The sequence below is a fragment of the Periophthalmus magnuspinnatus genome, chromosome 7 (genome assembly GCF_009829125.3).
Source record: "Periophthalmus magnuspinnatus isolate fPerMag1 chromosome 7, fPerMag1.2.pri, whole genome shotgun sequence".
Lineage (NCBI taxonomy): Eukaryota > Metazoa > Chordata > Actinopteri > Gobiiformes > Gobiidae > Periophthalmus > Periophthalmus magnuspinnatus.
The window spans coordinates 24,475,149-25,048,868 of NC_047132.1; the positions used below are offsets into that span (position 1 = coordinate 24,475,149).

General features: G+C 38.8%; 26 protein-coding genes, 1 non-coding gene and 1 pseudogene across 37 annotated transcripts in view; 11 read left to right on the top strand and 17 right to left on the bottom strand.

The window, feature by feature from the left end:
- The first annotated feature begins 29,922 nt into the window (after nt 1-29,922).
- cttnbp2nlb (CTTNBP2 N-terminal like b) lies at nt 29,923-42,349 on the top strand. The gene is made up of 5 exons (XM_033969016.2): nt 29,923-30,046; nt 31,899-32,003; nt 38,168-38,419; nt 39,176-39,283; nt 40,047-42,349. The coding sequence occupies exons 1-5, from the start codon at nt 30,041-30,043 to the stop codon at nt 41,319-41,321; spliced, it is 1,746 nt and encodes a 581-aa protein (XP_033824907.1). The 5' UTR covers nt 29,923-30,040; the 3' UTR covers nt 41,322-42,349.
- A 325-nt stretch (nt 42,350-42,674) lies between these two features.
- Nucleotides 42,675-47,795, top strand: apeh (acylaminoacyl-peptide hydrolase). Of its 2 annotated transcripts, XM_033969015.2 has the most exons (23): nt 42,675-42,749; nt 43,130-43,259; nt 43,338-43,464; nt 43,550-43,637; nt 43,729-43,804; nt 43,881-43,972; nt 44,234-44,308; nt 44,384-44,521; nt 44,594-44,685; nt 44,778-44,818; nt 45,087-45,208; nt 45,451-45,511; nt 45,590-45,687; nt 45,769-45,820; nt 45,920-46,008; nt 46,099-46,237; nt 46,326-46,409; nt 46,489-46,569; nt 46,636-46,724; nt 46,812-47,002; nt 47,099-47,201; nt 47,284-47,390; nt 47,483-47,795. In XM_033969015.2, the coding sequence occupies exons 1-23, from the start codon at nt 42,738-42,740 to the stop codon at nt 47,592-47,594; spliced, it is 2,199 nt and encodes a 732-aa protein (XP_033824906.1). In that variant the 5' UTR covers nt 42,675-42,737; the 3' UTR covers nt 47,595-47,795. The 2 variants fall into 2 exon arrangements, with proteins under 2 accessions (XP_033824906.1, XP_033824905.1); XM_033969014.2 differs by lacking the exon at nt 42,675-42,749 and having other exon boundaries at nt 43,031-43,259; nt 47,483-47,793.
- Nucleotides 47,796-48,768: 973 nt separating this feature from the next.
- On the top strand, nt 48,769-53,509 carry tlr9 (toll-like receptor 9). The gene is made up of 3 exons (XM_033969013.2): nt 48,769-48,833; nt 49,438-52,329; nt 52,936-53,509. The coding sequence occupies exons 1-3, from the start codon at nt 48,831-48,833 to the stop codon at nt 53,140-53,142; spliced, it is 3,102 nt and encodes a 1,033-aa protein (XP_033824904.1). The 5' UTR covers nt 48,769-48,830; the 3' UTR covers nt 53,143-53,509.
- Nucleotides 53,510-55,421: 1,912 nt separating this feature from the next.
- Nucleotides 55,422-173,596, top strand: LOC117373028 (ERC protein 2-like). The gene is given in 16 exon segments (XM_055223075.1): nt 55,422-56,419; nt 58,111-58,388; nt 61,038-61,112; nt 62,531-62,686; nt 66,307-66,474; nt 77,251-77,418; nt 88,846-88,983; nt 93,359-93,553; nt 100,068-100,264; nt 106,829-106,928; nt 110,925-111,077; nt 115,633-115,793; nt 140,501-140,648; nt 145,814-145,975; nt 149,498-149,550; nt 173,461-173,596. Coding segments are annotated over 15 exon segments (3,063 nt in total). The 5' UTR covers nt 55,422-55,482; the 3' UTR covers nt 149,525-149,550; nt 173,461-173,596.
- Nucleotides 173,597-186,409: 12,813 nt separating this feature from the next.
- On the top strand, nt 186,410-196,444 carry wnt5a (wingless-type MMTV integration site family, member 5a). Of its 2 annotated transcripts, none has more exons than XM_055222917.1 (5): nt 186,410-186,520; nt 188,684-188,832; nt 190,827-191,074; nt 193,617-193,909; nt 194,697-196,444. In XM_055222917.1, the coding sequence occupies exons 1-5, from the start codon at nt 186,440-186,442 to the stop codon at nt 195,153-195,155; spliced, it is 1,230 nt and encodes a 409-aa protein (XP_055078892.1). In that variant the 5' UTR covers nt 186,410-186,439; the 3' UTR covers nt 195,156-196,444. The 2 variants fall into 2 exon arrangements, with proteins under 2 accessions (XP_055078892.1, XP_033825414.1); XM_033969523.2 differs by having other exon boundaries at nt 186,450-187,216.
- A 10,037-nt stretch (nt 196,445-206,481) lies between these two features.
- LOC117373694 (leucine-rich repeat and transmembrane domain-containing protein 1) lies at nt 206,482-231,598 on the top strand. Of its 2 annotated transcripts, XM_055222962.1 has the most exons (5): nt 206,482-206,498; nt 224,700-224,973; nt 227,223-227,610; nt 227,985-228,190; nt 229,727-231,598. In XM_055222962.1, exons 2-5 carry the CDS (start codon nt 224,967-224,969, stop codon nt 230,224-230,226), a joined length of 1,101 nt encoding a protein of 366 aa, XP_055078937.1. In that variant the 5' UTR covers nt 206,482-206,498; nt 224,700-224,966; the 3' UTR covers nt 230,227-231,598. The 2 variants fall into 2 exon arrangements, with proteins under 2 accessions (XP_055078937.1, XP_033825672.1); XM_033969781.2 differs by lacking the exon at nt 206,482-206,498 and having other exon boundaries at nt 224,517-224,973.
- Nucleotides 211,189-321,873, bottom strand: cacna2d3a (calcium channel, voltage-dependent, alpha 2/delta subunit 3a). 2 transcript variants are annotated; one of them, XM_055222960.1, is made up of 34 exons: nt 321,800-321,873; nt 291,128-291,244; nt 274,720-274,779; nt 266,904-267,066; nt 259,287-259,418; nt 258,639-258,850; nt 257,218-257,292; nt 254,916-255,005; nt 253,800-253,913; nt 249,715-249,793; nt 246,917-247,050; nt 238,588-238,659; nt 238,422-238,502; nt 237,872-237,946; nt 236,857-236,940; nt 236,709-236,780; nt 236,084-236,145; nt 235,936-236,003; nt 234,513-234,558; nt 233,670-233,767; nt 233,488-233,581; nt 233,304-233,399; nt 233,108-233,226; nt 221,089-221,150; nt 220,947-220,991; nt 220,807-220,869; nt 220,430-220,500; nt 218,288-218,363; nt 218,056-218,108; nt 217,866-217,921; nt 216,286-216,400; nt 213,340-213,455; nt 211,884-211,963; nt 211,189-211,797 (listed from the first exon to the last, which is right to left on the bottom strand). In XM_055222960.1, the coding sequence occupies exons 1-34, from the start codon at nt 321,845-321,847 to the stop codon at nt 211,705-211,707; spliced, it is 3,021 nt and encodes a 1,006-aa protein (XP_055078935.1). In that variant the 5' UTR covers nt 321,848-321,873; the 3' UTR covers nt 211,189-211,704. The 2 variants fall into 2 exon arrangements, with proteins under 2 accessions (XP_055078935.1, XP_055078936.1); XM_055222961.1 differs by lacking the exons at nt 238,422-238,502; nt 238,588-238,659 and adding an exon at nt 232,431-232,508.
- A 7,543-nt stretch (nt 321,874-329,416) lies between these two features.
- Nucleotides 329,417-342,234, bottom strand: atp6ap1lb (ATPase H+ transporting accessory protein 1 like b). Its single transcript, XM_033970102.2, has 7 exons — nt 342,047-342,234; nt 335,284-335,321; nt 334,056-334,132; nt 332,609-332,847; nt 332,279-332,329; nt 331,952-332,195; nt 329,417-331,299 (listed from the first exon to the last, which is right to left on the bottom strand). The coding sequence occupies exons 1-7, from the start codon at nt 342,175-342,177 to the stop codon at nt 331,063-331,065; spliced, it is 1,017 nt and encodes a 338-aa protein (XP_033825993.1). The 5' UTR covers nt 342,178-342,234; the 3' UTR covers nt 329,417-331,062.
- A 2,475-nt stretch (nt 342,235-344,709) lies between these two features.
- b4galt3 (UDP-Gal:betaGlcNAc beta 1,4- galactosyltransferase, polypeptide 3) lies at nt 344,710-353,078 on the bottom strand. 2 transcript variants are annotated; one of them, XM_033970017.2, is made up of 8 exons: nt 352,786-353,078; nt 352,261-352,335; nt 351,454-351,951; nt 350,346-350,581; nt 348,862-349,052; nt 348,215-348,337; nt 347,513-347,617; nt 344,710-347,286 (listed from the first exon to the last, which is right to left on the bottom strand). In XM_033970017.2, the coding sequence occupies exons 3-8, from the start codon at nt 351,734-351,736 to the stop codon at nt 346,974-346,976; spliced, it is 1,251 nt and encodes a 416-aa protein (XP_033825908.1). In that variant the 5' UTR covers nt 351,737-351,951; nt 352,261-352,335; nt 352,786-353,078; the 3' UTR covers nt 344,710-346,973. The 2 variants fall into 2 exon arrangements, with proteins under 2 accessions (XP_033825908.1, XP_055079031.1); XM_055223056.1 differs by having other exon boundaries at nt 345,451-347,286; nt 352,807-353,078.
- A 282-nt stretch (nt 353,079-353,360) lies between these two features.
- bgnb (biglycan b) lies at nt 353,361-368,220 on the bottom strand. The gene is made up of 8 exons (XM_033969825.2): nt 367,961-368,220; nt 361,306-361,568; nt 356,909-357,021; nt 355,461-355,674; nt 355,240-355,350; nt 355,070-355,163; nt 354,400-354,538; nt 353,361-354,318 (listed from the first exon to the last, which is right to left on the bottom strand). Exons 2-8 carry the CDS (start codon nt 361,553-361,555, stop codon nt 354,121-354,123), a joined length of 1,119 nt encoding a protein of 372 aa, XP_033825716.1. The 5' UTR covers nt 361,556-361,568; nt 367,961-368,220; the 3' UTR covers nt 353,361-354,120.
- A 5,928-nt stretch (nt 368,221-374,148) lies between these two features.
- On the bottom strand, nt 374,149-381,012 carry si:dkey-32e6.6 (extracellular matrix protein 2; the record flags this gene model as incomplete). The annotated part of the gene is made up of 7 exons (XM_033968885.2): nt 374,149-374,335; nt 374,471-374,797; nt 378,780-378,919; nt 379,003-379,160; nt 379,769-379,901; nt 380,489-380,604; nt 380,775-381,012. Coding segments are annotated over 7 exons (1,299 nt in total), but the record flags the coding sequence as incomplete, so codon positions are not given.
- On the bottom strand, nt 380,948-381,527 carry LOC129456362 (calsequestrin-1-like). Its single transcript, XM_055222802.1, has 2 exons — nt 381,414-381,527; nt 380,948-381,310 (listed from the first exon to the last, which is right to left on the bottom strand). The coding sequence occupies exons 1-2, from the start codon at nt 381,525-381,527 to the stop codon at nt 381,014-381,016; spliced, it is 411 nt and encodes a 136-aa protein (XP_055078777.1). The 3' UTR covers nt 380,948-381,013.
- Nucleotides 381,528-383,149: 1,622 nt separating this feature from the next.
- tktb (transketolase b) lies at nt 383,150-388,670 on the bottom strand. Its single transcript, XM_033969306.2, has 14 exons — nt 388,395-388,670; nt 386,972-387,089; nt 386,782-386,895; nt 386,587-386,684; nt 386,066-386,257; nt 385,811-385,938; nt 385,156-385,355; nt 384,874-385,038; nt 384,645-384,801; nt 384,429-384,559; nt 384,275-384,358; nt 384,103-384,199; nt 383,866-383,985; nt 383,150-383,748 (listed from the first exon to the last, which is right to left on the bottom strand). Exons 1-14 carry the CDS (start codon nt 388,499-388,501, stop codon nt 383,576-383,578), a joined length of 1,884 nt encoding a protein of 627 aa, XP_033825197.1. The 5' UTR covers nt 388,502-388,670; the 3' UTR covers nt 383,150-383,575.
- Nucleotides 388,671-389,223: 553 nt separating this feature from the next.
- On the bottom strand, nt 389,224-391,243 carry lrrc23 (leucine rich repeat containing 23). The gene is made up of 8 exons (XM_033968886.2): nt 390,982-391,243; nt 390,679-390,788; nt 390,465-390,589; nt 390,258-390,395; nt 390,052-390,179; nt 389,831-389,967; nt 389,511-389,715; nt 389,224-389,434 (listed from the first exon to the last, which is right to left on the bottom strand). Exons 1-8 carry the CDS (start codon nt 391,060-391,062, stop codon nt 389,402-389,404), a joined length of 957 nt encoding a protein of 318 aa, XP_033824777.1. The 5' UTR covers nt 391,063-391,243; the 3' UTR covers nt 389,224-389,401.
- Nucleotides 391,244-391,352: 109 nt separating this feature from the next.
- rbm10 (RNA binding motif protein 10) lies at nt 391,353-398,074 on the bottom strand. Its single transcript, XM_033969301.2, has 23 exons — nt 397,951-398,074; nt 397,604-397,669; nt 397,397-397,523; nt 397,133-397,324; nt 396,910-397,053; nt 396,727-396,796; nt 396,082-396,155; nt 395,387-395,473; nt 395,250-395,310; nt 395,016-395,177; nt 394,778-394,938; nt 394,597-394,694; nt 393,947-394,034; nt 393,720-393,867; nt 393,559-393,641; nt 393,425-393,497; nt 393,134-393,225; nt 392,912-393,061; nt 392,616-392,783; nt 392,479-392,535; nt 392,214-392,408; nt 392,076-392,114; nt 391,353-391,997 (listed from the first exon to the last, which is right to left on the bottom strand). The coding sequence occupies exons 2-23, from the start codon at nt 397,618-397,620 to the stop codon at nt 391,938-391,940; spliced, it is 2,346 nt and encodes a 781-aa protein (XP_033825192.1). The 5' UTR covers nt 397,621-397,669; nt 397,951-398,074; the 3' UTR covers nt 391,353-391,937.
- Nucleotides 398,075-398,335: 261 nt separating this feature from the next.
- On the bottom strand, nt 398,336-401,094 carry LOC117373346 (rho-related GTP-binding protein RhoA-A-like; annotated as a pseudogene).
- A 428-nt stretch (nt 401,095-401,522) lies between these two features.
- On the bottom strand, nt 401,523-405,476 carry usp21 (ubiquitin specific peptidase 21). Of its 2 annotated transcripts, XM_033969340.2 has the most exons (11): nt 404,737-405,082; nt 404,137-404,193; nt 403,948-404,065; nt 403,766-403,880; nt 403,576-403,692; nt 403,441-403,505; nt 403,024-403,211; nt 402,654-402,732; nt 402,460-402,567; nt 402,060-402,174; nt 401,523-401,974 (listed from the first exon to the last, which is right to left on the bottom strand). In XM_033969340.2, exons 1-11 carry the CDS (start codon nt 404,890-404,892, stop codon nt 401,881-401,883), a joined length of 1,212 nt encoding a protein of 403 aa, XP_033825231.1. In that variant the 5' UTR covers nt 404,893-405,082; the 3' UTR covers nt 401,523-401,880. The 2 variants fall into 2 exon arrangements, 1 of the variants encoding a protein (XP_033825231.1); XR_008648741.1 differs by lacking the exon at nt 401,523-401,974 and adding an exon at nt 405,467-405,476 and having other exon boundaries at nt 402,134-402,174; nt 402,460-402,732.
- Nucleotides 405,415-412,519, bottom strand: arhgef3l (Rho guanine nucleotide exchange factor (GEF) 3, like). The gene is made up of 13 exons (XM_033969310.2): nt 412,354-412,519; nt 412,133-412,178; nt 411,957-412,007; nt 411,458-411,514; nt 411,136-411,243; nt 410,740-410,898; nt 409,866-409,928; nt 409,682-409,778; nt 409,191-409,267; nt 408,119-408,376; nt 407,685-407,855; nt 406,852-407,044; nt 405,415-406,722 (listed from the first exon to the last, which is right to left on the bottom strand). The coding sequence occupies exons 1-13, from the start codon at nt 412,389-412,391 to the stop codon at nt 406,475-406,477; spliced, it is 1,566 nt and encodes a 521-aa protein (XP_033825201.1). The 5' UTR covers nt 412,392-412,519; the 3' UTR covers nt 405,415-406,474.
- Nucleotides 412,520-412,862: 343 nt separating this feature from the next.
- On the bottom strand, nt 412,863-422,746 carry uba1 (ubiquitin-like modifier activating enzyme 1). Of its 2 annotated transcripts, none has more exons than XM_033969294.2 (26): nt 422,546-422,746; nt 419,643-419,759; nt 419,509-419,567; nt 419,257-419,425; nt 418,804-418,938; nt 418,619-418,725; nt 418,461-418,551; nt 418,263-418,395; nt 418,083-418,180; nt 417,850-417,996; nt 417,589-417,765; nt 416,853-416,957; nt 416,698-416,778; nt 416,473-416,625; nt 416,230-416,395; nt 415,954-416,150; nt 415,816-415,880; nt 415,556-415,751; nt 415,236-415,310; nt 414,970-415,159; nt 414,808-414,893; nt 414,637-414,729; nt 414,225-414,416; nt 414,019-414,120; nt 413,844-413,944; nt 412,863-413,759 (listed from the first exon to the last, which is right to left on the bottom strand). In XM_033969294.2, the coding sequence occupies exons 2-26, from the start codon at nt 419,757-419,759 to the stop codon at nt 413,624-413,626; spliced, it is 3,171 nt and encodes a 1,056-aa protein (XP_033825185.1). In that variant the 5' UTR covers nt 422,546-422,746; the 3' UTR covers nt 412,863-413,623. The 2 variants fall into 2 exon arrangements, with proteins under 2 accessions (XP_033825185.1, XP_033825186.1); XM_033969295.2 differs by lacking the exon at nt 422,546-422,746 and adding an exon at nt 420,982-421,215.
- LOC117374200 (small nucleolar RNA U6-53/MBII-28) lies at nt 415,400-415,499 on the bottom strand. Its single transcript, XR_004541627.1, has one exon. It is a non-coding gene; the product is annotated as a small nucleolar RNA U6-53/MBII-28 (small nucleolar RNA).
- Nucleotides 422,747-423,089: 343 nt separating the features above from the next.
- camkvl (CaM kinase-like vesicle-associated, like) lies at nt 423,090-460,272 on the bottom strand. Its single transcript, XM_033969303.2, has 11 exons — nt 459,947-460,272; nt 429,851-429,957; nt 429,503-429,634; nt 429,135-429,209; nt 428,000-428,138; nt 427,174-427,294; nt 426,871-426,946; nt 426,663-426,799; nt 426,373-426,451; nt 426,209-426,296; nt 423,090-425,086 (listed from the first exon to the last, which is right to left on the bottom strand). Exons 2-11 carry the CDS (start codon nt 429,943-429,945, stop codon nt 423,797-423,799), a joined length of 2,232 nt encoding a protein of 743 aa, XP_033825194.1. The 5' UTR covers nt 429,946-429,957; nt 459,947-460,272; the 3' UTR covers nt 423,090-423,796.
- Nucleotides 460,273-469,783: 9,511 nt separating this feature from the next.
- On the top strand, nt 469,784-470,717 carry LOC117373031 (thyrotropin subunit beta-like). The gene is made up of 2 exons (XM_033968888.1): nt 469,784-469,942; nt 470,433-470,717. The coding sequence occupies exons 1-2, from the start codon at nt 469,784-469,786 to the stop codon at nt 470,715-470,717; spliced, it is 444 nt and encodes a 147-aa protein (XP_033824779.1).
- Nucleotides 470,718-471,476: 759 nt separating this feature from the next.
- On the top strand, nt 471,477-473,489 carry LOC117373339 (mitochondrial glutamate carrier 1-like). Of its 3 annotated transcripts, none has more exons than XM_033969325.2 (9): nt 471,477-471,604; nt 471,777-471,902; nt 472,024-472,079; nt 472,189-472,279; nt 472,358-472,476; nt 472,559-472,751; nt 472,844-472,998; nt 473,105-473,180; nt 473,260-473,489. In XM_033969325.2, the coding sequence occupies exons 1-9, from the start codon at nt 471,582-471,584 to the stop codon at nt 473,417-473,419; spliced, it is 999 nt and encodes a 332-aa protein (XP_033825216.1). In that variant the 5' UTR covers nt 471,477-471,581; the 3' UTR covers nt 473,420-473,489. The 3 variants fall into 3 exon arrangements, with proteins under 3 accessions (XP_033825216.1, XP_033825217.1, XP_033825215.1); XM_033969326.2 differs by having other exon boundaries at nt 472,361-472,476; XM_033969324.2 differs by lacking the exon at nt 471,477-471,604 and having other exon boundaries at nt 471,748-471,902.
- A 1,189-nt stretch (nt 473,490-474,678) lies between these two features.
- On the bottom strand, nt 474,679-487,341 carry LOC117373344 (tetraspanin-2-like). The gene is made up of 8 exons (XM_033969330.2): nt 487,109-487,341; nt 481,104-481,206; nt 477,738-477,835; nt 477,600-477,674; nt 477,382-477,465; nt 477,247-477,303; nt 476,596-476,679; nt 474,679-476,529 (listed from the first exon to the last, which is right to left on the bottom strand). Exons 1-8 carry the CDS (start codon nt 487,175-487,177, stop codon nt 476,464-476,466), a joined length of 636 nt encoding a protein of 211 aa, XP_033825221.1. The 5' UTR covers nt 487,178-487,341; the 3' UTR covers nt 474,679-476,463.
- Nucleotides 487,342-493,249: 5,908 nt separating this feature from the next.
- Nucleotides 493,250-511,957, bottom strand: ngfa (nerve growth factor a (beta polypeptide)). Its single transcript, XM_033969327.2, has 3 exons — nt 511,750-511,957; nt 495,048-495,154; nt 493,250-494,421 (listed from the first exon to the last, which is right to left on the bottom strand). Exon 3 carries the CDS (start codon nt 494,408-494,410, stop codon nt 493,544-493,546), a length of 867 nt encoding a protein of 288 aa, XP_033825218.1. The 5' UTR covers nt 494,411-494,421; nt 495,048-495,154; nt 511,750-511,957; the 3' UTR covers nt 493,250-493,543.
- Nucleotides 511,958-551,448: 39,491 nt separating this feature from the next.
- LOC117373331 (potassium voltage-gated channel subfamily A member 3) lies at nt 551,449-556,352 on the top strand. Its single transcript, XM_033969308.2, has 3 exons — nt 551,449-554,164; nt 555,554-555,623; nt 555,703-556,352. The coding sequence occupies exon 1, from the start codon at nt 551,596-551,598 to the stop codon at nt 553,183-553,185; it is 1,590 nt and encodes a 529-aa protein (XP_033825199.1). The 5' UTR covers nt 551,449-551,595; the 3' UTR covers nt 553,186-554,164; nt 555,554-555,623; nt 555,703-556,352.
- Nucleotides 556,353-564,492: 8,140 nt separating this feature from the next.
- Nucleotides 564,493-566,391, top strand: kcna2b (potassium voltage-gated channel, shaker-related subfamily, member 2b). The gene has a single exon (XM_033969311.2). The coding sequence runs from the start codon at nt 564,531-564,533 to the stop codon at nt 566,028-566,030; it is 1,500 nt and encodes a 499-aa protein (XP_033825202.1). The 5' UTR covers nt 564,493-564,530; the 3' UTR covers nt 566,031-566,391.
- Nucleotides 566,392-572,117: 5,726 nt separating this feature from the next.
- kcna10a (potassium voltage-gated channel, shaker-related subfamily, member 10a) overlaps nt 572,118-573,720 on the top strand; it is a 9,928-nt gene continuing 8,325 nt past the window's right edge. Inside the window, exon 1 of one of the 2 annotated variants that reach the window (XM_055223131.1) lies at nt 572,118-572,271. The gene's annotated coding sequence lies outside the window, so the exon portion shown is untranslated. Of the gene's footprint in view, nt 572,284-573,720 lie in introns of both variants that reach the window. The other variant, XM_033968889.2, reaches the window with a different exon arrangement.

Consider the following 573,720-nt stretch of genomic DNA (forward strand, 5'->3'; position numbering starts at 1 on the left):
TTCTGGGAAGAAGTTGATGCTTGTCTGCTGTATGAAATAAAAAAGAAAAGAAAACCTAAATCAAATGCGACACTTTCTCTTTTGCATTTTAATTCGATGCATAACTGTTTAAAACTTTTTTGTTGTGTTGTTTTTTACTTTTTTTATAACAATACTTCCACTTATAGATCAGTTTGATTAGGTCAATATGCATTTAATAGGGTTGTCAAAAGTATTGAAAATGAGATACTACTCGATACTAAAACTAGTATCGAAACTAGATAATCATTTGAACAAATACAGATACTAAAAAAGTCACATTCACAGGACAGAAATGAACCTTTCCTAAATAGATCATGATCATGAGCTGTATCAGAACAAGTATAAGACCACATAGACTAGTATGTACTGGATGACTGAGAGAATACACATATATAAGACAAAATTGTAAAATAAAATACTATGATTTAAAGTTGAAAATGTCTAAATACTGTTTTTTATTATCATCATGGTATTGGAATCAGTATTGAGTATTAAGCCTATTTCTTAGTATTGAAATAAAGTTTGAAATTTCCGTATCATGACAACGTTAGCAACTAATATATTCACGCTATACAACAGTTTGCAGAAGATGTATGTACCATCAATCCAACTGCCAAGTGTTTTCATGTAACACAACTATTTCCACCTTCCTGTACTAAAAATAAGTCAATCTGGACATATTTAGCTTTATAAGAGAGTCAAGGGACATGTAGAATTTGCCTAGACACAACAGCTGTAACAAACCCATTATCATCAGTCAGACAGACAAAAGGCAATGTCGGGACAAGCAGATCTCAAATTAGAGTTATCATTCTTGTGAGCTTGTAGAATTCAACAGCTTACCACCAACAAACATCTTTCTATTGAAGAACGAACTTGCAGAAGCCAACCTGTACTTTCACTGTCCATTCATCATCTGTTACTACCATCTGCTATCACCTCTGTATATGTTGCTGTCTAATTATTAACCTCAAACCCCCAAATGTTCACTCATGGTTTTAATTAATATACAGGTATAGTAATGGTAAATGGTGATATTTTCATATAGTGCTTATCCACCTTCAAAGTGCACTCAAAGCACTTTACATCGAAGACCCACTCACCCATTCACAAACACATGTATGCACAAAGCCTCGTCATTTTGTTTTTTAAAATGTTCGCATTAACCCGTTCTACTTGATCCCGGTGTTGTTATTTCACAATTTTGTCAGTGCATCAACATAAGAACATTAATAGCTGACGTATCAAGCGGCTTCTTTCCCCTAGGCCGCTCTCACTAGCATTAGCAACAGCGTTACGAAGTGCATTTTCCCTGCTAAACCAGTGGTGCGGGCATGAAGGGGGGACGCCTTCCACAGCCTCGCTCTGGAATGGCTTTTTGGTTGCTATGATACTCCACTTCTTTATACAGTCTATGATCTGCTCCACCAATCTGACCGCTCAACAAATGATGCTTATGTAAAAAGTTGGATTCGAACCGACCTTCAGATCAGTAGACAAGCACTCTACCAACTGAGCTACTGTCGCCCCTAGTCTCCCATACAAGTTCTCAATTCTATAAACACTGAATCAAGTTGGAGGCCCTCTGAGACTGGTGAGGGTACAGGCATGACAAAAAGAAGATTTGAATAATAATAACCGTGATGCTTAACTAATGCGGCCTAAAGCGAGAGATAAGTTCACAGATTATAAACCATATGATGAAAGAAATTTAAAAAGCAAATGCCAGTTAAACCTGATTGAGTTTGATAAGAAATCAATTAGCTTTACGTATATGAGGTTGGCATATCCAAGTAATAGATCTGCACCATATTTAAATATGCCTGTGGGCTGTCAATCTATCTTAAAGATCCTACCTTCCTAATGCTAAAACTTAAGTATTGCATTTGCTTATGACCAAGTTTCGATGTACTGACTTGTTTTTGTAATGCAACATTGGTATGATGCATTTGTTGATTACTACAGTAATTATCTTAATGATTATGTTAATGATGTTTGGTATGTGACTAATTATGAGGTCAGCTTGAGAACGAGCACAAACTTTTCTTTCCTTTGACTTTTCCGGGTCACCACAGTTTTTCATCATACATTTTGTCATTTATTATTACTAAGTACTTCATATTAATGAATTACATTTGTCGCATACGACATGGTCCGATTAAGTAGTGCAACAAAGAACTGCTATTTCATATATTAGTGTTGGGTATTTCCTTGTGCACTGTGCAATTATTCAAATTTTAAAGGTCTTATATTACGCAAAACTGACTCTTGCAGCTGTAAGCCATGTTTTAATGCTGTTACCTCAGAGTTGTGTTTTGTTTCATTCATTCTGCATTACTGAGCTGTCTTCATCTCCAAAGCTCAAAATGCTCTGTTCAACCGTATGATGTCATGTAGTCATAGTTTTCAAGTTAACAGCTACTTTTTACCTTTAATTCAGTAGAAATTTGGCAATTCCAGAGCAGAATCATCCATATGAATGTCGTGAAGGTGTATGCAGTGGAGCACTTCCTGTATTACCACATGACATCTCAAGGTGAAGTTTTTTCAGTTTGAGAGAATAACTCAGCCTAAATATGTAGGATTTCAGTGTTAAGCATGTGTGAATGAAACAAAGCACAACTCTGGCTAACATTATGGCAAAGATCAGAAAATTGCTTAATACAGGGCCTTTAATAATGACTTCAATTATTACTCCATCACAAAATAAGTAAATAAAAAGAAAATTTGTATATTCATGTACATGCTAACTGTTGTCAATTTCAACTGTGGCCTTCATAATTGCGCACCATTGCATTGCTGTCTGCCCTTAGAGTGACCACCTTAAAACACTGCTATGGATGATATATCAAACCTTGTTACTAAACATGACGTCTTACATATTAAAAAGCTTCATTGTAAAAATCCACATAGAAAACTGCTGAGTCCACAGACCATTGGCATTGTCTGAGAACGTCATGTCGTTGAAAGCCATCCAATCAGCTGATACAGAATGGCCTGACTCCTGATCCAGTGAGAAGGTCTGAACCCCCATCGGCACACAGCTTTGGTCTGATTAATTACACCGTCTGCTGCCTATCCCACATGTGGATAAAGAGCACGCCTATCCTCGTCTGAGCTCGGAAACAGCGGTGGAGCGGTCCAAGTTTGTGGTGTTTGGATGGGCGTTGGGTTTCACATAATGGGGTGCTTGAGCGGCGGACAGGGCCTGAATAGGAGAGGCAGGAGCTTATCAGCGGGCCTATCTAGCTGCTTTTGTGCGCGTGTCAGAGCGGTGAATGAATGTGTACAGGGGAAAGGTATGGAAACATTGGAGACATTATCTGTACTGGACAGCTGATACCACAGTGGGAGACGCCACATTAAACGCACTGGCACAGTTTGTGTTTGGAAGTGATCTGGCCAACAGATATGTGTATGTATTCTTAAGGGACTCTTTTACAAAGCTAATGGCAAAGTAGTTGGCATGTGAAAATGGAAGCAACAGGCAATGGCTTGATGCTTAGTTGATGGGAATAAATTATAGAAAAAAGGTATGCTAATATTTTAAGGAAAAATAAATAAAGTAGTTTAGAATTGAGAGCAGCAGCCATCTTGGAAAAAATTGAAACAGCAGGAACCAAAGGCTATAAATATAACTCAATGGCTAAATAGCTAAAATTGCTAAAATGGTGTGTAGTTGAATAAAGAAATTCTCAGTCAACTAAAGACATGTCCTTTTCATTAACCAAAAAGGGGCGTGGCAAAACATATCTCTATGTATCTGCAAACTGTAATCACAACACTATACCTATATGAGAGTTCATCCAGAAAAAGTACTAGGAAACAATGTATTTACTCTATAGAAGAGATTAAACTGGTGAATCGAGTTTATAGAAATACCTCAAAATACTAATAATGTGATAATCTACAGCTAAGCCACTCACTAACTTCTCCTTTCTGTTGTTGTCCCATATAAATCCTTATCATCTAAATAAAATAAGTAGTCAACTAATACAGATTTTGCTCCTCTAAAAGACTGTATGATAACAGGACTAAGACATAATGAAATATTGTCAAAAACACTGATTTGTGTTTTCATTATTTACATTTTGGTTTTGTACATTTGACATTTCAAGTCACGTTTAGCCCCAGCCAAATCAGATAAGACTAGACAGTGGTGATGTCCGCCTTTAGTTTCTTACCAGTGTTTGGTCATTGTTGAATGTTTCATTAGTGGCTCCTTTGGCCTGCCATTGGTTTGGTTGTCACCCTGAATAACCTCTGATATAATGAGCAAATGCTGTGCAGGAGAAGCAAAAGCAACACTTTCCTAATTAAAAATAGCTTTAATTTCTCAACAATACTTCCTCTTTTCCACTAATTTTAACAAAAGAAACAAAAACAGCAACTCTCAAAAATAATGATTTGGAGAAAGAAAAGAAAAAAAAACAGTATTGAGAACTGAAGTGGAGTATTTATTTTTCATAAATAGCTACTACTGAAACAATTCAACTGTAATGTATATATGCTGCTACTGTTCAACAAAAATTACTTCTACTTTTTATTTCTTCTACCACAACTACAACAACCTTTTAGAATTACTAGTACTTCCAATATTCTATTACTAATCCTCTAATTGGAGGTCACCAAATACTTGATCCATGTATGTATTCTATTTAACCTACACCCATACTGCACTTAAAGGCTTATAAAACATATACACAAGGCTTAAGGGCAGAGAGCAACAATAGCCCCAAAGCATTTAGTAGAATGGGCCAGTGTGCTTAAGTGACCTAATATATCTGTGTGTATATTGGCCTACACAAAGACAGCCTGACCTCACAAATTGGCACTTTTCTATTCTCGTGTTTCAGTTCGTGTGGGGACAAGTAAGACAAGATGACACAGAAAGAAAGACAGAGATGGAGTAGGGTCAATACAACCAAGTGCAGCTTTGACTGTGATAATTTTTCACAAATTCTTGAGTTAATAATGGTTGTAGATAAGCTTTTACTTTTGTCTGCTGTTGGTTGGTGGATACTGATCTAGCAAGTTACTGGAGAGAATACGACAGAACAAGTGTAATACTAATACAACAATTTCAATGCTCCAAGACGGTGAAGAAGTGCTTAAAGCAGACCTATTATGCAAAATTGACTTTTCAGAACTTTTAACCATGTTATAGTAGTTTCTCTTCTTATTTACTTTCTTGAAGTTGTATTTGGAGTGATTCGTGCATGCTTGAGCAGTCTTTGATCACTTATTTTCAAGATGCCATATTGCCCCCATCAATCCCCCTTTTCACCGCCACAGGCATACAGCCACTACTCTTTACTTACTTTGCTCTTCAATTTTATTTTCTCAAATGGTGATACATGTTGAGTTCGGTAGCGTTGCGTGGTCATTTTGGTCAGTTATCCAGAGGAGGGGCCGACAGCTCTTTGTTGTGATGCAGTTTTCTAATGTGGGGAGTCAGTGGACATGTTTCTTTTATTAAGTCATTTTAATTGAATATTGCGATTTTAAATGTGCAAATTATAACATAATGATCCATGAATGTCATAGATTATAACTATGTAGCAGACACAAGCAGAATTAGCCTTCTTTAAGTATATATTACTGAGTGGATTTAGATTCCTGTAGCAAAATTCCATCCACAAGGAGACCAGTAAGAGAACAGATAGGTTAGGATAAGGCGGTGAGATAAGGCAAGCAGTTGGACCCCACACCATAGCCAAAGCTGACTAGTACGTAGCTGGAAAATTAGTCTATTGTGCATGCTTAAAGTTGGAAACCGGAGTACCCAAAGTCCATGCAAGGGAGAACATGCAAAGTACACACAAAAAGGTACAACACAATCCTCAAATGAAATGTGGGACCTTCAAGCAGTGAAATAAGAGTGCTAACCATGTAGCCACCACTAATGTAATAGGTGGTATATATTGTAAGGGAATGAGACAAACTGTATCTTGCCAATGAGATTCTTCATATCGGATGTGGGAAAGATGTCAGTGACTTGGAGGCCAGTGCTCTCATTTGCTTACTGTGTGAGTATATACAAGGTAAGAACTAGGTTGGGTGCTAAAATAGATATCTAAACTTTGAAAAATCACACCTTTTTTAGCCTGTGTAATCAAACTTTGGATCTCCTGAGTCACTTGCAAGAACAGGTTGTGCTTGCCATCAAATGTGCACCTCTGACTTTTTGTCCTGATTCACACTCCTCTTGGGGGTGTCATTCTGTGGATAGACAGCTGGTGAGGCATATCTCAAAGAAATGCCTACATAAAAACACTATGAGCAGTCTCGCACACACCACTCACTGTAACACATACTGTCAAAGTGAATGAGAACCAGAGCCATGTAAAACAGCACAGAATTTGTCACCATATTGCATTAGATTATCTGTATAATCTAAATAAAAGTGGGGAAGGCTATAGAGAAATGTTCCTGACATAGTGGACACGCAGTGATTGTCTGTGACGCACTCAAACATATTGGGCCATCAGAGCGCACTTGTACAGGCTGTAATGACAGAAAAGATAAGATTCATAAATCAAAAGCCAGTGGGGAGAGCAGCTGACACTGATGCATGCTGGGAGACAAAAACGCAGAAAAAGGAAAAGGACAGAGACATGAGGAACTTATACACACAAACAGTCTTTACATTAGGGGTAAAGGGAAAAACTACAATAAAGCATCATTTTGGACTTAAAGACCTATTCTGCTTGTGTCTGCTCTATAGTTATAAACTACGACACCCGTGGATCATTATGTTATAATTTGCACATTTTAAATCGCAATATTCATCTAAAACAACTTAATAAAGTAAATAAGTCCACTAACATCCATGTTAGAAAACTGTGGTGCCTAATGGGAGATGACGTTGCCGTAAACGTCATCACAACAAAGAGCCGTGAAGTTGTTGGCCCCTCCTGCGCATAGCTGCAGATCACACTAGCAAGTAACGGCCAAATCTTATGCTTATTATCGATTAAGAAAATAAAATTGGAGAATGAAATCAGTACAGAACAATGGGCGTATGCTGGTGGTGATGAAAACGGGGATTGACCAACGTCATGAAAATAAGCGATTAAAAATTGCTCAAACTTTCAGGAATCACTCCAAAAACAAGAACAAGAGGTTAAATGAGATGGGGAAACAACTGCAACATAGTTTAAAGCTCTGAAAAGCTGATTTTGCATAATAGATCTGTTTTGAATATTTCTACTATATAATATATTAAAGTTCCATTGTAAAACTTTTCTGGTGGAGGGTCCGCTACCTGCTGTTTTTCATGAAGATCTATTGCTGTTTGAAACGTTTCACAGAATCACATTGAACTCCTCAATTCATGGAAAAACGCGGACAGCAACATAAGACTTTTTTAAGACTTTTTTAAATACACCATTAATTGGAATAAATGCAAGATGGCTCATTTTAATACCATACTGTGTCACATTTCAAGAAAAACAATAACATCTTCACAATTCACCAGAAAAGTTACCTTTAAATTACGAAATATAATTGACTACAAGTAAAGTGTACACTAGAGCACTGCTCAGAGGTATCGCCATACCACGGAATTCAAAATACTCGAAATCCTTTGGCTATACTCATCATTAGAGCATTTTACAGATATTTTGAACACGAGCAGCAAGGTTAGATCCACTCACCAACACCTCATTAAGACTTGGCTGTAAAATGTATGCTTCATCACTTCAGGAGGCCCACTCAACCACTAGAGAATTTAGACTGACACTTATTAATTGCATCAAGAATAACTGTTACCAATATTGATGATGGCGGGTCATTTATTTAGTAAGAAATATACGACAGACTTGCCCCTGGGCCATTATTGAGATAACTGCAAGACATATTGATTCATCCCAAATCCCAAAGTGTGTTATACCAAATAATGCCATGAATGTGTGTATTCCCAGCGACATGCAATGGGCCTTAGGCTGGGTATTACATTCATTCAATACTATACAGAGATACTTGAGTATTTTACCTAAGGCAACAATGGAAGTGTGCAGTCAGTATCTAAACAAATTGTTCGCCACTGTTATTCATAATGTGATTTTAGAGTGACAGTCCAAAATTGAGCCCACAACCTCTGCTTTTATTGAGAAGTATAGAATATATAGTGTGAAGAAGGGGACTAAGCAAGTGTGACGTCACCCATAGCGTTCGGCTCCAGTCAAGCTCATCGAGGCTAGCGGTTATGGGGGTATCATAGCGATCAAAGAGCTGATACGGAGCAAGACTGTTGAAGGTAACATCCCTTCCTGCGCACACTACTGGTTTGCAGGGAGTGGGTGCTTAGCAAAGTTGTCAATCAAACCTGTTGCTAACACTAGTGAGAGCGACCTGACCTTGGGGAAAGACAGTGCCTGATTTGTCTGTTACTAATAGCGAAATAAACCCATGATCACATAGAGCGGGTTAATACAAAAAAATGTTAAGACCAAAATGACTAGCCCGACAGCAGCAGTTACAGAGCTTCAATGGAGCCGGAAGTGCGCTCATGCTCATGCTTCCTGTTTGGAACGTGGCGACTAGCAAGTTACCTATGTCCATTTATATAAAGTCAATGAAGGATACATCATATGAGAACAGTACAAATATAGTAGTATCAAAGTAGAATGGTGCGGGGTTGTGCTTACAGCGGTGATTGAGTGGCAGGTAAACAACATTATATTTTAAAGCTGCCCTTGAGATGCTGAATCCTGCTGGACTAATGAGCAGCTCCGACACACACATTTACATTGTATACTGCGTGGCTCTTGTTGATATTTTCCTGTAGACGTTGACATTTGAGTGACTTTTAGAGAGATGCAACTGCAAATACATGACAACCAACTCCCATTTGAAATCACTGCGTCAGGCCGCTACATAAAAGCGCTTTATAACAAATTCATGTGCGCTGGTAACCTAGATTCACTTTGTCCTGGTGATGCGCTGAGGCCTCTTCTGGCTGCTTTGAAGTCTGGCCCGCCTGCTTACTTATATGTGTTAATGAAATCGTCTTTATATCTTAATTTGGTGTTATGATGCCAGCGAGGCTAAGTATTCATAGATTGCCTTTTCTGAAAGTAGGGCAATGCTCACAGTTGCAACATGGCCTCTCCTCTGCATAAAAACATTGCTCTTTTAAAGTTGGCTAGCAACAGTTCAAGCTATGCCAATCCATGCCAACTATCCAGGATAGCTTTACATGTAAACTGACACCAAGGATCAAAACCTACACATGAAATAAGCGCGATCGGTTACAGACTGAATGAGTTGCCAAGAGCTTGGGCAACACCGGTGATATCTGAATCCCTGACTGTTGGGAAAATACGAACAAAGAGGACAATCAACTGAAATAGATACAATCGTCATTACATCTGTTATCAGGCAACAAGTAATTAGGCAAAAGCAGAGGAGACACCAATGGGATGCAACAACGCAGGAGGGCATCTGGTGAGTATTCCATGAGCAGCAGAAAGCATTCTCATTTAGTATGTTACAGTATGCCAAGATTTATAACCTAAGAAGACTTAAAAAGATTCACATTTTGGGCCATGACAGGAAGAGCTCTTGAGGCAAAACTATATATTAAAAATATATAACATAAGTAAATTAGTGTTTCCTTCCTTCGTTTTTGCATTTTACCTTCAACACAGCTAATAATCTTGATTAGTATGCAGATGCAGCACAGCCCTTACACTGTCTAACCTTGAGAGCAGCACAAACAGGAGGCTGGGAGGCTCCATAAACATGTATAGCTTATGCCAATCTCCCATGCTTTTACGTAAACTATGTAGCTATAAACAGTAGTAGTCATCTGCTCCCGCTAGTCTCTATGCCCAGTATAATAATAATATCAGAACAATGGAGTACAATGACTTCACAACACAATGTTCTCTATTTTTGAAGCAGGTGCCAAATCAGGAAGTGAACTGTATCTGCAATAAGTCAAGAAGGAAAAATACAAAAGCAGCCCTCAGAACAGCCACTGAAACTACTGTTCACTGCAACAGGTAGTGATTTGGCTCATTTAAGCTCATCAACTTATTCAAGTAATGAAAAAATTAGGCAAAGAAATAGCTTGCATTTTACAGTGATTCTATTAGAGACACTGAAAATCCCTTTTTTTTTTTTGTTATTTGTTGGTTAATGGTTGTAATGCTTTAATGATGTAGTGCACTGCTGCAACCAGTAAAAAACAAAAAACTAGCTGTGATAAAAGCTCTTTTTGTGTTACTGAAGTAAAGTGTGTCTGCATAACATAGACTGTATATATAAATGGACATAGCTAACCTGCTAACAGCCAAATTCCAAATAGGAAGTGAGCATGGGTGTGCTTCTGGCTCCATCGACTATTACCCCTCTCTCCGTAACTGCTGCTGTCATTTGGCCTTAAAATGTTCATATTAACCCACTCTACATGACCCTGGTCTTTTTATTTCACTATTGTATTCTTATTTTGCTATTGTGTTACTCAGCACCTGCTCCCTGTTGGACAGAAAGGGATGTTACCTTCAACAGCCTCGCTCTTTGGTTGCTACGATACTTGTGGTCGGAATTCCAAATATGGATCGAAATTCATCCTTATAATTGCTAGCTTCGATGAGCTTCATTTGATTGGAGCCAAACACTGTGGGTGACGTCACACTCACTTCGTTCACTTCTTTATACAGTCTATGGTTCATAAACATAAGTCACAAATGATGAAGAATGTGTGTACAATCGCTCCAAATATTGGTAAAACAACAACAACTATGGTCTTTAGGCAGTGGCCATCAGGTGCTAGTAGTGGTAGTGGAATGGAGACTCCATATATTGCATTTTATTACAGTGGGTCCACCATAACATTGTACACACAGCCTCATTTCTGATAATGATCAAACTTTGCCACTAAAAAAAAAGTTATGAAACCTTATTCACAAAAGCTGATATGGGTAAGTAATCTTAAAAATCAGACTGATGATGTCCAACTGTATAGCTTGTGAATTCCCAAACGTCCATGATATCAAACCTTTTTGTGAGGAGAACCATGAAGACTTTTGACCTTGGATATTTTGTAGCGCTCTTTCTTTTCTGACAGTGATTAATTCCAGGTTGAAATAGCGGGCCACGGAGGCAATAGAGATGTGGGATAACAGGATCTGAACAAAAGCAGCCGGAGACAGGTACAGCCCTGTGCAACCCTGTTACACTGTCTGTGATAATGACTAGACAAAATCCATCAGAGCAGAAAGGATTTGAGCCCTGTCACTATTTCATTAACATCACCTACATATTAATCATTGTCAAAGATGCAGCTTGGAGGGACTATTTGTATCAAGCAATTTCCCAAGTCATTTTACTAAAATCTCAGGAGAGCAGAGGTTGATGATGTGCAACTTTGTTTACTCATTTGCATGTTTGAGATTAAAGCCCGACTTTAAAAATCGATTATGTGCACAAGACTATGCATCATATGCTACGTTGCTAACTATAAGATTGTGTATGCAACCGTTGTATAGACGCACAAGGGATTAAGAGGGGAGAATGGTTAAATTTGATATAAATAGCTTTCTAAAACAAGACAGCCAAATGTCTTACTCTGGCTCAGTTTAAAATTCATTATGTGATATTAATTAAGATGTCAAATTAAAAATTTTGATAACGTTATCAATCACTTTTGCCCCTCAAGTTGCCAAAAAAACTGTCTTTCAGTCTTTTGAATGAAAGATAGATAAATAAGCTGCATTAGGGTGGCTCGGTGCTCATGTCTCCATGTGGTTGTGGGTTCAAATCCAAGGTGGCTTGAAATCTGGATGTTCTATCACCAACAATACCTAAAGGAAACATGTGCTTCAAACTACTTCATTTTATACATACTTTTGTTCTTATTAGACACTGCTTATTAGACTGACACTCAAGGTTGTTTAACAGTTGGCAGTGGTACTATGCTACTTGGCCTGGAGTCAATGAGGCTGCCATTCTGCAAATCTCCAACCAGAACCACCTATAATTCACTTTTGTTTACCTTCCTGGTTAAACAAATGTATTTCAAAGTGTAATGATTATTCTGGATGATTATGCAAAAATAGTGTTTGAAAAATATGATTTTCCATCCCATTGTAATGTGTGAATTTGTCATGTATGTGTTTAGTGTGCATATTACCTTGATTTGAGCTACTAAAAGGACAAAGCCTCAAATTATGCAAAAAGCAATGCCATGTTTACCTGTGGTAGATTACATGTGACAGCACTTTGTAGATAGGAGAAGAGGGTGACCGTGGCGACCCAGAGCAATGTGAGGGACATCTTCGTTCCGTATCAAGGTCATCAGAGGGGCACACGTGACTCCAAATGCAGATCGTGAAGCTGCAGACACATTTTCTTTAGATCAGTTTAGCTCTGAGTAAATGCCAGTGTGTTTGTGCTTGTGTGAGTTAGTCAGACTATTGTAATCCAACAATCCTGCCTCATCTGTCTCCACAGCTGAAGAAGACAAGCCAAGCTATAATTGGCATTCTCAGGAAAGATCCCAAAAGCCACAATAATCTCACTTTCATATAAAGAATATTGCACAACCTGAGTCATATTTACACCTGCAGACATTACTGTGAGCTCTCTATCTTTGTCTCACTGTTCAAACAAATGTGGTAGTGTAGCCTGTATCAGAGAGCTTCACTATATGTTTGTTATGTCTTTGTGTGAGCCCTGCAACTTATTAACAGCTCTTAAATGTGTTATGTCCCAGTACAGATCTATTTTAAAGACCTCTCTAAAAACTCCAATGAGACCACTGTGTGCTGTCTGCATCTAATTATAAAGCATTTTCACGGCCCATAGACCAAGAAGTATATGCTGGCTAGAAATGCGTTAAGAAGATGAAGAAACATTTTTAATTTTTGTTTTCATTTGAGCCAAAATGACTATGCAATGTTGCAGACTCCTGTGTGTATCACCAATTAAAAAGTAAAATTGGGAAAGAAGTAAGTACAGAGCAGAGAGAATGTACTGGTGGCAGAGAAAACAAGGGTTGATCAGAGCAAACGTCTAGAATACAGGATAATGAAGATTGCTCAAACATGCTTAAATCACTCTACAACTGTGAGTGCGTATATTAAAAGAGGACACATTTATAACATGGTTAAATGCTCTGAAAAACTGATTTTGCATAATAGGTCTCCTTTAAAAACAAGAGCTAGAGAAGAAAAAAACAGACACTATAACACCACTTGTTTACACTGTAGCACTGTAGCAGGGTAGGCTTTACCATACGGAGATATGAAAAACATGCAGTGTCTTGCACCAGGCCCAGTGATGTATCTTCCTATCTGTCTAATGAGGATGGATAGGTTTCTGTTAAGCTTTGCAGGCCTTTTCAGAAACACACAAACAGCAGCTTTATGAATTACAAACTGAGTGCTGTGAATGGGAGACTGCCGCAAGGGGAGGCGTGTGAGATGTACTGTCATCATTAGACGCCAATGGGAAAAATGCCTTTGATGTTAAGAAATGAAGAGGTTCAAAGTTAGATTTGTTTTGCACTGAACAATAAAAGATGAGAAATTCCACTAAAAAGGTGTTTACTACATTCTGAAGTAAATATCCATTCATGTTTATACAGATGATATTATTGTACAAATCTCCAACTTGTTGATGCGATATGTATGTATTTTGTTTATCAGCCATACATAAATAAGAGCTGTGTATCCTGTTTGCTAAGATGACAGCTGTCCCCAAATGGTAGGAATAATCTATTTAGAAAAGTGTCAACAGTGCTAGATAAACAATGGTCTCACTGTATGTAATGAAATGCCCTCGGGAAAAAAACAGGCCCAGCTTTTTCATTATCATATTCATTTTCTACTTTCCCATGCCAAATTATTCATACAAGATGAGTGTCTGCATACCACTGTCATATGTGTCTAATGTGAGCTTTGGAAAATACTCAAGGTGTTTGGATGCAAGCACCAACTAATCTTATGAACTAAAGCAGTATGTTCAAATGTTTCCTATTATGCAAAAAATGACTTTTGTATTTGCCCTCCGCTGGTGATTCGTATTCACAAACATGGCCTTGGATTAATAAAACCAGTTTTACATACATTAATTCAAATTACACAACCGAAGGTATAGTACACTGTCAAAAAGTAATCGAAAAAGCCTGAAAAATGCACAATTTTATGGAAACTTATCAACATTATCATAGATTTTATAAATAATTAATTATTAAAACATATTTGAAACTAAGAAAAAGTCTGTTTAAATCCTATAAGATGGTCAGTGTTTCTCCTGCCTCATGAATAAGACCTCTTACCACTTTCTTAATGACACCTGTGAGCTTGGAGTAGACCCGCTGCTCCCACATTTTTCATTTATTTTTTAAACAATTATTAGATGGAGTATTGGAGGTGGGACTTTGCGCTCCTCTCTATATAAGGTTGCACCCACACCTGTGTTTTCAAGCACTCTGAACGGAGGCAGAGCTGAAAAGCGTTGGTGCATTTTTTAATTAACTAAGCCATGTTTAAATAAAGGCTTTTTACCTTTAACGTGTTGGAGTGCCATTGGAGTGTTTTTTTGTCTATTTATATTCCAACCTATGCAGACTATTCTTTATTTTTGCAATAGGAGATTCACTCACAATTCCCAAAGAGCATCTGACCAGTTCTACTTTTAATATACCATTACCTCTACATCGATGAAGCGCTCCCCAACTTCTTTTTAAATACTCCCATATCTGTTTGAAATACTCTGCACCATCGATCATAAAAGCAAACTAAATGGGTGAAACAGTATACTCAAAAGGCATGAACAATAACAAAATAAATCAGTGGTTCCTTGAGACTATATCCATGTATTGCCACACTGGATGCAACTAAAGGACAATGTGACCTTTATCTCATGATATTGTCAGACTTAACCCCCTAAACCACTCCTGTGTGTCTGCTCATGTGCTGGAAACAACCTATCAGAGAGGGATAACAGGCTAATCTCACTGTAATGACTCTGTACAATACACAATAGATCTCTGCGGTTATTGCGGGCCCCAAGTCAAAAGCATATAATAAATCATCCATCTTTGATCGTATCCATTTTATTTAGTGTGTCGCACTTACGACAGCGTTTTATTTTCCTTTCCTCTTTTTCTAAATTGACCATTGGAAATTGCGTTAGACCTCTGAGCCATCATAGATCATCATTCCCATCTGCTGGTGTATGGCGTGAATGAAAAACAATATTGATCAAAGCTGACATTTGAAACTTGAACAAAGAGGCCAAGCCAGGATACATAGTCACATTTGTAGTGAAGTACATAGTGTGATGTTGTGCTTTTGTGAAGTGTGCATCCATCGCAAGGTCTTACGTTCTCTATAAGAGCTACTATCTTCCCTGACCCTCTACGTACCAAGGATCTCATAGCCACTTGGACTAAAGACTGACATTGTGTTTTCATCTAGAGTATGGATCCATTTTACTTAAATGTGTGTTAGGCTACGAGTGAATTTATCCTGTCCTTTGTGTTTATATGATGCTGAAAACAATATGAGGATACTATATGTGTAGAGAAATGTGCCATCAATAGCATTACTTTGGTCAACTGCAAAAGTGGAGACAAGATTGTGGAATGAGTCACAAATCACAAACAAATATCTTCAGTTCATGTTTGAAATTCCCACAACTTTAATCAATATTTCAAATCCACACCACAAGCAAAATCCACTCACCAGACTCAAAGACCTCAAACTTTTCCCCACTTGCTTCTTCAAATTGACTTAAGTTAGGAACATGTTTAGCTGGCCTACACTCATACCGTCTCTGATTAGTATGCAAACCAGCCTCTGACTAACGAAGCTCTCAGTAATTGATGACGTTATCGGCTCAGTGGCAGCTGATGACAAATGTGGTTACAAGAAGCACTCAGACACTCCAGAGCTGTGAGTCAGTCTCCTGGCCTTGCACACAGTGAATACTGACTACAGCTGCTGAAATGTACTATGTAATATAAGTACTGCAATCTATGACATTATTCGTAAGATGGACGATCATCCAAGATTTTACAGTCTCAGACTTCATTCATCTAGAATTGCTTGTGAGAACTTGTCGGTGTATTTGTGTAAACAAGATCGCATTACCCAATTTAACTACATCAGGTTCAGACAGGTTCAAACTCAACAGCAGTGAGCTGTTGCAAAGTCTGGGAATAGCTGCAGCAGTCCTTTCATGTACTTGCACTAACACAAATGTTCCTTAACATCTTTCACTTTTCAAAGAGACTTCAAAGAGATTTGACTTAGATTTAGAGATTTGACTTAATTTCTTGAAGAGTTTAGCTTAGTTTCTGTCTGGTTTCACACAATTTCATGAAAAGCCACAGCTCCATATACTATATACACAAAGCATACACTATTTTATTTGTATTTTATCTTTTTGGAGCAGACCCTTCCTCTCTCGCCTCCATCTTCCCCTAAAGCTCAATCAGTGCTTACCAACAAGGTTTCCATAGCACCAGTTGCTTAGTAACCACAGCCCATTACTTTCTACTACACAACATCTCACTAATTCCCTGTCAGTGCTAAATTTAGAAACGCCTTTGATTTATCCCCCTCATGCCGGATTGACAGAAGTTGGCATGTGCACATGAAGTCACTTTTCAAAATGTCCGATTTTAGCTCAGGATGTGGCTGTTTCTGTTTCAGTGAACAGAAATACATAAGTAGAGGGCTTTTACTAGATCTAGTAGCCCTGAGGGTAATCTGTTTCTGAAATATTTGCAGCAGTCACGTTCAAACTCAAATTCAGTTGTTTTAAATATGAAATGCCTTCAAGTAATGATAATATTACAATTGACTGTTTTGTTATTAAAGCTTTAGGGATATACACAAGCAACTGAACGGATTTCAGCGGTCGATGAGATTTAAAAAAATAAAAATAGAATAAAAATTTGGATTTGCTTATTATGCATGAAATGAGAACTGTATAGAAAAAAAAAAAGTTTGTTATATTTGAATAAAGTCAGGACTAAGGAAGAGCGTGAGAGGGGAGGAGGGGTGGCGTCTGAGCATATGAGGAACAGTGTGATTGGTGTAACAGGCATCCACACTTTAAACTCCACCCCTGCAGACACTGGTTTGTAATCAGAAACACCAGGCTGTAATTAGGGCAAGGGGTATATTTATACATTTTTGACCACAAATTTGCAAATTTGCACCAAAATTGCAAAAAAAGAGTTCAAGAAACGAATGCTAGACTAATGCTATTCAAACACCATGTACACAGTTTAGCTTTAAAAACATTGATTTGGATTTTAATTCTCCTTTAATTTACACAAAGCTTTCCAAAATGACTATTATACGACGATGATGCAGATTTTCCTCACAAGAGAAAGGTTTACCGCCAGTCTGTTTTTACTGCACCCTATTGACTGACTATAATGATTTTACATAATGTCTGTGACAGGTGGCTGTAAATATCAGCTGTTGCTAAGTGAACAGAATCTCTTGTTGCTCTGAAAATTACACAAAAGCAATTTACTGTAAAGTAGTTCGATCGTAGTTATTATGAAAACAACCAAAATTCTAAGTATTTCCCAGATCTGGTATTAACACTACAGTATGTATTAAAAGTAGATCACAAAAGGCTATCAGACATGTGTAATAATATTGTGTGAATTTAAAGTCAGATTATTTGATGTATCTAAAGAGAAAAGTAAATTAAAAGAAGACAGTGTATTGTATGACATACTGATGTTTTGTTTTTAGAGATAGAGTGTGCTTACATGTCCTGGAGCCTATAGACCATTAGTTGCTAACTGTAAGCACATACTGGATACTTTTATAGTGTTTTTACACATGCAACATTGCACAGTTGGATACATACATGGTACTGCATAATAATGGACTAAACACATTTCAAAACAGTTTTATTAGTGACTAGCAAATTCCAGATGGATCACACCGATGAAAGGAAAGGAATTAATGTGCAACAAGAATACACATTTTTGTTTTTTTTCATATTGTACATTACTCAATACTTTGGTGATATTTTGCAGTGTGCGTTAACTTCATAGACTGTATATATAAATGGACATAGCTAACCTGTTAGCCACCACGTTCCAAATAGGAAGTGAGCATGGGTGCGCTTTCGGCTCCATCGACTCTATTGAGAAACTATTACCTCTCTCTTTGTAACTGCTGCTGTCAGGCTCATCATTTTGGTCGTAAAATGTTTGTATCAATCTGCGCTACATGATCCTGTAGTTTTTAGTTGGTTATTTTGTCTGCAAATCAAGGTATGAACATTAATGACAGACCGATGAGGCGCCTTCTTTCCCTGAGGTTGCTCCCGTGAGCGTTAGCAATAGATTTTATTGACATTGTTGCTAAGCGCACACTTCCTGTTAAACCAGCAGGAAGGCCTTCAACAGTCTGGCTCTGGATTGGCTCTTTCGTTGCTATGATACTCACGGTCAAAATTGCAAATATGGAACTCGGCTTCAAATTCGCACTATAACGAGCTATGGGTGACGTCACACTCCCTTAGACCACTTCTTTATACAGTGTATGGTTAAATTACAGGCATATGTTGTAGCATAACTCCTATAGACCCATTGGTTACGTAAGATTTGGTTGGTGAATAGGAAATACATGAAGAGAAATGCCTCGAGCTGGGATTTGAACCATCGCTGTGAGCCATCCAGCAAAGGCGAGATTATTCTTTATGTATGAATTTAAGGCACATTTATTGCAATATAAATATACATGCATACATACATAAATACATACATACATAGTGCTACTTTAAAGTAACACAACTTTCTCTTTCCTGGTCTCTACTTTTTCTCAATATTCTGGCTTGAGCTTCCACATGATATCTGTAAGTAGAATTATAGTTGAACAATGATATTCAATTCCTCTCCCTTCAAGTGCGTTATCACATTAGGTAAAAAGTCCATATGCCTCCTTTTCCTTGAGCTTCAAAGAGACGTTTTAAATATTGTAATACCAAATGCACACTGCATCCCTTTCGACGCCCAGAGCACAGTGCAGTCTTCTCTGTTATTGTTCAGATGAATATAGGGCCCGCTTTTTAGCATATAGCTGCAGAAAACCATGAAAAGCTCTACAGCATTATGGATTTCTTTATTTGACCTTTTTAAAGAATTGCACGGGCAATCTCACACTCCGTAAAACTAAAATGGACAACTACGTTACTCACCATAAGCCCTTGAATGATTTGAGCTCTGTCTTTAAAGACTATAGAGCTTTGAAGAGATTATAAAGAACGCCACATGAGAAGCTTAGTGGCTACACTATAGACAAAGGCCAACAAAGCTGACGTGACAGTTTTATTTAGGCTGAATATATACTAAAGAGCAAAGAATACCATGTGCTATCAATTTATCCAGGCTTGGGACTAGCAGAGTATACTTATAGAACCAATAAGCTCTGTTTACAGTAGCACACTCACTATCTCACTGTGTCTCAAAGCTAACAGTCACAGAAAACACAAAATAAACAACCTATTAACATTCAAATTAATTAAAATAAAGACTATTCAATTATTTTTATATGTACAATATGTCAGTTTGTGGTGTTGCGACACAAACATCCCACTTTCTAAACACAGTGTCCTCCGGGGTAGTATTCTTTTTATTTGTGCCGTGTTTAACATGTTGTCAGTGACATCCACCCACAGCTCCCTGTCCAATGCCTTATCTTTAAAAATGTATTTATTTTAGCTTGACTCACATAGATGAAATTGCACAGGTGACACTAACATCGAGGTTGCCAGGCGCTATTGTGCACAGAGCCAATTAGGGTTGCCAAAAATATCAATACCCAGATAGTAACTAATACTAAAACATAATCTGAACACGTATTGACAAGCATAAATGGGCTACAATGAGTCTCTTCTGCATAAGTTTTAAATGATTTTGATTAACATGAGAACTAATGAAAGACCATGTGGATATAATAAAGACAGTACTAGTATTTTGTGTTGGAAAATGATGTGATTGTGGTATTGAGCCTTTACAGCTATAATAATAATTCAGTAAATCAACTGTATAGTAGATGCTGAACAAGTGAGTCTGGGTGCAGAAGAAGTGGGTCAGAGTGATGAATAATTTGTACTGTTGCCATAAAAATTAACAATTCAAAACAAAATATTGTATCTTTTCAGTGGCCACAAGTACTCAAAATGGCGCCCATAAATAGGAAGCTAAAACCCATAAGAAGGTCTAATGATACTGTTGTTCCTGGTTGTGATATGACTTTTGATAGAACAGCACACGCATTTATTAGCACCATAGGGAGGCCACATTGTTAGCTGTGCACTTGTATGTTGCTATTTTAAAGGCGACCTGATCAGAGTATCAGATAGAGGGCGCTGTAGGTGCTGTTTGACTGTTACATGTTGGCTGGGGTCTTATTGGGGTGGTGTTATCTGCAGTGTCTGCTCTCACACAGAGGAAATGAAGAGGCGACTCTGGACAACACATGCCATGTTCTGATTAAGGAGAGATAGGGGCACGTGGTTGGATGATTTATAACACGTTCATTATGGGCTGTTGTAATTTCAACATCGATTTTCCTTATCCATTATCCGTTATCATCTGCTATTTATGCAAGTGGGTCTCATCCGCAAGTTGGTCCTGTTTACCATAAAACAAACAGTATAGTGACTCACAGTATATTTTAAACTTGATTTAAAAATACTGAATTGTAATTTTTCTGATAAGTGTTGTGTTTAGATTTGTAATTTGTTTTAATAATGGGATTCTGTTCCAAGTTCACGTCTAAACAAATTCATAAAAAGTCAAAAACACTGAAATATGAACTGATAAATCAATACAAGAATGACATTTAGAACATGTTACATCAAAAATTGTAGCCTTTGCCATTTGATAACTGTGTCCACTCACATAGCTATTTAGATTTGATTGTGGTTCATTTTGCAGCCCTATTATTATTACTGGTCATAACTATTCAGAAAGTTTCCAATTCTATGGTAAACAGATACATATTTATATAGTGCTTTTCCACCTTCAAGATGTTCAAAGTGCTTTACATCAAAGAACCACTCACCCATTCACACACACATACACTAGACACTGGGGCAGGGTGGGTTGAGTGTATTGCCCAAGAAAACAACAACAGTATTCACCTATGGGAGCTGGCATCGCCCTGCCACCGGACTGCTCAACCAATGATGTCTATGTCTGGAGCAGGACTTGAACCACCAACCTTCGGATCAGTGGACAAACACTCTCCCAACTGAGCTACTGTCACCCTATCCTGGTTATTTTCTTTGGAATTAATACTTTCTGGTGCGTATCTAATTTCTAGTTTCAGTAAGTTAGTACCTGTGAAGCCATATTTGACAGTAGCACAAATCAAAAACAAAAACAAATGCTTCTCGCTCTCAACAGGAAACAGTCTTTTGAGTTCTTAGTGAAGCTTTGTAATATGGAAATTGGCCCACATGTACAAATGAGTTTGTGTGCCAATGCATTTTCAAGTGTCAGCCCCGCAATTTACTGCTGTCCAAAGTGAATAAACATGAAAGTTTCATGTGTGTATCTATCTGTGCATTTGTAGTTGGGAGAAAGCATTGAATAGTTCTATTGTATGACTTTTGATTGGGGCCTTTAGCCATCTGTGTGCAGTATAAAGCAGCAGAAGGTGAAAAGGCTATAGAGACAGAGCATTGGGTTGAGAGCACAGATCTCACAAAGGCTGCGCTCACTACACCCCTCTCAGAGCATGACCTACCATCGCAGCAGGACCCCTTCTTTTGTACCGGACATTTTTTTCCCTACTAAAAGCTTTTGCAAGGCTCCTTTGAGGAAATAGATTTGGTCATATTGAGAAGAGACGGGCACAAAGCGGTGGCAATCCTTTCTTTGAACTATATCATTTTCTTCTTCATAATTGTGAGTTTTATTTGGTGAAAATGTTTGATTAGGCATGTATTCTTTGGTCATCACATGTGACATTGTTTCTTGACCATGCTTTCTTCTGTTGTGGAAACTAGCCTGTTGCAATACAGAGGTTAAACCAAGCAACACTTGTGGTCTGCGTCCTGCTGAGAACAAAGCTATGATGTCATTCAGTGGGACTGCACTGTGTATGTGGCACCACCTTTGTGTGTTTTTGACATATACTTTGTGTATGTTGTTGCTTCAACCTAAAAAGACCAAGCAATTAGCACTCATATCAGCATATGGGACAGGGCGTGCTGTGTTGGGTCGGCATGCTGTGAGGTCCAGGAGCGATGCAATTCAAACAGTCTTCAAAAGGGCTGTTGATGCAACAACCACATTGTTATAATGCTTTTTTTTTTTTATTTAGTCTTCACAGACTTAGTGCTGTATGACCATTTAATAAAAAAACACTCTAGTGACCATTCCTGCAAATAAACTATAAACAACACCAACACTGTCTCTCCGGAGAACAGTTTATCGGTATAACATTTTGCTACAATCTTGTTAACACCTTTTTCTGTATACACTTAATTCCTATTACCTTACATGTCATAATTTTTGATTAAAACTACTTAACAACTCACCTACTACTAGCTCTACTATAGAATAATAGACTACTGGAAATGCTAATTGCTGTAGGGTAAGTTTGCCAAAAATTATACCTAAAATGAGGCAAAATTGTTATAGAGCTATACCCATTTTTTTCATGCAATAAAGTTAAATTTGCTTTGCCCCAGTTCAAGTATAGGCACATCACAGCTGTGAGTCTAATTTTAAAGCAATTTTTATCATCCGGAAACCAGGAAATAATTCTGGAGCGCTGTTAGCATGGAGTGATTATTATTATTAGCAGTGGTAACGTGGGGAAACTCCACTCTGGCCTCCAAAAGTTGTGAAAATGGGATGCTAGGAATATGTTAAAAAGGTGAGGAATAAGTGGTTAAACATAAAAACCTTGCATAATGTATCCAGTTTGATCACTTCTGGGACATTATCTTTAAGAATGCACAGCCATATTGTAGTTCAGTCATTGAGTGTTTGCGTCTGTATCACTGTGGCTCTTAATTATTGATGTGAGGATGTGATGTGGCCTGTCACAGCTCTGGGCCGTTCTCACTAGAGCCACAGCGGAGTCAGAGGAGAGGCATAAATAACTCACACATATTGAGTTATATATCTGACATATATACACACAGGCACACTGACATCTGCTACTGTCACTGCAGTCAACCACCCAGGATTTGTGAAGGGGATAAACCAGAAAACTACTGGCCCCATCGAGTCAATCCTTGTGAATAAATGCGGTCAGGAGAAATTCACACTTGCCCACCTTGCTCCTAAAGGGGAAGTCAGTTTTGAAAGTGCCTCAAAAACAGGCAAAAAAAATAAAATATAACAAAATATGTATAATGCGGTAGATGGTGGTGTAGTGGTTTAAGGCACATATATGGTTGTTACTGCTATGCCTTCTTGAGTTAGCCTCCCAGCCACATCTATTTGCCAAATACCCTCTCTTTCCCCATTTCACGTTACAGCTGTCACTTAATTAACTTTGAGGCTTATACAGAATTACTTGCAAGTCTATACGTTGCTCTATTCGGAAATATATTGCTGCCCACATTACCATCACTAGTTTATACCAATCACCAGCCCATTTTCATTCAACACATGTCTCCCTATTCTGAAGCTAGCAGTTTTTTAAAGTAAGAATATCACTATAGCAATAGAAATCCACAGTGCAAAATGACTTCTTATAAACTTAATCGAGATTCAGACATTTTTAATAGTCTATGATCATCTTGGGGCTTAATCGTGAGTTGCACATCCAATCCTCTGTCAGTAAAAGCATGTAGTTTGGAGCAGTGTTCAAACTTTGGGGAAATAATGGTAATAATTAAAGTATTTATTGTTTAAGATTGGGGAATTACAATCGGAAGCCATTTTTGTTTGTTTTTAATCAAATTGACTCAAAAATGGTGTTGGATCCATGTGACTGAAACAGTTGAAATCAGCAGTATGCTTCTGTGTACACTTGCAGCACACGTTTGCACAGCGGGCTGTTGTGAATGATGGATGGTGGGTCAGTGTGAGAGACTGTGTGATCCATGAGCACTGTGAGTCTGTCACAGCTCTGACGGCCGCAGCCAGAAAAATGATTCATCCACACTTCCCCTGGGCATTCGTCATGGGGGTTCAATGTATGGTCTGTGTATGTGCAGGCCATGTGTGCTGCATGGGAGTATACTGTGGGATTATATGTGGGATACAGGACCAAGTATGAACCACTGGGGCCTATACACATTTCCTACTATTTCTGTGTTTCTCAATAACTACTGTATGTTTGCTTATTTTCAGTTTCTTTTCTCTGGACTGTAACCACTATTGTAAACACAGCACAAATCCAGCTGGTAACATCCTACAACTTTATTGATTTACTCTACTACACAACAACACTATGGAGCTTCCCTTTAATTAATTCGAAACACTGATGAAGTTATTTGGTATACAGCATACGAGAAATCCAAGTAAAAGCAAGAAACAACATAATCTGTGTAAAAACAAACTAACAACAGCTCACAACAATAAAAAGCTCACAACAATAAAAAATAACTGAGAAACAACACAAATTTCAGCAAAATCAAATGAAACGCTAATCTAAACTCCGAGGTAGTTTTTTTCTTTCCTGAAAAAATAAGAGACTGAGAATACGAGTAGATCTGAGACACGCGCGCAAGGAAAACAAAACCACCTATATAAAGCAACAAACCAGCTTAAAAACAAATCCCAAGCGTGCCGTTCTACCTACAGAGACAATATAATGTAAAGAATTGTCCTACAAGAAAAGCTTGGCCTTCATTTTGTGTGAGTGACCACTTTGCTAACCATCTGCAGAAGTAATAATACAGACATTTTTCAAACATTTGCTGCAACAGTGTTTATTTTATATACAGGTCTAAACAGCAGTGCAACAGAACAGAGTATGTTGCAGCAGGGACCAAATCCAATAATGTACATTGAACATAGGACCCCTTTGCTCTGTCTTACAGGATAAGCAGTCAACACAAGCTCTTCTGCAGCACACATTTCATACACATACAGTACAAAGACACCCTGTGACTTCTGCAGATTCTGATTGCCGAGGCTTCAGCTTATGTGCATTTGTGGCTCGTGTGTTTGGCAGATGAAATCCCAAACCAGGATCAATGTCAGCTGCACAGTTGGAGGCTTTAAACTGATAACAGCTGTGTCACACTATACATCTTAATAAGCCTCGGTCCTATTCAGTGAGTACAGAGAGGAACACTGGCAGTGAAGCAGAAGCAGAAAGACAGGCACCCAAATAGATAGAGCTGTGGGATACAATAAGCTGGGGGAGACATGGGGGAGAGCTGTGAATGCGTTTATGTAGGTACAATGTGAATTCATAATTTGTCATAAGAAAGCAATATGCAAGATCATGACGTCAAATCCAATTGGCTTTAAAAATGTACAGATAACATGCATAAGACTATATGTTGTGGGGATAGAATTAACTCATTATTATGTGTGTATAAAAAATAATAGTTGCTTAAAGAGCCCATATTACTCTATTTTCTGCTCTATGTTATAATGTTGTTCCCTCATCATTAGGCATGGGGCAGTATTGAAATTTGGTGTCACGATTATCATGACCAAAATAAGTGCGATTAACAATTAAATCACAATAACTATAGCTGCTGACACTTTAAAAAATGTTCTGGATATGAATAATTACAATTTTAATATTATGAATTCCATATTTAAACTACTGTTAAAGTATTGTACCTTGTTATAAATGAAAATAACAGTGATTTAGAGGAGATCATCAGGGAGAGTTTTTTTTCTGCACATTCTGGTGACACAATGGCGATTATCATGATTATATAAAAGTGCCACGATTGATTATTGTCAACCCTTTTTATCATGATAAATGATATTATTGTTTATCGTCCCAGCCCTACTTTTAACACACAAACCCTGCATATTTAGGCTGAGTTCTTTCAAACAGAAAACACTCCACTTTGTGATGTCATGTGGTGATACAGGAAGTGCTCCAATGTGTTTTTCTCCACACACCTTCACTAGAATCATTTGGAAAATTTCAGCCCTGGAATGTCTAATTTCTGTTGAATTAAAGGTAAAAGGTGCAACAGAGCATTTTGAGCTTTGAAGATGTAAACGGACTAATAATGAAGAGTTACTCAAACATGTGTCCACTGTAATGAAACACAACACAACTCCAGGTATGTTTTTAAGGAGGTAACAGTATTAAAACATGGCTTAAATCTCACATGAGTTAAATTTGCAAAATATAGGACCTTTAAAAAAGTACCACATTTACATACCACACCAAAGTTCATAAATGAAAGGGGACGGACTGCCTTGTCTTGCCCAAGGACACAATGGCAATAGGACAGGACAACAGGATTTTCAGCTCAACCTGAGTTTCCCAACATGTCGTCTCAACACATCAAATGGAATCGCCACTAGACAAATTAAACCTACAAAACATTCACAAACATATATGCAAACTTATAGAATGACCCAAATATGGATTTAAATATGAGAAAAGTTAACGCTAAGCAGCCCCCGTATCATGGAGTAATTTGGCTGTGAAAAAAAATTCAACATGACCTTAAAAAGGACACAGCGAGGAGTTCTTCTGTAATGAAAAGCCAAAACCATATGTTTAGTGCATAATGTATAATGACCTCATCAGGGTATGTTAAGGCTTATTCAAATGCACTGATGTATTTAATATCCTTGAAGTCGTGCAGCAGGACACTGACTGATTAAAAAATTTGAAATTCACCTAACTATACATTAGCAACCCATTTATACAGGCCATTGTAACTTTTGGGTTTGTCAGTTTCATCTGGGAGGGCATCCAGCTTAAATCTTGCACCAGTTGAAGTCAAATCACCGCATGGAAAGAGGCAAGTGTGACCATTGGTGATCCAGCAAGGACAAAGAACAGATTTTGTGAAATTAAATACGTCTGTTAGGATATCTATTGCAAGTATTATCATTTTAATTGGACTAATAGGAATAATACAAAGCTCCCAATTACCGGCAAAGAAATGTCACTTTGAAAAACTTAACATTTGTGAAAGTAAAGTTAAAAAGTTGTCCAGACTTGCATATTAAGGCTCAGTGCCCTCCGGCTGTTTCAACTATTGGTTTGGCACTTCTCTGAGCTGGGATTTCAACTCGCTAACAACTGGCTGTGTACAGCTGAGAAACTGTGAAAGTGGCAGCCCAGTGTGGGGCGAGCAGACACAGGAAAATCAGCAATTTAAGACAAAACATAAGAGAAGTAATGCTGCTTCTTAGAAACTCTCTTTGTGATGAGATTTTAACTTGAGTTTCAGTACTTGCACATATGTTCAAACGACTGAGCAGCTGTTACAATAGGCACTTTATAAAAGACAATGGTATGCTATCATTTAATTAACACTCAAGGACAGTTGAAAATAAAAAATGAGAGTAACACTATGTAATTTTTTTCATGGGTAGTTCAGTCATCTGCTTGTTCCCATGGAGATGTAATTGCTTGGTCTCAGTATGCCATTAAAATGATCTATCTTGTATTTGTTCATTTATAGGTGTGTTAATTGCAAAAAAGGAGAACAAACATGGTACTATCTTTAATTAAAACTCAAGGGCAATTGAATATAACAAATGAGAGTAACACTATGTAACTTTTCTGGTGAGGGTTCAGTCCTCTGTTTCTTCACATGTGGATGTAATTGCTTGGCCTCAGTATGGCATTAAAGTGATCTATCTTGTATTTATTTGTTTACCGATGTGTTTATTGCAAATAAAAAAAAAAAGAAAAAAAAAAGGAAGGAATGAAGGAACTTGGCCTTGTAGTGTCACTTATGTTTGATTCAGTAGATCTGACACTACCAACAGGGCTATTGTCGCCTGTACAAGGCAAAAACAATAACATCTCCATGGAGACCATTTAGATATGGTAAATTATAAACAGGACTTTGGAGTGGTCAAGAAGGTGAAAATATTGGGGTGACTTTCAGTTCTTCTTTTCCCAGATTCAGAAACTCACAACTCTCAAGTTACAATTAATCTAGGCCAACAATAAGTGTGTGGCAGTCCAGAACTGTTTCCCTCTCACAAAATGTGTTGGAGTGAACATTTGTCAACTTGAAAAACTGCAGCACATTATTTTGTTAAAATATGCATTCCAATTATCTCTTTATTCTAACCCAATTTCTGCAGCCTTTAACTTCCTGTTTGTCCGTGCCTCAAACAGAAATAGCAGAAAGCACGTCCATTCTGTGCAGTGACGTGTGTGACTTTGCAGCAGGGACAGGAACAATGTTAGTGAGCTCCCAGAGGTTTGGTGTTGGTGCCGTACAGACACTGTGCACCTGCCCATTGGACATCAGCTATCCTGGGATGACCCCATGTCCCAGAATTACCCTACTTTTGTGGTCAGTTAGTCATCAGAGACACTGCTATAGAGGTTGTTCTCCAGGTACAACACTCAAATGACCAGCACTAATTGAATAAATGTAATAATCATGACTAGAACTATCCTGTATGACATTTATGGGCGTTATATAACATCTGCCCTAATCTAAGTCTGTCTGAAATGTAATTGCAAGTGGATGTATAGTTACAAAATAATCAATACAGTCTGGGAAGTGATAGAAGTGCATGGACATTAAATCAAGAAACAAAAAGCCTGCACTTCCCTCTAGCGGAAAATAATGATCATGACCAGAAAGCTCTTTTTTTTTTTTTTTTTATCTCAATGAGATTTTTACTGATTTAATAAAGGATGAATGAATGAAAGTTATATAAGCTAATTGCAATACAGAACAGATAGGGCCAATTCAAAGCATGTAAAATTAAAAATACAAGGTTTTTAAGTTACATGTTTAAAAAAAAATGAAAAGAACAAAGCTTTTTCTTGAGCTGAGTTGAGAAAGTGGATTCCTACTTCAATAAAAAATTAAATAATCGTAATTACAACTTTTCTATAATCGAGTAGCCCTGCCTTGTGATGTGAGTCGAGTCTTTTGAACGGTTCCTTAACGTAAAGGTTGGATCCGGATCTCATTTTTTAAAAGAGTCGAATATTTTTCCCCCCAAATTTGTATGCATTTTTATCGTGATTAACGCTGACCCAACATAAGAAGCAGAGCAGGCGACACGAGAGCTTTGTGCGGAAAAAAACAAAAAACAAAACACACAAAAAACGGCCATGGCATTATATTAACAGTTAGTTTTAAAATTATTATTATTGTAGTGCAACGTTTTAGATGTTTTTTTTTTTTTTTGTTTGTTTTTTTTTGCATTCTGCATAATTCCAAAGGTAAACACACTCCCACTCTCAGTTTAAACACATTTAAGCTTTGGTCGTTCCTCTGTGTGATTAGATTGCTTGAGTTCTGACATTGGCAAATAAACAATAAAAAAGCTAGTCTTTTAAACGGCTCTTTAAAATCCCATAAAGTCCCATCACTAGCCCTATCTACCTGTACTTGCTTAACAAATCCATAAAACATCACGTGAATCATTTCCTATTCCTACTATTTGATCGTCATGTGAGTCTTCTACCAACAGATGGCGCTGCGGTTAGTTCCTTGAAAAGTGTAAACAATGAATGATTCTATGATTTTACTACAACATTTCTGTCTTTTCTGTATAAAATTGTATAAGTTTAGTTTTTACTATAGATGATCACCGGGGGTTCAAAATGCTAGCTAACAAAAACGTGCTCGTGGGAAACTCAGCCTGAGCTACTGGACGTCCGAAACAAAGAGGCTTAACCCACCCATGAGGGAACGCCCATGTCCCGCCCCTCCCCTCTACTCTGACTCTGATTGGTCAGATTAAGGTTGTGCGATGCTGTGATTGGCTGCGTGCTTTGGTTGTTGAATGCCTGTTGTTCACACTCGCTTTGGAGCAGGAGCGCCCCTTGACAGTGGATTGCTTTGATTCATGTTTTTTTCTACACGAATTTCTCACTCTGGAAGATTATTTTAATTCAATGCGCAACGAGAGGAGCGCATGAAGGTTGGTCAGTTTTATTTATTTTATTTAATTGTGTTTTTTTTTCCTCAAAGTATTTATAATCTCACTTGTCTCGTGTAATATTTGGGTTTAGCCTTGCCATTTGTCGTCAAGTTACTCATCCATATTCAAGTTTTTTTTTTAAAGTATATTATGTGGTCTTGTAGTCACTGTAAAATGGCAAAGTCTATTCTGACAAAGGTGATACTACCAAGTTCATTTTTGGCGTATTTACCTCCTTCTTTCATGATTGATGCAATATTGATTTTGTAATTGTCAGATGGCAGTCAATATAGTTAATAGCGGACTGAGTGCATTTTTGCTGGTTATGTGCTGTTCTAAATAGGAATATAATGAATATTGCCTTGGTTTTAAACAAAGGGCAGGTGGATCTGTTTCTGAGCAACCACTGGGGCAGTGTATTGCCTTGAACAATATGAACACAGAGTAGTATCTTCAAATCATGTTTTTCTTTTGTCTTTGTAGGGCAGTGAAGGCTAATTTCACTGGCTGGTACCTTTAGTGGTGTACTGTATACAGCAGATACCATTCATTTCTATTTAGACTGTGTATCTTTATGTTTATGTGAGCCATGTGTATGTGCTTCCATACACTTTTAGTAGTGTGTTGTCTGATATCGGTTACCCCTGTTATCACTTTTACTGTGCATAAAACCTGTGTAAAACAATCTTAACAAGGGCTTTTTTAGGAGGAAGTTCTATTCTGTTGGCAGTACACACAGGGAATATTTTATGAGCTTTGTTATCATAGGCCTGTCGACAATAACATATTTTGAAGCATGATATATTGCTACAGAGAAATATTATAATAAATGATAATATAGAAACTACTTTCTGCCACTGACACAATTAAAATAAAACAGGATTATCTCAGTAAACACATTTAAATAGACAGTACAATTAAAAGGCCTGAGCTGTAACAATTAACTAGCAGAATGTACCAATAATCAGCCTTAGAAGTGAACTATTCTACCCTCTACAGCTCAAATCTTACATTATTACTGAAAAACAGCAAAACTCTCCCCATTTTTGTAAAGAAATTGTACGCACAATAAATATTCCAGCCTCAAAGTATATTTTTCCAGCTTTCATATATTGAATGATAAGTTGATATAGTAATTATTGTGACAGGTCTACATTATCACACCTTCTAACTCCTCATAAATGCCAAATGTTAAACATGATCAGAAAAGCTTATAAAACTGCCTAAACAGTTAGCGCAGTGCAACTGTGTTGTATTCACACTTGACATTGTGATATGTGCAAAAACAAATATGGAAAATATTTAATAATGTTACCACCAAAACCCTGACATCAGTCATTTTAAATCCTCTGCTTTGGGCTGTGGTCTGGCTGGTACTTACCCTTATGTTTATGGTATTAACACATTTTTGGAGATTCAGATTCACTTTTCTTCAGTGTTTACTTCAGTTGTATGAGTAGGAAATGTTGATGAATGTTTGAAGTTGACGAGAGTAATCCACCTGGTCCAAGTTTCATAAAATGGGTTAAAGTAATTGAGAAAACACAAATATAGTCTCAAGACCAGATAATTATGGCTTTGGACTTTCTTACCCTGGCCACAACTGCCTATGACTTAGGCATGCATACTCCACTTTAAAATCTGCAGCTTTGTCCTACCTGTGCCTGCACTGCTTAAACATATTGATGGTTTCTCTTAACTATTCATAAAATGGTATTCACCAGAAGCACTTGAGTCAAGATCTGATCCTGATAAAACTTGGTTTCAGATTGCGTCTTTTGTATTTGCTAAAGTCTCCCAGTGTGTCATGTATCCCAGTATGCACCTGTGTAATCACGTTCTCTGTGTCCAGGAGAAGATGAACGTGGAGGCTCTGAGCAGGGCTGAGCTGCTGACTCTGCTCAGTATCCTGGAGGGCGAGCTGGAGGCCCAAGATGTGGTCATCCATGCGCTACGGGTGAGATAACCAACCACTATGTTGTATTTACTGTAATTAGAATTTGTCACAACTTGCCTGCAGCCCAAAATGAATCACACTATGAGTTCATACTGATTCAAAATGCACAACAACTTACTGAAGTAAAATAGTACAAGCACAAGCAGTTGTAGTAGTAAAAGAAACTAGTGTTACACAGTGTTGTTGAGCTCTGTAGTTAAAGGCCCAGTTGTGGTCCTCACCTCCTCCCCGGTAGAGCCTAGATTCCCTGCTTTGTTCCTCTAATTTACTAACATAGCATTAGCTAATTATATTCTTCCTTTGCTCTTGGAGCATGAATTTAGATTTAATTAATTTATAGTTATACTTGGTTGAATCTGTATGGGTATAGTATTTTGTTCATAGTGACATGGTTAGACTCAAACTCCCTTTGAATGAGAAGCCCTCCAAAGTGTCTCAGGTGAAAGGGAGTGGCTGTGTACACAAGACAATCTGTGCTTGTAAGACAATGGTTAAGGGAGGGTTTCCACTGCCTGTTATTACAATAGCGACCCAGATAAGAGCATTTCAGCAAGTCAGAGGGGCCATGATTCCACTGGGTATGTCAGTTTTAAACACATGTTAATGCCATAGAATTTACCACAATCTTCAAAGCCCATGTGCTTTTTCAAGTATAAAGGAGACAAGGAAAGAATCAGGAGCACAATACTCTTGACTTGTCTAAGAATGTGGAAAAGCAAGACCAAGACTAGGCATAGCTAGACCAAAAATATATAAAAACAACAGATCATAACATTCTAGGGTCATTAGAAATGTGTAGCCAAAATTATATATATATATATATATATATATATATATATATATATATATATATATATATATATATATATATATATATCCTGTGACCATTTCCTCTCTCCGTAATACACACATTTACATTACGGGAGGTCTTTGATGTCGGACCACTGACCACAGTCCAGGCCCTATCTCGCCTCCACACACTCATAGTGCCCTCCCGGGGGACACTTAGGCTGCTGTGTTTATTATTGAGAGGATGTACAGAGCTTTAGGCCCCAGTCGCTCACTTCCCCCTCTACCCACTGGGACCTACTAAAGGCCATTCTTACTTCTTACCGTGTGGCCCTCAGAATTAGGCATTGAACTGTGCCAGGTCACCTGATTTGCCATCACTTTGCCTAGAGCTGGGGATTGTTAAAATTTCCCCTGGTATATAATAAATTAAGGTAGTATTGATACCTGGGACAGTGTAGGAGGTTACAGTTACAGCCCACATAAATGATAAAAAAATAGTTTTGGTAAAAGAAATAATTAATTATATTTTATAAAAGATCAACACATCATGTGCACTAGGGGAAGTCCTTTTCTTCTAGATTTTCTATCTGCCTGTATTACATCCTGTCAGAGTTTTATTTGTAACATTAATCAGTCTTTGTAGTGTTTGCTTACAAGTTATAGTCAAATAATTTTTAATTAGTCTTGTCTGAAGTCTAACTGTGAGGAGTAGTCAAGGCACCTGGCAAGATTAATATTTTATGCAACCCTTAGCTTTTGTAACACACTGTAGTGTTTATGCCTCCAGCAGAGGTAAGTGGAATGGCAGCCTTAATAGTGTGTATTGTACATTTGCACATCTCACTGATTGTTACCTAAAGGAATGAAAAATGACAGACTATTATATGTGTACTATCAGTGTTACCGTGCATGTATTTGAACAAAGAGCAATAAAAGATGCACAAAATCAAACCTAAAACCTCCTCGCTAAATGACAAGATTAACCATTCTGTCTTTACACTCACTAATGTTTGAATGGGTTTCGCCACAATTATCCTAGTTATCTTAATAACTCAATAGTCCTGTGAGGAACTTGGTTTGTGATTAAAGTTTCTCTTTGGCAAGGCATGTCAGTGCAGAGGGTTGATTGTGTTTACATTTTTCATTACTTAGTTGCTCTGATAATCAGTGTCTCACAGTGGGAACATTCTCTGGAGCATGACTTCAGAAAACAGGTCGTACAGGAGTGGCAATACCAAAAGTCGATCATTGTCTTTTTACAAGGAAATTAATGTTGCTATTATTCTTACTCTGTCAAGCATATATAGAAGCAATAGAAACTTAAAGTAAAGTCTTAAGCCAAACAAAGTCATTTTAATATTTTGTGCTACACCCATTATAAATTAAAACATGAACTACAGATGGACTAGATGAAAATAGATAAATAGCTGTCACTCCGATTAGTTTTTGTTATGTTTAGTAGATGATATAATTTCCTCTTGTCCTGTAATGTCTATTTTTGCAGCTTAATGTGTTTTCCTGTTTCTGGACAATGGGGCACAAAATGCTAGCGTGGACTGTTCAGATAAGGTTGTACAACATGTTGCTGTTTGGTATGGAAAGGCATTACGAACTGGCAAAAATATGTCATTTGCCTCCCTCGCTAGAATTTGACTGTATAAGTCCTTTGTCCTTTTTTCCGTCATTGTAGTGTGTCAGAGTTTCAAGATTACTCTCAAATGTGCTTTACTGAACTGGTCATTTTGTACCACTTTGGACTACTTTTTAATGCATTGTTTGTGAACATTATTACACAGTGTACATAGTGATCTTTTCATATTTAAGAATTGTTTATCTGAATGTTGTAAACTGTAAGTAAACACCACATTCCTTTTATAAATAGCATACTAATTATTAATATTGCCATTCATAGTATCAAAACTATAGGTATGTTTTCTCAGAGTACCGATGTGCAGTAGTATAACTTTATGCATTCTGAAGAGAGGTTTTGCAAGGTCAATGGTAGACCCCCCCCCCTAGTTGTATGAGAAGGGACAGAATTAAGTTTTTGATATTTGACATGCCTGGTCCTGCTGCCCCTTTGTGTTAGTGTGCAGTAGTTGAGCTGCAGAGGAGCAACCTAATTCAGCAGGAATGCATCGATTTAACCCTAACCCCAGGAAATGCTTTTGGACGTGTTACTGTGGAGACCACCTTGTTCAAGCTGACAATGTCAGATGGGAAAGTCTACTTGGGCCTGTGTATACTTTCTTAAACATACTTTATTTAGAGTACAATAACAGAGTAGAAATGACTCTTCACTAAGGCAGAGATGGCAGCAACAATAGGCATAATATACATCAATTGTACTTTATGATATGATAAGCAATTGTATTTTTAGGAGTCAAAGTAGCAGCGATGAGGTACTTTTAATATTTTAGGGCATACATACGGTTACTATTCCTACCATATTAATTCAGTAGGCACCTACACATATTTTGAATTGTGTTGAGTGGTCGTCCGAAGGAGTCGAGCATCTTATTCCCTAATGTGGTCTAGGTCTGAATGAACTGTAAGGGTTGTATCATGGAAATTAAATGGTCTAAGATATGTCGGTACCCATGCAAGTAATTTACTTTGGCAACCCCTAAAGAAGCAGAGCAGTGATGTGACTTTTCTTTGGGTATTTGGCGTGAGGATTAGCCACTCTGAGTTCATGTGTAACAGGAGAGATGTGATAGGTAGCCCTCTCCAGCTGCTCGGTCTATTGTTAACAGCTCATTACAGAAGCTTATGACAGAAACCTTACTCCCTTCCTCTGTCTCCTCACACAAGGCCCGGACTGTGCCTCAGAGCTACAGGTAACCTACTGACAAACCAATAATACTGCAGTAATAAATGTGCAGCCAGAACATCACCGAGCAAAGCAAGTAGAAGAAAAACACATTGCATGAATTGATTTGGTTGAAAACATTTTATTTTAGGGGTGTTCCAGAAATTGGTACAGAAAATAAACGCGTACTTGGAAGAAAACTTTGCAGTACATGACCTGAAATTAGAGCTTAAAAGCAGGGTAATGTTATTCCCTCTCATGAAGGAAACCACACTCTGTCATTAGGATCGGAACTGTCCCAAGAAAACCATGAGGGACCAAACCCTGGGCTCTTGGGTAAAAACACACTACTGCAGTTTGAGCCCTAGGATCTGCTAAAGTACTCTCATCTAAGGCCTGAAAACACACAAGGTTGTCAGTATGGCTAGCTTCATACACACATTATTCCAGTTTTTAGAGATTGATTATCGAGCCAGCAGGTTATATAGCACTTTTCATGACTTCACACAATTCAAAACAGACAAAACACAAATGAAAGAAACATATAAAAAAGGAGATTCAGTTATTTGAAGGCAATTTTGAACAGGTGAGTTTTCAAGGCTTTTTTGAAGATGGTGAGTGTAGATAAGTCTCTGATGTGTTTAGACAGGGAGTTCCAGAGCAGCGGAGAAGGCTCTGTCCCCCCAGGTCTTGTGCTTAGTCCTGATGGGGAGTAGACAGGAAGTTGGCATCAGCTGATCAGAGAGCACATTAATTCAAAAACATTCCATCTAAGTGTTAATTCTCAATTGAACTGATGCATTAATGATTTCTATTTTTAAATGGCATGCATACTAGGAATATATGACCCTTTTAAATATTTCCTTTTCAATAAAAAGGTTGCGGGGTCAACTGTCTAGACAATTTGTAATGATGTGTCTGAGTAAAGTCTGTATGCAAGGGCTTCTTTTTACTGATTAGCCATACAGGTGAAGTGACTCATAACAACTAACTATTCTATCCAGTTATGGTTATTTGATCATTTACTCCAACCACATATGAATCATTAGCTACAATGAGGAAACCAGACATATCTAACCACTTGCTTATTGCAGCTATCAAAGCCTTCTGGTCTGCCATAGAGACAGGGCATCAGAAGGAACGTAAGGCATTGAGCAAGTGTCTCAGAGTGCCCCATGTAAACTTCTTTTTACTGGATTCTTTGTTAAGCCACAGAAAAGACTCTGCAACACAGCGCTCCCCCAGGGCTGTGGAGAGGGAGCAAGAGAGAGAGGGAGAGAGAGTGAGAGAAAGAGACTGACAGAGGAACCCAAGTAACGAGAGGCACTTTCTGAGAAATGATGAAGAGACATTGGAATGCGGTGTCATGCATGTTTGGGCAGTGGACAGAGGGGGCTATAGGACATGGGGCATCTGTCTGGTTAACATTTCATGGAAAGACGGAAGGTTTTAACAAAGGCATGTTTTCATAAAATAGTGATAAAAGAATTAATTTGCATAATTCTGACTGTCAATGTATGCACCAGCACTGTAAGGAGCTATAGGACCACCATAATAAACTGCATGAGATTTAGTTTTAGTAGCCCTCTTAACTAATGGTTCCTAACTTGACTGATTTTCTAACCTATTGATTCTGAAGCAAAATTAGCACCATTTCTTTTTTGAATTATTTCTTTAAATTTGTGTGAGAGAGTTTGATTTGATCACGTTGCCCACCATTCTTAAACATTGGAGGAAGTTACACTTTATTAAAGCATGTTTTAATTTTAATTAGGGTTTTTTTGTATTTTGATGATCGGTATTATTCATTCAGCATATTGGACTGGGTGACAGAGGCATAAACCTGATGAGTAAGCCAGGGCAAACACAGACAGGTGATGGCAATGACACAGACAGGTAATGGCAATGATAAGGAGGCATTTTGCACAACTCACTTATTTACTTATATTTGCTCATTTGGTCAGATTTCAAAGCCTGTTTCAGTAAATAATTGATGTCCCTTGGGAGAGATTCATATGTGCCCCTTGTGGGGGGTTGACCAGGCTTCACCTCTTTGTGTTTGGGTTAAAGGAGAGGGACCATCTGCTGTAGTGCTCATGACAATAACTTCACACTCATTTCCTGTACAAATACACACGCTTTCCTCTAAGTGCAAATGTTTTTATGGCACTGGCAAATCTGTCTTTTTTGTATACCTTTTTTTACTGTGTTGTATAAAGTGTAGGAAAAGATTCACATTTTTATTTAATTTGAGTTGGACCACTGGCATAATGTATTTCTAAGGTCTGTCGCAGGCTACATGTCTTTCCTTTGTTCTCATCAGCACAATCCAGAGACTGGCTTGCATTAAGTAAATTGGATTGATTCACTAAAGGGCACTAAAAGTTACCATCAGTTGTCCATCTGTCATGTAAATAAATTTAACTTTTCAATGGTGTATTCTTCCTAAAAAAAACGAAAACCTGCAAAATATGCCACCTGCTTCACCTTAATAGGAAAAAGACAAACTATTTTTACATCTGGTATTTGTATTTAAATGTTGGGTTTTTTTTGTCTTTAGGCTCAGCACAGAGATGCGTTCGTCCAGGAGCGTTACGGACAATATGACCTCAGCGATCCATTCCTGGCCTTGCAGAGGGACAGTGAAGCAGAGGAGCGGCAGAATGCACTTGCCCAGAACAACAGTAGCCTAACGGGACGCGCAGTGGGCCCAAACCCTCTGGCTGTACTCAAGCTGGTCATGGCTCACTGTAAAAGGATGCAGGAGAGGATGATGGGTCAACTGGCTGCAACAGAAAGAAGACATAAAAGGGTAAAGTTAAACAGAAAAATGCTTAAAGTAGATCCGGTCGTTTTGTTCTGTTTTACATGGATGTTTTGTTTAGTCCTGGTTTACACTTGTTTATGGGTGTGGTCACCCTTGTCGTGGTTTGGTCCTAGTTTGAGCCCAGTTTAGTCCCGATTTTTTCCTTTTCCACTTGGGGTTCAGTCCTGGTGTGGACTTGCCAGCTAAGACCACGTGCTTTTACACTACTTTATATATATGTAAGTTATAGAACCATATCCCTAATTTCTGATGGGTGTGACTGACGGGCAGACTAACCAGTCAGAGAAAGACATTCAAACAAAAACTAGGGGCTGCCTCGCCAGGCAACCTCTCCAGGTTCAGTTCTTGATTTAGTAACAGTTTAGTCCCAATTTTGTTGTGGTGTATGTGTGCACCTAGACAATGCACCTTTGTCAATATTCATCCATTTGTTTAAAACACATGTCAGTCATACTTTTAGGGTGTTTTAGTTATTTGAAGATGGTATCTGATCAAAAGCCACAATGCTATTTAGCTAGAGGTATGAATTTATACAGACAGACACACCCAAGACTCAGACGTTGGGAAGGGAGGCCACACATTTCCTTGTCTAATCCAGTTAAGTTTAGGGTTACTTTAATAAAAGCCTGTGGGACAAAACAACAGGCTACAACTTCACACTTTAGCAACAGTAACATGCAACAACCTGCAATTTGTGTCATAGTTGATGTAATTTGATTTATTTTACCCTGTGGTTGACAGATGATAGCTGATTTGGAGGAGGAGAAACGGTGCAGGGCTCAAGAATCTGCCAGAAGTGAAGATGTCTCATATATGCTCCAAATGGAAAGGGACAAACTCCTTCAACAGGTATTAGAGAAACTATTTATAAACTTTTGGCACTAGTTTTAGATATACACTTCTACTATAAATAGAATCTCATAGTTAAATTTCAACCATTGGCTGTATGTACATATTATTAATAGCACAATGTGTTGTACAAGAAAATGATCCAAAGCAGTTTCAAGTTGAGGCACAAGCAGATCATTTACCTTATTTGAGCTTGTATTGCTTAGTCTGAGCTAAAGTGCATTGTATGACTCAGCAGGGAGGAGAGGGCTGGGCCTGGGAAAGTACAGGCACTGAAGGGTGTCTGTGGGTCTGTTTGCGCAGAGCGGGTCTGGAGGAAACCGAGGCGGATGGGTCCATTGTTTGGTTGTTCTACAGCTCTGGGCTGTTATAGCCTCAGGAAATGTGAGATAAAGGATGGCCATGACTAATACAGGGTCACTGTGCAGACACACTCACAGAGCTCAACATGAGGCACTGTTAAAGCCTGCACAGGGACATTACGTAAGCAAGGCTTTCTCACTGTTCGCCAGTCATCCCTAATCTTTCCTCTCAATATTTTGGACACACGTAGAGGCAAAAAGATTCATACATCCCCACCTAGGGTTTCTCAGTGCAATGTATCAGAAAGTTATTTTCCTTGTGTTTCATCTCCAATAAATCATCAAAATATATTCAAGCAGGTTATTATTATATTTAGTTAACATTTGCCTTGATTGCCTCCTTGTAGTCATGTTTGGCAGTGATGTTCTGACTACCTTTGTGTTTTGTTTTTTTTGTGTAGTTGGAGGAAGAACGTGCCACAGTGAGGCTCCTGGAGAAGAAGCAGGTTCAGACCGTGAGCCAGGTAGAGGAGTCCTTGTCCCAGCAGCAGCAGCTCTCCTCCACCCTGAGTCTGGAGCTGCAGCGGGCCTGCAGCCAAGCACAGGAGGAGGCTCAGAAGGCCTCCCAGCTCCACAGCCGACTGCAGGAAGAAACCAGTGCTCTAGAGAAGCTTCAGAACACTCTAGAAGAAGAGAGGAAGCACGCAGCTCAATTAGAGGCCAAGTCTGAGAAGCAATTGGCTGAGTTTGATACAGAGCGAGAGCAGTTAAAATCTCTGCTTCATAAAGAAAAGGAGAGGTGTAAGGAGCTTGAGAGACAGGTGGAGGAGCTCATAGAAAGATTAGCTTCTGTACAAAACCTGTGTGATGTAAAGGAAGAAAATGTATTGTCCAACAAAGCATCGGAGTCAGCATCTGTTCAGACAGAACCAGATGGAAAAGTTAGTAGCACGACTAAGCCAGCCTCAGTGTCCAAGGTAAATGGGCATCACGCTAACAAAGGGACAGAGTCCATAAAAGAGAGGAAAGGCCCTGAAAATGAGGTGATAGTGGAAAACGGCAGTGGACCATTGTCTCCGTCACCTCTTCACCCTCTCTCTCACCCCCGTTCTCCCTCCAGCACGGCCTCCTCCTCCCTCTCCTCCTCCCCTGTCTCCTCCCCAGTGCTGGCCAAGCGCCTCGGGAGCCCAGGCTTTCATCAGTCAGCGTACCAGGCTGGAGTCAATCAACGTTTCCAAGCTGCCAGGCACAAGTTCCAGACTCAGGCAGAACTGGAACAGCAGCATCACAGCAGTGGGCCTCTGTCTCCTCGAGACCTGTCCCCTACCACCTCTGCCCCCCCTCCACCAGAGAACAGCACTGCTAAACAACTGGCTCGCAACACTGTCACACAGGTGCTGTCCCGCTTCACAAGCCAACAGGCTGGGGTCAAACTGGCCCCTATCAGCAGCTCTCCTTTTGGTACTGATTACCGCAACTTGTCTTCCCCTACTGGTCCAAAGTCTCCCTCATCAGGGCCGTTATCTCCGGGTATTCGCTCACCACTCACTCCACGCTCTGAGCGCACACATCCACCTCCAGTTCCCCCCAAAAGGCCAGGCATGAGTCCCACTCCTGGATCCCCAAGCCACTCCACCAGGAGCCTCCACTTCCCAGAGCTGTCTGGAAACTGTGGAGACAAAAGTGTGCAGGAGGGAACCAAAGAGCCTGACCTGGTGCTATCGTCCAGCAGTTAACAGTTAAAACTTGGATACATTCATTTAGACCCTTGAATCAACTTGTAGCACATAATTTCAAATGAGAAGCAAACAATATTGAAAAACTGAACTGTTTGGTTAAGGAGTTGGCCTGCTTCTACCTCGTTAATAAATCTGTTTTAAATAAACATACTGTAGGAGTGCTTTGAATAGTGATGAAGGCTGAGCAGATACAATTTATGCTGGGCCCACTGAATTTTGTTATTACACAAAGACCAGCTATTTCTACTCTTCTAAGATGTAAATGTGCTTTGTAGCTATGTATACATGCAGTAAATGGAAAATTAAATACAAAAATAACAGCACAACAGAAATATAATAACTGGAAAGTCTAGTAGCCTATCATGAAGTTGTTGCTGTAAAATGTTATTTGGTTGAGAATATTGTATACATGTTACTGTATACACACAACAACTTAATTTCTATGATTCTAAAATGATAACAAGTTATTTCTTCAATAAAGGACAATAAGCTGTAGAAAATAAGAGTATATGTTTAGTTGTTTTTCTTCTAATTACCTTTTTTCTTCATCCAATTGAATATGAAAGATATTTAACTGACTTAGTGATACTTTGCACTATGGGTCGAATAGGCTATACAAAAGCAGATTAAGAAACAAAAGTCTTTATATTATATTATTTATGTTTTGATTGTTTTTTTAACCACAGTTGCAAGTGTACAGCACAGATCTTAGAAGCATTTTGTAAAGTGTACAATGCCGCCCCCTACTGTCCACTATGAAAAGGTGCTAGAAGAGCTCTTAACTCTTTTTTTTATATTATTCAGTCTTTCATACAGTGCAATCGGTTTAAGTGAAATGTAATGAGAAAATGTCATTGTTCTAATCTTGTTCTCTCTCACAAAATAGTGTTTAGTACTGTAGTTCAGAAATTTGTTAACCATTTGTCTCTGCCTTCAAACACGTCATCTAAACTGGAATGTTTTCATTTTATTTATACTATAGACATTGACTGTAAATCAAATAAATAATTGATTCAAGCAATGCCACCCTCTTTGATAATGTCTTTTCTCATATTACTGTAAATTAATCAGATAGTATACTGTAGATCCATGCATGGGAAAGTCGGGCGTTCCTAATGAGTAAACGCCGTAGACCTCCATTTTCAGTTCACTATTTCAATATCCGGTTGAATTTGGACTCTTACAAAATAAAATAAGAACACGAAAGAATCTGGATCAGCCAACAACATAGAGATTTTGGATTACTTGAAATTATGCGTCATTTTGTTTTAAAAATATTGTGTTTGAGCAAGTTTGCTGACTTTCGATTTCGGTTCAATTTTTTTTTTTTCATTTATTTTGAAGACCGGAAGTTCGGCCCAGAGACTGACCTTTGTGTCTTGTGTGTTGTGTTGAAGACTGGTGCTTCTAACCATGGCGGCTCCGGTATTGAACCTTATGTTATTTACAGAAAGTTAATGTGATTTCATGATCCAATTTAATATTTAATTATTAATTCATCCGGGTTTGTAATATATTTATTCGCACGAATTCTCAGTTAGTACGTGCTAGGCTCAGACAAGTTAAGCTAGTGGGTGGAGTTGCTATAATGTAACTAGTTGTTCTACAGGAAGTTCCTGTGGCCTGTTCGTTTGTTATGTTTCTTGCTATGATGTATTTCTTTCGGTTTCAATCTTACTTTGAATTGTATCTTGAATGTGGCTGCGTGGTGTCCCTCTTATAAGACAATGAACAGATTTTTGTCCGTTGCGAGACAGTTTGTGCCATTGAGTCGCAGTTTGCATTATTCTGCTATCTATTGTCAGGTGACGACCAACCCCGAGGAAATCTCCAGACTGTACAGAGACCTGAGCCTCTTTCCTTCCCTGACTAGAGCTGATGTGGGGCCAGTCATAACCTCTCAATATGGAGGCAAATACAGCAACATTTACACAGGTTTGCAGTCTTGTGGTTTTATAGCTTTCCAAAGGTTCTCTATTGAAACTGAAAGTAATCTGTGTCCTGTTTCCCCAGAATGGAGCCAGCGTGACTTTGATAGAAACGAGAATGTCAAATTTTGCAGACAGTACATAGTTTTCCACGATGATGCATCAGTGGTATTCTCTGGTTCCTGTGGAAACTGTTCTGAAATCAAAGGAGAGTGAGTGATGTGCTCATGTTTATCCAAAGTATTTTACAGGAACAAATAAAACACTGTGTAATGGACTTTTCCATTTTATATTTAGAGTATTAAGTAAAGATTCACCTTCTGGAGAAATGAAAGCTGTTGTCAGGGAGTGCACTATCAAGGGGGAAGATAAACAATATTTGGAGGTGAGCCTGTGTATTGTGACCGTATGAGTGCATTATTGCTGTACTGTATTTGCCTGTCATATAAGTGCATGTTTTCACTTGCCTTTTTTAGATCTGGAGTAAGAATATCAAAATGAAAAGTATCAACCTCACAGCCTTAAAAAAGCATGGCAGAGTTTATGAAGATGGTTAGTCATATGATAAAATCAGTGATTTTTTTTTTTTTTTGTATTTTGTTATTAAAGCTGATATTTACTCTTTTAGAACAGTTCGGGTGTCTGGTTTGGTCCCACTCAGAAACTCACATTCTATATGTGGCTGAAAAAAAAAGACCAAAAACTGTGTCCTTTTTCCAGGTTTGTCTGACTTTGAACTTCTGAACCAACTGCCATTTCACAATACATTTTCACAAGAAAATCAAAATTGCAGAATTATAATTTTTACTACATTTGATCTGATTCTGTCAAACCTATGCTAAGCAAGCTAATAGTACTTCTCGTTTCAACATGAATATAGTTTTCATAGAAGACCACATCAGCGCTGTTTACATCGAACTGCTGGTGAATCACTCCTCCATCCTGTACATGCAATTTGTAATGATTTTCTTTGTCTTGTAGACTGAGTCACCAGAGCTATCTGCAATCGGGGATGACGATGAACCTCTGAGATTTGAGAAAAAAGACACTGTTAAAGTGAGTGCTTTCTGAAGGCACAATATTGTCCATTTCAACTACATGTTAAACTCTCCTCACCTTACCGTTCTGTAGGGAGAGCAATTCGCCTTTTATGAAGACTGGGGTGAATCACTGGTCAGTAAGAACAGTCCAGTGCTTTGTGTTTTGGACATTGAAGGGGACAATGTGTCTGTTTTGGAAGGTGTGCCTGAAGATATCTCTCCTGGGCAGGTTGGTCTATACTTCTTTTATATCTTGCACATTAATGTTTTATTAACATGCCCTAATATCACTCTTTTGCAGGCATTTTGGGCTCCAGACGATACAGGAGTTGTCTTTGTGGGCTGGTGGCATGAACCATTCAGACTTGGCCTTAAATACTGCCCTAATAGGCGGTAAGAATTACACCCATAGATAGTAGAACAAATTAAATACTGGGTTATTCTTTATGTTGCTTAATTGTCCATATATTTCTGGGTTTGATCAGGTCCTCTTTGTTCTATGTGGATCTCACTGGTGGGAAATGTGGTAAGTTATGTCAAGAACGTCATACACTTTTGTAGTGTGCTGCATGATGGTATGTTTTGATTCGGAAAAGGTAGTCACATCAGGTGTCTCATGGGGATTTTCGGTCTTCTCACATGACATGGGCAGTTTCCTACTTTCTACAAAGCAGTTATTGTATACAATCTTGTCATTAACATAGCATCAATGTTTTGCAGCATTGACATTCCTTGATAAATACTTCAAATGTTTCATATAATCATTGTTGAATCTGTGTAATTATCTCCCTCAGAGCAGTTGACCTCAGGTTCCACTGCGGTGTGCTCTCCCAGGCTCAGTCCAGACCACTGCAGGATTGCATACTTGGAGTGCTCTCTGTATGGACCACATATGAAGTGCAGCAAATTGTGCATGGTAAATGCCAGTAAAAAACACTTCCCCTTCCCACAATGGTTATCTTTTTGACTACCAGCTGTCTATATGCAGTTTTCGGAAGAATGTTGAATTCTTCTCATACATTTCTCATCAGTGCTTAAGTGACATGCTGTATGTCATGTTGATGTTTTAAAAGCTTTTATGGATTGTAACTGTCATTACACATTCTGTACATAAACTGTTAATACACTAAATATTTTGTTCTGCTTGCTTGATTCTAGTATGACTGGTATACCAAAAAGACATCTGTGATTGTGGATACAGTGAATAGGCCAAGAAATGGTACGTGTTTTTATTTTTGTTTTCTTTCACATATTATGCTGAAATTCAGTTTATCTATTTTTTGTGTTGGTTTTACAGATGGCTTCACTGGTATCTATAGCTCTATGCTCTCTCCTCAGTGCTGGTCAGCCGATAGCCAGCGTATAATTATTGCAAGTCCCCAGAAAAGTCGTAAGGTATGTCATTTCTGTAGTAGTAGTATGAAGTGTCCGAATCAAATAGTTGAGTCGTTACACTAATCTAACTAACTTTTTAAGGATCTGCTCATGGTCGACATCAACACTGGTATTGTCACTTCTTTAACTTCAAGTGAGTAAAGTTTGAATATACGTATTAGGGATTATAGCTCTGTGATAATTCAGTGTGATTTGAATGCATTGCGTTTGTAAATATATTTCTCATTTCTAGACTCAGATGCAGGAAACTGGTGTCTGTTGAACATAGTTAGAGATTTGATGGTGGTCAGTTGTTCTTCACCAAATCACCCTCCACACCTGGTAGGGTGAATTACATTTCTTGTTTTTTTCCGGTCTTGACTGCACAGACACTTCATTTTCTTTCTGAACATATTTTGTGAACATTTTTAGAGAGTGGGCTTCCTTCCAACCAGGGAATCTCAAGAGAAAGTGGCCTGGGTGACTCTGGAAGACTGCGATGTTTTAGAAGATATTGACTGGAATATCTTGACGTTTACCCCTCCTCCAGAGCAAGACAACAGCCAATATTGTAAGTCTCATCAATTTTATGCAAAGGTTAATTCTTTATACAATATGTGTAATATGTATTTTTGCATTTTTTATTTTATTTTTTTTAGCTGGGCTTGATTTTGAAGCCTTGCTAATCAAACCTAAAGAAGTGAAAGATGGTGTGAAGCTTCCTCTGGTTCTAATTCCTCATGGTAAGTTAATGTACATATTGTATTATTGCACATAAAACTAACTTTTGACTAATGCATATTTTTAAAATCTTTAATACAGGGGGCCCACACTCTGTTTTTGTTGCTGAATGGCTGTTGTCTTGTGCTGCGTTGTGTAGAATGGGCTTTGCTTCTTTACTTGGTGAGTAATAAATCAATATTAAAAGTTGTGTACAATGTTTTTTTTAAATTTTTTGGTATTTAACAGTGAATTATCGTGGATCTCTTGGCTTTGGACAAGACAGTATATTCTCGTTACCTGGCAATATTGGTACTCAGGATGTAAAAGATGTTCAAGTAAATTTGAATGATCATATTCTAGTCAATGAGAATGGCCCTTTGCTTTTTATAGTATATTTACATAAGTTGTTTTTGGTCTTTCAGTTTGCAGTGGAAAGTGTTCTAAAAGGCAGTGACTTTGATTCAGAGAAGGTCGTTGTATCAGGTGGCTCTCATGGGGGTTTTCTGGCCTGTCACCTGATTGGACAATATCCTGGTTTCTACAAAGCATGTGTTGCACGTAATCCTGTCACTAACATAGCATCAATGGTTTCCACCACCGACATGCCAGACTGGTAAATATTACACAGATTTTTCCTGCATGAGTTACAAATACAATCATGATAACTGAAACTTATTTGGAAGTTTTTTGTGCTGTTTCGATTTTGCAGGTGCATTGTTGAGGTTGGCTTGGACTACAGCTTTGACAGCCTTCCTGATTCTCCAGTTTTGGAAAGAATGTTAAGCGTATCACCAATTAAACATGTTTCAAAGGTGCCTTTTTTTAGTTTTATACTTGAGTTTATTTTTTTATACATTATGGACCTGCCAATAACAGTTGATAATATTTTTACAGGTACAAACACCTGTGTTGCTTACATTAGGTGAAGATGACAAACGTGTCCCTAACCAGCAAGGCATTGAGTATTACAAAGCTCTGAAAGCAAAGAAGGTCCCTGTTCGGTAAGCCACATCTCATGACTGGATGTAGCTCTGTGTTAGTAGGGAGGCTGTTCTGCTCAATTATTCACATTTGCCGGTGTTTTTCTTCCCAGCCTATTGTGGTACCCAGGAAATAATCATTCTCTATCAAAGGTGGACGCGGAGTCAGATGGCTTCATGAACATTGCTCTTTGGTTCATTCAGCATCTATTTAAGCAAGGTTAAGTTTTTTTAGTACATTTTTCACTAAGAAGAAGCAAAGTTGTAAGTCATAGTTTGCTCTTTCAAATTCTATGCCAAAGTGTTTTTGTAATGCTATTTGAGCACTCACTTGTAACTTACGCTATACAAATATTTCAGTAGATTTTTCCCCCAAAAAAAATCTCTGTGCAAAGTTCCAATAAAATCAACAATTGATAAAAGCACATGATGAGGTTCCTGGACTTACTAACCATCATAAAAAGGAAAGAGGAAATGATATTTTTTTTTTCTACATGAACAGTGCCTTTCACTTCTGTGCAAGGTGACCACAATTTCAACTATCTAGTTAGTTATAACCAGGAGATGTGTGCTCCTGTATATAAAAGACAATTTTAATCAAACATAATTAATGTAATGTGTATAATCTTGTAATGTACTGTAACAAAAAAAATAACTTATCTTCAAAATTATTATTGAAAATATGACCAAAATGGACATCAAGGAAGATAATCTCTGTATAAATAATGAAAGAAATGGCAATACGACACTCCTGATAACACTGATAACACATCTACATGCACACTTTTTTGTTTATGGAAAACTGAAAAAATAGAGATAGGGCTAGTTTACGATTATAAATTATTTAACTTGAAGTTTATTATGAGGAATTTGGTGAATTTTGAGCCCTAAAAGGTTAGGTTGAAAGGCTGACATGCAGTTTTGTTTTAAAGATAATGTTTATTATTATACTTCTAATGTATTGTTGATAGAAGGATTCAAAATATAATAATTATTAAACTCTGACCTGCATGTTAAATCAGCTAAAAAATAAAATTTTCTAAATAATTATTGAAAAAATGCACTTAATTAGTGTTAATGGTACAGCCACAGTTCGTTAATAATTGGCATGATTAAAAAAATTTAATTGCCTCCTTTTTCTCTCATCCCTAACTTCTGAAAATTAGTCTTCATTTGGAAACAACAGCTTCCAATTCTTCACGTACAGATAAAATACTCTGATGAGAAGAGTACCATAAACATTTATGTATCTTTTTTTTTTTTTTTACTAATGCCAAAACAACAGGCAGATGTTAAAACATTGGAATATGATAAGTCTGGAGAGGAATAGTCCCTCACAGGTCACATGACATAGGCATAGAAATTGCACTGGACTTTCGTTTCCTGTTCAGTCAGAACACTGCACCAAGAGCAAAGAGGATTTCCAGTGTCTTCTAATAACTTTCATCTGCACCTGAGGCTATGGTAGGTGTGCATTTTCTGAATAGAAATGGTCTAAAATCTTTGTTGTCCTTATATCATTACAAAATAATTTAAGAGACTTCCTATCCAGAAGGTGTGGTTTGAGCTTTCTACCTTCCTTCATATGATTTGTCTATGGGACATTGTACAAAATAATAATATTAATATAAATAGTATTTATTCTCTTCTCATGTGCCTTTTGCATCCAAAATATTACAGTCAAATGTGTGTCTTTAACTGTTTTTCAGTGTCTTGTGTGCTTGTCTTAAGTGTGTACAGTGTTGGTGTGAAGTTCTTTTATAAGACAAGTTGACTTAAAACAGTTCTCAGTAAGCAGGTTGGACTTTATGATGGAGGAATCTTGACTGACTGGTATACAGTGAGAGAAACAAGGAGCAGTGCAAGCCAACACTAATGGATATCAAATATGTCTCTGTGTCTCTGTGTCTCTGTGTCGGCACTTCCTGAAGTCCATGTGGTTTTGGTGACATTCAATATCAAGTTGTTGTCCCTGCATCAACTCACTGCCCCCTCCCTGTGGGCCAGGCTATTAGCATCATATGTTACTGTGACATTAGCTGTTATTAAAACTCTTTTCTTTTTTCAGGCTATATTAACATCAGTTTTGTTGCTGGGACATCTCCCAATGATTTGGACTATAAACATGACCTTCTTCCCATGTGACGCTAATGCCAAAGGCAATGAAGTATACTGCTCTGATAGACCACTCAACCGTGTCCCCTTAATTCACTCAAAAATGGTATCACTGCTGGATTTGAGTAATACTAAAATAAGATATCTGCAGAAACGTTATTTTCAAGGCATCCCAAACCTTCAGACTTTAAAACTAAATTGTATACCCAATTGTCAAGTGCTGAAGCCATACAAATTGGAAATTGACAAAGATACTTTTACAACTCTTCAAAAGCTTCAAAACCTCTATCTATTTGGAAATGGCCTCTCATCTCTCCCCTGGTTACCCAAAAACCTAAAGGTTTTAGATATACGGAGTAACAGCATATTTCGTATTGACAGCTTGAAAACCCCCAATCTTGAGGTTCTGTACCTTTCAAAGAATTGCTTTTATGCCAACAAATGTAATCAGTCTCTCTACATAGGCGAGGATGTTTTTAAAAATCTACCCAAGTTAAAAAGCCTGTATTTAGGGTATAATAATCTGACCACTGTTCCCAAAGGATTGCCCTTGTCCCTTGAATATCTGGATCTAAAAGAGAACACAATCACAGAAATACCTGATTATGCATTCTCCAATTTGACCAAACTGACTCATCTGAGTTTGGAGTGGAATTGCCAGCGCTGTGACCATGCAGTAAGACCATGCTTTCCTTGTCCAAATGATACTGCTTTGCATTTATACTCAAACTCATTATTTTGTGAAAACAGTTCCATTGTCACTCTAAGCTTGAGAGGGAACTCGCTAAAAACATTTCCAGAAGGCTTTTTTACATCTTTAAAAAAACTGAAACGGTTGGATTTGTCGGACAATTTTCTTGCCCCGGTGATTCAAAATGGTACTTTCTTTACAGAGCTGAAAGGCTTACAATATATAAGCCTTGTCTATAACTATGAGCCTAAAACAACATACAATGAACTCATCCTTTCACCACATTTTGCTGAAATGTCAAACCTACACACTCTACGTCTTACTGGTTATTTTTTCCAAAAGCTGTCAGATGACAGCTATAAAGTTCTATCAAAACTTCACAATCTAACATTTTTAGATCTTTCTATGAACTTCATTAACAGCTGTAATTTTACAGCTCTCAGCATATTACCATCAATAACAATCATTGACATTTCCCAAAACATGTTTAAAGGTGTTGGACTGTGCAATGAGCCTCATGCATATTCACACTCTGAGCAACCCTTTTCACAAATAGAACAAAAAGTCCCCACTGTTGAATACAGCTCTCAAGACAATTTAGTTATGCCAAATATAAAGTCAGACAATATGTTTTTAACTATAGCAGACTTTAAAAGAGCTATCTGCTACGATAAACTGACATTTAACTTATCTGCAAATGATATTCTCCTTCTGCACCAAGATGTGTTTAAAGGGATGGAGAATGCTGTTTGCATTGACCTTTCCTTTAACTACATGAGTCAACCATTAAAAAATGCTTCATTTTTCACAAACATGACAAATTTGGCTTATCTTGATTTGTCTTACAATAGATTGGATCTTTATTACAATGAGTCTTTCAGTGAAATCAAAAACACCCTAAAGGTTTTGGACCTTAGTAATAATAATTTCCATTTTATCTTGAAGGGTTTGGGTCACAATTTTGATTTTCTTATTAATCTGACAAAATTATCAGTTTTGAGTTTAGCAAACAATGATATTGGGATGCGCATAAGCAAGAGGCTTATCAGTAGCTCTTTAAATTACTTATATTTCAATGGCAATCACTTGGGTGTTATGTGGGAACCAGAAAACTATAACTACCACCATTTTTTTCAAAATTTGACAAATCTAACTCACCTTGACATTTCTGATAATCGCCTAATAGAGATTATACCAGAAGTTTGGTGTAATTTCCCAACAAGCCTAAGATTTCTTAAAATCAGCAAGAATGAACTGACCACTTTTCCTTGGCAAAACCTCTCCGCATTACTACATTTGGAATACTTGGACCTTAGTCACAATCGAATTCACCAATTGCCACAAACAGTAAAGTTTGGAGCCAATTTTTCCACTTTGGACCTCAGCTACAATGGGATTGCTTCTATTCCTGATCTCTTCTTTTCAAACATTAAATCATTACAATTTTTATATCTCAATAATAATCAGATAAAGGAGTTTCATCAGGAATTATTCCCAGTCCCTTTAAAAAATGGTAGCACTCTACGTAATCTCAGTCTTCATTACAACCCCTTTAGGTGTGACTGCGACACGGCTTGGTTTGCAGACGTTTTGAGTAAAACTCCAATAACGATCCCTCATCTCACCACCCTCGTGCAATGTGGATTTCCAGAGTCACAACAGGGGAAAAGCATTCTCCAGTTGGCTGGACAGAGTTCCTGTCAGGACATATATGGCTGTCTGGCTTTCCTTGTGTGCACCTTCTTGTGTGTGATGTTGACAGCTTTTCCCCTGCTGAATCATCTCTACAGCTGGGACTTGTGGTACAGCATCCAGGTGCTTTGGGCTAGACACAGGGGTTATTCTCAGTTAGCAGGAAGTGATTCCAAACACCATTATGATGCGTTTGTGCTGTTTGACACTAAAAACCCAGCTGTGAGAGACTGGGTTTACAATGAGCTAATCTGTCATTTGGAAAACACGGAGCACCGAAGATTTTGCCTCTGTTTGGAAGAGAGGGACTGGATCCCTGGATTGTCCTGTATTGAGAATCTACACAATGCGGTCTACAAAAGTGTGAAGACCGTGTTTGTCTTGTCCTGTGGTGGAGACACATCTAATGGGGTGATGCGCCAGGCCTTCTTCATGGTTCAACAGAGACTTTTGGATGAAAAGGTGAGAATTTTGTGTTATCTATGTTGCATGTAATATATACATGCAATGATATATATATGTAAAATTATATATATATATGTATATGTATATATATATGTATGTATATGTATATATATATGTATGTATATATATATATATATATATATATATATATATATATGTATATATATATGTATATATATATGTATATATATATGTATGTATATATATATGTATGTATATATATATATATATATGTATATATATATGTATGTATATATATATATATATATATATATATATATATGTATGTATATATATATGTATGTATATATATATGTATGTATATATATATATATATATATGTATGTATATATATATATATATATATGTATGTATATATATATGTATGTATATATATATGTATGTATATATATATGTATGTATATGTATATATATGTATATGTATGTATATATATATATGTATGTATATATATATGTATATGTATATATATGTATATGTATATATATGTATGTATATATATATATATATATATATATATATATAAATTATTGCATGTATATATTACAATGCAACACAATAATGTGCTATTGTGTCCTTCACAGGTAGACTCAGCTGTACTTGTGCTGTTGGACGACAAGTTTCCAAAAATCAAGTATCTGGAGCTGAGAAGACGACTGTGCAGAAGATCTGTTCTGTCCTGGCCCAAAAATCCAAAGGCTCAACCTTTGTTCTGGAATCATATGAGGACAGCATTGTCTTTAGACAACCTCAAGTTTTATGACAAAAAAATGAGCCAAAGTTTTGTGTAACAATATCTACTGCACACTAAATCACAGGTTATGGTTGCTCTCAGTTATTTATCGCTAAAATGTGCTCATTTTAACAGTAGAGCACAGGACTCTATTAAATGTGTACCGTAAATGAATCTTAAGTGAAACACGTAACTACTGTTTTTATCAGATGACTCACAGCTGTGGTTAAAAAACCATGTCTGTGTGACTTGGGCAACTTCCCTCCTCTTTACCATGTGACAAACGGTTTTACATCATGTTTTCTGCTTTATTGTACGTTTTTGTAGCGTTATATCACACTAAAACATGCCAGTAAAAGGTCTTTGATAAACAGGGAAAATAACATTGCATCGTGACATTTTCTGTCGTTTCTATGCATTTAGAATCCAGGCTACGAGAAAAGACAGTAATAATAATAAATAAATAATAATAATACAACAGTAAAACCAGAACTGGTTGGTTCATGCATATCTGAGCCTCACCTAAACTCTGTGGTGGAAGTACTCAGTTTGGTAAAAGCAAAGACACTGGAGAAAAAACCCCCAAAACAAATAAAAGTAAAAGTATCACATGAAAAAAAAAAAAAAATAAATCTACTTAACTAGGCCAAAAGTATTACAGTACCCCTTTAAAAATGTACTTGAGTTAAAAGTATTTCACGCAGATTTTGAGGTTTTATAAGACTTCAAATATATTGATTTTGAGAGCTGTTTTTCTTTGTATATTTTTCTTTGCAAACTACGAACGTCTTCAAAATAAACCCCTCAAACTTTTCAGCAGGTTTCAAGCTGTAGTCAAAATAGTTTTACTTTTTAGTTCAGCCCCACACAAATGTAGCGCATTAGAAAAATACAGAAACCTGCTCTTAAATGTAGAGAAGGAAAAGTCAAACTGTCCACATTAAAATGTACTTAAGTAAAGTACAGATTCCTAAAATGTGTACTTAAGTACAGTACTTTACTAGACATACTTTTACTTCGTTACGTTCCACCACTGCTTAAACTCAAAGAGGAGAGTCCTCCACCTGAGACTGTTCAGCACCAGCGCCACAAGTGACACAGCCGCGCACCCTGCGCCTGCGGGAGCGCGCTGCTGCTGCCTGTTGGTCAGTACAGGACAGTACAGGACAGCACAGGACAGCACAGGACAGCACAGGTCACAGCTGAGCCGATGGCATCATGGAGCCTGCTCTGAGCTCCGCTTCTTTTCTCCGCTGATGGAGAGACGCATGAGAAACGCGGGGCTCTGTGGACTGCACAGGTAACATGTACAAAGGCTGCATAATGTACTTTACATGTGCATGGATGTACACTTTATATTTTGCGTAAAAGATTAATTATTATGTAATGTTCTAGCTTGAAGCGAGCTCAAATTCCCATAGCCATGTGTTTGAGCAAGAAACTAATCCTTAATGGCGCGGCTGTAGTAGACCTAGTTTAGATCTGGCATTTTACGGTTTTTTTTTTTTTTTTTTTTTTTTTTTTTTTATCGTGCCAACAACATGACCTAGGCCTACTACTTTTCTTTGAGCATGGACTTTACTGTGACAGCATCTCTCTTGTGAGTGTGTGCTTTGTGTTGTCTAAGTTCAGTTTGGACTGTACTTGTGTCTTTCTCGCTTCAGCTGGTTCCAGTTTTGAAGGAGCTCGTAGCATTGCATTTTATCTTTTCTTATACATTGCAACCAAAATGTAGGCAGCTATTTTTAACTAAAGAAAGATCAACAACGTGGGGCCTATAGACTACAGTTTTCTATAAATATGTGTTAGTACATTCAGACCAACATAGCTGTCATAGAAGAATGACAGTGTTATGACTGACAGACATCTCCAACCAATCTCTCAGTTGTATCACGTGCAGTGATTCCCTGCACCCAATCCTCTTGGATTAGAGGAGGGATTATGATTTGGATTTTCCAATGCTTTCTGTGCCACTGTCCCCAGTGGTCTGTTATGAGCCAGTGTATCTTTTTATGATAAACATTTAATCTTTTATTGTGTTACGAGATCTAGGCTACCTTTTCCTTTGTATTACTTACAGTGTAGAAGAATAATGCTGAGGTGCCCACATTTATTTTCAATATGATAAACATGTTTATGTTTCTTTGACTTAATGCTTTTTTTAAAATCTTTTTTTTTTTTTTTTTTTTTTTTCCTGGCAGATACCAGGATGTCCTGCACAGTCAAAAACGCCTTTGCCTTTGATGCCTGTTATCAACTATTGCACTGTTCTCCAAATGCTGAATAAAATTCAGCATCATGTCTGGAAAACTGATAAAGTTATAATGCAGCCTTAACTTCATTAACTGACAGTATATGTCTGTATGTTTTAGTTGGATATAAAATATTGCCATACAAAATGCCTTTAAATATTAGAGCAAAACCTGCTCAGAGCAAGCTGTCTGCTGTGTCAAAGAGTAGTGGACATGCTGCCGCCAGTGTGCCCCATTCTCGTGTTTCCAGAGCTCCTAAACATTCAAAAGGCAAGACTTTAACTTCAACTCCAGGTTGCCGCTCTGGTCTAGAGCCGGGCTCAGTGTCAGGGGGTGTGCCTGCACCCATCTCCCGACCAGCTGGACCAGGGTCTCTTTCAAGATCCAGTTTGAAGGTGAAACAGAACACAGCATCAGCAAAACCAACCAACTATGGCCTGGCAAGTGGCTCGGGAGGGAAGACCCTGTCCATGGAGAACATACAGTCTGTAAGTGCTGCCTATGCCACTTCAGGCACAATGTATCCCAGTGACTGTGATCCCTCAGAGCAGTCTGGGCATCCCAAAGTCAGTTTGACTCTAGGCCGGAACACTAACCACTCTTACACTGGACGACCGGCAGCCTCTGGCAGCAGCCCAAACATAGCCTCATCTGGATCACCACAACCACGGTCAAACCAACATGGAGACCAGAACATACACAGCACATGTGGTCCACAGCAGCAGTCTGGACGACATCCACAGAGTCTGCAGGTTTCTACATTTGATCTCCATACTCAGCTGAGGGAACTAAGGAGAGAAAATGATCACCTAAAGCGAGAAATGGATGGAGCAAGAGAAGAAAGAGTTGGTCCTAACAGCAGTGCCAGTATGTGGAGCAATTCTGAAATAAAGCAAGGAAAAGGGCTCATGTCAGAGGACAGAATGAGAGGCTCAATTCTCAAAGACCAGTACAGGAACCAGCAAGACCAGCACAGGAACCAGCAAGACCAGCACAGGAACCAGCAAGACCAGCACAGGAACCAGCAAGACCAGCACAGGAACCAGCAAGACCAGCACAGGAACCAGCAAGACCAGCACAGGAACCAGCAAGACCAGCACAGGAACCACGAGGAAGTGCAGGTGATTTCAGTTATGTTGAAGATGTTTGTGATGTTTCTTTTGTTATTTTCTGTTTTAGATTTGCTAATATTATACTGTTCTCTAAATCAGTGTTAGTAATATGAACATTATATTCCTATAGATATGAGCCTTTAGAAATAAGCCTTTAATAAACTTAAGTGAAATACCTATTTTTTCTCAACATTTCAAAATACTACAATTTGTGAAATCCTCAGAGTATACCTTAAAACAGAAAAATTGTCATACAGGGTCATATTGTTTTTTTTTTTTTTTACATTTTGTTTTAGTCATTTATTCATTTATTTTTTACAGCTATAGTATTTGAATGACAATGATAACGAAAACAACAGGGGCATGCAGCTCTTACTTTCTCTACCCATTTCTTTACCCATTCCTCGATGTCCCTGTTTAAACCATGCCAAAGTCATGTCTTTTTTCTGTCTGTGTTTTATCTGTACCCACACTGCCCTGACTTATTCAATTCTCTTATCGCTTTCCTTTTTATTTCAACATTTTTCACAGCATTTGCCCTTTTTAGAGTTTAGACAACTGGCTGACAGGACAACTTAGTCATTAGCATAGAAAGTGTCACCTTTTCTCTCAGCTATGTTTTTTCCCCGTTTTTCTCCTGTTGTCCTCCATCTGCTTATTTTGACTTTGTGTGTGTGACCATGTTTGTAAAATACATACCTTCCTCAAGGCCAGTGCACACATATATTCATCCATTAGTTGAATAGATTGCTTACCCTCTATCTCCTCACTATTTGTAATGCACTAGTACCCAATGTAGATACATTTCTCCAAACATCTGGTCCAATGAATGGCAATTTATTCTTTATTTCTTTGTATTTTGTTTTGTTATTCATAGTAATTTTTCATCATCGCCTCATGTTTGTCCATTTGCCCTCTGCTGCAGCAACCTCAAGTCATTTCCTGAGTTTCCCCTTCATTTTCAAGATAAATGTCACCTCCTCCTCATTCAAGGTGGTAAACATATATACAGTATTTTAGGATGCTGTAGTTTATAATTTAATTTCAGTCCTTTAACACTTGTATGTTTCTTTCAGCTTTTTCAGACAGTGGGAATGCAAAAAAACAAGGTTTGTTTCAAGCAGCCTTCTTACTCATAGGGACATTGTATAAATTAAATATTTATTTGTGTTCCTGATATTTTCTAATTACAGATTCCATTGACAGTCCATGAGCTTCAAGAGGAGATCAGAGCGCACAGAGAAATGAACAGTCGTTTGAAGCATCAGTGGAACCAAGGAAACTCTGGACCTCAACGAGACCTCCTTTTGGACCAAGAGCACAGAGGGGACCACAGCCCTGGCCCCAGTCCCAGACAAAGCCCTAGCCACCTCCATAGTCCCAGTCTAAAGAAAAGCCCCAAACCCAGCCCATCCAACACTATGAGCTTAAGAACACAAGAAGCAGATATTATCATTCACAGTCCTGCTTATGGGTGTAGCCCTGTGGGGTCTGCCCAGAGAGGGACTTCAACTAACCCTCTCCACTCAGGAACTCGAAAAAGTCCCAATGTAACTCTTTACAGCCCGAGCCATGGGTCAGCTAGAGCGCAAAGCCCTACTTACCAACAACCCTGTAGCCCCTGCCAGGTGCCCGGCTGTGATGGCTACTCTTCACCTCCTCCTCTGGATTCGTCTGCGGAGAACTACTTCCGCTTACAGTCAGAGCATGATCGTCAAGCCAAAGAGCTGTTCATGCTGAAGAAAACCATGGAGGAGATGGAGAAGAGGATAGACTGTCAGAAACAGACACTGGGGGCCCGTGACGAGAGCATACAGAGGCTGCTGGAGATGCTGCAAGGCCAGAGTCAGAACCAAAGGAGCTGGGGGCAAAGAACTGGGGTTATCTCCGCGGCAACTCAAGAGGCTGAAGCCCAACTGGAAAACATGCAAACCAGAGAGGTGAGTGTTTAGTGGTGCATGATATTAACATGTTTTCCAGCTTTTAATTCATGAAAACTATGATTGGTTGGTTTTGGATTGTGTGGAAGTGGTTGAACCATTTCTGTATTGATCATAGCTTTGCCTTTGACCCCTTATAGAGTTGTTAAGTGTAATGTCGTATCCAGGTCCAAGACGGGCAGAATTGTGGCAAAATTAACAGAAAAATTGTTAAGTTGCCAGTTGGACCCGTAAGTGACATCATCACTTAACAACGTTAGGGCTTAATGACTTAATTGTGTTAAAAATCCAATTGCTATTTGATCCATGTGATGATCTGCTATTTAGATGGAATTGCCAAATGATGATTGACAGATGCACTGTTTAACTTAGCTCTATGCTCAAACACAGGCGCTTTTCACCACCCACCACCACCATCTTACCTGCCAATTTGCCTATTACAGAGAAGTATTAACAAGCAGATTACTGGTACTTCATTGACCTCTTAAAGGCTTTAAGATACAGTGTACATAAATTAATTACTTGTCAAAATAAATTTGAATATTGAACATCCTGAACATTTACAAGACAGGTTTAACTGTCTTCAAAAATAGTTCCTTCTCCGCTACAAACCTTTACTGACAGAGGATCTTTCAGTGTAAAAGACCCAACCATATCATTGAAGTTTAGAAATGCCTGAATCTCGATCTTGATTAAAATTTGATAAATTGCACAGCCCTACACGGGTGCTGATGTACAGTTGGTGTATTCTTGTCCACACACCTGATGTTTATTTTTAACTCCTAAATCTTCTTAGCCGACACTTTCACTGCCACTCTCAGAGTGTATGTAGCGCTTTCTTCCTTTAGGTTTTGGTTTTATTATTTGCTTATTTTTCTTCCGTGATTTTAAGCAGGTATTCTTTCAGATATGGCAATGTGGGATCAATAGCTTGTTAGCTCAGCACCCCTGGATACTTCCATGCTCCTTTACTTCTCTTGTCTTGCATGTGTTATGCTTCAACATTTTTGTCCAGTGCTTTTGGACTGGGATCTAAGCATGCTTTGTTGGAGGTGAGTCTATTCTGCAACAGAAACTTCAATATAACACTAATTTTATGAAGTTCTGATGCACAGTTTACTTTATTCTAAGTCTTTATGTTTTAGTGATGGAAAATAGGTAGTACCTTCATATAGATAGAACATTTTATCTATAGATGCATATAAATTGCATGAAATTAAAATGTATTTGTTAGATTTTTGCTTTGTGTGTGGTTATAGTTGTGTGTTTCTTTTTTTAATCCATCCTGTAAATTTGCAATAGAACAGTGTTGCAGTACTATAAATGAACACGTGGAGGCAGTGTTTGGTTAGAATTGACATGCAGAGTTGAGTTTTAGACGTGCATACAGGTTGCACACACGCTGAGAGGCATAAATCTGGACCTAATCGACACTCCCCAGTCTCCAGGTCCCTGTAGACCTAATAATAACAGCTACACCTCTGCTTTAGTGTAGTCTGACTGACTACTAAGGGTGCTACGCGTTTTTCAGTTGAAGTTATATATAGTTTATTCAAATACCGTTAGAGTCTTAACTGTTTACCCCTTTGCTTTTATTGCAACTTTGGAAATATTTTTTTCAGGTCGCTGTACTAATTCAAATATATTGAAAATAACATAAATTAAAGTAAACACACATTTAAAAGACATTTTTGTAGCCATGCTCATCAGATTATTATGGGTTGTTGGGAACTCTGGTGCTCATCATAATTTTTACATTGCAATTTTACAAATACGTGAAGTTTACAATTATTTATTTATTTATTTATTTACTTACTTACTTATTTAATCTGGGCATTTAAACTTCACTGGTGCATGATGCCATGTGACTACTGATCACATGATAAAAGGTAAGAACTCACATAGTGATTAAAATATAAAATGATAACTGATCATGCTGAATTAAAACAAAACAAGAAAAAAAGAAAGCCTAATAAATATCAGTATCAGTATTACCATAAATATTCACATTATTCAGCACTTGTTTTGTTTTTTTTTTGTTTGTTTTTTTTTTAATGTTTGCCATATGTGCAGAACGAATACTATGATATGTGTAGATATTCTCTCTTTAGGTTTTGGCCCTATTGTTCCTAAGTTTCTAGTTCTGTTACATAGTAGATTCACTTGGATGTGTGTTTGTGTCTGGGGTAGGCATAGAGATACCATTAATTATTGAAAAAAAGAACGTAGGCGCATGTGCCGGCAGAAAGTGTTGCTAAGCAAAAGCATTTGAATGCCAGAGATATCTGAGACAGACAGAGAAAACATGAGATAAGATGAGAAACTCAAAACAGCGGCAGGTATGTTCTATAGCGCTGAATGTGTCCACGCTGCAATAATGGGATCAGCAAAGCAATGAGAAAGGATACAGACACCTGCTTTTGGAAATGGAATAATCTTCGAAAGAGTGACAGATCGTTCAAGTTGAACTGGGTTATAAAAATAGTCCAGTTAAAAATGTGCTCTCAAGTACAGTTGGTCTGCAGCTTGAAAGTGTAGAGGAAAAGCAGAGTACAGGGCTCAGGGTGTTTTGTGGCTAACTCTGAGTCTGTGGGAGTCAGTGTGAAGATGATCAACCGCCAAGCTTATTTTTACCGGGTCCCTCCGCAGGAGCTCCATCGCCGGAACCAGCTCCAGGCTGAGCCGGTCAAAAGCAGGGCTCTGCAAACTGTCATCGATATGAAGGTAGGACCGGCTGTGGAAGCCTTGATCAGGTCATCACTGAAGAGTTTTGCTTCAATTTGATGTTTATTTATAGTAGTGTAGTAAAGGTCGTCTAATTGGTTGAAATCTTCTCTGTTTAATTTTGTCAATAGCCCCAGTATATATATATATATTTTCAAGTGAGTGTGGGTAGAGGGTAAGGCTGTAAATCTACACAAACACATATGTAAGCCTATCACAAACAATGTTTCATTGCTCCCTTTTGTCTGAATGGCAGCCTTGCCCAAATGAAGACTATTATTGGCCCATGTGGAGCCAGGCACTTATTCAATTTGTTTCAAATGTCACATATGGAAGCTTTCACTCTCTTCTGAAGCCTTTGAAGTCGAGAGAGCTGTGAAACATGCAGTTGACTCCACATGTGTCTCTTACACACATACACTAGAACAGTTTCATTCAGCACTGATGTTCCTAAATAGCCTCCTTTGCTGTAAAACCCCAATTATTTTGACACAAACTTTGTTTCTACATATTAGCTCAATGGATATGTTACTAAAATTGTACAGTGTTCATGTGAGATGACAATTCATATTTGAATTTTGCATTTTGTGCATTTAGGTTAGGAAAGACAAAAAATGACTAGATGTGAAAATGCTTTCATAAAGTATAATGATCACCACATGTTCTAGAAACAACTCTGTTTATGTTTATTCTAATTACAGACCACCAACCCACCTTTCTGTTTTGACCCTGACGTTGTTTGGCAGGTAGAGTAACGAATGTTGACCTTTTAGCTCGACTTAATACTGGATTATTCTGCTCAAATTTGCTAGTGTTTGAAAGTAAAGACATTCCAAGTTTGGTTTAGAGTGATTGAAGTCAATGTCTATGTTTGAGTTTGTGTCCTTGCATGTCCCTGGTTGTTGTTGTCCATGCAATGTGATGTTTGTATAGCCTTTTCACATTTGCATGCTTTATTTGAGAATATACAGCTACACTCCTTACTCACAGTTGATGTCTTGCCCTGTAACACAGTGGCAGCACTGGTCTGAGGTGGGATCACACCGACAGAAAGAGTTTATTTGTGAACCACCACTGGGCCTCAGGAGTAACAAAGCTGATGCCACGTTCTGATGATCTGTGTGATTTTTCACTGATGGCACCGAGCACACCATTAGTTCACTTTTCCTTCAAGATGTATCATTTATTTAATATAGCCTGCACATTTCTGAGCTTGTCTTGTAAAGCAACCTCTGGATTGGGTTGTGGTAAAGTGCTTAACCCATTTTGCAGCATGTACATTCATCTTTTGCATGTCTGCTATTTGTCTTAATCAAGCATGTCTCATATACATGTCACATACAATCTATAGCTTCATCTATTTATACTCAGTCAGTCTATCGCTGACACTTTCTGCATGCTTTTTGTTGCCGGTTCAGGACACCAAAATCTCATCCCTGGAGAGGAACATCAGGGACTTAGAGGATGATGTCCAGATGTTAAAGACCAGTGGCCTGCTGCACCCTGACGACAGGCAGGATGAGCTCAAGCAGGTGGAGGTCTACAAGAGCCACTCGAAATTCATGAAGACTAAGGTAGACCTCCCAGGCTAACTGATACATGCATGGTGTTCTATAATGATGTGCGAAGGCATGCCATAATGTTCAAATAAATACTCACCAATATAAGCAGAGGTAGAAGGAATGCTGAAAGTGTGTACACAAGCAAAAGTACATAGCAAAAATGTACTAAATTACAACTACAAGAACTACTGCCACATTTGTACGCATGAAAAATACTACTCAAAGTACTAGCTCTTTTTTTACACAATTCTAGAAGCATTTTAGATGAGTCTTTCATTGAAAACTTTATTAATTAAACAGTTTGAAACTCAATTGCTTTACACCATCAATTCACATATTCTTGGAGCTCTGGCCAGTCAGACAATGCAGTATACCTGTCATGATAACAAAATATAGATGGTAAACAATAACACTGAAACTAATTTAGGATTAATTTAGGAAGGATTATCCCAAAAAAACAATTGTAAGTGTATAATATGGTTTACAAACTCAAACTGTAATAAATAAATAACCGAATTAAACACTATAATGAGTCATAGTTATTTATTCAGCCCTTTACAGCTGAAACCTAATCATAGAACAGAAAAGTAACAAAAACTTATATAAAGAAAAAGTACCTCGATAAATATTGATCCCCAAAAATTACTGCTCCATCTAACATATATTGAAGTTAATATAGCAGTTATTCTGACAGACCTACGATGCAGTGCTGTTATGTGTAGAATTATAGCCCATTACAAATACATGTTTAAAAGACCTTGCCTGTAGAATAAGTCTTAAAATAACTAATTGTTTACAGTCTTAAGTTGGTTTCTATTTCTGTTTTGCATGTCTTCATTACTCTACTCTTCTCAAATAAAGGCCTAACATTATCTGCTCTTCTCTCTGTGGGCGGTTACAAACTCATCCTATCAGTTGCACTACATGGTGTCTTTTACAGAGCTATTATCAGCTGTCAAAAAGAGCTTACAAAGGCTAACTAAAGTTCCCAACCACCAAGACCTCAAACTTTCATACTTGTGTTGAGTTTCTAGTTGCATAGTCGGGATAGCTGAAACTGCATGTGAAAATGTACCCCTGGATTTATTAAAAGTGCTCTTTGTGAGGCCATCAGGGCATTTGTCAGTGCAGCGAGGAAGTTCCTGATGCAATCATAAAAGAGATGTTTTTGTGAATGGGCCCGGCTGACAGGTTAATGTGGGGTCGCAGAGACAGAGGACAGAGCTCTTTCCTCACCTGTTTTGACCTTGCCCAGAATGCATCACTCAGGCTGCTTGCTCTACTCGGTCTCAGCTTTCTACATACAGTCTTGCCAGAAGCACTATGCCCGAACCACATATTCATTTCATGTGCTCTAAATATTTAAGTTATTAAAGGCTCCGGTCACTCATGGTGTTTGGAAAGAATAAAGTAGAAGGAAGTCAAACTGTACTGTCTTGTAGCACTTAAAACTGGAACAATTTGTTAGCGTCCTAGCCAGTAATTTCTCAAGGTTTTGGGGAAAATGAAAAATAAACTGCCTATATGATGACTTATGCTTTTTCTTGGCTGTAAAAATCGTGGATGGAGCCAGTGACACCTGCAGATGCAACAGGCTTGTTTGAGTAGAAAGATACAAAAAATAAAAATACAAATCAAGCGTACTAAGGTAAGGCTGTATTGTCACCTTTGGGAAAATTGTTTTATTGCTTTAAGGTGTGGGTATAGCATCGTAACAAACTCACAATCATGTACTTATGGCATCTTGACCAATTTTACCTTTGGATGCAGAGCGAGTGAGAACAGAACAACAGAAAGGACAGACAAACTACACTACCACAACCCTCCTGCTCCTCTTCTACCATTTAAATATTGCAGTCTTTTCAATATTTGTCATGATCACTACTGACCACATGCATAGCTCTGTGGCAGGTTTTGGGGAGTGCGGAGTACGTGAAGTGTAGTTTATAACCGCTTTGGCAGCAGGCCTTGTGTCATTATTAGAAGCTCGCTGTCTTCTTTGTTGCCTGTGTGTCTCTATAGGAGCAGACCTTGTCTCCGTGTGTGTCTCGGCGCTCCATCAGCCCAGCTCCCACCTTCCTCCTCCCTTCCACACAACCCTGGATCACAGAGCAACCAGAAGTACCCCATCCTCATTATTTCTTTCTTTCACATTTTCTTCACCCCCTCTCATTTATTTCATTTGTCACGGTCCTATGCTAATGTTGGACCATTTCCATCATCCTGGGGCTTTAGTACCTCTAATAACTGCCCCAGCGTTTATACCCTTGTCTCCTATTACACCGTACGGGCTCTCTTGGGTTCTGTCTCTGAGTGTACTTTCTAGTTTTGGGTCGGTCGCAGTTCCCATGTCTCGAGGTGACCACTGCTTACACAATCAGACAAATCTCTCCTAAAATCAGCCTTGTGCATATTTGGCGCCAGTAGACAGATGGCAATCTTCAGCACATAGCCAGCCCCAGTGCAGAAACCTCCCACTGTTGATTTCCTTTGTGGTTCCTGACCTGTTCTGCAGTGTATAACATTCCTTTAATATATTGACTATGAAAGTGCATGTTTGTTTGCTCTGTGTCTTCTTGGCTGGATATGGCTTTAGAGGTCCAGTATTACTCAAAATGGATTCTTGTGAGCTTTAAGTCATGTTATAATACTGTTACCTCCTCAAAACATACCTGGAGTTGTGTTTTGTTTCATTCACCGTGGTTTATTAGTTTGTCTACAACTCTAATGCTTTGTTCTACTGTGTGATGTCATGAAGTGGTAGTTTTTAGGTTAACAGCTACCTTTTACCTTTAGTTCAGTAGAGATAGGCAATCTCAGGGCTGAAATGATATTATTATTATTATTATTATTATTATTATTATTATTATTATTATTATTATTATTATTATTATTATTATTATTATTATTATTATTAATAATAATTTATTTATTATATAGTTATTATTGTTATTGCTATTATTATTATTATCATCATCACCATTATTATTATTATTATTTTATTATTATTATTATTATTTTAGTGAAGGTGTATGGAGTTTTAAAACACTGGAGCTTTTCCTGTATCACCACATGACATCACAAAGTGTAACTGAGTGTTTTTTGTTTGAGATAAGAACCTAAATATGCACTGTTTGTGTGTTAAACATGAAACACGAAAACAAAACACAACTCCAGGTATGTTTGTGCTGAGCAAACATTATAACACAGATAGCGTAATATGATCCCTTTACAGTAATCAGTGAAACTTTGAGTAGTTTAACTCATACAACTAGAGTGAGTACAGTTTGTAAATGAAAATGAATTATGTATATGGAACTTCATAACACAAAAGACACAGGATGGAAACTGTAATTTAATATTTGGTAAGGTTTTCAGTGCTAAATTATTGATACATATCTGATTCAACTTATGTAATTATGTTGTTGCATTGAAAACCATATGGAAAAGAACACTTCATTGTTTCAGTATTTAGTAACTATTGCATTATTCTTAACAATAACCATAACCAAATCAATATATGTTGTTAGAGCAAAGGTTCAGCTGTTGTATCCTCCGTCTGGTTAACTTGCATTGTATATAGATATCTGATTCTTCCTGTTATAATCCGCTCTTTTTATCATGTTTTTCAGATTGACCACCTGAAGCAAGAAATGAACAAGAAGGAGACTGAGATGCAGACTTTACAGACCAAGTTGGACACACTGGCCAATCAGAACTCAGACTGCAAGCAGCACATCGAGGTGTTGAAGGAGTCACTCACCGCCAAGGAGCAGCGTGCCAATACTCTTCAGACAGAGGTGAGTGCGTTCTTTGACTTAACACACACAGTAACGAGCAATTACAGACAAAATAAGGCTTAACTGTCCATACAAGTGAAAGGTGGGAGATATATAGAAAAATAGTAGCAAATAATCACACTTGTTGCTTTGGTGATAAAAATAGGGAGAACGGTTGTCAAAAGAGCACGTTTTAGCACATCGGCATAATATTGTCTGAATATTATTAACTTTATAATAAAAAAGGCAAAAATAAAAACCAGGACCATGTTTTTTTTTTTTAGTTTTTTTTTTTTTACCCATACTACATTGGACATTTTAACGTTCAGCTTGTTACTCTTACCCCTGGGCTCATTCAGTTTATTCAGTTATTCAGTTAATTGTCCTGGCACACTGTAAAAACCTTCAGTCACTGATGGACTTTTGTCTCCAGTCATTTCCTTTGCTGAAGTAGCATTCTTGTGCCCTGAATGTCTCATGTTTCTTGAATTGAAGAAGAGTCCAGAAATGTATCGCTATAGCCCACATCTCCACTTTTCTTAGTAGTAGTAGTGGTAGTGGTCTTTGATATTTTGATATTATGACTTGGTCTTGGTCATTACAGCCCCCCTTTTCAGGACAACTTCTCAGTAGTGTGCAGTGACTTTATGGGTAGGCAAGCAGACATGGGGTGGACATCATTATTTAGTCGAAAACAATCTAATAACGACACTTTTCATTTAAACTACATTGCAAATTAGTATATTTATTTTTACTGGCGTATTAAATGCATATATACTGAGCCATTTAGAGTCAAATTAGTGAAGCCTAGACCTACATAGTTTATTAATATTTGTATATATTTTACTATATTTGATACCCCGTTTGTACAAACAGGGCTAGTCGCTGAGCTTTTTATTTCTTCACAGATTTGTCCTCCTCCTAAACCCCCAAGTGCCCTGGTCAGACAGGTGCATTTGTCAAACAGGTGCGCTGGCTAGACAGGTCAGCACTCAATATTTAATTAAGTGACTGCCTGTATTTCTAACATCTAATCATTACAAACGCAAAGCAACAAACAATGACTTTTATTTTAGACGTTGTGTGTGTTGAAAGTTGCTGTTGTCATCTCCCGTTGCACAACCCTAACCCTAACACTCACTAAAAATCTCCTTAGACGTCTGATGTCTGGGTTTATCATGAGTTTATTCAGTGACAGGGTAAATTAAAAGGTATGATGGTCTTAAATGTCATGTTATCAGTAGATACACAGTTACACAGCCATATTTTTACATCTAGGCAAATGTATATTCAGTATTTGTAACTTGAATATGTAATAAATACAGAGGCAGTTTTTTAACAAGTTAATAAAGTTGTTAGATTTATTTTACATCTGGCCCTTTGAGGAAAGCTATTTTGCTGATGTGGCCCTCGGTGAAAATGTGTTTGACACCCCTGCTCTAAAAGAACTGGTTGGCTCTTTGGTTGTAAAAGTGCATGTGGAGAGTGCGGCGCGGCCTCCGCAACACAGGACAATAACACAACTTAATGAGATGCTTGGAACGGCGATTGGTGCAGTCTGCACCGTGGCCAGTAGGGTGTACTAAAGGACACAGTGACTTCAGCCATGCTTCAAACAGGCAAAAGTGAAGGTAAAACTGCATTCTTTGGATATGATTTGCAACTATTTAATTATACTTTTGACACACAATGATTTTGTATTTTATTGGACAAGCGATGCTTGCCTTGATTGCCCTGACCGCACGCCACTGCTACATCTATGGCTCACTCATTCCACAATGTTAGGAAAATGGGATAGTTCAGAAACAGTCAAGCGTCTGTTAACTGGAAGGAGAAAATAGATCTGTGTTTGTTTCTCAAATTTCTTTAGAAAAAAGTGGAAAATAACTGCTGTGTCAGGCTGTGTGCTGTTCTGGGCGTGCATGTCTGGCCTCTTGATCGGGACAATGCAGAGCAGTAACTGGAGCCCAGAGGTTCAGATGACATATCAGAGCTTCCTGCATATTTAATGAGCCAGCAGAGAAGGCATAGGATACAGGCTTGTTGGGTAAGCAGCTGACCCTGTGTCAGCTTTGTTAAAACATTTAAGTCCTGTTTTAGGCATTTTGTCAGTTTAGTGCTGTTTAATTATTATCTAAATAAGAGTGATGTCATTTGCTAATGCAGATTACTCAGTTGTGAGTTTTACTCATAATATCAGCGTAGAATTGATTTGTTAAAAAAAAAAAAAAGTATTATATTAATAATTTTATATCTTCTGAACAGATTTGGTCATCAAAAATACTGAGGGTAAATTACAAGTCTCATTTGCTTTATGATTATTATTAAACTTTATGTTCACAGTGTTAGTATCTAGCAAATTTTGACATCCATCACTTTTTACAACATTTTTGTGTATTTCAGTTTTGGCAGAAGGCCAGTGTAAAGCAAAAAGTTACCAATTATTCCTAAATAGCTATTTGCTCATTTAGCATTGTGTCATTGTGTGCTTGGCCTGTGCTTGGCTTTTTCACATATGACCTCAAATATAATCTACTTTGTCTTTCATCACTACGCACTGCAAGGTGTCTGCCAGAAGACCCATTCCTTAGTTTTGATTTTGTGGTTAAGTTGTAATGACTCGGGGAAGATTTAAACGACTGCAAATGAGTCGTCATCCATAGTGGCGTGTGGTATGTGCAGAAGAAACGCTTTGGGAAAGACTTGGTGGCAGCCGGAAGAGGGATGTGGGAGCAGTGAGTTGTTTGATAAATGTTGGAGGTTATGGACTTGTCAGTGAGTGATGAGATGCTGCGGTGTGCTCTGTCCCTGTAGGACTATTTGTGTTGATCTTTCTACATTCTCATTACTGATTAATAGTACATAAAGGCACTGAGACGGAGAGAAGATGTGGTTGACCTGGTTACGCTCCACCCTGGACCGTCCCCTACTGAGTCCCTCCTTCCTGCCTCATTCCACTCTATGCTTTTTCAAATTGTCTGTCAACTTTAATTTTCTGAACTTGTTTCTTGTTTCCAACTGTTGGGCTCCAACTAACAATTATTTTTGTAGTATTATAATGTATTATAGTAGTATTTTAGATTATTCAGCGATGAGTTATTCAATTAGTCGACTGCTCAAATGATAAATTCCATTGTACATTGTGACGTTTGAAATACATCAACCAAATAAAGGTTGAAATATGGTGACTAAAGACTTTTAAATGCAATATTTACAAATTAAGTTTATTATTGATGAAGAAATACAAATAGCCAATTCTTTTTATATGGATTTAATAATGCCACTGTCCTTTTTCTAAAAAAAGCTTTTTCTTATAGTCTAGATAACAATTCTTATTATCAAAATTAGAGAAAGGCCGATATATCAGTTGGCCAGTCGATACATTGCACTGATATTTGCCCTATTTAGCAGATCGGCTATCGGCCTTAAATCTCCAGCACAAGCCAATATTTTGTTTTAGCTGACCTGCTGCCTAAAGAACCCATATAAAGCTTTATTTGAACACTAACAAAAAGACTTACAAAGAGATAACTGCACAAGATGTGTCTACACAACTCTCCATATTTTTTATTTAGAAAAAGGCTATTGGCAGAGCTTTCTCTGGATGCCAGACAATCAGTATTGGCATTGGCCATAAAAAAAAACAAAAACAAACATTGGCATCGGTCGATCTCTGGTCAAAACACATTGCCGCCCTATTTCCAAATGATCCTTAATTAAACATAGACTATTTGCCATACTGTCAATATGCATAAGTGTCCAAGCAAGAAATGCAGGCCATGACCAGATCTAGCCTCAAATGAACTTAACTAACTACGGGCTCTATTCTTTGGCCCCACAGTTTGCTCCTTAGTTCCTGGTGTGGTTTGGGATGCAGTGAGAGTTGCACAGTGGCTGGGCCCCTAAGTACAAACATGGCGCGATCCAAAATAAAGCCCATGCAAGTTCTTTGGAGGCCATGTGGAAAGAACATAAAAAGACGTTAGGGAGGTCAGAAATTGAATGGGTTATTTAATGGTTGAATTAAAGTCAGTCAATATATGCACATGGACAAAACACTCATATGGTACATTCAGATTAGAATAACAGAACATGCAGATTGGATAATCACTCAAACGTTTCTATTCTATGGCAACAAAAATGTTGATTCTATCCTTTTATTTACGTGTTTTGCATCATGACAATTCACCATCTTTTTGTCACCGTGGTTGTTTTTGCTTTGCCTGAAATGGTCCAGAATATGGGATTAAATTTATTTATCTACCGTACATGGAAACAATCACCTTCAGGTCAGACCTGTGGAGAGAATGTAGTAAGTATTTTGAGCAATAAAAACACTTGCAATTTAACAAATGCAAGATAGAGAAGTCTAATCCCATACTGTGGAACATTCCAAGTAGTATTTCTCAAATTCATTACATTTCTCAAGTGAGACAAGAAGGTGGTGGACTGCGCTAGAAAAGTAAAATAAAGTTCTAGTGCGCCTTTACAATCAAAGCCCTGCTGTTTGCAACAATCCATCTCCCTTTTATTATTGATGTAAAATAGCAGGGCTCTCACATTATTTTTTTTTAAACTGAAATATTCCAGATTTTATGCAAATATAAGCGGTGGAACGGGTCGTTTCCATATGTTTGCCAGAGCGTTGTGCGGTTTGTCCGGAAAGAGATCCTTTGGAAAGCGGACGTGGAGCTGGCGTGCAGCACTGGAAATGATCAGGAAAAGTAATCAAAGATGGAGCAAGTGTTAATGAGGGGGAACGCCTGCTGTGGCTCTTCCTTGATGTGTGCATGTGTCTCTTGTCTGTGGATATCTCTTGGTGTATGACTGTGTTGAACAAAGTAATGATGATTAATGAGTGCAGGAGCAGGCTGAGCAGCAGCTGTTCACAGTGAGAGAGTGTGTGCTGGTTCAGTCAGATCATCCTATAGTCCAGTATTAAAACACAAAACTTTAAACAAAGCACCTTTCATTACCTTTCCCATATGTTATCATATTTGTAGCCATTGGATTGGCAGACACAGTATGGTCATGATGTTATCAACAAAGCGTTACATAACATCCCTGTTGATTTATATTACATCTGCTTACTGTCCATGAAGCCTTTGTAGTGATGTGTCCTTTATTTAATTTTCCGACTGACCTGTTTTTACGTTGATTCTAGCACCAATTTGAGTTCTGGGTCAGGTAATATCCCTATGTAGGCCAATTATGTGTATATGGTATGCATGGAAAGACATAATTATAACCAGCTTATTTAGCTTTGTTCTTGTATCAATATCAATCATATGTGCACCTGCACCCATCACTGCAGTACAACTGACATATGGTCATATGAATAATATTTGTTATGTATGTAAGTCTGTCTAACCTTTGGCAATAACCTAAACACATCTACTCAGACTTTCTATTGCCTCATCCGGAAACTATATGGATTAATTTACAAAACTTGTTTGTACGGAAGCCCTGAGTGACAAGCAAAAAAAAAAAAATAATAATAAATTCATTTGGGCGCTTTTTCAAATTATTTTTAAAAATTTGACACTTCAAAAAACAAAAAAAACAAAACAAAAAACAAACAAACAACAAAAACAAGAAAAGACAAAAAGACAAGAAAATATTTTTGAGCAGTTGGTTCAGATGCACCTTTTTTGCTTATATCTCAGGGTTTCCATATATTTGACATTGCACAGTACTGTAAAATACATATGATATCAGTATCTCTTGATTATTAATCATTTATTATTATGGAGGATATATTTGTGTCACCTTGTGGTTTAAGGGGACACAAGTGGTTACTCTTGATCTCTGACATTAACACAATATAACGTTCCGATCTGAATCTGTCTAGAAAAGAACGGTCTATCTTTGATAAGTCGGAGTCCAGACTTGCAACATCACTGTAAAACCATAATGTGTATTGCAGTTTATTTGAAAGATGAATTTGAACAAACAGACCCTCAGACCTTATGAAACACTGGTTAGATCACAGTGAGCCATACAAGTGAAGGCTCACACGGCTCTTGTCAAAAAATACAGTAGTATTTATTTACAACTTCTAACATTACACGCTTAATATGACGTCCAGATTTAGGAACACAAACTCAAGAACCGATATAAAACATATTTAGCGGACCAACACAGTGTGATAATGATTTGTGTGATAATAACTCATTTTTTCTTTGTTATTCCCTTATAACTCATGAAAGTGTTTATCTCCAGAGCTGAATCTGGCTCCCTACATAATACACGAGCCAGAAAAGACAGCATTATGAAATGTGAGAAAAGGAATGTGAGGACACAGAGTACTCCATTTTTTACACCTGTTTGTTTTGAATTTTCTTTTGCAATAAACACTACTGAAGATAAAATGTCTAATATTTCATAACTTTACACACACACACACACACACACACGCTAAATGCTATTAGACTTGTCAACTATGCAGATGACTACGCCCCAACAAAAGCTCTGTTTAAAAAATAAAATTAAACACATTAAAATGACATCATCTTGTTCATCTTAATACTGCAATTGTGATGTTTAAGGCCCAAGAGATGTTCAAACTCAGGGAGAGTAGGGACAATCTGAAAGAATTGGGAATCTTTCAGAAAGCTAATGTGAGGACAAGCCTAAAGAGTCCATGTGTCTCCATTAGAGGTGTTCATTTATGGAACAACCTGGACAAAACATTAAAAGGCTCCAAATGTCCAGTATCATGGCTAGCTTACCTTATAAAGTATACAAATGAATAATAATGATATAAAGCGTCTGCATATGTGTCTAAATGTATACCTATATGTATGCATCATATTGACGTGTTCATGGCTGTGTGTGTATGTGTGTATGTGTGTATGAATATCGACATGTGTAGATATCTGTGTCTACATTCATGATGTCTCTAAATAGATTTTCTGCCATCTTGTGTTCTATATGTTAAGAGGTTTAGGCAAAATAAGTGTTAAACTTCAGCCTAAACCCCTTCGGTTGTAGAATAATTCAAGTGTTATGTGTTATTTTTGTGTCATTTTTCGTGCTATTCATGAATCATATAACAAGATTAATGATTATGCTAACTGACCGAAGAAAATAAACTAACTAACGAAAACTAACTCAATGTAGTTTCTTATAATAATCATGCGAACGTCTTAAAGCTTTTATGCGGTTGTTTAGTTTAAAAGCCAAAAATGGATTGATTTGAAACATCATATTTTCTAAAACACTACTTTAATGATCTAGTGTTGAGTGAGGTTTATTTTTGTATGAATAAATGAATTGAAAGAGCTTACACTGTATCTGCTTATGCTGTTTCTATGTGGATAAATAATTGGATGCAACTTAATCCTGTGATCCTTTTGGTATTTGGTAGTCATGACTAGATTAGATCACATTTTCATTAGTTATGTTCTTTACCTATTGGGCTCAAAGTTATTAAAAAAAAAAATGCCGACTGTTGTTGGCACATAGACCCTCACACAAGGACTCATACTGGAATATTCTAGTTCAGGGGTAAATGCTCTTTTCATTCAGACAGAGTAATTAGCATTTTGTGTCTGACCCCTTGTGGCCAAAGTGAATAGCATGGTTATACAATACTGAGTGCCCTCTTTTGTTTACCTTTGTTCCCAAACTTCATCAACACCTGACCACTCTTGAGTTACTAACCTAATAAATAAATCGAACATGATCCGTGTATTATTGAAAGACTCGCCTTTATAACAAAGGTATTTTTTAATTTGGTGATAGAAATACTAATATCAGTTTAAAGATAGTGTTGCACAGATAAACACAGATCTAGGTCTATCCCAACAACAACATTCTCTCATATTCCCACATCTCACAACTGGCTGTGCATCTTTAAACGCAGTAGAAAAATACATGTGGATGTTTTGGTGCAGAGCTGGAGGTCTGGGGTGCTGAAAGAGCGCTGCTGTGGGGAAAGAGAGTGGTGTTGTTGGATCGAGTTGGGGAGATGAGGAGGAGGAAAACTGGAGAGGAAATTGAAAGAGAGCAGGGAGGTTAATCAGCCTGACTTGTTAGCTGTCTGTCACCTCAGCATGTGTTTTAGCCGATAACATGGGCACAGTGACAACATCTCTCACACATGTGTTGCAGCTGTAGATAGTTTAACCAGTTGTTGTACAAAATAGTAAAAATTTACAATCCATATCTTTTTTATGTAGTGTTGTTTTATGCACGGCACGTCTTGTTCCAAAAAGTTCAGACTAAAATGCTTTCTGAAGATATTATAGTATTTGCAATATAGCTTTACATACATATTCATTTTACAAGTTTTACAATTAAACATATTCAAATTTCATAACAACTTTAACATGCACTAAGTAGTGTAGTCACAATATTAAAAATTCAATTTTGATACTATGGAATAGACTAATACTGATTCTGATTCTTTCATTATATTACCATGTGGTCTTAGATCTGTGTTAATCTTCAGTCGTCCAGGTAGTTTTATTGTGGTCCATGGGGCCATGGGTGTATAAGATCATTCTTAAACTGTTCAGGAAACATTAATTTCTGTCGGCTCCTGTGACTTTCTTAGTTTCAAAACTTGTTCATTTGACTATCTAGTTTCGATACTAGTTTTATCATTGATTATTATCTAATCTTCAATACCTAAGTAGCATTTCTGGTTGGGGGTTGCTACCTGCTTGTTTCCATGGAGATGTTGCTTTGGATAAAATGTTACAGTGTGAACTTATTGATCATCATTTATTTAATTAGAGTTATTTTTATTTTTTAACATATACTTTAAGAATGTATCTGCACAACATACATTCTTACAGAGATCATCTCTTCACAGATCTGCCCTGTATCTTGGCTTGGTGATATCCCCTTCTTGTCTCCATGGAGATAGATGCCATTCTGTTGCAGAGGAATAACAATAATAAAAGCTGCACTGATCCAGCTTTTTCAGTTCTGATACCTATATCAATACTTTAACTGCCGATACCCAATATCAACCATTACCAGTGTAAGGACGGAAAATGGCACTTATTTCCTTAAAACAGAGTTAACTTATTACACAAGTGATTCAATTGTGTTATGTAACTGTAACAATAAATAACTACAGAACAGCTTTGTATGAATAAATGTACAAACATTATGACATATTTTAGGTCAAAATCAGCCTGTAATTAATCTTATTACATTCTATTTCAGGATATCAGCTTAAGCAATATCAGGGAACCGGTAACAAATCCAGCTCATTTTTCAGTATTGGCACTCATATTCAATATTAGTATCGTATCGGTGCATCCCTACTTTAATGTTTATGATATAATTTGTGTAGTTCATTGCATACTTTTTACAGTATAGTGAGGCATCGTCAAAAGTTTTTATTTTTTTTTATTTTTTACACAGTTCCCACTATGGTGGTATTTTGGTATGCATTTCTATCATTTGTAAGCCCCCGTTTTGGTCTTGAAATGGTGCAGCGTTGCTTAAAAGAGGGTATTAGCAGGGTGTCTCGCCGCACTTTAACAGCTTAGTGGGCTCGAGCAGGTGAGACAGCGGGGATTTCCTGTCCGGCCTCCTCGCTACATTCTTTCTAAATTGTTCTTTGCTGTGTGAAGTTGGGGGTCTTTTTCTCTCGTCTGCTGCAGATGTGAAGGAACCCCACAGGGCACTATAAAGATGTGCCTAGACCAATATAGACTGCATTCTAAGTGTCACTCCACTATGCCTGTTTTTGAATAATGGCTTGTGTTTTATGCAGAGGGGAGACTACAAAGACTGAGCTCAGTATTAGACTCTGGTTCACTGCCAGACCAGCAACGTGAGATAAATACTTCACCATCTTACACCTGGGGGTCCTGGCCTGCTTTTAATGGATGCACTTGAGAGGACCTCTGTGTGTCTGCAGCCTGCCCAGTGCGCTCTCACTTTACACATTGAGATGCACATTCATACTGACAGCTATGGTGGAAAAACTTGCAGTCTTACGGTAATGCAACCACAATTTAAGCTGTTTGTGTAATCTTGGTTAGGACAAATATCAACTTCTTCTTTCATGTTTGTTGTTGGCGCGTATTTCCTCTTTCTGATAATTTTCCCCACTTCCTTTTATAGTGATTTGCAAGTTGAATTTGATATTCAGTTTTTCTTGACACAATTCACTCCATTGTCAGGGCTTGGGACAGGCTCAAAGACAAAATGTGTTCAAAGAGACAGTTGCTGAGTTTTAAGTTGTGGATTTATTTCTCCATCCCTGAGTTTCAGAGTGATGAAAGCTGTCACCGTTGCCGTAGCAATTAGCAATTCAAAAGAACGTATTCTATCTTTTGAATGGTCCTCTATATGTGAAGTAGGAACTCATGAATAGGCTGCAGTAGTATCATAAAGCATAAGGCAACTCGTATTGTTATAAAACCCAATATTATAATACTGAAAACAACTGGATGCAACAAAAATACTTACTCACAACATTACATCATCGTGCAGGTAGTGTGAACGTATTTACTAAATGCGGATAAAAGTGTTGCGCATTGATTTCTCCAGTTCACTTCGGTTCACTCACTTCACCATGGCAACAAGAGTCCTAAATCTACAGTAAGTGTTGAAGGTGTTGAGAAAGCACAGAGCCTCACAGAGAGTGGGACGGTGTGGGAGTATGACTGTGCACGATTCAGATGAAGACATATCTTTTTAAGGCGCACTTTTGATAGAAGTTCACCCTAATTGATCTCCATATTCCTAAAACACCCCCTCCCTTGTCACGTTCAATCACTATCCTGTTCTGAATATATCTAAAAAAAAAAATCTCTCGTTTTGTTATAGGTTGATGCTCTGCGGGTGCGTCTGGAGGAGAAAGAGCAGTTTCTGACCAAAAAGACGAAACAGTTGCAAGATCTGTCTGATGAGAAGAGCACGCTGACCGGAGAGATACGGGATCTCAAGGACATGCTGGAGGTCAAGGAGAGGAAAGTCAACGTCCTGCAAAAGAAGGTATAAAGAACGTAGCCTGGGACCATTGAGCAGTTTGAATTTCACATCATTACACTGTCTCCACAACAAAACAAAGCCCAGTAAAGCCACAGGATTATGGCAGTGGTCTGAGAGTAATTTTCCTGTATAAAAAAACATCTGACATTTGTTGTAAATTATTGGCTAACGAGGTCGATGACAAATAATAGTGTTCACAGCAGTGACACCTGTTTTGACACACGTGACATAAGGTGAAAAGTCCTTACATCCCTCTATGGAACAATAACATACACATGAATTTCTCATTTTAACATCCCCTTTTTTCTTTCATATCCTCTAATGTCCTCAAAGTAGATCACCATCTCTTTCCTCGTCTTCCCTTTCGCTCACTGAAATGATTAGACTATAATAAGCAGTGCCAACATTGGAGCAACGCCTTGGCATTGATCTGTTTTATGTGCTTCTAATGTAATACAATTATTATTATTGAAAGAAAAGAAAGAAAAACACTATAGTCGCTCATTCGTGCAAAACAGTTTTTATAGCTAATGTATTTTACAATGGCTAATTTAGGGACAGTATAGTTTATTTTCTATAGGGAACACAATATATTTTCCCCATATCCCTCCTCTATATAGATCTCTAATTTATAGTCTTAAAAGCATCTGGGAAACTGAATATCCTGGATACAAATTACACCGAGACATTGAGTGTACAAAGCGAAATGACAGTATATAAAGATTTGTGACAGCTGTAATTTGTAAATAAAAGTGATAAATGAGCAACTAAGCTTAATCTATAAAACAGGCATAACAGCATTTCAAACGTAGAAAGAGAGACTAGTTTAAAATATCTAGTTTAAGAGTTTTGGACTACCTAAAATTATCTTTCATTACAAATTTTGGAAAGTCTTCTGTTTTTGTATTCATTTCTGACCATTGTAACTTACAACATGACACTATAAGCCACATGACCCAACATTGATGCTAACAGGTAAAGACTAAAGAAATAATGAGCAAATGAAAAAAAAAAAAAAAGTAGCTCAGTAGATGTGGACATTTTTAGCTCTTACGTATAATAACATGGAACAGTTGAGCTCTGTAGCAGTCCTCTTTTGACAAAACCATGACCAATGCATAATGATGTATTTATTTATTTGTTTCTCTTTGCCTGGTTTGATGGGCTGTGGCTGTGGGAGGAACACATGCTGAGCTGGGCGCTGTGTGGTTTTGGCGTACATGTGTTATTCATGTTCAAACACTGTGGTCATCTTGATCCATATTCATGCTTTTTAAAGGTCGGCCTGTGTCCGTGGAAGTATAGTTTACGCTCTCATGTTTCTTCCCTATAGTCTGCACATACAGACACTTCAGTCTCTGTAAAGAGTGATGTCTTGTGCATAACAGTTTATTTCTAATAGTGTCTAACAGCAGTGTCTCGGGGGACCTGCACCAGTCTGCTTGCGTTCCTGCCCTGTCAGCACTCACCCGGCCTGGTTTCATCGCTGGCTTGGGCCTAGTATCATCAGCACAGCTCGGGCTTCTTCTGTGTTGAAAAGCTGAATAGGAGCGAACGAGAAAGCCACAGGAGGAGAAGAGAATACTCTGATTAAATGTTTCCTGACTTATGCTTCCTCTTGTAAACTGTCAATATTTCATCATTATCAGTTTCTACTTGTAACTCGTGCCTTGCTTGGCCAAGGAAACCAAAGTGTATTGGATGTCTCTTGCTGGATATTAGTGTAAAAAATGACTGCACTTAAGAGCAGGATTACGGTGAGAGTCGTCTCCCAAAACACTCCGGGTTCTCATTTCGCTCCCTCCTCCCCCATGTGCACACTTCTCCAACACAATACTGGCCCTGTTGAGTGTGATGCATATGGATAGCAAGGGGAAGTGGTGCCCTCTTGATAGAAAGCAAAATATTGGTGTAGTGTTTGTTGTGAGATTTATGTTGGAGTGCACGCACTGTGTGGGTAAACAAATATGGACTTTTTCTGAGTTTATGTGGAAGAACTCCAGATGTGATGGGTCATATATTTCTTCACTTTTAAACGGCTGCTAAAATGGCTTATGTGAGGACTTTGTCTGTTTTTGGTAGCAATCTAAACCTTATAGGAAATGACTTACATATTATGTAATTATTTGGACAAGCATTCACTGCCAGATTCACTGCTGGAAAATTTGACTTACCAATTTACCATAGTATCAGGGGAAGACAATGTGCAGTGAATAAAGCATATGATAAAAATAATAATTGTGAGAATTTTGACAAACTTATCTCATTTCTATATATAAAAAAAAAGTAAAACTGAACATTAACTAGACAATAGCCTTCTTTCAGAAAGTTTGATTTAATGTCTCTTTTTAGATCAATCGTAATCTATAAAATAGTGTGAATGAAAGCCAAAATTGTCACTTTAAAAGTTTATATTGTGACATCTCGACTGAGATCAAAGTCAGCAAGCACAATTCTGTAAACCAAATAAGTAAATTAATCAATGTGATATAAAGTGTACTGTCTACACCAGTTTTTAAACACATGTGTGGGACTGTGCTCTTTCTTAGATGGTAACACGGCGCACATTCCCAACAGTTTGTGTGATCTTTGATAGATGTGTGATGAGGCCACCAATGGCTTTCATCCTAATAGGTTCCATCTGACCAATCAGAGTGCAGAGACAGGCCTCCAGATAAGGCCGTCAGAACATGGGGGATTCCTGTAAACGGCCCTGCGCCTGTGACTGCGGCCCCCTCAGCTGCTATCAGCAATCAGCGCTAGGCTAATGGTACAAGCCTGAGGGCCGCTGATTGGAGCCAGGCTAAAAATCACTCAAGACAAAACGCTCTGTTCCTCCAGCTTGACCACAGGTTGTACTACATGAATACAGAACTCAGTGGAGATGTTGATGACAAGCTATAAGTCACGGCCAACTTTTTTTCAAAAACCTAATCCCGTACATCACTTCTGCAGTGCCCTCCCTAAATCTCAAACTAACTGTATTTCCAGCTTGCTTTTTTTTTTTTTTTTTTTTTTTTTTTTACATCAAAGCATTACCATTCCTCCTCCCTGAGCAAGAGAAAAATATTCACAGTGTTAGTGAAATAAAGTGTAATTATCGAGCTTTGATTACCGCATTCCATAGCTGAGGGAGGTAGAGATAGAGTTTTTGAGCATAAAAGAGCCAACCGGCCATACAAGTGCATTCAAGTAAAATGAGTCTAAAACAACTGTCTTTCATTCTGCTTAAGTGTTTATACCATTCATTAATGTATGTGTAGACGTGATGGCAGTTTGTTATTGTTTAATTAGTATGTATGAATGCAGAGGAGAGCCCTCGTATGAATGAATATGTTGAAAAATGCGGAGAGAGGGAGGAGGGAGGATGTCTGCTTGTCATGTGCACACAAGCCTAACATAGAATAACATTATGATAACAATCACGACTTAAATACATATATGTGCTCCGTCTTTCAACAAGAATACAGCCAGGAAGGGCTTGTACCATAGACTGTATACCATATATCTACCGTATAATTTCATGTCAACATTTATGGGCAAATATTTCTACTTGGAGCCTATGTGTGTGGTTTTGCAAATATATTAGTTTGTTGGCTCATTGCTCGTTTAGATTTACACTTAATTTACTTTATATAACTTATGCAGCAGAGAGTTTTTCGCCTGCTTTCCCTGGAATGTCGCCCAGTATGGCTTTAAATGTGATTATCTTGCTAACCATATCTTCATTAGCTTAAGAGGGCAAAAACTATTTAGATTTTTTATTTTTTTTGGAGTGGGGATTGCAAAAAAACAACAACAAAAAAAACCCTCAAAAACATGCATTCTCAGACCTGGATTTTGTGTTATATTTAGCAAAATGAAGTAAAACAACATAAAATAAACCCCAGTGCAGACATATTTCCATTGGCTTACAGAAGAAAAGTAAGATTATACCTTTATGTGCGTGTTGATCAATGTGTGCCTCATATAATACATAGGTTTTGTGTATTCATAATTACTAATTATGTACCTACAGTATGCTCATGTTTGTTTGTTTCTTATGATGATGAATACCTGGTGCTTTTGTTTTTGCCAAGTTTGTTAGGAGCAGAATAAATGCTTGGGAGTCACAGGCCTCGGTCCTAATCCAAGTGAGACCCATAGAAAATTCTGTCTCTTCCACTTGATCCTGGTTCTGCTTTGATGAGTGTTTCTTTCCTTGGCCTTTGAATGCTTTCTGGAGTCTGTGTACATAAAATATTGAGGCATGGAAGAAACCGGTATCCTGTGACTGCTCATATTTTTAAACCGTTGTGGACTGGACAGTTGTTGATCAAAAGAGTCCACAACGTTAGGTTCCCGAGCCAGACCAGGCTTTTAAATGACATTCAGAAAGACAACTTAATTCTGTTTTGTATTTCAAGGGGGGCTGTGTACTGAAATACCACTTACTACATCAGCAAAACATCCCATTTACTGTATGTCCATGTTTGTGCATCCATGTGAAATATATAGCCTGTTGATAGAAACAATGCTTCTTTATTGGGAAAACTGCCAGACCAGGCCAACTTTTCACTCAAGAAACAGATTGAGTCATCCTAAATTACAATGCTACATACATTACTACATTACTAAGAATTAACTAGTTCTTAATTAACATACGTTGCTTTTGTTCATTGATAACACTTAGTAAATGGTGTCCCTAATTATAAAAATGTCTGGCAGTTCCCTCTTTTTGTGAAACTTGTGGATGATTTCTGTACATTGTTCTTTGTCCCTCCTTTCCTCTCTGTCTCCCTCTCTCTTTTCTCTCTGTCTGTCACCTCTCACTTTCTCTCTGACATCTCACTCTTTCTCTCTGTCGTCTCTCTCTCTGTCTTTCTCTTTGTCGTCTCTCTCTGTTGTCTCTCTTTCTCTCTGCCTTCTCTCTGCCGTCTTCCTCTCTCTGTCACCTTTCTCTTTCTCTCTACCCTCTCTCTCTGTCATCTTTTTCTCTCCGTCATCTCTTTGTTATCTCTCTTTTTCTCTCTGTCATCTCTTTCTGTCTTCCTCTCTCTCACTTTCTCTCTCTCATCTCTCTCTTTTTAACTCTATGCCATCTCTCTCTCTTCCTCTCTCTGTCATCTCTCTCTTTCTCTCTCTCTCTCTCCTGTCTCTGTCATCTCTTTTTGTCTGTCGTCTCTCTCTCTTTCTCTATGCCGTCTCTTTCTGTCTCTCTGCCGTTTCTCTCTTTCTCCCTGCCCTGTCTCTGTCATCTCTTTCTCTCTGTAGTCCCCCCTCTCTCTGTTGTCTCTCTCTCTCTGTCGTCTCTTTTTGTCTGTCGTCTCTCTCTTTCTGTCCTCTCTCTTTCTCTCTGTCATCTCCCTCCTTCTCTGTCCTCTCTCTCTTTTTCTCTCTGTTCTCTCTTGCTTTTTCTCTGTCAACTCTCTCTCTTTTTCTCTCTGTCCTCTCTCTCTGTCCTATGTTGTCACTCTTTGTCTCTCTCTCTCTCTGTCCTCTCTCTCTGTCCTATGCTGCCTCTACCTGTCTCTCTCTCTGTTCTCTCTCTGTCTCTCTCTCTTTTTCTCTCTGTTCTCTCTCGCTCTCTTTCTCTCTGTCATCTCTCTTTTTCCCTCTGTCCTCTCTGTCTGTCCCATGTCGTCTCTCTTTGTCTCTTTCTCTCTCTCTGTCCTCTCTCTCTGTCCTATGCTGTCTCTCCCTGTCTCTCTCTCTCTGTTTCTCTCTGTTCTCTCTCACTCTCTTTCTCTCTGTCGTCTCTTTTTCCCTCTGTCCTCTCTCTGTCCTATGTCGTCTCTGTCTGTTTCTCTCCCCGTTCTTTCCCTCTCCATCCTCTCTCTGTCTCTCTCTCTTTCTTTCTTTCTTTCTCTCCTGGGCACCACTTGTTTTATGAAGTCAATGTTCTGTTGTTCCGGACAATAACCTATGAGTAATAGCAGTTCAAGCAAAAGCAGCATGACATGAGGAAGGTCATTTGAGGTGGGGCGGGGGAGAGGTGTGAATTAGTTCTGTGTTACTTTGTCTCTTTTTCGTTGCCAGTTATGACTTGGCAAACTCAGGTCTTCTGGGGGCTTTTTTGGGTTAGTGTAACTTCCTCTTCAGTGGCTCATTACATCTCAGTAATTACACGAGACTGAACTTCAACTACTACTCCTTTAATGCACAGCAAAGAGTGACTTTCACGCTTGAGTACAAAATAAAACCATTGCTATATTCTACCACATGGGGGCGCCAGCGTACACTATATGATGCCCTGGCAGCTTTGACCACTGATGGCTGAATATCTGATGGAACTGAAGTTAACAGCAGGATCAGAGGTGACTTTCTGATGGAAAAGTGAAAAGTATCGTACTTGTTTCAGATACTTTTTCTTCTGGCGTTGCTACAGCTACATCTGTCTTCTAGTAGTCTTGGATTTGTTTGTTGATTTGGTATTTTTCTTGGCATCTCTTTTTTATGTATCTGGATTTGGGAAAGAGCGCAAGAGTGTCACAATACTAACGTTTCAAACCCGATTTTATACTAGCGAACAGGCTTGATATTTGATATTTGATACTTGATACTCCAATGATAATAAAAACGTTCTTTTTAACACAATAGACTGGTCTTATGTATTTTGATAAAGCACAAGAACAATCAAAAACTCAGACTTTTTAAACTTTTCTGCTCAGAAAAGTTGATTTTTTTGCATTGATACTTGCTTCAATACTAGATTTATCACAGATTCGAATTGGATTTTTGATATTTAATACCTACTTCTACCCTCTTTGAGTTAAATTTCAAGTTTCTATTTGAAGATGTGTTTATTTATTTTTTATTCGGACCCATCTTGAGCAAATCTCTTCAATAATCCTGTAAATTATTGTGGGAATAAAATAAAACTTTGTACAAATGGGAACAACATGCCCCGAATTCAGTGAAAACAGACTGAAATCCCATAAAAGTCTCAAGTGTTGTATTTGGATGACAAATTGTAGTCTTTTGTGTGTTTCTGACAGTGGCCTAGATCTGTGTAGGAGGAATATTGACAGTTACTACTTATTGTTCAGTTTGTGGTTATTTTCCCTTTGCTCATATATGTTTTGTTTGACATCTTGGTGCCAGGGTCTTTGGGTTTTACAATGGTCCCTGTCATATTTTCAGAAGGCGATGACAAGCGCGCAGCAACAAGAATCATTTGAGAGAAGGCCGTTCCATTATTGTTTTGGTATTTTTATTGGTCCACACGAGTTTTAAAAATACAAATGATTTTATTTTTACAGTGGCCCCAGCTCCGCGCGGGTCTCTTTTGTGTGTAACTTCTTTTTGGAGAATCAGCATTTGAGTTTGGAGTTTGGATGGAGTAAAGGGAGGTTTTGTGGTCGTGCCCCAGACCAAGCTGTTTTTAGATCAAGTTTTTTTTTGTTTTTTTTTGCCAGAGTAACATAGTCTGATACACTTTACTTGTTTCCTATTAGATTAGTGCTCAACTTGTTCTAATGGTCTAAAAAGGTTTGGTTGCAACCACAGGGAATCAACAAGTCTCCCACAGGACAATAAGGCTGATTGAGCAAGAAGTGGAAATTGTGGTGCTGACAGCTATTTGTTTTACATGAATGCCTCAGACACTACCAAGTCACTACCAAAACAAAATAGTGTGATTCATTTAATTATTAGTTAGGAGATGACCCAATTACAGTTTAAAGGATCTATATTACACAAAGCTGACTCTTGTGAAGTTTAAGCCACGTTATCTCACCAAAAACATACCTGGATTTGTGTTTTGAATAAACTTTTATTATTAATCTGTCTACATCTTCAAAACTCAAAATGCTCTGTTCCACCTTGTGATGTCATGAAGCCATCGTTTTCAAGTTAACCGCTGCCTTTAATCTTTTGATTAGTAGACATTGGCATTTCCAGGGCTGAAATACTCCAACTGATTCTAGTGAAGGTGTCTGGAGTTTAAAAACACACTGGAGCACTTCCTGTATTACCACATGACATCACACATTGGAATGGTGTTTTCTGTTTGAGAGAAGAACTCATCCTAAATATGCAGGGTTTGTGTGTTAAACATGTGTGAATGAAACAAAACACAACTCCAGATATGTTTGTGAATGGGAAAATTGTAGCATAGACCAGTATTGAAAAACCTGGAGCTCATGTAATGTATTTTAAAACAGGAATCACAAAACGCAACTGATATTGACATTAAACACATTCTTCCCTGACAGGTTATCTTTTTAAACAAAACATAAATTCAAATAATTAAGATTTAAATGACTCAAAAATGTGATATTAAAACGTTTTATTTTTACATCAACCAGCCTTACTTCAGATTTCAAGGTCATCAGAAACTAACTGTGTCGGCATCATTCCCACGTGAAATACTTCTCACAATCTAAACAGTAAAGCAGTAAACTGTGGGGGTGTAGTCACCGGATGTGACTAAGATAAGTGTCACGGTTTGTGACGAGTGCACACTGAGGCTCAGACTGACTGGGACAGACACTGCAGCTCGCTGTAGTAGGTGGTCTTGTTTGAGAGGAAGTGCTCATGGTGGGACGACATATGTGCACTATACTTTAATGATAAAGGCCTGTGTGTATCTGGCTGCATATGTCCTCTCTGGGATGCAGGAGTGCAGATTAGTTTAGCCCCTCAGAACGAGAGATAAAATGAATGGCTGCTGCTCTCATCATAACATCTTTGCTACTGGAATGGCAGAGGCCCCTGTGGTCTCAAAAAGGCATGTGGCTATCCTGCACCTCCACCGTCCACAAAAGACTTTTCTCTTCAGACTATGTTTAGGCTTCCAGAGTTATGAAAGAATTCCTCTGCCTCTTTCCCATATCCTTGACCCATGTCACATGTTCCCATCAGCTCCTATATGATTTAAGCAATGTTTAATGTTTTTCTGCACAATTTCACTTAGAACCATGTTACAAGGTCATTTTTACATTGAAAAACGGTTACATTTTGCATGGCAAGGCCAAAGCAAACTTAGGCTAGTAAAGAATGTCATCTTTTATTGAAGGCCAGAGCCCACATGCTCAATTTGAACTGGAATAAAGCTCATTGATGTTTATGAAGGACTTAAAACTGTGTATGTTACAGTATTTCAAACATAGACAACACAGCCCAAGGCTGAAGCTATGTTTTGGTCTTGTTTGTACTTCTTTACCACAGCGGAGATAAGCATGTTATCCCACTCCTTGCTATTGTTAATGCTAGATTACGTAATGTGTTGTTTCTTGGACTTAAATAGCCATCATAAAAGTTTGATAAATAACATGACATCAAAAGAAAAATATCCAGACAAATCAATATGACGTGGTCCAACAGCAGATTTCTCAGGGTCTGGAACACACCCATGGAAACCATAAATTGCCTGGAGTTTTATCAGACTTTGATAGTGTGAAGCTTTCCCGTCATTCCCAAAGGCCTGAGTGTTCCTATCGTCTGAGTGACCCACCAGAGCCTATAGCTGGTTCAGTAATGACTGCTATTAACCTATCAAGATCTGCCCAAGAGCATTCGTGGGCCTTTCCCACCCCCCTGCTACTTACCCGCCTTTGCCAAAACCAAGATGGCCCTATTAAATCCTCACTTGTGCACTCCAGAGACCAGCGAACACCAAAGTCTGGAGTCTAATTGGATTCATTTGTAGAGATTTGGACATTATCTATCTGCGTACCCATGACTGGTATGTGGCTCATTCCCCCAATGGGCATTTTTACCCCGTCACACTTTCAATTACACTTTGGTTTTTTGATGACCCAAAGTGCTTGCTAGTTTGCCATTATTGGATTCTCATGTTCACAAAATAATGGATTCTTTCAGTGGATGTGTGTCTTGCTTTGTACAACATATGCCCCGATCTTGAAAAAACTCCACTTTGGGTCAAATGTGGTATTAATGCTTTGCAGAAGTCATGAATGGCGCTTTGTCTGTCCTTAAAAAAAGTCAAAAGAAGTCAAAAATGAAAATGGAAACATGCACAAGTCGAGCATTTACTTTAAAACTGACCTACTTTTCCAACCAGAGAAAAGAATTATCGCTACACTAAAATGATTGTGTTCAAATTGTTGATATGCCACAAGCAAGTGTCAAGCCACCAGATGTTCTCGTGGTTTGAAATGCAGTTGGAGGCCTGGGGGACGTCTTTGGCACACTGTCCCACCTCAGCTGCATCTGCTAGTGTTTTGTCTGGTAAACCTCGCAGCGTGTTGTGTACTGGGCTTAGTGTGTGTCCATCTGATAAAGCCTCGCGAACATAACTCCTACCGCCACAACTGCAACACCACAGAAAGATTTGCACTTGTTTTTTTAGCAAACGATTAACTGCAATTATCCAAAATACAAAAGTGTGGGCAAAATTTGGTACAAAATAGGGCAAGTTCAAGGATTTTCAAATGATGTTTTCAAATTTAAATATGTATTGTAGCATTCTGGTGTAAGGAAGCACACCAAATTTCTTCTGATTGTTTATTATCTGAACACAAGGGCAACTGTAACCCGTAACCCATGCCAAAACAAGAGCAAAAACAACAGCAGTCTCAACTCACTAGAACCAGTCTCCAAAACAGACCAGTAGCTGACGAATAGAAATTTTATTTGAACTCGTCGGCATAGCAACCAAGTGTCACACACCAAAGCAGTAACATTAACAACAACGCATAAATAGTTACAAGAACAACAAACGGTGTCAACTCTGCGCTAAACATAAAATATCACATGATTACACTATATCAAAATTATAAGCCCTTCTTACATTTTATTGCAATACTGTGTTTCAAAAAGTTGTTGAAGCCAATTCAACATTAGGCTGATCCATTTTACATGTGTACGAGCAAATGGGTTTTAAGAGCATTCTATTGCAGTAATAAACTAGCGATTTGATTTAGAGGTTTTAAAGGTACACTATGCAACTTTTCTGCCTGATTTTTTGTCTGTGGAGATTATATTCTTTTGCCTGGAAGGTTCCACAGCATCTCTATCGCCATGGAGACAATCCGCTGGCCAAAGTTACTAGCAGAGTGGCAGACACAAGTTATATTCTCATAATGCACTTTTAACTAAAATGTTCCCAATTACTAATTACTACTATTAATTAAATGATTGTTTCTATCAGACTTAAACGATACGACACTATATATTGCAGAACATATAAACGATAAACGATAATATTGAAACTAATATATGCCACTGAGACAAGAGCTCTTATGTAAAATTATCCCCAATAAAGTATTTATTCAACTGTCTACAGCTCAAATCTTATCGTAGCACAAAAAAACAACACAAAAAACTAAAAGATCCCTTATAGTACAAAGCAAAACGATACCACGATAAATATTGTATAAATTATCGCTATAACGCCATATAGTAATCATCGTGACAGGACTAATTTTCTGCTGTATGTGCAATAACCCACTTCTCCACTTGTTTTGTTTCTGTCCCGCTTCCTAGATCGAAAACCTGTTGGAACAATTGAGAGATAAAGACAAACAGCTGGCCGGTTTAAGGGAAAGAGTCCAAGGCCTTCAAACTGACTCGAGTAACACCGACACAGCTTTGGCCACACTAGAGGAGGCCCTATCTGAAAAGGTACGTCTGACTCTGGGAAAAGGGGGCGTTACAGGAAGTCGGTCAAAGGTATGCCTGATTAAAGTGCTCGGTTTGTTATGACTCAGCGTCCCTATTTACTGACATCATTCTGCGATTTATAGGCACTGGACCACAGGAGATGATGTGCGCCATCCAGACAGACTGAGGAAAGAAAGAGCTGTAGTTTACATAGACACAGCGTTAGTCCAAGTCTGCAACTGTACTGGACTCAGGGAGGAGATGATCTATGGGATGAGTGGAAGATAGAAATATAAGAGAATGTAATGGTCCCAGGAGGCATGTTTAGATGGACGAGTCAAGGGGTCATGGAATGCAAAGAGGGCTATGAATAAAAATGGTAATAAGTAAGAAATGTACAATGAGACTGCGGAGGAAAAAATAATAATGGGTGCTCAGCATTTTTTTGTAGTCTTGTTATGTCTATCTAACTAACTATCTGTCTTACTAAAATGTCATGACTTGAAAAAGAAATGGCTTGGTACACAATAATGGTTTAGACAACACGATGATGGCAGAAAATATGATGAACACAATGACGTTTAGATGAAAAGTGGAATTTTCAACATAAAATAATAGTTTCTTTAAAATTACCATGTGGTCTTTTTCAAGTCAAGAGTATTTCAGTATTAGTTCTGGGTTTTGATACAACTCCTTGTAGTGATGGTACTCAAAAGTTGTAACAGTTGTCTGGATTAAAAGTGGGTGCACACTGTTACAACCCAACGGTGCTAAGGTCAGGGAGGCAACAAAACAAACAAGTAAAATAATGTAGTAATTTAATAAACAGGAATGTAACAGATGTGTGTAACAAAATTAGCTAAAACAGGGGTCTCAAGCTCACAGCCCGGGTGCCAATTGCAGCCCCCGAGACAATATTTTGTAGCCTGCAGGACAATATGAAAGTTTAATGTTAGTGTGACATTACCATGTTGCGTGTAGAAGGTTTCGTCAAATTGGTAAACCCCGAACACATGTGTCACTCGCGTTTTGTACTCCCGTTGCAAAAGATTCAACAAATAACAATGTCTATCCATAAAATCCACAGAAATTGGCATATGTGGAATACCTGATAAGCCCAGCCTCACCCAGACTCTGCCTCCTGCGGCCCCCAGCTAATTTGATATTGAGACCCCTGAGCTAAAATATATACACAGGATATGGTTAAAACTAAATTTACAAGAACATAAAGGCAAACTAACCTTTCATACACACATAAAAGAAGACAGAGTGACAAACAACTAGAGACACATGAACAAAATGGCACACAGACCACGAAGGCCAGCAGCAGGTGTGCTAATAGGCAAAGTGATGATGCCATGCTCCAATCAGGGAGAAGGAGAAGCAGGGGCCATAAGCCAATCAGGAGAAACTATTTAAACAACCCACCAATCCAGGACAAAAGCTCACATAGCCAGGGTTCCACAAAAAGGAAAACAGACATCAGCAACAGAGCAGACTTAACACAAAATATATCACAAAGAGAAAGACTTTGGTAAAGGCCTGGAGCTGTAAAACACAGCATTCCTGTTTTAGTAAGTTTAGTGGAATAGTTTTTGTTATTTGATATATCTGTTTGTTATTTTTACACCCTGATTGGCACTTTGAAAGCTAGTACGTAATGTAAAAAGTTGGCCTCGTCTAATATTCTTTTTGCCATGTGTTTAAAAAGCTAATCTGCATGGTTGTTCCCTCTACTGTACAATATCATTCCCTTTTTTTGTATTGTAGATTTTATTTGAGCTCTTCAACTATTAAATGAAATGAAGTTATACAGTTTTAATTTTCATGCCTAATCTTCAATAACAGAGGGCTTCAGTACTTATTCTCGATAGGGCACATTTAATTTCTAATTGGAGGCAGATTTAACATTATAATATGGATTCAAAATGACCGTGAAATGTCAAACAGCCTTGCCCGTCAAAACACTATCTGAAATGACTGGCTTGATTTCAGAAGGACTCTGTCTTGCTTCGGTCGATTGCATGTTCAGAGTTAGTACAAGCACGCATATTGTTAGGACTATAGTCTAAAATGATTGCTTTGGCACAATAGGCACAGAAAAGGCTTCCAAGTCTCATGTTTGTTTCTATTGTAAACTAAAAGATGGATTCTGGTTTACATTGTGTTGGCACTGATTGCTGGCTAAAATTCCCAGTGAGGCCAGATGCAAATGTCTAGCTCTATTTTTCAAAATTAGTTGTGTATTGTCCTGCATCTGTTTTCCAGCAAATGTATTGAATTTGCATGTATTATTCGCAAAATTCATTTGAAATGAGGCGGATTCATTCCAAGCTTAAAAGGCTTACTCTGTCATTTGCCAGCTTTGAGTAATGGAAGTTGTGGATATGTGCATCCTCTTGGCTAACTTCACTAGGACCCAATGTTTTTGCTTAAAATCATCTTTTATCACCTAAATGTGTTTTTGTGTTGTCAGAAGGCTTTGAAATGGACAGGACCATAGCAATATAAAAAGCAACTTCTTTTTCTGTCAGCCCATGTATTTACCCAGAAACCACTTCAGATGTCGCCTACACAGCCTTCTGCAGTGATGAGGAGTGTGCTGGGTGAGCCTTTTGGATTTTGCGGTGAAGAAAGGGTGTGTGTATTTGTGTTTACAAGAGGCAGAGTGTGTGTTGCTAATTGCGCAGGCTGTCACAAACTGGCTGTTGGAGCCAGGCTCTAGCCACAGTTCTGCGGTCCTAATTAACTGGCTGGGGCTGAAAGCCTGGGCTCTATAATATGAGTTTTGGTCTTTGCCTGGGTTCAAAAGGTGGACCAAATTCTTGAAATCTGTACTGAAAGCAAAGTAGCCTAACCCAAAAGTAGTTTTAATATACTCTATAACATTTCTTGTGTTCAAGGAAACCTTTGTTAAATGTGTACTTAACTTTTTTTCTCTTCCCACTACCTCCATTGTCACAAAAACTTCAATTACTATAAATCTGGTCTTGAAAGATCAAAGTTTTACTTATTTGCCTGTGAGGTCTAGCAAGTTGAAGTCAAGTAAAATGGTCTGATTATAACTTGAAGCCAACCCTTTACGTGGCATTAAATGCTGTGTTGAAAATACAATGTCCCTTTTCTTGAAATATTTGACTTAGTTAGATGAGAATTTATTTATTTTCATCCTTTGCCTGGGATGTTATGTGTGTTTATGCAAATGCCTCACTTTAAAATCTCTTTGAGGCTGTTTTTATTATCACATCCTGGTCTCCTTCCCTAAACCCCAAACATCCTTCAGATATTTTATAATGTGGGGAAAACACCCAGGACCTATTAACCATGTGGTTAATGTCTGTCTGTCTATTGCAAAGCCCTGTATGGAGAGCTAGAGCTGTACAGTGCCAGTTTTGGGGGAGTATTGGTCCAAGGAGCTGCCAATCATGCGGCGATGCCACATCGTAAAGCCTGGTTACCGGGCTGTGCTCTGTGCCTAAATAAACACCTGAATAAACACCTTTATAATCGCTCCAGTCCACACCTTCACCTATGTCAGGCTGCTGTCCAATGAGATTAGAGAGGGAAAGTTATGGCCTAAACATTCACAGTCCGGTTTATCAGTTGGCAATGCAGAGCAGTTCACAAGTGATCTGTGCTACTTTCCAATTCAGTTCTCTATAAATCTGTCTTTGTCCCTCAACACTTTTTCTTCCCTTCCTCGTTCTCTCACTGTTCCACTTGGCGCTGGTTTGCCTTCTTCACTATTATTTATGCAAGTATTATTTATGAATGGCATTTATGAGTTTGTCTTTGGCCGCGCTCCGTGAAGCCTGCTGGCAAGACTTCTCGCTCACGGACCAAGTCAGATTTTTAAAAAAGATTGAACACAAAATGATTGAATGGTTATCCTTGCACAATACAGGCATACTATAAATTCCATACTGTTATTTACTGAACTGGATGAACTTGCAGGGGCCTATCTCCAGACCTGAGATTGAACCAATGCATTTGCCAATCTTCGTCACAGACCTGAGATTGGAACAAACACACTAGTATATGACTAACGGCAAATTAATATTATATTTCACTATACTAATACATGTTGTAATTTAAATACAGTCTAAGTTAGTTATTGTCAACTTCATTAGAACTTCCTGTTTCATTTCTTAAAGGAAAATGGAGACCCTGTTGCATCTGTTGGTCAATCAAAATTTTTTATAGTCCCTCTAAAAAGTTATCGCTCTGACGTATGCAATTTTGTTTTCTCTTTTCACAAAACCTTGACAAATAACTTAGGTAATTATGCTAGAAGGCTAATGTATACTCAAAAATACAGCCTACTTATGAATTAGTATTAATAGTGCAATATTATTCTGTTTTGTTCCTCATTTTTTTTTAATCTTTGCACTTGCAGGAGCGTGTAATTGAGAACCTGCGAGAACAAAAGGACAGAGAGGACAGGATGAGGCTGGAGGACATGGAGCTTCTGAAGAAAGAAAACCAGGAACTAAAAGACAAACTGTCCACCATCCAACCTCAGAGACTACTGCAGACCAACAACCAACCCGCAAGCCCCACCTCCGGACAAACCCAGCGCATGGAAGCAGAGGTCAGATTATCAGAATTTGTATTTTTATATTTATTCATTACAGTTGTTTTTATTTTTGTAAGAATCTGGCCCTGTCTATCAATGATAAAGGAAATGCTTAGGTATAGGCTTGAGTCTGAAACCTTCTTTTTTATTGATTTGTCTATTTAGCTACAAGGCCCACATGTAGTAAACAGTACTCTAGATCTAGTTGTACGCTCCATACTCACGCCATGTGGTTGGAGTCATTATTATTAGATGGCAAATAGCCCTTTTCCACGTCCAAGGCTCTCAAAGCACTTTACATCAAAAAACATTCATACACCAGTGTACGCAGGGGGGATTAAGTGTTTTGCCAAAGTACACAATGACAGCATTCATCTATGGGAGTTAAAATAGTACCCATCAAACTGTAGGTCTGTGAATCTGACTGTTCAACCAGTGATGTTTATGTTGAGAGCGGGATTTGAACCGCCAACCTTTGGATCAGTGGACAAACACTACCAACTGAGCTACTGTTATTAGTATATTTAGTACATTTCACCCTATTTATGTCATTTCCTATATCTTTCATCTTCACTTTAACCTGCAAACCTTACCCTGACAAAGGTGAAGAGTCCATACAGAAAAAAAAATATAATAACTACCTTTCTCTCAAACATTTTGTTCTTCTTCAAAGGAATACCAAAGAACTTTATAATTATCTTTATAGCACAAAAAGAAAAGATGTCTCAGCTACTGTAGAGGTTGTAATATGCTGTTTGCACTCTGTATTTATCCAGATAACATCCACTCTTAATTCTACCTCCCAGTGTGCATTGACTGTTACATGGCCTGGTAAAGAACCTTTTTGCACTACTAGCTTACAGGATTAAGAGCTACTTTAAAACTGGGTGATTTATGACCAAACATATCCCGCTATGCCACTATGGTTGCCAGGTCAGAGGCCCTGTTGTCTTTTTACTCTTTCTTCCTCCTCTCTCAGGTTTACAAGCCAGAACACAGTCTGCAGAATTTATGGGAATGCTTCTTTTATTTGATATGCACATCTTGTTCATGTGAAATGATATCTTGCTGAATGCTGACACGGTACCACATGAAAGCAGTAGCAGCTCAGTCATTCTGTTTGGGAGTAAATTCTCACTCTTGACAGAAGTGTGGCCATAATTGCACTATTTTGTGTACTTGGCAGGAGTCAAAGTTGTTATGTAAACTTCAAAAAGGGGAAATTGAGGTCTAGGTATTTTTCAGCCTGTGTCTGGTGCAGCATGAAGGGGTCAACGCTGGAGTGGTATGGCTAAAATGAATGTTCCATCACCACCTCTAGTAAAAGTGTAATAATTCATACAATTGGTCAAATAAAATCAGGTTATATGTGCTTTGGATTGAGATACCATTGTCAATATATTATAGTAATTCAACTACAGGATATATAAAATATTAATTGTATTTTATCTGAACAAGTTTTGTGTTCCCAATGTAGTTGTTACCTCAGTATGAGTCAGTTCAATTGGATAGGTGCAATATTCAAGCCATCTCAGTGACACCTTTATGGGAAAATTGGGTCTTGTTTTATGGCGTTTTATATAGCTACCACTTACAAAAAAGTTACACAAGTTCATAATACCACTCGTCATTGACACTAATCACAAACATTTAAAGTTGTTGTTTATGTTAGCACACAGTGAGCCATTGTGGCGTGTCTCCTCAAATCTATAATCACTTTGTTTATTTTTCACTTTTACAACATTCTTCTCATCTGCTGTAAGACGATCATCTTTACGACTTCAAATTTGATCTTTCGAAAGATTAAATTTTATGCTCTTTCTCTGTAGAATGCTCAGACAAGTGCATGGTTATGTGCACACAACACAATTAATTATAACGCAGATGTTAATATTTCAATGTTTCGCTAGATTATGGGAAAAATTATAGTCACAATTATTTGGCTCATAATTGAAATCAAGATTATTTCTTTACTGTCAAAGTTAACCTGTGGAGAAATTATGAACCTATATATATCTTGAGCCCAGAGTAACCTCTTTAAAAGGTTACCCCAGGCTCAGACTGCACGCGGTACAGCTCTGGTCCAGTGGCTGCAAGTATTCCGTATAGTACAAAATCCGAGAGGAGCTCACACGGCATGCCGTGCAGTGTGGAGGTGCCGGCGGAGGTGCCGGTGGAGGTGCCGGCGGAGGTGCCGGCAGAGGTGCCATGGAGCTCATGATCAAATCCATTGGAGTTTGTCTTTGCCGGACGCCAGAGCTGACCACACGCCTTTTGCCTTAATAAGTAAATAGTTATGTAATTATGTTAAGTAATAGTTTATGAACACGTGCTCTTGCGCGTGCAGCTTCAAAGGAGGTGACGCCAACAGCACAGCAGAGCCTCCGGTTCTGATGTGTCACACCACAGCTAAACCGGCCCGACACAAGAGTTGCAGATGAACCAGGTGCCGTCTGTGTGAGGCGTTACGTAGATTGTTGAAAAGTGACTGTTCTCCAGGTTTTGAGTGGCAGAATCCACACATATACAGAACAGAAAGTTTGATTGTTTTGCATTGCATTTTTGTAATACTGTATGTTCCAAATTATATGTCGCTCCGGAGTATAAGTCGCACCAGAGAAAAAATGTGTAATAATGAAAAAAAAAAAAACATATCACACTGAAAATTTATTTTACAAAATTTGAGACCAAGAAAAGACATTTTATCTTTAAAGGCAAGTTATAATAATAACAATAAAATAGAGAACTGCTGAATAGCAGTACAGCACGCTAACTTATCACATTTATATTTATTTGGCTACATGAAGCATAGACAGCAAAATGAATATGTGTCTGGTACATTAACATAAGAGATTAACAGTTAATCAGATAACGACGCTAATGTAACATATGTCGACTTGTCCACAAACACGAGGGGCACAATAGTTCACTGATGTTTACTGTGATCTTACATCTTCATCACAACTCTGAATCACAAAATTGATTGAAATCTTCATCCTCGGTGTCGCTTCTGAACAACTCTACCTGCTCCGGAAGCAGATGAAGTGGCGCTTCTGCGTGGCTGTCATCCTGGTACACAAGCCTAGATTGCCCTCGTGCAGTTATCAGTGTAACAATAACAAAGATGTGAAATTCTTGAATAGTTCCACATATAAGTCTGAGTATAAATTGCACCCCCGGACAAACTATGAAAAAAAGTGCGGCTTATAGTGCGGAAAATACGTGAAAATAATGGAACTCACAATTTGATATACAGACATATTTAAAGCCCCATATTGTGTCATGCTCTATAATCTTGTTTCCTCATCACAAACAGACCTGGAGATGTGTTTTGTTTCAATCATACATTTTTAACACACAAACCCTACATATTTAGGCTGAGTTCTTCTCTCATACAGATACAATGCTTTGTTCCACCTTCTGATGTCATGCCATAATACAGGAAGGGCTCCACTGTGTTTTAAACTCCAGACACCTTCACTAGAATTATTTTAATAATTTCAGCCCTGGAATGTACAGTCTCTACTAAACAAAAGGTAGAAGATAGCTGTTAACTTGAAAAGTACCGCTTCATGACATCACAAGGTGGAACAGAGCATTTTTGAGCTTTGGAGATGTAGACAGACTAATAATAAAGGGTTACTCAAACATGTGTGAATGAAATAAAACACAGCCAAGTATGTTTTTGATTAGGTAATATTCTAGCATGACTTAAAGCTCACAAGAGTCAATTTTGTGTAATATAAGATCTTTAAATCATCTTACAGTGTCCCATCAGCTGACCCCCTGTGCTTAATGTTTCACTATGGGAATATAATATAACGTGAACTGTTGTAACCTCATCAAAAACAAAGCTGGAGTTGTGGTTTATTTTATCCACACAATTTTCAGTAATCCCACATATTTTCTGAGCTCAAAACTATTTTAGCTTCATGCAAATTACTTCACTTTCTAATGCGCCAGAAGAGGCAGTCATAATCATAACAACCTCAGCATGGGGTTTTGTACAGACAAATTTTATGCCAGCTAAGGCTTTTAGGTATTTCCAAAACAAATACATTAGTTTAAATTATACTAAAGGAAATACCAAGGATAAGGTGTCCGAAATAGTTTTAAAAGTCAAAATAAAATAAAAAAAGTACTACAATTGGCCCTGTTGCATATTTACTGACTATTACGTTTTGACCTGCAGCTTACCGTGATACAGCATGTTTTTTCATTGGCTGATCATTGTGTATTAGCAGATGTTTGGTTTAGTGATGGTTATTCAAGTTGACCTCAGTGTCCTACTTTGTTGATTCCAAAGTAAATAAAGGATTTCTGGAACTAAACATTTCTTTTCAAAGTATAACCTCAGGGAAGGCACTCAACAAGACACGCCTTAATCTGCATCTTATTTCAGAAACGCACCAAGATTTCATCATTCTTTTCTGTGTTGACTAATAAGTGTGTGTAAGAAGTAGAGCGTTTTTATATTAAGTGCAGAATTATTGGTCTATTGGTACTTTGACTTCACATTCTTTAGTGCGATACAGTGAGCCTTATTGTCAGCTTTAGTGTACACTTTACCTTGGAATAGGAATTAAATTACCAAGAAAAACTCCACCACCACACACGTTTACTTAATTTGTAACATTTACTCAGAAAAAAACCATTGGAATGATAATAATAATTTTCACAGCCACATGCAGACTGTAACTGTATCTGAACAGGCTCTCATTTTCTGTCATAATATAAAAAGGTCCAGTTGGACATTGGGCTGACCTTTGAACCCCGGCTCCAGTAACACCGGTGTTTTCCACTGAAATGTCCATAACAAATTCCACTCCACTTAGGCTTAATGTATTTTGTTCAGCTTTAGATTGGTTTTGATGTGTGTGAAAGAGTAGAGGCCAGGCACGGGGGTACTGCGGTGCGGAGCTGCACGTTTTATCGAGAAAGGTGTTCCTCATTTTACATAGGCTTTGGCGTTTGTACAGTCGGGCACAAATGGATGTATTATTCCTGGAGAAATGTTAGAAAATGTAAAGAGTTGAACAAGATGTTGGAACAAATGAGCACTGCTTCCTCCAACTCTTCTGCAGACAGGTTTAAACCCAAAATGGCATAGATAAAACTGACATTTTTAAGATAGATTAAAGAAAATCCAGATGTTTAATTTCAGCATATGCTTATAGTATTAGATGTAATGTGTATCTTTGAAATGTGTATTCTAAGATTGCACTTTACTAAAAGTACTTTATTAAAATTACTACATAAACCTGTACGTAATTTTGTTAACACCTAGATAAAACTAAAGCTGCTCTAAACTTACAAAAACGCAAATACATTGTTCTAACCTGACTTTTTATGATAGTCCTTAGAGCTCTCATTTAACCATCTCTCATTGCACAATGAGACAAATATGGACAAAGTGGTTAGGTAGAAACAATGGGAAAGGTACTTTAAGGTTGCATACTTCCTTTGGGATATTTTTCTTGGAAAATTCTAAGTGCTTTATTGACTTCAAACATTTTACATCAGAAAAATGTGGAGATTTTTGGTGGCCTTATAAAATCCCACAGACAAGCACGAGCAGACAGTCATTTTGTAATGGTAATAAGTGAACTCCATAGTGGATGTGAAGGATGGCCTGAGGAAGTGGACCACAGAAAAGCAGCAGTGGGGACCGTGGGGTGATGAGAGGATGAGGGCGGATGAGCCAAATTGGACACGCTTTGGCTAAATGGTGACTCTGACCACAGGGAGCATTACCTTACCGCTCCTGGTGGACTCCTGGGTGGGATAGGCTCACACGTGACCCCTGGGCCATTTCAGTGTTCAGCCTGAGTCTAAGATGCACTATTAGTTCTGCTACTACATGACACACACTGGCCCTTTTGTTCAGCTGATTGACTGTAAGATCTAAGCTCTCAGCTTCAGTCTCTGCGAGTTCTGACCACCAACAGCATGACCTCAGTGAGATCAGTGCAGAGATAACTTTTTCCATACATTGTTTTTATTGATCTAAAAATGACTAGAAATATATGAAGAGTGTTATGAATATATATTTCTCTAGAGGTAGGCCTTATATTCATTTATCATGTATCCACCATCAACACAAACAGTTGAACAAAACAAAATTGAAAGTAGTTTTTTTAGTTATATTGTTTGTACTAATCACTAACAAAACATGATATAAAATAAAACAGAAGGCAATGAGACCTTTTCAGACGTTCCAGTCTGTCCCATGATACAACATGGGACACACTTGCTTCATGCCCTACACTTTATATCTCTAATAAAGTGTTCTTTGTTGTCTTGTTTGTTTGATGGTCATTTAACAACATTACATCCCCTACAGAGTGTCTCATCTCTCCAGACATGAGTCACTTCAGTTTCCAAATACCAGTCTTTGTCATCCTCTACTAGTTTTTAATTTCACTTCTTTAATGCTCTTACCATCGTTTTGTTTGCATCTTCACATTTATAATTGCTTTGATCTGACCATGTTTGTCTAACATACCACTTATGTCTTTCATGTTCAAAGACGCCGAGTTTAAACGGGACATCGCGAAGCCCTGACATCACCGAGCGTCTGAGGCTGCTGGAGCAGGAAGTGTCCCGTTACAGAGAGGAGTCGGTCAAGTCCCAGGCCGAAGTGGACAGGCTCATGGCGGCTCTGAGGGACGCAGAGACAGACCGATCCTTCAAGGACAAAAAGATATCTGACCTGGAGAGGTGAGGGTCAAACAATAAAGATAATCATCATCATAATAAAGATAAACACATTTCTATGGAGCCTAATGTTAAACCAATGGAGATTTTAATAAGCCCAATACAAATGTTAGTGTTCATTTATAAGTATAGAGTGATAAATGTATTTACCTGTAGTGACCCAGCTGTTTAAAGGTTGCTCATTTGTTTACTTTTTTCACATTGTTTTAGCTTTTTAATGCCCGTCTTTTGACCTTCCATTCAAATTATATGCTTGAGTGATGAAAAATTTGCACCCTTACCATAGTAAATAACAATTCAACATGTAACATTATATCTTTTAAATGGTTAATCCTAAAATGCCACTTATAAACAAGAAAATGAAATCCATTTATGAAAGTTAATAGGTCTTTACTATAGGCTCTGAGTTATATTTGAACAATACAGTGTAGAATTAGTCCTCACTGAGCTTAGGCCTCATGCATTTTGGATGTAGAAGTTGAAGCTTTACAATGCAACTTTAACAAGTTATTATTTGTTCTTGTGTATTCCTGTTTGCAGACCAGGGTAAGTCTGAAGTTTTATACTAAATGTTTCTCATCTGTAAATAATCTGCCTCCATTTCATCTTATCCTCTGCATCTTCACTGTATCCATAAGTCATAAGCTTCTCGAAAGTCTTTTGCTCTAAAACATAATGTCCCTGAGTCAGTCTGACCTTTCTCTTGGTTCAAAGTTCAAGGTTACTTTATTAGTATAGGCACATTTTGTTAGGCAATGAGTCGGCTCATTCATTGATTCACATATATACACAAGTGCATCTGGAAACGTAACAAAGAGTGCAGAGTGCAGGCTAAGAACTAAAACCCCACTAGAAACAACACATTAAAAAAGAATACAAATACAGCATATGTGCAAAGGGGTATATAAATAAGATAAATATAATAAATCACTTGTTCAGGGCACTTATGACTGTTGGAACAAAGATGCTTTTGTAGTGCTTGGTTTTACAAGACGCTACTTCAGAAGTTACCTAATCATGAAACAAGACAAAAGGATAACACAGATTCAATAAAACAATGATAAAACATAGTTAACAAGGTTTTGTCAGTGTGGACGAATGACAATTTCCTTAAGCAAAACAAACGTAGGTGGCCCTTTTTGCACACTGCTTCACAATGGGGCTCAAAGGTGAGTTTGTTGTTTATGACAGTTCCAAGATATCTGCAAGTGTTCACAGACTCGCAGACTTTAGAATGTTTATCCAGAGGAAAGACTATTCACAGCGGTCCAAGAACTCACTGACAACTAGGCCTGTCACAATAATTACTATATCCACTTATTGTTCAATATATGAAAGCTGGAACAATATATTTAGAGGCCCAATATTTATCGTATGTATCGTGGTTCATTCTGCTATGTCTTTTAATGGTCGTATCTATTTAAAAATGGTTTAATGGGATTATCCAGGCTTATTGTTATTGTGTCAGTGGCATAAAGTAGTCTCAATATTATCATTTATCACAATATTTCTCTATAGCAAAATATTGTGCTTAAAAAATGTCTTATTGTGACAGGTCTACTGTTCACAGGGCCATGAACTGTCTCACTGTCATGTAACATACTTAAGAATCGTTCTCTCCACTCTACTGCTCCAGCATAGGTCAGTGTACAATATAAATAAAAGTGGCGAGAGGGCACTTCCTTGTAGAGAACCAGTGGAAGACTGAGCCTGGTCAGACACGGATCATTCACCCTCACTATTTGTGTCTTGTTAGTTTTGGAAGCTCAGAATCCAGCCCACAAGATTGCTGCTTAGGTTAAAATGTTGTAAGAGTCTCAAGGCTAAAATGTGGGGCTGCGTTGAATTAAAAACAGATGAAAAATCAACAAATAAAAGTCGGGCGTGTGCTCCATTTCTTTCAAGGTGTCTAAAACGCAGATTCATTAGTGACTGTTGCATCCTCGACCTCTCTGTTTGGCCTACAGGCAAACTGCATGGGGTCCAAATCAGGTTCCACTTTATTAATCATTTCAGTTCTTGCCAATTTTTCAAAAGTTTTCATAACAATGTACGTCAATGCTATAAGCCGGAAATCATTGAGGGTTTTTGGATAACTGATTTTCGGGGCTGGAATAACAACAGCATCCTTCCACACCTTTGGCACGATCTGCATTTCCAAATACTCTGCACAAGATTTTAAGAGGTGACCGCAAATATTATCAGGGCCCTGGCTTTTGTTGTGTATGTCAATATAAAGCATGCTAGCTCTGTCGTTTTCCTGGTACCGCTTTTCCAAAAACTTACAACATAACTGTAATACCATTATTTAACCCACTAGTCTTAATGGCTCCTTTACAACATTCCCAGGTATAATAGTGGAAAACTTTACAATGCCTTAAATTGGATTCCCACATTTCTTACTTTTGACAACCACACCGGGACAATAAACATGCAATACTAAATAGGCAACAACCCTATTAAGATTCCTAATACAAAATATTCCTTCACTTACAACACTCACTTCAATCGTTTGTTTTGTGTCTTTTAATTCGTAATGTTTAATGTGATTTTCCATCAGCTTTTATATGCCTAGGTACTGTAAATTCTGTACTTTATTTGTGCTATCCAGGACAGTAGGTGGTGTTATACTGGCCCAAATACTAGCTGCTAATTTGCTGTATTTACTACTGGCAGGATACTTTTCAATTATTATCTGATTTTTGGATTAGGGTGAAGTGATAATGGGCTACATGTGATGCAGTTTTATGGCTGCGTAACTGCTATCAATATGTACTTACTGACAAAATACTTCACACTGATAAAAACGTTCACCTAGCTTTAGCCCCATCAAGGGTGCCAAATATGTTAGCTGTGGTTTATAATGGTTTAGGATGGATCTGAATTGGCTGTGTGCTCTGAATTCAACCGTTTCCTTCCTCATTTATTACCCGTTTTACAGACTCTACTCTTTGGCACGGGAACACTGTGCTGAGTCAGAGCCAATTACGCACTAGTATATTTGACTAAACAATAGGATTTTTAGCTGTTTACAACTTGTCTAATCCAATGCATCATTTTTAAACAGAACGATTTGCTCAAATTGAGCTAAATTCAAACGCACAGCACGTTGATTGCTTCTGTGAGATTGGCCCTAGTTTCAAAAGTTCTATAACACAGTCAGTTTACATTACAACATTTTCTATCTTACTACAAGTATGTGGTCTCTGTCTTCATATTCACATTAATAAAAACACAGTAGTTTTGTTATTGAGATTGGCAGGGTAACAACAGTTCAACACCCCGTCATTATATCTTTGGCAAATCCATATAGGATTTTCCAGTGATTAAATTTGTGTATATGAGAGTTGTATCTAGACACATGAAAGTCTTTTCTAATCAGAGTGTTACCGTTGGAACAAGGTCACAAGGCCAATTATCTTCAATTATTTTGTGAAATAAAAGGAAAGATGCGGGAAGGCACACGTTTTCAACCATCTCGCTGCGAGCACAACTAAATTAAAATAGTATCGGTATTACCCAAGTATTCAGGTCATCGTAAAAGTTATTTGAAAACATTTACACAGAACATTTTTTTTTTCCTGTTTCGTTCCATCCGCCAAAAATGTGCCTGTATAGGTGAATAGAAAAACATGAAATCCCATAGTGAATACATGTTATGGAATAGCTGTCAATGGATGTCTTTTTCTTAGCCCAGTTTAGCCAAGAGTTCCTGACTTATTCCTAAATAGCATGGAAAACGCTGGCAACAGAAATGAAGCAAAATAAATTAATTGAATCAGATGGAAAATGTTTGTTTTTGTGGTAATTCATTTCTCATTTGAAGATACGTTTTCAAGTATTTTCTGCAGGTCCATAATTTGGACAAACAGTAAATGTTATTGCCAAAGAGCAACTATTTAAAGGCAGGCATTCCTAGTCCAATTCATTCCTGTTTTATTTCCGTCGTAACCTTCCACGTTGGATCGCTTTTGTTTTGTGGGTTTATTAAAAATGAGTGAATTAAGATTTATAGGAATAAAAACTCACAATCTGGACTTCTTCAAAGGTTATTATGCCTTTAAACTTTATATACTCTGATCAGTCCAATGAGAATGCACAACCTGTTCCAGCAACAACCTACTTTATATTCACACTTTCCCACATTCAGATTTGGGAGCGGCCTGAGGTGACCGCAGCTTCCTGAAGTTGGGCACTCTTTTTCTACAGTTAAACCTCTCTTTGCTTTAAGATAACACAACTATAATTCAGAGAAAATATTCCAAAAAAAAAAAAAACGATAAAGAAAATAGAAGAGTGGAGAGACAAAAATATGTGAATCCACTCGAACGAGAGGTACACATTGACAGCCAGAATTGAATCGGAGTTGCTTGTGTTGGACTAAAGAGACAGGGAGCGCTCCAAAGAGGAAACGTGAAAAATTACTTATTACACTCTATTTAAAGGCTGAATTCATGTGCGTGCTGCCTCGCTAATAAATGTCACTGCTATAAAATATATATCCCCCTTCGTAAATTCAATCATTTAGTAATCAACAAATCACAAATATCATCCCGATTTTTCGGCCAAACTCAAATACTTGTAGCTCACACACCTCATTTGCCTCTCCATTGATCAAAACACTTACCTCATTGCGGGTGCTGAAGGCTTGATGAGGGCGGATCATCTATCAAAAAGCACCAGCGTGTCTGTTGGTTTTTACACCTGTGCCAGTAGTGCCTCTGACTGATAGGTGATATGCCCTCATGGCAAGTGTGCTCTCTATGGACATGCCTCGGAGCTAATAAAAACATTCACAGAAACATCAAAGATCAGTATAAACAGCCTGGTTCCCACCGCTACCCAGACGCTCTCCCATACATATACTTTTTCCAAATAAATCATAATCGTTATCAGGCATTTTTAAAAGCCACATACTGATAGCAGAAGGGTTTTCAAGTAGCCGCCATTACGCATGTAAATATTGGTACAACAGTCAAGAACTCCTACTTAATCTTTTCTTATAAAAAACAGGAATGTCTATAAACGCCCCTTTATACATATGAGTCTGCTAAATATATATATATGCATTAATTATTCATCATACTGGCTATTTTTACAACAAAATTAGTCTGGAAGTTGCAGAGACACATAGGGTATTCTACGGGCCGTGACAGCAGATATTTGTGTGTATGTGGGGCTGTCTTGTCAGAGGTGCCCAGAGTCAACAGTGCAGTGTGGATGTAGAATAATAATGTGGGTGAGGTGAGCAGCTGCGTGGTCTCAGCTTGTTTACAGTGTCGGAGGGTTCTCTTAAGCACTAATTTGTCACTGTCAGCTCTTTTGCACTTTCCTCAGCTTTTTGTGGGTCTGAATGTGTGGACATGTGTGCTACTGATTTAGTGGTGCGTATCGGTGTATGTTATGGCTGTTTATAGGTTATCTTAATATTTACTGTTTGACCAGGTCTAAGCAAGCCCTAGGCCTCGTACCATATATGTCATCTTGTTAATTGTACTCGTTTTAATGGACACACTTTCCTCCACTGATTTCACTTTCTACTCTCCATGGCCTACTAGTCTGCTCTTAAAAAATACACACAACAAACAATACATTAAATACAGCAGATAAGTAGTGGCACGAGGGCCAGAGAGGAGCTGGCATGTTTCTCCTTGTGTCTTAGTGGGTTTCTTCTGGGCACTCCAGTTTCCCCCATTAACCCAACTCATGAACTCTAACTCCAAGTGCGCACTTATACATTTAGTAATGGTTAGGAAGTCTTGCATTTCTAAAACTGCAAACAATTGCTACTGACTTGAGTATTTGAAGGAGCAGTATAATCAGTGCCTCCACAGAGCACGCACGCTGTCAGAAAACTGAAGTAATGTAGTGTCATTTCAGTGTTTCTCGCCTTTCATTTCTATTGCACTGCAGTGTGTCATTATACTTGCATGTGCTTGTGTCTGCATCTGTTTGTGTTATGTTGAATGATTTACACAGCGGTGTCTCACCAGCTTGGGCCATGTCTGGACTTGTCCTGGTCTTCTCTGTCACTGATACTAGACATGCACTCTCTACCTCACCAGTGAACCACCCAACATACCTAACCTAACTATATTTAATGCAATGGACACTAAATGTGTTTCATTGTGCTGCAAATTTAGGTTAACCCACAATTCTCTTATTTCAAGCCACAGTATGTAACTTTCTAGCCAAAACGTAAACCAAAATAAAAGCATGTGTTTTTTTTTTTTTTTTTCATTTTGTTTTTGTTTGTTGCACTGAAAAATTCTAAAGGTGAGTTCTCCACAAACCTGACTCTTATTTGGCATCGAGGAGTGGCTCTTCTTACGTGTTTCCATGGAAATTGTTTTCCTTTGGCTATAATCTGCCATAGTATGATATAAAACGTACCTATGCCCATCGGGAAGTGTGTTTCGATGTATGGTTTTAACTTTCTATTTCCATGGAGTCATGCAGTTAACATGCCACCCTCAGAAAGTTACATATTGTACCTTTAACTCTTATATATCTCAAATTGCTATGGGCGATGGATTAAGGTTTGATCATTTTACTCTTGTGCTTCCTCTAAAGGCAAATCAGATCTCCCAACATCCAGAAGCAGAGTATCCCAGCTGAGATGAGAAGGGATGCGGTGCCAGACGGACACGCACACCCACATTCTTTATCACAGGTTAGTGTATTAGGTTGTTCTTGTACTTTTTGCATTTCATGTGTCATGCCATACTTATTTACTACAAGTTAAATGAAAAAGACAGGTATTTAGTCTAGCAACATCCTCGCCAGGAGTAAAAGACCTCCAGGGATCCCACATTACTGAATTTAGCCATGTCGGTAATGTCGAAGATCAATTTTTGATATCCAGCATCAAGTGATATAATTTGTAGGGTTGTGTACAGAGTGTCATGAGTGTCAGCAGTAGTGGAGGCTGCTTGCTCCTCTGTACACATGTATCAGGCCTATGAGTGCAGTAGTGTTAATATGCAGAATGTAGCCCTGCCAGGGTTTCCCCACGAGGCCGATGAAGTAGAGTACACTTCTCTGTATCCCTCTGCCAAATGAAGTGCGAGCCTCTCTCTCTCTCTCTATCCCTCCCTCTCCGTACAATTTTGTTATTTCTGTGAACGCTGGCAGGCAACATCCTACATCCGATTCCTGTATTAAACCGTGTCTGGGCAGAACACATTTACAGTATATTACTAAAACAGGGAAGAATTAAAGTCGCTGAGAGACTTGTAAAGTGGAGTGATAGACTGATATAGAGTGATGGATGTTGTCTGTTAAGGAAAGGTATTTTAGAGAGAGGTGGAAAAGTGTTATTTGGGGTATGTATTTCACCTCTTGTAAAATATTGACACAAGGAAATAGTGCTGTTAAAACATATGGTCTTCAATTTTAAGTCAAGTGTTATATGAGCTTTGGAACAAGATTCAAGGTCCTTTGAGGCAAAAGCTGATATACAGGAATAACATTAAGAACACCACTGAGTATGTTTTCACAGTGGCACCTGTCAGTGGGTGTAATAAGCACTATTAAGCAGACGGTGAACAATATGTCCTTAAAGTTCATGCATTAGGGAGATGAAAAAAGTAAGTTGAACTGAGAAGCTTCTCCAAGAGCCAAGTTGATGACTAGATAGGGTCAGAGCATTTCTTAAGGTGCTCTCGGTCTGCAGTGGTCAGTATTGTTAAAAATTATCCATGTGAGGAACACTGGTGATGCAATTTGTGCACATAATGTTACAAGATATGTTTTGTAGACTGTCATGCTTGTTTATTTAGGAATACAATTTGGAATCCACTAAAAAGAAAATTTAAAAAAGTTTATAGAAAACCTGTTCCTGTATGCAGCAGATTAGTTCCAGTCAGCCATCTCTTCCTTTCCATCTCAAGTTGTATCTTTGTGTCGATCGGGAACATGCACACTCTGAGCATAAACACAAACAAACATGTCCGCTCCTCTGCTCTCCTTCCAGAGAGTTTATGTGGGATATAATGATAGCATCTCTTTGTTTGATCGTCTCCATCGCGCCACGCTGCACTTCCCAAACATAGAAACAGCTCGCTTCGGAAATGCTCACTTCAAACATTCACGCCGACCCCGTTTATTGTTTTTAGTTCAGTTTGATTTTATCTACAAAATCCCTCTCCCTCCCTCTGTGTGTTTATGTTAAAAAAGATAAGATAAAGCATATTCTTTCGGTATCAAGGAGCCACTTCTTTAATTGCATTATTGGCATTGTTCTATACCTCTCCACTATTGGTTATAAGTACAAATGCATTTAATCTGTTGAAGAAATGCTAATCAAATGCCGCTCAATGCTATGTAATGTTTTAATAACTGTTTTTAAACCGTACAGTATCACATACTAAAACTTATTTTCCTCATGTGTACCTTTTGTAATATAGGAAGAGTACAGTGTGCAAGGCTTTGGATTGTCAGCACACAGCTGCTGGAAATATGCATATTCTCACTCTCGCTCATTTATTTTAGTAATTATAATCCCTCCATCAAACCAGGAAGGCCAGACTTCATAATGACCCTTCCCAAAGGCATTAGGTGATGATTGCTGCTGCACAGGCGATTATCTTTACATTTTTCACTGCTCTCTATCTGTTTATCAGAGCGTTGCTGTTTGCACTTTCCTCCCATCCGTGCAGAAAGCCATATCACACTAGGGCTGCACTATATTTTGCTTTGTGCAATATCCTCATCATGAGAAACTAGAGATTACTTTGATAGAGAACCTAAAACAACCTAAACTTTCAGCTAGGTAGTCCTGACTGATCCTAATTTCAGAGCTGAAGAAGTGTCCCCAGGCACTGTAGTATGATCTTCCCTTAGGGAAATGCAGACAATAAGATTGTTAAAAATTCTTACATTGTCAGATCTTAAACACAAAATGTACTTTTTTTCCCCAGTTGTTCACGCACTGACTTTGAAGATGCTCTTATTGACTGCACAGACCCCATACGCATTTTCATCTGAACTTTGTAGACAGACAGGGTCTTAGATTTCACTCAGGGTCCAGCTGTGGCAGACCTGTGTCAGCAGGGAGCCTGGGCGTATGCATCAGTGTAGTCGCGTGTGTGTTTGGTGATGTTGTTGATTCTGGTGCATCGAATTACTGCTCATATGCCACGTCCAATTACCCATGTGGAGCGGTGAAGTACACAGGCTGCCTCTGTGAGTGTGTGCGGCACATTGTCGCTCACCTTGAGCTGTGCCTAGACACAAGTATTTTTTAGTCAATATCACTCATCTTTGTACTTTTGTACTTATTTTGTACTTATATTACGCTAGGTATTCATGATTGCTTATGGTATATTCTTATTACTAAATCAACCAACCAACCACAACCACAGATCATTTAACACTAGAATAGAATACAATTAATATCTTCGATTTGACTGTTATGATATCAGATCCTCTTGATATAATGTACATTTTTATGGTCATCAAACGCAAAAGAAAACTCACATAAATATTAGAACACTGGGACTTTATAAGCAATTAGCATAACATGTAATAGATAGTGCACTATATTACTGTATTATGAAATATGGTCAATAATAATTCATAATTGTTAATTTTTAAAACTCGACAAACCAACAAAATGTTTTCTCATTTCCATATATCCGATAGATAGTGTAAATAATATACACATTTTGTGTCATAGTGAAATAACTATTATCAAAGGTACATTCAAAATAGAGTGTAGAAAAACATCAGTTCACCCTACGAATAAAATGTAAATAGTTTTTATTTAAATACTCCATCGTCACATTTCTGCAGTGGGCACTGCTGTCAAAGAAGTGCTAACGTGTGAACTTGCCTCAGTAAGTGATGGGGGGTTATGGCGAACACACAGACAACTGGAGGTTTATTATTTCTACCCAGTGTTTTCTTTCACAGTTCCATCACCCAGTGAGGAGAACTATCCTTTTCCCAGCCCTCACTGTGGGCCACACACACTCTGTCTCTGCCCATACAGGCTCACAGGGATGTAACAAAGGTCACGCTACTTAGACAGCGCCGCTCTCAATGTCTAGCAGGGAGGGAAGTGCTAATTGTTTAGTTTAGTGGGTTGCAAGCTGTGGTGCATGTCCCATTGGTTGTAGGGAGGACTTCTGCTACTCAACTTTGTTATGTCAAGTCAGTTGTGTTTGTTGTTAACTTGCCTTTATAGGTGGGGTCTTACTCCTAAATAATAGGGTTAGATCATTGTTCCAGTTTTGTCCTAGTTTAAACCAAGTTAAATTACACCTGCATAGTTGTCTGTGTGCTTGTTAGTGCACAGTGAGGAGTTAGATTCATTTGTTCTTTAAATATTGTAGCAGCAGTAAGGGACCTAGTTGGAATGCACCCTACCCTGGGACCAGAGGGTTCCTGGTTTGCTACTTGTTCAAAGTTCTTATTGTTGCTTTGTCCCTGGTCACTGTGGTAATACCATGTTTGAAAGTTTAAAGAGGTTACCTGAGCTTCTCTGTGAAGGTTAGCCTATAAGGACTGGTGTTATTAAATTAAATTATGAGAATTAAATACATCTTAACAAGTTGACTAACATTTAACCACTAAGCCATACTCAAAGACAAACACTCTCTTTCTTTGGCCTTCACTGCTTTGCTCCTCTTCCTCTCCTGGCTATGGTCTCACCTATTTTCCTCAGCTTACTTCCTCGACTTCCCAGGATGCAATGCGGGAGACGGCCGAGCGGATTGGGGAGTTGGAGAAGGCACTGAGGGACAGCATGAAAACGTCTGCACATAGAGAGGCGTTGTGGGCACAGGAGGAGACCGCACGAGTTCAGGCTCAAAGACAGGTTGACCCCATGAAACACACAGGACGTTCTAAATAGATGTATTGTAATCTACTACACAACTATATATATTACAATTAAAGATGAGAAATGGTAGCTTATTTTAATATGGCATAAGTCCACACTGTATTGTTGAAAGTATGGACAGTAGGTCAGTTGGTACAGTGTTTGTTGATTTGAAGGTTGGCGATTTGAATTCTGCTCTCAATCTAAACATCATTGCTTCAAATTTAAATTAAATAGTGTGAATTGAATAGTTAGGAATAACGGTAAACTGCAATGCATACGTTCATCGAGCCATTAGATGACAGTGAACAATAAGCCACCTCAAATTAGCTATTAAATACAATAATTAGCTTGAAAAGAGATATTTCATTAGAAGTCAAATATACATTTTCCCAGTGGTCATGCCTTAAATGCAGCATAGGTGTGTAGGTGGTGGGAAAGACTGAAAGTGAAGGGGAGTCCGTTTCCTCTTGGTGTGAGTGTGCATTTGAATGAGAATGACCTTGCATTGCTTATGATTGCCACAAGTAACATGAGAGTAATCAGTGGTTTTTCAGGCAGAACTGTAGCTGTATGGCTTTAACATACATACAGTACATATGCTCCCGGTTATTTGCACATACGCCTGCCTCGCAACTGAAGCCTGTAGTGGAAAATTGAACAGATGAGGAGAGTAGATCATGGCTTGGCTGGACATAACTGGAAAGACAGACAGCCTTACCCTTGCTCCTTTAGTCAACATACATGTTTTTAAAATGTTTTTTTGCACGAAATGTTTAGTCAACAACTGTATTATTATAGTTTGAAGTCGTGATGATCCAAATGTGGCCTTGACCCATTTATGTCATTAAGTATTCCGGACAATGCTTCTTACATCGTCTTACTGTTTAAAATATACATCTTTAAAACAATAATGATTTGTAACAACTAACAGAAATGGGACTATTGACTTCCTGTTAAAAAATGCAGAACTAATCGGCCCTGCCTTTTCATATTTGCATTTCATCATAGCAAGCAGCAGAGTTTTTGTTTTATTTTTTAAACAATACATGACCTTTTTTAACCCTACTGGAACCTACAGTTTTTGGAATAATTGGAAGTTAAGTTAGTCTAACCCTAGGGAAGTGAGGGGATGTTCTGAGACTCAAATCTTGGACAATGCAATATTACTCAAACATGCATGAATCAATGTAAATACAATGATAAGGGATCCCCAATATAGCTTGGAATAATGATTTTAAAGAAGTAACATCATATCCTAAATTGCACTGAACTTGGGAAATCCCTGAAATACCCTTTGCTAGCCTAATAATCAAGTATGCATTAACCTGTCCCCACTTCCTGACCCTAACACCCTTTTCATTCCCTCCACTTTGAAACTCAGCGACTCCACTTGAGGCATATTGAGCTTGAGAGGACTTGCCGTCACCGTGTCGACACTTAGGAGTCACCGGTTTTGCCCCTGCACTTTCAGCTGCTCTGTCCCTGTGATGCTCCCTGACAAGGTGCTGCCTGTCAACGCACTCGACATGGAGAGACCTGTGACATCACCAACTGAAGAGGGAGCTCCAGTCGACATGCCATTACCGCGCACTTACACGGCTGTCAGTCATCTGCGTCCTTGCCTCTGAAGGACTTTGGAAAATGAGTTGAAGAAGCTGAAACATCACCTGATCCTGGCAGGCTTTCAGAGCGCCCTGCCAGATTCGCATTCTCACATATTCCCTCCTCCCTCACTCTCCCCGCCCCCCCTCCCTCTTGATTTCCATTTTTCCCCCTCCGTCTCAGAGTAATCAGTCTCATGATGTGTAATGCGCTGAAAGTCTTCCATCAGCCTGACCTGCTGAAATGGAGCATGGGTAATGCCCGAGGTCACTTTTCTTCACAACCCCATCCTCTTAGTTTTTCCTTCGCTTGTTTGAAAGTCCTTATATAGACTTTCCTGAGAAATCGGCTTCTTCAACGTCTTGTCTGTTTGTGTCTGAAGTGCAAATAGGTAATTCCTTGTGATCCTTTGTAAGCTGATGTTTGTATTTGTTTATTTTATTTTTTTAATCCAAGAAACAAAATTGGTATATTTGGCATGTCTTGCTGTAACTAAACAAGTAGTGACCATTTTCCATATGCAGTAAACCACAACGACCAAGTTATTTATGCCACATTGCTAAAACCAGGACTCAAAAGTAGAAATCTCCCTTGCCTATTCTGTTGTATCGCCCACAGATTTTTTTCTTCACTGACTCCTCATAACTCTGGCCAAACACAATTCTTCAGAAAATGTATGGATTACAGCAGTCGTTCCATATTTCTAAAAACAGCTATTTCTTCCTTGCTCGTTTTTCTAACTTGGTCTGGATATTGCCATTTTGCATTTTATTATTTCAATGTCTCTCTAGTCTCTTTATGGCATTTGTACAAGCCCTTTGAACCAGCAACGCCAACGCTAATGGACAAGAAGGATTTGGCCCTTACCTCTGAGCCCTCAATCAGCTTAGCGTCTAAAGGGGCTTTGGGCTTGTCTTTGCGAGCCTTAGCCTGGCTGGGGGACTTTGCCTTGAAGTTGAGCTAAATTAGCACGCACAGGCTGGATGCTAAGCTGATTAGGTCCCTAATTTCACTAAAGTGCATTGTATTCCCTATTAATGGTGTGATCGTGATGTGATGGTTAGCCTGGTTAGCTGGTGGGCTAAGAGGGCACAAGGGCGACTGGGGTCTGGATTGATGGACGTGAGGTGTAATAAGAGTTATGTGTGAATGCCCTTTGACTTTTTCAAATCCCTTTTAATTCCTTTATGGCTAGAAGAAGCCTGAAAGTATAAGAAGTAGTATGACCATAGACAGCTGTGTTTAGATTAGCCATAGAAGTATTTGGATACTTTTAGGTCAGTTTTGGTAAGGATATAGACTGTATTTCTTTGGAATGAATGTACTCTTATATTACCAGTGAACTTCTGACTGAGGGTCACTTTCCCATAATTTTACATTTATTTGACCTGTTTCCATGTTTCTGGCAGTAGTGGGACTATATTACTCAAGATAGTATTCCTGGGTTTCGGCTTCTGGTTATATGTGACATTTTGAGCACTTTTCACCATTCAAAAGACATAATATTTAGTTGTTTGAGTGTTAATTGCTATGGCATTATGATTGTGAATATAAGCAGGTCATGAAAGGAGATATAGGTCATAGTAAAAATTGAAATGTCCCTCTTTTTTAACCTTTTAATTAGACCGCCTATTATAGTCCCTGTACTTTTTTGACTAAGCATTGGGGAAACCACTACCACCTCTGGCTTGCAGGCCCTCTTTTCTCAGCTCATGTGTGATATTCATGAAGAGTTACTGAAAAACATTATCTGACATCTGTGGAACACACCTAGACATAGAGCATCCTGAAAATGTGTGAACAATTTGGCCGCTTCATAAAAAAAACCCAAGGATTTTTCCATCCTTTACCCCATGGAGCGCTTTCCCACTGCCATTTTGTATGTTTGCACTTTTGCTTTTATCATGCATTTAACAACACCACATAGGGTAACGCATTGACACTTACTTTGCAAACTGGCCTGTAATTTTGTTACTTTCAAGTGTTCTACTGCTTTCGTGGACCTCCCTTGTACCTTCTATTTGTGAAATCTTTGTTTTCAGACAATTATCCACTTCCTGTCTTGTGATAATGACCCCCTGAGGTCACATCCTGTTTGTGGGATCTTACGGTGGGGTAGGTTGGACACAGGGCAGAACGGCTGCAGGGCATCTGAGCTCATGAGGAGGGGAGAGGTGTAATTTAGAGATTGGGCCCAATTCTAACCTGTTTTCAAATAGACCAATAGACAGGGGAGCATTAGGACTGGAAAATAAGGACTGAATATTATGCTCAGAAGATGTGTGTTTCATCACTTTTTTCCACTTTGTAGCTCTAAGCCATTTAGTTAGGTGAAAAATAATACGACTATATACTGCAAACAAAAAAATTGTAAACTTTTCTAGCTTACTCGTCCAGAATTCTTTCAAAAAGACTTTCATCTGATTCCACGTCAAAATCTTAGCTGCCCATCACTATGAGTTTTTTTGACAGTTTTGTAAGAATCAAACTGCTTTTTGGATCTACATTATGCTGCGTGTGTACTCAAACCAATGTCAGGAGGAAAAAAATAATAACATTGGAGTTGTTACAACACAGACGTTAGTTAATAATATGTATCTTCATTGCAGTTACCAAATGATAGAAAAAATATGTTTTGCTTGAAATAAACATCTGGTAAGACTTTGGTTTATGGAGTATCAACATATTGGCTAACATAATAATAGGTACACTAAGTTCTTAATTAGATCTGTGTTACTATTTAGAAAGTACATATTAATTTTTAATCTGTATAACTGTATTTACCATTAACATTTTTCACAAATTACGTACTCCTACTAACTAATCTAATCTTAATATGCAATAATAAGTCCTTAAATACCACCTGAATTACCCCTAGCTAACATACAACTTACCAGTTGGTTAGCGAGAGATATATTTTACGTATTACTCATTCTCTTTTGGCCAGTTGGAGGAGTTGATGAGGGCCTTGGAGAAGACCCGTGAGGAGCTTGATGCCACCAAGATGCGCCTGTCCACCACTCAGCAGTCCTTACACGAGAGGGACGGTCATCTCAACAACCTACGCCAAGAACGAAGGAAACAACTGGAAGAAATCCTGGAAATGAAGTTAGTCACAATTCAAACCTTCTATACGCACTTGCATTCATTCTTTTAAAACTCTAAACACTCCCAACTCACTCGCCTCCATCTCTCACAGAAATCCTTTCCATTTTTGCAAATACTAAACACATTGACACAAGCCACACAAGTTGCACACCAGATGCATTGCCCTACAGAGCGTTATATCCTGTAGCGTTTTAGCTGTACCACAACATTAGGCATTTGTATCCACTCACCTGATAACATGTGCCTCTCTGTCTATAAAGACATCAGGACTGAGGTGTGTTTTGAAGCTGAATTAGCTGTCATATATAGCTGTCTTATGAAAAGTTACATTTATTGAGGACAGGTGGTGTAGCTACAACAGAAGGATTGAAAATATGTCCAAGTCTATTCTTTTCTGCGGACAAGTCCAAAAAGCATGTGGTTTGGTGGGAATGTTTGAATGTGTGAGCGAGTTCAGTGATCTGTCAGTGGAGCGCTACATATGTGTTTGCTTTGAGCGCTTTGATTGAAGGAGCATGGAGGCACATATCTGGTTGTCATGTGCTGCTAAGAAATGCCTTTAATGTCAGCTACTCAGAACAGTACAAAAGAGCAGCCTGGCACATATATTGAAAACACAACTTTATTCTGCGCCAGTGTGCCCCGCAGGCCCCTCTAACACAAAAGTACTGCGCTCGCCTATGTGTTTAGTACTACAGTAAAAAGCCACCTGTGTGTCTGCATGTAGAGCTGTGTGAGTCAGATGTTCGGCAAGTCTGTTTCAATTTAGATGTAGGGTTTACTGAATATATGTATTTAATATGAACAGTGTTAATGCGGAAATGTACTGTACAAAAGCTTACACTTGTTGCTCAAGGATTAGATATTGTAATTGCCAGTACTACTACTTCATTATTTGTTACTGGGAAATTGCACTGCTGTGCCAAAGACTCTGCCAACTCAGCCCTTTTTTGTGGCTTGTGTCATCAGAGGTTATAATACTCCCTACATCAGAAGCATAGCCCGTCTCACAAGGACTACACCGCAATGTCAAGTCTCCGGATCCCGTAGTGATGGGAAATAAACTCTTCCTGCATTAGACATCCACTGTGCTGCCTCTTTTTACACTCTCTGCCTATTTCATTTATTCTCCAACAGCCATCATTAGTAACAATACTTTCACACCCAGAATCCAATCCCCCCAAAACATTTTACTCTCTCAAAGTACATAAATATACACGTTTTAAATCTGCACCTAAAAATACATTCTCTCCAAATTTGTAATTAATAAAATGTCCAGAGTCAAATTACTTTCCATGTCTGCCTGTAAATCATGATTATATTGCCATTAGCTTGGAAAATAGGCTAGTCCTTGTGATGGTTGGTTGACATACATAGCAACAAGTCAATATGACTCTCCTTTGTGCCCTGAATGGAGGTCTCCACTGTCTACAGAACTAATACAGGGGGCAGAGCGGGCACGGCCTGTGTGTGGTCCCCTGGGCTTTGGACTCTGTATGTACAGAGAGGTCAGAGCCTGAGGTTCAGGGTCAGCAGTGATGAGGATTAAAGGACTGTTGAATCGCTCAAGGGCCGAAGCTTCATGACTTACATTTGAACAAGCCACAAAGATCTAGAATGTATCCAGACTCACATGCAATCACTCATATGAGGACAACTGTTTTAGAATAGGGCCAAGTTACCCTGACCCAGATTGTCCCTGGGAAATGAAAAGATATGACCTGATGAAAGAGTAGAAAGATTTAAAACCACCAACTTTTGGAATCAGTGCTTTCTGTTTTCTTTAAGAATTATGTGGAATAATAGATCAAAAACTACACCAAAAACAAATGTATTACTATTGTTAATTCTGAATTAGACATAAATATTTCCTATTTTTGTAAAGAATCAAGAAAATAAATAATTCGTCAATTGCTGACCTCTTGTGGCTAAAGTTGGCACCGTTGACCCTGTCTGACAACAGTAGAGAAGCCTTTAAATACAGTATCCTTCAACACAAATCATCTAGACCAAAAACATTGACCAATTACTGACCTTTTGTGTTCATTTAATCAAGTCCATTATTGTTGTTAGGGCAAGAGCAGCACCTGTGCAGGAACTCTAAAGATCTGAAATCAGATGGAGAAAGAATGAAAAGTGCAGGGGGGACTTGAGGGGCACACAAACTAAACTATTTTAAATCTCAGAAATCATGAGAGAAGTTTGATTGCGAGCCAAGTTTCTCCTTCTCTTCTCTGTAATGTTGCATTAGTCAAGACGGCCAGCTGAGGCCAACCATGAGAAGCACGTTCCCCAGTGAAGCAGAGAGCTCTGTGCTCTACTGTGTATAAGCCTGAATGACAAACAGACAGCTTTTCAACACTGTTAATGAAAGAGACAAAAGGGGAAAATCATTTTTAATATCCACTCCAAGCTATTGTGTGTTGGTCTGTGGGTCAGTACGCTCATGTGCCCTATGAGGACACGGACTCTGATTTTTTTTGTGTTTATTTTTAAATTCACATGTGCAGTTTTATTGCACAAGTACACATTTTTTAGTTAAATATTTACAAATATCTAGTTTATACTTTTTTGTCTAGCTGTCTAATTGTTTCTTTATGATGGGGTTGATCATGGCCAAGTTCCAATCAGTTGTGCTCCAGCCACAAGAGGTCAGCAAAAGAACAAATTACTGCTTTTAGTGAAATCTTTACCATCTTCACTCATCAATGTAACAGGATTATGATTTATACTATTGATGATTTTTTCCCCCTACTACTTTTTTTTAAGTCTGTGCACCATCTCATTGCAGCGGTGCCTTGGAGAGCTTCTTGTGACTTCTACAGTAGTATAAACAAAGTATTCCCCAGTACAATGCCATAAGTGTGCCACAGTGTGTAATCTCAGATGAATTAAAAGTATATTGCAGATACTGTACAGACTACCATGTCAGATCCTCGATGTCTAAGAGGAGCATTACGGCTCCGTTGTATCAGCCCACACCAGATTGAGTTTCCACTGCTCTGCTCTGCATTCACACACACACAGACACACATGGCCTGTAGGAGCAAGCCATTAACAGGGTTTGGGATCCTGCGGTGGAGCTACACAATGGAGAAATGATGTGTTTGGACATTTTGAATAGCCCATCATTGAACTGTTGCTTTTGTGTGAATGGGATAAAACAACATGCCACAACATTGCAGCGGCTTACTGAACCCGATCCTGCAGTAGACACTTGGAATGTCGTGATAGCATCTCTGTTTACATTTTACTGACTGAAGACAATAATACACACAGAAAAGTTGGTGGCAGCAGAGAAGTTTGCAAAGAGTTAAACTTTCTTATTGAAGTATGGCAGTTTGAAAAATGATGGTAGTATAGGACTGGGTAAGGAGCATAGCCATAAGGAAAGTTGGGGAGGAAATGGTAAATGATGGAAAATGGGATGATGGAGAGAGGAGAGATGGATGTGAGGAGGAAGGGATGAAGAAGGGAGTGGTGGAAGAAGATGAAGTGTATGTAGTCACAGAAAACGCATTTAAAACAGATCAACATGTTGGCTTAGTGTATCTATTGTACGTTTTCAGGGATATGTCTGTTCAAATTGAAATGCTTGCTTTGTTGAGCATGATAAATAATGATTGAAATAGGTGCCAAACAGGTGGATTTTCAATATGTTATAAATGCATAGATACTTTAGCTGTCTCATGCATGAACAGGTATAGAATTGAAAGAAAAAAAACAAAAAACATATGCACACATTTTAAATATATGAATAACCCAAAATTTACACTATACCATATTCATTGTTCGTGGCGACTTCCATCTGTGGGTTTTAGTTTCATACCTCATGCAACATTACATCTTTTTTATTATACAAAAGATGTAATATTTTGTTTAAAATTATTAATTGCTCTGGCAACAGTCCTAATTTGTCATCATTCTGAATCTCATAGATAGCCCTGGTGGATACTGACATCACTGTGTTGAGTAATGCATTGAAAGTGTGACTTTATGAGCTCTGTTGCTGAGTCATCCCCATCGTCTTTACATTAGAGCTAACGATACAAGAGAACATTAAATGGCACAGTTCGACCCTTGTTCTGTGGGCGTTTGTCTGTTTTGCTGCCCGCTCAGTTCCTCATGGCATAATGAAGCTTAAAGTGGCAGCGACATTATGACTTTCAAATCCACATTGTAGACGTCCAGTCTGCAGAGCACCTTTGCCATGGCAACACTGACTAAACAGTGAGACCAGCTGCATTGGCAAGGTCATGTCCCTGTCAGGAGTCTCTCAGGGCGCTGGACTCACAAATGTAGGGAGCACGTGGACAAATACACTACACACACACGCACGCGCACACATACACTACGACACTACTGTACAGGTTGGTGGCCGTACAGTCTCATTGTTGTGATAGGTCATGATGAGCCGTGAAGAGCTCACACTTGAGTAGAAAGGATTCAGTGTGCGGCGCTGATGAGGCAGGCCTGACCACACATGGCCTTCCTCTCTCCTCCTGAGTTTGTGTGTGTGCCGCCTCGTGGGAACTTCAGCCCATTCATCATGTCTGTCTGTGAGCTGCTGGCCTCTGACATGCGTGTTTACCTTCCACATATGTGCCGGCCGCGCACCCTCTACGTGTGTTATTATGTCAGGACCAAAGCATGCTCCACCCTGCTCGCTCCACCTCCTCTGCACCACTTTGTCAATAGAGGGCTTCATCACCTGCAAATCCCTGGGACTGGCCAATAGTCTGCTTGATTAAGGGAATAGAGGAGCAGCTCAACCTGGCTTCTGTGTTGCCAGCTCAAGCGGAAATTAAAATTAAAATGTTCAACTTTTCTTCATGAATAATGGCCACTGTAAATATAATAGATGTCATACTGGAAAAAGTGACGCCAACAGACTAAATTTCAACTTTTAGATTTTGACACAAGCCAGAGTAGTTCTGCTTCGGCCCAAAGCCCAAATAAACGGAGTGGGTTGTGTCAAGATGAGCTTAAATCAAATATCAACTGCTCTCTATCAAGCAGAAGATTTGTTGTGGCAACGCAAATAGGAAAAGAGGATTACAAAGATAATATTTCTTTTTACATCCTGTGACTAGGAATAATTATTTTTCTTTTCTTTAGCTAAAGCTGCTCAAAACAAATCCTTGCAAAAGGTGAAATTTTTGCATGTTTGCTCTTTTGCCTTATCTCTTCTTTGAGGTCTGGAATTTATCACACATACCTAATAATTATTATCACAGGAAATGGTCCAGAGGAAGTAGGTGTACAAGCCCTGCTAATTAGTGTCCGTCGCAAACACATATACATGCTCACACAGCTAATAAGTGTCATTGGAGGCAGTTGAAAGTTTCAGACAGGCACAATCTGATTGGCCTTAAGCAGCCTGACACCCCCGACAGGAGCTGGCTGTATAAAACGCAGGTTGGATTGATTGAAAGTCCTGATGTGACTGGCCAATAGAGGAGCCTCAGAGCTAATAAATATCCCAGCACCCGGAGGTGAGCAGGGACAGCCTCCTGAACGACTACCATAGCCCCAGGGTCAGCACAGGAATGAGGAGAAGCAAGGAGGGGTCAAAGAGGGAGCCACATGGATTATAAATAGATGCAAATAAACAAAGGCTTTGGTGTAGTGTCTCATGCAATTAGAACATGTTTCTGTTTTTTGCACTCTGATAAATCTGATTGATTACTGATATCGATATGAATAATTGTTGATTAAACTGATGACTTTTTTTTTAGATAGGCAAGGCAAGTTTATTTGTATAGCACAATTTGTACACAAAATAATTCAAAGTGCGGAATAAGAAAGACATTAAAATCACAATACAAACAAAGCAAAACATAAATATTCATCATAAAATTAACATTAAAAGAAGAGTGCAGAATAAAAACCTTTCAGTCGTATGCACAGCTAAACAGAACTGCGTTTTGAGCCTGGATTTAAACATTGTCAAAGTAGAGGCCTGTCTCACATCTTCAGGAAGAGCTGCATAAAACTGAAATACTGATTCCCCATGTTTAGTCCTCCTGACCCTGGGCACCAGCAGGAGGCCGGTCCCTGAAGTCCTCAGAGTGCGAGATGGTTCATATGGCATTAACATGTGGGAGTTGTACTTTGGTGCTAGGCCATGGAGAGACGTGTACACAAGCAGAGCTGCTTTAAAGTCTATTCTCTGAGCCACATAAGCCAGTGCAGAGACCTGAGCCAGTGCAGAGTCAAAGGAATACTCTGTGTTTGATTGAATGAAGCAAGATTAAACAAATCAAAATGTCTGGTCTAACCTTTTCTTATGATGAGATTATAAAGTGAATTGATTGTCTCTAGATAATCAGTGTATTTTTCCAGATTGATGCCTAGAACATTTTTATTCTAAGTTTCTCACACTATGACAAAGTAATTGGTGTGTCAAAATAAAAGGATACATGATTTACAGTATGACACTTCTTCCAAGCCTGTGTTTATCTGCTTGTGGATTGTAGACTATATGTTGTTGAAAGTGCTCCACTGTAAAAAAACCCATTAAAAACAGCGGCTTAGCATAGTGCCCTTATGGTTTACCATTATGGGCACATGAACTGCTGCCTTAGCCACACCAGTGAGTCAATGCAGCTTACTGGCATATATTTGCACACTGTTAACACCTCCCAGCCGTCTGCAGTTAGCACACACACCTGAGCTTTAACTCTTGTTTTCTACTTTTGTGGCTTTGACTGTCTCTGTTTATCAGCTCTTGTGTCTGAATGTTTGTTATTTTATTACCCTTTAAGCATTTGTTAAATGTGCTTCCCGGAATGAGGTGCCAGGGACTTTTGTCTGTCACAACCGTTTAGCTCTGTTATGTGTGAATCAAATGGTAAATACAGGTTTCTGGTTGGTGAAGTGAAGTTTTATTGCCAAAAAGCAGCCCATTTTGTTCGCATGGTTCCCAGGAGGCTGTAATATAAAACAATATTAGAGTCCCCTCCTTCCCAGCAATGAGAATCTGCAACTTTACCACAGCAGCCCCTGGCACTTCAACATTATGTGTGCGTGTGTGTGTGTGAGATCTGGTTAATACAGGGATGTAGACCCAAACTGTAATTATCATTATGTATTTCTCAGCAGAGGCAGGAAACAGCCCAAGCAAGTTTGGATTAGTGTGCCTTTGTGATTCTTGTTTGTAGTGTTTGTGAGCATACAGCATGTGTGCGCCGGCATATGTACGTGCATGCTGGTACTCAGTGTGTGCAAACAGCAGTGATTTGATGTAAGGGCATGAAAGCTATTAGCAGACAAAGATAAGTCCACTGTGCCACTGGCTCTGGGAGGGTTTTCTATGCTCTAGTTATGCTCCTGCTGTGCATTTGATTTAGTATAAATGGAGACACATTAGACTTTTCTCTGAGGGTAAGTAGGTCTTATAAATTTAACACTGGGAAACCTAAAAAGTGGTTGTTTTGAAAATTAAACAGGGAGCAAACAAAAAGAATCAGAGTTAAGTATGTTTTAAGTACATAAGCCTTTTTTGTGAATAAATAGGCATTATAATTTACAAGCACTATTAACTTTCACAATTAGACTGTAAAACTTGTCCAAATATCCTGTTTTAAAATGATGGTCTGATTCAGAAGTAAGCGCAGGCCCAGTAGAGAAATAATGGTTAACCCCAGATTTATTTGCCACAGACAAAAATCTCAGATGTTTTTACAGCATAAAATACCAAGACTGGGGCAGGGACAGAACTGGTCACCACAAAACAAACACAGGATTCCCATAGTGACAAGTAAAGCTAGAGTGACTGGGAGCTGAGCACAACAAATCATTTCCAACAAACAAATCATTTCCAATCAAGTAACAGTTTTCTTTCAGGTTAAGAAATCTTATATTAGTTTTAGATTTTGCATATCTAATTCATCGTAATGAACAGACCTGTGCATATAAGTGCTGATACACCTAAGGCTGCTTAAAGGTGGACTTTTTATTATTTGAACTTTCTTGTTTCAGTCTATTTAAGTTATAGCTCAAAGTTCTGCAGAGCCTCCAGTATTTAAGTCTCTCTTAGCATTAGCAGTAGCAATTAACTACAATCTGTATTTGTCTCCCCTCACAACTGTGAGAAAAATCAACTGCAGTGCATACATAAATTTCATACCATTCCCAAATATATCACAATATATCAACAGCGAAATGATATGGCCCAGCCATATCACTATACTCAGTGTTTGGAACGCATTCATATTGCTGCTATTCATGGACAAAAGCCTAATTATGAACTTTAAGTTGGAGTTGGCAGGAATGTAGTTGGGAGGCAGAAAGTCCACCTAAACAGGTGGATTCATATATACAGTGCTTAACAATGACATCAAATAGGTAATTAAAGATGTTATCATAGCGCCTGTACAGAACACCGTGTTTCCTTGGCTACGACCTGACAGATCCGACATGGCTCTGTACCCACAGGTCCCTGAGTTCAACATTTACTCAAATCAAAAGTGTGTGTTTGGCCTTGGGTTACACACTCGATTGAATTAGCCAAGTCGGTGCACACACAACTACACAGGCGCTGGTCAGCGCACAGACACACACGCACACATCTCTATTAAGTTAAAAACGAGACTTGAGTGTCTTCTTCCATCTCAGGGGCTTTTACATGATAAGATCGGCTCAGGGTGCTCTTCTATGCAGGATTCTTGAGCACATCAAACAACAGTAAACCACATCACAGCAGCAGGAAGAGCACGGCCTCCATTAGCTAGCCCATAAAGAACATATGTGTGTGTAATAGGAGAGGTACGCTACCCACTACAAAAGGTTTACGCGCATAGGACAAACATACCAGGCCATGCACTCCCCTGAAATACTCACCAATTAGTAATGTGTATTTTGTGCACATAGCTAAAGTGTATTGCTGGGCCCTTATCAGGATCATCTAAGCCCAAACTGTCATTCAGACTTGAAAGTCTCAAGCTTTAAGTTAGACTGCCTTGCATAGACTCGGCTGGATTAATAGCTTAGTAACACAGTAACATGAAAAAAGCATTCAGGAATTCAGCCAGATGGCGTTCATTATCTTTATTAGTACACAACTGATAGCAAACCTCAGTTGCAAACATACACCTAGCTTAGAGGCCCATTCCACTCTGCTCCTCAAGTGCATTCACAGAAACACGGATTCTTTGCAAAAAAATTTACGTTTATTGGGTGATAAGTGACTAAGGCCCTTGATAAAACCTCTAAAAGAATGACAGACAGTCCATGGGAGTTAAAGGAGTTGACCTAGATTGAGGGCCCCTGATTTTCTTTGCATTGATTTAAAACAGATCTGGTGTGCATGCTGTGTCCAATTTCAGGCTCGAAGACATCACCTCCAATACAAAAGGAGATTCAAGGAGATGTACGTCCTCTAAACATAATCTTTTTATGATAAATAAGATGGATAGAATTTTCACCGAATTAGAAGAGCCAGGGACTCTGGACTTTGAGTGTCACAAGGCATTGACCTACCATTCTCTCAGGTTCAGTCACACTGGACAACTGAAGTGAAGTGTTAACCACTATACATTTGCTTCCAGTATTTAGAAATCATCTTCTTGTAACATGAGACCCTGTAAATGTGTGTTTTCCATTCAAATTGATCAATTTCCAAATTGTGGCAACCTTTGACCACATGTTTTTACAGGCCAATGTACTCTTTGGGCAAGTATCAAGCATGAATTATTGCAGAAGGTTGCATAAGGAAATGCATATAAAAAGTGAAAATGTGTGACATGAGGCAGATGATTTGCAGTGACCACCCCAGAGGTGAAAACCAAAAGGGAAAGATTATTCCTATAGCTATTAATCAAGTGCATAAGGCAGCTTTCAAATACTGAATTTCAGTCTTTCCCATGACAGTCAGCAAAGTTCTGACCAAATGAGGTATTGTGGCGTGCCAAACATTAAATAAACAAACAGAGTGTTAGTTTTGGTGATGCCACACAAGTTGTCAGCACTAAAAGAGAATGCAGGGCATGCGTGTAAAGATTTAGTCCTGTCTTTAGTCTGAATTTAGCTAAACTGGTGCATGCTAAGTGAGGAATCGAGTGGGCGTCCGGGAAGAGTTATGCTCTATGGCAGGCCCTAATTGCTTGCGGCTCCTGTTGTGTGTGTTTGGCTTTGTTTGAGCATGTCTAACATAAGCAGTCACAGGGGAGCCTTTGCCAGGGCAAACACGCTCACACTGGGGATCCACCAGGAGGAAGGCCTTGTGCTGTGGAGACCTCTGAAACATGACACCCAAAGAAAACACACAGTAATAAAGCAATCGCACCACTCTGTTTGGAGCCTGCTTTGTTTGTCAGACCTGGTTTCCTGACATCATTGTCCCAACATGTCACTTGGACATTTGACACATCTCACACTACAAAATAAACTATAGCTTTGTTTGAAAAGTAAAAGTAATAAGGCAAGTCTGACTTAGTCTGTGGTTTATCTAGTAACCGCATTATTTTTCTAATGTTGTGCCTGATGATGTGTGGTTTTTATCTCCCTGATGTAGCCAGCATCACAAAGTGCTGGTATTTAAAAGTTGCATAACACCAGAGCAGCTTCATTAACTGAGGTAATAAGTAAATAATAAATATTTAAAAGTTTGCGTTTCTAACATATATTACCACAGGTAGGTACTTGGCTGAGATCTGTGGGTCTGGTCACCACTGAATCTCCACAAGTTCAGATCGGTGTGGCAGGTGGATTAGCCAATCAGGGCCACACATGTATGGCTCCGTATGAAGAAAAAAGAAAAAAATGTCACAGAGGACTGAAACTGCAAATTTCTGTTTCTAAACTCTGAGACTAAATTAAATGTGATTTTGTACAAAATGATTGGTGGCATGTGTGTCACTAAAAAAAAAAAAAAAAATAAAATCAATGTGATCACATGGCTGTGTTTGAGCCTGGCTCGGGCGCAACAGAGGAAGTGACCAGACTGATATCCCTCTGTATAAAAACACAGTTAATACAGCAAGTTAAATATAGAAATCTATCCCAAATCAGAACTTCAAGGGTGTTTGCTGTTTGTAATTTCTCTTCCAAGACAATGCAGAGTCAGATAACATCAGGAACGTATTGTTTTAATGATTCTACTCTCGCCCTTTACTCTTGAACATAAACAGTGCGCATCTGCATCTTAAAACAGCGTAATGAGCTTAACTGCCTAAACCAGCGTGTACACACCCCCACACAGGGCCTTCATTAAGCCTCACATTTAGCTCGCTTGGCAATAAGGTATTTTAATGCAGTCTAGCTTGAGAATGGATCTTATTACTTAATGTGCTATCTATCTAGAAATCACTGGATCTGTCAGCATTCAACAGCATACTACCATTGGTCTCTTTATTAAAATTTTTACTTTTGCAGGTGCACAAAATCTGTTACCTTACTCAGCAAAGATATTTCTGTGCATGTGTGTACAGGAATTTCTACGCTGGAAGCATCAATTTTCAAAAGTCTTGTAAAAATGATAAACAAGCATGCACTTAGCCTCCTGTGATTGCATATACAGTGTTCAATGTATCATCTTCACACGAATGCCATTCAAAACTGTCCTTTACAAGTAAGTGTATGTCTCAATTGGGAATTCACACTGGCTGATGATGAACAGGTAACGGCAATGACACAACTGGAGTGGTGTACCAGCGGCGTGATCTGTCTGCACTAGCTTCAACATACAAATTAGACAGATTATAGACCGCTAGTGGATATGTCTGTGAGCGCAGGTGTGCCATATTGGACCAATACCATACATTTCTTTTCAAATTGTTTTACTACATGAACTTTTATGGTATTGATCTAATGTTTTCAGACTTACCCAAAATTGGCATATTTTTCATTCACATATGCAGAATAGAATAAAGGTAACACTAGTGTCTGAAGGCCCAGGTTATAATCCTGTTCCGCTTTGATCCCATGATGGTCACTGATCAGTTTAAATATACAGCAGACCTGTCCAGACGTGGATACAGATCCCATAATCACAGCCTCTCTCTGCCTTGTTATGTTTGACTGTACTGTATACAACCAGCATTTATTTTGTGAAAGTTCGAGCTCTGAGATCAATTTCATTTGAAGCAGGACCCTTTTAGCCATGCAAACAGCTCAGTATATCCATATGGTCTCTCAGTCTTTCCCAGCGATTTCTCATCAATATGTTCTGGACAGAAAAAGCGTTACTGCCATTGTCAGTGAGGAAACTGAACAAACTAGGAATGTTCTTTGGCAATATTGTGCAACATAAAACAATGAGTAAAAAAAAAAGTTAAACGGCATGCATAAAATAAACTTTAAGTACATGTAAATACAAAGCATACAGCATGGACAGAACAACAGTCTGTTTCTTATGCAGTACACAATCATCCGTAGTGTATTTTTTGTGACTCATTCATGTTATTAGGCTGTAAGTGTCATTGATTTGGGCTGGCTTGTGATACGTGTTGGTGACTCATGTGTAACTTGGATTGCTACCACTAACTTGCTAATTCAAAGTGGACTTGACTCAGACATAGGAGCTGGCCTTTCCCCTCTGTTTGTCTACTGTAGTTTTCCACATTACAACGTTAAAACCAGGTTATATATAGAGCGCTTGACAAAGATGTAGTGGTGGTCAAGTGAACTATGATTATTGGGTTATTGTTGATAGTAGTAAGAACAAACTCTCCCTTTTCAAGCTCTTCTCAAATACACGTTTTTGTAGTTCCAGCTTAAATTTTTAAACTTTTGATGATGTGGTTGTGATTGAAAAAAAGATACTGGCTATTTGGCTCTTGGTTTCATGCTAGTGTGACCCTGTGTGTCCTTTACACATTGACGGGAAAAAGACCAGTCCAAGCTCCAAAGAAAGCTATAATTCACAAAATATTACAGGCCAAAAAGCATTTGGTCATTGTGCACACACATCCTACAATAAGTAGTAACCGCATTAATTGGGTTGTGTAATTGTTTGGCAAAGCATTGTGGGAAATAGCCTTGTCCATTCACCTCAAACCACTTTTTTACATATATGACCACAACAGGGCTGTCCAGAAGTCATGTGTTGTTGTACTTGTGTGTGTGTCTCTATGGGTACTATAAAGGAAGTGAGTGTGGTGTCCGCATGTCGGCTGTGGTCCGCCTGTGGTCCCTACATTTGGAGCAGAAAGTACTCCAGGGATCCTCGCTTTCACTGTTTTTGGACTTGTCTTTCATCAGTTTGTGTGTGTGTGTGCGTGCTTTTTCGAGTGTACATGTGTTTTACCACTACATTGTACTCTTTGCCCCTTGATATTTTAAGCTTTTCTGGCCCCGCGTCATAAGTGTGAGCTGTATTTCCAGACTCGGGTTTCGATGACCAAAGTGAGAGAAGTAGTGTATGGAGGGCTGGAGGAATGAGGGGAGAGGAAAGAAAGGCTCGTAATTGAAGGGTGCAGGGTAATACTTAGGCCAAGGATGACTGTTTCAACGTGTTTGCATAACCTCCTTGAACTTAATATTTAGCCCCTCTGTCCCGTGGTGTGTAGGACATGACAGGGCCAAGATACGCAATGATAGAGCAGATGGAGGTGATGCCATTTTCTTAGACAATAGAGTGAGCACGTCTCTCTTTGATTAGCCCGTGTAAAAAGGGAGGAATGGGGAGACACTTGTAATGACCTTCCTGTTTGGAAACCTGTGATGCTGTCTGACTTTGATAGGAGGTTGTGTTAGTGCAGGAAAGGCCACGCCAATAAAGAAAACTTCCAACTTGAGTGACGCAATGGGCAAAGTGTCCATCTGGTATTTACAGGTGACGGCATTGTGAGCGCAGGCTTTAGTGGAGGAATTCTGTGTAGATATTTGTGAACAAGATAAGGTGCTGCTTGGTGAAATCTCTTGTGTCAGTCTCTTACATATCATTTTACATTTACCACCTATTCCTATGTATGGTTGTTCAAATAGGCAAGGCAAGGTTATTTGTATAGCTCAATTTACAGAATAAAAAAAAGATTAACATATCAAAATATAAATAATATAATAAAATTAACATTAAAAGAGAAGAGTGCAAAATAAAAACCTTTCAGTCATATGTGCAGCTTCTCACATCTTCAAGAAGACTGTTCCAGCTAAAACCTGGAACTGAAATGCTGATTCTTCATGTTTAGTTCTGACACTGGGCACCAGCAGGAGGCCGGTCCCTGAAGTCCTCAGAGTGCGAGATGATTCATATGGCACTAAAATGTTGGAAATGTACTTTGCTTGTGTACAAGTCTCTCCATGGCCTAACACCAGAGCTGCTTTAAAGTCTATTCTCTGAGCCACAGGAGCTAGTGCAGAGACCTGAGCACAGGACTTAAGTGCTCGTACTTCCTGGTTCTAGACAGGACCCAAGCTGCAGCGTTCTGGATGTACTGCAGCTGTCTTATATACTGTCTCATTTGGAGAGGCCAGTGAGCAGGCCGTTATAGTAGACTAACCTACTGGAGACGAACACATGGACAAGTCTCTCCAAGTCTGCTTTAGACAGTATACCTTTGATTTTTGCAATGTTCTTTAAATTATTAGACACATTTTAATCAAGCTCAACACTGTCATTTCTAGTGATGGGATAATAAACAACAATATTGTTTATCATAACAAAAAGAATAGACATTAGTCGTTCATGGGACATTTTATATAACTTGATAATCGGCTGCAGAGATAATCATCATTATATCTCCAGAATGTGCAGAAAAAAGTTACTTATCCATAATCTTCTCCACAAGATAATCCTTTTTTCACTGATAAATGAAGTACAATTATAAAAACATCACAGTTGTTTTAGTCATGATAATCGTGACATCAAATTTCAATATCGTTCCATGCCATCAACGATCAGCTTGGGGTTTTTTTAACTGACAGGTCTATAGCCAATCCTTTGTCTGTTAAAGTGTGTGGTTTGGAGCACAGTGCAGACTTTGGAAGATATGTGTTTGTTTTGTGTAATTCTAGAAATCTATAATGATTTTGCTGCTCTAGGATCCTTTCAAATTCATACATAACCCTTGAGATTCAATTACAGAAATGTTTACTCTGCGTTTGACTCATGCTTCATTACTGTTGGGGCAATGTGTCAGAAGCAGTGGAAAAAGGCAGTGACTGTGGACCTATCTCTAGATCTTGCACACGTCTTGGTCAGGACTGGCTGGAGAATTTTGTATTCTATGGAAAAGTATATTTACCATGACTAAAAATCAAAATCCTTGTGTTTTTCTATCTTCAAAGTATTTTAAAAATTCCTGTAGTATTTTTGTAGTAAATTATGACAAACATAAAATCAAATTGCTCCTTAATTAAGACCTATACTAACCTTATGACAGCAGGTTGAACTTGCTATCTTATCTTGTCCAGTCGCATTCCCTTAACATGACACCTACTGTAAATTTGTCTAGTACCTATAAACCACGGCGTTCACCTTTTGATGTTGGATGGGAGGTTCAGTGACAGTGCTTGGTCTCGGTCAGACACACATGAATGGGACATAACTCATCCGTGTTTACATTGAGCGCTAGAAGCTCTTGCTAACACTATGTATATGTGTGTATATACTCTTCCATCCCTGCTCTCTTTAAGTGTGCTCTTAGTCCTGTGTGACTATAGACCTGGTGTTACTCACTCGCAGTGCGCCTCACCTCTCCTAGATGACAGGGGCTTTAAACAGGCCAGCTGCTGTATTTGTGCGTGTGTGCTTGCCTCTGCCTGATCCCCAAATGTCTACGGTACAGTAACGGTCTTCTGTCTTATGCCTGGGGGAGACACTGTCAGTCAGCTGTGTGGTGATGAAGACAGAGAACAAACCTCCCCTTTAGAAGAATCAAAATGCCGGGTTTTGCTCTTGAAAGGGTCCCGGGAGGCGAAGGATCATGGCGTGTACCTTAGCGCGGTGAGGCGGTGTAGGTGGGCCCCCAGAAAGGTTGTGTTTTTCTAGCGCTGAGGTAAAATGGAGAGGAATGAGCCGGGATAAGTGCACACAGTAAGACATGCAAATGGACAAGACTGCTGTCAATCACTGTCAGCTCGGACATCCCCTGAGGGTTTGTTTATGCAGTGTACTGTGTTTTTACTTGCTCTTATGTTATGTTGCCAAATTACTGTTTGAGTGAAATTAGCAAATGCAATACATTCTAACATATATGTTTGTTTTTATTTTGTGTGATTCAAGTTTAAATTTTGGTTTGTTTTAGGACAGGCAAGACAAATGTATTTCTATAGCACAATTCATACACTAAGTAATTAAATAAGTGCTTTACAGAATAAGAAAGACATTAAAATCACAAAACAAACAAATCAAAACATAAATTATCATCATAAAATTAACATTAAAGGAGAAGAGTGCAGAATAAAAAACACTTTCAGTCATATGTATAGCTAAACAGAACATTGGACATTGTCAAAGTAGAGGCCTGTCTCACATCTTCAGAAAGACTGTTTTTTCCAGGTTTTAGCTGCATAGAACTGAAATGCTGACTCTCCATGTTTAGTCCTGATTCTGGGCAACAGCAGGAAGCCGGTCCCTGAGGTCCTCAGACTGCAAGATGGATCATATGGCACTAACATGTTGGATATTTTTTAGTCTAGCTTTCATTTTGGAAAAGTTAAGCTTACATTTTAGCTTGCTTTGTCATAAAGTCCAGTACAGTTAATCATGGAGAAGAGAGCAGGGAGAGACATTTGGTAAATCATTTTCTATAGTGCATGTGCTATACACAAAAAGATACGCTTTTATTTGTTTGTTTTTCCTGGGGATTTATATGTGATTTCAGGTGCATTTGTTTTGTTTTTTTTGGCATATATTTCAAAAGTCACCTGGCGCCTCTCCCCTCTGTCCCCTCTGTTCCCTCTCTCCTCCCATCACACTGTGGAATGCTGCAATGGCCTTCTGCTCCTGCTCATCCCAAGGAGCAGTCGGCCATCGCTCCTCGTCCCTGCTCCCACTCTAAACATTTGGCTAGTTATGGCAGATTTGTTGATTTTTGTCCCCTCGTATTTTCCCGTCTTGTTGCTGTAAAACTGATACATGCTCTTTCAATTAGAGCCCCTCTCCCATACCTTGAGCGGTCAGAGGACGTACCTTGAGTGTGGGAGTGGGCCGCAGCAGTGTAAGTGGGTTGTATATTTTATTAGTGAAGTGAAAACACACACAACCCGAGCTAGTGCTGGGAGAGCCATCTGCTGCCATAGTATTTTTCCTGGGAAGCACAGCTCAAAGATAGTGTAAAGGTTAGCGCCGTTGTATTGGATTAGCATGTCATTTATGGTTCACAGTGCTTAATGGTTTTAGCAAAGTGCAGGAAAAACGCTGCTATTTTTGGTAACAGTTTTTAATAAAACATGAATAACATACTTATTTCATAATGAATAAATAGTTTACCGTAATTATCCTGTAGTGTGAGGCTTGCTTTAATAGTCAAATTTAGGTCCCGGTTTGCTTCTCCACGACTTTGGATCTTCATATGTGATTTTTAAACCATTGCGCTCCTTGTGTGGTGTGTGATTGTGAGCTGCTCAGTCATATCTTAACCAAGACAAGTGCGTGTCAGGGGCAGACAATGACGGACACACAGAGGCACCAGATGCTAAAAATAATAGTATAATAGTGAAAATTATTAAGCTTTATTACTTACCTCTTATAACGTTGTAAAGTTAAACTGCAGCATTCTCATCCATATATTTCATTCTCATCCAAGTGTACTTCACAAATAATGATCCAGTCCACAAAACAGAGCTATTAATCCAATTTGAAGCATTCTTTAAATCTAAAACGGCGATAGCACATCCTCGCGGCGCAGGTCGGAGTGACGCTGTTGCTACTTCCTGTGTAGTTTATCTCCACTTCTGTGCATTAAAAGCATTTATCTAAACTATTGCACCACATTTCAGACATAACAACAACACACTTTTGACTTCCATCTAAACTAGAAGTACAGTGCTCTGATATTTGGAACATTTTTGATTCTCAAAGCGAGCCGTTTTACTCTAGACAGGAAACAGCTGACGCGAGGTGCGCTATAGTTTTGATAGCTCACAACTTTTAGCATGTGGTGTGCGGTCTCTACGCTGCAGTCTTTGCACTCGGGAGATCGTAACATTTAAAATCTCATTCAATTCTCCTCGTGTCTGTGGTCTGTGCTTTTTGTTGCATCTTTAATAATCGTTTAAGACCGTGCGGTGGGCTTAAGAATGAATAAGGCTGAGTGACTATTTAGTTAATAGCCTAACCTCATCTCCTAAGCCTAACCACATACAAAGCCTGAATCATTCTTAATAAATCATGCTTTATAACAACTACACCTTAATTAGACTTAAAAGTGGTGCCCTATTTTTTGATACATACACATTTTTGTTTATATAATTACAGTATTCATTCATTTTTACTTCACTAATCACACATCCTTGTCTAAGTTAGGAATAGTGCCTCTTGGTTATAGTGTTTTTCATCATAAAAAACAGGGGAAACGAGTTAAAAACAGCACTATAAATCTTTATTATTAGCACGGAGCCTAGTAGTAGCATTGGCTTTGTGTTGTATATCCCATTGATTTTTTTTTTTCATTTCATTGCATATCAGGGTAAGTTATTGTACAAAACACTGCAATACAAAAGGAAGTTGGCTTTTGGTGCATACGACATGTGGTTGCTTAATAGTTTTTAAATTCGTCCCGCTCACCCCTCGTAAGGTAGCCAAACAGGCCTCCCCTAAAAATATGTTTGGAGTTGAAACACAGATTTACCATCAACTGGATTTAAAGTAAGCTTACTAAATGAAGCCAGAGCATGTGTTTTATGTTGGAAATAGACATTTTCCCCACCTCCTCCGTTGTAAATAACCCAGTGTTCCAGAGCCATAAATAATAATGTCACTCAACCATGCCCCATTCTCATGTCCTCTGCTTGCTCTCACCACAAGCCTCTCGCCGGCCCCTGGCTCTTTGCCGCACCTTCGCTCACGTACAATCAACGCATAGCCATAAAACGTCACTGGAATGTTTCGGCCCAACTCCGCTCTTAATGTGGAAAGGCATGACTGCAACTACAGCACCCCAGTAGTAATGGATGTTCTTGGGGTCACTATTAGTTGTTGTAGCTAAAGAAAATGCTTCACAAATGCACACTGAGACATGAAAGGCCGATGTGCTCATATGTACAACGCTCCGGGGAAGGCTGTATGGATGGCTCCCCCAGGCACGACACGGACGCATCTGTTTCTGTCCGACTGACTCTCCACACTCATAATTTCAAGTAAGTCATAACACAAATTATAAACACATATTCCTCAACCATGACGCCTTGGAATAACAACACGGAGTGCGTTGAGCTGATTTAGAGAAGGCTGGGACCCCTAAATCTCTACCTTTGCTCCCCTTTCTCCTCTGCCGTCCCTTCGGTTTCCTCAGGTTGCACAGGTGGCAGGGGCTTGTCAAACCCATATTTTCTTCCTGTCCGTTTCCTTCATCTTTTGCCATGTTGTTTTCTCTGACTTTGCTCCTCGCTTCCTCCTTAAGTGTACAGAAGTTCAGTGTATTTATTCCAGTTTAGATGGCATATGACATTAACAACGCACTAGGCAGTAGCCACATAGAGCTATTCGATCAGGGTGTCCTTGAGTTCACGGAGAGGTTTGGCAGAATTGTTTTCACTATAAATTTATGAATGAGCATGAAAATAAGGGATTCCAGAAGATGTTATTGTTGCCTGAAATGCTCCACAGTATAGCATTAAACTCACGGGGATAGGCCAAATCAGACGTGTGGAGCTGCAAGCCCATAAGAATGCACGTTACATCTCCACGGACGCCAGAAAAGTTACATAGTGCACCTTTAACTGAAGTGGCTATTTCTCAAATCAGTTCTCATGCATTTTTGTCTCTCTCATCTCTTTCCTTGCTCTTTCCTCTCTCTCTTTCCATCTCTTCCTCCTCTCCTCTCCTCCCCCGTGACCCCGACCCCCTCATGTGCGTTTCCCTCTCACCTCTCATCGCATGGTCATGTACTTTAGCCATCCATCTCCCACCTCTGTAGATCTCAATGTCTCAATATGTCCCAGGGACCATGAAGTCTCAATTGAAATCACATGTTGCAGTGGAGCGGAGAATTTCACCCCTTATAAATAAGTTGTCAGTTCTGTCCATGCATCTTTGGGCTAAGGCTGCGGGCTTTGGACACGCATGGACCATCGCTTTATCTTGCTTTTATAATATACTTCACACATATCAGGCAACACAAGTTTAGTGAGTCTTTTGATATGGATATTGTGCTTTGGGATTTACTTGTCAATTTGTTGGACCGTCTGATGCCTGTTTAGTGCACGGTGTCAAGACTCAAACTTTATCTTAAAAATAATGGAACCTCTGCCCCTTTCAATCAGAAAGGAAATAAAGATATCCTTTGTTTTTTTCCAGGAAGCTCCAAGTCTGTGTTAACTTAAGACCAGGGAGGACAACAGTATACTGCAGTCAAAGCAAAACTGTAATGGAGTTGGTACGAATAGCAAAGGCAGTAATTATTTCAATAGAATTTCCACTGCAAAAAGCAAAATGTCCTTCAATTTTATCGACAATTTTTGTTGCCTCTGTTAAGATTGTCAAATATAAATGAAACTAGATACTCTTTTGAACAAGTACCGATACTAAAAAAGTCACATCAACAGGACAGAAATGAACCTTTCCTGAATAGCTCTAGAATTAACATGAGTTGCATCAGAACTAATATTAAACTGCAAATACCTGGACGACTGAGGGATTACACAGATACACACACAGTAATATAAAATAAAGTACTACTATTTAAAATCTATTGTCTATCGTCTAAATAAAGAGGTGGTATTGGAATCGGTATTGAGTATTCCTTAGTATCGAAATCAGTTTAGAATTTTTAGTAGCTGTAGTTTAGACCTCTGCTAACATGTTCAGAAATTCATGTAATGCTTATATTCTCGTTCATATTTCAGTCTTATGCTAATGCTTCTGGAGTTGTTTTTGTGTACTCTGAGCAGAATCCTACTTTTACATAATCGCTCTGAAAAAGTTTTAGAAATCCTGTCCGATAATTTGTTTTGTTAATATCCATGTCCCCCACCTCCATAGCTCCATCACGAAACTTAAGTTACATTTAAGGACAGACATTCAGTCAAACTAGACCAGATGAAATACAGCGATATCTGCTCAGTTCAAAGACAGCGAGTAATAGTAATCAGTGAGCAGTAATGTCCACGGTGCATTCCCTGATTGAGGATGTGGGAGACAAACATTACAGAGACGCTAATCATATTAATGCCTGTTTTATTGTTTTAGGAAGACATCCGTCAGCAGCACAATCTCCCTGTACCATTTAGAAAGCGCCCACAGGGAACGGGCCATCGACAGTACAGCGCTGCAGTGTTAATTTTGAGCCTGGAAGTGATTTGCAATGAGGCATGTGGCTATTCTGGGTCTGCTTTTGTTAGGAAAAAAACAGTTTAGGTCGACAGATAAATCAGAGATACATGTTAATGATTTCCAGAATCATTTTACTTTCACAAATTGATATTGCTGGCAAAAGTACTTGCTTATTCTGGGGCTCAGGTCTGCTTTGTGGTTACAGTATTAGGAGAAATAGTAGTAATAATAGTAGCACATAATACTAGTGGTAGTATTTGTAGCAGTAATGGTTGTAGTACTGCAGAAATAACAGTGGGGGGATTACTTGCTGTTGTGGTTGTGGGTGGGTTGTGTCACAAGGAAAAATGAGACCGAAGCTACTAATACTATAGTGTCAGTGGATTTTCCTATATTGGTAATGGTAATATTTGTAGTTTAGATTTTTTTTTAAGAAGACTAAAAGAACCTAACAATCTTTGCACATCTCCAAATAGCTTGCGCAGCTGTTAATCTTTGAGTTTTGTTTGTGAAATGTCATTAGTTCATACATGACTTTGTGCATTATATTCCAGGAAAGGCTGGACACAAGAACAGAAATAATTTGCTTTTTAACTCTTTTTCAGTGACCTAAACACAAATAAATCACTACATTTTATTTCATTTTTATTCTGTAAAACCATTTTTTCCATGCCCCCATTTCCCATCATGCTAAAAAAGCTGCACTGTAAAGCATTCGCACAGGTCCAGCGCTGTGGGTCTGTGTGTGTCCATTACAGTCAGCGTTAAAAGAAATAACAGCGGAGGTGTGGGGAGACGAAATGTGTCAGCACAGTCCTGCTCTGTGATTAATGGTATGATTAGCTGCTACAATCTCTGTCAAGCACACATGTACGCACGGCCCGACGCAAGCTCCCACAAACACACAGAGGCCTATTAATGCTCTTCAATGGGAGAATCCAGAGGCCAGATGCTGCGTGGAGATAATTGTACTAAAAACACGGAATGTGAAGTCCCAAGCCAGTAAGACTTACTTCGAAGTTCAGCTTGTTTATTTTTACAATTGGGTTATTTCTGCAGGGACTTAAATCATGGAATAAAAACACGGTCTATTGCTGGTCATTTTTTAATAGAGTGTATTTGCAAAGCGACCCTCCCACTGATGTCCTTTCCTCTTTCCCTCACCTCACACAAACTTTTAAATACTGTAGCTGTACTGTTGCCCCAGTTTAATGCACACATAATTTTGAATGCTGTGAGGTAAATATTGTTTATTTAACTGGAAATGCTAATTTGGCAGCTATAAATGGTCACTTGAAGAAATACTTTATTGCAAAGATTGAAGCGTTTTGATTCTGATTTGAGCATTGCAAGGCTTTCATTCATTGATAACAGTCATGTTTCACTGTGTAAGACAAATGCATACTGAATACAAAAACTATTACTACTATTAACTACAGTTTAGATGTTCTTAGGCCTTATTATATAAAGCTACAGCTATGACTGAAAATGTAACTTATTTCCTCACATATTTGCCAATCGTTTTAGCAAAATAATAAATAAATGACATTTAATTCACAGATAATAATAGAATATAAATACTGGATATAGGAACCACATACTCATTTGAAGTCAACACTGAAAAAAATAATAATAATATAAACTTGAACTTTTCCTGAATAGTTTGAATGGTCTCGATCTACATGAGTCAGTACAGTACTACATAGGGGTAGACGGTAACAAAGCACAAGTAGTAAAGTAGTGTATTTAAGTAGAATTTTAGGTATCTTTACGTAAATTTAACTGTGGATTCTTTTTACTTTTACTTCACTAGATTTGTGAGCTGTACTTTCTACTCCACTACATTTTTATTTTCAAATCCTGAAGTTTTTTAATTCAAGTTTCAAGTTTGAGTAAACAAAAATAAATACACCGAATTCATAAGAAAAATGATGAAATAGATTTGCATTGCTACTGTTGGACAAACTATGTGTTATTTTTTAATCAATATTGTTACATTTAACACTTTAACAACACTTGTGTGAAATACTTTTACTTTTTGCTCATAAAGTACATTTTTAAACATTTACTTAAATGCTTAAAAGTATCACATTAAAAAAAAAATCTACTTGAGTAACTTTTTACCTCTGTATCTGTACTTTTATGTAAGTCACAAAATTAAGTACTTCTGCCACCACTGGTACTACATACTAATATTCAAAAATGTGGTTTTATAGTCTAAAAAATAGTGTTTTTTTTTATTATTATTATTATTACTGTGGTGTCAAAATCAGTATTGAGCCTTTTTTATAGTATCAAAATAAAGTTTGAAATGTTAGTACTGTGACAAGACTAAGACAGTGGCAGCGCATTTTATGGTCAAGGCGTGTTTTAATTCCAGACTTGGGTTTTGGCCTAGTCACTCTTACTCCTACATTACCATTCCAATCAGTCGCGTGGTTGTGCCTGTGTGTCATCTGGCCCTATTTGGCTCGCCTCTTGTAGAACTTCCTGAACACCTGTAGACAGTGGTAGCTCTTATCAGTGCCCTCTAACCACACGCTTAACCACAGTGACAGCGACTCAGTAACAGACGATGTCATATCCTCCTCAGCCCAATCCATTACACGATTACCTCCACATGAGTCACGCTGATGTACCACTAACACCGCACTTAGAGGACCACTTCAAAGATGTCTTCCTCTTCTGTGTGGAAAGCCAGTCTGAGAGAGGGACCTTTTCAATGACATCTGCTTATGTCTGCAGCGGCACACAGCTGTTTATCTGCGTCATTGCACTGTCCACCTGCTTGCCTTGTATGCTTATAAATAGTCATTCATATTCATTCTCGTTTTCCATGTATGTCCATTAGGGCTCGTGACCAGCCCATATTCCAACATCCCTAAGATTTGAAATATCACCACAGCTACTTGCAGTTTTGACACAGTGACATAGAATACTGTACAAATGATTGTGGAAAGTTTGAAAAAGTGTAAAAAGTTGAAATAAAAAAAAAAGAAAAACTATTAGGGTTTGGTGATATGGGGACTTTTACTCACTCCTCTTATTGGTCAGCTTCTGTTATTCTCCGAGTGATTGACAGCTGGATTTAACCAATTACAATGAAGCGTGAACTGTCAGAAGCAGTGGATGGCTTTAGTTTACCTTTTAATAGCAAATATAAAGAAATTAACCTGTGAATCATGATAAACCTGAAATTTGGTTGCAGCACATTATCAAGATACCAATTCTTGGCTCTCCTCACTCTTCATCCCCTTTCACACTGATATATGTCGTATTTACTAGCACTAATAACATAAATACAATGTGTTTGTTTTCCTTCTTTTAGGCAACAGGCTCTACTGGCAGCCATCAGTGAAAAGGACGCTAACATCGCTCTTCTGGAGATATCTGCCTCCAATCGGAAAAAGGCCCAGGAAGAAGTGATGGCCCTGAAGAGAGAGAAAGACAGACTCATGCACCAGTTAAAACAGCAGGTAGAGTCTCGTAATGCTTTTATTTTATAATTGTCAACAATGTGATCAATAAGGGGCCAGCCATTCTACCCTTGAGCTAGGCACACTGTATCCTGGCCTTGTGGTTAACATTTAGTGGTATTATACATCTTAGCAAGCACAACAAATTCAAACCTGCTGCAGAACAAAAGGGAAGTCTTGTGTGCATTAGAGCAGCCTCTTGGGCAGACTTTTGAACTTACAAACCAGAAACAGAGAGAGGTTAATAATTCGTGCTAATAAACAAAATAGACCTCTCCGCCTCAAACCGCATTTACTGCAATCAGTCATCACAAAGTAACCCAGTCGATAGGAAGCTGCGATGCTAAATGCTAACTCAGAAAAACAGATGTTAAGCTATTGGCTAAAAGCATTACGCAGCAGACCTGTTAACCGAGGTTGGTATCATCGCTGAGTCAGATGTGTACTTTCCTGTCTACCTTCTTCTGGTCAGTATCCAAATATGCATACAATTACACCCAGATATCCCATGATGCATTGCTTCTACTATGACTACAGGCAGATGAAGATATGTGGGTGATTAGGTTTTAGCAAGGACCACATCAGTGACTGAGCTAACCTGAACACTAACGATAATGAGCCAACAGCGGGACATCCACATACATAGTCTCCTGAGTCACACAGTGGGCTTCTGGGAAACGTATTTTTAAAAGTCAAGCAGATGCATTGACTGGGTGTGTGGTTGGGAGTGCGAAACTATGTTTGTTCCCGTCTCGTAAACTGTAAACAGGTCCCGAGGGGGTGCCATTCCATTCGTGGAATTTCAAGGAAAACCTATTATCTGTTTATCGCCAGCCTGTGCGTCATTTTTCCCGTTTGGGTGAAGCAGCAGTTACAGTCCACCTGATGATGTGATGAGTTCCAATTTGCAAAAGGGCCAACCAGCCTACGGGCCTGGAACATCGAGAAAAGATTAGAAGAAGAAAAGTAGACTTGAGTAGAGAGGTTGGCATGTGGGGAGAGCGAGTTGCACAAATGTTACTAATTTTCTCATACCAGCGCTTCTTAAAAAGTATTAAAGCACACATGCACTAAAATAATATTACACTGTACCATGATGTGTCAGTTACAACAGGACCACCTACCATCACAAGCTTTTTATGTGAGAATTTGTAATCTATGAAACTTATAGACTTAAAAGTACCTCTAAGTCCTCAGTGCAGTCTCTCTGGGGGTTATATTCCCAGTCTACTGACCCACTGACACACATACCAGATTTGGATACTCTTTTAAGGTCCTCAGAAGCCAGTGGGACCAGGAAGTTTGACCAGGAAATGCCAAAAAATTATGGGAGTTAAGTCCCTTAGGAGAAAGCTGATCTGTATACAACCGATAGATTTACAGATAGCAGTGGCCTCTGACCTCTTTGCATCCCACTTCTGGATGCTCAACTTTTTAGACAACTCTTCACCTTCTCCTCCATGGACAAACCCATAAAATACCTTGCCACACACACATTGAATTTTTAGTGTTTAGACATCCCAAGAGTCAGTAAGTATAATACGCTCTTAGCTTAGGGGGAGTTCTGCGAGTGGTTCCATCCCAGTGATGAATGACTCAGCTTGGAAGCTGAGAAAAAATCATACGGAATTTGCCCTTTTTCAGCTACTTTTACCCCTGAATGATACAAACTGCCTCTCAAACAGTTTTCAGAGATAGTTTTAATCTTAATCCCCACTAAATCTGATTCAAGGCCTAACTAAATATTGTTCGCTATATAGAATATAAGCTTGCTCTAAAAGAATCAGTAGCAGCAACTCATCTGTCACGGTAATACTAACAACAACTAGCATGCTAACATTGCATTTCCTGATTCTCGGACTAGAAAAGGCTTTATGATGCACAGCTGACTTATTGTGACCTCAAGAGCTGCTTGTGCAATATATCTGTACTGGGGCAAGAGGTTTTTGGCTCAAATACATGAAAACATTTGGGTACATGCCCTTTAAGTATTTCAGCCATTTTTATTTATATATTTATTTTTTGTAACTTGATTGTACCACAGTACACGGCCTGATTACTGACTTGCATTCACTTGGGTGGTCCCTAATGAATTTTAAGATGACAGTTCAATTCTAAACAATGTCTAGACGTGATCATTATTGACTACTATTTTCTGCGTATTTCAGGAAGGATCCCGAATCACTTATACAAATACATTAATTTATAATGTCACTGTAATCAAGATGTTTTCTGCTATTTGTTTAAGGATTCTCCCTCCAACCGTCTGTGTCCTTATGTGTTAACAGACTGTCACCGTAATCAAGACAGGCCTGTGATTTAGCACAGGTTTGGACGGTAAACTTGTGAGGCAGCTGCAAGCTCTGCCGTGGGAGCATCCTGGTTGTGTTTATATCAGCAGCTGCACTTTGATACACACAGACGCACACAATGCACCGTCGTAAAATACAGGACAAATCTGTTATTGCCATAAACGTCAGTGAAGAACTTGTCTTCTTTGGTCTCCTGCTCTGTCCACTTCCACCTGTGTCTACAAGCGGGTCGCCTGTCCACCATGTTTACTCTGCGCAGCCTGTAATTAGGACTGGTTAAAACGCATTCATACCATGGCTGGCTTTTTATTGCCCTGTTTACTGGCAGCACATGTTCTTACAAAATAATCATTCCTCCAAAAAACTAAGAGAATAGACACCGCCTCTGACCATTCACCAAGCTAAGCCCATCAATAAAAGGCGGTTAAACTAAATCCCAACTCATAAAAACAAATATTAAAATCATATTTTCCTAAAAAGGTGTTAAGAACGGTAAGAGGGTGTTAAGAACGCTATCTGTCCCATATTAAAATAAAACGCATACTATTGCACTGCCAGTTCCTGTGTTATACTGGTTCTCATTAACGCCCAAGGTCGGTGAACAAACTATGCATCGTATTTGAGTTTAGCAGGACTACAACTATAAAAAGGTACATACTACTCTGGCATTAGTCAGATACGTGGAATTGGTTGTATAAGTTAAATCATTTTCCAGTTTTTATATCGAAGAAGGCAGTTACTTTGAGTAATAGATGTATATTGGTTAAACATTCCCAGGTCTATGCTATCCTATTCTACTGTATGAACATATTATTACCACTAAAAAAACAGTAATGACTTTTTGCAGTGATTATCAATGTTAATGTTGTTGTTTACTCAGTACCTTTCCACTGATATATGACAACAACAATACAAAGCTCCCACCTGCTTGTATATAGGGAATATAATAGTAATTGTCCAGGCTTCAATGACAGGTGTCGGACTGTGAGTGTTAAACTGGAACAAGCCCCACCCAGTCACACCTGCTAGTGTCAACACCTGAGGTCATAAAGGGCAATACACCACAACCTCTCTATTATGTCTTCAGTCTGGTCCGTCTAGTCCCACCTCTGCTTCAGTTTCTAATCTTAATCTACGTGTGCGCCTCCTCTCCAGCCATGTCGTCGCGGTTCTCATCTTATCTGCCGTTCTTCTTCAATTAAAGCTAATGGTTCACGTCTTTAGTGTTATAGCTACATCCTTTCCTGTGATCCTGCTTGGCTCGTTTCCTAAGTCATTATAGGCCGGAGTTTCTTATCTTAGCAGCAATGTCCTCAGGCTGCTGACTACTGGAACATCTTCTGCTTTTCATCACATGTCTGTCTGTCGATAGCGCTCTTCAGACGTGGAAAAATATTGTTCAGTTTGCATGCTTTACATAAATACAATTAATTAATTAATACTTGACATCACTGGAGTGAAATTTGTGTAAAGCTGATTCGTGTAAAAGGGGTAATACTTAATGCTACTAACCCAATGAATAGGTTAAATAAAGCAGTTTCAGTGTAGCTCACTCCTCCCATCTGATAGATATAAGGCAGTGTCCACAAGTAATCTGGGATGGGCAACGAAATGTCTTCACTCCTATTATTATTTTACATTTCGTTAATTGTATACCGCAATATTTATTATAACGGTTTAGTCATCACTGTAGAACTGATACACTCTGCCTTCTCCTAACATTTCACTGTAACAAGCAGCAGATTTTAATTTACAGTGGTCTCTTCACATGTTTGAACTCTATATTTATGACCCGGAGTCAATTTGACATAATGTGCTCCCAATAAGCAACTGACAATGTACTGATGTCACTGTCACTTCTACCAATACTGTCACTACTACTACTATTTTCCAAAACTATTACCGTACTCCTACTACAAAACCACTATGACTCCTTCCTGCATATCCAGCTCCCTCACATTCTCTGTCCTTGGGGTCAGTACTTGGGAGAATAAAGCTGAAACTGTCAGTCTCTCAGACAGCTGGCCTCCTTGGATTATGGATGATCAGTAATGTTCGTCAACAGCAGCTTTTATCTCACTAACAAGCATCAGAGCTGGCAGTTTGACAGTTAACTCCCAGAAAAAGAAGGAACACACACAAACAAATGCCATAGTTAGCCTTTTACAGTCTTACAGAAATGCGTCTTTAAAAGTAATCAGCAACATCTAAAATGAATGCTACTGAAGGCCTGGGCCAAAACGCCTGTGGTCTTACACAACATGAAATCTTCACTGTTCATTTGAGTTGTTTTAATCCAATTAGAGGATGATGGGCATTATGGATCCCATTTGAAAGTCTTATGATTTTCTCATCTGTCAAATGTGACTGACTCAGTTTATGAGCTGTCAGAAGTCGTTAGCAGCATAGAATTTTATCATGGCTTGTGTCTTTCCACACTCCCTGCCCTCATCCAAAAGCCTAAATGCATAATCACTCTAAGATGCCATAAACATTCTGACTAAACAAAAAGCCTGTGTGAGAGCTAGACCAGCTTTTTGAGGTGATGTTAACATTTTGAAAATAATTATTGCAAAGAGTCACTTTAATTTACTTACCAAGCCATAATTTAAAGCATGTATTGATTTTTTAAATACTTAATTACAATTGTATGTGAACCTCTTACATGTACGGTAAATCATTCTTTTGTTAAATTAGAAATGCACAATTGTTTTATGAAATACAAATCATTTTGGTAATGATTTGTCGTGTTATAATTGTCCACAATTACAGATGCCATAACATACACTTTGTATTGTGATGCGCAGATATGTGCCTCTTTTTCTAACCCTCACACGTTTTTACCTTTTTCAGACGCAGAATAGAATGAAGCTAATCTCAGACAACTATGAAGAGGAGCCACTGCACCCCCAGCACCACCCCCACCACTCCCACCATCTGCACACAGCGAACATGCACCACCGAAGTCTGCCGAGAGGGCCCCCACACGCCAACCACCGACCTCACATAGACCAGGTCAGGACTACACAGGCTGTAGTACCACTTAAAGCCAGATAGTTAAGACTTTAGTCATTAGAACTTTAACGCAAACCATGCCACAACCACAACTTGTGACTCTAACTATTCCCTGCTTGTCTCCATGGAGATGCTATTGCTTTGCCAGGAATTTTTCACATTATGGCATTAGTCATGTCTACCTTGCGTTCATTCAGTAACAAGTGTTTATATTCCTTTGAAATACCTAGAAAAGCCTGCTTTCATCTCAACAGACCTGCCCAGTAATGTGGCCTGGTGACATCATCTGCTTGTTTCCATGGAGAGAAATAAGTTTAATGTTTAATATTCTAGGCAAAGCAAGAATACCTCAATGGAAGTACCGGTAACCTGGATGAGTGTTGAATACAATTGGAAATCTTTGAAAGAAATATATAATAAATGATTTACAAATGATCAGATCCAAGTCCAAGTTATTGTACCCATGCCCAAGTTCCAGGTTATTAATCTAACATAAGTCTAAACCTATTTCAATAACAGCCTGACTGGAGTGCTCCATCTTAGGCTGCATACCATAGCATGAGGATCTAGCACTTTGAAGCATGATCTTGTTTACATAGTTTGCCACATCGCTGCCTTTGCAATCTCACATCCATCCCCTCCATCAGTCAATTGTGGTCGCACTTAACAGCTCTCAAAATCCCCTTTCTCAGCCCTATGACTTCCTGCCAAGTCCGGGTTATTCACATCATTTAGATAAGGTCCCTGAAGCTACAAACTGCCAAATGAGTGTTTTTGATGGATGGCGTTGTTGTGTGTGATTAGTTTATGTATCGTTCACCATCTTCACTGTCTGAGCATAGCATCCAGACTGCCCCAAGCATTAACTTTGTCTGCGAGTATGAAGACGAAAAAAAAATATTGTTATCAGTTGCATAAAACGTGTCGCAGGTGTGTACAGATGGTTTAGAGATAGACATGTGATCCTATGTTGATACTTGGATGAAACCACTAAAAGGCGGGTTTAGGAAGTATGTTACTCTCTTTCCATTAGCGGATGAAGGCTTTTCCATGTATAAACGTAACATAAACTCATCACAGTGCTATTGTTGTCAGGGAGCTTGACTGAGGGAGATTCCAAGTCTATAAAAATGAGAAATGTTTGTCTATTGCAATCTCTGTGTGTGTTTTAATCATTAAGCTACTCTATATATATGTGCGTGTGGGGGGATTCAGCAAGAAGAAATACCTGGGGATTTCCACCTGAGAGTGCTGCAAGAAGTGTTGCTGATACGTAGAGTATTTCTAACACTTAATTAACAAATCAGCGGCCTTTGTTAGAATTCAAGCCAAACATGCAGTGGGGATCCCCTTGTGTTTTAATATACACTGGCACTCAAACTTGCTTATTACATCACAGAATACCTCCGAGGCTGAACAAATACTTGTGGCAAAGGTAATAATCGAAATTATTATTATTTATTTATTCTCAATTGCACTTTTACTGTAAAAAATATACATCTTGCTCTGACTTGGAGAAGTTGACAAACATCATTTAGCGTTAAGGTTAAAAAATTTTCACACGCACAGATACAGACGTTAATATTACACTCCAAATGTTCTTGGTTAAGCACAAATGAAATCCATCTATTAAGGTTTGAGTTTAAGGATTTAATCAACTTTTACCCCAAGTTCACACAATAAATGCTGAGACATCTATAGCACAATTCTGTCACAACCCATAAAGTGAATATGTAAAGCATGTCACTGGATGTTATAGCATTTTATTGACAAAATCATTTGCATATTACTAAAGACACCCACCGTAAATTATTGCAACCAAAAAAGATTTCACATCAGTTTAGGAGCCTACAATTCTCCATGTGTTTCTGATTCCTAAGTTGCATTTAAACAATTAACCTTACTGGGAATGTCAAATATGGCAAAAAGTCAGAATCAGGACTTGTTGGGTATTGCATTCATACAATAATATTATACTAAGACCATATGCAAAAAACAACAGTGTCTACGCTGTTGACAGAGGTCACCCAGTCAACTTTTCCACATATCTGACCTTTGACCTTTAGAGGAAGTTCATCAGAGATCACAGCGAGGACCTGGAGGTGTGCATAGGTCAAAGTGAATGACAGATCACTTGTGCCTCAAATTAACCAAGTAGGAATATTTACACCAAAACTATTCAAGCACCAAGTAGAGGCAGAATCAGTGGTAGACTTTTTAAACAGACATCACATCACATGTTTAATTCTTGGTATTTTCTGAAGCTCAGCACAGGCCTGCTCCATGCATGTGTGAATTAGCACGTTACTGGCTGGTATGTGTTTGACCTGGCAGAATAAATGGCTATAGGTCCGGCTTTATTTACCAAACCTGTCACAACCATTCAGCGGCATGTTAGCGTTTAGTATCTAGCATGTTTTAGTGAAAGGCCATTATATCGATAGCTTAGCCGCTCTTAGGTGTAGCATACAGAGTTTACTGGTCTTGTCAAAATCACTCAGTCCAGCCAAAGAATGGACTGGAATGGAGCTTTTTCTGTAACATTATCAACTGTGTCTTAGTGTACGCTGAGTTTAGCATTACACAGACTACAGTCAGCTGCCAGCTCACGCTAACAATCGTAATGTACGTGTCTGGGTGAATTAGGCTTCTTAATAGCAGCACTCGTTCTGCACAGTTTCAACCTGAAGGAAATCCCGTGTGTTTTAAGTTATTGGTTTCTAACAATGATACCATTTCGACTAGAAAGCATTCCTTATGATATATATGCAGCTTTTCTGACTGAAAAACATATTTGATTCTTTTGATACAAACCAGGAGGCGTGGGTCACAGGAGAGGAGATGACACAACCATGGCACGGTCAGATTTACAGTAAATGCATGACAGTCGTACACTTCCAACCCAGGATTTTTTTTTTTTTTTCAGTCAATGGTATGTTGCCCCAAAATTGTATTTGCTGAGAATTTATTTTCTTGGGATTATAAAATACAACAGCAAGAAGGAGAAGGCATCGGGTGAGTTAGCTGGAGATTTGGGAATTGCTGGGAATGACTATTTATTGTATAGTATAACCTTTTAACATATGAAGACACTGTGGAAACAGTTGTCTTGTGTGAACTCCGAGGAACTTGTGAGAATTTTGGGTTAGATAGATACATGGTCACATCTTATAGATCTGAGAGCTTTAGCCAACAGCTGCTCAATCCCTATTAGGTCACTGATAGATTCACGGGCCATAGCTGTGACTGTAGATGTAAATTAGCCCAAGGCTAACTCTGGTACAATGCATCAAATGGCAACATTTATGTTCTAATTGTACATTGGCCTTTTTTAAATAAACAAATAAATAATAATAATAGCGTAGTCAACTAAGAATTTCTTTAGTCGACTACAAATGTCAAAGTTGAGCCAAATTCCCTAAAATTTCCTGTGTTTATTTGTAAAATGTGCTTTTTTTCCAACATATTCAAAATGGCTATTATAGAAAATTATACAATATTTCATACTTTTTTCTTTTATAGGACGATGAAGAGGGGATTTGGGCATGACAGCCACCTCCAGTGCACCTTTCATAGTAAGTCTTGGATATTTTCTTATATTATAGATCATACACTACTCATTTGTACAACCCATTTGCTCCATGTATTTTAATGACCTTTTTGCACAATGAGTTTCTATTGTGGGCTTTGGTGCGCATTAGCAGGAAACATGGATGGCACCACAATAACCACAGAAGTACCCCATTCTGACTGAAGCGGCTGTAATAAGACCTACTCTATTTCCTTTTGCATATGAATTTTAGTTGACTTAAGAGCCCTGCAGTTGAGTTTTATGGCTGTGTTTCTATAGAGGGCTTATGGGCAGGCTGCTTGTTCATATAGTCTTAAGGCTATGCTCTGCGCTCCTAGACCTGTACATACTTAGCAGGCTAAAAAGCATGTTTCGGGGCCCAGTGGTGATAAAAACGACAGAGTGAGGAAAACCAGAGATGAACTAGTCTGTCTGTCCGTGCCCTGCTCTTTCTGTAGTAAACTTTTAGCACCCCAGTACCCCACTCTGGTGCCAGTGTGTGGGGCACCTAATTACAATAGAACACAGAACAGTTAAGATTTCTTAGGCTGCAAGCTTAAAATGCATAAAATCAAGAATGTGAAGTCATAAACCATAATTCCTGTTTTGGGAGTTTATATTGAGCCCCCCATTGACTTTCAGGATGCTTTTCAATGCACACATGTACATAGAATGGGCAGTAGCCTTAAGCAATCGGTCTCAAAATGTGGTAGGAGTAGCAGTGTTGGTAGGCAGGCATCTCTATGTGTGTGTACTTTGAAGTCTTAGCACAGTTTTAGACAAAATGTATGTTTTGTTACAATTGTTTTAGTGCAGAAAGTAAACCATTTATTCCATACATTTATGTCATAGAAAAAATGCACGCTATTTAAGCCATCTGTGCACTCATACATGTGTTAATCCTGATAATAGCAAGACATTCCTACAATAGCATAGATAAAAGCCAGTGTAAGGAACATCGGTGCATGTGTTGGTGCATTTAAAATTGCTAAGAGAAAGAGTGAACCAGTCAGAATGATACTAATAGTTTCCAATGCATCTCATTCTTTGCCCTCAGTAATCCACAGGTGGACCATCACAAACAGATTCTCCCTCTAACCTCAATGACTTAGTGAGTTGTGCAGTCTGGGTTCATGCAGCTCTTTGGGTTAGTAGTCTTCATGTAAATTTGATAGCAAATAGTTTGTTTTTTGCAGCAATTACATCAATTTGTTCACGTTTTGTCATCATTTTTGCAAGTAAAAGACCATTTGAGAGCGCTAAAGTGCCCCACATATAGTAGTCTCTAATCCGGTCCATGTGTGCGGAGAATGCGGCAGTGTCAGGATTCACCGTAATGAAACAGACCACACTGCCCCCTTTCTCTGTCTCTCTCTCTTTCCACTTCCACATACTTTTTTTTCTTTCCACCTCTTCATTTATGTATACTCCTTCAAGGTAGTTGGACCAGTGACTAGTCCACTGGCCCACTATCTCCAATCAGATATGGCGACCGCACGTGTTTGTATCCGTCCCCATGTATTAGTGCGTCTTATCCAGATCTAATATAATAAGCCGGGGACATTAGCCTTTAGCACAAAGTGGTGTTGTGGCTAGCCATATCAGCGCTGCTCATCTATCCGCCCATGTTATTCTGGTGGTGTAAAACGTGAGCACAGCTAGCCGTTATTAGCCGGACGCTATGGGGAAACAGATGGGAGCTATTTAGCAGTATGTAGCTTCAGCCCAATAAAGCCTGACCAAATCCTTATATCCTGTCCCTGAATGAGTTCTGCTAATGTGAGCAAACAGAGATGACAGTGCAGATAGACAAACAGGCCACGATCGTTGTCTGTTATGGCCTGCTCTTCCTATATCTGCCTCACAGGGCCCAATAGGTGCCTCACCCTAGCCACATCGGATTGAGGGTAATGTATTCAGCCATTATGGATTTCCGAAATTGTTGTCCAGCAATGCCAGTTATCTTATCCTATTTAAGTAACTTCATGACATCTACACCCATAGACTATATGAAGAAGTGGACTAAGTGAGTGTAACGTCACCCATAGCATTCAGCTCCAGTCGAATGAAGCTCTAGCACTTATAGGGGCGAATTTGGGCTTTTGACCACTAGTGTATAGTATCTTATCTATAGTAGTATAGTATCTATAGTATTTATAGTATCCAAAGAGCCAATCCAGATCGAGGCTCCTGAAGGTAATGTCCCTTCCCTCCCACACCGGTTTAGCGGAGAGCAGCAGGTTTGATTGACAGTGTTGCAAACGCTAACAGAAGCGACCTCGGAGAAAGAAGGCGCCTGATTTGTCTGTTATTAATGTTCATATCTTGATTTATGCACACAATAGCAACATACAAATACCAGGATCACGGAGAGTGGGTTAATACGTACTTTTTAAGACCAAAATGACAAGACTCACTGCAGCAATTTAAGAGAGGAGTGACAATTTTTTTTTTTAAATGTAAACTGATTTGGAGTCAATGGAGCTGAAAGCACACCCATAATCACTTCCAATTTGGAATGCAGTGGCAAAAAACGGTAGCTATGTCCATTTAGATATTTACAGTCTATGTCTACACCACACTGAAGATCACCTTTAACCATGCTACTTGAATTGTATTTTGATCTCCAGCTTTCTTCCCTGTCTTGCCTATGTTAGTGCCCCATTCCTACATGACCAAAACCTGGGTCTTTCTTATGGAGAATCATGACTCTCAATGCAGAGCTGTACTTTGAGCTCCATAAAAAGCAAAGTGCTGAGTTGAAATTGGCAAGTTCAAGTGGTGCACGTCCAGGTGTTGACTTGGACTGGTTAGCTATGGTTGTGTTCGAGCGGATGCTGCGCTCTGATTGGCTCTTTGTGGTTGTGTATATGTCCTGCTGTTGATTACTAAGGTTTTGTTTACCCTCTTGGCCTCCCAGACTCGCCTCTAATGAAATAAGAATGTCCTTTTGGAGAGCACAAGTGGAGGGGGAAGCGCAGAGTGCACTAGGCCAAAAGGAGCATTTCAGGGGGAAGAGGTTTTCTGGAAACATTATGCTTTTATCCCACCGTGAAGTTATTTGTACTGAATGAAGCAAGGAGAGGCTCAGAGGCTTTCCAAGTGGGGGACAGAAATATGTTTGCATTTGAGAGAGCGGAGTGCCCAGGATTCTTCTGCTGTGCCATGTTTGTACTGAATATACAAATAAGAGAGTTGTTTTTTCCTGGAAGCATTAGATTCTCACAGGAGAACATCAGATATCTCAGCTGCTTATGTATTCTGCTAAGTTATAATGTTGTTAATGTTCCCTGTTGGTTTTCTTCAGCTTCACACTCGCTGTCCATAGCCAGCATATTACCCAACATCAACTCAACAAGACCTGACCTGACAATCAAAACGCTCACCAAACAAACATGATTTTATGAACTATTATTTATGAAAGGTGCACTTCATTTATCAATATTTTTTTGGGATGTTTTGTTTAAAAGCTCCAAGTGAAGTGCTTAGGCTGTCTCATTCCAAACCAAATCTGCATATTGGTTTATTTGTTTTTCATTTGAATACACAGTTTGTGTAATTTATTGGATTGAAGTAAACACGTGTACCAGTATTCAAATATGATTACTTGCACATCCCTGCTTTGTTATTCATGTATGCATTTTACCTTACGAAGCGTTTTGTTTTTGTTTTTCAAGATACTTACTCTTACTAGACCCTCGGCACTGGTTTATCAATAAACAGAGCACTTACATATGTCAGCTATTGTCTGCCCTGTATGTTTACCCATGGGCCTCCTCTCACATGTGTTTGAACAAGGACACGCTGAAGCTCTTTGGAGATCAATGAAGCGTTGCTTTGAGGTCACACAAGGTGTCTGACCAAAGCTATCCTTCAGTTCAGCTGTCAGCATCATCAGTCTGTGGGGTCAAAGATTACTCCACAAGGTTAAATATAGGTTAGAGAAGCCAATAATTGTAACACCTGAACACAGCCAGAAATCAAAAGATTTTTCTGCTGTAAATTTGTTGAAAATGTGATTTGGAGACTCATTGCATGTTTTACCCTGATTATAAAAAGAAACATAGTGTTGTAGCAGACCTATTATGCAAAATTGACATTCGGCAGCGTCACATAGTCATTTTAGTACAAATCAACAAAGATCCACTGCTTGTTAGCATGACGTGCAGCTATCTATAGGACAACTTCACGACTCATAGTTGTGATGATGTTTACGGCGACATCAGCTCTCATTCGGCACTGCAGTTTTCCCACACAGAAGTCACATGATGTGTTTATTTTGTTAAGTTGTTTTAGATTAATATTGTGATTTAAAATGTGCAAGTTATAACATAATGATCCATGGGTGTCATAGATTATAACTAAATTGCAGACACAAGCACAATATGTCTTAAAAATGACTTTTACAAAGCCTCAGGTTAAGTGCAATGGAAGATAAACCTGCACTTACATTGTGCTTTTAACATTACAGTTCACTTCCCACTAAGTTATTTCTCTTGCATCACAACTTTTTCCACGTTTAAGATGCCGGGAAATTGACCAATCAAAAATGTAGGGAAATCAATTCACACCAGCCCCTTTTTTTCCACAGAATGTAGTAAGAATGTATCATAAGGTTCTGTGTGTGAAAGGCTTTATGAAAAAAAAACAAAAAACATATTTGTATGTCTCTCAAGCCTCTCATCTGCCTGTACAAGCAGAGGATGTGTCATATTTAGCCTGTTGCACTGTTTGTCAGTTGACCATAAACACTGTTGTTAGAGGTGCACATGATACTTTGAAGAATCCGATGAAGCTGCTTTGTCATTGTCCACGTGTAAACCTGCAGACAGACAGGACCCAGAGTCACAGACGGAGGAGGAAGAGGAGATGGGAGGATGTAATGAAGAGCACTGTGGTGAGAGTCAGACAAGTTAGTTCTTGTATTCTCTGTGGTTTCCTTGAAGTTGTCTGAGGGATATCACAGTGTAGACTCTTGATACACGGATCATAAGGCCGTTGTCTGAGTAAGCCCCCTGTCTCCACCCACCACACACTCATTACACACGCTAACAAGGCCCCACACACATGCTCGCTCGTGCAAAGCTGCAATGTAAAGACACTTAATTATTGAGTGTGAAGATTACAGGTATCAGGCCTTCTTCATCAGTGTTAAACCATGCAAGAAGAATGTGCATGTTTGTTCTCATTTTATGGAATTAAATCCTAATTAGGCACTGCATATAATGTTGTCTAACTACACCTGTAAAACCTTAGTTATGTAACACAAGATTATCCAATGTTTGATTTGGTTATTCTTTTTTCGAACATGCAAGTACTTAGAGTTCTCTGAAGTCACTAGTGAGAGGTAAAGTGCCCTGTGTTTCCCTTCGCTATAAAAAAAAAAAACAAAAGAAAAAAAACAACATTTTGCTTCATTTTAGTCATTGACAAAACACCAAATGACACATAAAACTGTGGTTGCTTGTTTAAAACATCATCTCTTTCACAAGAGTGACTTGGCCAAGAGGTGAGAAGGACACGTCAAAAACATTACCAAGGTGCTAAGACTATTTGTCTGAGTAGCATAATTCACAATGTGAAATGGGAAAGACCACAATCTGATCTTATTTTTATGTGAAAGCAATATTGTCTGGAGCATTTTTCTAGGATTCTTCCTGCCACACAGAAACTGAAATGCCTTTGTGGAGGTCTGGCTTCACCACATTAACTCCTCTGCTATGCCTCATCTGACTTTGGCCTCGGCTGATAATAACATGAATATTATCATCATTTTCACACTATTTCCTTCACACATTCCAGGATGGTGGATGTCCATAGGCTGAAATAGTTTTGTGAACCATCTTGTCCTCCCCTTTCTGTCTCAACATGCCAGGTGTAATTCATTCAAGTCTGTAAACTCCTTTCTTTGCAAAAAAGGTTCATAAATCTGTTCATATTTTTCACTTTTTCCTACTCGATACCGATCTTTACATTACGGCCCACAAACACACAGGGCAGATATTATAAAAACAGCTCTGTGAAAGGACCAAAAGATGAAATGATTTGCTCCCCTCCTCCAGGATGTGTAGGTGAGTGCAAGAGGTAAAAGACATATATATAGTTATCCTGACAGGATTATAGCAGTGTTTTGTGAGATTATGGAGATGGCAGCACACAAAGGTCTTCCCCCGAGGAGACACTTGCACCTGGGAAGACACTGCGGAGTGTTAGGCTTAAGCCCGGAGCTGAGGCTTCAGTGTGAATGGGGCGCTCTGCCGGTTCTATCCCTGTTCAGAATGGATTACAAACCAAAGAGAAAGTCTCACATCCACAGAGGGCCTCCTGATGGTGGGAGGTACAGGGATTTAGAGAGGGGCCAAAGGGAAACACACTCTATTATCTATAAATATTTTATTTTGCAGTCATCTCTAGCTGTAAGAGCGATGGGCGATGAGATCACACTGATCATTTCAACAAGTCACGTGTGCTTTACACTCAAGAAACATCACATACTTAAACTTATTTAGGGCTGCAACTAAAGGTTTATTTTGGTAATCGATTAATCTGGTGTTTATTATTTCAATTAAATGATTACTTGTTAGTGTGTGACAGGTCCATGAAAATGTGAGAGAGATGAAGCTAAAGAGGTGTGGCTTGAGAGCATCTTATAATTTATACATTTATAGCAGAATAGTTTTTTCATTAACATGTTTTTACACATATCTTCAGATCATTTTAGGGCAAACACTGCTTTGTGTGACTTATAAAACTCTTCTCTCAGCACTTGGTATGTTTTGGAGTCTGTGTATAGACCAGAAAAAGGATTATTCGATTACTAAGATGGAATGAAAATACAGACTGAAATATATATCAATATATTGATATATTGGGCCAATATTCATACTTTTTATATCGGTTATTGCCTCAAATCTCCAGCAGAGGCTGATATTTAGTTTGGCCTTACCAGCTGCATAAATACATATAAAGCTTTATTTGAATGCTTTAATTCAAGAGGGTACTGCAAAAATGTGACTGCTCTCTTATCCAGTTTGTAGTAAAACAGGGTCGTGAATGAGTTTGAACCAAATTCAAATTAGAAAATTAGAGAACGGCCAAATTCAGCCCTACATTAACCATCGGTTTCTCTAGATTATAAAGAACCTGTATCGGCATCGGCCATAAAAAAAAAAAAAATAAAATAAATAATTTTAAAAAAAGATCAGTCAATCTCCAATTGAAAACATAACAAAGCAATAGTACTTGGGTTTTTTTTATATACACTTTAGAGAATTACTGAAACATTGCACAATAAAAAAGAAGAAAAATAATATAAAGGATTTATTTATTTTACAATATAATATTTGTTTATTGTATTTTCTTTGATACAGACAAAATATGTGATATAGACAAAATTATTGTAGTTAAATGTATGTATTGATCGAATAAAAAAATCTGTTATGTTATTTTTTTCCTTGGCACAATGCCTTGAAAAAGCTTGAGTTTTGAATTTAAAAAAAAAATAAAATACATGTTTACTCTTGTTCAGTTCGATATTGCAACACTTGCCTTTCAATAACTATCTTTGAACTGCCAGTCAACATTAGGAACCACTAATTAGGCCTTGTATAACAGTAGGTCGCACTTTATGTCTCACGCTAGCAAACATCACTGCCTCCAGAGAGCTTGTAAAAAAACACGTTTATAAAGTCAACAAATAGAACTGAGCTATTTGTCAAAACAACTCATCCAAGAAGATGTTTTCCTTACACTCAATAGAGCCGATGCCATCCAACTGTCGATATAAAATGTCCATGTTTCATGCATTTGTTCAAAGTCTGACACATTGACCTATTGCTACGGGGTTCTTATTAACTGAACTTGTGAAATGGTTTAAAGGATGTTAAAAAAGTAAATATCTACCTCTGATGCTTTGACACGTCAAAAACACACAAAGTTGCAACAAAGTAGGTCAACAAAGGTATTTCAAAATGACTGGATTTTACAGTTAATTCAATCCATGATCCCTCAGTCACATGTGTCTCAAAGTGAGCAATACAGTTGAGTCTGTTTTTTGAGCACCTGCCACCATTTGTTTATTTGATGCTCTTTTCTAAAAGGTTAAGATATACTTTGTTGATCCCTCATGTGCACAATTTATTATCTGCGTTTGACCCATCCTTCAACCAGTGCCGCTGGGGCAACCTGTCAGGAGCAGTGAGCTACTGCCATACAGCGCTCCACATGTTGAGTTAGCCTTGGTCGGGACCACCTTAGCTGGAGGATTTGGAGGATATGGTGCATGCGTCTTTGGTTGATGGGGGAAATCAGAGTGCCCGGAGGAAACCCACCCAGACACGAGGAGAACATGCAAACTACGCACAGAAAGGCCCAGGTGACCTGGGAATCCTACGTAACACAAACCAGAAATTAAATTAATATTCTTGTATTTAAAAACTGTCCCCAAGAAAAGCACTGCTTTGATCAAAATGCTTGTCCCACACACCCGTCTTCCTTACGATTAGGTTTGTCAGTGAAACCTTACAGTTTTATGCCCCGCACAGCCCTCTGTCATTAGATCAGTCCAGACAACCAGATTAACCCTGGAGCCGCCCTGTGTCCCTCACATTCTACCTACTGTATATAATCCTCACCATCAAACCAGTGACCTTCACAGTCAACATGAATTTGCCCATGCCACATCACACTCTCATAAGACCAGTGAGAGCCACTTTCTCCTCACATTATCTGAAGTCTGCACCTGTAAGATGACATTCAGCAAAGGATTATGGTCCATGTAAGACCCTCCTCAGTTTACAGAGCCACAGCCAAAAGGGGATCTACAGGCAGCATGGGCACACAGGCACACACACACACACACACACACACACACAGGGGCTGTTGTAACACAAGTGTAGTTTGTGAGGTGCTCTCTCACACTCCTGTCCATGTGTCCTCTGCTTTCGACTTGTCATGCTTTTTTGCTGCAGACCAATGATGGTCTGTCTTCTTCAGAAAACAGTTTTCTTACACACTCTCCTTTTGCAACTCAGCCCAAGTTAAACTTTACTGAGTAACTGGCATGGTGGAGTTAGCCTTTCTGTATGGAAACTCTTCTGTTTTAACATTTAATTTTTTCTTCTACATGCAGGGCTCCAGACTAACCGTCAAAAAAAAAAAAAAAAGAACATGATTTGGGTGCACCAAAGCCTGTCACTCATTTAAGCCTTCTTTATGTGTTGTCTTTACATTGCCTCAACTTACCTACTTACTTTAACTCAGATGTACAATTTATTCTCTGTACTACACTATGCTCTATATTATTAATAAATAAATAAATAAATAATATTTCAATAATTACTTTTTATTTATTTATTGAAAGTTATTTATTTGATCAAATAACATTAAGAATTTACCTTACATAGTATCTTATTTGAGTGAAATTAATCAAAAACTAGGCAATAAATATTGGCTTCAAAAACTAGTCGGAGTGAGATGTCATCATCTTCATTTAACTAAACAAAGTATGGAGGATCTGCATGTTTGAAGCTTCTCTTTAATGGTAAATATTGTATCTCATTCACAAATAGATGAAAAAATCAAAACTTATGAGTGTGGTGCATATTAATCTCTGCACACCAGAGCGTTATAGGTCTGCTCAGAGGTGAGGCCAGAGTGTTTAAATAAATGCCTTTTTATTGTCAATTAAAAGAATAATTTAAGTGTGTTGTATATTATTTAATCTGTGTTTATAATGAGCAGAGAGGACACAGGAGGAGGCATGTGATGAGACTGTCAGGTTCACCCAAGGAACATTTTTAGCAGCACCCGACAAAATTTTAGGTGCACTCTGAAGCCCCAACATGGCTCTTCTGATGGGCTAATGGCATCCATAAGAAACTGAATCTGGCAAATGCTTTATCACAGTATTTGTTTGTTGTGTATTTCTTTTTGCTCAATAATATAACATCTTAGCCATGGATGAAAATATAATTTGACTATAACCATTTATTTTATTATTATTAATTTTATACATAAGAATCATACTTTTTGTTATCATGTTTTGATATCAATCTGCTTTATTTTCTTTAAAGACTAGAGCATAGTCAAGAATATGATTATATATTCTAACTCCGTACATCATATAAATATTCAATATTAACAGTATCTTTGATGATTCTTTGCTTCTTTTTCTGAACAGTGTAACGGTTTCCTCCACATTGAGACTCATTCCATCTGAGAGTGAAGACAGCTTTTCTGGTTTGTCTTGTGCTAAAGAGAAACGGTCAGGACCTCTTAACAAGCTGCTGTATTTGGGTCACATGGACTGTACGCAAACGTCTTTTTCAAATCCTAACTCTAGGGGTTTTCTGGCTGCGTCTGGAGAGGATTCATATTGGAATGTGTTCTGATTGGGTTAGACAGCGATCCTTCTCTGATTGGTTGTTTATCCCCGGGCCTCCACTTTGGGGGTTACTTTGAATCAGTGGATCTTCAACGGTGACTGTTGATTGGTCTGTTTCTTTTCTTCTTGTGTGCTCTCTCCATCTCAGTGTCTTGTTGAGTGCCACTGGCTGTGTGTTTGATGTGAGTGTGTTTGACGGACTAAAGCAAAACCAGCAGTGAGTGGGCTGCTCTGTTCTCCTGCCGAGTCGGGATACATAAGGTTATTTTTTATTACAACAGACAATTAATGAGGTTTTGGGTAAAAATAATGTTATGAGGAGTAAACTTTGTGTATATGTAGTGTTGGTTGCTGTCCATATGCATTTCTTTCAGCTTCTGGGGAAAACGCATTCACTTTTATCCAGGCTTTGCACTGGCACAAGTGCTGTAAAAGTTTTTTTTCCCAGATACTTACTCTCGAATTATTGCACCACTAGTAGTACAATGTAAACCGCAGTATTGAAAATTATTAATAACAGAAACAGTTCCATTGACTTTCTCTTCAAAACTGCTGAACTGAGAGGCCTTTTAATTTTTATTTTAATAAGTTTAGGGGTATGGACGGGGATGGGGGTTGTAGAAAACAGAAATTTCCTGAGCACTTGTGCCTCAAATGTAGGACAATACAGGATTACGCAAACAAGAATAAATCAAAATGCAACTCTGAGTAAACTAATGCTGTTACAATAGGGTTAAAAGATCATATAAGTCAATTTTGCATAGTATTTATATATATATATATATATATATATATATATATATATATACAAGGGACATAACCAACAATATAACAGTAAGAAAAATGTTAATGTAGGATGCACAGAACCATCAGCCAGCACTTTTGATTGAATACCTGTGTCTACAGAAGTGACTCAATTCCTCACTAGTTACAACTATTAACTCTAAGAATGCTTGAAAGTAGAGTTAAAAATGTGGTTTTATGATCAGTTCCTCTTTTACAGTCTTAAGCTTTATCTGGATCAAAGTTAACACCAGTCATCAATAGGTCCCATTGTACATTGGCTCCGCCGCAGTATCCGAACAGGAGTGGCCTACAGCTCAGGAGGGTGTGTACCAGCCCTGCAGCCATGGGATTATCTGCTGCGCTGGGTGGTCCCCCTCCCTCTGCACCTGAGTCTGGAGGTGTTCACAGACTGAATCAGGAATGCAAAGATGATTGTAGCTTTAGTTTTAAGTTTTATTTCTGAAAATATTATGCTTTCCATGGAGGGCTATCAGAAAAGTATTCTTTGAGATTGGTATAAGGCTGTCTTATTGGTGTACGGACCTGCGTTGAATTTGTAACATCAACCCTGTAAATGTGCTCTGCTGGAGACCTTCCATTTATGCGCTGTGGCTAGTATGTGAAAACTGTGGTTGTATTATGCTGCGGTCAAACCAGATCTGGCATGAAGAAATGTACTCGCTCACTGTGGCAAACAGCGGGTGGGACAGGAAACGGTGCGGGCAGGAGCATGGGGCAGGCAGCTACATCAGCATTCCTCATGAACAAGATCGGAGTTTAATCTGCAGCATCATGTTTGGAGAGTTCATTTATCTAACATGAGGCTTATTCTGACTGCAAATGTATGAAAGATATGTTTATTCAGATTATTTTATTGAACAAATTTGATCTTGTAATCCATGTGTCTTAAAGTAACATATAATTCCTACCACATTTTACCTTTATAGTTTAAATAAATAAAAGTACTCGGAAAGCATGCACCACCGCTAAAACATTAGCTCTATCTTGTAATGCATTTGACCCATCCTTTAATGCCTGTCATGTTTTACTGCAGTACAGAATTCAAACTTGATGTCACGCAAATGATTATAAATTTAAACCATTAGCCATCAAAACACCTTTCAAAATTTTTACCCAAACCTTCAAACAATGAAACGATGATAACTCAATAATGATTTTTAAAATGTCAGAGTTTTTCTGTGTTTTTGCACTTGTTGCTCCCACATGCACATGGAGAAAGTGCGCACATGTTCCCCATAAGCCTTGGACAGGTAGTGTGACAGCAGTGGAGCGCTCTGAGCTGCTGTAGTGATGTGAGGGCAGTCAATGTAAACACACTGTCACACACATAAACATGGACCCTCTCCGGTTTCACTGCACACTGGGACCAAACGCAGCCCGCTCTTATAAAGAATGTATTTGTGTAATTTGTTTATGTGAGATTCCCGAGCCCTAATGGGGAAATGGCTTTCTCTGCATCAGCCTACACCTGAGTTCAATTTCACTAGCTCTCTCACAGACAGATCATAAAGATGGCATACCACAGTCAGTGCAATCTGTCTCTCTCCTCTGCTTTTCATTTTAATTTCTCTCCTCTCTCGCTCCACTGCATTCTTCATAGCCCTCCATAACTTTAATTTGCTCCTTCATCACCGACTCGATGAATTATGCCGTCCACAGAAATATGTGGCAATATTGAGGTAATATTGAGTAACAGGTGAGTTAGGACTGTTTTCTGAGTGCGATTCTCAGGCTTGCTATGACATCTGTGTTTTAAAGGGATGTTTTGTAGCTAGCATTAAGTAAGTAATCTTATTTGTTTGCATTTCCAAGGAAGGAATTCGCAAACAGGCACAAAAAATGTGACACATAGCCCATAGCTGTGAGAAATCGCTCCTAATTAGTACAAGCTCCCAGCCAATAAAGCTAGTCTGCTGGCATGAACAGCAGCATATGTGTTGACGTATGTTTGACTCAGTCCGAAACAGTGTCCAGGAATCAAACAACAAATCACTTATCAGTCAAAGTGTTTTGTGATCTTTCTTCCTTTACTGTTGTGCAGCCAACTGTACACCCAGAAGTGTTGATCTGCACAGCTCCTCAGACATGTGTTTAGCAGAGCCCGAGCCTCAGCCTGTACCACACTGCAAATGAGCTCAAGTGCAGGCCGGAGAACAAGACCCAAACATGTGTTTGCTGTGTTTTGCCTTCTAATTACTTATATACATAGTTATTTCTCTCACACAGTGTGTCAAGTGTGTGCGTCTGGTTGTTGTAACACTGGGCTTTGTGTCTGGCTCTGGTGAGCTGCACAGCAGGCATTCCATTCAAGCTTACGCTGATGACTCGGTAATAACAAGGCTCTGCCATCATTTGTTTGTGTGTATGTTTGTCTGTGTCTGTGAATGTGTGTTTCACTTTCAAAGGAATCACTGCAGCATGTTTACACAAAAGACCACACCTGAAAACTTATGACAAAGCATCCTCATATCAATGCACCATTGTCTTTTCCTAAAGTCACATGACGCACTCAGTCTAAGATCTTACCATATTTGCTTTTCATTGGTTTAATTGCACTCGTAAGACCTAACACTTACGGCACATATTTTTTTTAAACCCTCTGATCTGTTCCTCTCAAAATAGCAGTAAAATTGTTGTTCTGTAGGCTGTAATGGTGATTATTTTTCAAAGGAAAGCAATTTGCCCGTAATACGTCTAAAAAGTACTTTATGATAACCTAAAGCCAGGTAGACTTCAGCAGGCATCCATAATAAGCCCCTCTCGGCTCAGCACTTGGTCTGGTCTGGACAGGCTTTTTCACTTGCTCCTTCATAACTGAACTGTACAACAGAGGGCTTTCTAAAGTTACAAGTCAGCTCTCTTCCATACCGATAGGCCCCATTGATCTAATGGGAGCTTTTAGAGTGTATTAAACATAGAAACCACCTACTGAGAGCATACTTCCCTCCACAGCAGGCCTCACAGGGCTTTGCCAGATCAGCTAAGACTCTGCCAGTGCAGTGTCTGCAGCCAAATGGTGAGTCCAGTCCCACACAGAGCACAGATCAGAGCCAGCTCCGGCCTTATCAGTGATGTCAGCTGTTGTGTTAGCTTTACCAGCTCTGCTTTCCCTTATCCTGCTATTAAACACACACATTATGCTTTAACCGATACAGAGAAAAGTCACAGAACGATTAGGTTTTGTGTATCTTGGATTCATGCAAGAAATTCAAATTTTCTGACTGTTGAGGTTGCACAGATGGAGCACTTTCTGTTTGTATGGCCACATGCATGATGCCCTCTGTGTGAATGTGTAGACCTGTGTGGGAGGGTGATTGAGGTAACATACCATAACTTTATCATAAGCAGAAACAATATTAACAACTGCTGAAAGATGTTTTGAGGGCATTTCTCGGATTCCTTTTTGGCAAAAGAAAAATAGGAAGGGATGAGAGTGTGCGGGGGAATCAGGGGCGGTCAGCAGTGTAATGAATGTCTGTGGATATTTGTGTGGTTTGCTACAATGGTCAGTGTAAGCTCTGTAGTCTTTGTGGCATTGCTAAACTCAGGAAGTGGCGCTTGACTGACTCTTCCTTTGTGTTTGTCATACAGTGTCACACGTGTGTACAGGAGCGCCATACTTGTTTGCTTTTCTTGCCAAGTAAAAATGCTTTCTTCTTCTGGTGACTGGCTTTGGTGTTAGCTGACGAGTGTGCAGGTTGTATGCATGTGAATGGGCCTGTGGGGGACGGAGAGAGTGCTCGCCTGCTAAACCCAGGGTCTTGGCTGAGTGCACTTGTAAAGGCACAGGTTGACAGAGAGGATTGAGCCTGTCATCTCCAGGATTAGGTTAAATGAGTGAGACTGACAGACAAGACAACAGTGGACACTCGCAACACACGCATTCTTCAGACGGTGTAAAATGGTCTGTTCAGGTAATTAGATCAAGGTGGTGTATCAAAGTTATGTGTTCCGTCCAAGTGGAGGTGCGTGTAAGCAGGCAGTTCAATCACTCTTGCACAGTGAGAAAAGAATAACCTGGTATTAGCTGTACAAACGCTGCACTCACACTCGCATTGATATAGTTTGTTCTGCACAATGTACGTGACTATCAAAAAAACATTAAACTTTGTGTTTGTTTAAAAATATTACAATTATTATCCTGGATTAAGTGTACAATAAGTAGCATGTGAAAACTACATGAAATAGAAGAAATGTCAAAGATTGCAGCGTTTGAGATTAGACAAGTGGCTCTTGCACTATCTCACAATGGTGATTATGTAGACTGTCCCTGGACTTAAACTCTAATCTTCTGCAGTGTAGGATTCTGGTGGGGGGTCAGATAATGGGTTGTCTCATTGGTACAGTATGGATTTCAACTTTTTATCTTGCATTTATTCATTTACTATTCCCATTATTATCCATTTTCGTTGTGATTGGCACTTCTGGTTAAGCGGGAATCCCTTAAATTCTTTCAGTAGGGAACTAGAGAAGCATCTTGTTGATAAAATATTATATTAAGTAGGTTGATTTGTGTAAAAGATTAAAGTCCACAGACAAATCAAACCATTTTTTTTTTTTCTGGGTGGCACATTTGTAGCCTGTCTAAAGCACATTTGGTGTCAAGATTGGCAGCTCTATGTAAAATCACACGACCACAATGATGGTATAATAATGGCAGTATCCATGGCAACTTCAGAAGTAAGGTCAATAAACCATTCATAAAATCATTTGATCCATTTGCTCCTAGAGGTCATTGCAGTTCAGCCCATATCAGCCATTCAAAACATATTTCACTTGTGTTTATTTCACAGTGACAACCCATATTTATGTATTTAGCATATTTCATTGTTTTATGATTTAATCTTATTTCTGAATCTATATTTCTTCCAGACATCATGCACGGCCACATATTTTACAAACAAACTGAAAATCTTGTGCTTGTTGATTTCAAGGTTACGACTCCGTGTTTGCCATAACCGCTGCACTAGTCCTTTCTGAATCTGCTCATTCAGATAGCCGCAGATAAGGACGGTATGAGGCAGTTAGATCAGCTGCCCAGTTCTGGTACACTGGGTCAGATTCACTTTGAGTGGGATGTTTAGCTTTCATCTTATCTCCAAAACAATGACACTAGCTTCAAAGAGCGCTGGTCATTTTTACTGGAACTACAATTAGTGTTGATGTTAGTTACGTATTCACAAAAAGCTTCAGGACTGGGTTTAATGAAGGAGCGAGCTTAGCATCAAAGAGGAGAATACAAGCAACTTTCATAGGGACACACACACACACGCAGATGGAATAGCCATGTTGTCACAGAAACATAAGAGGCAGACCAGTCTTGTAATTTTCAAACACATTACATAACCATCTCCATAGGGGTGGATGTAACGTACGGTGTCAACTTTCAATATCTACATACATATCCACATTAGGACCAAATTTTTAAAAAATGGTTGGTTTTATTAGTTCAGAGCATTGTATCATTTTACTTTTGTTTGCTAATAATCACATTGCAATATTGTACGTAGTTACATAATTTTTCATGTCTTTATTAGTGTTTTATAGGGGCAAAAACCAGCCTTTCCTATTGGTAACATTGTATTTTAACATGAAATATTCAAAAGGTGAATCCACAAATGTTAAAGCTGATCATTTCTATAACGACACACCCAAGAACTCAAAAATATTCAGCATTTTAACATGAATTTCGTCTGCCTCCCATCTGTATTAAATATCACAGGCTTATAGAATGTTGTGATGTCACCTGAAACCCAGCAGAAGCTCCAGATGTAGTGTATGTTCTCATCAAATACACTGTACATGTAATTGTCAGTATTGAATTACATAAAGCTGCACCAAACCACATTCCTCACTATATTACTCCCATTTGTCAATTTCAGATATTACAGATATTTCTATTTGCAAAACCAAGTCGCCACACTTCCAGTAACAGCCCTGGTCCAGCTGTGTTTATAGAACTGAAGCATCTCTTAATGTTACAAGAGCACTAAAGGCCGGGCATTACTCTGTTTGGAAACATGAGATAGTCCCAGGCCTAAGAATGACCCTCCAAACCATTTGTTGGAAATCCTCTCAGTGCTCTAAAGGTTTACGAGCGCGCACATGTTTGAGTTCGGGCCCGTTTTAAGGCCTGCGTGCTGGTGTGCATAACTGCATGTCTCTGGTGCCTTTGAGCTGTGTTAAGGTGTGTTTGGCTCTTTGAAGTTCGGCATCAGGTTTGGGGAAAAAAAGAGGCTTGCTTTTAGAGGTGCAGCGTGCTGGTGTGTGTGCCGTGTATACGTGTGCATGTGTGTGTCTTCCTGCAGAGTGGATGTGGTTCACCTTGCACTGGCCACCTGTAAGCTATCGACAGAAATTAGCCTCTTTAGTCTTGATGGTTTGCAGAACACAGGAGGAAGGGGGCGGTGAAAAAGTGGCAGGAGGGCTTGCTGGGTAGAATATTTGAACTTTTTTTTTTTAAAGTGCTCTCTCTCTTTCTTTCTTTCTTTCTCTCTCTCACTCACTTTTGCTGCCCTGTACGAGAAGGCGAAGGTTAGACCAGGCATATTCTATACAGTGGGACCATTTGTTTCTCATTTGTCTCCACTGGACATGCTGGGTCTTTGGCATTTTGAAGTCTACGTGTGTCATGTTAGCTCAAGGCCTAAACCTGCCGTACACCTATACTTTGACGTTTCCAATCACACACAAGCGGCTCTCATTATATGCGGTAAACAAACAAGTCATTAATACCGGCCTGTAGGCACACACACACACACATACATGCAAATTGTGACCACGCCCCTTCCTTTAAGTTCCGGCAGTCTGATTGGCTGTAAGCTCCAGGCTAACGATTCGGTTCTTGTTTTCCTGCTTCCTGTTCATTGCTGGAAGACTTCCTTTATCATCATATGGTTGCGATTATAAGACACTTTTACAAACACAATAGATATAGGATAAGCCACAGTCCGCTTGTCAGATAGTGTATGTGATATTATTGACCAGAAGCAGTGCAAATAATGAGCATCTGTGATTACTTCTCTCTCTCTTTGAACGTTTGAATGTACGTTTGTGCTTTCGAGTGCCTGTCCCTTGTTCTGTGGCCAGGAGCTGGTTTGGTGCGATGGTTAAGAGTCTGACTGGTGCTGTTGTGTGTTATTCTGCAGACCAGCCTGGCACCAGACTTCACAGCTGGGCTATTGATCTGCACACGAGGTGATTTTGTGAAAACAGCAACTTTGTCAAAGGCTAAATCGGGTTATTGTCTATTTTATGTTCCAAGACTTTGGTCGTCAGATTAAACATGAACATGAGTGTTTCAGTTGAGTGAAAATCTGTTTTACTTCTTTGCTTGAGTTACACAAATGTGGGTTTAATCCATAGACTGTAAATGGGCAGAGCTAACCTGCTAGCTGCCACGTTCGAAGTAAGAAGTGAGCATGAGCGGGCTTCCGGCTTCATTGACTCAAAAAAACCTGAAAAACTGTCATCCCTCTATCCGTAACTGTTGCAATCAGGCTCGTCATTTTGGTCTTAAATTGTTCGTATTAACCTGCTCTACATGGTCCTGGGATGGTTTTTATTTTGCTATTGTTTCCGTAAATCAAAATATGAACATTAATAAGAGATAAATAGGGTGCCTTTTTTCCTAGAGGTTGCTCCCGCTGGTTTGATTGACACCAAGCTCTTGCTCCCTGCTAAATCAAGTGCTATGGGTGACGTCACACTCACTTAGTCCACTTCTTTACACAGTTTATGGTTTAATCGTGTAAGCTTGTTTGCTGCAATATGACTAAGGAGTTCGATCACAGTACAAAGGAGCCAGTTACATTGTGAGGTTGATTCCCAGTTCCAGCAATTTGTTGAATGTCCCTCTCTGAATGGGATTTAAACCAGCAGGTGATAAGTATGTCTTAGGATGGAGGCCTATAGGATGACTAAAGAGTTGGTGGAGTTAGTAGTGTGCAAGGTAGATATAGGGATATAGTTAGATGATGGTAGATGAGTAATTGGATGCAGCCATATTGTAAAAGAAACCTAACAAATACCATTACACTGCACCAGTGGAGACTTCAACTATAAGTGGTGTCTCGTTCTGGCAACAAGTTATTGTAGATGTGACTTCATTCCAATTAAGTAAACTCAGACAGGCTCAGAAATGTTGTTTATACATTCTTTGAAATACGCATATGAAACTTCAAAAGATTGCGTTCCAATAAACATGACACGTAAAACATATGACAGCAGCTTAAATAATAATAATAAAAATAAAAAAAACACTTCATAATTTCACCAGTTTGTTTAGCACAGGCTGCTCTTTCATCATGACGTAGCATCTTTATGTTTATCGAGCCCACGCCAAGTTTAAAGCTGTTGTTCTTCGTCTGTTGTCAGGCTGATTTGCGGGGGAAGTTACATGTATGTGTGCAAAGCAGCCCACTCTGCCACGGGAAATTGTTAGTAAATGGCCTCCAACTGCTGGCCTTTTAGCTCCACAAACACAACCTGAAGGGCGGCCCCACATCCCCTCTGTGGACCACTCCCACCCCCTCACCCACCGCTTCACAATTCACCTGCCCAGACAGCGTCCTTCCCTCTCTATTTGCCCCCTCTCTCCGTATTGCTATTCTGAACTTAGACATTTCCATACCTATTCATCACTCCAAGGGCCCCCCTCAACATCCATCCTTAACATACACACAGGGAGCCATTCCTGAGTGGGTAAATAGACTAAATTGTGGCTGACCCCCGGAGGTTAGCAGGGGCCAATCTCTCTTTTCATGTCAAAGCCATCTGAAGGCTGATTGGTTGATTGCCGAGCACTCGGTTTTCCAAAAGGCTCCCTTGTGCTGCTGTAATTGCCCTATCGAGTGCAAGTAACACACATCCACACACCCACTCTGCGCACGGAGACGCACACACAACAGCCTTACAGCCAAATGACTTAATTTGTGTTAATTGCAAAATGACAGAAGTGAATTGGGCGCGGGTCAGAGGTGACACAGGTTGGAGGGGAGGGTGAGAGGATGTGGAGATGTTACTACCTCATGTTTGTCCTAGTGGATTTATTAACAGATGGCAATGACATCCATGGCGCATACACTTGGATCAAATATTTCTCATCTAAACTTAGCCGTCAACAGACCTTAAAGCCACAGTTTGTACCTTTTTAGCCCCAAAATAGACTAAAATACAAGCTTTTTCCAATTTGGTTGTGCTTATTCCACTGAAAAACATGCATCCTTACTTTCAGCATTCTGCACAAACCTGTTTCTTATCTGGATTTGAGGCAATAATTTTCTACAAATCTTATCTATCTCCATGAAGAATGTTCCAAAGTATGGTTTTAACTCTCCATTTCCATGGAATCATGCAGGAGGCATTCCACTTCCAGAAAGTTACACACTGTACCTAAAATTTCGCCTTAAGAAAAGCAAGTCCCTATAGTGAAGAAGCTTTTATTTGTGTGTTCAGATTAATTTCGTTGGCATGATTGTGCAAGTTCAGATAAAGCCATATTAACAACAAACAAACCATAGATTCTAATTTTGGCACCGTTTTGACATCGCACCATGACACAGCCCATAGTTTAAAAATTAGATGTAGACAGCTGCAAATTCTGTTATCTGCCACCAATAAGAGAATGAAAACATGCCTTTACTGCAGCTCTCTACATTGATAACATTACTCAAGCAGCGCTCCCTCACTTCCACGTTTGTCCAGTTTCTGCTCAGTCTGACGTGTGCGTGTGTGTATTTACCCTCTTCAGCCCGGTATATTTGTGTGTGACTACCAGGCTCTCTGAACGGGCCTTATAGCGGGCAAACCATTTAAGCCATCATCATTACAGAGCTGCCGGGACAGAGGTGTGTTTTAGCAAAGGACGTAATTGGCCCATCATCCTCGCATGTGTAATCTTCTCATATTCTATCCAAACACTCCAAGTTATTCGGCATAATAGAAATGTTTTAGGTGGGGCCTCTGCAATGTTAAACAGTGCATCTGAGCGTCACTCGGGCTGTTATTGTTTAGAAGAGACAGGCTGGGATATGGATGGTTGAGTGCGTACTATCAGAAGCCCTGGAGTCATTTATTCTGCCTTCATGGACTTCCCTGCCCATTTATTCCCCCTTTTATTTGATCCCTCTCAGATCACTCAGTGGTTATGTGTGTGTGGATGTTTGAAAGCAGTCAGATCCAGCGTGCATAGGTTTGCGTGATTTCAAAACCAGAGCGATTTCAAGTGGAAACATTTCGCCATCTGGGACCACCCGGGATTAATTTTTCTTTGTCAGGACTGGGTAGAGTATAGTACGAAATATCATTCATGGAAATAAAATAATATAACCTAGTAAAAAGTAGAGAGAAGTAATCCAACACTGAGTAACTATTTGGGATTGACGATATCTATCAGATCTATCAGAACGGTTTTCCAAAATACTGCGCATATATGTGTATTTTTGAAGAAGAAAAGATTAAAACAAGAAAAAAACATTCCTGTCTCCATGGAAATGTTATTGCGTTGCATGGAATTCCGGATTAAATTTATCTGTCTTTCATTTATTTCATTTTGGATGTTTTTATGGCTCACCTATGACTTGGCCTGGCTGGTGTGCCTGCTTGTTGCCATGACTATACAGTTTAGTGCCATATTAGGGAACATTACATAGTCTACCTTATCACACCAAATATGGTACGATCTCGCCGTACATCTCCATCTCAAAGCCACTAACCACTCCTTTGAAGATAGTAAGGTACAGATCTTAGCCAGATAAAAGAAATGGTTTGAGAGAGGAGTTAAAAATATATAGCCCCATCTGACCCAAAGCAAAAACAAGGGAAACAAAGAGAACAATAGAGCTACCCAGGGGGCCATTAGGTGTGAAAAACAACCATTAATGGGTGTTTGAATATGTTAAGTATGTCTCAGGCACAGTGCACACATAATGTAGCACAATAAACCTAGCCCACATGCAGAAATTGTTAAGTATAGTCAGCTCTTGCTTTCATAGTTATAATATAGTGTCCACCAGCAATCTGACCAGAACTGAAGAAACGGCTTAGAAGAGCAGCGAAACGTCTTCACTCCTACAACATTTTGTCCAGTTCACAGATTTTACTTTTGGTTTTTATTGTGATATATATAAGGTTTGAATTTTGGAAGTAATTAGCTATATACTGGACAACAACTGTTAAGAAATAGTAGTTAAAAACTGCAATACTAAAGTAGAAAGAATAGAAGGAACTAAATAAATGTAACAGTAGTACCCATGTCAGCCTGTGTGTTTCCTTATGTACATGTGGGAGTCTTAGCGTTCCCCTGTCCTGCTGTTTATGTTCGGGAGTGAAAAGTGATGTGAAAGTATGGAACACGATGGGCCAGTGATGACATAGCCTCCTGTTCACCCCCAATGGATACGGCCCGCTCTATATTAGATCTATCTATCATAAAGCAAGCTCAAATCCACATGCCTCTCTCGGAATCTCTACATATGCTAGTCCCATCACTGTCCTTTGTATCGCGCATGTCACGCTCAAACTTGTAAAATCTAAATTTACTAGGGATGGGATGGTCTGTTATAGATTCTTGGAGCCGATGGATACCAATATATGATGTTTGTCTTGCTGCTTAGGCCTTGGACTATCTCATTTGCCAATTTTACGATCCATAACAAGGCCAACAGATTTATGATAAGTTAGGGGAAAAGGATATAACGTAATTAGTTAGTTTTTAGTTCTTTTAATTGTGTTTTAATTTAAACTTTTATTAGAATCGTTCAAAAACCCAAATCTGGACACATGGGCACACAGAGACTAGAACTAGGCCTGTCATAATAATTGCTAAATTGACTTATCGTTCAATATATGAAAGTTGGAACAATATTTTTGGGGGTCAGTATTTGTTGTACGTATATTTATTTTGCACTACTGGGAAATTTCTGGTTATTTTTTTGGCTAGATGACAAGATTTAAGCCGTAAAAATTTGAATTAATACCTTCTATGATTCATTACACATGCAAACTAAGCACTAAAGTTCATTCTGCTATCATGACAGGTCTGAACGATATATATTGCAGATCCCTGAACAGTACGTCCCCTTTCCATTCTACACTGACTACCTAAAATTTACACAGTCTCTCCATACTGTTGACTCCCTTAAAGTGGTTCAGGTGCTGTTTGTACAGGGTTTTCCCATAGGCTTATAGAGGACACAAAAGAGCTGTCACTTTCTGATATGCTGTAGCAAATATGTGTGTGTATGTGTGTGTGTGTAAAGTATAGGTAGAGGGTTCATGCTCAAATGCCTGGGTTTGTCTGAGGAGTCACCTGTTCTATGCAGCGTATAACCCGGCCTCTTTGATGTGCGCCACAAGAGATTCCTACAGTGTGAAATAGCTGAGGCCAGATTTGTTCAATGAAAGGCCAGCACTTAAACACTATTATTACCCCCATTTTTTACACATCATTCCGTGCTGCTGTGTCTCCGTCTTGTTCTTTTTTACATGCATGGGAGAGGTATAAATCTGACATAGCAGGAAGGGATGCTTGCAATAAAGTATAGCTTAAGTATTAGACCAGTGGACTTTTAAAAATCCAAGGTTAACTGTCCAGATTGTCAGAGCGCTGATGACAGCAATAAGAAGTGTGCTCATTTTTCATCGAATACAAACTGCAGTATGCGGTATCTGTCTAATATCTACGTGTATTAGGTACTGACGTAACTGGGTGATTTCTTTCAGGTGGTGAGGCGTGTCTGTTTACCATGTGTCAAAGGTGGACAGAGAACAGTGGGATTATCCGTGCAAAACCCAAGCCACATATTACAGAGCCATGGCAATTACAAGTCTGATACTAATTTATAGTGGTCTGCAGCGCATTCAATGTTCTCTCAGTGAAGCAAAAAGACAGCAGCTGAACGAGTGATTCCAATTCAAAATCATAGGGTTTTGTGATGTGAATATGCCTTACATGCCCAAAATGCTGACTTTTGTAAGCTCATTCAATATGTTTGTACCGCTTAACAGTTTTCATTTAAAACGCGAATGGCATTTCTTTTGAATATGTAGTGAAAACATTTGATTGCTGTTCTGAACAAGATTTTAACTTTCACTATATCAACAATAAAGTGTTTTAGTTGAGTCTAAAATGTTTTCTTTAGTTAGAACATCAAAAGCATCAGCCTGTGAAGTCGGGAGCAGTCTACAGTGAGCACCGCTGATGCCAATCCAAACAATGGCTGTAATGTGCTGAGGGCACCTCAGGGAACAACCCCTGTTAGCTTCAACAACACTGGGCACCTCCACACAAGGCCAGCCTGTGTGAGCTCCACCATTCACTGCAGATGCACAGTCCCACTCACATGGACTTAATCTGTTTAAAGTTCATCATTAGTTATCTAGTATACATATGCTTCAGATAAATATAACCTGAATGGAGCTGGTCCGTTGACACATATAATATGGTTGAATGCCCTCTCCTCGGTGGCTGTCAGCAGTCATTACATTGAGCTGCAGTGGAGATGTGAGCCATGCTTAGAGAGGTGGGTAATGTGAGTGATGGTGCAGAGTCGCAGCCTGTGACCTGAGAAAGCTCTTGCTAAACATCAGCACATGACCTTGCTTGGGAGGCCGAAATTCTTTCAGCCTTAAGCTGATACTATTCCCAGCACCGCCCCTGAGACAAATGGACCCAAGATCACACATACTGGAACATTTCAGACAGATTTTATAACTTTATGGAGAAAATGCCATTTTTAGTTATGTGAACCTGGTTTGAAAAGCTGTTTATTTGGCACATAAATATGTTATACATATTTTAGTATACAGAATGCAGAAAAGTTTACATACTTTACTGTCCCATTCACCCCATGCGTCATCTTTTACTATCATAACTAAAACATGCCTGTTTCTACACTGTGCATCAAAACACAAGGCTAAACATAAATATTAGCGTTAGCACTGTCAGCGTGGATATCTCTACCTGCATGTGTTTAATGAGTACAGTGTGTTTTAGCCGTAAATATCACAAAATGATGAGTCACTTTGTCAAAACTAATGAGGATTATTTTCTCTCGATGTGCTCTGGAGGCCAAACTGCTGTCACTTTTTTATGACGCTTATTTACAGCCTAGTGTCTCCCCTTTTTAAGTTTCACAGCCAGCGCCTGCCATGGAGCTGTACTGGGGTTGTTAAAGGGTCAGTTTAGTTGCAGTTGAAGTGTTAGTGTTTGTGAATAATAGACAGGAGTTTACAGTCATGCAGGGGCCATTTCCAGTTGATTCAGAAATCAGATAACTTCCACTGTTTCTCATTTACATTCGTGAGTCCCTCCCTCCTGTGTCCCTACCACACAATATGTCTTACTACCCTGAGGCTGGAAAACTGGGTATTTTCCCCAAAAAATATTCCCACTTAGTTTTCCCTTTAATGCCCGACCACAACCTGGAGTATACCTACCGCACGCACAAACACCAAACACGGTCCTGGAAAGTGGGAAGAACATCATAACCATCTAGAATCAACAATCTTTACATCATGTCTTATCTTAATTTAACACGAACATTGCACTATTATTTTTCTTTTTTATCACTGACACGCAGGTGGAGGGCGCTCACAGTTCACTTGTGTATCATTTTGCCTTGTATCCCGGGGCTACGCTGACCCCAAAAGCACTAAACGGTCCGGGCCAACAACATGATTGGTTCTTCCTGAGACCGGACTTAGCTTGTACTAAACACGGCTAACACAGCTGCATCAGGAATCCTCTTTTATTTGACATCCACCATGACTTGGTTTTATTGTATCAGATCTTATTTTGAGTCCATTTGGGTTAGTAAACGTGGCAGTAAATCGTGTGCACTAATGGGGCGAAATGCTCACAAGGAAAGATAATTTATTGTCTGGTCGTAGAGGAGAGGATGAAGTCACTGTTAGTGCTGGATAGCCTCAGCTTCTAATGTTTGATGAGCAAACACAAATCTTAGCTGACTGTGTAAATCGCCATCTGAACTGTTCCACCTCAGATCTCTGCTGTAGCTACTGAATAGAGCCCATTATCAGCTATTGTTGACACAAGTGTCCGGCACACGTTCACACCAAGGAACAATGCTGGAGCCAGTTTAGTCAAATGCAGGTGAAATGAGGATTATATTCGGTCTGTTACCATTTTAAATACAGACACTTGCGCAATATTAGTGTTAAAATGCTAACTTTCTTTAAAAAAAAAAAAAAAAAATTCTAAGAGGGTCTTGTCTTGAGAAGACATCAGGAAGAGGGGTGGATCTGTAGTTGTACTCTAGAAAGCAATAAACTGTTAGCTCACTGAATTTCTGCAGAAGGACGATGATCAAACGTGAACTATTCGCTTAGGGTTAATAAAAGTGTGTTTGAGGAGAGTGTGGGATCTATCACTTGTCTGGCTTTATACGCACCCTTTCCATTTCTCTCAAACAAGGTCTTGACTCCAGCCCACATTGTATGCCATGTATGGAAAGTCTTTTCAAAGGGAATGAATGCATGAATATGAAGTCAGATGACTGCTATAACAGTAAAATGAAGGGCCCAACTCAGCAGCAGACATGTTGAAGTTGCAATTACTGTTTTTGAATGGGGCCGGCTGCACAACTTGTCGGCAGGGTCTTTTATCGCTCCATCGCACCACCCTCAGATTCTCTTTCCAGATGGAGCAGAGATAGGCGCTTGGAGGCCCGGACCCCTGCAGATTCTGGGAGCATGGAGGCCTCCGCTGATCTCCTACCTGATGAAGGTGCTTTAATGTGGGCTCAGGTTTTAGCCGGCTCCCCTGTCTGGGTATGGGTCTGAGCGGACTAGGGCAGGTGTCAGGACAGAGGTTCACCCAGGGCATATGGGAGAGGTGTTTATATGAGAAACAAGTTCACCGGGGTCTGCATATTAGTCTGACTGTACAACATGGGGTGACTAGTGTTTGGTTATTTGCAGCTAATGGCCTGTAACATGTGCAGTAAGAGATGCCATGTTAGAAAGTCAAATGCTTGAAGTAATAAATAAAAGAATTGTGTTTCAGATCCACATGAATACAGTCATGTTGCTTTTGTGTCAACCATATAAATGTGTAAGGGCATCCAACAGAAGGAGGCGTAAGGACAGGGGTGCTCCGGGACACCAATTCATTTGCTCATTTCCTGTATTTGTTGATTAATTAAACAATGAATGTTTCAAACTTTCTGTTGGTTAAATCAGCAGTTTTGCTGAGTCCTGCGAGGCGGCTGCTCTACTGATTTTGGGTTGTACAAAAATAAGTCGAACTGAATATCTAACCTGTTTCAAATAAATGTGCACATAGCTGCACATTGGAAAGCACATGATCCGCTGTATACCATCATTCCATTCAAGTGCCAGTTGTATGAAAGGAAAACAAAACTTAAACAAACCCTTTAAATCTAAGCCCTGTTGGTTTAAGCAACACTTAATATTATCATATCTCATATTATCTTATATCTTACTGTGCAGCCCTTTGTGGAGAGTGCGTTTATAGAGAAGTGTCAAAACAACCTGAGCATTAGTGCGAGATACTGCGAGTTTCACCCGTATCATCTGTACATTAGCACACCTCTGAGTGCACACACCACCATTCCTCCATCATTCCTCAGAGGATTAGAAACCGAAAGACAGAGTAGTGCAGGGATGAGGCTTTCCTTTGACTCTTTGTGCTTGTCTTAACTGCAGTCCATCTGTAATTCATCTTAAATTGCATATAGTAGATTGTGTACATATAGACCTGGAAGAAACATACTATATTTCATTGACTTCCAGGAGCATACTGCCTATCCACAGGACTTTAATGAGATTGATACATGAGCTATACAGTATTTTTCATCAACAGTCAACTCCACCTAGTGGTGTTTGTACTGAACAAGAGTCTGGCTGCTCAGAGTAATGAACTGTTATGAAGGGAACACTACCCCAGTAACTGTTTATCTGCACTCAGTCTTGGTCCATTCAAATACTTGATGGGATCAATACTGATATTGAGGGATTCTGGATTTGAAGACTGAAATGAAAACCAGTACAGTTGTTTAGACAGAAATATGCACAACAGGACAAAACAGGGACTAACTCATTACAACTTAAAACCCCATAACTGTGCCAGGATGAAATGAAGACCACCACACCAAGACTAAGCAATGGCATCATAGATTACAAATATCCAAATGGTGCCTCATGAAACTAAAATATAAGACCCATATGACCTGCCAGTGTCCATTATTACTTTGAAAGGTCTTCATGTTCTCTTGTCTTGGCAGCTCTGAGGACCTCACGCTCCTGCTCTCACCCTCTGAGTGTTTGCTCAGACGAAGGAAATTATGTAATTAGCCAGTGAGGGATTGTTTTTGTTCCCTCTTTCCCCTCTTCACCCCAAACTTTTTCTCTCTCTAATTCAAAATGTATTTGTGAGAAATAGTCCTTTTAGTCACACCTCAGACCTCACTTTTTTCATTAACTGAAAGTGAAAGAAGTTAAGTGATCAATATCCGTCCTGTCTACAGTTTCACTGTATATGTGTATGGAGTGTGTATATTTATGGGCTGTGGTGGAGGTAGAGAAGCTCTGGTTTGCTCAGCCCTTGGTGGGTCAGCCTGTGAGCGACAGCAGAGATGGTGCAGTACAAAGTAGTAGAGATGGTACTTACTAGAAGAGACGGTACGTACTAGTAGAGATGTTACATAATAGCAGAGCTGGTACGTACTAGCAGAGGTCCAAAGTAGCATACAGCAGAGATGGTGTGGTACATTCTAGCAGAGATGGTGTGGTACAAACTAGCAGAGATGGTGTGGTACATACTAGCAGAGATGGTGTGGTACAAACTAGCAGAGATGGTGTGGTACATACTAGCAGCATCAGGGGGCAGGGTGCGGGAGGAAAAGCTGGCATTTGGCTCTCTAATTCCAGCCGGCCTGGAGGCCTGCAGCTCAGAGAAGGGCCTCACTGTTGCTCTCTGGATCAGCCAGGTATTGCTTACATAAAAAGCAAGTGAAAACAGCTGTAGGGATAATTAGCTTGATTCTCCATTACATGCCATGAGGGCCAATAACTAAAAAATGGAGTTTTGTTTGGGTTAGAGCTGCAGTCCGAACCAGGAGGAAGTTGTAAAAGTCAGCCTGAAACAGGAAAAAAGAACAAATGGGGAGAAGAAAATGTAGAAGAAAGGCTCTAGCGCTTGAATTGTTATAGGAGAGATGTTCTCTTTCAGGGACAGTTGATTGGCTACAAATACATTCACCACATATTGCTTGTTATTTTACTGATATAGCCTATACCAGGCCTGAAACATCTTGTTTTACATCTGCAGAGTATGCTGCTAGTAGGGGGCTCATCTTTGAACTTGTAATTGAATTTAGAGTGTTGCCTTTTCTTTAAGAGCGATAGAATGCTAACCACAGGGTACCTCTGAATGAAAGGGTAAGACAAAAGCACTGGTGGTCTGTTAAGAGCCCATTTAATAGGTTTATATTACTGCACTTAAAGAAAAGGGAGCATACTTATCTACACGCATGGGCTTGGTATGCAATATTTAGACTGAAGGAAATAGATGATAAAAATAGTGTTGGGTATTAACAAGGAGTAACTTTTCCTGTGGCTACATTTGATAAGTCAATCATTGTCCTTCTGCTCAATGAGTATTAATATGAGAAAGCCCTAACCCCATTGAATCCCACCATTTAGCATTAGCAGAGGAAGCGTGGAGGATGAGGGTTTGTGCAGGGAGTTGGAGATTGGAATGGCCGATTGCAGCTGATGCCGAATGGTGGCTAAGGGGAACATTTGATATGCCCATTTAAAGATATGTGTTGCTATAGCTATAACTCATAAAATTCATATTGCGTGTTGTATTCATTGCATAGATCTTGAGGTGAAGACAGAATGATCTCATCCAATATGTCTAAGTGTTAATGTTTTCGGATTGTACAGCTGGAGACTTTAGTATTGCTACTTTGGCTACTTCTTGACGTACAGTTAACATACAGCAGGGCCTCAGTGTATGTGCATGTTCACGTTTGATTAATGAAATCCTCCCCCCGTTGCACTGTTTTTCTGGCAAACTTCCTCCTTGTGTACAAATCTACCTAAAGATTAGAGTGTGTCTGGTTTGAATCAAACATATTTTTTCACAGTCCAGTCCCACTTATATTGAGACAAAATGGCCTAGCATTCAAGCAGGACAGTTGATATTATGGCTATCTCGTGGCATGTTTTACAGTCTACCATCTAACACTCAGTATGTCTTTGTATATTGCCAACTTTTAGTTTCTTTCCTTGATTACTTTATCAAACATAACCTTATATGTAGAAAACCTTAAGTAACCTCATCCAAAATGATGGGTTTACATGTTATGCTATACTGTTTTGTTTTTTGTTTTGTTTTTTGTTTTTTTTTAACTGTCTGCAAAATCGTTTAACCTTTTAAATGTTAAAGAAGACATGTATATGATTAAACTATAACATACATCCTTATTTTGTAAACCATAATACTGATTGTGGCTTAATATTAGAAAAAGGTCCACTAGAAATAGATCCTAGGTGTTTTTTTTTTAGAGAACTCAAGCCTCAAATGCAGGACAATGCAGGATAACTCAAACATGCATTAATCAATTGAAATACAACTTTAAGTTTATGGTGAAGTATATAAAATGGTTAAAGGCTCATATAAGCCAATTTTACATTCTCTTTTTATTTAATATTCTTTATTTTCATCAGAAAATAAATTCATTAACAATTTTGAAGTAGATTTACTAGATTTACTAGAGTACATTTTAAAAATCTGCCTCTACAATCCATCCAGCCAGTGTAACCTGCTTCGAATGAGAACATTTAACATTCTGCCATGTTAAATAAGCCTAAGCTGTTAAGCGTGCACACAAGCGTAACTGCATATTGACAGGCTCTTCCTCATTAGCAGGACAAATGCAGATGTTACGTGTGCGTTGTGCGCTTGTGTAGTGAATACATGTTTTGTGTGGCTGCAGAGGTGATGACTGAGGAGAAAGAGGAGCGGCCTTCAAACACATCTACAGGCAGGTCCCGCTCTCCATTATACCCTCTGCCCCGGGACGTATTTGTTGATTCTCTGCCCCGAGAAATCATTAATTTAGGTGCAGACGACAGCACAGAAACCTGAGAAAGAACACAAGCGAGCATGGACATACACTCACAGGCAAACAGCTTTACGAGTGCGCCACACACACAACGACCTCCTCTGCTCCACAACAAATGATGGCACTTTAACTGCAGGGCCTGTTTATTTACCCCGGCTTGTAATGGATGGTCCTTCCACGCCTCGCAGCCAATCAGAGAGAGACAGGAAGAGAGTACAACTGGGCACATTCCTCATGGTCATTCTTACAATGCTAACTGACTGAGGTAGAAAATACCAGGGTGGAAAAATAATTGTACTCAAGTAATTCTATGGTAAATTGTATCTAAATTGTACAGCTATAGCTAATTGCGTAGGTGAGCAAATCAACAAACCCAAATCCAATAAATGCACCATTACCATATCAACTAAATATAATGCAAGTCTATAAAACATGGACTGTAATGTGCCATTTGTAACAGTTGTCAAAGATAATATATGATACATGATGGTATTAGCAGTACATTCATTTTGACTACTTACCCCACTACTTGTGTTTAATTTCAGACTTTACCTGTGCACATCTGTAGCCCCCCAACACAGTGTTTCCAGGCCCAAGCTCCCCCCGTGACTGATGATAACGTCTTTGATGATTTGTCGTTATTTCGGGGTCTGTTTGCTCAGCCAATGAGGCGCCCCCAGCGTTCTAGACATACATCATTGTATTTTCACTACCTAGCCCCAGGACAGGACTGAGCTGTTACTGACTGCTGCATAGAGCCTGACTTTTAGACACACACATTCACCAACATCCCCCCCTCCCCCCCTTTTTTTTGTTTTTTTTTGTTTTTTATTAATGAGCACTTGATGTTTGGGCTACAGCCAGCTGCATTTAGAGCATTCTTAAGGAGCTCTGGAAAGTTGCCAGACAGGGGGAGGAACAAAATGGTCAAGCTAAAGCTGCAAAATAAGCAAGACATCAACACTAGAGCTAAGTGTGTTGAGCTAACCTTTCCTTTACAACTCTGCAATAAATGACACAAAATGATAAGGCAACCACTGTTACAGTTACACACTTTATTATGTGAACTTAACTCATTTACATTACAAGCCTGTGTTCAAACTTATTGTGTCAGTTTATAGCCTGGGTAAATAAAGCTGCTTGCATCTAAACCTAATGCCCTGATTAATATGTTGAAGGAAATGTAAAGATAAACTCCTCACATTACAAGTTAGTGTCTAAATTACAGATAAATGGTGAGAATTACCTCAGGAAGGATCAGTGAAAATATACCCACATTTTCATAACAATAAATCATTCAGTGTTTGGAGCAAATGATTTATTGTTCAGAGTGGAATCAGAGGAGAGATTATGTTGTATGAATTTCGGGGCTACAAGGGGATACAAGCCAAAGTACACAATCTTGGTTGCCTGGGATCCAGAATACACACTTCTCCAATACCTTACAAAGATGCGAGTCTGGAATCTGGTGGTCACCGGTTGAATCTCCCTGAGTTCAGATGGGTGTGGATTAGCCAATCAGGGACCTGCATGAGCCGTCCATATCAAAACAATGACGGCTGTTTAAGAGAGAAAGGAAAGAATATCACAGGGGACTGAAAAACATCAGATTTCTGTGTAATTAATGAGCGAAATACTTAACTCTGTCCATCTGAGGTGAGACAAGTTTGATTTTCTTCAAAACGATCAATGGGCTCCTTCGTTTCACTGTATCACTATATCACTGAAAGAGACCAATCCGATTGCACAGTATTGTCAGAATCTGACTTGAGGCATGGAGGAAGTAGTGACCAGCCCAGTCATTCTATATAAAAAATGCTATGATACTGTGGACAGGAAAAAATCTTGGTGTATAGTCCTAAGACTTTATAAATTGGAGGATTGAAGAATTGAAGCACAACAAAATGAATATGAACAAATTGCTAAAAATCATTTGAAAGGGCATGCAGCACCACCAGTGTATAATCTCTCCAGACAGAATTTGCTATAGCAACATACAGAAAGTGTTTAGTGAATGTGCCTCTTTGGAAATGCTATGGTTTAGCCCGGAATGTATTGTTTATTCCATTTCAGGTGCTGCTTAAAGAAAGCCTCAAAAACATGCATTTGTACTGTGAACAAACCCATCATGGTGTCACATAATGCCAGGCAGTGGAACATTCAAGCTCGTGGCAGTCCCTCCAATTACGCAATGCACCTTTAAATGTATCACATCTTACATTTTGTTTTTTCTTGTTTTTTTTTTCCAGGTTGAATAAGTGTGAGATGACAAAATGAATATTCAGCTTTCTTCAGATGCACAGCGAGTCACGAACTCAACAAGGCCTTGAAGACCAGTGTTATGGTAGACTGAAGTACATTCCACATCATGTTTGTTCAAATCTGCCCTGGGTTTCAAGGTATCCCGACATACTTCGCTGAAGCTGTTTTGTGGCTAGCGTGACCCAGCAGTGCTAGCCATACATACACTCATGCACAAGGCAGTTATGGAGTGTTTACAAGTGCAACTAAATACTGGACTTCTGTAAATACAAGGAGTTCAAGGAGTCCCTCATCTCTGGAGATTTCTCTCTTGACATACCGTGCCAAAGGAGTTGCGTCGTCCCTTACAAACTGAAACTATTTACTGGGACAAATCTGAATCCTCCATAATCCCAGTATAAACCACAAAATGCTCATTTGTTTGCCAATCAGCTGCATTCTTTGTTAAGGACTGCAATGAAATCTACAACCTAAAGATACCCACACAGGAAGCAGTTTGAAGATAAGCTTCCATCATGCCTACAGACTGTCCATTAATGAACAGAAAACGGACACAATAGACTTTCTGAAAGAACACATTGTTTATAAGACTCTCCTTCGTTTCTTTTCGCCTGCTGTGTGTTTGTTTAATCCACCAATATCATGTTCTGTTTGGGTTTTCTATGTCCAAAATTGTTTGATGTGTCACAAATCTTGGAGTTGGTGCGGCCGTATATGACGTACTTTGTGGATAGGTGAGTCATGACTGTACACCCATCAAGAATAACAAAGTGGCCACTTGCGTTATTCAGGACTTGAGCAAAAAAGGAAGCTATGATTGCTAGACAACTGTGTCGGAGTATTGCCACAACTGCTGATCTTGAGTTGTATCAGCATTCTGCAGTAGTTAGAATCAAGAAGAGCTGAGTTTGCAATGAGCGATTATAGTGTGAGGTGTAAGGTTCAATTTAACCAGCCAATAACTAGGAAAGTATGGCTGGGCAAAATGGCAAAAAATAATATTTTTTCCTCATGTTGATGTTGATTTTCAATATGATTTTTTTTTTTTTTTTTTTATCAAAATTAAAATAGCTATTTGTATTAATTTCCTGGACATTTCACACAAATAAATAGTCCTTTTTCCTCCAAACTCTGAACTCTACTCCTATGAGGCGACTGATTCTGATTGCACACATAGACAGTACATTACACTTTGTTGTGTATGAAGCAGGATAATACGTAAGTGGTCATAAAATTATTCCTGACTGGTCCGAGTTGTATTTTTAACAAAACATCGTCATTACTATTGGATGCAAAACTGCAGTTACCTGATGACTACCTTTGAAACCTTTGATATCAGTGACCACTCCTAGAGTAATTAGGGATTACATCAACTCTTTATCTATAGAATTACGTTTACAGAAAAAAATATTTCCTTTGAGCTTATCTAATAAGCAGTTTTGTACGTGGCAGTTGTGTTCATATTTGTTTTTGATTGTTCTCATGTATTTTTGTTTTTCTTCTTTTTTTTGGATTAAATTTGGTTTTACAGCACATTCAATATGTCTTTACGCATTGTTCATTTAATTGTGATTTTACCAGATTATGCTGCCAAAAAACAATCAAATGTATTTCTTGTTGTGCGCCAAACTAAGATAAATGCATTTTAATTAAGTTTAAATAGTAAATGTTGTTGGAAAATACGAAAATGCGTAATCATGATGCAATTCTCACCACTTAGAAATTTTTTTAGGGGAATCTGGCTGCAAAGAAAGTTAAACATTGCACTATTTCTTATGGTAACTTTAACAATACACTGCACCAAGAACAAATTCCTGCTCCCAGTTTTCATGGTCTACCAATTCTCTCTCCTTCTTAGTCTCTCATAAACTCAGCCAGATGTTGCCCGTTCTTTCTTCCTAAGGGAACAGGGACGTGAGGGCGAGTGGAAGGAGGGGCATCCTGGCATGGCAAATGACTACAGGGATCACACGGTGGTCGCATGTTTTGATGTTTTGAAAAGATATTCTAGTCTAGTACAATCAACTATAAATGTTTTTACACTGTGGTATGGGAACTATTGATGGTGTGATGATATTAGTCTAGTTCTGGTTAAGACTGGGTTTTGTCATCCCTTAGAATGTTTTTTGTTTGTTTGTTGTCTGAGGAAGTAGTTCCTACAGTGAAACAATTGAAAATAATTACTAAGTGGAATTTTTACTCAAACTTTTAGCTCAACCAGACATCTCATTGGTGAAGCAGCTATTCAAACGTTTATTTGTTTTATATGAGGCCTATCCTCCTTAGTCATACATTGCACTGGGATCAACCCATTTTATTTTCCATCTTCACTCAATTACCAGGGCACACTGCCAAATTGCCCAGGTTAATGCCCCTCCTATTCATTTTGCTATTGTTTTTCCTACTGTTATTTGAACCCCAACTTCCGCAGTGTAATTGCAAATAATCACTTAGTGGAACTATTGAGTATTTTGACCTCTGACTTGAACAACAAAACATCGTACTGTATCGCTGGTGTGTAGCTTCTAAAACCTGGATTAAGCAAGGATATAACATGCACTAAACTTGAACCAAGACAGGTCTTAACCTGGACCAAACTGTCTTTTTACGTTTCATATTTAATGCTTGTAGATCAGAGTAGGTCACTAGACTACGATAAACATAGACTTGTATTTTAATAAGACAAAACTATTTACAGAGTCCAGACCCAAACAATGAGCCTACCATAAAACATCTACTAAAGTAGGACTAAATCAAGACTGAACAGGGACTAAACGGGTGCATTCTAAAATGGACTAAGGGTTAACAGGCAGCAGAGGCCTAAAACAGGTATCCAGCTGACTCTGGAATAGACTAAATAAATTATAGAGGTTTAAACCATAGAGTAGACCCGTAGAAGATTGAAAATGAACTAGAATTTGAAAACCTGTGCTATAGAGCTCTCTGTTTTGAGATAATGTACCATAAAATAATAATGACCTTAATGGCTGTAATGCTCCAGGCCTTCAGGTGATGAGAGCGCCCTGTGTACATTCTGCAGTCTTGATTTTTACCTCACAGTAACCTGATCTGGCAACCCGGGAACAGATCCTAAGTCTCTCCTCTAGTATGGATAGGGTAATAGCCTCGAGTGCTTTATAAGTTTATTTTAGGTAATAGAGACGCTTGTTTTGTTACAGGCTGTTCCGTTCACCCCTCCCCTCCAAAACCCTCCCTCCCCAAAGTTTTCACCTACACTCAAATTCCTCCTTGGTTCCTGAAAGTTGCTGCTGGTGGTGGCTGCCTGGGCTGGAAGGCAAGATGAAGAAGATGTGAAAGAGCGCATGCGCCAAAGTGTAAGGGGGTTTTGCGGCTCACATCCACGCTGCAGTCGGCTAGTTTGTGTGGGGAGGCGACAGCAGCAGGTGAGACGAGAACAGAGAGGAGGGATAGAAAAACGGTGCGAAACGGGAATAGTCGCCGATACTTCTCTTCCAACAGACAGACGCACAACACACGGCGAGGACGCAGCAGCGCAGCACGACGCGCGCCGGTGGACGACAAAGTTTGGGGATCCTGGTCTACTGTCTGGAACTGTGCCGTGATTTTATTCACTGGATACTGCAAAAGGAGTTGTCACGAGCGGTTTCTGTTGTTGTCTTCGCACAGAATGGAAAGGAATTTGACAAGTCGTTTGTGGCGAGGATCTCTGTGTGGATTTTTGCGCAGGTAATTGTGCTACGGGCTGACTGCGCAAACGACTGGATTTTACGTTTGAGCTGCACAACCTAAGTGACAGAAAGGTGATATTTTTTTAAAGACATTACAGAGTTTCATGGGACAAATTGGCATTTTGTTTTCCACTAGGTATTTTTAATTTAAAATGAGATATTGCCCACAAACCTAAGATAAACTTTCCTTGTTGGTTTGAATTGACCTTTGACGGAGCGCTTTAATTGCCACCAGAAACATCAAACTTTGAAGTTATATTTCTTCAAGACATTACCTGGGAAGACAGCGATTTTTTTTTCTTTCCTACGGTGACAAAAGGGAATCTTAAATTGACCTGGACTGGTGTGCTCAGGGATTACTGCTTCTTGTAACGGGCTGCTCTCTGCACGGTGAGTTGTCTGCTCTGCTGTTATCTCCATGGCCCTAGTCCTGTGTTGTTTTCCAAAAGGAACTGTTTTAGTTGGACCCCGCTGCACTGATAGGCCCACTGCTGCTAAATTAACTTCTTGACAGATGAGAAACAAGCCACACAGAAAGACTGGTCCACTGATTGGCATCTTTAAATCAGGACGCGTAACCTTCATTAAATAACTCTTCTTATGCCCGGTGCATGATGGGCATTTCAGATCCAGTGGGAAAGTGTTTGAATAGTTTACTTAGTGTAAAGTCTTTGCTGCTGTTCTCATCATAAAGCCGTGCACCTGGCTCCCTCTCCTGGCTTCTGCAGTTCATGTCGCCAGGAGCGCGGCACGACGCACAGGAGGCTGCTTTTAAAGATTTAGTGTAAATGTTCCAGTGTAGCTTTAGACTAGTCCTGGTTACGGCTGCAACAATTGAACAAACGAAATTGTAGAATCTAGACAATATATTTTTACTTGCATTTTACCGGCTATAAATTCCTACAAGATCTCCCATCTGCAGTGGGGCGAGCGCTGCCGAAAACTTGAGTTTTAATCCAGAGTAAATCAGAGTCTCAAACGTAAGTGTCACAGTGAGGCCCGTGTGAAAATACTCACTCTGAATGAGCCTCTCATTCTAAACAACAATACAAATACAATGCAAATTCTCTTCTGTTTTTCTTCGCCTGTTTTAGATCATGAACTTGGGCTGAATAATTATTTAGTGATAAATATAAATATGTCTAGTGCATTTACACGTGCACCCGGACCTACATTTCACCTTCAAACCTGCGCAGAATTCACGAGTTTAAAATAAATTAAAAAAAATATATATATACATTTTAGTTACAATACACAATGAAATAAAAAACAAAGAAACAAAAGTAGCCTAAACACGTGCGCGCGTTTAGTGCATACGTGAGCGCGCGTGCTCGTGTCTGATGATGAACTTGGCCCCAGTTTAATCACAGTCTGACACTTCAGCAAATGAACACAGAGTCTGGCACGTTCACACCGCTGTGGATTTATGATCGCCTCAAACGCAATGTCAATGCTCTGCTATATTATAAAAATATTTTGTATGACACATTTGATAATAATTAGGTTTAATTTACTATTGCCCTTTTCATACATTTTACCACAAGGCAATTGTCTATTTTATATGACTCTATGAAAATTACAGCAATTATGTCAATATTTAGTATCAGGTTTAGAGTTTACGGCCTAACAATTTAAAAAAAATGTTGTACATTGTAAAATGTATTTTTTCTGTCATATCATTTGAAACTATTTCTTTTTAAGGATACACATTTCTGTGTGTGCCTCAGTCCAAACTGCCGCCAACTGTCTACTTTTAGTCAAGATTTGTCTTTTGCCCTAATGGGCTGAAAAATCCAGAAACACTGTAGTTTTTTGTTTTTTTTCTGTGTATTTAACTCATGTTGTTTTGTCCGTCAGATTGTCAGTATGAACCTGGGGCTGAGGTGCGTGTGCCGGCCGCTGTGCTGGCCTTTCGGCTCCGCGACGCTGGACTCCAGACACTGTGTGTTCGCTCTCACTATCCTCACACTCCTCATGCAGGTGGTGGTGGAGGCCAACTCATGGTGGTATGTATGTTTTTACTCCCCTGCATTTTATTGAAGGGGGTTTTATGTTTTTTTTAACACCTTCATGTGAAATTGGATTTGAACCCCTGCGCTGGCCAAGACTGTTTACAAAAGTAAAATGTTCACTATGGCACACTTAGTTTGTTTTTAACTTATATTCTTGCTTGGCCAAGACAAAATTATGAAAATTATAGAAAACGCAGTGGTGTATGAGTCACCTTCCAAATATGTGCAAATACAGTCGCAGCCTGTGTGCGAATGTTTGTGAATATTGTCCAGTTTCTGGTAATGTTCACTGAAATGTCTATATTTGTGCACTCACCGTACGAGCCACTTAAATACACCTTTGCACTTGGTAATTTGGTTGGAGACTACAGTAATTGCAGTGTCAATGAACAGATTTACTTTATATGTTAATGACAGAATTTATATGAGTTTGAATTATTATTTCATAATGATTCTTTAACAAACACAATAAACATCATGTGTTGAATAATATGATACCAGTATCACTGGAGAAACTTCATTACTGAATGGACAAAGTTTAAATATAAACACGTGGAATTTCATACTTGGATTAAGACTAAATAGACAAAACCTGGTTCAAAGTGGTCTAAGCCAGGTATAAATTACAATAAAAACAACATTTCACCAATTAATGTCCTTAATAAGTCACATGTGACTGTAACATTATGGCAGTACATTTACTTTCAAAATCTGCAATCCTCTAACATTTTTATTGTGCAGGCATACTTTAAAATTCATTGTTTTGGAAAGAGCCTCCATTAAATCAGCTGAAGTGCAGGCCCGCTGAAGGAGCTGCGAGCCCAAACTGTTAGTCTGTTTCCGGTTTGGAGGGGACACAGGTGTAAATGATTTAGTGTTGCAGCAGCAGAGCCTGAGTGGCTGAGCGCACAAACTGAGCTGTGTGCGTGTGTATGTTGTGTGTGTGTGTATGTTGTGTGCATGCGTATGTTGTGTGTGCTCATGATGTGTGTGTGCGTATGTTGTGTGTTTGCGTATATTGTGTGCACGTGTATGTTATGTGTGCCCATGTTGTATGTGCTCATGATGTGTGTGTGTGTGTGAGCATGTTATGTACGTGAACATGTTGTGTGTGTGCATATGTTGTGTGCTCATGTTGTGTTGGTGCTCATGTTGTGTTGGTGCTCATGTTGTGTTGGTGCTCATGTTGTGTTGGTGCTCATGTTGTGTTGGTGCTCATGTTGTGTTGGTGCTCATGTTGTGTGTGTGCTCATGTTGTGTTGGTGCTCATGTTGTGTTTGTGCTCATGTTGTGTATGTGAGAATGTTGTGTGCGTGCTCATATTGTGTGTGTGCGCATATGTTGTGTGCTCATGTTGTGTATGTATGTTGTATGTGTTATTTTGCGTTCCCGTGCTGCTGCTGAGTTCCCCCAGTCGATCGGGTTACACTGGGGGCTAATTGTGTCTCTCTTGGGGCTTGGGGATGGGCCGCTCTAATTGTCCTGTGGCCTGGAACCAGATGGTGAAATGAGTGCGAGTCTTCAATGAGTCATTCAAAAATGTAGCTTTTGTATCCCTTTGTAGTTCAGTATTGCACTTAGGGCCACTTTTTATGATCACATGAGGGATATACTTTATATATACCAGTTGATAACGTTTTTTGCTTTCTCTTTTGAGGTTACCACTGAGAAACATCTGCCTCTTGGTTGGCATGTGTTAAATTGCTTACTAACTTTTTTAGTGTAACTTTTTACCTTATCCAGGCTTGGGAATGACCCATTGTAGATAAATAAAGTCATGCTGCTGTCTCATGGGAGCGTTTTGTATATTTACATACAAATAGTGTGTAATCAAATTCTGTATTCATTTGGCACACATTTTTCAGCAGATAACGTTCCTCGATCGACACACAAGTTAAATTATGAATCGTCCACTACAATAAAATAAAAAGAAAACTGAGCCCTTTTACATTTGCATATTTAACCCCATTATGTCCTTGCCCTCTCAGGTCTTTAGCCATGAACCCTCTGCTAATTCCCGAGGCCTACATCATCGGAGCTCAGCCTCTGTGCAGCCAGCTGGTGGGCCTGTCGCAAGGCCAGAAGAAACTGTGCCAGCTCTACCAGGACCACATGCAGTACATCGGGGAGGGCGCCAAGACGGGCATCCGGGAGTGCCAATACCAGTTCAGACACCGGCGCTGGAACTGCAGCACTGTGGACAACTCCTCTGTGTTTGGACGCGTCATGCATATAGGTAACAAGACACACACATTTCACTGTTTCATAAAAACATGGAACGTTTTGAATTTTATTAAATATCTCATAAAAATCTCATAAAGTCTCATTAAGTGGTTCTAGTTAATCAAAAGGATTGCAGTTAAATGGCTGTGTTTAATTGCAAACTACATACAGTAGTTTGCACAGAGGTGGGTAGGTTTAATCTTTAAAAAAGTTCTTCACATTTCATTTCCTCATCAAAAATAATAATGCAGATTTCCTGGTAGAAAAGTGGATTGATTGCAATCAGTGTAATTTATTTTAATATTTGACTTTGAATGAAAATGAATCTGGAGTTTGGGATACATTCACGCATAACATAAAAGTTCAAAATTAGCTGTGTGCGTCATTCTGGTGCCCTCAGCATTTAAAAAAAGCTTTAACTGCATTTTATTTTATTTTTTTTAGCTTGAAATGGTAATTAAGTTATAGCATATGTATGTCTAAACGTAAAGGTCACGTACTCACACAGTTTCTGTATGCTTCATTTACCTGACTTTGGATTGGCCATTGCTTCATTGGAAAAGTGTATAGGACTGTTGCTTCTTGGCAGCCGTGTGAGGGAATGGTTGGTGAGTGAGGTACACGGTAAAGAACTTGTGGCTTTCTGCTTCTCATCGAGTTAGAGGAAAGTATAGAAACGTAAAACAACATAGAGCTGCTTACTGTCAAATTCTCATTGGTTTTGCATTTGTGCTTAGAGCTTCCTAAACCATCAACATCAGCTCAGGCACAATGTCATGATGCCATTAATCAAATTGGCTATTATAAAAAAATTAAGTTTCATATTAACTTTTTTTTTTTTTTTTAATGTGGAGGTTTGAGTAATAGCATGCAGCAATTTCTATTCTTACGTCAGGAAAGATTACAATATGGTTTTCCTCTTAGTGCGGATCGTTTACAGATAAATATTTTTCTTAAGAAATGTCTCTAAATTCAAGTAACTTCCTCAGAAATGGTTTCACAGCGAGGTTTGTGATTTATGCAGGCCCGCCAAAACTTTGGTTTTAAGTTTTTTAAATCCACAAATGCAATCATGGTAATTAATAACGGGGGAGATATGAGAGCTTTTAAAAGGTTTTATAGACTGAAGTTTGGAATTAATGTTCAACAACTTCACTGTATTATTGTATTGCTCGTACAATTATACATATTTCATAACGCCGTCTTGCCTGAGCACACAAGGCCTTCCCTGTAACACTCAAAGCCTGTCAGTCAGTCTGCTGGCTTCATACAGCGCTCCAGGGGGTCCTTAGACTTGCTCCTCGGCCCACTGTGGTTACTTTAGGCTGGGATACAGTTGAACCAAACTCCCAAATGGTTCTTTCAATTGAGTGAGACTGCAAAGTGGAAGATGGCAAAATGTGAAACCTGCCAATATCCTAGGGCTCAATTAAAGTTTGACTAATATATCTGATAATCTATTGCCAAATGTACACAGCTGGGTTTCTTTTTGCTTAATATTTTGAAGTGACTGCACATTTTCATTAAAGGGAAAGCCATATATTCCTATACATTCTTTACTGTTCTGCTTTCCCTTCACTCAAATCTATTGCCCTTGTCATGTGTCTTTCTCTTTCCATCTGTTCTTCCCATTAGATCGTATTTTCCTCAGATTTGGCCCGGCAGGTAGACAGTATAGACTTCATTCAGATATTTTAGTGGCCCTTGTCTTTAATGTCAGCATACTTTGGTCAGCTGTTTTGCCTTTTTGCTTCTTATCTACGCTCTCCTTGTAGACTGTGGCTTGGTAAAGTGGTGCTAATGGGGGGAACATCCACTGACAGCAGGGGAAAAATGCTTACACGTATCTCTTTCTTGTATTGTCTTGAGCCCTCCCAGCAGAGGAAATTTGTGGTTAATGGCTAGTGGCTCCAGCATCCCTCACTTGTGACAGATACAACCAAGAGAGCTCTTCTTCTTGTCGATTCTAATTTGAGCTGAATTAGAGCGTGCATGCTTTGAGGGGTGTTGGTCACTAGAGGGCGTTGCTTTCTCTGGCTGAATCCCAACAACAGCAAACCGAACTCTGCACTTGAACATGTTGGTAATGAGGAGCCTGCAGCAGTTTTGGCTGGAGCGCTCTGAAATCTTAAGTGTATGGTGAGTGCTGTCATATGACATCACATCTCCTCTGTCTGGGGATTCTTAAAGGAAAAGGACACTGATATGGCCTCAGTATAGAAGAAATAAACATAATGAAAAATGGATCAAAATACGAGGAGCTTGGAACAGTCTCTAAAAAAGGAATGTGATGATAAAACGTAACAAAAATACTAAAATAACTTAATTTAAAGGTGCGCTATGTAACTTTTCTATGGTGGACTGTTGCCACCATCTTGTTTTGTTATTGCTTTTTAGTTATTGCTTGATGGTTAAGTTTAATGTCATAGTTTGGAACATATTAGGCAAGGTAATAACATCTCGCAGAGTTTGTATATCCACGTAACTATTGGATTTCAACTTAAAATTCAAACATTTACTTTGTGATTGACCCAGTATATCCAATGTCCTTACAGCCAGCAGAGAGACGGCCTTCACCTACGCCATCAGTGCAGCAGGTGTGGTGAACGCGGTGAGCCGGGCCTGTAGAGAGGGGGAACTGTCGAGCTGTGGGTGCAGTCGAGCGGCGCGCCCCAAAGACCTGCCTCGGGACTGGCTGTGGGGTGGCTGTGGAGACAATCTCAACTATGGATACAGGTTTTCCAAGGAGTTTGTGGACGCTCGCGAGAGGGAGAAGAGCTATCCCAAAGGCTCGTACGACAGCGCACGGCAATTGATGAATCTACACAATAATGAAGCTGGAAGACGGGTAAGATGATATGAGATGGTGAAGGGGTGAATGCACTCTCTGTGAGCCACAACCCCCCTTATCTTGTTTTTGTCCCCTTAGAATTATGAGTCTATCTGATGTTTCCTGAATACCCGATGATCATTTTAATCACTTCACCTGATGATCACTTTAAAACTCAATATCTCAGAAATACCCAGAACTCATATAGAACCTTATAATTCTAAGAGTATGTTATGTTAGTCTTGATGTGCTTTTAATTGAGAGAAAAAAAAAGTTAGCACACCTGGACTTGTGCAACATTACTGAACAAAGTGCAGACTACAGTGAAACGGCATGGGGAGGTTTGAAGTGAAAAAGTGCAGGTCTCTGTGAGGAATCTGGCTGATGATCTGTGTAACAGTTCTGTCTGCTCTCATTACCACACACTTTTATCTCTGTGCTGTCAGATCACACAAGCCACTCCATCTCTCTCTAAACATCTTGAAACCCCCTCAGACGTGTGCCGTGCCAGATATCTGCTGCCAGGCCTAAAAAAGGACAAATAACTGTAGCATGTTTTGGTTAGCTTAAGAAACACGAAGATAAGTGCCAACTGTGATTATTACAAGACACAGTGGTGTCATTTTTGTATGCCTTACAAATAAGATATTTATTCAAAGTGTGGAATGCAGGAGGAGTGGATAAGGGATTAGAATAACATAATTGTGTATATTCCATCATACAGTACTACACTGAGAAAAGTTTTCTTTACAGTATATCCTTGCCGTTTAGCCTAGTTTTTAATTCTTTTCTCATCCCGGTTCAGACGGTGTCCGACCTGGCCCACGTCTCGTGTAAGTGCCATGGGGTCTCAGGCTCCTGCAGTCTGAAGACCTGTTGGCTGCAGCTGGCGGACTTCAGAAAGGTAGGAGACGCTCTGAAGGAGAAGTATGACAGCGCTGCAGCCATGAAGCTCAACACGCGTGGCAAACTGGTCCAGCTCAACAGCAAGTTCAACGCCCCAACCAACCACGACCTAGTGTACCTGGAGTCCAGCCCGGACTATTGCCTGAAGAACCAGAGCACCGGCTCTCTGGGCACTGTGGGACGCCTGTGCAACAAGACCTCTGAGGGGATGGATGGCTGCGAGCTCATGTGCTGTGGGCGGGGCTACGACCAGTACAAGGCGCAGATAGTGGAGCGCTGCCACTGTAAGTTCCACTGGTGCTGCTATGTCAAGTGCAAGCGCTGCACCAAAATCGTGGACCAGTTTGTCTGCAAGTAACAGACGGAGCACATGTTTTGTGGTCAGACCAGTGTGAGGAGCAAAGAAGTGAACGAATGAAAGAAAGAAACTATATAAATTATATTTATAGAGTTAAACAATTATGCCTTTGCAAAAAGACTTGACTTTTTTTTTTTTTTTTTTTTTAAACAACAAATCAGAAACTGAGAAATATTTATTTTGAGATTTTATTTTGGCCCAGACGTCAACAGCCAGATTTATACCCACCAAATGCCTGAAAAACTGTTGGAAAAGCTCTCTGCCCAGTCACCTTCAACCTTTTTTTTTAAATTTGGATATTCAAATGGACTGAATTGGACTCCCTTCTTCAAATGTTGTAGAATAGTTGAGTTTGGGGCTTGTTCTTAAAGAATGACTGAAGAGGATGCCTGTGCGTATGGATGTTTTGTTCACTGGCCCAGTTCTAGACAATTACATACTCGCCTCATTGACCTTACGGCATTTCAAGTAAGTAACACTGGTGGTCCACGTGAGTTCTTTGGAGTACATTGGGTACTACACAGAGGGCTAAGATTGGGGATTGGGCCATTTTTATTAAGCTGTACAAGTGCCTTAAAAGTTCCCCGGGTGCTGCAACAATCCCTCAACCAATATGCACTTTTAGACAGAAGCTAATACCTGTCTGTATGTGTTAACCAAGAGTAATATTATAATTGTTATTGCGTACATTCTTTTCCATATTAACATCAAGTATCCATCTAACATTATTTTACAATACGTAAATGGTTTCAAGTATATATGGGCAATGTTGTAGTGGTGACTTTATCCATTCTCTGTGTATATAGTATGTCTATCCAGCCAATCAGTAAAATGTATTTATTTTTTTAACCAGACTTCAACTTCAAGCCACCATCTCCATGCTATTGTTTGTTGGCGTTCTCTTCAAGCTCTTGTTTTGAAAGTCACTTTGTATGTTAGTTGTTCTTGCGGCTCTTTCACTGTCTTTGTAAAGGGAAATGCACCTTATTGTTATCAAAACACATAATCTTTCTGTTCACTTTTCATGTTGGTTCGGTCAAGAAAAAAAAAAAAAAGAAACGTGTATCTGTGATTTTAATGTGTGCACCAATACCACTTCCTATCTGCTCACTGTCCCTGTGGTGATTCTCCATAGACAACGGCATTATGTTTTACCAATCCAACCAAGTGTATTTATAAGCTTCTCCATGGAGTTGAGGTTTGAAAATGTGTTAATATAGCTGATATTTTGTTACTTTTTACAAATTGGCTCGATGCTCTACTTTATTTCAATAAATATCCATATAAAACCAGCACTTAAACCTTCATGTATTTTATTTATTTGTATGTATTTTCCTTTGAACACTTTGGAATAGTACTCAGTTTAGTTTTCATGTTTCCCGAAAATAATTTAAAGCGATACTAAAATTCTTAAATTGGCATCTCTATCTTTTTGGTGGTCATCGTCTTTCTATTGTTCCAGTGCCTGTGGTTCACTTTGAGCAGCTCCGTGTGGGACTTGTAGATTTTTAAATGCTTGTCGAAAAGATGACTGACCTCATCATAAATTTGTGGAGTTCAAGAATTTAAGAGAAGAGGAGAACTGTGGGTAAATGAGGAAAAGGATTAGAAGCGAGTGGAGAGGAGCTTTAAGGAACTAATGCTCAGTCAATCTTTCATAAAAAGACCCTGGCGCTGCCTCATGCTTACACTTAAAATGATCTTGGCATAAGCCCGCATGTGTAACCCTGGCATTTGGTCCTGTAAGTCACAGTTCTGCAGAAATTGTACTGTATGCGATACTGAGGTCACCGAAAACTATAGGAAAGATAGATTTTACAGGCACAAACCAAAGGTAGCAGGTCTTGGCATATTTGAACTTTCAATAAAAAGCAGTGTGTTTACAGGCGTATAAAATAAGATTGGGACTGCTTTCAACATGCACGAAAAAAGATTCAGAAAAGATTACTGAAAGTGGAGGTACCCAAGAAGTTACCCAAATACACATGGTTTTGATGCTAGTATTTTACTGTTTTAAAACGCTAATACTTCTTTCCTACGCCACATGTACTCACTACCCCGTACGAGCGCCTGCAATTACACCAACTACCATCTTGTGTTACTCTATGAAGCTGAAAAAATTTGTACATAAAGAGAAACCAAAACAGAATTAAATCAGATGCTTCGATGTGATTTATAAGACCCAAATGAAAATCTCCAGGTGCAGTGATAGTGTAACTGAATCCACAGGTGCTCTGCCCTCACTGACTCTGCTGAAGATCTGTTGAATTGTTGGCAGGACGTCCCCACACCTGCCCCCTTCCCAGTGCCCTCATCGCTCCGTTCTTTCTATGGGTTTTTCATGCGGGTGACTGTCTAAATATTTGTTCTCTCTTTTTCGGTTGTGGTTTCGATAAAGTTGTTATTTAAATTCGCACACACAATTAAGCACTGACCACAGGCTCCTCATGCGGCGTAAGAAAAGAATATATTTTGAACACACTGTATGCTTTGGCTGTGCTTCAGTACCTCCTCTTCACAGTTTGTTCTAGAAATATAATCGTTTGTTTGAATGGCTTTCCTCGTGTGCATCTCAAATTGCCCTTTTACTGAAGAGCGACTGATTAATGTCCCCCATAAAGTGATTTTACATAGTTTTACATGAGCACATTGGTTTGGTGTTCTTAGGTACAGTTTTGAATACTAATTAGCATGATGAGAACAGGGCGGAGGACTGAAACAATTGGTTTGACTTCTTCAGAGCATCTGCAGGAACGTTACGTGACACTGCAGATGTATGATATAATGCAGCATTTTATAGTTGCAGCCAAAAGTGCTGACCACAATTTTGTGAGAATTCTTAATATTGAGCTCCTGCCAATGCAAATACCAAGATGTTCCCCTTGTATAACTATAGTTTGACAATTGATGGGACACATGCAAGACCATTATTCTGTGGTGAAATTTTAAGACTGTAAACGGGTACATTCTCCATATAACTATTATGAGGACTATTATGCTGCTCATTACAATTGACTGTAGTAAGGGTCTTAGGGTTTGTATTATATATGCTGGTTTTTACCCCACACACCTCTCTTGTCTCTCTTTAAATATATCTATCCATGCAAAGACCTAATGAAGACTATATAAAGTATATGAACACGTTATGTTGCAAATACTGTCAGCACTTACAGTTCCTTTGATTTGTCAGTATTCATCAGCCAATAATATGTAACACAATTTTTACTTCCAAAAACGAAAAAATTAAGGGAAATACTGTAGTAAAAGAAAGAAATGGCCGATACATAGTAGAGGAGTCAAACATTTTTGGAACATGACATCTGGTCTGAGGGGATTCAACAATGAAACAATGTTCTGTCCCCATGCAGATCAGTGAGCTTCATGGACTAAATCTTTACTATACTTAATACATGAGCTGTCAGGGCCAAAGACCTGGCTAAACTCAAATCTCTATAGTTATACTCTGCGGCTCTTACTGTAAAACTCTTATAATATAAGTGAATGGAGAGGGCCCAGCTGCATTTGGAGCTTATTTGGGCCTGCGGTTGTGTGTGTTTGAGAGAGTGGGCAGAAGTGCGGCCGTGACGTCGCACACAGTCTGGACAGGATCACTCAGATGGGACGGTCCCACAGGCCTGCCCTTGTCCTCCTCTGTACAACTGTCCCACCAGAAACCACTGCACCACAAGTTGTTTTAGACAGACCAGAGTGGAGGAGAATGGAAAGGTTATACTTGAACTCAGAGGTCAGGACTCTCAAAGTGCAAGTCAAGATTACAGTTTTTAAATCTGCAAAAAACAGCATACATTTTTGTAGTTCAATTTATCATACAAATACAATGCAGACATGAAAAGACACATTTTAAGTTGTGCTTCAAAGTATAAAAATAATTAACTGGAAATAAAAAAAAATATCTTGGTCTAAAAACATTTGGGGATACATGTCAAAATTAAACAAAAATGCAGGACGATTTTTCCAAAAGGGGCATCAGTTCCAGTGTGGATGACATATAGGCCTGGTTCATGATACGTGAGTTTGAGTCAGGCCTCATTATATGAATATTTCTCATGTCTTATCTTCATCTGTGTTTCATCTGTGTGACAGTGTATTGTAGAGGATACATATCTTTATACAAGAGACTGACCACAAATGTCACATTTTGATGAAGTATTTTAATAAAGTTATGTTTTTATAAACAACCCCTTAACCCCAACCACAAGGAAACATTACTTACTCCATATCTATACACATGAAATAAGCCTATTCAAACAAACTAATGTCCTGAACTGTGATTCTTGGCCATTGGACACCTGGCTAAGATGAAGAATTATTATGAAAAATTCAGATGACAGAAACCAAACATGGAACTTAAGATGATCTTGTAGAAAAGAAAGTGTATTACATCTTGTCACCTTATATGATTTTCGGGTCAATATATATATATGCTGTGAAATGTACAGTGGAGACACAGGCTAACAACAACAGTATTGATTCAGCAAATATAAACAATGAACAACGTGTACTTGGATTTCTTCTGATTTCTAAATGAATGTTTCTACTTTGAATCATATGATTAGACTCTATGGAGCTATCCATCTTTACATATTTTAGTGTAATAGTGTATTTTGCATTTAGCATTAATATAGCTACATAGTATAAACATGTGACAGTGCTCTGGCTGTGTGAGTTTGGGACAGAACAAACAGACTCTGACACAGGAAAGTGTCACAGATGGTGGGAAAGGCCGATTTTTCCAGTGTCTTTGGCTGGAGCTGTCCACATGACTGACACCAGGGCTAGTTAGTGCCCTCGTTAAAATGTACTCAGTGAAATAAAGTCTTTAAACCTGTGCTTCACACTGAGAGCTTTGTGGTCAATAAGTCAATGTGGGGTGGATGGAAAAATGGCACAAATACCTGAACAAGTCCATCATGTCAAAATGGATATAAAAAGACATACACTTGTTTTTTGTTGTCTGTGTTGAACCTTTGACCTTATAATTCAGTAAGATGTGTTTGTTGCCTTTGTTGTGGAATTTCTGATAGTGAAAAGTGAAATGCTTAAATCTAGCAACTTACTCACTTTTTTGTTTTTTAGAAAGGATAAATAAATGAAGACATAATGGTAGTCGGCCAAAGTGAACAGAAAATGCATTTGTAAATTAAAGTTGATTGTGGTCCTGCCTTTTGGGAAGTGATTTGTTTCACAAGGAGCTTAGATTAGATCAGTAATTCATTTTACATTTACAATACATTTTTATCAACACAGACATATTTCATATGGTGCAAACACGTCTCTGTTTGTGGTCCATCCATTGTTCAGATCATTGTTAATATTGAGTCTCTTTGCAGTAGGACTAAATATGAGGTTAGTGCCGAGGTCCTGCGGGGACAGTGTGAGAAACAAAGTCGTGTCTGAGCCAGTTCAGGTTGGCACCAGAGTCTGGTCTCTACATGATTCAACAGTTCACCGCCTTTGCACACTGCACACGTTTGTCAGGCCTAGGACATAAAATGTCATATTTAATCTTTAACAAAATAAAAATAATACACATTCTTGCTCAGTGTGAGGACCAATAAAACACATATTTATTGCAACACTAATTAGTACTTTCATACTCCAGACTGTGGCATTTTCAGGGTGGTTAAAGCACAATTTGACAAGCAGACAGCAATGAAATCTTGGATCTGCACACATGAAACAAAACTAAAGGTGCATAGATATTTAGAGGCAACCAGTGCCTCTCAGTGGCTGTAGTGCATGTGACCTGGCCTGTCTGCAGAGGGGCCGCCCCTCTGCTCCTCCAGCTCACATCAAAGCTGATGGAGGGCTGGCCCCTGTCCCAGGACCATGACAGACTGGCGGGACGCCCGGAACTCCAACCCCTGGCTTCAGGCCTACGGCCCAAGGCCCGGGACTGAGGGGAGGGGGGTACACTAAGGTACACTGAGGGGCTGATGGATGGGACCTGGCACCAGGTTGCTCATGTGTGTGAGTTTAGGTGTGTTTATGGCCATAAGTGTGTGAGAGAACTCATGGAGGTGCTCTCAGGGCACTCAGGGTTTGAGGGTACTTGTAAAGCAAAACGGGATAGACCGAGAGAATCTACAGAGAGACCGATAGAGTAAGAAGGGACCTACAGAGGAACTTACAGATGGACACTACAGCGGGACTTACAGAGACCTACGGAGGGAACCACAGAGGGAACTACAGACAGGATCTACAGAGGGATCTACAGAGAGAACTAGAGTCAGGACCTACAGAGGGAACTGCAGAGGAACCTGGAGAAAGGAACTACAGAGGTGAGCTACAAAGAGGCCTACAAAGACACTTATAGAAGGACATACAGAGGGACTTACAGAAACCTACAGATATGAACTGCTGAGGGAACTACAGAGAGGGCCTACAGAGGGAACTATAAAGAAACCTACAGAGGGACCTACAGAGGAGAACTACAGAGGGATCTATGGAGAGGACCTACAGAAATGAACTACAGAAAGGAACTACAGAGGGATTTACAGAGGGGAACTCTGTAGAGTAGTACAAAGGGACCTACAGAGAGGAACTACAGAAGGACCTGCAAAGGGACTTATAGAAGGACGTACAGAGGGACTTACAGAAACCTACAGAGATGAACTGCTGAATGAACTACAGAGACCTACAAAGGGAACTGTAGAGACCTACAGAGAGAAACTACAGAGGGGCCTACAGAGGGACCTATAAAGATGAACTACAGAAGGAACAATAGAAAACTACAGAAGGGCCTACAGAAGGAACTACAGAGACCAACAGAGGAGAACCAAAGAGGGAACTACAGAGACCTACAGAGGGACCTACAGAGATCTACAGAGGAACCTCCAAAGATGAACTACAGAGAGAACTACAGAGACCAACAAAGAAAAACCATAGAGGGAACTACAGAGATCTACAGAGAGAAACTAAAGAGACCTACAGAAGGGAAGTACACTGAGACCTACAGAGAAGAACTACAGGGGGAACTAAAGTGGGAAACCACAGACCTAGAGAGGGGATCTACAAAGAACTCACTGAGTGACAACTGCGATTGGTCAGAGAAAATGAACTTAGATTTTACACTCCAAACCCTGAGGCCTGTCAAACTCGAACATAAATAATAATGTAGACTCATTAATCAATACATGTTTGTATAAAGACATCATAAAACAGTTTACAGTTGACATCCTGGTATACACCACAAACATGTTTACACAGAGTTTTGACAAGTTGTATAATATTCTGCTTTCAAATGCCCTTTTACACTTACTAAATATCCAAATTGCCAAATGTTTCTCAATTTTGAAAATATAAACAAGTTTCCTCTATAATAAAGGAACAATCGCTTATACAGAAAACACAGTGATGTGAGGAGGCAACAATTTTACTGTTTAATATTTAAACCATCTGTAATGACGCAGAGTCTATATCACTCCACTTGAATTAACATTTAGTCAATAGTGTTTATTGAATTCAATAATAAGTAAAGCTCTCCAGCACCTGGACATTCAGTGCAGCCAAACAGTGAAGAGTGGAAATATCTGGAGCCAGTTTGATTCTATACATTCCAGCTCTTTGTACTTCACTGTCAGAGTCACCCGTATATCAGGGTTCCCTCTTGAACTCTGGGCCTCGGCTGTTTTTGTTTGAGACGTGAACAAAGAGATATGAGACTTCCTCTTTACATAGTGCTGCCACATGTTACACGGAAGAAGTACTCTATACACAAACACTAAAGGAATAGGAGTAGTGTAGGTATTTTATAAACATTGATTCCAGGTGCTACCTAGGGTGTCACAGAAATACCTATGCCTACACCTCCTACAACAAGTAAATAACCCAGATCACCACCTCCTCGTGGCAACTGACCTGTTATGACACATGAGAACATTCTGTACTCTAAGCTGATGTGTTGAACAGGAAAAAGGAAGGATGTGAGTGAGGGCCTGGTGTGAGGGAGTGCATCTCTAGACCTGCATGCGGGGTGTTCCTGGTCTATCTTTGCTGGTTCCTGGTCTTTAGGTTCACTATTATGGCAATGTTATGAGACTACAGGGAGTATAGAGACTTTGCCTGACTGGTCTATGTGTCCTCAAGCTGAAGAGTAAGGATTGGGGCTGGTTTAAACTTGTGCATTCTTCCTTCAAAAACAAGCAAATACTAGCAATGACCATGAGCTAACCTCATAGTGCCATGTGCCATCAGCCCTGAGGCCCAGCTAACAAGACCTGATTAGATTATAAAGTTATGCCACTCTGTGGCACCTCTTTACACACCGCGTAGTTTCAACCACACAACATGGCAGCTAACCAAAGCATATACATTGGAAGCAACTGAAATGTGGTCTGGGGAAGAAAAGTTGAAATAAACCAGGTGTTGCACTGGAATATAAGATTCTGTACATTTTGTAAGGCTCTGAATTCACTAAGGAGATGCGAGCATAAAGACATCCTTGAGTAGTGCTAGCTGTGTACATTTGGGGAGTGCAAAGTTGTAGACATCATGTGTTAATATTCATATTCTATGTCATTTATTATATGACATGATATGATGTATTAGAAAAGTTGAAAAATCCATAGAAACAGCAAAAGAACTGTGTAGGAGGGCATTTGTTGTGTAAGAGTACACAGTGCTTGACTACTCCTCTGTTTTAAATGAACATTACTAATGAGAACAGTTTCCACTCGGCCTCCTTGGTCCGCTCTGAGGAGAGCTGTGTTCAGACCAGTAAAACCAGTCACCCATCGCTGCCCCAGTGCAGTCAGGCTCTCAGACATTCCCCTGTACCTGTACAAATACCTCCCTGTCTCATACCAGTGTTTTTCTTTCTGATTCTGAAGCAGTAGAGGGAAGTGTCCGGGAGTCTAAAGCACTTTTGGGTCTTGTCCATGTCTGTAACACTGGGCTAATATTTCATTGCACTTTAGCTTTTAGAAGGAAAGGATTCAGAAAATGATGATTAAGATGTCAGTGGGGGGTTCTGCACGATGGAAATGCTGACTTTCTGGCATGGTGGAAGGACCTGTAGTAGTTACAGGTTGGACTTGAAGGGTAACCTATTAATGGACAGCCTCGGTTTAGTCTCACTCCTACAACCACTACCACTACTACTACTACAGCAGGGACTTGTTTAGACTCATGGTTAGTTACAACAAAGTTCTCTCTCCCTCCCTTCCTCTCTCAATTTGTAAGGTGCAGGTGTTTTGAGTCAAAGGGTGTTTCCTAAGTGCAGACCCAAAGGCTTTTAACACACTGACATTCTTGTTAGGTCTGTCCCTCTGCCCTGGAGCTCTTACTGGTGCGAGACATAACTTCATCAGAACGCCACAGTTTAAATATAGAATGATATTCAAAGTAGTGTGTGCAAGATTATAACTCTTGTATAGATCCAATACCACTCTCCACTATATCCATAGGTTAATGTGATGAAGTGCCAAACTGTGAGTGCTTTTTTTGGAACCAAAAATGTGTAAAATGTAGAAGACTAAAGATGCAGTATGTCACTTTTCTGCTAGATGGTCTGTCACCTGCTTGTCTCGGTGGAAATGTTGTTTTACCTGGAATGTTCCACAGTAGGTTATGGCATGGAACTTATTTATTTATTCAATTACAGATGTTTTTATTGCAAAAATACCTTGAAAAAACACACTGTGAGGAAGGCTGCCTCTCCACAGATCTGACCTTGTCTCCATGGATAATCAAGTTAAATACCATGATGTGGAATATTCCAGGCAAAGCAATAACATCTCTATGGAGAAAAGCATTGACAGGCCTGAAAAGTTACAAAACCACACTGAGAGCTTTGTGAGTGTGATTTTTGTAATGAAGCTGTTTATTGATACACTTTTACATGGAGCGCAGGTCCTTAAATTATCTTACACCATGTATTTGTAGTGATAAGTTATTGTTCCATTGCTGTAGATCACATGTCTGAAAGCCTAGTATTTATTTGAGCCTCTGTGCTGAGGATGTGAGGTGAAATATCCCACACGCAGACAGCTTTAATTTTGTTTAATAAAAATCTTTTGATTTATTTGCCCACAATGTCTTTTTTCCCGCATGCAATAAACTATGGAGGTAAATTCTATTAAAATTCCAAATGGAAAAAGGCCTAAAAAGTGACAACAGAAATAAGAGGCACTATTTGCCAGAAGGTGCCCACTCTTTTTAATAAGCTGCCCATGTGTTTACCTTTCCACTGTGGAGCGGTAGGTTTAATTAAGGAAGTGGGTGGCCATTAAACACTCAGAAAAATAAACTTGTGGGTGAGTTTTATCATGTAGCACAGTTTGTGTTATGAAAACATGACACATATTCAGATTACACTTGTATCCACAGGAGCCCAGGGGGCTGTTTAATGGAGTGATTTCAAATTTCCCGAACTTCACTAAATAACCACGGTGTCAAGAACAGATTCACCATAAAGAGATAAGGATGAGTTGTAAAATGCAACAGAACAGATTTGAACAATTTTGAACATTTTAATGATGAAGTCTACTACATGGACAAGGGGAGAACATGCAAACACGCGGAAAAGACCCATCTGGCTAGGAGTGAAAAAATACTATATACTTTTACTGTATCTAATGTTGCACTGAACTGTAATGGCTGTGTGAAATAGGACTGATTTTTTTGGTATATTTTATTAAATGATTTTATGACGTACTTCAATTATGTTGCTTGTTTAGAGAGTGGAAAGCTGTTTATGCAATGCATTTAACATATTCAGTCTTTTTGATTATTCAAATTGATATTTTTCTTAATAAGTTTGTGCAGGTAGTGGTTTGACAAAGATAGTGTTGTTTAAATGTTTGGTTCTTTAAAAATTGTGAAATATAAAAACATCATGTGCAATATATGGATTATCACATGTATCATAAAACTGTCCTGTTATTCTATTGTTTATGGTACTGAATCGTGAGGGAGCGTCGTCTGGTTTGGGAACTGAACTCTGGACCTACTGTGATGGTTTTGGAATGACTCACTGGTCGACTCACTTTAGGTCAGGGATTCAGTGCTATGTCCTGTAATGGAAGGGAATAATATTTTTTGAAAGATTTTGGGTTTATAACGGGGTCAGGGAGAGGTTCCTGAGGTTGTGTGCACTGGGCCTAGTTCCTGCAACACTTCTGTGCCAAAAGGGTCCAAAAACTGAGGGTAAAGCAAGTGACGCCGCCTGACCCCTACACCACAAAAGGGATGATGTCATGTCCGCCGATTGCTCCAGACATTTAAACTAAGAGCAGCAAAACCACACACAAACTAAAGTCAAGTCTCGAGCCGGTCGTACAGCCAGGCGAGTGGTGTGAATGCGGTGAGAGAGAGGAGGACGTCTAACCCTGTGGTTCTTGTCAGAGCGGCCTTTGGACAGTCAGTCGGTCACAGGGTAGTGATGGATGGGACAGGGGGGAGTACAGGGTGCCTGGCGGACATTGGGGTACATATAAATGTCATGCTGCTGTAGTGATTTTGAAGTCAGGGCTGTGGTTGTAACCATAGACTTCCCTTCCTTCACTGCTGCGCTTTGCAAAAGAAGGGCGTCGCAGTTTCAGGCCAGAACATGCGGCGGGTCCAGCGGTCAAACACGTGCACACACACATGCATATCGGTCACTCTGGTCAAGCACTCAGAGGCTCATATACTCATTAATGTGACCCACGCCAGCTATAAATGCAAACCTCAAAGGCAGTACATTGTAGTGTGCAAGTGCAATGCAATCAGTAGGCAGGCGCATAAGACATGGCTTCTATATGCATTTGTAAGTATAAATGTGGCTATGGTAAAGTGCATGCCCATGATTAATGTTGCAAGCATGCATACAAAGGGCTGAGTAATGACTTTAATGTAATGTGTGGGCCTTAGACGGTTTTGGTCTTGGTGCTTACTGGTGGCATAGTGGTTTAAGGCACTGCACATAAGTATTTTTTTACCATCTTGGCGTCTTGGGTTTGCTTCCTGGCTCTGACCATCTGCCTCATTTCACACTACAGCTGTCCTATCCCATAAAAACCTCTAGGCCAGAAAGTCTTTGTTGAAAAAAGAAAAAACAAAGAAAAGAAAACTGTATCAGACCCAACCTTCTTAATAAGAGTCAGGACCAATTACCATTGTGCCTCTGTGAAAGCCTGAGCTCAGCATTACAAACCACAGTTTGGAGAGGTCACGAGGAACAGCCAGTGTCCAAAGATCAAACCAGGCCGTGCCCAAAGATGCCACAGACCAAACATCACTGCACTAATTATCACATGAGCTCTGAGCCTTCATCAGTGCAATGGGATTTACTGCGCTGTGTGCCAGCAGCAGACAGCCAATAGAACTTGAGGGACTGATTGATCCAAAACAAACATGCTGATCCTGATGAATAGTGATCAGAGGAGACTGCATAGGGACCAGCGGAGGAGCGGAGCCAAGGTCATGATAACTGCAGACCACCTACAAACTGCTATCAGACAACTTTCCCTTTGCCTATCTTTTAGCTTAACATTTGGCTGGCTTGAACACAGTGAATATTGTCAGGTTAAAAGTGCACTGTAACTTGCAAATGTAACTTGTAGAGGGTGTGCTACCTGCTTTATCTAAGAAGATGTTATTGCTTTGCTTAGAATTCCACAGTATGATCACACTTGCAGTAAGAATGCATGTTTGTTAAAGTACCTTTTAAGCAATATAAACACCCAATGTGAAATAACTGTTACTTAATTATGTTTAATGCCACGCTGTGACGCATACTAAGCAAAGCAATGAAATGGAGACAAACAGATGTCAGAAAAGTCCCAGCATAGGGCACCTTTAATTCTGTCACTGCCCAAACTGGTGGTGGTTTGTCAATCTTGTAGACAGTACCACCCACATTCGTGCATATTTTGGTATTTGTGGCCAACACTGTGCAATCATCGTTTTCATAGTTCACTTGAGATCACATTTAAGGCAGCGTTCAGTATTTGAGCATTACACATCATCCACGTGGTCATTTCAAATATTTTTAAATGATAAACTAATACAAAATACTGACATTCATAATATTTTCATCTCACATTGCGCTACATGGCTGTCAGGTTCTCCAACTCACCAAGAGGTCTATAAGAACTGAGGGCTTTTCTTTCCGCCGCAGCAGGGGTCCCACGCTCTGAGAGTACCAGAGGATATTTTCAGCTGGCACTGCTCAGCCCTGGCTTCTGCGCTCCTCTGGCATCCACGGAAACAAATTTGTCTTTGGGGTTTTGGTCCGTTCTCCGCCTCTCCGATGTGTGCATGTTATGTGTGGGTGAGCTAGTCAAGGCATCTGCTCATTCTCAGAGCTGTGGCTAGTGAGCGTGCGGCCAGTGACTGAAGCTATAGAGGAAGAGGTACATGAGGACAAGGGTGAAGAAATTGCACATATGGTATTGCACATGCCCAGTCAAAACAAAATGACAATCTGAGTAGAAGCAATGGGCTGTTTCACTAACATTAGGGATTCATTATTGTCGACCTATTCCAAATGTGCACACGGAATCTTCAGAATTGGAGTTTCCCATCTTGTCTTAATGGGGCCTTGTTGTGGTCTTCTGATCTGTGTGTGGTCTGGGTTTGATTTTGCTGTTAGATATAATTTCCATTCAAATGTGTATCTATGGTCTTCAAAGAAAACCACTAATGGGATCTGCTCCATTGGAGGTAACACTTAAGTGCGGACCATAATAGATGGAGTATATCTGTTCAGCAAGTCATGGTGAACGAACATGTGTAAAATGAAATGACATGACAATAAAAGTGTTTTTTCAAATACAGGGTTTTCAAAAAGTTGTAAGCTCCAGTGTTTCTGAATACAACTTTGTCAGATTGGAATCAACTCACTGTCAACTTTAATTATATTTTGAAGTAACTGTTCTGCTTCTTGAGTGACCACCAGTCCCCTCTTTTGGTTGTCTCACACTTTACTTCAGGCCCTTGTCCCCCTTGTCCCCTTGTCATCCCAATTATTTAGATGAACTGTTTAAAACGGTAGCTCTACATAGCAAATGTGATAATATGAACTTTCTTTGCAATACATCCACACCCTTTAGAATGTAAGGACGTCTTTGGGTTTTATGTTTTGACCTTTTATTGGGTATAATTACAGAAAAACCTATGTAACGCCCATGCCACCATGTTCCCCCACATTGCACAATCTCACACTTTTAAGTATTTGAGTACTGCAGTTCTCACCATTGACACGTTTACATGCCTGGTGAACAAAATGGCCACCTCCTGCACTGCATCAACAACATGGCATCCGGAGAAGAGCGGGAAGATGGATCGACAGGACAGGCTCATGTGTACAAAGGTGTGAAAATGCATGTGTGTAAGTGAAAGAGATTTCTCATGTAGACCAGATAATGGTGACCAAACAAGGCTGCCTTAGTGTGAGTGTTGATGGATGGTTATGTTTTGAGCTGCAGGGCCCCTCCAGGCCATTGTGTGTCAGTGATGAGTGACTCCTCTGACAGGCACAGCTTACACCAGAAACACACGAGATCAATGGGAAAGAATGCAGATGGTAGATTTGGCCTTGGGTTATATACTGTGATAGATGGTAATATTCAACTTGTTTAGGAAAAAAGGACATTACTAATGAGTCTGTTTTGAAGTCGAAGCTCCTCTGGTGACTAAACGTGTATCCATTTGCATATCTCGCATGTGCTGAAAACCAAAAGAGGATTTTTCCATGCTCGAATTTCCAAACTGATAAGAATGTTTTGCACACACAAAGGATAGACTTTCCCATAACTTGGATAGCAAACAGGAATGAACCACAAATCCAAAATACAGTGTCTAAGAAAAGCAGCCATATGCTCTTTTGTGACATAAATCTTAGAAAAAGAGAAATAAATCATTTGTGATAAAGATGCTTTGTAAACTGAGGGAATAACAGACACCAAATGAACATAGAACTGAAAAGCTGGTGTTTGACACAGGAAAAAAAGTATAAAAGCCAAATTTCCACGGCAATTATGAACTCATTTTCTGTTGTGGGTGTTCGTGGTCTGCAGTGGTTATTATTAAATGGGGTCAAACTAATGAAAAGTTCAAGGAGTTCTCCACAATAGGTGAGTCACATGGAGAGTCTGGTCCCTTTGCTTTTTGGCCTTACTGCAATGGAGTAATTAAATACCATATATTAGACTCAAATATCAAGATCAAAAAGGGAAATAAAGAAATGGCTCTGTTTTACATTAAGTTAATGACGTTTCTAGTTGTATACGAAACACTCTAGGTATAATATAATAAGTATAAAACCATGGCTTAATTTTTGTAGTCACATTATGCATGGCCAGTGCATTCTTCTTCGGTCCCAGCATGATCCTAGAGACTTGTTGTTCTATAGTATGGGACCCACACGCTCATGTCATAAATGCTGAAAGGCTGTTTGTACATGCTCCTAAACAAATACAGATGTATGTTGTGGTAAGCCTTGGATCAATGTGCCCTCAACTTCAGTCAGACTTTGAGAGAAAGAAGAGGCCTCTAAGGCAAAGGACGCCACACACAAACAGTACTGTGACAAAAAGAGCCGAATCTCAGCTAAACCGCAGCAATAATCAGCTAAATCTGCCAACAACAATAGAGCGATCTATAGGGATCAGAACTGAAGCTTTGAATGGAGTGTTTGCGCCACAACTCAAGTTATAGAATTTTAACATACGTTTTATTTCAAAAGTACACAAACAGGACCATGTCATTCAATAAGGCAAAGCTCACATATCCACAACCACTCACAATAATCTTAGAGTCACAGTTTATGGTTAACACTTGAAATTATAAATATCTTTTTATTTAAAAATGAGTGTACAGTGCTGTGCAAAAATCTTTAAAAAGCCTTGGTTTTAAACGGTTTTGGTAAAAGAAAAATACTTGAGTGTGGGGAGTGTTTAGCACTTTGAGAGGCTTGTCATGCTTGTAAAGCGCAATATAAATTTAAAATATTATTATTAAAATCCTTATGTGATTCAAATAATTAACGCAGATATGAATTTCTTCTTATGTTTAATTAGTATTTTCTGACCCAAGAGTCAAAAATAAATAAAAAGAGATGCCCATCAGAGTGTTTTGCACAGTACTGTACTTTTAATACTTTATTCTTTTCTTGGCATAAAAAAAACATTTGACAGACATTTTTACAGTCTCTGCCCCTTCTGACAAACTATCATCATTTGATGATTTTTTTTTTTTTTTTTTTTAAATCTCTTTATTTTACTTCATATGATGTGTTTTTATGTGGCTCCAACCTGAAAGCCCAGCTACACACCATGAACCCAGAAAGAACTGAACATAGCATTATACTGTGATAGTTTAAGCTACTAGGTGTCTTATTGGCATTTTACTATGTTCAATACTTTGTATATCCCTGTTTGCGGCTTATATATTGCTTTTTTTGTTGCCAGTTTGGGGGAAACCTCAGGGGCAGCAGTTGATGTTTTTCATTGGTCACTTTTTATAGATTAGGGTTGTCGTTTTCTTGTAGCATTATCGCAGTTGGTTTACATGCCCAGCCAAGCCGATCCTCACATGGAGAGGGTCACCTGGGACAGACAGCCAGAAGGATGCAAAAGAGTACAGCAGACAGAGATGGTGCAAGACCCATGGCTCCTCCACACTCCATCGAATTCTCCTAGAGGCAGAAAACCCATGATTAATGCTCGGAAACTGCAGCACTACTATGCAGTATTACTGATATAACATGTGTTGTGTAAATACCTCCGGGTGGAAAGGGTGGCAGGTATCTGGACGCCTCCTATCCTTCTGCATCTTCAGCCGCTCACATTTCAGTGATTCATTATGTGCAGTTGAAGTTAAGGCAATAAAACAATCTGACTACAGTAATGTATGTGGGGTTTTTAGTTTCCCATAGCAACATAACAGTATTCTTTCCACAGAAAATAAACAGTATATTGAGCAAGCCCCATTTAAAAAAGGTTTGGGTGTTATGTGAAATGTAACTAGTCTTTTTTTTCCTCAAAAATAAACACAAATATATATCATCAGTGTCTATAAAATGAATAAATATTTTGCATTACTGAGTCGGCATCAGTCAAAAGTCAAAAGGAAGCTGTCAAAATAATGAGGTGCACAATTAACATAGTACTTATAATATACCTTCAGTGTGCAATTCTATTAATTACATGCATGAATTTGTTTGTGTTCATGTTATAATAGATTTTTTTGATAACTGATTTGATTTGCCACATCTTAGTATATTTTTGTCCGTCCGTATACAGTAAGATAAAAGCCCGCCCTGTTACAGCTTAGTGCCTTCACATAGTGGTAGAGCCTCTGTCTGTTAGTGATCAGTGTGCTGTCAGAGCATTGGTCTGTTGTGTAAGATGATAGACAGGGCACTGTAAGGGCTCCCCACAACCCTCTCATCCATCACCGCGACAGAGGGCAAGAAAACTCCCCCAAACTTCAACATAAATTAAAACAATGTACAGTCTTCCCATCTTTGTCACAGCGAGAGAAGAACACATGCACAGTCCATTATTCCTGCAGTGGGAATCAAAGCAGCATCACTTTTCTAACATAAGCACATCATTATGGTGTCTGGATGAGGTGTTCAGGGTGGGTATAGATCAGAAACTTTGAATTTCAAACACAACTTTTATTTTTACTCTTTGGGAACAGTATTTCGATCAATATTTTAAAGTACAAATGCAATGTACTGCTTTAAAAGTACTGTTTCTATATGAAACAGTAGGAAACTTTATGGAGCATCTGTAAGCAGCAAAGAAAAATAAAATCTGTCAACTGGACAACTGTTGACAGATTTTATTTTTCTTTGCTCTGGATGAGACCTGGAGGACTCTGGGATTACAGAGATAATATCTGTAAGGGTTCTGTAAATGCATAATGTAACGTTTCTGGTGGAGATTCTGCCACCTGCTTGTCTCCATAAAGACGATATTGTTTTACCTTGAATATCCCATGGTATGGCATTGAACTTTTCTATCTACAAACAGGTGGCTACACTATGCCAATTTACAGATCAGATCTATGTTGAAGTGACCCTGCTCACAATAAGAATTCATGTCAATAATGTTTTCAATTTATGCGTAAGCAATAAGAAAACTACTACTACTTTAATGTACTAACTCATTTCATTTAATTAAAAAATATAGATACTTTAAACCTGCACTGGTTATAGTCAAGTAAAGGATATACATGATCTCAATGGGGTCCATGGTAATGGGCTCAAACATGCTGCAATCACACTTGTTGTCAACCACCACCATGAAGAGGTTACTGCTGGGGATCTGCTGGATCACAAAAGACCTGAAAAACACACAAATATTAAAATAAACAAGAAACAAGCACTTGATACTTATTTGTACAGTTTTGGATTAATTAATCGCTTTATTTACGACTAAATGTTGAAATGGTAAAAATGTAGTTGTTCTGAGTAACTGCCCATAAAAAGGAGAAAAGGAAATGCAAAAACCCAAACACCTCTTTAGTAATATTTCCACCCTGCTAATTTAATACCATGACTAATTTCCTGTGGCTATGTTAAGTCTACAAACCCTGAGGAGCTCCAGCACACCACCACACTCTAATATAGTGATCCCACCATAACCAGGCCCAGGCCCAACCAGATCCACAAATAGACCAGGCCAGTTCCGATCTGGGTGAAGTGAGATCTGCCAATATTTAATAATCCACACTAAAGCCAGCCACGCTCCACCAGCTGACACAAAACAGAGCTTCTATGGCCAAACCCATTCTGACAGGACAGCTGCTGGAGTGACTGAGGCTATAGGACACAAACAGGGAAGGATACACATGGCTGTTTACTAATGTAATGATTAAAATTCTACTATAAAGATTCATATTTAGGCCAAGTTCACTTATGACGCACGTAAAGATGTACATGTGTACTGTCACCATTGCTTGTGTCCAGATATACCCCTTTGCCTAAAATAATCTACACTATGATTATAAATTGATATATCCCCAAGGAGACAAGTTGATGCAACTAGTCAAAGTTACAGGTTAGATCTGTGGGCACACAGTCAGAATGTGTGAATGTATGTTCAAGATATTTTTGAGCAATACAAACATCTTTAATAGTGAAAAAGCCTTTTTTTTTGACAGTTTAATGGCATACTGTGGAACTTGAACACACTTGAGTTTTATAAAAATATGCTTTTTAATAATGTGCTTAAATCCATGAGTCATTCTAACAATCTAAATTCTTATGGTTAATAACATCAAGGCCTTAAACCTTAAAAACCTTAAATCACTGGCTTCATTTGTCTTAACACTTTTCAATGTCATTTTATTTCCAGTCATTGTATAATGAGATAATTGGGCCAGCGCTGTGGTATAAAACATCTGTCTTCACAGTTTAGTAAATGTGACCAACAACTACGCAATATAATTTTACAAATACTAATTCAATGGCTTAAATTACCCCAAAGTTCAACAAACACACGGATGGTTTTCCATCTCTCTTATATTGCTTTTGCAGCACAAGATACTATGACTTCATGTGTATTTTTTTAATAATTTAACACATTTTTATACAATTGTTCAGGGTTTCAGGTCTTCTGTAAAAATGTACAAACTCTTTGTTTAGCAGTAGTTCTTTGCTCACCTTCTTTCTTTACTGAATTAATGTATGATTAACTACAACTAGTACTACGGTTAGAGAATGTTGTTTGAAAGTGTTTTCTAAATATATAATCTTCTGATTTTATTCAAAACATTCTCAAAGGCTAAGAATAACAGCGTACACTTACATATGGCTTTGAATTTTTAACTTTGAACGTATAGTTCATATGGGGTACAGGCCATAGTAGGGCAGGATATACGGCTCTCAGTATTGTCCATAATAACCATCACAATGACTGAAATACGGCACTTGTTCTAAATCTTGCAGCTCAAAATATTTAAAATAGGGTAATGTAATGTATAATACATATATATTATTCTCTTTTGGGATGTATTAGACTCACAGTATTCTGATCCGCACCCCGACAGACACACATGCAGAGAGTAAAGAGGGCTTTAGTGGGCCATAGCTTAGGGTGTATTTCCACCAATGTAAAGCACTCACACGTGCCCCAATGTAAGGAGCAAACCTCAGCCAGTGCATAACCTAACACAGATGTCTATCACCAATTTTCTCTATTACTAATACTCTAAGAGTGCAAAGATTTCAGAATAAAAGCTCCATTTTACTTTGTCAAATTCAGTGGATTTTTAAAAAGATTTGCCCCAATGTGACATCATGGAGGGAGTGTGGTAATCTCAGCTTTAATATCATGTGTGAATGTAGTGTAGTTAACTAAAATGATTATGAATCCATTGCCCTGAAAAATAAGGGTTCCTGGGTTTAAAATAAAATTGACTACAGCTGCTGGTATTATTATTTATCTTAAACGATTTGTACCTCTTTGCTTTACTACTTACTGCCAATGTTAGTTAGGGTTGTCAAAAGTATTGAAAATCAGATACTATTTGATACTAAAATGAGAATCGGAACTAGATACTCATTTGAGCATCGTGAGAACCCTAATGCTAGTAACCAAAGTATAAATTATATTAAACAGCTATGAGTGGAAGTATTAGAATGTGGCCATAATACTTTAAAAAGTATTTAAGTAAATTTCATATTTTCCTCTCAAATAAAAGTAAAAGTATGTGGAGAAGTATGTCCAAAGAGCGCACACTGCAGCACACATGGGACACATCCACAGCTGGGAGCAATGAAGCCCAGTGGAGGGATCCGGAGAACACCCCACAATTGCCTGACAGAAAAGCCCCAATTGTTAATGGGGACCACACTCATTTTGCCATTTTTAAAGGAAGCTGTTTTTTCCAGCGCTCTCCCTGGTCTCTAAATGCCTCGTATTTCAAACGCCTGAGGAGAGGCTGAGTGTGTGTCTCTGATGGATGACCCGGATAAAAGCGTTTTCAACACACAACAAATGATTTGAATGTGTTGCTCATTATCGGGCATTATGCAGATGAAAATGTCTCCACTTAAAGATAATTGGTGCTTCATTGTTATCTTCTGCCATAGTTGCCAAAAGTTAAAGGCTCATTAGTCTAAAGCAGTGTAGCGTTTAGTTGTGAATGTATTTGAAATGTGTGATTGTACTTGATGCAGCCGTCGCAGTCGGTGTGCCCCATGTTCTCTTTGATGGTCCTCTCTGACACAAAGGCCGGGTACTCTGTGTCGCAAGGAACCTGCATGGAACGCCCCATCCTCTGAGCTACAAAGGAAAAACTTTATATTATTTCTCAATTCATATAGTAAAATACAATGCATTTATATACTTATAGCAAATTAGGATTTACGGAAAGTACAAAAGAGCTGCTACAGGTACTACAATTTGAAACTAAATTACTACAAGTACACCTCCCATTTGATTTACAGCAGTGCTACTTTCGACTACACTACAACTAGCAGAGACCTGATGGTAAAGTATTTCAGTGTACTTAAGGGTGTCTTTGTCCTTTCCTAGTCCTGGTTTTATCCTGGTTTAGTCTAGGGCATTTTTGGTTTTAGTCCCAGTTATGATGTGGATTGTGCAAGTGTGAACGCAGCCAAAATGTGCAGTTATCCTTTTTGTCTGCCTTCCACCACCCCAAAAGAGATTACTTGAACTATGCTGCCTTCTAGAGGTCTCCAACAGCACTGCATCAAAAGGAAACACTAAATCCCCTTCAGTCAATATTTGCGAAGCTTAAAACACAACTCATCTACCCCACACTTTGATATTGAAGTACCATAGTGTTGTGATATGTAGACTTCTTAGATAACGGATTATTCTCTATGTTTGGGTGGCACGGTTTAATTAATGTGCGTTGCTTTGCTGTGTGTGTACGTACTGTATAAACTATCTGAGAACAAAGGCTACGTGCACTAACTGGTCTTAGTCAGGCTCGAGAGGCTTTGCATATTGGGTTACGGACCGAACCGCCGGCTGTTTTAGCTCTGCGTCTCTGTTGTAAAAAGATATAGAAAACTCGGCTAAGACATGAGACTAGCCAGCTGTGAAATTGTCCCGACTGCAATGGCCAGATTCACTTTATTATTTGGGATGAGAGTGTGCAAGGGAAACGTTTTATAGACCTCCATTTTGCGGTCTCTGTGTCTCTCTCACCCTGCCGGCTATCTGCATATTAGTTTTGGCCTAAAATTAAAATGCAGCTTATGGGTCTAGCGTTTCTGACAGGCAACAAGTATTCAACACTTCATAAAGCACAAGGCTACATGGTGTTCAGCTCTTGGCAATAGTGATAAGTATGTGTAAGTGAGTGTGTGAGTGCAAATAGAGACAGAAGAAGAAAGGGAAGACTAAAACCAGAGAAGCAAAGACATAGGCAACATAATGAAAATGTGGGGTTTAATAGTTCTCCTGTTACAAATAGAAATAGGCCCTTGTGGTTCCTAATAACACATGTAGTGTAAGAAATTGTAAAGTGCTAAATTACTTTCTAAACTCAACGTTAACAAGACGGAATGATTAGTCTTGGACAGGCCTGACATTCAGGGTTAGGAGTAGACACCAAAGACATGTTTTATTATTATGTTTTCACTTTTCTTTATACTACTCTCGCTGATTTGTAAGTACATGATTGTTGCTGCACAATATACAGTATTCTATCTGTGGAAGGACAATCATGTTTTGTTTTTTTTTCTGAACTTTATACAGTTACAGAGGCCAGTCACACCTTTTGTTGTGAGATCCGAGTACCACCAGCTGTACAGGTTGAACTCCACCATAAAGCTAAACAGAAAAATAGAAAGTTATGCAAATTTATGATAACAAATAATCATAATTTTCTTCATGATATATACATTTAAAATCAGCTCAAGAACAACACACCAAGCTAACGTGCCATCATTTAGCTATAATCTTACATGACAAGTTCGGTCAAAATCCACTTGATTGTAGAGAAGAAGGCAAAGTACGGCTACAGAGCGAAACAGAAAAAGGTCTTGATAGAAAGCAGACACTTTTGTATACACTGTGTATTAAAACCAATGTTTGAATTAACGTTACAGGGTCAGGTTTTCACATATTTCAACTGCGCGTATACTCCCATTATATAACTATCTCATACAATGCAGAAAAGGCTGAATAATTGCTTACATCTAGGAGAGTGTGTCCACTGCCGCTGCTCTCTGAAAAGACCCAGCACAGAGCCTGATAGTCGTACAGCGTCACCCTAAAACACAAAGCGAAGAAAACCAAGGATCATCAATACACATAGACCCGGATGGATGCAAAGAGAATATATATTTTCAAACATTGGACTTTCTATACATAGTGTTTTTTAGATAGAACCAGTGGTGTAGGTGTATGGCAGCAAGAAAGAAGTGAACCTAACACTGCTCTAATGGCCAAAGCGGATTTAAAATGGACTCAGACAAAAAAACAACAACGTGAAACCAAAATCTGAATTTTATAAGCCTACTCGGTCCAAAAAAAATCAATGTTTCGCGATCATGTTCACTTATAGATTCTTCGTTGTTGTGTCTTCTGCCCCCTGGAGAGGAGTGCTTTTGTCCACTAGGAATCAGATATATCAATTAAAAGGGAAAATAAAGTATCACAAGTTAAAAGTATCCCAGGAGGCTGCCCATACTGGTGTACAGAGGTGTGTGTGGATGACTGGAGGATATTGAGAGGGATATTGTAGGGTTAGGAGCTTAGTGGACCCAGAGGAGGTGATGTCTGGGGCGGTCTGTCTGTGAGGTTATGAAGCGGTTGTCTAACACACACATGCGCTTTCAAAGGCCAGACAATGTTTCTCAAGCTGTGGTCCAGGGCAGAGGAAAGTATGAGTGAGGCTGGTCTATCCACAGCCTCGGGCCAGTATTCGTCATAGTGGGGACACTGGGGTCATACAGGCTTATTCAACACTAGCCTAGGTCGTATTGTGTAATGAATCTGCATTAGCTACAGTATTATTCATGGATTTCAGAGTGATGAAAAATACGCACCATTGCCATTACAATTAGGGATGGTCTGACATGGATTTTTTGTGCTGAAACTGATATCGAATAATTGGCTCGCTGTGGCTGATAACCGATATTTGCCAATCCTAAAATATAGCTTTTAAAATCCAGAGCGAGGCCGACAAATTTCACTAAAAAATAATAAAATAATAACAAAAATGTATTTACCAGGGGTATAAATTATAATACAAGCCATATATGTCACCTAATTGCGCTTCCATTTTCCCTTTTTAATCATGAATCTGTTCAAAACGACAAAACGCAAACAGAGACTTGGGCAGCGTAAAAAAAAAACAGACAAAAAAATCTAAAAACACCAGAGAACTATTGGCACAGATATATCGACCATCGCTAATCGCAATCAACACTTCAAAGCAGTCTTATGAATAACGATAGCCATGACGGAATTGTATTAAAAATATGACAAATACAAAATTATATGCAGTATTTTTGGTATTTCGGTTTGAAACACTGGTTTGAACTGTGCAAAGGCCAGAGTAAAAGTTCATTTTAGTGTGACTGTGACTGTGCATCATTATTTAGATGGAGAAATGCTTGATCTAGTTTGGGGTTTGTAGCGTCATGTGTCATCTGCATTTTGTGTCACTGTTTGAAAATCCTTTATGACAGATCATATTGAACACATTAGCACTAAGATGTTTAAAATCGCCCTAAAACCCCTGTCACTAGTCATTCATTTACTATCTGACGTTTAAATATTCAAAAATGCTTCGTTGTGGGAGATGACTAAAACCATTTGTTTGTATGGTCATAAACCATCAACTGTCAAGTTCCTGAGATCAAACTCTGTCAGTTTTTATGAGTATTTGTCACATGTGATTCTTACGTCAAGGCTCTGTATGAAAATGGTCTACAGCACAGCATGGAAGCACTCAGTCTCCAGTCAATGCCGTCATAACAGAAATAATACAGCAGGAATGATGTCTTCTTGGGTTGTATTACCAAATCCATAGCTGAAAGTCTCCACCCATGTCTTTAGGCACTAGACTACAGCAGAGAGTATGGATCGGAGTAGATGTGTGTCCAACTTCAAGTTTTGTCCTAATTCTTTCGCTTCAGGAAAAGATTTGCTGTAATCCCCAAACGGAGAGCTCTGCCGCGTGAGGTCAAGGTTCAGTAATGAATAGCTTAACATGATCAGTGAAGTCAAGAGCTGTCAGCGCCACAGGAGACAGGACTGAGTCAGCGGCCAGTAATATGAAGAGAACGTGCCCTGTATATGTGCTCCGCTTGTGATGACAGGGATGCTTACCTTTTAAAAGAGCCCATGTGCAGAAGCTTGTTCATAACTGCTCCTTCAGCCTCACCAAAGAATTTTCCCGTCTGGAACAATCAACAAAATGTAGAATTGTAAGAAAGAATGTTTGTAATTTCTATCAAACTGATTTGTAAACTGTAAATGCTGTGATTTTTTTTGACACCACTCTTGCTATTGCTATAATCTAGGGGTCTAAATTTAACAACAAAAACTATCAGAGACACATGAAAAGAGCATGAGACCACCAAGGTCAAAGACTGCCAGAGGTCTGATATTTGGATGCGTGACTAGATCGCTGGTGACAGATAACACGAATGCGGTAACACACGAGGACAACACAAAACAAATCATTTTACTGTAGTTAGCCTTACCAAAGTGTAGTCCTCGGCTACCAAAATGAACCCATTGTTGTCTATAAGGTAGCAGTTAATATTCTGTTAAAAAAGGGAAAACAAATGAATACACTTGCTCAGATCTAAATGGGAAAAGTAAGCATTGACAGTACACAGACCTCATCATCACAGCTGATAGAGCACTTTCCATCCAAAGCTGCACACTAGAAGAAGAAAGTGAATTTAAATGACATACGGGAAAATAAGAAATCGACTTTTTAGCTGGTATATCAATAAAAACATGAGAAACGGTGTTCTTACCTGTCTGCTGGCCGTCCAAAATTTCTTCTGAAAAAACTCCAGTTTCATCTGAATGCCCACAGCTACAACAAAAGAAGAGAATACTGTTGGAAAAGTATGTTTTTATTTGAAGCCATGTGAGCTTTGGTGCAGGGTTATCAAGAGTATCAAAAATCCTAAATGATACTTAAACTAATATTGAAACAAGATACTCATTTTTGTCATGCCAGAACAGTTTTAAAATGGTCTTGAACTTTATCAGAACTGCTACAAGACCAGTTGTTTTGGTAGGAATTATATTGTCTACATAAAGAGATAAAAAACTATAATTGTGGTATTGAATGCTGTGTCAAGTATCAGGCCTATTCCTTGGTATCAAAATTGAGTTTAACATTTTAGCGTCATGACAACAATACTACTGTATAATTTGTCTACAAAGTCAGTGGCAAGCAGGTACCCCTCAGTCTATTTCCTTCCTTGAGTTGACTTGAATTTCTCTAAAAAGTTGAATTATTGACTGCTTTTGGAGCAAGTTGTCCGGAACTCATTGAGAACAAGGGGTGACTACCAAAGAAAACATGGACACTAGACATGGCTTGTTTTCACTTGGATGAACAAAATAATTGCGGGCTTGTTGTTAGTGATTGTTTAAAGGCAGTGGGGGGCTGCTGTGTTCGGTTTTAGCCAGGGCCCATGGGAACAGGTGCAGATTATCCTGTCAGATCATTTGCCAGCATCTCTCCTCTCTCTTCTTCACCCACATAGAACAACCAGGATAGACTAAATAAGGACGCATGGGCAACTGCATTGGAAACATGCGTGCAATACAAATCTATTTTTATCACACGTGGAGGCAGAGATGGAGTAAAAATTACAACCATAGGATTTAAATGCTATAATTAAAATGTCCAACCATGGTGTGGGATGCAATTTGGGTATTTTAAAGAAGCTATGTGACAGTATAACAATGTAGAAATGTCAGTTTTAGATCATATTCCACAGCCCTGTAAGTTTATAATAACATGTAAAAAAATACACATAAGGGTTGGGTCCGAACCCTAAATCGTGAATTATTTTGCCAGTGCATCATGATCTTCAATAGACAGTCACCAATCACCATACTAATGCAAGGGATTATGTGTTTGATGTTGTTTTTCTAGATTATATAACAGGTAAAAGTTCAGTGCTGCTGGCACAGGGGAGTTCAGCTTAAAACAAAAAGACTAAAGCTCATTTTAATACTGTAGTATTTTGAATCCTATTTAATTTCCCCAGAATTAGGAAATATGTGTGTCATGAGATGAATTCAAAAGATGAAGAGACAGAAAATCCCCTTTCAAATCCATTTCATCCACCTTCACCCCCATCTACTGCTGTAGCTAAGGGCAAATGCGACGCTCTGTAATAAAGCTGATCAAAGTACAAGGAATATTAAAAATGTGTGTGTTAAGGTTAAGATTCACAAGAAACATCCCTGCATTTACTGTAAGTTTGTAACATTTATTTTAAAAGGCTGTTAATACCCAGATACTAATCTATACAAAAACTAATACTGAAAATAAATGCTCATTTGGACAAGTATTGATACTGAAAAAATAAGACAAACTTGGAATGACTCATTTCTGCAGAATATACATTTTAGTATATTTAACACCATATACATTTAATTAAAATGATCTTGTGATGTATGCAATGTTTGTTTTCATAAACGGCAAGCCACAATCATAACATAATACACATATGCACCAATCATCTCAATGGCAAAAGCAGGTGTAGGGGCTGCCATGAACAGCCAGTCTAAACCATGGGACTGTCTGATGCATCTGCCTCAGACTCCAGCAGCACACCTCTGGGGGCAGGCCCACGCTCCACTGCCCTCTCACTGAAACAGAGCGATTTGTGAGGGCTGATGGGCTGATGTGCAGAGCAGAGCGCCTTGGACAGCTCTGCACAAACACAGGGGTGGACTGTCAGAGAATGCACAACATTTGGAAGAAGAGCCCAACAGAAGGCTGAGAACCGCCCGCAGTACAAAACCTGACCTTTACATTCACACTAAAACAATACTGTTGCACTAATGTGACTCAACAAGCAGAGCAAATGCTTTCAAAGTTTAGAATCACATTCAGCTGTAGACACATTACTGTTACGGCTTGCATGCAATATCTATTATGTTTTGTTATTTTGTGTTTGATATAATTATAGAACTATCTGTAATTATAGAAATGTATATTATTGCCTCATCTGAATGGAAGGTTGAGGAGTCTATTTCTTGAAAGCCAATTCAGAGCCACATATCAGTTATAAATTATACATGAAAATAAATACATGTGAAAGTGAAATATTGGAGAAAAAAAAAAAAAAAAAAAACAACAACAAAAAAACAAAACTATAAAAGAATTAGTCACACACAGTTGGTATGTAATAGACACATCAGTCAGTTGAGGATAATCCATCTTAACTGCAACAACCTACACATCTATGTTACTGAGAAATGATGGGTTTTTCATAAATACCGCCATTTTCAAAGCATATTTTGAGTTGCATTCGGTGGAGATGAAATCATAATAATCAGTAAGAATATTTTGTGCTTTATTTCATGTTACTAGGCAAACATTTTATGTAGGCTACATCATAATATAGTAGTAGTATTGATACTGATATTGTTGACTGAAATAAACATCTCTTTTTCAACATTTCCATGCCACAGATGTAATGTGCGATGATTTGCATAGTATTTGCATAGATATTTTTATAGCTACAGCTGCCCTTCACGCTTCAGACGCAACTCTCTAATTGGAGTTGGATCAGGCACAAGAGGTCTGCTATCCCTGTATTAGAATATATTTTGGACATCTTTTAAAACCTAAAGCTAACATGCACTCCAAGGTTTCTAGGGTTGTAACATGATATAAAAATATATATCTTTAATACAATATGTCCGTGCACAATGTACATTAGAATAATAAGCCCCGTCAGAGGGATGAAGGACACAACATAAGGAACAAGTCAAGGTCAGTGTGACAACATGATCATATTCACCACTGATAAAATTTGATCATTAATCTTTCCCTCAATCCTTTTTGTGCCTCTCCTTCAAGTGACCCAGCATCAACTGATAAAAACTGTCAGTCCATTTACCACAAACAGCTAACGCACATGGGCTGCCACAGCTTAGTGCCACTGTACCCTGTTTGTGTGTGTTTTTGTGCATCGGTGCGTGGTGTATGCCGTGTACCCTTATACCACCCCCTCCCCCCTTCTCCTTTGCCCATGGCTTGTGCATAATCACTTCATGCCACCGCGACATGGCACGCTGGCAAAACTGAGCTCGCTGCTGCAATGCCTGTCCAAGCGTTTAAGTATTTGTGTTGACACGCTGCTATTCCGATCTATATTTGTCTTGTTAAAGTCTGCAACAGAAATAGGAGATCTTGTGAGTGTGCGAGATTTAGGGGGTTCAGCTGTCCACCAGGGAACGTCACACTGGTAGCGCTAACACGTGCTTTACACTTGGGACAGTGTATAGCTTTGAGGTAGACATCAAAAGGCTGTGAATTTCAATAGGAAGAAACAAAAAAAAGAAGAAATTATAATGGAGAGAGTGTGAGGAGTGAGAGAGAGAAAGAGAGAGAGAGGCAGCGCTGCCTTAACTCCTAGTCATTCCAGACCTCACTGCTTGGCTTGGCTGGATCATGCTCTATGCCTTCTGACCTGGCCAGTCCAATGGGGTTACAACATGGGTGCCTAAGCAGGGTTAAGGATCCTAAGAGCTTTCCAGAGGCAACATCTTTGAAATGAACGACTAATGGATCGCCAACCAACAAGAATCACCCAAATTCAAAAAAGGAAATTAAGACGACATTGGGCTTAAGCTGCTTGCCCCAAGATTGTCAGTTATGAGAGGTAAGTCAGCAGAGATGTGAGCAATAGTGCATGTGCGCTGGACATGTGTGACTATGCATGTGGGCTGATCTGTTGTGTAACTAGGAAACAATGAACAATTTACCGCTTTAAAACACTAAATATGTAGAGTAAATATCACATCTCACTTGTTACTGATTTAACGTGCAACGTTATGGCACACTTTACAGAACCATTACCTATACAGGCATTCATCTGATTTACATAATTTGTTTGGGCATTTTGACAAGCTTGACTGTTGTGCTGAAGGGACACAACAGTGAAAAAGCTATTTGCTCGTGTTGACCTCATTCTGAAGCGGCTGTTACCACGCTCCAGTGCGCTGATGCCCTGTTAATGTTGTGTTATATGTGTAGGTATGCTTTGTATGTTTATTTTGAATGCACATATGTGCAGGCACCTTTGATTACATGCATTCTCATTTAGCTAACAAGGAGGGTGATTAACAGACGGCTTTACACAGCACCACATCACATCTCAAGTCAACCATGCTATGAGCTGATTTTTCACCCTTTTTTGGTTCATAAAATAACAACATAATAGAAAAAGCAGCTGCGTCAGGAGTCAACGTAAACCAGCACCTGAGATAGAGTTCATTTTCTAACATGCAAATCATGAACGTGCACCTGTAACTTCAGAAATAAAACAATATAATCAATACTTTCACAAAGAATATCCTGGCTCCTTTGATATGCAAGATTATTAGGAACAGTTAACTGGATTATATACACTAGTGCTTCTATGCAAATAATGAAATAATGAATAAATGATGATTATGTAATACCACTAATTGAAAGGAGTTTCAGTTGTATGAAAGACCACAATACAGCCATTCTTGATCACAAGCTAGTCTACTCTTTGTGCCAGTCCCAAATCAAAATAACATGAAATCCACGCGAAATAATTTTGGAAAATCAGTGCACACTATAAAGGCAGTGGGCATCTACAGAAACACATTTACTCTGCCATCACAATCTTACTCATGATAAGTAATTCATAATTCTTCAAAAGTAATAAGCATTTTGACCTTTGTGACAGTGACCTTATACATGGCATTTACCATTCATGATTACATTTAGTGTTAGTTAGTGTTGAAAATGTCTGATATGAAAATACACTTCAACAATTGTATCATATTCCTAGAGGTCATCTGCAGACATAATATTATATTTCTGTCTTGGATGTCATGTGTATGGGGCTAGCTGCATTCTCAGGCTTAGCTGCAGTTCATTGAGCCTGAAGCTAGCCCAGGCAATGCTAAAAATACTACTGCAATGTTCCAGATGGAATAGACATCTCAAAGGCTATCAGACAGCGGTATCTGCTGTGTATGGATCTGTGTGTGGGTGGAGAGTAGGTGAGGGGCCAGTCTTTCTCTGGGGGTCACCACTGCTGAACAGGGGTGGGAGGAAAGAAGTTTGCATAAGGGCCTTTATTAGATAGAAATAGAGGATGAATGAGAACAAGATGTAGAATCACTTGCAAAAGATCAAAATGGAAGTAAATTATGTTTGAGCAGAATATGACGCTTTATTCCATAATAGTCCAATTTGTATTCTGTATACACAGTCTATGGGGGTAACACAACCTCTGTCTTTTGTTAAGGCTGTTCTATGATGGCTTCACAATGCATCACAAAATTCTATCATTAAGGTGGCATCAGTAAACATTTAGCGAGAAAGATGCTATCCCAATATTGTGTGGCCGATATTAGCTTGACCACTGATCCAAAGGGTTGTGGTTCGAATCCTGCTCTAGACATAAACATCATTGGTAGAGCCGTCAGATCCACTCATTCACAGGTTGGTGGCTGTGATTCCAGCTCAGACAGATGAATGCTGTCATTGTGTCCTTGGGCAAGGCACGTAACCCACCTTGCCCCAGTGTCTGTGTGTTAATGTGTGAATGGGTGAGTGGTTCCTTGATGTAAAGCACTTAGAACGCGGTGAAGGTGGAAATACACTATATAAAAATGTGACCATTTATCATATGGTTTATTTCATGTTTATTTTTTTCAGAAACCCACACAACGTGGCAGGTTTTTGTAAAGGTGTGGTAACATCACCTGACGATCATCAAAAAATGTAGAGCAAATCATTCACTTGGAAATCACTTGTTTATGATTTCACTCCTAATGAAAGATAATATTGCAGCTACAGTTTGGTGTGAATATTAAAATGTAATCAACAAGCGTTCAAAATCTGGGAGTAAATGGTCTCCTTTCTCCACAGTGGCAGTGTTATGGGCCCTCCTTCCCCTCCTCCTCGCTCCATCTCATGCCTGTCCCAAAGAATGCACCTGCAACAGCAACACCAAAGTAGTGGACTGCCGTGGACGCGGCCTCTACGACATTCCCAGGCGCCTGCACCCAGATACACAAGAACTCTATCTCCAGGACAACCGTATCCGAGGACTGGGATCCATGGCTTTCCGTGACATTCCACTCGTCAGAATTCTGGATCTGTCAAATAATTCCATATCAACAATTTCCCCGACCGCTCTCCTGGGTCTGAGGACACTACAGCGGCTAAGTCTGTCCCATAACAGCCTCCGAGAGCTGGATAAGAGGCTATTGGGCCCAGTGCGATCTCTGTCACACCTGGATCTATCACACAACAGGTACAAGGACCCAGATCAAGAATCAATAATCATCAATGTTTAAATATGTGATTTGGCCCCCAATGTAGACTACATGGCACTATGCCATTCATGTGAAGATGAAAACCAAAACAAGATATAAAAATGGTTGATGTGTGGTTTTCTTTTAGACAAATTGCAATTTTGTCCATCATATTATAATCTTGGTTCTGGTTTAGCTTTGATATAGTGAATTTTCACAGCATGTGCTGGTTAGTCCAAGTTAAATCCGTGTAAAGAAATCAAAGTATGCTACAAATACTGAATAGCAAATTTAGGAGTTAAAATGGCCATTGAAGGTTTTAATATTCTAATATTGACTCTATGTTAACTGAAGTCCTTCTGCCCTATTACAGTTTGGGCAGTTTGCCCAGTGCCATAGGGGAAGGCCTGAGGAATGTCAGCCACCTGGGCCTGACTCATAACCGCTTCATCAGACTAGAGCGCTCCCTGCTGGAGAACCTGGAACACATCAACAGTATTACGCTCAGAGGAAACCCTTGGAGGTGTGACTGTCAGCTCATAGGCCTCAAGCTCTGGCTTGAAACCTACCTCTTCAAAGGTCAGTCTCATTTTAGCTCCACACAACAGAGTCGATACATGACAACTGTAGCTTTGATGTAGACCTCTGCATGTCATTTTCAAACTCCAGATCAACATTCCAAACCCATGTCTGCAGACCTTTAAAGTGGAGAGCTAAAGCAGGCACTGGCATTTGTCAATATGAAAAAATAAACACCACAAAATCCTACCACAAATTGAATTGTCTATCACTAGCAAATGAATGGGGCTCCAATGGTAAATACAAGGGCTAAACTGTGTAAACCATCAATAAAATCTTTTATAAACTTTTTGGTTATAATGAAGTTGCAAAATGTTTGGGATGGTGTTTCATCCAAGTATCATAGGACAAAGAATTGGTCACAGCTTTATGTTTGAATGCTAAATCAAAAAATGTGATGACAAGTACATGTACAGCCACGGGGCACAGTTTAAGCTCATCCAACTCTACTGGTGGAGAGAGAGAGAGAGTGAGTAAGAAGGATTAGGAGTTAAATTCCCATCCACTTTCATTTCCATGCCGCACCAACCCCAGCCTGCATTAGATAACAAAGTACCCACTGCTCAGTCAAAGCTAGGTTCACAAGCTCACATCTGAGTTGGTTGGTTGCCCTCCCACATGCCCGCTTAGCTTGACATGGCGGCTGAAAATTCTAATTACTGGAAAACAGAACAATGCTGCCAGATACAAGGATGGGTAGCTAATGCGGAGCTACGAGTTAATCACAGAGGCAAGGAGTAGGCTGCATGTGACTGGATACACACTACAGCAGTATTTCTATGCAGTAACAAAGAAAAGATTTACAGTATGTGCGAGGCAGCTAGTGGAGCCTCAGTGTTCCTCAATCATTTGACTCCAGGGACTCAGCTGACACGTGTTTGATCATATCACACAAGAAGCTCATTATAGACTGAGATTATGGGCAGGATTAGTGCATTGTCTATAAAAGTGAATTCTCTTAGTGAGTACACCGTCACAGGGCATTTACCAGCGTACAAGATGTGTCAGTTGACAGGCGAGGAGAAATATTTATGTAAAATAGAATCCTATAGGCCTACCCCAAATTTCTACTCGAGTAAAAGTACTTACTGCTTGTACCACACATTCAGTGATTACCACTACTTCATTACCTATGGAACTATAAATAATACTAATATTCTGCTGGTACTGCTAAAACAACTGGACTGCACTATAGCACCAGGTGTTGAACATTTTCTGCCAACAGTGAAGAGAGTGAAATGAGGCTTTGCTGTGAATGTAATGTGAGCACTAACGTAATCAGAATAAATGTGAACTTTAATAGTTAAGAGTGTCTAATTGCCTAGCCCAAATAGGCAGGAGAAGTCCAGGAGAAAACAACTCTAGATATTTTCTGAAAAGGGAACAACATCTTAGTTAAAACATATTACCATAATTCAGTGCAATACAGAGCCCTTAAACAATAAAACAAAACTCTAGTACTAGGAACAGTACTAGTTATATTGTTACACTACTTTGCATATGCTACAATATTGTAACTACACACCTTAAATCTAGGTGGCGCCATAGATGAGGTCCTTTGCACCCAACCTGAAGAGATGAAGGACAAAGATCTACAAAAGATCCCATATCAGCTCTTCCACACTTGCATGACCACAAGCTACCACTACCTATTCGCTAACATCCAACACCTGGAGTCAGACAGGGTGCTCCGAGGCCACACCCACGGCAACCATCCCTCAGGCCACACCCACCACGCCACCATGGGAGATGGTGGAGGCGGCGGGGGAGGAGGAAACTTGCCTGAGTGCGAAGCCAAGCAAAAACAAAGACCGGTGAACTTGCGCCATGCTATAGCTACAGTGATCATAACTGGAGTGGTATGTGGGATTGTGTGTCTCATGATGCTAGCAGCCGCAGTATATGGCTGTGCCTACGCTGCTATCATGGCCAAATATCAGAGAGAGCTCAAGAAGAACGAGGAGTTGGCAGCAGCGCAGGGGGCGGATCACGCAACAGCAGATGAGAAAGAACCACTGGAAAATGCAATCGCTTAAGGCTGAAAAATTAACACAGAATTTACAAGTTTGAACCCTTTAAACAAAAATATAGAGGCCATAAGTGTTTGGGAGGACAATGAGATGAGTGAGTGAAATGTTTATGTATGTGCATCAAATCATTTAGCAAAAACTTCCAAGTAGCAAAAAATACCAATATCTGACTATGCACTAAGGCTTGCATCCACTGCCTGTCTCACCTCGATCAGGTCACTCCATCAAGTTTACATTTTGTCATAAACGCTGTTTCTATGTCAGGTACACAAGGATATCAGGGCCAGCTATTGCACATGCAGTTGAAAGATATTTGGCAGTATCAAATCACTAATATTTCTCAAAGAGCAAACGCCAACACAACATAAATAGACTGTAAACACAAAACAATCTTTAAAATACACAGTTAATATGAAATAAAATGAAATAGGAAAAATATCTGGTTATAAACTGCAATGCTCAGTGGTAACACAGTGAACCTAAAACATAACTGGAATGGTGTGAGGAATAACCTTTATGGGTGAGACAGTAGTCAAGCAAAGAATTCCATTATTGTCTGAAAAATACATATCAGAAATGACAGATTTATATATTTATAAGATGTCTTTGTAGGTATATTAGTAAAGTCAGAATTGTATGTACTAGATAGTTCTCAGAAAAAAAATACAAAAGCAGTAGGCAGCTGTATTGAAGTTGTGTCCTGTTGACTGGGAGTGTATGTGTCTACATTAACGTTGTACTAACCCATGTTTGGAGTTTATAAAGACTGTGCCTGTTAGTACACTACATATTTGCAAATGAAGGAGAATATTTTTTGATAAAGAGAAGCAATAATGCAACTAAAGTGAACGTAAGTATACATAGACCTGATGTCTTCTGTATTAACTTTTGAATAAAAACACTTTAATGCTACCTGCCAATGCTACAGAACAACCACTCTAAAGATGTGTTCAGGGATTTGTAGTTTCATTGAGAGCTGTATTTTATAAAATAAACAAATATATGGATCCTTTTACATGTTTGAACAATGCGCATATCATGTCATCGTATTATTCAAATGTCCTACTTTTCAAGTTAAACCGACCAGAGAGATCTCATGGCTCTTGTTTTTGGACAATTTGTCTACAAGTGTGGCTTCCACTGTGACTTTTGTGTTTTGGAGGACTATTGTGTTTTCTGTATTTCATAGATATTTCAGAACTGGGCACTGATTTGGAAAACATTGTGAAGCATATTCATTATTCATTATTTGATGTAAATAGAGAGAAGCACTATTCAAAAGGAATATTTGAGCTCCTATAGCTGAACACTACTGAACTGACTGACATAACTGAATTTATTTTCTCTAATGTTCTAAATATATTCATATCTTTCAAAACGAAGCCTCATTCTTCTTGAATAACTCGGTTTAATCATTCAAGTGGGGGTTGATACTGTGCACATTACATACACACATTGATAATTAGCAGTACTACGGTATATACATCCGCATATGGCTAAGCTCTCATGGCCAAACCTGAGCTGCACGTGGACTAGTATGTGACCACATCCATATACATGCAGTGTGCGTGTGCAGGGTTACACTGTGACTCAAACAATGTCCTGCGGCTCGTGGTGATGATGTCATCAACTTGTCCGGTTATGTTAACGTCTTTAGAGTCTGCAGCTCTGTGGATCCAGGGCAGTACTGGCCCTAACCAGCCCACAAACAATTTGCATTTTCAGCCTACATCTCAGCCAGTGTTCTGTGCTTACATCTCTGCTGCATCTATGGGTTTTATATTAAAGCCATATCACTTTCTCATAAGAGAGGCCACAAACTGATAATTATACACAATTTTATTTCCCTTCTAACAAAATATAAACTAAAATCACTATATTGTTGAACTTCAATAAAAGGTATGTCAAATGTGGTCTGCCTTAGTGACGTTCTTGGTCATGTATAAATGATTGGCTTCACTCAGGCTGACCATAACCAAAAGAAATGTTGTAAATGCAGCCAAATACTCCAGACAAAACACAATCCATATACATTAAGATTGACTAACAAACTATAGGACTGCAAAAAACGTGTTGAATGCAGAATTGTTGCATGTGGGCACTAAAGGCTGAGCTCAGAAGAGGAGAAGCATGCAGAGCCCACACTGACAGTAGTAATTGTAGAGAAGTGTGTGAGAGGAGGGGAAACAGCCACTTTACAGAGCACTTACCCGCAGCTATCGGCGATTTCCTCTCATCCAGGAGCTGAATGGCTGTGCTGGCCAAGACTACGCTCTTGTTTTCAGATCCTACGCAGCACAGAGTTCAGATTAGACCACTGTCACTTATTATGTAACAGCCCAAACAGGTTTAATTAGAATATATATATCTCAAACTTTTGTCTGCTTCTGATTCAGAGAACTTATTCATCAGGACTAAACATAGATAAAAGCGTGTTCAAAGCTTTCACTGCATGTTCTCATTAAAACACGATCTTAAAGCAAAGTCTAGATTTTGAGGGTGTTTTACATCCCATGTAGCAGATTTTGATGTTTTGCCAAGAGGAGACGTTGTGTAATCTGGTTTAGATGTTTCTCATGATTTGTTAGTTGCTCTAATGGAACCCCAAGGCCAAGTAAGATGAGTGCTCACTATTTTGGAAAGGATGATTTTTGTAGGTGCTTCAGTCTATTGTATGCTGCCTTTTTGTGAGATATTTTTGAGTTCCGGCCAAGCGGATATGAAAAGAACCGTAGCTGTAAGTGCAATTTCTAAAAGCACAGACTAGAATTCAAACTAGAGGAAGAGCTGGTAGTAATGCCAAGTCAATGTTTAGTCAATGAGAATTATGTGCAGATATTTCCATATTTCTGAACTTTAAACCTACAATTTAAAAAAAAAAACTGACCAGTAAATGGGAGAGAGTAGACAAACGTTCCGGGAACTTGCTCCGCGGCTCTTTTGTACCAAAGAGGAAAGTGATCTGCGTTAAACACTCCTTCTTTGTCCTCAGCTGTCAGGAAGTCTCTTAAAGCACAAGCGAAATTAAAGTCAGTTGTATGATTTTGAATATGGAGTAAATCTCTGATGATATGTCTGCTTACTGGTTAGTGAGCTCATCGGGAACTACAAACAAGTTGATCCTAGAAAGCCCAGTTCTTGTGCCCAAGTATGCTATCTCCACACCTTTGTCGGAATTCCTGTAAGGGAAGTTTTTTGGTTGCAAGATTGTTATTTTTATCTAACATGAAAACAACAAGAAAAGAAAAAAAATGAACTGGGACATACTCAGACTTATTCAAAACTAAGCTGGTCCAGTAGGCTTCCAGAGGGGCAGTGACCACAGCATCAAACAAGACTTCCTGGATTAGCTCTTTGTCACCTAACCAGACAATAACACATGAGTTAGTAAATCCTTAAAACATAACTATGATCTGCCCACGTATTTAAAAACAAGAATGCAGACTTACACTTGAGCTGTGGTTCGTGTCCACTCAGGTAAAGTTTAATTGCTTCTATTTGGGACAGGTAGCGGTGGTCTGGGTGCTCGTCTGTGTTGCAGTATGTCCTGTTTGATAAAAGAAGTGTAAAATGAGAATGAAATAGTCAAAGAGGTTAAGATTAAGATGGTTTATGTGTATAATAATAATAATAATAATAATAATAATAATAATAATAATAATAATAATAATAATAATAATAATAATACATTTTATTTTTAATGCACTCTTCATTTCATAGAATCTCAGAGTGCTACAATAAAACAAGAACTTTAAACCAATACTAAATGCTAAATGCTAAAAAACATCAACAGTAAGCTTTTCTAAAATAAAAAGGTCAGAAATTATAGATAAATTAGAAACGATAATGAACATATGATAAGGATGATCAAGGTAGAGCTTTTAGGGCACAAGTCTTGACCAGAGAAAGAAGAAAAGCTGGGTATTAAAGGGGGCATATTATATGAAATAGACTTTTATGGGTTTTTATCCAGGATATAACTTGTTCATTAACTTACACAAAGTTGTATTTTGATTTTTTTGTGTATATTTGATTATTCCTGTATTGTCCTGCATTTGTGGCTTGAGAACATTCCCGTTTTCACCCACCCACTACCTCCACCCTCTGCTCTAGACTTACCTGCAATTATTCCAAACATTCAGATCCCAGTTGAAAAATGGCACATACATATTTTGCAATTAAAAAAAAAAAAAAAAATGAAATGAAAATCAGCTGCTTGTTTTGGTGAAACGCCACTACTCTGAGCGATGCAAAATACTAAAATTAAAGAGAAAATTCGTTTAAGTTATTACCATTCATCAGCTAGTGCCACATCTGGATGCTCCAAGTCGTGAAGACCTGTCGAAAAAGAACATATCTGAATTTCATATCTCAGACGACATAAGCATATGCACTCCATTTGAACTTATATTATTATATGGTGGTAGGCATCCACACCTCACATGCACAGAGGGTTAAACACAGACAGAAATTTGTAGTGAAAAATGTGTTTTTTGAATGATTGTGACAGCTCTGATTAGATCAGGAAAAGCCAAGTCATGCTTCGAGGGCTTTTTCTGATAGACATACTTAAAGAAACACACAGACAGACCACACCATGAATATTAACATGCATGAGGCTAGACAAGAAAATAGACACAGGCATATACAGACTACACTGTCAGACGACCCTAAAGCCACTAAAGAAATATTTAACTTCCTGTCTAATTGTGGTTTGAAAGCTAATTACTACATTAGTCAAAAGGCAGGGCAGAATAATAAAATAAACCAAACTTGTATGAGTGGATAGGTCTACAGTGTATGTGTGTTTGTTCAAGTCAGTTACAGTGACCCACAAAGCTGAAGAGGGTCAGAGGTCACATCAACCAGCTGTAAATGGGAACTTCATTTGTAGTCAAGTGGGTTTATAGTTACAGTAAACTAGTCCCTTTTAATCTTGCCTGTACAGCTCCATTTCCTCATCTGGTTTAAGTTGAGGCTAGCTCTTTAAGGTTAATGATTTTTGTGTGTTGTCCCTGATCACGTTTATAAATTCAAAAGTCTGACTATTTAATCAGGTATGATAATTAAATCAAACTTATTTTTAGGTATCATTTGTGAGCAGCAACAGTTCTGTTAATTTAAAGATTGGATTACATTTGTATGGACTATTCACTGCTAACACATAACATAATTAGATCGCATGTTATCATTTATTGTTTTGAAAATGCTATGTAGCTTGTGGGCTGAGCCTTGTATAAGCTTTTACTGCTAACTGTAAAAAGGGCTTGACTAGGACCCAGGAGACATCGCAAAATTACTCAAACATGTATGGATGGCATATAAAACCTCTTCAGGCATGCTTTTAATGAGGGAAGAACGTTATAGCATTTTGCATAATATCCCCTTTTTAAACATCATTAAATCATGTCGATGATATTCATGATTAATTTATTTTTTTATTTTATGTATTATTATTTATAAATAAAATCTGTGAGCAGTACAAACATCTGACCCAGTTAAAATGTTACATATAATCAGTGATAATACATATATCTACAGTTGCCTTACATTACGATGGCTATTATGTTGCTGTCATGTGTTATATGAGGTTAACGTAAAAGGTTATTAATTACAGACTGTGGTGAAAGTGACATGTAGCTGACATAGAAACAAGAGACACAGATGAACAAATAATCAACTATTTCACAATATTAAAACAGCAAAGTACTTTACCTTCTTCTATTGTGACATTCCCTCGGAAAAAGAACTTCCCATGACCTCTGGAAAGAGCCACTCCTAGACTAGAGATGAAGACATTTACTTTAAACGTTTTTAGATCAAATATCACATCTGCTGCATTTGTATGCATAAATATCCTTACCTGAAGGGAGTCCCTTCTATATCTGTGTAGTAGTAATCATTATGTAAAACCAATACTCGTTTCTAAAAGAAGACCAAAACAATATTGTTAGATGCAAAAAGGATGTGACAATAGTGTTTTTTTGAATTCTTGCTGTGTGGCTCCATCTAGTGGTGAGAAAGGAAGCTTGTAAGACATTTTATTTTCATATGTAGTATATTTGTGGAAGATACCTGTTGTTTTTATTTTTTTATTTTTTTGTTATTGGAGACTTCATGTACTACTTTCCACAAGTAAAGCAAATGTATATGCAAAAGTATTTAATAATCACCCTGTGTCTAGTTCTGATTATGACACTTTTAAAAGTAATGCGTGAGCTGCTCTCTGCGCTCTGCCTCTGCCCTCTCCCTCTCCCTCTCCCTCTCTCTCATTCAACATGTGTGCAGGGGAGATAAGGGGCTCACATAGACAGATGCACACTCATTCATGCACCAGAAAACTAAATCAGAGACAAAATCCCAGCGTCTATCCCGTACAGTGCTGTGCCAAGTGTACCAGCATGTTGGCACACGGCATCCTCCCTAGTGACTATTTCCTCTATCATGCATTTCGAGGCATCACAAAACCCTTTATAAGGAGAACTCACCCCTTTGTCGATGCTCTTGGTCACCTCCATAGAGAAGGTCCCGGTCTTTCTGTTGACCATTGCATTTCTGAGCTACAAAACAAACAGGCTACATGTGAAGAGGTCACTTTGATGTTTTATTAACTTTTTATTTGGCTTTAATTCTGACCGTGTCATCTTTATCTTCCCACTCCACCTCTGACAGGTCCACACTGCTGTAGTTTGGCTTTCGGCGCTTCTTACCATCACCATACTGAAAACATATAACATTTTATATTATCAAGCATAATTAATAATAATGAATTACTAATTGATAATAATAGTATATGTAGGACAATTTCACTTTTAGCTACTGTTTCAACTTTCAATTCAAAAAGAAAATAGACTTTATAACTATACTGTAGAGGTATTTTTAGTCATAAGTACTACTAGTAAGTACAGTTTATCCATGAAAAAAGTGAGTCTAAAAATTTACTTTGTAGTAGTAAGGATATTTTTGGTTAAAGTAGTTTCAGTAAGTAAATATTCACTCAATCTTTTTTGTAAACAAGTAATGATTTTATTTTTATTTTTTTTTACTTTTTGTCAGGGGTCACTAAGGCTGCTCTTTGCTATCAGTAATCATCCCAGTCTCTTTGCTGTGTGCCATATTTTATCTTTGGAAAATTCTGCCCATGATTTTACATTAGTTTTAACACATCCTGCACAATCACCTGTTTCTGGCATTAAACAGGTCCCTCGCTCTGCTTCCCCAGCTCTCCCTTCATCCCTGCGAGAGCACTGACTGAGTACAATAGACTTAATCACACCATTCACTGCTTGAATCAGAGTCTATTCATGGCACAACACAGTCCTGGAACAGAGTTTGCTCTTTTACATAGAGCCACAAATCCAAACACACTCCAGGAAAATCTCAATATGAAAACATTTGTACCTGACCTAATACAGGCCAGAAGTGAATGAATACATCTGAACTGTGTCCTCAAGTGCACTAGATATGCAGCTAAATGTAATTTCCAATTTGGGGAGAGCTATCTTTGACTTAAGAGGCACAGAGCGTCATAATAGTTTAAGTAGCAACTGTAGTAAGATTAATAGTGATCGTAATAAAAGGAAATATGGCACTGTAGTAGGGTATAAAAGGAGATAAAAACAGTAATGATGTTAACTTGAGCTGTACTCACAAGTGGTCGTAGATCTGGGTGGGTGAGGATGTAGCCATTGTTGGTGATTGCAAAAGCATAGCCATGAATGCCCAGCTGAAAAACAAAGGGAACAAATGTAATGTGAAATGTAAAGACAGGACTGACAAAAGAACATGCCTAAGCATTTTGTATTGTTTTTATTATTATTATTGAAATTGGACTGTATTTTTAAATTGAAGATTTCAGACAATACTGACTTGATGTGTGATTTAAATGCCAGCCTTTTCTTATAAATGAGTTAATGTGAAAAAAGTTGTTGTTTTTTTTAATCCAGCATAACGCCTTTTCAGAAAATGTCATTCTTTTTAAAATATCAGTCATAGCTGTAATGTTAGACCAGCTGAGGACATACGATAAGCAATACAGGCAAATAGATGTTAAATGACTTTTCTATACACTACTTTCTAAGCATTATTATTATTATAAAATACACATTTCAGAAGCCCATAGACAGACAGTGTAATTTGTCTTGTCTTGCAGCTAAACATAATGAGTTATGAGTTTGTGACAGAGTGGAGTCAGGAGGTACCTTGTATTTGGGGATGGTCTTGAGCAGCTCTGACACAGGCACATCTGTTCCCACCACACCAAGCAGAATGCCCCTGTTCCTCTGAAAACACACACACGTACACATTATAAGTGACGACGACTGAAAAGTGACTTAGAATAACCGACTCATTTTAGTTTTCACTTACTGTTTCATTTTTGGTGCTGAACACTGGCATTGCTACAGTGGTCATCAGAACTGGACCTTGACCATCATCCAGCTAAGTCAAAATAACAATAATACGCAGTTGTTAAAAAGCAAACTAAAAGACACAAAAAAAAAGGTCATGGACAGACTCCGCACAATCATAAGCAAACAATTATGACCAGACGCCAGCATATCTAAAACTCAGCTCTTGTGGGTCTGTATCAAAAGTGGATCAAATCAGACAGGAACAATGGTGAACTGACAACAGGTAATGCACATGGAGAGTGGAAGCTGGTCCGTGTGGTACGAGAGACAAGCCACAGTAGTGACAGTGATTGAAGTTAAAGCTTAAACTCCAGATCCACAGGTACTTCAAAAACGCATTTACGCATTTACAGTATGTCAAAGTATGTAAGCATATCCAAGAGCAGAAATAAAATACAGATTGCTAGGCCTGTCACAGTAATTACTACATCGAGTTATGGTTCAGTGTATGAAAGGAACAATACATTTTCGGGTTCAATATGTATCATGGGGACTTTTTTAGCTATCAGCGTTAAATCTCCAGCAGAGGCCGATATTTAGTTTGGCCACTCGCTGCCTCCATATGTGTAAGGAGTACATGTATGAAGCTTTATTTAAACACTTTAGTCCAGAGAGGGAGCTGCAAAAATGTAACTACACTGCTCTCTTATCTAGTTTGTAGTAAAACAAGGTCATGGATGGGTTTGTACTAAATTTAAATGAGATGATTTGGGTAAAATAACCTAAATCAGCTCTACCAATATAAAAAATATTCATAAAAAAGTTAATTGGGACTATCTTGCTGTATTTTAATTGTATCAGTAGCATAAAATAGTGTCAGTATTATCGCTTATTGCAATATATCTCTGTAGCTTCAAAATGTGTCATCTCATTTTGCCTAAATATACACAGATTGACTAAATATAGGTATAATCTGTCTGTACATGATTTAAATGACTTCTAGTGCAGTGTAAACAGATTCCTCTCAGGCTTAACAGTAATGCTGCAGACACAAGTAACTCAGGAAACAGCAGAACTTCCACACAATGTTTTATTCATGTTTATTATTTCCCTAAAATGTGTTCAATCGCGGGCTTCTTTTGATCTGCTAGACTGTGCTTATCGAGGCAGTGAGTTCCCGTCTTCCCAAAGAGTGCAGAATAATTATGATATTTATCTTGGTAGTGGCTGTCGACTTGTGATTCTCATATCCATTAGACATGAAAGCTTGACAGTGTTGTGAAAATACAAGGAAGGTAAATAAAGTCAACACCTTGTCCTTAAATGTGATATCTAATCTGCTGTGTAAATGTCATTGCTGTATCCATTGTTGTGAATAAAGTTATGTAATTAAAGCGGAATGATTTATATGTGGCATTTAGGGGAAACAAACAATACAGCAATGTACTATGGCTGTGTCTCAAAACTATCTCTGTGATTTGACTATGTATTTGACCCAAAGTGCACTCACAACAGATTAACAGTACAAGTAATTTGCAGAAGTGTATGTAAAAAAATCATTCCATAATTCCTAATCTTACTGGGCAATTTCATATCAAATAAAAGTCAGAAGTAGCCTTAAGTTTTTTACAAGTAACAAGACAAAGTGATTAATAAGTTAATTTAAAGAAGTAAGTCAACTGTTTGTAGTTATTAACACATTATAAAGTATATGTAACATGTTGTATTTATGTGGACTTTGTGGACATATTTGAAGTGTTTTTTGGAGGTTTGGTGATTTTGCGCAAACTATATGTAATTTCCTCTATTCCGGTGCATTTTATGTGTAATATTTACTCAACTTACTTACAAAATAATCAATATTCTATCCAATTTTAGGCATGGGATTTGCTCAGACGAATAGTAAAAAATATAAATACAAAATTTCAATAGAATGAATACTCTTTGGTATGCTACAAACACTGTCAAATACAAACCCAAAAAATCTGTTCCTGAACTTTTTTTTTTTTCTCAATCAAAGTGCAAAGAGCTGCGTTGGAGGTTTTCAAGGGCTGCATGTGGTTCTTTAGAGTGTGGTTGCAGACCCTGGCCTACAGCATTCACCCACTCTCCCCCTCTGAGTTTTTCCCCACTCATCTCAATCCAATACCTTTACAATAATAATAATTCTAATGGAAACCACAAAAACCCTTTTCTGCCACCTTCCGATACAAAAACAAAAGGGTATCAGTGACCCGGGCGTAGATAGCGGGTAATAGCAAAGGCAAAAATAAAGACAAAGTATCTGAGATGAGAGAGAGAAAACACAGCAGCCCTAAATACAGTGGCTCTAATGTAACAATGGACGTCCTGCTGTTGGAGACTGGGATCGATCACAGGACACAAGAAACAAGCTAAAAATACGCACACTTCCAACCTCCATTCTGAGAGCTCATATATCAGGGGCCTGTTAATGTATAGACAATGGTTAATAGAGTTTCCAGTCACATCAAATACACAGGTCTCTACAGTAAGTAAGCATTAGATTATGGTTAGGAGAAAGGAAAACATGTTAGAAATTGACCTATTTTTCATTACTTATTCATTATATACTCTATAAAAAATATAAAAAATAAATATATAATTGTAGAATGTTCATTTGCCATACAGTGTGAACATATTATTTTAAATATATTTAATATAAATGGTAAAAGGTCACATTTATATAGCATTTTTCTATCGTCAATGCACTCAAAGTGCTTTACATCAAAGAACCACGCACCGATTTACACACACATTCATACACCAGCAGACACTGGGGGTGAGGCGGGTTAAGTGTCTTGCCCAAGATGGACTTGGACCACCAGCCTGTGGGTTAGTGGATCTGACTGCTCTAACAATGACGTTTAGAGTGGGATTCGAACCACCAACGTTCGGATCAGAGGGCGAGCTGCAGAGTACTATGTAATATTTCTGTGTACGCCATCTGCTTGTCTCCACAGGGATGACATTGCTTAGTCTAGAAGTTTAACAATAACACTGTGAGCTGACTTGTCTCTACGCAGATCTGACTTATAATGCAGCCTGGTGGTGTCAGCTGCGTCTTCTCTGAGATAGATTAAGATTAATTCATGGAGACAAGTAGGTGGCGTACAGCCAAAAAAGTTACATAGTGCACCTTAAAGTTCAAGGATCCCTTCTCCTTTTGCAGCCCTGAGACAATGAAGCAATTATTTGCTTTAATTATTTTTAATTATTAATTAATTTATTATTAATTATTATTTATCCAAATTTATTTGCACCATCTCACCAACTTCCAGTTCTATAAGTAAGGAAACACATTACAAAACATGATCATAGATAGTAATACACTAATAAGGAGGGTCATCATGTGTCATACCCAAGGGACCTGAAAATCTCTTCAAAACATACACTAGGAGACAGAGAGAGCAGGACTTCCTTGAACCCCAAGTGAAAGTCTTCAAACACGGCTCTTCTTACTCCCAAAGGGGCTGTCAGCATCTAGAGTTTGACTTATCACACATATAACCAGGGCAAACCTGCAGTGCAAGGTCAGAGGGATCTCCATAATCACTGCTCTGAGTCTCGTGCTGTGTCAGGAGTAAATCAGGACTTAGTCTCTTCCAGCTGCGGGAGGTCACAACTGGAACTACACTGATCCAGAGCACATCCGTTTATACACGATGATAACGGCTGGAATGAAAGAAATATCTGCTATGTTTTATTTGGTCTCACACTATTTGCACAATATGTGCATTAAACTTAAACGGTAACAGTTTGATCAGCATAAAAGCAGTAGCACAGATTTATTCAGTTATTTATTGTATTTCCAAGAGAGTCCCATTGAAATCTGAAGCCTCTATAGGCCATCTACACAAGCCCCAATAGGACAACTACACATACATTTAACCCAGCCCTATGCTATGGGGTGTAAACATGATTAATTATTCTTAAGTATGAACTAACTACCATTAAAAAAATATAAATAAATAAATAAAGGTAAATACAAGTAAAATCCTGTAAATACTATGCAACCATGGATTAAAGAGTATCCAACGCTGACCTGTGTTTCTCTATGACACAGAAGCCTCATATTCTGGTCTGTGGAAACAAATAATGTTCCAGGGTGTAAGAGGTGACCCTGGTATCCTTGGCGACCAGGTTAATGATGATGCGTGCGCCCTCCAGAGTCAGAACTCCTGTGGGGAACAGTAAGTCACCCCCAGTGAGGCTACAATCACATCATCCTATACAAAAGTCTACATACTTGCCCTGTAGCATTAAGGAACTACTCCATACATAATTAAAAATGCACGTTATGTTTTTACATTAGTTCATCACTACAACACACCTGGAATGCTAAATAAAATGGCTACAAATATTTAATCCTTTGTATTTGTTTTTAGTGTGCAATATTTGGTAGCTTTCCCACATGCAATTATAGTTTACAAAGACATAATTACTACAATCAAGGAGTAGCTAAATTGTAGTGTTTTTCAGGGTACAGTTTAAAATGATAGAAATTCTCTCTCTTTCAACATAAAAAAAAATAATGTTTTCAAGTATTGCCACTATCCTTTCTTTCTTGAGACCAGCTTGACTGAGCATCTTTGCCCCCCTCACCCCCCCGCCCCCCCACCTCCCTCACCCCTCTTTCCCCCTCACCCCTCACCCCTCTCCACACTCGCCTGCCTCTCGTCCTCCCTGAGCTCCAGTGTCAGTTTATCCGACAGAGTGGGAAACAAAGCCAAATGAGCCACAAGATGATGGATGAAGCTAGGGCCGGAGCATGGGCTGTAGGGGTGTGTGTGGTAAGTGTGTAAGTGTGTGTGCGACTGGTATAGGTGGATGACAAGTGCACCCAAATAAAAAAATAAACAAAAACTGGAGGAGGATAGAGCAGCGGTGTCATTGCAGAAAATACTATTAGCTCTGAACGAGGGAAGTAAAATGGATAAGATGAAGGGACCAGTTGGAAAAAAAAAAAAAAGCTACACATCCATAGACTGTATATATAAATGGACATAGCTAACCTGCTAGCCGCCGCTTTTCAAACAGGAAGCTATCATGGGTGCGCTTCCGGCTCCATCGACTCTGGCTGCAATTCACTTTACATTGAAAAACTGTCATCCCTCTCCCGTAACTGCTGCAGGCAGACTCATCATTTTAGTCTTAAAATGTTCATATTAACCCGCTCTACATGATCCTGGAGTTTAGATTGTTTCCGTAATTGAAGATATGAACATTAATAACAAACAAATCAGGTGTTTTCTTTCCCTGAGGTCACTCCCGCTAGTGCTAGCAACAGGTTTAATTTGACTGGAGCCGAACGCCATGGTTGACGTCACACTCACTTAGTCCACTTCTTTATACAGTCTATGTGCACATGACCAGAAAAAAGTGAGATGGTTGTTGCTTTGGATACTTGGTAACGTTGCTGCATATAATTTATACAGTAGGCTCATTACAAGCAATACAATGATTTGTATTTATATATTTTTTAAGTTAGCCTATACTGACTAATCCCTTGTGAATAAAATTATTGCAACTTTAATCATTTGCATATACAAAATATAGTGGTCATTATATATTATACTATACTATAAATGAATAAATGCTTTTTTCCATTACACCCACAGGAGAAGACCGACTCATGATTCTAGTGTGAAGTGTGATCTATCAGTTAATTTCTATCAAAGTTTTATTTCATAGCAATACGTCATCTGGGCTATAGTTGCCAAAAGGGACAGCTCTGTGCACCTCTGTGGGACACTCAGCACTTTTATGTTTATAGAGCCACTAATTCCAGTCCACATTTGGTTCATAAAACACGGCGAAATAAAATGGCAAAAACAATAAAAATGTATTGGAACAGTCCAACCCGTACATCATTATAGGCTATTACACATTATCACCCGGCAGCCGATTTTAAGGCAGAAAATGAATCCTGTCTTGCTTTCACACCAACATCCCGGGCAAAAGAGCCGACAAAACCTTGTATAGTTAGTGCCAGCTTTGACACACATCACCACAAATGAATGCATGTGACTGAATATGTACTGATAGATACAGGCGTGCAGATGAGGTCAATAGACTCATGTCACAATGTCCAGTAGCGCTCTTTACAGTTGATGTCAAAACAAAGCCAAACAGGTGTGCGTTAAAATAATAATTGGGGATACACGTTAAGATCTAAGTAATGTAATGACGGGGTTTTACTAGAGAAACGCATTTCTAGAGCTTCTTAAAAAAAAAAAAATCAATAAATCAATCATTGGCCACAAGGGTTAACTGATACATAGACTAATGTGTTCACAAAAAAGTCAACAGCCATGTGTTCTTGAAAGTAAACTTGCAAAAACTAACATAATATAGTTAGCTAGGACATGGAGCAAAAAAATAACAGGACGCAAAATATAACAGGACGCATAAAAATATAACAGGACGCAAAGCTACCCAATCATGCACATATATTACATGTTATGTATCTATTTTAACAACTGTGAAAAGCGCTAGTACAGGTACAATGGTTCTCAAACTTTTTTACAAGTGCTGTCTTAGATGAACAAAAATAGGGCTGAAAGGGAAGCTGACGATCAACTGAAATAAAGACAGGAAAATGCAATAGTAATGTATTTCTTGAGGGCCAGGCTACATCAGGAATACAACTGGGCATGAATGTGGAAAAAAAGCATTGCTAAACCAAGACTAAACCCAGACCTAAACACTTCTAAAACAAGTGGCCAAACATCATACAAGAAGCAAATCAGTCTGTTGTATGCTTAAACACAAGTACAAGTATGAGAAACATCTGTCTCTACCTGAAGTGAACAATAGAGTACCACCAGCACATCCACGTGATACTCACCCCATAGTTTGAGAACCACTATACCAGAATATGGCTCAGTCACACAAAATACCAAAATGAGTTGGTGTAATTTAGTTCACCAAGTTATGTTGTGAGAGCATGTGTAACACACACATGCACACAAATGAACAATCCAGGTCCCAAACACACCACAGCTATAACCTCAAAACTTCAGTTTACCTTTTGGGCTTGAGGAAGCTATAAAGGGCACATTAAAAGGAGAAAAGGGGTCAATGTGGGAGTGGAGGCTAAAGTGGCACTTCTACTTTGTTTAGTTCACAGGTGTTAACTTTGATGGTAGGCTGTAAAACCAGTTAACGAAAAAAGGTGTTATGTGATAGGTGGATTGAAAGGACTGTGCTCTTAAAGTAGTGGATAGACCTAGTGAAAGTGGTCTTGTGTGGATAGCTCAGAGCTCTACTGTTTTTGTCACCTTGAATTTGTAGAGTGCTTTCTCTCAGTTTACAGACAATCATGATCAAATTGGCTGCACTTCTTCTATTACCAAACACAAATACGTGTAATGGGACCATTGTTATGAGTAAAAATGCTATGAGTAAAGGTCAATACAATTCTGGACAGGACATGAAAACTCAAATATATGTTCCTTATGTGTGTAATTGCACTATTGTTCTCAATATGAAGCTGGACAGGACGTGAAAACTGAAATATATGTTCCTTGAATGTATAATGGGGGTCTGAGATACAGAGCAATGACTGTGTATGTTTGTCCTGATACAAGGCTAAAACACACACTAGCGGCTCATTGGCTTAATGGCTCCATCTGGTGCACACTCACATTCACACTTTAACATCGCAAGACAATTAAATGACACACATTGTCAGCCTTCTGTTTTTGTTTCCAATGCTACCTCTGCCTGGATAACACAAATTAATACAATGGTCAAATACAAAAAAAGAATAATTTTGTATACATTTTAACTTTGATGCACATGGGACCTAGATTGTACAACTTGTATCCCAAAAAATGTAATGATCTAAGGCTGTGCAATTAAATGAATTTTAATCTGTGCAAATAATTGAATTTCAATCTAATCCATTGTTTCAAATTGTCAGTGATAATTTTGAGGCTTCTTGACTGACAGGTCTACAGCCAAACCTCTTGTCAGTTAACACACATTCTTTGGAGCAGAGTTCAGACTTTGGAGCAATATTTTTGGGATTAAATGGCACTGATTAAAAGTCAGTAGAGGGTCAGTTTAAAAAAAAAAATTGAATTAAAAATCGCAATGATCCATACAAGGATTTTTTTTCTCATATTGAGCCCTACCAGCCCTGCAATGCTCTAACCAGATTTAGTTATTTATAGAATGATAAATCTTTCAAACATCCAATATATCAAAAATAAATGCATTCAGCTGCATAAAAAAAAAAAACATCAAATGGACTAATGATGCTAGTATAAATGTGTGCAGTGCAGTGTCTCATGTGAAATAGAGGGGCGGTGTCCACTCACAGTGCTGTCGATGTAGGCCTCGGTCCAAACGGTGTCATGTTCTCTGTCAATCACTTTTGGTCGGCTCAGGACATGTAAATACTCCATCACATTCTCCTGGACATCGGCTAGTGTAGAGATCTGAGTGAAGTAGCCTGAAAGTGTAAGAAAGAAACATACAAATGTAAGTAAATTATACTTAATTATAATTTTTTGAATGCCTCAGGTTGATGGGTCCTGTCTCTATGGATATGTTAATGCTTTGCCTGGAATGTTCCACAGTATAGTATTAAACTCATCAGTCTTGCATATATTCCATTATAGGTGTTTATTTCACTCAGAAATACCTTTAAAACTCTGGCCTGGTAATGTTACCTGCTTGTCTCCATGTGGATATTCTAGTGTAACGCCTAATGTAAAATATTTTTAGCAAACAGTAACATCTCCATGGAGAAAAACAGGTGGCACACCCATAGACAGTATAAAGAAGTGTACTAAGGGAATGTGACGTCACCCATAGCGTTCGGCTTCAGTCAAATGAAGCTCGTCGGGGCTAGCAGTTATAGGGGCAAATTTAAAGCCAAGTACCATATTAGGACTTCCAACTGCGGGTATTATAGAAACCAAAGAGCCAATCTGGAGCAAAGCTGTTGAAGGTAAGACCCCTTCCCGTCCACAATGCAGGTTTGGCAACGGGTGGGCACTTACCAAGGCTGTCAATTAAACATGTTGCCGATGCTAGCGGGAATGAACTCGGGGAAAGACGGCAGCTGATTTGCCTGTTATTCTTGTTCATTTCATTTCAAGTTACAGACAATAGCAAAATAAAAATACCTGGATCATGTAGAGCGGGTTAATATGGACATTTTAAGACCAAAATGATGAGCCTGACAGCAGACAGTTTTCTAATGTAAAGTGAATTGGACACAGAACCGATGGAAATCAGAAGCGTCCCCCTGATTACTTCCTATTTGGAATGTAGTGGCTGGCAGGTTAGCTATGTCCATTCATATATGCAGTCCATGAGCATACTTCTAAAAAAGTTACATCGTGCGACTTTAAGGGAAAATCCTAATAGCGTATGCAAAGGCCTAATTTATTTTGGTCTGCATTCTCAACATGGTAACATCAAATTTAACCAAACTGAACATATATCATTGTATAGAAACTACATCTGGTGGAGGAAATTAGCCTTATGAAGTGAACAGACCGCTGGATACATGTGTGAGTAATAGCTGAAGAATTGCCTGCAGTGATGTACCAGTGAGAGCAAAGCAGCATGGGATTGTGAATGGCCAAGTGGTATGTAAATGTAATGGGACAGACAGAGTTAAACCGAATGTGGCACCATTAGCCATGATGGTAATGCGTTATTATCATGCTAATGTACCAGAGCATGAAGGGGATATACAGTTATCTCAGCAGGAGAATCCAGAATAACATTAAGACTGAAAGAGGACACGAGGAGACATAGAGGAAAGCACTTGTTTTCAGTCATCCACAAAAACAGCAAACTGCCACCATCACCACCAGGCAGCCAAGGAGAAAAGCATCACCACAAGAAAGACATTCAGGGTCATCCTCCGTTTCCTCATCCCTCCCTCCTTACTGCTCTTCGCTTCTTTCCTATGACCTTTACTATACAGGAGGAGGCACACATATGTAGGTTTCGACAAGAGGCAATGATCCATGTAATGCTAATCTGATTTATAGTAGTAGGCTATGTTAACATTAATGCCCGATTTTTCTCTCTGTTGACGTAGAAAATAAAAATCCTACTTTAAAATAAATTAAAAAAAACATTCGAAATTATTGTCATCTGGCCTCAAAGACGCACTTCTGAATGACCTTTACCGTCACAGGCAACAAAATGACATCATAAACCGACTTTGTCTCAGGAAGCCAGCTACATCTGTGTTGAGGCGTATCGTCCATCATCGAGAGGACTGAGGAATAAGTGCTCCCCCTGGAGGCCTGGGGGTGTCCTTGGGGCCAGGTGAGATGAGTGGGACCAGATAAAAAACGTGTGTGCTACCAGCCTTTGGTGACATGCTACACCTGTGGTACATACTGAACAGGGCAAGCACAAACAGGCAGGCTATAGATTCTACAAGAACCTTGAGCTGATGGAAAAAATATATTTTGAGAGACAAGAGCAGTTTTTCAAGGTTGGTTCATTCTAAAACCACAAGTGAAATCGACTAGGGTCAGCGGGGATCACACACCTCCTTAGGTAAAGTGTCAAACCTTGAATGGAAAAAAACTGCAAGTCTGAAAAGTGTATTGACATCTAAAGATTTGGTGGTTCTTTAAACTTTTTTCTGTACATGCATTCAGTCTTAAGATACAACACTGCAGGTCTACACAAAGAGCTTCTTACAGACAGCCTCGACCACACATGCAGAGGGTGTAAAGTACTGTTCACTTTACTCTAAGGCTTAGAGGAAAATACACTGTGACACGGTGGTGTGTGGAACCGGTGCCAGCTGCCTCCTGTCAGACCCATGTGTTCAAACTAAGGAGCACAGACAAACACATGTCTTTGGATGAATATGTACACAGAGGCAGAGCCAACCAAACAACAAAGCAATACAAAGTGGAAAATCCTATACTGAAAGGCACAAGACATGCATATATCAAGAATGTTTACCACAGTGTATAACATGTTAATATCAGAATAAACTTAAACAATTACAAAAGAAATGATCATATCTTAATTCCACATTTAAACCAGTATTTTAAGTTGTGATAATTATGGTGTAGTTGATAGAACTTTCATTCCACATAATCTAAATATGACTTATTATTTCATATCCAACCTTTATTAGCGCATGCCATCCATTTGAGATTATCAGCGAAGGCGGACTCTCGACCAATCAGGTAAGGGAATATCCGGACCTATGGAGAGATAGCTCACGTCAGTCATTTTAATCGCGTTTGGATAGTGCCAACAGCCCCTCCGTATACAGCAGATAACAGTGTCAGAGGAAATACACATTATCTGGGACTGATTAGCCGCTCTTTTCTCTTTATTTAACAGGCAATTATAGACTATGTTCAAGTTTCAGAATTAGAATGAATTGTGAATCACGGAACAGATTTATCAACTAATCCCAAATAAAAAAATAACAGATATGGGTATGAAAGATGATAAAAGTTTCAAAAATCACCAAGTAAAATAAATAAAAAAGTTGAAGAAATAAATATTTGTGAAAAGAAATCTTTAGAACCATTTCAGACTGGTTGGTGCCAAAGCCATCTTGCCCTGCAGTGTTGAGTTGGCTTTAACAGCAGGTGTGTCTGGCAGGTGAGTGCACGTGTGTGTGTTTGGAGCAAGTTGCCAGATTGGACCAGATGTAAGCCTCTGGGGGCACAGCTGCCATTGCTACGATGCCTCCATTTTTCACTGCCTCCCCTCATCCTGACAGCACGGCTGGTACATTTCTGGAATCAGGTTTTGCTTTGTGTGTACAGAGTACAGTACCATACAAGTTTTTGTGAGATGTAAAATGCTACAGTAAACATACATGGTTCTTCTTAGAATTATAACTATTTCAGAAGTTGTTAGAGTGAGTTGTCTCCATTTCCTCCAGTGCTCTCCACCGTCTTATCAGAAGAGTTCATCTTGTCCTCATTCACAATATCCATAAACCTTTTTGGTCTTCTACCAAATTTCCAGCCTGGTAACTCTCAGTTAATCATATTATATTATCCATAGATTTTTTTCTTATGTTTAAACACAGAATTTTTTAAATATTTGAATCAAATAAAAAAGAGCATGTTTACAAATCCAATCACAAAGGGACCCAAAATTAGGATAAATTTCCACTAACTCATAATTTTTGGAGTAATCATTTAGTGTCACAAAACTAATACAGAATACGCCTTTAGCTGACACAGAATAAACCACAGGCAGCTAATCCCAGCCTCTCATTCTCTCAGAGACAGTGTGGTGCCATTGTCAGATGTAATGAGTTAGACAGTGAATAAGAACATGTGTCAAACTGCCATTCACAAGCAGCTACCACCACCGGCAACATTATGGTGTCTCTCCTGATTCATTGCAAGATTTGAACCAATATTGCCAAAAATCTATGCCACGAATATACTCATGGGATTGTAACCAAATTAAGAATTTTAACTGTGTTCTAATTGTCAAATTGTGTCCCAGAACAATCCCTTCAATATATACACATAACATGAAGAGTATCAATCTTGGAAATGGGATTTTTTTGGATAAAAATATAGCATCAATTTGAATAATAATAACATTCTTAATCAATGTATTCTCTACTGCACTAATTATCCATCTGATGTTTAATATCTGGCCAAATTTGTTTTAGTTTTACAATTAGTTTCACCAAACACTGATGTAATCTATTTTATATGTACTTGCACTGGTTCATTCGTTTCTATTCAACAAAGTATCTGCTTTCACTCTGACCCACATATTTATTGCAATACTAGACTGAAGTAAAGCAACATTAAAACCCTTCACGTCAGGAGGCAGAGAATGGCAGGGGCTGAAGACTTCTATTATCAGCACGGTTTCTCTAAATGGATCTATCTCACAGCACTGTTCCCTCTCTACTCACTGTTGTTCAGGCTTCAGCCAAAAGGAAGGATGGGCCAAAGGGTGGGGGCTTTGGCAGGCTAAGAAAGAGGATTTCATAAACAGACATACAAAGGAAAAACACGATACATGTACTAGCCACCCTTGTTGCTAGATTGGAGCTATGATATTTAATTTATTTACATGAACAAATGCTAAAAAAAAGTACTACTCTCCGTGCAGTTTCCTTGAGACATTTCACCCACTGTATCTTCAAGTGCCACAAACTGTCTGGATTCTGCTAAAATAAATGTTGCTGTACTGAATTCATTAGCGCTCATTCAGAAATTCAAATTGTGAATTCAAATTGTTAGAAAAGCAAACGCTGAATGCTTGGATAGTAGATAGTCACGTTTTCATATAGCGCTTTTCCACTTTAAAGGTAATCAAAATGCTTTACATCAAGGAGCCACTCACCCACTCACACACATTTTCATACACCAGTGTACACAGACACTAGAGGTAAAGTGTGTTAAGTGTCTTGCGCAAGGACACAGCGACAGCATTCATCTGTGAATCACACCCAGCAACCTGTGGGTCAGTGGATTAGACCCCTCAACCAATGATGTTTAAGTAGAGAGCTTCAGATCATTGGACAAACACTATCAACTGAGCTACTGTAATTAGTTAGACCATGGGCACAGAAAGGTATCCACAACACAAGTACTATGCCCCAGGACGATTAAGCCAGTATAAGTAAATCAATACTTTACATTTTGAGTGAATATAAAGCACACAATACTTACAATTACAAGACTGAACTCATTGTCTTTGGCCCGCAGAGACAAAGAGAAAGTGTCAGCAGTCCCCTCCAGTTTCTCTCGCAAAAACCTTCAAATCAGGCTAGAAATCTACAGGTAATAATGGACTCAGACTTGAACTTTAACAGCCACGTCAGTTATTATTATTTTTTTTTTTTACCATCTAAAAAACTCTGCCATGCATTTGTCCTGGCCTGCTCACTAGCGTCTCCAAACGAGCCTTAAGACAGCTGCAGTACATCCAGAAGTCCTGTGCTCAGGTCTCTGCACTGGTTTCCTGTGGCTTTAAATAACTTTAAAGCAGCTCTACTTGTGCAAACGACTGAAAGATTTGTATTCTGCTCTCTTCTACACTCTTCTCTTGTAATGTTTTATGATGATTATTTATGTTTTGATTGCTTGAACTGTGATTTCAATGTCTTTCTTATTGTGTAAAGCACTTAAATGACTTTGTGTACGAATTGTGCTATGCAAATAAACGTAGCTTACCTTACCTTGCCTTGAAAAATAAACCATAGAAAGATTTAAACTGCTCACAACATCAAACACTATTCCAGTGCAAATGATTACTTGTCAAAGCTGTTACCCAACCAATCTTAGGCCACATCCCAGCAGGTAAGCCGTACATATATTGAGTTCAGAGTGTAATTCTTTTCCTCACCCTTTCAGAGGTGAAGACCCGAAGGCTTTTTTCTCTCTTACAGAAAATGACCCAAGAATAACCCCTTTTCTTCCCCTCCATGGTTCCTCTCCTCCTGCCTCCTTTCACAGGCTGTCAGAGGAGCACCACAATTACCTCTCAGGACAGGCCGGTCCACAGGAGACACGGACGTTTTTAAGTGTGTTTTAGAGGCCTGTAAACGGACCACATCCTGGGCTCATTCAATATAGCCTCTTGTGTCTCATGTCAGGAAACTTTCGGGAACTACTCAGCCATATCACTATGAAGTCGAAGCTTATCAGAAAATCACTGCAAAAGGACAAACAAAAGTGAGGTTTGGTGACTTGTGGAATAGGGACTGTTGGCTAGATTTTAACACACCATTGCATTCTGCTGATGTTGTGTTACGTGAGAGAATCGGATGGAACTAGGGTTGTCACGATACAAACATTTTGATACTAAGGAATAGGCTCAATACTAAATACCGATTCCAATACCATGATAATAATAAAAAAAAAACATGATTTAGACAATAGAATGTGATTTTCAGCTTTAAATAATAGTACTTTCTTTTATATTTACCATGTGGCCTTATATCTATGTCAACGTCCAGGTAGATTCCATAGTGGTCCATGGCGTATAGTAGTCTGTGTGGTCTTATACTCGTTCTGACACAGCTCAAGATCATTCTCTATTCAGGGAAGGTTCATTTTTGTCCTGTGACTGTGACTAAAAAAAAAAAAATCTAGTTTCGATACCAGTTTTAGTATCAGTTCAATCTATATGTGATCCCAATGAGCACTCCCCGCATCTCATTCTGTTACTAGAGTATAAAAAATATAGTTTGAATATTGGTTGAAAATGCAGTACCTTTCTATCCGGCCAGTTGTATTTGGCAAAGATGGCATCGTACGTGTCCACTGCTCCATCTGTCACCAACATAATGGCTTGACTGCACTCACTTCCTCTCCCTGTTTCATTGAACTACACAGACAAAGAAACATAAGAATACAACACATTTAAGATTTGGACATCTTAAAGGTATATAGTAAAAAACTGTCGATTTTTAGACCTGCAAGATTAAGTACCATCGTTTCTCCTTATCTGCTAATCTTGTAGTTTCTATCTGTGCATGCTCTGAACTAGTATTCTCAAAATATTTCAGTATTTTTGTTGCATTTAAAAGTTGAACTTTGAACAGAATCCTATTATAAAAACCTAACTTAATGCTTAATGCTTGCCATAAAAAAACACAACTAGATATTTTTAGCAAATTGTGATTCAGCCCTATTGATTATGTCGGTTATGTACTAGGCCTGTCACAATAACACATTCTAAAGTGCGATATATCTAAATTTAGATGATAAACGATAATATTTAAACTAATTTATACCACTGAAACAATGGCCCAAGAGCAGATTTATACCACAAAACTATTCTAAATCTATAATATTGTTAAAAAAACATGAACTGCAGTAAATAAACACCAGAATGAAACACTTAAGTACTGAGTTTACATCTGTAATGAGTCATAGAAGTTAATAATTCAAACTTCTACAGCTAAAATCTCAGTCATAGATTCCCTACTAGTGCCCAGAATGAATACTGATCCCCAAAAATGATTGTTCCTCCTATCATATGTTGAATGATAAGCCCATATAGTAATTAACGTGACAGGCCTGTTATCTAACATACAGACAGCATGTTGTGGAGACTGGTAAATGCAAACATCCATGTCAAACACACAAGATGTATTTGGAAATTATGGTAAATGTGTATCTGCCTTTGATTAATTGCTTGTTCAAAATGAGCCTAGTTAAGTACTCTGAGTCACGAGTGCCTTGTTTACTGGCTTTTTACAGGATTTTGTTGATTTAATTATGGCAACACTCATTAATTTTGTGCATGAAGCAATCTTTTAAATAGGGTGATGTGTGTTCACGTTTGAAAATGTGTTTTAGTGTATTGAAAACATGCATAACTTACATCACTTAGCAGATTAAAGGCTTCGGTCAAAGCCACGTCTAACATGCCGATTCCTTGAGCAAACAACTTGTCCAGGTGTTCTCGGAAATGCTGGGAAAAGGAAAAGGAAGGAGCACAAGCAAAGATGGAAAGTTGTCAGTGATAGATTAGCTATCTACAGGGAACAGCTGCGTGTTTTTGGGGTAAAATCGGCAACCTAGCAAGTTTATGCATCTGAAAAAATGAAATAAAGCATTTGTTTGGTTATTACATAAAATATCTCTCTACATGCTCTCTAAATAGTGTACTGATTTGATATTTTGTATTTAGTTCAGAGTTGTTGTTTGTTGTTCTTGTAACTGTTTATGTGTTGTTAATGTAACTGTGTTTGTATGTGATATAGATGGTATAAAGAAATGGACTAAGGGAGTGTAACGTCACCCACAGTGTTTGGCTCCAGTCAAATGAAGCTAATCGAGGCTAGCAGTTATAGCGACAAATTTGGAGCCGAGTTTTATATTTGGAATTCCGACCACGAGTATCATAGCAACCAAAGAGCCAATCTGGAGCGAGGACTTAGCAACACCGTTAATCAAACCTGTTGGTAACGCTAACAGGAGTAACCTCTGTTAGTCAGTTACTGGTCTGTTTTGGAGACTTGCTAGTGAGTTGAGACTGCTGTTGTTTTGTTCTTGTTTTGGCGTGGGTTACGGCCTACAATAGCCCTTGTGTTTAGAAAAGAAATTTGGTGTGTTTCCTTCACCAGAACACTACAATACTGTGCTGCAGAATTGTATGTTATATTTCATATAATTATAATGTTAAAATATTCTAAGTTTAAAATTGTCTGTCCACAAGAGTTGATTTATTAACTTGATTTTGGCCAAGTCTAATTAAAGGTCTTTGAAAATATCTAAACCAAAGTATAGCCATTTAAAGAGAAAGAAGGAATTGCATAAAAGTGAAAGCAAAAGTTCAAAGACAAACAGAAAATACAAACACGAGTCTACCTCCATCTGCAAGGACATGGATTTTCTAATGGACCCGGGCTATTTTTTCTTCAAATTGTCCTATTATCATCAGGAAATGTCACATGGAAGCCCTGAGAGGCTGAAAAGCTTCCTTTCTGAGTGTGTGTGTGTGTGTATGTGACTGGGGTCATTGTACCACTGAGGCTAAATTACCTCCGGCAATTAATAATGAGTTAATGTTGTTGTCAGCAACCTTTCATCTGCTGCCTCCTGTCTCATTATACCAGCAGTCAGCAAGCACAACACGGGATCCAGCAGAAAAGCTCATTATTATTATTATTATTATTATTATTATTATTATTATTATTATTATTATTATTATTATTATTATTATTATTATTATTATTATTATTATTATTATTATTATTATTATTATTATTATTAAGTAGTAGTAGTAGTAGTAGTAGTAGTAGTAGTAGTAGTAGTAGTAGTAGTAGTAGCAGCAGTAGTAGTAGTAGTAGTAGTAGTAGTAGTATGTTCATGTTTTGAGTTTGACAAATATATGTCAAAATAACATTTTGATAGTTAAAGCTATATATTATTTTTTGTGCATTTTAGAACATGAAATGTACGTATTCATGAATTAAAATTATTATGGCTGACCAAAAAATCGGTGTGTGTGTGTGTGTGTGAACAACCAAATCTGTTTATCCAGGCTTGGGACTACCACAAAAATTAAATTTTTTTCACCATCTGTGACTAGATTTAGCATACCTATTAACTCAACAAAAATGTCATATTTTAATTTAATTCTCCCAGGTAATGCATAATCCTGTGAAGCTTTGACACAGGTGCTTATGACCCAGTTTGTGCTGCAGTTTTGCAGTTTCTTTAAGACTTCAGTGTGACAGTCAGTGCTGCCCCCAGCTCCACTAAAAGACTCTAGCCTCCCTTATCAGAGAGAGCAGACTGCGCCTCTGAGTCACACTGCATTTAACTACAGCACTCTAATCCATATGCATTAGTTTACACTTATTTAGGAACAAACAGCAACTCACTAAAAACAAACCCTGAGAGGTGCACACATGGTCTGTACTCCATAGAGCTGTCCAGCATAACAAGTATATGGCACAAGCTGTTGGTCTGCCCTGGTTTTAACTCACCGCTATTACTTTGATTATTTTATTAAGATAATTTAGGTAGTATTGTTGCCCAGTTCACTAAACACACATGTTGAAATGCAAGCATTGTAAATATAATTTTAAGAATGGGTAAAATGTAGTGTTCTATAGTCTTATCTGTCACATTATTTTTATGAAAAAGACAAAAAAAAGTTTTAAACTCAAACTCACATCTTTGTTAGTGACATCAGCCTGGACCAGAGTCCCATTCAAACAGGGCTCCACATAATGCAGCTCCTCATTATACTGCAAACAAAAGCACAAACATAAAATCATCAGCTTAATTAATATTCATTGTTTTGAATGTTTTATAAAGATTGTGAGAACTTAACATGTTCCAAAGAATCGCCTGTTTTTCTGTGATAAAAGCTACTCTTCAAAGGCAAGAGTTTCTTGCTTATTTAACATTTTAATATTGTTTTGGTGTCTGTATTTCTTATTCTTGAAATAGACAGGTTAAAATATTCACAACAAAAAGACAAATTAGAAGAGGAAGAAGTTTAAACTTTGTACCTCTTTCCTGAAATTTCATATCTCATTTTCAAACTGATACATCTCAGAACAATATGATTAGGATATCATAGATAATACACCATTTGTTCTGAAGGAAAGAGCAGAGGTTGGCAGTGTGATGGGATGTTTTGATGTGGGAATGCAAACACACACTTGCAGGGTCCCACACATAAATGGATGGGACTTTCATCAGGCAAAGATGATAACAATGGTTTGGGCGCCGCGGGCAGGATCCAATCACAACTGTCTGTTTTGCAATTCAAATCTTTATTCAGCTCAGCGCTAATTGGTTGTGACTGTGACAGGAAGCCGTTTTGTCGCAGCTTTTCCTCTGATCTCTATTTGCACGTAGCTTAAACATATAAATAGGTTTATACACACCTTTTAGACATACTGTTATTATAAGCAACCTAATATGCATCCTAAAAAATGTACAAATAACATTTTTCTGTCAAAACAACCACAAGCCACCCACCTGGATCACTTATCACCAGTTCATCAGGTTTCTGGTTCACTGTTTATAGACACTGACCGCAAGAGTCACACACTCAGTAATCTATCACTAACTGTTGTCAAACAAAATACCAATGGGGCTTATATGATGCTGTGCATTTTATTATATAATGTCTTGGATTTACATTTTACTTTCTGTGCAATTAATGTAATTTTAATCGAGAACAAGATTCAGACATCTCTAATTGTCAATTATATGCTTGATGTCTTTTTAATCGAGAGAGCTACTTTGTCAGTAAGAACATGTGGGAAGAACAAATGGCGTTAAAAGGCTGTATAGTTTATGTTCATGAAATAAACACTAACTTGAAAATTGTGCTCAGTTAACACGAAGAAAAAACATTACAATATTATTCATTCACCCTTTACACTGGGGTGGCAAGCAACTTCTAACGTGACAGCTGCTTAGGGACTTACTGGCCAACACACTCCACAACTCACTCGGAAAAGTTGTCTCAAGTGTCTAAAGACCCAACAAAGCTGGATTCAAACCACCAACCTTCCCTCTTTGTAAGCAGTGTTCATAACAATATATGTGCCACTGGAGTAGGCTTGTTTACACTTACAGCAATAATGTTGAAGAAGTCATCATCTCCCAGAGTGTCCAGAATTGAGGACACAGTCTGCTTTGCGATGGTGAGCCTCAGCCCCTTCATGCTGCCGCTCACGTCCACCAAGATCACCACATCTTTGGGAGACGTCGCAGCCTGGATGTACCACTTCCTGTTTCGACAGTCGAACGCAATGACACCATGTTCGTCTGGTTTCCATTTAATGCCTTTTCAAATTATAGAGAAACAGAGGAAGCTTAAATAAAATCCAAACTTATAAAAGAAGAGTTATATGGGGTAGAATAGACATTAACCTACAATTTGACTATCTGCTTGTCCATATAAGATACAGTTTTAATGACATACTGTGGAATATTCCAGGCAACGCAATAACATCTCCATGTAGACAAGCAGGTGGCAGACCCTGGATTGTTATGTACAATTTTCTGTTAAAAAGATTCTCGTTTCAATTGTAACTTTTTCTCTAAGTTCCACATACATTGTCTCTACAGTAGCCTACATTTCTAAACAAATGTGTTGCTGTCTGACAGTCATTGATCCCACCCACACACCCCTGTATACTTTAGGGAGACAACAACTTAATTAAAGAAATACAACCAGACAGAATGCAATAGAGTCCCACACAGGGGAATACACGCTTACCTGGGTACTGTCGAAAAAAGCCCTTTGCACTGCCGAAGTACTGCCAGATGAGCGATGGGTCCTTCTCAAAATTATCCACAAAGACTTTATTTAGAGCCTCGGACCAGTACACACCGTTGACAATAGCAGAATCTGAAATTTAGAGGAAAAAGCAGATGGTCAAGTTGAACAGTTATTTTTATCAGTAACAAAGTGAAAGTAGTAAAGTGCTGGACTTAAGTAGAAATGTAAGTTGATGTATCTGTACTTACATCAACTTTTTACTTCACTACATTTGAAAGTATGTATCTATACTTTCTACTCCTCCACTACTCCTCTCTACTCCATTACATTTTTGAACAAGACTGAAAAGTAAAAATATTTTTTATTATAGATTGAGACCTGCTGAAAAGTCTAAGGCAGGGGTGTACAAACTATGGCCCGCGGGCCAAATGCGGCCCTCAGGCCTCCTGAACCGGCCCAACTGATCATAAGCAGTACTTTTAACAGCAAATTAAACTATTTCTACCACTATAACCTCAAACATCACATTGCATTGTGATACAGACCTAAAATGAATGTGTTTCGAGCCTTATTAATACACAGCGGCTCTGTCAAAGCTGTGTATAAGCACCACACTGCATCGATCACTAGTTTGTTGCCCTCCCCTTCGAATATGTTTTGAGATGTGGCCCTTGATAAAAAATAAATAAATAAATAAATAAATTTAAAAAAAAGTTTGAGCAAACAAAAATATGCAAATAAAAAAGCCAGACTCAATTATTTCTGTTGAACAAAATTCAGCACAAATCTTTTGAAACTTTATTAGACCTCAAAATCTTTTTCTCTTTAAAAATGTACTTAAACAGGTACTTTAATACTTTTAGTTAAGCAGATTTTTTTTTTTTCATGTGATACTTTTTACTTTCACTTGAGTATTTATTTATTTATTTTGCTTTGGTATTTGTGCTTAAGTAACAGAATTTAGTGCTTCTTCCACCACTGATTTTTAGTTTCTTCGTTCTTGATCATTTTGTGGTTGGATGTATACAGTACCAAAGTACCATAGTATGGTACTTTGGTAATGTAAATAGACTATATGAAAAAAAAAAAAAAAAAAAAAATGGTTCCCAGTGGTTAGACCTCCTGAAATGAAAAGCAAAAGTTGTGGGTACAATCAACAGAGCTCAGGATCGAATTCCCCCAGCCCCACCTACGTGTTTTGTTGTTTTTATTTCAAAATATAGAACTTTTATCACAACCACAAAATTACCTATTGGCTGTCCAAGTTTTGAAAGTTAATATCCACTGTGTGAAACCCAGGCAGAATATTATAGAGACAGACAGACAAATACCTAACGGGGAGTGGATGAAAAGCAGATAACAGATTTTCCATCAGCTCCCATTCCTGCCTTTTGTTCTGCTGTCAACAGTGGTGCCAATAAGCCATGATTGAATTAGTCTTCTGGAGGCTCATGTACAATAAGCCTCTCTGCACAGTAAACAGGCCAGGCCATATCTGTGGAGTGGAGGTTGGGTCTCAGCCAGTGCCATTTACACAACAATATGTGGGTTATAGTATTGTGCAGTTTGGAGACTTGGATCAGTATATGAAGGGTAGATAGGCTCTGATCCCCATTTCAATGTATATATAGATCTTTATCGGGGATTCTAAAATGGCCCAATGAAGCAGTTTAGTTAATTCATTATATTCCACTTGCGACTTTTAGAGGGAACAGAAAAGCTGTGGTAACTGTGGGCTTTAGGGGTACACTGGGTTTAGACCAGGGCTTTACACAGACACATAATGTAAATTTACTGATGACTATGGGTGGAAAGAGACTGAATTCCCACAACATGAGACATGAGATGAGATTTTGACATATTTTGCAATTCAGTTCACAATTTTGGCCAAAGCTTTTTATACTGTATTTAATATTTTTGCAGCTGTTGTTTTTATATATATATATATATATATATATATATATATATATATATATATATATATATATATATATATATATAATTACATTTTGATTTTTTAATGTATTTTTATTTTATTTATTAATTATTTTAATTTTACATTATTATTATTTTTATTTTTATTTTTTATCTAAGCCAAAACAAAAAAAAAATCTACATGTGAGCACAATCTTGTTACAGTTTTGTCTTGGGAGATTCTCCTCAACATGTACGTCCTGGGACAGTGGGGAGGAGAATAAAAAGGTGGACTACTACATTGACTAGTTATTGTAGTTGGTCAGATCTCGTTTCATCATTTAAACACAAGGGCAATATCACCATAGTGCAGATAAAGTACCAATAAAGATCAAATCATTCATATGACTCTATATGAAGGTCATGTTCAATTTACGATTAAACTGAAAAGCCTCAAGTTGTCACAATCAGTCCCATTATCCCATAGTTATCAGTCCCAAGTCAGGATTAATGGACTGGACTGGATCTGGAAGAACAACCAACTTCATATATTCCACACTTATATGCCAGATGCACACTACACCACACACTATGACCATATGTAAAAGATATGAAGTGAATAATGACCAAGAAGGGAAAATGGTTCTAATAACTGAATATGACAGAGGAGAAGAACAGAGCAAACATCCTTAAAAGTCTGCGAACTCATCAAGCACTGACCACTTTATCTTGGGAAAAACATTGTATTATTGAGCTTCTATAAATGTGCGCATGGTTTTTTCCGAAGCAGAGGTACATATTCCTGTCAAAAGGTCTATAAAAAATGGTGTCGTTGGCTATGTTTTGATAGTACGGAGCATTAGAAAGATGGATTCTTAAGAGTATCACGCTCCTCCTGAGATTAATCCCCAGGAGCTCTGTGATCATGGACTGACCCACAATGCATCACTCCCAACATCATTTATAAAGTGTCCATGACTGTGACTCGATAGACAATAATGGGGAAAATACAGAGACATGATAAAAGGTAATGGAATACTATAAGTACACAGTCTATGGCAGGAAGGAACTGCAGTGTACATACAAATGCAAAGAAAACACTTCCATGGACGAACAGCAAGCCAAACCTAGAGTGCTCACAGTTATGTAAATACTTAATCTTCTCATGTAATAGTTGGGATGAACTGACAAAATGCATCTTAAAGGTGTGGTACTGGATATGTACTTTCTTAAAAAGTGAAAAGCAGAACTAGTTCATATTAAATTTTTTCCTCACTGCTTTTCAAAACTTTCAGAGACCTGTGCAGCGTTTTCATTTATCTTTATTTATACAGGGAGAGCCCAATGAGAGTACTTCAACTCCTCTTTAATAAGTGCCCTGCTAATAAACAATACGAACAAACAACACAAATAAGTACATAGCTCCATTTAAAACATTAAAAACAGTTACAGGTGTGATTATAAATGTTTCGCACCAGATTATCTAAGTCGGTGTATGTAGTTTTGTATGTCCTTTGAAATGTATTCTATTTTTGGGAAGTAAAAAAACCAAAAGCTTTTTTCCCCATTTCAATTCTAGTGCAGCCAGTTTTTAGACTTAAATAATCATGAGATCTTATATTAAAAGTTCCTGTATCAAAGTTCAAAGAGCAAGTGAGATGTTCAGGCAGTCCTAAAGTAATCCTTTATAAATGCATTTGATACAGTGTTGTTCTCTTCAGACAGATAGAGATGGCCGACATACTTTTTCATAGAGTGTACAGTGTCTGTTTTTAAATTCATCACCTGTTATGAAATGAAGGGCTGAGTGAACGAGGGTTTCTAAAGGTTTCAAAGTAGAGGCTGAAGTCTGCATGTACATTTTATCTCCATAATCCAGTATACAAAGAAAGGTTGCTTGAATAATTTATGTTATGTAATTCAATAGGATACAAGATTTGTTTCTATAATAAAATTATCATTTTGATTTAAGCGGTTACATAATTCTGAGATACGTATTTTAAAAGATAAATTTTCATCAAGCCAAAACCCAAGATATTTATAGGAGATGACTCTTTCAATCAGTTGCACCATTTAGTGTATACAAATGTGTAGAGCATCAGCTCCTGTGGGCTTCTTCTGAGTCTGTGGAATGGAGTACATTTAAGACCTCCATGTAAGTTAAAGATCTTCAAGAGAAAATGTGACTGCTATCTGCCAGAGGTTCAGCCTCAACATAAACAAGATCAGAGGACTCATCATCACCAAAACATCACATTTAGAGATAAAATGCCTATTAAAAGCATTATATATTTCCTCTTTAGAATTTACAATAGCTGTACCCCATAAAATATCAGCTGGTAATGTATAAATACTAGGCTCTGAGGAACTTTATATATTACCATATCAGGGTCAGGGAATGCTGAAAATCACTGTAATACAGGTCAGAGAATATTCTCACCTTTGTACAGAGATGTGTCTTTTTAACTTCTGTATATCGAATACACCCAATTGGACAGTGGTTGCTAAAATCCAGTTGGAAAACACCATTTACCTTATAATTATGGGGTTTGTTTGTTAAAATTATATCAACGAGTGTGGATGGACATGGGAATTAGAGGGAGTGCTAACTCCTCATGATTTAACAGATATGGAAACTTCTTTCAGGTCAAGACTGTTAAATCTATTTGACAGCTCCAGTGGCTGCCTCTGATGAGGACTTGAATGATGATGTTAGCGCTTTCCCTTTTCTTTACTATTTGTAATGAGGGACCAGTTGTGCAAGGGAGTAGAGGAAGTTGAATCCTTTTGTTTTAGCTGCACCATGACAACCCCATGTATCAGGCCGAACACGGGTAGAAGTTGGCTGACTGCATCTCGCACCAGCAGGAGCGGAATTTACACCGGGAACAGCGATGGTCGCATCTAATTCATTCATCACGGCGATGGACAAGGACTTAGATTTTCCCACTGTCACCACCGAGTCACAGAACTGCTCATGAGACTGGCTCTGGGTTTGAGTCAGTAGGAGATGTGCTTCTCTAATTCTGTCATCCTCACTTCCAAGAGCAGACAGCTGTCATTTTGCATCAAGTCAGTGAGCAATACCATACTGTAAAGGAAGTTAAACTCCACCAATAAAAAGATCAGATGTAAAGAATTGTTATATGAACATGAATGTATATGAACATTTTAAAACTTCAAAACTTACACACAAAGGCACACTCCACACTCCACCAGGAGATATGTGTTTTATACACATAATGTAGAAATCCTCACTTACTACTCCAGTAGCATCATAGTTTAAGAATATTTATGCCTGCTCTATATTTCTCAAGCTTATAACTTTGATTTACTGCCACTGATTGAGGGATTTTTGAGAAATAATGCCTTATAGTGTTAAGAAGTTTATGTCACCGTCCTCAGAACACAGAGGCACTGAACACAGAAGCATGATTATCTGACAGTAATATGTTTTATATTTAGATGGAGATAGTACACAACTTACTTTGACCTCAAGAGTTGCTTGTACAGTATATCTGTACTGGGGCAAATTTGTTCAAATACCAGGGGAACAGGTACAGGGCCTTTAATTGTGATTTATTATTCTTATATTGTATTTTCCTAGCCAATAATGTTTTGTTTTTTAAGGTCAGAGGTATGAAAAGTGGTTCTATGGCCCATCCAACAACTACCAATGCAAATCACACGGATACATTTGTAAAAGCAAAGAAGGTTGAGTGTCATGCCCAAGGACACAACAGCAGTCAACAACAACATCTGTCAGAGAACCGACTTCACTGCAGTTAGTCTAATATGTAACAGATGTGTGACATCCCCTATTAGCAAAAATGAGCCATTTCTGAAACAGCAAAGAATCAGTTGTGTTTGGTCAAATGATTACTGTCACCTGCACAGAGGAACAACCTTGTGTTGTGTTTAAAGAACAACTGCACTATAATAAAAACACAACACTTGAACCTTGGAGTAGATGTTTGAACTAAATAACTGTGAGAGGCATCAGTAAACAGAGCAAACAGCCACCACCAGCCCTGTGACTAGAGCCTCATTCAAATTCACTGCTCACAATACAGATACGGCTGCAATAATAGGCATGCAGGCTTTCACAAATTTATTTCAAAGCAGAATAATTAAAGCACTGCAAAGTGTTTTTCAGAAGTTTGACTGAATTTCCTCAGACTCGTTCACTCCCTAAAGCTTCTCACTGATTTCTTTTCAATGAGCAGCCAGCATTTTATAAAGTGCATCTTATCAACAAAAGTGGGGGAGAAACAAGCAATGTATTTCATTTACAAAGTTTGAAATGTATAAGAAAGGCTTAAGACATAACATTTCTATCAGAGTAATGTTATGAAGTTACGTCTGTGTTTCAGAAATCCTGCGTTTTTAAAAATCCTTCACATATTTTTGAACATTTATTTGAGTTTATTTTGATGATGACGCTTCACTTGTTCTTAAGCTCTATTATGTAAGTTAATTATGACTTTGAAATAAAAGTACATTTGCACAATTCAGTCCAACCCACCTCCACAGTCCACACCTAACCTCTTCTCAGTCTGTAATATTACCTATATGGCTGTGAATGGAAAACAAATCATTATTCCTTTTGCTGCTCCAGACTACACTCTCCCTTTCATTCTGTTGTCTTGTGCTTCCTCTCCTCCTTGCCTCGTCACTCACGTTGATCCTGGCTGTAATTAATACGTTTCAGACCTTCCATCAGTCTGACTTAACCTACTTCCAGTTTCATTTACTTCACCACTTTCCTCATTCATCATGGTTTAGTTTTGTCCTGTTTCATTGCCAGGGGTGGGAGTCTGGTTAGGATAACAGGACCTTCATTGTATGTGGATTGCTATATGTGCAGAACCTTATGGCCTGGATTGGTGAATAGTAATACTGAACTTGCTCGCTTACAGAAAAATCACAAACTGTAGATTAAGCCTGTCACAATAACAAACTTTGACGCTGTTAAGTAAGTTAGACGATAAACAGTAATATTGCAACTCATTTATGGCACTGACACAATAACCCAAGAGCAGATTTAAGCCATAAAAATATTCTAAATCTACAAAATTGTTAAAAATAATGAGCTGCAACAAATACATTTTAATTAAACACTTAGTTTACGTCGGTAATGGGTCATAAACTTTATTAGTTCAGCCTTTTACTGCTTAAATCTTATCATATAGCCAAAAAATTGTTTATTATATATATAATATTGTTCCAGCTTTTTCTAGCTCCCTTTCATACTGTATATTGAATGATAAATTGATATAGTAATTACAGTGGCAGGCCTACTGTAGATACTCAGTGAGAATTGTAAACCAATCTGTGTCTAATATCGATAATTATAGTTAGATTAAAAACTTGCTATGGGGAATTTTAAGCTGATATTCCCCAAACACTTTTCTTTATATTTTAAGACAACTAGAAAGAATCTATACTAACCATAAAGACAGGTGCACAAACTACTCTCATTGTGCATTTCCTGTTTGTATGGGCCGAACTTTGGAATTATTTCACAACTTAACAACTATTCTAACTTCTCACTCGTCTTAGTGTGAGTAATAGCTCTAAGCTTTTCTCCAACACTGCATCTTTTTGCACACATAAATTTGATATTACCAGTTCATCATTCTGACATTCTATTTCTGCGCCAAAATTAGCATGTTTTAGAAAATAAGAAATATACTGTACCTTTATTATACATGTTGGTGGGCACCTGCACCACACTCAGACTGAGGTTAACCGATAAATTATTGAAATGGTCATTTGGCTGCAAGACAAATTCTCCCCCGAGTTCCACACTGTTGCCTTCTTCATCCACTTCGTTGATCAGGACTGCATTGAAGTATTCATACTGCAAGTACAAGAACACACACAGAGATGTTTTTATTTTTAATGATACAAAAATCCTTTCCTTGCAAGCATTCCCTGCATTGCCAGTGGCTGCTATTGACACACAGTATAGAATGACACTGTGGCCCAAGTGCTGAGTAAGAGCAGCCAGTGGACTTGGGTAACATGATGCTTGGATCATCTAAGACACTGGGGTTGTCAGAGGAGTGGAGAGGTGCTGAGTTGACAGAGCTGTCCTCATGCAGTCTATGCACAGTCTCACTAGTGCTAAGCCTCCCATGTATTTTTAGCACGGTACATGCTGGAGAGACTATTAATAAGTCATAGGCCTTGATAAATATAGAGATTGCAAAGACTTGAAAACCTCACCACACTGCGCCACAGCATGCAAAAGCTATAGGATGGGAAAAGACAGTTGTATTTTATAACTTGTATATAAGAGTGATTCATATTGCATTTCTCCAGGCGGGGGAGCTAATTGCAAGGTAAGCGTTTTTACACCTGCACTGACAGAGGGTGATTCGTTTAAACACTTCAAAAACAATAGTCTTTGTGGCATTAAGATCTGCTTTTTCTCCCAAAAACCTCACCAGAGCACATACTGACATTGTGTTACTGGGCAAGACATTTACATACCTCAGAAATCTAATGTCATTGTACAACAGAAGAAACTTTATTTTTTTCAACTGATTCTTTAAAGTTGCATGAAACGTGTTCAATTGATAACATTTCTTATTTCAATCTAGGTCATGAGTATACATATAATACCTAAGAAAGTAATGTTGGAAGATTTACAGTACAACTTATTACACTTCGATGTATATTTACACTTCAGACACAGGCCTAATGTATGTATGACACTTTAAGCTTTTTTCAGTGGCAGGCAGTGCAAGAGCTTACAGAGCATATGATTGAATGGGTGCCTGTGCTGTGCTGACTAAACATTGTTTCTCTCATCTTGTCCGCTGTATTACAAGTCGTGCACTAAACAGTCATGAATTTGCTGAGCCTGCACAAATACTGACCTTCATTCAAAGAAACAACTCATTCCGCAATACAAGTCTTCTCAGTTCTCAACCTTATCTCCTCTATGTCACTATCATCTGAATAAACACAGGATAAGAGTTTGTTTAACATGTTTAGCCATATATTTAAAACTTCGGAGAGCTTTCAGTGTTCAAGAATAAAGGAGGACACGTGCACAAATACACCGAGTCAGAGGCATCTCCACCTGCAGCAGCTGAGGCCCCATTGTGTCTCTGAGCTGTTCCCTTTTCGCCCTCATTAGGACATCCTGCTTCTCTACATCCTCTACCCAAGCTCTATACTGGCTCTACTTTCTGTCCTACTATGGGCTCTAATGAAACTTTATTTTTAGATATCATCGCACTCAGCTTGTGTTAACCATTTTGTTTTGGCGATCAGTCAGCAAGTCTCTGGTTTAGGGATGACCCAGACCGGTATTCAAATTGCACTCAAATTAAAATGAGCCACAGAGAGCTTCAATCTCAGAGATGGCTCCTTGTCTCTCCCTTGTGACCAGTGCTGTGAGTGCTTTGATTTTATGAAGCTCGCTAGATATTTGAAAAATGATAATGTGTTTAACAAAGGGAATGAAAGGGAGTTAATTATTTCACTGTTGCTTGGTTAACAACAAGCAAACCAGCCACTTTTCTTTCTTTTATGCCATTACTGCCTGGGAGTGCCACATAGACTGTAGATATAAATGGACATAGGTAACCTGCTAGCCACCGTGCTCCAAATAAGTTGTCATGGGCATGCTATCAGCTCCATTGACTCTGGCTCCAATTCATTTTACATTAGAAAACTGTCGCCTCTTTCTCCGTAACTGCTGCTGTTAGTCTCGTCATTTTGTTCTTAAAATGTTCATATTAACCCGCTCTACATGATCCTTGTATTTTTATTTTGCTATCGTGTCCATAAATCAAGATATGAACATTAATAAGAAACAAATCAGTCTGTTAGCGTTAAGTTTGATTGACAGCTTTGCTAAGCGCCAGTTGGGAAGGGGCGTTACCTTCAATACCCTCACTCCTGATTGGCTCTTGCTATGAAACTCGAATTCCAAATATAGAACTTGGCTCCAAATTCACCGTTATATCTGCTAGCCTCGATCCAAGGGTGACGTCACACTCACTTAATCCACTTCTTTACACAGTGTATGGAGTGTCACAGTCATCACAAATGTGTCACTAATTTTATGCCTGATGACCTTCCCGGAGTCACCTCTTAGCTTTGGACTGTCAAAAAAACAACTATTAAATGATCAATAAACCCACAAAAAATACATATATTAAAAAAGTGTGGTTTCTTGTAATTAAAAATCCCCTTGCTGCTTTGATGCGTTGCTATGCAGGCTAATACAAACAGGGGTAAGAGCATGTGTGCAGCTGTGCATAGTCCCTGTGGGTGTATGTGTCAATTATGCCATCAAAGCATTAACAGTGAAGGAGCAGCGGAGCCACTAATGCATTCCCCGATCATGTGTTAACAAGCTGATCTTTAACTTCTATGTGCATTACCCAGAGAGCGCCTCCCACCAGCTCCTACTCACTGTGCCAACTAGAACAAGGACTGGAAATTAAAACTATCATTTTTTACTTTTAAAACTGACTCTTTTAGATTTGGCTTTGTGGGCAATGTTACATGACACTATTTCCTATTATTTCTGTCACTAATTAGTTGATCTGTTTACTCTCCATTCTCTAGTTTGACAAGACACTTCACGCATCTTGGAATAAGTAAAACCCGTGCAGGGCTACAAATAAAGTTATTCAATACAAACAAAAACAGATGCTATGTGAATGAAGTAAAACACCCATCTACAGCAATATTTATACAAGATACATATGAAGAAAATATAAGGTTGAACCAGCGTTAAACTCGAAACCCCTGCAGTTCTCCACTCTCATCATCCACGGTTTGGTCATGGTTGGGATTTGGGAGGGTGCATCACTTCTACAATTGGGGAGGAATGGAGAAGAAACAGCCACTAGGCATGGGTGACGCTAACAAGAAGTAAACACAACAACATGTTTTTCCTATCTGGGAATACTGAGAATTTAAGATGATTCAAATCAAATAAAGTCAGGTTTTTGTTGAGGACGTGAATCAAGATCGAGTTTAAGATTTCCTAAGATTTTGTATCACTATGTGCAGCCAACAGTTCCAATGTAATAAATACATTGGAGCGAGAACATCTAAAAATGGCAGGTTTGTGTTCAGCTCTTATAAGACTTGGATGTTAAGAGCAAACCTACCTACCTGGGAAAAGTTGTTTTATGTGTGTGTGTGTGTATTTGAACACTACTACTATATATTGACAAAGCTATAAATTGATCCAAAATGATACCACAGAGAGACAAACTGAATGACACCATTATTACGAATAACAGTGTACAGACAGACAGACCGCCGTGACCACTCCAGGAGGTCAGAACAAGAACACAACCGATTAATCGACCCTTCACCGCATCTCCCATCCGAACCATACTACCGCTCCACTCCGATATCGAACTTGCTAATTGGCTGTTTGTCTAAAGCCTGTAAGGAAGAATTTCATTGGCCGCTTTGCTCTGTGCTTTCCTATTTACAGTACGCGCGCACAGAGGCTAAGAGAGTGAGGGAGGAAAATCGCAGAAGATTACCGTGCCAATTTCACATGGAAGAAGAAGAGCTCTGGAAAGGATAGATAAGGAAATTCCTATCAAAATGCTGCCAGCCAAATATGTATCCAAAGAGAAAACACACACACACAAACATTTTATAATAACCCAAATAGTGATGGAGGAGGTTTCACCCTACAGCGTGGATGTGATATTTTTAGCTCAGCTGGTTGATAATTAGCATCTATTCACTGCAGTAAAAGGCCTTATTATAAATGCCACCATCAAAGCATTGTACTACACACAGGTACAGCACAGCAACAAGCGTCTGAAAGGCTACAAAGGTTGGCTTGTCAATTATAGAAAGAATTACATCTCAATTAAAGAAGGAAATCTGCAACTAAAAATCCTGAAATATTATGATACTAAAAGGGAAATCTGATCGTGTTTTGTTTACAATATGACGTAACAAACATAAGAATGTTATATAGTTTACCATTTTATTCCCAGATACGCCTCAAGTGACAAGATGATAAGTGTTTTGGTTCCATTCCACTGAGATAAAATTTAATTCTGAAAAAAAAACAAAAAACAAAAAACTATACTAGATAATTAAATACAATATTATTTTAATTTACACATTGTGAAAACTTTTTTCCAGGATTGGTGTTGAATGAAAAAATACTTTACAATTTTAAATAACCACACACACAGCCCAATCCAAAAAGATACACTGAAGCAATCTCTTATTAATAATATTATGTGTGAGCCAGTGGAGTGGGGATTAATTTGTGTCGCCTGGAAACCACAACCTCCCACAATAAGAGCGGGACAAACACAAATCTGGAACATTCTTTCATGCAGCAAGACTTAGTTATTTGAGTGTGAATCATAAGTAACCATGTTGATTTGATAATGCCTCCGCTCACTGTCCTCGTTTGGCTTTTCCATACACTGGTGTCAGATGTGCAGTGATTATTGAAGATTTGGCTGTAAAACAGATTTGATGTAAATTAACTTGTCTCATTTGGTGGTGTTCTGAAAATAGTGACTAATTACATAACATTTGTAACACGGGATGCTAAATTACTGGATAATAAACATTTCCTATTGGAAAAAGTTTGAATGCCTTTATAACAAAACACATAGATGTGATGTGTGTACATTAGAGATGACAATGCAGTAATGCAGGGTTGGGTCTGAATAGTACTGGGGAGATCGCTAGGGATATCAGGTGCCACAGCAGTAGTGCTGGCTCAAATGCAGACACTTCACCCACCTTGCCCAGTGAATGTGGTGTGAGTGAGTGATCGGTGGTGGTTTGAGGGGCCAACGGCACAGATTGGCAGCTGTGGCTACAGTAATAGTTTAAAACCACCGAGTAAGGAGTGAATGAATACTGGACAAAACTGTAAAACTCTGAGGATCTGGAAAAGCACTATATAAACATTAATGCATTATTATAAATAATTGACAATCTTGATTATATACTTCACAATACAATCATGAGAACTACAAAAATAATCATTGTGACACTGAACAATTTAAAATAGATTCCATAAAAATAAAACTTAACATAAAGTGTTTTACACTGTAAGTTCATGTAGACTTTACTTCAGTTTCAAAGTTCAGTTTCATGGTTTAACATGTGTGGATTGAAGTGTTGTTTGGTATGACTCCTGCAATATTTGAACAAAAGTGATGTTTCTAGCGACAATAATCATAACAGTAAAATTTGATATTGTAACATTATTTAAATATCTAGTTTGAATGCTTGAAACCTCCTGTCTATTTCCTTTGGGACTGAAGCTTTGCTATTTCAGGTGAAACAAACACAGTGGGCTCTTCCAAGTAATTGCTGGCATAAATCGCTGAGCCCACACGGTGTTCCTATGGCTCAGCACAGTCAGACATTGTGTTTAATATATTAAAGAATGCATCATGGGTATTGTAGTTTGGGGACAGGGATGATTATACCTCTCTATTGTAATGTAAATGGTCTATATGGGACACCTGCACTTCCCAGTCCCCAGTGCCTACTAGCGCTTTGAGATCATTTTTAGAATAAATTAGCACTTCTACAGATGCACTTCAGCCTAATGTGATGCAAGAGTATTATGCAATGTAGAAATAACTGACACACTCAAGGCAAATGGGTTCAAAGTCACCAATCCTGACAGTTACAACCAAAAAGCTGAATCAGTGTGAAAAAATATAATGACACACACATATATTTACTACTTGCAAATCCTAAGAAAACTATATTTACAGCAATATTTGTAGATGTTTTGTCACTATAGCTTTAACATAATGCAGCTATATAACTTCAAATAACAGTCACTACTGAAGATATTCCCATGCCGTAATTTCCACTTTTCCTCTCTTGTTGCCCCTGGCCCAAATATTCCAAGTAACTGTTACATTGTGTGACATGAGCTCATATTACTAACAAATGTATGTGTGTAACATTTTATATTAACTTAATCTAAATACAGATAATTCAATTCTATTAGTTACTTTTAAAGGGCCCATATTACACTGTTTTCTGATTTATGTTATAATGATGTTTCCTTATCAAAATCGTACTGGGGGTTATGTTTTGTTTCATTCACACATGTTTAAGGTATATTTTTGAGGAGGTAACAGCATTATAACATGACAAAATCTCACAGGAGTCAATTTTGTGTAATATAAGACCTTTAATATGTGGTTGTGCAGTAACTAGAATAACATCAAGGGGTTAAAATCCGGTAATCAATCTGTAATGGTGCATGGCAGCTCAAACCGGGGGGCATTTACTATAAGACCTTTAAGAGCTGACAGAGTAAATGGAGCCTTACCCACTACAGCCAGAGACACACAGCACTCCATGTGTTTTGCAAGATGTTTGAGACTTCCCTGTTGGTTTAGCATGAAGTTTTGTATTTTTGCTTCCAACTGTGACCCCTTCTTCTTAAGTAAACAGTTGAGAGACTAACATCCAGTGAAAACAACCACGAAACTACATTTTGCGATCGGCACCCGAACACGCTATAGGCAGGACTAAGCTCAAGCTACTCGAAAGGATTTGGAGCAGTGAGACTAGAGGCAACATGTGGAGATGTGGCGATGTTGGTTGTAGCACTTTATGCATAGGATATACTGTTTTTTATAATGATGCATTTTTACAATTTACATTTTTTACTACATTCACAAAGTGCAAAAAAAGCTTGGTGAATAAATGTGTAAATTATTCTGTATTTGACATAACCTGATTACTTATGCTATCTGAGATTGTGTTCGAAACTAGAGATCGAGCGATGTGAGTGTCAATGCTGATACTAATGTCCGATAAGCTCTGTCGATATTGTGGGGCCGATATTTTTGGGCCCGTATTTATGTGAATTTTGATTATTCTGGTCACATTTTTTTTATATCGCTTTTCCAACTTCAAGAGACTCAAAGCGCTTTACATCAAGGAACCACTCGCCCATTCACACACAGATTCATACACCACTGTACGCAGACGCTGGGGGCGATGTGGGTTAGGTGTCTTGCCCAGGGACACAACGGCAGCATTCATTTGTGGGAGCTGGAATCGCACCACCAACCTTGCCCCCAAATCATGTAATACGAATTAAAAACAAACTCATCCACAACGCAATACAAACTGAATAAGATAGTATTGTGGTCATATTTTGTGTTGTAACCTCCTGATTAGGCTTGTCTCAATAACACATTTTGAAGTGCGATGTATTGCTGAAGTAAATATAGACGATAAACGATAGCATTGAAACTGAAATTGAATTTTTTTTTTTTTTAAATATACATATTCTCACATGGTTTCAGGCAATACACAAAAAAGTCTCAGTTCATCTCAAGTTTTGTGGTTATGCTTAATGGCTCTGTTCAGCTTTGCATATGACTGAAAGGTTTGTTATTCTGCACTCTTCACGTGTTAATTTCATGATGATTATTCATGTATTGTGTATTTGTGTATGAATTGTGCTATACAAATAAACTTGCCTTGCCTTGCCTATGTATCGTACCTGTAGGTCTGGGTCCTCCTCATGCTGAAGGTGGGCCTCCTCTGCTGCCTCCACCAGTCTCTGTAAAGCAAGAGAAAGAAATCTCAAACATAAAATAGAGCGAATTTTGTGTTATCAACCCAAAGGCATTATCCAAGAAGGAATTTTGAAAAGTATAGAGCCAGGACAAGATGGGACAACCCTGAACCCCCTCAGCGGACAGTCATTTTGTGTGCCAAGCAGACAGGTGATTTTCCTAAACGCTCCAACAGATGAGGTAATGACCTTCTCTGCTCTATCATGGGTCCATCTAGACTTACACCTGTGCATATCGTCTCTCACGCAAACACCAGTAGGCGTGGACAAAAACGGTGTATCGGTCAGCAAGTTTTCAAATAAAAACAGAAAAATGAACATCAGATACAAGAATCTATTTGCTCAACCTAAAGCTTAAATCTTATCTCAGTACAGAAAAATAACAAAAAGCAGCCGCAATACATATTAAAAGGCCCATATTATACTGTTCTGATCTATTTTATAAGGTTCTCTCATCACAAACATGCCTGGAGTTGTGTTTTGTTCCATTCACACATATATTTTTGAGGAGGTAACGACATTATAACATGAATTAAATCTCACAAGAGTCAGTTTTGTTAATATAGGACCTTTAACCCCCTGAAAATATCGTTCCATCTATCATTCAAGTCTATACAGCAATCATCATGACAGGCCTACACACGATTTGTTATTTCTATTCTTTTGTTCTATTCAGTTTCTTTCTAAGATTTAGTTCACAAAATGTACGGATCTCTCTCTCTCGCTGACGCCACGCATGGCACCTCGATAGCCCTCCGACTGTGTAACTTGTGCAGCTCATCACTGCTCTCATTCACAGCTGCTCCTGGTGTTTATGAGTTTGGTAATGCACTTCCCTTTCACATTTCCATTCAGATGGCTTTAGCCGTAAAACTAGTGCAATCAGTCAGCTTATTCCAGCCCGCCTGTGTGTTACTGAGTGTGAGTGTGAGGGAGCCTCCGGTGGTGTAGCAGCGGACCTTTTTGGGAAGCAAACACTGTAATCTCAGGGCTGGCCAATCATGTCCCTCACCATAGCAACACACCTGGTCAGTGCATATGGTTGCATTTTATTTTGCACCGAGCTATTTGTTCTTTATAGCCAGAGCTTGATAGTGAATTCATTGATGGCACTCAAGAATATAGTAGCTTTAAAAGTTGCAATGTTGTTGTCTTATCAAAAACATACCTGGAGTTGTCTTTTGTTTCATTCACACATGTTTCAGAAACCCTTTATTAGTTTGTCTACATCTCCAAAGCTCAAAATGCTCTGTTCCACCTTGTCATGTCATGAAGCAGTATTTTTCAATTTAACAGCTACACTTTACCTTTTGTTCAGTAGAGATGGGACATTGCAGGGCTGAAATCATTCAAATAACTCCAGTAAAGGTGTCTGGAGTTTAAAAACACAGTGGAGCACTTCCTGTATCACCACATGGCATCACAAGGTGGAACCAAGTGTTTTCTCTTTGAGAGAAGACCTCAGCCTAAATATGCAGGGTTTGTGTGCTAAACATGTGTGAATGAAACAAAACACAACTCCAGGTGTGTTTTTGATGAGGAAGCAACATTACAACAGACCAAAAAATAGTGCAATATGGGCCCTTAATTTCTTTGGTATTAAAGGTGCATTGTATCACTTTGCTGGTGGAGCATCTGCACCTACTGGTGGAAATGTTATTGCCTTGCAAGACAACAACCTGGAATGCTCCCCAAAATAACATTAAATGTACCCGGTATCCATCTCTATGCAAGTGAGGCCCCAAGACCAGGTTACAGGTCAGGTCTGATGAGATGTGAGTCAAATACATGCGTTTTGAGCAATAACAATACCTGCACTTGAAAAAATGCAAGATAGATAAGTTTAATGTCATACTATGACATTTAATTCATGGCAAACAATAACATTTTCCATCATTTTCCACCAGAAAAGTTACATTGTACACCTTTAACATTAGTGACTCAAGTAAGAGTGAATTCAAAAAGTATATTTGGAAACTTTAAATAATGTAACGATAGTTTGAAAGCAAATACAGTGCTATGATTGGACCATGCAACAGAAGTTATAAAATACATTTTAATGCAGGTATTCAGTATTCTGTAACAGAATACATTTTTAAGTATTCTTCCCAACACCACTGAATATGCACCTTTTCATTTCCACTTTCTAAACACGGGCAATAGTTTGTGTGGGAACATCCAGGCACGAGGAAGCAGGTGCAGAAACCCACAACATTGTGCTGGAAGAACAAATAAAGATAAGGAATGGAATAAAGGTGGATGAGAGAGGAGCTTTCTCTAAAGGTCTAAACGCTTAGCCTTGCGTTCTCCGGGAAATGTCACTCTTTGCTGCTGAGCACGTACAGAAGCAGTTTAAAGCGTTTGAAATACAAGTGTACTCGTATGAGTGTGTGTGTGTAAGCGGCACATGTAGAGATTTTAGCCCTATGACCTAGAGAGCCCACAGCAGCTTTAGCGATGTCAGTCACTGAATAATAGTGTACCAGTGTCAGCAACTACAGAGTGTGCACTGAATTTAAGAGACTGAATATAAAGTAAACTATTTAACCTTCTTTACTATTGTTTTTTTTGCCTTCCTGTTTACTACAGAATAGTGCAGTGTTTCTCAAACTGTGGTACATGCCCATAGAGTGTATAAAGAAGTGAATTGAGGAAGTGTGACGTCATCCATAGCGTTCGGCTCCAGTCCATTGAAGCGCATCCAGACTAGCAGTTATAGGGGCGAATTTGGAGCCGAGTTCCCTATTTGGAATTCCGACCACGAGTATCAAAGCAACCAAAGAGTCACTTAAATGTGTTGCTAATGCTAGCAGGAGGAGCGACCTCAGGGAATGAAGGTGCCTGGATTTGTCTGTTTTTATTACTCATATCTTGATTTACAGACACAAGAGCCAAAGAAAAATACCAGGATCATGTAGAGCAGGTTAATACGAGCATTTTAAGACCAAAACGACGGGAAGAGGGGCAACACTTCTTCAATGGAAAGTGTCAATGGAGCTGGAACCGTGGACATTCACACTTCCTATTTAGAATGTGGCAGCTAGCAGGTTAGCTATGTCCATTTGTACATACAGTCTATGACCAGGCCCCAATGATGGTTCACAGACTCTTTCAACAAGTATTGGTACCAGTAGTTAGTTATTTCCTATGCTTGAAATTTACAATCGCAGAGCACTGGAGAAAATAAACAAACCAATGTCAAGCAATATATCATGTAAAGAGAACAATACCCTACACAACAGAGGGATTTCTCCGAGAGTCAGATTAAAGATAAGTAAGCGCTAGTCCCTTGTGAGAGATTCTATTGAACCATATCTGGGGCTGTTGGCAGAGTGTTTGTTTTGCAGCCAGGCACATGGGCGTGTGGTGGACCTGTCTGCCACACATTCAAATGTCTCTGTCAATGGGTGGTCCTGCCAAAAGACTATAGCAGCTTAAAAAGAGAGAGGAAATGACTTTTCTTCACAAGTCATTCTGTCGAGACGCCGGCTTGATTTGAGATGGCAGCAATAATTAAAGTGACACAGGCAGAGACACACACACGCACACATTTACTGGGCTGACAGGGTAAACGGCCCACACACCTAGCAAGATTCACGGTGGTAACTGGATTAGATTTGTTAGGGCTAAAAGAAGAGCGTGGCATGTCAGTGATTACAGGTCGCTGATGGGCAGGGGCTCACGGAGAGAAGGAAGTGGGTGCAATTCCAACTCAGGATAAATTGAGCCTAAGTGAGATCTTAGCCCAATTTCAGCCAGATAATCACAGCGGTGTATCTTGCTCCACCAATGAAACTTTGCAATGCATTAAGATTGCAACTAACTACTCAGTGATTATTTTATTTTTCTTTTGTATTCACCTTATTCCGGACGTTGCCATGGGCCGCTATCATTTGACTTGTATTATTTTGCATGTGGCTGCCCATCTTGACACCACCTAAATTCGATATGAACTACAGAGCCGTTTTAAAGCCTCCCAAAGAATCGTGCATTGAATTGTCGGTGCACATGAACATATAAAATTTTACAGAAATCAACGTACTTTATGTTATATTTTAGCAGCAAAACTTTTCTCAAATTTTCCATCAAAATGAAGGGAATTCCCACTTAAAAGGAAGTGCCACCACAAAGAAAGTGCGGCAAAACTGGGCCGAGCGGGATAAGGTCAATACTCAACTTGTCAAATGACTAAAAAATCTCAGTTTATAATAGAAATAAATATATTTTCAAGGACCACGTACAACAATCGTGTATGAAAGTGGTGTGTGGTTAGGACAATGAAGACAAGCAGTGCTTGTCCAATAAAATCTAAAATAATCACATGCCAAAAGTATAATTACATTGCTTTGAAATATATCCAAATAATCACGTTTTCCCTTCACTTCTGCCTGTTTGCAGAATGGTTGAAGTCACAGTGTCCTTTGGTACACTCCACTGGCCTCTGAGCGCACGGCAGCAACAGCGGTCTATGTTCCAAACATCTTATTAACTTGTATAGTTGTTCTGTGGTACGGAGGCCATGCTGTGCCATTAGACTTCCATGTGCGCCACACTCTCAACATGCGCTTTTACAAAAGGAGAGCCGGCCGGTTGTTTTTGAGGCTTGAGCATGCATACTGAGGATCACGGTTGGCTCAAACAGCGCTGCATAAACCCATAATGTAGATCCACGGGAATCAGACATCTGAGGTGATTTCTTGTGAGTGTGCATATGCAGCAAGAGACAACAACAGCAGCACTAACTTTCAACACAAGTGTCTAAAATAAGTTACTTTTATCGACAAGTCATTGTTTGTAGCTTTGCGTTTGTAATGATTAGATGTAAGACAGTCATTTAATCAAACATGAGCAAGTTTCAGGGCTAGTCTGTGTGAAATGGAGGATCCGGAGAGAGCAGTGGAGTGACAGCGGATGGGGAAGATAGAACACATCTGGTCTGTGACTTGTTTATGGGGCAGTGTTGGTGGAATGACAGAAGTATTACACATGAACATGTGGCTGTTCTGGACCTGCTTTAGGGAAATACAGGATGTTTCTTCAGGAAAGACGTGGTTTTGATTTGCATCTGTGAGGTCGGTGTAAGCGCTGCTCTAACGCAGGGCTGTGTTTAAGGGGACATGTGTGACTTGTAGTATCACTTGATGCATGTATATTTTGTATAGAAAGTGCTGTACACAACTGTAGAGCTGTCATATGTCACTCATATGGTTTCTAGATGCATAATGATAATTCCATAGGTAACAATAATACTGAAGACTCAGCTGCAAAAATGAGATGTAGGACCCAAACAAATAGCCAACTGACTAGCCCTGTTTATACAAACGGGGTATCAAATACAGTCCAATATGTACAAATATTAATACTATGTAGATCTAGGCTTTTCTAATTTGACTCAAAATGGCTCATTATGCTCATAATATGTAAAATAAATATACTAATTTGCTATTAGTTTGTATAATTGCCTACAAGCTGTGTTATTGCCTACAAGCTACCTCTACATTCATAATCTTTGTTAAAAATGTGTGAGATTTATGTTTTGATAAATAAATAAAGATGTCAAATAAGTTATGAATAAAACCAAGACTGTTCTGGGGGCAACAGGGCAGGGCTGTGGTGTCAGGGTTACAGAAGAAAACCATGTGTCTATCAAGTGATGTCTCAATATAGTTCGAGTGGTGCCTTCAATTTCCAAGTTCACGTTGCTATATACATAAAAACACCAATCCATCATCATCGATCATTTACATCATCACTTAAGTTGGAGTAATATTAAACACTTGTCTTCTTGCTCTGGATATTAGTCTAATATTGTGTCTTAGGAGGCAGCATTAACCTTACCCTTCGAAATACCTGTGTGTCCTATATTGAAAAAAAATTAATGGTTCTTAATCTTATAGCAAAAGCTGACAGTCTTATCCCATCATACTTACGCCCCGATGTCCCCATAGACCTGTCATTGACTCAGTCTGGTCCTGCCTAGAGTCTTACATGGAAGTGTGTGCAAAGCAGTAGCAGGAACATAAAAATGTAGTAAAGTAGTCTACTTAAGTATACATTTTATGTATCTGTACTTTATTTAAGTACATTTTAAGTACATTTTAAAGTGGATACTTCATACTTTTACTTCACTAAATTGTATACTTTATACTCCACTACATGTTTTAAACTGGACAGAAAAGTTAAAGAATTTTTATTAGATTGAGACCTGCTGATTAGGCTGAGGGTTTATTTTAACACATTCATAATTTGAGAAAACAAAAAATACAAATAAAAACTGCTAGAAAAAAATGTGATTAAGTTGTTTCTGTTGAACAAAATTCAGTACAAATTTTTATCAAAATCACTACATCTGAGCATCTGGGCATGTCCCACCGGGAGGAGGCCCCGGGGAAGACCCAGGACACGCTGGAGGGACTATGTCTCTCGGTTGGCCTGGGAACACCTTGGGGTCCCACCGGAGGAGCTGGAGGACGTGTCCGGGGTGAGGGAAGTCTGGGAGTCCCTGCTTAGACTGTTGCCCCCGCGACCCGGCCCCGGATAAGCAGAAGAAAATGGATGGAAGGATGGATGGCACTACATCTGAAGCTTTATAAGATCTCAAAATCAGAAAAATACTTTTACTTTTTACTCTTTATGTACACTTTTAAACCGATACTTTAATACTTTTACTTAGGTAGAATTTTCCATGTGACACATGGTTAAGTAATACAATTGAGTTCTTCCTCCATCATTGGTACAAAATGACATTGCCGAATTGATTACACATTTAAAAGGCTTGTGGCTTTTATAAGGTTTTAGTCTGCTTCTGTGTCATCCTTTTAATAACTGGCCTAGTGACCATTCTAATACCAGACTGCAGTAACTATAACATGGTTTGTTTTTCTTCATGGTAAATGTTTGATTATTTTGCCAGTACTACTAATAATAATAATAGTGACCAGTTATTTCTTGTAAATTAGGTTTTGATTTGTAAAACAATAAAATATGAATAACAGATATTTTAAACAATTTTAGTTTTAGTTTGTCAGAATGCAAGAGTTTGGAGGTGGTTTAGTGCTAGTGACGCCAGGGTGCCCTCCTCTACTCCTCCACTCGTCTTTTCAGTAGAGTGGATTGCTGTGCCCTTTGTTCCTTGCTTTTCTTAAGAGCAGACTCGAGATTCTTCTTCTCCATTTTTAAGAAAGCACACCTCCTTCTCGGATGACTGCAGCTTTGAAGATAGCTCCTTCACCTTTCTGGACATCTCCTCTTTTTGTTTGATGCTTGTTTTACCGTTCATCATTGGTGGTGTTTTGTTCTACCACCTCTGCTTGATAGTCCTAGTTTTGCCGCTCGTGCACTAGACTGTCCCTTCAGGGCTGCAGGCCTCTGGTGTTCGAGTGCAGCAATTACAATATCCTGTTCTTTAAGTGTATTATTCATTGTTTCCATGGCCCTTTTGGCACAGGCCAGTTCTTGTGTAAGCTCCATTTTGTCGGTCAGTGCACTGTGAAAATGGTATCTCATCTTGTTATGTACACTGGTGAAGTTTTCCAGCTCTTTCTCTTTCTTTTGGAGCATGTCCTTGACTTTCTGCAACTCCAACTCTGTTCCATTCATTTTTGTTATAAGGTTTTTGACATTGCGAAGCTCCTGTTTCCGCTACACATTCTCCTGCACTGTGCTGGTTTATAGGTTTCTGATTATACTATGAATACAATATTTTTTATTATTTAATAGTGCTTGATAGCAATAATTTGATATCAAGCGCTAAAACTACATCATTATCTATCTGTTGGCAGTAATTAAAGGGCCCTTATTATGCTATTTTCTGTTCTATGTTATAATGTTGTTTCCACTTAAAAAACATACCTGAATTTTTATACTGAGTTCTTCTCTCAAAGAGAAACCACTCTGTTCTACCTTGTGATGTCATGTGGTAATACAGGAAGTGCTCCACTGTGTTTGTGGAACAGAGCATTTTTGCGCTATGTGAATGAAACAAAACACAAGTGCGGGTATGTTTTTGAGGAGGTAACAACATTATGACATGGCTTACAGCTCTCAAGAGTCAATTTTGCATAATATAGGACCATTAACATAATCTACATTCCAGTGGCATGGGGTCTGGGCAATCAAGGCATGCAGTGCTAGTCCGATAAACAGCCCGTTCTCTCTTCACTTCTGCCTGTTTGAAGCATGGTTAAAGTCACGGCGTCCTTTAGTACACCCTACCACGGCTCCAAACATTTTATTTTTGTCTTAACTTGTGCACCTGTCTGACCAGTGCTCCTATCTGACTAGTGCGCTGTTGTTGTTAGTATCGCTTCATGAATGATTGCACATCTGTAGAGCTGACATGTCACTCACATAGATGCATAGTTTCTAGATGTATAATGATAATTCCATAGGTAACAGTAATACTGAAGGCTCAGCTGCATAAATAAGGTGTAGGAGTAGGACAAATCTGTGAAGAAACAAATAGCCCACTGACTAGCCCTGTTTGTACAAATGGGGTGTCAAATACAGTCCAATATGTACAAATATTAATAAACTACCGTGTGTAAATCTAGGCTTCTTTAAAATTGAAAATTGTTTTGTTTTAGCCATTTAAATGTAACAATGCAGCTGTCTTTGTGATAAAACATTTACACTCCGTATAGTTCAGGTAATAATTACAATTACCATAAAACAATTAAAATATTAAGAGTTGACTAATCACGATTCTTTAATTGCTGCAGCCCCACACACATCTAAAAAGTTGCAAATAAAGTGCCACAAAGGATGTTCACGACTAAGTTCTCTAAATTGCAGAGGCACTAAATGTACCACAGCCCAGAGCCCACAACAGGAATCCAGATAAAGTTTTCCTCGTGGGATAATCTATGAGGCAGGATTAGAGAGGAAACATTGGCACATTAGGTGAAAGCTGGCACTAGTTTATATTCTATTTTTTGTTGGATCTTACAGGCATGTTTTTGCAGTAATTTCCCTGGCATTTGCTCTCATTCCCCCTTTTCATTATCTGCCTCTATGATAATGGTTTGGTGGTCTTGTTTATACCTGAATTCATCACGATCCCCCTCATTTCTGTGTCCATCTGATTGGCCTATTGTTCTCACGGTACTCTCACTGCGGTGCTGCCTCTCTGACAGTTGAAGCTGCTGACCTTAACAAATGCCCATGTATTATGAATGTAACGCCGACGTGGTAAAAGTTGATGAAAGCTGTCATCCAGAGCCAAGGAGCGGAGTGCACTGCAGTGAGAAGAACCTACGTCTTGGCCACTCGGTCATATGCATTATTGAGCAGTAGAGAAAGTAGAGTTTTAGTACATTTAGACCTAGAAAAAGCAGGACAGGGACCTGATTCTTAACTTATACCCAAAGTGGCCAATGTGCAAAATGTAAAATAAAAGGGGATGTTTTAAGTCTGGGATACCTGATTTTCACAATGCAGAAGGAGGAAGTAATTATTTAAAGTTGGCTGAGTCTTAATTTTATATAGAAAAGCCTTATTCATACACCAAAGTGAATCTGGGGTGGACCGTGCAAGCGCAGCCAATCAGAACACTCTTTTGGTGCTCACTTCCTGGTTGATGAGAAATAAAAATACTCCAACAGATGCCAACAGTGCACAGTGGTCTCATTTGTGTGCATTTTGTGAGTGCTGCTTTACCATATACTCTTTGGGGGAAACACAAAACCTACCCATTTACAAAAAAGCTGAGTACCCTAGTTGTAATAGGATCTAAAAGAACTAGGTCAATATCAGTAGCATCCAAAATGTAACTGAACATTTAAAGCTAGATCAGTGGCTCTAAACGTTACAAATGTACACTTTATTAAATAATATAAAAATGTGGGATAAAGGTCAAAATTAGTCTTCCATGTTCTATATCTGAATAGGCTCTGTGCACAACAGCGCTCAGCAACCTCACTGTTAGCGTCACTACTTCCTGTCCAATTTTATCTCTATGAGGTTGTTACAGATTCATGTTAAAACTAACAAAAAAATTGAAGATAAAGCAGTGGACAGGGAGCTACAGGTCTTCTCTCTTCTCTTTTGTGTTTAAAAAGATCGATATTTGTGTCTCATTGCTAACGCTAATGCTATTTTTGAGGCATAATATTAAAACAACACCACAACCTGAAGTATTGTACAAATAAAAATGACTGTGTTGGTCTTTATTTTAATTCATTTGAATGTTGATAGGTTGTTTATTGTATGTTTTCTGATTTGAATAAAAGTCATTGTATTTAGTTCACACCTCATGAAGTGATAGCGTGGACTCGATGGTTGCCAGGGACAATGGTTGAAAATGTGTGTCCCATGTCTCATATGCTGCATGGTCTGGATCAGGTCAGCTCATCAATAGCAGGGGGCAGCATGTATAATATTGTCACAGCAGTCAGTGTGAAGACTTGCAGCATCAACAAAAAGGGAAAAGTGCTCAAAGAGGCATCTCCCCCTTTTTGCCCATTTACACTGGACACATGCCAAGCAGTCAGTGTGAGGGAACAGATACAAAGACACTGAGGTGGTGGGAGCGTTCCAATAATCAATACGGAACAAGCTCCAAGATTTTCTGCTGATCCCCAAGAAACACAAGTATCTCGCCATCATCGCCACTTTACTTTAATATCTTCTCAGAAACTTTTGATAGCTTTGACAATCTATTTTGCCTCCTGTCTTTTTACAATGTCATGTCATCATACCCGGAAAACGATTTTATTTTTCCAAGTATCATTTAATGCTGACAAAAACAACTCAAGAAGAAAAAAAGATGAAAAACGTTGGTAGCCGTCAAGTTCTGTGACAGTGACTGGGACACGAGGTGAGCGGTCAAATGTATATAGAGAGAGAAGGGAGGACACATCAAAAGTTATAGACAACTTAATTTATAAAGAGATTAGAGAATATGACGTTTATGGCACACTCAGTAAGGTAAAACAGACTTAAAGAGCCCAGATTACTCTATTTTCTGATCTCTGTTGTAATGTTATTCCCTCATCTGTCAGGATTTGGGTTTTTGGTGTGCTCTGTGCCGTTTTTCCCGGCCCCTTCTGTGTTTGAGCCTGGAGCTGGGTGGAGATTCTGGCTCCTCCCACACACACCTGCAACCCATTATCAATCAAGCTGCACCTGTGAGGAGAAAAGGACTGAGGACCTGACACTCGGGGCCAGATGGTCTTGTCATTTTCAGGTTTTTCTTCATGTCATGCACCGGTTTATTTGTTTGCGTATCCCTGGAACCACTCTGCCCCTCCGTCACCGACCCAGCTCTCCACGTTCGGTATGAACATCCCGGCCTCTGACCCTGCAACCCACCACTTGCTCCAAGACTACTGCCTACGACACCGCTCCCAACTGTCTGCTCTGTGTACCTTCATTCACATTCATGTATCTGCAAATAAACTCTGTCCAACTGTTTCCCCGAGTCTGTATCATTGGTCCCTCTGTCAGTCTTTACGACATCATCACAAACATACCTGGAGTAGTGTTTTGATTCATTCACACATGTTTAACACAAAAACCCTGCATATTTAGGATGAGTTCTTCTCTCAAACAAAGAATGCTGATGTCATGTGGCAATACAGGAAGTGCTCCACTGTTTTTAAATTCCATACACCTTCACTAGAATCATTTGGTTGATTTCAGACCTGGAATTGCCAATTTGTACTGAACTAAAGGTAAAAGGAGCTGTTCATTTAAAAACTACCAATACATGACATCACAAGGTGGAAAAGAGCACTTTGAGCTTTGGAGATGTAGACAAACTAATAATAAAGGATTACTCAAACATGTGTTTAAGAAGCAAAACACAACTCCAGGTGTGTATAACACGGTTTAAAGCTCACAAGAGTAAATTTTGTGTAATATATGATCTTTAAATGTGCACAGACAGGACCTCATCTACATCTATCTACTGTTTTACACATTGAGCCACAAAGCACAAGAATTAGGGCTGAACGAATTGGCAAAAATATCTATTTAATTGCATTTTTTTTGTACAAGCTTTGCGATTGCGGATTCTGTTTGAAGTTCATATTTTAAACATATCCAGGAGGTTTGACACAAAAGACTGAAATTGGCCTGTGAACAACAATCACATGCATTTCAGCACATGTTTGTACACATCTAATTTACAGGATTAGCTGTTTTTATACAGAATAAGACAGAATTCTTTGATGTTTCTAAGAGTTTACCTTTTTAACTACTATACTGGTTTATGTCAAACTTTGTCTGAGGTACATTTGTAAGGAATGTTATGTCTCTTTTTTACTGCAAAATAAATCTACTCACATAACCATGAACTATGAACCTCGTGGAGGAAATTATGCTACTTCAAAAAGTGCAGCCTTTGCGATTTGCTAATTGAAAATGCGATTTCGATTTGATTGTGAGTAATCTTGCTCTTGCAGCCCTGAAAGAATAGCAAAAGAAAAAGCAATCTGACCAGAACTGAAGAAGAGGCTTGGATGAGGAGTGAAATGTCTTCACTAAAACAACTTTTTGTCCAGTCGACAGATTTGAGTTTTTCTTTTGCTCATACCTGGACAACTGAGGGATTACACAGACAGCCCTAAAAGAATGTCACATAGCATTACAATGTTACAGAAGAAGGTAAATAAACTAACTTTCGCTTGTATTTGAGATATATATATATATATATATATATATATATATATATATATATATATATATATATATATATATATATATATATATATATATATAATGAATAACTTAAACGCATCCATCTCCACAGAGACAAGATGAAGACTGTTACGGGTCAAATCTCTGGCAGTATATCTATAATATATAATTGAATACCTGCAAAATAAATATGTTTAATAGAAACATATGGAGAATTACTGGCTAAAAACAGCAATGACAAGTACTGAAGTCATAGTTAGCTGAGTCACCAGGGCCATATCACCATAATCTTCACAGTAACAGCTTTACGGTTTACTACCAAATAACATTAAGTGGTGGGAGGTGTGTGTTCTGATTTCTCAGGAGTTCAATAGATAATTGAATATGCAGGATTTTTCAAAAACACAATAATGAAACAAAACTACAAGTACGTTTTGATGAGAACAACACTTTTAACTGCATTAAAAGCTAAAAAAAAAAAAACACAAAAAAAAAACTTCATAACATCAGCATTATACCAAAGCTTCAAAAATCTGCAATTGTCTAAATAGTGCGTCTCCTGTGGATTTGAATATGAACGTTTTGCAAAACTTTGTGTGTGACTGATGAACTGGTGAACTTTCTCTCCACACTGATAATGGTGCTGCTGAACAGTACTGCGTGAAGCTGCCACAGGTAAATGATATCAGCAGGTACACAGCGCACAGCCCACTGCATTTTTACAGCAAAGACACAGAGCTGTACACTTAGCTTTGAAGTGCATTTGTCACCAGAAACAGCAGTGCTTGACTTCAAAGGGGGCATTATAATAGCCCCAGGCTTTTTCCACTTCGATAACTGTTCAGTGTGTCTTTAAGCATGTGCTGTTTTCTCCCATTCACTCACAGCATGAAACAAAACTCATATCAGAAGAGAGGGCGAGAGAGAAAACACGCAGTCTGCAAAACGGTGATAATATCCAAACCACTATGTGATGGATGCAGCACAGGCAGTAATCAAAAGGAGTTGCCTCTCTAGAATGAAAGAATGAGTAAAGTTGCAGTATTATTTTGTTAAAGAAGGCCTATTGTGCTTGTGTCTGCTCTATAGTTATAATCTATGACACCTGTTGATCATTATGTTATAATTTACACAGTTTCCAAATTGCAATATTGAACTTAAACGACTTAATAAAAGAAAGTAATCTGACTTCCATGTTTGAAAACTGCAGTGCCCAATGGGAGCTGACATTGCCGTAAACGTCATCACAACAAAGAGCCGTGTAGCTATTGGGCCATAATCTAATCAAAAATAAACAATACAAAAAAAAGAAACAAGATTTTTACCCCTACCATCATCAGCATTAAACACTGGAATGGTTTAATATGTGTGAAGTTGATCTGTGCTCATCTTTGTGTTTTGTATGGAAATTAACTTCACCCATTTATTCTGACGGGCAAACAATTTCTCTGCCATAACCTTTATTTTCATGTATTTACTTTTCATTGTAAGCCTGTATCTCTCATCTAACCCACACTGACATGAGCTAACACAAGCATACACTGTGGAACTGTGTGTCTCAGCAGGTGGCAGCGAGCGATAAAGACGGGGCCAATCGAGGAGGAGACGCGCGATAAAACTGCAGTTCTGACGGACGAAGGGAGAAAGGGAGAGAGGAGCGACAGGGAGAGAGAGGAGGGGGGGAGGCACTGAATGGAGAAGAGAACAGGCACCGCAGCTCAAGGCAGAGGGATGGAAGGGGCAGAGACAGGACAAAAGGATGAGATAGTGTATGCGGTAATGCAGACAAATCAAAGTTGGTTTACTGAAGAAAGGTAGAATTGGAAATAACAAAATATTCTCTAGGGGCAACTGGGATATGTGGATAGTTTTAAATGAAGTCAAGCTAAAATAAGTGTTATCTTTGCAGAAAGTCTGAATAAATGCAAAAGGTTGCTGCTGGAAGGGCATCTGACTTGCATGTTGAGTGTCTCTCACTAGGATGATGTCAAATGAAATGTCTAACACTTAAAGGGGCACTGTCTAACTTCTGGGGGGCCTGTCACCTGCTTATCTTCATAGAGATGTTATTGTTTTTGTCTGGATTGTTTTTCCAGTACAGCATTAAATCTCTTATTACATGCATTTTAATGTGAAAAATAATACCCTGAAAAACATGATTTGTGCAGATTTGACATGTAACTTGTGCTGGTGGTGATACCTGCCTGTCTCTCCGTGGAGAAGATGGAAGTTTAATGCCAGACTGTGTAATAATACAGCCTAAGCAATAACATCTCCATGGAGACAAACAGATGGCAGACAATCCACTAGAATACCCCAGTATCTCTTAATGTTATTTATTCATTCATAATATCTCATCAGTAAAAAATATAGCCACAGAAGCCACACCACACAAGTTAGTGTGTGTAGAGGGCCAAATCTGGATGAATGAGGTCGCATCAAGTGCAGATGAGCAGAGTAAAAAGAAGACAAGGATTCAGTGTAGTGCAATAAATAAGTTAGAGATGGGCTAATTAAATAATGATAGACAATTAAAAAAGTCTTTGTGAATAGCCATTTCATAGAGTGGCATGAAAAAAGTGTGTTTGTATATACACATATATGTATATATAATTTATATAAATTATGCTTTTTGATCATAACGGAAGAATCTCCTCACTAGTCATTGTTGTATTATATCCCATACAGTACAAATACGTACAATTACAGTGGAGCCATCATCTGGAGTGCCTATGGAGAAGCCATTAGCTAACCAAGTTAGAAGATCTCAAGGGGCTTAAGATACTTTATGGGACAACTGCAGGAGGGCTAATGCAACTAATGTTATTAAAGTTTAGACAAAAGACATTACAGGAAGTCAAGAGAATTATTATATGACATTAGATAAACTTATGCATAATGAGAGGAGCGTATTAGAGTTTTAGTTTAAAAAGTGCATGGTGTTAGTATAGAGCTGCTCCACATTGAGCCAAACATAAAAATGGGATGTCAAAATAACCATGTCTCCATCTCTGTCCTCTTCCTTTCAGTCTATCCCTGGACCAGAGTCTGTGAGAAAAATCCAATTTTGTTGCAGCATCATGTTGTCCTGATAGGATCTATCACCTGGAGCCGAGCGGCAGTGCTCCCAGAACATATCCCGCACCAAGATGCAGACGCTGTATGTCTTACACCGGGAGTGATGGGTCTGATCATTTCTGTAGATAACAGTCGGGATATTCATTTTGTGGAGACGGAAAGACTGAGGGTCTCTATATGTCACAGCATGTCCTCAGTCTGAAGATGAAGTTTATAATCAAACCTGTGCCCTTTTCTAATACATCATTGCATTCATGCCACAGTCATCTCACGCCTGGGGAATTAGCAAAGAATTGCAATAATTCAGAAACGCTTCATCCCCAGATGACCTGTTCAATATGGATGCCCTCTCCTCTCACATACATGCAGGTGTCTGGTTTCACTGCAGCTAAATGACACTACAGCGGAGTCATCCAATAAGGTCAATACTGGAGGAGAGATGACTTGCATAATGATGGCAGCTTAAATGGAAACCTTCATGGCTCTCCACAATTAATTCTTGTGAATGGGTCTTTATAACCATGCACCTTATACAGATAAATGTTGCATAGCAATAGGACAATAGCGGAACAGCATGGTTATTTAGTTGTGTTTAGTAGACAGTGTTATTGCGCACCTTCATGGCCTGTGCTTTTTTATGGAACATCTCCTCCATGTTTTGTGCCAGCTGTTTGACCAGACGCAGCCCATCGATCTCCTCCACTCGCACTGCCCGCTCAAACTCTTTGTATTTCTGAAACACAAAATTAAACAAATATGATCAATAATAATGAAAATACAATGGTCATCTGACATAAGAGGGGAGAAAAACTGAATTTAATGACAATCAAAACTAATCAAATTCACTACGTTTTGCAAAGTGACACACGTTTATTTTTTTTTTCATAATTCAGCCGACTGTTGACGTGTAGAGATGGCTAGTTAATATAGCAAAAGCTTAAAATACATTTTTCTAGTATTCATCAATCACAAATTTCAATTAAATTTACTAGAAATGTGGCAATATATTTCTCCAAAGTCTATTCTTCTCCAAACACTTATAGTGACAGTAGTTGGAGCTAGACCTCTCAAAAAGCACCAAGCTGATCCATTATGATTTCAAACAATGCACTTTCAGTAGATTCTGTGCACAGCAGCACCTGGCACATTGAATTTATTATATTTAAAGGTAAGACAGTGGACAGGAAGCTGCGTACATGTCAAACAATACACAAAGAAAAAGAACACTTCACTGCAGGACACTTCTGTGTTTAGAGAGACGTTTGTGTCTCAATGCTAATGCTACTGCTAATTTTGAGGAATAATAAATATTAAAACACCACAAACTGAAGTATTGTACATATAACACAAAACTATATATAATAAACATAAAAATAATTGGGTACCCTCTATTTTAATTGTTATATTGTTTCATCGTTTCATCTTTGCCAATTTTAGTAAAAGTGAGCTCTGAGACGCAGTAGGCTAGCTAGCATGTTGTCTATTCATTGCATAGACCTAATTGTACATGTACTGCAGCAACTATGAATTACTTTTTTTAAACCTCAATGAAGCACTTATTCAAAGCAGAGAAATACCAAGATTTTTAGAGCTTAAATGGAAGAGATGACACACCATGTTGTACAGAAAATCACATTATTCTTCCTCCAACCTCAGCTTTCAGATTAACTGCACCTCAGTTTGGGACAGTGACATTAAGTCGTTCTAATTCCTCACACTCTGCTCGTACTACACACATGGGCCATCACAAGAGCTGAAGTAGGCTCCACTGCTGCATGGCCTTAGCAAAGGGACAGAATTTTTTTAGAAGATGCACAGGGGATTTAACAGAAGATTACCTTCAAATCAAATGGCATGGCCTCTCTAATGTCATGCCAACCTGCTTACACTCAGACAGAGAGATGATGTGTAGGAAGTGAGGGAGAAGAACAGGGCACGGGGGCTTGGGATTACAAATCTAAATTTTAAGGAAAATGGTTAGCCCATTTGTTAACAACTTAACAGCACCTTTCACTATATGCACTTTAAATTGCACGTACACTTTAATAGCACACAGCACTTTGAACATTATTTGCACTTTAAAAAAGACAATTGCACAAAAGGATTTTAAAATGTTTATTTAACTTGTCTGCTTTTACCCAGTTTTAAATCTGGAGGCACAGTGGCACTTTAATTGAAGCTGTGTGTCCTGGAGGGGAAAGAGTACAAACTTAAGTTAACAGGTAATTAATTAAACTGAATATGTGCAATATTAGTGCAATGTTTGTTTGAGAATGTTTTTAACTGTTTTTGTGTGTTGTGTAATTTGTAGTGTTTTTAGTGAAATAGTGTTTAAAAAAAAATACTAAAAACTTACCACCTTTGTCCTTGTGTCCAGGTATCAAAGAGGTCCCTGGGGAAACGAGCTCCATTAAAAAGGTTCCGGGGCAGGACCAAGGCGGGTAATGTGCAGGGGAGGCATGTTTGGCATTTTAAATGGTTTATGGGTTTTAAGTATATTTGGTGTTTAGTTTTAGGGTTTATGTGTTTAATATATATAAAGTTTGGTTTGGTTTATGAATTTATTTGGTTTTATGGAGGTTTGAGTTTTAAAGAGCTAATGTAATTTTTTTTTTTTTTTTTTTTTTTTTTAAATCCCTGTTAATTAACAGTAGTATAATCCAGTACTGCTAAAGGCCAGCCTATGTTACAGTTAGCATGAAAAAACGTATTCCATACTGTAAAACCTTTTTTATGAGATTGAATTTGTTTTATCAAATCCTGTGGATAAGCATTTACACGTTTATGTAATTTTTCAAATATATCACATTTTTACAACAAAGACCGAACAGAACAAAAACGAAAATAACCAAAAAGTAGATTAAGATTTGCGAATATATACACATATATACAACACTTAAAGGTCCTAGATTACACAAGATTGACTCAGGGCTTTAAGCCATTTTATAATGTTGTTACCTCCTCAAAAACGTATCTGGATTTGTGTTTTGTTTCATTCAAACGTTGGAGTAACCCTTTATTATCAGTCTGTCTCTCTCCAAAGGTCAAAATGCTCTGTTCCACCTTGTGATGTTATGAAGCGCTAGTTTTCAGGTTTACCTTTAGTTCAGTAGAGATGGGTAATTCCAGCACTAAAATCATCCAAATGATTCTAGTGAAGCTGTGTGGAATTTAAAAACACACCGGAGCACTTCCTGTTTTACCACGGCAATTATAACATAAATTGGAAAATAGAGTAATATGGACCATTAAAAAAAAACTGTCCCACTGTCAATGCTTCACCTCCTTCCCATTCCCAGTCCTCAACATCTTCTAATTGCAACAAAGAAATGCTTGAGAGAATAGGAGCCCAATAGAACCAAATAGAAGGAGCAATGGAGCATATTCCCAATGGATTAGGATGGATTATACTCTTGGGCAAAAGCTGTTAAAAATGTGTTATAGCATATAATGGTCTAAACTACTTTCAAACTTCAACCTTTGATTTGCTGCCAAAATGTCGCACTCGTTGCCAGATGCATGTGTGCATTCCAGCCAAAACAATTCAGAGTTTCAAATCCGCGTTCAAAAGCCCTAGAGGGGATATCCAAAAAAGTGTCTCTCCACATATGGCAACACTGGAACAATTACAAAGACAAACAGAAAAAGAACATTTCAAAAAACAATAGGCCCGCTCACCTGAATTAGAAATGCCTGAAAACAATGAAAGTGTGACCTGAAAGAGTTATACAGTGTGTTAGACTGAGAGCAACATCAAAGTGCCGTGTTGTAGCCTGGAGTGCTGTGTTCTGAGTCCAATCAGAGTGACTGCTGATGACTAAGTGAAAATGATATCTGGCAGAGCAAAAACTCCTGATAATCCTATAGACCGATATCAGCAGTCACAGAGTAAAAAAAATAGCAAAAATCAAGCTTAAATAGATGTTGAAATCTTAACAAAATGCCACTGGACAGCCAAACCTTCGCCATGGCATTTACTAAGCCTCATAATGTAAACTGTGTCGAGGTCTGAAACATCATCTTTTAATTTGTGTTGGAAGAAGTGCTCAATTTGGTTACTTAAAAATACACATATAGGGGCAAAGAACTGCTCGAATAAAAGTAAAAGTATCACATAAAAAATACTCGAGTCCCTTGCCTGGCAAATCCAGAATGATACTTGTCTGTATTTTTTTTATACAGATTGATATAAGTCTCATCCCCACAGCCTCTTTTGCATCTCAAGCCTGATCAAACAAGATCGGGCAATCAGGAAACAAAGGAATTCATCGGTCACCTATGACTTATAAATAAAATCTAATTTATCTCACCTCAGAGTTTAGTGCCTCGCTCACTGATTTTGTTTGCCCACCCACTGTGATAATTTTCTTCCTGTACTATTTATGATATGGACGGAACATTCTTGTCGCTGATTGGCTAATCCACCTGTCAATCACGCCTATTTGAAAACAAGGAGATACACCAATGACCAGACTCACATCTTTGCAAAGTACTGAAGAAGTGTGTATTCTGGATCGCAGGCAAACAAGTCCCCCCTATAAAATGTACTTTTAGAGTAAAAAAAAAAGTGCACACAGATTTTGATAGCAAATTCCTGCATTCGACCCACTGAGAGCCACCTAACAAGAATAACACGGGAAATAAATCATTAAACCCAATAAGTTATACACAAGAAGGTTAGAGGTCACATATACAAGTCAACCTATGCTTTAAGACAAAAAGAAACTTTGATATGACACAGCATAGCCACTTGTGTGAATATTTTGTGCGTTTGTGTGCGCAGTGTGTGCTTGCGATGACAGGCTCCACACCTCATGCTGTGTGGAGATGTGCAGTCAGGCTGACCGCAGAGCAGAGACCAGACAAGACAAGGCCAATTAGCCCCGAGCCATTCTGTTCACCTCACATCATCATCATCACAGGGGAGTCCAACCCGCACACACCCCGACCGCTGACACCCTGTACTACAACCTGAGCACACAGTGAAACAATGACGAGGGGAAATGGAGGCTTGGCTTTTTTGTTTCCATGTCTAAAATGAAAAATAAAGCCAGTAACTTAAACCAAAATGCCTTTCTTCTCTGTTTGTGTGCAGTGTTTGTAATCAGTGTTGTGTGGCATTGCTGGAGGGGGGGCAAGTCATGAAGAGATGCGTCAGTGCCTGAGGATGCGTCAGGCGGCACCGAGGTCACAGACAGAGCAAAAATGGCCTATAGCAAAATGGCTTCTGATTTACCTCTTTAACTTATTCACTGATAAGTTTTGTTTCATTTACATACTAAAATGTATTAAAGTAAATCTTGAATAAGGTCAAGGTTTATGTAAGTATTAATGTTAAGATGTTCAGGATCAAGGGAAAATTTGGGAAATTTTAAACAAATTAAATGATATTAAATCAACTATTCGTGATTAGATTGGCAAACCCAGCCCTGTTGTATTCTCACATACTACCACTAAGGGCTATGTAAGTCACTGCTGTCTGATAGTGTGCCAGCTTTGGACTCACAGAAGAAGACTAGAAACTCATCTACTAGTAAAATCTAGTAAAAAATAAACTTACAGATGGTAGTATCTTTACAGTGTTCTGCAGAAGAAACATACATTGAAAAAATATATCTCTTAAATATTTAGGGGGCTGAGCATGTGCGCGAGGTAGAGATTACCGGCTAGATATAGTCAGCCTCACCTCCACGCACAGCTTGGACTCTTGAACCCAACTCCTTGAGTTGGGCTGGACTCTCCATTTCTCTGGCGTTGCCCATGGGGAGAGGAGGCGAGCTGGTGTGGGTGTGCTTATTGCCCCACAGTCATGTTTTGAACGAGAGGGCCGCCTTCGGGTCGGGGACAGGTCTCTCATTGTTGAGTCGGCCTATGGGCCAAATGGTAGTGTGGAGTACCTGGCCTTCTTGGAGTCCCTGGGAGGGGTACTAGACAGTGCACCGACTGGGGACTCTGTTGTTCTATTGGGGGACTTCAATGCCCACATAGAAAACAACAATGACACCTGGAGGGGCGTGATCGGGAAGAATGGCCTCCCTGATCTGAACCCGAGTGGTATTGTCGATGTGGCTGCTCATAGCTGTGTTCTTAAGGTGAGCGGTGCTTGTCACGGCGGCAACCCCCGAACCCAGTGGTGGACACCAGAAGTAAGGGATTTGGTCAGACTGAAGAAGGAATCCTATCGTACCGCGGCTCATGTGGTCACAGAGGCAAAACCTTGGGGTAAGGAGGAGTTCCGGGAGGCCATGAGGGAGGACTATCGGATGGCCTCAAAGAAATTCTGGCAAACCGTCCGACGCCTCAGAAGGGGGAAGCAGTGCTTCACCAACACTGTTTGCAGTGCAGGCAGAGAGCTGCTGACCTCGAGGATGTTGCCAGATGATGGAAGGAATACTTTGAGAATCTCCTCAATCCCACCATCATGTCTTCCGAGGAGGAAGCAGAGACTGGGGACCCGGAGGCAGACTCATCCATCACCCTGGCTGAAGTCACTGAGGTGGTTGGCAAGCTCCTCGGTGGCAAAGCTCTGGGGTGGACGAGATCCGTCCTGAGTACCTTAAGTCTCTGGATGTTGTGGGGCTGTCTTGGCTGACACTTCACTGCAACATTGCGTGGCGGTCGGGACACTGCCTGTGGAGTCACAGACCAGGGAGGTGGTCCCTCTGTTTAAGAAGGGGGACCAGGGGGTGTGTTGCAATTACAGGGAAATCACACTCCTCAGCCTTCCGGGTTAGGTTTATTCCACGGTATTGGCGAGGAGAATCCGACTGATAGTCAAACCTCGTGCTTTTCATCCCGGTCGCGGAATAACGTACCAGCTCAATACTCTCCATCGGGTCCTCCAGGGTTCATGGGAGTTTGCTCTACCAGTCCACATGTGTCTTGTGGATCTGGAGAAGGCATTCGACTGTGTCCCTCGTGATGTCCTTTGGAGGGTGCTCTAGGACTATGGGGGTTCGGGGCCTTTTGCTAAGGGCTGTCCGGTCCCTGTATGACCAGAGCAGGAGCTGTTGCCAGCAGTAAGTCAGGGTTTCCTCCGCAGGGTGGCTGGGTGGAGATAGGGAGAGGAGCTTGGTCACATGGGAGGAGCTTGGAGTAGAGCCACTGCTCCTCCATGTCAAAAGAAGCCAGCTGAGGTGGCTCGGGTATCTGTTCAGGATGCCTTCTGGATACCTCCCCAGGGAGGTGTTCTGGGCATGTCCCACTGGGAGGAGGCCCCGGGGAAGACCCAGGACATGCTGGAGGGACTATGTGTCTTGGCTGGCCTGGGAACGCCTTGGGGTCCCACCAGACGAGCTGGAGGACGTGTTTGGGTGATTGAAGTCTGGGAGTCCCTGCTTAGACTGCTGCCCCTGCAATCCAGCCCTGGATAAATGGAAGAAAATGGATGGATGGAAAAAAAAAAATATAAACACATACGTTTAAATCATTGATAGACGACATACTAAAAAGTGCTTACATCACCGTGATATAAGAGCCAGCCAATATCGGCCAGCCAATCTCTATTCCAAACCTCAAACTACAGATTAGGCCTAATCACACTGGACAGGTGTCTGTGTATTTGTCAGTCTCAATCCCAGCCTCTCTCTAGACGCCAGTGACATAATCTTATTTGCATCTGTGGGCCAGTGTTTCACTGAGGTTTATATAATTAAGTGTTTAATGGAGGGGGAAAAGTTCATCTTGCACAAAGACTCGGCACCATTTCCCCAAATCCCAGCTCATTTTACGGACCAGCAGAGCCCCCTCACCATCAGCGTCCTAGCCCACCATCACCGCTGCCTACATCGCTGCTTTACCTTTTATCTCTCCCACACAGAGCTGCATTCAACACCAGTGCCTTCTCATGTAGACGTAATTATCTTTATTTACAAAGCACAATATAAAAAATCCTTTGATTTATGTTCATTCTGACTGATGTAAAAGCTAAGAACCAATTTAAATAAACAACCCACTGGATGTCTTTGTAGAATATTATCCAGCCTCATTCACGGGTTGATGTTTTTCATTCACAAAAAACAGCTCGACTTTTGTTAGCAACTGGCAGCATGTCGGATTCTATGAGAAAGAATGAGAGTGAATTGATGAACAAAAGAGGTTCATCTTGGGAAATCCTCCGTGTGTTTGTGTGTGTGGTAAAAGACGAGAAAGCAGCAGAATGAAGCCACTCGACAGACTCTCTGATGTTTGGAGCAGACGGGCGCTGGCATGGCAGCTCACAAGAAACACGTAGTAACTGTGGGGAGAATGTGAAAGTAAATATTACCTGACATGTACTGACAACATGACAATTATACATTTATGAATCTAAAATAATCTAGACTTTAATTGGATTTAATAGCACAGAACACCACCAGGAAACTGTAAGGTAATTACAGAGGTCACCCACATCATCTATTGGGTTTATTGGAGTGGAACCAACATGACTGCAGAGTCATGGACCTCAGAAAAAGGCTACAGTAAAAATGTAGCACTCCTGCCATAGTAACTGACAACTCAAAACAAAATCTTAAATATTTTTAACGGTCAGATTAAGTAATTTTCAAACCATTTGGAGAAGCAGTTATTTGTCACTTTTCTAATGTATTGCTAACAGGTTCATTATTCACTGTGATGGGCTTTTTACAACTTTCAGAGACCAAAGTGGAGTTTGCATAACAGTATTGCTAACAACCAGCATGCTAACAGTGCACTATATTTGTGCTGGGGCAAAACTTTTTTTTCTTTTAATCAGGTACAACCCCTTGAAGTTCTAATGCATTCCTTAAGTATTTGGGAGAACAGAATATTGTGGGATCTGTATCAGTATTGGGTTGACGATTCTAATCCAGCTGGCCCTGTTTCCATCACTCAGCCTCAGGGAAGTTCTGGCAACCCAAGTAAAGCGATTAAAGTGAATGAATAATGGCCACATAGAAGAGCTTTACAAGGAAAAAACAACAACTATAGCTTTGTAGATGGATTCCCTAAAGATGTAAACAACTGCCTTCATGTTCCCCATTCATTTGCTGAGTCATATCATTGTAACAGCCTTGGAGTAAGCGTCCATTCTGCTCAAACTAGTCTTTGCAATGTCATCGCTTTCCAGAGAGTGCTGCTGCTCCCTACAGGCATGTTTGTAATTACAGCTGACATGAAAGGAGAAGGTGAGGAGACAAGGTGGCACCCAGAGGTGTTGCACGGCTGCACCCACATTCACACTCATTACTGTGGGTTCACTGCAGCATAGTCACCATTGAACCTGAACTTCTGTATTAAGATTAAGTACAAGTAGAGCTGGGTGATTATGACAAAAATGATTATCTCATTTTTTGGTATTACCTTATTAATATTCATACATTATGGCAAAAATGTGGTAAAAGGTGCCTGTAAATGTCTTGGTTGAGTTTCATTTTTTCAGCACAGAAAGAGAATGGATCACAAAATTGCCACATTTATGCAGAAATATCATGTTATACCTCTATTTGAAGCATTACACTGAAAGTTCATTTTATTTTTTATTTCAATCAGGTCTTTTTAGTCAATATGCTTGTTTCTAATTTAGGATATCTCCAAAACAACAATTGTCTGATGCATCTCCCATCTGTAAGTTCTTAAATGTAATTGTTAAAGAAGATAAATTGTGCTTCTGTCTGCTATAGTTACAATCTATGATACCTGTGGATCTAAAAACACTTAATAAAAGAAAAAAGCCCACTAACTTCCGTGTTCAATGGCTCATCACAACAAAGAGTCAGCACTTTCATTGAATTCTCCATATGTTTGCCAGGTTATTATTATTATTGTTTTATTTGGTTGGGACAGTGCCTGGTAATGAACAAACGCGATATACATGCTGTAAACACACTGTATTGTAGACATTGGCTAATTTCCATCCATTGTGCCGCATTCGCTCTCACAAACATTCACTCATACACCAGCATACAAAGACTGGAGACAAGGTGGCTGAAGTGTCTTGCCTAAGGACACAATGATAGAATGCACAGGTCTGAGCGGGACAGTGCTCTCACAACTGAGCCACTGCTGCCCCATTACGGCACCAGCTATTATTTTTTGGGACATCTTCACACAAGGAGTCAGCACCTTGGATGGATAGCTGCAAACCAAGCCAATGAGTAACTGATTTTTTTTTTTTTCATTTGTACCTACACGAAGTTGCCGAATCCTACGCCAATTGGGGAACGAAGTAAGTACACAGAAGTGGGCGTATACGGGGGGACGGTGAAAACAGTTCATTGGAAATATGACATCTTGAAAATAAGAGATTAAAGATTGCTCAATTATGCACAAATCACTCCAAATGCAACTTTGAGGGGGTAAAAGGAGAGGTCTGCTTTAAAAACTGATTTGGAACATTGAGGGATTCCATCATTGATAATCCCTCATCACATTTTGATCACTACCTTTTACTTTTCATTTTGACTGATAACATCCAGTGAGTCTAGTATAGTGTCTACTTGTATAATTTGGTTCGCTTTCACACCTGGATTAGGATCAGAGACAAGCATCCAGTGGAAACCTACTTCGGATCACCAAATATTCCACAAAGCCAAATCACTGCTCTGCCCTCCCATGCTATGCTTTGGTGCCGCTCCTTCTTTCTTTATGCCACCCAACAAATTGTACCCTCAAAAGAAGAGCACTGGCCGCAGATGAAGTGGAACAATTAATTTCACGCCTGTCCTCCCTGCCTCAAAAGCCCGTTGGTCTGGGTCCCTATCTCCTGCCACTGGAGACATTTCCCTGTGGATTCTACATGCATTCACTTACATACTTACTAGACCAGAGGGTGAGGTACAGGGCTGCAGGATATAACATTATCAAACCAAAATTACAATTTGCAATAAGTAAATCGCAAAGGCAATTATTTAACTGCATAATTTCCTCTACAACTACTGTATATGTCTTAAAAAACCTCCACAAACTTGATCTGAAATACATGGGATTCTGTATTAGCTTAGCAGTTAATATTTTTGTCTTATCTAATACTAGTAGTAATCCTTGTTCAATTAGATACAGTATGTGTCCAACAGATTTGATATTTTAGACATTTTCACATATCCCATGTAAGCTACATAATTGTTGACAAAGTAGTTTTAAGAAGATCTATTTGCGCTTGTGTCTGTTATATAGTTATAATCTATGACACCCATGGATCTTTATGTTATAATTTACGCATATGTCTGTTGCGGTGAAAATCAACTTTGATTGTCAATATGGCATCTTGAAAATAAGTGTTTAAAGACTGTTCAAACATGCGCGCGTCACTCCAAATACAACTTCAAGAGGGTAAATGAGAAGGAGAAAGAACTATAACATGGTTAAAAGCTCTGAAATTCAATTTTGCATAATAGGTCTGCTTTAAAGATAAAAGAAAAAGAAAAAAAACATATTATGCCATATCACTATTATATTAAGAAATGCAAATAGTCAAGTTGGACTAAGTAATTAGTCAAATAGCTTGAATGTAATATATAGAGCTTCATTTCAAGGCTTAGTGCAAAACAAACTGCGGTCCAAAATGTAGGCTACACTCAAAAAGAGAATGTTAATCTTGATTAAAAAGCAAAAAAAGATTATAACAGTACTCGCTCAATGGGAACACTGCAATTTGTCATCTTTGAGTATGTTATTGATCACAGTGTGAAGATGTCCCAAAGCTGGATCAATGTGTTTGAATGGGGAGGGTGTGGAGAGCACATGCCCATATAATAACAGTGACAGACCGCTCTATCGCACAGCATTGTGGATGTGACAAACGGCGTGGTGCAAGTCCAAGGAAACCCAGCTTACGTGGGTCACTGCTACAGTCTGACTTAAGTGGTGCAAACATATTAGACAGGATATAAGGGAAACTTATTATGGTGTGGTATGGTGTGGTCATGTGACAATCATTTTAAATATATACATGTTGACTGGAGGTCTATATAAATTAATTTTTTATAATTGTATTTTTCTTGTACTGGTTTAAGCATATACCTGTACTCAGTCAAGACTCTTACAACACTGACTGTCTAAAATAAGTCAAATAGTCTAAAACAACAATGACAATCTGTAATCAGTGCATTATGATACAGTTATGCTATAGACAAATATATAATGTACTTATTAAATCTTTAAGTTAACATTCAGATCTGCTAGCACTATGTCTCCACCACTTCTGCTATTCTCCTACTTGCCAAAGAAAAATCATCACAAACACAAATATAAACTGAATCTTTGTATGTCTGTTTTAGCCTCTCCAGTGATGGATCCAGTCAAATGATGTGTTTTCCTGAGGTATCATTTTAAGACATTAAGGTTTTCTGTTTTTCAGTGTGACTGTTGTGACAGTAGTACAAAATGTTTTATTTCATGAGAGAAAATGTGTCATTATTTTGATAATATGCTTTATTTTCCAATTCTACAAAGAAATATTTTGATATATGCATTAGAGGTATCAAAAATGTCTACTTTGGTACTAACTGACACGAAAACAATTTATGCAACTTATAATAAAGTAAATAAATAGAACCAGTCTACATCAGTTCCCTTATTGAGTTTGAAATGTTAGTATCATGCCAACACTAGTATACAAAATACTTCTGTGGGGGTCCTTAATAGTTTTTTAATTAAGATAAAAGAGGTTACTGCCTATGTTCTCGCCCTAAATCTAGCCCTCTAGTACTATAATACATCTTGCAATTGTGGAGGTCTCTTCTCCAAATGGTAACCCGTACAATACAGATATTACACCAACAAAACAAAAATGTCCTCAGTTAGCACTTCGACTTTAATTGCTTCCATAATGTTGTTACTGATTGAAATGCTAAAACAGCTTTTATACGGTTACAAATAGCATAATGACTTTACAGTGAATGGATTTAATCTTGATCTGAGTGTGGCCATGTTCCAGTATAATTGAAACCACTTACCCTCCTCAAACACTATCTGCAGTTGCTGTGTGTATGTGTGTCTGCGTGTGTGTGTATGTGCGTGTATTATTGGCGTGTGCCTCGGGGCTACAGTCGAGAGGAACAGCAGACTAACAGCTGTAGTGTGTAGAATGCAGGAGTTCACTGTCAGGCCTGGGTCGGGGGGGACTGTGTTGGGCACGCACCATTTCCCTCGGAGTGCAGGGTGCCAGGGCCTGTTCTGCCTAATGGGTGCCATCGTTCACTGTCCTAACACGTCATACAGCGCACACACCCAAACCATCACCAAGACTTAAAACTGTGCTAGGAAAATACTGTGGTGGAGTTAAAGTAGCGTGTTTAATCTCAGTGGTTGTTTAAGAAAAATCAGAGTTAAAACTTTTGGTATTTTTTTGAAGGACAAAGTATTAAGTCAACTAAAGAAAATTCCATGTGTGTTGCCAGGTTTTTATTGATACTGGTTGAACAAACAGGATATACATGCTATAAACACGCTGTATCGTAAACATTGGCTGATTTCTATTCAAACACTTATACACCAGCATACATGGACACTGGAGACGAGGTGGCTGAAGTGTCTTGCCCAAGGACACAATCACAGAATGCACTGGTCTGAGCGGGACAACTGAGCCACTGCTGCCCCATTACAGCACCTGGTATTTCTTTTTGGTTCCCCAGAAATGATATTTTGAGTCTAGGTCTGTCAAATTCATCCATAGCCAAACAAGCAATCACAAGAGTAATTAAAGCCGCAAGCGGCGATGATGGCCCTCGCCCCCCGCGCGACCGCCCCCCCATGCGACCGCCCGGGGCCGGCCACCGCCCCCACGCACCATTTTCCCCGCCTGGCCACCCCACGGCCGCAATCTGCCCCCCTTCACGCAGTTTCTATATAAATATGTGTGACCAACACATTATAATGGAGGTCCACGGCGTTGAACCGGCAACCTCGTGCACAATACAGGTATGGTGTAATGGACTTTTTTGCCTCTTTTGAGGTCCACAATGATATCACCAACTTTCATGCCAATCGGACAAAGTTGAGTTTTTTACCTGTACAGTAGGGGGCGCTATGGAGGTCACTGGCCACATGTTTATAATGGTTCTCTATTCACAGTTTTAATCCGCATCAGTGATTAGAATTTGAGCTTTTTAGTCTGATCCACGTGTCTGTGAGAGGGAATCAAATATGTAGGAAAGCAGTCATATTTTGACAGTGTGCTGTGCATAAACCATAAAGAATATCCCCAAAACGTGGATGATTATTGACAATAATCATGTGTACATGATGTATGTGGAGTTTGAGGAAATTTGGATGAAAAACCTAGGACTACACAGGTTTCATTTGCACTTAAGGAAAAGTCGTGTAGGAATTTAAATCCAATGACGAAGTCATATTTTGAGGGCATCCTACTCATGAACCATAAAGAATATCCCCAAAACGTGGATGATTATTGACAATTGACATGTGTACATGCTGTATGTGGAGTTTGATGTAATTTGGATGAAAAACCTAGGAGTAGATATGATTCATAGACATGCAAGTCAAAGTGCCAAGTGCCAATTTCTTTTCAATTCATTGCGCCCCTGGTGGCCAACAGTGGAAAATAACCCATGGCCATAATGTAATTTTTTGTTTCTTCTGAGACCATGAATTGATGCCCCAAATTTCATAGGAATTGGATAATGGTGGCATTTCACCTCTATGGTAGGGGGCGCTATAGTGTTCATTTTGATTAAAATTAATATTGCATTCCATTCAAGGCCCAATCTCGCATATGTGATGTGAATGTGAGCTCTGTAGGGCAATGCCTGTGGTCGTGAGAGGACATCGAAAAAACAGGAAACGAAGGCGTATTTCGGTGGCGGCGTACGGGCGAACCGTGTGGAATTCGGAGAAAACGTGGATAATTTCTGAAAACCCATGTGTCTGGATGTGGCATGTGAAATCTGAGCTCATTTGGACCAAAAACCTGAGACTAGTAGTGTTTTGAAAACACGCTGCGAATGAAGCGGAGAATTTTTGATCCAAAATGGCCGATTTCCTGTCCGTCATACAGCAGTGCTTCAATTCATTTTTATGCTTGTTCCATGGTGCTCTATCACTGTTCCGAATTTTGTGAATGTATTCCAAAATTAAACAGGCTCCTCTCCCATAGGGGTGAAATTTTAGGTGGCGCTGTCGAGTCAGGGGGCATGGGACATTTTCTCGACACCAATTTTATGAAATTTTTCGCCGAGCCGGTCGATTCTATACCCCCATGTGAGAGTTTTCATGAATGTTCAGGGGGTGAAAAATGCGATTGTTTTGGCGGAAAAACGAAGAACAATGTTAATATCCAGTGTGGGCCTGGGCTGTGTGGCTCTGACTCTATATGAGAGGGGTCTGTGGCTTTGCACCGGCAACCACGCACATAATACAGGTATGGTGTATTTAACTTTTTTGACCCTTTTAATGCCCCCAATTATCTCCCCAAGTTTTATGCCAATCGGACAAAGTTGTGTATTTTACCAATACTGTAGGGGGCGCTATAGTGTTCATTTAGATAACAATTAATAGTGCATTCTATTAATACCCTCATATCACACATGTGATGTGAATTTGAGCTGTGTAGACCAATGCATGTGCGTGTCAGACATTTTTCAATGATTTTATTTGGAGTCTTTGCGCCCCTGGTGGCCAAGTGTGGAAAATGACCTATGCCCGTAATATTATTTTTTGGTCCACGTCATGCCCCCAATTTATTCCCTGAATTTCGTAGGAATCTGATAATGTTTGCGTTTCACCCCTATGGTAGGGGGCGCTATAGTGTTCATTTTGATTAAAATTAATATTGCATTCCATTCATGCCCCAATCTCGCATATGTGATGTGAATGTGAGCTCTGTAGGGCAACGCCTGTGGTCGTGAGAGGACATCGAAAAAACAGGAAACGAAGGCATATTTCGGCGGCGGCGTACGGGCGAACCGTGTGGAATTTGGAGAAAATGTGGATAACTTTTGAAAACCCATGTGTCTGGATGTGGCATGTGAAATCTGAGCTCATTTGGACCAAAAACCTGAGACTAGTAGCGTTTTGAAAACACGCTGCGAATGAAGAGGAGAATTTTTGATCCAAAATGGCCGACTTCCTGTCTGTCATAGAGCAGTGCTTCAATTCATATTTATGCTTGTCCCCCCTCTCTCTATATCACTGTTCTGATTTTTGTGTGTGTTTTCCAAAATAAACTAGACTCCTCTCCCATAGGGGTGAAATTTTAGGTGGTGCTGTCGAGTCAGGGGGCATGGGACATTTTGCCGACACCAATTTTATGAAATTTTTCGCAGAGCCGATCAATTCTATACCCCCATGTGAGACTTTTCGTGAATGTTCAGGGGGTGAAAAATGCGATTGTTTTGGCAGAAAAACGAAGAACAATGTTAATATGCAGTGTGGCCCTGAGCTCTGTGGCCCTGACTCCATATGAGAGGGGTCTGTGGCTTTGCACCAGCAACCACGTACATAATACAGGTATGGTGTAATGGACTTTTTTGACCCTTTTAATGCCCCCAATTATCTCCCCAAGTTTCATGCCAATCGGACAAAGTTGTGTATTTTACCAATACTGTAGGGGGCGCTATAGTGTTCATTTAGATACTAATTAATAGTGCATTCTGTTAATACCCTCATATCACACGTGTGATGTGAATTTGAGCTGTGTAGACCAATGCATGTGTGTGTCAGACATTTTTAAATGATTTTATTTGGAGTCTTTGCGCCCCTGGTGGCCAAGTGTGGAAAATGATTCATGGCCATAATGTCATTTTTTGTTTCTTCTGATGCTACTGATTTATTCCCCGAATTTCGTAGGAATCCGATAATGTTGGCATTTCACCCCTATGATAGGGGGCGCTATAGTGTTCATTTTTATTACAATTAATAATCCATTTTATTAATACCCTGATATCACACGTGTGATGTGAATTTGAGCTGTGTAGACCAATGCATGTGCGTGTCAGACATTTTTCAATGATTTTATTTGGAGTCTTTGCGCCCCTGGTGGCCAAGTGTGAAAAAAGACCTATGCCCGTAATATTATTTTTTGGTCCACGTCATGCCCCCAATTTATTTCCCGAATTTCGTAGGAATCCGATAATGTTTGCCTTTCACCTCTATGGTAGGGGGCGCTATAGTGTTCATTTTGATTAAAATTATTATTGCATTCCATTCAAGGCCCAATCTCGCATATGTGATGTGAATGTGAGCTCTGTAGGGCAATGCCTGTGGTCGTGAGAGGACATCGAAAAAACAGGAAACGAAGGCGTACTTCGGTGGCGGCGTACGGGCGAACGGTGTGGAATTCGGAGAAAACGTGGATAACTTCTGAAAACCCATGTGTCTGGATGTGGCATGTGAAATCTGAGCTCATTTGGACCAAAAACCTGAGACTAGTAGCGTTTTGAAAACACGCAGCGAAAAATTTGGCGAATTTTCGATTCAATATAGCCGACTTCCTGTCTGTCCTAGGGCCGCACTATGATTGGCTTTTTTGCTTGTCTCCATGAGCTCTATCACTGGTGTGAATTTCGTCAAGCTAGGGCGAAAAATGCGTGTCGGCTCCCAATTCATTTCAAAATTTTGAATTTTCTAGGTGGCGCTGTCGAGCCAGTGTGCGTGGGTCATTTTCGTGATGCATATTTTCTTGAATTTTTTGCCAAGCCGGTCGATTTGATACCCCCATGTGAGACTTTTCGTTGACGTTCAGGGGGTGAAAATTGCGATCCCAGGGGGAGAAAAAAAATAATAATAAGAAGAAGAAACCCAGGAAGAACAATGCCCCTCGCCATCACTTCGTGAGTGGCGAGGGCCAACAAGAGCTACACATCATGTTTGCCAGATGCATATGTGTAAACTACGATGAATGCCAGTGAAATTTCTCACTTTACCTGGCAACTTATGAGACCATGAAGTGAAAGGAGGTAGTGAGAAAGGGGTGGCAACATGCTCCACTAATTTGGATTTTGCCAAGAGTAAGTTATACCAGTAAATGCAGCATATCAACTATATTACTTTAAAGTACGTTTGACTTTTCCATTGAAAAGTTAAGATGCAATACCTCACTGCATTTCTCTATATAGCTATAACTCAACTGACTAAAAACATAATAGCATTGAGCAAGCCTAATCTGTCCATATGAAACTGATGAATAGTGCGCAGTCTATCTGGAGTTCCCTGCTTTCCGCTGGCTTCACCAAAGTCCTGCACATTTTTCATGCTTAGCAGCGCCCACAAAGAGACCTGCTGCTTCCCCATTCCACTCCATACACCCGCACACTGCTAAATTGATTTTAGCAGCAGCCGGCGTGAAAGTGGAAAGAGAGAGCAAAACATTGTGCTGGATGTTTAAAGGCAATATTCATCCCCATCCCAAGAGAGGATTTATTATTAGGAATTTACACTTCTGGTCCCTGATCTAGCCAGTCCTAAAGCACACATACTGTCTTTACGAGGTGTGCTGGCCTAAAGACAGTTAATGCAAATATGCAGGTCTAGAAGGCAGGGTCTACTACCTGCTCCCAGCCAATCAGAGCTCTATTTTTTTCTCTCCTGGCGCCATCTTTATTTTGGCTGAAGAAGAAGACTATATTCTTTACTGGGTCAAAGACAGAATTATCATTATTGTTTTGGTAATGATCATTTTTGACAGTATTGTTGGCCAGTATGGGTGATCAGAACTTAAAGCCTTTGTTCAAAATCCTGTCCAAGTTATCCAAAACATATGATTAGTCCAGGATCACAGGAAGTAAAAAGGTGAGTAGTCTGTTTTCTTGTATGGGAGTGTGCGAACTGTGCACCCTGTAATGCTCAACCCCAGGGAACTCCTCATCTGCTTTCTTTGGATACAGCACAATATGTTACATTATTGAGTACAATGGTGCTAATGGTCATCATGAGTACCTGCATCAGCCCCTGAGCCTCAGAGAACGACGCCCCCGATCTTAAATCACAAACACAGACATAGCTACTTGGTTACAGTGAGGAAGATTGGGCCCTTAAGCTGCCGCACAGTTGGGAACTACCTTGATGCTTATTTTAGTTTGTTTCTTTTGAATGAACACATTTTTCTTCTTTTGAATGAATTAGCTGACATTAACTTGTAGAATAAATATAACACTGCATAACAAAACCTACGCTTTGTAAAAATTGAAATATGTGGAGTGAGACGGTAGAGATGGTCATTCTCACAGTTACACTCTTCTTGGGATTGCTGAATCCATTTTGTGGATGGTGCAGATTTACATAAAAGATTTCAAAGCTTATTAAGTTTAAGCCTGTAGACTCTATAAGAATATGGTGCTCATTTCATGTTTGAATAATCTTCATTTATTATGAAAGCATCACAACTGTTAGAATTAACTCTATATAAGTAGGTGTGGTAGTATCTGAGTCAGTTTGTGTTTTGAATCCAAAGGAGACATCTCAGGAGATGCAATACAGAACAGGAGATCAGCAAAATCATGGTAAGAACCAATTTGTGCAGAATGGAGGCTGTCTGTATGATCCATTTCCAGAGCAGCTGTGGCTACAGAAGTAACTTACCACCACTTATCACTGCAAGAGGGTGAAGTGAATGACAATGCAAAACAAAAGTATAATGCCATAGTACTCTATAGTACTCTAGACCGGTCCATAAAGGGTGTAGTACCCCAGAGTGGTCCATAAAGGGTCTAGTACTCCAGACCGGTCCATAAAGGGTGTAGTACTCCAGACCGGTCCATAAAGAGTCTAGTACTTCAGACTGGCCTTGCTCTCGAGACTGGCTTTGAGACCATTTTCTTATGATCTTGGTCTTGTCACAGAGTCGAGGTCTGACGATCACATTTCATTACAGTCGCTGCTGTTGGCAGCAGACCACACGGGGCTCCTCAGTGCAGCGTGTGCGCTCATTTGGAGCCAGCGGACTCAGCGGGGCACATCACTACACACACGCCCCCAGCACGCGGCTTGTCTCCGACAGCATGTCCCTTTGTCACGGCGCAGGTTAAACTTTTTAAAATGTCCTACCTGTCTGTGTTTTTCACTCCCTCCTCATTATACACTGATTTAAAGAGCAAGACAGAGCAAGAACTAATCTAAACGTATGATACAGTGTGTGTGCAAAGTACTGAGACATGTGGGCTGAAGCTTGTGTAATAAAAGTGAGGAAACCCATTGTACTTGCCACAATGTGCGTTTAGTGTAGTAAATGTGCAGAGGCTGGAAAATCACTGCAGATGCAGTAAGATAATGTAACTCCAGTTAGCAATGTGAAAAATGTACGTTTTGTTTACAATTCTACTCATAATGAAGCAGTGTTCTGCAAAGTGCAAGTCAAAGTTGGCTTGAAATAGGGGTTCTCAACTTGAGGGTCCAAAAACGTGTGTGTGTGTGTTTCAGTACAGTGCAGTTTGGCGTATTTGAAGCCTAAATCAGTATTACTCAGATGAAATTAAATTTCTACAAAATTGTGATATATGTGTACCACAGTGACAAAGATGGTCTTGATTTGGTCTTGATGGACCGTTGTCTCGGTCTTGTCTCAGTCTTGACCCTCAGAGGTCTCAGTCTTGTCTTGGTCTCGAGACTCTGTGAACTCGGACAGGTTTTGTTCTCAAAAGGGCAATGGACAACCTCCAAAACCAATGCGCCAAAGCACAAAATAAAAGTCAGTCACAAAGCAATAATTTTCAAAATATATATTTTTTTCTTTTTTGGTACAGAATGTTGGTCGCGCAAAGTAATAAATCTCCCATTTTTCCAACCTAACACTGTCTGCAGCACTACAGCTCTTTTGTTTCTGGACGTGACATCAGCAATCAATAGAGTTCAATAATGAGTCACACAGATTCATGTTTAAGTAGCTATTACTCACTGTGTAAGTGCAGCTTTCCTCTGGTGTGAATGAAGCGATAAACACACAGAAGGAGAGGGCTCAAAGTGTCACTCTGACCTGCTTTTAACTGTCCCATATCTCACTTTTAATATGTAACGATTCTGACATTAAATCTTAATTGCGTCAGTGGCTGTTCAGTGTATGATAAGAAAAACCCATTCTCCTTGTGTTTGGTCAATGCACTTAAGATTAACATAGACTGTAGGGAAGAATTTAACAATTTCTTCAATTCTGCTAGAAAAGTTTCAAGAGCATTGGATCACTGCAGTGCCATGCTGGGGACCCTGATCCAGACTTTGAGCCAGGATCTTAGTCAGGTGTGCCTCATTTCTACACAACAGCTGTAGCAAATACGCTAACCCTCTGTTTGTACTGCAGAGGTGATATAGCTGGTGAAGGTAAAGGTCAGGGCAAGGAGCTGTAGTGTCCCACTGAGCTGGACTTGGCAGCAGCCTCACAGTTTTTCGCTAGTGCAAATGGGGCATGGTGACAAAAAGTGTGTGTATATACATCAGGTTTGTGTGGACCCAAAATGTGTGACCCAGGACATATTTCGAAGGGGATATAGAATGAGGACATAGTGCTAGGCCAGTGGAAGTGTTTTTTAAAGTTGAGGCGTGGGTTCCAAGTGTCCCAGGCCTGTTCTTTCTCGCATACTGTATATTCTTTAGTGCTGCGGTTACATTCATTATTAAAGGAGAGGGAGGGAGAGATGCACAAGGCAGGCTTAGAGACAGAGAAAATCAACCCAGGTTAAAAATAATAATACTTTATAGCCACATGTCAGTAAATTAAATAACTTCACATGCAACACAGTGGACAGATCATGTATTTTGTATATAAAAAATGCAGAAGATTTAGAAAGTAACATTACCATTAATAAAGGAGATTACATATGACCTGAAAATGCAATGTCGTTTTTTGTTCTAAATATGAAGCACACATTTTTCACCTGTAGCAGAAAGACGTCAGTTTGATGGATGCGGACAGGAGAATGTCTCACAGTCCTTCACACGGCTCTGCACACTGTAATGTGTTTAATTGGACTGGCCCCGCCCCTTTAGATCACTGGATAATCTTCACTATGGGCAGTTTCATTAGGTTTAATCTGTCATAATTACAAAAGAGTTGTGTGAATGAGGTTACATATGTGGCTATCAATCATGAACGTATGAATCAAATATTTCCAATTTACAATAAACCAATACACAGCCGCACCACAACTCAAATGGGAAAAGGGGCTTTTGGCTGTTTTGCTTCATAAAAATGGAATATATTTCAAGGACAGGCAAAATTGGATACTTTGGTACCACAAATGTAATGTAATAATCTTCTGATGAACTCTTATACTCACACCTGCGCCTGTTTTTAATGTTTTAAACTGACTCATGTACTGATTTGTTTGTATATTTTTTTTATGTATTTTGATCAGGACCCCTATGAAAAAGAGAGTCTAAGTGCTCTCATTGGGTCTGCCTGTATAAATAAGAGACAAATAAATAAATAAATAAATAAAATAAATCTGTTCCACCTTGTGATGTCATGTAGCTGTAGTTTTCACGTTGACTGCAACCTTTTATATTTAATTCAGTAGAGACAGGCAATTCCGGGGCTGAAATCATCCAAATGATTCTAGTGAAGGTGTATCAAGTTGCTGCAATTTTTGAACAATTATAACAGTAGTTTGGGTCGATAAAAATTGTTCTGAAATATAATTCTTCTTCTTCTTCTGGTACATGTTTAAATGTGGTAGAATGAATCAAAGACTTCACAAAAATAACACTAGTTGACACATATTTCATTTTTAAGCTCGCAAATACAGCGTCAGCAGCCATGGTCCTTAAAATGGAAGTTCTTTAATCCTGTCTCAGCCCGGGCCGTGCTCTGTGCTCCTGCTCTTAACACTACAGCCACACTCTTTGATTCCCTGTGGCTTTTTCTTACCAACAAAGGCTTAATTACTGTTTGAGTGAGTGGCTGTGTTAGCTAAAGCTAGCCCTGTGTGGACATGAAAGGATACACAAGACACGGGCTAACTGTGTCATTATCTGTGACAGGGCATCCCTCCTATTGCAGCTATTTTCTTCTACACACACATTTAGCCTACTGCGCCTATGGATTAAATTTAGAAGCATCACAAAGCTGTCAATGGGAACCAGAGGAAGGAGCAGAGGAGGGTGTGCAACTATTAAATGAGTAACTTGGGGTTCATTCAAATAATAGAAAACCAAAACAATATGGTACAAGCACTACGTTACATGGAACTATCTCAATATTTCTTGCATCTTGTAAACAATATTCAGACAATTTAACAAACATGTAAATACGCTGGTTGAGGTTTAAGTATCACAAAATCGTGAATGGCTGACTGAAATCATCCAAATGATTCTAGTGAAGGTGTATGGAGTTTAAAAACACAATGGAGCACTTCCTGTATTACCACGTGACATCACAAGGTGGAACAGAGTGTTTTCCATTTGAGAAAACAGCCTAAATATGCAGGATTTGTGTGTTAACATGTGTGAACGAAACAAAACACAACTCAAGGTATGTTTTTGACGAGAAAATATTATAACATAGATCACAAAATAGCGTAACATGGGCCCTTTAAAATGAACGACAAATGTGCACAAATATCACTTTACACCCTGATTTGGAAGATTACACTAGACATTTCTGTCAATATTATAATTTTTGCAGATCTCCAGAACAACAGCTGCTACATTACGAATTTCTGATATATTTCCCAGCATATAATTTAACTTATATGTTGAAAAGACGAAAGACAGACAGAAAACATCAGCGTACATCCTCCTGTCTACACCTCATCTCCAGCCTTCTCGACCCAATCCTGACAGCTATTCAATTTTCCCAAAGCTAAATCTAATCTGCTGCGTCTCCCATTTGCTGTGCCGGGACTCCTCAGCCATCACCGGGGCTGGCAGAGAGATTGGCATCCGTGTGCAGCTTCCCCTTTCACTGGGGGGTAACTGCGGAGCAAGATATCTACAAAGTTGCTCAGATGTTACCGCATAAGACAGGCGTAGGTCCAGTCAAACAAACCAAATGCAAACAAAAATTCCTCGGGGATACTGTTAGCAAGTGCATTTATTTTCCCAGTACAAAACGCTGTCAAAAAAATCAAAGCAAACGTATCGATTACAACAAATCACTCCTAAACCACTTAATTAGTTGGCACTCGTTGCTTAACTTCCTTATAAAAATGAAAAAGTCCATATGCAAAGGGTCATAATATACTGAATGTAATGAACAGAGGAGAAAAGAAAATGGCTGTTTTAACACTACACATAAAAATGGACAAATAAATGCTTCAAAATAAAAGTACATTTAACAACCTTCTATTCCTCAGGGAGAAACATTTGCAAATGCCACGTGAATCATCCCAAACACTACCAGCTTCATCTCCCTCCACATGTTTATAGACGCATCAGTGTTCTTGACCATTCTCAAGTGCTGTCTTTACAACATTAAGTCACTTTTACTGTTCACATTTATTATTGTAGGTTCTGACAAAATACAAAATAAGTTTGCTCAATCAAGTGAAATCATTTGTATTAAACGTTTGCATATAATTAAAATCTACTTCAATGTGGATTATTATCTCAAACGATTCAAGGTGCTATTTCCCACGCAGCACTAGTCATTGTTTCCACCAATCACTCTTCCATACAATCATACAATATATAATTAAACTGAAACATGCATAATCATTACATTACATTGAAACAAAACAATACTCTCAGATCTCTAATGGCTGTAAGAAACATGTTCAACATAGGGAATATAATGTCTTTTAAATTGCAAACTTTACAATATAAAAAAATAATGAAAAATCGTGAGCCTGTATTTGTAACAAAACGAAATATATTTGAATATTGTGGTATTATAAAAATACATTAAAAACATAAAAACCTGGATTACTGCATCAGGAGGGACATGGTGTAAATAAATCAGCAAGTCAAATAAATAATAAACAAAAAAGAGGAAGAGGTTTTGCTATGACATAAACATAAACATTGCACCATCTGATTATATTATCATGTTCTTATCCTCAAAAGTCCCGTTTGGTTTGGTAAAAAGCAGTGGTGACTTTCTGCAGTGAGATCTGTGTGAGAAATAGGTAGAAGAATACGACAGCAGCACTCTGTAGAGAGCGTATAATGTAAGTTGTCCCTGGCCAGGCAAATGGATGCAGAGTAGTCTCTTGTCACACATCATTACACCTCCCTATCTGCTCTCCTCTTTTCCCTCTGAATCTCCTAGATGATGTATGCTGCTCAAGTATGGCTTTAAGTACAACACAAAGTTACACACCTGCTGCCTGATTCTCTCCAATACACAAGCCGTATGCACGTTTAGAATCAGGTCGAGTTCAGTCTGGTGTATCAGCAGTGCTCGGAGTATCCTACAAGAGATAAAACTAAATCTGTGTACTTACTATAGTAATTGTTTCTGTGCTGTTATTAAAGGAAGATGTTTCAATGATCACTTTTACAGCCTGACCTTGTAAAAATCTTTGCATTGGTCACAGGTGCAGGTCCTGAACCAGCAACAGGGCGACTATCTCTCTACAGGTGCTCTAACTTTTCTCTTGAGGAGTCTGCCACCTGCTTGTCTCCATGGAAACTATAATTATGGTTTTGCACAATATGGCATTAAGCCTATTTGTCTTGCATTTAATCAGATACAGCTACATTAATGCTTAAAAATAGATTGAAAAAGACTTGGAACCTGACCTGTCACCTGCTTGTGTCCATGGAAATAAGAGGCTAATGCCATGTGTGGAATATTTCAGAAAAAAGAACATCTCTAGGGACAAGCAGGTGATGGACACTCCATACTTACACAGTTACATACTGCACCTTTATTTTCAATTCTTTAAAAAAAAATCTTAAGAGAAATAATGTGCAGCCTTCTGCCTTTAAAACATATGCCAGACACAAACTTTATCTGAAAATAATTTAAAAAGTAATACACAAAATGTGGCTAAAGGTTGAATTGTTTTGTAGAAGGTCACAGTAAATGCTTTGTGCAATTCATTAACTTTTCTCTATGTGCCCTTGAGTAAAAATTAATATAATTAATTAAGTTAATCTTAAATTAATCAAATTAATAAATGAAAGTGGGTGCCCCAGGGGTAACTGTACTTTGTTGTGCAAATGACAATTAAACTAGACACATTTCTTGTTGCAGGTGGATTTGTCCCTGTCCTTAAGTCCACAAATCCCCAGATAACTTTAAAATAGTAAGAATTGCCACGCTTTACCCCCAAAGACCTCGTGAAAAAGTGTGGTAAACTGCAGTGTGGTATAAAAACTGCTCCAGCCTCAGACATCCACAAACACAGTCATTACAGCCAGACTGGCGCATATAGACAGGTTGCTCAATGATACATGAAATTAAAGATTTCAACAGAACAGCAGTGCAGAAGGTAGAACTCACAGAGCTAATTCAAATCAGTGGGAGCCGGGGAGAAGTAAACTGTGCCCCAAACACACTTTGTATACAACATGTGACTCACTGTAAAACTAATTAGGTTGAGATGTTCATTGATTGTGTGTTTTTGTCATTATTAAGCGCACATGTAGCGCCGTATACTGTATATATGGCACACAGAGACCTATGTCCTGGCTGGTATAACCTTGAAATCAGATCTGTTCCCAATACAGGAAGTGAGGGGAGAACAGCTCAGGACACCAGGGGTAAGGAGAGACAAAACAGGGGTGTGGGGTTGCCAGAAACAAATTATATGCAGCTGTTTTTAATGAGATGGTACTTGTCATTTAAATCAATTCTGGGATATAAATGCATAAACTATAGGCTATTTATCATGCAAATTAGGAGTAAATGATAAAAATATATAGAGAATTATTGGTGGAGGTCTAACTACAGGTTATAGACATGGAGCACACAGAGATGGAATATTTTACTTTGGCAAAGGGCATTACCTAAATATGTGCATGCCTTTGTAATTAGCTAACTCCATTTATTCAAACTGATTTTGGATTAATTGCAATGTGAACACAGATGAGAATTGTACCAGTCCATAAAACATGAAGTATAATTGCTAACACTTTATAATAACTAAATTTTGATTAGCCTTAATGAAGCATCAAACTAACAAACTCAAAATGAACATATCATTTATTAAGTAGTGTAGTTATTACAAAGTGGTACTGTATGAGCCGTTATTGGTGTATTAACTCACAATAAAAAAATATTAAAAAGTTTATAGTGATATAGTGCTACCTGCAGTTTGTCTATAGTCTCTTTATGTTACCTTGTGATGTGTCAAAATGGGAAGTTATGGTTTCAAGCTTATTAAAAAGTGACTTATAATTAGTTTTTAGTCGTGCAATTTGATCTTAGTTCTAGACACATGTGTTAGTCTACATATATACAAGATAACAGTGTTGTACAAGTGTGCGTCTTGTATACTGCAGGCTGCTTAAAGGTCTTTGTGATAGTGTACGGAGCATGATCCAGGTCACGCATTTGAATGTGTGCATCAGGGAGGTCTTTCTGAGGGACTTGTGCGGCACTGGGGTCAGGCAGATAACAGTGTCGCGGCCCATCTGTCCATAGCCCTGAGGGAATACAATCTTACACACAAACGCACACAATCACGCACACTCACACAAGACACAGCCTTTTTCCTTCAGCCACATGCGTCTCCTTCTGTGTCCAGCTACAGCAGAGAACAGCTTTCATTCAACCTACTCCCATTTAAAAGCATTTGCACCCCGGGGTGATACTGTGCCTTCGCAGTCGCTCTGGACAAAAGCAGCGGAGATACCAACACAAATGTAAATATACACATTAAGTACGGGAGACATTTCTAATCACAGAAAATAACAAGAAAAAATAGGTAAAAGAAGCAATATATTTATTTGGCATTTGTGCGCTATTAAGTAGCCTAACAGCAATATTAAAAACACTAAGACTAGACAAAAAGTATTATTTTTAAATTGAGAAGAGCAGTTTTGTTTTAGTGCTTATTAGGAGGAAGAAATGCTTTGATGGATTTCATAAATGTGTGTGCATGTTGTAATGAACTGGTTTTCATAATTCATTCATAATTGTACTATTAATAACGCAATATTAGTGATAACATTATGACTTATCGCTATAGGTTCCCGTGAATTAAATTAAGAAATATATTGTCCTGCCTTGTTCCACACTCCTTAAACATGAGGAACATGAACATCCATATGACGGTCTTTCAAAACATATGTATATAAGAGCAATCAGAGTTGAGAGGTTAAAAAATACACTTTTCTTAACAAGAGGTCTCCAGTCTTTTTCTTAGCTCAATTAACCCTGAAGCCCTGATTTGCATTTCATAAAGAGGTCATCACTCGGCGGGAGGGTTATCTTCCTTTAGAAGGTGGAAATGGATGAGAGAGCGAAGAGTTTTTATCCTGTCAAACAGATAACAGTGGCTCTTTGACTTATCAGCTGTGATGAAACACACGCTGTGCATAGACTGAGCAAGTTCATGAGTGTGTGAACGGAGCCTAGATTTCCTGTTCCATGTGGGCCTATGATAAGGACACAGGACGTGACAGTGGAGCAAGTCCTGGCACCATGATGTTCAGGGACATCGTTCAAACTGCTGTCATCTTTTTATCAAATAACCCTTGAAACTGGGAATGCATTTATCTGTCTGTAATTAGGCCTGTCATGATCAATACTATTACTAATACTACTAACTACTTATCATTCAATACATGATAGATGGAACAATTATTTTTAGGGGTCAATATTTATCAGGTCACTAGTGGGAAAATTTTGGTTAGTTTACTGCACTATGATCAGAGTTGCACTATAGAGGTCAAGTAAAGTCACATGTGTTCATAAAGTGCATGTAAAAACAACCACAGCTGCCCAAAGTGCTGTACAAAGGCAACGTAAAGTGCAATCTGATAAAATGAAACATGCAAAAACATGATAAAACAATACAATACAAGAGTCCCGCTCAGCTCGTGTTAAAAGCCAGTGCAAACAAATGAGTTTTCAACAAACATTTAAAAATATTTAAAGATTGTGCTGTTCTAATACAAAGAGGAAGAGGAAGAGGAAGATTGTTCCTGAGTCTGGGAACAGCTACAGCAAAATATTGAATATGAACTTCTATGACTCATTTTAGATACAAACAAACTACTTAAGTGTAGCGTTCAGTTATCTATTTATTGCAGTTCATAATTTTTAACAATTTTTTTTTTTTTTTAATAAACTTTTCTTTTCCTAACAGGAGTGTCAAGATTAGGCTTGAAACGATAACACATTTTGAAGCGCGATATATTGCTGAAGTAAATATAGGCGATAAACGATCATATATATGCCACTGACACAATAACTCAAGAGCAAATTTAAACCACAAAAACTACTCTAAATCTACAAAATTGTAAAAAAAAAAAAAAAAAAAAGAAAGAAAAAAAAATCATGAGTTGCAATAAGTAGGTGAATGAATGAGTCATAGAAGTTATTAATTCAACCTTACAACCTTAAGCTTACATTATCATATAGTCAAAAAATAACCAACAATTTCCCAGCAGTGCAAAAAAAATAAAAAATAATAATAATAATAATACAAGCTCCACAAAAATAAGCCCACATGTAAAGAACTTTTTTGTCTGGCTGTTTATGTCACAATAACGTTACTTTTAGATTGAGAAAGTTTGACTTCATAAAGTGAGTGACATTATAGAGTTAATGTAATCTGTTAGACAATGTGAATGAAAGTGAATCATTTTACTTTTGTTTGGTCATAATTAGGCCTGTCACCATAACACAATTTGAAGCATGATATTTTGTGATAAACAATAATATTGAAGTGATTCTAAGCCACTGCTGCAATTAAAATACAGTAAGATAATCCCAACAAAAACATTTTTAAATATACAGTATCATTAACACCCTTGAGCTGCAATAAAGAAATAGCCAAATGAAGCAATAATTTGCCATAGAAGCAACTTATTCAACCCTCTACAGCTCAAATCTTAGCATATTACAACCAAAATAACAAAAATCTCCCCAATTTTGCAAAGAAAAAGTACCCACAATACATATTGAGCCCCAAAATATATTGTCGACAGTAGTTCAGTTGGTGTTTGTCCATTGATCCGAAGGCTGTTGGCTCGAATCCTGCTCTCGACATAAACATCACTGGTTGAGTGGACAGATCCACTGACCCACAGGTTGGCGATGCTCGCTATCACAGATGAATGCGGCCGTTGTGTCTATGGGAGAGACACTTACACCACTTCATCCCAAGTATCTGCGTACACTGGTGTATGAATGTGTGTGAATGGGTGAGTGGTTCCTCGATGCTTGAGTACTTTGAAGGTGGAAAAGCACTATATAAAAATTATTCTAGTTTTCATGTATTGAACGATAACTGGATATAGTCATTATCGTGACAGGCCTAGTCATAGCGTCACTAATTGTGTATAATTGTACTAATCCTTTTCATAATAATAATCGTAACAGTAAAATTTGATACTGTGACATTCCAACAGTACTTCATAATAAAATCATTGGTTATGGTTGAAAAGTTCCTGGAAAAACAACAAGAAAGATGTATGTTCCGGGTTGCCAGATCACACTGTGTCCCAGAAGCCAAGCCTCAAATCACCAGACCACCAAACAGCTTAATGCCTCCACCACCCACTGGGGTTAACAGAACTTTGGCCCTCTCTATCCATTAACCACTATTAATTCATGCTTCATCAGATGACCCTCCATTAGGACAAATTTGCATTCCATCACACTCAAATATTTCACAGGAAAAAGATGAAGAGGCCAGTGTGAAGTGGTTTAAAAGACAATCACTATGCAAGATACACTCCCTTGTATGGTTCAAACCCAGTCTATGTACGCACAAAGAGCTGTGTCAAGTACTCGGATATCAAATGGGCAGAAAAACAAGGACACATGTTGTGAACAAGCTTTAAACATGCAGCTATCAAAAGAGCAGGCATTACACAGTCTCAAGAGGCAGAAAAACACACAGCCCTGCAGTTAAAAGGAAGAGTGACATTTCTCTCCCAAGGACTTAAAACGTCTTTTTCCACACATTTACTCTAATGCCAGAGATTACACAAGAACAGGGAGTTCAACCTTAATACATTTACAAACAGGTGTTTTTTATGTAAATGTTAAAAGTCAAAGCATTGTCAGTTTATATTTTATATTAAGTAAAATGATCTACGCTTAGTGAATGTGTGAATGTATATGCAAAATACCTCACACTGCACACCTCTATGGTTAATAAATAATATGTATAGCCAATACAGAATGTAACAATATCTGGGGTGAACTTAAATATTTTGAGATATTTTGAGAGTGTTTTCTTACAGTATTGCATTTCAAACGTCTATGAGAAAAAAAAAAAACTTCTAGAGACAAAATTCTGAATGAAATGTGACAGTGGCTCACCTTCTGAAGCAGCTGGGAGCCAGAATACTTTGCAGAGATGGACTTCATCTCTCCACCAAATGCTGAAGCCCACAGTTTCACTCTGCACACAACAACAAATTGCAATTCAGACAGAGAAAATGATCTGTGCCCACATTATAACTGCAGTTGTACGTTGTTCTTTTGAGACTCAGAGACTATTGGATTCCCCAGTGACAATATTCACATTGCACAAGGATGCATGGTTTAAATTGTGATATAATATGATATAATTCCTTAAATGTACTATTAATAAAGTTTAATATTGAATGAATCTGTCGATAAAACGTCGCATATGCGTAAATGAGGAAGAAGTGAGCTCGTGCAGTTTGTGCGTAAAAGAGCATGCACTTACACGGACGGCGGGATGCTCTGATGGGTGCCTCCCACCTCCGTGACCCGGGAGCTCAGAGTCCCGAAAAGTACCAGCAGACACGCTCCAGTAGGCACGCGGATCTGTCCAGCCGGCATTTTATCAAAACAAAAAGAACGCAACAGTGCCAGTAATAACGGTCTTGTCACGATGGATAGGTTTCTCTCCTACAATAAAAAACGCGATCAAATGTGACCAAACTGTTAATGTTCATATTTCATAACCAGGAGTTACTTGGTTTGGGAAGCAGAAAACACGAGAGACTGAAAGATCCATAAGGAACGAGTGAACCAAAAAGAAGCGCGTCGTTTGCCCCGCTGCCCGCTGCGGATCACGCCGATGTGAAGCTCCGGTCGGACAGGTAAAGTCTGCTCCGCTGCACCGTAAAGCGACCTCACCCACAGGGAGAGAGCATACGGGGATCATCAAACGCTGCGGTGCACGAGAGAGAGAGCACGCCTCCTCTGCTGACTGATGTGTCCAGACCGTCTCCACGCGCTCCGGAGTTTACTTTCTCTCCCCCTCTACATCTGGAGGCTTTTATACTGTTGAAATACGCCATACGTCCTCTCACTGCTCTTCCTCATCCCGCGGACTGTTGTATCCTTTTCTTTTGTGTCAGATTAGTGTTTAGGGTCGGGTCATTGAAGCGGGATTACCAATACAGCGCTGACAAAAGAGATGGGATAGTTTTTAAAAGGTCCATATGATAAGCATGTCGATTAGACACACTTGGCAGCACTGATGTGTCGCTGGTGTGTGAGCGCGTGTGTGAGACCCCGCAGGCGACTCACGGTGCGTCTGAATATTGAGTTTCATGGGATGGAAGCTGCAGGAAACGGAAACGCAATAACAGACCTTTTAATCACTACAAATGTACAATAAAGTATGATTATCTCCTGATCCACTCGTGCAACTTATCTAGCACTAAGAAGCAACTGCTGATTTGAGGATTTGGGGATTTACAAAAATAAATTGGACTGAAATTTAAGGTGTTAATGAAAATAATAACAATTTTGGAATTTCAAAATAAGCAATAGAGATATGAAAAAGTAACGCGCTGACAAGTCGTGATCCGCCTGTTGGGAATCACTCCTGTCTAAAGTGTGTTTGTACCTTTTGCTTTCACCAAATGGAAGTTTTTATGCTCAAGGCTAAAATGTCCCCTGAGAGCTACTAGAATTAAGTGTTATTGTGTGTTACACAGCAGACATTTTTACCCAGCGATGCTTGTAAGAGCAGTCACCAAGATAAAAGCAAGCAGACAGGTAAAGAAAGTGTACATAAATCTATTATATATTCAAGGATGACTGTGAGTCTGTGGTTTTTCTGGTATTTTTCTGTTTTTTTGTTTGTTAGTTTTTTCTCCAAGATCTAGTCAATGCATGAAATTGTGAAAAAAGGGTAAGCGTACAGGGAACGGATGCGCAACATTAAAATTAATCATCTACGACTTTCACAAAATCATGAAATGTTAATAAAAAATTGTTCAGGTTCGTTATAGTCAGCAAAACATTACCATGGTCTAGTCCTAATGTAGACTTGGTTTGACCCTGTTCTAGTCCTGATTTAGTCCTCCTGGGGTAGTCCAGGTTCAGGTCTAGGTTTAGGCACAGTTCAGTCCCAATTTTGATGACGTGTGTACATTTCATACACATGCAGCCTTGGTTACGCAGTGAGTCAAAGGTTAGATTACTGCAAATGATATGTCTAATACAACCCTCTCCATTTATCAGGCCATAGAACTGGCACAAATGCAGCTATGTAACCCTCTAATTCTTCAGACTTCAGAGGATTGGGGACAGTCAAAAATAGAAATGCAAAAACAAAACAAGCACAATAGGGTCTTCCTTAGTGGTCAGCGGTGAAACAAGGAAGAGAGAGTGAAATCAGGGAGAGGATTGTTCAGCAAATGCTTAAGAAACGACTGAAGCGTGATCCAATTCAGGCAGAGAAGAAAAAGAGTGAAAGAGTGATGAGGGCTTCTTAAAAGGATAGTAAAGATTAACTGTCATCAAAGTAAGCTGCAGAAAAGGATGCATATCAGTGAACATAATTGTGTTTTATAGCAATTACACGCCACTCATTTCCTTGGCTCCGAGATAAGAATCAGAACATTGAGCTATTCATGAAACTCAAGTAAGCTGGTGTAACACGGCAAGTTCAACCGGCAACTGCGACAACCAAAAAACTGCCCATACCAATATGCACAATACTGATATAATTCTATAAAAAGGCTGTAGTAGCGATGGTCGTAGAACTTCAATTAGTAAAGAGTAATTAGGTCATATATCAAAACAATGGTGAGGCAGTGTGAGGTGGGACAGAGCTGGTCAGAGAGGAGATGAAAGAGGAAGAGCTTAATGAGGACAGAGGAAGCAAGGAGAGAGGAAACGAGGATGGACAGGGAGGAATTCAACAGAGGACACTATGACAGGATATCATTGGCAGTTAATGGTTTGTGTACTGTGTGCGTTGAATCCATTGTGTAATATTATGTATTCATTTACATTTCAGTTTTTGGCATTATTCTTCCTTAAAAAGCCTATATTACGCAAAATTGACTCTTGTGAGCTTTAATCCATGTTATAATGCTGTTATCTCCTGAAAAACATACGTGGAGTTATGTTTTGTTTCATTTACACATGTTTAACAAACAAACCCTGCATATTTAGGCCAGGTTCTTCTCTTGCAACACTCTGTTACACCTTGTGATGTCATGTGGTGATACAGGAAGTGCTCCACTGTTTTTAAACTCCACACACCTTGACTTGAATCATTTAGATAATTGCCACCCTGAACGTGCCAATCTCTACTAAACTTAGGGCAAAAAGAGCTGTTGAAAACTACCACTACATGACATCACAAGGTGGAACAGAGCATTTTGAGTTTTGGAGATGTAGACAGACTAATAATAAAGGGTTGCTCAACATTTGTTTTTGATGAGGAAACAACATTATAACATAAATCAGAAAATACATTTGTTAGAAATTAGAAATAAACCCATAAAAAAGGACTAGCATGGATAGTTATTTGTAGATATAGAAGATGCTCAAAGCTAAGTGAGTCTGGAAAAAGCTCTCTACATACTTTTAAAACTATTGTAATAACATTGTGACTTCACACACTCACACACACGCCACATTCTTAGGTTGGCAAAGACACAACTACCTCCTCTACCATAATGGTCTCCCATCCTAGTACTAACCTGACCCAATCCGCTCAGTTTTCCAAGGTCAATAGTTTCTTGGATTTCCTCGTAGCAGAATAAACCTAAAGACAATTACAATATGGGAAAACAGAAATGAATGTGTGTATAATGTATTATTATTTGAACAATGCTGTAATTGTTCTGCACCTTGAAACAAACAATATCAAATTGATTGTGTACAAACCCTTGATGCTGGACCTGGTTTCATTATGCATGCAGTGAAAGACGAGTGATGTTTGCATTATTTGTCTAGCAGATTATAAACGGCTCGTATGTAATCTGTATTCAAAACAGGCTCACACAGGTTTCGCCCAAAGCAGCCCATTTAATTTTACATTTCTGAGCCACTTCAATTAAGATAAAACACATATTGCCTTTGCATGTCCTCAGTTTACCTGGTAGTTGTACAATTGTTAAACTTAAAACAAAGTATTTATATGGAGAACTAGTGGCTGCATTTCATTCCTGATTTCACATAGGCCTGTCGCGATAACAAATTTTGAAGTTTCATATATTGCTGAAGTAAATATATAATAAAAGATAATATGGAAACTCATTTTTGACACTGACATAATAACCCAAGAGCAGATTTAAACCACAAAACTATTCTAAATCGACAATTTTGTAAAATAAATAATGAGCTACAATAAATAAACAGCAGAATGAAACACAAGTACATAGTGTGCATCTGTAATGAGTCATAGAAGTTATTAATTCAACCATCTATGGCTTAAATCTTATCATACAACCAAAAAAATAACTAAAGATTTCTCGCTAATGCAAAGAAAAAGTACACACAATAAAAACTGCCCCCCCAAAAATGATTGTTCGTGCTATCATATATTTAACGATAAGTCGATATAGCAATTATCGTGACAGGCTTACGTGCACAATGCCATTATTGCCAGCAACGGCTGTAAAGACCCTGTCCTCATCAATAAACAAAGCAGTGTAAATAAGGCTAATATCTGACAAGTGAAGGCATTGTATGTATTTTGAAGTAACGTATGAACTTCAAAAAAACAGAGGATCACTTCTTGGATTATGACCTAAACCAGGAATGCCCAAACTGTGGTCCGGGGGCCAAATGCAGCCCTCAGACCAATTTTTCTTGGCCCTCAAGCTTCCAGGTGATTTACCTTAAACAGTACTTTATACTGTACATTTCTGAAAATCTACTTTAACAAGCCCATATCCAATATTTAATGTGTCCTATTGAGGATGTAAGCATGAATAAAGGTCTAGTGGTTCAGTCTAACTTGTAATAATAACACAGATTTGAAGTATTCACTGTATTGGCAACCAGTCAATGGCCCTCAATCAGCCCTCAGTGTGTCTGTTTTTGTTTTGTTTTTTATATGTGGCCCATAATGAGAAAAGTTTGGACACTCCTGACCTAAACAAAACACAGCATTTGTTATATTTTGGGGGAGACAATCATATTATAAAAGGTGGCTCCAAAAATAAGTTCAGCAAAATACAATAAGAATAATTTAATAGTCAGAATAACTGTTTTTTACTTTGACAACTTGGTGTACAGTATCATTCATGTTTTTGTTTTTTTGTTTTTTTTTTCTTATACAAGGTTACAGAATTCATTTCAAACAGCTAAATCCTTGCTTTCTGACCCACAAAATATGTTAGACAGGACCAAAAACCGGCCGATAACTAACTCATTTGCAATGGTAAGTCACCCGTGGGGCTAGAATGAGGCCAGACACTTCCACTGCGCTCATGAAGGATGAAAAACTATGATGTCCAATTAACATTCGACTCACTGAATCTGAACATGTGCACCAAAGCCCCCCATTAGCAGAGACAATGATTGACAGCACACAGCAATGCTTCGCAGACACAGAAGTGGTAGTGGCATTAACAATTGATTTCTGTAAAAGACACATCTTATAAAATATTTTTTTAAAGTCTAGAGCAGTGTAGTCAAATAGGCCATGTTTTTTATTATTTAAGTTTTACATATTTCATCTTTTTCAACATTTTTATCTAATTAAAGGTGCACTATGTAACATTTCTGGTGAGGGGGTAAGACCACCTACTTGTTTCCATGGAGATATTGTTGCGTTTCTTGAAATGTTTCATAGTAGGGCATTAAACTTCTGTCTGCCATTTATTCAATTACAAATGTTTTTATTGCACAAAACCTTGAAAACGTTCAACTTTGAGCAGGGGTGCCTCTCCACAGATCTGGCATTAATGGGTCAGATTTGCTTGTCCACAGAGATAGATGTGCTTAATGGCATACCGTGGAACATTTCAAGCAAAACAATGACATCTCCATGGAGAAAAGTTATCAGAAAAGTTATGTAGTGCATTTTCTTTAAGCCAAATGTCCTCATGATTCAATCTCACCATTTATCCTATTTGGCCAAACAAACAAACAAACTGGCATGTGACCTTTTGCGGCTTAAAAACAACAACACGAAAAATACAAAAACATTTAAGCTTTACCCACCTGCCATCCTCAGTGCCCTGCCCGTCTCTTGTGCTCCCAGAATGCAAAGCGGCTTAGACAGTAGCACTGCGCCACAGTTTGGCTCCAACAAAGGAGGTTGCGCTGAGATCCCCGTGGGTCCCTGCTTTCTGCCTGCCAGCTTTACATATAAAACAGCTGGGGCCTATCTGTCTCTGTGCAGGCTGCATCCACAAAGCTCTGAGTGGGTCCTCCCAGAGAACTGTACTGCTCCGGACCTCTGCACTGGGAAAGATTAACAACAAACACTAAACATGACTTTTCTTTTGATATGTGACAGAAAAAGGCAAACCAAATATCCCAGACTGACCAACACATACTCTTTGCCCTTTGCTGTCGATGAAAGAACTTTGCTCTTTGATTAAGTTGTTGTTTCACATTTTTTTAATTGAAAACATTACTAAACTGGATAATAGAAAAGGAATAAAAGGCTGTATACAAGGAAGAAGCCTTATATCTTTGTATGGTTCGTTGTATTGCCCTGAGTGACTTAAGGTCTGTTGGTCAACTCAGCAAATACTCACACACGAGCAGACACTGACATCTAGTGGTGATTCAATACAATAACAGACGCAGGGATTTTCTCAAGTAGGAATAAAAAGAGATTTTGGAGAAAAACTACTTGCGCGACGTTTGTTTATGTAATCAAACCCAGACAATACACATTATGCAAATTCATTCAAAGTCATTCACACAGAATACAGTACATCATGAAAATAAAGCTAATTGTCAAGTTATAGGGCTGTGCAATCACTCCAATTTCAATCTATTTCAAATTGATTGACTTTGTTCGTGTTAAATGGTAATGATTAAAAATAAAATGCATTTAGGCTATTTATTTTAATTAAACGTTTTTGGTTTGTTTTTTTGTTTTTTTTGTTTTTTTTGTTTTTTTTTGTTTTTTGTTTTTTTTTGCCCAATCAGATCTTTAACTCACTTACAGCTGAAAGTTGCTGCCCTCTTGCGTTGGGAAAAAAGTACTTTGAACTTTAGACCTAGTAATATCTCAACTTAATCACATTGATCATCATGAGGCGGTCGAGTTCGTGGCTCGTTGTGAATAGCTGAAACTCTCTAATGCCTTAATGGTAAGTCAAAATATGTTAGAAGAGTTTGCTACACCTGTATGTGACCTGTATAACCACAGTATTTTGTTGAGTGAGTGTTTATCTGTACTTATCTGGACCGAGCGCGTGCTCTGTGGCTGTGTAGGTGCACGTGCGGTGCATGATGTCGCAAAATGTGCATCTACAGCTGAAGTGGCATCTTTGTGCCACTAGATGTCCTTAGAGGTAGACAATGTGGCTACTTCATATCACATACACAAGGCCATTATTAGAAGTACATTTTTCTTCCAATTGCGAATTGAATTTGCAGGCACTACTTGGGCCCATGTGTGTTGATGATTCTTGCGGATCAGTTTCAGTCAGAAAGGGTCAGGGCCACGTGACTGAGGACACAGGAGGAAGATGGAGAGATTCATTTAAAAAATTGGTTTCATAATTTCACCATAAATTAACTGCACAGTTTTGTCTGAACATCATTTATTGTTCACTCAACATCAGTTGGTCCTTGGACAAACCGCCTCCACTCAGTTCATAGTTTGTAAAATACATTTATGACCATAGAACACATTTCACACTGCTACAGATTGACAGAACTGCCATAAGATATCTATTTACTGTCATGCTGTGTTTTCTCAGTAGTAATGACAAACTGATGGTACTGCGTCTAGTGGCCTGAACTAATGGAGCTAAAGTCAGAGAGTGGACGGCATTCCAGGATTGTCCACTGTTTTTAAGGTTTGTACTGTAATTTACAGTCAGATGACACTGAACCTGCAGGGCTCAGTTTAAAGCAAAGAGACACACATGTAACATGTTGTAGAAAAAGTATCAGTACTGATCCTCTGACCAATCCTCATAGCACAATCTTACTGGTACCTAAGTTTATTAGTTGTGCAATAATTGAAGATAGTAAACGGCTATGATCGTATAGAGATCTAATGTATCTACAGCTTTTGTATATCCTTTTGGTTATGAGGATTAGCATAGTCATCCTGTACCTATTCATATTTAATGATTACTTTGAATATAAAAAAGACCTCCGCAGAGTGACACTTCTGTACACTTTTTTGTTTTGTACATGTAGCTTCAACACCTAGAATCATTTTCACATTATTTTACGTTTTCCATAATTTATGGCAACTTCTTTGTAGCTTCACGTGGTTGTGTGAACTGAGGATCCTGGACCTCCCTTGTCCACAGTGTGGCTCTCACAGAGCCCATTCGTCCAAAAACTCATATTCAATGCCACGCCCTCACTCGGCATCTTGTGCAGCATAGTTCTTTAAATTGTTTTTAAAAGTCTATTGTTAGTGCATTTGCAGCTAACAGATGTTGTGCTAAAACCCCTTTTCTTGGCTGGTCTGTGAAATGCCGTTTCACAGTTGAGTCCAACAGTCCTGACCAGGGGTGGCTAATGCCAGGAGGCTCTCAAGGGCTGAAGTGCTGGTCCGTTCACTCCAGCCAGATGGTCGACCTGCGCTTTCTGATAGATCCCTTCTCTTTTGCTTCAAAGCTTTTCAAGCTCATTCCATGTTTGTGCCAAATGTATTTTAAGCTGCAACTCATGCAAGAATTCCAGAGATGAACATTATGAAACACAGAGCAAGCCTACAAGACTAGCTCTTTAGTCATGCAGCTACTGTGGCTCTAAAAGTGGCTGTTTGAAGTGCTGTGTACCTACATACTTGCAGAGGTATTAGAAAAGTAGAATGGAATAAAAGCTGGAACAACCTTATAAGTCTGAAGCTTATAGCAGATTGGATGCGAGCTGCATCCCTGTTCTGTTTATTCCTGGCTGGGGTAAAGGCCGTAGTGTGCCCTTCGGGACCCCGGGATTGTCCTTGACATGAGGATCTCAAACCATCTCTCAGGGGAGTTCTGAGCATCCAAAGGCCTTTTATGATTAGGATGCCAAGATTTAGGTCAATAAAAAAAAAGAAAAGTATCCAACCTTGGTTATGGTTATTGTGGTTATTTTTCTGTGATCAGGTAAAGTTACCTTTTTATCAAATTGTGGTTGATACTTTTCCCTCATGTATTGACTCACTGCCATTTACTTGGCCACCTCTCTTCATTTGGTTTTTCCTTATCGTCCCCAGGCTGCTCTCACAGACTGTTCTTGTCCGGTAGCTCTGCCTCTGGACTGCGGGGAAAGTACACCGTTGCTTTGTGCTCCTCATAGCGGTCAATGTGCTTGAGGTGAACCACCATGTGCAGAGCGTATGCCAAAACCAGCAGCAGGATCAGAGACGTGACCAGACCCATCAAGATGGCGGGGGTCAAGAACGTGGCACAATCACTGGCCGATGCAAACTTGTCTGACTGAACGTTGAAGGCCTGGATCTGAAAAGGGACGAGGACAAGGTAACATGAGATAATAGTCAAATATACAGAGGACAACTAGCTTTGAGAGGCTTTCGACTACCTCAGTATGTTAAAGGGGATAGACACAGGGTAGCAGATGGCTCAACAGACACATTGAAAAGTTGCCAAACAGACGGTAATGGGCAGACTGATAGACGGAGAGCCAAGCCCCAAAAATATCTGGCAAAGATTCAGATCTATGCTCTATACACTCAGATGACAACAACTAGCTGTTAAGACTTAGACACATCAGATTTGCCATCAAATTACTGGCCTAATTTGGAGCCCCATAACAAGACTCTGTAAGTCAAAGTAGGCCTGTCACAATAATTGCTATTGATTTGTTGTTCTTATTTCTTCTTCTTCTTTTTTTTTTTTTTTTGCATTACAAGCACATTTGAGTAGAGGGTCAAATAATTATCAATTACTCATTAGAAATTCACTACTAGTGTTTTATTTTACATTTTATTTACAATATGGTTTGTTTAGGCATTATAGCTATTGTGCCTCTGGCATGATGAGGTCTGTAGTAGATTTGCAGTAATATAATGCACTTCAAAATGTGTTATTTTGTGCATTAAATGAAGCTGCTGCTTTTATGTTAGAATTGATGTCGATATTGCTGTTGTACCTGAAAATCCGTGAATGTGATGTGCCAGTTAGCCGATGTGTCTGTGTGGGAGCTGGGCACAAGCAGAGTGTCGTATTTGTGCAGACTGCTGACGTGCTGGCAGTGGTAGGACGACGTGGCCGGAGCGTAGACTTCACTGGCATTGAAAGTGGCCTCCTGGGTCCAGTTATAGTGAATGTGGACGCTGTCTAAAGTAAACCAGTTCTGTCCCGCTGCCTCGTAAAACGTGTTGGACATCTGAAGCCTGTAGGATAGCGGAAAATTGTGGACTGTCAGGTTACTGCCTTATTTTGTAAATGGGAATGAGAGAAAATCACTTGAGTCTACCTTATGACAAGGCCTCGCAGGTCTTCTACATCTCCAAACCTCAGTGAAAGCCTGTTGTAAACAAAACGCCACATTTGTAAAGCACACGCTGGGCCAATCCATCTATTTTAAAGATAATCATTGGATGTGTTATTTGAATATTTTTATATTATTTAGGTGTGCATTTAAACATATCAATAATATGGGTATGTGTTACCTATAAAATGGTATCTTAAAAGAAAGTCAAATCACTTCTCTGTTCATTCCATTCTTTCACACAGAACACAACAGTCACAACTGCCTAGTCTCTGTGTCTGAACTATTTCCTCTATATGTTAGATTGATACATACGTGGCTTTCTCCTTGGTGCAGATAGAGCCTTTTGTGTCCACAGGTGAGTTGGGGTTAAACACCCTCTCAGTCAAGTCGATGAAAGTGTGGTTCCTATAGCGAATCGCCAGGCGCTTTGCTTTGAACAAAATGCATGTTTTCCCATTGTATGACACACTCAGTGGCCCATAAGGTCCCATGAGAGACTGAAGCAGCTTTCTCTTATTGAGAGACATGCCTGGTTGATGCCAGTTAAAAGGCTGAAACATACAAAGAAAGCATACATCAGGGAAGGCTCAAAAGTACTGCAGGAGTGGGCAGTCCATATGCAGATGTTACAGAGCAGGAGCAATCACACACACTGAGAAACATACTGCTTGAGCTGCATGTCCCATTTCAGAGGATTACTTACAGGCAGTGGCCCACATAGAGGTTAACCTATGACTGCACAAGTCCTGGTGAAGAATCAGTCTGACCTAATCAGCATCTTGATCTGTCTGATATACTTTAATCAGATTTATTCAAGGCATTGGCGGCTGTTAGCAATACTCTGCATCAGCATCCTGATTTGTCTCATTCACTCAAATCACATTTAAGGTAGGCCAGTAGGACGTTGTATGGTAGAAGTCATTAATAAGTTGTCAGATGTGGTGTCTCTGATGTGAGCACAGGAGCAGCCTGAGTGGCGCATGTGCCTGTAAAACTGCTGTAGCCCAGGATCACTGTGGTGTGAGTGATGAGCTCAGGCACCTCCTCACAGCAGCATGTCTGCACAGCCACATAAACTGATGCTGACCAACCAGACTGTAGCACTGTATGCTCCAACATCCTTTCACTGTGCCCTCTGACTAATAATCTGCAAAGTAAAGTAGTATGTGTACTTCTTATCTTATATTACTTAATAGTAACAATAGTAATAATAATAATAATAAATTAATGTATTATTATTATTATTATTATTATTATTATTATTATTATTATTATTATTATTATTATTATTATTAATGTAATATTATGTTATTGATATTATGTAATAATAATTTAATAATAAGTTAGTAATTGCTTATTTTCATAAGAAAGGCAAACAAAGTTTGAAAGGCAAACAAAGTTTGAGTATTATTATTTAATATTACTCAAGTAAATGTATCTATTGCAAAGGGTGACAAACATAAATTTCATGTGAGCCTATCATTTAGTACTCCAACACAAGGTATTTGTGGGTAAGTCAGTCAGAAGGATGTTTTACTGTTGGTAAATGTGAAACCAACAACATCCCCACATTCAAGGTCAGGCCGAGGTGTGTTCTATTTGCCTGCATGTTTTCGTGCGTCTCCATTTGTGTGCGCGCGCGTGTGTGTGTATTTGTGTGTGGTGAGGGGGCAGATGCTTGTATGTGCAGAAATAGATAGAGATAGAGAGGGCTGATGGTGAAAAGATATTAAGGGGGAGATACAGAGTGTGTACCGACCTGCAGTATTCTCCTGAGTGGGTTTTCATCCTCAGGCGCTAAAATAACTTCTTCACTCTGTAAGCCGAACCCGCCATCTTGAAAATAAAAACACATGGTCCATAATTACATTTCTTTGCCTGTTTTCAGTGTTGAAATAGCGAAAATGCAGTGAGTTAAGAGCGTTATAATTTGCATATTTGATGAGTATGTGGTATGTTTTGTGGTTTGGATGCAGATTCCAGTTTACATTCGGTGCCATATTTAAAAGGATATAAAAATATTACTATTACGTGTTTAGGAACTGTATTTAAGCATATAGGGATTTTAAGTGCATCTCCATATTAAGGCACTTCTTTATCATTGCAAAAAAAGAAGTCAAAACTTAATAAATGAGTTATTTCTTCACCATTGTGAGATATAAGATTTATTTAACTATTCCTCTCCACTTACTTGCATTACTCCTTTTTATAGAATCACATTTGTTTAGGCATCTCTTAAAGGTGCAGTATGTAATTTATCTGAGTGTGCTGTCATTTGCTATGTTCCACAGTATGGCGTTAGCTGTATCTATGTAGTAGTTATTTCATCACTGTTTTTTATATTGCTTTATCGCCTCTTCCCAGATCTGATCCATTTCTTGGCTTGTTGGTGCCACCTAATAGAGATAAATACCAGGCAAAAGCAATAACATTTCCATAGCAACAAGCAGGTGGTGGACCGTCCATGAGAAAAGTGACATAGTGCACCTTCAGAAAATCGTCCATGATGTTTGCATAGCTCTAGTCTACTCTGTACATATCACATATCATGAGCTCATTGCAGTGGAGCAATGCAGCTCGCATGTTCACATTGTGATTCTGACTGTGAGCTTTGAAGACAGCTTATTTAGCAAATCAAAAATAACCTTCCTAAACAAGTCAATCATTATGAATCATGTGGTGGGGGAACATGATCGTCTATTTGTAAACAGAGAAGAATATACTAGCGTAACTGTGAAACAAAGTGCTGATGAGTCACAGGGATGACGCAAGAGACTGGAAATAGAGAGGGGCCTGAGCACTGAGGTGTGTGCACGCTCTATTTAGGTCTGTCTGTGTGCGGCGCAGTTCAAATAAGTGGGAAAAGTCTCTCGCCTCCCATATAATCATAATGTGAAAACGTCAGCGCTAGATATCCTGCAACACATCAGATCTAGCTTGGCAGTGTTGATTAAATCAGGACTGTTGCATTTGCGATTGATACTTACTTGATGTGACTCGTGTGGCCTTTTGTGGGTTCTCATCACTGTGGAAAGGAAAAAAATGTATGTTACACAAGGAAACCAAAACCATAATTAGGAAGATTAATTGTGACAGCCTACACAAATCCCCAAAGCATTTGTTATAAGACAGCAAAATTGCCTAAGCCATGTTTTTTTTAATGAACCAATACAAGTATCAATACGATGATTGGATTGGTTTGTGTTTATTTGGCAGTAAAAAAAAATTCTGATTGGCTGAGGATGGCCAGAATGAAACCTACAAATGCAGCAACACAATTTAGCCTAAAAATGACTCATAGGTGTTACTATAATATTTAAAGTTTTTGCTGTAGGTCTTCACCATTTAACAGTAATAAAACATCCATATCTGTGTGGGTGTATCATTTTTTTGTACATTCAAAGCTTAGTAGTTATTAAGAGCCACACTTCATACTCCTTCTCGACTTCCTTACTAGTTACCCATCCAAGACAATATTAAACTTAAGTTGTCCTGTCAGATGTAGCGCTAGTGGCTTTATGGTGTGAATGTGAGTGACCTACATAGGACACAAAAGAAAAGATGTCTGTTTCCTGTTCCTTCAATGTTCAACTTCACCTCGCCTGCATCAGCTGACCTAACCTTTAACCGTACTGTATATCTGCCAGGTAATCCTGATCTTGTTAGCAGTCTAAACCAAGACGTCAAACATCACCCATGGGCTTACAGTGCAGAGCTGACACGGCTGATGTTTGTGGTCATCCCGTCTAATCTTCAGTGCAGGCAAATACACTGTGATATAGGCTTATTATAAACCTTATTGTCTTACTGTCCTCAAGCTGTCTATGGAGTGATTATCGAGGCTTCATTGTAAGAGTTATCTTCATAGCATTGGTTAAATTGAATCATTCTTTCAATGGGTTATCTCATGGTTTTGTTTGTCTATTGGTAGTAGTAGTAGTACTCTGAGTAAAGCTTTTGTTAAATACTTGATAATGTAATGCTTTATTTTAGGGTTGGACATCGAGACAATGTGAATCAGTCATGTCTAATCAGCAATGACATAGCTGTTTTTTTCTTTAATAGAGAGGTCCACAGCCAATCCTCTGTCTGTAAAAGCATGTGGTTTGGACAAAGTCCAGAAATGTGTTTATTTTTGTGTTAAATAGCATGAATGTATTGTTAATGTTCGTGAAATCAGCACTAAGAGACATTTTTATTTTGTTTTTAGAAAGAAATTGGATCGAATACCAAGACAGATCAAAATGAAGATTGCCCAGGCCTACTTTGTTTTGTTTCACAACCATCCACTGTGTTTTTCCTGCTTGCACAATATTGGTTAGTTTGGAGGCAAATGGATTAGGATTAAAGGTGCACGTCTGGTCCAGTGCAGTCAAATGATGGAGGCCTGAGAGATTAAGCATGATGTCACAGTCATTTGCACTTGGGATAAATAAGTGTTAATTTTAATAAGACTTCTGGTCCAACCAACTTCTGCAAAGTAATAAAGTCCTTAATAGTTTAGTGAGTAGGATGTTGTTTTTGTGAATTCTGATGAGGACAGCACAAGTAACACATTTACTATTGCAGTATTATGAAGGACTGTTCTAATCATTGTGATTGGAAGCGACACTTCTCTTTGTTGTTCCATTATTATTACTGAATTAGATATTATTGGTGATCTGGGGATATTTACTCAATCAGTGACTTCAGGTTTTCAAGTTTGTTTGTTTTTTATCCTAAATCTGGTTGCTTTAATAGAGTAATTTCAGTTGTTTCAAATAATACGCCCATTAGGGTCAGTGATAAGCGTCTTGGCCATGACAATAATTGGTTGTAACTAAAAGCATATAACTTACGCCTGATAACCAGGTCATTTTGCAAGTTAAAGTAGTATGTGACACTGTATCTTTTTTTTGTACTTTTAACCACAAATTTAGTTTTGTGCCGGTGTAAGCTCTTATTATGGATTATGTGCTAAAGGTCCTATATTACATTATTTTCTGATCTGATTATAATGCTGTTTCCTCATCAAAAACGTACATAGAGTTGTGCGTCATTCACACACAAATTCTGCATATTTAGGCTGCGTTATTTTCTTAAACTGAAAAAAACCCTGTTCCACCTTGTGATGTCATGTGGTAATACAGGAAGTGCTCTAATGTATTTTTAAACTCCATAGAGCTTTACTAGAATTATTTGGTTTATTGCATTATTAAATGCCAATCTCTACTTAACTAAAGGTAAACGGTAACTGATAACTTGAAATTGAGCATTTTGAATTTTGGAGACGTAGACAAACTAATAATAAAGGATTACTCAACATGTGTGCATGAAACAAAACATAACTCCAGGTATGTATTTGATGAGGTAATAACATTATAACATTGGTTAAAGCTCACAAGAATCTATTTTGTCTAATATAAGACCTTTAAACATTTAGCCTGTGTTGCTGTTGTTGCACTCGTATAATGATGTTATGAACATGAGTATTTATCATTGTGTTAGGCTTTTATTCTACTTTCTTTATCTGCATAGCCTGTTTTCAAGTGGCAGTTGAAAATAGACTGTGTAATCCTCTGCCTTATATACAGCTGTGATTGTGTTGTAATGGTGTGTGTAAGTCATGCCATATGTCTCCCACAAGTGATTAAGCCCTTCTTTGCCTACCCCTGCACCGTCCCGGGACAGGGCTGGCCAGAGGACCCTGTGTCTTGGACCATAGGAGGGGTGTGTGTGAGTGCTAACTAAAGCCCAAGCGCTTGTGCCTGTGCCAGTTTCGCGAGGTCAGCAGCACAGGATTGCTACGGGCCGCGTCATTGGCTCAGCCCCATCACACGGCGCCTGGGTGCTGAACTGGCCCTTTATATAATCAAAGCCAGGCCAGAACCACACCTTGTCCACCTCTGCATCCTAAATATGTGCACTAACAACATAGGGCACAACTCTACTGCATCACACATTGCACGGCGATAATGTTTTTTTTAATCCAGCATCAGGCACATGTCCCAACTTCTAGTTCTATCCCATTCAAAAAAATCCTTCATTTCATATTTAATATTTAGGCTGCAACAAGTCAATAATTGTAATCAGATTTTGATCATCGTAATCATTATTGGACTTTGACTTTAAGACACATGCCATGGCATTATTAAAGCGAAATGTCCAAACAGAATAAATCATTTCTGATTTTAATTAATATATATAATTTGTAAAGTTAAGATAAGAGAACCTTTATTTGTCCCACATTGGGGAAGCTCCAGCATTACAACACAAAGTTCCTGAACAACAGGAAAATAGAAATATTCAAACAACAGTCAAGATAAATTGCTATTAAATCGGATATAATATATAATAATAACTATATTATTAGAAATACTATGAATGGATTTAAGAAAGGCTCCATATTTCAACTTTTATTTAGTAAAAAATGTACTGTATATAAAAAATCTCTATGTACCATAGAAAGGATCATTTGACAGAACTCAGAACTCAACTTTGTCCAGTTGACAGATTTAACTTCATCATTGCTATGGATCAGACCTGGATGACTGAGGGTCTACACAGACATATTCGACAAATCTCAAATATAATTGTGGACTAGTGAGTCCTGTTTAATATTTCCTCTTTTTTATATCCCAAAACTAAACATGCTTGAGCAGGTAGTAGTGATAGTATGTTTTAAACTTTTGAATAAATCTTTTTACAAATTTTGTTACTTTTCAATAAGGTTTTCCAAGAAGAATCAGCATAATATTTACAGTCATAATTTCTACTCTTCTCTGTTCTTTTTACAACAGTAATGTACCTATAGTGATTGACGTGTTGATTGGGCTGATAATCTCTGTCTTAGACTGGCACACGCAGTATCCTGTTAATAACGCTTCTGCGTAGATTCTTATAATTACTCTTACTGCTTTTTGTGTAGTGTAGAAGGTTCTTACATTTCTTTGTATTATTTCCTATTTCAACCCCAGATACAATTTCATGTTGAACTGAATGAACATAAAGAGTGTTTTGCATAGTGTTACTTTTTTTTTTTTTTTACATAGTTTTGTCGCTGTTACAGCAGTAAACAGGTAGACACACTCATAAATCCACCCAGGGCAGGTGTGTGACTATTAATAGATTTATCTATGCAGATTAGGCCTTATGTGTTCGCTAAGACTCTCCAAATCCTGCTGCAATTTCAGTGTTTTGATTGCAGCTCAGACTTGACCCACAGGTCAAGAGCCACAGTTTTCCTGCTATCTGTGTGCCTCTGAGAGCATATATTGGGAACTCATGTTGTGTGAAAATGCTCAGGAGGCCTCAGGAGGTAAAGGTTTAGACTTTTTTATATTATGTATATATATATATATATATATATATATATATATATATATATATATATATATATATATATATATATATATATATATAAAATTATAGATTCAGTTAAGATTCTCATTTCAAGTTGAAATGGCTCCTACTTTACCATGGCAGTCTTTGTTTTCCTTAAATGCCTTACGTGTCCTAATCTCTAACAGGGGTGTCTTGTGGCCAGTTAATGGTTTTAGGCTTAATGCAATCATACTTGGCTGGACACAGATAAGGCTCTGAAACAAACAAGGTGAGAAATCTACAACCAGTCTCTCTAGTTAAATAAACAAAATGTGTGACACTTTGTCTATAATCAAACGTATCAAGTATCGACTTAAGTCACAGTTTTTGTCACACTTTGTAATGCCTCATAAGATATAACTATTTACTGAGCCATATCACAGGTTACAAAACTGACTGTATTTTATATAATATTTTATATAATATCTTTGCCGTAGTGTATTTATTTTCCACTAGTGGGTGGGGCTTACGACAATGATGTCAGAAAATCCATTGGTAACAAGCCAGTGCAGTTACTCTGGAAACTTGCGGCTTAAAAGTTCACGCTCCCTGACACCTGTGACGCTCTGTCCCAGTTTGTCTTTCCTTGTGCTCTGCTCTGCAAAAGCCTCTTCTTTACTTTGCCCTATGTTATGATAACTAATTCTAAAAGAGATTATTAGCACATTCTTTTGCACGCCTTGATTTTTTCAGTTTAGATAAATCAGTCAGTCTGAAATTATAAACATATTATTTATAATACAGTCCATTATGTAACTATGGCAGGTGTTGTAGAGGCATCTGTAGCCACATAGGTAGGTTGGTGTTTTGAAAACAGAGTCAAAATATATGTCATATTAAAAGGCCAAATACATCAGCAGCTGTTAATATAAAAGCATAAAGAAACATAGAATGTGTACAATAGACATAAAAGTGAAACATAGTGAGCAGACATGCATATGAGTACATGTTGTACATGTTGTGCATGTTGTACATGCTGTACATGAGCATAAAAACAATATAAGTACAATACACAAGAGATGCACCATTGGTTAGGTCTCAGTAAAAAGCCTAAACGCCAAAAAAGAGCCTAAATTATGAGAACAGATTTGACATTTACTGATCTTCTTTATGTTTTTAATGTAGATTCTGAGTTTTGTCTAAGTCAAACATATTCTGACTTTTTGTTTAAATATAATATACTAGTTACTTATTGTAGTAAAAAAATATATAATGTTGTAATGATTACTGACATTTTTATTACAAACCCTCAGCCAAATGTGTAAAATGTGTTGTGGAAGATGTCTACAAGGAAATGAAATGATGAATGAAAATTCTATATTATATAACTGCATCTTGAGTTAAGAACAAAGTTACACCATGGGAATATCCTCTTATTCCCACAAGACATTAACATCTCCTTCTCAACTGCAGTGGTGAGAAGTTAAGATAGAGATCTGCTGGATTCACAAACAGTAGATTGAACTGGAATGAATGCAATCCCAGGAGAGAAGGTTTATTAAATTGTAAAGCCCAGTCATTTGCGCCTGCTGTGTACAGTGTGTTCAGATAAGATTGTGAGAACATGTCAGGAATAATCATCAGTGGTAACTGAGCATGTCTAAGTGTTGTCATTACTTAGAGACACAGCAGATGAAGTACAGACTGATCAGAAGGCTTTGTTAGGGGTGCATTCAGTGTGAGTGTGCAGTACTTGTACTATAGAGGATTTTGTAAGGCATCATGCATGGCACAGTTTCAAGAGCCTTACATGGCTTTGGCACAGAATTATAGCTCTCCGCCTGGACGTCTGTATAAGCTGCAGAACTGCTCTAAAGCCCAGAGTCCCATTCATTTCTGTTGAGGAGGAGTTTGTGCCCTGAATGTTTGATCCAGATTTGACCTGCACAACTTCATATGCATTATGCAGACAAGGCCGGCTAGAATTCCCTATCCCATTCCCGCTCTCTCCTTTCTCTCAATGACTGCATCGGTAAACAGAGCTCAGGGACCAGCCCTGAAGCATCCTCTTTGTCCCATCTTTGTTTACTTTTCTCCTCCTCTCTCCTCTCCTCTTCCTGCAGGCCCACTGCCCCAGCCTTTTTTAGCTCCTAACATAACTGTACAGAGACAACATCCATGATCGATGAGCAGCGTCTGATGCAGTCCCCAGCTCTCAGACAAACAAAAGCCCTGCCGCGTGGCCCACTGTGATACACCCCATCCACAACACGCAGTTTTTAACATCAGCCACAGCAGCCAAGGTGAGAATTGGGCTAAAATGCAGAGTAGAAAGAAATATAGGAGTCTATAATAGAGAAGACATCAGCATCCCCGCATGCATCTCAGTATACCCCTCCCCCTCCTCCTGCTCTCTGCTCATAGCAGCACACAGACTGATGCATTTACCTTCTATCCAGGATTTCAGGCACTTCTTCGTAGATGATTCCAGGCTGCAGTTCTTCGTCCATGAAGGCAAGCCCGGGCCGCAGCCCTGACAGCAGGGCCAAAGAGCACAGGAGCAACGCGTGTGCAGCCATTGAGACACAGAGAGGAGACTGCCGCTGGTCGAGCTGCGCTTCATAATCTGCTCCTCCAGCACTGGCTCACTCTCGGCTCCGGAGAGTGGCAGCTCCGTGGGCCAATCAGAGGAGAGCATGGCCGTTCAGCGTGCGTCATCCTCACCCCCCTCCTCCTCCTGCCCCTCTGTGTCATCTCTCCCACATTCACTCCGCTCCCTCACACATAGCCGCAGGCAAGCCCTAAGTATAGACAGCAATCTTTTTCATTGCACTACCTATGTTACCTAGACACAAGCTCACAGACAAACTGCTTCTGTGGTTTCTGTAGTGCTGCATACAACTACAAGGACATGGACTGGGCTGTGTGTTAGGGAGTAGTTGTTCGACACACACACCTTAGTGGAAAATCACCTGTGAAAGTCAAGGTCAGGTGATGTAGGAGACAGCAGGATGTAGACAAGACTTTAGGTGACCACTGAACACACATGGCTATGCCTACGTGACCCAAATCTAGTGTGCTGCCACAATAGCAGAATTAATTGACTTGATCTATGTGTTGTTGTGAGGCTGAGAGGGCCTGCAGCTGAGGAAATTGTCCAGTGAAGCTGCAAATATGGATGACAGGAGCAGCTGAGCAGGCCAGGGATGAGACAGGAGTAAGGGTCCAAACGGATGACCTGAAGGCTGATACCCCTCTTCCCTCCTCATTAAAATGCCCCATATATGAGATGTGCCGCAGGATTTTTCTCCGCACTTTCAACTCTTTTATTCAGACATGAGATGATCTGGTAGTTTTTCCAGGCAGAACATTAAGAGTAGGTTATATAACCAAATATTGTGACCTACTATCATGGCAGACACTCTTGCACTAATTCACAGTTATTGAAGGAGAAGATGATTGGGGCTGTTATGTCATTTTCTGCCTTATTTTCTTAAGCAGTATGTCGTAGTGGCATATACTTAATTATTTGGAGAGGCTATACTAAATTTGGGGTAGCAGTTGAGGGTTAGAAGACTCATTTACCAACTAGGTCTGTCATAATAACGTATTTTTAAGTAAGTTATATTGCTTATTATTATATTAATATAGATGATAAACGCTAATATTGAATACCATTATGTGTGCAAATAAAATACTTAGTTATTTACTTACTCATAGCAGTTATTTAGTCTACCCTCTATACCTGAAATCTAATCATAGTCCAGGAAAATAACTAAAAGTTTCCTCTAATACAAAGTAAAAGTACCATGACAAAATGATTATTCCATCTATCAAATATTCAATGATAAGTCGAAATATTAATTATCATGACATTCTCTTCTCTATTGTGACATTCTCTTGATAACTGACCGGTACATAAAGTGTATAGCGGATCATAATAATCATAAATTACTATTTCAAATGTGCTGAAATGTAGCAAGACTTCCAAGACTCAAGCTGCTGTGGTGTTGTATCTGCAGTAACAGTTTGGGTTGGTTGTGTGAATGGCAGCAGCGTGTTGGAGGAGGTCAGCGTTGTCTCTGCGTCCAAACAGTAACAGGAGGTGACTACAGCTCGTCTCAGCCTCGTGTCTCCTCAGGAGGCCACTGTGTCAGTCCTGTGTGTCAGCCCAGTGCAGAGGAAGTGCAAACTGGACTGTCACTGCTGTCATGGTTATAACACACTCACACCGATCCAAGAAAGACAGATGTGGCCTTCCTTACATACTGCTCAACACTGGTAAACCATTGGTACATAACATACAACACAGGTGCTATTGTGCAAATGTACATTGTCCAATGTATTCTGTAAATGCTACTGGAATTACTTGTAAGGAGCAACCAAAGAGAACTTTTCTCTACATCATAAAGGGATGCTATGTAGAATTTTAAATTCAAACTTCATAAATATAATCTGTCTGTGTTCCCAGATATGAGTAAACCCGCAGGTTCAGTTGTGAGTGCTTTTTAAACCAATAAGAGTGCAGGCTTCATACTCTCCCTTTAAGCTATCTCAGCTAGAGTACCCATAGCTGCAGGATGAGCCTGCTGTGCATGTTTTTCAATTAGTGGGGTAGCAGTGCGGAAACACCCTCTATGCAGGGCGAAAATAGGAAAAACAGGATTTGATATGAAATACTATGAAAATGTTTTCTGCCCATTACCTGTGTACAAGCCAAGTGTTTTCACATAGCTCTGTCTGTACAAGTCTGCACAAGGCACAATTACATCAAACTGAAAAAGTATTGTATTTGTATTGGACATTAAATCACATTTGTCATTTCTCATCATACACGTTTTGTTTAGTTTTACATTACATTATGCAACATGTAGGTTTTATACGCTATAAGTGTGATGTCATGTGTACTGACTTTGTAATCCTGCTCTTTTGGTCCGCCTGCAGAGCATATGTGATGATATAAAGTTAATCGGTTATACGCATAGAGAGATCTGATCTGTTTCTGCTCTTATTCCAGTAAGTGTTGTAAGAGCGTATGTATGTATACAAACCCCAGATTATGTACATCACAAATAAACATGTTTATCAGGAATAGGCTATAGGCATGTCCATATGTGATAAATAATAACTTTTATTCATTTCCTATGAATACTGTCATGTCCCATTTTCCCGAAGTCTTCTAATTTGAACATGACTTGTCACACAAACACTACCACATGCATTCAACACATAATCCAGCACTTTGCCTTTAGAATACCTAATCTGTGAGAAATGAACACAGACCTTTTACACAGTAATCTATGCATAAATATAGAACAATCTGGTACACGGTTAACGGGTTATTGGCTGTGTTCACATAACATCCTTTAAAGCAGGCAATATGATAAATGTACTATATTTATTGATATGCAACTAAATATTTCCTGTGAGTAATATAAAGCTAACAAAGTACATTTTATCAGCAATGGATTATCACTATTATCATATCTCTCTGTATTAATAATCTTACTCTTCATATAAAACTATATTCATTCATAAAACAGTCTACATGTTTTTGGTTCCGGTAACCAGTGAAAATGCAATTCTGTACCTTTAAGCTCACAAACGCAGTCATGTGACACTATGCAAATCACAAAGCAAAGATCGGATTGGCTGAAAACTGTGAATGGCCAATTCTCATCATCAACATTCATGTCACAGCACTGCAGTTTTGATCAAACGCTCGCGCTGCATAAGACTGCACCTCTAGAGGGTGCTGTTTCACCACAACAATTTTAACAAACACAAATGATAGTTTAAACTCAATTAATTAATTTATTTATGTTGATTAATTTAATCAACATAAATAAATGATCAGTAGCAAGGTGACGGCTGAAGACTGTGGCCTACACTTGAGAGGCACAATGATAAAACAAATTTTTTTTTTATAATTATCAGAGGTAGAAGTAGCCAAATAAAATAGCCCCATGTTTCTTCAAAAATACTAGTCAAGTACTATTCAAGTAGAGGTAAAATACTGGAGTTCTTGCTTGAAATAAATTTGTGTGTACTAACTAACCTGTTACCAAATGAATGGCAGGCCTGACCTTTTCCCAGGGGGAGGTTAGTGATACTGTAAAAATCAAAGGTACTGAAAACTTTTCTTTTTATCAAGAAGAATACTGGAGTAAATGTGTCTTGTAACTCTCCACCTCTGATAATTATATTATGTGTTGAATACATTCATATGAGCCATGAGCTGTCATGGTACTAAAACAGTTGTCTATTTTACAAACTTAATCATGGTGAGTATTGGAAGATAATGACAGCAGAAGGGCTGATCATAATATACTAAGTAGTAGTCAGTGCACTAGGCTCAAGTAAGCATCTTTCCTGCAAGTCGCCAGCCCTAAAATAAACAAACAAAAAAACACAGTGCTTCTTTATCATTCAAACTGAATGTGTTGCCACATTTATCATTTGCTGGCTTGTTTCACACCAACACCAAAGTAAATGTATAAAGTCACCTATATTGTTTTGTAAGTCTCTGAGTATTGAGAATACAGTTGGACTAGACGACAACTATCATGCCACTATAATGGAGATCTGGCCATGACTGTATTTCCTTGTATGTCGTATGAAACAAATTTACTTTGATTGTCTAGAAACTAAAAGAGGCACCAGACTGTAATAAGTTAAACAGAATATTAAACAAATGATAAAAAGTCTCTATATAAATATAAACTCTAGGATTATAAGCGATGCACACAGTTATAAAACGGCAGTCCTCCATAAAGATCTGGGATCAATGAGCCAGAGAAAAACAGTTCAAAAAGCCCCAGATCACATCTAAAAGCATCTCTATTGGTCTATAAAATGCACAGAAAAGAGAGAAGGCACAGATACGCTCGCCCACAAATGAGTGGACAACAGTAGCCTGGAGTGTCAGTGAATATGCGTGGGTCACCTACAGCTTGTATACACTGATCGAGCATAACATCATGACCACGTGTCTATTACTAGTGCCAATGATCACTTATCTCACATGAGGCCCAATACGTAATATAACCAATTCATTCCTGACCACTGCAACGGCCCAATGAAGCTGCAGTTTTGGAGATACTTAGACCCAGTCATCATATATATCCCCCATATCTTGCTTCTAATGCATCATGCTTTCTTATACATATACCCACCCAGTAGCAGATTCCAAAAGGAGAGTGGTAATTACTTCAGCTGCCCATGGTCACACTGTTATGCCTGATTGATTTCATCTGAAAGCAGCATCTATTGATGTGTTGGTTATTACATTGGGAATGATTACTTGGATATGACTGAGTTAATCATTCAGTTTCTGTCTTAATGCAGCCGTAAGTGGATATTTCTCCTCTAGGGTCTAATGGGCCTTCTTCTGCGTGGTCCCATTTACATTAGTTTGTTCTGTTTTCACGCTGACAGTTGTATTAGCTGCAGCAGTTCTGTGGTTCTCTGGTTCTGGGTCCTGTTTTGGTCTGTCCTTGTTGCTGGCTTGTGAGACTGGTACTTTGGCAGGATTTGGGACTTTTCCATGAGGCAGGTGGGGGTCGTCTCCGATGTTGACGGTGAGGTTGGTGTAAAGGGGCTCCAGCTCTTTAGACAGGAGTTCGTATGTGAGAGAGTTAAGGCCATCGGAGCGCCAGTTCAGCCTGGTCCTCTTTAGCAGATCAAATCTAGATAGGAGGAAAAACATGGTATTGGTTATCTGTGTTTTTATGTTTATGTTTGTGCTGAGATTATTTATAAAAGTGAAAAATTTGATGGATTATCATTACAGTATTATCATTGTCACATATATCTATGGTCAGTTTCAATGCTGTGTTGTAGGGTTGATAAGCCCCTTTGGATTTTTTATTACAGTGTATTTTTCCCTTTTTCATTGAATCTGCATTTGAATACCTTCGTGGATTCTGTTCATTTCCTCTGTCTCCTTTGTGTTTGATCATTTTGTAATGACCAATGGCCACTGGAGGGCGCACAATCTTCATACCAGACAGTCGAACTCTGCCAGACAGAAAAGAGAGTCAAGCCAAGATGCTTAAGTTCATTTCTAAATAAAATCACTAATATATACTATTAACAGTATGTACAGTTAACACATGGGATTGAAACATTATCTTACACACAATATTAGACTACAGAGGGTAAAAGCACTGTGGTCCCCAGGTCCCTGTGCCTCTTCTTCTTTAATAGAGTAGGCCAATCACAAGTTATTGGTATATCATAAAATATCTTGTTTCTACTGACAGCTGAGACAAGTGCAAGTTACTTTTCTGAACAATGTGTTAGCAGCTGTACTGTACAATGGACAGAGGAGACCACAGTTAAAAGAAAAAAGCAAGGGACCAAGCCCAGCCGAAATCTGGTGTTAAACCAAAAGTCCAATACTTACTGAGCCCACTCCCAAGAGAAACACAGCAAAGCCACAGCAATGAAAGGACAGTAAGATGGAAAATTATGTCACTTAAAAGCAAAAAAAACTAAAATGGAACAAAGATGTGGTACAGAACAAATGAAAACAGACAGATGAAATGGACATACAGCAGTGATGTGCAAAACTCACATATTTAAGATTAGGATTAGTAATTACAATATTCCAACCTGGCAGCGATATCATCATCCTCCCCGCCCCATCCCCAGTACTGGTTTGGAAAGCCATTCATTTTCATGTACTGGTCTGGAGTCACAGCAGAAACCCCTCCAAAATACTGCGGGTATGGAAGCCTGGAAGGATCAAATTCACAATATTACAATCTAAGGATCTATATTACACTATTTTCTGATCTATGTTATGATGTTTCTTCATCAAAAACACACTTGTAGTTTTGTTTTGTTTCATTCACACAAATTCCTGCATATTTAGGCTGACTTATTATCGCAAACAGAAAATACTCCACCTTGTGATGTCATGTGGTAATATAGGAAGTGCTCCGCTGTGTTTTGGAACTCCATACACTTTTACTAGAATTATTTGGATAATTTCAGTCCTGGAATTTCCTATCTCTACTGATCTAAAGGTAAAAGGTATCTGTTAATTTGAAAACTACCACTGCATGGCATCACCAAGTGGAACAGAGCATTTTGAGCTTTGGAGATGTGGACGGACAAATAATAAAGGGTTACTCATAACTCCAGGTATGTTTTTGATGAGGTAACAACATTATAACATGGTTTAAAGCTCACAAAACCCAGATTTGTAGGACCTTTTAAGGACTTACTTAAAATAAAAGTGAATGTAGTGCTTGTACCTGTATCTGAACTTGTCCATAGCCACAGAGAGATGTGTAGGGAATTGTTTGTGGCAGGTGTAGGTGTTGTGGTCATTTTCTGGAAGTAGATCCACGTCGTGCAGAAAAATACAGCTCCAGTCCTCATCTCTGAGCGCCTCTCGGACACCAACATTTAGAAGTTTAGCTCGATTAAAGGTACTGTTTCCCCACTGAAGCAAAGAACAAAAAATATATATATGCACTTTTTTAATTCTCTATGAATAAATTATTTTGGCATCTGCACCTACTTTGTGACAATAAGAATATATAAAAATAACTTTTCCACCACAGCCAAGGCATCAGATTTAGTTTATTGGAAACTATTGTCATGCTTAATTTTATTTTAATTAAATTTCCCCTACAAATGCTTTTAGGGATCAAGTAGGCTTGAGCGTGACTCAGTTGCATTGGCCATGTGGTGGGATACACCCAGATGACTCAGGGATCACCAAGACACGCCCAGACATTTTTTTGTACTCACATCCTATATGGGAAATCCAAATTCACCCATTTACCCGTCCTATATGTAAAAAGGCCCTAACTCCTCAGAAGCATCTAATCTTCTATCTCAATGAAGAATATGTTTAAATATATAGTAAAAGACAAATTCAACTCTGTCAGCTGGACAAGTGGACAACTGAAGACGTTTCGCTCCTCATCCAATCCAATTTTTGTTAGGAAAGAAAATCCATTTCTGAAGAGGAATGACTTTAGATATCATTTATCTCCTATTTATAACTCCATCCTCAAACCTAAATCAAAACTAGAGAAACAATAGTATTAGCCAGTTTGCTAATAGGTGTGAGAGCACCCATTAGGGGTCTGAATGATTATGCAAAATATGACTCAGGCACAGATCACACTTAGTGTAGTTTAATAGAAATAGCCAACAAACAGAAACTGTAAACAAACAGGTGTTTTAGTTTCAGTGTTAGCTCCACCCTTCATATAGATATAAGGCAGTGTCCACCCGTAACCTGACCAGAACTGAAGAAGTGGCTTGGATGAGCAGCCAAACGTCTTAACTCAAAAAACTTTTTGGTCAGAAGTGAATTTTTCTTTTACTGTTATCTGGAGAACTGAGGGATTACACAGACATCTTGCAAGTAATGTGATTAGATTTGCGATATATATCTTTAAAAAGTAAGGTTCTGTTCAGAGTGCACTAACAGTAACATTTGAGAGAAGACTAAAATAAGAACTGTAACGCTGATACAAGAATCCCAATAAAATTTTTCAATAAACAGACAGGATACGTTGTTTGCAGAGGACTTTCTATTACCTATAAACTGCAGGTTGTGCGATTTGACCAACTCAAATTGTGATTTCTATCAGATTGTGATAAGTTGTGTAGCTCTAATAGAGTTAGGTAAAACAGAAGGGAAATTATCATTTGTAAGAAAACTCAAACTATATTGTACTATTTTAGAACAAATACAGAACATTTTGAAATGCGCTCTCACCTGCTGGACTATATAAATGCTGTAGTGAATCTGCTGCCTCTGTAGAAAGGGATGCAGGTGGTAAAGCAGCGCCCTCAGATGAGTTTGTCTGTTTCTGTAGGGTACCACTATCGCCGTGTGGTGCCGTGGCTCACAGTCTGGAGGTCTGTACCGGCCCCCGGGCTGCACCAGTGGGTTCCTCTGCCTGATCTCCTCCATGGACAGTGGGGAGGACAGGCGCACTGACACTGGACCAACTGGTGCAAAGACAGAAGTGTTATGTTATTTTTATTAATTCTAAATATCTTGATTGCATCTTTGTTTCGAGTACATGCACACTTTTGATTGTCATCTGTGTAATCCTTAGTAAAAGATGAACTTTAAATCTGTCAGTTGGTCAAAATGTTGTAGGAGTGAAACCGTTTCACTGCTCATCCAAACCGCTTCTTCAGTTCTGGTTAGATTGCTGGTGGGCACTGCCTTATATCTATCTGAAGGACCTAGAAAAGGGTCGTTTTTATGTACTTTATCACCATAGTGTATTCACTGACGATGGCAATAAAAGTCTTCTGATTCTGATTAAGGCTGAAACTGGAGACAATAGCTGTTTACAGTTTCAGTGTAGTTAGCCCCTCCCTTCAGATAAATAAGGCAGTGTCCACCAGAAAAATGACCAGAACTGAAAGAGCGGTTTGGATGAGCAGCGAAACGTCTTCACTCCTACAACGATTTGTCCAGTTGAAAGATTTAAACTTCATCTTTTATTATTTTTTATAGTTGCATCTAATTCTGCACTTTATTGTAAGAACTGTCATGACAAGGGAATTTCCCAAGTGTGAGATCAATAAAGTTAAGGTATTCAAATGTTATCGAATGCATAGAACTGATTGCCTACAACTACCAACATAATTTGAGTCCAAAACATTGGGACAAGTATCAGAAAATATACTCCAATTAATTTGGGGTTTGAAAGAAGTAAAAACCAAAACGATGGTAGTGATAGGACAACAAAAGTCTGTAAATGCTAGTGAAAGTATACAGGTTAAATTAACTAAATTATCTGCTAATTACTTGTGATATAGGATAAATTGTATTCTCTATTTTCAAAACTCCTCTTTCTGTCACTTGCCTAACAAAGGTGAAGGTATCTGGCAGTCTTTGAGTGGAGGTCCTGTTGGAGGTGGTCCTGTGCCGACATTGCGGGGCGGTGGAGGCGGTACTCCCAAATGACTTAAGTTGGTGTAGACGTCATGGGGTCTTGAGTAGTCAAACTCTGGCTCTATGGTATGAACCAGCACTGAAACTAATCCTTTGAATCCACCAAGAGAAAAATATAGCACAAAGGCAAACTGGAAACCAATCAGCAGTGCCAGTGTGCAAGGAGAGTCCAGGGAGCGACCACAACACGCCATAGTCCAAAGATACAGTTGTTGGGGTACACAGGGTGAACCAGAGGGACAGGCAGAAGGAGAGAGGGTGAGGAGGAGGATGAGGAGGAGGGGTGTAGGGGGAGGCAGAGGGACAGGAGCTGGGGCACGGCTGGAACTCAGGTGTGCAGCCTGTCCATCTGTAGTGATCTGTGGGCACTGTAGACAGGCTGAGGTCGCAATGCCATCACTTTATGATACTGGGGAAGGGAAAATATTAAGATAAAAGATGTTATGATGCAAGAGAAGATGGGGGAATATAGTTTCAGTTTGATCATAATTACAAGTATGTATAAAGAAATCTATCAAAATAATACATGTTGAAATTACATACCACAAGGAAAAAAACACAACAGATGTAATAGTAGTATAATAACATGAACTTTGTTATAGTGTTCACTGTTCAATGTCAATTTTATTTTTCCCACGTATCAGCTTCAAAGATAAGGGTCATAAATTGACCCTTCAATCATTGATTTTGTACTGTTATTGACAGGGTTTTATTTTACCTGGTTTGGCTTAACACCAGTCCTGGGTCATAAAGGGTGCTCTCCTCTCTCCTCTTCCTGCTTTCATTGCACAGGCTACAGAGAGAAAGAAAACACTCAGTGTGTCTGCTCCAGCCAAAATAGACTTGAGAATGACAGGCAGCTGGAACAAATGTTTAACTGTTTCTTTATTTAGAAGTCTTCATCTTTAGCCACGCCCCTTAGTTATCAGTTTAACACATTTCAATTAAGGGAAAGGACCTTTGTGTGCATTAAGTGTGCAGTCTAAATTGACCTAAGCGAGATGTTCAGATATGGACCACCAAAAGCGCTGAAACAGCGCCACCGTGACATCTATCCATTTACATGATTAGCTTATCAAAGCTGTCAGGCCTGGGAAATTATTCTGAATAAATAACATCACCACACACGAGTCATATATCATGGGCTATTGCACATGTACAAATGCAACTCCGTGGTTTGTCTTTACAACGCGCCAAATGTTAACAGGTTAATCTGCGAATGCTCCGGGCACAAGCCACTCACCAGTGCGTCCCTGCGACATACCAAATCCAGCCCCCGGCTTCCGCACTCAGTCGATAGGCCTCTGCCACAAAGATGCGATGCACCAGTCGATAACGTGTTCGTCCTCTATGCACCACCTTCTTCTGCCTCCACAGAATGCACTAGGCGCGCAATATCCCGTTTTTTCTACGTTTGTACGCCTTTACGCACAAGAGCATTGGGCATACCCGTCCTCAACATCAACACAAACAGTGCAAGTGGTTTGTGCGTCTCTACCGCCGCTACGTCGAAACATATTTGCTGGAGAGAGTGAGGGAGAGAGAGTCAGGTGGCACATGACGCACAGAGCGCCACATTTGAAAACGGAGAAAAAGAGAAGACAAAGCCGCATTATCTAGTCAGCTTCCTCTGTCTATTATCTACAGTAGGACATTCAGTGACAGGCATGGTCCAGCCTGATAGGACACACCGACGCATACTTCTCTCAACAAAAAAGGGCTAAACGTGACTACTGCAAAAATAGGTTTAAAAATATGATTATGATCATGATAATAACAACAATGATGATCATTATATGTATTTTTATTTTTTTTTTATAAATCTTTTATTTCCCACATCCAAATCAGTACATCAACATCCATGCTGTGGCAAAGCAGCTAACATTGCTTAAAAAGCATTTATTCACATGCTGCAGCAGTAGCTTTTTAAGAGCTGACTCAAAGGACTCATGGTGTCCTAACACCAAAGCAGGTGAAGCATAGGGGCAGGACTGTGCAAAACAATGCAGAAACACTATTACTTGTTAAATAGGAAAGTGAAATGCTTTCAATGTGAAGTAATTGTGAAGCATTGATGGTCAAAGGAACCATACAGTATTTAGACATCTTAAGTCTAAAAGTCTATATGTTACATACCTAACACCACCCACCAACCCACAAAGACCAAACAAAAACATTTAGGTGTGCTTTTTGCCTGTGATCTCAAACACTTTGTGGTATTACTTGTATATGTCACAAAAAACTATGACCTCACAGTACAGGGCTGAAAACAAATATGTAAATAATATGTTACATATCAGCACAAAAATCTACAGAGCACCTTAAGAAATATGCAACATAATCAGTTATACTTGTACAATATCTAGAAAAGCAAAATATGATAAAATGACCAAATGAAAAGTGTGACTTTTTATAGCAATAAAACATTCAAAGATAGGCAGTTACTAAAACATAATATGAGAATTCTGAAGTATTGTAAGCTCTGTTTCCATTCATTTCAAGTTCTTGTTTATTCACTCAATAAACAAAATAAAAACTAGGTCTAATGATAAAAATATTTCCTCATCCTTCCTACTCTTCACTTTTTGTAGTTGCCAAACTGAATAGCAAGTCGGTCACTGACGCAACGGAAAGCAGCAGGTTGAACCTCCCAATAATTGACTGGATTTCCAAACAAACTGATTCCATTATAGAAAGTCCTCTTCATCCCGAATCCTCTGGGACAGAAGTCATCTATTCCCACCTGGGCGATGTGATTAGAGTGAAGATACACCACCTGCAGGTAAATGAAACATTCACAATAATCAGTATCTGAAATGTACAATAAAACATAGACAGTGATTATTAGTATAGGCACCTGTAAGTATTTCATGTCTGGGAGACCTCTGGGCACTCTGCTCAGGCGGTTGTTGTCCAGGTGCAGTTCTCGAAGCATAGTCAGATAAGACAGACTGCCGTTCTCTATGTTCCTGATGTGGTTATAGCCCAGTCCTAGCCTGGAAATGCAATCGCATGCGTGTCCTCAGTTTGAATATATGCTTCACATCCCAACAATTGCCTTTGTTATGGTCATCCTTTTCCCTACTTTGCCTCCTGGCAAATATTTTGCTCCTTACTGTGGTGTCTTTTCCATAATGATACGTTTTACCTCTGGTCATGGGTCTTTCATGTGGTTGGTATTTGATTTAATCTAAATGGCTGAAACTTTGGAGGTCATCTTCCCACTAAACACAATGTTGGTATTGAACCTTGCTACCCCCGTGCCTTCTGCCCTTGTGTCCTCAGGCCAGACAGTAAACCCACTTCCCCCTGTGTGTGTGGCACTGTTGTTTTAATCTGTAAATGAGATATGGCATGTTTGAGCTGGAGGGGCCTTTGCATGAAGCAGTTATGTCTACAGAAGGGGGTCTCCATCCCATAATACGGTTTGAGTGTCTAGAAAGCGTTATATAAATCAAATCTGTTGTCAGTCATGTTCCTAAGAGAAGTTCACAAGCAGTTGCCTTAGTAACAAATGTGGCCTGTACCTGTAGAGGTTTTTGTAGCGTTTGAGATCCTCCAGCTCCACGGCCTGAATCTGGTTATGGTCCAAGTGAAGTTCATTGAGACTGTCTGGAAGATCTGAGCACATACAATTTCATTTAAAATTAAATTATATAGTCTGGTATTTTACATCATTCTGCTATATATGTTTTACCTTTTGGTACTCCTGTCAATTTGGCCTCTGATATACGCAGATAGTTGAGTTTTAGTCCCTTGAAGGCTCCCGGCTCAAATCCACTGTTGTGAATTGGATTGGCTCCCATCTCTGAAAGATAAATGAACATGTGTGCTATGCGTCTTTAGCGGTCCCTCTAATTTACCCAGTGCAGTGGCTTCAGTATAAAGTCATAAATAGACTGTGATTCAGACTCTGACCTATGCAGTTCATATTGGTGAGTCCTGAGAAGGCTCCAGCTGCCACTCTCTTGATGCGGTTCTCATGGATTCTGAGCTCGACCAGAGATTTGGGCAAGTTGTTGGGGATGGTGGTGAGCTGATTCTTGGAGAAGTACAGCTTTTGCATGTGTTTCAATGGCACAAATGTCCTCGGGTGCACTTTGGAAATCTGATTATTCCTGAGGGACAAACCCTGAAAAAAGAATATATTCAGTCATTAGTGATCTGTGTTGTTTAAGATCATACACCTTCACCACACTATTTTTTTTTTTATGATTCAAATTGCACTATTGTTTAGCCTCATTTGAACTTCACTCCTCAGGGTCCTCAGCTGACAAATGTGATGTTTTATTCTCAGAAAATAATTACTTTGACTTATATGTCTCTATACATACCTAAACATTATCTAGAATAACAGACTGTGCACTATATAATTTTTCTGGTGGTGGGCTTGTCTCAATGGAGATGTCATTGCATTGCCTGAAATGTCCAACAATGTGGTATTAGACCTCTCTATCTCCATGGAGACAGGTTACAGGTCAGATCTGTGGGGAGGCAACTTTCTCACAGTAAGAATGCATATTTTCAAGGTATTTTGATCAAAAGAAAAACCCATCTGTGAATGAGTAAATGCTAAGCCATAAAAAAGTTACCATTAACTACTTTTTTTTTTTTACTTGTATCACATAAAAAACAATGCAAAACAATGTTAAATGATAACACTGGTAAGAATACTAATGTTCTTTTTGTCATTAAACTGAAATGAAAAAGTAAATGTGACTTTAGGTAAATAAAAAAAAAATCACAGCAGGAAAGTGGAGATCTTTTCCAGACAAAACTGAACACATGAACCTTTGTGTTCTCTACTTTGCCACTGAAATAAAACAGAGTCTGTCTGTCATTGGGTTTGACTGCAGGACTGTGTGGGTGACAGGCTGAAGTAAACAGCTCTAATAGAACTGGCATTATAATGTGATGTGCGAGCTTCTAACACCTCAAACTCGCAACTGTAAGCAATAAAATGTTTAATTGTTAAAAAAGCTGTTTGAGAAACAAAAAGCTAGTTGCTGTACTGTAGAGTACACCCATTGATATTATGCCACCACAAAATATGGCTATAAGATTTATTATCGCAATGAAATGAAAATTTGGATGGTTGAAATTAGCATATTGCAAAGACAACATTTATGTAAGTTACATAATTTCCTCTGCAAACAAGAAACTATTCAGTCTAAGTTAAAATGTTAAAATGTCAACAGTTAAAATGTCAACAGTTATGACTAGTAAAACATAAATTTAATCACAATCTTTCATCAGAATTATATTTATTTCCAAAGTCCAGAGTTTTGCACATAAAACGATCTATCTATGGAGTGCAAGAGCGCATATCGTGCTGAATCCACAGACAGACTGGGCGTATGTCTTACATATAAATGTGTGAGGCCTTTGAAGTCGTCCTCTTTAAGCTCTCTGATTCGGTTGTTCTGCAGATCCAGGAACTTGGTGTCTGGGGGAATATTCTTGGGAACTTCAGTCAGCCCTAAAGACAAGGAAAACACAAATAGGAAACATTTAAACGCATCAGCGGGGTTTTGGTGAACCTCCTCCCTTAACCACAGTGTTAACGCGTGTTAGGCACATGTAGACTTGGAAAAATAAATACTGGCTGTGACAGAGGTTTAAACCACTCACTTACTTTGTCAAAATGACTAGGTAGAGCTCCTGTGTATATTATTCTTTTTCACAAGTGGACCTGCACACGGCGCTGGAGGTCACACACCGGACAAAATACTGTATTACTATGAGCCTGGTGTTACATAACCATTAGCCACTGCTACAGAAGGAGACAGCTGGTTTTCTTTCCTCTATTATTAAAGACACTTAAAGAAATAAAATGTCTCAGTGAATAATGAAAAAGAATATTTTGTTTGATAATTATAACTGTGTTTAGTTTATACATTTTTATACAATTTTTAATGACAATGTTAATGCAGTTCATCAGAAATTTGCCAAAATGTACCTGTAAACATGTTGGTTGTGATTCAAGTATCGTACAAAACGTAGGACTTCTTTTGCTAAATCGGCTTTCTCGATCGTTGCTGTGAGTCAGTGGAATAGTTTGCCAAATGAGATTATAACATGCACAAGTTTTCAAAAGTTTGCACAGGTGACAAAGGAATGGCTAATATCAAAGCAAATTTGCACTCATTAGTGAATGTGTGTGAAAGAAAGAGTATTTGCACATTTGAAATTGAATGTTTGTGTGTGAATAATTTGGTATGGAAGTGTGTGTGTGAGCTGAATGTTTTTAGAAATGTCGTATTTGAATGTGAGATGTGCTGTATTTGATGTATGTATCATAGATGTACAGGTTTCTCATCCATCTACACCAAACTTATTTACTAAACATCAGCCTGTCCAGGGACTACAGGTGGAAATTAGCATCTATGCTATAACCTGGCACCAAACATCTCTCCTTTTTTTTTAAGGTCAATGTAATGTTGTGCACTGTCCCTGTTTCAAATAAAAGCATACCATACCATACCATACCAATCACTGTAAAATTAAGAACTATCACTTCACTCCATTATTACATTAAGATTACACCACATGTTTGCTATATTTTATTACAACTCCAATTCCAATGAAGTTGGGATGCAGTGTAAAATTTCACCACTGTGTTACATCACCTTTTCTTTTAACAACAATGAATAAGCGTTTGGGAACTGAGGACACTAATTGTTGAAGCTTTGCAGGAGGAATCCTTTCCCATTCTTGCTGAATGTACAGATTCAGTTGCTCAGCAGTCCAGGGTCTCCGTTGTTCATAATGTGGCACACATTTTCAATGGGAGACAGGTCTGGCCTGCAGACAGGCCAGTCTAATACCTGCACTCTGTTACTACGAAGCTTGGATGTCAGCATATGTTGCTCCAAAGCCTGTATGTACCTTTCAGCATTAATGGTGCCTTCACAAATGTGCAAGTTACCCATGGGCACTAACACACCCCAGACCATCACAGATGCTGCTTTTGAGCTTTGCACTGATAACAATCCGGATGGTCCTTTTCCTCTTTGGCCCGCAGGACACGACGTTCATGATTTCCAAAAACAATTTGAAATGTGAACTCGACAGACCACAGCATACTTTTCCACTTTGCGTCAGTCCATCTCAGATGAGCTCAGGCCCAGAAAAGGCAGCAACATTTTTGGGTGTTATTGATATATGTTTTTCACTTTGCATGGTACAGTTTTAACTTGCACTTGGAGATGCAGCGACGAACTGTGTTAACTGACAATGGTTTCCTGAAGTGTTCCTGAGCCCATGTGGTAATATCCTTTACACATCCATGTCTGTTTTTAATACAGTACCACCTGAGGGATCAAAGGTCACGGGCATTCAATGTTGGTTTTCGGCCTTGCCATTTACGTGAAGATTTCTCCAGATTCTCTGAATCATTTGATGATATTATGGATTGTAGATAATGAAATCCCTAAATTCCTTGCAACTGTATATTGAGAAACATTGTTCTTAGACTGTAGGAGTATTTGCTCACGCAGTTGTTCACAAAGTGGTAAACCTCAGCCCATCCTTGCTTGTGAATGACTGAGCCCTTCGGGGATGCTCCTTTTATACCCAACCATGACATTCACCTGTTTCCAATTAACCTGTTCACCTGTGGAATGTTCCAAACAGGTGTATTTTAAGCATTCCTCAACTTTCCAATTCTTTTGTTGCCCCTGTCCCAACTTTATTGGAATGTGTTGCATGCATCAAATTGAAAATGAGTGAATATTTGCATAAAACAATAGTTTATCAGTTTGAACATTAAATATCATGTCTTCGTAGTTTATTCAGTTCAGTATTGGTTGGAAAGGAATTGCAAATCATTGTATTCTCTATTTTTTTTTTTTTTAAGTTTTACACAGTGTCCCAACTTCAGTGGAATTGGGGCTGTAGGAATGTTTTAACTTTTATAGGTGGTATCGTTTGTTTTTTTTAGCCGTTGCATCAGTGAGTAATCCTGCTGACCTTTTTATTCTGTACGCACCAGTGCCTCTAAAAAGAGTAGGTTCTAGTTATACACCTGATAATGTTAGTATTGCATGTAGTTAAATTTTATTAGACAGTCCATTAAATCTGACGATCTGGCTCCACTGCCACATCACAGGGCCACGTGGAAGCCTGTATCAGATGTGGTGAGCTGGTACAGACAGGCTCAGCCCAGGACCAACCTCAGACCGGACCAGCACTATGATGCAACATGGGCTGTCCGGAAGAGTGTGAGAGTGCCAGCTGTCCCACTGGGATCCACAGCACCACTAACCACACTTTAGTGCTGGTCTCCTGTCCATCTGTGGAGTTATGTTTAAATATACGACTTAGGCTGCAGCAGACACACCCTCATTGTCACCACACAAAGACAGACCCTATGAAACTCATCTTTATAGTCTCGTGCAGGCCGAGATTTAAGGTAGGAAAGATTCTGTGAAGTAAATGTAAGAATTAATACATTCATATGTTCAAAGTACAGCACATGCTATGCTAAATCCAAAATACACTATATGCTATGCTTGATACTAAGAATAATATTAATAGTAAAAATGTTGTAGTTATATAAATAGTTATTGATAGGTTTGATGAATAAAAAAGTATATAAATTGCTATAATTACAAGTTTTACAAAGCACTTTTCAACAAGACGCATAAGTAACATCAGAAAAGGTCAAAGGCAGTTATAAAAAGATGAGTTTTTAGCGAGATCAGGGAGTTTGAGGGCAAAGGCACAGCCCCGCACGGTATAATAGTAAAAACCCAATGTGCCTTTTCTAACAATCTTTCTATTTAAACTATTTCAATAAAGAAGAAAATCTCATTGCTGGGTCTCTAGTGGTAGAAGTAAAAATTGTCCTCTACTATCTGGTATAGCAGTCCCTTTATTTCCAAATGCTCCCTTTGCCTGAGTTCGCTTAAAACCCCAAACCGCAATCTCCGTTTCACTTCAGCCATATCTACCACAAATCTCACAACTGTTAACCACCGAACTGAGAAAAGTATCACTTACTTTAAACCCAGCGCCCCTGAGCACAAATGCCCCCATATCATGTGGGGATGCACGCAGAGAGAGGAGACAGACGCCACCACCAAAATACATGTGTTCCAAATAAGCACTTCACATGTCGGCAAATTATACGCTTCCACATTTACCCCATTGCAGAGACCAAAGAGACAGTAAGTATATGGAGATGGTAAAATGGTGATTCAACAAAACCATTATGTGCAAACACAGGCAGTATTAGTCAAGAGCTTGTATAATATGGCTTTATATATACTCTTGAATAAAACAAGAGGAAATCTAGAAATTATAGTCTTTCTGATGGGAATTTGCACAGTATTTCATTCGCCTTTGAATATGGCGTAAAGATGCAAAATAAGATGCTATACCATATTAACAACCTCAGCTAAAGAGAAAGGGTCATTTTAACTTTGTTCTTATCTTCATGACCATTCTACGATCTCTTTCAGTTATCTCATTCTTTCAATGTATTTTTGTGACTTCTTCCTATGCCATGAGACATTTTGGCAACTGTTTTGCTAGTGTTTCTTGCTTTTTTCCCATTTAATCTCAGGAACAGAAAATCCCTCAGAGATTATTGTCTTTGTCGAAATATACCACTGTTCTTCCAATAAAGCTACCCTCCCTTTGAGAAAACACCAGAGTTAATCTCTTGGATATGAAGTTATGCAAATATTGGCACTGTTTGAAGAGAAATATTAGTTTGACTTTGTGTGTAAAACTAACACAAGACACAGACATGACTGACCCAGGTCTGAGCACTGGACCACCCTCAGGCGACAGTGGCAACCGAAAGGACACATGGAGGGACCGGGAAAGGGGAGCTCGTCTGTCGCAGAGCCTTCCTCTTCGTCTCTCATCATCATCGTGATGTCGCTGCTGTCAAAACTGTCCAGTGCAAAGTCCCAGAATGCTCTCTGCTCAAAAGGGAGTGCGGGCAACAGATGGGGTAGGAGAGAGATGGAAAGGAGCAGGAGAAGGGGGCAGTGGGGAGACATCTTCAACAAGAACCTGAAACAGACACAAAACAGAAGAAATAAGGTATAGTTTATGTTCAATTTACAATTTAGTGTGTGGCAAGAGGGTCTTAAAGCTTTAGATCAATGCATATAAAATTAAAGTGGGGGTATTATGCAGAATCTACTTTTTGGAGTTTTCCTCATCAAAATGCTTGAAGTGGTTTTATATGTCATCCATGCATCTTGGAGTATTTTAGCAATCTCTCCCAGGTCCTCCAAACCCTTCTTATGGTTAGCTGTAAGACTTGTACCTTGCTCCCCCATCAGGCCTACGTCACCACATGACAATTCTCCATAAATATATAAATATACAAATGCACGTTACAAAAACAATACGCTATAGCTTTACAAACCTGATGTGATGTGCAGTAGATTCATTAACGGGATGTACATCAATTGTAATGTAATAGTGCTCTGAAGGGGGAGTGACTTTTGACTCGAGTGTCAAAAATGAAAGTGCAACTTATAAAACATACAGCAACAATTAAACGTAACATAGTGATCTACTTATTTTATGTGTCAGCAGTTAATAGACCATAGAAGTAAAATACCCCCTTTAAGCAACAAATATTCATAAAAGGTATAAAAAATAGTCTTCACAATCGTCACATATCTTGAGCTATGACAATGATGACCAATACTCAACTCAACACATAGAGTACAATGTGTTAAGAATGTCACCTATGTATGTATGTATGTATGTATGTATGTATGTATGTATGTATGTATGTATGTATGTATGTATGACTAAGACTATGTATAGACCACAAAAATACAATGGGTTCATAGTGAAAAAATATTCTTGTAATTTTCTAATTCAGGCTGGCTTAGTTTTTCATCAGATGTACTTCCTGAAATCATTCTTAATTTGTGGAGGCTTGTGAAGTACTGACCTTTTGGACTCTAGGACTTGATGTTCAGTTTTCATTATGACTAGAACAGGATAAACTTTGGTTGCACTGATGTGTTGCCAAAGCATAATAATGGTGGACTGTTACTAGAGTTGCTACGTGACTTGCTTAGCATTATCCCACTTGGTTTAGTCTGTAGTGTCCACTGTATCTAATTGAAGCTGCTGATGACAGGGTAACACTTAGTGCAGGTGGCAATAACGACCAAAGACCAAAGCTTTTCTGAGAACCCACTCAGATTACCCAGGCAATAGAGAAAGCTCCAGTATTTACAGTAATGAAAAGTGATGAATAAATGTGGGCATCACTTAGTCCATGATGAAATGGTCTGGACATGTATAAATATAAAGGTCTACTGTTTGCACCACACCTCAGACTGTATCCTTAAGTGACACGTGTGTGAGGAAATGGAGACTGAGCCGGACTTGGCGCAAAGTGAAGTCAGTGTCATTAAAACCATCAGGACTAACTGTCACCATCTGGGCTCCTTACTTTCACACCTTTGAAATTGTTGACGTCCCAAAATACGCTGCTTCTTAAAAAGTACCAAAATAGTGTTAGTAGTACTAAAAAAATATAGACTTCCGTAGAGTGAACATTTATAGAAAGCACTTCTCTTCCTCTCATTTTGCTTTTCTAATAGAGTTTCCTCAAAGACTATACTGAATTGAGATCGCTTTTGGGTGGATTTATATTACAATTATTTACGTGTATTACTACTAATATTTTGGCTGGCCTCAAATATAATTACCACATACTTCCAAAATATTTTTAGCCATTTATAAATTGTGTTATGCAGATCTGTAATCTAATCAATATACTATAAACAAATAAAAATAAACGAATTAAGAGAAAATGTATACATCCCAAAGCAAAATCTGGAAAGTATTTAAGTAAAAGTATTAAGTGACTACTGCTGTGCTTTCCCAGGAGTCTCCTCTGGGCAGCCCATCAAGAAGTAAAGAAGAAGCATCAGTTTAGCAGTGGAACAACCTTATTTCTGCTGCCAGTCTCCATGCACACAATACCACCATTCATTCATAGTGTGCAAGTGCAACTCCAAATATATTGGTGTGACTAAGCATGTCGTAAAACTCCATGATGTCATTGGTGTACTCAGCTAATTGGGGTCAGAGACACAGTAGCACGCTGTAACTGTAGTTCTGCATATGTGATTTATCTTGAACTTCCCTCTGTGTAACCTCAAAACCATTTCCTAGAAAAAACAAATTATTGCCAGGCCAATTCATCCTTTACACTGTGAACTTTGACCTCAGGCTAATACAATGAATGGGGAAAGCCAGCACTTTACTATAGAGTGACCTAAAACCTGATTATCTCAGGCCCAGCTGTGATTATTCAATCCCTAATCTGTGCCTAATCCACAGAGGAGCAAAACGCTGGATGATTTTTGCACAAAAGAGGCAATATTAGTGGGTGGTTTCTCAGTTTGAAGCTAGATGTGTCAGATACTGCATAAAATCAAAGACCACTGAGGGTGCTTATATGTTCGTTATACTTTTTTCCATTGTTTTAGACTAGAAATTTTGAAAATATCTAAAAGTTATTCTGATACCACTACTGCCACTTTTACTAATTCCCATGTATTAAAATGTTTTTCTACATATAAGCACACACTTTACTTCTGTATGAAAAACATTTACAGAATAAAAGACATAAAAATGTATATTTGAGTGAGTCTCACCACTAACAAAAATAATACATCCTTAAAAAACTGTAATTATTTATGTATTTGAAAGAGGTTATTGTCTAATTGACCCAAAGTTACAAAATGTTCCATCTACACTGAATAGAATAATTTTGCTTTGAGCCTTTAGTTTTATAGTGGATCTGGTCAGAGAGTATAGAAAATAGTCCTTTCAGTCTGTTCTTTGCAATAAAAATAGCTGCAAATTATACCATTTTGCTGCAAAGAAAAATCAGGACTCGCCATGAGTTGGTTTGAGGAATGCACTGATGGGACAGAGCCAGGAACAGTGTATACAGCAGCATCTCACACGTGACACAGGGACAATATACAACATCTAGTACACACCTACAGTTTGGTGCAGATAGCAACTGTTCAATATGAGTACACATTAAACTACACAGACAGATGCCCATCCTCTTTACATAAGCTGGAACAGTTTTGATTCAAACCCTTAAGGAAAAGCAACCATGCTAACCACTTTGCTTCTGTATAACAATAGACCAGCGGTTCTCAAACTTGTCACATCACGCAACACCTAAGAAAATATTTGGCTTTCCAAGTGTTACCACATCTAAACCAAGTCTATAACTGGACTATAACAGGTCGTAACTAGGACTAAACGAGATCTACACAAACACAAGAACTGCATAGGAATGTTTATACCACCAGGGGGAGTTTGTGTACCCACACTGGTACCCACACCACAGTTTGAGAACCACTGCAATAGACAATAGTGGTTGCCCGGGTTTGTATTGTCCTGAAATAAATTGAGGCAAAGGATTGTTGAAAGGTTCTGTGACTTTGTTTGCCCTTAATAGACAACAAAAGGTCAACATTCTGCAACTCATAAGTCACAAGTCAAAGTACTCTGTGTCCCATTTTTCAAGTCTGAATGAGAATGTCAGGGAGGGCATCTGGCTTAAATAAAAGAAGTTGACCACAAAAATGACAAGTACAGTTTAAACACTGACTAACTACTCTGTACTATTAACTGCACATGCTTGTACTGAAGAAAATGGTTCATCACAGCTGCTTCTTTGGGGTAAATGTTTAGCAGCTATTACACAACGCAATCAGTCTTGTATAATTATTCAAATGATTTCAAACACAGTAAGGTGTATAATTGTAGAAATAATTGGACTAATAAGAGATTACAGTAGATGCATCGGTCTGGGTTTATAGCCTGGATGCATAGATTGGCCGAAAAGCACCATCTGGAAGCCACTCTGGTCTGATTGTTTGAGTTTCCCACACAGGCTGTCATTAGCTTAACGTTTCTATATGAGCTCTCCATCAAGTGTCAGCACCACTGTCCTCCACAATTACTTTGACACCAGCACAGTTCCCACAGCCAACAGAGCAGACCTGAACAAATGTATGTAAGCTATATGTTTACCGCAATGCACAGTATAATCATAGAGACAATGCATAGGTTTGTTCTTCCAAAAACCACAGTCAAGACAGAAGCAATAATTACCACCATGGACTGTCACATATTTGTATTCCCTGTTATGGTGTTTATTTAGAGCAGGTTCTTTTTTAAGTTTAATATGGCATTCAGTGTGCCAGTGGCAGATTAAAAAATGTCTAATGGATGAAGATGACAAGCGTTAGCAGTTCATTCCGACTCATAAAACCTTTGGTATTTTGGCGATGGCTGTACAAAGTGGGCATAAACATACAATTTTGTTTTGTTCTTTCTATAGTTTTTTTATGGAAGCGAAGTATGCTCCTAGGGTTTACCATAAGTAGCAGCTGCCCGCTCGACGATGGATTGGCAGTGGCCACGTCAACGCAAATTAAAATCACATGAGGAAGTGCTGACTAAGCGTGTTTTTTATGTGACCTGTTATGGTTTACCTGTCATTAAAAAGAAATAAAGCTGAGAGGGAGTAATGACTGAAAATGTGTGGTACGTACAGGTGATAATGAGAATTTTTTTTAATTATATCAGATGTCCTCCCTGAAGCAACTACACACCATAAACCCACTGATAAGATTTTGTGAATTTCTGGTACTATTACTACTGCATATATTACTCCAAAGTATCCCATTAATAACAAGGAACCTGTTTCAACTTACAGCCATTGAATGCATGAAGAATATTGGGGTTAACATTTGGTTTTAATAATTTTAATGATCTCTTCTTTAACGATTAGTCATTGTTTAAACCCATTACCAATTATTCCATGCATATTAAGCCCCACACCCTCAGACAGGTCTACAGATGAGAGACAGATCCAGCAGCAGTAGCTCCTGGGTGGAGTAAGCCGGCCCTGTGGCTGTAATTTGGTGAGTGCGTGTGCCCTAAAAAAAGGAACAGTTTGGCAGCTTCACTGTTGCCGACGAGCTTGGATGTGGTCTGGAGCTGCTCAGTTCTGCACAGGCGAAGGGACTAACCAGAGCATGGAGGGGAAGAAGACTGAGAAATAACAACAGAAGTCCAGTCAGCGGGGACATGTGACCTTCAGGACCCAAGCTGTGGCCAGAGAAGTCCTGGATGTGGCCCTAAGTATGCGCTAGGACTGAGTGGGCTACAATAACTGTCTGTAAACAAAGGCAACTTGTTGAAAACCAAAATGAAAGATTCTGCACATTTTAAGTAACAATGACAAGCACAAAGACAAGTACAGGGTCAATTCAGACCGCTAAACTGAAACACTGAAGTATTACAAGGTACTGGCAAGAGAAAATGGTATGGTCCTGACTTCTCCACAAAGAATAAACAGTAACTCAGTCCTCTGGCACAGTTAAGACCTGGTTTAATTCTAGGTAAGCCAGGGATTCTACCTGCTGTTCATAATTTCTAACAATTTGGTTGTTTTTTTTGTTTTGTTTTTTTGTTTTGTTTTAGAGTTTCAGAGCGATAAAAACTTAGGGTCATTGACATAGGAATTAATATAAAACAAAATAATAATATATCCTTCGAATAGAAAAACAGTTCTCAAAATGTTATAAAAGGCAGGAAGCTGAAACCCATGAATTAATTGGAAGGTATATTAGACACTGATCATAATTAGCTGATGATCCCAGATGCCCCTCTTGTTGGATTCAACCAGATATGGGAATCCTTGTGGTGACCCAGTCTAATGCTGTAAAAAATAATACTACAGTGAAAACGCAGTGGCCAACATAGTGTAGCTACATGTGACTCAAAAACATAGATCTAGTAAAGCCACAGTTATTTAAACACTTGCCAATCTGAAAAGTAAAAGAGAAGCTATGACTTTAAATACACACACTTACCAAATAGTATAGGGTATCATTTTTACTGTAAAAGGAGGTATGCTATGATATTTAGAGACACCATAAATCTCTCCTAGAACGCAAAACCTCATGTTTTAGCAGTGACAACAAACTGAATTAATTTATGACTTGCAGATGCTGTCGATTCTGACTTTGTTGTGGTTTGGTGCCACATTCCTTTGCTGGAAATAGCGACATCTAGTGGCAGAGTTCAAAATTGACACGCGTATCACATCAGCATCACAGTGAGGTTTTGATTATTCAGATTAAAAGCTGAAAAAACATGCACAGAAGAAAAAAAAACATTTCCATGCTTAACTAACTGAAAGGAAAATAGTATAACCTTTTTTCTCCACTTTTGGTCACTCTATATTTGGGGGAAGTGTTTTAGAATCTAGTTTTTGTCCAATCATGAGCTTTTCTTGATACTGCTTTATATCTAGGTCAATTCAATTTGGCACAGGTTAAAGGTTAATATGTATTTGGCCTGTCAGTGCAAATTAAACTAGTTCTTACCTTTTAATATCGATTACGAAATCCAGACAATAGTCCCTTTGGGCATAGGAGTGTCTCGGAGCGTGCGTAAATCACATTGAGGGACAGCCGCCGCGCGTCTCCTGGGGTCTTTAACCTCCTCCTCCTCCGTGGACAGTGCGCCACTCGCCCGCGCAGCTAAACTCTGGCTCCCCGTGCGTCTGCCTGTGTTGTTGGTCCAATCCGAGGAAGTGACTGTGCTGCGGGGTCGTGCCCAGAAAGTGAACAAGCCTGCCTTCTTTTCTCCCTTTCTCCCCTTTTTGGATGGAGCAGAGCAGAGGAGGAGGGCAGGAGTGCGATGGGAGAGGTTTCTACAGCCTAGTGTGAACCTACTGAGCTGGTAGAAAAAAGGAAAAAAAAACATCTTAGAACGTGTGATTAGCAATTTTTCAAATTAGCAGCCACCCTCTATAAACACCATATTAGTAGCCTATACTAGCCTTTGTCATGGTTATTTCTCTACTTCCCAGCTAAATACAGGGCCACAGACTATAGGCTATTGAACTTTGTAGGCTGCAGTTATGTCTAATAAAAATAGGCCTTCTTAAAAGCCATAATATTGATATTTTGTTTAGGACACAGTTTTTATCACTCTTTTATCTAATTATTACATCAAAATCAATTTCAAGGCTTAGTTTTTCACAACAGTTTCTGTTAATCCAGGCCCAGTTTATCATGTTTCCACACTATTGAGCATTGAGAGATTAAAATCCACATCACATTTGTTTGCTGTGACATCACTAGCGCTTTAGAGTGTGTCCCCTCACAGTTTTCTTTATAATTTCGGTTGTTGGCAGGATGAAGTGTTCCTTACTGACTCCCTGATTTCCTGTGCCTTCTGCCAGCGCCTGAAGAGAAGCTGGGAGCTTGGCAGAGGGAGCTCTGTGGCTGAGCCCAGCCTTAGCAGAAAAAGATCATACATCAAGAGACATCCATGCCAATATTCTGCAAGTATATATTGTTTATACTCTACTATTTGATGATTGCACATTTGGATAAATTTATGTTTTTATTGCACTGCAAATGTAGAAAAACATGCGTCCTTACCACAAACCTGACTCTTACTTGGTCTGGAGGAAAGCCTATACTTTCTTGTATCTGTGGAAATGTTGTTCCTTTGACTATACTATTCCCAGCATAGCATGAAACACATCTATTTCCATTGAGTTTTGACGTATGGCTATTTTTCCATAGAATCATGTAGGTGACAGCCCAACGCTATAAAAGTACAATGCTGCTTAACATTTTGAATTCACATTTTATTTGTTTATGCTTTGATTTTATTTCCAAAATGTACAAATAAAAGAGATAAAATAAGATATGACAATTTTTAACTTAGTTCTGTAGGTTTCAACCTTTCAGCTTGTTTCTTGCCTAAAGTCTGACGTGTGACTTGATCATTGGATTAGCTTGTTTGCATTTAGAAGAATGGGTGTACCTAATATTGTGGCCAGAGAGTGTATTTGCCGTATCCACAGTGGCAGTGAAGGCATGCAGACAGTGGTCCCCTGCAGGCTTGTTGGCAAGGGGCCGCATTTGGATAAGGGCTTTACTGATAACATTATAACTTTCTCTGCTTCCTCTCACCAGCTTTATGTTACATTTTTCTTTCACTCGTTATTCCTCTGCCTCTACCCGTCTGTGCCTTACTGTGGTCGCCTTGATTATAATGTCTGTCTGTAGCTGTAGGGTTTGGCATCCAAATTAAACTTATTTTGTCCCGTGGGTGTTGAACCACGAGTGCAAGCACCTTTGAGATTAGTGCACCCACGTGTTAACACTTGCGTAGGTGTACCTTTAATCTGTCTATAAAAAGTGAAGGATTTTATTTCTGGTGACGTGGAAATTAGGGACAATGCTGAGAATAGCTTTTTGCCTGAAATGTGAAGTTTGAAGCTTAATATAACTAATAAATAAATACAACTCGCTGCATACATAAATCACAGTTATATTTGACATCTAATGTGATTTTGAGATACATCATACAACTCATATTTTTTTAAAAAGTTATAAATTGTATTTCCTTATCTCAACAGCAGCTTCAAAGGACATTATTCCCCAAACATTGAGAGATTGCAGTGCATTTGTTACCTGCAACGAATTGGAAAATAATTTCTTAAAATAAAATAAAACACATATACAGCTTAATTAAGAATATTTCAAAACACATCTAAATACGCTTTTAAATGTTGGAGTTTGTTATTGGAAGCTCATGTTCTTAAGAGAAGATTGCAGAAGATGTAAAAGTTGATCAAGAATCATTATGGAAAAATAAGTTTTAGTCTTAATGTTAACTTGCTTCCTGTCGCTTTCCCACTTCTCGTCTCACATTTCTGAATACTTTAATTTGTGACACATTCTTCAGCTCTGTGTGTTCCCAGTTTGTTTTGGTTTATCGGCCAATGTCCCCCCTCGTTTAATAATAAATACAGGAAGCGGCTGTCACTCGTGTACAGACCATTCGCTGTGACAAAAAGCACTGCACATTCGGCCACATAAGCGTAACACTTGTTGTGGAGAGTCTAAACATCTGCAGTGAAAAATATCACCTCATAATATATTTGCGTGGCAGTTATGAGTGACACCGACAAAGTGTTAGGTGAATTTTGGACATTTAAGTAAGGAAAGGTTCTATGGCTCAAGTGAATAGGAAATACTTTGTGAGTGATTGCCTCTAAGTGTGTGTGTGCCAAACTCCTGTATAAAGGGAATGTGTTGGTTCTTAGACAGTAATGTGCCGTTTGCAAAATGACTGTACAATTATGGAGACGATACACCACATGCACAGAACGACTGAGAGGACCCATCTAACATGTGATTACACGCCCAGGCCGAGAGGGGAGGCAACGGGATTCAGCTTCACGATGTACATAATGCCAATATACAGGGCCAAGGGTCTTATTTTTAAATCTTTTCTTGAAACTCTGAACTAAAGTGTTTGGACAGACAAAACTCGGACTTACTCTTTTCTCTCCTCTGATCTGCTACTACCTCATCTCTGAAAATTAGGGGGTGCTGCTGATTGATTCTCTGGGACAGGTGGAGATGCTGCTTACTCATTCTCTGGGGCAGGTAGTGGTGCTGCTGACTGGTTTTCTGGGGCAGATGGAGGCCCTGCTGACTCATTATCTGGGGCAGGTGGAGATGCTGCTTACTCGTTCTCGGGGGCAGATGGAGGTGCTGCTGATTCGTTCTCTGGGGCAGGTGGAGGTGCTGCTGATTTGTTCTCTGGGGCAGGTGCTCCTGACGCATTCTCTGGGGCAGGTGGTGCTGCTGCTTACTCGTTCCCTGGGGCAGGTGGTGCTGCTGCTGACTCGTTCTTGGGGGCAGATGGAGGTGCTGCTGATTCGTTCCCTGGGGCAGATGAAGGTCCTGCTGATTCGTTCTCTGGGGCAGGTGGAGGTGCTGCTGATTTGTTCTCTGGGGCAGGTGCTCCTGACGCATTCTCTGGGGCAGGTGGTGCTGCTGCTTACTCGTTCCCTGGGGCAGGTGGTGCTGCTGCTGACTCGTTCTTGGGGGCAGAAGGAGATGCTGCTGATTCGTTCCCTGGGGCAGATGGGGGTCCTGCTGTTTCGTTCTCTGGGGCAGGTGGAGGTGCTGCTGATTTGTTCTCTGGGGCAGGTGGAGGTGCTGCTGATTTGTTCTCTGGGGCAGGTGCTCCTGACGCATTCTCTGGGGCAGGTGGTGGTGCTGCTGATTCGTTCTCTGGAGTAGGTGGAGATGCTGCTTACTTGTTCTCTGGGGGAGGTGGTGGTGGTGGTGCTGACTTGTTCTCTTAGGGAGATGGTGGTGCTGCTGACTCGTTGTCTGGCGAAGGTAGAGGTGCCGCTGAATCCTTCACTGTGGGAGGTTGTTGTGGTAGTTGTGGTGCTGGTGCTGACACGGCTCTTGTTCCTCTTTTCTCCTACTGGCTGCACAGGTCCCTGTCCAGGCCGGTGCCTCAGAGCGTGGTGGAGGTTCTCCGTCAGCACTCTCACTGCACCTCTGCCATTTCCCTTGAACAGGTCCTCTTGTTTCCAGAATAGATCAAAGTTCTCAGTGTAGTGCAATCCCCTGAACCCACACTCGTTGAACAACCAAGTGTTCAGCTGAAACGGGTAAATTTGTTCATCCTCCTTCTGTCTATGTTTGGAAGAGGTCCACTGATGAATTTCTTAACCTCTATTAAACTCCTTGAATAATTTAGTGAAATCTCTTTCCAAGACTTAAGCCCATTCCATTCTGGTGTCAGGTGCACCCAGGTCCATAATCAGCTGTTTAACTCCTCAGTGTGTTGACAAAACTTTTGGTAGTAGTTTTGTAATCTCAAAAAACAGTGTAACTGGGATAGCAGCATGTTTGGATTCCTCTGTGGCTCACGTCTCTGATAGCACCGTCTCTTAGCAGCAGTGTATCTCTGACCTTGACGTTTGGCACAGCTCGCCTGTCTTTTTTGCTCATTGTGCTTGTTTTGTGTTGAAAACCATTTTCTATTTGGATGCTAACATCTGTGACAGTGGTAAAAATCAGTTTTCATTTTGTGTAATGTAACAATACATTATCACTTCATCATCGGTTTAGCATTTTGGTCTTTACAAAGTTTTGGAAATGACACAGTATCACTCAGGTCTAAGTTAAAAGTAGCATTTTTTCACTCTCTTTTCTGGAAATCACTTACAAAACATTTTAAAACTTTTTCCTGTAGTATCTACTAATGATAGCTATAGAAGAATCTTATGAGTTTTGTGTGATCCACTATACTGTAATTGTTCCATCCTTTCTTCTTAAAATTTCCACTATAGTGTCTCCAGAGCCTGATGTCGGTATTGTATTGAAACCATTGACAAAGTGCTAATGATTTTAAACCCAATGCAAGTATGTCTAAGTATATTATAGTTTACCTCAACTGTGACTGCTGAGTGAATAAATACAGACATGTTTTGGTGAAATTTACTCTTTCTTTTCCAGCTTGTAAGTTGCAATCACTGTTTTGCTTTAATTACATTACCACAGGAAATTTAGACTTTTTGATCAGGGCGAGGTGACTTCACTTTAAAATGAGCACAATTACTCTCACTTGCATCAGCTTGAATCCACAGCTCTTTTTATGCAAGTGCTCCGGCATTTATTTTCTCTAGTCAAGGGCGAGAAGGTTTGGGTCCAAGATGGCGGAAGAACAATTGGTTCATTGTTAGATTTTAATTAAGTTAACAGAAGTCAGTCAGTTTACACAAGTGACAGACATTGAAAAGACTCTGGGATGTCAGTTTGTTGATTTGGTTGGCTTAGGTTAAACAATTCAGTGGCTTTAGTTCCCATAGTGTAAAAATGACCTGAATAAAAAGTAACCATTCCTCCAGAGTGCACTTTCTTTTTTGCCTGTGTGATTCACATCCAGTTACTTGTCTCATGTTGCTCTAATCAGCTTATAGGCCTTCCTAGAACAATCTCTATATTGTACAAAGTTCCTTGGCTTTTCTGTTCTCTCAAACATCACTTTTTTTTCCAAATGCCCCCACTGCTAACCCAAATAATTACTCCCACTCCTCTGCATGTATCCCAGCCCAAACCAGTCACGCATGTACTATCCAATACAATTACTGAAAGTGATCCTACCCTGCATGACACAATACGCTTTACATTAGGAGGGCAAGTGTACATCTGTGGGAATCTGAGTGAAAATATGGGAGTTTCACACAAAAGTTACTAATGAGTGTTTAGTTTGGAGCGCATCTGGTCATACATATATTTTGGGTCTAAATAAAAGCTACATGTTCATGTTTAGTGTCCCATATAAGAAGAATTGTTGTACACTTCTTATTACATGTAGACACATAATCTATTGAATATAAAGTAAATGTGGCTGATTTCCTCTAACAATCTATGTTTTATATCTACTGGGTTACTTGACTGGCCCCTGCTACTACTACTTTTACTATGCTATATACAATCCACTGAAGAGTAAAGTGAAGAGTAATGTAGCCAGAAAGACAAGTACTTTATTTTTCAAAGATGTAACAAGCTGATGATTTTTTTTTTTATTATACTTTTTATCTCTGCTTGCGAATATGTGCTTTATAACATCTACAGTGCACTATAAAATATAAAGAAAAATATATATATAAAAATACTACTTTGACATTATTGACACTGTATAACAAAACAGGAATGCAGATAATGTTTAACTGCCTTTACACTATGTTTTGTTCCCCATTATATCCCATTTGTGGAATCAAGACCAGTCCCTTGGCATCAGTGAGGCAGCTAAAAGCGTTTCGAGGGATTTTATCCACGTCAATCTGATTGTTTTCTATGTGAACAGAGGCCAAGGTGGTTCCTGAGTTTCGAGGATGGCACACTCCCCACTTGTTCACCAGCCTAAGGAACATATAGAAAAGTAAGCTGCTGATTGCATACTTCATTATTTATGCTTCAAGGTAGTTTTATTATGATACATGTGTATTTAAACAAACAAATTTGTATTACGAAAAAATATTTTACTAACTCATTCACCTGATCTGGTTGTTATTCAGCCTGAGAACTTGCAGGTTCTTGAACTGCCTCACACATCGGGGTATCTCCTTCAGACTGTTGTTGTCCAATAGCAGCTCACTGAGGGACCGGTATGTGCCCACAAACGAGTGACGCTCCACCCCTTGGTTTCCTAAAGCATTATGGGACAGTCGCAGTGAAGCCAGCCCGGGACGCATGTGTCTGAAGGTGAAGCGAGGGACACTGGTGATGTTGTTGTGGTGTAGTTTCAGTTTAAGCAGTGAACGGGGCAGACCGGTGGGTACAGAAGTGAACTGGTTAAACGACAAGTCCAGGGTCTCAAGGGAACTGAAAGCAAGCACAAAGTAACATGTTAGGTGCACTATGTAACTTTTCTGATGGAGGGTCATCACCTGCCCGTCTCCACGTGAATGTTTTCTTTTCATTGAATGTTCTACAGTATAGCATTAAACTTATGTATCTCCATGGAGACAACAGGTAGCACCACCAAGCCATGTTACAGAGGCGACCCCGCTCCCAGTTTTAATGCTTGTTTTTCAGGAATTATTTTGCAATTAAAACACATTATTTTTTAAAGCCATATTGTGGAACATGTCCAGCAAAGCAATAATATCTCCATGGAGAAAGGCAGGCGGCACACCCTCTCAGTGGAACTAACATTGTTAATACAGCTGGCATTATTACTATTACTACTATTACATTTTACATTCTTCTCTATCCAATTTCATGTTGCATCTTTTTATCTGTACTCATTTTTTTTACACATCCATACATCAAATTAATGTGTTTAACTTTTTATTAAACGTGCTTTCACTTACATTTAATGATAGCAGATATACATGGTTAACTGTTCAAATATGTTGTAATAATGTTCTAGATCTGCCTCTAGTTCATTCACTGGTCTTTGCATTTGTTTTTGCAGTCTGCTCCAGAGTGGCGCTGCTGGGGAGTTCAGAGTGAAAGGCTAAACTATGGGGAGAGCAGCAGGAGATGTGCCTGAGGCTGCACTGCACAAAGGCATGGAGGCCTCAACTCTGAGTGATAGATACAGGTCCAAGACTGAGATTTGAACTGAGTTAAGTGAACTAAAATATCAAACCCAGCTGTTTTAAATTTGCTGCATGAAGTCAGGCAAACAAGTTCAAAATGCATTTTGGTGAAATGCCAGTTCAATATACATAATATGAGAAACCAGAACCAGAAACCATAAACAGAACAGTGACCAGTACCAATAGCAATACAGAGTTAAATGTGAGACCATACTTCAAGCTACTTGCAGCTTGGATAAATTATGCATTAATGATCAGGGATAACTAGTGGAATCAACGCATAATTTGGAAAAAGGGCAGGCAACAAAGGGATTTTACCATAGGCCATAAAACCTATTGTAAAAAACCTGTTTTAAACTAAAAGCTTGATGTTTGTGGCATAGAGACCTCCTCAGACTGATATACCATGGAAAAAAGTGCTCTGACCTCATCCAAATATTAATATACAATCGGTCATGAGGCGTGTGAAACTGCATTTTAGCTTTGACCACAATGGACCATTTGTTTGTTGCTCAGCCTGTGGATCACACCCACAGCCTGTTGTCATAAAATAGTTTATAAAACAGAGATGGTTTTTTTTTTCTTTCTAATTGGGGATGTCATTAATCAGTTTAAGCTCTACTCATCCTTATAGTTACATTATGGACCAATGCACAGTGGTGTGTCTGTCTCACACTCACTCAAATATTTCCATCTGTGCCAAAGTAAAGTGCCAACGCAGCTCAGACTGTGCCGTCCCTGCACTGTGGAAATCCAACCAGAACCACAGGTAATACTGCCACCAGAGACCATGCCAACGGACTAGACAGGCTAAGACTGTAATGGAAATAAGAATATGATGAGTGATTAATGGGAGAAAAGAGTATTGGTCACCTCTTTAGGAGAGGATATGAATACACAGTATACTAGTGGTTGGTTCTGCGGCCTTTTAAAAAGTAATTGAAGGACGTTTTCCTCAGGTATATTTAAAGGAGCACTATGCACTAGTATGATAGTAGACAACTGACAGGTCCACTGTCTCCATGACAACATATATAAAATCTTCCAGCTAAGGGAGACCTGACCAAATTTAGCAACAAGATTATGGAGATGGGTCCCCGATCACTGTTCTGTGGTGCTCACTGCTCCTGAGGAGATGCCCCGGTGGGATTGAAGGATGGGTCAAATACAGAGGACAAGTTCCTCCATGGGAACAATAAAATGTAATCTTAAGTATATCATCTGGAATGCTCCACAGTAAGTACTTATCTATTTCCATGGAAACAAGCAGGTGACCTTATCAGGCCAAGTTACAGGTCAGATCGATGAAGACACAACTCCACTCACAGTAAGAATGCTTGTTCTTGAAACTATTTATGAGCAATAATACATCTATTTTACATACTGTGTCCTGAAAACAAAAATTAGGTAGCATCATTGAAGCCTAGTGTGTTTTCAAAGGTTTTGATAGAACTAATTAGTGTTGGTTTGAGAATAAACCAATCTGTCTTATCAGGCTGTGACACAACATGCATATCCTCAGATCTCTGAACCTCCAGCCAGTCCCTCTGAGCCTGCAGCCAAAATCATTATGTTGTATAAATCTAACAGAGAAGGAGAAAAAAACAACAACATTAAGTTCTCTGGAGTAAGTGACATGACTGAATCAGGTTGAGCTGTAGAACATACAAAATATATAAGATAATAATTTACAAATATGGCTTCCACTGATTTATGTTTCCTATTTTAACGTAGAATTGAACCCACAATATCCTTGCCATATTTCCTTATTTAAGCACACAAGTTTAATTATTTGATTGGGGCAAATGGAGATACCGGAAATGATAGTCAAGAACTGAGGATGGTCGGTGCCTTTACAGATGAAAGCCCAGGCAATGTGTGTGGTGCCTTAAGCAGTCTAAGTATATGCCTGATAGAAGAATAACATTTATTATGGGGCTACTGGATAAACTGCACACCATACCTGTGTTGAAATAGTGAACAGATGTGTCGGTTGTTGCGCCAATCACAGAGAAAATATATTCCCAGATGACACATATTAAGTGCTCCCGCTCCAGCCAAAAGACTCAGACCACGTTGGAGCTCTAATTAGGCCCCAAATCCCCAGACACAGTGGGAGGCAACAGTAACATTGACTAGGTACTTGGCTCAACCCAAACGCATTGATGTGAGCGCTACAGGGCCGTTTTATTTGATGCACTGTATATTTGTCAATTGGCCTGGCGTTTAAGATTTTCTGTTCTGTTCTGTTTCTTCAGTAGCAATTGAAACTGTTGACTTTAATGGCATTTATTTGTGTATGTTCAGAGTGTTGCAGTATCAAAGGAGTGACCAAGAGTACACTTCATTTGAGTAATTTGAGGACAGGAATTGCATTGGGGGAAAAAGGTTGGTGAAACGTTTACTTCTAAATGTGTTAACTTGCTCTTTCTCATATTAAACAAAGACAGAACACATCACATTTAGGTATCAATATGTTTCAAGTCTGTATAAAAAAATAATTGTACTCTTTTGGATGCACATGCACTAAACTGTTGAGACAGCTTTCCCTTTTCATTTTTGTTCCCTTCTTTCCCACTGTGGTTCAAAATGGTGCTTGAGAAAAAGGGAAATCACACTGGAATTCACTATATTTAAACAAGGCACACTTTAACACACTCACCAGACTCCCTCCCTCGTCACACCATCACTTTGTGTCTATGTGGTTTAGGGTAACAACATATGTACCTATACATGACTCATGACGCTGGAATGTGAGATTCAGTCAAGCAGATAAAGTGTCATTTTTACACATGCTAAAAGAAAGTGAACTGTCAGTAAGCTGTCATGTCTAAAAGGAGGTCTGTGTGAGATTCACGGTCAGAATATTTAGACCAAAGCTATCCCCTTGTGGTGGTGAAATGTAATTGTAGATATATTATATGAGCCTCAGCTAGAGAGCATATAATCAGGGGATTAGTCCTGTTTATGGTTTGTTTTTTGTTTGTTTGTTTGTTTGTGCTCATCCCATAATTTCTGTCTGTATAAAGGTTAGACTTTGAAGTGGGCTGTGAAAATATCCAAATACAGATTTTTGTTAAATATTATTCCACCAAAAATGAATTCGCAGCCATACCAAAACTATGTGTAAGATTCCTGACACATTTGCTATATAAGGAAAATATCCTCAATCAGATGAGTTAGCCCTTAGTTTAAGATGTTGGATTGTTGGCTGCCCTCTTGTGGTAATTCCATAAACTGCAAGTGTATTAAAATCATACCGTGCTTGTCTCCAAGTGTTGGCACTAATGCCTCTCTGATTCAGCAGGTTGTGGCTCATGTCCATTATTCTCAGATGGATACAGCCTCTTAGTGCCTCTTCTCTTATCTCCTCAATGAGATTTTGACTGATCTCCAACTCCTAAGTAAAAAAAACAACAAAAGTGACAGCTCCAGTCTGCACAGATTTTGAAAGACTTGTGTTTATGTTGCAGAGCCTTTTACCTGCAGAGTGGGAGGGAGGCCCAGGGGGAAGGATCTAAAGCGGTTATTGTCAAGCTGAAGATGAAGAAGGTTTTCCAAAGGTTTAAAAGCCTGAGGTGAGACTGTGCCCTCATGAAGCAAGTTCTCCTCTATCTCCAGACTCACAAGGTTAGTCAGACCTAAAATTAAGGCATAAGGATATTAAGCATATTAAGGATTAGATGTGTCAACAAATAATATAATTGTGCCTTGTCAAATAGAGGGTTCTTGTAGGTGGTAGGTCTGGCGTATGTGCCAAACAGCAATATCATGGCAGCCCCACAAAGTAAACTAAAGACAAAGGTGAGGTGTCTTATGTCTGTATATGAGTTTTCATTGAACTATTCAAGTCAAGTCAAATGTATTTATAAAGCACATTTAAAAACAACCATGGCTGAGTGCTGTACAAAGGCAATATAATGTGCAAAACATGCAAAAACATGATAAAACAATACAAGTAAAATACAATACAAGAGTCCCGCTCAGCTCGTGTTAAAAGCCAGTGCAAACAAATGAGTTTTCAACAGAGCTGGGCTGTTCTAATACACAGAGGAAGACTGTTCCAGAGTCGGGGGCCCGCTACAGCAAAATCTCTGTCCCCTCTAGTTTTTAGCTGTGACCTTGGAACATCCAAAATCATCTGGTCTGCTGATCTCAACACACCATTAATTAAAGTATAGTATATCATGTGCCTGTAGCATATTTCAAAAGATAAAAGTAAGAGAGCCTTTATTTCAAAATTGCATACCTTTAAAACTGTGAGGGGTGATTGTACTGAGTCTGTTGGTGTTTATAGACAACATCTCCAAAGACGCTGGTAGTTCTGGTATTGTGGTGAGCAGGTTATCATCCAGGTTTAACATCTTTAGAAGGGTCAAATTCTGAGAAAAAGAGTTAGTTATAAAATAGACTTAATGCATACGTGTCTCTAAGTCCATAATTGGCATCCACAGTTCACCAAAGTACACCAAAATGAGAAAATCTCTTCCACGTCATCCATCCTGTATTTTTAGTCACAGTGGTTTGTGTGTCAAGGAAAAGCGTTGCCTTTTTACTCTATTATTACAGCAGCATGTGTAAATGCACTGTGAATATTTTTAAGTTTTTATTTTTCCCATGAATGATTATAGGAATTTTGTAATTTTGATGGTGCTGTTAAAACATAGTGGTATAGCAGTCGATTGGTCACAGCGTGTTAGGGCAGCCTCACTGTGGCCTGTGCTAGTATATTTAGATAAACTAATGCAGATCTAAACACTCCTAAACGACCAAAATGATATGGTTTAAGAATGTTTTTATTTTAATTTATGGGGGGTAGCTTATAAAATGGCTTTTAAAGACACAGTCAATATGCAGTTTTAGGGCAGCAGATCAACTTCTAAATAAAATATGTTTTGTATTGCATTCATAGCCTCCAGAGGGCAGTTTTTTCGAAGGTTCATATCCAATTTGTACTTGTCTTACTCACAGAAAGGGGGCGTTGACTCAATGCCTCATCCACTAGTTCATTTTTGCTCAGGTCCAGTGTGTCCAGGTTTGTCAGGCCAGAGAAATCTTTTGGAAATATGCTTTTGAGTCTGTTGCCTATGAAAAGACATGAGTAGAAATGATAATATATAATGTACAACACACAGGATAAAATTGTCTCAACACTAACTTTATCTTCACAGAGTACTAGAACATAAAAAAAAAAATGTGCATGTCTCAAGAAACTACAGCGTCTACATAGGTAAAAACTAGTACTAAGCACCAACCTGTCATGTCCATTTTGGTGATGTCCAGGTTGTTGATGTTTGGCAGCTGAGTTAGGCCCAGGCCTCTGCAGTTGATCTCTCCATCAGCAACAACACACTCTGTTGGCTGCTGAGTCTGTCCCAAACTGCTCTGGGTCTCTGTTTGGTTATTGGGGACCTCTGTAGGTTCTTCCTCTTCTTCTTCCTCTTCCTCCTCCTCTTCTTCTTCCTCTTCTTCTTCCTCCTCTTCCTCCTTGGTATCAGAGAAATACACACATGGCTAAATTAAAGTTCACTTGTAGCAAACATGTTTTACTATCAAAAACAAAAACCTCTTCCTCCTCCTCCTCCTCATCATCATCATCATCGTCGTCATCGTCATCGTCATCATCATCATCATCATCATCCTCTTCCTCCTCTTCCTCCTCTACCTTAGTTTTGCCCTTGTCCATAAGGCGTTGTTTTTCAGTATACAGATCTCTCAGAGCGGACATGAGTCCACTGGTGGCATTTTCAGTTTTACTTCTCCATCCCTTCAGAGGTTGTGTCAAGCCCACCTGTACAAAGTGAAAGAGCCACAAAAAGACACAAAACTGTAAACCATCACATAGAGAAAGTAAGAAGAAAATGTTCTTTACTGAAGTAAGTGAGCATTCGTACTATTCGATAGACAGTTGATGCCACAGTTGCCACATGCTTTCTGCCCCAGGTACCTCTCTTACTTCTGATGATCTCCATGAAGTTTGGTTCCCTTTGATGATTCCTTTGGTCCATTTCAAAGTTCTTGTCTTTATGTGTAAAACAATATTAGTCATAATAATTGATTATTTCATAGACTGCTATTCCCAAATGTATAAAGAAACTTCTAAGTCAGATTTTAAAACAATGCATACAGCAATACTATGCAGTTAGCTTCTTTTGCTTAAATATCCAATTGAAATTAAATGAAGTGACATGTTATGTTACACTGTGTTACATTCTTTTTTTATTCTTGTGTGTCACTATAGTCAAGTAGAAATGATAAATCATTCTTACCTACTGTGCCATTTGCTTCCAAAACATGTGCAGCCAGTGCTCTTATTTTTCCCTTGTTTGAAAGAATTGGTGCTTTTTCCACTTCGTTTGACTCATGTGATGTTAAAATTCTTGCATCCCGGTCTGTCCAAATGTCAAAAGCTTGTCCTGTCAAAATCCAACAATTTACAGAAATGACAATAATCCACATTGCTTCCATCTGCAGAAAAAGATATTTGTACAATGGTTTTAAAACTGTGAATCCCCAGCTCCCAAGATGCTGAGAAAAAACAGGCTTGTGGTGCACCTGCCTCCTTCTCTGCGAGGTGAATGTAGAGAGAGGACTAGACATGAGAATGGAATAAGTAGGAGGTGGAGAGGTAAAAAAATAAACTCTCACATTGGTAATAAAGGCCTTACTAGGCTGCGTCTGCCCTGCTCTCTGTACTTCCCCGTGCTCTCCCATTCTTTCATAATAGTCTGCTCACCCTGCACTGGGACATATGAAAAACAACTTATCAATTAGCAGACTTATTTATTAAATATTTATATATATATATATATATATATATATATATATATATATATATATATATATTTTTTTTTTTTTTTTTTTTTTTTTTTAAATAGTATTACTCACACAACCACCACTTGGCGTGACCAGACAGTGCACATCAATAGATACAATAGCTATATGTAATAATAATGTTGGTTCCAAAAGTCTTCAACTTTGTAAACTTTGAAAATATGTACATAAGACTCTGCATAATAAGTATTTTTGTACAGTAAGTGGGTGATAAATAGTGATGTGGTACATACCAGCTGTTTTAAGAAAGTAGCTGGGACGTGGTTGATAAATGCTGATATCGGACAATTACAAGGTTGGTAGAAAGTTCAACCAGAGTCCAGCATGTTTGGCCACAGTCCAGTGACATCTATGTATCAAATTAAATACAAGCACTCAAAACATGAGGGTGTCTGGACACACAACCTCCCTCACACATACACAGTGCAGACACATGCAGTCTACCAGAGCTGTCCAAGTGCCAAACAGAACAGGTGCCACAGGCCAATGTGGCGACGGCCAGGATTTTCACTTAGGGGTGAAATCTGCCGACAGCTCCTTTATTTGTTCTGTAACCACACAAACACACGCTAGATCTGTCAAATCTGTCACATGTAAGGGTCCAGGCAACATTGCTAAAGATATTGTAAGAGTATTTATGAGGCCAAATGCAGGCAATTCAGTATTAAGTTTAAGTTGCATTTTTCCTTTGCAGTCATCTCATGTATACACACATAATAGTTAACATGAGTGTTCCCATTACAAGATGCTGTATAATTATTAAATATATATAAATAACATGATTGCAACACAAAAGGCTGAGGGGTATTATTTTATTCACACCAGACTGATTAGAAATGTGTAGTTTGGAATGTTAGCATTTTGATTTTTTTTTTTTTTCCTTTTATAATTTTAAACAGTCAACCACTGTTTTTTGCCAGAGAAGAAAAATGTTGCAGATGAGACAGTAACATCAAGTAAAATTAAAAAGTGGAACAGAAAAATAATGAATTAAATAGCATCACATTTCATATCCATTTGGTCTAATTCATCATTCAGTGATTGAAGTTGAAGAGGAATGTTGTAGTGTGTGGTAACGTTTTTTTTTTTCTCTCTTCACACACAAAGCCCTAAACATTTAACATGTGATTGCCTCCAAAAAAATAATGGGTACCGTTTAAAGTCGCTGCGGTTTTGCATTAACAAGACAGGAATATTGAAGCTACTAGGCAAGCAAAAATAACTAGTTTGCAAAGGTCTGACGCACTGCATTAGCAATGTGTTTGGCACTGATGCCATAAAGGTCCAGGAGCTCCTGAGGTTTTCCACTTCGTGGTACACCAGTCACTGCCAAGCGGGTAACAATTATACCAGGTTCAGTGGCGACAGCAGACAGGACAGCTTCTCCAAGGCCACCTGGAACAGGAGAAAAACACAGGACATTACAAATAAATATCTATAATTGTGCAATGGAAATGTTCTCATCTCCTAGACAAATCTCCACACCAACATCTCTTATGCAATAACACTTACCTTCTTTGTAGTGGTCTTCTACAGTAATAATATGTCCTCTTGTTGCTTTAGCACTGGACACAATTGTGCCAGCATCCAAGGGTTTAATGGTGAACGGGTCAATTACGCGGATATTTTTTCCTAGGGAATTAAAACATTTTTTTTGTTAAAAAAACAAAAACTGATCTCCAGTCACCAGAAAGATGAGCCATTATGGACATTTATGCATGTATCCACTAGAGGGCAGTATGAGTCTACCTTCACTGGCCAAGATGTCAGCTGCAGCCAGGGCTTCATGGAGAGTGACCCCAGCTCCTATCACTGTGACGCAATCATTATCAGACTGCTTCACCACCTGAGAAGAAACAAATGCCATTTTAGTAGTTTCACCTTTTATAATTTATATGCATCTTTTCACCAACTCACTTACCTTTGCTACTCCTATTTCCAATTTTTCATCTGGAGAGTAAATAACAGCAGTGTCTGGTCTGCTAGTACGGATGAAACAAATACCCTGAGAAGCAGCGATAAAATTAAATAAACACACCAGTAACATAAAATTAATCTCAATAATAATAACAAACCTGTGTGTTAGCAGCGAGTTCCACTGCCCTTTCTGTGGACACTCCATCACTGGGGTAGAACACAGTACATGTTGGGATTGCCCTGAACATGGCCAAATCTTCAAGGGCCATTTGAGAAGGACCATCCTCACCTAAAATGGAAAGAAAGTTGGCACAAATGGTTAATGGCCAAGGACAATTGGAATATAAGCAAAACTTTGACTTTCAACATCTTACCAATAGAGACTCCACAGTGGGAGCCGACCAGGTTCACATTTGTCTGCGATATGGCACCCATTCGAATCTGGTCATAAGCTCTAGACAGAAAAGCTGCAAAGGTGCTGGCAAATGCAACGGTACGATCTCGTGTAGCACAGCCGATGGCCACTCCCACCTGTAGCAAGAAAATATAAACATCTGTACAGAGCTTAACAACTTTATTTCTATTGGGTGAAAATGTGCACACCATATTCTGTTCAGCGATGAAGCATTCAATATAGCGGTCGGGGAACGCCTTCTTAAACATGTCTGAGAAAGTGGAATTTTTGGTATCACCATCCAGGGCCACCACTCTTTGACTAGCCTGACCCATTTTGGCCAGAGCAACTCCATAGGCACGTCTTGTGGCAATCTAACAAGACAAACAAAAATGAAATGTAATCAATACTCATGAACTTTACCCATCTGCTGATCACAAAAGCGCTTTGATCTAAACCCCCCCCCCAAAAAAAAACAACAACATCAATACCTTGTCTCCTTTTTTGTAAGCTGGGGGTGAGGGAAGAGTGATAGGGCGAGAGAGGTCAACAGGGGCTGCATCATTAGCTGGTAACTGAGGGGACAGAGTTTTGTTTGGAACTTGGATAAGAGCCCGGAGGTCATTTAGGACGTCATCAACACGGTCTTTAGGGATTGGCTTTCCATGCCAGTTCTCAAAATCTTCAATATCTAAAAGGAAAGTTACAGTTTAAAAACAGTGGTTGTTATGGCATATGTTATGATTTGAAAGCTCAAAGCATCAAATTCAGTCGGTGAATACATTTTAGAACAAGATAAAAGTGACAGTGCCAATTTTGGCCTACACTCAATTTTTTGTTTGTTTTTTTAGTTGAACTTCAAACCCAATGCATAGTTTACCAGTTGGCCTTTGTTGAGAGGATAAAGACTACAAATACAACATATGATTGGGTACAGATGTGAATTGGATAGAGAATAGAGTGCTTTAGGTCCAATATCAACTGATTTTAACCCTAGGATCTGGAAACTCAAAGCAGAAATCCTTCAGCATAAAAAAAAAAAAAAAAAAAAAAAAAAAAAAAATGACACAAAATAATAAAATCAGTATGACCTGGGCACATCAATTTCACATCTTATTAGATCTTTTAACAAAAAAAGGGACATACTTTTGAGTCCTTTGCCTTTGAAGGTCTTGGCTACAATGCATGTGGGTTTATCCTTCACTTGTTGAGCCTGCCAGAAAGCCTTGCACAGCTCCTCCACATCATGCCCATCCACAACATATGTGTTCCACCTACATAAAAGACAAGTTATTTCAGCATTTAACCTGGAGTGCATGAACAATTATAGTGCTGGAGAGTTGTGTTTTATAGCACATTTGAAGTGTAAAAAGGCAAGGATGCACAATTGAAAAGACTAACCCAAAAGCTTCACAGCGCTTCCGGTATGTCTCCATGTCGTGCTGAAGAGGAGCAGGTTCACTTTGTCCCAGTCGGTTCACGTCCATTATAGCCACCAGATTGTCCAGCTTGTAGTAAGACGCGAAGGCCATGGCCTCCCACACAGAGCCCTCTGAACACTCACCATCACCCAGCATGCAGTACACACGGTAGCTACAAAGAAATTGTTATACAGGTTACGCATGTTTCTTGCAAGAATAAAAGGGAGGTGTGTAAACAAGTTACAGTAATAAAAGGAACTGCTTCCTGGTTTGCTGAAACTAGACGCATGAATTGAAACCAAACCAGACACGGTCATCACAGGAGATGCAACACTGATAAAAGCAAGTATCTATCCACAACTCAATTACACTGAATAAAAAAAAAAAAATTATATATATATATATATATATATATATATATATATATATATATATATATATATATATATATATATATATATATATATATATATATATGATTTTGGGATTTCTAAAACATACCTGGACTTGTCAAAGTATTTCCCAGTATAGGCCATACCACATGCAGCACCAAGGCCTTGCCCTAGTGATCCAGTAGCCACATCCACAAAGGCCAGTTTCTAAAAAATAATAAATATAGATGAAAATTGCATTATGGCTCTAGAAACAAAACATTAAGTGCATGTGTCTTTTTTTTTTTTTTTTTTAAATACATACTGGTGTGGGATGCCCCTCCAAGTCAGAGTCAATCTTACGGAGATTTAGAAGGTCTGCTTCCTTAACATATCCAGCCTCAGCCCAGGCAGCATATAGGACAGGTGCAGCATGACCCTGTTGACAGAAAAGGGGGATCCTCAGTTTCTCATGTGGCAAGCTAGACAGATAATTCCTGACAGTATATACTAACCTTTGACAGTACAAAGCGGTCATTGCATTGGTTGCGGGGATCATCAGCTTTGTAGCGCATGGTGTGAAAAAACAGTACGGACATGAGCTCGGCAGCGCTGCAGCATGATGTAGGGTGACTTTAAAAAAAAAATAAAAAAAAAGTATACATTATATTATATTAAAATAAAACAATAATACAATACATTTATCATTACAATGAATGTCTTCATAAGAGAAGCATTACAAATATCAAACGCTATGGCTATGCCAAAATCTGAAAACTCATATCTTTAAGGATTTTTTCAATAGATTGTAATGTATGTGCTCAAACCACAAAGTCAAAAGTCAGAAGTGTGCAAAGGTTAGTTGCCGTTTAGTGGTCTCAGTATCGTAAGGGACATGTTTAGTAACATATAACTCAACATTACCACAAAGAGCACCTCAAGTTCCTTAAAATTGTGCCATTATTTACACATGCTAAACTTCACAACAATCTTTTTTTTTTTTTTAGTTGAACTTCAAACCCAATGCATAGTTTACCAGTTGGCCTTTGTTGAGAGATCTGCTGCTGTAAAAAATTAAAATGTGTTTACAAAATGTCAAAAGAGAGAACACAAAAAGGTGCACACTGATGGAAGTTTAAAAAAAACAAAACAAAAAAACACTATGGCATTGGCCTTTGTAAATAAGACAGCTATTGTTCATTCATTCATACTGTGCGCACTTCCTTCTACAAGAAAGACAATACTAACAAAACTAGCCAAACTATAGGTTGACTCAAATACCATAAACAATCTTACAAGACTACATATTAAAACCATAGCTTCAAGCCAAAAATCTTCCTCTCCATTTTGTGTAATACACAATCGATTTTCAATTTTTTCCTTTTACTGACGATTTTGTGTTCAGATAGATAAAGATCTCTAGAATAGAAACAGATATGTTACGAACAATTAAGGCACAGATAAAAACTCCAACATACTGCATCACTTTCAGACTAGTTGTATAACAGTATAATATATTTCTGCTGCAGTTTAATTGAAAGCAATGACCCGACCACGCGCGCACGTAAAGGCATCTGGACCATCATGTGATTTGTGGTAAACTGTCAATTTTCTCATCAATATGCCAATGTTTATTACACAAGACCTCTCCATTTCATCCACTCTGTTCTACTGCACTCTAATTTCTTGAGTTTAAGAAGAATCTATTATGAATGACCTGCAAATCGGAATTTTGAATAAAACTTTCCGTACATTCTCGTGTTTTATCGCGAGATTATATGCCACACGTGCATCCTGCCCAAGAGGCGAGACGTGCGTACTACTCATTGACTTGAAAACGCACTTTATACACAGGTTTATATAATACTCACACGTTAACAATTTGGATTTTATGGATGCTTATAAGTTAATGGGTATTAATCCTGATGAATCACTTACCCAGAGTTGGAGGCGCACGTCGCTTTGATGGAGTTGATCCTTAGCTTGTTAGCGACGTCTTTCAACCCCTGCAGAGTTTTCTCATCGGGTTTATGGTAGCTAGTCATGATGGTTGAGTTGATCCACAGACAGTAGCACTTACTTAACACTGCACTTTGGCTAATCCACGCGCACAAAAGTTTGACGATGCTGTTGTTGAAATGCTGCGCCACAACGCTGCAAACTACTCGAGTACAGCAGTGAAGGAGGGACAGGAAACGAGGAAGTGGATTTATGTCCCCGCTCAGCCACTCCCACAGACGCAAGACATTGGAGGACTGGAGTGGCGCACGTTACGCATGATTTGATTATGAACGATTCTCTATCAAAAAACGAATTATTGGACTGACAAATTCAACAGAAGACCGAAGCAGCGACAGGAAACTGAAGCCCGTGTTCTACTCAATGACTCAATGACTCTTTAACAACCAGGTCTAATCTACAGGCCTAAAACAGGGAATAGCTCTTCAATGAGAACACTGCCATAAAAGGCTAATATTCATTGAAAGTTATAGTTAGGCTACTAGATGGACCTTGTTAAAAGGTTAGATATAAAGAATTAGGCCTTGATGTTGTGGTCACTGTCCCTTTAACAGCAGTGATGGGAGGGGACCAGAGATTTTGCTCTCTCATCCTTACTCAGGGAAATACATGAGTGTGATTGGAGAGGAACATTTGTTTATAATTAAAAAACAAACACTGTGATTGTAGGCCTACAGGTTTTGTTTCTTATCTGATGTTGTAAGGAATGGTAATGCAAACAATCTTCACTCTGTAAATCAATCAATCAAATGATACAGCTTTTTTTTTATTAAATAAAAAAAATAAAAAATAAAAAAAAACACGCAGGCCTGTATACCAAACGTTTCAGTTGCAGTAAACCTATTAAGTAAGCATATAAACAAAAATCAAAATTTCAGGGAAAATATTTCAGACACTTCCTCATTTCACACAGGTTACTCAAGTACTCATGGCTCAACTGTTTCCTCTTCATAAAGTTCCTGAAAGTACACGATTGCATTAGAGAAATGCCACAGGTGCAGTCAACCAAATTATAATAATGTATTAACTATATACCTTGAATTTTTCCTTGGCCTCAACCCTTTCATCAGATGTAACAGGGTCTTTATCAAGCCTCTCCAAATTTGGCAAAAGCATCACTATATTTATACGGTACTCTGTGGATTCCACCACAGGGTTTTCTGAAAGCACTAATATTTGCAGGGATTTTGAGACATATTGCAGGCTCTGAATGGCATTCTCATTTGCAACTTTGTTGCCTCTACCAAAACAAAAGGGGTGAACATAAACACAATATAATGATTAAAGAAATAATATTGACCAAACCAAAACTTTATATTGTCAAGTGTCTTATAAGTTGCTGTTTTTTTAACTACCTGATATTGAGATACTGAAGACACCTCATGTTTAAGTTAAGCCCATCCAACGTTTCTATTTGGTTTTCTCTTAAGTGCAGAGTTTGAAGTCTCTCTAAATTCTCTAATCCTTTCAAATGCTTAATAACATTTTGGGCCTTAACAAGAGATTAAAAGAGAGAGCAAATGATAAATATATTTCCACTGAACACATACTATAGTTAAGTAGCACATAGAGATACCATGTACAGGTGATGCAAATTTGGCAAGTAAATTCCTTCAGTTGTTTCCAGTTGGTTTCCTCTCAGTTCTAATGTAGTCAGATTGGCAAAACGACCATCGAGACATGATAGCTTTTCAATTCTGTTACCTGTAAAACATTGTCACACATAAGGTCACACAGGCCTACAACAAAATATTGACAAGTTGTATATTAAACTGCACTGACCTATGAGATTTAGGGTCTCCAAAGAGGGCCCAACCAGGTCCCCTGTATCTGTCAGTAAATTCACAGCCACATTGAGCCATTGTAGGAATGTGAGTTGTGCAAAAGGCTGTCTCCTGAAAGACTGTATTTCATTACGGTCTACCTACAATAGAAAATGTCTTCTGTGATGACTGATAAGGAACAGTTCATGGCACTATTGAAGAATACCTGCCTTAAGCCAAAGCAGTTGTGTCAGTGATGCTAAAGGTGATAGGTCACTGAGAAGATTATTTGACAAATCCAGGAAGCGTATGTGAATAAAGTTGCTGATTGCAGAGATGTTGCTTAGTCTCCTGTGGAAAATAAATGGCATTGTTGGGTAAAATTTTATCATAAAATAACAATGACATGACTGCAGATTATTCATACAGTATAGGCCTACCTTTTCTTTAGGTCCAGTTTTATAAAAGCATGAGCTAACCCATTTCCAGTTTTGCATAATAATGAAAGGCCTTCTTGTATGTCGTTTTGGGTTAAACATTGAACCAGTTCCTATTAAGCAGACATTTAAGAAGACATTTAAAATGACAATATATTGATCAGCTGACAAAAGATGGTGGCTGTGAAGCAACTGGGCACATTAGGCTAATCATTTATGCTAAACAGCCTAAATAACCCTCTGAAACAATATAACCAGATAACAAAGCAACTTGAGTTTCTTATTTCAAGTTAGTCAATTGCGCACCTGGCTTCCTTCTCCAGTCTTCTCTCTTCTTGCTCCGTCATCTGCATCTGACAGAACTGCGTCTTCTTCCACATCAGACATGTTTGCACTTTTCCCAAACTTGGACTGGTTCGCTCAGATCGCTTCGTTGACAGAAAATTTTTATTTTAGGCCTAATGAAGGGCGCACGGCATCAGCATCGGACGAGTAGCGTGATCAACATGTGTGAAAAATGTTTAAAGTAGTGTAGTGTCGTGGTGTCCATGGAAACGACGCAAGGCACGCAAGACACGCAAGTCACGCATCCACGTAACAATCGAAGTGACGAAATACCAACTTTAAGCTGGAGCGAATATATGGCTTTATTTAAAAAAGACACATTTGAGAAACCTGCAATTTTAGTGCATTTTATTACATATTTACAAAGAACCCACGGAGAATCCACAACAGTCATTTTTTTTAATAGGCCTAACCTTTTTGCTTTTATCATAGGCCAATCTTTATTTCTGTATGCACAAAGCATCTTGTTTATTCTGTTTTCCTATATTGCCCAATTAGAAATACATGGTGTATTTTTTACACACTTCACATCATTCACTGAATGAATGTTGATATTTCATTACATAAGATCTATCACCACTGTGCATAGAAAGAAATTGTATAAAATGAAGGTTTAATTAGATAAAGAGACATTTTTGCTATACTGACAATAAATGCTCCGAAAAGCAATTGAGGAAGAAAAAAAGAATGTGCACACTGCTGCAACAAATGTTCTAGCAAAGTAAAATTATTGAGGTATCTAAACATGTTACAGTAAATATATTTTAAAATTGGATTTAGACAGCAAAGTCATGTGCAGGAAAGGTAGTGGTGGGAATTAATCCACTTGCATATTACCCACAACATACCCTTAGTTCGCATTTTATTTCACTACTCAGGCACCAGAATGGGCCCCTGACCCCTCCATTAATGAACACTTACACTGATATAATCTTTCTCTTCTTAAAGTCAGGAGGTTGAAATCCATCCGTCGATGTCTACAAAACATTGCATTTAGAGTAAGTTGAGTAACATTTTTTTCAAAATCTTTTTTACTAGAGAAAAATATTCCTTACTTCTCTGCCAGGATTGAACTGTATTTGTTCCAGGTTTTGCTAAAAAAAAAAACAACAAAAAAACAAAAAAAAAAAAACACAACTGAAAACTGACTCTTTAACCAGTTATATTTTCCATAAGCTGAAGACAAATCTTACCTTATGGAGTTCAGAAAGCTGTTGGTGCCTGATGAGGGCCTCCTTGCTTGGAAACTGCCTTCGACAAAGTAAACATGCCAATTTAGACCAGTCAGTCAATCTACCTTCTCTCTCATCTTTGAATCCTCCTTCTTCATCACTGTCAACATCTCCATTGTAGGCTGGCACAAGACCCAGTTGTTGAACTGGTGAACCCTAAAAAACATTATAATAACAGTAAACATTAATCAGCAATTAATTTATATAAATGAGTCCAAATCCTCACTGTAGCTGTTTGCCTCATCTGATCCAGATTTATCTGAGGATGTTCCAACAGCGCCCCCTGCAGGAATCATAGAAGAGATTATTTTATTTGCAGAACCATCATTGTTAAATGCCAGCGACCTTTTCTGCTGGATGTACCTTTTTCTCCAGAACAGCATATCCAGCATCAGCACTCGCAGACTCCCTGAAGTTCTCTGAACGGCCTCTTGTCTGTCCTGGACCCAGTCCTGGAGTGCCAGACGATGCACGCATGTTTTCTTTGTGTCTGTTTAGACTTTTGGCCCAACGTTCCATATCCTTAGCTATCTAAAACAAAGTCAGCATACATATCCACATTAAAATACAACTAATGGTGCATATTTTTGTTTCATAGCAAGGCTTAATAGAGAAGAGTCTGTTTATTTTACGATGAACAACTTCTATGCATAGTCTACCTGTTGTGCAGTTTTACTCTTATTTTTTTCCTTTTTATCCTTTGACTCTGTGTCAGTATTGCCAGTGTTTGACTGGCCATCTGCAGGAATGTATGCATGCTTTTCTCCATCCCAGTACATATACTGCTGAGTGTGAGGATTGTAGTAATACTAAAAAAGTACAAATGTCACATTAGAAAAAAACATTGTATTAACTATACAGCTGTTTTTAAGCAAGTTTACCTGTGAATTCGGATCATAGTATAGTCCTGTGAGAGGGTCATAATAGTACCCAGAGCTCTCATCATACTGGTAGGTTGACATGTTTGGGACAGCTGTTTTTAACAATAGAACATATGATTAGAAAAGCCTATGGTCATAACCGTACTACAACATATCTGTTACATACAGTTCTTTTCTTTTAACACTTCTACCATGATCAGGTACCACACAGCTAATGTTGTTAATGAACAGCATTTTATACCATTGTGTTAAACATAAGTCGTAATTTCAATATTAATGAATGAGCCTCACGGTATTGTTTAAGCTCATGTTCAGTTCCAGGAATGGCTGGCTGACTTGAAACAGTTGTTCCCACAACCTCACACTGTAAACAAATTAAATAATGCAATAAATACAATTACAATTCAGATGTGTTCATACAAAACCTGGGTGGTTGGTGTGGTGGCTGCTGAGATGGGAGTTCCCTGTCTCTGGATTAAACACTTGTGTCCCTCTGGGGTCACAGCATCTAAGCATTAGGAAAGAATAAACATATATAATATAACCCAGTCTTTACATGATATTTATAACATATTACATTACCAACCTGTGTAGTCTCCAGGTGTGTTGGTGGGCATTGCAGCAAACCCAGTAGTGCTATTTGACCCAGTGAATGCTTCCTGGTTATAGGTTACTGCTGCAGCCTGTTGAAACACCGCTACACTCGAATTACCATCAGGAACTGTTTGAGCAGTCTGAGCAAAAATAACAAATACATATCAAGTTTACAGTTTAACTCAAGTAAAATCATATTGATGTTTAAATTAAGTATACTTGTGTCACAGCCCACTGAGCAGCCGCTATGGCTGTACTAGCCACAGTTGCAGCACTCACTTTGCTGCCATCTGATTGGAAAACATCACTGAAACACAAAAAGGTCATGTGTGCCACTGTTAAGAGGTATACATTTTTTTCTAAATGGCAAATTTGTCCTCTGCGCTTGACCCATCCTTCAGTTCACTCCCACTAGGGAAGACTGCTGGGGGCAGTGGGCAACTGCAGTGCAGCACTTGTGGAGACCTATCTTCAAATGTATTTAGTATGTCTTAGGTGGATAGGGGAAACTATAATACACAGAAGAAACCAACCCAGGCACACAGAGAAGATGTAAAATTGTCAGGCCCAGAAATCAAACCATGTCATTCTTGCTACAAATAAGCTTTTTAAAAGCCTGTAATATCCAAGTCTGTACCACTCCAGTAGCAAAGAGGTAGAAACATTTATCTCAATAATCTCTATAATATTAAAATTATTTTCACTGTGAGTTATATATACAGTCTATGTATTAAACATAAAAATCGTTAGCTTTTTTTTCTCAGGAAATCAAAGTTGAGACCGCTAGTTACCAGCTTCCATAGATTTCTTAGCAGACCTATATTATGCAAATCTGATACTGAATAGAAAGTTGTGGAATATGTTTTTACCGTTTGGACCCTTTGGCAAACTCTACCACAATGGTCTTGCCATCAATAGAAAGAGATGGTAGTTGAGTCTGTAAAATTTGCAGTAACTGAGAAGCCTCCTAAATACAAAATACATACAATACACCATTATGTTTTTATGGTTACATGCACAATATGCCATTATAAGTAAAATCATTCTTACCACTATAGTTGACAGCTGTAGGAAGGCAAAACCTCTATTGAGATTGGTGTGCTTATCCTTGATCAAACGCACATTAGAAGGTGAAAGAGTCGCAAAAGGAGATAACGCTAACAAGATTGCATCAACTGAAGTATGTGGTCCAAGGTTTCGGAGGATCAGGGCTGGGGAAACAAGGAGTGGTTGTTAAGGACCTTATTGCAATAATATATTAATTTGAGAACATGTTACATTTTCTTACTATCATTGGCAGTATCTGTCTGCTGTTGTGCAGCTTGCCCTTGAGCAACAGAAAGGCTTGTGGTCTGGTAATGTACAGGTAAGGGCAGCAATCCCTGGACCCTACTATTGTGCAGTCCAACAACCAAGTCCTGCTGTAACTGGGGCAACTTCAACTCCGCCTCTGCAATAATGTGACCCACTCTTAAACTGAAGCATTAAAATAGAATATAAAACTGAGAAAATTATTAAACACCTGCTTTGGGAGCGGAGCATTTGAAGCACTTCTCCCTCCGTTTAAAGTTTTGCACACCACACTGTCAAATAAAATGTAAATGTTCATTTCCTGAAAAAAGATGTTTAATAATAAAAACATTAGGCAACAGACAGAACCTTGTTGCAAAGCCAGTCTTCGTTGGCACGTGGCTTTGGATCACTGTAGTGCATGGACACTCTCTGGCCCATTATCGACAGCACTCCCTGCAAGAAAATGCAACAGAAAAAAACATAATATTAATTATGGGTTTAAATTCAACTGAACAGGCGAGAGAAACCTCATCTCAGAAAAGATGACAGAGTAAGAGAGAGAAGGAATTAAGCTGTGAAGTCGACAAAAATTAGGAAACCGCAAACAATAGAACTTCTTCCTTCAGCTTTCAGCTTCCTTCACACTGAAATTATGTGTTTATTATAAAGAACAGCAACTTTTTAAGATGTGTCAGACCTCCTTTTGGAAAAACTCCATGTGCCACAATGAGGGACATAAAATCATAAGAGGAATTTATTGATGATGCAAGAATTGAAGATTCATCAAGGAGCACATTGTGCTATCGGCCAAGTCCTTAGCTCCTCAAGTTGCCAGAGACTAAGATAGTGATAATTTTAAAACACGTATATATGTAGTTTGTCTGTTATTTAACTTTGATGGAGTGCTTATTGAGTCACTTTGGACTAGGCATTATTCAATGAAAGATGATCTCTATTAAACTAGATGGCACTACCTACCTCACTTGTCAGAGCAATGTTTTGCTTGTATCTCATATGTAGAATAGGCTTGCTATATGTGAGTGTCTGAGTATGAGAGTGACCTGGTTGGTCTCCATCCAGCGGGTGGCCTCCTGTATGTGATTAAACTCGACGAAGGCGAATCCTCGGCTCTGACCTGGACACCGCCCAGCGCCATGGTCACCAAATGACAACAACATAACAACAATGCAGTGCAGTTAGTGCCTCTGGTACAGCCTGGGATCATGACCCTGTGTCAGCACTTATCAGACATAGCATCGCATCCTCTGCGCCTTTTATGAATATGAAATTACCTCCAACTTAGAAACTGTGAATAGTCTGAGGATGCAATGCCATGAATTTCAACAGGGTCATGGAAAGGGGGGAAAAAAGAAACCACCTCACTCCATTTTGAGTATGGGCTTGTTAATTGTCTTTAAATGAAGCACACATTAATCTGTAACCATAAAAACTAACCTTTACAACTTAAGCAACTCATTTAAAGTTTTAGTTTAAAATATAAAGCAACAGTTTTCCTTATCTGAAAGTATTCATAATTTCATCATCAGGATATTTCAGAAAAAACAAACTGAACTAATGTTAGAAAAAATAGTCCAAAAAAAGAAGAAAAAATAAAGACATTACCGCTGCAACTATTGTCCAGAGGCATGTGCGCCTGCACCCTAGTATCAATAGTATATTGATACATGTAGGGAAAGAAGTCTCACCTGATGTCTTGTTTCTCATGAGGCGGACCTCTTTTGGTTGAATGCCCTGTTCCTGTAAATGCGCTCGGATCTATGAATAAACAAAAAAAAAAACATATCACAAGCATTATTAATATAAAATAAGTAAATTACATGCTCAAAAAGACATAGTGCTTTTAAGAAGATTGCTATAACTACAGTTACCTCTATGGTGGTGGCATTAGGTGGAAGCATACGAAGCATTACAATGTGGCTTGGTTTCTGATTGTAGTCAAAGTCTGTGCGATAGTCCTGGTCCCTCGGTTCATCCAAAGAAGTGCAATACTCTTCTACTTCACTTGGAACCCCCTGTAGATTAAGTTATAAATAACATTAGTTTAAATATGGTTCACTTATATTCACATGAGTATATATAAATATGTGTAACCTTTCTCTTTTCTCCGCTGAGAGGGAACCTGTCACCCCCACATTGCTTTGCAGAACTATAAAGCACCCGTCTGGTTCCATGGCTTAAGATTTTATTGTCATTGTCAATGCAAGAATGCTCAAACGTCTTGTCTGTTGTTTCCCCATCTCGTTTTGTTGAAATGCTTAGGTCAGGCTGAAACTCTCTCAACTCCTGTAAACAACCTTGTGAGAAGTTGCACACATCCACAGTACGTATATGCCTTGCAAAGCTCAGAGATCTTACCTCTGTAGCCATGCCGTCAAATCCCGGTTCTTCATCCTCTTGTCCACAGTTTCTGGACTCTTGGTCTTGGAAATTGTGAATTCTGGGCGCATTCCCATAGCGTCCCGCTCGATCACCCCGCCCTCCTCTGGAGACATGGACAAAGACTGTGAAGTACCTTTACGCGTGTGTTTCTTTTTCCATTAGGCGTTATAATGCTCGGTTTACCTTCCCTCAGAGTCCATATTGTGGACTCGTTTTGGACTATGTCTGCGTCATGTGTCAGTCATTACTCTGTAACACAGGACCAGATACTACATGTGCACAAGTACATGGTGTAAACATGGTGCATGGGAAAGTTGCACAACGGATTTTAACGACAATGATGATAACTGTCTGTTGTACCTGGTCATATTAACAAAACAACGATAAAGCACATGCATCTCAAGCTCTGTAGTAGAAAAGCGGCATTAGCAGAGAAGCTAAGTAGCATAGGCTACGCCAACCCGGCTAGCTCCGTTCTGTCACAGATGGCATTTTAACTAAATTAACAACACAAGATCAGTATCACTCACCACTGTCACATCGTGCATCTACAAGACATGGCCTTGCTGCAGTCTTCATTAGTCAGAACAGAACAGTTTTCTTTTTCTCGTTAAAGTGAAAATGGCCACAGCAGCATGACATTTCAGAGTGGGCAGGACAGATACTTCTTGATCCTTGATCTCATTGGTAGTTTTGCGTGTTTATAACATGTTGAATTAGTATGGCTTTGATGTGTATGAGTTTTTTCATTAAAACTTTTAGTAGTTTGCGTGTATTAAAAAGAGGAAGAGATATAGATAGAAAAATCTAAACCCAAGAAGTGACTACAAAAAAGTCAACCCCAACCAAGCAACCAACTGCATTTTAGCCACACAAATCAAGATACCTATTCCATTATATACTTTCACTCAAAGCTTGATGTTTAATTAGCAGTGTTTAATAGGCTATTAAGGTTACATGTAATCATTTAGAAGACACAAAATTATCATAACAGCATCATTAGTTAAAATGATTAAATTATACTAAGATTAGAAACATCAACCATAGAAAGTGATAATTACACAATTACAGTTTAAAAGGGGCAATGGAAAGTAGAATAAAAGGCAGACTTGAAACACATAAACATGTCCTTACAAGGCCTTGTAAGACATTCCGTACAGAATTATAAGATATGCCTAAATTAAAAGGAATATTCATCTTATCGACTACATCACTTATGGTCTTACACATTTACACAACCAATCACTTGTATGCTCAAAAGGTCCTCAAATCTCATAAACCTGTCTGTGCCTCTGGCCATTCAGTAAAATATATGTTCATCACTGAGGAAACTGTAAAGCCATGACCTCAAACTGGGCCATTTGGATAACTTTGGGATGAACACAGGGAGTGCCAATGGCTTTCCATGCATACCGAACATGGACAATTTGTTAATACACACAAAATATCACCTCACATTCACTGCATGCTGACCTGCACCAGAGAAAACAATCATACAACACCCACTCGCCTAATATAAGTATATGTAATTATTTAAACATGGGAAGAAACATGTCATACAATCCACTTTAGGGACACCCCTGTACTGCGCCTGAGTCAGAACATGGACCTGTGGGAGTCAAGTCAATAATAAGGAGAAAGCACTCTAATAACTTTCATAGACACTGAAGTGAAAAAATACCCCACTTGTAATCATGAGTCCCTAACGTTAACTTTCTGACACTGCACTCAAGGCACTACATATAGGCGACATTGTGTAAGATACACTTACTGAGTTATTAAACCCCCTTTTTTCTGTTGTTTAGGTCCCCATTGTCTTGGCCTGGTGAGGACTACTCTTCATTCCCATCATGGCACACATACACCCTTATTTGTATCAACTTCTAATCACCCACTACCAACTTGTCTCACATATGCAGAGCTCTACAAGTTTTGGTAGAAGCAAATTGGCACAAAATCTACTTTTATCAATCTATTATAAGCCATGATGTATAAGCTTATTAAATCATTTAAAACCTGCATGAACATTCTGAGGTTATCTGGGTGATAAGAGATTGGACAGGGTTCTCCTCAAAACATCATTAACTTTAGGTTGTCCTTGTGTTTGTGCTTGAGAGCAGTCCCATCTTCTCCTTATAACAGATTGCAGGCATTCTTCTTGTTGCGTTTCTTAGACACAAGGGCTGCTCTAGTTGCCAATTCAAAGACTTCCCTGACACCTTCTTTGGTTTTGGCGGAACACTCCTGGTAACCATGAGCACCAATGCGGGTGGCCATCTCTCTGCCATCTTCCAGTTTAACGGGCTCCTAAAAAAATGTAGGAAAAGATGATTAAAGCATAATTATACCAATGCCTCAATATAGGCTATAGCACTCTAAAATTTTAAAAAGTACCTGTTTCATTTTGGCAAGCTCTCGCCTGGTGTGTTCATCATTACGCAGATCTTTTTTGTTACCCACAAGAATAATAGGAACGTTTGGACAAAAATGTTTTACCTCAGGGGTCCACTTTTCCGGAATATTTTCTGACAAATTGAAGAGTTACAATGTTTACTAATGTCAACACATTTAGATGCAGGATGTATTCTGTTTAACATATAGTGTGGTACCTAAACTGTCAGGGCTGTCAACAGAGAAGCACATCAGAATGACATCAGTGTCAGGATAGGAGAGAGGTCTCAATCTGTCATAGTCCTCCTGACCAGCTGTATCCCACAAAGCTAACTCCACCTATAAATAACAAGAGGCATACATTTTAGGAACATCCACTGATAGTTCAACAGTACTGAATGAGGTCACTGCCAGTATCATAATTGTAAAATGACAATATATTACTTATACTTTCATTAAATATATATGTAATCCTATGATTAAATGAGCAATAATGGGGATTGTGTGTGCAATGTGTTACCTGTTTCCCATCTACTTCGATGTCTGCCACATAGTTCTCAAACACAGTGGGAACATAGACCTCAGGGAACTGGTCTTTACTGAAGACTATAAGCAAACAGGTCTTGCCACATGCTCCATCTCCAACTATTACCAACTTCTTCCTGATGGCAGCCATCTAGAACAAAGACATATAGTGTTGAAATTATAGTACAGATAAAGCAGGAGGAAACGTAATTCGAGTAATTTCTCATTAGAATTCAGAATAACCTTGGAGCATATAAAACTCCTGCTCTACCTCAGCACGATGCTGAATTGGGAAGAATAAGATAATACATTATTTTTAGACCATATCGGAAGCATAATAATGACACTGTACACTTGTCCTACACAAAAACAGGGCTACAGGACAGAGACTAATCCCACAATGCGCTCTAAACAGTAACATTACATTTGTGTGCTGTATAACTGCTCAGAGCTGTGCTACGGTATCCGGGGCCTGTCAAACCAGCTAGCCAGAAAGCTACTCTCGGGTAGGTTTACTTCAGTAAACACCTTTATTTCAAACATTTGCTAATATCTTTACGAGATTACTTGAGCATATTACTAATACATAATTTGGATGATAGTATTGTTCCAAAAATATACAGGTTTAACAGCTTTAAAAGTTTTTTTCCATGATTACCGTGATATGTCCGCCGCCGCCTTTCTCTTCTTCCTGAACGACTTTCAAGCTCCTCCTACCGCACGTACGCGTGCGTGACTACGTCATTTGTAGAGGTGTTTGAGAAAATTATGTTGTTATAAATTTACTGTACTACTATACTACTATTTACTGTACTGTAGTACTATTACTGTACCTATTGTCAATAATAAAAGTGTGTGTGTGTGTATATATATATATATATATATATATATATATATATATATATATATATATATATATATATATATATATATATAAAATATATATTACCCCTTCAGTGAATGTGCATGAAAATGGCCTAAATAAAAATGTAGGATTTTTTATTATTATTATTATTTTTTTATTTATTTAAATTCAGACAACTGAAAAAACATCTTTTGATTAAAAAAAGAAAAAGAAAAAAAAATGAACCCGATGTATGACACAGTTAGACTATAGCAGATAGGAAAATAAAAACAGACCATATTAATAAATTATTAGAATTTCAAGCATATTTATATGCCTATATAAAACATGCTGCAATACACCTAAGAGTGATTAAGAAATATTCAAAATTTGGATCAGTCTATCTTAGACAGGTCAGCAAAACAAGATGTCAAAACGAAAGACCTCAGGTGGAACCTCAAGTGCATCTCTCCTCTCCTGTTACGCTGCTGTCATTTTATCACCCGCAGCACAGGGCCGACTCCAGTACTGTACTGTACACAAGGCTGACCTCTGTAATGTACTGTCAGTTCAGCTGAGGTCAGTACCCTCATCATTTCTCAGGCTCAGGAATTACAGTGAGGGTATTCAGGTTTGTTTCTATGGTCACAGGAGCACAGTGGCTCTGATTGGCTGCTTTCCTCAGCCAGTCTTTTTTGGCCTATTTCCTGATAGCAGTGGGACTGTTGCTGCGCTTGTAGAATAACACATAGGCTTGGTTAGTCTGCAGCTGGTTTTCCAAAATTTGAGTCACACTGAAATGGAAGAGAAAATTATATCAGGCTATTATTCCTTTGCTATCTCCATTTATAGGGAACTGAAGAAAATCATAGACTTTACCTTGAATCATTGTAGAAACACCATCCATTTTCATCTAAACAACAAGCTGTGTAGTGACCCATGTTGACAGTGCCAGAATGGTTACAGATTGCATATAAATTATATAGAATTGGGCCTAAAGGAGAAAAAGAAGTTCAGCCATATAACATAAAATACAGGTAAAATTCATAATGTATTTGAATATTAAGTCTGTGGGGAAAATGCATAAATGGCCATGGTCTCATTTTTATATATAGCTTTTCCACCTTCACAGACAAGCCCAACTGATCTACTGTTGCCCCTAGAGGTCAAAATCATCACATCAATGTATAACTAGTAAGCAAAGTGAGACAATACTGGACTTTTGCAGACTGTCAGCCATCATCTGATATGAGAAGTGGAAAAGTGCCACTGCAGTTACCGGAGTCAATTGGTCCATAAGGTCCAAGATCCAGGTTTGTGAGGGGGAAGGAGACCTGCACTGTGCTTTTACTAATACTCCACCGTGATGTCGTGAAACGATTCAAATCTGATCCAATGTGTTAAGGACAATAATATATGATACTAAAACATTTTGCACATTCATGGGCTGTTCTTTAATTAGACAAAGGATACGGATTACAATGACTTGAGGAAACCTTTGAATAGACAACCTTTTTGTACTTTCTGTGCGCCTGTTGCATCTTTCACACATCTGAAAAAAAATATTGTTTACAGGAAATTATTAGAACAATAAAAATGAGGAAAATTGTCCCTGTAGCTCAGTTGAAACACATTACACAATCCGTTCATTAAGGACAATCATGACAATCCATTTGCCTCTAGTATGCTAATTATCAAGCATTTGACAATATCTAGGTGATTGTTACAATAATTCAGCACTATAATACTCATTAAGTATGCATTTTGTTTTAGTTACATCTCTGAGCTCATAACTAAGGCACAACCATTAACGTCAACATCATGGTACATTTAGTAAACTTACTGGTGAGTTGTCCTTATCCAGTCTCTCCTCTTGTGAGAAGAGATCCAGGCACTCCTTCAGGGTCACCTCACCTCCAGAGCTCCTCTTAGGGATGGGCAGAGACAGGTCACAGAAGACATCAAATGTGTTGGAGTAGTGGGAACAAACGGAGCAGTGCAGAGAGCTACGCAGCTGTCCCGCAAACAGGTCTTTCAATGAATACATGGAAAATAAAAACAAAAGAAATTATACATATAACACATAACAGTTCATTTTAAGATATGGAATAGTCACCATGAATGAATAAACATTGTGGTGTGTAAACTGCAAACCATGACAATTATGACACATGGTGCCAGATAGATGAGAATTCAATGATATAAATCTGTTAATTCTGCAGTATTGATTGACACCTTATAAACAATGTCATTATCTCACCAACTATCCGGCTGTCATCTCTCTCCAAGTGCCTTTTCCACATGGAGGCCGCCTCTTCACAGAGTCTTTGAATGAGACATAATGATGAGTAAGAAAGTCTTAGTAGAAAATACCAATACATTTTCCCACCTGTACCTGAATCTGGCATATTTCTGCTCTGGCTCTTTCACTCGTCGAACATACGGCCGGCGGTTGATTTCTGTGTGCAGTTTATCCAGAAGGAACCTGAGAAACTCCTGAGCATCTTGTTGACTATAATTAACAGAGTGGGATTAATTTAAAATACATGTACATAAGAAATGTATTAAAAGGCTATAAATGTCACCTGTATCCACTGAAGTAAGGCACAGCATCTTTAAAAATATTATAAAATTGTTTTGGATTTACCGCCCTGTCATCACTGTTTACATCCCAAACACCAGAGAGAACTTTGGCAAAAGCTGCAGAAAAAAGTAAAACATGAGAAAAAGATAAAATATTGTGGAAAATATTGCATGTGATACGTACCTTCCATTAATTTAGCATCCTCTTTGCTAAACTTCTCATGTTTGTAGGACTTGAGAAGGCAGTAGTCTCGAAGACCATGTGTGTGAGAGAGACATTGGACAATGGCATTCAGGAAGCACTATTTAAAAAAATACACTAATGACAGTGGGTAAATATAAAACATATGTCAAAGTATTGGTAAACACTCACCGTGTTTCCAATATTTCTCAAACCGACTCTGCCACTTCCCAAAGTGAGTGGCTCTTTCTGGGGAAAAGAAAATTTTATGTGTCAATGTTAAGTTAATGAATATTGCACTTGCTAAAAGAAACATAATTAGTTGTTTTATTTATATGGGGTGTACAATGTAATATTTGCTTGTAAAACCAATTTGCTTCTTCTATAAAAATAGCAAATAAAACAGATCATAAAATATTATTGTGAAGATAAAATATTGCAGTAAACAGTGGTGTGATTCTGTCCGTCTGATTACCTAAATATTAAACTGAGTATTTTAATTTATAGAAAGTATGCAGATATTGAATTTCTCCTTATAACCTTGGAGATACCCTGTTTGATTCTTTTCTACATTTATCTTTCTGTATTAGCTCCACCTTCAGGGTGTGTATGGTGGTGCTATGCCAGATTTAGCATCTTATGTCATTAACATAGACGGGGAGGCTAAAAGGAGGTCAGTCCCGAGCACTCATCCTATTAGAAACCAAGAGTGCTGACATGTGCTGAAACACGTGTGACGTGCTCTACTCATCAATGTTTTACTTAAAAAAGTTATCATTTGTGTAAGTTTACCTCTGTGTCCGCCACAAGTAGTAGTCCCATGAGTGAAGTATAGAGGACTGACTGAGAGATGTCTGCTGTCTCTTGCCGTAGCCCGTTCTGGGACACCAAAGTCCGACACAAGGCCTCACAAGAAGGCTCTACATTCACTCCACTGGATCCTGGCATTATCTAAAGTCTACCAATCTATGGCAGACCAATACAACATAGTAGTTGTAGTAGCCTAGATGGGTGCTTTGTAACTTGAGACAGGTTTAGGTCCTGAGAGTCAAAGATGATTAGGATGCTGTGGGGAAGATTCTTCCAGAAAATGGTTTTGTTGATGCTGAATCTTAACTGAAAGGATCATAAAACCAACCTATAAAGAAAATTTAAACAGACATATGTAGTCATGCACTGTATAATACTGATTGAAGGGTGCTTTATAACATAGTAAGTGCATATATAATGACTTACACTAAACAATCTTTAGAAGGGCATTTGGGACCAAGAACTACAACCATGCAACTACAATTGAGAGATTTGTATTCTTTTAACAATTAGAAACAAAACATTTCTGTAAACATTCTGAATAATCTTACAATTGCCATGGAATGTCTTCACGTTACATGCACAGGCTAACTGAACTTCCAAGCTCCCAAATGCTCTCCAGTTGCTTTAGAATATATCTCTAATCAAAAACGTCATGCAAATAAACAATTTCCCACTTATTTACATTCGATAAAGAGTGATGCGGACTCACCTGATCATTTGGTCACTCTATCTTTGAACAAACTGTCCCAAGCGGACTGTTCCCCTCACCTGCTGAGCTGTTAAAAATGCATAAGGCCCAGTGTACTGTTTCAGAGTGTGTTCCTGTGGGCCGGCTCTGAAAGTCTACCTCTGTGCCGTGCCCTGTCACCGATGTCAGGACGGGACAGGCAAAGACAAGGGGAGAGAGAAAGGGAGGGGAGGATAATCATCTGTAATCTTTTCTCTCTGGAGATCTATACTTAGGCTTGTCTTGGTGTACTTTTCCACAAGTGCCTCACTATAACTTTCAGGTGTCACTTTATTAAAAAACAAAAGTACCAAAACAATGTACAATTTAAATTCATTCGCAAGTTGTACCATCATTATAACAGCTGCTTCAATGGGTTGAGTTCACGTCCTAGAAGTTAATGACAGCACAAATACATAATATGACAATATAAAATGTGAATAATATCACTACTTTGCATGGCTATGATATACATTTTTCCATCAAAAGAAATAAATGTAGACAGAGTTTATGGACATAGTAAAAGCAACATCAATAAACCAGATCAATGTCACTGCCAGATCCTGGACGCTAAGCAAAGCTGGGCCTGGTTTTTACTTGGATAGGAGAAAGCTGGGAATACCAGGTGCTACAATGAGACACTTCACTTCACTTCTTGACTATTAAGAATTTGGTGTGTGTGTGTGTGATGAGTGGTGGTCGAGGAGGGGCTGAAGGTACAGTTTGGCAGCCTCACTTCCGTCTACCCCAGGGCAGCTTGGGCTACAATAGTAGATTATGACTGCCAAATGTGGAGTCATTTCATAATGCAATGTAAAGCTTTTTGGTTGTCTTGAAAAGCACTACATAAATGCAATACATTATGATCAAAACATCTGTATATCACCATAAAACACTCAGTCGCAAAGTCACTCAAAAATAATCTCTTTGAATTTGCTAATAAACAAAGTCTACCCCCAAAAAAATTCTTCCAAAGTCTCATTTATCCACTCAGCGACTCGTTTGGACAGCCATCTCTGTGTCTGAACTGAGGCTCAGGTCAGCTATGTGACAGAGGGCAGGATCTCCATAGGAGGGAAACAGTGATTGGCTGGCATGAGCATTCCTGTCTCGTGATTGGATTATGGCCTGGCGCAGACTGGTGATCCACTGCTGTTTACTGAAGGAGTCGTTAGCCTGAAGGCTGTAGGAGTTTGCTTTAGACCGCCCCCTGCTGCTCACCCGGAAACAGTTTTTCACTACAACAGAGACAAAACAAGGATGAACTGAGATATAACACATTATTCTTAATGTGTACATTCAATAGGTGTGTATGTTAAATTCATTGATTAGTGTATGCACTGTGATGAGTTTGTACAAATGGTTACCTTTATCGTTTCCCCCTGTGAAGGCCCCCCTGAAGGCCCCGCCCCCTCCTGCCTCTCCATCAGGAATCTCCTCCAGGTTCAGTAAGTTATTGGGCAAAGGTTGTCTGTAAATGGTGAAAGCCTGACCACCATCTTTGTCTTCTCCAGGTCTGGTCAACACTAGAGCCAGCTCAAATAGGAAAACATGCAATCGCTGAATGGCAAAAAAAATACATATATTTCATTTCCCCTTGTTGTAGTGTAATGTAATTACATGTCACTGCTCATACTGGTTTACTTTTATACTATTCTTTTACTTATTCTTTTACTATTGTTTTAGCTTATTTCCATATCATATAAAGGTGTATTAGTGTTTAAATACACTTTAAAGCACATATGTCAAACTCAAGGCCTGCGGGCCAAATGTGGCCCTCCACATCATTGTATGTGGCCCTCAACAGGGTAAATTAAAAAGGATGATGGTCTTAAAATCTCAATTTTTCAGGAAATATGCAGTTACACAGCCATATTTTTACATCTAGGCAAATGCATATGCAATATTTGTAACTTGAATAAGTAATAAATACAGAAACAGTTAATTAATAAGTAAAAAAAAAATGTTGGATATATTTTACATCTGGCCCTTTGAGAGTGGCCATTTTGTTGATGTGGCCCTTGGTGAAAATGTGTCTGACACTCCTGCTTTAAAGCAGGTTTCATATCTACCATCTACTGGTAACAAAAATTAAATACACTTACAGATGGTAGCTTTAAAACCATTGATCAAATTTACCAAAACAAGTAAGACTCCACACTTGATCTAATGACAAGGTTCACAAACAGAGGGCTGTTACCTGTCCCTTGTTGTTCTTGAGCTCTCCATGGCAGTACAGGAAGCGTGACTGTTGGATTTCGGGTAACCTCTGGCTCTCCTCAAGGTAGGTCAGCCCCCTTCTGTAAAACTGACACTCCGCCTCCCCAGTCTTTTTATTCACCTCCGCCACAATGCTCTGGATCATCTCCAACTAAACCAAAATCATTAATTTTAGTGAATAAGAAAGTATGTGTTGTACTATTGTTAAAATAAATAAATATTTTCATTCTAATACTAATAATAATATTCTAATATTCATTCTCCATCTTATTAATTATTATTAATAAACATTTTTTCACTTGCTGCCCAATATACCCTCATCTCACACATTCTCTATATACAGCATTAATGTACTGATTAATGTACATGACATGACATTATGATTATACTAACAGTGAATACCATGAAACTCACAGCATCAGGCAGGGTGTCCTCATCGGGGTGTTCTGGAGGGGTGCACTTCTGAATCTCTTTTAACAGAAGCGGATATTTGACCAGTCGGCTCCTGGGCAGGTCCAGGAAGTTCCAAAGATCCAGTTTTCGACTGAAAGAGGACTCTTGGCACAGCCGCAAAAAGTGCTCCACTCGCTTCTCACTCTTCTTCTGATCCAATAAGGCTTTAGCCCCCACCTGATTACAGCAGTAGGTCACATAGGCCTCCAGACAGGGGAACTGCCAAAATAAAAGACAGACGGTTAGACCAGTGGTTCTTAACCTTGTTGGAGGTACTGAACCCCACCAGTTTCATATGCACATTCACTGAACCCTTCTTTATTGAAAAATTATTATTATTTTTTTTTCAAGACATAAGTATGTTTTACTGGTGCACAAAATGAACCGTGCATTAACATCACTGTGTTCAAAGAATAAAACCAATACAATGCATCAACTCACACCAAATTACATACATACCTTTTTACAAAGACATCACCTTTTTAATACTACCACACTGAAATTATTTAAATTTTTAACCTGGTATTCCAATAATGAACTTATTGTATTTGTGGTATTTATTATTTTTAACATTTTAACACACACCCATCACCTAATTTCCATCAGGCAAGAATAGTAATGAATATTTACTGCAAATCAGTGTGACTTCTGCTGTTGCCTTTGAGAGACCAGTTCAGAAATGCATGGCTTCACCTTGGCCACTCTCATGTCATTTTCACAGCAAAGTCTGTTCCTTTTCTTCGTTTTTATGTCGTTTTATGTTTTTATGCCATTCAAACAGCTCATTTAAGTCGGGCAGGTACTTCGATAGGCACATCAAAGGGTGCATTTGTCGAATTGGGACACGGCCAATGTCTGGAGACGCTTGCAGTCTGCGAATCATATGAGTCAGGTGTGTGTCTTGACCTCTGCCGAACCCCTGAGACTGACTCACCGAACCCCTAGGGTTCGATCGAACCCAGGTTAAGAACCACTGGGTTAGACATATGTTAAAAGATATAATACATGATCATTTGTGTGAATGTGGAGATACCCAGTGTAAAAGTGTAGGTCCAATTTCCCCAACAGTCTTCTCTGATCCTCTGAGACGTTCAAGCCGCTCCAAGAGATCTAGAACAGAAAACAACTTTTAACATAGAGTTTATAACAGGTGAATTCAGACAAGGTGATATAGAGAACACTGAGCTCTTTGATTGCAGCATAAGGTGGAATTAGAATATTTCAGTCATTGATAGTATTTCAGAAAAGCAAAATGTCTAAATCTTTTATACTGTTAACAAATAGCTTTATTTTATATTTATATTATTGTAATACTGCACCTTAAAAGTGAATGTAAGTGACAGGAAGTTGATTTATTTATTTACTAATTAATTTGAACGGGGACAACGAACAATGAACATTTCTGTAAATGTGTAAAGGTTTTAAATGCAAAGCTAATTTTCAACTGTAGCCCCATGGCAAAGATGATGTAAAACCTGAACATAATGAAGGACTTTTGGTACTAGATGATACCATGTATCTTACCTTCATGCAGAGGGATGAGCGAGTCCAGAGTCCCAAAGATTTGTCCCAATTCACTTTCTGTCATAATGTCCAACTTCAACATGGGCTCATAGTAAACCTGCAAGTCAGTGCAGAAAACACATATTTAAATAAAATTAGTTCAAAATGCAGTTTAAACCTGGGTTTTGTATGTGAAGAGATAAACCTTTTTAACCAGACTGAGGTCCTCAATGAGCTGCCTCTCTCCCTGTGTGAGCTCATAGATCACCTGTGAGTGCAGAGATCAGGACACACGTGAATAGACTTTAAATGAAAATTACAGAAACCCATATGCCACAAACACAAGGTGCTACATGAGCCTGACAGCTGACTGTACTGGAGAGGAAGTAGAGTGTTTCAGTGCCAGCTCACATCCTCTTTCATAATCTGAACCACACAGCACAGCTCAGCAACAGACACTTATACTGACCTATATATACAAAATAAACCAACATAGCACTTCACAACTAATAATAATACATGACACTTATATAGCAGTAGTGTGAACTGACAGAGTACTTTCTTTATTGCTTATTTATTTGGTTCTCCATTAGCTGTCACAAAATTGACAGTTATTCTTCTTGGGGTTCTACATAAAAAAAATAGTAATAGAAAAATTCTTTCCACAATATTCCATATGAAATACCATATTACGGTATATATACAGTTTAAATGGATTACATTACCCTAAAACACAGATTAAGCCACAGGGACTATTTCTTTCATAAAGCTACTAAACACGATAGACCTGCACACTGCTTCTGTCCTCTCACATAATGCAAAAGCCCATAGAATTGAGCAGGTTGTACACTTGTACATATATTTCTAAACACAGACACAGACACAGACACAGACACACACACAATAAATAACACTTGAGTCCAAAGAGCACCTGAGCTCTGTCTCCAAACAAATGGACAGCCAATTGTATGAAATTTACAATATAAAAGATGGATTCAATAGATTTTCCATCTCTGACAGTTGCCCATATTTCTCAACATAATGCCAAAGAGTCAGTAGCCTAAAGAAAGGTTATATACCTCTTGTCGTTTGATCTCTTTGGCAGTGAGGTCATGACTCTCCACTGTATCGCTCCAACACTGGCTGTTCCGTCTCCGTGGAAAAGACGAGGCCTTGGACCGAGGCCTCAGAGGAGCCGGGGGCAAAGGTCGAGCCTCAGTGCGAAAACTGATAGACCTCTGTCAAAACAGCATTAAGTTTCAGCATGTTGAGCCTGTTCAAGTGTCATCGGCTATTCTACTTCAGTGACTGTATGATGAGTAAGACTGGGATGAACAGGAAGCAGAATATTAGCAGTGTCCATATTTAGCTTAATTTTCTTGATAACTTACATTCCCTCAAGAAGCATTTGAATTTTGTACTGTACTGTAAATATCTTTATATGAAAATGTAGATTACAATTAGACAATTTTTACCGATATAGACTGTCCAATGCGTTTTAAAGCAGGAGTCTTGACTGGGGTGATCACTCCTGTGAGGCTGTTGGACTTGGTCACTGGTTTAACCCTTTTCAAACTGGGCTCCTAAAATGTGAGGAAAGCAAAATACGGAGTGAATTGGTTACAAACTATAGTAAGAAATTTCCATTCTGTAATCTGACACTGATTACAATTAAACCTCATGGTGGTTTTATTTTACGTTTGATGATTTTCACAGTTAATATAAAAAGCAAGTGTGCAAATAACATTAACAATACAGTAATATCTACTTCTGATTTAAAAATTAATTGTCCCTTACCTCTGAATCTTTGGTGTGGTCACTCATACTCTGACACTCCTTCTCCTCCTCTTCATCCTAATGGGACAGCAACATTGGTGCGTAAAACAATCATTTAAGAAAAGCCAAAAAAGGCCTGAGAAAACCTGCAGCAGAGAAAGATGTTGAGAGGGCGAGATGTTGCATGGTGCAGATCGCACATTTCCTGTGTGAGTCTTTCAAAGAGGAAGAAAGTTTGAACTCTTGTCTCTGTAGTAAAATATATGTACAAAAGCATGACTACCGGTTTTTGGCACACAAATACAAAACACCAATTGAAATATGGACATAATACAGTAAATGGGAACATTAAAGAGCACAATACATGACAAAGTAAGTTTAAATGTGCTTGATTCACAACTGAGGGGAAAGCTGTAATATCTCTGCACTCAGCATTGTGGTTACAAAGGTAAGGTTGACTAACTTCCGTTGCAGGAAAAAAGACAAGTCAAAAAATGTCTTACAAGCCAGAGAGATATACCTCTATGATTTGATTCACTGGAACAGGGCTCATATGTTGTTTTCTTTTCTTCTGAAAAACAGAATAGTGTGGGATAACCCAAAATAATCACGTTGGTCTCATAGTTTTACAGAAATCTGTTATTTGATAAGGGTAGAGCAAAAATAAAAACAGAAATTAAACTAAATATGACTTACAGCTGCATGGTCAACAAGGATGGATGTCTCTCCTGGTGTGGACATCCTAATCAGTGAAAACAAAAACAAGCAACACATGAGTCAATGACAACATACTGACAAGCTTGAATTCATGTTTCAGAACAAAACGCATTCAGATTATCTTGATTGTTTTGTACATTGTAGTGGTTCTTTGTAGTTACAGATAGTGACACCACAAAGTAAATGAAAAGAGCACTTACCAGGAAGTCCTCAAATCGCCATTCGCATCCACTTCCATGTTAGTCTTCAAAGCATTTTAATTAAGATTTTCATAATCCCAAAATGAGAGAAAACAAGATAAACATTCAAGTTCGTCTACAAGTAAGGACTCGTAGAGGCACTTGTTGAGATTCTTCTTTCCTCATCAGCCTAAACCACATCCTCCAGGGCTGTACATCATTGTACATCCGCTTTTCTCTGGGCGGGTTTAAATGGACAACTGCTCAGTTACATGCTTTTAAAAATATATTTTTTATAATCAAAAACTAAAATATTTTATGCTGCACTGACTTAACTAGAAAAAAGCTAAACTTTAAACCTTTACCAAATTGTACCATTTCTTAGATGAGAAAAGGTAAAATTATGGCTCTGCAGGTTTGTTGAGTTTAACAAAGATAATATGTGAATGTTGCTTTTTCATTAAAAAAAAATACAATACAGAATATTATCCCCTTTGCCCAGTTTAAAATAAACAAAACACACAAAAGCAGGCTGTATAACATGTTTATTTTCACTATCACACTAAGTGCTCCCATTTCAAGATACGTCTCATTGCCTTGCTTATACACTTTTCCATTTGGAGTTAAAAGTAGAAAGTTTATGATCTACAAGGTGTGCACCCAAACTCTGCCCTGACCTTAAACACATAGAAAAATAAAATGGGAAATCAAACTGGAGAAAGGTTGTGCAAGAGCCCTGCCAGTGCCACAGAACCACTGCTGATGAGATGGATACACAAGTGCTGCCGACTTAAATCAGGATTGAATTTGGGCTTTTAACGCTTTGACTTGAGGATTTGGGCTGCAACAATGGCTGTGGGACATTTAACAGGTTTATTTTTTGGAGATTTCTCACTTAAACTTTGCATGTTAAAAATATCTTGAGTATTGGGAAAAGAGGCAGGGGTAAAGTAAGGAAGAGAGCAAGTGGAAAAAGTGTGTGGATCAAAATATTAATTGTAGGTGCTTAAGGCCCACTGGGAGTGCAAGGACCATCTTTAAGAATCAGTCTGCTTTGTATGGTCCAGTTTACATGCCCTCTTCCTTACATAACCCAACACAGACTGGATCCTAACAAAGAAACACATCCTGGAGTCAGCTTTACCGGGGCTATGTACACTCAGGCACCGGTTCGTACAAAACACAGGCCAAAAAAAACAAGATTTTGATCCCCGAGCTGACGCAGATCAACCCTCCCACCCGGACATCCCGTCTGCCCCAGGATCGCCTGTGCCGCGTTGGTACCAGCAGCTCAGCGGATGGTGTATCTCACATAGGGGACCTCTACGTCCTCCTCCGTCAGGTCGTTACAACAGAGCTCAAATACTAGCGCTTTGACATGCTTGCCCAGCCTTTTCTTAGACACTTTGGTCACAATCTCTGTCATCCTAAAAGACAAAATGCATACATTTGTTAATACAGACTCTAATGTTAACATGATAAAGGTGAAGGTAAGTAAATGTAATACTTACGGTAGAGCCAGTCTCTCTTTGAGTTTGGCAGCAGGCATAAAGAAGGAATAGAGCATAGACACTCCCTGAGAAAGCATGGTAATCTCCAACTTGTGCTCATTCTAAAGAGGAATAGAACTCTGGTTATCAAAAGCCATGAGTTTTCAGAGAAGGACGAATAATATTATGAGCATACTTTAAAATAGTCCAAGAACTGCTGGAGTGTCATCTCCTCGCCATTTGGCTGCACTCCTGTGACCTCAAAGCGATCCCACAAAGACCATTCAATTTCATAGTACTTAAAAAAAAAACAAAAAAAAAACACATATTTAGGAAATTGCTATGAGCATTTTGATCAATGGCAATGCATTTGAAAACTACACATTTGCAGTGGGAGCCAACCTTGTGTTTGGGAGCAGCAATGGGTTCTGAGAAACCGAAGAAAGGCAAAGCCAGGTTCATGAAGCCGTTTTTGTAGGTCTCCAGCTTCTTGTGTCCTTGAACAATCTTTAAGAGCTCCAGACACACCAGACCCACTACTGCAGCGGTGGTTGTGGCAATGGCAGGAATGATCTTGCCAGCAATCAATTTACTCTGAAAAGGAAAGTGACATTTAAAGTTAACGGGGAGATGTAAAAAAAACTGCTTGTTACAGAGAAAAAGAGGCAGGCCATCTCAGTTCTCATTTAAAAGAAAGTTAGATGCATTTTTAAATATTATAGATTACCACGATAAAATGTAAAATTATCTGGCCGTAGTTTTATACTAAACACCCCCACAAATGTAGGTACTTAAAGTCCCCCATGGATCTTACCTTGTGCCTGTCTGCAGGAGGAATGTCATAATTTTCTGCTCTCAGATTTGATGCTGCCACAATGAAATCCATGTGGAAGTTTGTGTCATCGTCCTGAAAAACAAGCCACCAGCACACAGACATGAGACATGGTTCATAACATAAGTAATTGAATAGAGAAAAAAAATGTACCTTCTCAAAGTCAATAGGACACAGTTTTATTTTGAAAGTTTCTGCGGTTGGCAATTGCGCCTTCAACTCTTCAAATCTTGAGTCATCTGAAGCAGTAAACAAAGTTTTCGAATATGGCCCAGAAATAGGCACTGATGTGATTTTTGCAGGTTTTGGTCTTACCAACTGAAGAATTGCTGTTCTGTAGTTCTTGATCTGAAACATGTATTTTGACGCCTGATCTAGGAGTAAACACCGGCACTTTGACGTCCTGCAGGATTTTGACTACACCAGCCCGATCTGTGCTGCCCTGGATCCCATATATTTGAGCATGCAGGTTTGCTGCTGCCATTACGTAGTCCATGTGGAGGTCCTAAACAAAAAGGACAACTTTAGTATTACCCTTTACTCACAAAATGGTATTCTTTGCCTCAAAAATATACGCTTACATTACTAGTGCTGAATTCCAAAGGATGTGGGCATCTCTTTGGTCCAGACCAAAAGGGGGCACCAGAGCTAGTGAGCTGAAATTCAAAAGACTCAGTTCATTATGAGGGTATTCAATTCAAACTATGGACCACCTGTTTTATATCAACTAGGTACACAGACTTGTCCTCCTCAGCACACACTGAACCAATCAATGTGAGAAGGTGAGTTGAACTCATTTACATCCAGGTTGCATCAGTATTAGCATGGCTGAATCATCATAGGAGATTGAAAATACTGTTGAGTAAAAGTGGACTGACATAAGGAGGACCTTGGGGTTTACCTGATTTGGAGGGAAGTTGTGCAGCAGCTGTTGGATGTTGTTGTTGTACTGGCACTGCCAGTGGTTGCGAGCCCAGGCCACACAGTCTACCCAGCTGTGAGGTCGGTCTGTTATCAGTGTCTTATGAACAGCCTCGAGCACCTCCACAGGTTGGGCACCTGGAAGTTTTAGAGTTCGTTCCATGAACTTGGGATCCCTGTAAGACAAAATATTTAGCACATAACATTTCAGCAGATATACAGCACAATTGTTCCACATACGTGAGGTATTGCATGGCGTTTTCTGATGGTTGTTTGAACAGTCCTTCAAATTCGTCCCGTGCCCACTAAAAGAGCAGAAAAAAACTGTTACAAAGGCCCCAGTGGGTTTTCTGCCACATGTTACATGAGTTTCCTGACCTGCAGAGTGTGTTCAATGGCATTGGGGAAGTTCTTGAGGGTACAAATGGGGATTGACTTTTCAGGGGGGTCTTGACTGGAGCTGTAGGACTCTGTGAGGAACGGGATGACGACCTGGACATTTCCCTTAGTGCCCAGAGTCCCGGATTCAAGCAGGGGCTTACGGTAGTAAACACATCTTCGATCCATATACATACCTACAGAATATTGAAAAACAACCATACTGAGACTAAACAATGTGATGCACGCTTTCATTTTAAATGCAAAATCCCTTACGAGCATCAACATTATCAAGAGCGTTGGCAACTCCATCTAGACTCTCAAAGAAGTCATCATCATAGACCCTCTCGGTGTCTGGGCCCACTCTGTTCTGGTGACCTGTGATCTTGATAGAAGGGTTCATCTGCTTCACGGCTGCAGCAGCTGTGTCGCTCTTCATTTTCTGTCATAAGAGGAAAGGTGTAAAGCTCAGGAGTTATGTCATGTAAAAAACAGCTTCATTTAACACAGTTGACTTACTGTAACATCAGCAGGTCTGAAGAGGAACTGTCTGTTCAAGTTGGACTTTTCAATGGTGTCCATGTCTGTCACTATGACCTCCCCTTCTCCACATGCCAGTCCAATCATAGCAAAGTTCTTCAGCAACTCACAGCCAATGGCACCAGCTCCAACCTGGCATATTACAAAAACAGTATTTTAGTGACAGCTTTTTGTCACGAAGAGATATTAAGAGCTGAGGCCTACCAGGAAGTATCGCTGTTTGGCAAGAGTATCCTGCATCTTTGAGCCAAAAACTGCAATCTGTCCATCATAACGGCAGTTTCTCTGAAACACAGACCACACTTGAATGAACACCTAGAGAGCTTGCAGACTGATTTGCAGTTTGTTTTATCCCTTACAGGTGCACACTCTTCCTCCGTGAGCACAGCTCCTTCTTCAGACAGGCACTCCAGGGCATCAAAGTACAACCACTGCACAATTGGCATAAATTTTCCTGTGCAGGCCTATGAAAACAAGACATGAACTAAACAAATTAGCAACTCGCATCAGAAAATGCATTAATAGTTTCTACTGTATACCTATACCTGTATGTATTTAGACCTGCCATGTCTAGTGATGGGCAAAATGAAGCAAGGCTTCGAAATGTGGAGTGAAACCTCAGTTTGAGTGTGAAGGCAGGACAAAAAACACTTTTTGATATCCTGGTTATTGTTTTAATCAACAAAAATTAAACACTGGTAGGAAAGCTTGATTAAAAACTTATGATTCTTTGCAATACATGAACATCCACAGCAGATGGCAGTATTTTGGTGGTGCTTTGTTGGTTCATGAGGCTTCATTTTACCCATCACTAGCCAAATCTTGGCTGCCACAGTAAAATGCCCCTTATTAACGGCTACCCAACCCTTCCTGGGATTGTAGTCACATTTCACACTATCAGTTTGCAGTGTAACTTTTGTGATTGAAGATGACCATTATCAGATTAGTTGAGTAACATACTGGATTACTCTGGGCCAAGCCATTTTAATGCATTTATAATTATACAAATTAAATCTGTATATAATAAATATAGTCATCCGTCTCCTTTGCTTTAGCTGGCTCAAAAGGATGCAGTGATAAGTATTATGCACTGACCTTCATGACTTCCTGAGCGGCCAAACCCCCAATGAAGGCATTAACAGGGGCCAGGTCTCCAGCAGACACATATGACAGCTTCTTCAGAAGAGCCTCATCCAGCTCCTCCACTTTGGCTGACCCAGTCTGTGCACAGTTGATTTCTTTGGCCAAAGTCAAGAGCTCTTCTCCATCAGCCTAAACCAAGACAAATGTGGTTCAAATTAGAGCAGATATGACCAACTTAAAACTCAGGCTTTGGTGACATTTAAAAAGAATTACCTGACTCCAAGGAACAGGAGGATGACCGTGTTTTTTCTGGAATGCATGAAGAGCTTGATATCCAATGTGCAGTTGTCCAGGGCGCTCAAACTTAGCAAAGTCGGTCACCATAAACTCTGGCTCAGCCAAGGAGGAGGAAATTGATTTCTGGGAAAAAAAAAAAAATCATTTAAAAATAAATTTCTAATGACACTGAAATGGAAATTGTATTGCTATGTGTGATTCACACTTACAAAAGAAATCTTCTTGGGCATTTTAACCTGAGAGACTATTCCTCCTCTCACATAGTCTGAAAACCCTGTGGTGTCACAGATACCAAAGGTGTACGGACCTACACAGGTAATAAAAGGTAATAAAGCAAATTTATACAATAATGCTCATGTTTTATGATTTATATTTTTCTAAAGACTTACCAAGAACTTTGATTTCAATAGGCTTACATCCATTGAGCTCTGTCATACCCTGAATCTCTGTAAAAGTCACAAAGTCTCCACTCTCAAACCCATGACGGGCCTCATCTAGACACGTCACCACTCCCTGACTGTCCTGTAAAATCAGGTCAGTTTAAAACAACTGTCACTTTGAAAGTTTAGCACCAATGTCTTACCAACCTTTGTGATCATGGAAATCATGGCACTCAGCGGCTGTTCCCCGTTTGTGTCATACACAATCATTTCATCACTGAAGTCACAGAAAAGCTGGCTACAAAGAGACAGATTTTAGAAATCTCAAGACGATGTCAAATATCCAAGCTGGCATTGATGCTTACCCAAAAAGACCACGTGTGTCAGCAACTATGAACTTGATCCCTTTGTCGTGGCAAAACTCACCCACTCGCTGTTGCTCCTCTAAGGAGGATTCAGTCAAGACCACCACCTACAGCAAAGGTTAACATTCGCCATGTCAGGGCAACAGACAAATGAAAGATGAGAAAATTATCAAACAGAGCTTTACCTGGAATCTGGTTAGAAAGTCCTCAGAGAGCGTTCCAGTGTGAGAGGAGACAGGGACATAGTTGTTGAGCTCAGCCAATCGAGGCTGGCTGACTTCTGCCCTATTCTTTCCCAAATCCTCTTCTCGGAGGTAAAACTGAAATTACAAACAAAGCGATAGCTATAATCCTTTCATTTTGTTTCAGAAACTATGCCAATAGCACATCTACAACACAAGGCTGGTTACATAAATTTAAATGAACACAAGCACAACATAAATACCAACATCCAAATCTAAATAAGGCCAGAGCTTTACAATGACAATAACCCAGATAGACCATGTGCTGGTAAATGTAGGTCAACTTATGGTTAGCAGGGCACTGTGACGTGGCATCAGATTTTGATGACAGTCAAATTATACTGTCACTGTGCCTCGTTTGTTGCTTTACTTTGACAAGAGCAATGCGTCATTCACCTGTGAAGACAAGTCTCTCCATTCTGCAACACCTTCATCATGCACCGTGACACTTCGAACACCTCCCAGGATCACATTTTTTGCAATCTCCACTCCAAGTCCTCTCATTCCTGAGATCAGGACATTGGAGTTCTGCATGCGTTTCATCGCCTCATGGCCCAACACATAACTACAGAAAAAGGTCAGAATTAAAGATTTGCATAAAAGAAATTACCTTGCCTTTCAGTTTTTTGTTTTTTTAAAAAGACTTACAGTTGTCTTGAGTACAGGCCTTCATCAATCTCAGCGTCATTACCATTTTTAGCCATGCCCTTCAAGAATAAAGGGTATACTTTAATACAATGCAGAGAGCTGGTTGAAAATGGTACATTTTCAACAATATTTACGTTGGCAGGTGTGTGGGACAGATCAGTTCTGACAGAGTTAGAGGATGAGCAGTGGGATCCCGTCTTCGTCTCTGTTCCTGACAAGCGACGCTTCTTGGACAGCGGCGAGCTGGACATCTGTAAAGCAACAAAGCAAATTTGAAAGGACTTGACAAAATGTATAATTGGGAAATTACAATAGTTGTACAATTTATACAACTGATAATATTCTGTTATGAGGAATCCATAATTTACATTGTTAGTGTTTAGGTTTTTGCAGCAGAGCCAAGCCAAGTGCCCAGTGCTCTTCATGGCAGAATGAAAGGATCTAGTCTAGGGAGCAGCTGGGCTGGCCTCGGGCCAAAAACAAAGCTGCTAGAAAACAAAAAACTCATAAGCAACTAAACAAGTTAAACCATGGAAGCACAAGTACTTCCATATAATGAAACACTGGGACTGGTTTATTCACTGCCTTTGTTTGACGGAGCCCAGCACTTTGAACAAAAACAGCTGAATCATTAAAAGTTCATTGCGGTAAAGCCCCACTTCACAGCAGAGGCAGGTGTGGACACTAGGGACACGATGCCTCAAAAAGAGTCAGTCAGAAAAAGTCAGCAAATACACTTTGTAACACCAATATGCGATGAGTGATGAAGAATGACTGTTCCCGAGGCAGCGGGAGACAGACCGCAGTAGCTCAACCACAGTGCAGCGAACAGACATCATTTCCGCATCCAAAGCTGCCAAGGACCCGGTGTGTATGCCGAGAGATTAGAGTGGTTAAATGATTTTCAGACGGACGAGGTCGATGCAGATTCTCGGTAAAGGGCCAAATGATTGAAATTAAACGTTTATTATTTCAGAGTGTAATGAGAGAATATGTAAAGCAAAATCGAAAGCATCCGGAATGAAACAGCAAAGCCCTCATGTTTGCAACGTTACCCAAAATGACAGCTCCAACCGAAGCCTTTAAGAGTGTTCATGTTCAAAGACACTGTATCGAGTAACACGAGGAAACGGTCAAGATGTGCCACTAATCAGCTAAGGTGATTTGGCATGAAGAGGTATTGGACATGAATAACTCAAGGCAAACAGTAGACTGACAGTCAATCCATTAGCAGCACACTCGGCCTAGGCCTGCAATGCCCAGTGCGGAACAACTTTACAAGCTAGCAGCAAAACAGCTTTCTACCTGCTTGGAAAACAAGGGAATAGTATACTTGATACATAAACACAACTGACCACTACTGTCAAGTGAATTCTGGCAGAAAGGTTTACCTTTACAGATGTCCCTGGAACAATTCTAGGAAGCGAAAATGTAGCTATAACACTCGTGCTTCATTGATTTCTCTATTCTTACCAATAATCCTTCTCGGTCCTTTACAAATGCGAAGCCGCTCCCCTGTCGCTGCGTTTACTCGTAGAGACGACTGGATATTTCGATAAAATCAATAAAAAAAACACACAAACGGAGATTAGGGGCGCCCGCTGTATATTGTCGAGTCACTATGTACCAGTGCCTCTCCAATGTAATTGCGCTGCTGGCTCTGGGACTGCAGACGGGAACAAAACCAAAATGGCAGATGGGGAGAAAGGGGCGGAGGATGAGTGACGCAGGGGCTGAAATATTCAACAGGGAAGCGCCTCCGTGAGCACGCTTCTCCTGCCAGCCCTGCGCGCATTGGACATCTCCATGGCCAAAGCGCACTAGTCCCGCCCCTGCTACCAGAACATGCATGCTGTGCTCTACTGTACAATGGGGTAAAAGAACAAATAAAACTAAATATTGATCAGCTGGTATCCTTCAACAACACTGTCAGGACAAGGGTATAGTTAAGTCGCCAACCAAAAGGGGCGGGGGAGGGGAAAAAAAAAAGAATTATGTATATAAAGCATACAGCCCAAACTTTATCTCAAGTAAGTATTAAAATCAATACAAATATTCAATATAGCCCATTAATAAATTCCGTACGATATTCATTTACAAAATGCCGACGACTTGTAGAAATTACACATTTTACTCCAAACGCTAATTCCTAATATACTCACTTAACTGCGAATTGGTCATTTGACCAACAAAACTGCATACAAATCTTGTATTTTTGTTTGAATGCGAATTTGAGCATCTACTTCAAGAATGACATGCTGTGATCTTCCTCCACATCCACTAGCTCAGTGATGCTCCAGTGTCTGGGCCCTCATACAGAGGTTAGGGGTTAGCATGCCTTGCAGGAGTATTGGGGGAGGGGGGTGCCTGGCAATTGACAAAGGCCCTGCAAAGAGTGGGCCGCATATACACATGTCGTACCAACCACTTGACTAAAACTCAAGATTTTCAAGAGATTTGCCACGCAACGGGTTGACGTGTGAAACACCATTTCGGGAGAAAAGATAGCCCTAAATAGAAATCTGAAATGCATCAACTGACATGCGTGCACTATTCTCACAAATAAAAGGACCATAGTACGTAAAAACAAAAACCTCAACAGACGTGGTTCAGTAAATTTAAATAATGTTTCAAGGCACCAATTTACTATGATACAACAGTAACTTACATGCATGTTTGCACCCATTTAGCACTTGTGCTATAAAATATTGGTTGTGCATATTCTATTTGACACAATTCTAGGGCACCTAAAATGTGCAAACGGTACTTTGCGTTGTAAGTTACGTGGCCGTGCTTTGCTGGCCGTGGCTGGTCATGTCGTACAAAGAAATTCTTCAGATACCGTTATCAACCATCAAAATTTCACATCAAGCGACTGCGTAGTTGTTAGCTCTCGTGCAGTTAGCTTTTAAGCTATCTAGCCACCCAACCACTTTTTCGTTCTTGTGTGGCTCTATCAGCTAACAAGATAGCGTTAGCCAACTAGCCGAAGCTAACGTGAAGTAGACCATATCGCATACAAGTGTGTAGAACTTACCACATCCGATATTTACCCGGCCTGTTCTGTAGTGTTAAAACGGGTTGTACTTGAACACAAAATTTAATTAGACTTGTGGGACTAAACAATGAGGATGGCAGAGTGTGAAGTGTGTCAGGCTGGCGGGCTCTGTGTGAGTTTCTGCGCTGGACGAGTGCCTGAGTGCCCGGCTGCTCCCCGACCGTTTCCCCTCACTCTATTTCAGTTAAAGCAAAGCAAAGCAGCAACATGTGCACGTTACAGACGCGCCCATTATTCTGGTTTAGGGGGCGCAGCGACAACTTTATTCTTTCAGTATTCGTAAATAGCGATATAACCATTCATTTCACACACAAGCAATTACTAATTCACATAAATGCTGTAATATAAAAACAAAAACTATTGTATTTTAAGATATTCTAGTAAGTCCAATAAGGATATTATTACAAATCACCCCCACGTGCTCACATTTTGTGCGAAACCAGCGTGGACTCAAAGTTTGCCGGGAATTGTAGGCTTCAAGATACTGCACAAATACAAAATCCATCAAACGCCATTCCTTTTTAGCAAAGACGATGCTTTATTTAATTTTATTTTAAAGATGCAAACAACACAGTTTACGCAGGACAAGGTGCACAACAATGGAAAAGCAGTTCACGATGAAAGACAAAATCAAATTATCTCCTTTTCAACACCTACTGTATTTCCCAAAATATCTGTACAAAATGACTATATAAAAAATAAATAAACACATGGGAAATAGAGCAAATTAACATAAAAAAATCAGAACACTTTTGTGCTTATCTTGTATGCATTATATTATTGCAAAGCTATTTACAATATATTAATCAGAAAAAATAATGTAGCCTACTTCCTGCCATAAGTAGCCCCTTGAAGTAGCCCACAATTGTTCTGGAGATTTGATATACAGTGCATTGAAGAGCTACATGTAGATAAAAGGTCATTATGGGAATGGTATTGATGAAAAGTAGATGGCGCATTTGGGCATTTACAATTAGAAGGATACTAAAACATAACACATTTCCCTTGAGCTACTGACAATACCACGCCTCTACACAGGGTGGTGAGCATTTCATGCACATTAAGATACATGTTGACATAAATAAATAACTGAAAAATAAATAACTCAAGCAAAAATAAAAAAACTCCCTTAAATAGTCCAGCATGTAGTTCAATGTCAGTTTGTACTTAGATTTAGCATGATGCAAGTTAAGCAGTCCACAAAAAGTGCAGTTATATTGTGTGTATTCTTCAAAGACCCCTGCTTGTTCCAGCTCGTGGAGACTGGCCAGTGTGAGTTGTACTCCTTTGTCCATCTCTTTCTTCTGGTTCTTGGGAAGAGACAGTAGCGTGTGTAGGTGGAGAGGGAGGTGGATAGGAAGGGGGAGGAATGGTCAGACGAGGCAGAGGAGGCTGTGCAGGTCTGGGAGAGCTGGGCAGTGGCGGAGGAGCTCTGGAGGTGGCAGGAGAAGCGTGTGCGCTCCGAACCACACGGACCGGTTCAGGTGGACAGTCACTGATTTGCTCCAGCAATGACGGCATGTCTCCCTCAATTTTCTCCAACACAGCTGCCATTTGCTTCTCAATCTGCTCGATAACACTGTCCATTTGCCAGTCACTTGTGTGTGGTAGCCCAGTTCCATACATCCCGATGCCTGAACCACTCGCATACAGGGAGCTGTATGGATTTCCAAAACCTGTCATCTCCATTCCAGATGTGACCATTTGAGGCTTGTAAGGTGTTGCATGACGGCCCAAACTGGCTGTGCTGCCGACTGAATAACACCCTGGTCCAGGGGCAGGAGTTGTCCGTGGTACACTGTATTCAGCGCTGTATCTGTCTGCTTTTCTGGCCTCTCTATCTCGTCTAACTAATGGGCTAGTTTCTCCTCTGATTCTTACCTCTGCCACTGATGTAGCTGGTGAGACTGGTGCCACTGCCCTCTCAGCCACTGCCTCTGGGACCTGAGTCTGACACCAGTATCCACTGTTTTCATCCCTTTGTTCACCAGGCTTTTTCTCAGGTGTGATTGTGACTGCAGCTGGACTTGAGTCAGTGGATGTCATGCCAGGGAATGAAGCAGCCATCTTACGTTTGTTAGCTGTGTCAGGAGAGTGGGAGACTTGCTTTTTGTCAACATCTAATCTTTCTGACTCCTTGACACAATTTTGGCTGATATTTGGCACTGTTGTTCTATTTCCATCATCAGCCCTTTTCTCCTGTGCAGTTTCAGGTTTTGCATTTGATTGATTCTGCTGACATGGAGGTTCCTTTATTTCTGAAGGCGAAATGCCTACTGTTGGGCCTATACTTGTTGTTATCCTATCTCCTATCTCCTCATGATCCAAACCCACTGGACTGTTCTCTACTGTCACCTCTAAAGACACACTACTGGATGTTACTCCTCCATCACTTGTGCCCTTATCTCCCTCATCACTGGTTCTTTGGGACTCCTCCCCTCCCTGAACCTCAGCTGAGCTGTCAGTCATAGCCTCGGTGTTCTTCAGTCGCTGCATGAATGTTGTTACCCGAATTGCTTTCTGCAAGGCACACAAAAGACACAAAAAATATTTTTACTATTTAAAATAACTGTGAATATAACCTCCTTTGATTCCTCAGGAAAGTGAAAAGTGATTATGAACTCTAAACATAAAAGCATTTGGTGGAAATCTTGAATAAGGCAGAATGATTTGTCATCATGTTTTTGAAGTGCAGTGCTTGCCTTAGAACTGTGCGCGTAGTTAATGCCGTTCTAACTTTCAGGAGAGAGACTATCAATTATTGTACCCCTGGATAAAATTTGTTCTTCTCCTGCCAATTTATGTTTAGTTAATCTAACATATCTACAAAAAAGAAACACGCACACCAACTCCCAGTACAAATGCCAACTTAAAAAACATGTACATAACAAAACATTCATTTGGGATTTCCTGGGCCATTGATTCTCTTGAAGCTATTTGACACAAATATTAGTAACTACAGCGCATTTGAACATAAGCAACCTCTCTTAAGACCAGGATGGGACCTATAGTAGGTGCAATAAGCAAGGATTTGATCAAGAGGAATGACACAGAACCTTCACTGTAGTGCAATAGTCCAAAGTGGCCTACATCCCTTAAATCCTTTCTAAAGCCAGCCTCCTTATCTGCACTCATCTATAAGCAACACAGATATATAGTGTTCTTTGTTGCTGATGTTTATCTCATTTTACCAATCATCTTATATTTGTGCAGACGAGGAGCCAGAAAGGAACAGAGTGTGCCACTTTGAGCATAACCTAGAGAAGAAAGTGGGGCAAAGTGGATGGATTTCTTCTGGGACAAGGCAGTGTGTGGTAGTGGATCAAAACAGAGCATTGACCAAAAACTCCATCAGCCCAAACATGTTCATTTAAGTGTTCTTTTCAGAAATTGGTGGTTAGATGCATCAATGAAACATGTTGTGCAGAATCTGAGTTGTGTCCATGCTCTGTCCTTCCACTCTCCCTTACACAGTGGGCTACAATACCTTTAACTCCTGGGCACCACATGAAGAAAGAGAGAAGAGGAATAAAGCTCAATTTGCCTCTATTCTCTATATTTATTTGTACATAATGCAAGTATAAGTAATTTAGACTTAAATGATAACAACTCATAAAAGGATGTAAACACAAGCTGACATACCCGCCATTTAGCCTTGGCAAAGTTCTTTTCAAACTGGGCACACACTCCATCTTTAAGGTTTTTCTCTGATGCCCCATTCCCAGCAATCCTAAACCAAGATGATGCAAAGGTAAGTCACAGCCTTGTGAAGACTTGATTGCAGTAACATTGGTGACTATTTGTACCATTCGTGCCAGAGTGCATCCTGTGCTGTAATTCGCAGCATCTGATCCACCTCCATTAGCCGACAAACAAGCTCCTTAGCTGAAAGCAAACAAATAATCTTTCATTTATTTTTAGAGTTCAATTCAACTACTACTGTGTTATTTACTAGGCATAAGCATAGATTATGTTTTATTAAATCAATTTCAAATGTCCATTCATACATAGTAATAGACAAACAACTTATTCTAAAAGGAAAGAATATAACATGAAATGTTGTAGTGTGTCGCCACCATGTGGTGATGTTGCATACCTGCAGGTGAAATATCATCCCAGTATGGTGAATCAAACTCAAAGTCACCAGCAACAATCCGACAGAATATAATGCGATTATGTAAATCTGTATTTTCCTCTTCTGTTTCATCATAAAATGGAGGGTTACCTGATAAACTGGAAATGCAGAAGTATGTTGGTAAAATGTATTCACAGAAACATTTAGTACATTGAGATTAGGCACTTACAGTATAAACATAATAACACCCACAGCCCAACAATCAACTGGTCGTCCATAGCGATGCCGAGCCACCACTTCAGGAGCTAAACAAAATAACATACAATGGTATGCATCATCAAAACCATATAATATTTATTCTAAATCAAAATAACTACTTTATGTCCTTTCAACATGTTTGCACTTACACTCACAAATAGAATAGATGAATAACATTTTGCACAGTGACAGAAACAACAAAAAATAATATAATTAAAAAATAAAAGTAATAGTACTGACTAACAGTACTAACTGACATTTTAATTGATCTTACCTAGATACTCGGGAGTTCCACAAGGTTCTGTTATAGGCCCATTTTCAAATCGTGACAAGTAGAAGTCTCTCAACACAACTTTGTTGTGGTTGTTCTCATTGTAATACATCAGATTTTCAAGCTGAAAAATATATATTATAATAATTTGCATTATTTTATTTTATATAACTGAACACAAATAGCTAACATGCACATTAGTTTAGTCTGTGGTGTTGTTTAATAAGACAAGTAGCTTTAAGCTTTAAATCAGACTTTTTGTAATCAATTTTGTATGCCTTTTGTATACAGTATGCTGTTACATAATGATCCTACAACCAAGTGGAGACAGACAAAGAGAGATGGATAGGGATAGAGAGCAGGAAAACTGAGAAAAGAGAAGGGAGAAAAGGACGCAAAGACATTAAAAGCTATAAAGAACACATCAGCATCACATCGTCTTGAATATTGGATTTAGGAGAATATTGAAACAACAGTAGAATAAAAATACAAAGTGATTGTCACTGGTTTTATACCTACATTTAAAAGACTGATACTATCTGTGAGATTTCGTGTTTCCCCAGTAGAGGGCATCTGAATATCATCCAATTTGGTAATAAGAGCCATAACTTTCTCATAATTTCTTGGTGATGAAGAGTGAAAATATCAATCTGCATGAGTCTCAATGGAGAAAACAAAAATGAATTTATTCACTTTGCCCACAAATTTTGCCAGGGTTTTAATGTGCCTCTAAAGAGCTTTTATTGATTTAAGAAATGAAAAAGTATTTTGGACGTTTTCTGTTATTTGTGTTATTGTGTGACCAGCTGTTCTGCTTCAAAAATAGTACCTTCAGATTTCTGTGAACTATATTCAGGGAATGTAAGTATGCAACAGCCTCCAAGACTTGTCTGATGACATTGGAAGCATCTCTCTCTGTGTAATTCCCTTGGTCCAAGATCCAATCGAACACATCTCCTCCTGTGGCTCTGTGTGTATGAAATCACAACATGAGAAACACAAGCATGTTTCATGAGCACCTTTAACTGAAATAATGTAGTAATAATCCACATGTTCTACAATGAAACCAGTACATTACTCCTTTAAGTGTTTCTTTGCTAACCAATCTGTTCAGTCAGCCCAAAGCTATCATGAAACAGTAAAAAAGATGTAGTTTTCAAAATATGGTCTGGGTAATACAGCTAGTACAAGTATTTCTTCAGGCAGTGCCAAGGAGTATTTATTTATATTTTAATGTTTTGATCAGTGTTGTACTGGTTTACACCTGTTTTGGATACAGTTGTTTTTGTTTACGGATCTATCCTGAATAAATCCTAGATTCACTCAAATTTGTCAGTTTAGTGACATGTCATTGATTGATTGGTATTGAGCAGGTTGTGCCCTGGTTAAATTCGTAATTCGTGCTGGTTCAGAGTTGGTTTTAAATATTGGTTTACTCCTGGATCTACCATTTGCACTTAATCCTTGTTTTTTTTTTTCTGAATTTGACTTTTATGAATTATAACAATGCTGGGAAAACCTATGTCTTAGCCTTGACAGGGGCAGAAAATACAATTGTTTTGAGGGTATCTTTTAATAAACAACACAACTACTTGTTTATTGCAAATCACCACTTTCTCTGAATTGAAGTACCAAGTGCTCTTGAAGCCACTGCTCTTGAGTGTCATGGACAGGGCACACTCTCTCCATATTGATCCTTTCTCTTCCTCTGAGACCCACTTATGCCAAACAGTGCTTCAGGTGCACTGAGTAATGTAGTGTTACTAAGAGCAAATATCAAATCCAGCACCTTGCTCTGGCGCTCAGGGCTGGATCTGAGCACACAGTAATAAGAGAGAAGACTCAAGCCCTACCCTTGAGCTGATAAATTTGTGTCTATAAAGCCATGCAGAGGAACACAACAGAATTAAAACATACACTAACGCAATTACACAAGACTAATGTAATTTAAATGGAGAACTCACAGTTCTTGAATTATAAAGTATTCTTTCCTGGTCTCATATGTATCTATCAGTTGAAGAATATTGGGATGGTTCACCCTGGAAATGAAAAAAAAATAATTATGAAATACTCATACTTGGTGATTGGAACTGATTTCAAGTAGACACACAATCTCAGACACTGTGTAAAATGTAAATACAAAGACATAGTATTATTGTGATTTAAAAACTTAACAGTTAGGACATATTGTAATCTACTTTAGATTTCCCAATATAGATCCACATTTTTGCATTTAAATGCATTTTCAATTTGAAAAGTTTGTAAATGATTAAAGATCTACTATATTTACACTGTACTACTTTCTGAGCACATTTGTTTTCTGATTACTTACAATTTCAGAATCATAATTTCATTCTTGGCGGCCTTGCGGACTTTCCTGCCATCCTTCTTCAGGAACTTTTTACAGACAAACACTTTGTCTGTCTGACGTTCCTTAAGAAGACACAGCTCACAAAACTCCTTCCTGTACAATTGACAAAAGTAAGCAGTTGTTTTCTTTGTTGATAAAGAATAGCTGAGAATGAAAACAGTTTTGCATAATTTTCTCCCTTGTTTATGGGCACAAATGGGCCAAAAAAAAAGCACTTTTGTATTTGAGTTTGGCTTATCTGATTGATAATGACTTTGGGATTGTGGATATAACTGTTGTCAGACCACAGAAATCCATGACTGTACTTACGCTCGGAGGACTTGTCCAAACTCATATTTGTCTGTAACATCAGATATATGGTTGTATGACCGCCCCTCGCGCAGGGCAAGGCACCCAAATGGCATGATGGCATCCGCCTGGAAAACAAACACAGATGGGCTTTTTATTGATCTGAAAAACAGTCAGTCAAAAGTTCAACATTAATAAATAAACTATCCGGATGGCTCTTAGATAAGAGGAGGGAAAGGACTGCATGCACGGCTGGCATGTCAAAGAGGTATTGAGGCACTGATGAAACATTATGAAAGCCTCTTTGAGTTGATGTCTGGTATCAAAGGACGGACCTTACCATTAGCCTTGAAAATGCACAATGCATAACAGGCTGCAGTGATGGAACAGATCAGAGTACAGCTAGCCTAGCTCATCTGGTAGCCTGGGTGCGTGCCAGTTTAGTCAACAGATATTAAGCTACCCACTAAGCTACCCTCTTTTTTGCCAAAGTCTGTGTGGACTCTCTGTAACGTCTGTCAAATCCAAGTTAAACTTCAATTAGAAAGGCCAGTGTCCCCTATCCCCAGAACAGCTGGCCTCTTTAGCAGCTATCACTAGTCTAGCATGTTGCAAATTTGTACTAGCCTTTCAGAGTCTTGCTATTGTAAGACAGGGACAAAGATATAGCTGTGAAATGACACCTTTTTAAATAAACAAATTAATATATTTCAGTTATGTTACAATAAATAGTGTTATAACAAACGATACAAAAAAACCCTAAAATTAAAAAACAACAACAATAGAAAAAGCCACAAAACATCAGGACAATCAGGTGCTCATTCTGTCAAACAAAATCTGGAGAGTGTATACTTCCTGTACAGGACCATTTTTGACACTACATATCACTCATAATACATTTTTTCCCCAGCAACCGAGAAATGAAACAAAGTATTTGAGGGACAGCAGTGAAAGCACTTATATTGCCTAAGCCGATTCAAAGACAATTGACAGGCCTTACTTTTTCATTTTTTTCTTTCATAATCCACTGTCACTACTTTATTAATATATGTTTTGTCAATCTCAGAATGTAGAGCAGATCCATCTGAATCAATTGGCTGCAGCTCCATTCATTACAGGCTACCCTGTCTCATTTAATGCAACTGCCAAGTGCAATAATTATATGAATAATACTCCAATCCACTTCATTTGCATTGCCTTAACCAATGCAGTGGTTATAAAAGTCAGTTTATACACACTTGTAGCTATTTATAATTAAAAAATCTTCTATCCCAAAATAAATATTGAGCCAACAGCAGATCTTAAAACGCCCAGGTACAAAATCAAGGATGTACAGAGTGAATCAGCAATCAATATAGCATCTCCAAACAGTCCTCCGGCTGTCCTCACCCACATCCTTAAAACCAACACAAACACACACAGTGTATAACCAATGGGTTATATCTTTCCAAAATATCTCCATCAAAGATAATACTCCTTTCATTAAAACCAAAAACAACAATAATAATAATGACATTTTGCATGAGATCATTATTCATTATTACAGGCAAGTTGTGCCATTCTCCGTGTGTGTGTATCATTACAAGTTCAGATGAGAGGGCCAGTGGTGCTTGGGGATGACAAATGGAGAAGGTGGGGCTGTAGTAATCTGAGCACTGGCCCTAATCTCTAATCTGTAATCCAGAGCACTGAATACGATGCTACTGCATGTGTTGTGCCTATGTACTAGTGCCAAGTGCAGTATTGCGATGGCTGACTTTTCACATTTGCAAATAGTAGTGTGTCCATATGTGCAGACTATGCCTGGATTGATAAAATGCCCTCGAGGTTATACAAGAACAGCTGTATTCACTTGACATGATCCCAGGACAGTGAAGGTGATATGAATGGCGTGCTCTTATCCCATCGGCCACAAACAGATGAATTACAGGCCCCACCTGCCCCTCTCCAAATGTTACGGGACAAGGCAGAGGACAAAACTTTTCTGAGTACTTGTTAGTTTTACTCCTCTCAAACAATGTCCCCAATGGCTATGGTTTAATTTACAGGATTTTGTAACTGCAGCACAAATCCCTGCACACTCTTGCCATTTCAACTTTGTGTTAGAAAATGAAATGTTGAGATTTCAGACAGTAGTGACCAGGGGACACAGAACAGTGCTTTGCCCTACTAAACTTTTAAACCTTCAACAGCTGGGATCAGATGTCAAATGAAAATGATTTTTGAGTGTTACTTTGAATTGTGTTTTTGGATAAGGAATAACTCAATTTTAATACATGTTAATTTCCCTAACTGGACATTTTATGGAACATTACACACTGTATATATAATAACAGTTTCATCCAGTACCACAAATGCTTAAACCATTTTAGAAAGTCAGCATATAACGTCAAAATTCATGTTATTTTGCTGCCTCACATGAATGGGATGGAACATTTATATTGGTACCAGCCTGTGAGCATGGCTATTCTAAACGCATCACACCTGGAAGGGTCTATAAAAAACACCTGTGATTGAATAAATGGGGAACATTCCAGGCCAAGCAATAACATTTCCATGGAGACAGACATTTGGCAGAACGTCCACCAGAAAAGTTACACAGTGCACTCTTCACTACAGATTTTTATGTTTTATGTTTAACTATCCATACATCAATTATGGCTATCCACATTCTCAAAATGAATATCCACAGTGTAAAATGTGCTTTTCCTTAATATTAAAGTTTTATTATCACATTTCAAACATTTCTCCCATTGATATTCGTCTTTAAACCAGAGCTAGAAAACTGACTAAATGTTTGACTAAAAAACAGGAAGGATGAGGAAGGGAAAAATGTAAGGAACGAAAGAGAAAAGAACACAATGAGTAAGAGCTAAGGGCTGAGAAAGAGTGCGCAGAATCATCGGGTGAATAACAGAAAACTGCAGAGGCATATTGAGAGCAGCCTCAACTTCACAGCTACAGTAGAGTGTGAAGGATGCACACTGGCAGCAGAAACGTGTCACAAAAACACTCGGCTTGAATGAACAAGTCTGCAGTGCTTAATAAAAGGAAAGCATATATGTAGTCCTGTTAACTCATGTCACAGAGGAGAGGGGTTGGTCGGAGTTAGCAGGACCCAAGATGTTGAGTTTTATTTTTTTTGTACATAAAAAAATGGATAAGAATTTAATAAGAGCAACAGTTCGGATGGAGCTAGAGAGGGCAGATAGAAAAGTTTTTGACATGTTCGTAGGAGGTATAGTAAGCAATAGTGCTAGGAAAGAAGAGAATGCAGAAAGTAGGCTAAAGAATGGCATGTAATTTAGTACATTACCAGTGAAAATGTTTGTTGAATGAATAGTGGCATTGCAAAATTATGACAAAGGTAAGGTTTTAGTTAAAATATGTGAGCGGAGTGGTTGGAATATAAAAGAATGAATAAAATCTACCCAAATGCCTGCTTTTTTGGGCATCATCATTCAGTATAAAAAGAATTTCTTATTCTGTGTCTTGTCATGAATTTGATTATGTTAATGCGATGCAACACACACCCTTTAACACAGCACACTCAGACATGAAGGTACACAGGGCTGCGAATCACACCTCACATCCTGCCTGTGTCTGTCTGACTGTGCGCGCGTGTTCACAAGTGTAAAGCTGCTGTGACTGATGCGCCAAATGAATCCAAAAGAATACCTTTTATCAGCTCTGAACATAGTCTATGTGGAAAAAGTCAAAGTTAAGGTTATCCACAAGTCTATCGCTCTTCATTCATACAATATAACGGTCATTTAAATATCCAATTGAATATTTTAGATAATAGAGTCATGAAAATACTAGTTAATTAAATTGTTGGGACAGACTCGAGCGACCTGTACCACCTGGCAGGTATAAGCAAAGGAAGATAAATGGATACATATATCAGCAGGGGCAAAACATCTTCAAAAAGTTGGTACTGGGCAAAAGACATGTATGGTGAAGATTGAAGTTGTAAAGTGGCTGCCAGACTAATTCTGAGGGTCTGGAAAACCCCGCTCGAACACAGATTGAGGACTGTTTTAGACTCATGACAGAGACTGCTGCATTTGCAAGACTGATCTCTAAAGTGCACAACACTCAGGACAAAACACACAGGATATCAACTCACTTTTTGTCATTTGTAGGGAATAATATTTCTGCTGATTTGGCTGTACTTTAGACTTGTATTAGTATAATGCCAGCATTAAAACAGTATATTTGACTGAAAACAACACATTTCTTGTACAACTACCAAAAGTGTTCACAATATCATATAAAACAACTACTGTGTTTTATATTCAAATATTCAATTTCATCTTCTTTTTAAAACTGAAATTATTCCAAGTACTCCCTGATATGTGCTCAGGTACCCCTAGAGGTCCCCATACCCCTTATTGGAAAGCACCGATGTACAGTTTACGTTAACAACAATTTAAATCTAATGTGGCAGTGAAATGGTGAAATGTGTCACTATGTCCTTGGATTTAACAGATGCAACATGACGCCTCCCAATCACAAACATTGTCATTATCATCAGCAGCAGGCACAAATCCTGTACAATGTGATTAAACAACGCACGGTTTAGATGAGAGGTGATGTTGTATCTACATAGAAGAGATAAACAAGTTGAAAACAGATGGCAGAAAAAAATAATTAACTAAATGCATAGAATGGCCAAAAGTACACAATGTCATTTGTTTACAATAATAAAACTACTACAGTCCTTAACGACATTCAAACTGCAAGATACAGAGGACAAAGTTTAGAGCTTTTATATTATCACATGGGGAAATTTGAAATATGGGAAATGTATTATTATACCTAGGCATGTGACAATATTTTAAATTTAGTGTCACGATTATCATGTCCAAATAATTGCCATTATATCACAATAATTATTAAAGTTGCTGGCAGTTCAAAAATGTTACGAATATGAATAATTATAATATTATGAATAGGTTCCGTATAAACAACTGTTATAGTATTGTTCTTTGTCTTATTGGTCACATTTTTATATAGCGCTTTTCCACCTTCAAGGCATTCAAAGCGCTTTACATCAAGAAACCACTCACGCATTGACACACACATTCATACACCAGTGTATACAGACACTGGGATGGGGGGCGGGATTCAAACTGCCAACCTTTGGATCAGTGGACAAAAACTCCTCCAACTGAGCTACTGTCGCCCTGAAAACAACAATGATCTAAAAGAAAACATTATAGATACATTATAGGTACCTTTTCTCTGCACATCCTGGTGATATAACAGCCATGATCTTTGTTGTGATTGCCTTTTTATCACAGTAATAGATATTATTGTTTATTGTCCCATCCCTAGTCATACCTAAAACTGACTATTCTGCCAATATTTCACTTCTGCTACTAATGCCATCAAAACCAGTGCTATAATGAACAACACTGTGATAGTATAGTCAAAAGACACACATGTAAAGCCTTTGTATGAGTAGATGAACATTTCTATTTACCAAAGTATAATGGACTGTAACCACATAATATAGTCCTCAAGTATAAGTATAAATTGATAAGTAAATAAACAGTTGTCCTAGTCCCATGAGGTTAAGGACATAGATTACTTCTGCTTGTGTGACCAGTATGTATCTTGTCATGTCTGACTTCACTCACATGTGGAACAGCCTTCACAAATGCATGCACACATTTCACACGCGGGTGAACTCCACAAATACTTCCTGGATGTGACAGAGACAGGGAAGTACAACCGCCACTCATTAATATCTGACACAATGCTTTTATTTCTTTAACGCCTCAAATGACAAAATCTTCCATCACAAAAACCTACATTTGCAATTTCAGTCTTTCAATGATGCAAGTATGTCATCGTATTTCCCATTTCTGCCCGCAAACAGCCCGTTAGCTCAAAAATAATTCATTAATTTTTCACTGCATATTCATATTCGCAGTGGCTATGATTTAAAGCCTAATCCAGCTACTTTGGGTTTGAGGCAAGGCGCATCTTGGTCAGAGGCCTAAGGGCACAACAACAGCAACAGTTGGACTCGAGACTGAATTGTCAACCTTGAATCATTCTTACAGTAGATGTTTTGGAGCCACACACAGCTTGTTTTAGGGTTGGTTCTACAAACTATATATTACAAAAAGTGTAATATTGAAAAAAAAGAAAAACGTCTCCACAATGACATTTTTTTGATACTACTCTTAATACTACTGTTAATTCACACATTCCTTTGATAACGTGTGGTTGTTTGTGTTTTGCTCGTAATCCATGTAAACAGAGCTGACAGTGCTACAATAGTTCTCATTAATAAAATCCAAACATGATTTATTCCATTGCACGCCTTCATTTGCATTGCTTTGGGTTCAAAAGCTGTAAAAACATCCCTTTAGTTTATCTCCCTTATGTAAGAGTTTCACTGGATTTAATTAGGAAATAATTGCAGTATAATTATTCCAGGCAGAGCGGCTGAAAGCACTTTAGTGTCCTCATTCATATCACTTATTTGCCCCACAAAGATATGTTTTCATTAAAGAAGGATATAATGACATTAATGTGAACTCATAGCCTAGTTTGCTCTACGCAGTGAGGGGAGAGAGGGGCTCAGAGCTGTGGTTCTTTGGGGCAATGGTGTGACCTGAAATGGAGCAGAGGAGTTGTGAGGATGGGGCACATAAGAGGCAGACCCAGATGGAGAAAATAAGATGACGTTAGAGGAAGCGCGTGGTCAATTATCAACAAAAGCTTCTTGTTCAATTCAGTTTAACAAGAAGCGGAGGGAGGAAAGTGTATATTTTCTGAAGAAGGCAAATAATTGGGTACATGATTTGACCTAAGCTGCAATGTGAATTGTGGTATGCATTATAGTAATGGTGCTTTCAGTGTTTGAACAGACACAGTAGTGAAAAGTAGTTCAGCCCAGAGAAAACACATAAAACACGTTATAATGATAATGATAATGATAATGTATGATATATAGAATTTAGGTTGTGTAATGCAGTTTTGGTGTCTATAATAGTGGTGGTGCTGGTGAAAATAAAAGGAAATGTAGTCTTCCAGTTAAATACCTTCCCTATAGCTCCATCAATATCCAATATCACAGTAATACAATAGAGTAACAGTGGCTGGTTCTATATTTGTGGTATACAATATTTGAATACTGCTTTCCTGTCTTCATACGTACCTATATATCCTTTTGAGTGTGCTAAAAAAACGTTATTGTAATGTATATGTCTTTTGTGTTATATTTGAGCTCTCTCTGTGTGTTTTCTTACAGTGTATTCCCAGTAGGGGTCCACTAATTCCCTCGTTGGCCACAATTCTACAGTGTGTTTATGTGACTCCAAGGCACAACCATATACAGGTTTAATAAGAAAACACCAATCAAAATTAATCACATCTGTAACACCAGGAGAAAAAACTGACCTTCTTTCCTATAGTATTTTCCATTAGTTAAAGTTGCTGTAGCATAAAAAACACAACATACTGTACTACTGCAGGACATTGAGTTCATTAGGATTGGATGTATGTATTGATAAGGATAAGGATTTTTTTCATAGAATATTGGTATTGGTCTAGTATGGAAAAAATAACCTCCTACTTGATGGTCCCGATCTCTCATGTGCCCTTGTGTCCCACTTTGTTCTGAATGCACCAGATGTGTCTTTTGTAAAATTAAAATAAGAATATAAAAGTAATGAAGCTAAGCTACCTCTGAACTTTACAACAACTTTGCTTCAGCCTGTGGTATAGACTGTATATATATAAATGGGCATATCTAACCTGCTTTTTCAAATAGGAAGTTAGCAGGGGCAAGTTTCCAACTCCATTGACTCTGGCCCCTCTCTGTATCCGTATTAACTGTTCATATTAAATGTTGGTATTAAACCACCCTACATGATCCTGGTATTCTTTATTTCACTACTGTGTCCATAAATCAAGATATGAAGATTAATTACAGACAAATCAGGCGCCTTCTTTCCCCAAGGTCGCTCCTGCTAACATTAACAACAGGTTTGATTGAAAGTGTTGCTAAGCGTCTACTCCCTGCTAAACCGGCGGGGCATTACCTTCAACAGCCTCGCTCAGGATTGGCTCTATTTGGTATCTTGTCGGAAGTCCAAATATGGAACTCGGCTCCAGATTCGACCCTATAACTGCTAGCCTCGATGAGCTTCGTTTGACTGGAGCTGAAAACTAAGGGTGAGGTCACACTCTCTTATTCCACTTCTTTATACAGTCTATTGTCTCTGAGGGTTGTAATAAATTTATGATGACATCAGCTACCGGCCACAACACCCAGACAGAAACCGTAGCAGTTGTAAAAAAAACAAACAAAACATCGAAATATCTAGAGCTGAAGCTGTCAGTCTTTTAAAATAACGTAGCCCTTGATCACGCTCGTCTTTCTTGAATTGTATTGGATTATATTATTGGTAACTCTATTCGCGTGCGGTCTTTACTGGAACAAACATTGATCCCCACAGACTGTAAATATGTATTTTCCCCTCTCTTCTCTCTCCTCTCTCTCCCTCTCTTTCACACACTATAGGACATGTTTGTGTGTTGTCGTACCCTTTTCTGCGGTGGTGCTGCTCTTCCTTTCGCCTCATTAGTGGACCGGTGCGGGCCAATGGCAGACTTAGGTGTATCCTTAGGGAGCTGAGCCAAGTTTTCATGACAAAGCCTGAGTATGTGTCTGAGAATGCGTGTTGGGCTGACAGGCAGGTGCTCTGTGTGTGTGTGTGGCTGCGGGACAGGCCTGGAGATTATGTGAAGCCAAACACAAAGCTATTTAATAAGAAGAAATGTGTATCATAAACAGTTTTGACAATTATAAGCCTGTGTAGTTACTCTCCAAACAATTCACCATTTTCTAGGATTGTGTGCAACAAGTTCAAAAAGTAATAATTGGATTTTGTTATATAATTCATAAGGTCAGAGGTCAGAAAGGCACCATTGGGAAAAAAAAATAGTTTCAACAATTTGATTCAGAAGTTTTACAGAGGTCTATACTATAGTATTGTTCCAGCCACTAGGAATCAATGAGTCAATCAATCAATGTGGAGTGAGAGCAAACTCCTGGTCCAGACTATTGTGTTTTAGCCATTGCGAGATGGGGCCAGTTTCTTGGTCTTGCTTTCTAAATGCCTCTAGTTTCTGAAGGTATGGTGCTGTATAACCTCCTATCTAATTTCATTTATTTAACCTTTTTTCAAACCAGGAAAAGCCTCATATTTTTCAAGTATGCCCTGGACAAAAGGCAACTACATGTTAATTACAAGCACACATGCACAAGTAAAATGTGTTAATGTGTGACTATAAATGTGCTTTATTAATGAACATTTTATTTATTTATTAGATTTCAGAAGGTTTAACCAGGCTTGCATAACAATTAATTATTTGAATGGGTTCCCTCTGTTGAAAGAGCAAAACACAGAAGTAGAGTTTTATCTAACTGAAGTTGACAAAAGCCAATTAATTGTACTGTGCTCCTTTTGATAATTCTGATTTACCTTTGGGTGGTTAATTTTAAAATAAAGTGAATCCAAGCAGGAAGGGAAAATAAAAGATATGGCCTATACAAGATAGGTTCAGTTACGCCAGGTGTTTTTGTTAAAGTGTGAAACTGGTAGACAGATGAGAGCACAAAAAAGGATCCTAACCGTGAATGAAAGGAAAAGGGAGGATCATAAATATCTTATATAAACCTATTGCATAAAGCATGGAGGTGCATTTTCACATTCAGCACATTTCCCTCTCATACAGGCCAACTATAAAAATATTTATGAACTGAAGTATGAGCCCACTTTGCTTCTCATTTCTACGTTCCTCAGCTTCTTAGCCCATCCCTGATTCGCCTGGCATTTGCATGTTTGCACTTTTGTCTTAAACACTCCGTAGCATTTAGTTTTAATAGACTGTTGGTTACAACTGTGAGGGTTGTAGGATTGGTATAACACTGTGAATACTGACAGGTAAAAGTGAATAATATAGATATTATTTATCAAAGTACCTGTTAGTGAATTGGATTTTATGTAAAGGATTTATTTTCCAAAGATGAAATGTCACAGTGACACAGCATTGTGAGACAAGGGCCAAGCATGATGGTCATATAGTGCTGAAATCAGTATGTCTTTCAATAGAAGATGTTTAAGATGAATGGTGTCTCCAACTCTTTAAGCAACACACATTTCTCAATGTTCAAACAGAGAATCTTTGTTTGAGTAAAACTAATCACATACTTTGAAGATGATCAAATCCTGCTCATATAGTGCCGAATGTAATAAAATTACAATCAATATTTTAATTAGTTTTTAAGCCAGTGTAAGTGTGCACAGGATATCTTCAGTAGACCAATATGTCTCTGTGTCATTCAGGAATACTGAAGTGAATGGAAAATTTGATTTTCTTCCTCTATAATTTCAGTCTTGTTTTGGTTTTTGCCCTTATAACCTTTACCAGGGTGGCATTTTGAACAACAGCATGTTGATAATTACAAATGCTGTCTAGGGAGCTTTAGCTTTTTCCAATGGCTGGACTTATGTCATGGGACTGGATAACTTTTTCAGCTTTAGACGTCTGGCCAGTGTGCAGTGATTTATAAACAGATTTCTCTTTTTTGTAAAAGTTTAAGATTTGATTCCATTTAATCCATGACTGTCACAATTTTTCCAGGCTTGGAAATAGCACATGGAGTGAGGTAGCTATGTCTATGTTAAATGCTTTTGTTCACTTCACATTATTCAAATTGTTTTAATTAGAAGTTTTATGTATGTGTGTGTATATATATATACATATATACATATATATATATACACATATATATATATATATATATATATATATATATATATATATATATATATATATATATATATATACACATACACATATACATATACACACACACACATATACTAGACCAAATAAAGTACCTCTCTCCTCACTCCCCTCAAAATCCCTCATTCTCACTTCATCACAATTGCAAATTAATATTCTATTTTTACATAATTCACAAGTCAAGGCAAAATCTCTTGCTTCACTCACGCGTGTAGCTCATGGAACATTTAAAAAGTAAAAATTTATGGCTTTGAAGAGAATTGTCATGCCAGCTGACACAAAAGTGCAGCGTGCACATGGCTCACGTGTCAAACTTCTCTCCTGGGGTCTCACACACTGACACCTCTCAACCTGGCATACAAGTAGCAGGCTAAATGATGAGGAGGAAATGTCATTGCTACTATTTTAGATGTTTGAGAACACTATTAAACATCCACTGGGGAAGATAAAGGTCCCAAAGCACTAAATGTATCTGTATTTAAAGGTCGAACTGACTCAAGGTTCTGCTGGGGAACTTGGAGCAACTGGATAAAGTGTGGAGACACTAGGGTGTATTTAAATAATTTGCTCATGGACTGAGAGATACTTTGGCAACAAGCATAATTACTTAATTCATTTGTAGTTCAGCTTTGATTACACATGCTCCACTTTTATTTATCTGCATCTTTCTTAACTAATCTGTTCTAAATGTAATGTAGTACAGGTTGTAACAGACACATTTTTCTACGGGGACAATAAAGTGTGCCTTAACCTTAAAGGTGAACCATGCATTTTTTTCTGGTGGAGGGTCTGCTTGTCTACTTAAAGATATTATTGCTTTGCCAGGAATGGTCCACAGCATGGCATACACATTTTTTCTTCTTACTAAAAATACCTTGAAAAACATGCAATCTTACTGTAAGCAGTGTTCTCTCCCCACAGATATGACCTGTAACTTGGCCAAGTGGTGTCACCTGCTTGTCTCAATTGACATACTTCCAGAAAAAACAACATCTCCATGTTGCTACTTTGTCAAACAGGTGACCGACCCTCCACCTGAAAGGTTACATAGTATAGCTTTAACTTTACAGATGTGACCAAAATGAAATTTACTAAAACAATCGATCAAATAAAATATATGCATTCCCAATGAGTCTTGAATAGTTGAATGGAATGGTGGGAGAAGTTTTAACCTGCATACTGTGGTCATACCGGCTTGTCAAAGCCTGATCTCGTCAGATCTCAGAAGCTAAACAGGGATGCTCTGGTTAGTACTTAGACAGGAGACCACTGGAAAAATCAGGTCATTGTGTCCTTAGGCAAAACACGTCACCCACATTGCCTGTATGAATGTTGGTGGTTGCCAGAGGTGCTGATGGCACAAATTGGCAACATTGCTTCCGTCAGTCTGCCAAATGGCACTGCTCCACTGAGTTTGGAGTGAAGGTATAATGCAATGTAAAGTGCTTTGAGTATCTTGAAAGGTGCTATATAAATCCGATGATTACTTACTTACTAAAGATTGTAATTCAGTATAAATAATTTACATAAAATGACTGTTGACACTCTGGAATGACAAAGATTAAGGGGTGGCAAAAATAGAGAGATACTGGTTTATGGGAAAAGTGCATTATTTAAAATAGTCAAAAGAAGAAAAGCAAGAGGTCGCAGCAAGCTTTTGTTCCACAGTAAAGTGTACCAGAAGGGCCTCCATAAAAGTGAAGTACACCACAAGAAAGTTAGCAAAGAAAGTACACCATAAACAGAGATGAATAATGCCACAAAACATTTGGTACTGCAACTGAGGCCTAATTCTAATATTTCAACTATATGACTCTCAAACTGGACCTTACACTGACTAACGCGATGCACCTTCCCACTCTCCACCTTCACCTCCAATCCACAGGAGTCATTGTTGGTTTTGCCTTGCAGGAAGAATTTTTAAATCTCTATTACTCTCTCTACAGATCCATTTGTCTGTGTACTCACACCGCACCGTGCATGTGCATTTTAAGCCATCACATCCGCATTAATTCATTCCTTTTGTGGCCGAAGTGGCCTTTGGACAAAGAGCACTGAGAGCCTCTCCAAAACCTCAGACTTTAATTGAGATGATGAATATGCAGCACACTTCCTCTGCACACACAATCACAGAGGAATAAAGTTTTAGAACATGGCCTACACAGTTCACAAAATTAACACAAAATTAAATGAAAAAAAAAATGCAAGTACAAACAATAACACTAATATTTGATCACAGAACTCACAGAACCACAGTTGTTTTTTTGACATTCACAAAAGCTAGATGTTCTTTGCAATGAAAAATCCAGGTCCATAAAAGCAGAGGTAGGCTCAGTGTGCCCTTGACATCTATTAGGAACATGCAGAAGAAGGTAAAAGAGAGAGATAAGAATAAATTATTTTATCAAGTTTAGATTTGAAAAGGTAAAAATGGACGAAGCAAGAGGCAATATATTTACCAACACTTATACTGAATGTGTGCTTGTCCTATTTGGCTCAGTGGGCAGTGGGCACTAATGAAGTTGAACAGATGTTTATTTGAATGAGTGCTTCTGAAGGAAATGATCTGCCGTAAGCCTCTGCTAAGGTGCTCTAAACTGTGAAGGACAATCTAGTATCACTAAAAGAACAACTGTGCACAAAGACATACAGTCCAATGAAATAAAGACAGCATTCCTCTAAGCATTTAGATCAATTGTGTCATCTGTCCCCTAGAGGCTCGTTTTCACAAGGACAGTAAACATGCACCTATCTACATCAGGGGATACATCACATAGGGACACAGATGGGCACCTCACATGTCCAGTTATATCTTGTCACTTCTGAGCTTAAGTTAATTGCGAGTTTGCAAGCCTTTCTCTGCAACATGCCTGTGCACGTTTGAGTGTGTGACAAGTCTGCACTCATGAACTAGGTCAGTCTCTCTCAGGGGGATGTTGGAGTGAAAGATAGACAAAGAGGCAAGGTAAGGGATGAGGAAAAAGACAGATATCAAAATATTCATGTGTGGCTTATCTTGCTACCTTTGCTAATTCCATTCATTATGAGGATTTGGTGTCGTGGGTCATAGCCAATTAGTAGCAAGAATCACAGACAACTGTTATTATGCACTCACTGGAAATACAAATTCAGAAGTGTTTTTGGACAAGTTCACTCACTCTCACTCTGCCACGATCACCTAAAAGGCTACAAATAATACTGGCAAAGCTTAAAGGGGACATCTTGTGCAAAACTGACTTTTTTGAGCTTTGAACAATGTTATAATGATATCTCATTAAAAACACACCTGGAATTGTATTCTACTTGAATCACACTTATTTCAGTAATTCTGTTTGTGAAGTCGTCTTTCTCTGAGTGCTCAATCTCAATCTCTGTGTAATTTTCCTTAGATAGTTACATAAAAAATCAGAACCCATAAATCTCCCATGAAATACATAAATCATTACGTGCCTCGGTTTCTAAATGGCTGATAATTTGCTTATTTTTTCAAGATTTGTGACAATTGCTCTCAGTAGAGGGAGCTCTAAGACAAATATATCCCCTTGGAAACAGAGGCTTACAGTAAATATAGGAATGATATTTAAGTTTTAAGTTCTAAAATGCGAAATGCCAAGGGAATCAAAATATATACTTAATAAATAATTATATGTCCACTTTTACATAAAATGTCTAAATACATTGGTCCCTCTTATTTATATCAGGCTAAAAGTACTGGACCTGTTCCATGGCACAAAGTGCATTATGCATATTAGTGTGGGTAAAGTCACAAAATCTACTTCCAAATGAAATCAGAAAAGGCCAAAAAGTAATGAGGACATCACTACCATTAAAAATAAAATGGTAAAATATTCCATTAGAGTAACATTAACTCCCACAACTCTCTTGTCTTGCATGTTGAGAAGGAGCTCAGAGTGAAAACTGCTTTATTTTGGCTAGAGGCTCCTAACTGCTCACTGCTGTCTGTGTGTCATTAACTATTAAATATTAACCGGTTTAACTTCAGGGAATTGGAAAATGCCCATCAAATCAAAGTGGAGAAACGTGTAAAATCTCCCAGAAGCCTTCCTGTCATTCTGTTTCTGGACATCATTTATAAAATAGTAAAACTTGTATTTTTATGGACTTTTTTTTTTTTTAGCATTTTATTACACAACTAGCTACAGGTACTTGTTAAACATATAAAGGACGATACACAGTCTATAACCTTTTGTTTAAAATATTTTTTGGAAATTTTGTTGTAAAAATGTGTGTCGTTATTACTAATTTTGGAAGTGGTTATTTTAGTTTTTGCCATGGACTTGTTTGAGCCCAAATGTAAACCCTAAACTTGTCAATGCCACTTTTTTGCTTGGCTAATATACTACTTTAGAGCATCTAATTAGCCCTTTGCATTGTATTTTTGTACATCTTAATATTGTCAGAAAAAAAAACAGAAACCTGACTGTGAATAAACTGCTGTTAAAGCATCTTTTTTCATGGCACTTTTTTGTTTTCTTTGCTCCAGTACGACACTGTAAACTGCAAACCTCTTTGATCTTGTATAGTATTATTATGAATAATGCATTATTCCTATAATATTTAGACAACATAAACCCATAATAAATGCATAGGCCTAAATACTGTCGTGACTGTTCTTTGTCTCCCAGGTCAGAAATATATTGCCAATGTGCTTTAATGTGTTTTTTTAAATTTGCATGAGAAAAGGAGGATGGTCAAAAAAAGTGCATGATGAACTAAAATACCATCGCATCCATGGGACAGTTTTAGTCTATAGACCTTGCTGTGCATATAAGAAATGGTGAAAGTGCTTTTGTGAAATATTCTGTGAGATAGAAGACTTATAAGTGAAATCCCGCCCCAAGAGACAGTCAGCCAAGTGGAGGAATGAAGAGGAAGAGTGGATAGAGAGCTAGTTTAAATACAGGCCTATAGCGGTATACGGTAAATGACTGCTGGAGACCATTTTAAAACATAGGTCTCTACTGTGTGTAGGACTACCATGGTTATTTTTACAACTGTGTGGGCACTGACTACACCTTACAGAGGCTGGTACACCTGTGGCAAAGCGTGGACATGTGCTGTACTGAGAGATGCTTCCTCTGTGAGTCACACATGTAACAGTCTACTGTCTAAAGAGGGGTCAACAAAAACTGAAAACATACAGTGTGAACTTTGACTGTTTTTGTTTGCTATGAATCCGCAGGTGTGGATTCAAGGCCTGTAGAATGCTGTGTTTGAGTTTCTAGCTGAAGTGCTGCAGACCTGCTTGGGAATGTTACATCTGTATATAGAAGGTAAGGAAGGTTCTGTTAAACTAAAAATAGAGCTCAAGAGGTCTAGAGAAATAAGATATAGCTGTAAAAGGAATTGATTCAGTTTCAAATCATGGCTGCTTTGGTGCAGACTGTGGAATTTGATTACATTTGATAGTTAAATGTAAATCTAATCATGACATTTTTAACTGTACATGTATGACTCAGAGCCTTAACTTTTTTAACATTTGCAAATAGGTAAGCAAGCAAGCAGAGGGTGGAGACAGGGGGTGGGTGGAAACAACGATTTTCTGAGCACTCAAGTCTTGAACGCAGGACAATACATTATTAGTCAGACATGCATGAATCAATCAAAATACAAGTTTGACTAAGCTGAAAGATGAGGGAACACCACTCTTACATGTTTGAAAGATCACTAGAGTCAATTTTACATAATAGGTCCCATTTAATGTTCACTGTGTTAAGAATAGGGCTGAGTACATTTACGTGTTTTATCGCTTTAACCCCACACGTTAACGCAGGTCATGTTTATCAGTCAAAAACACAGGACCAAAGAGCCCATCTCCGGTCTGTGAGCCGCTGCGCTCGCCTTTTCCCCGCTCTCTTTCCACTCAGCACATACACACAGATTAGTCTCTCTCTCTTTCTCCACTCAGCACATACACACACAAGAGGGTGGGTCCGCAGTGACTGTGCACTGGACATGAGCTGTGACAGAGATGAGTCCAAGCACCGTCTGAGTTTTTAATCTATCCAAAAAGAGTCAGTGATCAAAGAGAAAAAGTAAAGTCTTCAAAGAGTGACATTAAATACATAATTAAATATGCGTGTGGAGGATTAGCGATCGATCAGCGGCAATGCGCGGAAGTTTACTGCTCATGTCAATCATGTTTACTTTGACAACTATGGGATATTCATGTTAAGTATCAAGTAAGCTGGCTAGAAACAGTAATGCACCAGAACTGAACTAGGACTGAACAAGAACTAAACACGAGGACTGACTTTTACCAGACCTGAATCAAGAATTAAGCAAGACTAAGCCAGGACTCTACCCTCCTTCTCATAGTGAGCAGAAAGAAGCTGCAGACTACACAGGACAACCATAGGATTACAGACTTTTCATTTGAAAAATTGTTTCAGCTTCAAAAGGTTAAATAACATTCTGATCCTATATTTGAATGTAGACATTAGAAAAGCCTTTTGATATTATTTGGGCTTCATTTTTAAATAATTTGGTCCCAGATACACTGAAAAAAATCTATCCAATACTACAGTATATTTAGGCCTAAATAGTAAAATAATTTTAGTTGCCGCCCAGCTCTAGTTAAGAATGCAAATTACCCCAAAACAAACCAGAGCAAAGGCAATGCTACTTTGCTATTCAGTGAAAGCTGTTTTCTGCAATCCTAGTTTTTGGTAAAATGGTTTATCCAGTTAATCTAAAACTGAAGTAATGTATTCACTTGATTGCGTTAGCTTGCGTCTGCATGTGCCACATTTGGAGTCTTAAAAATAGGTATCATTTATTCATGCTAAATCTCTGTCTAAATAGGGGGGCTATTTTTAACATCGAAAGTTGTCAATTTACAGTCCGGGCATAGCTTTCTTCAGTATGTCTGTCAGTTTGTGCCAATCTACACTTGGTATAATGCTGCTATTCTGGTCTGGATTTGGAGAGGTTTTTCCTTTTTTGACAGTGATGCATTTGTCTGTAAGCGACTGGCAAGAAATGACTGACTAAGACCAAGATTTAGTGACTAGCTGTGAAATAACCACTGCTGTCTATAGTAGGGATGGGACGATCTACGATAATATCGCTAAAAGGTCCGCACTTAATCGTTTGTGGCATTTTTTAATAATAATGATGATCGCACACTATTATAATCGCCTTTATGACACGAGACTGCCTTATGTTTTCCGATTTCAATACAATTTTGTTAGTTCTTCTATTTGTCCACAAGGGGTCCTTCTATCATAGCAATGACACTTGTTAGCTTCTGTGCCTTTTCCGAATTGGGGATGGTTCTTCATCACCGTGAGTCACCGTCATGGCTACGCAGGCAGTGGACCTGGTCCCCGATGACATATCCACCACTCAAGAAGGTGAAGTCCGATTGGATTTGTATGAATTGTAGTACGTGTTCGTGTCAACACTGCTGCTGCGCAGTGCGCTAACACTGCTATATAGGGTAGTGCTAGCTAAATAACATTTTGCACAGTTGATTGCACAACTTGCTAGCAGCAGGGCATGGTTTTACAACAACCATGAACATCTCAAGGTACAACATGAAAACCTGCGGCTTATATTCAAGTGCGGCTTATACATGTGCAAAATGTATTTTCTTTTAAAATGTAGCTGGTGCGGCCTATGGTCAGGAGAGCTCAATAGTTTGAAATTTACAGTAATTAATGTTTTAGTGACTTTAAAAAAAAAAAAAAAAAATTAAACCTTGGTTTAATAATCATCACGATAATATCTTTAGTTGCGATTATTCTGGTCAAAATAATCTAAAGTCGAAATTTTAATACTGTCCTGTCCCTAGTCTATAGCACTTAAAATTACCAGGAAAAAGATCAATTGGTTTTGTTGTGATGATGCACAATATGAGCTTAAAAGAAAGACAGACAAAGTGAAGGAATAAGTTGGATTGTGAAGGAGGTAGAACTCACCACATGGCAAACAATAAAAGTCAGGCCAAAGCAATGGTTTTCATTTCACCTTATCCTGTGATCAATATTTATCCAAGTCTTTATGAACTCTTTGGGGTCATGGTACAGTACAGCAGTTCTGGATGAGGAACTCAATTATTACTTAAGTAAAAGCATAGATACAGAGGTAAAAAATTACTGAAGTAAAGTAAAAGTATTGCATTAATAAATCTAGTATTTAAGTACCTGTTTAAAATGTACTGTAAGAGTAAAAAGTAAAAGTATTTAACACAAGTGTTAACTGTAATGGTATTGATTAAAAATACAGATTTTGACCAACAGCAATACAAATTTTCCTTATGAATTTTGTATATTATTTTTGTTTGCTTAAAGCCGAAGGTTGAACTCAAAAACTTAAGAACATGGTACAAATCACCTCTCAAGTACAGATACCTTCTCTCAAATGTATTGAAGTAAAAGTAAAAAGCATCCACTGTCAAATTCACTTAAAGTACAGATACGTAAATATTCTACAGTACAGTATTTGTACTTTGCTCCCTTCAACTGACGTACAATCAATCCTCTGCCAGTAAAAGCCTGTGGTTTGGAGCAGAATTCAGACTTTATAGGAAGAAATGGCAATGATTACAAGTCTGTCTTGTTTATGTTCAGGAAATTTATATTGAAAGCCATTTTATTTTTATTTTTTGCTTTTTAGTAAAACAAAATCAAATTGAGTAGAAAACTGTGATACATATGATCGTTTCTGTCATATTGCATGTAGCAAAACCCTGTATTTTATAAGCAAATAAACACAAACAAGTGTGTGAATGGCAGCCGAAAAGCATATTAAAGCAGCACAAACACCCAGTAAATTGTTCGTATGGGACATAAATGTGAATGAATGGTCAGTTTGTCCTGTGTGCCGTGCCTAAAGCAATAGTTGGCAAGGGACACCAATGACTCATAAAAGGACGCAACACAAAAATCACTTAATGGTTTACAGTATCCTGCATGTACCACCATAAAGCTGTAATAAAAATATGGACAAAACATTTTAATATTTTAAGACCTAGATGCACATTTTACACATCTCGGAAATGCCCAGGGACTTGTCGTAATGTGAGAAAAACGCAGTGCAGTGCCATAGATGTAAATGTGGTCCTTCCTCTAATCCTGTATTAAACCCATCCATCGTGTAACCGAGACATGAGAGTCTATGGAGCGTCATCTTTCACCTGTAGCTCACATCTCAGCTGCCACAACGCAATGTACAGATAAAGACTCCTTTATGACCAGCTGAGCCAATAAATCCGGATCAGGGCTGACCTCTTTTTCTTACCCATTATCTCTTCCACTCTGGCTATACGGAGCACATGGTTTCACATGCTCAACTGCTATTAACAGCATGCAAGTTCAGAGTAGGAACTAGCAACATTTCCAACAGGTTTGATTGATGTTTGATAGCTAGCTAAAAATTGTGCAATACAAGTAATTGTTTTCCATTAATTGCACAGCACAGCAAGCCTCAGACTGCAACTATATTTCACAGCCAGACGACGTAAGCAACGTTTGACTCAAATACTTTAGTATAGATCGACCCTTTCATAATGAGTGATGCAATCATAAAAGTAGCACCATGGTTTGGTGAAAAGTTGAAAGAATAGTGATTTCTCCTATTTGTTTTACACATTTATTTCATTGCTGAAATAAAAAGAGCAACTCTACATAATTTAAAAGTCTGTAAAATCCTCTAATTAGAAGGTGACGCTACCAGCACTACTGTCCAGTGTTACTGCTGTCTTCAATCCTACCAAAGGCCACTGTAGACATTTGTGCTGTAACTAGTAAATAAAAGTGAACAGCCAATATGAATGCCTCTGTAATAAATAATGGGCATAAATGTTGAAAACTAAATACATAAAATATATTTTTGCCCTTAGCTTCTTCAGCCCAACTTATTATGAATTTGGATACTATGATATTTGTTGGGTTTTTTTCTTAATGTATCTCTCTTGTTAGTTTGGCTCCGGCATGCCCCAAAGAACAACCAATAGCTTACCTATTTGTGTTGAGTAAATAGATTTTTTGTTTGTTAGGATAACCTAAAATGAATCTGATATAATATTCATATTTTATTTATTTCTCTGTAGAATTTTGTCAAATATCATAACATAAACAATAAGTAGTAAAACAAAAGTTAAATTCTGTCAACTGGACAAAACGGGTTTTTTTTAGTAAAGAGTTCAATCCAATTCTTCACTTCTGGTCAGATTGCTGGACAATGCCTTATATCTATCTAAAGGGATGAGAAAACTACACTGAAAGTAACACACCTATTGTTTACAGTTTCTGTGTGTTGACTAGGTCTATTGAACTACACCAGTGTGAACTGTGCATGAGTCATATTTTGCATAATCATTCAGACCCCTAATGGGTGCTCTCACACCTATTAGCAAACTGGCTAACACTATTGTTTTCCTCATTTTGACTTAGGTCTGAGGATAGAGTTATAAATAGGGGAAACATTAAGTCTAAGGCCCTCATTCCTGTTCAAAGAAGGATTTTCCTAACAAAAATTGCCTCTTTAACACCCCTCTCAAACCACTGATTTTTTTTTGGCTAAGATCTGTAGCTCACAATATTCAAAGGAGTGGTTAGTAGCTTTGAGATGGAGATGTACAGAAGATTGAGGTCCCGAGAAGCTCTAGCGACATTGGTACATTGTCTTATGGAGTCACTGTTTTGTTTCTCCAATATAATCCTCACTGCAGTCTTCACTACACTGAATGGAGTGGACCACATTGCTTTGTTTGTGCCTTGGGGTTTTGTCCTTTGGGTGAACTAGCTTTACTATAGATCATGCCTTGGACGACTGAGGGATTACACAGACAAACAATAAATATTCCACTGAACAGCTTATATAAATGAAATAACACAATGCTAATGGCTAATGCATTTAATACAATAGATTATTAAAGCTGTAATGTATTAAAAAGATACTTTTGAGTTGCAGCTTTATGTTGTTTGCACATGTCGTTTCTCTGTCACTCCCGATCTACCTCTCTCGTTCCACTGACACCACACAGCCATGGGGATAGTAGTAGTCTGCCCATTACTTATTTATCCACTGTCCCCACACAACCTACTTGATTTACCAGCCTTTCATTGCTGCTCAACATCACACATCAATGAAATAAATGCTTTTAATATAAGCAGTTAATCCTGTGTGGAGATGGCATAAGGAAGAGTTGCATCATTTTGACTGCTTATTAACAAAACATAGCACATAAATAATTGATTTGAACGACTGTTTATCATCTGCTGGACTGAATAAATCCATATGGTAACTGGATTAGCCATTGTGTTTGAGTTTAGAAGAAGTATATATGTGCAGATTCATACTCTCAATGTAGTAATAAGCTCAAAGAGGATCATGGATTTATAAAATGTCCTGAAGTGAATTTGATTAGTGGCCACTTTGATTAGTGGTATTGCCCAAACAGAACTCTCCCATAAAATCTTAGAGTTTTTTTGTGTGAAATCAAACTGCTCGTGTTCAGCTGAGACAACGCCTACAGCTTTCAAAAAGGTTGGATTTTGAAGGGATACAATGGCATGGGTCATTGAAAAGAATGCAATGCCATCTCTGATTCATCTTCCTTATCTTATTAACCTTCCACATTGAAGATTCAGCAGTGTCTATTAAGGGTACACTATGCTACTTTTTAGGTGGCAGTTCTATCCCCTGCTTGTCTCCACAGAGATGTTATTGCTTTCCCGGGAATATTCCACAGTTGCAAGCAGCAAATATATCTAATTCCATGGAGTCAAATCTGTGAATAAATGAGCCCCCTCTACAATAGACGGTATGGTATTTTTATTTAGCTAAAAAGAAAAAAAGATATAATTGAATAAGTGCAAGATGGAAAAGTTTAATGCCAAAGCAATATATCATCTTTATTGAGAGAAGCAGATAGCAGAACGTCCACCAGAAAACTTACATAGTGGACCTTTAAACTACACAATAACATAAATAATAATTATGTTTGTTTAATTTGGTTTATTTCAGTTGTTAAAGCCAAATAGGCCCAAACTAAGTGCTAACAGCCTAGTAGCCGGTGGTGCCAGGATCATTAGGCCTTTTCTCATTTGTGCCATATGTCGAGCTGCAATAATGAAGGTTTTATGAGGAGAGAGGCTAATTCATCCCTGGCTGCACTGGGATCCACTACATGTTGCTTGTAGACCCAGGCCCACTCTTACAATGTGATTTATGGCTTTAATCAGAGTTTGCGGGCTCTCTATAGTGTTATTCCTATTTAGTGTCTCAGCTGTTACTTAAGGGAGGTTTAACGTTTCTTCTTCTTCTGCCTGCCCTCTGCAAAAATCTACAAATGAGTGGTAGAGAAAATGGAAAATGCCTTGTTTCAAATGTGTTTGTCCTACCACGAGGCTTACCGAGCATTCATTTATTTCACTTTAACTGCATATGATACAATTTGGGACTTAGGGAGTATTATCACTAACGTAACTATGATAAATAATACAATTTAATGACAGTGTGCCACCAAAGGCAAATATACAATCTTAGGTTTCAGAATTCACTTGAAATAATCAGGTGAGTGTTGCACCAAATATTCAGCATTTAAATATTGAGTTTATTGTTTTACTTAAAGCTACAGTTTGTAATTAGATTGTCCAACCCAGCCATGTTGTATTCTCACATATCACCACTATGTTACAGCTGTCTGATAGTGTGCCAGCTTTGGCCAGAACAGGTGAGCCTGTTTTTTGTGTTTTTACCTTTTCCCTTTTCTTGATGGGGGCCACATAGCATGGAGTACGCTACATCATCTGATGCATTATTCAAACCACTATGTTTACCAGAACTTTTTTACAGAATTGAGATAAGAGGTGAACCAGCCCAAGTGTCATCTTGTTTAATGTATTCAAAAAAGATACAGTAAACCCACTAAGTTCTAGCTAACAAACGTGGACTCACAAACCTGCCAAACTGCTGTGTGTCCTGCTTGATGGAGGCAATTGTTGGGTTTCAGGTGACATCACAACATTCTGTAGATACAGATGCACTTAACTTAGATATTTTGTGGCAAAGTACAATGTAGTCAATAGGCAAAAAGTGTCTCTTGTCCACCGTGACACACTACCACCAGTACCTCTCCTGTAACATATATTTTAAAGCATGTGGAGTAATCATATAGTGCTGTACTCAGTCATTTTATCTTGTCATCTATTTTAATTGAGTACCCAAGCATACTGTCATTTTCATTGGGGGCTGACCTGGGGCTCAGCTGGAGGTGAGGCTGTGTGAGAGCAGGAGGCAGAAGAGAAGTGTGAGAAGTGGACATGCAAACCTTCAGCGCCAAAGACAGGAGAAAAACACATATAACCCCTAATTTACACCAAATAGTAACCATGCCCTTTCAAAAGAAGTTGTCGAAAAACACCACAGTCACATAAACAACGTGCGTCACATCCAGGAGCTTGGGGAATGACTCGTGATGGACTCGTTTATAGCTGTGGGGGACAAAGATAAAACACTTTACGACGTTACACATCAATTTTACACAACTTATGAAGTAAAACGCATATAGCGAGCAGGCACCCAAATGTATACGGTAAGTATCCTAATTAATTTGAACACCTCAACTAGGGCTTGTTATCACTACGCAAAGCATCATCCTTCTTGTCCACGTTTGTAATTTCAAAAAGCAATTCCTCTCACCAGCAATGAATATGTAAGTACTATAAAACAGTTTGGTGTTTAAACGTGAGAATATACAGAGGTTAGCGTTGCAGGAGCAGCTCGTTTGCCCCTGGTGTAAACTGACGCTTTTAAAAATATGCGTGTATGCAGCTTTGCCTATGTTTCGTGTCTCTGCAGCTCCAGGTGCAAATTCCGTGTTATGCCTGGTTGGCATTGGATCACAGAGCATAATAAAACTATTCTAGAGCATATTCTTACATAATAAAGGTGGCATCATGTGTAAAGACTGAGGCAAAATATTGTGTCCGTCATTGACTAGTTCATATGAATCACACGTTGTTGTAGTGTACACATTTGTTTTAAACCTGAAACAATTTTGCTGCTCTGCTGGGTAGGGCTACTGTAAGATCTTGGCTGCTACTGTTGATGTTTTTACTTATCAATTTATTTTTTCTAAATTTGACCTAGGTTGAACTAAATGTGATGCAGTGATGTAGCACATTTTGGTAGATAGATTAAAGCAGTTTACATTTACAAGGCTCCAAAGTACGACCAAGTTAGGTGGCACATGGGCCTAAAATGTTACCCGGTGCTACTAAAAACGTTCCTTGTGTGCACTGGTGCACCTGACAGATCCTCATCACATTCCCTGTGTCCTCCCTTCTCATTATAAACATGGATTAAAGAATACTTGCTTTGCCCTCACTGACCAGACCGCTAATGCCAGTCCGAGCTGCTGAGACCAATGCGCTCAGGTCATGCTCTGGCTTTCAGAGCTAAATGCTCAGTGGAGCTCAAAAGTTTGGGCTTTTTTCATCTATTTGTGAACGAGACAGTGTTTTTTTTCCTTTAAAGAGCAAACCTGCAGATCCTCCACACTGTGCTTAAATACTTAAATGAGGCTGCCATTGCATAAGGTGAAAGAAAAGAAAATTAGATGCCAAAAGATGTCAAAGACCAATTATTGAAAGACTGGTCACTCTGCACGTAATAAAACAAACTGTAAAGATCCTTAAAAGCATAGACATGTCACTCTGACTAGTTTTTGAAGCTTTTTATTGATTAAACTTATAGGCTACTAACTCATTCTGTTTTAACTTAAAAGGTCAATTCTTCAAGTTATTTGATCAAATAAACAATACTAATAAGTATGTAGAATAAACTAAATGTTTAAAGAATGACTAATTTTATTTTTTCAAAGAAAACAAATACCGTATGAATTGTATATCTGGGTAAAAGAAACCAACCAAGTTACTTATCCCTTACTGTTGAAGCAATTTAAGGACAATAGATTACCATGGCTTAAATAAGCACCGGGTTTGGGTGCACCCAAATCATGTTCTGATGCACTCAAATGAGAATCTTAGACGCACTGGTGCACTAACAAGCATATAGGCTGAGACCTACAACATTCACAACATTCACAACATTATTCACTACATTGTCAACCTTTATCTGCATTTATTTTGAACTGTTTTAATATAAAACCATATCTTTCACATAAAAAAAAAAATCCATCTATAATTATGGTAGCAATTATTTAACAGCCAAACTAAATGACATTGTTGGAATATAAGCAGATTTAAAACACCCTTCCCTATAGGGCTTACACAACATCATAATGACTCCTTTTTAATTAAGATATATGCTGAACCACTGAGGATTGGATTAGATTAAGTAACCAACTTGTGTCATTTTTTTCAATGGCTTCAAAAAGTTCAAGAAGTTAGATTGATGTACCACTTAATATGGGACTATCACCATCTGTAACATGCCGGCTCAGCTGCTGTGAGGGAAAATCTGTGTAAAATGTAGCACAAAAGCTTAAGTCTCCATGTCTGTTCGCCTTCGCCTGTGTAGCAGTTGTAGCCAAATCTCAGTGGGAAACTTTCACATTAAAGCAACAAGAAGAGGAGGGCATGTACTTCATACTCTATTATGGCATAACATTACATTATAATGGGATATTGATGTCTGCCTAACACTAGCGGCCACACAAACCCGGCATTAGATTTCTTATTGATAAAATCATAAATAAGAGGGATCCACATTTGTTGCATCGTGATGACACTCTCCAAGTAATGAACAGGCTTGAATGAGGACATACCACTGGCAGAATAAAAGACGCAGGTTCACTTTAAATTATAGAGTACCTGCTAAATTTGCAATTAGCAGTAGGAGTAGCAATTGCTATTAAGTGAGTTGATCAAATATATGAATGCTATCTTACATTGAAAACTCTCTGAACGCACGGTGCATCATTGTTTTTTGTAATACATGGCTGCATGTGTATACTGTATCTATGTCACTAGTACAAAAACTCAACAAGGAAAATGTTGTGTGTCTGTCTTTCACCTCTCAAGATCTTTTCCATTAAAAAGGTTTAGTCAAAGCACACTGGCTTTGGCTTAGTAATATAATTGGTATATTCATCACCCCTATTGAACTGTTTGGTAATCAAGATGCTTATGCAAGCAATCATATTTCACTTGTCCAATTAACTAAGTTGAAACCATAAAACAGAGTGATCAGTCAGCTCTGAAAAACATTTTCATGTCAAAGACACTGAGCTAATGTGATTTCAGAGCCTTCTATCCTCATGCACATCCAAAAACACAAATTAGCTCCTGTTAATGTGACAAAAAAGCTATTCTTAAAATATATTAAAGATGACTTCAAAAATCTATCCATCTGTGTACACCCTTCTGGTATTGCATCCTGTTGCATAAAAGCACTTGGCTATCAGAAATACAGTTTGGGTCAGACAGCAGAAAAATGAATCCAATACGCCTAAATAGACTGAATAAGACTTGGACATAACCTGCCCTGAATGCACTTAAAAAGGGTTGGAGACCACAGCACAGCACACACCTACACTCCCACTCAGTGTACTGCCTGTGGTAGTCAGTATCTCGCTTGAATACTGGAAACCAAGGACAGAAGCAGAGTTTTGCTCTGAATGCAGCATTGCACAATAAAAAAAGAGTGGAGATGATTTGAAAGCCGTTTGACTTCCTGGTTCTGGCCTGTATACAGTATAACATTTTCAAATATTTTTAAAACAAATGTGTGCTAGATAACTTATACTTCACAAACCATTATTATATTATTACACCTGCCCATAAACTTCAATGTTTAGATGTGGTAGCAAAAACTAAGCCAATATGCCTCTTATGTATAGTCAATGGTCTAAACAGAACACACTACACATTCTTACCCCAAACCATTAATAAACTGTAAGCATTAGGGCCACAAACACACCAGAGCGTCATTAAAGGGAGGCGGTGTATCATGGCTCTTAAAAAGGCTATAGGACAACCAGGCATGCTCTAAAAAAAAAAAAAAAAAAGTTTTGTTATCTTAAGCTCAGGAGCAGGTCCTCACCTCATCCGTACCATCTTGTCCTCACACAGGATCTTTTTATCTGTCACAAACCAGATAACTACCTGGATTAACTGTACAAGGGCAAAAGAAACCCCAAAGCATGTGCTTTCATACAGATACAACATGCTGCCATCATGGGGTTAGTAGTCACTGCACAGAGGTATGTTGGCCTTTAATATTTTGAGCTGCATCCACTTCAGCAACTCTTCACACTGGTGAAAGAGGGAGAGTAGCATAGGTATGCTGCATGTATACTTCTGCAGGGCAGTGATAGTGATATCACCAGAGAACAAAAGAGTCTCATGACCCAAAACAAGGTATGTTTCTGCTGGAAACTCTTCTCTTTAGGCCAGCATTAAAACAGCTTTCAGATCAGTTGCCTTCTGAATTGAAATAGACTTCTCCAAGGGAATTAAAACGTGTTGAGCTTAAAACCTTGTCCAGATTACCTGTGAGTGTGAAACCTTAACATTATGATTTGTGAGTCTTTAACATAAAGGAGGAATAGACCTAATGTCATGTCCTTGTTTTCTTTGAAGAAATTAACAGAGATAAACAACTAGAGACTAAAGCTCAATAATTTGGATTTAAGAAGATTCACTTAACTGCTCCGCGGGTAACAGAAGGGCTCCCAGTGGTTTGTGTGAAGTTGAGTCAAGAGCGAGGCGTGAATGCGGTTATGAGGCAGCTTGCACTCACGTTACACAAACTCTGTAAAAAGAAACGTCTTTTCTCCAGACCTGTACACTTTGGGAAACACATCTCTTACACATGTCTGAAGTCGCATGCTTCTTGCCTGCCCCATTTTTGTCAACCTCATTTCACAGTTAAACACTACACTATTGCAAGTTACTATTCTATGGAGTCTACATCTATTCGAAATTCAATGTGGTTTCTTCTCCTTGTTTATCCAATTGCACATGTTATATGAACTTAATGAGGCCAGTATAGAGTGATCTTTGCATCCATTGCAAATAAACTACTTTCTGTCACAGTGGAACACATGTACTATATATTTCTGAATGTGTATGTGGTTTTCCAAACAAACATACAGTTTTTATTATTTCTTTGAGAGCCCTCTTACTATGATCAGTTCAATAGTCCATAGCCCATAGTCCATATGCCAGCCTACTATATAAAATCCATAATGGTTGGAGTATTTGATGCATAATTAAAAATATAGCAACAGGAAATTGTAATACTCTATGCAGCTCCTTTGAGAATGTGAACATCTTATTTCACTTTGTGCCAATGGTGGTGTCAAAAGCTACTCTACTAAAGGGCATGTTAGATATGAAATGTCCCAACTGCTTAAGCAACTTTGTGAGTGCAGGGTCCACCACCTGTCTACATGGAGATTGCTTTACCAGTATGACATTTAACTTGTCTTTCTCCATGGAGACAAGCAAGTGCTGCCACCTGGACAAGCTACATGTCAGATCTCTGGAGAGGCAAGCCCACTCACAGTAGGAATGCATCTTTTTCAAACACCTGTAATTAAGTTCAATGCTATACTGTGGAACATTCCAGACAAAGCATCTCCATGAAGACAAGCAAATAGCAGACCCTTTGAGTAACTTTTATACATATTTCAAAGCCTCTTTCAATGTTACATAGTGAGTGTAACTGAAACATTAACAAGTACAAGAAAATAAGTGTTTTAGTGCAAACTGTTACATTTGTTCATGATCTATTAGCCCACATCATCATGGCTCATTGCCTCCCACTGGAGCACATGCTTTCAGCTTCAGTGCAATAAACTTAAGTATAGAAAATAGAACAGCCTTATTTAACCTCAACTACATGAGTATTTAAAACCAACATAGACATACCACGTTTAGTAACCGATCAGTCATTTTCCACAAGGCCAATGGTGTCTGTACGTGACATAATCACGTTTTACTCATAAAAATACAGGCAAGCAGGAATCAAAATAATCGACTAACTTAGGCAAAGTCCCTACATTGCATTAGCAACAACCATATGTATAATGTATCATTCATACATTTGTGTTGTTCTCATGAGTACCACAACTTTATTTGGCTGTATCTTGTTGAATTCCACTGCAGCGGTTTTACGCGCGGTGCTGGACAGCGCGCACCGACCTCAGCTCCCGCGTCACAGACAACGAATCAACACATCTTTTTGATCAATAAAATGCACGAGTTTGGTTTATTTCACAAGACGAAAAAAGGGGCGAAAAGTTGCAAAAATCTCTCAACACGTCTTAGGTTTTTCGCTTACCTTGACGTTGCTCTGGGTGAATGCGCTGCTCCCTTCTTCTTCTGACTTCACGTCTTGGCTAAACTCGGACAAAAACAGCGGGGGATATTATATTAGTAGTGTAAAAAGAAGTAACAGCGATGCTTCTTGTCTGACGCGGCTTTGGTCTGCTCCGTATCTTCGATGAGAATTAGTTGATGCTTGTTCCTGACTGGCGCCCTCTCTCCTACTCGCTCACTCACTCACTGTCTCCCACCCTATTGGAAAAAAAAAAAATCTTGTGCATCTCTCCATATCTAAAGTGCTCAGCTACCTCAGATAGCTTTGAAGAGTTTAATAATAAAAGTAAGCGTTATTTTGGTTTGCATACGTCTACAATGTCTTCTATCAAGTCAAAAATGGATTGGCATGAAGTGAAGCCAACGCAATGTAAGCTTTGATTATGTGTGTACTATGTGGCTGCTGCTGTCTGGTGCTGAGGAGGCAGATGATTGGGAGTGGTCCGGATTAAACTACGGGATTATACCTCAACATTCATCTCTTCATCTCGTATACAGACGCACGCGTACAGTGACTGGTGAACAATGACATCACTCTCTGGCAGACATGGACAAAAAGACAGATTTATGTGGGAAGGAAGCTAAATGTTAAGAGAGGAAAAAAAAAAAAAAACAACTTTGGAGAGAAATCTGTGTTCACCTCTTGGACAGGCAAATTATAAATCTCTTAATAGATCCAAATCCATGACTTCAGTATTTGGCACTTCTGCTATATTTAAATGACTAAATTGGTCTTTAAAACTGACCACCTGTCCCTATGTGAAATGATATCTCTGTATTTTTATGAAGTATTGAAGAAGTGTGTGTTCTGGATCGTAGGTAAACTTTTAACTGGGTCCACATGAATTTGATAAAAAGGAGATTTACATAGAAAACATTATGACATAGGTTATGTTTCTCAAGTGTAATGGCTTTTGGGTTTTAATACGCAGGCACTATTCTCTTATGATTGCTCGAAACTAAAACCATATGGCGTTATTGTTCTTATTGTATGAGCTTAAAAGTCAGTCGCTCTCCATGTCTCACCACATTACACAATTTGTCCCTCAACAGAAAAATAAATAGGTCTAAACCAAGCCTAACTGAGACTAAAACAAGCTGATGAGTACTAACACGATATAATTTATGAAAACCAACACTTATAATAAATGTGGCAGAATCCCATACATTAAAATTACATTAAATCACTGTGAAAGCCATGCAAATCCAGGGTTTACCATCACTATTGACCTTATTCCATCCCGCTCACTTTTCAGCAGCTCCATCCATAATAATGCAACCCAAATGACAACGGCAGCGCCCACGGCAGCATCCGGAATAAGGTGAATAGACCCAAACCGCAATCTAACAACTCATCTCGGTGTTTCTCCACAATTTTATACAAACACTATGGTGGCACAAGCAATCCATGTTTAAATATATTTATATAAAATGATTAATGCAGTAAAAATGTCACTTATTACTCGCATTGATTGAAAAAAACACTGATTACAAATGAGTTACTTCAGTATTATGACAAATTGGTGATTCAAATGCTCCTTTATGCTTCCAGTATTGTGTTTGTGCTTCTTTTTAGACTATAGGGACAAAAATTTGACTATGGGGGGCCACCGTAGTCTCCGTTCTTAATAAGAAACGTTCTCGTCCTGCTATGTGGAGTTAGGCAAGCCAGTCTGGGATGAAAATGAAAAATAATGAATAAAAGGACATAACTAGGGCTTGTAGGGATCCTAAAAGTAGGACTCCATGTTCCTCTAGGTTTAAGAGTCTGACAATGTCCCAGTTGCACAGCGTAGGTTTGTTTTGTGGCCACATATTGACTTGTGTGTATGAAGTGTGCTGAGGAGACATGAGCCAAGTGTGTGTGTCTGCGTACTGACAGATGGCTACTGTAGTGACGCAACAACTAACTCCTGGGTTTCTGTTCTGTCTCTGAGCTCGCCTGTGCAATCTAGACTGGAAATTAAAATGCCCTTTTCACATAGAACAATTGTAATTACTGTTTGTACTTTTTAGTATGTGGTCATTTTATAGTGTTGACACAGATTTCTTCTTTAGTTTATTGGGGTGACAATAGTACAGGTTCTTATAGTTGGTAGAGCGTTTGCCCACTGCACCCACCAGTGTTATTGTGTCCTTGGGCAAAACAATTAATCCACCCGCCCTGTGTGTACACTGTGTATGAAGGTGTATGAATGGGTAAATGGTTTGTCGATTAAACCATTTTGAGTGGCTTATGGAGGTTGGAAAGTGGTATTTAAATGTGGCAATTAAGCATTTTTTAATTCACTTATGTTGGTAGATGTATTTTCTGACAGGACTAGGTGTTTAACAGGTCTATTCTGAATACACTGACAATGTTTTCTTCTCACGCATCCACGTCTTCAGACTTTAGGAGAAAGCGTCCCTTGACAAAAGAGGAGAGACAGGAACACAAACCTATTCGATATCGAAAACTCCCGCATTACACCATTTTACAAAGCTATTCCCATCATATGTAGGTTATAGTGTTTAATCCTCTCTATTATGCAGGTGCTAATGCTGTATGACAAATCTGCTGGGTCGTTGTATACAAATATTTATCTCACCGCATCTACCATCTTTAATAGGCGCGTGGAGATATTTGTCACTTCTATTTCACAGGGTTTTGCCATCGCTGCGTAGTGTTCATCCGCTGCGAGGTATTTTGGGAAATTTGTTTACTTTCATTATTCAACATTAGCCCATGACCAACAGTGTGTATGCTTCTGGATTTTTACATCTATTACAAGTCATTAGAGTAGATTAAGGTGCATTATACCATGGGCTATTTAGTCATGAGTGTGTTTAAGTCAGTATTTGTTTATGAGCATTTTCAGCCCACCGTAAACACTGCAGCGCTTTTGTCTTGTGTCATGAAATTATAGAGGGAATAAATAACATTTGTTTAGAGCCACCCCAGATTTATATGTGATTCACTCCATCTTGGGAAAGAGTAGTTTAAACTCTTCTCATCCCTTCGCCCTTAACCCATAAACCTATAAATGTGGGAGATGTCCTACATAAGTCAGTTGTGGGTGTTTTAGAGATCAATTCAGAGAATCCAGACGATGTATAGTGTAGAGTAGTGATTATGTGGTAGAAGGATGCTGAGGTTACAAACTGCTCAGAATAAAGTCTAGAGGAGGACAAAAGAGGAGATGAATTAATATAGAGAAAGAATATTAGATTAGTGGGAAATTAGACAGAAGTGCATTATTCCCTGCAAGACATAGAGGGGGACAGTAACTCCATTATTACCCATTTAAAATATAATAATTCTAACCAGAGAAGTAGATTTGTAGATAAAATAAGGCTGTGTGTAGTGCTGGTCCACAGGCGCCCCATGTAACATGATGCAATATTCACAAAAAATATGAAAATAATTAGTTGCGTTATACCATTTGAGTTCAAAATATAGGTGTGGATTCATCTTGTTTTACCTTCTGTTGGATCCAATCTTGTCTCTTCTGTACATACAGTTATTTCTTTTATGTAGGGGCTGCTTACAGACATTCACTGGAGACCTTGAGTCTGCTGCAGCTCCCATTTGCTGAAAATACATTCATACAAAGGTGTGTGAGGGTCAAAATACAGCAAATAATAGAAAAGGTAAAGTGTAAATGGTGAATGCTCTTGGCAGTTAGCAATTACAGTCAATGTTTAGCTAAATTATAATTACAATATTATGTTATGCAAAAGACATTATAATCTGCTAATTATGTGACACAGCTGCTACACTGGCTTATTCTCCAGCTGCCCCTGTCCATTAAATTTGAATACTGACTTTGTACTAAATACGCAATATACTTACATTATATAAAATACATTTAAAAAATATATGGGCCATAATTAACTACCGGTAATCTGTTTCTTTTTAGGTGAGGTAACTAATGCATTTTTTCATCTTCAGTTTGGTCTCAGGGTAGTTTGTGGAAATTAAAACTTCTATTTGTCATGCTGACAAACAGTCTGGATCCTGAGAAAGAAACTCACAGTAATTCAAGGAGTAGAATGTGAATTTGATTAGAAGATATATATTTTTCAAGACAATTATCTATCTAACAGATGAACATGACATCTGTGTAAAATACTGCGCCATCATAGAGTTTATGTAAACAAACTGATTTTAAAAAACGATTAGGTTAAATGTTGTTCCTCAGTCATCGGACATTAAGATGTTTATTAATAAGGCTGTATTTGACTAGAGAAATTGTCTTGCCGATGGATTGGCCAACTAAAAAGGGGGCGTGGAAAAGCTCTTAAAACTATAATGTCTCCATGTGTCTGACCCACACTGCACTCACAAGACTACAACTGCACAGCAATTCATGCAAAAACAGCCATTTATACAGAAAAGGTACTAAACTATGTATTTATATAAAGACAGATTAACTTGTGAATCATGAGTTTTACATATAAATACCAAATCTTCAGATAACTCACTCACCCCTCCTTTCTGCTGTGGTCCATATACATTCTTATAATCTCAATAAAATTATTCAAGACACCTGTAATGGACGAGCTACATTACATTTAAATGTAATGTAGCTCGTCCATTACAACACCGTAGACCAATTAACTTGCTAAAAGCCTCACAGCCCAGTTTATCAGAAAGCTAACATTTGCATTAAAACAGTGGTTGAAAGATATACAACGAAAGATGTGCCTTTGAGAAGTCGCAATATTATGTTTCTGCCAAATGTACTTTGAAAAGCAGCAGGACTCAAGGCCAACCTTCATCTTAAAAAGCTCCCAAAAATCTACCTCTCTCTTTTCATTTTGAATTAATACTTGTTTTTATCTCAGCTTTTATCCTCATATTTGTACTGATGCCCTTTTTGTCACTTACCAAGCCAACACTGCATTTATGATTCAAATTCATGCAGAAGCTTTAGTACTGGGAATAAACAATAGTCTACTTTGAATATTTGAATAACAGTTTTTCATCGTTTCATTCGTCCTTGTAAAATTGACTGGGCCACTACTATCCACTACTTATGGTAAATGTTTCTAATTGCTTTGTCTTATAGCGATCCAGTGGTTTGGTACATGGATTTTCATGCAGATTTTACATCCTTACAGGCTTTATTTAGATTGAAATCCTCCAACAACCACCCATCTTGCCTTGTAGCATGTATTTTAAATTTGGCATCAAGGGTTTTAATGCTATTAGCACTGTGACCATGGTGCACTTGTACTATCTCACCATGTTATTGCGCACATAAACGCACACCATGTGTTTTGCTGGAATAAATCCCACTTCCTTTTGTCGGAAGTCCCCCACACCCCACCCACCCCTCCTTTCTCCGAGTGCCATCTTGTTCGCCCCCTATCCTTTCATGGTGCCAGCCTGTTTCTCCCACTCCATCACTCAGTACCATTCCTTAGTCAGCACTGGACTTTAAATAATGTATCTTCTATCCAAATTTAACATAGTATATGAAAAACTGTGGCTAACACTGTCATCACTTATCTCTCCATTTTTTCCAATTGTATATTGATTTGGCTTTATTACGTCACATGTCTAATTTATCTAGGCTTTGAAACAGCATGGCATAATTATATTTGATTCTATTTTATGCACAGAAGAGATACTAGATTCTCAATCTACTGGTGCAAACTGGGGCTAAATGTACTGAAAGTCTAATGTTGCATTTAGCACAAATTACAGTCATTCATCAATTCTGGACATTTACATTAGAGATTGTGTGCGTTTGGAGAATAACCCTTACTTTGCACTGCAAGATGAATTCCGGCAATATTTTTTTCCCGAACGCACTCAAATCACTCAAAGCGCTACACATATCAATCTGGGTTCTGTTCTGCCTGGTTAGAATAACCCAGCAGCTAGGGCATTAAGTGGGTTACACGCTGCAGAGTACCAGGGCTGACAGAACATTTCTAAGGACTAGTATTGATACATAAATTGACTACCTAGGTTAAAGGATATTGATAATAATTTATTTACTAACTAAAGTATAAACATATGGCAAAACACTTAGTTTGGAGTGAATTTGCAGTAAATTGTACATTACCACTCAAGGTCTTTTTCTTCTCTCAGTCCTCCAGAAGCTTTTTTTTAAAATGTTGGACAGGGGGCATTTTGGGTCAAAGGCAGGCTGTAATTATGGTTCTGTTCACTCCTCTCCCAACTAGAAAGAGGGGCAAAGAAAAAAAAATTGAATTATGCATTGTTTTGTATTGTGCAATGAATCATTAAATAGGTTAAACACTGTACACACATATTGAATGGGTTTAATATTAGTAGACAGTCATGAAATATTACCTATATACCCAATCTGTCACCAAACAGTAAATAATAGAGAAATAAAGAATGGGTTTTCTGACATGTGTACCGTAGCATAGAAAAGCTGGCCTTAATTGGTGCGGCTATATTTGAGTTCTAATGTAGGTCGGGTATTGCCTCATTGACTTCCGTTCAGTCTTGGGACAAATTTGCATTCTTTAAAAAATCAATAGCAACCTCAAAATTCACCAGTTATTGTGAATTAGCATAAAAACAACACAAAGATAAACCACCAGGGCCTTATAAATCACCTTCTGTCTCTGGAGTTATGGTTGTTTTTTCTTTTGCTTTCTCTGTCTCATGTGAAGGGGAAGCTTAAATGGCAGTAGCACTCGTTAGACAAAGGTTGAAGTATTGTTTGAAGAAGTTTAGCTGCATCCCGGTAAGCGCTGTCACTAATTACACAAACTGGGAGGAAGGAGACAGCAGTGGCCACAGGTGAACTGCATTGTGCTATTCTTATCACAGAGGATCAATGGCATTTCTTCAGCTCTCCATGGGTCACTCCAGAGAGACGGGGTCACCAATTAAAGAGAGGCATTTCACCTTTAGAGAACAGTTTAGAGATGTATCATGCATACAGCCAGCATAAACATATGCCAACTAAACACATTTAGCTGCTAAACAAGAAGCAGGTATACATTTATTACAATCCATGTCAATGTGTTCATGTGCAACTTCTATCAAATGGGTCCAAGCTTTATAGCAGCAATATTAGAAAAAGTCTGTCTGACAGTCCATAGATCTAGCAGTGCCTGTAGATAATGAACTAATATCCCACTTTGTACATACTTATAGCCTCCAGAATTAGAAGTGCAAAAAATAAATCCAAAGTACATGTTAAAACCCCACAGGTGCCCTGGAGTGGAGGAGATGTACATGTCTCTAAAAAGCTCCCAGTCTGATCTAGGTTGATTATTTTAAGCAGTGTGAGATTGATTCAGGGCCCGGTGAGACCCTGCCAGTGGAGGTGGAGGTAGAACAGAAGTTAGGACAGGGACACAGTGGTGACACCAGCTGGAGGTCTCGAGATGTCAGGTTATTATAAGAGTGTCTGTTTCAGGACAGACCTATTTCCACCTTCATCTGGCATGTCCATTGAAGGCAGATCAATATAAAGATTCTGCTTTCACAAGGTGGCAAAAACAATTCATAAGAGCAAAATGTCCTGCTTTAAAAATGGCCCAGTTCGCAGTTTTATACAAGTAACTTTTAGCAGATGATGTCTCTGCTTTATTTCTTCTTTTTGACAGGGCTTTACCTTGGCCACAGCCTGTGGCAGTCGGACGCCCACAAAGTAGCATCTCCTTGTGTTCACAAAGTACCAGAGTTTCAACACAGCCTTCACCAGGGTCTGAAATAAAGCATTTACAGGCGATTATTTTGTAGGTCTGACTAACTTGTATCATTACAGCATTGGCAGGATCAGGGCAGGATCAAATTCAATCAAACTTACATCTCAATTGCTGACATTAACACATGGTTTTAGTTAGCCAATGTATAAAATAGTATAATACTCCCTCCTCACTCCAGTGTGTCATATGATCTTTGCCAAAGGTGAATGCTTGGATACAGGTGCCCGTGCAACAAATACATTTCCATGTCCAAAACAGACCCATGTCCTTCAGAGAGGAGAGAGTCTGTCCTTGGACGCCACCTGCTGGTCACAGAAAGGTAAAGCCAGTGCTCTTCAGGTCTGGTGATGATCCACAGCATGTCGTCAGGATTAAAGCAGAAATTGAGGGAAAGGAACAACGCCGTACAAGAAACAAAAGGTAGTTTATCTATCTTATGTCGGGTAAACAACATTTTAACAATGTTTTGCATTACGAGCCTATGTCAGAATTTAGAATTATTACAGGTTTAAACCAGCCAGGCTTGGACTCTATTATAAAGTCTTAAAATGATCATGATAGCGCAGTTTAACCAAGTACATTCACATAAAAATACTACCTCAGATAATAACTGCAGACTGTTAGAGCCCTTTGGTCATCCCTTGGATCAGTCAGTCACAAACAGACACTGTTTGTGTCATGGAAGTATCCATGATTTGTATACCCACAATGCATTTTTACCGCTTAAAAAGTCATGTGACTAAACTGTTTTTTTTTTTTTCCTTTTTTTCTTTTTTCTTTCTTTTTTTTAAATTGGGCAATAAAAATGTTTTTTTTTTTCTTGTTTGTTTGCTTTTTTCTTATTTATTTATTTTTTCTTATTTATTTTTCAGTATCCATGGTGTTGTGCTAAACTACAACTAGTGGCCTAAAGAATTGTTACTTAGGTAGCAGTGATATTTTGTTCTATACCTTTCAAATACTATTTAAGATGTTCAAATCAATTTAAACTGTGGCATTACCACAGAGTTGTGCGTTTAAGTGATGACCTCGTGCCCTAAGGCCCTGGCCCGGTCATGGCCATGAGAGGTCACTGAGACTGACCCAGTTCAGGAGTGTCTTGTTGAACATGTGTATGTGTCCAGCGAGACCCACCACATCTCCAAATCTCTAACACCCTCTAAAGTCATGCTGACGCATGCTGACCCTCTGAAATGTGTGTCAGGACAGATACTGGAGGTGATGAACTGTGAGCGGCCCAGTTTGAGAGAATTATCTGATGGCTTTATTATTTAACTGTGTGACCCAAGATGACAATGTGGAGCATAAAGAAAATAGAAAACACTGGTCAGTATCGCTGTTGTGATCAATACAGCATCACACAAATAGTACCACTTATTAATTTTTTAATATTTATCAATAGAATAGTATTGTGGTCTTGCCCTTCAATCATTGCAAGCTTTTTAATGTAAATTAACAAATGTTGAAGTACAAGTAGCAGGACTATAAGAGACAAAGCAAAACTAAACAATATTAGTGACCTAAAAAATATTTGCTTTGAGATAAACTATATTTTGTAAAATTTGATAGATCTGTTAATTTGAAGAATTTCTCTACATAGCTTAATCATTTTTAGATAAACCAAATAATAATAATAAATAAAATACTTTAATTTACTGACTCCAAATCCACAGGTTCTTGGTTAGATGTGTCTCACATATGAAGCAAACAGCAGTGAATTTGTATAAGCTGCTGTTGTTAGTTGATTTATAATTATAGATCATAATGCGTCTACACCCATGTGCATGTTTGTGTCACTTTGCACAGCCATCACATATGAGGCCCGACCCAAAGTCCGTGAGATCAGAGGGGATTAATTCTCCATAAAAAGCAGATGTGGATCTTCAATGTTTTCAGTCGCTCAAAGACCAGGCAGAGACCACACTCACAGATAAGCTTTCATTTGGCCTTTTCACCTCTGCGGCTCGTCAACAGGTGATAACTTTATGTTCATTATTTTTATGTATATTTTGAACATTTGTATATGCTTATATTTGTCTGTATTCAGGATTGCATCTTGAGCCCTTTTGTTTTAGTAGTGTATAACCTGATGCGCATATGTTTGTGCATGTTCAGCATGTGGCTGTTGGTGTTGAAGTGCTTGCTGCTATGTACTCTGATGAAAGAGAGCCAGTGCTGCTCCCCAGTGAACTTCACTTTACAGATGGAGAACAGCGAATGTGACCAGTGCGTGGTCATCAACACCACCATCTGCAGCGGCTTCTGCTACACTCAGGTGAGGACATTACCAATGGGCTTTGGATTTTTACTTTCCACAAGCAAATGTTTTGCTTATTTCTTTGCTAAGAGTGACTTTTACAAAGACACAAGAGATGTTTTGTTTAAGGTTTGATGAAACTTTTGCATGAATTAATTTGAATATGTTCTTGTAGCAAAATAGAGTAATAATAATAATTCTTCCATCTGTAAAGGGAATGGGAAGAAGTGTAAACTTATTAATCCCACTCCATGGACAATGCATATGAAATGTTTTATAAAATTCTATTCAAATTATGCATATTTTCATGAACTGCGTTATCATACTTTTCTATGTATTTGTTTACATTTTGGGAACTGTACTTTTTCTGTTACTGTTGAAACAAACCGTATTAAGATACTGACCCTTTTCAAGACATTATCATGCACTCATGCATTTACTATAGATTTAATTTAGACTGTGTGAAATCTTATGTAATAATTACACATTGTTTCTTTATTATTGTCAGGATACAAACCTGAGGGGTCGATTTGGCAGAAAATTCCTGGTTCAGCGCAGTTGCCTGGCCCTCTCTCTGGTGTATCATCCCATACATTTACCTGGCTGTCCTCTCAATGGGACGCACCTGTTTTATCCTGTGGCCAAGCGTTGTAGCTGCAGGCGCTGTGACACTCGCACACACCACTGTGTTCAGACTGGACAGATGCCTCGTGTCTCACTGTGTTCAAACTATCAGGAAGATGAAGAGAAGGACCCATCCATCAAAGGAAACCTAAGTATTCACAGAGAGTAGACTGAAACAGAAAATACTAGAGGCAATTTATTTATTAGGGCTGTAGTATCCAGTATTTCTTTGTTTTCTTATCATGAATAAATATGCATTTTGAATATTTTAACGCTTTGAAACTGTGAACTTTATTTTGTGACTATATGTGTCATGTTAAGTTTACTTACAATATAGAGTGTCATGTCAATATGAAAATCATTTCAATCTTTAACTTCTAATACTTATATTTTAATATATTTGACAGTGAATGAATACTCAAATTCACAAAGTATTTTTAGAGCTTGCTGCAAGGACAACAATATACCATTCCACATCAACACACTGTATTTTTGTTAATTAATCTAGACAGAGAAACCTGAAGCAAAGTGTGCTTTGAATGGTCAAAGTGTTAAGTGAATCTCAGTGACAGATGACCTTTCACATATTAAATAAACATGTCTTGTAGTTATGGCCTGATATTTTCTAATTCCTTTCACTTTAAATCACCTCAGACCTTGGCACTGACTCATGCAATCTATTTAGACATTTATTTTCATGGTTCTTTTGTTCAAACGGTAAAGTCAGAGTTACAACAGAGATACCGTAACTATCTTCTTATTACCAGTCAGCAGTTGAGACGCATTTTGCTTGTGATCCAGTTTTTGGCTTGTGTGTTGATCCCTCTTGGCTGTGTGTCCTGGCCTGTTGCACTGGGGGTGGAGATAGGTGAATTTATCCCCAGTATCTGTAGGGCTGCCTGATATATATATAACCCAGGCTCGCCCCAACTCTCGCCCTGCTCAGTGTCTCCGAGGGGACTCTTTGCCTGCTTTACCTCCACGGCCTTCTTATTTTCAACTCAAGTAACTTTTCATCTTTTAACAACGGACAATGGCCCAGCAACAACAGATCAGGTGAGGGGCTGTATTTCTATTTGATGCAACTGAATACTGAAATGACTTCACACCGTCAAGAAGATATATATTTATGTATTTTAATCCCTTAAACCCTGATATTTGTGTCTAATAAAGTCAAGAAATGCAATTGTGTTTGCCAGATGAATGACAGTATGTTGTGTTGTTGCAGCCTGCCAGCCAAACTGATCAATGGAGGAGTAGCAGGAATGGTTGGAGTCACCTGTGTGTTCCCTATAGACCTTGCCAAGACACGACTGCAAAACCAGCGCAGTGGTCAGCAAATCTACAAGAACATGTGAGCTTCAATATATGATCATACATAGCTGTACAGTTCATTATTGTCGAAACTATGAATTATTCAAATGGATATTAATGTTAGTGTATTGTCATATCTTTATTATTGTAATTTCTTTCAGGATGGACTGTCTGATAAAAACAGTTAGATCTGAGGGTTACTTTGGCATGTACAGAGGTAATACAATATACTCTTGTACTTTCATTATAATAAGAAACCCATTTTGCAACATACTATCAGCATACTGCATATAACATCATAATATATTGTTTCTTTTATACTTAAGGTGCTGCCGTAAATCTTACCCTAGTAACCCCGGAGAAAGCTATCAAACTTGCTGCCAATGATTTCTTCCGCCACCAGCTCAGCAAAGATGGGTCAGTAGTGCCTTGGGAAGCTGTTTAATATTCACTCTCAAGCATTGATGATACACTCATGTCTGTTTTGTATTTCAGTAGCAAACTCACAGTCTTCAAGGAGATGTTGGCCGGATGCTGTGCAGGGATGTGCCAAGTCACCATCACAACACCAATGGAGATGCTGAAGATCCAGATGCAAGATGCTGGCAGAATCGGTAAGGTCTCTCTACTGTCATTTACACTTCATAGGAAGAATTTAGAATTTAAAAGTAACTTCAAAACTGTTTAAATGTTCAGCTGCCCAACAAAGGGTGATGCCAAGTGTAGTTACAACTCTGAAAATGGGCGGGACCAGCGCAGTTTTGTGTCGTTCGTACAACGCCAGCCCTGCGCCTGTGATGAGACTATCGGCCACACAGATCACCAGAGAGCTGCTGAAGACCAAAGGATTCTTCGGACTGTACAAGGGACTTGGTGCTACTTTGATGAGGTCTGTGTCATAATCTCATACTTCTTATTCAATGTATAGGCTTATACTGTGGACTGAAAGATAATTCTAACTTATTTTATCTATTTTCACAGGGATATCCCATTCTCTGTAGTATATTTTCCTCTGTTTGCTCACCTGCACCAGCTGGGTCAGCCTTCACCTGAAGGTTCTGTGCCTTTTTACTGGTCATTCATGTCGGGCTGTCTGGCTGGATGTGTGGCTGCGGTGACTGTCAGTCCTTGTGATGGTGGGTCAGTTATATGCTTTATATGCTTAGGTTCAACATACTTAATTAAAAGATTGATTTTTTTAGACTTCATTTTCTAAATAACTTGATTCCTTTACTTGTGCAGTGATTAAAACAAGGCTGCAATCACTCAAAAAGGGAGCTAATGAAGAAACATACAATGGAATAGTGGACTGTGTTAGGTACGACACAGCAAAGTCACAGAGTCTTTTCATCACGCTAAATGTTTTACTTTACACTTCTGTTTTCTTTTTTTTGCAGGAATATTTTGAAGAAGGAGGGTCCTGGGGCACTCCTAAAAGGAGCCAGCTGTCGGGCACTTGTTATTGCCCCTCTGTTTGGTATTGCCCAAGTGGTGTACTTTGTGGGAGTTGGAGAGATCCTGCTGGGTTACACCCCTCACAACATTTACTCTTCATAAACAAGCTGTTTTTGGTCATTTTACCGACACATTAAATCAGGGGCAGCTTTGCCCTGGGTGTAGCCATGGACTCAGCCTCTATTACTGTGTACCACTTTATTGGAGTTTTTCTGAGTAGACGGCTGAAGGGACCAGAAGGGTGCTGTTTCGGTGTAATATATTATGCCTTGAAGTAGCTCTGTGTGGTTGGGATTCAGGGGAGCTTATTGTATGTAAAACACTTACCAGTCCAGACTTGAACCTTTTACCAGAGCTGTGGATGAAGCGTATCAATTACTTTTGCCAGTAACTAAAACCAGCTGTCCTGCCATGGCCACGACTACAAGATAGAGTTACTGCTACAGTAGGAGATTCCAGCAATGTGGTAAATGTTCATTACTATTAGGAAGCCTTAATACCATGGGTGGCTGGCATCCATGTTTATGTTAAACATAACTAATGTAGTATTAGTGCCAATCCCTCAAGTAAAATATAATTACAATTCAATGGCAGGCAACATTTCTTGAACCTTTTTTCTCAATATTTTTTACATTGGAAAAATGACTGTTAATATGTTTGCTTTTGGGACCAAGTCTTCAGAAATAGAGGCATGGTATTGGCCACTTTCTGTTACTTGACTGGGGTCACCTGCACTGGCCAATGCTGCAGGAGTTACTATTATTGTAAATATGTACCCTATACATTTTATACTTTCTCCAACAGTGAGAGTACCTTAAGACATTTTGAATAATCTTCATATCTGATAAGTATACATATCTGTATACCTGTATGTGAATGCTCAATAAATTGTACATGTGATAATAATGTGTGTGCTTTGTTTAATTGGTAATAGTTTCTGATGCAATACAGGCCTTAAACATGCAGTGAGAGTGTGGCAGGGACATGCCCATACTGCAGTGTTGGGTAACATAACACTGGATAGTCCTCTGCATGATACACTCATGCCTTCAACCAAATATTCAGCTGTGGGGTGCACTCAAGTTGGGGAAGGTGATACCCTGGCTCGTGCTACTGACTGCTAAACCTGGAAACCGACATAAGACATAAACTATATTGCTGGTGATTAAAAATAGTCTTTTCTTGCTATTTGGCACACTGTTCAATGCAATGTATAATCACGGGTTTAAAATTAGCTGTCATATAAGTTACATTTGGCAACAGATGAGTTTCATTTCTGCCCAAGAAAAGACTAGTGTGTTGCTGTAGCCCCGGGCTGAATTTTCAATAATTGCTCTTAAATAAAAAATACCAACAAAGTATTGTGTTTTACAAACGTTATTTAATTCCAAACATCTACTTTCATCCTGAGCACCTTGGAATGGTATCACAAATAAATTAACACAACTTCAAAGAGCTTGGCTGTGTACAGTACACTATGTCAGATAAACCTACACAAAACTAAAGAATACTCTTCATATACACACAGTGAAATGGTTATGTACCTTTGTTATGATCAACAAAACCTTCAGTTACTAATAAAAGGTGAAGTGGTAACAAGGTTTATCTACAATGTGCGTGACTCTACTTACTGCTATTCGTTGTATAAACTATTATCTGTTGTGTTCAAATGCCGATATGTTTACAAGTGTTATCAAAGAAAGGCACACAGAAAGATTATCCCAAATGTGAATCTGTGATGCTACAAAGCTGTACAACTCCAAGTTACTTAAAACAACAAACAATATAGAACTACACAAATCACACAGTCTCTATACAGCATATTGTATTACTGACTCTTAAGTTAGTGGAACAACAAAAGTGGTCAATTTAACATAGTTTTGTTGTTAGAATTATTTTTAAGGCACAAAATAAAACTCGTTCCTTAGCTGCAGATTGGCCTGCAGTGTATGTTTAGATTGCAAACATGGCAACATGATCTGCATCTTCCATTTGTCAAGAAGACCTGTCTTACATAAGACTCCAACATATGCAAACTGTATCATAGCATTTTGCACAAAACACAGCAAATAATCAAATATGTGCAGTGGTTCCAGTGGACCTCAGGAAAGGTCTATAATGAGCTATAACAGCCAATAAAATAGCTAGTTACTTGTAATTGCTAAAGTGAATTTGCGTGTGTGTGTGCACGTATGTGTGTGTGTGTATGCGTGCGCGTGAATGTGAGAGGTTGAATCAGTACCTTGGCAAATGTGTACACAATTTTGCCAGCTGACATGCATTTTTATAGATTTTTTTTTACATCTAATATTTGGGCAACACAGCAACAAACTGGCTGTCTACTCATGTTGGGTTTCACTCACTAATTTTAGCCTAAACCCTAACCTTAACATATTTTAAGTTTAAATAATGTTGGTGATCTAATAATGATGGATTTACATCATGGGGTCCTTATTTTTATCCCTAAAAGGAAGGCAAGTCCCCATGAATTGAGTGAATATCCACACTCATACATACATATACACACACACAAACATGTATAAGACTGGATTCTCAGGTAGCACAACACACCCCGGTCTGCAGTGGATACAGCAAACTAAGCTCCTTTGACCTCAGATTCCTCCTGGGGGCTTGAGTTTCCCACAGTCCAGGGGTCAGTGTCAGTATGGTGTGAAAAGGGCCTGACGCAGCAGTGGTACTATGCTGGGAGTGGGAGTATGAGGCCCACAGTTTTTTGGCAGGAACCACACGGCCATGAGGAAAAACACTTTATACACATCACAGGGACAAAACAAGGAGAAGTACAGGGGTTACTTATGTTATTGTCAAGACTTTTGGCTCTGGGGACTGTCAAGTAAAACTACCGGTACTTCTGGTACATATATCAAATGTCCTGTAACTAAATCTTAGAAAGTCTGAAAATTAAGAGGTTTATTGTTATGAATTGGCGCACAATGAAAATTCAGAAAATAAATAATTTACAAATATTTTACAAATTTCAAAAAACATAAATCATTTGAGTCTAAAATTATAATTTCATTTTTTGACTTAACTGGCTTCTTTTCAGAGTTTATTTTTGAGTCCCTATGGTCATTAAGTAAGTTTTAAACAATGTCTTTTGGGAATGAAGGAATGGTCCAGTGTCCTCAGATGACCTCTCTGGTGTTACGAATGGCACAGCAGAGGACCATACTGAAGATCATCCCAATTATCTGACAAAAAAGTATTTCAACTTTAACTTTTTACACAGACAGAGCAGGTGTCAAATTGGAACTTACCATGACTCCAGCGATGCCAATGCCTACATATCCGATTATGTACAGTTTACTGTTGAAGAAGTCTTTGATTCCTGTCTCACAGTCCTGCATTTCCTGCAAGATAATTTTTGATATTACATACTATAATTTAATACTAGAAAAAGAGCATAGACAACAAAAACTAGAGAAAATCAATACCTTGGCAAAAGTGTAGCAGAAGTAATCATTATTATTTACTAGCAATAGATATATAAAGGCAATGAACACACACTACAAAATACTTTCCACTGAAGTAAACACTGCTCCCAAATGAAATATAGTATGTTTGGACTGGGGTATATGGCAAAAAAATTCATCACAATTTTTTTCCCCCTTATACTGATACATTTTTTGTTTTAACCTTATTGCAATTTAATACAAAAATAGCCCAATTTCACGAAAATACTGTACTGAAAGAGGATTGGCTATAGATTTCTCAATAAAAAAACAAACAAACATTGTTAAACATAATTTAAACATCAATGCATCTGGATCTTGATTAAAATTTGATTAATTATATGTTGTTCTTTAGCAGGAGTACAGCTCTGGGGTATTTGTGTGCAGCTGGATGTGTGGTGCCGCAGCAGAACAGACGGAGCAGTATGTTTTCTTTGGGGCGCTGACAGATTTTACCTTTCTATCTTGTTCTTGATCAGGGCAGGGATTAGCTTTGGTTCCACAACAGTTTAGCTGAAATTGCACAGGAAGTCTTACATAATTTCATATAAACAAGATGTTTGGAGTGAAGAATTTTTCTTTTTAACTTACTATATTCTGATAGGAGCTGATCAATGTACCGTTGCTGCTTTCATTGTAAATTGATCTGTAATAACTTTGAACATCTTCTATAATCTGGATACAAAAAGACAAAGATAAGCGCATATTAGATGAATTTGCAGTAGATGAGAAAAATGCATATATGGGCAATCTGCATTTACTGTACATGTAGCTTAATTTTTATGACAGAAAAGTAACTTCAGACTAACTTTGTCTTTGTTGAGGAACCCAAAGACTCCAGCAGCCACCTCGGCTCCGAAGATAATGAGCAAACAGGCAAAAAACTGCAGTAGAAAATCCTTATTAGTCACGATGAAGTACAGACAGTTTACATATGTTTAACTTACAGAGCCAAGCAGACACTGAGACTCCCGAACAGCTCCACAGCAACCGAAGAAACCCACCAACATCACCAGACTGCCAGCACCAATCAGGATGTACACACCTTAACATTAAACACAAATGAAGTTTAAACACTATGCACAGGAAAAACATATCTGACTTAAATACATTAAAACAAACAGTATATGTTTATTAGAAACAGTCATTGCAGACTTTAGCCTCTACTTTGAAACCTTTAGATACACTTTTTCATTCACCGCGTCACACATCATTGTACACTTAAGTAGTAGTTTGGCCACTGATACAGTAATGTCAGAAGAGAACACACTGTATAAAATGTATTTATAAGGGACTACTTGATAAACTGCCAAAATATTTCACTTGCTTGTTGAATAATGATATGGGAACCTTTAATACAATAAAAATAGAACTGAAATAGAAAAAAAACAAAAAACAGCTTTTAGTCATTTTGCCCCCCAAAAATAGAAGATTTCAAGGATAAATGCAATTTGATAACATAGTGATAAACATTTATAATCACATCTGCGTGAGTCTGAGTGCTCTCATTGGGCTCTCCCTGTATAAATAAAGATGACTTGCTAAAATTTGCTTTATTTTGGTGACATTCATAACATTGGGGTTAAACAATGCCCAAAATAACTTAAGCATGAATGTTACAAGCACAGATACTTTAACAAACATGCTGTATTATCTTAAAAACTATGTAACTTATTTTCTATCTAAATCACATAGAGCCATAGAGATACATGTAAAGTCTGTGTGATTATCATTATGACCAGGAGGGGGCTGCAAAGTACATGTTTCTTTTCTCTGAGATCTGAAGAAGCTAGACCAAAGGCAATGGCGTTTGACTCTATTTAAGTGTTGATTTATCTCGTGGGACATAGTGGCTAGTGCTTTGTCAGATCTTTATATAGAGGGTGTCCACTTGTGTCTTTAAATAGCATCTCAGTGTCTCTAAGCGGGATGGGTTATTTCCTCCTCATGCACGAATGTACAATATGTCATTAGGTCAAATACTATAGGGCTGTTGCCTGTTGGTCATATTTTAATGATAATAAGAATAATAATCATACATTTTATTTATAAGCACTTTTCAAAACACCCAGAGACAAGTTAAAAACATAAAAACACAATGGAAAACATGTGAAAGGTGAAAAAACACACAATGCAATACAAAACTGGATGACAGTGTGATTGGTTATGCGGTGTTGGATTTTCTTTAAGTTTTAAGTTGAGATTTGAAGACAGGAAGGAAGTCAGTGTTGCGGAGGTCGGGTGTGAGTGAGTTCCAGAGCTGGGAGCAGAGCGGCTGAAGGTTCTGCCCCCCCACGGTGACGAGACGGGGCAGAGGGAACAGAGAGCAGGAGAGAGGAGGAGGAGCGTAGAGAGAGGGTATTGTGGAGCAAGGTTATGAATAGCTTTGAATGTGGTGAGGAGAATTGTAAAGTTGATTCTTTGTTTTATGGGAAAACACAACACAAGTACACAAGTTGCTTTAGAGTTGCCTTAGAAAGAGAACCAAATATTTAACTTCTTGTTTAAATATTATGACACCAGTTAATACAGAATAGATGTGCATTGCTTGTGTAGTACAGGTAAGTACTTTACATGCAAATAGGAGGAAGGATAGAGCAGTGCATTTTTTTAGTGCACTGTCGTTTCCTAGGTAACTGCCTTAGAGGATGTGGTGACAGAGGCTGAGGAAGTCCCCAGGTGACAGGGCTCAGGTGGGATTTGAGAGTATAGCGAGCCATGGATCCTGAGCAAACAATAAAAGAGACAAATACAATTGTTGTACACCCTTACTTTGTAACCACTTGCGGTGTTCTGGTTGATATTATTTTTTTTTAAACCACAGGTTCTCAGTGGTGGAACAACAATAGCCCACAACATTATTTAGCAATGACGCAGAGTAATGGTCAAAGTTATGGCTTGCGTAAATGTTCTGCAGCTTGGTCTGTAATATCTTGAGGTTTTGTTGTCATGGAGTAAAGTTTAGTGTTGTCATAGAAACAGAAAAGAATGGAGTTGAGCATGTTCAGCTGTGTCAGTGACTTCAGCTCTCACTGTCAAAAACATTTGCACACATCTCCCTGAGGACCTGTAAGCCACTACTCTTAATAGCAATGTGAAATATAAGGGCATCTACAGCTAACGTTACACACAAGCACTGACCTATATGGAAAAGACCTGATAGAGATGGACAACAATAATCCAGTTCATCATTTATCTGATAATTTATGAGGTCATTTTTTTCAAAGCCAGTCTCTATACTTGCCCTTGTGTCAGTAATTTATGAATTTTACAACATCTTTACTTCAATTTGTGGGTCTTGTCATAGAAAATATTGATTCTACAGCCATGCCACGTTGAGAATACCCAATCTTATTTCATATCTGAAGCTAAGCAGGGTCAGACCTGGTTAGCACTGGGTTGAGAATACCATATACCACATATACGTACTGTTGTGTCCAGAGGCAAGACGCTTCCTCCGCCTTGTCTATGCATGAATGTAATGTAAGTGTAAGGGATTCATGGTCAGAGGGGCAGATGGCACAGACTGGTAGCCTTGCTTTGATCAGTTTTCCCCTTGAGTTTGGGATAAGCGAATAATCCACACATTTTTATAGCAACTGGAAAAAAGTTATATGAGACAAATTCATTATTAAAACAATTGTGTTGACAGGTCAGTTATCAACCACAGCAGTAAGAGAAATATTTCATATCTGCATCTGCTGGAAAAATCAATACTGAAAAATGGCTTTGACAAAGAAAATAAATGTCAGAATCTGAATTATGGAGTATTAAACTGAGATCAAATCAAGATTATTACTGTAAAACGGATTTATTTTTGTTCCCATATTGTTCCACCCGTCTGTGTTGCACTGGGCTGACTGAAATGATTAGCAGCGGCCAGGAGGTTTACCTCATCCATTTGCATCATGAGTACAACAGTAATTTCCTGTTCACACCCATCCTCCAGAAAACACCTTCCATCAATAATAAAATGTGTTTGCAGATCAATTCAAAACATCAGAGAAAAATATGATCTACACTTCAATCTGTTCCAATGATTTTATGTTGTAATAACTGGATTTGGACAAAGAGGACACTGTCTTTTGATATCCTGCGGCTGGGTTGAAGCCTCAGCGATTCAAATAAATTAGTAAATAAATGTGTTAGTGCATACCAGAAATAATAAATGAATGGGAACAGGTCTAGCAGAGAACTTTGGGAACACTTCTGGCATATTTCTCATTATAGCTGACTGCAATAGCTACCTATGCGCCATAATTAAAGTAAATGAATAACTTTGAGTGTTGTTGTAAACACTGTGTGAAGCTCACCGATAAAGAATGTGTCTGGAGCCCTGTCTCCGTTCAGCAGTGACACAGTTTCTGGGTCAAAGCGCAGCCACAGCCCCACTGCCAGGACGAAAGACCCCATAATCTACGGAAGCCAGCAAGGGACAAAAACACAGTTAGATAACAAACAGTGATGTGGAAAAATGCTAAATTCCTGTATGCACACAAAATAAGTAAGCAAAGTGACTCATTACAGTGAGGGCTTCTATAGGGCCATAGACATGTAATCTTATTCATAATTTTAATAGTAGACCCTTTGTCCATTACATCATGTTGAATACAATTTACAGATAATTACATGGTTTATATTAAGATTATTCTGGGCATTAGTGATGTTTTGTTTACAACAGTGGAAAATGGAGTGGGGAGGGTTTTCCAGGACTCATGAGGATTCTGTTTGGTTCAGAAAATATTTTTCCACATACATAAAGCAAAGATTGCCTGGAACCAAGTTGGGTTAGAATATAAGACTGTATCCAAACTAAATTCATTCATATTTTTTTATTTGAGTGGTTTGATAAATCAATACAAGAACATCCAGAGTAAACTGGATCAATGTTTAGGTCAGGTTCATCCAAGACAAAAAAGTTGCTTAGACCCAAATATTACATACTGAAAGGTCCATTTCACTTCGACTCATCATACGATGCATGCATCCTGTGAGTGGTTTAGAGCAAACTACTCAAAATCATATTTACTTTATGCAGAAAATGACTAGTTGGCAGCAGACAGCAGTGTGGTACCCTGAGTTTAAACAGACCCGGCTGTTAGGATGGAAATTCTGCAGTTAATATTTTGCATATTGCATTTTGCATCTATGGCTCATACTGCATTTCCACCAACAATATAAAAACAACAAAAATCTCCCTAGAATAATAAGAAATATATATTCTGAGAAGTAGTAAAAACAGAATGCTGTCAACTCTAATTGCAACCAAATACAACAACTAGGTCTGCAACCATATTCTACGGAATAAGTCACACCAAAAATGCACCAGTTTGCAAACAGGAAATTAAGTCTTTGGTTTAAATGAAGAACATGTGGTCATAGCATGTGTCTTTCTAAAGCTTTTTTAAATTAAACAAACTCTGTTGCTAAGTTTAAGTCATGGTCCTAATTTCATACACAGACTAGTTTTTCCTTTTTATTTTCTGCCCCTTCCTTGCTGTCCACACTTTTCCACTTCTTCTCTTTCCACAGTAATATTTATGGGCCAGGTCTGACAGAGGGCCAGTCGTTTCAGTTGTAAAGCACTGAAATGTGACAGGTGTGAGAGAGCCGGACACCTGCCAAATGAATGATTTACCAGTGTAAGAGGTGATGTATGGAACAGCTGAGGTTTTGGACATTTTTGGGAGAAGTCTCATCCAATGCTAAGAGGGCAAATAAAGGATGTGTTGGCTTACTGGACAAGATGGATAAAACATGTTGAGATGAATTTATTGGTGGTATTTGTTGCCATTCTTGAGGCATGGAGGAACGTGAGCAAGGCAATATATTTACAGTAGTGACATCTAAGCATCAACATATCACTATTTATGTCTACAACTAGCTACCAAAATGCTCAAATAATGTAATGTGCCTTTAAAACTGAGAGCTTTGTAGTAGTAAAATTCAGGAGGCTATGTAAATTACTGCAACTACACTACACTACTGCACTTGACTAGGTTATAGTAAACCCGGAACAAAAATTAAATCAAAATGAGAACAGATGCATAATTAAATAATAAAGTATATTTATAAAAAATTGCATCAAATTGATATTGATTGATAGATATATATCGATTAGCAGATATATCGGCCAAAATTTGCACTTTTTAGCACTTTTTATCAGCTATCAGAATTAAATCTCTGACAAAAGCCGATATCTTGTTTGACACAGCCAGTGAAGACTTTAGTTCATGTAGTTAAAGTAGTTAAGTAGTTAAAGAGGGTACTGTAAAAATGTGGCTACGCACCTTTCTTATCCAGTTTGTAGTAAAACAAGGTTGTGGATGAGCCCAAAAGTATCAGCAGAGCTCATAGGTTTCTCTAGATCGGCATCAACCGTGAAAAAACCCCAAAACATATCAATCAATCTATAATCTTAAAGCACGCTAGGAATATAATGCAACTTTATGCAGAGTGGAGTGGAATTGTTCAGTTCAAATTGTTATGCAAATAATCTCCATCTTTAATGTACAGTAAGCTGTGAGCCCCTTTCACTACCTCTGCTTTGAGCTAAAGGTGGAGTACCATGTGTTGTTGTTGTTGCTGCTGTACCAGAGCAGGTGGTTGCTTTCCCATTTGCTAAAAGCTTAGAGCTCAGCCAAACCCAATTAGTACTATAGTGATATCTAAGGGCCTGGACTGAACAGATGTCCAGCATTGAAAGCTAAGAAAGTTTAAATATCGAACAGTATACAAGGCCAAACAGTAGTCCATAGTACATTGTAGACTCTGGCACTCCCAACCTGTCTATCCCTGAGGTCCCATTAACCCCCTCAGTACTTACATGCCCCCCAGGCCGGCATCATTAGGCTTGTCTCGAGAGCAGACACACCCCTCCCATTTCAAAAAAAAAAAAAAAATCACCCAATGTACTTATCTGCATGTGTGCCCCCCTTACGCTAACCCAGCTACCTCCAAACCACACCCACAGCAACAAAGACCCACTGTCTACCAAAGACTGGGGGATCTGGGCCACAATGGCATATGACAGACACAATGGAAAGCGAATTTGAAGGGAAAAAATAACAGAAAACCACTTAATAAACTCGTCAATACAGTGTCAAGTTTTGAAGGATAGGAGAGATGTTACTTGCTACTGTGACATCCTGTTCAGCAAAAGCACACGCCTCAAAACCATCCATCATTTTGACACCTGAGTAGAAACACAGATGTATTTTTGACATGGAAATGACTAGTGTGGGTAAAGGTGGACAGCGGAGACTACATACAACTTTTTTGCTTTCTTTTTATATTTCTTTTTGCCTTATATCTTAGAAAAAAAGTGTACTAAATTCATATATGAAATAAGCAAGTCAAAATAAGAAAACAAAGACTTTAGTACCATAATTTGCTTTTTGATTTAGCATATAGCTGCTGTTTGTGTCATCTTTTCATCCAAAATTGGAAGTGGAGTGGTACTTCATTAGGCAACACTTGGGAAACGTTGAACTTGGGAAACAATATTTTGAAGTGGCCAAACATTTACTTGAGTACCGGTTGAAAGTACTTTTTCCATCTCTGGTTAGAACTTTAATCAAGGTCCTTTTTTGCGAGTGCGGCCTCCCTTTTTAACAGAGCTGTTAAATAGTGCTTTTGTGAGGGGAGTTTCCATGAGAAGGGGCTGTGGTCTGAGCGAGACACACTTCACCACTTGTGTCCTCTACTGTAAATATATTCTTACACTCCAAACTATGGCTAAGCTGCTTTTTTAATCAAGTTGTAATTACAGTGGTTCCATTGGACAAATATAACGTCTGTCTGCAGTGTGTTTGGAGAAAACAGATGCGGAGGCGTATTAAAAGTGATGGGCAGAGAGAAAGTGTAAATAGGAGCAGGATAATTACATGGGTGGAGAAAATCCCATTGTGAGCGTGATGCGACGTGGGTGAAGGTGGAGGGTGGAGATCTGAGGACAATTACATAGTGCCAGCCAGGTTGGAGATATTTTTAAACCAGAAGTGAAGATTATATAATTTGAAAAAAAAAAAACAAAAAAAAAAAAACATGAAGAAGCTTTAAGATCACAAATGATGTACCTGTTTCATGTTTCATTTGAGTAAAATGTATTATTATGATCGAATGAAAACGATTTGAAGTATGCTAGCGACAGTACATTTCTATCAAACATGCACGCAAAGTAGACACCAATTTGCAAACTATTCTACACTGAAAAGCCATAAAGAACTGTCACAAGTTACAAGAAGGTGCAAAATTTTGTCATTTCCTATGATACCAGTGATAGGAAAATGTTGTTCATCTAAAAATCTGTATAAGTTGCATTAAAAGTCCTATATGTTATGTGAAAGCACACTTAAGTCCCAGCCAGCTTTATTTATTGTGGGATTTGAGAACAATCAGAGGACTTTGCCCCTCCTCCACTGTCTTTGAGCATATGCACTTTCTGATCATCCACAAACGGGCAGGAAGAGGGGGGTGGGCACACTCAGTAGGCGGCTTTGATTATTTGATGTCATTGTGAATATTCAAATGACTGTATACTGTAATTTGCTATAAGTTTCTTCAAAAAGCTACAAACCAGTAAAATATGCCAATTTTTGCACTGATGCTTTCATTGCAAATCCAGCAGGCCTGATCTGTTGTATCTGGGTCAACATGATGCCAACTGTCCTCTTTTTCCATCTGACTAAACAGACACAGAAATATCGCACTCTCTCAGCGCTAACCCCTTTCTCCACAGATGCAACTGATCTGCTTGTAGTTGTCAATTATTTACAGAGGTGGACACTACATTGAATTCTACCTCAAGCAAAAGTACCATCAATCTGAAATACAGTTAACATCTAAGTCCAGAACAGTTTGCTTAATGATTTGGAAAATGTGTAATGTCACGCCTCACTAAGAAATATGTTACATAAATAAGCGGGGAGGAAACTCATTCAATAAAAAAGTTTGTAAGAAGTATTCACTGATATGATTTTTTTCACACACACTTTATCACATATTCTTAGAGTGCTATAGCGACTCAAAGCAGTGACTACAATTACTGCAGACTAGATTATAAAAACAAGTATTGAGTACATGGAAAAAATATGCCAGTAGAGGACTGTAGAGGAAATTCTTAGTCAAATGAAATCTCTGAGGTAGTTTGGCTCTGTGTTATTACTGGGGCTTAAGTGGGAATAATAAATGAATGGGACGAGTTGGTTTTGACACTGGTAGCTGTCTCCTGTTTTGGGGCTGGCAGGAGTAACACATAGAAGTTATGCCATTGTCCCCCTGTCACAATAGATCCATTCAGCCTGCTCTCTGCCTGATGCACTGCACAGATGCTCAGTGGAAAACCTCACCAGCGCTTAAACACACTTTTCCTTTAGATAGTAAAAGTGTCAGTGACTGGGCAGGACACAGAGCACCAATACAGGACTGCAAACTCTATAGCACAGGCAAATATTTAATAATAGAACTAGAGTGCGCTGGCTTGTGTCTGGATTTCTATCTGACAAAAAAGTGGCCAAGATTTTTTTCTTACAACCTTTTTATCTATGTTTTGATTAAGTTTAAGGTTTTACCATAACAGGAGAGCCTCGTGCCTCTTCTAAAATGATTAGGCTATAAACTAAACCTATTTCCATTTATGGTAAAAGACACTTCAACCTCTGAGCTATCCAAATATTGTTGCTGTATTATTCAAAATGCTGCATCACTACTGAGCACTACATCCTATTGTCAGGAGAGGAGCCTTTAGCTGGAACTGTAGTATAGCTTTACATCTTTTATATAAGATGTAAATCGTGTTTGTGGTTAAAGAAGTGACTCCTCAATCGCACACCTTTCACATCCACCTGACAGTAGGTTCCCTGCATGGGACACTGACGCACTCCACTCTCCTGCTAAAAAAAAAAGAGGAACTATAACTTAACGAAACTTTTCAGCATTGCAGAGTGGAAACATATTGGTTGTTTCCATGTCGCCTTTCACTCGTTCTTTTATTCTGTGTCTTCATTCAGTCTTCCTTTCAAAAACACACTATTCTCCGGGAAAAGGGGCGGGTTTTTCCCTCTGTGGAAAATCTGATTTAAACCCGCCCGGTGAGCCTAAAAGTTAAAAACGTCTAGTGGCTGTCACCCTTTAAGCGCCACGAAATGCAAACCAGATAAAAAACGCGAGGAAATGGAATAAAAACGTGCAGCATTGGCGTATTGATTACAGCTTAGAAATGCACGTGGTTGTAATAAAGACGTGCATGGTTTAGCGCGCGCTGCACTTGTTACACTTTCATTACGCACAGAAAAAACGCATCCTTATCTGCACTTACCCAGAAGATAAAGTTGAACACGAACAGTAGATATTTAACGCACTTCATTCCTCCTTCCACCTTCCCCATTGCGGCTGGATGTTTGACTTCCTTCACTTTAGTTTTGGCCGTAAATCGCAGTGCACCGGCTTAGCGCAATGTGACAATAACGGTCCACCCTGAGCTACCAGAGCCGAGCATCAATGGCAGCGACTCTCTCCCCCTCTGTAGCTCTCGGGAACGCGCGTGTGCACACATGCACACGCACAACACCGCAGGATCCGACTCTTTCCAGACCGCCCATTTCAATAATGCAGAGGGGGGGCTTCAAAGGGGGACTGTGACACACGATGGGCACATGGCAACTGTTGGCACAAATGTTCTCCCTACACTGGTCATGATAAAGCCACAGAACAACTAGGTTACAAATGTGCACAGAGGTGAAAAAGCATTTTGTTAGTTTATTCTATGCATGACATCAAGTAACACTTTAAACAAGCAAACTCCCTAATAAATGGCGTTTGCACTACTAATAATAATACAGTATTGAACTAAAAATATACATATATAGGCTCAAATAACAAACCCTAAACCTAACCCTCATTCTAAACTAATGAATCATGGAAAGCTGTCCAAAGTCCCCACCCAAATAAACTCCACTGGGATCCTAAATGCTCTCACCACATCACCACAACTTGGTGCTGTTTGCTTTGTTTTCTCAATATAATCACTTTGGATATCTTTGACAAACAGCTATATTTTTGAGATGGGTAAATATAACTTTGGCTGGCTGTTTGACCCCTCCAGACAGAACAGCCCTTTGTCCATGAGCAACACAAAGGTCAAGAATTTCCAGGCCAAAAATATTCAAAATCCATTTTTAGGCAAATATTATCAGCCAACACGTAGGACTACACCACTTATTTTACGTTCCTTTCTTAATACAAAATGGCAAAGTTTTGGTTAGCGTTTTGTAGTGTCACAAGAAATGCTTCCACAAAATGGATACTAGCTTTAAAAGTAGTGTATTGCCCTGGCTTGTATTAGAGGTTAGAAGGTTTCCATAGACAGTCTGACACTTAAGGAAGATTAAGATTAAGATGCAAACAGGCCCCTTTATCATATGTCAGAAATGGCACCTGGTATAAAAAAATAAAATCATAATAATAAATAAATAAAAACAACAACAACAATAATACATGAAATATTGTTGTGACCACTGAAATAAACAAAACATTCTGTCCATGTTTTAGTTTATACAGGAAGTGTGGAGTGGAGATTGCAATATACCTTTTCACCACTAGATGATGCTAAAACACTCTCAAGCTTACAGCTTCTAAAGCCTGGTGGAAAAGTAAACATCAGTGAAGTGCATACAAGTACCCCAAACCACCAGTGCCCTTGTTAAGTTCATCCCTCTGTTTGCCAAATGTGTTACTCATCCCAAAAAGGTCTTACTACATTATGTCATGCACGATACAAACTACAGAATGGAAAAAGCCCTGGTGTCTGTAACTCAACTCAGGGACATTTTGTTGAACATAAATATTTCCTCCTACACCATGGAGAGTGAAGGGAATGTCCAAATAACTGTTTATTTTATGAGTGGGGATTAGATGGTGGTTTAAAATGTCCTTATAGAGAAACAGATTGGTCTGCCAAGCTCTGGGAAAGTGAAGGGTAAATGATGGATGGAGTAAGGAGAATGACAAATATGTAAATAGTGTGTATGGAAGTCATCACAGATAAACTTATTTTTATAAACTTATGTCAAGAGTTATAGCTCAAACCATGACTTTTGTTTTGTGCAATTTACATTTATTGGAGTGTGTGCATTGTGCAGATTACAGGGAGAGGATTTATTTTGGCTGTCATAATTGTAAACACTGATAAAATATCAACAGTAGCCTACTGCTTAACTTTGCTGTTTAGGGTAGAGCAACTTTTCAGCAAGTTATATAAGACATGCCAAGGACTGATGCAGTATGGACATATGGAAATTAGCCTGCTATGTTCTTCCTCCAAGCATAATCATGCATACTGAAAGGAATTAAACCGGTCATCATAATAACTAGCCCTATAGCTGATGACAGTGAATGAAAGTAACTAGCCAGACCATAAGCATAGACTGTATAATTCAGCACTATTATTTTAGAGGCATGTTGATCACTGGACAAATAGGCTAATGATTAAAATCACACATTAATTACGTTCTCAAATTAAAAGCAAACTTTCATCATTAACTAAGGTATGCGCGATACACATGTTATTTGAACTATGCATCCATTTTCTTCTGCTTATCCGGAGCCAGATTGTGGGGGCAGCAGTCTAAGCAGGGACTCCCAGACTTCCCTCACCCCATACATGTCCTGCAGTGATACACAGCATCTGTGCATCACTGCAGGACATGTACCAATCCACCTGTCACTCCTTCCCTCACTCGACCCCGAGATACTTGAACTCCTTCGCTTGAGGCAAGGATTCACCACCCAACTGGAGAGGGCAAGCCACCTTTTTCTGGTCGAGAACAATGGCCTCGGATTTGGAGGAACTGATTCCCATTTCAGCCACTTCACATTCAGCTGCAAACCGCCCCAGTGCCTGCTACGGTTCTGGCCTAATTAAGCTATAAGGACAAGAGCTTTGTCACCCCCAGAGCCTTGTCCACCCCCAGAGCCTTGCTTGGAAACCACCTCAGTGACTTCAGCAAGGGTGATGGATGAGTCCGCCTCTGCTTCCTCCTTGGAAGGCATGAAAGTGGGATTGAGGAGATCCTCAAAGTATTCCTTCCACCATCCAACAACATCCCCAGTCGAGGTCAGCAGCTCTCTGCCTGCACTGTAAACAGTGTTGGTGAAGCACTGCTTCCCCCTCCTGAGGCGTCGGCCGGTTTGTCAGAATCTCTTGGAGGCCATCCGGTAGTCCTCCTCCATGGCCTCCCCAAACTTCTCCCAACCCTGAGTTTTTGCCTCCGTGACCACACAAGCTGTGTCACGCTTGGCGCACCGGTAATCGTCAGCTGCCTCAGGAGTCCTACAAGCCAACAAGGCTCAATAGGACTCCTTCTTCAGCCACACGGCATCCCTTACTTCCGGTGTCCACCACCAGGTTTGGTGGTTCCCCTGTGCTTGAACATGGTGTTTGTTATGTACGAAGTGCAATAACAAACCACCACTAGGGTTCAGATCAGGGAGGCCATTCTTCCTAATCACGCCCCTCCAGGTGTCACTGTGGTTACCCACGTGGGCATTGAACTCCCCCACTAGAACAACGGACTCCTAACTCCAAGAAGGTCGGGTATTCCGTACTGCAGTTTAGCCTGTAGGCCAACAGTGAGAGACCTGTCCCCAAGCCGAAGGTGCAGAGATGCAACCCTCTCATTCACCTCGCCTCCATGCACAGCTTGGGCTGTGCATGGAGGCGAGGCCGACTATATCAAGCCGGTAACGTTCAACTTCCCGCACAAGCTCAGGCTCCTTCCTCCCAGTGAGGTGACATTCCTTCTCCCCAGAGCCAGTCTCCATGTCTGGAGATCTGGTTGTCGAGGCCCCCACCTTTGACTGCCTTCCAGATCACTCCGTACCGGCCCCTCATGGATCCTCCTGCAAGTGGTGGGTCCACAGGAGGATGGCCCCACGTCACTCCGTCAAGCTGTGGAGAAAGGCCCAGCCATCAGGCGCTCGCTGTCAAGCACCCACTCCAGGCCAGGCTCGAATGTGGGGCCCTGGTAATGCCAGTCCGGGCCATGTAACTGGCCTTGATTGTTTCCTCATCATGAAAGGCTTCTGAACCACTTTTAGTCTGACCAATCCCCCAAAACCTCTTTGCCATGGGTGACCCTACTAGGGGCATGAAGCCCCCGATAACATAGCTCCCAGGACCATTCAGGTGCTCAAACCCCTCCACCCCATTAAGGTGGCTGTTCAAGGAGGGGGTTATTTGAACTATAATATTAGAATAGCAATCTGCTACTCCAAACTCATTGGTTGGTTAGTACCACATGGACACCAGGGGTGGCAAAAGATCACGGCATGGTGCTGGGAGATCAAAAATGCATGATTTGGGACTGGGACAAATAACTTTAAGGCTGACTAATGTTTCAATGGATTAAGTGACACGTGTTTCTTATTACTCTCTAGACACTGGTGAGTACAAAACCGAAAAGGAAGGTGATTGTGGGCCTACAACACTTGAATAACTTCTAAAATGAATTACATTGCATTCTGTTATCTTCCGTACCTTTCATGAACATGATGAATGGTGATGAGTGGAAAATTCACAAAGTAGCATCTATTCTATTAAAATAACCACTAGGTGCCAACCACCTGAAGATGTTCTCCATTTCCATTTCCTGACAGTGACCCCTCCCACCAATCAGTTGGTTTGATTTGATCAGCCTTTTGTCCATGATCAAGATGTCGATGAGGATCATGATGAGGAGAATGAAGAACTCAGCATACTTCACAACACATCAGGTGGAGAATGCTAATGCTATTTACTTTACCGAGACGCATATTAGTTGTAGTTTTAGTAGTAGCTGCAATTATTTGAAAAGGGGGATCAGCCATATTTACTACCTTACCTTGTAATTTACTTTTATATAGCTGGGTCTGATGCAAATTTTGAAGTTGCAATGTAACAAAGTAATATTACATTTAGCTAAATTTGCAAACTTCCACTAGAGGGTAGCATATACTTTTGGAAGAAGAGAGAAATCAAACAGCATGCACATTTATATAAACTTCATTTCCACACATCAGTGCAAAGCAGCACTAACCCTGTCCCCTGGTGCCTTTCTGTAATACACATGTTGGCATGCCCCACAGCTGTTCCTTTTCATTTCTCTGCCTTGTCCATATATCTTCCTGTGTGTATAAACCTGAGCTGAGCAGCCTGTGCAGCCTGAAGAACATTCCTCACCTCTGGCTGCTCATAGACACAAGAATGCAAAGGATGTGCATGCTCAATTTTCTAGTGAACTAAATGTTGTAGTTTTACTCTTGTCATTTTGTAGCAACATATCTGGCCCTTTAAAAGGTTCAAAGGCATAAGACACAAATCAAAACGTAAAAGTTAAACGTTACAAATGGTTGGTTGAAGAACCCATTTAGTCACTTGACATAACAAATATTTCAGAAGTTGCCTGATATTGTGAACAAACATTGAATAATAATAATAATAATAATAATAATAATAATAATAATAATAATAATAATTTATGTTGTGCCTATCAAGTCAAAGCTATTTACAATGCATTAATAATTTACTCCATACTGGAGCTGTAGCGTGCAGTCTAACCTCTTGCTCAGACCGCGCGCGGTGCAGATCCAGTCCGGTGACCGTAAGTATTTGTAAGATTACAGGAGGAGCTCAGACCGCACACGGTCCAGTCCGGTGGTGCAGGCAGAAGAGCCGCGGTGCTCCGGATAAATCCCGTTGGGAGTCTATTTGCCGGATGCTGGAGCCCACTGCAAGCCTTTGCCTTAAATAAAGAGTGCGCAAACTCGTGGTCTGGCGCATGCAGTTTTAAATAAGTTCTATTGTGCTTCTGTCTGCTATATAGCTATAATCTATGACACCCTTGGATCATTATGTTATAATTTGCCAATTTTAAATCACAATATGCATCTAAAACAACTTAATAAAAGAAACAAGTCTGCTGACTTTCGCGTTTAAAAAAACCGCATTGCCCAATGGGAGCTGACGTCACGGTAAACGTCACAACAAAGACGGATACCTGCAGGTCCCTCTAGCGAGAGGCAATTTTTTTATTTTTTATTTATTGCTGCCAAATCCTGTCCTTATCAATGGTTCAGGAAATGTATTTGGAGAACGAAGCACAGAGCAGTGGAGATGTGCCAGCGGCGGTGAAAGCGACTAAAGATTACTCAAACAACAATCACTGCAAATACAACTTTGGGTGAGTGAAGGGTGAGAGGAAACAACTATAACATGATTAAAAGCACTAAAAAGTCGATTTTGCATAATAGGTCTGGTTTAAAGGCAGTGGCAGCAGAGCACCGCGTCAAATCACAGAAACACCGGCCGACACTGGAGTCACACCCGGACCAGGTAAAGTCTGAGCAAGATATAACCAGAGACGTTTCACCATTGCATTAAATCCAGCACAGAACTACCCAAGGAAAGTACTGAGGTGTTTAATAAATAACAGCATAAACAACACAACAACAACAACAACAAAACAACAATAAAAGCTTGGATTCATATGTACACATAATGTATATACTATATTTGTAAGCCTATGTATAAACCATAAATATGACATGCAGTCCACATAACTTAAATGAACCAGAACGTTTGGACTGAGGTAGGGCCAGAGGTGAATGGATAAAGATAGCGCAATATGACAGAAACACATTGTCAGTGTCTTTGTTTAGGCTTTACAGTATTGGCAATAATGCTGTTGTGGCTGTTTAGTGGAAATGTTCATTGTGTTCAGTGTTTGGGGCCCCGTCCTGCCCAGGACTTCCTGCTCAGGACACACACACAAGCGGCATTGATGCGGATAAACCTCCAAGCTGTCCGATCCTTGTCAAGGGTGAGGGCGCTTACAAATATGTGTGTGTTGGTGCAGTAAGAGTTCCAGTGGCGGCTGTCAATTCCTAAGCAGCCCGAGTTGCCAGATTTAGAGCTCTGTTTTCCTCCCCGTCCTGTGTTGCCAGATCCTGTGTTCCTGTGTGTGGGGGATCGGCAGGTCGTCTCGTAAAAGAACTGTTTTTTGACCACATTGTTGATTGTAACGTTGGGAAGGACAATCACTTCATTCCCCTTAATGTCCGTCGCTCGTGTCATGTTGCCCACCCAAGTGTTGATGCTTTCACAGACAGAGTACTCCCCTCTGTGCATGGTGTGTGTCCCTGCCCTCCGTCGCACTCTTGTACCTCTTATCCCATCCACATCAACGCCCTCACCCTCCAGGGCATCGTGCGTCGGTGCAACCTCACTGAAAACAACTCGAGGCGATGGTCTATAACGTCTTTTGGAAAAGAGTTTGGGGTCTACAACAGGAATGGACGGATCTGGTTGGTAATTGGTTGCACTTTTTTCCAGATTTTCGGTAGCTGCATGCTGATGTTGATGATGATGGTGCTTCTTGGTCCTGTGGTGGCCATTCCTATGATGGTCCGGAGAAGACCCCTTGGAGCCTGCTGCCTGATGCTGGTGTCCTGCTCTGTGATTGGCTCCCGTCTGCTGTGCTGCTCTGTGGTTGGCTGGCCCTGTTTTGTGGGCCCATCCACCTTCCATTTTGAGTACAGCCTGGATGCCAATCAGGAGGAGCAGGACCAGTGATGACGACCTCATGGGCACACGTCCTGGATAAGAAAAAGTAGAAACGTAAGCTAAATACACTTTACGTTTTATTCGTTACTATTTGGAAATCTAGGCTGTGAGGAAAAAGTTGTATGCTTGTCTTTTGTAGGGTTGTCAAAAGTATCAAAACCCATTTACAAATTGATCATATATTGAATAAAAGAAAACTGGACATTTCCAGAATAGATTTAGAGTTATATTAGAACTAGTATGAGAAAAAAAGGATTATTATTTTGTGTTAGGGTTAGGTTATAGTGTTAAAAGCATTTTTAGTCTCATCGTGGTTTTGAAATTTGTATTAAGTATCAGCATTTCCCTTAATATCAAAATAGAATTGAACATTTTAGTATTGTGACAACACTAGTCTATTCTAAGTTGAATAATGTAGAATTCAATCATAAATCTCTTTTTGCACCCCTTCCACATAAGGCACATGATGTTTTGTTGTAAACCAGGTAAGCTGAAGGTCAGAAAGATCGACTTTAGTCATGTTGTTTTCCTTTCTGGCTTATTCCAAATGTTTAGTCCATTTTCTCCTCATACCAGGGGACATCTTTGGCCCTTATGTTGGCCCGGACGTTGATCTGCTTTGAGTGGTGTGGAGTGTTTTAGTGTTTTAGGCTTGTACCTGTGGAATGTGTCCAGTGGAAGTGGGAGCCTCTGTGGACTCTAGAGCCAGACTCTTCTGCAGGCCGGGCCCCTCATGCCTGCCTCCTGGACCCCTCAACCACAGCTCTACAACACACAGGTACAACATTTAGAGACAATATTCAAATTAAGAAAGACTAAAATAAAATAGTCCCTATTTACAACACTTAACTGACTAATATTAACTGAATAAACTAACCTCCTAACCTTTAATCATTAGTTTATGAGAATGCATGTGTGAATTACAGTGCACTCACTAACAGCAAAAGCATTCATTCCCACAGGTGGGTCACTCATGCCTGAGATGTATGTCTGAACAAAACACCACAGGGTCACTGAGGGGAGCTAAACATTAGTGTGCGAGGTTGTCTGACTTTGACATTACACAAGCAGCCTACAAACAGATTCAGATATATTTTTTACAATCAAATAAAACATCAAGATTCAGAGAAATTTGAACCTTACAATGTGGTAAAAATGTTTTGAAAATAAGGCAAATAAATGTACACATGCACTGTCTAAATTCAGTATAGCAGTATGATGACATCAAGTGGACATATATGGCACATTTATGGATATTGCACTCACAATGGCCTTTAGAGGTCAGTGTTGCATTAATTTTGCAGCATGTTATCACTAAAGGCTTACAAATATCTATAATAACGTCTGTTTCAGTACAAGTTGTGTTTTGAAAATTAAAAGTAAGGTATTACCAGAGGTTAGCGCATAAATCAAAACATACTGATTGGCAAGGCAATGCAGCTTATATAAAGACATGCCATTTTGTTTGCCATGACAAAGTTTGCATTTGCGTCTTTAACATATAACAACAAAAACAAGTTCTCTTGAGTTTAGAAATCTCAATTTACATTTATGGCTTTAACATAAATAAAAATCAATATCTGATGACTTCCTAAACTGACAAAAAATGATTTCAAAAGCATTGTGGCTGTCACATTTCGCCTTTATTAAACCCTGGTCCCAATATGAAACATATGGATGTGTTTCATGCAACGGGTTGATTGATCCAGTCTGACGGGCAGCTTAGTTTTTACTCAGCCCAGAGAGAGCCGGAGAATCCTGATGTTAAAAATATGTGGCTTGTGTTTAATGCCAATGTAGCCAGCATAAACAGAGCAGTGCAGGGGGGCAGGGGTCAGTGCTGTTTAGAAAGCATCTCTGACTTATGGGATTACTTCAGCACTGAATCAGAACGTGTCCAAATGCACCTCCGACACACATCCTCACAGGCAGACAGGGGATTCTATGGTGGGCTTCCTGATTTTTAAAGGACATACATTGGATGTCCTCCCAAAGCTATTTGCTAGTTTTATGATTTGGCAAAAACAAAACCAGACTCTGTTATAGAAATTGTGTACAGCATACTCAAGAATAAAAAAACAGTCCAAGAAGATGTAATCGCTAACAGTACATCCTAAGTATATCTGATTGTGAAGCCCATATGGTACTGATATAACAAAGTCTCAATATGGTGTGGAACATTCATTTTGACCTGCCCAGGATAAAGTGCTATGTTACATGTTGAGAAAAAACTCCACACATACATGAATAAAAAAAAAGTTTAGTCAATGCCTTAGATGTGACATTATGTATGACATTACACACTTTAAAATGAACAAGAATGGATACGCTAAGGTACTGGAAAAAAAAACAAAACAAAAAAATGACAACTGTTTCACATTATATTCTTGTGTAAGTTGTTCTTAACATTTTCAGCACTTGTTACTTTTGTAGTGAGAAACATAAGCATCTGTTGTTACTGTTCAACAATTAGGCACGATCGCTGCACAAATCTCACATATCTCGCAAATTTGAAGACTTTAGGGACCGGCCTCCCGCTGGTGCCCAGAGTCAGGCCTAAACATGGAGAATCAGCGTTTCAGTTTTATGCAACTAAAACCTGGAACAGTCGTCCTTAAGATGTGAGACAGGTCTCTACTTTGACAATGTTTAAATCCAGACTCAAAACGGTTCTGTTTATCTGTGCATATGACTGAAAGGCTTTTATTCTGCACTCTTCTCTTTTAATGTTACATTCATGATAATTATTTATGCTTTGATTTGTTTGTATTGTGATTTTAATGTCTTTTTTATTCTGTAAAGCACTTTGAATTACTGTGTACGAACTGTGCTTTTGTACGCGTAGATAAAAGGAATGTCTAATGTTTTGTTTCATGTCAATTTTGTTCTCCTGATTTCTTCTCTTCATGAAAATAATATTTTGTGTTCTCGCTAAGCGTCAGTAAACGTTTGAAACAGGCCAACAAAGAAATTACTTGGTTTTCTAACTACCTATGTTTGTGTCTGTTAAAATACTGTCACTTTTTACAGTTCTTATTATTGTGTCTGTGTCCCTGCTTGTGACACAAAGCATGACAGGCTGGTGAAAAATGGAAAGCTTTGCCTGCCATCAGACCTATGGGTTAGTTTACAGTTAGGAAGTGGTTCTTCCTCTGTTTGAGCTACATTAGTCATTAGTAACAAGGCATTGCTAAAAGATGAGTTAAAGAAACGTGTCAACAGTTCACTTCAACCAGCTTTGGTCCCTACAGGTGCTGACAACTGCTGCAGATTATGAAGGAGTGAAGAGAGAGACTGACGGGGAGAAGAGGAGAAAGCCTGCACGGGTTTGTTTAGCCTCTCTCAACGGTTTAGCACACGAGGTCTACCAGCTGTCATCTACTGGAAATAACAGAGGACTCAAACACCAGGTAAATAACAAAACTCAACGATAATGCTCTTTTCACCCAGTAATAATGTGTCTATCCCTCTCACTCTAAGCATCATTGAGGGGAATAACCAATCACCTTTTCCTATATTAGACATCCACGTGAACCTTCCAGGAAATCCCAAATACTGCAATGAATCAGAGCACTTGTCACGTAATATGAAGTCATGCAGAGTCTGTTAAAAGCACAATCAGATCTTCCAAATGGTCCAGAAAGAACTCAGAGGAGGTTTAAAACTGTAAAAATATAATTAAAGGAAATAATAATAAGACAGAAAAGGAGCCATAGCTTTCTACACCACATGACACTGTATTTAAGCATTTCCATTAGATACTTATCCACTCTATCTCGCATTTATTCACTCAACACTTAGGACTTATCTGACTTACTTTTCTACACCAGGTTGCAAAGTCATAGCCGTATGATCAAAATACACAGCCTTCATAAAGAGAGACTTAAGTGCAACTGATATATATAATATAGCATAGCAATAAACTGCTGAAAATATATACTTTACTAAATATACTGAAATGCTTATACTATCTTTGCAGAATAAGTAAATTTCTGAACATTTTGACAATCAAGGTTGAAGGACTTTTAAATTTCATAACTAAAGCTTGAAGAAGTAAGTCATAATTAGTAAGTGATCTATGCATAGTCACATCCTTGCGGAAGGAAGTTTCATCTTGGCAAATCCAAAAGACATTGTGAGCTCTAACGGCGACATGTGACAGTTGTAATGTGAGCAGCAGATGTAAAGGAGATCAACCTTTTGTCCTGTACTTTCCTGGGAACGCCATGTTTATAACATATTTTTCTGTAAAGAAGCACCTGTTGTGCATCAGCGAGACATCAAACCAAGAATTTGACCTCAGAGTATGAGAAGAAAATATCAGACAGCCCCAAACCTTAACACAATCTCGGAATCTGTAAAAGTACTTGACTTTTAAGTGTGGTGACAAATGGTGTAATGTATACTTTATACTGGTATTTTTTTTTTTTCAATATAACTAAAATGATGTGCCCCACAGTGAAACAGCTTGGAGACCTGCCAAAGTACATGGCCCATATTCAACATCATTTTACATTAGGGTAGTGGTTTTATGAAGCTATGGAACACTTGAACAAATTTTAATATTTTCAAAGGCAAGAACAGAATTTCTGTCTGCATGACTTAAGTTTTTGAGCTAATACTATGTGTACATATAGAGTGCACAGCGTTAGGACAACCATGTTTTCATGGATTAAAGTCTACTGGAGGTTTTAGTGAGCTGTGTTCAAATAGTCCTGGCAAAATGATCATTTTGAAATCAATTTGAATGAATCAAAATATTCACATTGGTACTTTTTACTATGCTGTTTTATACTACAAAAATACATTTCAAATGGCCATTCATAATCTGTACTATTAGTTTATAGCATATAGCCTTGTTTTTGATCTCCTACTTCTTGTCTCCTATTTTGTAGTTCCGACGCCAGATAAAACTTCTCAGATTCACTGACAATCCGTGTATTTCAGTGTATATTCAAACCACATGTGCGTAAGAGTGGAGTATTGCTCTTATGGGTCACATCCCTTGTATTGTTTCCGTGTGTTGAATTTATCTGTTTCCAACAACATTAAGTCACATAGAAGTCTAAATCCTCTGTCTCCTTTTTATTTTCTAAAGTAAAATACTCTTTATTTCCAATAGTTATAAACAAAAAAATTGGGCAAAGTGATCAAACAAATCTGATAAGCTGATAACTAGATAAATATGCACAGTTCAAGTTCAGTGTTTTTACTTTTGTACAGATTATTTTGAGCACATATTTACTTGAACTGCATGTAATATATACAACTTAATTCATCAGGAAAAGTAATGGAACTTGTTGATATAGTACTTGAAGAACATTGCACGCATGTTAATGGGAAAAAAATCTATTTTTACAGTGTAGCTGTGAACATGTTTGTTTTCTGTGTTGTTGGCTACTGCTTTATTTAGCTGTAAAATAGCATACCAGACATACGGACGGTGAAATTTCAATTATCATTCTCAGTGGAATAAATGTCTCAGGATTTGGCTAATTAAAATGCTGGGACTCCTGTCAGCATATGGCTCCAATTTTAGTAAACCACCATTTTCTACTAAAAGAAACTTGATAAAGTTTTGGATTACAAAATGTACAAATGTGCCAATATATTTAGCCAAAGCTGAATTTGTATGTGCATCTAATTAAATTCATGTGTGAAATATCTAAAGTATTCAAAATAATTCTCTGCAATTAACAGGAATAATGCCAAAGGTGCACCCTTAACTATACAAGCATTATGCCTTCTTTGAGACTTTGGATATCATCTTTTTCCACTGTCAATTTGCATTTCTTATGGCTCACACAGAGGAAAAGCAGATGTGCTCTCATTGTCTAATAGTGATTCAACACTGCTTCGCAACAAAACAGTCTCTGTTTACTGTGATTCCAAAATAAACAACATTTACATGATGTAAAACTAATGGTGAAAGTGAAAGAGGATGAGGCAAGTAGGGACTCAGCGAAGACTTTTCTGTACACTTTGCCTAATCGTTACTGTGTTTATCACTGACTTATCTTTTGGAATGTTTTGTTGAGCCAGACTGAACATTTGTGTTTTTCACTGTTGTTAAAATCTTACTTTTGGACCCATAGGGTCAATCACATTGTGGCCTCTTCCAGTAAAACCACTTCTTGTTTATGTCATTACACAATATCTAGATTGCAGTTTGTCTAGTTAAATTTGGATTTGGTACATGTGGCACATTTTCTTAGAGATAAAGTTAGTCCTTTCCTGCTTTTCCATTTCTGTATATTTTATAAGTGTTCAGATTTGCACTCATTACTGCCTGTATTTTCCTTTTCTCAGTGCAAGTCTAAACTCCATCACCCCACTCAGCAGTAACATGAAAGCCAAAAGACGCACGAGAACAGGCCTGCAGACCTTGAAGATAGGATAAACTCAGCTAAACCCTAAACGTTTGTTTGACCTTGACATTGAGCAATCTTCTGAAGACCAGTTAAATGATTTGGAATCCATAGCCTCTCATGTTTCTGATGAGACGTTTTCAAAAATAGAGGGGGAAAAGATTCATTTTATAACCCTCTGGTTATTTTTAAGACATTATATAGCATCGGATTATAGTCACATAATTAACATGTAATGAAAGAAGAGTTAGCACATTTACACAGAACTATTCAAAGTTGAAGTCTGAACATTGGGCATTTATCTTTACTTTATCTATTATCATCCATCTAGTGATAACTTTTTGTTAGGTTACTAACAAGTTAATGAACAAAAAAACACTTTCTTGCCCAAGATAATGCCACAGTAAAATATAGAGTAATGCTGGCAAATTAAAAGAAGAGCTAGAATCAGAATCAGATAAATGTATTCATCCCAAAAGAGCAAGTCAGTGCATTGCCCAGAAGAGTAAAAATACACAATCATTCACCACCAGAACAAAAACACAAGTGGTGACAATTCAATACAAAACAGTGTCACATCCACCAATGTCAATTTAGTAGATACAAGCAGAGGATTCACAACCTAAAGTGCAAAAGCTGAAGTGCTGTTGCCAAATAAAAGTTGTAGGAAGCAGAGCCTACAGCATGCTACTGTCCACTTAGTTTAAAAGCTTGATGCTGGAATAAAGGTGCGTTATCCAGTAATAATGAATTATTGATAAACATCCCTGACTAACATATGGATGAGTCAGTTAAACTTAATTTTGACAATGTTTTTCACAGCCCACACATTCGACAAATTGAAATACCAATCTATATTTGACACCTTCATAATTCTCTAATGAAACCCATGCCGCAATGATTACCAGTGAGTCACTGAGGCCAATTTACTGTACAAAATATTATGGGTGTTTCCATGATGTCCCTTTCTTGTGAGGCCGCGAGCATGGGTGTGAGCCAGCACGCTTAAATTGGGCATATAGTGCGTCATATAAGATGTGCATCCACAGTATCAGTTTGAAATGGCTGTACAATTGTCTCCCAGAAGTTAAGTAAATATATATTTAAAAGAAAAAAAGCTATAGATTGTGTAATACATTTAATTATGTTATCTAATTTCACATACAAGTGACACCAATACAGGGCATCATTAGGCCTTATCTATCTAGATGGTGACACATTATATCAGCTACAGTGACCTACGGCCATGTTTATCTCATGCATTTAACACTAGATGTCTTTCATGATAATGTGTAGGACGCTCACCTATACATCGGCTGGCCAAGATAATCGGCCGACGTTGGCCCTACGAGAACTAGTTGCAAATCAAGTTACAATTTATTTAAATAAGTTACAATTTATTTAAATAAATGCTCCATACTGAAGTCTTATCTATCAGGTATCAGAAAAGGGCATACTACTGTCACTCCAACCACAAAAGTTTTAAATGGCATTTTCACAGCCCTTGAAGATAAACAAGAGGACTGTTTATTAATTGAACTAAAGCTTTTGATTCAGTAGATCATAAAATCCTCTTGAAGCGCCTGAAGCATATTGGATTTGACAATGTTACATCTAATTGCTTCCAAATTTATCTTTCAGACAGAACCCAGGCAATAGCAGCTGATGGGTTTAAATCTTTTTTTTTTTTTTTTTTTTTTACTTTAACCAAAGGAGTGCCCCAAGGTTCAATTTTGGGCCCACCACGTTTTACTACAGTTATTTATTATTGCAATTTATGACAAAGCTTCATTTATCTGCAGATAATTCTCTTTTGTATGCAAGTGCTCTCTCTGCTGATCAGACAAAACTACTGCAAGATTTTAATGACATCAAAAATTCCCTCAAAAGTCTTAAATTATCATTAAATGCAAACAAAACAAAGCATATGAGTTTTCTAAAAAAAAAAATAAAAAAAAATAATTTAAAAAAAAATAATAAAAATAATTAATAATAATAATAATTAGTGATGTGCAAGCCACAAATCTTTATACACTAAATGGTACATTGATTGAAAGAGTCACCACCTATGAATATCTTGGGTTTTGGCTTGACAAGAACTAAAAGGATAAGTTACATGAATCATGTAACAGTTTGAAAACAAAATAATCTTTTTATTATAGAAACAAATCATTTAATTTAATTGAATTATTGAAAATAAATTGTTCAACCAACGTTTCTTTCTATACTAGGTTATGGAGATATAATATACATTCAGACTTCAACATTCTTTCACTCAGCCTTTCATTTCAGAAAGGGTGATGAATTTAAATCACTGTACACTTTATGAAAATGTAATTTTGCTTCTCAAATATAGAATACATTTCAAGGACATGCTAAAACTTGGTACATTGGTGCCACAAATGCACTTTAATAATCTGGTACTAAACATTTCTAATCATGCCTGCACCTGTTTTTAATGCTGTTAAATGGACCTGTGTACTTATTTGTGTTGTTTGTTTTTGTTTGTATTGTTCTGTATTTTAACACTTGTGAAAAAGAGTCTGGTATTCTCATTGAGCTCTCCCTCTATAAATAAAATAAAAAGCTAAATGAAATGATTAATGAATTACCACATATAGACATTTAGATATTTTATATCTTTGAAAGACTCTTTGAAATAATTTCACTGACCAAATGAGCACACTACCATGATGATTTACAATTGTCCTGTACCGTAAAGCAACTATGTGTACATTAGTAATAGTATGTATTCATATATTTGAACATGAATAATATTAATACAATGATATCTTCAACAAAACAGACTCCTAACCTTGTTTGCATTAAAAAAAATAGATTTTAAAATGATTTTCCTTTAGAAGTGAACCAGCAACCCACCACCAGTCCTGACATATTATGTCCTCCTCCAGCAGTTTGATGGATTCTCACTACTATCTGTAAAAACTTGACCCACCATATTGTGCCTTGTGTGGTCTACTCATCTCTCTGTCATCAGCCTTTTTGTTTCTCTGCCCCTCTTCAGACCCCCACCCCCCTCCCCACTCTCCCCTGATGTCAACCACCTGTCTGTCTGGGACATCCCAGAGCCATCCTTCGTCTAATAACAGCGGTCCATGTAGAGCCAGTACAGGGAGAAAAACTCCCTAGTCTGGCTTCTCTACATTTGCCTTGTGTGATTGTTTGGCTTGATTCAATTCAAATAAAAAATACTGCATCCTTTTCAAATTTTATTTTCTGTCTGGGTCAAACTAGGAAAGAAGGAGATGTACCACAGTTTTTTTTGGCAACTACTGCGCTTTATAATAAATCACCAGAACCGTGCTTGATGTTGAGTGCTTTTGTCAGTGCTTGAATTAGTGTGTAATACGTTTCCTAGGTTTGTGAGTGGTTAACTCGTATCCAACACAAACACATACTGGATACTGTACATTTATATATAGCATATAGAATGAAGACATGCAACAAAGATGATTTCATACCATGTTTCCTTGCATTTCCTTTCAATATAAATCACTTCTACAATTATATTTTGACTTTTTTTTGTTTTGTTTAAAATGCTTGATTTGGTACAATACAGAATAACTGTATAGTAAAATTGTAATATTCACATTTTCATGCAGTTGCCAATGCTGGTTTTCAATGAATCACTCAACCTTGCTACTGTTTTTGCGTCCTTGGGCAACACATTTTATATTGCTCATTCCAGTCTGTAATTGTGGCTGTTGGCATTTGGTAGGGCATCCGGCTTATGAACTTTAGATCAAGACAAACTTTACTGATCCACAATGGAAATTAAAGCTAGTTAAAGCAGTGCCTCACAAATATCCGATACCGCAACATGCATATAGTTCTTTCTAAAACCCAGCCCTTTGGCCAGTTATAAATCCGGCAATATCTACCAAAGCTCATGTTATTTTAACCATTCTTTGAACTAAATCTACAGTTATTAAACAGATTTGAGCATTTGGCAGTGATATACTGGTCATGTCCGGACAAGTCGACCAAAATCAGCCAGCAAAATGTGAGAGTGTCATCACATCGAGCACGCAGACAGAAAGCTGGGGAAAACTCACCCCTAAATCAACAGATTAAAAGTACACTATTATAAGACATGAGTGATTTATCAGCTTCTGTGTGTCGGGGCCGTGTGCAAAGGAAGAAAGCCGTGCCATTGCTGAAATTCATAGAGGCATTTGATAAGGAATGAGCAGGCATGTCTGCACATTCAGGGGTGTACGGTATATGTGACGACCACAGGCAAACATGCATTTCTTTGACCGAGCACCTGTCATAATCCAATCAAACAGACTAATACAAAGGCTGGGGAGCAGTAATGGGACAAGCCTGAGTACAGGGAACAGTCCAAACATGGGGCTATTGTTATGGTTGGGTTTGCGTTTTACAAAGAAGATGAATACCACGCCATAAACAGCCAGTGTGCCGTGGATGGACTACGAGTACCTTCATACAGCTGCAACAGGTTACAAATGTCAAACAATGCAGTGTTATACAATGTTATTTCTATTCAATTAGCTTGAATCACATTGAACTATTTGAAAAGTGCATGTCAGCAACTATTAACCACTTTTATGCTATGCCTGGTTAGCTGTCCTGGTATAAAGGGACCTCCCCTCTTCTGTTTTCTTCTACAAACGTAGATGTAACCCTGGGCCTGAACTATGACCTTTTCCCTCTCACACTGATTCCACATTGAGACTGCAGCTGGTTCACTTTACACCAGATGTTCCCACTCCGTTCTGTTGTGTGACCCGTGCCAGACCGTACAGCTCCAGGGAACCAAAAGATAACCAAAGCCCGAAAGGATTTGAAGGTTTGACCCATAAATTATCTCCTCCTCATCAAACAGAAGAGCTTTGTTTGACCGTGTGGACATGGGACATTTTTCACACAGACGCATACTTCTACTTCATACTTTTCTCGCTCCTCATGACTTTGCCTAGAACCACCTGTAGACTTCACATTTAAAACATGTACACACATTTTCTCCACAGTTCACGACAGAGAAAGGGCACTTGAAAAAAAGTTTGGTGGATGCTGTGTTCTTTACCATGGCTGCTTCTGCTAACACAGAGCAAAAGTTTGGCTTATTGAAGGGCTGCAAACGCACTTGCACACATTAGTATAGTCTACTGCTATTTGTACACAAATGGGATATTGTAAATAGTAACAAACACATTTACTAAATTGTAACAACCATTTGTTGTTTTTAGGGTAGAAATGAGATAAAGACTATGTACAGAATACTTTCCTTTGTTTGTCAAGTCTTTAACTGCAGCTTTCCCTAAACTGGACTTGAGTGTGTCCCACACAGAGGAGACAGACCAGTCTAGACAAGGCATAAACCTCTGTAAGTCATGTAGTGCAGAGCACCTGTGCTGCGATTTACTGAACTGGCTCTTGTAAATGTGGTATAAGTATACCTTATACCTGAAATAGGAGTGTCACATTATTCTTTGTCTTTTTCATAAACAACACACCCATGTTACTACATAAAACAGAAGGATGTACATCTCAAAGTAAGAGACAGAAATAATTGTATGAGCACTGCTATTCCATTATTTGCACTGTCACAAAGACAGTGAACATAATAAATCATCTATTCATAACTTTTAGATGATTGTGCTCTTGTGCACTTAAGCAGCAGCGGCAGTGTATTTAGCTAGACGCAAAGGTACTTATCACATTTGCAGAGCCATTTATGTGCTCAGTTTTGTTATTGTAATAATAATAATATAATAATGCGCTCACTTATAATGTGCTTTACAGGCTTGTTGAAGCCTCTCAAAGTGCTACACTGTACTCGTTATTAAATCAATCCAAACTCTGTGGTAGGCCTGTCACGATAAATACTATGTGGACTTACCATTCAGTACATGACAGATGGAACAATACTTTTTGAGGGTCAGTATTTATCATGAGTACCGGTACATTTTTTTGCACTAGTGGGAAAAGTTCGATATATATTTTTTTTTATACTGTGATGAGATTTGATCTGTAAAGCGTTGAATTATGAACTGATTAATTATAGATACAAACTATGTAAGTGTTGCATTGTTATTTATTTATTGCAGTTTGTGTTTTTTAACAATGTTCTACATTAATACTTTTTGTGAATACTTCTGCTTTTTGTTTTGGCTTTAATATTATCGTTCATCATCTATATTTACTTCAGCAATATATCACTTCAAAGTGTATTATTGTGACAGACCTTTGTTGGGGTAAGCTACTTTTTAGCAACAGTTGCCCTGGAGCAGACTGATGGAAGCAGTGCTGTCAATCTCCACTGTCAGCTCCTCCAACCACCATCAGTCACACACACATCATACTAAGCAAAATAGGTGAAGAGGAGTTTCTTGCCCAACTACAGAACAAGAGGACAGTTGGGTTGGTGGACGAGTACTCTAACCACTAAGCCACAGTACATCACATATAAAGCTTCCAAAGGGTGTAAGCTGTGTTTCAGTTTGATTAGCAGACGTCTTAGTTAATCTATCCTGTAGTAGAACATAAGCCTCGTTTCCACTGGTTCGCTTTGGACCGGATCAGTATCAGCTGCAAGTCTCTCCACTGTCTAAAGTGAGGGGTCCAAAGCGGACTCTGGAGGGTACCAGTAGTATGGGGCGTGTAAGGTACAGCTCCAGGCATGGTTAACCACCAAACTAAAAGCGACACTAAAACGTGGTGTAGAGGTGCAGCGCAATTAAATAAATGAAGAAGAAGCTTATAATAAACCGGAAGAAGTTTTGCGTTTACTATAGCTTTAGCTTTATCTCACAGCCACACAATTGGAATTACTAAACATCTTGTGAATTACTGATTCAGAGTATAATTCAGATACGATTTAGATTTCATTTATTACATAACATGAATTATGTTTGGGTAATATCAAAGTTTCATGGAACCAAGCTCTGTCCGTGGACCCAGACCTGTGTCCAGAGCATGGAAACGCAAATCAGCAGGAGGGAGCTCACCAAACAGGCCTAAAAGAGTCTTGAACATCAGTGCCATATCATTGTCACAGCATTGTCTACAAGTGGTTAGGATAGATTCTGTACTGAAATTAATTAGGTAACAAAAGGGTGCCACGATGCTGACATTGCATTAAGGCAAGGCACAGTTTTTTATGTATTTTTTTCAAATGTACTATTGCTTATTGTGACAGATTCAGATTAAGAGCTTTGCATTCAAAACTACAATTTTAAGTCTTTTCAAGAGATGGCAACAGAGCAAGTTAAAAATATAAAAATCTGGGACACTTTGCAAGGGGCATTTATTCTTGCATCTTTGCTCAGCTCAGCTACCGTGAAAGTGGACAGGAACATCAGCATTCAATACTTATTATTAGCAGTTAAAGGAAATGGACTGAATTCGAACCAGAGCAGTTTGAACTCAAAACACCGAACTGGTCAGGCTTAATGTTGTTACTGCCACATGTGCTCGGGGTAAACACTGGACCCCAGCGGTGAAGCTGCCAGTTCTAGTGTTTTATGGCAAATGCAAATTGAGGCACACGGTGCTGGAGAGAGCAGTGTACAGTGCACAAAAACCTTCTAGAGCCTTGATCTGAACCAGCACACTGGGCAGCATTAGAGTACCTTGAGGTATTGCCAGGTGTGCTTTGGGAGGGAAAAAAAAAAATCTGATTTCAGTTTATGGAATGGCTTTGAATTTAATGATTTAACATTTCAGAGTGGCCAGAATATATTTTTAAAGTGCTAAAGAAATTTGAACAAGAAAAGAACCTGACCCAGTGGCACATTGGTGCTACATTTTTTTTCTAAATGGTGCAATTTAGTCATTGTTTATTTTGTGGGGTGTTGGGGAATCACTTCAACTAAAAAGGTTGTAAGACATTGCTCTAGAGGACGTTAGGCCTGGCCACTATCTTGGAGTCTATCTCTGATTGGTCGGGCACAGTGGCAATTTGGAGGCCATTTTGCATGCCTCATGCAGTGCTCCCCTTGCACAAAGGAGCAGATAGCGGTCCTGATGAAGGACCAGACAAGCTCTCCTGCTTGCTTTTGTCAAATCTCCCTCAGGCTCTGCAAACAGTGCTGGGAGGTTCAACACCAGGATGGCACCATAATACACATGATTACTTTTACCCGCTGCTCCATTCGTGTTTAGGTTTTCTAATTCCATTGTTGACAATCTAGCATATATAGTGAATCGGACATTTCATAATCACAAAAGCTGCTGAAGCACAGCATAAGCATGGTTTCCAATTAGTCAGAGATGTTGTATACACAACTTAATCCGGAAAATGTCCCTGATTTTTTTATGTAGCTGTGGTAGTTTTGTTCATCTAATTGTCTTGTTTGAGAATCACTGTCTTGTGCTTTGGTTTTTAAGTATTAAATTGTTCCTAAGTAGTTAGGATAGTCTCATTTACTATCTGTGGAAGGTTTGTACACTTGAATTTTATGTTTTCAGATGTTATCTTGTAATCATTGTCACCTTGGCCTTGTCATTACTACTTTAATCCCAAAGCCTTGACATTTATTGGGTCTAATCCCTTTTTGCCTTTAGTAAAACACCAGTGAGGACTTTTTCAAACAACTAAAGTAATAGGATGTGACTGTTTGTCTGACTTCAGTGGTTGCTTCAATTACTTTTAGTGCATGAAGTGATACACTCGTCGTAATAGATGGTCCAGATGTGTGGCTGCATCTTCCCAAGTGTGCAGTAGGTAGTCTGTGCAGCTTATAGCTTTAAAAAGTTTTCTGGTGGTCGGTCTGTCAACTGCATGTCTTGTGAGAATTTTATTGCTTTGCAAAGAATGCTACACAATATATTTGAAGAACTCAGACCCTCCACCTAAAAGCCAACACAGTACCTCTTTAATTGTTATTTGGCATAACTTTTTTGGTTCTATTGTAACAAAATAACTTCATGCTGATTTTAAAGAAGGACACTTACTAATAGAATAAAAACTAGATTTTTCAACTTGCAAGATCCATTGTTGGTCCATAAGTAATACAATCATAAATAACATTAAGAATACATCATATGTATTCTTAATATTGTGTATTATTAAGTGTGAAAGCAGTTTTTATTTAACCTGTAGATTTTGTGTGATGTTTTATCGACTAGAGCACACATTTAATGTGACAATGACAAGTAAGAATGCAACAAGACTATAAACAATGGTGGTATCTTACTAATGAGGACATTGATAGTCATTTAGTCCCTGCGCCATACATTCACATAGACACACACAGTGGTGCTAACAGGGAAAGCTGTAATTCAGCTTCAAAGGGAAACCTGAGAGGGTCATGAATAATCACAGACATCTTTGTGTGCAGGAAAACAGCACTGTCCATCTGCCCTTCATATGCACACCACATATCCAGGGCCAGTTGTTTTTAGCCAGGCCTCCTGATTGTAACCACTCAGTACAACTGTATTTGATCAAAGACCCTCTATTTTTGTGGGGTGAAACCAAAACTGTAGCTCTAGCAGTTAAAGTTGTACAAAATTATACAGCTTTCAGCTTCCTGTTTATGTGACATTTTGAGGACTTTGGCCCATTCATAACACATAATATTTTATTTTGAATTGTTAATCTTTCACCGTTGCCATAGTAATTTTCATTTATCTGAAACCCTTTGATAAAAAAAAAACCAAAAACAAAACACATGAACGTAAATGTTTTATTTTTCTAAGTGCAGACCTCTACAATAGTGCTGGAAATGTTTCAGCCCTATCCTGACAAAGTACACTGCCTATTACAAACGGCAGTGCACATTTTTTTTCTTCACTTCCTCCAGTGAGAGGTGATGAAAATACACATTACTCCCTTCAGGGATCCACAAAACTGAGGCATAAACAGTTTACTTAGTCCCTCTGTGCACCTCTACAAGGTCTAGAAAGTGGTAGACCTATGACCCCTCTACATTTCATTACTGTCTCTTAACAAAATAGTCATTAACATAATTGTAAAATAAATATTCAAGTGCACTGTTAAACATTTTTTGTATAAATAGCAAACACATTGAGAAACTATGACACAAATTGACCAGTTTACCATACCTACATGTCTTTAGAGCATGTTCAATAGTGTAATGTTTTAGATATGGAACTCCATATTGTGACCAGGGGCAGAACAACAAAGTGACAAATAGCATGTGTTGACACAGCAACACAATTCTTTCCATATGCCCCCACTGCTAGCATACGTTTCTGATGTGTGTTAGTATTACGTAATAATAATTGTTCTAATTTTACCTTTCACCTGATCGCATCCATAATCACAAGCTGGTTTGTAATATTTGTTTGTGTAAATGTTAATGTGAAGTGACATTCCTCCGCTGTCAAAGCCTGAAAGGAATTCCCTGGTAGGAGTGGCATGAACATGAGGTCTGTGTTTAGCTCACTGCCGTTGCACTTAGAAACACAAATCTTCACATTAGCATATATAGGACAGTCTGACCAGTGCCACATGAACTGTATATTTACAACCACGCAGGCCCCACCCAAACTCTCGAACCTCAAACGCAAACCTTCTTCACGTTGGACATTAGAGATCATCAGAATCTACAAGTCCTTTGAGGGTTGTGTAACATGAGTATAGGAAAGACAGATAGGAAAAGAAAGAGAGGAGAGAGAGTCTGATAGAGAGAAGAGGAGGGAGAAGGTAACTTGATGTCCCGGGAGGTCTCCTAACACTAAACTGGTTCCCATTGAAGTTTGGAGAACTTCTTTTTGTAAAAGCATTACCTATATTCTCTTTCTCTACCAACCTTTGAGCACTAGATTCAACCCCTTTTCCGTATGTTAAAATTCATAAATGTTTACTAAACATTGCCCACAATATAAGTGCACTCTTCATATTAGATTCTCACATTTAATAAACTGTCTAACTTTATATAAAACATTTAATTCAAAGTCATATTTTTATGAGTCTGCATCAGCCTTTTCCCTTATTGAAATATTCATGTCATTTTTATATTATAAAAGTTTACTCACCAGTTCTTTTTGCTTCTACCGTGTCCCCCAATTAACACAATTTTCTTGTCCAAACTCTGTTATATTCCACCTCACAGGTCCCAGATGAAAAAGAAATTTTAAAACTCCCAAATTTCTTCCAGAAATGTTGAAAATCCCAAATCCCACTCCTGGGTTTTTAAAAGTGTGAATCCAGGTCTGGGGCCATCCACGTAGGTCTGCCTCTTACTCTTTGAGAAATGGATTGTTCAAAAAAGTTTAGTATGAAGCGTCCCAAGGCTGTTCCCTCCCTCTGCTGTGGCGCACTACAGGTCCTAGTGCCTATCCTTTCCACGTGTTCTCTTCATAAACACTCAACCTTTTAGCTTCTGTGCCCAGTACTAGATTTACATATCAAACTATATTCCTTATTACACTTTAAATTTAAAGGCTAACCAAATATGGTATAAGTACTTAAACATGCAAACGTCTTTGACACACAGGTATGTATAAAACCTTACATTTTAAAAACTCTTATAGTATTAATATAGCTTTCTCAGTTTTTCTCAGTAAAACAAATGCATTGCATAGTTGCATGTTTATTCAAATCCCTCATAGACATGTCCAGTGTCATTTAGGGACTTGTAATAATAGGACTTTGATGGTCTGCTGCAACCAGGAATTTGCGTCTGCTTCTAAAAGGACCAATAACATCATATTTTGTAGAACAAGTCGAACCTTGCAACCGTGATATCCCCTCACTCCGTGTAGTGATGTGCCACACCCTGCATCTTACAAAGGCCTCAACTCCAGTATCACAACACACAGCCATGTTTGTCCTCCTGACATCCTGTTTATGTATCTTGTTTTCCCTCCAGCTTCTCCTGGTGCTGCGTGTTAAGATTCACACAGCTCCTTTGACCTGGACGGTATCACTGACAGTCACAGGCGTTCAGTAGACAAGCGACTCACTGCTATACTGTGTTTTCAATGTGAGACTTGTCTCCACCCGTTTGTTACTGTTTGCTGCTATGAGGATAGGCTGGCACGATAAATACTATATGTACTATATATTATGTGTTTTTAAATAAATGCTACATTTAGAAAAGAGTTTACTGCAGGTTATCTCGCTTATTGTTAGGCTTATTAGGCTTATTGCATCAGTTCCATTAAATAAGTGAATATTAATGTTTTATAATTATTATTATTATCAGAATATTTTCAGTAGAAATGTATATAACACTTGAAAATGTGTTATTGTGAGAGGTGTACATGAGCATCCATCAAAAGTAATGACAGCTACTGATTTGCTTTAGTGGTTATAAATGGAGTAACCAACAAACTCATTTCCAAAATTTTACTAAAATTGCCATTGTTAAGAGCAGGAGTCCCTGTTGGAAAGGGAGGTTAACCTCGCATGAGGGGTTCAGGCGTAGATGAGCTACTCCCTCACTCTTGCTGATGTGGCTCATTTTTGACAGTGGGGCATGCAAGCTCGTGTCAATGTCAAAACTGCCTCAGCCCTTGTTATCAGGGCAGCGTCTGAAAGGGGAAACCCCAGAATGGTGAACTTTGACCCTGCACTCTGCTCCGGAGTGAGAAATGCCAAGGGATAAGCACTTGGGCCGGGAGCTCACATCAGAGGTCAAAAGTTCAGGGATATCATCATATTTCAGCCTTTTTTCAAAATGCCTGGTCTACGTGCTCACGTACTGATGTAGGTCATGCAGGTAATAAACTGCATTTCATTCAAAGCTTAAATTTCATAATATTCCTTGGGCGTCTTTTTGTGTGGTCCCACAGTCGTCTACAATGTAATAATTATAGGACAGTTTTCTAATACAACCTCATCAATTTGTCAGGCTTTAGATAGGCACATAAATAATGTTTTTATTACAATCTCATAATCTTAATACAGTTTTAAATAATTGCGCACATGATTTGTATGGTGCGCCCACCCACAAACATCTCTCAGCAAATTCAATGATGCATTTAATGAATGACTAATCCTTCGCTACGCTCAATCTTTGTTAGTGATACTAGGAAAGAGTAGTTGGACAGGTTTCCCACATGGGGATCCACGCCTGCCTTGAGACACATGCCCATTCATCTTAGCTTCTCTTCAAAGTGCTCTTCTTTGATCAGGAGCATCTTTAGTTATCTTGAATATACTATACTTATTTTTCTAAAGCATTGGTCCTGTAGGGCTATTTCTCCAGTTTATGGGTTGTATCAGAGAGTTGAGTTTAAGCAATTGAAATTTGTATCTTTGTAGGTCCAACAATGAATTGGTTTTGATAAAAAACTGGGGCCTATTTAACAAGAACATCTTCACCATCTGCTCAAGTTGAGTTTCTAAATGCTCTCTTGGATATAGTATATTATGTAATTGTGCTGCTGACCCTGCATTATCTTTAGCCATCTGATCTTTGATCCCTGCACGGATTAGGCCCATTACAACTTCTCTTTGACCTAAACATCACTCAGTGATGAATCAGAGATGACCACACTTCCTGTAGTCTTTATATTTCTGAATGACTGAAATAATCTCCTCTTGGCTCTGCTGTCAATATGTGGACAGTCACGCGGGCAGGATACTGCAGAGCTGTGTTCACCTGGACTTTTGTTGACTATGCCTGTGTACAGTACATGTGTGTGTACAGTACATGTGTGTGTACAGTACATGTGTGTTAGGCTTGCGTGCAGAGTGGCTGTTATTCTGACCATTGTTAGTTAGTGTCCCGTCCTCCTACACCCTCAGCATGGCCCGGCACTGACGCACCCCCGAGGCCTCTTCACTCATTGACTCCTCTGTCCCCTTCCTCCCACGGACTCACTGTGCAGAATCCAGCTATTGTCTCACCAAGGACAGACTGCAGTGTACACGACAGCCAATAGCACTCTCACATGCACATCTTCCATTCTATATACAAGCTGCCCAGAACTCACCTGGATAAGTCAAGAAATGCAGGTGTTGACTATTGGAGACCAGAGTCATTTTTATTAGGGATGGACGTGATATCAGTTACAACATGGGTATCAGTGATATCGGAGAGTTTTCTCTCCAATCAGTTACATCCTTGTGTCACGCAACAAGCCTTGTACAACAACCTTGGTTCCCACAGTCCGCTTTCTTTCTAATCCATTCTCAGTGGACTCTGAGGTCTTCCCTAAACCCTCAGACCAGTGTGTGTTTTTGCATGCCTGAGTTGCTTGTTGTGGTTGTGTGCGCTTCCTTATAAAGTGTATTAACCTTTGCCCTCTCTCATCATTGGTTACTCACTGCTACCACAGCTTGTTCTCAGAGAATAGAGCAAATCAAAGAATCAAACAACATCTTGGCTTCATTTGGCATCTGGGTCTACGCCAGTAGACAAAGACGGAAGATAGTTTAGTCATCTACCTCCTTGTCAGCCTAATGGTTATATTCTACAATGTAGGACTGGCTACATGATAATACAAATCAAAACTATTTCTTGTGATGATAAGCTATTGTGGTGAGATCGTCATATTGCAATTCATAAGTCTCTTGAAAAGCAGCTCTATGCTCAAATAAAAACACCTTCTCCACCTCCTGTTTGTAAACCTCAGCAATGCTCTGACAGGTGGATTAAACCAACTGCAAATAAGTGTGAACTTTCAGAAGTGGATGACTTTATACACAAATATATAAAAATGTATATAAATTAGAATGTACATTTACTATGTTTACATGAGTCAGTGAGTGAAATTGTGATATTTTTATTTTTTGCCATATCACCCATCCCTACTACAGCGTACTAGCACCAAAAAAAAAAAAAAAAACCCAAACAAGTGAACTACCCCAGCCACATATTGACTGAACGTGCTTAGCATTTGAGACAACATCCCTGCCATCATTGGTAATAAAAAAGAAACCCATATAATTTTATTGAGAGGAAAATACACAAAATTAGCACTTACACTCCCCATTGGTGTCAGTCATAGCCAGCTCCACCTTAACGCGTCTGAACATGCTCCCTTGTCTACAGTGTACCAGTAATGGTTTCATCTCAATTTGTCTAGTACTTTTCCCCATTCAAATTCTGCTTGCAAATTTTTTGTGGTCATTATCGCATCTGCAGGTATATTTTTCTTTTGTGCTGTTGCCAGCCTGCTCTTAGTAACATAGTGTATTAATTACAGACAACACAACTGGCAACTGTTAGGCCTATTTTTAAACTGTTTATTAGTGTCTGTCTCACTCACACACTCACTAATCTCATCTCAATATATTCTACATGTTTTCCTGAATAATTACACTCCATGTAATCTGTTGAATATTATTATATTATTGTCTGTTATGTTTTGTATAAAATATGAGTATCCTAATGGTTGATTACACACCATTAAATTTTATTAATCTTAATAATTCAGAAATAAAGCAAACTGAAAGGAACATAAAAAGATGGAATAAGATATAAGGATCTCAGTGCAAGAATGTGTAAGAAAAAAACAACTACATGTTCAAAGAAGGAGAAAAGGGAAGACCACGACTGTGAATAAAAAGAGACACCTGGGAGAGAGACAAAAGAGGAGCAGCTGCTTTGGCTTAAACTCCTGGAAATCCCACAAAGAACTTTTCAGAGGGTTAAATTAGGTTAACATGTACTTTTATGTTCAACACAAGTACATACAAACATTTACAAATCCCATGTTTTGTCATATGTGCTTGCGCGCCCCACCTCTCAGTCCTGCCCACATGTTTGCATAAGTTTTACCTAAATTGCAGTGTGAAGGCCACTGAACTAAATGACTGTATACCGTCAGAATTTATAGGAGAGAAAGTTTGAGTTGACCACTTATTAGAAATCCCATTCCAGCCTCCACAAACCCCCAAGGCTGACACAACCAAGAACCAAGAAACCAAGAAACTCCCATCAGACAGTTCCGTTCTCAGTGTCATGCTACATCTACACACTCTCCCTGAGCCTGGGACAATTATAAAATACTTTAGCTGACAGCAATCTGCTCTACACACCCTACAAACTGTGTAAGTAATATTTAACTGTACAAAGAAACTACTATGGGGTGTACTGTTGGTTCATTCCAACTTTGTGAGACTGGAGGGAATGGAAGACTATATATGGATTTTACTGAGAGGTTATAGGATATGAAAAAAAAAAATTTCAGGGTGCTCCTAGACTGAGGTGGGTGCACGGGGCCTGCAGCAAAGTGTTGACCACAATTACTGGAAGTTTGAGGAAAAGGAAAGTTCGAGAATCATTCTGTTGACTTCCTCTCTAACAATTCACCAGAAAGGATGAATGTTATGTCATATAAAATAGAATTTAATCTTTAGACAATTCAAGTGTAGTACGTACTCCGTAGTTGACAGTGAATCGAAGATCCTCATTATTGTCATAATACTAAAATTTCAAATTTGATTTCTATACTAAGGGGAACACTTGATATTCAATACCAATTTTGATACCACAGTAATACTAAAATAATTCAAAAATGACCAATTTTGTCCTATTTAGATGTTGTTGTTTTATTTGTTTTTGCTGTTTTTTTCTAAAATGTTAAAATGATTACCGATATCTAGTTTTATATTAGTTTCTGTATTGATTTTGATCTAGCAATCCGTTTTTGGACAACCCTTATCCTCGTGTTCCTAAGAAAAAGGAAGTGCCACACATGAAAGTTGGACAATAATGCTTACTCCATATTACACTGTAAGCTTTATCTGTAATAAATCTGAATTAACTAAGCTAACCCAGTATGTGCAGGTCAAATGACCAGAGCAGTTGTGATGTGTCCACTATTTAGCACCAAACCATTTATCATGTCACTGTGAGCTTCATACTGTCTACTTGAACGAGATTTTTGCAGACAAATGTGAGGCCTTATTTGTCATTTAACCAGATCATGGATTTAGGATCTATATGCTTTTAATGCTCTCAAAATGTGCATTCCAATGATCACATTACATTAAGCTACATGTACCAAAAAGTTAGCTAAAATTATTATAATCTAATACTAACTGTAATTTTCAATTAAAGCATCAATGTTTGTAAGTTTAAGTATTTGTAATCTTTCTTGAGTAAAACACAAAGAACTCAAACAGCTTTTTATCCCTGACACAAAAGCCATGTATTTAACTTGAGGATTTTATGAGCTTTTAGACTCGTTTCACATCCTGAGCTGCCCCCTCAAAGCCTGTGTTCTTATTGTACTGAGAACATCCTTTATAAATATTACGTAAAGAAATTAGTGACTAACCCAGACCACTTACGCTTCAGACATATACAGTGGAATATCTTATTCAAACTCTTCTGGACTCTAGAATTGCAAACACCGTTCACAGCTCTAAACAAACAGAGGCGTAAATTGAGCGTCTCTGAGCTGAGTCTGTGTGTGGTGCTGTAGTAGGACTTTGATAGACAGCAGGCCTGCACTGGTCTGAGCTTTAGTTACAGCCATCAACAAACTCTGGAGCTCAAGGCACATCTGGTGCCACAGTAGCCTCGATCTGTTACTGGCACCAACATCTGTTAAAGACGTTACCACCAGAGGTAGCTGGCACAGGGGCCTGGGAGGGTGAGGAATGAAGATTAAAGACTTAACTGTCAATTAGTATAAGATTACTTTTAAAAATAGTTGGTTGTTGGTACAACTTAGGTTGTTATCACCCTTGTTATGTTCCAAATTCTTGTAAAGAATGTCTCTGGTGTGGCCAACCATAGTTCTTGTGCCAAACTTCGATCTGTGCATTTCCTAAACATAATGGAGGAAAATAATAGAATAGTAATGTAATAGTCAATGTAAGCTTTACGCACGAGGTTTTTGTGTATTAGTTTGCTGCTCCATGTTTGTATTCAGATAGTTACAAAATTATTGCAGCAACCATATTCAAGTAGCATAGAGTTTGGAGATAGTTCTTAACAAACCCTTTGAAAGGCTTGTTGAAATAGCCATTTAATTCCTGTGTAAGTTTGCACCAAAAAGTCTGAATAATTTTCATCTAACATCTGTCATCTTCCAAATTTCTTCACCTTCTGGCCTTCACATGGCTTTCAGTAATGTGTGCAAATTGAGCCAGAATCCTTTGAAACTTTGTCTAGAAGTGCAGCCATGCAGTGATAGAACAGGAAGAATCATTGGTGGTTAAATACAAAAGTGAGACTGCGTTTTGTATACAATCTTTACATTATATTTCACAAATACTCGAACAGATGTTTCCTAGAGTCTACAGACATCTGTATGGTTTCTTTGATTCTGGTTTTAAGGCGGAGGGGTATGGCCAAACACTCAGGAGGTTTCAACACAATGAAGAGTTTAGTAGCAGTGAGCGATAAACAGAGGCTGAACAAAGAGTAAGAGCTGTATTTGCTTTTGCAATCCTGACCATGATCTTTGTGGTTCACTTGACAGAGCACAGTGCAAATGGTGTCAGGCAGTATTTTATTTAAATTGTTTGTTCAAACATATATTATCAGCAGCTTTACTTATAAAGCAAGGATAGACTTGTACCGTGCACTGAATTTGCATATTGTAATATTGCGTGCATATTAACGAAATACTTGTCTGGGTAGAATTAAAAATGATCCCATAATCACGCTACAACCTGTTTTATACTTTGTTGAATAGTTATATTCAACAAAGTCCTATTTTGTATCGGCTTGTACAGATATGAGTACTATTGCAGTACATAGCAATGTTATTGTGTGGTTGGAGTTGGCAGACGTACTGTGCTTTCCTGCCAGATACTTCTGTAATCAACGCAGGTCAGTGGCTACTGTTTAAAGCTTTTCTAAATGATAAAAGATGTCAAACATTCAACATAAATTTGGAGACTGACCCCAATCCCATAACTATAAGTTATGACCACTATTTTAGTGATTTCATCATACCACCCTCAAACAGTTTTCAATGTCCATTGAGTACAGAGGCTGGACTGCTCACCATGTTACACTCAGTGTAAGCAGTTCCAACTTATGTTTACGGCCAGGGCTTAACTGTCGGTAATTGCCCGTCTTTTTCCACCCACTTGTTTGCTACACAAAACTCTCCTATCTGAGGACAAAGATCTGGACTGATTATTCTAAAAAATAAAAATAAATTGACTTCATAGTAATTCTCAATTTTACTCTAGTGGTGATATTGTATAAACTAGAAAGACAATATTTACTACTTTGTGCCTCTTGGCGGTTGCCTGTAATTGTCAAACAATTGGTTATTCAAACCATTTATATATGTGCACTGTTTCCCCTCCATTCTCCACTTTAGCCTCAATAGCTTGTAGCAGCAAAACTATCACCCCCCTCACCTTCTCTATCTGCCTCTTCTTAACAACTCTATCAGAATATATGCAATGCTTCTTTGTATTCATTGTATAAGAGCCAAAATGTATCTATGCAAGAATTTTTTTTTTTTTTGTTTGTTTTTTTTTTGCAAGAAATGATTTACGGCACATATACAGAAGTATATTGTATATATGTCATAAATGAAGTGGTTATAAGTAGAGGACCAATAAGTCTCAGCTCAAATGGAACAGAACAGAGAGAAGTATTTTTTGTTACAGATGTCTTAAACATACAGGCAATTTTGCTGTTGCGCGGAGTCCCCGCCCATTTTTGGCTGAAAACATCCTGTTTCATTCAGTGGCGGTAGTTACAAATTGTCGCATCTTCTCTCTTTTTTGGAGTAAAATATTGAGAACCAGCATCAGAACCATGGGTTCAACAGCCGCTCTTCCTCACACATGTATGAGATCATTGCCAACCTGTTGGATACATGATAAAGGGCTGTTTTAGTAAAAATAACAGCTGATTAGGCTAGCTTCTTTTTGTCCAGGGTCAACGGCTCCACACAGTGGACGTCTTATGGAAAACAAGCTTGTTCATCCATTTAATTGCTAGTTTCATAACAACTAATGAATGATGTAAATTGTGCAACTATGTGTTTCATTATTGGATCCTAAATCAATACTGTTGTTCTCTGACGTTAGAAACTATAGCTCAACTTAACTGTAGCTTACGATAAACAAACTCACAGAAATGCACATGACGCTGTTTAAACCAATAAACTGTACAATGTAGACTGCAAATATTTCATTTAACTGTATGAAATCCAACTAAATAAATGCTAGAGTTAACTTTAAGTTACATCCAAAAATAACACAATACAAACTAAACCTAGCACACTGCATACATAAGAACACATGAATCACACAGCGGAGTCATATTTTATTTATTTATATTTTTATTATGAGGTAATTTATCCTAAAACATGAGGATTAACAGGTGTTTGACATGAAAATAAATGCATCCTACATGATTAGCATTGGGGTGTGGTTGGACGTTTAAAAATGTTTACCGTCCTGTCTGTGAATTGTCTGAAGCCAAACCACAGGTCTCTTGCCCTTTGTCCTTTTGTTGGCACAGGAAGTGATGTTTGACTGAAGACATCTATTCTGAAGTTTTATTTTTTATCCCTAAGAATGCATCATTGTAAGTGTCAAAGGCCCCTTTGCCGTGGGCTTAAATCCTTAGCAACATGATGTGTCACTTCTCAACCATCTCAATAAGCATTCGGTTGTGGATATTTCTTCAGTGACATCAGAGCTTTCATGTGCATGCTTGTCAGAAGAGTAGCAAGAGAGCAGCAATTATAAATGATTATGAGTCATGTATTTATATGACATCACCGAAAGCAGTAGCCTGTATACAACAGAGGACAAAAAGGAGATCTTTCACTGACCCTGTACAAGTGACACAGATGCCCACTATATACTATAATACTACACAGAAAAAAAAGTTAATTTATTGCACATAATCAACTATCAGAGGCTGTTATTTAGGGTCTAAATGGGTATGCCTTTGGTAACAACTGAAAACTTTTATGGTTCTAAAGAAAACACAATAAACTCCCAATTTCAAGACCAGACTGGGATTAAAACTGCACTCTGTCATTCATGTCCTTGAGTTTTCAATTTAGGCCCTGAATAAGACTAAGAATATATCAAAAATGGCATAATTTAACTCCTTCATCTCTAGCAAGTTTTACATCATCGTTGATTCCTTGTTTCCCCAAGACATTCCACTTCTCCAAATGCAGCAGGTTCTAGATTAAAAAGTAGCCGCCCTGATGCCCTGTGGTTCCTCAGTGTCACAGTGTGAGCTAGCTCAATGCACATGTGTGTGTTGGACCAGAGCTGAATGAAGTTCTCTTCTGTCAACAGTGTCTCAATGACAGATATTCTGTTTACATTATGTTCAGGTCCTTGTTCCTTGTTCAGGTCACGTATTTCTTAGGAGCATCTGCCTAGTGTCATGAAAGGCAGACTTGGATTTTTACACTCTTGATTACCATTTTTGTTAAAAAATTCTTATTGTAGCAACAATTTCATTGCACATTCATTGTACTGCAATTGTGGGCAGATGTGGTTTGCATCTTGGCTGAAAAAGGACATAAAAAAAAAGTGAGGGTAAAAGATTGAAGACAGACAAACGCACAAACCATTTGGAAAAGTATGACATTCAAAGCAATCCATTACAAATGAGCGACACTTCTGTTGATTAAACTAACCACATCAGAGCCATCCCTGCAAATCATCTGTGAAAATGAAAGTGAAAATACTAATACCTGAATCAACCAACTCTGAATATCTCCAGTCTTATCTGTCATCATGTCTAATGCTTTTCAAACATGGACTGTGCCATGTCACGCTAATAGAATATATAGCTTTATTAGGCAAAACAATAAATAAAAATAAATGTTTTATTGTTTTACAAAAGTGTGTCTTCATATGTTAAAAAATGTGGATATCAGAGACCATTAACCCATAGTTTATTACATTACGTATTTTTGGCATGTTTTGTAACTGAAAAGACAATGGCAACTGGCAAACTGCCGGATGGCACAAACTGTTTAAATGGGCTTCAGATACACACATTTATGCACAGTTGTGGCCACACACCTACACACACGTTTGACCCAACACATATAATTAGGCGCGATGCAGTTTGTCAACACAGACAAATGGCAGAAGGCAGCTACTGTCAAATACTTTCTTTGCACTTTCTGGCTTTGGCATTTCAGTCCACGCTCTTACAGCACAGAGCATCAGGGAAAGAAAAACATCTTACTCAAGTTTGTCTCTGTTTGTTCTTGTTCCTGACTTGACGATTGACACACTGCTGCCTCAAAGGCTGCAGATATACGACTGTCTTTATGGCTGTAATATCCATTTAGACCCTCTATTGTCCCACTGTCTGTCCTTAGCACTTCACTGGGCTTAAAACAGTGTGACAACAGCAATCCCCAAATCCTCATATTGTCCTTTTTGTGCAGAGGTGAAAGGATTTCACAAAATCAATGCTCTACTGCTACTTTAACCTTGTATGGGAGTAATTACTAATTACAATTAATCTAAACTGAATTTGTGTTTGACATGTTGCAGTTACATTACATGTAGTGTAATTTACCATCATATTTTGTACTAAATATCTACTCTATTTAGTCAGTAGATAGTTATAGTTTCTGTGCTTTCTGTTGTTGGTCAATTGCGGATACTTTACTGATCAGCAGACTCCTCAAGTTTTGACGTGACTTCCAGTTAACTAGTCAGTTAACCTCAGACAGGAAACATACCAGTTTAATAATGTTTCCAGTTGCGGAGGACAATCTCATTTTGAAATTCTTTCCTGATCGCTGAATGTGCCAAACAGTTTCCCTCATTTCACAGCCATAAATGCCTCCTTTGAATGAATGCGGTTAAAGAGATATTCTCACCATGACACAGTCTAACTGCAGTCCTCACGTTGGATAAATTGTGATTTCAAGGTGTCAGATTTGTCAAGCCATTGGTTAACTCTCCTGTTTTTCATGTCTTTGGCCAGTTAGCTGAAGACACAAAATGATTTTAACCTCTGGTCCAAACTGATTATGTCCAGGTGGTCTTCATTGGCAGTCAGCAGGAGGGATTGTGTGTGTGAATGTCTAGCACACATATGGAGATGACTCATGACGAATAATCACATGGAAAACCACCAGCTTTCACTCTGCACGCCCACTCTGACAGACGCAGATGGGATTCGGGAAGCATGAAGGCGAGATATACAAATGTGAGCGCACAAAAGCTGAAGTATTCACAGGTGTCTGCAGTCATTAACATGTGTTTATAGCGTCGTCTCTCTCAAAGTGTGCAGGGTTGGCTCTTGTAGAGTGAACCAACATGGAAAATCACTGCTACACTGCACTGCATGATCTAACTAAATGAGTTTAAATAAATCACTGTTTCATACATCATGGCTGATCATATTCTAATTAGAAGTCTTACAGAACTAGTCAAACAATTACACGCCTACTTAGCCAGTCACTCTCTGAAGGATGCTGCCATAAGTTTGGAGATGTCAGTAAAATATTTGTGAGCATTTTGTCTTTTTTATTATGGCATTTTGTAAATAGTATAATTCTTATAAACATATTTGAGGCCTGTTGATGCTGTTGATACTATAGATGCCAGAAGTGACATATTTAGAATAGTTGTGCACACAGCCTGGTACCAGTCTTGCACATAAACATGAATTTTGACATTTTTAGTCCCCTGAAACAAATGGTTGTTGTTTATATGTTGTTTATATTTTCCAACGAGTAACAAGAGTCAATATTTAACTTCCAGCTCAATTTTTCACAAGTTTGTTCTCAGAGAGATAAAAGTAAACGAAAACTTCATTGTGAAACAATGTTGGGCTGCTATATTTTTAGAGCGGTTTATCCAGCACATTAAATTTAAGAAACGTTTATCACTTGACTGTTAGCATATATACTATATTACAGATTTGGATATTCTTATCACTGCATCAATAAATACTATCACCGGACTGTCCATCTTTAGAAAACAGACAAAGTCCTGGCTTCTGCAGCAGCAGTGTCACCATGTGTAAACTGTGAGTGTGAAAGAGAGAATATGAGGGGAGTGCATGAGTTTGTAAGTGTGTAATATTTTGATTCTTTTGACGCATTTTTTTTTTTGTTTGTTTTAAAAGTCCTGTTGACTGGTGTTGTGAATTAGTTTAGGCTCTAAACACTGTGGTATCCGCATCGGATTACTGAATTGTTAATCTATTTTTGTTGTATTTGTCACTATTCAAATCAACAATAAAAGGAAAAAAAAAAAGTTCAACACCCCAGACATGATCTATTGTTTTCTAACGAGGCTCAGATGTTAATCTCATGTAGTTGGATGTTTGTCAGGCTCCAACACAAATCTTGTTTTTTCATTATTTGTTTGGTGGCTAAGTCTTATTCTTTTGAAAATGCATTAGAGCCAATGTACGAAACCAGCCTTTAGAATGAAGGCGTTCTGTTAGAAACTCCAGGGTCTGTAGAAGGTTGACTGAATGGCATAAGATAAAGAACTGTTATGCTCTATATTTCACTAGTGTTTATTTCTTCTTATTATAACCTCTTGCCCTTTAATTTATAAGAATGCTATTTATGCCAGGGTCATGAAGTCATGAGACACACCTCTCTAGTTAAAACATCATTACAGTCTGAAGCAAAACTGCCATCCATTTAATTAGCACGATGATGTCAGTCCAAATCAGTATTGGTTTACATTGCGTCAAATTGAGTGCAACTTTTCATTTTAAGCACCAATAATGTTTAATTTGAAATGTAGCACACACTATGGAGACAAATGTGCTGAGAGAAACCCCCAAAAATCCATTGTACAAGACTCAAGGCCTCAGCAAAACAGAATCACATCTTCAAATGTAAATAATTTGGAAAGATTTACATTGTCACATTTTTATTAAAGGTCCTATATTACGAGAAATTGACTCTTGTGAGCTTTTATCCATATAATAATGTTGTCACCTCCTCAAAAACAACCGACATGAAAACCCAGTTGTGTTTTTTCACACGTATATTCCAAAGAAGTGGCAGTTTTCAAGTTAACAGCTACCTTTTACTTTTTGTTTAGTAGAGATTGGCAAATAGGAAAGATGTATGGCGTACAAAAACAGTGGATCACTTCCTGTATTACCATATGACATCACAAAGTGTTTTCTGTTTGAGAGAAGAACTCGGCCTAAATATGCAGGATACATATGCAGTCTGTTAAACGTGTGAATGAAACAAAACACAACTCTGGGTATGTTTTTTGATGAAGATACAACATTATAACAGGTTCAAAATAGCGTAATGTGGGCCCTTTATGTAATCATAACATTACAGTCCCGGTAGTAATTAGTTTTCCCATTTTAGTTAAATTATAGTTGTTGAACTTGATATTAAATTGAAGTTTTATTTCCAGTACAAAAGCAGCTGTTCATAGTTGAATATTCAAAGGATGTGTTCAGGGTTGACTTTAATAGGTGGTAATTGTTGTGTCAGCCTCTTTATATTTAATGACGCAAGGGTCATTACAAGAGAGCCACCCAAGCCCTGAGTTTTAGGTTACATGTGTGTCTGTATGTTCAGGTGAGTGTGACTGGGGGCTCTGACATCTGTTGAATAAAATATCATCTGCAAATGTGCACTCAAGACACACAAACGCCAGGCTCTGGAGGGCACCGCACCCTTTGGCAGTGTAGTGTTGATTATTGCTGGTTGATATGGTTTTAAACATGTTCATGCGTGGCTTTGTGATGGAGGGGCACACGCATCAACACACAAACACTTTGACACATGCTAAATAAAACATGGGGCCCGGTAAACCTATCCTACACACATATGCTGAGCACAGCATGCTGCATTGTACTACTCTATGACTTTCTGTAGGCTTGAGTTTCAGTTCGGGAACCATAACATTGGTCGGACGTGAACAAGGAGTTTATTCATTTATTATTGCAAACTTAACATCAGATGTATAGTAAAAAAAATAATAAAACTGTCTAATACGACTACAAAGCCACACACACACAGAAACATTTGGCCTGCACCGTTGCAGGTGATGTTCTGAAGTTACTCAAGAACTTGGATTTCAGACTTTTAACACGCCCAGTCCATCTGGAGAAATTATGACAGCTGGCCAAAGCAAACCTATGCACGCTCTCTCTGTAATGACAAATTGCCTGGAAAGGAAGCCACTCTTTTGTTCACTAAAACTTATTTAGTTTTAATTGACTAACCATTGTATAAACTGCAATAATTCTAGGCTCTGAAACCCAAATTGGAGATGTGTTTCTATTGCTGATTTAAGCGCCATCTCTAAACGTTTGCTGGATGTGGACTGTCATGTACTTTTTAGATCTTTAAGTACGGATAGACTGATATCAATTTTTGGAGGCCAAAATCCGATATTTGTCCTGCTGCTGTGGCCAATAACTGATATCTGCAGATAGACGTTATTTAGCCTATAAAATAAGGCCTACAAATTTATCTTCAATTAAAGTAAAGATCACAAGTCAAATTTTCACTTTTGTAAAAATCAATGCTGGAACCAAAATATCGCCTATCCATATCTTTCAGTCTTCAGTAAACAATACTCACTTTTTATCCAAAACTGTTAAACTTATGTCTATCTCAGGCATTAATGGGTTAGTGATAGTGGCATTTAATACCCAATTTCTAACTTTATTGAAGGAGGTTGGTGTTTGGCTCCTGGAGTTATACTTTAAGAAAATAAATATTGTAAGCAGCTAGTCTTGACTTTGTTTTATTTGAAGATGAAAGGTAAAAAAAAAAAGAAGGCATTTTTCATAAGTCATATTAAGTCTTGTATATGTACTGATATACATATATCATGAAAATATTCTACAGTTTGCGTATTACTACCAATTGCTATTTTGTAAGGATGTAAAGGTATAACCTATAATCTATAGTATAATACTTAATATTATTAATATAATACTCAATATTATTAAGTATTATTATTCACTTAAAGTATTATTATTTACTTAGTAAAAGCCAAAGTAAAATCTGTCAACTGGACAAAAATTTGTAGGAGTGAAGACATTTCGCTGTTCATCCAATCTTAATAATTAAATGACATAGCCGGATAGGTAAAATGAGGTTACTGTGTGAACTCCCATACAGTTTAATGACATATAATGGCTTTCCATGGAGATTCATGCTTTTTATCCAAACACTTGGCTGCACTCTCTCCATAGGTCCATGTAAACGGCATACAGTTCAAATTAAACCAAGGCTGCTGCTGACTAAACGCTTGTCGTACAGCCTCCCATAATGCCTGCTGGGTGCCTCATTAATTCACCTTGTAAAAGTACAAGGAAAAGACCACCGTGGCTCTTTATATGGAGGGCATGGGTGTACGTAAGCCCCTTCAGCATGTGGCATGAAGTAGCTTTTACAGTACTGTTGTGGTGAACATGACACAAAACAGTCTCGGAAAATGTTTTATTCTGTAAATGTATTTTGCAAATTATATTCTTTTTGTTTGAGCTCCAAATTCCCACTCTTTCTAAAATGCTATAAAACATGTTTAGTTGCATCTGGTCCTCACACGCAAATTCTTGTATTTCTATGATTATGAAATGTGGTTTTTCCAACAGTGATTCAGATTCACACAATAATATTTAGCTCCTTAAAGTTATGACAATTCACCCATAAAATACAACAGACAAGTCACACGATTATACAACACACATTAAACACAATCTCTTTTGGCATATTGTGTTAGTTTTATCCTAGATGTTCTACTCCACTACCCAAATATCAAATATAATCAATCACTGGTAATTTTCAGTTAGAGTTTGAGTTGAAACTGGCAGTATACATTCTCTCGTTTATATTGACTTGGTGTCACTACTGCACATTTTAAAACTGAAGTTCAGCCATTAGACGTGTTGTCTTGTATACAGGCCGTGCACTCGACACAGGTGCGTTTTTGTCGTCCCATGACTTGGTGACACAGACGTGATGGGCCCCTCTCGCTGTAACCCTGCATGATTTAGCTCTTACACATGCATGCACACAAACACACGCAAGCACAAAGGCCATTGCATCACTGCTTTCCACTTGTTTGAAGTCTGGGCTTTTTATGGATCCACCAGTGATTTAAGAGAACAGAGAGGCTTAGCCCACACTACCCCCTCTAAACACGTCAAATTTACAATGGGCCAAGATGGCTCTAGACACTTACCATTTATGGATATGCCTCAATTTCCATTTCCATTTTACCTGCGTCATACTCTAGGTAAGTAGGGAATTAACCGTCATTGTTGCATGATATTACTTCGGGTCCTCTACAGTTCAGTATTACACCTCATATTTCCTTCTTTTAGTCATTCTTTCTTTTGACGTCACAGCAAATGTGAGTGTGCTTTGACTGGCAAATATAGCGAGTTGTATGATACCATGCCTGGCTAGTGGCGAGAGTGAAGTCTTTGTTCAGCCTCTCCATCTGGTCTCAGCTGTTCCCACTGATTTCCTCAAATTTTCTCAGTATGTTCCATGGTTTGTGTGATGTGTCACATTGAAGCCAACCAGCTCATTAACTGAGGTCCCTTGTCCAAAAAAGAATTTGCAGCATTACAGTCAAAGCACAAAGTCAAAACACAAATACATAAAATGAACTCTGGTGCCATGAGGTACTCTTCTTTGCTGGTCAGACATCTGACTAAATGCAATGTGCAGATGATTCATCGCAGTTACCCCCAAAAAGCTAAAAAAAAAAAGAAAAAAGTTTGGTAGATGTTTGTTTGATGGGTTTTATCTTCCATAAAGTACAGTAACCTTGTTTGACTTTTTCTCTGCTCCAACGTTATGCACAATTAAAACTTTCTTGTGAGATAGAGAAGGTTTTAGAGGTTTCTTGTGTGGAAAACAATAAATGGTAAATACTATCATGATGTGTATACACTGTGATTGCACACATTTGGGTCTGTGCCCCTGAACAAACAAGACTTTATCATCTATTTACATGTCACTCCCACAAAGCCAACATTTTAGATTACTGGTTCAAGGCAGCTACGGCAATGAGAGCCAAGTCGTAGTTATAAAACAAAACAAAAAAACAGCTGCTTCCGCTACAGAAATGGCACCTGTGTGAAAAGTACATAAAGTTGATGGAGCCTATGTTTAAACTGTAAAAATTCCTACCATTTCTACAGAGCACATTTGGCCCCAAGGCACTAAGGTTGTAACACCTCGAGCTTGACCTCGCTCTGACTCAAGGGATTCTTCAAAAAGAATATTCACAATGAGGAAATACTGGGAAGTCTGCAAAAAAAAAAAAAAAAAAAAAAAAAAATCTAAACAGTGAGATTGTATAACTTGTAGAACAGAGTGCACTTGCTTGGCTACATGCGGCATTGGATGGTACTTGCTGATAGTGTGTAAAAAAGTTAGTTTGGTTTATTGAGATTTGATAGGGTTTCCCAAATATGAGTTGCATGTTTTTGAAGAGCCCCAGATATTCTAGGAAATGTAAATCAAACTATTTAAAATGTAACTTTTCCTCAACCATGAGTTGCAACTCTAATGGTAAATAACAATGACTAGAACTGTTTAAAAACACTGCACTTTTATCTATGTACCAATATGACTATACCTGTAGATTCAAGACTTGTTAAATTCTGTGGTTTAACAAATGCTGCCTAAGATGAAGCTTTGACACAAGAGCACCCCTTGACCCTGCTCTGGTCCACCTCCTGTCCATCTGTACCTGTCGACTGAAACTGGATCCCGAGAGAGGGGACTCAAAAAGCTGCTTATACCCTTCTATTAGAAACATTGTACTGAGGGGCTCACTGTTGGTCCCCATGCCCACCCCCATCCCACACAAACTCACCCACCTCACTGTGAGCTGGATCAGGTGTCCCGCTTTGAAATCCAGGATAGCTTCAAACGGGAAACAGCAGCTCCACAATCACAAGGAACACAAGGAGTGGACATTTTGGGTGTCGCCAGACTCACCACTGACTATTACCTTAGTTGATGACACTTGGACGCTTGGGTTATTGGTTCTGGGTTATATTTTTGGTTTCTCTCAGTTTTTTTTTTTTGTTTTTTTTTTCTATACATTTTTAATAGTTCTCTTTAGTACCAGTTTAGTCTTTGGTTGTGAATTGTCCCTAAAAGTTTAGCTAGTTTCTCATACCATACCGCCACTTGTGGTGGAGGGGTATAAGCACCCGAATGATCCTAGGAGCTATGTTGTCGGGGGCTTCATGCCCTTGGTAGGGTCACCCATGGCAAAGAGGTCTTCGGGGACAGGTCATGCTAAGAGCGCTTCAGAAGCCCTTTATGTTCAGTGTAAAAGCAAGGCCAGCTACGTCGCCCTGACTGGCAATACTGGGGCCCCACCCTGGAGCCAGGCCTGGGGTGGGTGCTCAACAGCCAGCTCCTGGTGGCCGGGCCTTTCCCCATGAGGTCTACCCGGGCTCAGCCCGAAGGAGCGACGTGGGGCTGTCTTCCGATGAACCCACCACCTGCGGGAGGATCCGTAAGGGGCTGGTGCAGGGAAATCTCGGAGGCCGTCGAAGGTGGGGACCTCAACAACCGGATCTCCAGACATGGAGACTGGCTCTGGGGACAAGGAATGTCACCTCACTGGGGGGGAAGGAGCCTGAGCTTGTGCAGGAAGTTGAGCATTACTAGCTAGATATAGTCAGCCTCACCTCCGTGCACAGCTTAGGCTCTGGAACCCAACTCCTGGAGAGGGGCTGGACTCTCCATTTCTCTGGCGTTGCCCACAGGGAGAGGCGGTGAGCTGGTGTGGGCTTGCTTATTGCCCCACAGCTCAGCCACCACCAGTTGGAGTTCACCCCAATGAACAAGGGGGTTGCATCCCTGCTCCTTTGGGTTGGGGGCAGGTCTCTCACTGTTGTGTCAACCTACGGGCCAAAGAGCAGTGTAGATTACCCGGCCTTCTTGGAGTCCCTAGGAGGAGTACTAGACAGTGTACCGACCGTGGCTCCGTTGTTCTACTGGGGAACTTCAACACCCATATGGGCAACAATAGTGACACCTGGAGGGGCGTGATTAGGAAGAATGGCCTCCCTGATCTGAACCCGAGCGGTGTTCTGCTATTGGAGTTCTGTGCTAGCCACAGTTTGTCCATACCAAACACCATGTTCCAGCACAGGGGTGTCCATCAGTGCACGTGGCATCAACTTAGGTCAAAGGTCGATGATCGACTTTGTTGTTGTGTCATCTGACCTCCAACCATGTGTCTTGGACACTCGGGTGAAGAGAGGGGCAGAGCTGTCAACCGATCCCCACCTGGTGGTGAGTTGGATCCGTTGGCAGGGGAGGAAGCCGGACAGACCTGGCAGACCCAAGCTTATTGTGAGGGACTATCGTATGGGCTCAAAGAGATTCTGGCAAAGGCTCCGGGGGTGCACGAGATCCATCCTGAGGGGGAAGCAGTGCTTCACCAGCACTGTTTACAGTGTGGGCAGAGAGCTGCTAACCTCCACTGGGTATGTGGTCGAACGGTGAAAGGAATACTTTGAGGATCTCCTCAATCCCACTGTCACGCCTTCTGAGGAGGAAGCAGAGACTGAGAACCCGGAGGTGGACTCGTCCATTACCCTTGCTGAAGTCACTGAGGTGGTTGGCAAGCTCCTTGGTGACAAGGCTCTGGGGACGGATGAGATCTGTCCCAAATACCTTAAGTCTCTGGATGTTGTGGGGATGTCTTGGCTAACACGTCTATGCAACATTGCATGGCATTTGGGGACAGTACCGCTGGAATGGCAGACCAGGGTGATGATCCCTCTGGGGACCGGAGGGAAACACACTCCTCAGCCTCCCTGTTAAGATCTATTTCAGGATATTGGGGAGGAGAATCCAACCGATAGTAGAACCTTAGATTCAGGAGGAGCCGTGTGGTTTTTGTCCCAGTGTTGGAACACTGGAGCAGCTTTGTACTCTCAATCAGGTCCTCAAGGGTTCATGGGAGTTTTCCCAACCAGTCCACATGTGTTGTGTCCTTGTGTTGTGGTGTCCTTTGGGTGGGAGTATGGGGTCCAGGGCCCTTTGCTAAGGGTTTGTCTGGGTTAATAGCCCAGGTATGGTCGTGGTGAATTCTTGGTTTGGCAAATAAGTTATAAAAATGGTAAGATATGAATGCATCACTGGTCAGGCTACTGAGTCCTGTTTATTATTAAGGCCATTTGCAGACACATCTGGAGCATATTGGCTTATGAATTTCAGACTTAAAAGTCATTCATGGAATGTGTTCTAATCTCATAGTAATGCAACTTGTAAACTCCCAGTGTAAAAAAAAAATGTCTTGGCCGAAAAATACATGTAATCCATTAGTTCTAAATTATAGGTCCAGCCCTGAGAATGGGTTATGATGCCCTGCAGCACATAACTGTGCAGTGTACACTTATGGATTGTATTTATTCATCTATTGAGTCTGAAAATTGCTCTCCCTAAACCTTGCAGTTTTACCCTCGTAATTGTTTTCAGATTGGCTAAAAGCACAGAAATTTCTACAGAACTTGTACTGTTGGCATAACTTACAATTTAGTATTACTTTGTGGTCAATTACAGTGGTACGTTACAGTCCACATATTAAGTTGTGGAAATATGTTTTTACTAACGTATTTAGAAATGTTTCCTCCAACATCCCCCAGCACCATTATCGGAACATACTGATCTGTAGGTTTTAGTTTGCATTGTGGTCACAGTAGTCTCCAGCCCACTGTGCTCATGTCTGCATTGTTAAATTTGGAACTTTTTTCTGAGCAATTTGTTTGATAAAAACTGACATTTTTGGATCTAAAACAGTGAACTCTTCACCTCTCAAAATCCAATGTGAAATTGGTGTCAAAAATAACAATTGTTTTCACTGATACAATACAGACCCGCATTATATTACAGTGTTTGCCTGCTTGGTATTTAGTTTGCCAAATGCCTTAAGCATAACAATGAAGTGTTATTGGCAAAAAATAACTTTAACATTTTCAGGAAATATCAGTGGTAATATTCTTTGTTTCTTCTATTGTATGTAAACTATTTTATACACTGAGTTGCCTGTCTTTGTTGATAGACTAGTTTGTGTAGAATGCCAGACAACATGCTATATCTTCTCATACCAAACCAGGTCATCCAGTCTTTTCTTTCTGTAAACAACATATAAATCCCAATGTTGAAAACAACCTTGGGGGAAATGGCAATGTAAAGGTTTTCTTGGTACCGTTGAAAGCCTATTTATTATACATCTGTGGTTGCTATGAGCGACTACTCCTTTTCAATCAAAACAAAGTCACGTAAACTGTGGGGTTTTATGCTTTACACATACACAGAGGCTAAAGCTCACAGACTATAATGGCCGGTTGGACTCCACACAGACAGGTTCTCACATTTCTGCTTACATTCCTCTGGCTGGCTGGTCCCTCTGCAGACTCTGTGTCAGTCTCCTTTAGTTTACATTAGGAGACGGCTAAAGCTAAAGGAAGAGCCCAGATGACAAGGTGACAGTCAAGACTTCACAGCATGAACAAAGAGACAAATTGGATAGATAAAATGAAGGGGTGGAGAAAATCATTTGTCAGGCTAAGATCGGATGAGCTGGGATATGCAGGGATGCGCTAGGAAGCACATAAATTTGAATCGTTCATCATAATCCAAGCTATGAATACTGTTTTTATTTTTGCTTCCAACTGCCAAGAAAAAAAAGTCTCTCCACATGCCATGATCTCAGAGTTGCTTTTACATCAAACGTGTGCCCATACACAAACCTGTCCATTTCCCCTGGCTTGGGATCAACAGAATGTGAACACTGAAATATGACTTTTTGAAGTTTTTAGTAGTTAAGTAGAAATTAAATTATATTGTATGGCTCAGTGTGCATCATGACAAAAGCCATATGGAAGCAAGACTCCTGGACCTCTTTTATGTTCACAATAAATAACTGCTCACAGAAAGCACATGTATCATATAGAACATCTCTGCACACTTTATGAATTCAGATTCAGACTGCAGTGTTTAGACAGTATAAAATAATGAAGTACACGCAGCCATATTTGAAATACTTGCAGATCATAATGATAACTCATGACTATGGTCCCCTTAAACATACAGGAAGCGTTATTTACAATCATATGTGAATAAATGGTTCCAATGAATATATGGTAATCGTCCAAACATTGTTAAATATTGTGATCAAGTCGCCTGCTGTAAGTGCTATAACAACGCAAAGGTTCCAAATGGAATAAAAATAAAAATAAACAAAAAACAACTTGAAATCTGACACCTGTATTGATACCTGTATCTGTTTAGAAAACCAGTAAGGTTTTATGTCGGAAGCAAGATTAGGATGGCAGGTCAAATGAAGGCCGAAACTCCCTGCAAACATTTGAAACACCATGACATTTGGTGCCCTCAAGTGGCGATGACTGATATTACATTGACAAAGCAGCAGTAAATTGTACTACAGACCACCTTAGGTCTAACTTTCTCTATGGTTGCCTATTTAAACTTTAAGAACAAAGTAGCACCACTTCTATATGCCTATTTGTGTGGCTAATGTATCTGTGGTGTTGCAATCTTATCTAGACCGAGCCTGCGTTATCTCTGTGAAACCCACCACCCGAGTCTCTAGGGCCCGGCCAAGGTGCACTTTTAATAGGCAGCGTTGGAAACCCTAACCGTCATTACTCCCCTCATTACTCCCATACGCACAATAGACACCTGTTTCAATGCGTTCACCCCTTTTACGCACACACACACACAGTAGACTCAGGTGCACCTCATGCCCTCGTCTATAAATGTTTTCTTTTTCTCTCTCTATGTGAACCTGCAGGCTTCTGTGGTCCTGGCCGCTGGTGATCAGGTGTCCTTGTGCTTTGTCTGCGCTTTTGTATGGCAGTACAAAAGCGGGCTGTCTCTCACTACATCTCTGGGCTTTTGTTATTTGGTCTTTTCATGGTCTGTTTGAAGTTCAGACTTGAAGATGTGATTTTTTTTTTTTTTTTTTTTTTTTTTGATAATTCAAGTATCAAAGGTTGTAATATTGAACATAAAGTGAAATCTGGCTTCTTATTCTTCTTATCACGTGAGACGATTTGCTTTAGGTCTACAATTGACCTTGAGAGCCACTAGGAGGCAGCATTGTGCATAGATGGAAACGGTCATGGGACAGTACTAGTAAATGTTTTTTATTAAAAAGTGACACTGATTGGTACTAGTTTTCCCCCAAGATCAAATTCACTTTTAATCACTTTATTCACTGTGAGCATATGTGTGTGTAAATATGAAACGCCTTGGGTTTCAAATGCAGCACCAAAATACATATGGCTTTTGGCTTGATGAAAACAGAACCTGTAAAACAAAAATTTTGGAATTAATTAAAATCAAAATTACCATTTTATTGCAGAAGTAAATCTTGTATCCCATTGAATTACAGAAAAATAAATTGTCCAAGCAACCTTTCTTTCTGTACTGGATTATGGGAATATAATGTTCATGCAGACTTCAGCCTCTACTTTAAAACCTTTAAATACATTCTTTCACTTAGCACTTAGCTGTGATGGATTTAAAACCGGACACTCTGCACTCTATGAAGAAGTAAGTTGGCCATCGCTATCTGTCACTGTATGAAATGTATTTATAAAGAACTACTTGATGGACTGCATGAATATCTCACTTGCTTGTTGCACTTTGAGTTTAAAAAGTGTATCTATAATCTGGTGATAAACATATATAATCACACCTGTAGCGTTTTTTTAATGTTTTAATGTTTTAAATTGACCTTTTCAGTTATTTGTTTGGTTTGTTTTTGTTTGTATTTCTGTGTATTTTAACAGGACATTCATGAAACAGAGAGTCAGAGTACTCTCATTGGTCTCTCCATGTAAAAATAAAGATAAATTAAATGAAAATGTAGCAAATCAATTTTCCATCAAATCACGGCCTGTCAGCTTTTCGGAGGACCATACTATATCTGTAATTGACAAAAGCCAGATGCTGACTGGACGTTGTCTATACACTGCAGACAAATGTGCGGTTTAGAATGATCAGATCGATGGTAATACAAGAGATTCTGACTGATTATTTTGATGTTTAACAGCTGTATTCCATATAATCAAATGACTGAAAAAAACATGTTTGCTGTAGTGGTCTTGGCATAGATGTAAATTCAGACAACATACAGTAGTACATAATTAGTTAACTATCGGTTACAAGGCCGCTATTGCTAGTATTCTTTCCTTGTTTTCTGTGTTTTGTTTTATCACTGTCTGGAGAATTCCTGATGCTGAAAGTTAAGTTAGAAGCAAGACCAAATGTAATTTTTGTTGTAGTTGTGTTTTATATGCAGATGGAGAAATATTGACATCATTTAGTAGCCTGTTTCTATTTCTGGAGTCTTCTAGTTTGTATTGTAGCTTTTGGAGTCTTCATTGTAGACGCCAAAGACGCATGTGGAGGTGTAGCTCACACACAGAGACTCCATCTGTGTGCCCGGGGCGTAATTCCACCATGTGTAATCATGATAAAAACACAGTCAGCAGCGCCTTACTGCCCCTCAGTACACACACACTCACATACAAGAGCACATCAGATCTTAAACACAAGCACGCACCAGACGTGGAAAAAGGATGTTTAGTGTGCCCGCGTCTTGGAAAAACTGTAAAGTGGGTCATGATTTGGTTTCCAACTGCAGAGGCACATGTGGGCTGAGCTATTTTCACACACACTGATTTTAATGGAGACCGTTGAAGCTAAGAACTAATGATGCTCTACAATGGCAGTGGTACAGCAAATATGGAAGAGATATTTCAAAATGGTATATGTATGGTATAAGTATCTTGAAATGATCTTGAAAGTAATTTTAGTAGTAGTAGGAGTTAGTAGTTTTTTAAAGGTATTTATTACATCAAGCACAAATAAAAACATATTACTCCTACGTCTACTGCCTACCACTGGTTTCCAAACCTGTGTACCTCTGGTGGTTCATGCCTCTTCCTTGACAGGATATAGAACTGGTAGGCATGGGATGATATTGAAATCTAGTCTGACAATTTTTATAACCCTAATAATTCAAATTAATGTTCCATTCATTATTAAAATAACGGATGGTTGTTTTTTTCACATCCATCTTTTACACCCACTTAAGTTATGATTTATTTAGGATTTGGGGATGTGTCAGTCTGTTTAAGCCCGTATCAAGTCTTGTTCAATCCTTGTGATGACTGAAGAAACGTCTTTTCTTTCTCAGTGTGCAGCCTACATTGTCATTCTATAAAGTAATCTCAGGGGCTAAATTTAAACTCAAACCAAATGTAGTTAAGCAACTAATTGCCTCCTAATGACTGAAGCTTTCCAGGAAATATCGAGCATTGCTAATTGAAAAGACAGGAAGCTGTAAAGTGAATGCAAAAAACAAGCATGTAAATCACATGCCTATTTAATCTTAGGAGTGGAGCAATTTTCAAATACAAAGTAGAACTCAGCGACAAGTGAGTTTTTGTTAAGGAAGCCACAGAACACAATGATAACAAATCATGTATTCATGCATTCACTTACAGGCAGACTAGGGTGGAGTGCCCAGATGTTCTTATACAAAAGGAACATTTCAGATTTGAAGCGTACAAGGACTGCAGATCTCCTCCTAAATGAATGCTCTATGCTACATTAATGAAATTATTATTTAACAAATCAGTGCTCAATGATTTCTTCTTGCTTATTTGACAGACATGGTTCTGTAGGGATGCTTCGATTTTTCTTTTGTGAAAACAATATCCCATATTTGTTTCAGTGTGGCCGATAACCAACATTTGTCAATCACAATATTTTGCATTTTATGGCAAAGGACACTAGTTGAAGGTAATTTTATAAGTTTACAAATTAATTTTTCATTTTGTAAAATGTATAACAAAATGTATGTAATTTATTGCACTTTTTAATGTGAACATACTGCCACATCTTTCTATCCCATTTGTTGCTAGAACTGAACATAGATTTACTGAAAACTCAAGAGTGACTCAAATACCTTGTGATTTAAAAGAAGACATTTTGCACATTTGTGAGAGGTCAGTTGAGAGCAGAGGTTGGTCCCATTTGAAAAAGGCCATTTCTGTCTTTTCTCGTCTTCAGAGTTACATAAGAGACCAGAGCATCTCCACTGGTCTCACCTTTGTCTGTATCTGTCACTCTGCTCTGTCCTAATCAGTGCAGCCTCTGATGAATAATTCACTGTGGACTGTGGGGACAGCAGCTCTTTGACTGGCAGCTTTATTCTCCAGTCTTTACATTATTAACATGCACCTGGACTGGGCATTGTTGCTATGGGGAAATACATTTGTAGCTAAGTCACAGGGTTAATAGGATGACCCCATCTAGCTCACAAATCCTATGCATTTACATTGGATTTTACTCATGTTTACTGGGTGTTAGATGCTTATAAGGCTGTTAACGACTTACTTCATTGCTAATCCCTTGCTGACTCTGATTGCATGCGGTGCATTCAGATCTTCTTAATGACTTCACATTCATTATGTTCTTCAGTTCTGTGATTGCTGTTGGAGGCGAATTCTTATAGTAAAACATATAATATCCAACAGATTTGGCAAGTTATTGTTTGTCAACCTGTATTTTATTTGATTTATTATTATTATTATTTTTATTTCATTTTTAAATTAATTAATTAATTATTTTTTTATTTTATTTATTTATTTTTAATTAATGGATGCTTTTTACAGACCAAGGTTTAGTTTGTTTTCATACCTGACCATACCTGTCATGTGATGTTGCTTTGACATGTCCAGTCAACAGATTTAAACAAGTTTTGGCGCTGTCTTCCTAACGGCGGAGGACTTCTTCGTCCTGCCTCCATAGGTAGAAAGTCAGCGCCAAAACCTGTTTAAATCAGCTGACCGGCCATGTCTCAACAACATCACATGACCACTCTGGGGAAAACTGCTAGTGAGCAGTCAAAACTGTCAGGTATGAAAACAAAGTATACCTTGGTCTGGAAAAAAGAATCTATTAAAATAAATTAAAGGAAGACCGGATGAACCTCATTGGATTATAACTTGTAATATTGTTCAGTCTCAAAGTCTTTTGAATTTGCAGTGTCACCATTGGTTTTAGAAATAAGTAATCAGATGTAGTTTCTGCCTGCAACATAACAACAAATCTAATAAAAAAAATATAACTTGGGATCTAAACCATGTTAGCTCACATTAGCTCATCATTATTCCTTATGTAACCTGATGCACTTGTGACTTGTTCCCTCCAGTACCTCCCGTTCTTTGTCTGCATAAGTGAGTAGATTGAGTTTTGACACTGAGCATTAAGGCTCCAAAATCCCCCCTGTCTCCGCTGACTGCCTCTGCTGTTACTTCCCCAAGAACAATCATCTCCTTAAGCTCGACTTCCTTTTACATCCCCTGTGTCCCCTCCCCTATGGCTTTTCTCACTCTAGCAGATCGGGTCTTCCCTTAGGATAAACAACCTTTGGAACATGGCAGGAATGATGCACACGTAAACCAGGCTGCAGACTGTAAAAGCTAAACAAACATAAAGATGATAGATACATGTTATTGGAGTGTCAGCAGTATGGTAAATGAGATGCCCCAGATAAAGATTAAATGAAAGATTAAATATTTCTGACAAACATAATCATCTTTTTATTTTATATTTTATAGTTCCATAGAGATACCATTATATTATAAGTAAGTAACAAAAAAATCCATAACTTAGGTGCACTTTGTAACATTTTTTGAAGAGGATCCACCACCCATTTGTCTTCAAGAAAATGTTACTGCTTTGTTTATGTTCCACAATGTGACATTAAACTTCCATCTTTCTTCATGGAGACAAGCAGTTGACACCACGACAAGGCAACCCTGATTCCATTTGTTTTATTTAAAGGGCCTATATTACACAAAATTGACTCTTGTGAGCTTTAAGTCATGTTATAATGCTGTTACCTCATTAAAAACATACCCCGAGTTGTGCTTTGTTTCATTCACACGTGTTTGTGTAACACTTTATCATTAGTTTGTCTACATCTCCAAAGCACCTTGTGACGTCATGAAGTGGGAGTTTTCAAGTTAACAGCTGCCTTTTACCTTTAGTTCAGCAGAGATTGGCAATTCCAGGGCTGAAATCATCCAAATGATTCAAATGTATGGAGTTTAAAAACACACTGGACCATTTCATTCATTATCACATGACATCACAAGTAGAAACAGAGCATTTTCAGTCTTGGAGATGTTTCTCAGAGCGGTCACGTGATGTTGCTATGAGGTGTCCGGTCACCTGATTCAAACTGATTTTGGCAGTGTCTTCCTACCGGTGGAGGCAGGAAGGCGACGCCATCTGCAGTCCGACTTTTTCAGGACCATGCACACGAGAGCTAGCTGCGAGCTGAAAATGCTCTGTTCTTCCTTTTGATGTCATGAAGTGGGAGTTTTCAAGTTAACAGCTTCCTTTTTCCTTTAGTTCAATAGAGATAGGCAATTCCAGGGTTTAAATCATCCAAATTATTCTAGTGTATGGAGTTTAAAAACACAGCGGCGCACTTCCTTTATTACCGCGTGACATCACAAGGTGGAACAGAGTGTTTTCTGTTTGAGAGAAGAGCTCAGCCTAAATATGCAGGACATGTGTATTGAACGTATGCAAATGAAACAAAACACAACTCCAGGTATGTTTGTGATGAGGAAACAACATTATAACATGCGTCAGAGAATAGCATAATATGGGCCCTTTAAACACCTGTAATTCAATAAATGCAAGATGATTTAATGCCACACTGCGGAACATATGAGAAAAAACAATAATAACTTTAAAGAGAGGACAACAGTTACACCATGCTCCTTTGAAAATACGTGCATGAAAACTGAAAAAGCTGACTGAAATGAAAGATGGAGGACAAAATGATGTAGAATGTTGTGGATATTGAGGGCGCTTCATGTGGGATTTAACAGTTTCAATGCAATTCTTCACATGGGCATTGCTTCATGTATGTGTGCTCCTTATCTGTAATTTAATTCTCACGTTTGTCCCCTTGTCACCAAAGGAAGTTCTCCGGCACAGTCGCGTCTACACTCATTTGGCCCTGGAGTTGCTCTGCCCCTCTTCTTAATCTCAATGCTATTAGCCCTTTTGCCCTACACTTGAGCGAAGGCAACCACTTTACGACTTCAAACTTTCTCTTCACCCTTTTGCACTTTTCCTGCTTTGAATAGAAAGGCATGTGGTCCCAGGACAATTAGGGCTGGATTAGTTAAGTGAGGGACAGATACTTCATAATCTCTGAATAATGCCACTTTCTAAAACAGTTTGAAAGGCTCAACATCAAAGTATTGGCTCTGTAAATGTCCTTAATAGTTTTTTTTAATAAGTTATGGACCAAAAAAGGGCACTAATATACAAAAACAAGTTCCATATTCAAATGTTTCATTCAAATATATCAAATATTTTTGTTCAAGGGTAAAGCTCTTTTTAAATAACCTTTGCAAAATGCTGAACAGATTGTTGACTTGGAAGACACTGCTACACTGAAAACATGGCAATATCTTAATAATTAATAGCTGCAATGTAAATATAGAAAGCCTGTATGTATAGTGTATGTGTTTGGAAACCCTGTGTATTGGGAGCTGTGAGAATTGCTTCTTTCATCAATTGTCTTCAACACAATGGCTCTAATTAAGAAGTGCAGAATCTTTAGGACCAAATGTACCGAGGAAGACAAAGAAGAATGTGTCTGAGTTTAGGGTTTAGGCCATTTACAGAAAGAAATAGTTTTCTTTTGTCATACTGTGATAAAGGGAAAGGAACAGTGAGCATATGCTTATTGTTTTCATACAATTTTGTGGGACATTTAGTTTCAATAATACAGCATTTAGTGGTCCTATGCATAAAGTGTGTGTAGTAGTGCAGAAAGTTTAGGAAATGGTCTACTCTAGAGTCTAGACAGTGATTGGTGATTACCACACTATACATTTTTCATGATGAGCTTCAAATAGAGCAGCGATTAGGTGCCATCCATAATCATCTGGACATGTTAGAAAGAAGATGGATGAGAGCTCCTATACTGTAGGTGTTTAACCAGGTGTTTTCCAGGATAAAAGAAGGCGTGTGTGAACATACATGATCAAGCAACACGTTTTATTAGTTTATTTAACAGGGACAACATTCATTCATTAACATTTCTGTATGATGTACCTGCATTAGCCTAAATGATGTAATGTCAAATGATATGTCCTCTGCTCTGATCATGTAACTGTCAACACTCATTTCATATTAGCCTAAAACATGGGCTACATTACATCACCTAAAACTAAGGGATTTACCATATTAAACTCTGCTCCAATCAAATAAATGTTGGATTTAGCATAGAGCACAACAAACTGTTAATACTGCTTCACAGAATGGCATATAATGCAACTTTGATGATTAATGCTGTTTCAATGAAATCCATGTCATGGTCATTATCATGAGCTCGTCCTTTTATCCCCTTTGTGCCCTTACTCAGCTGAGTACCCTACTACTAAAACTGTTGTTTTGTAGTGCATGTTTTATGTGTTTTCAGACCTACAGTACATGTTAAAGTGTGTGTCTGTCCACACAGTACACAGACAGTATCTGAAAGGCCACATGTGAATAATAGATGAGATGAACACCTCTGGAGAGCAACAGTAATGTGGATGAAGACAGATGGACACACGATGACCATGATAAATGACAGAAGAAACACAGAAACATGCTGGTACACTGTGTAGTGTAAAAAGAGCTCCCACGACATATTGAGTTAAAATTTATGGCTGTCTTTGATTATGCTGTGAGTTATAAGTTTTACATCAGATGCCCTTTTTAAAATTATCCTCTTTGTAAATATGACTGTCAGAAGTAATACCCTATGTACTACTTTTGATGCTTCCTCTGGGTGGAATCCATTGAAAATCGATGTACATGTTTTTGAATGTTTAATTGAATTTGTTCTATTGTCATTGTGAATTAAAGAACTAATAACAAAACATGAACAGTGAACTACTATGTAATCCTTCATTTTTAGGATATTTAGGTCACCTCAAGGGTCACAAAACGATGGGGTTTCCTTGATTAGGAAAAAGCTGGGACAATAGTAAGTCAGCAGACCGCAGATATTTAGCAACTATTGTGTTTTATGTGCTCACTATAAGAAAAAAAATGTATGCTGGGGTTGAAACAAAACTTAACTCAAAAGATGCTCATATAGGTTAAAAGAAAGTTAAGATAAATGAAGTGCTCTGGTTTGTGTGTTTGCTGTTGGCAAAGACAAACTGTCCCACTTACTGAGGCTGACCTGAAGGAGAGCGTTCAAACAGGCCACTGTATGTCCAAATGTGTGTATGTGGACAGTTTATTCCAGCTCACTTCTATTAATGACACCAGATCTCAGTGGAGTCCAAGCACAGACTGAAGAGGAACAGACCTCCCACTGCTCAAACACTCAAACGCTCAAACTCGAGCATGGAGAACCAGAGTGTCTCCTTCGAGTGTCAGCAGGAGCAACCTACAGAGAAAATATGGGTGTCAATTGCTTAAGAGAAAACGATTATTGCTTTGCAGTCTTTTCAATTATTACAAATTGCCCTACATTTCAAAGCATACCATTTGACTATTTATATGCCACATTAGTCGAACAAATTGCACCAGAAATAACAATCCAACGCAAGCCAACTCCAAGGTTTTTTGAGTCCAGCTTGGTCAAAGGTTTCTCAGATTTTTTTTTTTTTTTTTTTTTTTTTTTTTTTCATCCATCTCCTGTTTCAAAAAGAGCAGTTTTTCCATGTGTAGGTCAGAAATCAGTCAATTTATAATGTTTTTATCCATGGACATACTACATTGTAATGCTTTACTATGCACAATCCAGCAATAAAATCTCCATGGAAACAAGCATCCTCCACTTGAATAGTTACACAGTGCACCTTTAATATTGACAATACAAGTCAATCATGGGCAAGTAATGAACGCCAAGTCAGATTAGTCATAGCTTGACTTGACCAGACGTGACCTGGGAAGTCTGGCTTCATTTAATATGTAGGATTTAATATGAACTTTGTGTTGCTAAAATATTTATCTCACTTTAAATAAATGGCTGGAGATGCATCATCGAGGACAGCTGCTTTGATAAATTACTCATGATTTCCAAAAACTCAAAATGTCAGAAAAATGCAGGGTAAAAGACAGAATAAATGCATGTGGTAAACAAGTTTTGTAATGCTGGGAAATAAGGGATATTCGCTGAAAGAAAGTTTGGATTCTGAGATTGCGAGGTGAAGACAGGGAGAGACAGAGGTGAGAGACGAGGAGGGGAGAAAATGATGTGAGAAATTAAAGTAGGAGCTCTGTCAGGTCGAAAAGAGGAGAAGTCACAAGGAAACAGAGGTGTCAAGGCACAAAATATGGTTTCTTTGACGGTTGAATCGACTGTGGATGAAACATGACTTGTCTGTTAAGCTACTGACAGAGTGACAATTAAATCAATTCTGTTTGTGAATCACGGCATGACAAAGGTGTGTTAAAGTGCAGAGACATGAAAAGGCAAAGACAAAAGTATTTATTTTTGCACATATGGAGGGACGCATCACTAAGAGTTACAGATATGAGTGTGTAAAGACCAGAATAGAACAAACTAGTTGTGTAAGTTAATTGAAAACTTGAATTTACACAGTTGTAGTAGAACACCACAAATTAATTCCAGGTAACACTACGAATGAGCGGGTTGAACTACAAAAAGTGCGTTTGACTGACTACGAGGTTTTATTGAGAGGTGACCCAAAAGCAAAACACAAACAGTGCGGTGTCGACAAACTAAAAAGAAGAAATGCAATGAATAGAAATCAAAATGGCAAAAACACTCAGTTCAGGTTATTACCATTAAAAATACTGTAAAAACACACAAAGCAAACCTATTCACTTACATGCACAAAATGAAAAAATAAGCTTCATTTTGGCTAAAAAGTGACATACCATGGCTTTGAAATACTATAAATGTGTTTTGATTTTGTTGATCTGTTCCCTCTTCCAAATGACTTGTTTTGCTGACTTTGAACTTCAATGTCACCTTTTGTTGTGTATTTATTGATGAGTCACGTTGCACTTTGCCCTGTACGTTTCTTTGGTCTTTGTCTAGGCCTGCTCTCTGGCAACTCTCCACACAACATACTACTACCCCAGTTTAAAAAATCACGCACTTTTGATATAGACGTTTCTACCTTTCCGTTTACTAGTTCTATTGGCCAGTTTTAGATCTGACTTGCTTTGTGTATAACCTCTGTTTAATGGGTGGAGTCTCTGGCTTTATTAGACCAGCATAAATCAGATGTAATGCAATTATCCAGCAGCTGTTCTTAGTCTTAGTCTGTTGTATTGAGCTCCTGCAGTCTAAGTAGGACAGAGAAAAACTCTAATTAATAGATAATTATCAGGCTTTATAAATCATCAAAGTCGTGCTTGATCTCTGGGGCTTTCAGTTGGATTGCACACAAAATCATCTGTTTATCTGTTTATCTGCACCGTCTCCAAACGTCATAGTTTTTTGTTGAACATGTCCTGATTCTGTTATTTGCTGAAGAAGGGAAGCCCCAGTCTCCTCGCTCACGTGCACTCAAGCAGCAGATGCCTGGCTCTGGTGGGAACAGTATTTATAATGCATACATAATCGCCTGCCGCTTCTTCTTCATATTTATGATACCAGAAAAACAGTCACGGGATCTGAGTTGAAAGAATAACCTGCGCTTCTTCTTGTGCAAAATAAAAAAATGGTTGAAACTTAAGCAAATATCTGATCTTATGCATTTTTCTCACTGGTAAAGAATACATTAAAAGTATTAATTTTCTCCTGTACCCCTTGTGACTGGATTTAGTATTTGAGGACCTATGTGCTATAGATGGATCTACAGGTTGTTCCAGGTTCACTTTAAAACGTTCTAATTTCTTAACTCTATATCTTCAACTTAAGCTGCAGAGTCGCGCATGCCCCACTGGAGCTTGTTCACAGACAGGGGTTAAGCATAGTGGACACTGCGTGGGAAAATACATGGGCTCTATAAATATTACAGTAGCTTTATTTTTAACTTTCTTGTGAAACGGAGCACAGCTATGATAAATTACTGTTGTTGTTTGGGCTTGTCAAAGTTTCCGAGTAGAATTCCAACTGACATTTCCAACCAGAAAAAATCAAATGCATCTTGAACTATGCTAACATCTTCTGCAGACAGGGAACATGTGGAAAAGGTAGAATGTAAATTTGTGCTAAAAAGAGAGAAAATCTAACTAGTTTATTTAGTAGAGCATGCAATATATCATTCTGAAACATATTTTTTTCTTAAATAATTCAGTTAATTAATGCCAAAATGAAACACACCTTTAAAATTAGGTTTAAGGTAGCTCTTGTCATTACGCAAAACACAAAGATAATGCGTAAAGTAATCTATTGTTCACATTAATGGCCACAAGTCATAATCATATCATGCCTCCTCCTCTCTCATCGCTCACCTTGTTGCCGCGGTTACAGTTGGACGGTCCTTTGTTTTACAGATGGGCCTGTCTCCCTCTCTCTGTGTCCTCTTCCCCCTTCACCGTTGTCCCTGTCATGTGCAGCTGCCCCCCTCGCCGCACACATGATAATATGCACACATAATTAGTCTGTGCCGGTTCTCTCACCATATGGGCCCTTATAAACACACAACGCACCGCCCTTGCCTGCTCATATAAAGGTGATTTATAAGAGGGATAAAGACCTATGCAAATGCGCGTTTAATGTATATGATAATCCAACCTCAACAGGTCACAAACCAGTGTACCCTCTGTATCATTCCCTTTTCTTAATTGCAAGAAGGGTATCCATTATAAAAAAATAAATAAAAAAAATAGGCCAAATCAGAATTTAAATCTATGTGTAGTAATATTTATTTTTTAATGTGATGAGCACGTGAAGAAAAATGTTTTATACTCTCATTTTTTTCTTGACTAAAATCCTGTTCCTTTAGGTTAAACAATGCTTTCTTTTCATACGTATAACCGGTTTCTAATACTGTATGCCTTACATCAGATGGATTAGCCCCCCGCCACTGCTCCCTAGAGAGTGTCTGTCTGCTGCTGGTGCTTTCATCCTCCTGTCTCCCCCATACACGACCACAGAATGGGCTTCCCTTTTCCAACAGCTCCATGAAAATGCAATCAAGTGACCTAAATATCCTAGGCTCAGTGTAATCCAAGCAAACGAAATATACGAGTTATACGCCAAAACACATACTGTAAACTTTTTCATAGCTCTGGTTCTTACCATCTAGAAAATACACTGTGTTTTATTTTTATATTGTATTATATTCTGTGATCAATTACCTAAGTATTTGTACCAAAAGAGCATATTTGTCCTGGATTTCTATTTCTTGTTTTTGAATATTTTTAACCATTCAAAAGATATAATAATATTTTGATGTTTTGAATTATGAATTGCTTTGAAAATGACATTCATGTTGCATCACTCTGAAACTTATGGATACTGTTTCTCACCATTTCACATCTTCATGGTCACTCTATAGTTGTCTGTAGTTGTGTGATGTGTATTTATATTATTGCATATGCATACAATGTTTAAGCAGAAAAAGGCTAGTTGAGTTAAAAGCTTTGTGTTTTCTGTTTTTCCAGGGACTATATGGAGCCGGGGTGAAGAGAGTCTCTACCGAACATCCAAACCTGCTCATTTTCTCAAATGCAACCAGATGTGCATGACCTCCTCCAGCTGAGCAGCTCTCCCTGTGAGTGACCCATTTCCTACGTCCTGTCTTTGGCTAGACCCAAAACTGCAGAACGCATCCAAGTGCAATGTGTGCAAGGTAGCCTCATTTTTGGAAGGTTAATAAGGGACTGGAAATAGATCTATATTTAACATGGAGTTAGGAAACCACATTAAAAGCCCTTTGGCTGTCCCTGTGAATTGTCCCAGTAGAAAGCCTGGCCCTTTTAATAGTACCTCGCTCACTCTCAATAGGCAGACAGCTCTATACAGCCTTTAGTCTCCCATCTTTACTGTCAATATTATGCCAATATGTAAATGCAATGAATGTCACAAAACTGGTACTACATTTACACTCAATTACAAAGATGCAATTATGATACAGTTTGACAAATTAAGACTGACGTAGACAGGGCTGCTTATGTGTGAGTGGGGATAATATCATTATAGTAATACAGACATTGGGCAGAACATAAAAATTCACATCCAAAACACATCAAGGTAGAAATAACTGTCCTGTTCTGTTTAAAAACCTTTGACAGTCAAACTGAATTATGTATGTTTTATGTTTTATTTGCACATGTTTGAGTACTCTTTCATATACACGATATCTCCTTCCCCTGAGTTCAAAATGTTTAGTCTCTCTACACTGTCATTAGGGTAATATGGGAATTGCTCCTCATTTTGTTCCATACGTCATCATAACCATATTTTTAGTCTTTTTTACCTGCTCAGTTGCGAGTCTTCCCATGCACTCTCTGCTGGCAAATGTGTTATTTAGTAAGCAAGGAAATCAGCATCTAAGTGTTTTAACTTGTAACAAACCAGTACTGGAGTGTATATTATTGTGTTACTCTTCAGCCAGAGGGACCTTATGTGTCAAGTCTGGTGTTTCCACACATTGTCTAAAATGACAAGAGACCTCTCAGATTAGGCCAGTCATCCAATGCTCATTTAATTTAATCTAGAGGAAGCAGATGTTCACTAGCCTCAAACACAGCCACACTTCTCAATTAGCACAGGCCCTTCCCCTGCTTCCCGTTCACTGTACTTAGTGTACTTTTGTACTTGTTGATCTATGTGGAAGTATGCATGTGCGTGTGTTGGGAATTAAGGATAGCTGTAGCGTAAAAACACTCAACTGTCAATTTGTCTGAGTGGTCTACATTGAAAATGAAATACTGTGTTTTTAACGGAAGTGCTGCCAAAATCATATTATGTACTTTATTGTTACACTTGTTCCATACAGCAGCCTATATATAAACACAAATGCAAAACTCAATGCTAAATCAAATCCAGCACAAAGATGCATTGTAATGCTCTGTACAAAATCAGAGCAGTGATTAAATCGGAATCTATGATGTATACTCACTAGATTACATAGTGAAGTATTTTTGTAATAAACATTCAAACATTACTATTTCATAAAATTGAGGTTGTAACGTTGCATTGTGCCACGAAGTATCCTAAATCCGAAGAATCCTAAAAGCCTTGAGGCAGAGTCACATATTCTGATATTCTGAAATCCAGTCATGGCTAGAGCCCAGTCTTGACGATCCAATTCAGCATGAAAGCTGCTCTATGTGGCTGTATTTAGCCCATATGAAACAAAATACAGTATGTGTGTACTGTATGTGTGTATGCATGCATCATTGACTATTATTCTTATAAATGATCACCCCTCCTATGCTATCTATGGTATGATTTTTTGGCAATCTAAAAATTGGACAAAGCCATAGTTCTGCTCTTTATTCAGATACTGTGTCATTTGACCCTAATAAAAGGCCACATAATTCTCTAACTGTATAATCCTAATGGAGTGGATTGTATTGTCAATTGCTTTTGACACAGGTCCTTGAATGTGAAATATATTATTCTAATTATACTTTTGGCCGTGACAATCATTATACTTACAAGGAGATTTTGCCCATTTCTCAGGACATGTCCATAATGTGGCAGCAGAGCAGTGTTAGTGTGTGCTGGCATTGATCGGACTGTATGTAAACTACAGACAAATGAACATGTTTGAATTGTCTGATGGGACACTCACTGGCTGCGTGACTAAAAAGGACACATATATACATATTCACTGCACAGAACAGCAAGAATTGTAACACTTTAATAAAAAAAAAGTTCTTAAATTGTATAGACAGAAATATGATGGTATATTGTGTATGATTTTAGATCAGTGTGTGAATATTTGCTTTCTTCACAGTATGTTGTTGTTTTGAGGACTGAATTTTGAGGGGAAAAAGATAAAAAGTTTGCATCCAGTACCTTGGAGAGCAACTATGCTGTTGTCAGTCTCACCTTAACGCAGCATTTAATTGGATATACTGTAAATGGAAATTAGTGTTTGTAGAGTCATCAGTGAGAGGGTGGAGCTGAAGTTAATCCCATGGAATCAGGACTGTCACATCTCAGGTGTGAAATGCAAATCTAGTTTCCTACTTGGTTTGCGCTTTTGGGCCATTAAGACTAGGCTATACAACCTGATGCAATATTGCTCAAACCAGTGTCTTTCTATGTTAAGCTCTTTATTTTCAGACTGATCTTTGTTTTGGATGCACCATTTGTTATTTGTTCTGCAACAAAACAATGCTATCAGAGCCAATTGAACAGGTTGTTTCTCATTTCTGTCTCAGTTGCTTACCTACCTCGCTCTCATCAGGTACTACAGAGGTCCTTTTCCCGTGGACGCACACGCACATCAGTTAGAAATGGATATACTTTTTGTTCCAGTCATTCCAAATAATGGAGGAATTAGTAGTCACAAAGTCTTACATGACGCACGCATGTTATCCATTTCTGTTAAACCTTGTGAGTGGCCTATACTAAGTGAGTTCTGACATGTTTCAATATGTCCTCTTTGTCCGGGCAGTGACCTTGTGTATAGAAGAGAGTTGCTGTTGATTGAACACGCGTGATACAAGACTGGGAGATGGGCAGAGGGAGGCGGGCACGCCCAAACCATGGAGTTGAATGACGCCCGTCTGTTGCTTCTGGTGCCTTTTGGTGCGCTCTGCCATTGGATGCGCGCTAAAAAGGTACCCATTGCCAGCGCGCAAGTGGGCGGGTGGACGCTGTGTTTATAAACCCAGATCTTCTCTGTGGGCGGGTGCAGCAACAGTCGAGAGTGAAAGTGAAGAAAAGAGTGAGGTAGTCCGCGGCAGTGGAGAGACAAGGCTGTGGCGGCGGTTGTGGTAGAGCGGGGGCCACGGAGGGGGCGAGGAGGCCGCCCCTGTGTGCGTCTTCATCCGCGCATGGACGACCACCTTAGCCTCCTTCAATCACCCGCGCAAAGCGTGAACAAAACCCGGGCTGACAACCTGGTGAACCACGGGTATACAGACACGGAGGCAGACGTGATGACCGTTGTGGCTTGTGACAACATGCTGGAGGAGTCGGCGGCCCTCCCGGGCCACCACTCACTGGACCGATACGAACCGGACCATGAGTGCTGCGAGAGGGTGGTCATTAACATCTCCGGGTTACGCTTTGAGACGCAGCTCAAGACCCTTTCCCAGTTTCCTGAGACTCTGTTGGGTGACCCCAAAAAGAGGATGAGGTACTTCGACCCACTGAGGAACGAATACTTCTTTGATCGGAACCGACCCAGCTTTGACGCCATCCTGTATTACTACCAGTCTGGAGGGCGCATCAGGAGACCTGTTAACGTGCCCATTGACATTTTTTCTGAGGAGATCCGCTTCTACGAGCTGGGTGAGGAGGCCATGGAGAAGTTTAGGGAGGATGAGGGCTTTATAAAAGAAGAAGAGCGGCCGTTACCAGAGAATGAGTTTCAGAGACAGGTGTGGCTTCTTTTTGAATATCCAGAGAGCTCGGGGCCAGCTCGGGGCATCGCCATCGTGTCAGTCCTGGTCATCCTCATCTCCATTGTAATCTTCTGTTTGGAAACATTGCCAGAGTTCAGAGATGAAAACAGGGACCCAATCGCCATCGCGCCTGTCAGTAACGGCACGCTCCCGTACTTCGTAAGCCCCTTTTCAGACCCGTTTTTTGTGGTCGAGACGCTCTGTATTATTTGGTTTTCTTTTGAACTGCTCGTGCGTTTCTTTGCTTGCCCCAGCAAAGCCACGTTTTCAAAGAACATCATGAACATTATTGACATTGTGGCAATCATACCTTACTTCATAACTTTGGGGACAGAGCTGGCGGAGAGGCAGGGAAACGGACAACAGGCCATGTCATTAGCCATTCTGCGCGTAATTAGGCTGGTCCGAGTGTTCCGTATCTTTAAACTATCGCGTCATTCAAAGGGGCTACAAATTTTGGGACAGACACTAAAGGCTAGTATGCGTGAGCTGGGTTTGCTCATTTTCTTTTTGTTTATCGGTGTCATCCTCTTCTCCAGTGCCGTTTACTTTGCAGAAGCAGACGATCCATCGTCAGGGTTTAACAGCATCCCGGACGCGTTTTGGTGGGCGGTGGTTACTATGACTACAGTGGGATATGGGGACATGCACCCAGTTACTATTGGGGGCAAGATTGTTGGCTCCTTGTGCGCCATTGCCGGTGTGTTGACCATTGCACTCCCCGTACCAGTCATTGTTTCCAATTTCAATTACTTCTACCATCGTGAGACGGACGGAGAGGAGCAGGCTCAGTACTTGCACGTGGGCAGCTGTCAGCCGCTCGCGGACGCGGAGGAACTAAGGAAGACTCGCTCATCTTCCTCACTAAGCAAAAGCGAGTACATGGTCATAGAAGAGCACGGCATAAACAGTTCGTTTAAACAGCAACCCAACTTCCCTACAACAACGACCACCACCACTCAGAACAACTCCCAAAACTGTGTGAATATTAACAAAAAAATTTTCACTGACGTGTAGCTTTTATTGTAATTGTCCAGGAAGTGGTGTCAACACACTGTCGTTACGCATCAGCGCGTGCAGCAGCGCTGCCACAAGGAGGAGAGCGAAAACAGAAAGAGCAATCGCTTTGTGCACAGGGATTTTTTACATAAATTACGTGAATTCATAGCCTAATTGTGTACCGTGCGCATGCGCGTTTGGCGAACCGAGTTTTAGGCCTGTAGTCCAAGAAATAGCCTACTTGCGGAGAAAAAAACTGCTCCATGCACCTCATTGTCTCAACAGGTGGAACTAAAAGCTTTTAATCCGTGGCAATGTAAACAGTAAGGACACTCACATTGTAATTACATGCGTTGTGTTCAGTCATGATAACCAGCCAATGAGTTATGTGCGAATGATGTCTTAAAACAGTTTATTATCTCAACTAGACCGTTCTGTGTTATGCCTTTATTGTGCGTGAAAGTCTAGTCCAAATGCTACTGTCGTTACACAAATAACCCCTCGATGTAAAATGTAGCGTGTTATGCATCATGTTAACACAAAGAGGCCAACCTCTCGTGTATCAATGCCTCTTTAACGGCTCGAGACTCGTGTGAAAGAAAAAGGCGCGCTGATTATTAAAGATGGAGCGCCTCTCTGTCGGATGCTTCAAATAGAGCCCGCTGGGTCTCCATGGTAACGTCTGAGTAACCCTGGTCATCGTTGCTATAGCACCCTTGTTACCACAGTAACCCCCTGCTGGCGAGGATGCTGTGCTGAAGAACGAAGACTTGGCCATTTTTCAATCCTAAAATCTCTGTCCCCGGTAAAATATGCTCAAATATTTAAACTATTCCGACTATGACAATGATTTACTATTACCATCTACTGCCCCTGGGAATCATATTAGAAGAAACGTGGAGAGGCGTGGGGAATTATGAATGGAAGTGGAGCTCGGCGCGTTCTGGATGCACAACTCTGGACGTCCACTAGAGGCCGCTCTACCTCCATGAAGCTGGTGAGTACTGAGCAAACACCCCGTGTCACCCTGTCATCGTGCATCGTGTTTCTTGCGGTTAGTAACTGGTTTATTGTACAGTCAATAAGACAGTCAAGAAGACTGTAAAATAAACTAATCCAATTTTGCTGACCTGATGTCCTTTCCAGACTATCAGGGTACTCACACTGCTGTCATATAAGCTTTAAAAGCATGGGGAACATTTCGTAAATTTATATGTACAATTTTATGAATAGTTGAAAAAGAAACTAAAATGAAGAATTCATCACACATGATATTGGCAGAGACTGGAAAGGACATTGCAGACTATAAACAATGCTGCCAGGTAATCATTTTAACCTTTTTGTCCGAGATGAGCAACTGCAAGAGTCCATTGCCCACCCAGCAGGGCTCAGTGCCTCCCCCCACTGGCTACATCACCTATGAATACAGCAGATGGTTCATATACCATCATGTCTGTTGATGTGATGTGACCTCTGTCTTTAGACTCAACGGTCAAAAAACCCCAAAAAAAACCAACATTAATAGTTTGAAACAACATGCCCGTTTTATGCTAGTAAACATTGTCCTGCTCATTAACAACTAAATCAGAGTATTAGGATCAAGTTGTAGATATAAGAACACTGTGTGGAAATTTAAACCTCCACTTCCATGCAGATTCATGTCTAGATTTATGCAGTTCCTCCCTGCCTGTGATAGCTTTAATTGAAACAGGACTGTAGGCGAGAGGGGGATAAAAAGGTGGGATAGGTAACCTATTAATCAAACAGATCTAATCATGTTTAGTGCACAGTGTCCCTCCCTCTACACATGTGTGCGTGGATCTTACACCTCTGTCATGGCTCACTTATTATTAGGGCATTTTCATTAGTCTTGCCCAAGGCAAAGTGGGAGGGGTGACTGCGTTTATAACTATTGCTTTCCCTTCTGACCCTTGACATTACCTCATTTTTCATCCATGAAAAAGGCAGCTCAAGTTATCACTTAAATGAGAGCTAATTTCTTAGGACCTTCAACATCCCTGTGTAGGCTGGAGCCAATATTGATCATGATTGAAATATAGTTGAGGATTCAGGGTAAAGTGCTCCTTTGAGATTGTAAAGGAATTTTACCCACTGTAAATATGTAAAAAAATAAAATAAAATTTAACTTTACTTTGAGCAGAGCTTAATATGTAATCATGTAATGTTATAGCTGTGAACATATTCTTGAAAATAATAATTTGTTTTTAAATTTTTCACAAAACAAAAAACATATCAATCTAAGCTTGTGTTTTGCTCACTTTATGCTTGTCGTCTTCTGTAAGTTTGGATGATGGGTTGAAGACGACCAGTGTGGACTCAGCTGAACTGTCTTTGTTTTTGTCTAACCTGCTGTGATATATTGCAGACGTGAGCCGTTCCATTAAAGCTCAGGCCTCCTGGAATCCCAATGGTCCTACCGCATGGATCCTATTTTGGTAAATATAACTCATTAAAACATAGTATCATGGGTGGTAAATGGCTCATATTATACTGACCTGTGATGACTTCTCTCAGGGATGGAGTGGAGGTGGTCTTCCACAAGACTCAAAGAAGTTTGAAGTCCTTGTTTGTGCTGCACTCCTCAACACAGATGAATCATGTGATATTCAGCAGATCTTCTCTTCCATGGCACGGCTCAAAAAGGACACAGACATACAATCTTTTTTTTTTTTGGTCCTGCAGCATCAGAATTACCAAAAAGTACCTCTGCAGTAATAATCCTAGCACATATTTTAAATGAACTGACATCACTCATACAGCTTTTGTATGGACTGTTTGAAGAATTTTTGAAAGGCACTTTTCATTGCCAAAAGAAGTATTTACTTGCTGTGTAATAATGTGGGATTTAAAACTTGCCAACAGTGTTTGCTTCGAATCAAAAGCTGAGGCCAACATTGATAATACTGTGATACCAATGAAAGACTGTTAACCATATGCCTTTGTCATATCTATGTGCTCTGTGGTACAATACAGTATAATGTCTCCTGTCAATCCGTGATCTGAAGAACAACACAGATAAATGCAATTCACTTTGTATATGTGTACGTCACTGAAGGGCTTTCCTATGTCCCAGAGTGCACCTGTGCTTTCAAATGGGAAGGGCCCTGTATGTCATTATTTGTTCTGTGTAACTCTGTCATCAACATGACCAGTATAAGAAGAGTACTTTTCTTGTCGTTATTGTTATGTAACTCAGCTACTGTGGATGTTTTCTTATTCAGAAAAAAATCGTATCAAAAACAAACCAAGAATCTGGCTAAGCGCATATGGTCTCATTATAATCATAATTTGATACACCTCACGTTAAACACAGTAATTAGAATGTAGTAAAAGTGATTCCCCATTTCCTGACTGCTCTGACCTGTTGAGTTGTGTCTGGGCCGTAGGGAAAACTTAGTTTGGTCCAAGTGCTAGAGGGGTAAATATTAACATTCTCCGTGAGGTTTACTGCTGCTCCGCTGTCTGCTGTGTACCAGTATTTGTGCTTTATCGCCTGGGTGACCCCACAGCTTACTTCATAACTCTGGCTGTTGTGTGGTCATATACATCATAAGTAAACTGCAATATTACTAACTGTATATTTAAACCAACTCAAACTAAGATGAATTTGTATATGAACACACAAATAGTGAAATATTTCAAGTATTTATAATATTTTAATTTGTGCAGTTTCTAATTACACAAACCACTATTAATTATAAGGTTCTTGGAAATATGTGTTATTCCCATGAATCACATTTGTCGTGCTTGAAATGGAAACCTACTATACTGCATGTAGTGACTTTAGAGATCATTGAAATACAGCACCTATGATGTCACTACCATTTCCCATCAGCCATTGAGCCACTTAGTTGCTATGGAAGGAATCTCCATAGCAACACAAGAGGGTTGTAGGAGGGGGAAAAAAAGTGAATGTCTTTACGCCACAACACCACGGTCACCTTCAGAAGAGAGGAGCACAGGAGGAGGCAGGGATTCCTTGTTAAGATATATGTGCTTTATATAGGCCTGTCTGCACGTCACACTGAGTAATTTAACTGGCGTGTGTATGTGTGCAGCAGACAGATGGAGGCTCACCGGGGTCTCCAGTCATTTGGATAAGAGGGGCTATGCTGAATGCCAATATCTGCTGTTGCATAGAGAAGTATCAACCACAAGTATAAGAGTCAAATCATGATATTCCTTTCTTAAAATCACAGCATTTGAACCAAATCCTGTTTAAATTATTATTGCAATTATTATAAACATTACCTCATGTGCTGATTTATCATTTTATTTGTCCTCTTTCCACCTGCAACAGAAACAAATCTTTGTCCATTCACAGATTTGACACCTGATGCCCTTCCAGACAATCTTGGCAGGAAAGCAGACAAAATAGACTGATTTGTGCCCTCTTGTGGATTAATTAGAATCAAAAATATGGTTTACCTAGTAATAACAAGTAAAAGGGTCTTCAGTGCCAAAGTAAATTGCCATTTCAAAACCAAGTCTAGTTCAGTTTATATTTTGACACTTTTTCCTGTAGGTATATTTTGGGTCTGTACCAGCAGGGACCGAGCGCAGCCACTGGGAAAGCTGGTTGCTGTGGGTGATGATGCTGTTGCTAGAGCATCTTCAAAAATTGGATTACTCCTGAGTGCTGATTGGTCGATCTGCAGGCAGTAGTCAAGGTGAATATCCTGACCTGTACACGATGTTCTGATATTGATCTATGCATATCCACACCAACACCTAGACACACTCACATTTTCTAATCTAAATATTTATTACATTACAATTACATTACATTAAAAAGAACAAATAAAATGAAAAAAATAGAAGATAACTAAAATCACTGAGCTGTGAAACCTAAATTCTCATAGAGGCATTTAAATTTACCATATGACAGTTGCAGACATATGAACAAAAGATGTCCCACTTCATTTTCTACATTTACCCTCCTCAACATCTTCTCACACGCAGCCCTGTCCATCATTCTTTCCTTTCATATTTTCGCTGTAGGAGTATTTTGTTCCTTCCGCATTTTCAGATTTAGCTGGGTTTATGTTACCAGCCCAGTACTTTAGTGACACACCCACATTTTAAAGGCATTGGTAACTGCTTTTTGTTCATATAACTTAAAATCATCAGTTATTCTATTGTGTATCAGATTAGAGTATGGTTCATATAATGTTTAAGTGTGTGTTATTTTGCTGTAAATGCTTTGGCACATGTGAAGCATTTTTATACATGGGTCAGTATCAGATACTTCCATAGTCCATATAAGTAGTAGCAATATTCTTCATGGTTTAAGGTCTTGTATTACTCAAAATTTACTCCTGTGAGCTTTAAGCCACATTAGAATGTTGTTACCTCATCAAAAACATACCCTGAGTGTTTTGTTTCATTTACACGTTTGAGTAACCCTTTGTTAATAGTCTGTCTGCATCTCCAAAGCTCAAGATGCTCTGTTCCACCTTGTGATGTCATGCAGTGGTAGTTTTAGTTTGCATCTACCTTTTACCTTTTCTTTATCAGAGATTGGCAGTTCCAGAGTTGAAATTCTCTGATTTATTCTAGTAAAGGTGTATGAAGTTTAAAAATAGTGGAACGAAGTGTTGAGTGTTGAAAAGACGAACTCCTAAATATACAGGGTTTGTATGTTGAACAGGTGTGAATGAAACAAAATACAACTCCATAAATGTTTTTGATGAGGAAACAACATTATAACAGAGATCAGAAAATTGCATAATACAGTATAGGACCTTTTAGGGATGATCTGCTGTCACTCGTCTGAATTGTTGCTGTCAAAACAAGTCCTGAGATGAGGAAGACTTGGTTAGTGACAGCAGATGGAGAAATACTACAGTGGTGCACTGGGCTGCATGACTCATCACATTGTCGCGGTGACCTTTATCTCTATAGCACTACTATCCTTAATATGTTGTTCTTAGTACAAGTCAAACTACTAATTTGGTGTTTAACTAATATTTCCTATACACGCTGTTAAAATATACCTTTTTCTTAAATGTCTTGTTAAATATTTTGTCGGTAAGATTCGACCACAAAAATCATTGATGTAGTCCAGTAACGGTCTGACGATGCAGCGACAAGTCCCTGCCATTTACAGCAGCCAAACACATAATAAAACATGACTCCCAGACGAGCTGGTGTACATTACATCTCTTGATTTGATTAAATTGACCAGGCAGCACTTAACAGCAGCATGTGTTTATGAAGGGAATTTGTAAATGCAGCAATGTCACGAAAAACAATACATAAACTATGACATTGTGCATCTCGTGTCTGGTAGTATTGATGGCATTACTTAACTTGCGAGGTTTCCCTTCACAGCCAAACCACACCTCCTGGATCGGTTCAGTTCAGATATTGATTTTTCCCTTTTTCTTTCGTCTACAGCAGTGAAAACAACAGAAAGTAAATCCACAAATCAATACTGGAGTAGGGTGCTGTGAAGTAAGGTTCTGATAATGTAGAGTGCTATTATTACAATAGTACTGCAGCCTGTATGAAGGTAGAAAACCCACAAGGTCACACAGGGAGGACTCGAGGGAAATGGACATAGACGTATGGTATATGATGAAATGGGTTAAAAACAGGTCAAAATAACATTTGATGGCTGATATGACATTCCTGCAAGGAGAGTATAATATTTAGCTACAGGGGTCTTGAGTTAGACCAGTTGTGTTAATCAGATGCCTGGATAAAGTAATTTTAACAAGAAATACAGTATACAGAATACAGTTTACAAGTAGCAGCTGTCCCAAGAACGTTGGGGTATCATCCTTGCTATTATTTGTAGGTTTTTTATTATTGTCCAAAAACACATTATAAACAAACTTGCAAATGACCATCTGTCAGTTTAGTCTTTTGACTGAAATGATTTTTGGGGATCAAAATGCCAGGCTATTTAGTCAGATTAATCCATAATGACACAATATGATAAATTGTATTGCAATGGTTTATGGGACATGTACAGAGCTGTTCTCTGGACAGTGAGTTTGCAAATGGTCTGCTTTGGCACTTTGGGATTGAAAAGTAGAACTTGGATCTAGTCTCCACTTGTTACTTTCATTAATGTTTAGTTTTATTCAGTACATTTTTAGTCATTGCTTTGGTCTTTATGATCACTTACCTTATTTAATTTTAGTCAGCAAAAAAATGACATTGACAAAAACTGACAAAATATTTTGGTCGACAAAATTAGCACTACAAAGAGCTGATTGTATTTGTACATGTTCACCTTCTGCATCATAAGCAGAGGTCGTCTAGGACACAGCTCCTCCCTGCTGTCTCAGGCACAAGCTGCACCATACGCTTGTTTCTCCTTTCCCTCATCCCTCCTTCCTCTCTCCCCTCCTTCAGCACGCCTCGTCTTGTGTTTGGAGAGAAAGGGTGGAGACTTTTTTGTGAGCGATGGATCTGCTGACTCACACACTGACAGTGAAAGAGAAAATCTAAGATTTTCTCTGAGACACAAAAGATACTCATATATGTTCACATTTGGGTGTACACATTAGGCAAAACACATATATGCTTATGTATACGGGGTGTGTCTCGGGAAGGGCATCTTGTGTAAAAGCTATGACAAAGTTCATTCATTAAAAGGGAGGTATGTTTTAGTTGCCAAGTCAAAGAAATACATTTAGGAGGTTGAATGCAATGTTTCTGTATCTACTACACATGTGCAGTACAATAGCTTTTAAATGAGGCTCCTCTGTAGACCAAAAATGTCAGTGATCAATCAAATCAATTTGAAGTGCAAACAACAGACCTAAACAACAACGCAGTTATAAAGTCACTCAGGTCATTACTTGGAAAGCATTCTTGAGTTTCCTTTTACGGTTCCATCTGGTCTGTCTGAAAACAACACAGAATCAATGCTCCCAATCTGGACAGACTTGGCCCAGCCTCAAGGTGAGAGTGAATATGAGGCATATGGGATTAAAGGCCCCAAAATGGTCTGTCAAAATGGTCTGTTAAAGGCCCAGCTTTGGTTCCGTGTTTTAATTCCACAATATTTCATGCCATTCCAGTTTTAATGTTTGTTCTTTCCTATCATAATGGTGGCTTTCAGTCTAAGATGCCAGACTGGGACAAGAGCCACTTTTCCTATTGATTACATAACATGTTCATAAAAAAACATTCAAAAGAAATTCCTAAAATGTTTATGTAAGACCTGATGCATTCAAAGTGCATTCATTTTTTTTTTTTTTTTTTTTTTTTTGTACAACTACTTGAAGCCATTTTAACTAGAGTGAATACTGGATATTACTGGGTTTTAAAATGACAATTATTATTATTATTATTATTATTATTATTATTATTATTATTATTATTATTATTATTATTGTTATTGTTATTGTTATTGTTATTATTATTATTATTATTATTATTATTATTATTATTATTATAGTAGTAGTAGTGTTAATAATAACCATGATCATATTAATATATTTTCTTGTTTCTGCCTGACCTGCACTGGGGTCTGTTAACTCACATCTTTTTGCAACTATAGCCTCCACTTAATAATGGTCTGTGGTCATTTACATACTGTACAGACCACAGGGTTTTAAGAGTTCCTGGGCAATCATCTGCTTGCTTATGTAAAACTGTCAATACCTTCCCATTGGGACCTTCAACCTGAGTGCTCAAACGACTGCCCTCCACCTCCACCCCACACATAACACGGAGGGGGCGCCATACTGTCCCTCGGCACCATCTCATCATCTCCATCAGTACTTTGACACTTTGATTGGAGGAGCATACTCTATAATGTTGAACCTGTCCTTGAGAAGAAGCAAGGCGGACGAATCCAAGGCAATGGTATATGGGAAATTTGCATTACTCTAATCTTTGTGCTTTCCCATGGGATATTATGGAGTCACTGTTTTCTTCATGGCCATCTTTACGGTTGACTTCCATATGCACCTCTTAAAAATAAACATGACTGGAGAAGTACATTTGACTTTAAACTAGATGTAGATCATTTAATGTGGTTTGCTGTGAACAGAAGTGTTGAAGTTTGTATTCTTAAGTTGATTCTATAGCGAGTCTATATTTCAGCAACACAAATATTGTTTAAATAGTAAAATTCATTTGATTAATTTAATGATTTCAATGTGATCATCTTAAACAGAGATTTGAGATTTTGGCCTGTCTTTATTGTCAGATCTGGTTTGTACACTTTCAAACATTGTTTAGTTCATTATTTACTCATAAATGTGTTCCTTATATGTTTCTTGTATTATTGATGCTGTTGATGTGCAGGACTATAATGTTTTCAGGCCTGTGTTCTGACAGTTAAAAAAGGAAACAATGATTAAAAATAACCCAGAGCTTCAAAAATAGCTATGACCTAGTTTCATTTGCTGTTGCATCGTGAATATGGTAAGCCCATACATTTTAACACAGTCAGAACACTTTGTTTTCCTTGGTAGTCCTTGTCCATCCATGCCTCTCTCTGCCTGTTTGCCACACTTTCCACTGCGTGGCGCTTCCCCTTTAATGTATTGCACAGAGGGCAGTGGTGTAGAGAGGCAGCACGCGAGAAGGACGGGGCGAGGCGCACGAGCTTTTAGTATGCGCTGCGATGTCCAAATGCAGCCAACGCGCACCACTTTGATGAGAAACATGAGAGGTGGAGAACCGGCACATCCACAACATCCAGTCGTGATGAGATGTCACAGTCAGCGCATATTTTGTATTTAAAGGAGATTTGATGGAATGGACTGACAACCTCAAGGCGTTTTTAAGAGGACTAAGGATAGTGCGTACCGAAAGAAACAGGGTGAATTCCTGCATGCCACTATCTGAAATGAATCCTTAGTCTCCACTTAATGTTATGCTGCTTTGTTTAGTGCATGGAGTCTGTTTTGATCCACACAGAAGAAAGTTGCAAATGGCTTGAGCATGCCTGGCATCTGCCACTTCAAACTAACTCACTTGACAATCCAGTATGACACGGCAGTGAATGTTTGAACATTACAGTGCATGCTCCTGGTTGAGATACACAGTGTGCTGTAGCCCTGATAGATTTCGTGAGTTCCGACCATCTGAGCGCCATCTGAAGACTGTTGTTCCATGGAATGGGCTGTGAATATCCGCCTGCATTTGTTGCGCTTTATTGGTGCGTTCACATGGATTTTTCCAGTCAGAAAGAAAGATTATTGAATATAATAGTGTTTTTTTTGCCACAACAAACCGAAACACAGATTAATCCTGTATGTGGATCAAACAGGTGATTTGATCGAAGCGTGCTAGATGAAACCCTGACATCAGCGCCTCCGCTAACGCAACTTCCCTTTCGTAATTCTCTGCAGATATCATATGGGAGTTCATTTTTAGGCTGTTGCACGGGTCTATCACTGTGTATGCAAATGCTAAACATCTTCGCCCCATCACCGCTTGAACTGTAGCACACTTGGCTGCCTGCGCATTGACATGTCTGTGTCTCTCACTGGCTCATGGGGGGTGACTCCCGGCTGCGTCCTCACCCTTCTTGTCCCCTCTCCCACTCCCACGCCGCTGCAGAGCCGGATGGACCACGGGTGACTGTGGGGTGGTACATGGCTGTCAGAGAGTAGACGGTTTGATTGACACCACAGGGGCTCTACAGATCTGCAGCATCACTGCCGTGTTAGGCGAAGGCGACTGTAAACAAGCTTCTCAAGTTTCAGTAGCCATAGGTAGGATTTATTTGGATTTCATTAGGCTAACAAATACACAAAGTCCCTCATTAGGGCATGCATCAGCCAAACTTTAAATTCGTCGCTCACCTCCGGCTTCAACACAGCAGATGAAAAAAACATTGTTATTGTGTTACGTAATCTTGGTCAATAATCTTCAAGTAAATTACTTCATCAATAATATATAGGGTTACATTTGAACTGGCCAGACATTTTAGTATTTCTTTTAAAACTTCTTAGCGAATAGTTGTAAAGACAAAGGTGGAATTTGTTGCACACATTATGTGCACCACTCCAGTGTGAAATCTGATTAGTTTGGAGTAGCTGCGCCTAGTTGTTACAGTATTATTTGAGCATATTGATCTACAGCTGGCTTAGAAGAGCAAGAGAGAGAGAAAGAGAGTGCATGCTTATAACAGGATAGACATAATAGAGCCAAAGATAAAAAGGTTCCACCCGCTCAAGCATAATCATTCTGTCCCGCCTCACTGTCGGGAGAAGGATAAAACATATTTACTACATGTAAAAGACTGACATTAAAATGGTGGTATCTTCTCTTGCAGCTTTAAAATCTTGTCCCAGTGGATCAACTTTTTGGCATCTGTCTGGCCCTGTGGCCACCACCCTGTGTGAAAGCTGCAGGCCCCTTTCGAAATGACTGTTGCCACAAGTGACCCGGCGGACGAGGCCGCAGCTCACCCGGGTCAACCGCTGGACCAGTATGACCCGGAGCCGGACCATGAGTGCTGCGAGAGGGTGGTCATTAACATCTCCGGGTTACGCTTTGAGACGCAGCTCAAGACCCTTTCCCAGTTTCCTGAGACTCTGCTGGGTGACCCCAAAAAGAGGATGAGGTACTTCGACCCACTGAGGAACGAATACTTCTTTGATCGGAACCGACCCAGCTTTGACGCCATCCTGTATTACTACCAGTCAGGAGGACGGCTTCGTCGGCCAGTCAATGTTACCCTAGACATTTTTTCTGAGGAGATCCGCTTTTACGAGCTGGGTGAGGAGGCTATGGAGATATTCAGAGAAGATGAGGGGTTTATAAAAGAAGAAGAGCGGCCGTTACCAGAGAATGAGTTTCAGAGACAGGTGTGGCTCCTTTTTGAATATCCAGAGAGCTCGGGGCCAGCTCGTATTATTGCTATTATTTCAGTCATGGTCATTCTCATTTCTATTGTTAGCTTCTGTTTGGAGACATTGCCAGTTTTTAGAAAAGAAGAAGAGGAAATGTATAACTTCTTCCCATCAATGTCAAATGCCACCTCCACTTACGATACCTCCACATATTTCACAGACCCCTTCTTTATTGTAGAAACTCTCTGTATCATTTGGTTTTCATTTGAGTTTCTGGTGAGGTTCTTTGCTTGTCCTAGCAAAGCTGGATTTTTTGGAAACATAATGAACATTATTGACATTGTTGCAATTATTCCTTACTTTATAACCCTTGGTACAGAGCTGGCAGAGAGGCCAGAGGACAGGGAGGCGGGACAACAAGCCATGTCTTTGGCAATCCTCCGAGTAATCCGTCTCGTGCGAGTGTTTCGAATCTTTAAACTGTCCCGTCACTCCAAAGGGCTGCAGATCCTTGGGCAGACTCTAAAGGCTTCTATGCGTGAGCTAGGTCTCCTCATCTTCTTCCTCTTCATCGGGGTGATCCTCTTCTCCAGTGCAGTGTACTTTGCAGAGGCAGACGAGCAACAGTCTCAGTTCAGCAGTATCCCCGAAGCCTTCTGGTGGGCCGTGGTGTCAATGACCACGGTGGGCTATGGAGACATGGTCCCCACCACCATAGGAGGGAAAATAGTGGGCTCTCTTTGTGCCATTGCTGGCGTGTTGACAATTGCTCTGCCTGTACCTGTCATTGTATCCAACTTCAACTACTTCTATCATAGAGAGACCGAGGGAGAGGAACAGGCACAGTATTTGAACATTCCCAGCGTGCCTAAGGCCAGCTCAGCAGACGACCTGAAGAAAAGTGGTCGCAGTGGGAGTGGCTCCACTCTCAGTAAATCGGACTATGTGGAGATCCAGGAGGCAGTAAACCACAGTACTGAGGACTTCAGGCCTGAGAGCATGAAAACAGGCAACTGCACATTGACCAACACTAACTATGTCAACATCACAAAGATGCGCACAGATGTATAAAGTCAGCTGCCTTACAGGAGATAAGCTGGGTCCTGGACCTTAATTATACAAGTGTGAAGGCCTGTGTATGGCACACACAGTGTATGGTAGCCCAGAGCGGATATCTGAGGTTAACCACATTCTCTACTATGACCAGTATGGTCTTCTAGGCCCTGCCAGGCCTGGACTGGAGAGTAAAGAACTGCCATTTTATTAGAGACATTATTGCGTGTCTGCATGAAGTTACTCTTAATTGTGTAACTGTAGTCATTCTGCCTCGCAGTAGCCATATAGTAGCTCAAACAGTAATAACCTACTAACCTAACATATTGGGACCACTAGTCGCTGCCTTCTGCTCAAACTGCCCCTACATGTTGCTTGAAAGATATTGATAGGTGAGGTAATTTTTTAAATTAAATTTTTGAATAGGAAAAATAATACTGTATAAAAAGGTCATTACATTTTTTTTCTGCCACCCCCACTATCAATGTCCTTGCACAGAAGCAGGCCAGACAAATGGGACAGGATCACAGCTGTTTATGAGAGGAGCTGCTCTGATACAGTGAGCTGACAGTGTGTTAGATCTGCGGGGGTCCATCTCTCACGATCCAAACATGGACGTGTAGAGGACTAAAGTTTATTTAATACTTTAAAGTGGGCTTATATTTTCTATATTCACAAAATATGTAGTTGTTTACATAATGAAGTGTACATTCATCCTTTGTTTATCATATAACATGCGAGTGCCTATTTAATATTTATACTTTTGCCATTATTTTTCCTATGTCTGCCCCCTTAACATTGCTGTGCACCAGGTCAAAGCAATTCATTTTTTGAAAGAAAAAAAAATGATATTGGAGGAAATAGTCTTAATATGAAGCCATATAATTACAAGATAATATATTATATAAGCACTTCTAACATTTCTGCTGGTAACTGACGTCTTAAAAGCTGTAGGAATGATTGAGCACTATAGTGTGTCCTTATTTAGGCTTTATACATATGTGCTGCCACATGCATATCTTACAATGATATCATGTTTACATGTGTGGTGTGTGTCCTGATGAGTCTTACGCTTCCATCATCCCATTTTACATTGATATGTTCAAGAGTTGTGGTGCTTGAGGTAAATGTCCTTCATCTGCTACTTTTAAAATTATAGCTTTTGTATTGCTGCATGTAAATTATTCATTGTAGCATGCACTGAAAAAATACATAACAACCTGAAGTATGTATTCATATAACAAAAAACAAGTGCAATAGCCTCTGTGCCATTCAAGTCCCATGTTGAGTGTATTGTATCTAACAAATGCGAAATTTACAGTTATTACAAACTATGGCACAGATTGTGACTTTTAACCAGCTCCTCACTCCACTGAAGTCAGGCCAGAAGCACAATAGCAGCACTGCCTGTGACTCCAATGTGTTCAATTGTGTCTGCAGTGTTTCCTATCTATCTGTGTGTCTATCTACAGCAGGAGGAGATGGGATTAATGGCAATAGAGAGCTTTTAGAGGCACTTAGAGCTCTGCTCTTTAAGACATGTTGTGAGACACCAAACCTGGGTCTGAACAACCTGGAGTGCAGTATCTGCACATAGATGCTCTGATGTTTTGAAGCAGCTGAAGCCATTTGTTTTGAAAAAAATGGCAACCATAAAAAATGCTACTGAGATTCAAACAACTTCTGAAATGAAGTGACACAACTTTGATAAACACTGCTCACGTTTCCTCTATCTCACTCTATTCAGATGTGTGTGCAAAGTCAATGCCACAGTGCACAGCACTTTACAGTACTACATGATATGACATGTGGACCGCTGTGTTGGACTCTTTCTTGCTCTTTATCAGGACCAAAAGTTTTCTTTCACACTAAAGTTAACCTATAACCTAGCATATTTAATCACTTCATGTGTCAAATATACAGCTGTAGAAAACAAAAAGTAATCTGAGGTTTCAGTGGAAGTGAGTGGACTTTTGCCTCAATATGGAACACATGTAGCCAAGCACTAAATAATAAACTGTGTTAAATACCTTCCTAAGCTTCTGCTTTAAAACTATGCTTCTGTAATGCCCAAGTCCCTCTGTACCAGGGAATACAAGTGTTTGCTTGTCAATTAACCCACAAATAAAAGCTGTATTACTTGTGAAATGTTGTCTATGTTTGATAATGCTACTGGATCTGAAATTGTATAAACAAGTGTTATATTTTTTTTATGAAAGGGTGATTATTTGTATCATTTTTGTTTAGTTTTAACCTTATTATCTGAATGACATCTTGAAGTACTTTAAGTCATATAATTAACATGCTGAAACTACAGCAAACATATTAGTATCTTATTTCCTGTGTCTTAATTCCTGCATATATCAGACACAGAGCTATAATATGAAAATCGATGCAATGTATAAACTGTGTGCTGCTGTGTGCAGCAGTTATTATGGGTGCTTGTAAAGTCTTGGCTTTTGAGTGTGTGCACTCAAAGTGGTTTCAAACATCTAAGCCATGTTTTGTTTTATCTCAGCAAAGCCACATAAAGAAAACCCTCAGACTATCACAAAAACAAATACGAATAAAATGCCCCAAACATGTTGATGCCATTGGTGACAATATACCTGTAGACGTAATAGTCTTATTTTAAGTATTATTATTAGATATGTTATCTTTGAGCAGCTGTAGGACTGTTATAACTATAGAGTGAATAAATTGGCCTGAGCACCACTATGGCAGGCAGCCCTCTAATGCGGGTGCTTTCACATCCATTATAGAGGTAGAGTTGAATTGCCTATCGACCTTCACCTCCTCAGTGGTTCGGTGCCCTACTCCTCTCACTAAGTGAATCTTATGCTCTCTGTGGTTTACTCAGAAAGCAAAGTACTTTATTTATAAAAGCTTTGACAATGAAAGTGAAGATGAGAGAAACAGTGGAGGATAATGGTATTCAAACATTTGACAGACTCTTGTTTTGCCGTTCAGAACTGAACTAAACGGCACAGTATGACACAAGTGTTGTGTCGTTATCTGCACTTTTGTCATTGTTATCATTTAGCAACACATCTGAGTGTCATATGTGTAATTATTGCTCTTTTAGTATTTGCTAACTAAACATTTAGTCATCCAGTGTCCAGCCCTCATCGAATCACTACAACACGAGTGAGGCAGTAAGATTCTCATGATTGATTTCTGTCTCTATGATACGGAAGTGTCCAGACACTGGACCAAACTGGACCAAAATGTATATAGATCCAACAATTAGTGTTTAATTACCTATGTATTAAAGTTGCACAATGTAATTTTGGTGTGTATGCTACCTGCTTTTCTCTGTGGAGATGCTATTGCGTTTTCAGAATGGCATTAAATATATTTATGTCCATGAAGTCAAGAACATGTCACCACTAGGAAAAATTACAGGTCAGATTTCTTGAGAGGCAAGTAAGAACACATATTTTCTAGGTGTTTTTAGTATTAAAAACACCCAAATTTGAATAAATGCAAAGTAAGTTAAATGCCATGTCAGTAAACAATACCACCTCCATGGAGAAACACAGGTGGCAAACACCACTGGAGATTTTACCCAGTGCAACTAAGAAAACCACAGCGTAGTAGAAACTACCAGATATTTTTTGAATAGCATAAACATGCATTCATGTTTGGAAGGAACATATTATAGCAAATGAATACTGATGCTGATATATTAAAAAAGGAAAAAGGCCAAACTGTCATTTTTAAAGGCAAATTATTTGTTGCTTAATTTTTTGTGCCAATCAATAAATTAGGCCTCTATACATTGACCACCTACAGCTGTATTCTCATTTTAACTGTTGTCATTTTGATAGATTGAGGATTTGTACTTGTATGTTTCAAGCTGTAACAGTTTAAGTGAATACCTCTTGTGTAGGGAGCACTTGGGCACATTGCTGTGGAACTGATTTATAACCTAATACACATCCCAGTTAATGGCCTGTCCATTGGAGCCTTCTTTATAGCAGAGCATGTTCCATAGGGGGGTTCTGGCTGTGTCTATCCATGTTCTACTACCACCAGTGAAGTGGAGGAGGGGAAGCTTTTGGATTCCCCCTATATTAGCCTGTTCTATTTTTAGCACTCTGCAGGTTTCCTTTGTGGAAATGGGGACTGCCTCCTCCTTGCTCTCAAATGATGTATAAGCAAAACATTGTAGGTGCGTGGGTTACCAGCAACAATGAAAATTACACAAAAATAGTGTCCTGGCAGTTAGAGAGGGCTGTCTTATTGAAGGAAGAAAATGTAAGGTGAATATTTTAAAGACAAGATTTGATGTATGAGAAAGGAAGGAGGCCATAGGGAAGCACCAGCTGTCAATGCATTTAATGAATGCAATTGATTTATGGGTTTGGCCTACATTCTGCTGTCCCCCTCCATCACATATAACGCAAATATGCACAGCACTCACACACAATCTTTAATAAAGCCCAGAAATAAATGGAGGGACTGGAGGATGAGAAGTGGACCATTTTTTAATATAAGGAATTTACTGTTACAGGGATAGACAGTTATAAAGAAACAGGGCTTAGACTCAGGCGTAAATATGCAGCATAAGTTCTACAACATTTACATAATACTCACTATTAACTGAAAACAAAGAAATGGATAGATGCAGACTGAAGTACAAAATAGTTTGTTAGGCTTGGTGAATTTAGTTCAAACTAATGATATTTCAGCCTAATAATAGCCTGTGATTTGGTGATTTCATGTTTGTGTTATAACCAGAACCGGAACAAAATCTTAAAATGCCTTCATGTGACATTTTGTCAATTGAGAATTATCAGGGCAGCCTAACTAAATATGGCTTGTGTGCATGCTACTGCCCCCTAATGGCTCTTAGAAGAATCGCGATTGTACATAACTGGCAATAAACTGGCAACCCAAATGAGAGACTCACTCACATGATCAACTTGGTCATCGTGCCTTATGTTCTCTGTAGGGTAATTAATAATCAATAACATTACAGTTGTTATCAGTAAAAGATGTATTTAATTTGAACTTATTTCCCTCACATCTGTGTACACAGGCAGGTCATGTTTATGACATTTGAATAATGACATAGCCTACTTTAAAACATGTGAAAAAGGGGCCTAAAGGCCTACCCTCAAAAGTGAAAATAATGTCTTCCCTTAGCAGTCAATTCATTTCTCGTTTTTTGGGTCCCGAAATATCCACCCTACATTAATAATTCATCAACACATCATCTTCTACTGTTCCCATCTATTTTTAACCTTGGTTATAGCCTCTCTGACAAATGAACTTTTCTGTAAAACTGTAACACCGGTGCTAAATTGTTCTTCTATAATTATCCACAGCACATGGTCTATAGTTTATGCGTTTTGTGGATACTGTGAAACGAATCTATTTATGCAGACCTATATATTTAAAGAAAAAGAGTGAACCCATCATAATTAGACCTATAGAGCAATTGAGTGCATAATTTTGTGTGTCCGAAGGGCTATAAGGATTCAAAACAATTTAAACCTTCAGTCATCTTCTATCACCTGAGTGCTCTAACCACATTTGACCAGCAGGGGGGGCTCTGCTTCCACTCATGTCCCTGATCCAGAGCTGCCGAGAGTCCAGACGGCAGACGCTTTTCATCTGGAGTAAAACAGTAGGGTCAAAAGTTCATTGGAGATGCTCCGGATGCTCATATCACGTTAAAATGTGCGCAAGCTACATATTAGATGGTACATATAAACTCAATAGATTGTGTTTCAGCAAATTTGCATTTAGAAATGTTTATGATTGATTGCCCTACAAGTGTTCAGCAAAGACTATAAGAAAATAAAGTTTATGTACTATGTGTGTTTAAGAGTTTGCATGAAACAGGATACTGAGGCAGGTGTGGTGTGTTCAGTTGCTATGAAACACAAAGCATCTTGGTAAGGGATAGGAAACAATCCTATTCTAATCTCCTTCCTCTCCCCTCCCTCTCAGTGCCCCTTGCTTACAGAGTGTGCATGACAGCTAAAGAACACCAGGGGCACGAGGATTACTGCTTGTGGACAATTGGCCAAATTAATCATAGCCATGTTGTCGGCGTTATATCACGGTCACATCTGGCCCTTTGTGGCTGATTGGCCGGAGCACTTCCTCTGCCGTGACTACCGTCTGAGAGGGGCAGAGGACAGGGCGCGCGCAGCACTGAGTCCATCCAGTGCGCACCAGACACCATGACTTTTGTACATCACGAGGGACAAAGTTTGTTTGATGTAGTAACGTGACTTCTGAGAAGGTAAGATACAAGGTAACTTTTCATTTTACAGCCTCCCACAGTTTGGACTTTAAAATAGAACAACTGTTGCGCATAAAATCGTTTTTTCCTCGTTTTATTTCTTCATAGAGAAACGCCTCAAACGAATTGCATTGTTTACACTGCACAGTGGTTCTGCACAATATATTGTTCAATCTGTTTTTGTTACGAAATGAAATTGTAAAAAGTTTAAGTGAGCAGGTTGTATATTTTAGCCATTGAAACGTGTTTGGTGGCGCCCATCAGTCTGTTACATGACTCTCTCTTTGAAAAGCAGGTTCATTCACAGGGTATTATGTGGTCTTCATTGCGCACGCCCCTGTTTACTCATTTCTGCTTAACATTAGTGACATGGAACAGAGCCACAACAGATGCCCATACTGTCCTTGTCTGATCTGCGCTCCTCTAATATAATTTCTGTTCTCTGAATGAGAGCTTTAATCCTCTTCCATAGGGTGTGTAGTGGGGATGCTCGCTTTACTTTGTGCCTGAATTAGTTAAGAGTCTTGAGGTGATACCTGACCTTTAAGTGCCGGTACTCTAGCACTGATCCTACACTGAGTGCAGTATTCTATAGGCAGCTTACTATAATGTACAATGTAAAATCATTTTATGTTGTACTTAAATATATAGCCTACAACAATAACCAAGTGTAGTTCTTCATATGTGGCGTAGTTATGTTAACTACCATAAAGATATGATACAAAATAATTAACAACAGCATTTACAAAAAATACCAAAGTTTCCTTGAAATGTAAATATATATAACATAAGTGTGCAGCTGCCATGCACAGTTTATGGTAATTAGCTTGTAAACAGCTATAGCAGCTGTTGAGCCGTACAATGCACCTACAGAAAGTTTTGTGGCATTAACACAATGAAATGGGGTCAACTCTATGTTCCCACTTTTGTTGGGTTGTAGGGTAATTCTTAATGTTAGGGACTGGTTTAGAGTTTCTGGGTTGAGGAAAGGACCAGGACCAGGGCCAGTGTAGGGGATTTACTTTCAGAAATATAGTTTAAATGTGAGAAAACAGGACTGTGGAAACAAATGGAAACAAATGTAAGCTTCTGAATATGCCCAAACTTAAGACTTATTTATACTTGTATGAAGTATGAATTCAAGCACGCAAATTAGACAGTAGTAACCAGTATTTACTATCAAAGTTCATTTAACTAATAGTTAAATGCATCTTTAATAGTCACCCTAGAGAATCAAAAATGATATTTGTTTTGCTTGTGTTCAACTGTTAGCAATCAGACAGTGACTCTGTTCTTGTGTGCTCCTGTTGTAGATGCAGTTGTATCGGTATAGACTAATCTATGTGCATGTACTTCTCAGCATGAGCAAATGGCAGTTGTCAAAAGGCCAGAGGAGGATTTTGGGCCCAGCTGCTGTGAACCAGGATTTGGCCTGCAGTCTGCAAACAC

What these genes read in the sequence shown, in the direction of transcription:
- cttnbp2nlb (XM_033969016.2), top strand. An exon ending in TGGTCATCCATGCGCTACGG is followed by an intron (nt 32,004 to 38,167) that starts GTGAGATAACCA and finishes TTTTGTCTTTAG; the next exon opens with GCTCAGCACAGAGATGCGTT. An exon ending in CAGAAAGAAGACATAAAAGG is followed by an intron (nt 38,420 to 39,175) that starts GTAAAGTTAAAC and finishes TGTGGTTGACAG; the next exon opens with ATGATAGCTGATTTGGAGGA.
- apeh (XM_033969014.2), top strand. Translation starts at nt 43,052, where the DNA reads ATGAACAGATTTTTGTCCGTTGCGAGACAGTTTGTGCCATTGAGTCGC. An exon ending in TGGCAGAGTTTATGAAGATG is followed by an intron (nt 43,805 to 43,880) that starts GTTAGTCATATG and finishes TTACTCTTTTAG; the next exon opens with AACAGTTCGGGTGTCTGGTT. An exon ending in CAAATCACCCTCCACACCTG is followed by an intron (nt 46,009 to 46,098) that starts GTAGGGTGAATT and finishes GAACATTTTTAG; the next exon opens with AGAGTGGGCTTCCTTCCAAC.
- tlr9 (XM_033969013.2), top strand. An exon ending in AGAGACTTTTGGATGAAAAG is followed by an intron (nt 52,330 to 52,935) that starts GTGAGAATTTTG and finishes TGTCCTTCACAG; the next exon opens with GTAGACTCAGCTGTACTTGT.
- wnt5a (XM_055222917.1), top strand. Translation starts at nt 186,440, where the DNA reads ATGCGCCAAAGTGTAAGGGGGTTTTGCGGCTCACATCCACGCTGCAGT. An exon ending in TGGACGCGTCATGCATATAG is followed by an intron (nt 191,075 to 193,616) that starts GTAACAAGACAC and finishes ATGTCCTTACAG; the next exon opens with CCAGCAGAGAGACGGCCTTC. An exon ending in ATAATGAAGCTGGAAGACGG is followed by an intron (nt 193,910 to 194,696) that starts GTAAGATGATAT and finishes ATCCCGGTTCAG; the next exon opens with ACGGTGTCCGACCTGGCCCA.
- LOC117373694 (XM_055222962.1), top strand. An exon ending in CTGGATCTATCACACAACAG is followed by an intron (nt 227,611 to 227,984) that starts GTACAAGGACCC and finishes GCCCTATTACAG; the next exon opens with TTTGGGCAGTTTGCCCAGTG. An exon ending in TGAAACCTACCTCTTCAAAG is followed by an intron (nt 228,191 to 229,726) that starts GTCAGTCTCATT and finishes CCTTAAATCTAG; the next exon opens with GTGGCGCCATAGATGAGGTC.
- cacna2d3a (XM_055222960.1), bottom strand. Translation starts at nt 321,847, where the DNA reads ATGAAGTCCATCTCTGCAAAGTATTCTGGCTCCCAGCTGCTTCAGAAG. An exon ending in ACACGAACCACAGCTCAAGT is followed by an intron (nt 233,582 to 233,669) that starts GTAAGTCTGCAT and finishes TTGTCTGGTTAG; the next exon opens with GTGACAAAGAGCTAATCCAG. An exon ending in GCCACCCTTTCCACCCGGAG is followed by an intron (nt 211,798 to 211,883) that starts GTATTTACACAA and finishes TTCTGCCTCTAG; the next exon opens with GAGAATTCGATGGAGTGTGG.
- atp6ap1lb (XM_033970102.2), bottom strand. Translation starts at nt 342,177, where the DNA reads ATGGCTGCACACGCGTTGCTCCTGTGCTCTTTGGCCCTGCTGTCAGGG. An exon ending in CCTGAAATCCTGGATAGAAG is followed by an intron (nt 335,322 to 342,046) that starts GTAAATGCATCA and finishes TCCTTTCCACAG; the next exon opens with TGATGAGAACCCACAAAAGG. An exon ending in TGCACCAAGGAGAAAGCCAC is followed by an intron (nt 332,330 to 332,608) that starts GTATGTATCAAT and finishes TGTTTACAACAG; the next exon opens with GCTTTCACTGAGGTTTGGAG.
- b4galt3 (XM_033970017.2), bottom strand. Translation starts at nt 351,736, where the DNA reads ATGGCGTGTTGTGGTCGCTCCCTGGACTCTCCTTGCACACTGGCACTG. An exon ending in ATGGACAAGTTCAGATACAG is followed by an intron (nt 348,338 to 348,861) that starts GTACAAGCACTA and finishes TGATCCTTCCAG; the next exon opens with GCTTCCATACCCGCAGTATT. An exon ending in GATGATGATATCGCTGCCAG is followed by an intron (nt 347,618 to 348,214) that starts GTTGGAATATTG and finishes TCTGTCTGGCAG; the next exon opens with AGTTCGACTGTCTGGTATGA.
- bgnb (XM_033969825.2), bottom strand. Translation starts at nt 361,555, where the DNA reads ATGTCTCCCCACTGCCCCCTTCTCCTGCTCCTTTCCATCTCTCTCCTA. An exon ending in CACCAATATGAACTGCATAG is followed by an intron (nt 355,351 to 355,460) that starts GTCAGAGTCTGA and finishes TTTATCTTTCAG; the next exon opens with AGATGGGAGCCAATCCAATT. An exon ending in CGCTACAAAAACCTCTACAG is followed by an intron (nt 354,539 to 355,069) that starts GTACAGGCCACA and finishes TTGCATTTCCAG; the next exon opens with GCTAGGACTGGGCTATAACC.
- LOC129456362 (XM_055222802.1), bottom strand. Translation starts at nt 381,527, where the DNA reads ATGGACCAAAGGAATCATCAAAGGGAACCAAACTTCATGGAGATCATC. An exon ending in CATCAACTGTCTATCGAATA is followed by an intron (nt 381,311 to 381,413) that starts GTACGAATGCTC and finishes CACTTTGTACAG; the next exon opens with GTGGGCTTGACACAACCTCT.
- tktb (XM_033969306.2), bottom strand. Translation starts at nt 388,501, where the DNA reads ATGACTAGCTACCATAAACCCGATGAGAAAACTCTGCAGGGGTTGAAA. An exon ending in CCACTGTGGAGTCTCTATTG is followed by an intron (nt 384,560 to 384,644) that starts GTAAGATGTTGA and finishes TTTCCATTTTAG; the next exon opens with GTGAGGATGGTCCTTCTCAA. An exon ending in AGAAGACCACTACAAAGAAG is followed by an intron (nt 383,749 to 383,865) that starts GTAAGTGTTATT and finishes CTCCTGTTCCAG; the next exon opens with GTGGCCTTGGAGAAGCTGTC.
- lrrc23 (XM_033968886.2), bottom strand. Translation starts at nt 391,062, where the DNA reads ATGTCTGATGTGGAAGAAGACGCAGTTCTGTCAGATGCAGATGACGGA. An exon ending in AGACTGGAGAAGGAAGCCAG is followed by an intron (nt 390,789 to 390,981) that starts GTGCGCAATTGA and finishes TCTGCTTAATAG; the next exon opens with GAACTGGTTCAATGTTTAAC. An exon ending in AAACTGGACCTAAAGAAAAG is followed by an intron (nt 390,590 to 390,678) that starts GTAGGCCTATAC and finishes TATTTTCCACAG; the next exon opens with GAGACTAAGCAACATCTCTG.
- rbm10 (XM_033969301.2), bottom strand. An exon ending in CTAATGCCACCACCATAGAG is followed by an intron (nt 396,797 to 396,909) that starts GTAACTGTAGTT and finishes GTTTATTCATAG; the next exon opens with ATCCGAGCGCATTTACAGGA. An exon ending in TTTGCCAAAGGGTCCAAACG is followed by an intron (nt 394,035 to 394,596) that starts GTAAAAACATAT and finishes TTTGTGTTTCAG; the next exon opens with TGATGTTTTCCAATCAGATG.
- usp21 (XM_033969340.2), bottom strand. Translation starts at nt 404,892, where the DNA reads ATGCCAGGATCCAGTGGAGTGAATGTAGAGCCTTCTTGTGAGGCCTTG. An exon ending in TGAGAAATATTGGAAACACG is followed by an intron (nt 404,066 to 404,136) that starts GTGAGTGTTTAC and finishes TTTTTTAAATAG; the next exon opens with TGCTTCCTGAATGCCATTGT. An exon ending in CAGAAATATGCCAGATTCAG is followed by an intron (nt 403,506 to 403,575) that starts GTACAGGTGGGA and finishes TCTCATTCAAAG; the next exon opens with ACTCTGTGAAGAGGCGGCCT.
- arhgef3l (XM_033969310.2), bottom strand. Translation starts at nt 412,391, where the DNA reads ATGGAAGTGGATGCGAATGGCGATTTGAGGACTTCCTG. An exon ending in ACCTCAGTCTGGTTAAAAAG is followed by an intron (nt 409,779 to 409,865) that starts GTTTATCTCTTC and finishes ACTGACTTGCAG; the next exon opens with GTTTACTATGAGCCCATGTT. An exon ending in GCTCATCCCTCTGCATGAAG is followed by an intron (nt 409,268 to 409,681) that starts GTAAGATACATG and finishes TTTCTGTTCTAG; the next exon opens with ATCTCTTGGAGCGGCTTGAA.
- uba1 (XM_033969294.2), bottom strand. Translation starts at nt 419,759, where the DNA reads ATGTCCAGCTCGCCGCTGTCCAAGAAGCGTCGCTTGTCAGGAACAGAG. An exon ending in ACTTTCTAACCAGATTCCAG is followed by an intron (nt 418,726 to 418,803) that starts GTAAAGCTCTGT and finishes CCTTTGCTGTAG; the next exon opens with GTGGTGGTCTTGACTGAATC. An exon ending in TTGCTGCTCCCAAACACAAG is followed by an intron (nt 414,121 to 414,224) that starts GTTGGCTCCCAC and finishes TTTTTTTTTAAG; the next exon opens with TACTATGAAATTGAATGGTC.
- camkvl (XM_033969303.2), bottom strand. Translation starts at nt 429,945, where the DNA reads ATGCCATTTGGGTGCCTTGCCCTGCGCGAGGGGCGGTCATACAACCAT. An exon ending in GGTGTTATTATGTTTATACT is followed by an intron (nt 426,800 to 426,870) that starts GTAAGTGCCTAA and finishes CTGCATTTCCAG; the next exon opens with TTTATCAGGTAACCCTCCAT. An exon ending in TTGCCAAGGCTAAATGGCGG is followed by an intron (nt 425,087 to 426,208) that starts GTATGTCAGCTT and finishes TGTGCCTTGCAG; the next exon opens with AAAGCAATTCGGGTAACAAC.
- LOC117373031 (XM_033968888.1), top strand. Translation starts at nt 469,784, where the DNA reads ATGTGGCTGTTGGTGTTGAAGTGCTTGCTGCTATGTACTCTGATGAAA. An exon ending in GCGGCTTCTGCTACACTCAG is followed by an intron (nt 469,943 to 470,432) that starts GTGAGGACATTA and finishes TATTATTGTCAG; the next exon opens with GATACAAACCTGAGGGGTCG.
- LOC117373339 (XM_033969324.2), top strand. Translation starts at nt 471,748, where the DNA reads ATGAATGACAGTATGTTGTGTTGTTGCAGCCTGCCAGCCAAACTGATC. An exon ending in CACCAGCTCAGCAAAGATGG is followed by an intron (nt 472,280 to 472,357) that starts GTCAGTAGTGCC and finishes TTTGTATTTCAG; the next exon opens with TAGCAAACTCACAGTCTTCA. An exon ending in GCAAGATGCTGGCAGAATCG is followed by an intron (nt 472,477 to 472,558) that starts GTAAGGTCTCTC and finishes TTAAATGTTCAG; the next exon opens with CTGCCCAACAAAGGGTGATG.
- LOC117373344 (XM_033969330.2), bottom strand. Translation starts at nt 487,177, where the DNA reads ATGGGGAAGGTGGAAGGAGGAATGAAGTGCGTTAAATATCTACTGTTC. An exon ending in TCAGCTCCTATCAGAATATA is followed by an intron (nt 477,304 to 477,381) that starts GTAAGTTAAAAA and finishes GTGCAATTTCAG; the next exon opens with CTAAACTGTTGTGGAACCAA. An exon ending in TTGGCATCGCTGGAGTCATG is followed by an intron (nt 476,530 to 476,595) that starts GTAAGTTCCAAT and finishes CTTTTTTGTCAG; the next exon opens with ATAATTGGGATGATCTTCAG.
- ngfa (XM_033969327.2), bottom strand. Translation starts at nt 494,410, where the DNA reads ATGAGGTCGTCATCACTGGTCCTGCTCCTCCTGATTGGCATCCAGGCT.
- LOC117373331 (XM_033969308.2), top strand. Translation starts at nt 551,596, where the DNA reads ATGGACGACCACCTTAGCCTCCTTCAATCACCCGCGCAAAGCGTGAAC.
- kcna2b (XM_033969311.2), top strand. Translation starts at nt 564,531, where the DNA reads ATGACTGTTGCCACAAGTGACCCGGCGGACGAGGCCGCAGCTCACCCG.